Raw genomic sequence first — 576,716 nt, 5'->3', positions numbered from 1 at the left:
TCCTTAACCAGCAGTGCGTATCTGGTCTAGAGTCTCCTTAACCAGCAGTCTGGGTATCTGGTCTAGTCTCCTTAACCAGCAGTGTGGGTATCTGGTCTAGTCTACTTAACCAGCAGTGTGGGTAACTGGTCTAGTCTCCTTAACCAGCAGTGCGTATCTGGTCTAGAGTCTCCTTAACCAGCAGTCTGGGTATCTGATCTAGTCTCCTTAACCAGCAGTGTGGGTATCTGGTCTAGTCTACTTAACCAGCAGTGTGGGTAACTGGTCTAGTCTCCTTAACCAGCAGTGCGTATCTGGTCTAGTGTCTCCTTAACCAGCAGTGTGCGTATCTGGTCTAGTCTCCTGAACCAGCAGTGTGGGTACCTGGTCTAGTGTCTCCTTAACCAGCAGTGTGGGTAACTGGTCTAGTCTCCTTAACCAGCAGTGCGTATCTGGTCTAGTCTCCTTAACCAGCAGTCTGGGTACCTGGTCTAGTGTCCTTAACCAGCAGTGTGTGTAACTGGTCTAGTCTCCTTAACCAGCAGTGTGGGTATCTGGTCTAGTTTCTCCTTAACCAGCAGTGTGGGTAACTGGTCTAGTCTCCTTAACCAGCAGTGTGTATCTGGTCCAGTCTCCTTAACCAGCAGTGTGGGTATCTGGTCTAGTTTCTCCTTAACCAGCAGTGGGGGTATCTGGTCTAGTCTCCTTAACCAGCAGTGTGGGTATCTGGTCTAGTGTCTCCTTAACCAGCAGTGCGTATCTGGTCTAGTGTCTCCTTAACCAGCAGTGCGTATCTGCTCTAGTCTCCTTAACCAGCAGTGTGGGTATCTGGTCTAGTCTCCTTAACCAGCAGTGTGGGTATCTGGTCTATTGTCTCCTTAACCAGCAGTGTGGGTATCTGGTCTAGTCTCCTTAACCAGCAGTGTGGGTATCTGGTCTAGTCTCCTTAACCAGCAGTGTGCTATCTGGTCTAGTCTCCTTAACAAGCAGTGTGGTATCTGGTCTAGTCTCCTTAACCAGCAGTGTGGGTATCTGGCCTATTGTCTCCTTAACCAGCAGTGTGGGTATCTGGTCTAGTCTCCTTAACCAGCAGTGTGCTATCTGGTCTAGTCTCCTTAACAAGCAGTGTGGTATCTGGTCTAGTCTCCTTAACCAGCAGTGTGGGTATCTGGCCTATTGTCTCCTTAACCAGCAGTGTGGGTATCTGGTCTAGTCTCCTTAACCAGCAGTGTGGGTATCTGGTCTAGTGCCTCCTTAACCAGCAGTGCGTATCTGATCTAGTCTCCTTAACCAGCAGTGTGGGTACCTGGTCCAGTGTCTCCTTAACCAGCAGTGCGGGTATCTGGTCTAGTCTCCTTAACCAGCAGTGCGGGTATCTGGTTTACTCTCCTTAACCAGCAGTGTGGGTAACTGGTCTAGTCTCCTTAACCAGCAGTGTGGCTATATGGTCTAGTGTCTCCTTAACCAGCAGTGCGGGTATCTGGTCTAATCTCCTTAACCAGCAGTGTGGGTATCTGGTCTAGTCTCCTTAACCAGCAGTGTGGGTAGCTGGTCTAGTCTCCTTAACCAGCAGTGTGAGTAACTGGTTTAGTCTCCTTTACCAGCAGTGTGGGTATCTGGTCTAGTCTCCTTAACCAGCAGTGCGGGTATCTGGTTTAGTCTCCTTAACCAGCTGTCCGGGTATCTGGCCTAGTCTCCTTAACCAGCAGTGCGGGTATCTGGTCTAGTCTCCTTAACCAGCAGTGTGGGTATCTGGTCTAGTCTCCTTAACCAGCAGTGTGAGTAACTGGTCTAGTCTCCTTAACCAGCAGTGCGTATCTGGTCTAGTCTCCTTCACCAGCAGTGTGGGTATCTGGTCTGTCTCCTTAACCAGCAGTGCGGGTATCTGGTCTAGTCTCCTTAACCAGCAGTGCGGGTATCTGGTTTACTCTCCTTAACCAGCAGTGTGGGTAACTGGTCTAGTCTCCTTAACCAGCAGTGTGGGTATATGGCCTAGTGTCTCCTTAACCAGCAGTGCGGGTATCTGGTCTAATCTCCTTAACCAGCAGTGTGGGTATCTGGTCTAGTCTCCTTAACCAGCAGTGTGGGTATATGGTCTAGTGTCTCCTTAACCAGCAGTGCGGGTATCTGGTCTAATCTCCTTAACCAGCAGTCTGGGTATCTGGTCTAGTCTCCTTAACCAGCAGTGTGGGTATATGGTCTAGTCTCCTTAACCAGCAGTGTGGGTAACTGGTCTAGTCTCCTTAACCAGCAGTGTGGGTATATGGTCTAGTGTCTCCTTAACCAGCAGTGTGGGTATCTGGTCTAATCTCCTTAACCAGCAGTCTGGGTATCTGGTCTAGTCTCCTTAACCAGCAGTGTGGGTATATGGTCTAGTGTCTCCTTAACCAGCAGTGCGGGTATCTGGTCTAATCTCCTTTACCAGCAGTGTGGGTATCTGGTCTAGTCTCCTTAACCAGCAGTGCGGGTATCTGGTTTAGTCTCCTTAACCAGCTGTCCGGGTATCTGGCCTAGTCTCCTTAACCAGCAGTGCGGGAATCTGGTCTAGTCTCCTTAACCAGCAGCGTGGGTATCTGGTCTAGTCTCCTTAACCAGCAGTGTGGGTATCTGGTTTAGTCTCCTTAACCAGCTGTCCGGGTATCTGGCCTAGTCTCCTTAACCAGCAGTGCGGGAATCTGGTGTAGTCTCCTTAACCAGCAGCGTGGGTATCTGGTCTAGTCTCCTTAACCAGCAGTGTGGGTATCTGGTTTAGTCTCCTTAACCAGCTGTCCGGGTATCTGGCCTAGTCTCCTTAACCAGCAGTGCGGGAATCTGGTCTAGTCTCCTTAACCAGCAGTGTGGGTATCTGGTTAGTCTCCTTAACCAGCAGTGCGGGTACCTGGTGTAGTCTCCTTAACCAGCAGTGTGGGTATCTGGTCTAGTCTCTTTAACCAGCAGTGTGGGCATCTGGTCTAGTCTCCTTAACCAGCAGTGTGGGGAACTGGTTTAGTCTCCTTAACCAGCAGTGTGGGTAACTGGTCTAGTCTCCTTAACCAGCAGTGTGGGGAACTGGTTTAGTCTCCTTAACCAGCAGTCTGGGTACCTGGTCTAGTCTCCTTAACCAGCAGTGTGGGTATCTGGTCTAGTCTCCTTAACCAGCAGTGTGGGTACCTGGTCTAGTCTCCTTAACCAGCAGTGTGGGTATCTGGTCTAGTCTCCTTAACCAGCAGTGTGGGTACCTGGTCTAGTCTCCTTAACCAGCAGTGTGGGTACCTGGTCTAGTCTCCTTTACCAGCAGTGTGGGTATCTGGTCTAGTCTCCTTAACCAGCAGTGTGGGTATCTGGTCTAGTCTCCTTAACCAGCAGTGTGGGTATCTGGTCTAGTCTCCTTAACCAGCAGTGTGGGTACCTGGTCTAGTCTCCTTAACCAGCAGTGTGGGTACCTGGTCTAGTCTCCTTACCAGCAGTGTGGGTATCTGGTTTAGTCTCCTTAACCAGCAGTGTGAGTAACTGGTTTAGTCTCCTTAACCAGCAGTGTGGGTATCTGGTCTAGTCTCCTTAACCAGCAGTGTGGGTATCTGTTCTAGTCTCCTTAACCAGCAGTGTGGGTACCTGGTCTAGTCTCCTTAACCAGCAGTGTGGGTATCTGGTTTAGTCTGCTTAACCAGCAGTGTGAGTAACTGGTTTAGTCTCCTTAACCAGCAGTGTGGGTATCTGGTCTAGTCTCCTTAACCAGCAGTGTGGGTATCTGGTTTAGTGGCCATCCCAATGTAAAGTTCCAAATTTTGTCAATTTGAGACTCAAAGGGGAGTATTTCAGACCTCAACGATTCTTTGTAAAACAACATTTAAAATAAATTTAGAGTACCCAATTATATATTTCCAATTAAGGGGCAATTTACCATGGCCAATCCACCTCCCTTGCACATCTTTTTGGGTTGTGGGGGTGAGCCCCACGCAGACACGGGGAGAATGTGCAGACTCCACACGGACAGTGACCCGGGGCCGGGATCGAACCTGGGACCTCGGCGCCGAGAACTTAATGAATCTGTGTGACTGATTGTAGTTCCGATGTGGTTGGAGATTTAACGTTCTGGGAGACCTTTGCCAGGATAGTGAAGAGTTGTCCTGTTCAAATCAGAGCATCAGTTTGGTTGGTGAAGAATGGCCTGGAGAGGGATGATTGTAGGTTTGAATTTCTGGGAAACGGCTTCGATTAATTGAACCCCCTCCGTGATGGAAAGTTCGAGAACAATAAACACAATAATTATTTGCAAGTAAATAAAGATGAAATAATTTGGTTTGATATAGTGCATTGACTTACATAGTTGATGATCTCACGACATTCCAAAGCACTTTCCAGCCAATCATATAAAGTGTAGACACTGTTGCATTGTGGTAAACACAGCAATCAATTTATCCACATCAAGGGGCTGGATTCTACGGAAATGGGGCTATGTCCCTGTCATAATATACACACCGGTCTCTGATGGTGCACAGACAGGCAGTGATTGACACACAGGATGACCAGTGAACACACCGAACACAGCAGCCAATCACCAGACAGGACACGACCACTATAAAGCCAGAGGGCACTAGTTTTCCCTCTCTCGGGGGATCCAGCCTCTGAGACAGTCAGAGCCTGTGAGCAGCAACTAGAACACACACCATGTGGTAGTGAGATAGTCTGGTCAGGTTAGCCTCACGTCTCCAGTCAAGTCAGCATAGTGTCAACCCACAGTTAAAGCATGCATGATAGTTAAGAGTTCAATAAAATCGAGTTGCATTTCTTCAAGTGTTGGAAGCCTGTCTCTCTCACTGCTGCAGTAAACGCAGTCCCCGCAGACCCGGCACACCCAACACATCAGTCCCCAGGCCGGTGTAAAACATACCCCGATTTACTCCCCTTCAGCGGGCTCGCAGGGACCGGGGAACTTCACGGCGCTTTGTCTGCAGATACGGCCCCCGCACTCCCGGCCCCCGCAATCCCGGCCCCCGCACTCCCGGCCCACGCATGCGCACTCTGGTGGCCTCCAGCGGCCGCGCCAAGCGCCATGGTGGACTCGGACCGCGTACCAACACCAACAAACTAGGCCCCCCTGATCAGCCTCGCGCCCGGGGATCCTTCCGACCTGATCACTGCCCGGCTGTCCATAAGGACCCTTCGGCCCCCCCCCCCCCCCCCCCCCCGGTTCCCGATCCCCCTGCACCTACACCAGGGCCGCCACACACATGAGTCCACAGCCTCCACCTGAGGTTCCCGACCGGCCATACCTGGTTAGAATCATGCCGTCAGGAAGTCGGCCTGCTGGGAGTGGAGCATCTCTGGGCGGGCGTCTGACAATGGCCCCCCAGCCACGCCACATAATTCGCGCTTGCGCGGATATTCAGGGCCCGGAGAATCGCCGGAGCCACCGGGCCCGATTCCATCGGGAACTTTGATTCTCCGCCCCCGCGCCAAACGCGATTTCGACGCCGGGCAGCGGAGAACCCAGGTCTTAATTCTGTAAAAAACACAGAACGTTTTTAGTGATGTTGGCTGAGGGTAAATATTGGCCAGGAAACCAGGGGGAATCCTTTGCTCTTTAGATAGCAATACGGAACCTTTTATATTGATGCACCATCAATTACACACTAGGCAAGTTGTAGGAAACAAAGTAATGGTTTTAATACTCTAAGATGTAGTCTGTCTGCTGCTGAACCCAGACTGGAGACAGGGCGGCAGATCAGTCAGCTATATACAACACCCAGTGGGGCGGAGCCACGGAAGAACAACAATATATAGCACAGTGAGTAACAATGGAACAAACAGTAACAGAGAATATATACAGCGCTGTAAGTAACAGTGAACTACAATAACAGTGGTTCACCACATATATCAACCCAGGAGATTTAAAATCCCACCAGAAGATGTCACCTCCAATAGTGCAATACTCACTCAGCACTGCCTCTCTGGTGAACTCTCGGCACTGCGCTGATTATAAGCACTGGACTGGTGTTTGAACCACAACACGGGGGTGCCAGCACAGCGCCATCAGGAGGTGGTCCTCTGAATGACCATTCCAACATTTTCTGGATTTTATTTTTCCATTTGGAGCTTTGTGGAGGATTCTGAGAAATCAACACTGTTGATTTAAATGGGGGAGGAGTTAAATCACTAACTTGATTTCCAGTTCCCTTTGATTGGTCCTCATTCGTTCAGGGGATCTGGGTGAAAAGGTCAAGACTGCATTATTGCCCATTGTTCGATTCCTGAGGTCATTCAGAGCCCAGCTTAGGGTGTGGGACTGGAATCACATGTAGCCCAGACTGGGAAGCAATGATCAAATCCTGTCTCCCGAAGGACCCGCTGGCTTTTCCAGACTATCCCGGAACTCTCCTGCTTATTTCCCTGCTGCCAGTCCACAATGTCATATTGAGATTTGGACTTTGAGTTGTTGATCAGAACCAGCAAGCTGACACTTTTATAATGATATAATAATAATATTTTTATTGTCACAAGTAGGCTTAGGTTAACATTGCAATGAAGTTAGGTGTGAAAAGCCCCTAGTCGCCACATTGCAGTGCCTGTAATGTTATAATGACTGTAGCTGACTGGGCTGAGATCAGTGACTGAGCCCAGAGCAGATGCTGAAGGTGAACCTTCTGGGTGTTCCAGCTCACCATCGCACTCACCATATTCAGCCACAAAGGGGGAGACTGATATTTGCCGTATAATACCTCCGTGCCGAGCCTGTGGCCCAGATCCTGTTCAAGGTGAAGTGAAGCAGACACAACCCAGCTCCCCCACTCGCCTCGATTGGATCGGAGGACGCTGGCTTCCTTTTCAATCAACAAACTTCATGGCGACACAAGAAGTGCTTTGTGTCATTGGGGCTTCCAGCCAGCTGACCTTTCACTGTGACCTGTGTGAGTCTGACTGACTGTTTCAATACATCCGGACTTTTTATTAATGCAGAGATGTTTTTGTGAAGGGAATGTTCGGACTGGATGGGTCAGGATAACATTGGAACATTGGGGTTAATTTATAGCCACACTGGGTTTGCAAAGTATTATAAATCACTTCTACTCTGGTTCATTTGGAATTTCAGTCCCGGACAACACACAGACTCCGGTTTGAGTTTCAACCAGAGGGCTCTATTTTTTTTCCCTTGAAGCAGTTACAGTAACAGTATAGTTAAAAAATGCAAAGGATTGCCATGTTGGCCCCCTCTGTCTCGAGTCATAGAATCATAGAATTTACACTGCAGATAGAGGCCATTCGGCCCATTGAGTCTGCATCGGTCCTTGGAAAGAGCACCCTACTCAAGCACACACTTCCTCCACCCCATCCCCTTAACCCAGTAACCCCAATTAATCTTTTTGGATACTTCAGGGCAAATTAGCATTGCCAATCCACCTAACCTGCACATCTTTGAACCGTGGGAGGAAACCGGAGCACCCGGGGGAAACCCACGCAGACACTGGGAGAACGTGCAGACTCCGCACAGGCAGTGACCCAGCGGGGAATCGAACCTGGGACCCTGGAGCTGTGAAGCAACTCTGCTAACCACTGTGCTGCCCTTGGAGTCACCAATGGTGGGTTAAAGATAGAGCAGAGAAGGCCCTTCGAGCCTGCTCCATCATGCAACTAGATCAAGCCCAATGATGGTGAGGGGATTGGGTTAATTCTCTGACTTTCAGTTAAACAACTGATGGAGAGTAACAGGAACCAGTGATCACAGTGAGTGCAAACATTGACATTGTCTCATTGGGCAGAATGGCTGGTTTCTGTGCTATAACCTCACGAGAGCGGCACGGTGGTTGCCGCTGCTACCTCACAGCGCCAGGGAGCCGGGTTCAACTGATCTGTATGGAATTTGCACTGTCTCCCCGAGTCTGCATGGGTTTCCTCCGGTTTCCGCCCGCAGTCCAAAGGTGTGCAGGTTTGGTGGATTGGCCATGCTAAACTGCCCCTTAGCATCCAAAGGTTAGGTGGGGCTATGTGGAGGGGGGGGGGGGCTCTTTCAGAGGGTCAGTGCAGACAGGATGGGGCTAAATAGCCTCCTGATACACTATAAAGAAGTTATATAAAGTTCTATAAAGAACAACTGGTTGCTCTTCTGTATCTACACCACCCGGACCGCAGCAATTCACTTGCCACCACCGACCCCGAGGACATTTGTGGGTGGGCAATAAATGCTGGTCTGGTCAACGATGTGCCCATCCTGTGAAAGAATTTTAAAGAACATACGCAGGTGATCAGCGAGTACCCACACCAGCAGGGCAGCCTGCGATTCCTCTTTGTATATCTCAGCCAGGTGCAGTCACACTTTGCAGTTAGTTGCAATGTTAGCTGACATATCTGTGTGTGTGTGTGTGTACCATCCTCCTCCAAAGCCCTTGTAAATTCCGCAAGTAAATTGTCAATATTTCCATCACTGGAAGTCCTGATTATCTGCGCATGTAAACTAACTGCTGGCTCTGTCTCTTGGCGAAACCCTGCTGAGGAACCTTCCGGAATGTTTGAGAGACAGAAGCTTTATTGCTGGATAAACAACATCATTCTAATCAGCCGTCCCAGGGGCTTGGACTGCTCTGTGGTAACTTTGGGAATTGTACATTAAACACGAACTGTGAAGCGCTCTGGGATATCCTGAACGCTGGGGTTATTTGTCACTAATCTGTGTCAACAAGTTTGTCAAATAAAATGCCAGATTTTTTAATGATGTAAAGATCACACCACAGGAATGGGGCCATCGGAGCCGGGAATTCCATGTCTTACCACAGGAGTTGTATCCTAATCCCATGTACTGGCTCGGTCCGTGCCTCATTATTCCCTTCAATCACCCAACAAATTCATTCTTAAGTGTTACTATGGCAACTGATGGAAACTTTGCCAAACTCTCACTAACCACGTAGCAGGCACCAGCAAAACTGGGAGAAAGTGGATGGGATGCAGAAATATCCCAACAAACTGCCTGAAACTGCCAGCCACAAAGGGGGCGAGTGGAAGCTGCGGGATGTTGTGATGAGCTGGGGTTTGGGCAGAGCGCTGTTCCCGATCAGCCCACAATCTCTCCGAGGAAGATTGAAGCTGGAGCGACTCTGCACGTCCTTCCCTGCCTGGGCCTCTGACCTCTCACTGTCTCAGCGAGCTGCCTCCAGCTGTGCGGGGACAGAGGCCCTGTTGTGGACACTCTGCACAGTGTAGTTATCACAGTGACCGGCTGGGTGAGTGGCAGAGCTTCCTGCCGCTTACTCTCAATGGGTTGCAGGTGATTGGACGTTTTTTTTAAGTAAAGGTGCCTTATATCCCCGGGGCTGCGGCCAGAAAAATAATCTGCTAATCTTTCACTAATGCTCCTTTTCGCTGATATAGTCTCATCTCCAGGTGGTGCAGTGGTTAGCACTGCTGCTTCACAGCGCCCAGGACCCGGGTGGCACGGTGGTTGGCACGGTGGTTAGCACTGCTGCCTCACAGCGCCCAGGACCCGGGTGGCACAGTGGTTAGCACTGCTGCTTCACAGCACCCAGGACCCAGGTGGCTTGGTGCAGTGGTTAGCACTGCTGCTTCACAGCGCCCAGGACCCGGGTGGCACGGTGGTTGGCACGGTGGTTAGCACTGCTGCCTCACAGCGCCCAGGACCCGGGTGGCACAGTGGTTAGCACTGCTGCTTCACAGCACCCAGGACCCAGGTGGCTTGGTGCAGTGGTTAGCACTGCTGCTTCACAGCGCCCAGGACCCGGGTGGCACGGTGGTTGGCACGGTGGTTACCACTGCTGCCTCACAGCGCCCAGGACCCGGGTGGCACAGTGGTTAGCACTGCTGCTTCACAGCGCCCAGGACCCGGGTGGCATGGTGCACTGGTTAGCACTGCTGCTTCACAGCGCCCAGGACCCGGGTGGCACGGTGGTGCAGTGGTTACTGTCCGTGTGGAGTTTGCACATTCTCCCCATGTCTGCGTGGGTTTTACCCCCACAACCCAAAGATGTGCAGGTTAGGTGGATTGGCCACACTAAATTGCCCCTTAATTGGGGGGAAAATTTGGGTGCTTTAAATTTTAAAAAAATTCTGAAATTCAAAAACCTCAATTAAACACTTTCTCATTGGTCATCAGGGTATAACAACCTCCCTTAAAAAAAAAAAATCAGGCTTCGCACAGATTCTCATCTGCCCAGATTGAGTATCATAGAATCCCTACACTGTAGAACCAGGCCATTCAGCCCATCGAGTCTGCACTGACCCTCCGAAAGGGCAACTTAACTAGGCGCACTCCCCTGTCCTCCCTGCCCTTTCCCCGTAAGCTAACCGGCACATCCCTGGGCACTGACGGGCAATTTATCATGGCCAATTCAACTAACCTGCACACCCTTGGACTGTGGGAGGAAACCGGAGCACCCGGAGGAAACCCACGCACACACGGGGAGAACGTGCAGACTCCGCACAGATTCCAAGGTCGGAATTGAACCCGGGTCCCTGGTGCTGTGAGGCAGCAGTGCTAACCACTGTGCTACCGTGCTACCCTTATTGATCTCAGATATTCACACTGAAATATTTTGGCCTGAATTTGTGCTCCAGGTCAGTCCTGGACTGCTTCAGGAATGGGATTCCAGACTGAAAATCTCCAGCTTTCGCTGAGAGAGTTCCTGTACTTTCTGGAGCTTGAACATCAGCGGGTGGCCAGGAGAATGGGATATTGGGACAAACTATCTGGGGGGCGATTCTCCAATATGGAGCCCAAGTGTTCGCGCCGTCGTGAACGCCATAGCGTTTCACGACGGCGCAAACCGGGCCCGGGTACGACCGATGGAGGCCAGCACGGCACTGGAGTGGTTCACGCCGCACCAGCCTCCTTTCGCGGTGCCAAATGGGCACGGTGCCAACCCGCGCATGCGCGGGGGGGACTTCTTTAGTGTGCCGGCCCCGACTCAAGATGGAGTCGGTGTTCAGGGGCCGGCCGTGCCAGATGGTAGGCCCGGGGAGGGGGGGGGGGAAGGAAGAAGAGTCCGTCCCCGATCGTGGGCTTAGACCCCATCGGAGGCCCCCCTCTGGTGAAGGAGCTCCCCTCCCTCCCCCACAGGCCGCCCCCCGACCGTTCGCGCAGAGTTCCTGCCAGCAGCGACCAGGGGTGAACGGCGCCGGCGGGACTCTGTCGTATCGGCGCGGCCGCTCGGCCCATCCAAGCCGGAGAATTGGCGGCCCCGCCGATTCCAGCCGCCCGCGGCAGGCGGCGGCGCAAATGGCGCCGTTTCTTCGCACCTCGGAGAATTGCCCGTCGGGGCGCCGTGGCGCGGTTGCGGCGATTCTCCTGCTCGGAGAATCCCCCTGGGCTTCTACTTTCAACATCCTGATTGAATTCCCCAGGCTGCTGGTGGACTGTTGTGGCACAGTCTGAAAGCTTTCAATATTCACACTTGTGAGAAATGAATTAAAATTCCAGAATGTTCCAGCCAATAATGGTTCCTTTCAAATGTCACCCAGGTGAGGTGGAGGTAAGAGCCAAGTGATTTGGAAATTTAATCAAAGGCCTCTTACTATTTTACTCCGACACAGACATGTATTGTCGTTGGCTAGGGTTCACTCTCACTTTTCCCCAGCCCAGTATCAGTGGAAATCAGTGCACCCATTGTTTGGCCCTGACGTTTGATGCAATTCTCTGATCTAATTCATTACTCATTAGGAAATGGGCAAACAGACTGAAAACAGCAGTTGTTAATTTAGCACAAAATCTCTGGACTATGCAGCGTGAAACGTTCGAACAGTGAATGAAATGACTGAGGTGCTGTTTGTTGATTTTTGGGTTCCTGCAGAGGAAGTTGGTGTTCAGTACATTATGGCGAGTACATAAAATATCAATCTGAACAGCGGTGGGACCTGTGCCCGGTTTAATTTTCAATGATCCCATTTATCAGGACCTCAGGCTGGAACCTGCTGTGGTTTCCATACTGTGGTACATTTAAAAGTCTCTCACTCACTCACTCTCTCCTCTGATGTGATGTTGGCCAAAAATAGCACAAGGACTTTATTCCAGTGACGGCAGGGTGCACGAGTCCCTGAATGTTAAGAATCTAAAGTATGCTCGAGTAGCCATGATGTGGAGTGCCAACGTTTAGAACTCTGCATGACACACACTTTAATGTACCGAGTTGTGCAGAGATCACAGAAGGCAGCAGGACAGGTGGAGAGAGTTTGCAGAAAGGATTCACGAGAATGGTTCCAAGGACGAGGAATTCTAGTTTTGGAGAGAGAAGGTTGAGAGGAGATTTGACAGAAATGTTCAAAATCATGAGGGGCTGGACAGAGTAGACAGGGAGATACTGTTCCCCCTGTTATGGGCCAGGGTTTCGATAACTACAAAGTATATTATGGAGTTCACCTGACCGATAACTGTTTATTGATTTTGGCTAGGATGGGAAGAGCCTGTCTTTCAGGTGTTATTCAGCAGAATTCGTGGGCGCTTTTAATCAAAGAAACCCAAACTTTATTCTAAGAATTTAGTTAACACTCGTATAAACACACACAGCAAGAATTTTCATCAATTACAAACATAAATACCCCACAAAGCTACAGTAATTTATGTATAATGAATTCGCCCTTAACTGTTCCAATTCAATAACACGAGCCCATAAACCAACAACCCCTTTTTACCAAAACAGCGGGTAACTATAATCATTGGGTTTCTTCCTTGGAATTGCTCTTTAAAATTGAAAATCGAGAGACAGCCCAACTCTGTCCGAGTGTACAGCAGCCAAATGTGAAAACAAAAGTAAAAACTCACAGAGCCACAGCCCAGCTCCACCCACACAATGACATCACTGAAGCCATGTGATAAGACAACAACATTTCTTAAAGAGACACTCCCGTGACACCCCTTGTAAAAGGATCAAGAACGAGAGGGCACAGATTTACGGTAATTGGCAAAATAAGCAATGGCTGAAAACGTGTCCACACGGGACGGTTGTGACAATGGGACAGTGAGCCAGATGGTCTGATTCAGTACCATAACCATTCTGTGATTCCACAATTCTGCTCATGGACCGACAGTAGCTCCCAGCCTGGCAGAGGTTCCAGTGTAAAATTCTCATCCCAGTTGTTTATGTCACCCTCTGGTCTTGAATCTACCCACCTGCAGTTACCTCCAGCCCTAAACCCTCCCTCTCAGACTCTGATCCCATTTATACCTCTCTGTTCTATAACAGGTTGTGGATTCTAAGGCATTGAACATTTTCAGGATGGATATAACATTTTGCGTCAGGATATCAAGGGAAACAGGGGTGACGTTTTGGTCCGATGGTGGAAGGGGTTTGAGGAAGGGAATGGATTGCAGGCTGTATATTTGGCTGTCTGGGGCCCAGATTCCGAACCCTCCTCCCTAAAACCCTCCCATCTACTTTAAAACTCACCACCTCTTTCACCAAGCTTTAATTCACTATTTCTAATATTTTTGGTGTACCACCTTGGTGAAACTTTTCTGATTAAAAGCATTTTGTAGGTGTAAGTTGTTGTTATTGTTGCTTAGTAACCACTTGGGAAAAGGTGGTGAAGAGTAGTGGGAAATGTGCCCCAATCAGGAGAGGGGATGAGGGAAAATTGGACCGAGGAACTTCAGCCAGAGAGTGCGGCAACAAGTAAATATCCGTTTTCAGCAAGACCTTTCGAATCCGTTACTGAGCAAGCCAGGCAGAGTAACTAGAATAAGGAGGCGGAGGAACAACTCCCAGCATGTGGCACGATGAGAATTATCCACAATGGATGTAACACATGTTGGTGTCTGACTTTAGCTTAACCTCGATAATGGATGAGAAGCGACTTTGACAGCCTGAGCCCGGGGAATGTAATTGACTGATTTCTGTGGATAATGACTGAGCTTCAGGTCTTGGGGCGGGTTCAGGGCCCCTGGAGAGCGGAGGATGTGACGTGGCTGATGACAATCCCATGCATGTTTATCCCAAGCTGACTGTGGGGGAGGGTGGAGAGTTACGTCTGATCATTTAGAACCTGATTAAAATCATGTGAGAATTTCCTGAAGTATGGGAGCTGCCCGTCCAATGCCTGTTATCTGTTGAATGAACATTCCTTGCAGTTCAATATGAGTGGAGTTATTTTCTTCGTCCCTGGCGTACACTGTGTTCCCCAGCCATCAGTTCCATCCCTCTTCCCGGACACTGTCTTGAGGCTGAATTAGACTGTTTGCGACCTCAGTGTTACATAAGAACATAAGAACTAGGAGCAGGAGTTGGCCATCTGGCCCCTCGAGCCTGCTCCGCCATTCAATGAGATCATGGCTGATCTTTTGTGGACTCAGCTCCACTTTCCGGCCCGAACACCATAACCCTTAATCCCTTTATTCTTCAAAAAACTATCTATCTTTAGCTTAAAAACATTTAATGAAGGAGCCTCTACTGCTGCTTCACTGGGCAAGGAATTCCATAGATTCACAACCCTTTCGGTGAAGAAGTTCCTCCTAAACTCAGTCCTAAATCTACTTCCCCTTATTTTGAGGCTATGCCCCCTAGTTCTGCTTTCACCCGCCAGTGGAAACAACCTGCCCGCATCTATCCTATCTATTCCCTTCATAACTTTATATGTTTCTATAAGATCCCCCCTCATCCTTCTAAATTCCAACGAGTACAGTCCCAGTCTACTCAACCTCTCCTCGTAATCCAACCCCTTCAGCTCTGGGATTAACCTAGTGAATCTCCTCTGCACACCCTCCAGTGCCAGTATGTCCTTTCTCAAGTAAGGAGACCAAAACTGAACACAATACTCCAGGTGTGGCCTCACTAACACCTTATACAATTGCAGCATAACCTCCCTTGTCTTAAACTGACAAGAGCTTCGAACGTCATCTCCCGATTCACTGCTTCTACTGCTGCAACGTTGCCCATCTCCACCTCTGCCTCGGTTCCTCTGCCGCTAGAAGCATCATTCATGCTTTTGTTCCAATAGTCTCCTGGCCAACCTCCCATCTTCCATCCTCCATTAACTTGAGCTCATCCTGATCTTTGCTGCCTGTATCCAAACTTGCATAAGTTCATAAGGTATAGGAGCAGAATTAGGCTATTTGGCCCATCGAGTCTGCTCTGCCATTCGATCGTGGCTGATTTCATCCTGGCCTTAACGCCACCGTCCTGCCCGTTCTCCATATCCTTCAACCCATTACCAGTGAGAAATCTGTCTAACTCCCGCTTAAATTTACTCGCTGTCCCAGCATGCACTGCTCTCTGGGGTAGCAAATTCCACAGATTCACAACCCTTCGGCAGGTGTAGTTTGTCTTCAGCTCTGTTTTAAATTTGTTACCTCTGATCCTAAGACTATGGCCTCTGGTTTGAGAATGTGCCACAAGAGGAAGGATCCGCTCCACGTCTACTTTATCCAGACTGTTTAGCATCGTGTATGCCTCAATTTGATCTCCCCTCATTCTTCTAAACTCTGGAGAGTGTAGTGTGGAAGTGGTATGACCTGGAGGGTGTTTTCATGACTTTGCTGTCTGGCCCTTCTTGGCGGTGAGGGTCACTGGGAGGTACTGCTTGGCTGTAAGGGTCACTGGGAGGTACTGCTTGGCAGTAAGGGTCACTGGGAGGTACTGCTTGGCGGTAAGGGTCACGGCACTGTGAAGAACTGTTAAAACTTGCCACGTTTGATGCTGTCCAATCTGAAGAAAATGTTTTCCATTTTCCAAAGCAACTAGCATTTAGGAGGCTTTTTTAATGTCAGAACATGTCCTAAGGTTCTTGGAAACATTACCAGATAATACTTGACATCGGACCACGTGAAATATTCATGGTGATCAGAGATTTATGTCCAGTTGGCACATGGTGAGTGTCGCACAGCCAGGCACCCATGGGCTGGAGGAGGTGAATAGGTCATGGAGGGATTTATAAATGGGAAGGAGAATTTTAAACTAGAAGCACCGGCCGACCAGAAGTGCAGGTTAGTTGGTGAGCGCCGTGAGGAATGAGGCTGATGAGGACATGGTGTGAGTTAGGATACAGCGGGCACAATCTATGGAGGTTTCAGATGGGAATCGAGGCCGGGAGCTGTTCTCACTCTGCTTTGTAAACCTTACTGTAATACTGGGTAGGGTGAGCTACACATTTCTCAACTCACAGTTAAACCAAACTGTTTATTGGGTAGGTGCACGCAGCTTGACCTGGGATTGACATCACTCCAACATGTTTGAGCCCCAGTGGAAAAACTGTCCTGAAACACTTGACCTGCTGTCTGCCCTTTTACCCACAGTTTCTAAAGTTATCGACAAAACATTCCTTGTGAATCCTTTGGCCCTGTCAGCATCGGATGTGCAGAAATGTGCTCCCATTGTGTACATTCCTGCAGTCTCACCCAGGCCACAGTAGGACATGTTTCTACAGAACAGTACAAACAAACCACTAGAACATTGGCAGAATTGGAACAAAATAAGAGTTTTCCCAATTCCGACTTGGCTGGTGCAAGGACGGAGTTTAAACATTGACAAACGGCAACTCTGTTAAATTTGTCTGCACCCCTTGTCCCGGCAGAATCCCTCCAACATTACTGTTTTTGGAAAGAGACTTCTCTCCTCACCAATACCAGCTAGTTTTTAAAAAGCGCCTTTAGCACCTGGAGGGTCTTGGCTCCTGGGGAGGGGTGCGGTAGGGGAGCTGGTTCCTGCAGGCATTGCCTTCTGAAATCCTGCAGGACACAAGGAGCCCATTTGGACAGTTGGACTGTGTTCCAGTGAAATAATTGTCCAATTTAATCCGCATTTCAGCTTTTTCTCCATAACCCTGCCAATCAGGTACGTTATTCTTTCACAGGATGTGGATGTCGCTGGCGAGGACAACATTTATTGCCCATCCCTAATTGCCCTTGAGACGGTGGTGGTGAGCACTCACAGAGCTGTTGGGAGGGGAGTTCCAGAATACTGCATACAGTTCTGGTCGCCACATTACCAGAAGAATGTGGATACTTTGGAGAAGGTGCAGAGGAGGTTCGCCAGGATGTTGCCTGGTATGGAGTGTTGCTAATTGTGTTTCTCTTAATTTGGCTCTGAATATGGCAGCCAATATGGTCGCCTTCCTTAGTTCTAATTACGTTTTGCTCTAGAATCGCCAGGTATCTTTCGATACCGCCACAAGGTTCAAACCGAAAACTGATCAAAGACTCGATACACCAGTTAGTTAGTTCAAAGTCAAATGCTTATTTATTTACACACACAGTTAAATATAATCATGCACAAATACTACAGACTAAACTATCACTACTGCTAAAGCCTATACTTAGCTTCGGGCGCCCACTCAGTCAGAGGAACAATGGCTGTTGTTCGGTTCTGAGGCTGCTGGGGTCGAACTGGTACAGGGGAACAGCTAAGGTCGTCTGTCTGGTAGCGTGCGTTGACCTTGGACTTACTTGTTCTGGTGCAGCTGTTGGGCAGGTCTCTCCTCGGTGAGAGCCGGAGCCAAGAGAGCGATTCTCTCTTGGGGGATCCTTCTTATACCCAAAAGGGGCTTCGCGCTCTTTTGGGCGGGCCTTGAACTTGGCCCCAATTAATTGGGCCGTTTCTCAATCGTTCCTATCGATTTCCTCCAATAAAGGGGTGGGTGCCCTGATTGCTGGGTGTGTCCGAGGTGGCCGCTGGCCTGCTTTGTTCTGGTCTCCTCTGGCGCCGGGGTGTCTGCCTGGGTATCGTTTACTGAAATGTTACTCCTTTGTCCCCGGAGATGGCTCATTAGTATGCTAATGGCTTTGCAGTTTTGGTCTTGTCTGGGAGTTGCAGCTCCAATCAACAGACAAACCCTACACCTGCTTGCTTTCTCAGTACTGTCCATTTTCCCTGCAATCTTTGCAAAGTGTCCATTTTGTAATCGGGAAGTGGCCATCCCAGATGGCTACACTCCCTCCTTGTGATCCTCAACGCAAAGTGTGAAGGATCACATTACTGCGTCGTCTTCATTCTCTGACCAAGCGGGGCACCCATAAGCACTTCACGGGCTCTACATTGCCCTATCCTATGAAATGCAATTTTTACCTAAAATCATTTTACTTGCATACATCAGTATAAATCTCTACGGGGCGCTATGACATTCAGGCATGCATTACAAAATTAAAAAAAACTGGAACCTCTAACTATCCTCAATAAACTATCTTCACTCAAACAATCAACAATAATCTACAACACTTTAAACTGTACAAATAGCAGCAACGCAAGTTTCTCTGGTTTGGCAGTCAAGCACAGAGGTTTACATTTCTTTATTGAACAAAACACACACAAAGAAAAGCGGATGCACTTTAATTCACTCAAGGGGTTGGAGGGTTTGGTGAAGTCCGAGAATAGGGGACCTAAACGTGTATACCGGGGTGCGAGAGTGGTAGGCTCTCCTTCGCCATTTTCTGAGCCTAAGTGTCTGCACGACACTGCAGAGTATCGGCAGTACTCAGAGTGATTCTACTATGTACGATAGTGAATAGCAGGTTATAAACTTGTCACACCAGGTCGGTGTATCGGTAACTATCTCGGGGTTAACTATCTCTGGGTGTAGTGTATGGCAGGGGTGGGAATCATTCACGGCTTGTGTGGTAGAGGTCAGGGGGGTAGCGTCCGCGCGCAACTGAAGGGATCCCGCTAAGATCCAGGTGAACATGAAGGTTGTCTTCATCGTTCTGTCTTCTGTTTCTTCCTCTGGGGTTCCTGAGGTTCCGGAGTTCTATGGGCACAAGCATAATATCTGTTATTATCTTGCTTAAGATAACCAGGGCAGCACAGTAGCATTGTGGATAGCACAACTGCTTCACAGCTCCCCGGTCCCAGGTTCGATTCCGGCTTGGGTCACTGTCTGTGCGGAGTCTGCACATCCTCCCCGTGTGTGCGTGGGTTTCCTCCGGGTGCTCCGGTTTCCTCCCACAGTCCAAAGATGTGGGGGTTAGGTGGATTGGCCATGATCAATTGCCCTTAGTGTCCAAAATTGCCCTTAGCGTTGTGTGGGGTTACTGGGTCATGGGAATAGGGTGGAGGTGTTGACCTTGGGTAGGGTGCTCTTTCCAAGAGCCGGTGCAGACTCGATGGGCCGAATGGCCTCCTTCTGCACTGTAAATTCTATGATAATTCTATGAAGATCTCGTCTGTCTGTCTGTCCTTTGTTGCCAATTACCCTTTATAATTGGTCACCATCTGTGACAGAGGGTTCTAGCTATGAAGAAAGGTTGAGTAGATTAGGATTGTTTTCGTTGGAAAGACGGAGGTTGAGGGGGGACCTCATTGAGGGCTAGAAAATTATGAGAGGTATGGACAGGGTGGATAGGAACAAGCTTTTTCCAAGGGTGGGGGTGTCAATTACAAATGGGTCACGATTTCAAGGTGAGAGGGGGAAAGTTTAAGGGAGATGTGCGTGGAATGTTTTTTACGCAGAGGGTGGTGGGTGCCTGGAACGCTTTGCCAGCGGAGGTGGTAGAGGCGGGCATGATAGCATCATTCAAGATGCATCTAGATAGATATATGAACGGGCGGGGAACAGAGGGAAGTAGATCCTTGGAAAATAGGCGACAGGTTTAGATAAAGGATCTGGATCGGCGCAGGCTGCGAGGGCCGAAGGGCCTGTTCCTGTGCTGTCATTTTCTTTGTTCTTAATTCTGAGGCGTCTGGACTTTACACTCTCGCCCTCTCTGACCTCGGACAATTCTGAACCCTAATCATGTCAGTGTTATCCCACCTCGGGAGGTCTGACCTGATCTGTGCTTTTATTCTCTAGGCACTGACCCCTGAAGGGAGAAAATCAGCAAAGATTGGAAATAATCCGGAGGTCAGACAGCACCTGTGGAGGGGAAACAAGAGCTAAGATTTCAGATCAATAACCTTTTGTGGGAACTGGGTAAACCCAGGCTCCATGAGAGTTTCTCTGCTGTGTGGACTGGACCAGCCATTTAGTGATAGATTTGGAGGCCAGGGGGGTTTGGAAATTTGGAAAGCAACGTGTTGGACCCGCTACCCAACTTAGTCCCATGGTGGTTTTTCCTGCTCCCTATGGCAATGGTTACCGTCGATATGAACCAATGTTGTGGCAATGCTATGTGGGTCCCCTGAGAACATGGCAGCTTATTGGGGGCAGCGTGAGGCTGGGGATGTCCAATCACCAGCTGCTACCTCTCTGATAGGCTAAAAACAGCACATCTCCAATGTTACAGCCATTCCCTCTGCACAACGATTCCAGGAATTCTGGACACTATTCAAAGTTCCATTTGAACTTTTAAAGGAGATCTCCTGCTTGCCGAGTGTGGCAGTCTGTGTTAGAAGGATTACGGTACCTGGTAATGCTGGAACACCATTGGTAGATATTGTATGTTTCCCATTGGTCAAGCTGTATGGTAGCTCCGCCCTGCTAGGCGGGGTATAAGAGCCGTACCACCCCAGCAGCCTTCATTCTGTACCTGAGCTGCTGGGGGAAACATCTAGCTTATTAAAGCCTTCAGTTGGACTACAACCTCGCTTTAGTGGACATTGATCGTGCAGCAGTGAGGCCTTGTCACTCTCTGCTAGTCTGTGCTGTGCTCATCTTCCAGGCAGGTTGCTGGCAACCACCCCCCTTGGGCCATTCCCCACCCCCCCGGCGGGCCTCCCCCCCCCCCCCCCCCCCCCCACCCCCACCCCCCGGGCCATTCACCCCCCACCCCCCGGGCCATTCACCCCCCACCCCCCGGGCCATTCACCCCCCGGGCCATTCACCCCCCACCCCCCGGGCCATTCACCCCCCACCCCCCGGGCCATTCACCCCCCACCCCCCGGGCCATTCACCCCCCACCCCCCGGGCCATTCACCCCCCCACCCCCCGGGCCATTCACCCCCCACCCCCCCGGGCCATTCACCCCACCCCCCCGGGCCATTCACCCCCCCCACCCCCCACCCCCGCCATTCACCCCCCGCCTCCCGGGCCACTCTCTCCTCTTCCCCCCTCCCCCCGGGCCATTCCCCCCCCTCCCCCCGGGCCATTCCCCCCCCTCCCCCCGGGCCATTCCCCCCCCCTCCCCCCGGGCCATCCCCCCCCCCCCCCCCGGGCCATTCCCACCCCCCCCAGGCCATTACCCCGGGCCATTCCCCCCCCCCCGGTCCATTCCCCCCCTCCCCCACACCCTGGGCCATCACCCCCCCCCCCCCCCCCGGGCCATCCCCCTCCTGGGCCAACCCCCCCCCCCCCCCCCCGGGCCATCGACCCCCCCCGCCCCACAGACCATTGCCCCCTGGGCCATGACCCACCCTGGACCATCTCCCCCCCCCCCCCCCCCCCAGGCCATCTCTCCCCCCCCCCCCCCCGGGCCATTTACCCCCCTGGGCCATCTCCCCCGCCCCCCCCCCCCCCGGACCATCACTCCCTGGGCCATCCCCCACGGGCCATCATTCCCCCCCCCCCCCCCACCCTCCCGGGCCATCCCCCCCCCCCCCCCCCCCCCCGGGCCATCCCCCCCCTGGTCATTATCCCCCCTGGGCCATTATCTTCCCCCCCCACCCCCCGGGCCATCACCCCTCTGGGCCATCATCCCCCCCCCCCCCCCCCTTGGCCATTTCCCCCCCCCCCCCCCCCCCGGGCCTTTGCCCTCCTGGGCCATCACTCCCCATGTCCATTGCTCCTCTGGACCTTCGTTACTGTGGGCTTTCCTGTGTCACACTATCACCGGCCCTGCCGAATTGGACAGCAAATGCGGTGGTGACTTGTTCATTGCAAGATTACGGCCCGGGGCCCGTCTCTGATACACGGCAGGTCAGTTTTCATGGTCGCAGTTCCTTAAAAATATTGAAGTGGCGAATATTCGGAATAGTTTCACTTGATTCTCTTTTGAACAGTCAGGTGACTGGCAGGGTCCTTTGGACCACAGGACATAGGAGCAGAATTAGGCCCCTTGGCCCATCGAGTCTGCTCCGCCATTCAATCATGGCTGATATTTTCTCATCCCCATTCTCCTCTCTTCTCCCCATAACCCCTGATCACCTTGTTAATCAAGAACCTATCTATCTCTGTCTTAATGACACGCAGTGAATTGGCCTTCGCAGGTATCTGCTGCTCTTGCCCTTCTGGATGGTCGAGGTGGTGGGTTTGGAAGGTGCTGTCCAATGAACCATCAGCATTTGCAGTACATTGAAGCATAACTTCCCTACTTTTATATTCAATTCCCCTCACAATAAACAATCACATTCTATTATCTTTCCTAATGACTTGCTGTACCTTGCCTACGAGCCTTATGAAATTCATGCACTCGGACACCCAGGTCCCTCTGCATCCCAGAGTTCTGTAATCTCTCACCATTTGGATATTGGCTCGACCAGCTGCATTGCGCCCAAATCGGAGTGTAACTTGGCTGGTAGATGCCGGAAGAGGCCTCCAGCGAGCTTCCCGAAAGCCAGTACCCTTCGCGAGATCTACCCAGGTCTTGTAGGCATCGCGATCAGTATTCCGCAATGGGTGGGATCAAGTCTCTCACACACCTCAGTAGGTTTAAAATCCGCTTGGCCGCACTGACCCGGGATCTATCGGTCTCCTGACATCCAGAGGCCTCCCAGGGAGACTCCAACCTGGCACCATTCAGTGCTGGTCCACACAAACATTGACCAAGCGGAACGGCGCCTGGGCCATCAGAGGCCCCAAGGTGGTCCGGAACAGTGCAGGGCGGTCCCATAGTCCTCTCTGTTGAATGCCGGCACCTTGGCACTTTCACCCTGGCGCTACAAAGCCCGTAGGAGCACAGCCGAGGTGGTGGTGTCAGGGTGGTACAGGGTTTGTGGGGTAATGCCCATGTGTGTAGGAGTGACATTGCCCGTGGGTGGGGGATGTGGGGGACCCTCGAGCCCAATTCGAGATTGGGGCACCCTTTCAAAATGGCGGCCCGGTCCCTTGAGGAGCCAGTCTGCGCAGCGCGTTCAGCACGCCAGAGTTGAAAATAATTCAAAGTGTGAGTTAAGCAGGAGAGAAACTCCCCAGGGCCCAAAAAGGTGACTAAGTGTGGTTAGATAGCGGTGAGGAACTCGGCATCAGAGCCAGCGGGCAAGTCCCAGCCAAACCCGGGCAGCACGGTAGCATTGTGGATGGCACAATTGCTTCACAGCTCCAGGGTCCCAGGTTCGATCCCGGCTTGGGTCACTGTCTGTGCGGAGTCTGCACATCCTCCCCGTGTCTGCGTGGGTTTCCTCCGGGTGCTCCGGTTTCCTCCCACAGTCCAAAGATGTGCAGGTTAGGTGGATTGGCCATGATAAATTGCCCTTAGTGTCCAAAATTGCCCTTAGTGTTGGGTGGGGTTATGGGGATAGGGTGGAGGTGTTGACCTTGGGTAGGGTGCTCTTTCCAAGAGCCGGTGGAGACTCGATGGGCCGAATGGCCTCCTTCTGCAATGTAAATTCTATGATAATCGATGAATGACACTTAGAAACTTTTCCGTTAGATCCCATCCTCTCAATTTATTTTTATTCCTCCTGCCGTAATGGACGATTTAACACTTCCCCCTTATATTTTCACAGTAACTGCAGTACAGTGTTAATGTAAGCCTTCTTGTGACAATAATAAAGATTATTATTATATTCCATTTGCCAGACTATCTCTGCCCCTGTCTTTGCGGAGCAGAGGGGGATGATTTGAATGGATTGTGTTAGATTGGACACTCTGGGAGGGGTTGAAGGGCATGGGTTTGCCATCTGGAGAGAGCGAGGGCTGAAAGGGGTTAATTAGACGTTTTGGTGGAGGGACTTTGGCAGCATTGGAATGCCGATTGTGAAATCTTTTCCATTGAGCCATTAGACTCCAGGCTGAGTAAATTCCTCAGCAATTACCTAATGGTGTTCCTGTAGTTTCAATAGTTTCTATGGAAAGCAAACAGTGAATATATTACTGCACACAGCAGGAGGATGGATGAATCTCCCTTTGCAGTGACCATTTCTCTGTATCTCTGTACATTTCTCATCTGGAGAGAGGAATTCCTCAAAGCGGCAGGTTTACTGGGAGATTCAGTGGAGCGGTTCAGGATCACAAAGGGTTTCACTCGAGTAAATAAGGAGAAAATGTTCCCAGTGACAGGGGGGGGTCAGTAACTACATGACACTGATTTGCGTTAATTAACCACAGGGGAGTTGTTTTTTTGTAGTAAACTGTGATCTGGAATGTGCTGTTTGAAAGTGTGGCGAAACCAGATTAAATAGTGATTCTCCGAAGGAATGGAAAACATGAGGAGAATATCTTGACTGGGGAATAGAGAAATGGAGTGGAACTCTTTCTAAGAGACAGCACCGATTCAACAGGCTGGAAGATCATGCTCTGTATCACCCTGTGACTGTATGATTGTTATAGATTTCGCCCCTTTGTACCCTGTCCAGCTCACTCATCACATTTGTCATTATTGGCCTGCCCTGGAGACGCATTATCAAATCTAAATTTACTAAATTGTCACAGAGCAGAACGAGTCCATTCAGCCCATCGTATCTGCACCAGCTCACCCAGTTCCACCTTCTCCCCGTAACCCTGCACATCCTTCTTCTCCCAGGAGAAGAGTCCCTACTTCTACAATCTATCCATCCCAAAGTGCAGTGCCCAGAACTGGACACAATCCTCCAGTTCAGGCTGAACTAACCACTTTTACAAATTCAACACATCCCCCTTGCTCTGGTGCTGGAGGCCTCTCTTTAATAAAGTCCAGGACACTGTATACTTGAACTGCTCTCTCCATCTGTCCTGCCACCCTCAATGAGTCATACACATATACACCCTGGTCCCTCTGCTCCTGCACCTGTTTTTAGAGTTTATTTCATATAATCACCACATGTTCTTCCTACCAGAATACATCACCCCACTCTTCTCCATATTGAACTTTATCTGCCCCCTGTTCACCCACTCCCCCTTTGAAGTCTGTGTCCCTTTGAGGTTCCACACTGTCCTCGCAAAGTTTCCAAGTGTTGGATCATCTGTAAATTGTGAAATTGTGCCCTCCCTCTGCACCAAGGTCCAAGTCATTCATAAATATCAGGAAAAGCAAGGGTCCCAATACCAGCCCCTTTGATAGGCACATAAATAGAAAAAAGATGGTAAAATGAAGAGTACGGCCAAATGGGAACAAAAAAGGGATTTACAAGTGGAGGCAAAGGGCATGGCTGAGGTACTAAATGAATACCTTGCCCCTGTCTTTACCAGACAAGAAGATGCTCCCAGACTGTGGTAAAAGAGGAGGTAATTTGGACACAGTATGGATTTAAAATTGAACGGGGGAGGTATTGGATATGTTATCTGTATTCAAAGTTGACAAGGCACCGGGACCGGATAAGATGCACCCAAGGATGCTGAGTGAAGTGAAAGTGGAAATTGCAGAGGGGATTGGCCACAATTTTTCAGTCTTAGGTTCCGGGATGATGCCAGAGGGCTGGAGAATTGCAAATGTTACACCCTTGTTCAGAAAGGGTGTAAAGATCGGCCCAGCAATATAGACCAGTCAGTTAAGCTTTGGTGATGGGGAAGATTCTAGAAATGATAATTCAGGACAAAACTAATAGGCACATGGACAAAGAGTTAATTAAGGAAAGGCAGCCTGGATTTCTTAAGGGGAAATCATATTTAACTAACTTGCTGGGGTTTTTGAAGAGTTAATTGAGGAGGTTGATGAGGGCAATGCTGTTGACGTGGTGTACATGGACTTCCTAAAGGCATTCGATACAGTGATGCACAACAGACTTGAGAAAAGTTATAGCTAATGGAGCAAAAGGAACAGTAGCAACATGGATACAAAACTGGCTGAGTGACGGGAAACAATGAGTAACGGTTAATGGATGTTTTTTCAGGTTGGATCAAGGTTTGTAGTGAGGTTTCGATTTTAAATCCATACTGTGTCCAAATTACCTCCTCTTTTACCACAGTCTGGGAGCATCTTCTTGTCTGGTAAAGACAGGGGCAAGGTATTCATTTAGTACCTCAGCCATGCCCTTTGCCTCCACTTGTAAATCCCTTTTTTGTTCCCATTTGGCCGTACTCTTCATTTTACCACCTTTTTTCTATTTATGTGCCTATCAAAGGTTTTGGAATTCCCCTTTATGCTGACTGCCAGTCTATTTCCATATTCCCGCTTTGCTTCTTCACCTCCGCTCTGGACTTTCCACATTCAGCTGTTTCAATTCTATTTTCTTTTTGACACCGGTCAGAATCACACTTTTTCTTCTTCTCTAATTTCGATCTCTTTCATCTGGATTTGTTGATCCTACCTTTCCCGTTTGAGGGGATACACCTTGACTGTGCCCAAACCATCTCTTCATTGAAGGTCGCCCATTGATCGGAAACTATTTTTCCACCAACCTGTGACTCCAATTTACCTGGCCCAGATCTATTCTTACCCCATTGAAGTTGGTCCCCCCCCCCCCGCCCTGTTAATTATTCTGGATTGTCTGTTTTCCATAGTCATCCTAAACTTTATGATACAATGATCACTGTTCCCTAAATGTTCTCCTGGTATTTGATTCACCTCATTTCCATGAAGCAAGTCCAGGTGCCTCCTCCCTCGTTGGGACTGGAAACCCTTTGCTGAAGAACATTGTCCTCAATACACTTTATGAACTCTTACCCTCTCCGTGCCCTTTACATTGCTCCTATCTCAGTCTGACAAATGTTGAATTCTTTACCCGGCAGTCATAAGAACATAAGAACTAGGAGCAGGAGTAGGCCATCTGGCCCCTCGAGCCTGCTCCACCATTCAATGAGATCATGGCTGATCTTTTGTGGATTCAGCTCCACTTTCCGGCTGAAAACCATAACCCTTAATCCCTTTATTCTTCAAAAAACTATCTATCTTTATCTTAAAAACATTTAATGAAGGAGCCTCTACTGCTTCACTGGGCAAGGAATTCCATAGATTCACAACCCTTTGGGTGAAGAAGTTCCTCCTAAACTCAGTCCTAAATCTACTTCCCCTTATTTTGAGGCTATGCCCCCTAGTTCTGCTTTCACCCACCAGTGGAATCAACCTGCCCCATCTATCCTATCTATTCCCTTCATAATCTTATATGTTTCTATAAGATCCCCCCTCATCCTTCTAAATTCCAACGAGTACAATCCCAGTCTACTCAACCTCTCCTCGTAATCCAACCCCTTCAGCTCTGGGATTAACCTAGTGAATTTCCTCTGCACACCCTCCAGTGCCTGTACGTCCTTTCTCAAGTAAGGAGACCAAAATTGAACACACTACTCCAGGTGTGGCCTCACTAACACCTTATACAATTGCAGCATAACCTCCCTAGTCTTAAACTCCATCCCTCTAGCAATGAAGGACAAAATTCAATTTGCCTTCTTAATCACCCGTTGCACCTGTAAACCAACTTTTTGTGACTCATGCACTAGCACACCCAGGTCTCTCTGCACAGCAGCATGTTTTAATATTTTATCATTTAAATAATAATCCCTTTTGCTGTTGTTCCTACCAAAATGGATAACCTCACATTTGTCAACATTGTATTCCATCTGCCAGACCCTAGCCCAGCCATTTAGCCTATCCAAATCCCTCTGCAGACTTCCAGTATCCTCTGCACTTTTTGCTTTACCAATTATCTTAGTGTTGTTTGCAAACTTGGACACATTGCCCTTGGTCCCCAACTCCAAATCATCTATGTAAATTGTGAACAGTTGTGGGCCCAACACTAATCCTGAGGAACACCACTAGCTACTGATTGCCAACCAGAGAAACACCCATTAAACCCCACTGTTTGCTTTCTATTAATTAACCAATCCCCTATCCATGCTACTACTTTCCCCTTAATGCCATGCATCTTTATCTTATGCAGCAACCTTTTGTGTAGCACCTTGTCAAAGGAAAGTCTGGCCTCAATAAAACTCGAGATGGATTTGCAGGCCTAGTATTATTTATTTTTAACCAACTTGCAAGTCTGACTCGCTTCTCAGGGACACAGAACACAGAAACGGTCTCCGGGACCCCTTTGAAATGAATGAGGTCGGAGACAAAGGGATCTCTGCAAATACATTCAAATGGCATCAAGTTTCACATACACGATTCCCATAGGTCATCCTATACCCCTCCTGACCTGGCCATACATCCTAATTGGCTCACTTCTCATTCCTTAACCCTGGCCTCTTGTTACCCAGCATCCTTTTCTCCTCCTCTACCAGACACCCCTCCCCCTTCCTTGCCATGCTTTCTGGAATCCTTTGTCTCTGAACTCACTAGAATTAGACCGGCCTACATCTACATTACTGTAACTAATATATTTAAATTAACTATTTTATATCACATTCGTCAAGTCTATGTTTGTATAATTAAACCCCCCCCCCATTATAAATACTCTATAATTCTTGCATTTCTCTCTCATTTCTTTGCAAATTTGTGCCTATATGAACTTGCCATTACTTGCTGGCCTGAGAACTACACTGAGACACGTAATTGCATCTTTTTTTTGTTCCTGAGCTCTGTGGCCAAATAAATTCTGCCCTCAGCCCCTCTGGGTCACTCCAGCACTGCAATGCTCTTCTTTATCAATGCTGCCTGTACGTCCTTTCTCAAGTAAGGAGACCAAAATTGAACACACTACTCCAGGTGTGGCCTCACTAACACCTTATACAATTGCAGCATAACCTCCCTAGTCTTAAACTCCATCCCTCTAGCAATGAAGGACAAAATTCAATTTGCCTTCTTAATCACCCGTTGCACCTGTAAACCTGCCACCCCTCCCCATTTCCTTGCTTTCTGATCTTTCCTGAACACTTTGGCCCATAACCTCCTACCTCAGGACTGTTGTAACTTGGGGGTTCTCCAAAGATGCATCGGGAAAGGGCAGGATTGAATGATAATTGCCCAGGAAGTTCAAACCTCTGTTGGAAAACTGCCTTGAAATGAGAATCATCCAAAACTTCGGATGGTTTTTACTGTCTGACCAGAATAGTTACAATTAAAACCACCTCCATTTTCTGGGTGAATGTTTACCTGAAGGAGGAGCAGCGCTCCGAAAGCTAGTGATTTGAAACAAACCTGTTGGACTTTAACCTGGTGTTGTAAGACTTCTTACAAAGAAAACAATGACATTAATTTGAAGAATAAATTACCCAGTGGCCTGATGTGTTAAAAGAGAAAGCCCATCGTCCTGCCTGTCCTGGATATTCAATCCCTGCTCCCTGCTGAGGGGCATATCTGAGTGTCCGACATGCTTTGGCTCAGGAGGGGAGGGGAGGGAAAATTGTCCAGTGTGCGTGCCGGCGATCCCTATTCCATGTACCTTGCTGAAAAGCGTGGTTTGTTTGGGTGAGGAGAGGGTTTGTCTTCCGATGCTTCCACATTTGAATAACTTTCCAGTGGCCACTGCCTAAGGCTCTCCCCTGAATGCTGGGTGTACAGTGCTGCCGGGTGTCTGGATGTCACAGGTTCTATGGAAATGCAAGTTGATTCCTCCATGTGGTGAGTCCCCAACCTATCAGTGCAACTAAAAGACACTTTAATGTTTTGAAGAATGTGATTTGATGTTTAAACACAACAGCAACTCACATTTATATGGCGCCTTTAACACGGTTCCACAATGCTTTAACGATTCATAATCAGACAAAATAATCCTGTAGTCACCTTTCCTAACCTCCCTCTGCACACTTCTGTCTTAAATCATTGAAATTCGATCTTCCGCAGTGAGCATTTTTATCTTCACTATTTTCTGGTCCTTTTCCATAACTACTTTAAACTGATTTATTTTATGACGACTGTTACTTCGATGGTCTCCTACTGTAATACATTCCACTTGCTCTACTTCATTTCCCACAACCAGATCCAACATTGCTTCATTCTTGTCGGACGGAAAGATCTCCTGTACACATATCAGAAATTCCTCTTTGATTTTATATTCGAGTAGCTAAAGTCTCCTTGTATTATGACTGGATTTTTATTATACGTTTTATTATATGCTGACAGATTTGCATATCTATTTCTTTCATAGTATATTTGAGCTCCATAAGAATCCAAATAATGTTCAGCTCCCATGCCACTGGCCAATTCTTCTGCACGAAACAATTAGATTCAGCCTGAAAACAACTATTATATCCTCATTATTTAAAACTGGTGGCACAGTGGTTAGCACTGCGGCCTCACAGCTCCAGGGTCCCAGGTTCGATTCCCGGGTTGGATCACTGTCTGTGCGGAGTCTGCACGTTCTCCCCGTGTCTGCGTGGGTTTCCTCCGGGTGCTCCGGTTTCCTCCCACAGTCCAAAGATGTGAGGTCAGGTGGGGTTATAGGGATAGGGCGGGGGAGTCGGCCAAGGTAGGATGCTCTCTCTTGGGGTCAGTACAGACTCGAGGGGCTGAAAGGCCTCCTGCACTGTAGGAAGTTGAATCCTGATTCAATACCGCCAGGACATCTCTTCATTTTCTTTCTAGGGTATTAGGAACCATTCCTGACCTGGTTTGAGACATGTCTCTGTTAATGTAGCCACATCATAATCCCATGTGGTAATTAGTGCCTGAAACTCATTCCCCTTATTAGCGACAAGACGTATATTGACTTTACTGAGAATTTCACACTGCCTGCCACGTTGCTCTTCGCATAGCTGGCCCCTGCAATTTTTGTCTGAATGTTTTTTAATTTTACTGCAGTTTATATCTCTCGGTTGTCTGGTCTGCTAAGGCACAGCCTTAGAATAAAAGGGAGTCACTTTAGAACAGAGATGAGGAGAAATTTCTTCAGCCAGAGAGTGGTGGGTCTGTGGAATTCATTGCCACAGAGGGGGTGGAGGCCGGGACGTTCAGTGTCAGGCAGAAGTTGATAAATTCTTGATTTCTCGAGGAATTAAGGGCTATGGAGAGAGAGCGGGTAAATGGAGTTGAAATCAGCCATGATTGAATGGTGGAGTGGACTCGATGGGCCGAATGGCCTTACTTCCACTCCTATGTCTTATGGTCTTATTTCCTGGTTCCTCTCCACCTGCCAAATTAGTTGAAATCCTCATAACGGGATCAATGAAACTCTCGGCAAGAACATTGACCCCAGCTTGGACCAGGTGCAACCTGTCCATCTGTGACTGGGACCTCCTGAATTGGCGATGACTGTTACCCATTTTGAAATCACTCTGCAGCTACAGAAATATCTGTGCGTGCAATTGGTTGTTGAATTGACAAAGACTTCCGCGTTTAAAATCTCCCCTTTTTTCTGGGGGTCTGAGATTAACTCTGTTCCTCTGTGATCAATTCCCTCTCCTGGGAATATGAAACTGAAATCTGGGGCGTCATTCTCCGACCCCCCACCGGGTCGGAGAATGGCCGTTGGCCGCCATGAATCCCGCCCCCGCCCCCGCTGAAGTCTCCGGTACCGGAGATTGGGCGGGGGCGGGAATCGGGCCGCGCCGGTTGGCGGGACCCCCCCCCCCGGATTCCCCGGCCCGGATGGGCCGAAGTCCCGCCCAGAAATTGCCTGTCCCGCCGGCGTAAATCAAACCTGGTATTTACTGGCGGGACCAGGCGGCGTGGGCGGGCTCCAGGGTCCTGGAGGGGGGCGCGGGGCGATCTGACCCCGTGGGGTGCCCCCACGGTGGCCTGGCCCGCGATCGGGGCCCACCGATCCGCGGGCGGGCCTGTGCCGTGGGGGCACTCTTTCCCTTCCGCCTCCGCCATGGCCTCCACCATGGCGGAGGCGGAAGAGACTCTCCCCACTGCGCATGCGCGGGAAACTGACAGCGGCCGCTGACGCTCCCGCGCATGCGCCGCATTTCCGCGCCAGCTGGCGGGGCAACAAACGCCATTTGTGCCAGCTGGCGGGCAGAAATCCCTCCGGCGTCGGCCTAGCCCCAACATTGAGGGGCTAGGCCGCCAAAGATGCGGAGCATTCCGCACCTTTGGGCCGGCACGATGCCCGTCTAATTGGCGGCGTCTTTGGCGCCAGTCGGCGGACATCCCGCCGTTGGGGGAGAATTTCGCCACTGGTTAGCCAGTGATATCGGCTTGGGGCAGTCCTGTCCTGTCGTCACCCAATCAAACGCCTTCTGCACCTCTGTCCGTGAATGTTCTGTTAAAGAAAACATGGAAACTCCTGGAATGTCTGCTGCAACTTCCATCTGCTGCTCCCTCCCCGAACAGGCGCCGGAATGTGGCGACTAGGGGCTTTTTACAGTAACTTCATTGAAGCCTACTTGTGACAATACGCGATTGTCATATTATTATAATCCCGGGATTCCCAATATGCATGTCGGATAGCTCTCCAGTGGCCTCCCGTGCAGTCGGCACTGAGCTGGAAATCACTGAAACATTTAAGAGTAAACTCTAAAACTCGAAGAAGATAAATCAAAGGAGTCAGTGACCTATAAACGTCTTCAGAAACAGACTTCTAAAATATCGATCCATTAAAAAGACATGGAAAGACACTGCAGGTGTTAGAACACGAATGAAAATGGAAACGACGATCAAGTGAATTTCAGGAGTGAATAATTTAACAAAACACCAGCGCTTCAGTTATAATGTAGCAGTAGTTACCCAGTGCTCTACAGTGTTCTACAGTGTTACCCAGTGTTATACAGAGTACTGTACCCCAGTGTTACCCAGTGTTATACAGAGTACTGTACCCCAGTGTTATACAGAGTACTGTACCCCAGTGTTATGCAGAGTACTGTACCCCAGTGTTATACAGAGTACTGTACCCCAGTGTTATGCAGAGTACTGTACCCCAGTGTTACCCAGTGTTATACAGAGTACTGTACCCCAGTGTTACCCAGTTTTATACAGAGTACTGTACACCAGTGTTATACAGTGACAGGCCCATCCCCACCAGTACTGTTCCCCAGTGTTATACAGTGACAGGCCCATCCCCACCAGTACTGTTCCCCAGTGTTATACAGTGTCAGACCCGTCCCCACCAGTACTGTACCCCAGTGTTATACAGTGACAGGCCCATCCCCACCAGTACTGTACCCCAGTGTTATACAGTGACAGACCCATCCCCACCAGTACTGTACCCCACTGTTATACAGTGTCAGACCCGTCCCCACCAGTACTGTACCCCAGTGTTATACAGTGACAGACCTGTCCCCACCAGTACTGTACCCCAGTGTTATACAGTGACAGACCCGTCCCCACCAGTACTGTACCCCAGTGTTATACAGTGACAGACTCATCCCCACATGTACTGTATCCGTGTTATACAGTAACAGACACATGTCCACTGGTGCTGTACCCCAGTGTTATAGTGACAGACCCGTCCCCACCAGTACTGTACCCCAGTGTTATACAGTGACAGACCCGTCCCCACCAGTACTGTACCCCAGTGTTATACAGTGACCGACCCATCCCCACCAGTACTGTACCCCAGTGTTATACAGTGACAGACCTGTCCCCACCAGTACTGTGCCCCAGAGTTATACAGTGACAGACCCGACCCCACCAGTACTGTACCCCAGTGTTATACAGTGACAGATCTGCCGCACCAGTACTGTACCCCAGTGTTATACAGTGACAGACCCGTCCCCACCAGTACTGTACCCCAGTGTTATACAGTGACAGACCAGTCCCCACCAGTACTGTACCCCAGTGTTATACAGTGACAGACCCGACCCCACCAGTACTGTACCCCAGTGTTATACAGTGACAGATCTGTCCCCAACAGTACTGTACCCCAGTGTTATACAGTGACAGACCTGTCCCCACCAGTACTGTACCGCAGTGTTATACAGTGACAGACCCGTCCCCACCAGTACTGTACCCCAGTGTTATACAGTGACAGACCCGTCCCCACCAGTACTGTACCCCAGTGTTATACAGTGACAGACCCGTCCCCACCAGTACTGTACCCCAGTGTTATACAGTGACAGACCAGTCCCCACCAGTACTGTACCCCAGTGTTATACAGTAACAGACCCATCCCCACCAGTACTGTACCCCAGTGTTATACAGTGACAGACCCGTCCCCACCAGTACTGTACCCCAGTGTTATACAGTGACAGACCAGTCCCCACCAGTACTGTACCCCAGTGTTATACAGCAACAGACTCATCCCCACCAGTACTGTACCCCAGTGTTATACAGTGGCAGACCCGTCCCCACCAGTACCGTACCCCAGTGTTATACAGCGACAGACCAGTCCCCACCAGTACTGTACCCCAGTGTTATACAGTGACAGACCAGTCCCCACCAGTACTGTACCCCAGTGTTATACAGCGACAGACCAGTCCCCACCAGTACTGTACCCCAGTGTTATACAGTGACTGACCCGTCCCCACCAGTACTGTACCCCAGTGTTATACAGTGACTGACCCGTCCCCACCAGTACTGTACCCCAGTGTTATACAGTGACAGACCCGTCCCCACCAGTACTGTACCCCAGTGTTATACAGCGACAGACCAGTCCCCACCAGTACTGTACCCCAGTGTTATACAGTGACTGACCCGTCCCCACCAGTACTGTACCCCAGTGTTATACAGTGACTGACCCGTCCCCACCAGTACTGTACCCCAGTGTTATACAGTGACAGACCCATCCCCACCAGTACTGTACCCCAGTGTTAACAGTAACAGACCCATCCCCACCAGTACTGTACCCCAGTGTTATACAGCGACAGACCAGTCCCCACCAGTATTGTACCCCAGTGTTATACAGTGACAGACCTGTCCCCACCAGTACTGTAACCCAATGTTATACAGTGACAGACCCATCCCCACCAGTACTGTACCCCAGTGTTATACAGTGACAGACCCGTCCCCACCAGTACTGTACCACAGTGTTATACAGCGACAGACCAGTCCCCACCAGTACTGTACCCCAGTGTTATACAGTGACAGACCCGTCCCCACCAGTACTGTACCCCAGTGTTATACAGTGACAGACCTGTCCCCACCAGTACTGTAACCCAATGTTATACAGTGACAGACCCATCCCCACCAGTACTGTACCCCAGTGTTATACAGTGACAGTGAACAATAAATAACATTAACCATGATTTTTTTGGATGCCAGTGGGCTTGAGTGTTTGACTAGTTGTCATGTTCCGTGAATTGTTGGTGGGAGCTGACGGGTTGTGGGTGAAGGGGACTTGATCTTTGATCACTGTTAGATTTCCTGTCCGCACGTTGGTTATCCGAGACTATTACAGGAGAAAAGTAAAGACTTTTATTAAAAACTGTCGACGGGGAAGATATATTGGAAAAGGTTTTTCTCACTCTGTGAAGCTGCTGGAATATGAACACAGTGTATCAAGGTGACTATGTTCCCATCTCTAATCTGCCTTGGTTAACACGCACGGTGTATTTATTTGTTTGAAGCTGAATGAATTGGATAAAGCAGCAGAGGCAGCCCACACCTTCTTCCTGGCAAACCCGGAACATATGGAAATGAGGGAGAGTCTGGAACGGTACAAGCAGATGGAGGGGGTGAAGGAATCTCATTTCATTGACCGAGAGATGAGACCCTACATGGTAAGAAGTTGCTGGGGAGACATCAGTGGTGCACTGGGATTTCCGGAATACGTTCTGATCGGCAGGGAATTCTGTCCAGTTAATATGGGCCCACAAGCCTGTTTTTTAAATAATAATCTTTATTGTCACAAGTAGGCTTACATTAACACTGCAATGAAGTTACTGTGAAAATCCCCTCGTTGTCACTGACGTCAGTAAAAGTGAACTTGAAGCAGTCTGTGACAAAATCCTGACTGGTTCCACTAATTTAGTTCAAGAAGGAATTCTGGCCTTTTCCGGGGTGGTTTTCTGGGTGTCACCATTCCCACTCCAGCTTCATCTATTGTTCAGGGATCTAAAAGCTACCAGGTTATGAAATCTCCTCTGTGTCTCACCTTCACCTTCACTGAGTAACTGGGGATATTCTACAAACAGATTAACCACATATCATTTTCATCCTTTTCATTAAGTGTTTCTTGTTGATTTGAAGATTGTGAATGTGTTGTACAGAATTTCCCTGTTGTTTTGACTGTATAAACTTTAATTCTTGTTTCACCCATTCCCAGGAGGCGTTTAACATTGGGTTGAAGCAGTACGATGAGGAACAATATCTTTTAGCCATTGATTCGTTTGAAGAGGCACTGAAGCAGTATTGGCTCGCTGAGGCAGAGTGTCGGGCCTATTGTCAAGGACCACAACAGCTCGATGCAAATACTTCCCCCTCCAGCAGCTTTCACCTTTATGAACTCATAGCAGGTAAGAGATACTAAATGTACAGTATAGGGATGTATATCACTGCGATAAGTAATGTGGGGACAGGTGTGTCAATGTTTCACACTGCAGCATGTTGTGACGTTGTGGTAATGTCACAGGCTATTTCTCTGAGGACACGGATTCAAATCCTACAAACTGGTGGAATTTAAATTCAGTTCCTAAATCTGACAGGACAGACCCAGCAAAGGTGGCGGCACAGTGGGACACAGTCGGGAGGGAAATGCCCTGGGAGTCCTCAACATCGACTCTGGACCCCATGAAGGGACTGTGCAGTGGTCTGTCCAGCCCTGTCAGAATTTTATACACCTCAATCAGATCTCCTCTCATCATTCTAAACTCCACACCGGACTGTGCGTACACGTACACCAGACTGTGTTACCTCACACCAGACTGCGTTAAGATACATCAGACTGTGCGCTAATATACACCAGACTGCACTAACGTACACCAGACTGCGCTAACTTACATCAGACTGCGCTAACTTACATCAGACTGTGCGCTAATATACACCAGACTGCACTAATGTACACCAGACTGTGCGCTAACGTACAGCGGACTACGCTATCGTACACCTGACTTGCGCTAACATACGCCAGACTGTGCGCTAAAGTACCCCAGACTATGCACTAACTTTTGTCAGACTGTGCGCTAATGTACACCGGTTTGTGGACTGTGCGGTGACATAAACCGAAATGTGCGGCAACGTACACCGGCCTGTACACTAGCACACACCGGACTGTGCGGCAGCGTACACCAGACTATACGCTAACACACACCGGACTGTGCGGCAGCGTACACCAGACTATACGCTAACACACACCGGACGGTGCGGCAGCGTACACCAGACTGTGCGTTAACACACAGCAGTCAGTTTGCGTTCACCGATCTGCAGCTTTCCAAGACAGTCAATAAGCCGCCATGAGTTCGTTCCCATTTCTCGCCTCCTCTCTGCATTTGGAAGTTGCACCATGCTCCTGAGACAATTTCACGACAATTGAAAATCTGGCTCGTCAACTCTGCAATAGTGTGTGAATATATAAAATATCGACACTCGCTTCCGGTGGCGACTGTGCTGTGAACAGTCGCACATTTAGCAGCTCCCATGCTTGGTGGTTTTTTGTAACGGCTTTTTAACCTGGATTTTCGCGGAAATTTTTTCTAACAGAAGTGGATAAAACGAGAGGAGGAAAAGGCCTATCCTATGGAACCACGCTCAAACAATAATCGCAAAAGAAGGAATCAAAAGCTGGTTGGAGGCGAGGATCTGAGCTTGGTGGCTGCAATGACAGAGAAGCGAGGTCCAGCCCCGCCGGCCCAATGGTCGGTGGATCAGTTGGTTACATACCTGGATGAGAAGTTCGCCCGGTGCCGTAAGGAGTGTGCGGAGGACCTGACCAAGGTGCTAGCCTCGATTAAGGAGGCTGTCGACTGGATGGAGGTGACAGTGACGGCCCAGGGACAGTCGATCCAAAAGCTACAGGAGCAGGTGATGGAACAAGAGGAGCAGTCCGCTGGGATGGCACTGCAAAGTGGCATTTTACAGGATCGGCAAAAGCGACTGCTGGAAAAGGTGGAAGACCTGGAGAATCGTTCTCGCAAGCAGAACATTCGGATCGTCGATCTGCCAGAGGGAAAGGAAGGATCGGATGCTGGTACGTATGTTGTGAAGATGTTCGAGAAAATGATGGGGGAAGAGACGTTCGACAGGCCGTTGGAGATGGACCAACCTCACAGGGCACTTACGCGCAAGCCCCAGGGTCGTGAGCGCCCAATGGCGATGGTGGTGAGGCTACACCGATTCCTGGACAAGGAACACATCATGAGATGGGCTAGGCAGACAAAACGGTTCGTATAGGATGAAGCCGAGATCTGGGTTTACCAAGACTTGGGAGCAGAACTTGCTGAGAGGAGGGAGAGTTTTAATAAAGTTAAAGTGGCCATGTATTGTTGCTAACTTTTGGTTGGTTCAATTGGCTCTGTTTTATAACCTTTGCTCTTGAGTCGCCAGGTATCTTTATGATACCGCCACGAGGTTCAAGTCCAAGTAATGATCAATAACTCAATACACCGATTAGTAAGATTCAAATCAAAGCACATTTATTATACACAGTAATCGCTACTCGTGCACAAATTCTACGTCTAAGCTATTTCTACATCTAACAGGCCTATACTTAACTTCGGACTGGCCCACCAGGTCAGGGGAACAAATGGCCTTTCGTTCGGGTTCTGAGTCTGCGGGATTCGAAGTTTGTACGGACTGGTAGCTAGGAGCGCCTATCTCGTAGCGAGCGTTGACTTAAGACTTACTGGATCTCGGCGGCAGTTGAACCGGTCACGGTCAAGGTTGGTTTGCGTTGCTGTGTGACCCGGTCAAGAAGAACGATTTGAACTTGGGGCTTAACTTTTATAGTCCCCAGGGGCTTCCTGCCTTTCGGGGCGGACCCTGTACCTGGTTCTAGGTGATTGGACTTCGTTCCAATCGCTTGGTTCGATTTCTCCAATACTGGAGCGGTTCCCTGATCGATGGGCGGTCTTGAGGTGTCCGTTAACCTCTTTTGTGTTGGCTCCTGCTGGCGCCGGGGAGTCAGGCTTGACTTTGTTTGTCCCAAATGTTGCCATTGTTCCCGGGGATCGCGCATTAGTATGTAGATAGCTGCTACATTATTATGCAGATGGCTGCTTGTATCGATGCTGTCTGGACTTTTGCAGAGTTTAATACACAGTAAACCTGCACCTGCTGGTTTCTGCCTGTGTTGGCTGAATTTCCCTTCAGCCTTTGCTGTTCTCCATTTTACATCAGGAATTGGCCAACTCAGGTGGCTACAGTATGCGAAGGGAATAAAATTTGGACTGCTTTACCCGGCCCGTCTTTGGGTAGCCTATGAGGAACGGGAACTATATTTTGGCTCGCCGGAAGAAGTGGCGGTCTTTATGAAAGACAACAACCTGGGGGACCCATAAGGACTTAAAAAAAAAAGAGCAAACTGGTCAGCAGCGATTTAAAGCAAAATGTTCTGTGGTGCGCTGTAACTGGAGTTGCGATGACTGGGAAGAGAAGGATTTCTCTGAGTTATCTAACTTTGACCTTTTAGTGTATGTTCCAAGGTACAGTTTCTTCCTTTTTTTGTTGTGTTTGTAAAGAAGAATAAAATGGAGGGGGTGAATAAAAGTTCTCAAACGAAGATGTTCTCCGAAGGAAAGACATCTGTCTGAGTGTCTGCACACACAATATTTTCTGTCTTTCCATTTATCCTGGGTTTTTTTTCACTTCATTGTTTGGGGCTCTGTTTGAAGGTGATGGGATTGATCAGATGTTGTAAAGGGGGAGGGGTGGGCCGTTGAGCCTAGACCTTAAGTGGATGGTTTGTCTGCTTTCTGTGTTTGGGGCTATTGTTTTGAAAACTTATGTAAAGAGTTGGGGGGTAAATTTCCAGCAGGTGGTAGAATCCTCGGCGCCAGGGGCGGGATCTGCTAGGCTAGCTGGTCAAGCTGGTTCACGGGAGCAAAGTGGGGGGTGAGCTGGAAAGTGACGGGGGAGGGGGTGGGGAGGCGGTGGGGGGGGTACTGCTGATGATCAGGGGACTTCCAGGAGGCTGGAGATGGAGACTAGACGGCAGTTGTGGCCGAGGGGCGGATCTGGGAGGTGTGGGCCATGGGCTAAGGGCTGGCCTAGGAAAGGTCATGGCTGATTGACAGGGGAGGGGTGCAAGACCCCCCCCCCCCCCCCCCCCCCCCCCCCCCGACCAGATTGGTTACGTGGATTGTTTGTGGCCTGAATGGGCCGGTCAAGAGGGCCAGTGTGTTCGCACACTTGAGACAGTTAAAGGCGGACGGGGCCATTTTACAGGAGACACACTTGAAGCTGGGGGATGAATTTAGACTGAAAAAGGGATGGTCGGACAGGTGTTCCATTCAGGATTGGACTTTAAAACAAGGGGGGGCCATCCTGTTTAACAAAAGGGTGGTGTTTGAGGTGTGGAAAATGGACACAGACCCGGGAGGCAGATTTATTCTGGTGAGCGGAAACTGGAGGGAATGGCAGTGGTGCTGGTAAATATATCTGCCCCGAACTGGGATGATGTCGCGTCTGTTAGGATGATGCTGGGAAAAGTCCCGGACCTCGACTCGCACCGGTTGGTTATGGGGGGTGATTTTCACACGGTCTTGGATTCTGGGATGGACCGGGTCGAGTTCGAGGTCGGGGAAAGTATCAGCAATGGCGAAAGAGCTGCGGGGGTTCATGGAGCACATGGGGGGGGGGGGGTTGATCCATGGAGATTCGAGAAGCCAAGGGGCAAGGAATATTCATTCTACTCTCATGTGCACAAGGCGTACTCCAGGATCTCTTTTTTTATACTGGACAAAACATTGTTCGTGGGGGTGGTGGACACAGAGTATTCAGCAATCGAAGTATCGGACCATGCGCCACATTGGCTCGACCTGAACACAGAAAACTCTCAGCGCCCACAGCGGAGGCTAGATGCAGGGCTGTGAGCGAGTGAGGGAGGCCATTCGGGGAATATAAAAACCAACGGCATGGGAGAGACCGTGGCTGGGGTAGTGTGGGAGGCAGTGAAAGCGGTCATCAGAGGGAAATATATTTTGATTCGGGGCCCATAGGGAGAGGGCTGAACGGGCGGAGCTCGACGGGCTAGTAGGAGAAACCTTGCGTGTGGATAGGCGATATGCGCGGTCTCCGAATGAGGAGCTTCTGAAGTAGCGTCAGAAACTTCAAATGGAATTTGGGCTCCTTTCCACAGGCAAGGCTGAGGAGGGTAAAAGGGGGCAGTGTACGCGTACGGGGAGAAAGCTAGCAGGAGGCACATCAGCTGAGGAAGCAGGAAGCAGTGAGAGAAATAGTGAAAATGAAGGATGTGAGTGGGAAAGTAGTGAGGGAGCCGGGGGAGGTTAATGACGTGTTGCGTGAATTCTATCGTCGTTTATATGAGTCGGAACCCCCTACGGGGGGGGGGGGGGGGGGGGAGGGAATGAACCAATTCCTGGGGAGGCCAGAGTTCCCGAAGGTAATGAGGAGTTGGTGGAAGTCTTGAGGGGGCCCAATTGGGCTCGGTGAAGTGATAGACAGATTGGGGCAATCGAGTAAGGCCCCGGGACCTGACGGATTCCCGGTGGAATTTTATAAAACGTTTTCGGGGCTAGTGGGACCGCTGTTGGTCAAGGCTTTCAATAAATCCAAGGAGTTGGGAGCGCTTCCCCCAACACTATCACAGGCATCAATCTCTCTCATCCTGAAGCGAGACAAGGACCCGGAGTGCTGTGGATCGTACAGGCCAATTTCCCTTTTAAATGTAGATGCTAAATTACTGGCAAAGATCTTGGCCACCAGAATAGAGGACTGTGCCCCGGAGGTAATCGGGGAAGATCAGACGGGATTTGTGAAGGGCAGGCACTTGACGTCCAATATTAGACGGCATCTTAATGTTATAATGATGCCTGCGGAGGGGCGTGAGGCTGAGGTGGTCGTAGCCATGGGCACGGAGAAGGCTTTCGACCGGGTGGAGTGGAAGTTCCTATGGGATATTTTCGGCAGGTTTGGGTTCGGGCGGGGATGTGTGGACTGGGTGGGGCTGTTGTATCCGGCCCCAGTGGCAAATGTGAGAACCAACTAAACCCGGTCAGAATATTTTAATTTTGGGAGAGGGACAAGACAGGGATGCCCGCTCTCCCCATTACTGTTTGCCCCGGCCATAGAGCCTTTAGCAATGGTCCTTAGAGCATTGTGTGCGTGGCGGGGGATAGTGAGGGAGGGGGGGTTGGTGGAGCACAGGATTTCTCTCCATGCGGATGACTTGCTGCTTTATGTTACAGACCCAGTGGGGGGGGGGGATCACCGAAATCATGGAGGTACTAGGAGAATCTGCGCTATTTTGGGCGATTCGAGTTAAATCAAGGGAAAGAGCGAGATGTTCGTGATCCGGGCGCGGGGGCAGGAAAGGAGACTGAGGGAGTGTGATCCGGGCACGGGGGCAGGAAAGGAGACCGAGGGAGTGTGATCCAGGCACGGGGGCAGGAAAGGAGACTGAGGGAGTGTGATCCGGGCACGGGGGCAGGAAAGGAGACTGAGGGAGTGTGATCCGGGCACGGGGACAGGAAAGGAGACCGAGCGAGTGTGATCCGGGCACGGGGGCAGGAAAGGAGACCGAGCGAGTGTGATCCAGGCACGGGGGCAGGAAAGGAGACTGAGGGAGTGTGATCCGGGCACGGGGGCAGGAAAGGAGACTGAGGGAGTGTGATCCGGGCACGGGGGCAGGAAAGGAGACTGAGGGAGTGTGATCCAGGCACGGGGATAGGAAAGGAGACCGAGGGAGTGTGATCCGGGCACGGGGGCAGGAAAGGAGACGGAGCGAGTGTGATCCGGGCACGGGGGCAGGAAAGGAGACTGAGGGAATGTGATCCGGGCACGGGGGCAGGAAAGGAGACTGAGGGAGTGTGATCCGGGCACGGGGGCAGGAAAGGAGACTGAGCGAGTGTGATCCGGGCACGGGGGCAGGAAAGGAGACTGAGGGAGTGTGATCCGGGCACGGGGGCAGGAAAGGAGACTGAGGGAGTGTGATCCGGGCACGGGGGCAGGAAAGGAGACTGAGGGAGTGTGATCCGGGCACGGGGGCAGGAAAGGAGACTGAGGGAGTGTGATCCGGGCACGGGGATAGGAAAGGAGACCGAGGGAGTGTGATCCGGGCACGGGGGCAGGAAAGGAGACTGAGGGAGTGTGATCCGGGCACGGGGGCAGGAAAGGAGACTGAGGGAGTGTGATCCGGGCACGGGGGCAGGAAAGGAGACTGAGGGAGTGTGATCCGGGCACAGGGACAGGAAAGGAGACTGAGGGAGTGTGATCCGGGCACAGGGACAGGAAAGGAGACGGAGCGAGTGTGATCCGGGCACGGGGGCAGGAAAGGAGACTGAGGGAGTGTGATCCGGGCACGGGGGCAGGAAAGGAGACTGAGGGAGTGTGATCCGGGCACGGGGGCAGGAAAGGAGACTGAGGGAGTGTGATCCGGGCACGGGGGCAGGAAAGGAGACTGAGGGAGTGTGATCCGGGCACGGGGGCAGGAAAGGAGACTGAGGGAGTGTGATCCGGGCACGGGGATAGGAAAGGAGACCGAGGGAGTGTGATCCGGGCACGGGGGCAGGAAAGGAGACTGAGGGAGTGTGATCCGGGCACGGGGGCAGGAAAGGAGACTGAGGGAGTGTGATCCGGGCACGGGGGCAGGAAAGGAGACTGAGGGAGTGTGATCCGGGCACAGGGACAGGAAAGGAGACTGAGGGAGTGTGATCCGGGCACAGGGACAGGAAAGGAGACGGAGCGAGTGTGATCCGGGCACGGGGGCAGGAAAGGAGACTGAGGGAGTGTGATCCGGGCACGGGGGCAGGAAAGGAGACGGAGCGAGTGTGATCCGGGCACGGGGGCAGGAAAGGAGACTGAGGGAGTGTGATCCGGGCACGGGGGCAGGAAAGGAGACTGAGGGAGTGTGATCCGGGCACGGGGACAGGAAAGGAGACTGAGGGAGTGTGATCCGGGCACGGGGACAGGAAAGGAGACGGAGCGAGTGTGATCCGGGCACGGGGGCAGGAAAGGAGACTGAGGGAGTGTGATCCGGGCACGGGGGCAGGAAAGGAGACGGAGCGAGTGTGATCCGGGCACGGGGATAGGAAAGGAGACGGAGCGAGTGTGATCCGGGCACGGGGGCAGGAAAGGAGACGGAGCGAGTGTGATCCGGGCACGGGGATAGGAAAGGAGACGGAGCGAGTGTGATCCGGGCACGGGGGCAGGAAAGGAGACTGAGTGAGTGTGATCCGGGCACGGGGACAGGAAAGGAGGCTGAGGGAGTGTGATCCGGGCACGGGGACAGGAAAGGAGACTGAGGGAGTGTGATCCGGGCACGGGGACAGGAAAGGAGACCGAGGGAATGTGATCCAGGCACGGGGGCAGGAAAGGAGACTGAGGGAGTGTGATCCGGGCACGGGGGCAGGAAAGGAGACTGAGTGAGTGTGATCCGGGCACGGGGACAGGAAAGGAGACTGAGGGAGTGTGATCCGGGCACGGGGACAGGAAAGGAGACTGAGGGAGTGTGATCCGGGCACGGGGATAGGAAAGGAGACGGAGGGAGTGTGATCCGGGCACGGGGGCAGGAAAGGAGACGGAGCGAGTGTGATCCGGGCACGGGGGCAGGAAAGGAGACGGAGCGAGTGTGATCCGGGCACGGGGATAGGAAAGGAGACCGAGGGAGTGTGATCCGGGCACGGGGGCAGGAAAGGAGACTGAGGGAGTGTGATCCGGGCACGGGGGCAGGAAAGGAGACCGAGCGAGTGTGATCCGGGCACGGGGACAGGAAAGGAGACGGAGGGAGTGTGATCCGGGCACGGGGTCAGGAAAGGAGACGGAGGGAGTGTGATCCGGGCACGGGGGCAGGAAAGGAGACGGAGCGAGTGTGATCCGGGCACGGGGACAGGAAAGGAGACTGAGGGAGTGTGATCCGGGCACGGGGGCAGGAAAGGAGACGGAGCGAGTGTGATCCGGGCACGGGGGCAGGAAAGGAGACTGAGGGAGTGTGATCCAGGCACGGGGGCAGGAAAGGAGATGGAGCGAGTGTGATCCGGGCACGGGGGCAGGAAAGGAGACTGAGGGAGTGTGATCCGGGCACGGGGACAGGAAAGGAGACGGAGCGAGTGTGATCCGGGCACGGGGATAGGAAAGGAGACGGAGCGAGTGTGATCCGGGCACGGGGGCAGGAAAGGAGACTGAGCGAGTGTGATCCGGGCACGGGGGCAGGAAAGGAGACTGAGGGAGTGTGATCCGGGCACGGGGACAGGAAAGGAGACGGAGCGAGTGTGATCCGGGCACGGGGGCAGGAAAGGAGACGGAGCGAGTGTGATCCGGGCACGGGGATAGGAAAGGAGACGGAGCGAGTGTGATCCGGGCACGGGGACAGGAAAGGAGACGGAGCGAGTGTGATCCGGGCACGGGGGCAGGAAAGGAGACTGAGGGAGTGTGATCCGGGCACGGGGGCAGGAAAGGAGACGGAGCGAGTGTGATCCGGGCACGGGGGCAGGAAAGGAGACTGAGGGAGTGTGATCCGGGCACGGGGATAGGAAAGGAGACTGAGGGAGTGTGATCCGGGCACGGGGGCAGGAAAGGAGACTGAGCGAGTGTGATCCGGGCACGGGGGCAGGAAAGGAGACTGAGCGAGTGTGATCCGGGCACGGTGGCAGGAAACGAGAGTGAGGGAGTGTGATCCGGGCACGGGGACAGGAAAGGAGACCGAGGGAGTGTGATCCGGGCACGGGGACAGGAAAGGAGACGGAGGGAGTGTGATCCGGGCACGGGGGCAGGAAAGGAGACGGAGCAAGTGTGATCCGGGCACGGGGACAGGAAAGGAGACTGAGGGAGTGTGATCCGGGCACGGGGGCAGGAAAGGAGACGGAGCGAGTGTGATCCGGGCACGGGGATAGGAAAGGAGACGGAGCGAGTGTGATCCGGGCACGGGGGCAGGAAAGGAGACGGAGCGAGTGTGATCCGGGCACGGGGGCAGGAAAGGAGACGGAGCGAGTGTGATCCGGGCACGGGGACAGGAAAGGAGACTGAGGGAGTGTGATCCGGGCACGGGGGCAGGAAAGGAGACTGAGCGAGTGTGATCCGGGCACGGGGGCAGGAAAGGAGACTGAGGGAGTGTGATCCGGGCACGGGGGCAGGAAAGGAGACTGAGGGAGTGTGATCCGGGCACGGGGGCAGGAAAGGAGACTGAGGGAGTGTGATCCGGGCACGGGGGCAGGAAAGGAGACTGAGGGAGTGTGATCCGGGCACGGGGGCAGGAAAGGAGACTGAGGGAGTGTGATCCGGGCACGGGGGCAGGAAAGGAGACGGAGCGAGTGTGATCCGGGCACGGGGGCAGGAAAGGAGACTGAGGGAGTGTGATCCGGGCACGGGGGCAGGAAAGGAGACGGAGCGAGTGTGATCCGGGCACAGGGACAGGAAAGGAGACGGAGCGAGTGTGATCCGGGCACGGGGGCAGGAAAGGAGACGGAGCGAGTGTGATCCGGGCACAGGGACAGGAAAGGAGACGGAGCGAGTGTGATCCGGGCACGGGGGCAGGAAAGGAGACTGAGGGAGTGTGATCCGGGCACGGGGGCAGGAAAGGAGACTGAGGGAGTGTGATCCGGGCACGGGGGCAGGAAAGGAGACCGAGGGAGTGTGATCCGGGCACGGGGACAGGAAAGGAGACTGAGGGAGTGTGATCCGGGCACGGGGATAGGAAAGGAGACGGAGCGAGTGTGATCCGGGCACGGGGACAGGAAAGGAGACGGAGCGAGTGTGATCCGGGCACGGGGATAGGAAAGGAGACTGAGGGAGTGTGATCCGGGCACGGGGACAGGAAAGGAGACTGAGCGAGTGTGATCCGGGCACGGGGACAGGAAAGGAGACGGAGCGAGTGTGATCCGGGCACGGGGACAGGAAAGGAGACTGAGGGAGTGTGATCCAGGCACGGGGGCAGGAAAGGAGACGGAGCGAGTGTGATCCGGGCACGGGGGCAGGAAAGGAGACTGAGGGAGTGTGATCCGGGCACGGGGGCAGGAAAGGAGACGGAGCGAGTGTGATCCGGGCACAGGGACAGGAAAGGAGACTGAGCGAGTGTGATCCGGGCACGGGGACAGGAAAGGAGACGGAGCGAGTGTGATCCGGGCACGGGGGCAGGAAAGGAGACGGAGCGAGTGTGATCCGGGCACGGGGACAGGAAAGGAGACTGAGGGAGTGTGATCCGGGCACAGGGACAGGAAAGGAGACGGAGCGAGTGTGATCCGGGCACGGGGGCAGGAAAGGAGACTGAGGGAGTGTGATCCGGGCACGGGGGCAGGAAAGGAGACGGAGCGAGTGTGATCCGGGCACGGGGGCAGGAAAGGAGACGGAGCGAGTGTGATCCGGGCACGGGGGCAGGAAAGGAGACGGAGCGAGTGTGATCCGGGCACGGGGGCAGGAAAGGAGACTGAGGGAGTGTGATCCGGGCACGGGGGCAGGAAAGGAGACGGAGCGAGTGTGATCCGGGCACGGGGGCAGGAAAGGAGACCGAGGGAGTGTGATCCGGGCACGGGGATAGGAAAGGAGACGGAGCGAGTGTGATCCGGGCACGGGGGCAGGAAAGGAGACTGAGGGAGTGTGATCCAGGCACGGGGACAGGAAAGGAGACGGAGCGAGTGTGATCCGGGCACGGGGACAGGAAAGGAGACGGAGCGAGTGTGATCCGGGCACGGGGGCAGGAAAGGAGACGGAGCGAGTGTGATCCGGGCACGGGGACAGGAAAGGAGACGGAGCGAGTGTGATCCGGGCACGGGGACAGGAAAGGAGACTGAGGGAGTGTGATCCGGGCACGGGGGCAGGAAAGGAGACTGAGGGAGTGTGATCCGGGCACGGGGGCAGGAAAGGAGACTGAGGGAGTGTGATCCGGGCACGGGGGCAGGAAAGGAGACTGAGGGAGTGTGATCCGGGCACGGGGACAGGAAAGGAGACGGAGGGAGTGTGATCCGGGCACGGGGGCAGGAAAGGAGACTGAGGGAGTGTGATCCGGGCACGGGGACAGGAAAGGAGACGGAGCGAGTGTGATCCGGGCACAGGGACAGGAAAGGAGACGGAGCGAGTGTGATCCGGGCACGGGGGCAGGAAAGGAGACTGAGGGAGTGTGATCCGGGCACGGGGACAGGAAAGGAGAGTGAGGGAGTGTGATCCGGGCACAGGGACAGGAAAGGAGACGGAGCGAGTGTGATCCGGGCACGGGGGCAGGAAAGGAGACGGAGCGAGTGTGATCCGGGCACGGGGGCAGGAAAGGAGACTGAGGGAGTGTGATCCGGGCACGGGGACAGGAAAGGAGACTGAGGGAGTGTGATCCGGGCACGGGGGCAGGAAAGGAGACTGAGGGAGTGTGATCCGGGCACAGGGACAGGAAAGGAGACTGAGGGAGTGTGATCCGGGCACGGGGGCAGGAAAGGAGACTGAGGGAGTGTGATCCAGGCACGGGGGCAGGAAAGGAGACGGAGCGAGTGTGATCCGGGCACGGGGGCAGGAAAGGAGACTGAGGGAGTGTGATCCGGGCACGGGGGCAGGAAAGGAGACGGAGCGAGTGTGATCCGGGCACAGGGACAGGAAAGGAGACTGAGCGAGTGTGATCCGGGCACGGGGACAGGAAAGGAGACGGAGCGAGTGTGATCCGGGCACGGGGGCAGGAAAGGAGACCGAGGGAGTGTGATCCGGGCACGGGGGCAGGAAAGGAGACTGAGGGAGTGTGATCCGGGCACAGGGACAGGAAAGGAGACGGAGCGAGTGTGATCCGGGCACGGGGGCAGGAAAGGAGACTGAGGGAGTGTGATCCGGGCACGGGGGCAGGAAAGGAGACGGAGCGAGTGTGATCCGGGCACGGGGGCAGGAAAGGAGACTGAGGGAGTGTGATCCGGGCACGGGGGCAGGAAAGGAGACGGAGCGAGTGTGATCCGGGCACGGGGGCAGGAAAGGAGACTGAGGGAGTGTGATCCGGGCACGGGGGCAGGAAAGGAGACTGAGGGAGTGTGATCCGGGCACGGGGGCAGGAAAGGAGACGGAGCGAGTGTGATCCGGGCACGGGGGCAGGAAAGGAGACGGAGCGAGTGTGATCCGGGCACGGGGGCAGGAAAGGAGACGGAGCGAGTGTGATCCGGGCACGGGGGCAGGAAAGGAGACTGAGGGAGTGTGATCCGGGCACGGGGGCAGGAAAGGAGACGGAGCGAGTGTGATCCGGGCACGGGGGCAGGAAAGGAGACCGAGGGAGTGTGATCCGGGCACGGGGATAGGAAAGGAGACGGAGCGAGTGTGATCCGGGCACGGGGGCAGGAAAGGAGACTGAGGGAGTGTGATCCAGGCACGGGGACAGGAAAGGAGACGGAGCGAGTGTGATCCGGGCACGGGGGCAGGAAAGGAGACTGAGGGAGTGTGATCCGGGCACGGGGACAGGAAAGGAGACTGAGGGAGTGTGATCCGGGCACGGGGGCAGGAAAGGAGACTGAGGGAGTGTGATCCGGGCACGGGGACAGGAAAGGAGACGGAGGGAGTGTGATCCGGGCACGGGGACAGGAAAGGAGACTGAGGGAGTGTGATCCGGGCACGGGGGCAGGAAAGGAGACTGAGGGAGTGTGATCCGGGCACGGGGGCAGGAAAGGAGACCGAGGGAGTGTGATCCGGGCACGGGGGCAGGAAAGGAGACTGAGGGAGTGTGATCCGGGCACGGGGGCAGGAAAGGAGACTGAGGGAGTGTGATCCGGGCACGGGGGCAGGAAAGGAGACCGAGGGAGTGTGATCCGGGCACGGGGGCAGGAAAGGAGACCGAGGGAGTGTGATCCAGGCACGGGGGCAGGAAAGGAGACTGAGGGAGTGTGATCCGGGCACGGGGGCAGGAAAGGAGACGGAGCGAGTGTGATCCGGGCACGGGGGCAGGAAAGGAGACTGAGGGAGTGTGATCCGGGCACGGGGGCAGGAAAGGAGACGGAGCGAGTGTGATCCGGGCACGGGGATAGGAAAGGAGACGGAGCGAGTGTGATCCGGGCACGGGGGCAGGAAAGGAGACGGAGCGAGTGTGATCCGGGCACGGGGACAGGAAAGGAGACGGAGCGAGTGTGATCCGGGCACGGGGACAGGAAAGGAGACTGAGGGAGTGTGATCCGGGCACGGGGACAGGAAAGGAGACGGAGCGAGTGTGATCCGGGCACGGGGACAGGAAAGGAGACGGAGCGAGTGTGATCCGGGCACGGGGGCAGGAAAGGAGACTGAGGGAGTGTGATCCGGGCACGGGGGCAGGAAAGGAGACCGAGGGAATGTGATCCGGGCACGGGGGCAGGAAAGGAGACTGAGGGAGTGTGATCCGGGCACGGGGGCAGGAAAGGAGACGGAGCGAGTGTGATCCGGGCACGGGGGCAGGAAAGGAGACTGAGCGAGTGTGATCCGGGCACGGGGATAGGAAAGGAGACTGAGGGAGTGTGATCCGGGCACGGGGACAGGAAAGGAGACGGAGCGAGTGTGATCCGGGCACGGGGATAGGAAAGGAGACGGAGCGAGTGTGATCCGGGCACGGGGGCAGGAAAGGAGACGGAGCGAGTGTGATCCGGGCACGGGGACAGGAAAGGAGACGGAGCGAGTGTGATCCGGGCACGGGGACAGGAAAGGAGACTGAGCGAGTGTGATCCGGGCACGGGGGCAGGAAAGGAGACTGAGGGAGTGTGATCCGGGCACGGGGGCAGGAAAGGAGACGGAGCGAGTGTGATCCGGGCACGGGGACAGGAAAGGAGACGGAGCGAGTGTGATCCGGGCACGGGGACAGGAAAGGAGACTGAGGGAGTGTGATCCGGGCACGGGGGCAGGAAAGGAGACTGAGGGAGTGTGATCCGGGCACGGGGGCAGGAAAGGAGACTGAGGGAGTGTGATCCGGGCACGGGGGCAGGAAAGGAGACTGAGGGAGTGTGATCCGGGCACAGGGGCAGGAAAGGAGACTGAGGGAGTGTGATCCGGGCACAGGGGCAGGAAAGGAGACGGAGCGAGTGTGATCCGGGCACGGGGGCAGGAAAGGAGACTGAGGGAGTGTGATCCGGGCACAGGGGCAGGAAAGGAGACTGAGGGAGTGTGATCCGGGCACGGGGGCAGGAACGGAGACTGAGGGAGTGTGATCCGGGCACGGGGGCAGGAAAGGAGACGGAGCGAGTGTGATCCGGGCACGGGGGCAGGAAAGGAGACCGAGGGAGTGTGATCCGGGCACGGGGGCAGGAAAGGAGACTGAGGGAGTGTGATCCGGGCACGGGGGCAGGTAAGGAGACTGAGGGAGTTGCCGTTTAAAGTGCTGGCGGGGAGTTTCAGATATTTAGGGATTCAAGTGGCTGAAGAGTGGGGGCAGCTCCACAGGTTAAATCTGGGCGAAGCGGTTGACCAAATGGAAAGGGATTTCCATAGATGGGACATGCTCCCGCTGACGTTAGAGGGAAGGGTTCAGATGGTGACGGTGACGGTCCTCCCAAAACCGCTTTTCTTTTTTCAATGCCTTCCAATTTTTGTCCCAATGGCTTTTTTTAAAGAAAAATAAACGTGGCGATTACACGTTTTGTATGGGTGGCGAAAACCCCAAGAGTAAAGAAGGCCCTCCTGGAGCGGGGAGGGGGAGGGGGGGGGCCTGGCCAGCCCGAGCTTTATTAACTATTACTGGGCGGCCAGCGTATCGATGGTCAGGAAGTGGGGGAGGGGTCGGCCTGGGAGCGAGTGGAAGCGGCATCCTGCAAGGCTACGAGTTTGGAGGCTTTACTAACGGCGCCCCTGCCGTTCTCGCCGGCTCGATACTCTGCAAGCCCTGGGGTGGTGGCAGCCCCAAGGGTGTGGGGGCAATGGGGCCAGCAATGGGATTGGAGGGGGCGTCAGTGTGGTCTTCGATTTGTAACAATCTCCGGTTTGTCCCGGGGAGGCTGGATGGGGGCTTCAGGAGGTGGCAACAGGCAGGGATCGAGAGATTTGGGGATTTATTTATCCAGGAGGGCTTTCCGAAATTGAAGGCACTAGAGGAGGAGTTTGAGCTACCGGGCGGGAATGGGTTTCGATACCTTCAGGTCCGGGACTTTGTCTGGGGGCAGGTTCCAAGCTTCCCTCGCCTCCCCCTGAGGGGACTTCAGGATAAGGTGATGTCAAAAACTGGGGTTGGAGAGGGGACGTTTTTGGAGATATACAAGGAGTTGATGGAGTGGGAGGGGCCCTGATCAGGGAGGTGAAGTGGAAAGAGGAGCTGCGAAGAGAGCTGGAAATTGAAAAGTGGAAAAAAGCCTTGAAGAGTCAATTCATCCTCGTCGTGAGCCAGACTTAGCCCGATCCAGTTCAAGGTGGTCCACAGGACCCACATGACGGTCGCCCGGATGAACAGGTTCTTTGACGAGGTGGAGGATAGATGTGGGCGCTGTGGGGGTAGCCCGGCTAACCATGTACATATGTTTTGGGCATGTCCGAAGTCGAGGGCATTCTGGCAGTAATTTCCGGACGTTATGTCAGAAGTCCTGGAACTCCGAGTCCTGAACTGGCAATATTTGGGGTATCGGATGATCCGGGAGCCAAGGGGGGGGAGGGAGGCCAATGTCCTGGCCTTCTCCTCCCCGGTGGCCCGGAGACGGATCTTGCTGGGATGGAGGGACTCGGAGCCCCCGAAGGCAGGAGTGTGGGTCAGCGATATGGCAGCGTTCCTCCGCCTGCAAAAAAACTAAGTTCGCCTGGAGAGGATCAATTCAGGGATCGCCCAGAGTTGGCGGCCGTTCATCAATTTCTTCAAAGAAAATTGAACGTCCGCAGTAAGGGGCGGCGGGAAGAGAACAGGAGGCAGTGCTAGATAAGGACAGGGAACTCCGTGTGCAGGTAATTCGGGAATAGGGCATGGGCAGTAGGGGACATTGTTTTTTAGATTTTTTGCGTGTGTCGGCCGGCACGGTTGTTTAAGAAATGTTAATGTGTTAAACTGTGAAAATTATAAATGGTTCAATAAAATATTTTCTAAAAAAAAAAAACCTGGCCACTCCGCCATGCGGCAGAGCTGTGCCATCTCAGCCTGCGGGGACACAGGGTGAGGACACTCTGAGGTTAGGTTTGATCGCGTTCTCATGGTGATGTCGAGTGGGACAGTGTCCATCTTGAGGCACAACTGACCCAGGTTTGGAGAGCGGACACACTTCATGTAGTAGATACCCCTCCAGCTGCCAGGAAGACTGTGTGCTGGATTTCACTGTCAGTGTAAATACTGAAGGGAGAGTCCTCAATCAGTTCTGTGAGGACTTTATTAATATGGTATTAGTAAAATACACAATCACTTTGGCAGTGGTACAATGGAATAAGCGAAGCAACTGCAGGTAGAGATCTAACCCCTGCCTCGCTTTGGTGTTCCTCCTCCTGCCCCTTGAACAAGTCTCACTTTTTATCCAGTTTAGATTGGCTGCCATTTCCCGCCATGTTTGTTTGACCAGACAATGGACCAGTTCATTACCATGGTAGAACCCTCAAGAGTATTGAAAGTCAAAGAGATCTAGGAGTACAGGTCCACAGGTCATTGAAAGGGGCAACACAGGTGGAGAAGGTAGTCAAGAAGGCATACGGCATGCTTGCCTTCATTGGCCGGGGCATTGAGTATAAGAATTGGCAAGTCATGTTGCAGCTGTATAGAACCTTAGTTAGGCCACACTTGGAGTATAGTGTTCAATTCTGGTCGCCACACTACCAGAAGGATGTGGAGGCTTTAGAGAGGGTGCAGAAGAGATTTACCAGAATGTTGCCTGGTATGGAGGGCATAAGCTATGAGGAGCGGTTGAATAAACTCGGTTTGTTCTCACTGGAACGAAGGAGGTTGAGGGGCGATCTGATAGAGGTATACAAAATTATGAGGGGCATAGACAGAGTGGATAGTCAGAGGCTTTTCCCCAGGGTAGAGGGGTCAATTACTAGGGGGCATAGATTTAAGGTGAGAGGGGCAAGGTTTAGAGTAGATGTACGAGGCAAGTTTTTTACACAAGGGTAGTGGGTACCTGGAACTCGCTACCGGAGGAGGTAGTGGAAGCAGGGACGATAGGGACATTTAAGGGGCATCTTGACAAATATATGAATAGGATGGGAATAGAAGGATACGGACCCAGGAAGTGTAGAAGATTGTAGTTTAGTCGGGCAGTATGGTCGGCACGGGCTTGGAGGGCCGAAGGGCCTGTTCCTGCGCTGTACATTTCTTTGTTCTTTGTTCTTTGTATGACTACCGTCTCCTGTTCACTGACATGCAAAGCCAACGTGGTCAATGACATTTCATTTCATTTTATTATTGTACTTAATTAACAACCGATTAAACATGTGATTCTATTACTTTTTAACAAAACACTTTTCCCAGTTCTGATGAAAGGTCACTTGTTGGAAACGCTAACTCTGTTTCCCTCTCCATTGATGCTGCCAGACCTGTTGAGCATTTCCAGCACGTTCAGTTTTTATTTCACATTTCTATCATGCGGAATTCTGCTTTTTGTTTTGCCAATGAGTGATTTTTTTTTTTTTGTGGATTGTGTGCAAATCACAATCTAACTCATTTGCTCCTCGTTATTCTTCGTCATTCTGCCATGATCAAATGGTCAGTCGTCCAACCGATCTGACCGTGCGATCCAACCAATCTGATCGGATGGTCGTCTTTCCAACACCTCACTACCTGATCCAATTGGTTTCCATTTACTGTTCCATCACCCATACTTACTCGAGCTTAAAGTTGATTCACCTGAAACTTCTGAACCCAGGTTTGGTCTGAGCTGTTTTCTAAAATGCCGTGCTCCCTTACACAGGTCAGAGGGGGTTAGAAAATAGGAGGTTCTTTTCCATTGGGGGCCTAGCTACTTATTGGGAAATCCACCTTTTCTGAGATCAACTTCACCATTTATTTTCTCTCCTCTCCTCCGAGGGATCACTCCCTATCTTCTCCAAGAACCATTGCTTCCCCCTCTGTCTCTCACTGTTACGGGCCAGCAAACACCAAAGTGTATCATGGAGTTCACCTGACCCTCAACTTTTAATAGATTTTGGTTATGGGGAGCACAAGGGCCCACTTTCCAGGTGTGATGCAACAGAAACATTCAGTATTTTTAAACTAAACAATATTTATTCTATGAATCCAGTTAACATTTTATAAACACACAGTAAACATCTTATCAACTACCAACACAAGTACCCCCCCAAAGATACAGTACTCTATAGGTAATCCTTAATAACTTTCCTAACAACATCCATTAGCCAAATACCCTTTATCCCTACAAACAGTAGGTTTGAATTCCTTACAGAAAATAGGTATTACTTTGAAGTTATCAAGTGGTCTGGAGACATTCTTTAGCATGCAGAGAGAGAGACCAAAAATACACCGCCTTTGTTTGAATACAGCTCCCAAACTGAAAACAAAACCAAGAAACTCAGAGCCACAAAGCAGCTTCCAGCTCAAAACAAAAAAGACAGAATCACAGCCCAGCTCCACCCACACAATGACATCACTGCAGCCATTTGAGGAAACACTTTCTTAAAGGGACCCTCACATGCCACTCACTCTCTTCTTTTCTCTCTCGGATTTGTAGTTAATAATGAGAGTATTGATAGGCGTCTGGGTGGCACAGCGGTGAAGTGGGCAGAAGCACTACAGACGGAGATAATTGTAGAAAAATGTGAAGTGACGTGCAGTGGGAGCTAATGTGACAAGTCAGTAATCCATACATGGCCTTGAGTTTGTAGATTGTAGATGAACCAGGAATTATTTTGCCACCTTCAGCATCAGCTGTTGTAAGCTTCTGATGGACTGCGGAGACGTTGGGTGGATCAGAGCTTTTCTTGACTATGAGGCAAGGTTAGAGAGCGGGTGTCTCACCGTGTCTCATCCAACCGGGTCAGACTGCGGAGTGATGGAGTGACTTAACAACTGAAGAATGTGAAAGTGCATCACTCACATCGGAGACGTCGCAAACAAACTGGGCTGGATTGTGTCAGCAGCGAGTTCAGAGACTTTGTGAAGTTTATTTCCAAAGTTTAGCCAAATGGTTATTTAAACACAAAAACAACGTTCTAATTGCTTTCCTCTGTTATTGCCTGATCTGACCAATCTAAACCCTGAGCCCAAGGGAATGCGGTCGTGTGAAAGTGCTGAGTTTGAATCTGGCATCAGCGACCAGATATTGAGTCATCTATTCGTCTCATTCATAAAACGATGCCTCGAAGTACAGCTGTTTACTTGCTCCCTGGTGCTCATTGCTACTTTCTCTCAACGTGAGGATTCCATCTGGCCCTTCAGCAGATTGGCATCGAAGCTGAATGTTGGTGATAGCCCCCTAGTGTTGGGAGGATCTAACTTCAGAACTGACTTGAATCTTAACAACCATGAGGAAAAGATCAAAAATCAAGAGGATTAATTTAAATTGTTTAAATTCATGTTTTAAATGTCCTTTCTGGTGGTGAATGCAAGAGTACAATTGGCCGATGGTATTCTCGGAGTTCTGAAGCCTCTTGATAAAAGGAGGAAGGGGTAGCTGAGGAAGATGAGGAGCTCCGATGGTGCAAAGATGGAAGATTGATGTTCCTTGACCAGTGCTCCAGGATTTTATACATTCTTCCGAGATGGAGCCTCATTTTGTTTGAAAGATGGTAACTTCGGCCTACAACACTCTCTCCATACAGCACCAGTGTATGGGCCTAGATTACAGGCTCCAGTCTCCAGAATGGGGATTCGAACACTCAACTTTGTGACCCGATGGCTCATGGCTTACTCCCGAGTCAGCTGGAATAGAAGAGAGTGTGATGGATCTGAACTTTAACCTGTTGGGGAATGCAGGGAGAAAGAGGGTAAGACGAGGGGATCTGGAAATGAAGGGAAACCGGAGAGGAAAGTAAAAGAGAGGGTTAGAGTGGGCTTACAAGATAATGAAGGAACATTGGAGGTGAGTGAGGAATGTCTATCAGACACGAGATATTTCTTTTAGCTGATGCAGCAGCAGGTTTGAGGAATTGAAGATTCCTCCCCGGGCCTGGGAGAAGAATGTAGCTTTCGAAATGTGCCCTATAATTTTGTGTCATGTGATTCTTTCTTACTCAGACCATTACATCCAGGTCCTCCAGTGTGGGCACGACTGTATCAGAGAATTGGCAACACGTGCCGGACGGCTGTCTCCCATTGAGAACTACCTGCCCATGCACTACGACTTCCTGCAATATTCCTACTTCAAGGGTGAGCTCCACTTTAAAAATTTACTCTTTCACGCGATGTGGGCATCGTTGGTTAGGCCAGCATTTGATGTCCATCCCTAGTTGCCCTTGAGAAGGTGGTGGTGAGCTGCCTTCCTGAACCGCTGCAGTCCCTGTGGTGTAGGTACACCCACTGTGCTGTTAGGGAGGGAGTCCTAGGTTTTGAGCCAGCGGCAGTGAAGGAACGGCTGATATATTTCTGAGCCAGGATGGTGAGTGACTTGGAGGGGAATCTCCAGGTGGTGGGGTTCTCCGGTATCTGCAGCTCTTGGCCTTCTAGGTGGTAGAGGTCAAGGTTTTGGAAGGAGCCTTGTTGAGTTCTTGCAGAGCATCTTGTAAGTGGTACCACTGTGCTTCCTGGGTGGAGGGAGGGAATGTTTATTTCCATTGCTCACCTGCTTTAACCAACTACAGAAGGACTGGGGTCAGACCTGAGATGAGATCATCATGTATTTCTTTCTCAAAGTAGCGTAACTTTTCAAAATAATTTATTAAGATGGTTATGTGTCAACTATGATTAAACCTTTGAGTGGTCTGCTCTGCATTTAGAACCCAGATCTTTATTGATTGGCTAATAAAACAGATTGTATTACTGGAGACCCTAAAGCCATGAATTTGGCCAATACTTAGACCATAAGACATAGGGGCAGAATTAGACCACTCGGCCCATCGAGTCTGCTCCGCCATTCAATCCTGGCTGATATTTTCTCATCCCCATTCTCCTGCCTTCTCCCCATAACCCCTGATCCCCTTATTGATCAAGAACCTATCTATCTCTGTCTTAAAGACACTCAGTGATTTGGCCTCCACAGCCTTCTACGGCAAAGAGTTCCACAGATTCACCCACCTCTGGCTGAAGAAATTCCTCCTCATCTCTGTTCTAAAGGATCGTCCCTTTAGTCTGAGATGGTGTCCCTACAAGTGGGAACATCCTCTCCACGTCCACTCTATCCAGGCCTCGCAGTATCCTGTACTTTCCAAGGGCCCTCCTGAAAGCTCAGGGGGTCATGTCAATAGAGACACCTACAGCACTCGGCCACTTCCACACATCTGGAGCCTCTTGTAGGAAGCCAAGTTTACAAAGTGTAGGTGTGACCCCTGAACTCTGACTGATGAATAATTTACACGTTGAAATGTTTTATAACATTTATACCTGTGCTGTGAGAGTCTCTGGCAAGTCCAGCATTCAGCGTCCACTGTTTATTTCACCGGGATGGCCGTGCTGGGACATTATTCCTGAAACACTGGGAGTGTTTTGATACATGTGAGTGACCACTCAGTGGGCGGTAAGAGTCACCCTGTGTTGTTGTGGGAGTGGAGTTCCATATTGGCACATTCCAGGTCAGACGGGGGATGAGCCCCAGCCCCACGACAGGGCACACTTTGTAAACTTGCCTTCCTACAAGAGGCGCCAGATGTGTGGAAGTGTCAGAGTGCTGTCGGTGTTTCTATTGACATGACCCCCTGAGCTGTGCTTTGGAATAAGCCTTCGTTTTCCTTTAGTGCCCTTTAAGACCAGGCCGAATTGTGGAATATTCTTAATTGGTGTCCTGGTTATGGCATCATTAGGTTCATCATCTGAGGTTGCCATGAAAATGAACAGCTAAGAAGCAAAGGGTAAATAGAATGCTAATTGCGATGAGGTTAGTTATTTTCTCGGCCTGTTTTTGAGTCACAGTTCAGAACTCCGGTAATTTGTGCAAAGAGGAAACATGTGAGGTTCTCGCGGAACGGAGGCGTTTCTGTCTTGGTACTGAGCAAACAGATCCCGGTGTTGAAGCAAGTCTCTGAGAACAGAGCAGAGACTTTGTTACCCATGTAGCTGGAAAGGGCAGGGCACTGAATCATCGAATTTAAAGTGCAGAAGGAGGCCATTTGGCCCATCAAGTCTGCTCCGGCCCTTGGAAAGAGCCCAAACCTCCAACCTAGCCCCATAACCCAATAACCCCTCCTAACCTTTTTGGACACTGAGTGCAATTTACAATGGCCAATCCACCTAACCTGCATGTCTTTAGACTGTGGGAGGAAACCGGATCACCCGGAGGAAACCCACACAGACACGGGGAGAACGTGCAGACTCCGCACAGACAGTGACCCAAGCGGGAATCAAACCTGGGACCCTGGAGCTGTGAAGCAACTGTGCTAACCACTGTGCTACTGTGTCGCCCTCTCTTCTGAAGAGAGAAGGTTTGTGGTTTAGACAATACCCATTACTGCCAGAACTCACCAGACTGTTTAAAGGAATCGGGGAAGTGGGCCTCTGGAGATTCTGGAGCATCAGGGCTGACATGAACCAAGAGAGAGAGGGTTCTTGGAACTTTGCCGTGTTGGTGGCAACCATGTCCGGGGACTTTGGATGGAGTGGCTGCTGGTGAATGTGACTCAGGGGCCAAAATGGTTCAATGGGAAGTGAGAGACCCACAAAATGAACCCAGAAAGATGGAGAGATTACACTTTGTTCCATATCTGTGCGGGAAGTGATGAGAATGCTTGTAACAATGTGAGGAATATCTTTGTTGTATTGACTATTTAACATCTCTCCACTTCTGATTTCAAATATTAATTGACCAGGTCTGCACTGCCGCCTGGGGAAGAGAATTCAAAACACTAACAACCCTCTGAGAAGATCTTCTCAAACCCATCTTAAATGGGAAACCTTTATTTCTAAAGTGTGTCGGCCACGTTCGAGTGTCCCACGACAGGGCCTCGTTCGAGTCTCTCCCACAACAGGACACATCCTCTCAGAATCCACCCTGACAAGGCCCCCCCAATAAAAGATCACTTCATTCCTCTAAACTCCAGTCGATACAGGCCCAAACTGTCCAACCCCCAACGCCCCCCCCAGACATTACCCCTCCCCCCCCCCCCCCATCGCAGGAATCAGCCGAGTCCATCTCCGATCAACTGCTCCGAACGCATTTATATCCATTCGGAAATAAGGGGACCCAAACCGTTCGCACAATTGTTGGTTGGTGACAAGAAAATTTTTAAGAAGCAGAATCTTGTCCAACAGTTTGTTGGCAATTGTCCAAACCCCTTTCTTTTAAAGATGTTAGTGGATGTTAACGCAGGGAGATGTTTAAATGGAGTGATCTCTCTCTCTCTCTCTCTCTCTCTGTCGTCTCTCTCACAGTTGATAATTATGAGAAAGCGTTGGAAACCACAAAGTCCTACTTGCTGATCCGGCCAGACGATGAAGACATGTTGCAGAACCTGGATTACTACCAGAGTGTGCTGGGCAGGCAAGGGGATTCGAATATAATCACCCCTCGACAAGTGAGTTCTTCCCAGCACGGATGGTAGCTTGAGCAAGATTTTTCATGTGAAACCTTACAATCCATACCGTGCAGAAGGAGGCCATTCAGCTCAGTCTGCACAGACCCTTCGAATGAGCACCTTGCCCGTGTCCACTCCCCCCTGTCCACATCACCCCAGAACCAAACCGGCACATGCCTGGACCCAAGGAGTAATTGATCATGGCCGATCCACTTAAACGGCACAGCTTTGGACTGTGGGAGGAAACCGGAGCACCCGGAGGAAACCCACGCACACACGGAGAGAACGTGCAGACCCTGCACAGCCACCTGAGGCTGGAATTTGACCCGGGTCCCTGGCGCTGTGAGGCAGCGGTGCTAACCACTGTGCTACCGTGCCGCCACATAGACAGACACCAAGGTCGGAACTGACCTCAGTACTGACCCTCTGACAGTACAGCACTCCCTCAGTACTGACCCTCTGACAGTGCAGCACTCCCTCACTACTGATCCTCTGACAGTGCAGCACTCCCTCAGTACTGACCCTCTGACAGTGCAGTGCTCCCTCAGTACTGACCCTCTGACAGTGCAGCCCTCCCTCAGTACTGACCCTCTGACAGTACAGCACTCTCTCAGTACTGACCCTCTGCCAGTGCGGCACTCCCTCAGTACTGACCCTCTGACAGTACAGCACTCTCTCAGTACTGACCCTCTGACAGTGCGGCACTCCCTCAGTACTGACCCTCTGACAGTACAGCACTCCCTCAGTACTGACCCTCTGACAGTGCGGCACTCCCTCAGTACTGACCCTCTGACAGTGCAGCACTCCCTCAGTACTGACCCTCTGACAGTGCAGCACTCCCTCAGTACTGACCCTCTGACAGTACAGCACTCCCTCAGTACTGACCCTCTGACAGTGCAGCACTCCCTCAGTACTGACCCTCTGACAGTACAGCACTCCCTCAGTACTGACCCTCTGACAGTGCAGCACTCCCTCAGTACTGACCCTCTGACAGTGCGGCACTCCCTCAGTACTGACCCTCTGACAGTGCAGCACTCCCTCAGTACTGACCCTCTGACAGTGCAGCACTCCCTCAGTACTGACCCTCTGAACGTGCGGCACTCCCTCAGTACTGACCTCTGACAGTGCGGCACTCCCTCAGTACTGACCCTCTGACAGTGCGGCACTCCCTCAGTACTGACCCTCTGACAGTGCAGCACTCCCTCAGTACTGACCCTCTGAACGTGCGGCACTCGCTCAGTACTGACCCTCTGACAGTGCGGCACTCCCTCAGTACTGACCCTCTGACAGTGCGGCACTCCCTCAGTACTTACCCTCTGACAGTACAGCACTCTCTCAGTACTGACCCTCTGACAGGGCAGCACTCCCTCAGTACTGACCCTCTGACAGTGCGGCGCTCCCTCAGTACTGACCCTCTGATAGTACCGCACTCCCTCAGTACTGACCCTCTGACAGTGCGGCACTCCCTCAGTACTTACCCTCTGACAGTACAGCACTCTCTCAGTACTGACCCTCTGACAGTGCAGCACTCCCTCAGTACTGACCCTCTGACAGTGCGGCACTCCCTCAGTACTGACATTGTGACAGTGCAGCACTCCCTCAGTACTGACCCTCTGACAGTGCAGCACTCCCTCAGTACTGACCCTCTGGCAGTGCGGCACTCCCTCACTACTGACCCTCTGGCAGTGCGGCACTCCCACAGTCCAGACCCTCTGACAGTACAGCACCCCCTCAGTACTGACCCTCCAACAGTGCAGCACTCTCTCAGTACTGACCCTCTGACTATGCAGCACTCCCTCAGTACTGACCCTCTGACTATGCAGCACTCCCTCAGTACTGACTTTCTGACAGTGCGGCACTCCCTCAATACTGACCCTCTGACAGTGCGGCACTCCCTCAGTACTGTCCCTCTGACAGTGCAGCACTCCCTCAGTACTGACCCTCTGACAGTGCGACACTCCCTCAGTACTGACCCTCTGACAGTGCGGCACTCCCTCAGTACTGACCCTCTGACAGTGCGGCACTCCCTCAGTACAGACCCTCTGACAGTGCGACACTCCCTCAGTACTGACCCTCTGACAGTGCGGCACTCCCTCAGTACTGACCCTCTGACAGTGCAGCACTCCCTCAGTACTGACCCTCTGACAGGGCGGCACTCCCCCAGTACTGACCCTCTGACAGTGCCGCACTCCCTCAGTGCTGACGCTCTGACAGTGCGGCACTCCCTCAGTACTGACCCTCTGACAGTGCGGCACTCCCTCAGTACTGCACTGGTAGTGTTTGTTTGATGTACTCAAGTCTCTTGGGTGGGGTTCGAACCCATGACCTTCTAACGTGAAGTCAATAGAACGCTTCGTGAAAAAACCTGACCGAGTATTGGGTGTTTTTATGGGGGAAAGTTGATTGACGATTTTTCCTTGTATTGGTTTCAGGATCTTGTTTGGTTTATGAAGCGATATGAGGTGGAGAAGGAGATTCTTCAGTCAGTGAATGATCTGGGCTACTTCTACCTGGATCCAGTAAGTGCTTTGAACTTCCGCGACTTGGCAACTGATAGGGTGAGGTGGACTGTGACCCCTGACCTACGTATTCCTAATGACCCCTTTAACAGGCACAGACCATTTCAATGTCTCTTGTTTCTCACTGCCGCACTCCTCGGTCAGTATCGACCTGTTGGGTGGGGAAGGGAATGAACTCTGAGGCTAGTGGGAATTCAAACATCGATCGTGTGGATTTCACTGCTATCGAGGAGAATCGGGATGAACCATTCCCCACCGTCCGCTCCTCTGTCACGGCCAGCAGCTGTCAGGGTGCTTCATGAGACAGGATCGAGGGAACGTTAGAACATAGCAATGTAAGAAATAGGAGCAGGAACAGGCCACTCAGCCCCTCGAACCTTTGCTGCTCTTCAATAAGAACATGGCTCGATTGTGGCCTTAACTCCACTTTCCTGTCTGCCCCCCCCATAACCTTCCACTGCCTTCTCATTAATAACCTACCGGACTCAGCCGTCAGTGACCCCCGGCCTCCATTGCTCTCTGCAGGGACGTCGCCCCTCTTCATCTCCGCAGCCAACACAAAGGTTGGTGGAATTGCGGATAGCGATGAGGACTGTCAGAGGATACAGCAGCATTTAGATCGGTTGGAGACTTGGGCGGAGAGATGGCAGATGGAGTTTAATCCGGACAAATGTGAGGTAATGCATTTTGGAAGGTCTAATGCAGGTAGGGAATATACAGTGAATGGTAGAACCCTCAAGAGTATTGAAAGTCCGAGAGATCTAGGTGTACAGGTCCACAGGTCACTGAAAGGGGCAGCACAGGCGGAGAAGGTAGTCAAGAGGGCATACGGCATGCTTGCCTTCATTGGCCGGGGCAGTGAGTATAAGAATTGGCAAGTCATGTTGCAGCTGTATAGAACTTTAGTTAGGCCACACTTGGAGTATAGTGTTCAATTCTGGTCGCCACACTACCAGAAGGATGTGGAGGCTTTAGAGAGGATGCAGAAGAGATTTACCAGGATGTTGCCTGGTATGGAGGGCATTAGCTATGAGGAGCGGTTGAATAAACTCGGTTTGTTCTCACTGGAGCGACAGAGGTTGAGGGGTGACCTGATAGAAGTCTACAAAATTATGAGGGGCATAGACAGAGTGGATAGTCAGAGGCTTTTCCCCAGGGTAGAGGGATCAATTACTAGGGGGCATAGGTTTAAGGTGCGAGGGGCAAGGTTTAGAGTAGATGTACGAGGCAAGTTTTTCTACACAGAGGGTAGTGGGTGCCTGGAACTCGCTGCCGAAGGAGGTGGTGGAAGCAGGGACGATAGTGACATTTAAGGAGCATCTTGACAAATACATGAATAGGATGGGAATAGAGGGATACGGACCCCGGAAGTGCAGAAGATTTTAGTTTAGATGGGCAGCATGGTCGGCACAGGCTTGGAGGGCCGAAGGGCCTGTTCCTGTGCTGTTCTTTTCTGTGTTCTTAGGGAGTGTTTGATGGGGACAGTGTAGAGGGAGCTTTACTCTGTATCTAACCCCGTGCTGTACCTGTCCTGGGAGTGTTTGATGGGGACAGTGTAGAGGGAGCTTTACTCTGTATCTCACTCCGTGCTGTACCTGTCCTGGGAGTGTTTGATCAGGACAGTGTAGAGGGAGCTTTACTCTGTATCTAACCCCGTGCTGTACCTGTCCTGGGAGTGTTTGATGGGGACAGTGTAGTGGGAGCTTTACTCTGTTTCTAACCCCGTGCTGTACCTGTCCTGGGAATGTTTGATGGGGACAGTGTAGAGGGAGCTTTACTCTGTATCTAACCCTGTGCTGTACCTGTCCTGGGAGTGTTTGATGGGGACAGTGTAGAGAGAGCTTTACTCTGTATCTAACCCCGTGCTGTACCTGTCCTGGGAGTGTTTGATGGGGACAGTGTAGAGGGAGCTTTACTCTGTATCTAACCCCGTGCTGTGCCTGTCCTGGGAGTGTTTGATGGGGACAGTGTAGAGGGAGCTTTACTCTGTATCTAACCCCGTGCTGTACCTGTCCTGGGAGTGTTTGATGGGGACAGTGTAGAGGGAGCTTTACTCTGTATCTAACACCGTGCTGTACCTGTCCTGGAAGTGTTTGATGGGGACAGTGTAGAGGGAGCTTTACTCTGTATCTAACCCCGTGCTGTACCTGGGTTGTTTAGTCCTGGGGAATTCTATTTCTGGGTGTCTGGCACAGGGAGGATTTGGTTTCCGTTACCAGTTTTTGCATTTTGCTATTTTCTGGACGTTGCTGCCATCGTGTGGTCATGGCTTGGAAATGCAACCTTTCTGAATCTTGGGAAAGGGAGACATTGAGAATGATTTGCTTCAATGGGTGTCAGTAGCAGCTGAGACCAGCACCTGATGAGCTTGGTCAAACGCAAAGCTGCTGGCCGTCGGATGAAGGTCGATCTGAGTTCCTTCTGTTTGTGCGTGGCTTCTGTGGCTTTGAGCTTGAGCAAGAATAACATTCTGGAGGGTTCATTGCCTCCGCTCCTCTATTACTGTATTGGACCAGGGTTTCGAGAACCCCAAAGTGTATCATGGAGTTCACCTGACCCACAATATTGTGGTGTGGGGAGCACACGGCCCACTCGACAGGTGTGGGACAGCAGAAATGGAAAAGTATTTTTTAAAGCAAAACAATGTTTATTCTATGAACTCAAGTTAACCTTTTTAAAACATACAGTGAACATCTTAGCAACAATCAATTCAAATACAACCCCCAAAGAGTACAGCACTAAGTAAACCTTTAAGCTTTCCTTTTTAACATCCATACTGTCGTGTTAAGCGCACTGAGATAACACGGGCTGCAACTGGATGCAGCTATAACTCAAGTAGACTCCAGACCTTGAGTTTAGTTCAACTTGATTTATTGAACCTGTCACACAGTTCGCACAGTTCTATGCGAGTTCGACTCTCTGCTAACCTAGCTGTGATTTCTCGATCTAGACTGAACCAGACTAGCTCTTCTCCACGTGCTGCATGCCTCACGTGATATGTACACAGGACTAACTCTGTAGATGTCCCTAGTGGAAAGAGGCGGAGTGTGAGTGCCTCCTGCCTTTTATAGTGGGAAACCACCTCCCAAGTGTTCTGCCTGCTGATTGGTTAAGTCCTGTTCCCTGTGCTCATTAGCTGCCTGTCTGTATCTCATTAAGTGCCTGTCAGCATATCCTGACATCTCCCCCTTTGAAAAGTTTTTCTGCAGCCTATGTGATGGTATTTACGTGAGTAGGCGGAAAAACTAACATATTTACACGAGATGACAGTTTTAAAAAAAAAAGTATGTACATATGAGAACAGGTGTCGAATGTGCAAAAACAGAACATGGCAAACAAAACAATTTTTCATAAGTCCCGTCTCTGGGGCTTACGTCTGATCTGGGTTGACCGCCGGAGAGGTGGTGGCGGGGACGACGGCGCCTTGACAGGCGGGATGGAAGCCTGACTGGTGGCCTCGTGGTTCGAGATGTCCGGAGGTGGCACAATAACAGCTGGAAACAACGAAGAATGTGGATGCGGGCAGCTGCGTGCTGGGACCGACTGTTGCGCCGCACAACCGAGCCATCAGCCAGACGCACAACGTACGATCGAGGAGCAGCCTGTCGGACAACAACCGCTGGAGCTGACCAGCATCCGTCAGGCAGCTGGATCCGGACCGTATCCGCCGGGAATAGCACAGGCAAATCAGTGGCATGAGCATCAGGGCCCTGCTTTTGCCGGTCCCCGAGTTTCTGCACCTTCTGCAGCACCGGGAGGTGATCCAGGTTGGGCACGTGTATGGCTGGAAGAGTCGTTCGCAGGTCCCTGTTCATCAGGAGTTGAGCTGGTGACATGCCGGTTGACAGAGGGGTCGCCCTGTTTGCGAGCAGCGCAAGGTTGACATCGGTAGCAGAATCTGCAGCCTTGGAGATGAGCTGCTTCACTCTGTGCACCCCTTTCTCAACCTTCCCGTTGGACTGCGGGTAATGTGGGCTTGAAGTGACGTGATGAAACTGATATAGCTGGGCAAATCTCGACCATTCCTGGCTGCTGAAGCAAGGACCCCGTTGTCACTCATGACAGTGAGGGGAATACCATGCCTGGAGAACGTCCTTGATGACAGTCCTGGACCTGAGGTCCGAGAGCTTCACAACCTCTGGGTAGTTGGAGAAGTAATCGATGATGAGCACATAGTCACGACCATTGGCGTGAAAGAGGTCGATGCCCACCTTGGACCACGGAGAACTCACAATCTCGTGCAGCTGAAGTGTCTCCTTACTCTGCGCTGGCTGGAAGCGTTGACAGGTCGGACAGTTGAGGACCATGTTTGAGATGTCCTGGCTGATCCCGGGCCAGTAGACAGCCTGCCTGGTTCTGCGTCTGCACTTATCCACACCCAGGTGGCCCTCATGTATCTGCCGGAGCACCAAGCTCTGGAGACTGCGTGGAATGACATTGCGATCCAGATTTAGGAGGATGCCATCAACCACTGTGAGGTATTCCTTCACATTAAAGAATTGGGGGCACTGCCCTTTCTGCCAGCCATCGGTGAGGTGGCGCATGACACGCTGCAGAGGCGGCTCCTTGGCTGTCTCGTCGCGAATGCGGATCACCTTTTCATCCAACGCGGGGAGGCTGCTGGCCCACAGCGGCACCTGTGATTCGATCTGCTGGATGAATGCCGGCGGGTCAGCAGGCTAGGTAACGGGAGTGGGACAAGGCACCTGTAATAATGAGCTCCTTGCCCAGTGTGTACACGAGCTCGAAGTCGTACCGTCTGAGCCGGAGGAGGATGCGCTGCAGCCGGGGTGCATGTCATTCAGGTCCTTGTGAATGATGTGGACCAGAGGCCTGTGGTCCGTCTCGACGGTGAGCGTCGGCCGGCCGGACACACAATCGTGGAACTTGAGGATTCCAGTGAGAAGGTCCAGGCATTCCCTTTCGATCTGGGCGTACCGCTGCTCGGTGGGTGTCACGCCCGTGATGCGTAGGCAACCGGTGCCCAGGATGACGTGTCATCGCACTGGAGCAACACCGTGCCGATGCCGTCCTGGCTCGCATCGGTCGAGATCTTTATTTCCCTGTCGGGATCAAAGAAAGCCAACCCAGGTGCAGTGGTTCTTATCTTCAGGGGTCTTCATGGCTTAGATGGCTTTAACCTTGTCTGTGTCCGGGCGCACACCCTGTTGAGATATCTGGCCACCCAAGAACTTCAGTGTCGACATGCCAAAAGAGCACTTTACCCTGTTCAGCTTGAGGCCATTGGCATGGACACGGCGGAATACCTGCTGGAGACGAGAGATGTGCTCTTCGGGGGTAGCGGACCAAATGATAACGTCGTCCACGTACACACGAACCCCTTCAGTGCCCTCCATCATCTGCTCCATGATTCTATGGAAGATCTCCGAGGCCGAGACGATGCCGAACAGTATACGGTTGTAGCAGTACCTGCCAAATGGTGTGTTGAAGGTGCAGAGCCTTCTGCTGGACTCATCCAGCTGGATTTGCCAGAATCCATGTGATGCATCCAGCTTTGTGAAAAGCCGGGCGCGTGCCATCTCACTTGTCAGCTCCTCCCGCTTCGGGATGGGGTAGTGTTCCTGCTTGATATTCTGGTTTAGATCCTTGGGATCAATAGAGATGCACAGCTCCCCCCGCCGGTTTCTTTACACAGATCATCGAGCTGACCCAGTCAGTCGGTTCTGTGACTTTGGAGATAATGCCCTGGTCCTGAAGATTCTTCAACTGTGCCTTCAGGCGCTCCATCAGTGGAGCCGGGACCCGGCGTGGAGCGTGGACCACAGGCGTGGCATCAGGCCGCAGTACGATCTTGTACCCATATGGCAGAGTGCCCATCCCGTCAAACACATCCGGATACTGAGCGAGGATGTCATCAATGCCGGCCTGAAGATCCACGTTGCGGGAGGTCATCGTGTAGACCTGTTGCACCAGGTTCAGCTGCTGGCATGTCTGTGCACCGAGCAGGGAGGCCCTGTCAAGCTTGACGATTTCAAACCTTAGCCTTGCGTGAATGCTCCTGTTGGAGACGAGCAGATGGCAGGATGCCGGTGCTGTGATGGCGTTGCCATTATACTCCAGGAGCTGGCAGGCTGCTGGAAGGAGCTTGGGTGGCTTCTTGATGTGGTGGGAATCCGCCTGTGAAAGGAGATTGGTAGAAGCACCTGTGTCCAGCTTGAACTGGATGGAGCACTGATTAACGTACATCACCGCACGCCATTGGTCCGCAGAATCCACAGTGAGGATGGGCAGGCTTCGTGATGCTGTTGCCGAGGCATGCTAACGCGTGGTGGTGATGCCCACATGGTAGGGGGGACTCCGGGCAATGGTCCTCCGGATCCGTTGTACTGCCAGGATCTGAATCTTGTACTCCGTGCTGCACACTCCGATGCGCCTGCGTTGGAGTTGGGAGCGTGGCCTCTGACTGGTGGTGCAGACCTGCACAAGGCTGCATAGTGTCCAGGCTTCCCGCAGTTTAAACATCGCCTGCCTCTTGCAGGGCAGTGTTTCTTTAAATGGGCGGTGCCACAGTTCGGGCACGTCGTGACGTCGTTACGCTCCGTGCGTGGTCGCACATGCGCAGTGCGGTCAGCAGACGTTCGCACCTGCGCCGTGTGTTGGTCGCTGCTTCATTATCCCGTTCGTATCGCGCATGCGTGGGTCCCGGGAAGAGCGCGCAAAATGGTCGCTTTTATCAATGCTGAGGCGCTGCATCCGGGAGATGACCTGCACAGTCCCTGCCTCGTGGGAGGCACGTTTCTCAGTTTCAGCCGATTTGGGATACCGATTTTTGGCGTGCTCACACACCGTACATGTTTCGATCGCGACTGGCGGGGTTATGTGTTTGATTTCAAAAGCTGCTCCCTCAGCGGATCAGAGTGAACTCCAAAAATGATCTGATACCTGATCACGGAGTCAGCAATGTCACCAAAGTTGCAGGCTAGCGCTAGTAGACTGAGATTAGTTAGAAAGGAGTTGAAAGATTAGTTTTTATGTTGTAGGCGTTGCTTAAACATATCGCGCTCGAAGATTTCATTGGTGTCCACTTCACAATGACTGTCAATCTTGTCCAGGATGGTCGGAAACTTCGTCTTGTCCTGCCCACCGGCGAAGTTGAACGAGTTAAAGATTTGGATGGCTTGATCACCCGCAGTTGATAGGAGGTCTGAGGCTTCAATGTACAGCCGAAACCTTTGCTTGAAGGTCCGCCAGTTGGCACTGAGATTGCTGGAGGTCCGCAGCGGTTGAGGAGCCTGGATCTTCTCCATGGTGCCGGGATATCTTTGCAGGTCGTCACGGAACAGATTGAGGTAGACCGCCTAGGTAAAGCAGACTACTGGTACCATGTTGTTTTAAGCACGTTGAGATAACACGGGCTGCAACTGGATGCAGCTGTAACTCAAGTAGACTCCAGACCTTGAGTTTAGTTCAACTTGATTTATTGAACCTGTCACACAGTTAGCACAGTTCTATGCGAGTTCGACACTCTGCTAACCTAGCTGTGATTTCTCTATCTAGACTGAACCAGACTCGCTCTTCTCCACGTGCTGCATGCCTCACGTGATATGTACACAGGACTAACTCTGTAGATGTCCCTAGTGGAAAGAGGCGGAGTGTGAGTGCCTCCTGCCTTTTATAGTGGGAAACCACCTCCCAAGTGTTCTGCCTGCTGATTGGTTAAGTCCTGTTCCCTGTGCTCATTAGCTGCCTGTCTGTATCTCATTAAGTGCCTGTGTTTGATGGGGAGTAGAGGGAGCTTTACTCTGTATCTAACCCCGTGCTGTACCTGTCCTGGGAGTGTTTGATGGGGACAGTGTAGAGGGAGCTTTACTCTGTATCTAACCCCGTGCTGTACCTGTCCTGGGAGTGTTTGATGGGGACAGTGTAGAGGGAGCTTTACTCTGTATCTAACCCCGTGCTGTACCTGTCCTGGGAATGTTTGATGGGGACAGTGTAGAGGGAGCTTTACTCTGTATCTAACACCGTGCTGTACCTGTCCTGGGAGTGTTTGATGGGGACAGTGTAGAGGGAGCTTTACTCTGTATTTATCCCCGTACGGGACTTGTCCTGGGAGTGTTTGATGGGGACAGTGTACAGGGAGGTTTACTCTGTATCTAACCCCGTGCTGTACCTGTCCTGGGAGTGTTTGATGGGGACAGTGTAGAGGGAGCTTTACTTTGTATCTAACCCCGTGCTGTTCCTGTCCTGGGAGTGTTTGATGGGGAGTAGAGGGAGCTTTACTCTGTATCTAACCCCGTGCTGTTCCTGTCCTGGGAGTGTTTGATGGGGAGTAGAGGGAGCTTTACTCTGTATCTAACCCCGTGCTGTACCTGTCCTGGGAGTGTTTGATGGGGACAGTGTAGAGGGAGCTTTACTTTGTATCTAACCCCGTGCTGTACCTGTCCTGGGAGTGTTTGATGGGGAGTAGAGGGAGCTTTACTCTGTATCTAACCTCGTGCTGTACCTGTCCTGGGAGTGTTTGATGGGGACAGTGTAGAGGGAGCTTTACTCTGTATTTATCCCCGTACGGGACTTGTCCTGGGAGTGTTTGATGGGGACAGTGTACAGGGAGGTTTACTCTGTATCTAACCCCATGCTGTACCTGTCCTGGGAGTGTTTGATGGGAACAGTGTGAGGCAGTTTTACTCTGGATCTAGCACCGTGCTGTACCTGTCCTGGGAGTGTTTGATGGGGACAGAGTAGAGGGAGCTTTACTCTGTATCTAATCCGTGCTGTACCTGTCCTGGGAGTGTTTGATGGGGACAGAGTAGAGGGAGCTTTACTCTGTATCTAACCCCGTGCTGTACCTGTCCTGGGAGTGTTTGATGGGGACAGTGTAGAGGGTGCTTTACTCTGTATCTAACCCCGTGCTGTACCTGTTCTGGGAGTGTTTGATGGGGACAGTGTGAGGCAGCTTTACTCTGTATCTAACCCTGTGCTGTACTTGTCCTGGGAGTGTTTGATGGAGACCGTGTGAAGGGAGCTTTACTCTGTATCTAACTCCGTGCTGTACCTGTAGATACAGAGTAAAGCTCCCTCTACACTGTCCCCATCAAACACTCCCGGGACAGGTACAGCACAGGGTTAGATACAGAGTAAAGCTCCCACTACACTGTCCCCATCAAACACTCCCAGGACAGGTACAGCACGGGGTTAGATACAGAGTAAAGCTCCCTCTACACTGTCACCATCAACCACTCCCAGGACAGGTACAGCCTGGGGTTAGATACAGAGTAAAGCTCCCTCTACACTGTCCCCATCAAACACTCCCAGGACAGGTACAGCACAGGGTTAGATACAGAGTAAAGCTCCCTCTACACTGTCCCCATCAAACACTCCCAGGACAGGTACAGCATGGGGTTAGATACAGAGTAAAGCTCCCTCTACACTGTCCCCATCAAACACTCCCAGGACAGGTACAGCATGGGGTTAGATACAGAGTAAAGCTCCTTCTACACTCTCCCCATCAAACACTCCCAGGACAGGTACAGCACGGGGTTAGATACAGAGTAAAGCTCCCTCTACACTGTCCCCATCAAACACTCCCAGGACAGGTACAGCATGGGTTAGATACAGAGTAAAGCTCCCTCTACACTGTCCCCATCAAACACTCCCAGGACAGGTACATCACGGGGTTAGATACAGAGTAAAGCTCCCTCTACACTGTCCCCATCAAACACTCCCAGGACAGGTACATCACGGGGTTAGATACAGAGTAAAGCTCCCTCTACACTGTCCCCATCAAACACTCCCAGGACAGGTACAGCACGGGGTTAGATACAGAGTAAAGCTCCCTCTACACTGTCTCTATCAAACACTCCCAGGACAGGTACAGCACGGGGTTAGATACAGAGTAAAGCTCCCTCAACACTGTCCCCATCAAACACTCCCAGGACAGGTACAGCACGGGGTTAGATACAGAGTAAAGCTCCCTCTACACTGTCCCCATCAAACACTCCCAGGACAGGTACAGCACGGGGTTAGATACAGAGTAAAGCTCCCTCTACACTGTCTCTATCAAACACTCCCAGGACAGGTACAGCACGGGGTTAGATACAGAGTAAAGCTCCCTCTACACTGTCCCCATCTAACACTCCCAGGACAGGTACAGCACGGGGTTAGATACAGAGTAAAGCTCCCTCTACACTGTCCCCATCAAACACTCCCAGGACAGGTACAGCACGGGGTTAGATACAGAGTAAAGCTCCCTCTACACTGTCTCTATCAAACACTCCCAGGACAGGTACAGCACGGGGTTAGATACAGAGTAAAGCTCCCTCAACACTGTCCCCATCAAACACTCCCAGGACAGGTACAGCACGGGGTTAGATACAGAGTAAAGCTCCCTCTACACTGTCCCCATCAAACACTCCCAGGACAGGTACAGCACGGGGTTAGATACAGAGTAAAGCTCCCTCTACACTGTCCCCATCTAACACTCCCAGGACAGGTACAGCACGGGGTTAGATACAGAGTAAAGCTCCCTCTACACTGTCCCCATCAAACACTCCCAGGACAGGTACAGCACGGGGTTAGATACAGAGTAAAGCAAAACGCTGCCTGCACTGACCCCACACCTTTACCGCCGACACTTCCACTTGGCCTGCGGAGCGCCTGGACTGCGGAGAACGGCAGAGGCAAAAACAACAACGCTTTCAAACCCGTTCCCCTCCGCGACGCTGCCTCCACCTGACCCCAGACCGACTTCCCCTCCGTAGCAATACTCGCCGCCCAATAATTTGTGAAATTGAGCAAAGCTCATTCCGAATAAGTTCGTCCTACCCGTGGGACCTTGTCCGCCTCCCCAAACCCGATATCAGCCAATTAACTGTCCTAAAAAACCATGCCTTTGGGTCAAAGTTACCGCCAGATTGAACATTGAATGTACAATGGGAATAACTTTTCCGTGATCAGTAATCATATTAAGGTGTTTGTCTCTGTGTTTGTAGCTGAGCTGGACCGGATCTGGACCTGGGGCAATTTCGGAAAATCACAGTCATTCTGACAGGTGACAAACTCCAAATATTCCTTTTAAATTATTTGATAAATATATTGTCATTACTGCAGACTTTCTGGAGACGGTTTAAATTCCCACAATTCCAGATGATATATTTTCAGTTAAAATGTGACGACGAATTTGGCTGCTGCTGTCCGAGTTTTTTGTGAAATTTTGCTGATTTGTTGTTGTGGGTTTTCTGCTTCCTGTTTGTTCTACTCGCTGCTCAGATTTATCTATTTAATCGGTTAACATCCCATAGAACCCCTACAGTGCAGAAGGAGGCCATTCAGCCCATCGAGTCTGCACCAACCCTCTGAAAGAGCACCTGACCCAGGCCTACTCCCCGGCCTATCCCTGTAACCCCACCTAACCTGCACATCTTTGGACTGTGGGAGGAAACCGGAGCACCCGGAGGAAACCCACGCAGACACGGGGAGGATGTGCAGACTCTGCACAGTCATCCAAGGCTGGAATTTAACCCGGGTCCCTGGCGCAGTGAGGTAACAGTGCTAACCACTGTGCCACCGTGTCATCCCAGTCCCTCAACATTCTGGTTCCTGGCACTCCCCCCACCACTGACCTTCTGCACATCTCGATTTTCTTTGCTCCGTTGTTGATGTTCGTTTATTCAGCCACCTGGGTGCCAAGGTTTGGAATTTTCTCCCTAAATTCTCCATCTCTATTCTCCACCGTTGAGACAATCCTTACAATCTACCCTATCACACGTTCTCAATATTGTTGGTGTGAAACTTAGTTTCATTACTTATTATTGAAGGACCATGTGACCTCCTCAATGCATTAAAGCTGTTGATGATTACGACTAAAGTTATCCCCGTCTCCGTGAGAACCAGGGGCGGGATTCTCCGCTGGCGGGCTGCCCCGTTTTGCCGGTAGCCCGAGGGTTTCCCGACGGTGTGGGGCTGCCCCACAGGGGAAACCCCATTGACCAGCCGGCGAAACAGAGCATCCCGCCGGCGGGGAGCAACAGAAATGTGCCGCAGCGGGACGGAGAATCCAGCTCCTGGTCATTATCGTGGTAGTGCGCAGCGTCCCGGAGTGCGCAGCGTCCCGGAGTGCGCGGGGTCCCGGAGTGCCCGGGGTCCCGGAGTGCGCAGCGTCCCGGAGTGCGCAGCGTCCCGGAGTGCGCAGCGTCCCGGAGTGCGCGGGGTCCCCGAGTGCGCTGTGTCCCCGAGTGCGCAGCGTCCCGGAGTGCGCGGGGTCCCGGAGTGCGCAGCGTCCCGGAGTGCGCAGCGTCCCCGAGTGCGCAGCGTCCCGGAGTGCGCGGGGTCCCGGAGTGCGCGGGGTCCCGGAGTGCGCGGGGTCCCCGAGTGCGCGGGGTCCCCGAGTGCGCGGGGTCCCCGAGTGCGCGGGGTCCCCGAGTGCGCGGGGTCCCCGAGTGCGCGGGGTCCCCGAGTGCGCGGGGTCCCCGAGTGCGCGGGGTCCCCGAGTGCGCGGGGTCCCCGAGTGCGCGGGGTCCCCGAGTGCGCGGGGTCCCCGAGTGCGCGGGGTCCCCGAGTGCGCGGGGTCCCCGAGTGCGCGGGGTCCCCGAGTGCGCGGGGTCCCCGAGTGCGCGGGGTCCCCGAGTGCGCGGGGTCCCCGAGTGCGCGGGGTCCCCGAGTGCGCGGGGTCCCCGAGTGCGCGGGGTCCCCGAGTGCGCGGGGTCCCCGAGTGCGCGGGGTCCCCGAGTGCGCGGGGTCCCCGAGTGCGCGGGGTCCCCGAGTGCGCGGGGTCCCCGAGTGCGCGGGGTCCCCGAGTGCGCGGGGTCCCCGAGTGCGCGGGGTCCCCGAGTGCGCGGGGTCCCCGAGTGCGCGGGGTCCCCGAGTGCGCGGGGTCCCCGAGTGCGCGGGGTCCCCGAGTGCGCGGGGTCCCCGAGTGCGCGGGGTCCCCGAGTGCGCGGGGTCCCCGAGTGCGCGGGGTCCCCGAGTGCGCGGGGTCCCCGAGTGCGCGGGGTCCCCGAGTGCGCGGGGTCCCCGAGTGCGCGGGGTCCCCGAGTGCGCGGGGTCCCCGAGTGCGCGGGGTCCCCGAGTGCGCGGGGGTCCCCGAGTGCGCGGGGTCCCCGAGTGCGCGGGGTCCCCGAGTGCGCGGGGTCCCCGAGTGCGCGGGGTCCCCGAGTGCGCGGGGTCCCCGAGTGCGCGGGGTCCCCGAGTGCGCGGGGTCCCCGAGTGCGCGGGGTCCCCGAGTGCGCGGGGTCCCCGAGTGCGCGGGGTCCCCGAGTGCGCGGGGTCCCCGAGTGCGCGGGGTCCCCGAGTGCGCGGGGTCCCCGAGTGCGCGGGGTCCCCGAGTGCGCGGGGTCCCCGAGTGCGCGGGGTCCCCGAGTGCGCGGGGTCCCCGAGTGCGCGGGGTCCCCGAGTGCGCGGGGTCCCCGAGTGCGCGGGGTCCCCGAGTGCGCGGGGTCCCCGAGTGCGCGGGGTCCCCGAGTGCGCGGGGTCCCCGAGTGCGCGGGGTCCCCGAGTGCGCGGGGTCCCCGAGTGCGCGGGGTCCCCGAGTGCGCGGGGTCCCCGAGTGCGCGGGGTCCCCGAGTGCGCGGGGTCCCCGAGTGCGCGGGGTCCCCGAGTGCGCGGGGTCCCCGAGTGCGCGGGGTCCCCGAGTGCGCGGGGTCCCCGAGTGCGCGGGGTCCCCGAGTGCGCGGGGTCCCCGAGTGCGCGGGGTCCCCGAGTGCGCGGGGTCCCCGAGTGCGCGGGGTCCCCGAGTGCGCGGGGTCCCCGAGTGCGCGGGGTCCCCGAGTGCGCGGGGTCCCCGAGTGCGCGGGGTCCCCGAGTGCGCGGGGTCCCCGAGTGCGCGGGGTCCCCGAGTGCGCGGGGTCCCCGAGTGCGCGGGGTCCCCGAGTGCGCGGGGTCCCCGAGTGCGCGGGGTCCCCGAGTGCGCGGGGTCCCCGAGTGCGCGGGGTCCCGGAGTGCGCGGGGTCCCGGAGTGCGCGGGGTCCCGGAGTGCGCGGGGTCCCGGAGTGCGCGGGGTCCCGGAGTGCGCGGGGTCCCGGAGTGCGCGGGGTCCCGGAGTGCGCGGGGTCCCGGAGTGCGCGGGGTCCCGGAGTGCGCGGGGTCCCGGAGTGCGCGGGGTCCCGGAGTGCGCGGGGTCCCGGAGTGCGCGGGGTCCCGGAGTGCGCGGGGTCCCGGAGTGCGCGGGGTCCCGGAGTGCGCGGGGTCCCGGAGTGCGCGGGGTCCCGGAGTGCGCGGGGTCCCGGAGTGCGCGGGGTCCCGGAGTGCGCGGGGTCCCGGAGTGCGCGGGGTCCCGGAGTGCGCGGGGTCCCGGAGTGCGCGGGGTCCCGGAGTGCGCGGGGTCCCGGAGTGCGCGGGGTCCCGGAGTGCGCGGGGTCCCGGAGTGCGCGGGGTCCCGGAGTGCGCGGGGTCCCGGAGTGCGCGGGGTCCCGGAGTGCGCGGGGTCCCGGAGTGCGCGGGGTCCCGGAGTGCGCGGGGTCCCGGAGTGCGCGGGGTCCCGGAGTGCGCGGGGTCCCGGAGTGCGCGGGACCCCGTTTGTGCTCAGGGCCCCGGAGTGCGCTGCGTCCCGGAAGGTGCTTGAGTGCGCTGTGTACTGGACTATGCTGTGTTCCAGAGTGTTCTGTGTGCCGGAGTATGCTACATTCTTTGGTGCGCTGTGCTCCGGAGCGTGCGGTGTTCCAGAGCGCGGCGTGAGTGTGCTTTGTTCCAGAGTGCGCTGTGTTGCGCCATGTTCCGGAGAGTGCCGTGTTGCGGGGCGCGGTGTGTTGCGGGGCGCGGCGGGGTGCGCCGTGTTCCTGGGCGTGCCGTGTTCCGGGGCGAGCCGTGTTCCTGGGCGTGCCGTGTTCCTGGGCGTGCCGTGTTCCTGGGCGTGCCGTGTTCCGGGGTGCGGGGTGCGGCGGGGCGCGGCGTGTTCCAGGGTGGGCCGTGTTGCGGGGTGCGGGGTGCGGCGTGTTCCGGGGCGGGCCGTGTTGCGGGGTGCGGGACGCGGCGGGGCGCGGCGTGTTCCAGGGCGGGCTGTGTTCCGGGGTGCGGGGTGCGGCGTGTTCCGGGGCGGGCCGTGTTGCGGGGTGCGGGGTGCGGCGGGGCGCGGCGTGTTCCGGGGCGGGCCGTGTTCCGGGGTGCGGCGGGGCGCGGCGTGTTCCAGGGCGGGCTGTGTTCCGGGGTGCGGCGGGGCGCGGCGTGTTCCAGGGCGGGCTGTGTTCCGGGGTGCGGCGGGGCGCGGCGTGTTCCAGGGCGGGCTGTGTTCCGGTGTGCGGGGTGCGGCGGGGTGCGGCGTGTTCCAGGGCGGGCTGTGTTCCGGGGTGCGGCGGGGTGCGGCGTGTTCCAGGGCGGGCTGTGTTCCGGGGTGCGGCGGGGCGCGGCGTGTTCCAGGGCGGGCTGTGTTCCGGGGTGCGGGGCGCGGCGTGTTCCAGGGCGGGCTGTGTTCCGGGGTGCGGCGGGGCGCGGCGTGTTCCAGGGCGGGCTGTGTTCCGGGGTGCGGGGTGCGGCGTGTTCCGGGGCGGGCCGTGTTCCGGGGTGCGGGGTGCGGCGGGGCGCGGCGTGTTCCGGGGCGGGCCGTGTTGCGGGGTGCGGGACGCGGCGGGGCGCGGCGTGTTCCGGGGCGGGCCGTGTTCCGGGGTGCGGCGTGGCGCGGCGTGTTCCAGGGCGGGCTGTGTTCCGGGGTGCGGCGTGGCGCGGCGTGTTCCAGGGCGGGCTGTGTTCCGGGGTGCGGCGGGGCGCGGCGTGTTCCAGGGCGGGCTGTGTTCCGGGGTGCGGCGGGGCGCGGCGTGTTCCAGGGCGGGCTGTGTTCCGGGGTGCGGCGGGGCGCGGCGTGTTCCGGGGCGGGCCGTGTTCCGGGGTGCGGCGGGGCGCGGCGTGTTGCGGGGTGCGGCGGGGTGCGGCGTGTTGCGGGGTGCGGCGGGGCGCGGCGTGTTCCGGGGCGGGCCGTGTTCCGGGGTGCGGCGTGTTGCGGGGCGGGCCGTGTTCCGGGGTGCGGCGGGGTGCGGGGTGCGGCGGGGTGCGGCGTGTTGCGGGGTGCGGCGGGGCGCGGCGTGTTCCGGGGCGGGCCGTGTTCCGGGGTGCGGCGGGGCGCGGCGTGTTCCGGGGCGGGCCGTGTTGCGGGGTGCGGCGGGGCGCGGCGTGTTCCAGGGCGGGCTGTGTTCCGGGGTGCGGCGGGGCGCGGCGTGTTCCGGGGCGGGCCGTGTTCCGGGGTGCGGCGGGGCGCGGCGTGTTGCGGGGTGCGGCGTGTTGCGGGGCGGGCCGTGTTCCGGGGTGCGGCGGGGTGCGGCGTGTTGCGGGGTGCGGCGGGGTGCGGCGTGTTGTGGGGTGCGGCGGGGCGCGGCGTGTTCCGGGGCGGGCCGTGTTGCGGGGTGCGGGACGCGGCGTGGCGGGCCGTGTTCCGGGGTGCGGCGTGTTCCGGGGCGGGCCGTGTTGCGGGGTGCGGGACGCGGCGGGGCGGGCCGTGTTCCGGGGTGCGGCGTGTTTCGTGCGGGCCGTGTTGTGGGGCGGGCCGTGTTCCGGGGCGGGCCGTGTTCCGGGGCGCAGCGGGGCGCGGCGTGTTCCGGAGTGCGGCGTGCGGCGGGGCGTGGCTTGTTCTGGGGCGGGCCGTGTTCCAGGGCGGGCCGTGTTCCAGGGCGGGCCGTGTTCCGGGCGGGCCGTGTTCCGGGCGGGCCGTGTTCCGGGCGGGCCGTGTTCCGGGGTGCGGCGTGCGGCGGGGCGTGGCGTGTTCTGGGGCGGGCCGTGTTCCAGGGCGCGCCGGGCGGCGGGGTGCGCCGTGTTGCGGGGTGCGGGGTGCGCCGTGTTGCGGGGTGCGGGGTGCGCCGTGTTCCGGGGTGCGGGGTGCGCCGTGTTCCCGACGGTGTGGGGCTGCCCCACAGGGGAAACCCCATTGACCAGCCGGCGAAACAGAGCATCCCGCCGGCGGGGAGCAACAGAAATGTGCCGCAGCGGGACGGAGAATCCAGCTCCTGGTCATTATCGTGGTAGTGCGCAGCGTCCCGGAGTGCGCGGGGTCCCGGAGTGCGCAGCGTCCCGGAGTGCGCAGCGTCCCGGAGTGCGCAGGGTCCCGGAGTGCGCAGCGTCCCGGAGTGCCCGGGGTCCCGGAGTGCCCGGGGTCCCGGAGTGCCCGGGGTCCCGGAGTGCCCGGGGTCCCGGAGTGCCCGGGGTCCCGGAGTGCCCGGGGTCCCGGAGTGCCCGGGGTCCCGGAGTGCGCAGCGTCCCGGAGTGCGCAGCGTCCCGGAGTGCGCAGGGTCCCGGAGTGCGCGGCGTCCCGGAGTGCGCGGGGTCCCGGAGTGCCCGGGGTCCCGGAGTGCGCAGCGTCCCGGAGTGCGCGGGGTCCCGGAGTGCGCGGGGTCCCGGAGTGCGCGGCGTCCCGGAGTGCGCGGCGTCCCGGAGTGCGCGGGGTCCCGGAGTGCGCGGGGTCCCGGAGTGCGCGGGGTCCCGGAGTGCGCAGCGTCCCGGAGTGCACAGGGTCCCGGAGTGCGCAGGGTCCCGGAGTGCGCAGGGTCCCGGAGTGCGCAGGGTCCCGGAGTGCGCAGCGTCCCGGAGTGCACAGGGTCCCGGAGTGCGCAGCGTCCCGGAGTGCGCAGGGTCCCGGAGTGCGCAGCGTCCCGGAGTGCGCGGGGTCCCGGAGTGCGCGGGGTCCCGGAGTGCGCGGGGTCCCGGAGTGCGCGGGGTCCCGGAGTGCGCAGCGTCCCGGAGTGCGCAGCGTCCCGGAGTGCGCGGCGTCCCGGAGTGCGCGGGGTCCCGGAGTGCGCGGGGTCCCGGAGTGCGCGGGGTCCCGGAGTGCGCGGGGTCCCGGAGTGCGCAGCGTCCCGGAGTGCGCGGGGTCCCGGAGTGCGCAGCGTCCCGGAGTGCGCGGGGGTCCCGGAGTGCGCGGGGTCCCGGAGTGCGCAGCGTCCCGGAGTGCGCAGCGTCCCGGAGTGCGCAGCGTCCCGGAGTGCGCGGCGTCCCGGAGTGCGCAGGGTCCCGGAGTGCGCGGCGTCCCGGAGTGCGCGGGGTCCCGGAGTGCGCAGCGTCCCGGAGTGCGCGGGGTCCCGGAGTGCGCGGGGTCCCGGAGTGCGCAGCGTCCCGGAGTGCGCAGCGTCCCGGAGTGCGCAGCGTCCCGGAGTGCGCAGGGTCCCGGAGTGCGCGGGGTCCCGGAGTGCGCGGGGTCCCGGAGTGCGCGGGGTCCCGGAGTGCGCGGCGTCCCGGAGTGCGCAGCGTCCCGGAGTGCGCGGGGTCCCGGAGTGCGCAGCGTCCCGGAGTGCGCAGCGTCCCGGAGTGCGCAGGGTCCCGGAGTGCGCAGGGTCCCGGAGTGCGCAGGGTCCCGGAGTGCGCAGGGTCCCGGAGTGCGCGGCGTCCCGGAGTGCGCGGGGTCCCGGAGTGCGCAGCGTCCCGGAGTGCGCAGGGTCCCGGAGTGCGCAGCGTCCCGGAGTGCACGGGGTCCCGGAGTGCGCGGGGTCCCGGAGTGCGCAGGGTCCCGGAGTGCGCAGGGTCCCGGAGTGCGCAGGGTCCCGGAGTGCGCAGCGTCCCGGAGTGCGCGGGGTCCCGGAGTGCGCGGGGTCCCGGAGTGCGCGGCGTCCCGGAGTGCGCAGGGTCCCGGAGTGCGCAGGGTCCCGGAGTGCGCGGGGTCCCGGAGTGCGCGGGGACCCGGAGTGCGCAGGGTCCCGGAGTGCGCAGGGTCCCGGAGTGCGCAGGGTCCCGGAGTGCGCAGGGTCCCGGAGTGCGCAGGGTCCCGGAGTGCGCAGGGTCCCGGAGTGCGCAGGGTCCCGGAGTGCGCAGGGTCCCGGAGTGCGCAGGGTCCCGGAGTGCGCAGGGTCCCGGAGTGCGCAGGACCCCGTTTGTGCTCAGGGCCCCGTTTGTGCTCAGGGCCCCGGAGTGCGCTGCGTCCTGGAAGGTGCTTGAGTGCGCTGTGTACTGGACTATGCTGTGTTCCAGAGTGTTCTGTGTGCCGGAGTATGCTACATTCTTTGGTGCGCTGTGCTCCGGAGCGTGCGGTGTTCCAGAGCGCGGCGTGAGTGTGCTTTGTTCCAGAGTGCGCTGTGTTGCGCCATGTTCCGGAGAGTGCCGTGTTGCGGGGCGCGGTGTGTTGCGGGGCGCGGCGGGGTGCGCCGTGTTCCTGGGCGTGCCGTGTTCCGGGGTGCGGGGTGCGGCGGGGCGCGGCGTGTTCCAGGGTGGGCCGTGTTGCGGGGTGCGGGGTGCGGCGTGTTCCGGGGCGGGCCGTGTTGCGGGGTGCGGGACGCGGCGGGGCGCGGCGTGTTCCAGGGCGGGCTGTGTTCCGGGGTGCGGGGTGCGGCGTGTTCCGGGGCGGGCCGTGTTGCGGGGTGCGGCGGGGCGCGGCGTGTTCCGGGGCGGGCCGTGTTCCGGGGTGCGGCGGGGCGCGGCGTGTTCCGGAGTGCGGGGTGCGGCGGGGCGGGCCGTGTTCCGGGGCGGGCCGTGTTCCGGGCGGGCCGTGTTCCGGGCGGGCCGTGTTCCGGGGTGCGGCGTGCGGCGGGGCGTGGCGTGTTCTGGGGCGGGCCGTGTTCCAGGGCGCGCCGGGCGGCGGGGTGCGCCGTGTTGCGGGGTGCGGGGTGCGCCGTGTTGCGGGGTGCGGGGTGCGCCGTGTTCCGGGGTGCGGGGTGCGCCGTGTTCCGGGGTGCGGGGTGCGCCGTGTTCCGGGGTGCGGGGTGCGCCGTGTTGCGGGGTGCGGGGTGCGCCGTGTTCCGGGGTGCGGGGTGCGGGGTGCGCCGTGTTCCGGGGTGCGGGGCGCGCCGTGTTGCGGAGGACGGGTGTATCCTGTCTAGTGAGTGAGGTGTAAGGTTTAACTTCATTGTGACTGAGGAGTGATGTTTAAAGGCTCTGTGATTAGGAGTCTAACTCCGCTCTGTTTCCAGGAAGAAGCGATTCCTGGGTCAGGAGGAAACTCTGAAACAGCCGGAGATGCTGATGAGCCAGAGGAAAAAGACAAGGAAGAAAATTGACCGAGGTCTGCAGGAAGGTAGGAGACTGAATTCAGTGATGGCCGAGTATTGATCGGAGATCCCTTTCAGGGAGGTTTTAGACACTAAAGAACATTTTCTTCTTTGTTGTAGATCAACCCCCTCCGCTGAGATAGCACGGCTCCTTTAAGGGTGTGGGCCGGGCGGCCCATGTGACCGTCCCGTAACCAATTACTGGTCCCCATATGAGCTGGTTTAGCACAGGGCTAAATCGCTGGCTTTGAAAGCAGACCAAGGCAGGCCAGCAGCGTGGGTTCAATTCCCGTACCAGTCTCCCCGAACAGGCGCCGGAATGTGGCGACTAGGGGCTTTTCACAGTAACTTCATTTGAAGCCTACTTGTGACAATAAGCGATTTTCATTTTTCAGCCCAACACCTTCTCTGGATGGGGTGGGCCTGTGGGGCTGACGAGTCATTGCCCTACCCCCAGCCAGGGGACCTCGCTTCCAGCAGCTGCAGATGCCGACATGCAGGCCAGGAATTGATGAAGCCATTGAAGAAATGATGCAGCGATGTCCATCCTGTCAATCACTACCTCCATTGACCAGCCCCCACCCCTCGGCATGGGCCCCGGCCCTGTCTCCATGGTGACTGAGGGCCCTTCCTTGGGCTGGATGTGTTTGATTTTGGGTGATGTTCACTCCGAGTGCCAGTCTATAGAGGGTGTTTGGATTTGGTGGCTTGGCGGGGAGGGTGGAGGCCCGTCCGGCCTCCCACAGAAGCGAGCAGACTACGCAGAGAGGCAGCAGGTAATTCCAGGTGGTGAGCCGGGCTTAGTTTGAAATTTTGCCCCTGAGTCGATGGGTTAGCCGGGAGCATTGAGTCCCGATCCGGGCCCATGTCATCATGGAATCCATGATCATAGAATCCCTACAGTGCAGAACAAGACCATTCAGCCCATCAGGTCTTTGGACTGTGAGGGGAAACCGGAGCACCCGGAGGAAACCCACATGGCGAAAATAAATGGCACAACGTCAAAAAACATATTGATCGTCAAGGGAGCCGGGGTTGGTGGGGGGGGGGGGGGGGGGGCGATGCCCGTTTCAGAGTGGTGGGGGTCCCGTCACTGTTTCGACACACTCCTGTGGATGACCCTGTGCAGAGGGAGCTGGGAATTCCCGACTCAGCCTCGTCAGCTGGGCAGTTGAGAGGCGCTGAGCCAGTTACCCGATCGAGCAGACGGGGTGTCGAGGACTGACGTCTGTGCCGACAACCTCCGAGGCTGGGAGTCAGTGGGAGGACTAAGGAGATCCGGGAAGGACTCCGAGCTTCCCGAACCGACTGACTCTGTGTGAACTCTCTCCCTCTCCTCTGATGTCTTTTAGCATTTATATAGAACCTGTTCATAGTTATTGGGTAAAGTGTAATAATGGACTTAAATGGGGGAGGGATGTGGTAGTGCGGCCCCTTTAAGGGGGCGGCCCTCATGGTCCATGTGACCGGCTTGGGGCCAATCATGTGGGAGCGCATGAACTTTGGCCAATAGTGTGTAAGCGTGAGGCCCTGGGAGCAGAGGTCAGACCTGTCTGTACACCAGCCTCTGCCTTTGTAAACCCCCCTGTGCGACTGGAAGCCTCCGGACTGTTGCTGGAACTACCACATCCTACCCCTCAATCCCTATCTACCCTCCTCCTCACCCCTCAATCACCACCTACCCCTCCTCCTCATACCCCTCAACCCCACCTACCCTCTATTCCTCTAACCCTCATTCCCCACCTACCCCTCCGCCTCGTATCCCTCAATCCTTACCTGTCTCCTGATCCTCTAACCCTCAATCTCCACCTAGCCCTCCTCCTCTAACCCTCAATCCTAACTTACCCCTCCTCCTCATATCCCTCAATCCCCATCTACCCCTCCTCCTCGTATCCCTCAATCCCCACGTCCCCCTCCTCATATCTCTCAATCCCCATCTACCCCTCCTCCTCGTATCCCTCAGTCCTAACCTATAGCACCTTCACACTTTATCTCGCGATCCCAGGTCAGGTAAATCGTCTTGGCCGCTGTTGGGTTAGCTCCACCTGGGATTGGCTGATGGGCTGGGTTAGCTCCACCTGGGATTGGCTGATGGTCTGGGTTAGCTCCACCTGGGATTGGCCAATGGGCTGGGTTAGCTCCACCTGGGATTGGCTGATGGTCTGGGTTAGCTCCACCTGGGATTGGCTGATGGGCTGGGTTAGCTCCACCTGGGATTGGCTGATGGGCTGGGTTAGCTCCACCTGGGATTGGCCAATGGGCTGGGTTAGCTCCACCTGGGATTGGCTGATGGGCTGGGTTAGCTCCACCTGGGATTGGCGTCTGTTGGGTTAGCTCCACCTGGGATTGGCCAATGGGCTGGGTTAGCTCCACCTGGGATTGGCTGATGGGCTGGGATAGATCCACCTGGGATTGGCTGATGGGCTGGGATAGATCCACCTGGGATTGGCCAATGGTCTGGGATATCTCCAGCTGGGATTGGCTGATGGGCTGGGTTAGCTCCACCTGGGATTGGCTGATGGGCTGGGTTAGCTCCACTTGGGATTGGCCAATGGTCTGGGTTAGCTCCACCTGGGATTGGCCAATGGTCTGGGTTAGCTCCACCTGGGATTGGCCAATGGTCTGGGTTAGCTCCACTTGGGATTGGCCAATGGTCTGGGTTAGCTCCACCTGGGATTGGCCAATGGGCTGGGTTAGCTCCACCTGGGATTGGCCAATGGGCTGGGTTAGCTTCACCTGGGATTGGCTGATGGGCTGGGTTAGCTCCACCTGGGATTAGCCAATGGGCTGGGTTAGCTCCACCTGGGATTGGCCTCTGTTGGGTTAGCTCCACCTGGGATTGGCTGATGGGCTGGGTTAGCTCCACCTGGGATTGGCCGATGGACTGGGTTAGCTCCGCCTGGGATTGGCTGATAGTCTGGGTTGGCTCCACCTGGGATTGGCCAATGGGCTGGGTTAGCTCCACCTGGGATAGGCCTCTGTTGGGTTAGCTCCACCTGGGATTGGCTGATGGGCTGGGTTAGCTCCACCTGGGATTGGCCAATGGGCTGGGTTAGCTCCACCTGGGATTGGCCAATGGGCTGGGTTAGCTCCACCTGGGATTGGCCTCTGTTGGGTTAGCTCCACCTGGGATTGGCTGATGGGCTGGGTTAGCTCCACCTGGGATTGGCCAATGGTCTGGGTTAGCTCCACCTGGGATTGGCCAATGGGCTGGGTTAGCTCCACCTGGGATTGGCCAATGGTCTGGGTTAGCTCCAGCTGGGACTGGCCGATGGGCTGAGCAGATGTCCAGTGCAGCCTGTTTATTGCCCTCACTGTGAGCTCTACCTTTCCCTCCAGGAGGACCTTTACTCTATGACCAGGTGAAACTTATCCACGACTCGCATCAACTGAACGGCAGCCAGCGGGTGCTCCTCGATCACGTCATCACAAGATGGGAGTGTGACGAGCTGTACCAGTTAGCCAGCGTAAGTGCCAAAGTGGTTTGTTGGCTTTTCCCATCTGCCATTTTACCAGGAGGAAGCTTGTTTCTGACCCTGTGCCCCGTGTTTTACAGTCCATCGCCATGGCAGGGGACGGTTACAGAGGCAAGATGTCACCACACACACCCAATGAACGTTTTGAAGGAGCAACTGTGTATAAAGCTCTAATGGTGAGTGACTATTATGGACTGCCCACAACTCGGTTCCTTCGACAGCACCTTCCAACCCCACGACCACTACCATCTAGAAGGACAAGGGCAGCAGATACCTGGGAACCCCCACCTCCTGGAGGTTCCCCTCCAAGTCACTGACCACCCTGACTTGGAAATGTTTAAAATTAATTTACAGGATGGGGGTGTCACTGGTTAGACCAGCATTCATTGTCCACCCCTAGTTGCCCATCACAATGTGGTGGTGAGATGTCTTCTTGAACCACTGCAGTCCCTGAGGTGTACGTACACCCACTGTGCTGTTAGGGAAGGGTTCCCACTGGGTTGACTCAGTGACAGTGAAGGAACGGCGATATATTTCCTGTTCAGGCTGCTGATTGACTTGGAGGTTGTGGGTTTGGAAGGTGCTGTCTAAGGAACCTTGTTGAGTTACTGCAGTGCATCTTGCAGATGGTACACACGGCTGGTACTGTGTGTCGGTGGTGGAGGGTTTGAATGTTTGTGGATGGGATGCCAATCAAACTGGCTGCTTTGTCCTGGATAGTGTCGAGCTTCTTGAATGTTGTTGGAGCTGCGCTCATCCAGGCAAGTGGAGAGTATTCCATCACACTCCTGACTTGTGCCTTGTAGATGGTTTTGGCGGGGTGGGGGTGGGTGGGGGTCAGGAGGTGAGTTACTGTAGGATACTTAGCCTCTGACCTGCCCTGGTAGCCACAGTATTAATGTGGCTAGTCCAGTTCAGTTTCTGATCAATGGTAACTCCCCAGGATGTTGATTGTGGGGGATTCAGCGATGGTAATGCCATTGAATGTCAGGGGGCGCTGGTTAGATTCTGCCTTGTCGGAGATGGTCATTGCCGGGTATTTAAGTGGCTCGAATGTAACTTACTTATCACCGCTCCTTCAATGCCGCTGAATCCAAATCCTGGGCCTCCCTCCCTAACAGTAACGTGGGTGTTGCTCTAGAAATTGGAGGACCACCTTCTCCAGCAGCAACTAGGGATGAGGAATAGATGAAAATGAAAATCGCTTATTGTCACAAGTAGGCTTCAAATGAAGTTACTGTGAAAAGCCCCTAGTCGCCACATTCCGGCACCTGTTCGGGGAGGCTGGTACGGGAATTGAAGCGTGCTGCTGGCCTGCCTTGGTCTGCTTTCAAAGCCAGCTATTTAGCCCAGTGTGCTAAACCGGCCCTTTGCTGAGATGCTAACTTTACCAGTGATGTCCAGATGCAGAAATTAATACAGAGACATTACGCTTCACACCCATCTTTACTTTGATATTCCTGATCTTCTCTGGGGAAGTGTGATTGTCGGCTACAGGAAGATGCCTCAAGCATCAGCACTATTCTGGTTTGCCCACACATTAGGCTGACGATTGAAGGCTGGATTTTCTTTCCCCCGTTGCCTCCACCTTCTCTCACGCTCATTGACTCGGCGGTTGTGGCAAGGACTAAACAACATAACGGGCTACAAAGCGAAGCTGAACAGTATCTCTGGCAGCAGCGCACCCCTCCCCGATGAACTCAATGCATTCTATGCTCGGTTCGAGCAGGTAACCAACAATCCGCTGGCGAGTGCCCCAGCAGCCCATAATTCACCCATACCCACCATCACAGCTTCCGAAGTCTGATTGGCCTTCCTGAAAGTGAACCCTCGGAAGGCGACGGGCCCAGACGGGATCCCTGGTCGTGCACTCAGAGCCTGCACGAACCAGCTGGAAGAGGTATTCGTGGACATCTTTAACCTGTCCCTACTCCACTCCAAGATCCCCACCTGCTTCAAGAAGACCACCATCATACCGGTCCAAAGAAGAACCAGGCAACGTGCCTCAATGACTACCGACCAGTGGCCCTGATTTCAGTCGTAATGAAGTGCTTCGAGAGGTTGATCATGAAGCGCATCACCTCCATACTCCCAGAACGCCTTGATCCACTGCAATTCGCATACCGTCGCAACCGATCCACATCAGACGCCATTTCCCTGGCCCTGCACTCATCCCTAGAGCATCTCGAAAACAAGGACTCCTACATCAGACTCCTATTTATTGACTACAGCTCCGCCTTCAACACCATATTCCCAGCCAAGCTCATATCAAAGCTTCAAAACCTAGGACTTGGCTCCCCACTCTGCAACTGCATCCTCGATTTTCTGACCAACAGACCACAATCAGTAAGAATGAACAACAACACCTCCTCCACAATAGTCCTCAACACCGGCGCCCCGCAAGGCTGCGTACTTAGCCCCCTACTCTACTCCTTGTACACACACGACTGCGTGGCAAAACTTGGTCCCAACTCCATCTACAAGTTTGCTGACGATACGACCATAGTGGGCCGGATCTCGAATAACGACGAGTCCGAATACAGGCGGGAGATAGAGAACCTAGTGGAGTGGTGTAGCGACAACAATCTCTCCCTCAATGCCAGCAAAACTAAAGAGCTGGTCATTGACTTCAGGAAGCAAAGTACTGTGCACACCCCTGTCAGCATCAACGGGGCCGAGGTGGAGATAGTTAACAGTTTCAAATTCCTAGGTTCACATCTCCAAAAATCTGTCCTGGTCCACCCACATCGACGCTACCACCAAGAAAGCACAACAGCGCCTATACTTCCTCAGGAAACTAAGGAAATTCAGCATGTCCACATTAACCCTTACAAACCTTTACAGATGCACCATAGAAAGCATCCTATCAGGCTGCATCACAGCCTAGTATGGCAACTGCTCGGCCCAGGACCGCAAGAAACTTCAGAGTCGTGAACACCGCCCAGTCCATCACACGAACCTGCCTCCCATCCATTGACTCCATCTACACCTCCCGCTGCCTGGGGAAAGCGGGCAGCTTAATCAAAGACCCCTCCCACCCGGCTTACTCACTCTTCCAACTTCTTCCATCGGGCAGGAGATACAGAAGTCTGAGAACACGCACAAACAGACTCAAAAACAGCTTCTTCCCCACTGTCACGAGACTCCTAAATGACCCTCTTATGGACTGACCTCATTAACACTACACCCCTGTATGCTTCATCCGATGCCAGTGCTTATGTAGTTACATTGTATATGTTGTGTTGCCCTATTATGTATTTTCTTTTATTCCTTTTCTTCTCATGTACTTAATGATCTGTTGAGCTGCTCGCTGAAAAATACTTTTCACTGTACCTCGGTACACGTGACAATAAACAAATCCAATCCTATCCAAACCAGTGAGTGTCAGCCATGGAGTCAGGTATGTTGGACCCAGAATTCCACTCTGTCCCCATGCCAACACTTCTGAAGGAGCTCCCTGATTCTCAATTAGCAGCTGGGGACCTGGCTGTTTTTCTGCCTTCCCTCTTTAACTGAGACCGATTCAGGAATGGGAAGAAGATGATTAGAACTTTGTTGGATAGGGGCTGGTTTAGCAAAGTGGGCTAAACAGCTGGCTTGTTATGCAGAACAAGGCCAGGAGCACGGTTCAATTCCCATAGCAGCCTCCCCGAACAGGCGCCGGGATGTGGCGACTAGGGGCTTTTCACAGTAACTTCATTGAAGCCTACTTGTGACAATAAGCGATTATTATTATTATTACTGATGATCTGCCCATGCATGTTAATGATCAACTCCTATTCGCTGAGTCCAGGTTCTCTTCCCCCTAACCATTCCACTTCTCTTTTTCAGTTTGGGTATGAGGGCCGAATTCCATTGCACAGAGCCACATTATTCTATGATGTCAGTGAGAAGGCGCGGAAGATCATTGAATCCTATTTCATGTTGAACTCCACTCTGTACTTCTCCTACACACACCTGGTGTGTCGAACAGCTATCGAAGGTGAGGCTCCTTTCTCTCGAGGGCGAGTGGTGCGGGTAAAGTGTGCAAAGATTGAGTAAAGAAAGTTGAGACAAAGTAATTGTTTGACATGAAGCTCGGGTGTAGTGGGGGTCTGGGTGGAAGAATTGTAATTGTACAAGACAGCCAATGTATTGATGGATTGAGTGAGCAGAGATGGGGAAAGCTGGGTCGATTCACCCTACACCAGAGAAAGTTACCAGGAGATTGTATCAAGAGGGTTAAAATCAAAACGGCTTTTGGCTGTGTGACCGGAGGAGGGGGAGCCAGATTGAAGATGATCGGGAAACAAGTGGACGGGATGAGAATGTACTTTGCTCAGGCAGTTGTTGTGATCAGGAAGGTGTTGCCTGAAGCAGATTCAAGAGGAACTTTCAGAATCAAATTGCAGAAATATCTGAAGGGGGAGAAACTACAGGGCTGTGGGGGGGGGGGGGGGTCAATTTGACAGACCTTCAGCACGGGGGGGGGGGATCAATTGGACAGACCTTCAGCACAGGGGGCGGGGGGGGGGGGGAGAGACCAGAATGGCCTCTGAGGTGTCGTTGTCTATAATAAAACCGAAAATCCTGGGAAAACTCAGCTGGCCTGGCAGCGTCTGTGGAGAGAGAAACCGAGCTAACGTCTCGAGCCCAATGTGACTCTTTTCTTTCCCAGCAGTGGGAATTAAATTAAATGGATAACTCTACCAAAGAATTGGAAAATGCTGGGATGAATGGCAGTCCTGTGCTATATCACGATGCAAGATTATAATAAGAATCTTAGTGTCACAAGTGGGCTTACATTAACACCCGTTCATTTTCTAACCTCAAGTGGATGCCATGAAGGCATCGGGAGCAGTGACCACCGCACAGTCCTTGTGGAGACAAAGTCCCGTCTTCACATTGCGGATACCCTCCATTGTGTTGTGCGGCACGACCATTGTGCTAAATGGGAGAGACTTCGAACAGATCTAAAACTCAGGACTGGGCATCCGTGAGCCGCTGTGGGCCATCAGCAGCAGCAGAATTGTATCAACCACAATCTGTAACCTCACGGCCCCGGCATATCCCCCACCCCCCCATTACCACCCAGCCAGGGATCCACCCTGGTTCAATGAGGAGTGCAGGAGGGGGTGCCAGGAGCAACATCAGGCAGACCGAACAATGAGGTGACGACCTGGTGAAGCTACAACACAGGACTACTTGTGTGGCAAACAGCATCAGCAGCAAGTAATAGACAGAGCGAAGCGATCCCAAAACCAATGAGCTGAGGGCGTCACAGTAGCACAGTGGCCCCACACATGTGCTGCCGGGGGTGGGGGTGGGGGGAGGTGGGGGCAGTAGGGGCACAGAAGGCTGCGGGGGGCTATGGCCCACCATGACGGTGGACACGCGGTCGTCCACCCAGCCCGTCCACCGTCGCAGCCAACGGGGCCCGGCCGCCCTGACATGTGCCAGACCCCCCCCCCCCCGCACCACACCGGCAGCCCCCCCCCTGAGGGCAGTGCCAGCGGACGGTGGCCCTAGCAGGGGGGACGGCCGACAGGTGCCAGGGCACCGAGGGGGCGGGGTGGGGCGCGTGCTGGCAACCGGGCCTGCCATGCTGCCCATGGCACCTGGTCGTGGAGGGGGGTATACCAATGCTGAAACCCTGTCTACTCCCACCCCCTACAGATCATACAATGTTCAGCCATCTCCCAGCATTGTTGGCCGCTGTGGTGGGGGCTGCTGCCCTGCGTGAGGCCCAGTGGGAGCTGCAGCACGGGCGCGAGAGTGAGGCGGAGCCAGCAGTACAGCAGCGGGCTGCAGTGGGGCACACGCAAGGCGCCCAGGCCGCAGGGCTGCATGCCCGAGAGGCGCAGGAGGGCACCTCGCGGGAGCCACAGCACGGGGGTGCCGAGGGGGAGGAGGGTGTGCCAGGGCCACGGAGGCGTCCGATGCAACACCGAGTGTACCAGCCCCGCATGTCCTTCGAGGACCTCCCGGACAGGGCGAGCAGGAGGAGACTCCGGCTGAGCCGCGAGACTGTCGGCCACATCTGCCACCTGATGGCACACCTGGCACCACGCAGGACCAGGGGTGGACATGCCCTCCTGGTGGCCGTCAAGGTGACGGTCGCCCTCAACATCTTCGTGACAGAGTCATTCCAGTCGCCGAGTGGGGTCCTGTCCGGCATCTCCCAGCCAACGGTGCACAGGTGCATCGGGGCCATCACCGACACCCTGTACCACATCGCGGACCGGTACATACAGTTCCCTGCGGACCGCGCCCACCAGGATGCCAGCGCAGCGGGGTTCGCCACTGTTGCCCGGATACCCATAGTGCAGGGGGCGATTGATGGAGGGCACATCGCCATGCGGCCCACCTCGGAGGAAAGGACCATGTGCCTAAACAGGAAGGGTACCTACTCAATGAACGTGCAGCTTGTCTGCGACCACAGGATGACGATCCTGCTCGTCTGCGCCAGGTACCCTGGCAATGTGCATGACTCCTTTATACTGTCCCAATCGTTCATCCCTGCCATGTTCGAGGGTCACCCCCCCCCTCCCCCGGCTGCGGGGCTGGTTGCTGGGCGGCAGGGGTTACCCGTTGCGGTCGTGGCTGATGACGCCTATACGGAGGCCACAGACTGGCGTGGAGCAACGCTACAACGATGCCCGTGCAGCGACCAGGGGTGTGGTTGATCGGTGCTTTGGCTGCTCAAGATGTGCTTCAGATGCCTGGACCTCTCTGCAGGGGCCTCCAGTACCCGTCGGAGAGGGTCGGCCGCATCGTCGTGATCTGCTGCGTCCTGCACAACACAGCCCAGCAGAGGGGCGACCTGCTGGAGGAGGAGGACGGTCAGGATGAGGGGACCTCCTCCCCAGATGAGGGGGATGGCGAGGGGGGAGCCGATCCATGGGGGATGGACGGGAACACGAGGCTGCCCGACGCCGCCAGCTGGGCCAGGAGGCACGGGAGGCGCTGGTAGCCGCCCGTTTCGGCGACCACGGTGGGTGGCAGTAGTGATGGGTATGGGCACAGGCAGCGGGTTCGGCACCTCCCCAACGGACGACCACCCTCGCCTCCCCCACCCCCATCACCACAACCACCACAACACCCGCATGCACACCACCCTCCATGACACATCCGCCTGCGGCACACACGGATGGGGTAGGATCGGTGGAGTACGCGGGTCTGCTACAAGGCATAGAGGATGGTGACAGCCCCCTCTGCGATGGACGCCGAGCTGCACATCGTCCGACAATGTCTGACTCATGGCCACATCAAGACCCTCCCCCTGGGTGGACCCTGCTCGCGGCCCAGACTCTGCATCTCACGGCCCTGTCGTATGGCCGGGGCGGCTGGCGTGGGGGTACCGTGAGGGGGTCGCAGGTCACACGCACCGGAGCCCAACCTCTATCGCAGCACCCCTCACACACGCTGCACACAGTCCCCGCCCCACCCCCGTACGCATCGGACAGAGAACAGGGGCAGTTCGCATAGGTGTGGAATGTGTTTAATAACAGACGTCCTGTACATGTGCCCGAGCCCATCTAACTAATCTGTGCCCTGCACCCGTGTCGGCTCACTCATCCGCGTTTGCCTTACGGGCCCTATGACTACGTCTCGGTGTTTCCCCAGACGGTACAGCAGAACTGGAGGTGGACTCCTGTGATTCCTGCCCTGTGACTGGGGTCCCCAACGGCGGCCGCTTCCTGGGGCAGCCCCACCTGGATGGGCCAGGCCGCACCTTGGGCAATTGGGATGGCGTGGTGCCAGCCTGTTCTGCCCGCTGCCCACCAGGGGCAGTAGGGGGGGGCTGAAGTGGCGCGGGGTTCCGGGACACCCCTTCGGGGGGCCTGGGACGGGTCCCAGCACCTCCTCTTCCCCCCCCCCCGGGGTGCCTGGTGGCCCCCGGGGCTCTCCATGGGATGGGGGTGCGGGCGGATCCAGCACCTGGGGCGCTGCCAGTCCTGGAGGCCAGCGCTGATATCGACCAGGGTCTGGACGTTCACGGCCATGGAGCTCAGGGAGTTCGCCATCCCTGTCTGGGTCTGTACAACGCCGTCCATCACCCAGCCAATGGCGCTGATGCTGTCAGCGATGGCCTGCAGAGACTGGGCGTGGCCTACTGGGACTGGGCCATGGTCTGCTGGGACTCGGCCGTGGCCTGCTAGGACTGGGCCGTGGCGTGCTGGGACTGGGCCGTGGCCTGCTGGGGCTGGGCCGTGGCCTGCTGGGGCTGGGCCGAGGCCTGCTGGGATGGGGCCGAGGCCTACTGGGACTGGGCCATGGTCTGCTGGGACTCGGCCGTGGCCTGCTAGGACTGGGCCGTGGCGTGCTGGGACTGGGCCGTGGCCTGCTGGGGCTGGGCCGTGGCCTGCTGGGGCTGGGCCGAGGCCTGCTGGGATGGGGCCGAGGCCTGCTGGGGCTGGGCCATGGCCTGCTAGGACTGGGCCGTGGCGTGCTGGGACTGGGCCGTGGCCTGCTGGGACAGGGCCGTGGCCTGCTGGGGCTGGGCCGTGGCCTGCTGGGGCTGGGCCGAGGCCTGCTGGGATGGGGCCGAGGCCTGCTGGGGCTGGGCCGTGGCCTGCTGGGGCTGGGCCGTGGCCTGCTGGGACTGGGCCATGGCCTGCCGGGGCTGGGCCATGGCCTGCAGAGACTGGGCCATGGCCTGCTGGAACCGGAGCACCTGGGGGAAACTCACGCAGACACCGGGAGAACGTGCAGACTCCGTACAGATAGTCACCTGAGGCCGGAATTGAACCCAGGTCCCTGGAGTTGTGTGCCACCGTACCGCCCTGAATTATTAGCCTTGATAGAAGATCAGCTGACAGAAGACAGAGAAGGTTGGCAGGATGTGACAAGTGGAGTCCCGCAGGGATCTGTGCTGGGGCCTCAACTTTTACAATTCATATCAATGAGTTAAGTGGGGAGAGAGAAGGCATGGGAGATGCATTTGACACAGAGATAGGTGGGAAAGTATCTTGTGAAGTGGACAAAAGGAGTTTGCGGAAGGACATGGACAGGTTGGGCAAACATCTGGCGGATGGAGTATAATGTGGGAAAGTCTGAAGTTGTTGAGTGGCAGGAAGAATAAAAAAGCAGAGTATTATTTAAATGGGGACAGATTGCAGAATTCTGAGGTGCAGAGGGATCTGGGAGTCACAAAGTTAGTAAGCAGGTGCAGCAAGTAATGAAGGAGGTTAACGCAGTGCGATCCTTTGTTATGAGAGGAATTGAACATAAAGGTAAGGATGTTGTGCTTCAGTTATATCGGGTGTTGGTGAGGGCACATCTTGAATACTGTGTGAAGTTCTTGTCTCCTTACTGAGGGATGGATGTAAATACATTGGAGGTGGTTCAGAGGAGGTTTAGCAGACTGGTACCCAGAATCAGTGGGTTGTCTTATGAGGAAAGGCTGGACAGACTAGGCTTGTTTCCATTGGAGCTTAGATGAGTGAGGGGGTGATTTGATTGAACTTCATAAGATCCTGAACGTTTTTGACAAGGTAGGTGTGGAAGGGTGTTTCCTCGTGTGGGTGAGTCCAGACCAGGGGCACAGTTTTAGCACAGAGCTGAGGAGAATTTCTCTCTCTCTGAGGGCTGTGCGATTTTGGAACTCTGCCTCCGAAGGTGGTGGACGGGGTCACTGAATATGTTTAAGGCAGAGGTAGATAGATTCTTGTTAGGCAAAGGGATCAAAGGTTATCGGGGTAGATGGGAATGTGGAATTTGAAAACAAACAGACCCGCCATGATCTTATTGAATGGTGGAGCAGGTTCGAGGGGCCGAGTGGCCTACCCTATTCCTGTTTCATTATTCCTGTCATAAATACCTTCAGCCATTTCGATTCACTCCACATGATATCAAGAAACGGCTGAAGGCACTGGACACTGTAAAGGCTCTGGGCCCTGACAATATTCCGGCAACAGTACTGAAGACTTGTGCTCCAGAACTTGCCTCACCCCGAGGCAAGCTGTTCCAGTACAGCTACAACACTGGCATCTACCCGGCAATGTGGAAAATTGCCCAGGTGTGCCCTGTACACAAGAAACAGGACAAATCCAACACAGCCAATTACCGCCCTATCCATCTATTCCCACATTGTTAATATTCATAATATTCCCACATTGTTAATATTCTAAATATTCTCATTGTTAATATTCTAAATATTCTCACATTGTTAATATTCAAAATATTCTCACATTGTTAATATTCTAAATATTCTCACATTGTTAGTATTCTAAATATTCTCACATTGTTAATATTCCAAATGTTCCCACATTGTTAATATTCATAATATGCTCAGTGTTAATATTCCAAAATATTCCCACATTGTTAATTTCTAAATATTCCCATTGCTTATATTCTAAATATTCCTACATTGTTAATAGAACAAAGACAAGTGCACCACAGGAACAGGCCCTTCGGCCCTCCAAGCCCGTGCCGACCATGCTGCCTGTCTAAACTAAAATCCTCTACACTCCCGGGGTCCATATCCCTCTATTCCCATCCTATTCATGTATTTGTCAAGATGTCCCTTAAACGTCACTATCGTCCCTGCTTCCACCACCTCCTCCGGCAGTGAATTCCAGGCACCCACTACCCTCTGTGTAAAAAAAACTTGCCTCGTACATCTACTCTAAACCTTGCACCTCTCACCTTAAACCTATGCCCCCTAGTAATTGACCTTTCAACCCTGGGAAAAAGCCTCTGACTATTGTCATGCGAGAGTGCCTTTAAGAAATGGATGTTTAAGCAATGTACCTTTAAGGAATGGAGATGATCATATTACTGAAGTGATGTCCCAGAGGGGGGGGAGCTGAGCTCACTTCTGCTTTTGGTTTCAGTTTTGCTGAGAGCAGCTAAAAAAGTGCCTGGCTGGTTTAGCTGAGAGCAGTTTCAAAGTGCTTGGCTGGTTTTGCTGAGAGCAGCTAAAAAAGTGCCTGGCTGGTTTAGCTGTGAGCTGCTTAAAAGGAGAAAGCCAGTTTGAGACAGCAGCTTGTGAAGTTCTGGTTTGCAGTGATCTGCTTGAAGGGAGAAAGCCAGGTTTGAAAAACAGCTTGGGTGTGTCTGTGTGTTTCCAGAGAGCTGCAGGAAGAAAGCAAGGTGCTGGAGCTGAAGTCAACCAAGCTGATATATCTCTGCCATCAAACAGAAAATATCTATATTCTGTGACCTGGTGTGTTGCTGTTTTGAAGGTTTGAAGCCTTTTGGATGTTTGAAGGAACATTTTGAGGCATTATTTAGTGTTGTAATATTTTCAGGGTTATCTTTGAAGTCAGGGGTGTTAAGGGATCCAATGTTTATTTAAAAGGTTAAGTTGAGTTCATAGAATAAACATTGTTTTATGTTAAAAACCATGTGTCCATAATTGTAATTCAGGAGAGTCAGGGTCAGAGTTGAATATGGTAGCCATCACAAAGGAGAAAGTGCTAGAGAAACTAAGAGGTCTAAAAATTGATAAATCTCCGGGCCCAGATGGGCTACATCCTAGAGTTCTAAAGGAGATAGCTGAAGAAATGGAGGCATTAGTTATGATCTTTCAAAAGTCACTGGAGTCAGGGAAAAGTCCCAGAGGATTGGAAAATCGCTGTTGTGACCCCCCTGTTCAAGAAGGGAACAAGGAAAAAGATGGAAAATTATAGGCCAATTAGCCTAACCTCGGTTGTTGGCAAGATTCTAGAATCCATTGTTAAGGATGAGATTTCTAAATTCTTGGAAGTGCAGGGTCAGATTAGGACAAGTCAGCATGGATTTAGTAAGGGGAGGTCGTGCCTGACAAACCTGTTAGAGTTCTTTGAAGAGATAACAAATAGGTTAGACCAAGGAGAGCCAATGGATGTTATCTATCTTGACTTCCAAAAGGCCTTTGATAAGGTGCCTCACGGGAGACTGCTGAGTAAAATAAGGGCCCATGGTATTCGAGGCAAGGTACTAACATGGATTGACGATTGGCTGTCAGGCAGAAGGCAGAGAGTTGGGATAAAAGGTTCTTTTTCGGAATGGCAACCGGTGACGAGTGGTGTCCCGCAGGGTTCAGTGTTGGGGCCACAGCTGTTCTCTTTATATATTAACGATCTAAATGACGGGACTGGGGGCATTCTGGCTAAGTTTGCCGATGAGACAAAGATAGGTGGAGGGGCAGGTAGTATGGAGGAGGTGGGGAGGCTGCAGAAAGATTTAGACAGTTTAGGAGAGTGGTCCAAGAAATGGCTGATGAAATTCAACGTGGGCAAGTGCGAGGTCTTGCACTTTGGAAAAAAGAATAGAGGCATGGACTATTTTCTAAACGGTGACAAAATTCATAATGCTGAAGTGCAAAGGGACTTGGGAGTCCTAGTCCAGGATTCTCTAAAGGTAAACTTGCAGGTTGAGTCCGTAATTAAGAAAGCAAATGCAATGTTGTCATTTATCTCAAGAGGCTTGTAATATAAACGCAGGGATGTACTTCTGAAGCTTTATAAAGCACTAGTTAGGCCCCATTTAGAATACTGTGAGCAATTTTGGGCCCCACAGCTCAGGAAGGACATACTGGCACTGGAGCGGGTCCAGCGGAGATTCACACGGATGATCCCAGGAATGGTAGGCCTAACATACGATGAACGTCTGCGGATCCTGGGATTATATTCATTGGAGTTTAGGAGGTTGAGGGGAGATCTAATAAAAACGTACAAGATAATGAATGGCTTAGATAGGGTGGACGTAGGGAAGTTGTTTCCATTAGCAGGGGAGACTAGGACCCGGGGGCACAGCCTTAGAATAAAAGGGAGTCACTTTAGAACAGAGATGAGGAGAAATTTCTTCAGCCAGAGAGTGGTGGGTCTGTGGAATTCATTGCCACAGAGGGCGGTGGAGGCCGGGATGTTGAGTGTCTTTAAGACAGAAGTTGATAAATTCTTGATTTCTTGAGGAATTAAGGGCTATGGGGAGAGAGCGGGTAAATGGAGTTGGAATCAGCCATGATTGAATGGTGGAGTGGAGTCGATGGGCCGAATGGCCTTACTTCCGCTCCTATGTCTTATGGTCTTATGGTAATGTTACACCTGGGGAACAAGCCGTGCGCTGGAAAAGCAACAATCCATTAAAGGGAGAGGTCGGTTGAACTCCATGATACATTTTGGGGTTCTGAAAACGCCTCGCCCATAACAATTGGGGGCTCGAGGGGGATAAAAGTCTACCTATTGGATTGGCTTTTGTGAACTTTCAAAGACAGTGAAGGATTGTTGCTTTTCCGGTGTGGTATTTTAGTTTAAGTGGGGAGAGTGTTGTGGACAATGGCTCTTTCAGAGGCTCAGAAGATTTTGGGGGTGGAGACTGTCACACGCAGTACCTTACGGACAGAGACGAAAAGCAGACTGTTGGGTCTGGCAAAAACATTGCAGTTAACATTACCTGACAAAATGCGAAAAGATGAGGTAATTATGGCGGTGGTTAAGCATTTAAAGTTGCCTGAGATAGAGTTTGACTCATGGGAAATGGCAAAAATTCAGTTGCAAATTAAACAAATGGAACATGAGAAAGAATTAAAGCGGCTTAAATACGAAAGAGAGAGCGTGGAAAAAGGAAAGAGAACGAGATAGAGAGGAAAAAGAAAAGGAGAGAGAAGAAAGAAACAAAGAAAGATAGAGAGGAAAGGGAAAAAGAGAGAGTTTGAACTTCGGAAAATGGCTCTGAAACATGAAAATCAGTTAAAATTGGCAGACTCAAAGGGACACGTACAGTTGGATGATAGTGATGAGGATAATGAGACAGAGCGTCATAGTCGAAGACGTGGTGGGGATCTATTTAAATATGTCCAAGCATTGCCAAGGTTTGACGAGAAGGAGGTGGAAGCCTTTTTCATTTCATTTGAGAAGGTAGCTAAACAAAGGAAATGGCCACAGGACATGTGGGTGTTACTGATTCAAACAAAGCTGGTAGGTAGGGCTAGTGAAGTGTTTGCATCACTACCGGAGGAGGTATCTGGAACGTATGAGGAGGTGAAGAAATCCATCTTAAGTGCATCTGAGCTAGTGCCTGAAGCTTACAGACAAAGGTTTAGAAATTTATGGAAAGAATTTGGTCAAACATACATGGAGTTTGAAAGGCTCAAACAGAGTAATTTTGATAGGTGGATAAGGGCTTTGAAAATAGACCAAATGTATGAAGCTCTCAGAGCAATTATACTTTTGGAGGAGTTTAAAAATTCAATTCCTGATGTAGTGAGAACTCAGGTGCAAGAACAGAGGGTTAAAACTGCGAGATTAGCAGCGGAAATGGCAGATGATGATGAATTAGTTCATAAATCAAAGATTGGTTTCCGACATCAGTTTCAGCCGGTGAGGGATAGAAACTGGGGACATGAGAAATACTCAAGTGGTAAAGGTAAAGGTGATCTGATAGGAGACAATAAAGCGAGTGTACCTCAGATTAAAAAAGAAATCCAGGAGGGTGGAAAATAAATGAAAAGTTTCAGATGTTTTCACTGAAATAAACTAGGCCATGTAAAGTCACAGTGTTGGTGGTTGAAGAAAAGCACTGGGGTGGCTGATGTGGTAAAACAGGATAAGACAGTGGGGTGTGTTAGAGTGGTAAAGGAAAGCCCAAGGGAAGCGAAGGAGGTGCAAACGATTGTACAGCTTGTTCAAGAAGTAATTGTTAAGAAGGTGCCAGATGTATTTAAATAATTTACTTGTGTGGGTAAAGTTTACTCGTGTATCAGGAGGAGCAGGTAAAGAAGTTACAATTTTAAGAGATACAGAGGCTAGTCAATCTTTAGTGGTAAGAGATGAGGAATTATGTAGTTTGGGAAGAATGTTGCCAGAAAAGGTGGTGATATGTGGAATTCAGGGTGAGAGGAGCAGCGCTCCATTATATAAGGTATGGTTGAAAAGTCCAGTGAAGAGTGGTGAAGTGGTAGTAAGAGTAATAGATAAACTATCTAGTCCAGGAATACAGTTTATCTTGGGTAATGATATAGCTGGATCGCAGGTGGGAGTGATGCCAGTGGAAAATCAGACTACTGAAGTGTTGAAGGACGAATATCCTGGGATTTTTCCGGATTGTGTAGTAACAAGGTCGCAAAGTCACAGGTTAAGACAAGAGGAGAAATCAAAGAGTGAAGATGAAGTTGAAGTGCAATTATCAGAAACGATTTTTGATCAGATGGTTGAAAAAGAACAAGAACAGGTGGAGGATGAGGCAGATATTTTTAGTTCAGGAAAATTGGCGGAGTTACAACAGAAAGATGTAGAAATAAAACGGATGTATCAGAAAGCATACACGGAAGAGGAATCTGAGAGTATACCAGAGTATTATTACCGTAAAAATTAAGTCTTGATGAGAAAATGGAGACTTGTACATATGCAAGCGGATGAAAAGTGGGCAGAAGTTCATCAAGTAGTATTGCCGGTAGGGTATAGAAAGGAGGTGTTGCGAGTTGCACATGAGGTACCAGTGGGAGGTCATTTGGGAATAAGGAAAACTCAAGCTAAAATCCAGAAACATTTTTATTGGCCTGGACTACATAAAGATGTAGTTAAATTTTGTCAATCATGTCACACATGTCAAGTGATAGGGAAACCTCAAGCAGTGATAAAACCAGCGCCCTTAATACACATTCCAGCATTTGAGGAACCTTTTACGAGGGTCATAATTGATTGTGTAGGACCGCTTCCTAAAACAAAAAATGGGAATCAATATCTTTTGACTATAATGGATGTGTCTACTAGATTTCCAGAGGCTATTCCAGTACGTAATATTACAGCTAAAAGGATTGTGGAGGAGTTACTTAAATTCTTTACCAGATATGGACTACCCACAGAAATTCAATCGGATCAAGGATCAAATTTTACTTCAAAGTTATTCAAAGAAGTTATGGATAGCTTAGGAATAAAACAATTTACATCAACTGCGTACCATCCAGAATAGCAGGGAGCATTGGAAAGGTGGCATCAGACATTAAAGACAATGTTGAGGGCGTATTGTCAAGATTATCCAGAGGATTGGGATAAAGGAATTCCATTCGTATTGTTTGCAATTAGGGATGCACCTAATGATTTTTGGTCATGAGGTAAGAGGACCACTTAAATTGATTAAGGAAAAATTGGTGAGTGAGAAATCAGAAATTACATTATTGGATTATGTGTCAAATTTTAGGGAACGATTAAATAGAGCAGGTGAATTGGCTAGACAACATTTGAAAGTTGCACAATGTGATGAAACGGGTAGCGGACAAGAAATCCAAAGTTCGTAGTTTTGCCAGTGGAGATAAAGTTTTAGTGTTGCTACCAGTGGTAGGTGAGCCTTTAAAAGCAAGGTTTTGTGGACCGTATCAGATTGAAAGGTGAATTATGTGGTAAAAACACCAGATAGAAGGAAGACTCACCGAGTGTGTCATGTGAATATGTTTAAAAGGTACTTTGAAAGGGAAGGAGAGAAAAAGGAGGTTTTAATGATTCTAACTCAAAGTGACAAACCAAATCCAGATGACTGTGAATTTGACATACCTCAAATTAAATTTGAAAATGAGGATGTTCTTAAAAATTGGGATGAATTGTTAAGTTACCTTCCAGAGGAAAAACAAACTGACCTGAAAGAGTTATTGATGTCACATGGGCAAGTTTGTGGAGATAAATTGGGAAGTACTAAAATGGCTATACATGATGTAGATGTGGGAAATGCTGTTCCAATCAAACAACATCCATATAGACTTAATCCTTTAAAATTGGCACAGGTTACCCGAGAGATTGAGAGTATGCTTAAAAATGGCATAATTGAAGTGGGTTGCAGCCAATGGAGCTCACCCATAGTGATGGTGCCTAAACCAGACGGTACCCAACGGTTGTGTGTGGACTACAGAAAGGTGAATGCAGTTACAAGAATGGACTCTTATCCTGTCCCACCATTGAAGGATTGCATGGAGAAAGTGGGACAATCTGCTTTTATTTCCAACTTCCAGATATGGAAAGAACATTTTAAACATCGTATGGAGTTCTTCGATCGACTTCAGGAGGCAGGTTTGGTGATGAACCTAGCCGAAAGTGAATTTGGAGAAGCCGAATCACTTTCATTGCGGAGTTTCCGATACTCTCAAGACAAAGGGAAATAATGCGATTTCTTAGCATGAATGGATTTGATCGAACCTTTGCGCAAAAGATGTGTAGTGTGGTTGCTCCACTGATGGACTTGCTAAAGAAACGTCAAAAATTTCAATGGACAGCGGACTTTCAACAGGCATTTGACTGCCTGAAAGCTGTGATCACCAATGCTCCTGTATTGGAGAATTGCAAGGGAGTCTGTGGTCAGATTGAACTAAAGTATCTGATTCTAAAGAGAAATGCCGAGGAGTAGAGGAATGGATGGATCGTGCAGAGACTTTGTTCAAAGAGACTGTCAATCGAGAAGGATTTCGGTTGGAGGAAGAAGAACAAAGAAAAATACCTGTTTGAGTGTGTTGTTTTCTTTAAATTAAAATGTATATTTACTGTGTACATTTCTTAGTGGATTGAGCAAAAGTGAAAAATGAAATCATCTTGAAGTTGATGGTTTATTTTTTTTTCTTGGGGGAGGTGTCATGCAAGAGTGCCTTCAAGAAATGGATGTTTAAGCAATGTACCTTTAAGGAATGGAGATGATCATATTACTGAAGTGATGTCCCAGAGGGGGGGAGCTGAGCTCACTTCTGCTTTTGGTTTCAGTTTTGCTGAGAGCAGCTAAAAAAGTGCCTGGCTGTTTTTGCTGTGAGCTGCTTGAAGGGAGAAAGCCAGGTTTGAGAAAGCAGCTTGGGTGTGTCTGTGTGTTTCCAGAGAGCTGCAGGAAGAAAGCAAGGTGCTGGAGCTGAAGTCAACCAAGCTGACATATCTCTGCCATAAAACAGAAAATTTATATTAACTGTGACCTGGGGTGTTACTGTTTTGAAGGTTTGAAGCCTTTTGGATGTTTGAAGGAACATTTTGAGGGATTATTTAGTGTTGTATTACGTTCGGGGTTATCTTTGAAGTCAGGGGTGTTAAGAGATCCAATATTTATTTGATAGGTCAATTTGAATTCATGGAATAAACATTGTTATGTTTTAAAACCCACGAGTCCATAATTGTAATCCCACTCCTGGGGAACAAGCCGTGCACTGGAAAAGCAACAATTCATTAAAGGGAGAGTTTGGTTGAACTCGATGATACATTTTGAGGTTCAGAAAACGCCTTGCCCATAACACTATCCACTCTGTCTATGCCCCTCATCATTTTGTAGATGAATATTTCAAAATATTCCCAGTGTTGAACTTCCAAATATTCCCACATTGTTCATATTCCCGCATTGTCGGTGGAATTGCTCCCTGATCACTCAGCCTGCTGGGAAGCTGCTGCAAGTTTGCGGCTTTTAACTCTGTTTGGAGGGAGTTATTTAGGGAGGGGCGTCGATCGCTTCAGGACGTTGGGCCGGGACTACCGGCTCCCGTTCACATTGGGCGGGTTCGCGGAGCAGAGTGGTAAATATTGTAAAAGCTGCAAAGTTGGTTTTTAAGACAGTATAAATACCAGAGCGAGGTGATAATCACGACAGAGGCCACACTGAAGTGTTCATCTGATTATCTGGCCCCAACGCCTGAATCACCCCCCCCCCCCCCCCCCCCCTCCCCCTCCCCCGCCACTCCCCCTCGCCATGCCCAGTAAAAATCCATTCTCACTGGTGTGAGAACAGAACGGAGTGAATCACGCCTGGTCTCACAGGACATACACCTGGCAAGAAGACCACCCTGAGGAGCTTGGGTTAGTGCACCGCTCAGGATGTGATCGCGTGCCAGGCAGTGCCCCTGATCCTTCTCGGGCATTTCCTGGTCGCTGCCCCCTGGTCGCTGCCCCCTGGTCGCTGCCCCCTGGTCGCTGCCCCCTGGTCGCTGCCCCCTGGTCGCTGCCCCCTGGTCGCTGCCCCCTGGTCTGGCCTGGGCTGTGCAGCAGGGATTGGTGGGTTTGCTCTTTCTGCGCGAAGGCAGACTTTAACAATGGCGCCTTGACTCTCGGCTCAGCGTGTCGCTGGGGTGGGGGGGGGGGTAGGAGGGGGGGCGGAGAATGAGTAACTGCCCCACCAGCGATACATCATGGACCCGCCTCTTGGAGCTAGCCTGACTACACGGGGGGGAGAAAACCGCCATTGCTGCCGGGGCTTCATGTCTGATTTGTTCCACCCATTGCCGCCCTGGGATTGGACATAAACTATCGGCAGCTCAGAGAGGTGCAGTGAGAAGACACCAGGTTTTTATGTGGAGGGTTTGCAATAGGCTGATGTCTCTGAAATATTTCCAGGTCAGCAAGACAATCGCAATGACCTTAGCCACCCAATCCACGCTGATAACTGCCTACTCGACCCAGATGCCAGTGAGTGTTGGAAGGAGCCACCAGCTTACACGTACAGAGACTACAGGTAAGGAGATGTGCCATTGGCAGTGTGCAGACAGGGTGCGATGGTAATAGGCAAGTTTGGTGCCAGGAGGCGGTGTCACTGTACCAGTACTGTGCAGGGTGCTGGAGCAGTGCCAGGGATGATGCCAGGGGGAGATGTCAGGGTACTGCCCGGGCATGGCCGTCTCCCCCAAGGGTTCTACTTACCTGTGTGTCCATGGCGTTTCCCTTTTTGTGGTTCTCCAGGCACAAACCTCGCTGATCTGACCATAGTGTGGGCAGACGGTGCTGGGGGAATCCACTAATGGGAATTAAATGTATTTAAATGAAATTCCCAACCTACCTGGGCAGGAATCCTGTTACGCCAATGGTGGGTGCAATCGTATCTTCAGATCTTACCGGCGAGATTCTCGGTTTTGCTGTCTCGAGAGACTTTCCATCCACTTCATCATTTGCACCTGGCCACTGTCTCTGTTCCTCTGGCACCCAATGACCCTGGCCTGGATTTCCTGCCAGTGTTCACCAGGGGAGAATATGGTGTCGCCGGTGCAAAGTCCCACGAGATCTCGGTGGCAAGATCTCCTGTTCAGTGTTCCCCCGTCCCTCACCGCTGACGGAACGAGGACCCGGCCCAGAAACGCCCAGGGTGGCACAATGATTAGCACTGTTGCTTCACAGCACCAGGGTCCCGGGTTCGATTCCCGCCTGGGTCACTGTCTGTGTGGAGTCTGCACGTTCTCCCCGTGTCTGCGTGGGTTTCCTCCGGGTGCTCCGGTTTCCTCCCACAAGTCCCGAAAGACGTGCTGTTAGGTGAATTGGACATTCTGAATTCTCCCTCAGTGTACCCGAACAGGTGCCGGAGTGTGGCGACTAGGGGATTTTCACAATAACTTCATTGCAGTGTTAATGTAAGCCTACTTGTGACAATAAAGATTAAGATAAGAAGAGAAACGCCAGGAACCTGATTTCCATAAATTAGCATCTAATTAAAGTGCTTCCTGCAGTATCCTACCCCCCCCCCCCTTTCACCAGCGTGTCATCACGTAGGCGGGGTTTATAAAAGCTTTCTAGATATGAGAACCAGCTGGGGAACCCATGGGGGATGAACAGGTAAAAGTAGACCCCGGGGGAGATGGACATACCAGGCAGTACCCTGGCATTTCCCCTGGCATTGCCCCCTGGGATTGTCCCCTGGATTTTCCCCCTGGATTTTCCCCCGGGATTACCCCTGGGATTGGCCCCTGGGATTGTCCCCTGGATTTTCCCCCGGGATTACCCCTGGGATTGCCCCAACATTTCTCCCTGGCATTCTCTGGCATTTCCCCCGGGATTGTCCCCTGGAATTCCCCCCCCAGAATTGCCCCCTGGCATTGCTCCCTGTTATTCAGGATTCCAGGGCGGCACCTTTTCCCAGCTCCACCCACCAGCGCGATGGCGTGAGTCACGCCTGCAGATTTTGTTTGCAGTGTGTGGATTATTTGGCAAGAGAAGCCACTGGCGACCTGCCCACTCTGCTATGATCCCAGTGGATTTTATAACTGGATGGGAGGATCCAGAATGGAACACTGGCTCAAACGACCGTGGGGGACTTTTGGTTCCAGCCGCGGGGGGAGGGGGGGGGCGCACAGTGGGAAATCCCATTGGCCAGGGGCAGGAACAGGGAATCCCATTGCGGGCGAGTGCGTGCCATTGAGGAGCACACGGCTGGGGAGGTTGAGAATTCGCCCCCACAACTTTGACTTTTTTTGTGAAACGTGAGGAACAGAGACACAGATTCGTTCAGTTTTAACAACAGGAAAAAGTCATTTATTATACATGAAAAAATTGGATTATTATATAATCTTTCACTCCCCCCTTAGCTTAGCAATTATACCCAGATTTTAATGTTAAGACGTATTACAAAGTACATCTTTAACTACAATGGTGTCAATATCACACAGTCCATTTTAAACATACAATTTGACTGTGGTCAGACACACTCCTCTCGGAAGTCAAGCGAATGTCTGTGGATTTCTCCACAGACTCTCCCAGATGATTCTTATAACGTGAGTCACCATGTCTCACTGAACACCAGCTTCCACACCAGTGATTTCAAATTCAGCTCGCCCCCCAGTGACTCTCGCTCTGTCTCTCTCTCTCTCTCTCTATCTCTCCCCAGTGACTCTCACTCTGTCTCTCTCCCCAGTCACGTTCTCTGTCTCTCTTTCTCTCCCCAGTCACGCTCTCTCTGTCTCTCTCCCCAGTGACACTCTCTCTCTCTCTCTCTCCCCAGTGACGTTCTCTCTCTCTCTCTCTCCTCAGTGACGTTCTCTCTGTCTCTCTCCCCAGTGACGTTCACTCTCTTTCTCTCTCTCTCTCCCCGGTGATTCTCTCTCTCTCTCCGCAGTGACTCTCTGTCACTCTCTCCGCTGTGACGCTCTCTCTCTGTCTCTCTCTCCCCAGTGACGCTCTCTCTGTCTCCCTCCGCAGTGACGCTGTCTCTCCCTCCGCAGTGACGCTCTCTCTCTCTGTGTGTCTCTCTCTCAACAGTGACTCTCTCTCTGTGTCTCTCTCCGCAGTGACGCTCTCTCTCCCAGTGACGCTCTCTCTCTCTCTCCCCAGTGACACTCTCTGTCTCTCTCTCCCCAGTGACACTCTCTGTCTCTCTCTCTCCCCAGTGACACTCTCTGTCTCTCTCTCTCCCCAGTGACGCTCACTCTGTCTCTCTCTCCCCAGTGACCCTCTCTCTGTCTCTCTCTCTCTCTCCAGTGACGCTCACTCTGTCTCTCTCTCCCCAGTGACCCTCTCTCTGTCTCTCTCTCTCCCCAGTGACTCTCTCTCTGTCTCTCCCTCTCCCCAGTGACTCTCTCTGTCTCTCTCTCTCTCTCCCCAGTGACTCTCTCTCTGTCTCTCTCTCCCCAGTGACGCTCTCTGTCTCTCTCTCTCTCCCCAGTGACTCTCTCTCTGTCTCTCTCTCTCTCCCCAGTGACTCTCTCTCTGTCTCTCTCTCTCCCCAGTGACTCTCTCTCTGTCTCTCTCTCTCCCCAGTGACGCTCTCTCGGTCTCTCTCTCTCTCCAGTGACTCTCTCTGTCTCACTCTCCCCAGTGACTCTCTCTCTGTGTCTCTCTCTCCCCAGTGACTCTCTCTCTGTCTCTCCCCAGTGATTCTCTCTCTGTCTCTCTCTCCCCAGTGACTCTCTCTCTGTCTCACTCTCTCCAGTGACTCTCTCTCCGTCTCTCTCTCTCTCCCCAGTGATTCTCTCTCTGTCTCTCTCTCCCCAGTGACTCTCTCTGTCTCTCTCTCTCTCCCCAGTGATTCTCTCTCTGTCTCTCTCTCTCTCTCCAGTGACTCTCTCTCTGTCTCACTCTCTCCAGTGACTCTCTCTCTGTGTCTCACTCTCCCCAGTGACTCTCTCTCTGTCTCTCTCTCTCCCCAGTGCTATTTTATATCTGAATGGTGACTTTGATGGAGGAGAATTTATCTTTACAGAAATCGATGCAAAGACGATCACAGTAAGTACAATGTTTGTGAATATCTGCCATGTGCAGCATTTATTGCTTTCTAATCGGTTAAAGACCTGTTTTAATGTCGCCTCTTTCACCATCTGATCACCTCTTCATTCAATGTCAGACTCTGATTTTGTAAGTATTGTCAGGGCCGAGTGACTCTGTGATTTGGGCCGAGTGACTCTGTGATTTGGGCCGAGTGACTGTGATTTGGGCCGAGTGACTGTGATTTGGGCCGAGTGACTGTGATTTGGGCCGAGTGACTGTGATTTGGGCCGAGTGACTGTGATTTGGGCCGAGTGACTCTGTGATTTGGGCCGAGTGACTGTGATTTGGGCCGAGTGACTCTGTGATTTGGGCTGAGTGACTCTGTGATTTGGGCCGAGTGACTCTGATTTGGGCCGAGTGACTCTGTGATTTGGGCCGAGTGACTGTGTGATTTGGGCGGAGTGACTGTGTGATTTGGGCGGAGTGACTGTGTGATTTGGGCGGAGTGACTGTGTGATTTGGGCCGAGTGACTGTGATTTGGGCCGAGTGACTCTGTGATTTGGGCCGAGTGGTTCTGTGATTTGGGCCGAGTGACTCTGTGATTTGGGCCGAGTGACTCTGTGATTTGGGCCGAGTGACTCTGTGATTTGGGCCGAGTGACTGTGAGATTTGGGCAGAGACTGAGGTAATAGGGAAGGAAATGGAATGTTGGCCTTTATTTCAAAGGCAATGGAATATCAAAATGGGAAATAGTTGAACTCCACAAGGCACTAGTTAGACCACACCCGGAATACTGTGCACAGTTTTGGTCCCCTTATCTAAGGAAAGATGTCTTGGCATTGGAGACAGTGCAGAGAGGTTCACGAGGCTAATCCCGGGTTGGGAGGGGTTTTCTGAGGAGAGGTTGAGTGGGTTGGGCCTGTGCTCAATGGAGTTTAGAAGAATGAGAGACAACCTTAGAATCTACAATGTAGAAGGAGGATATTCGGCCCATTGAGTCTGCACCGGCCCTTGGAAGGAGCTTCCTATTCAAGCCCACACCACCCTATCCCAGTAACCCCACCTAACCTTTCAGGCACTATGGACAAATTTAGCATGACCAATCCACCTAACCCACACATCTTTGGACTGTGGGAGGAAACCCACGCAGACACGGGGAGACATTGCAGGCTCCACACAGACAGTGACACAAGCCGGGAATCAAACCTTATTGAAACATTTCGGATTCTCAGGGAGCTTTGACAGGGTCGATGCTGAGAGGATGTTTCCCCTTGTGGGAGAGTCTAGGACCAGAGGGCAGAACCTCAGAGTGAGGGGTCACCCATTTCAGACAGAGATGAGGAGGAATTTCTTCTCTGAGGGGAGTGAATCTGTGGAATTCTTCACCGCAGAGAGCTGTCGAGGCTGGGGCGTTAGGTATGTTCAAGGCTGAGAGGGACAGGTTTTTAATCACTAAGGGAATCGAGGGTTTGGGGGAGGAGGCCGCAACGTGGAGTTGAGGATTATCACATCAGATAAGATCTCATTGAATGGCAGAGCAGACTTGATGGGCTGACTGGCCTGTTGCTGCTCTTTAATGAAGCAGTCCGTGTCCAAATCCCAGACAATATCCAGGCTTGAGCTGACAAGTGGCAATTCGCGCCACACGTGCCAGGCAACGATCATCTCCTACTAGAGAGGATCTAACCATCACCCCTTGACACTCAGAGCCTGCCCACCAACTACAAGGCACAAGTCAGGAGTGTGATGGAATACTCTCTGTCATGATATTCAAACACACACATCATGATGGACACACTAACAGGCAAATCAGAGTACACAACACCACAACCAATCACAGACAAGAACACCAACCACATAAAAAGCACGAGCACGACACCTGGAGGTCAGTAGGTCTGGGGAGAAGGAAGCATGAAAGAGCTGTTGAAACACCACAAGCAGGGAGCCCCCCACGTGCAGAGTGCAAAGACCAAGTTGTAAATAGCAAGTTTAAATAAACAAGTGTTGTACCATATGCAACTGTGTTGGCTCTTCTGTGTGTTAGAACACCCAACACCACATGGTACAGGAGTGGATCGATACCTGCCTACCAACCTGCCATTCTGGACATGGACCACACCGGCAAACCGCAGCCGATGCAAGTCACGGGGAACCTAGGCACCAACTGGAAGCTCTACAGGCAGCGATTTGACCTGTACATCCGTGCCACCGAAAAACAGAATGTCTCGGATGATTCGAAGATTGCAATGCTCCTCTTCTACGCAGGCCCCCACCCAAATGATGTCTTTAATTCACTGGTGTTCGAGGAAGGCGAAAACCAGGCCAAATATGACACGGTCATCCTCAAAATGGACCAGCACTTTCAAACTGAAGTAAACGAAACTTTCGAAAGATACATCTTTCAGCAACGCCTGCAAGGTAAGGAGGAGCTTTTTCAACCCTTTTTGACGCACCTCCGGATTCTAGCGCAGTCCTGCGGTTACGGCACCACCACAGAGTCCATGATCAGGGACCAGATTGTTTTTGGCGTTGCCTCCAGTGGCCTACGCCAGCAGCTTCTTAAAATAAAGAGCCTCACCTTAGCGTCTGCTGTGGAAGCCTGTGTCCTCCATGAAAATGCGACCTGCCGTTTTGCCCGATTTCAGGCGTCCGAGTTGGCACGGAGGGGGTCCCCAGCCGTCGAATCGGCAAGCCAGGCCGCCCACGACGTTGAACGCATCCAGGCCGTCGATTTCTTCCCGCCCCACGGCCCGGACGACAGCGGCCGCTTCCCGCGCTTTTCGCGGTCTCCCGCGCAGGTGCGCGCCAAGAATAACGGCCACAACGAGGGACGCACTGCGCAGGCGCGCCCACCGCAAGATCGCACTGCGCATGCGCAGTGGCGCAACGAACGCCGTGACGTCATGACGTGCAGCAAGTGTGGAGGTCTACACTTAAAAGGGCAATGTCCTGCAAAATACCAACAGTGCAACAGATGTGCCATGATAGGCCACTACGCAGCCCGCTGTCGTGCGGCTCAACCCATGGATCCGGCGCATCCTCGACAACCTCGCACACGAGTCAGGACCGTCCAGCCCACGCATCAAGACTTCCAGTTAAGTGATGCAGATGACCAGGATGACTTCAGAGTTGCCGTCATTGATGTCAACAAGGTCAATGCCATCAATCCAGACGATGAGTGGTGTGCCACCCTGACGGTCAACCGATCGCGCGTCGCCTTCCGTCTGGACACCGGCGCATCCGCCAACCTGATTGCTTACTCTGCAGTCCAGGCCATGAAGGTCAAACCACTCATCACACCATCCCGGCTTAAGATGGTTGACTATAACGGGAACGTTATCCCGTCCGTAGGATCTTGCCAGCTACAGGTGACTCACAAGAGGTACACGGCCACACTCCCCTTCGAAGTTGTGGGCTCATCAAAGGACTCGTTACTGGGCGCACAAGCGTGTAAGGTCCTTCACCTGGTACAGCGCATCATGTCTCTCTCTCCAGATGAGATATCCGACTTCCCGGATGCTGAGTTCCACGCGAATCTCCATTCCCTCCTCGCTCACAACCAGGAGGTTTTTGAAGGCATGGGGACATTGCCACACACGTACAAGATTCGACTCAGACCGGACGCCATCCCTGTCGTTCACGCACCTCGCAGGGTTCCTGCGCCTCTCAAAGACCGCCTCAAGGCACAACTGCAGATTCTTCAGGACCAAGGGGTCCTATCCAAGGTCACGGAGCCCACGCCATGGGTCAGCTCCATGGTCTGTGTAAAGAAGCCCTCTGGCGAGCTCCGTATATGTATAGATCCAAAAGATCTGAACAACAACATCATGCGGGAACACTATCCCATCCCAAAACGAGAAGACCTCACCAGCGAGATGGCGCGAGCCAACATATTCACTAAATTGGATGCGTCCAAAGGATTCTGGCAGATCCAACTGGACCCGGCCAGCCGAAGACTATGCACATTCAACACCCCTTTTGGCAGATTCTGCTACAACCGGATGCCATTCGGCATCATTTCGGCATCTGAAGTATTCCACCGCATTATGGAGCAGATGATGGAAGGCATCGAAGGGGTACGTGTATATGTGGACGATATCATCATTTGGTCCACCACTCCGCAGGAACACATGCATCGTCTTCGACGTGTCTTCACCCGCATACGGCAAAATGGCCTGCGTCTCAACCGTGCGAAGTGTGCTTTCGGCCAGACGGAGCTGAAATTCCTCGGGGACCACATCTCAAGGTCCGGGGTCCGTCCCGATGCAGACAAGGTTAGCGCCATCACAGCCATGCCACGACCGGCTGACAAGAAGGCTGTCTTAAGATTCCTGGGCATGGTCAACTTCCTTGGGAAGTTCATTCCCAACCTGGCTTCTCATACAACAAACATGCGCCATCTCGTAAAAAAATCGACGGAATTCAACTGGCACCAGTCGCATCAGCAGGAATGGGAGGAGCTCAAGCACAAACTGGTCACGGCACCAGTGCTGGCCTTCTTTGACGCGACTCGCCCTACAAAGATCTCAACAGACGCCAGCCAATCTGGTATTGGAGCGGTACTCCTGCAAAAAGACAGCACGTCATCATGGGCCCCGGTTGCGTATGCCTCACGAGCCATGACCCCTACCGAACAGCGCTACGCGCAAATCGAAAAAGAATGCCTGGGCTTGTTAACTGGACTGGACAAGTTCCACGACTATGTGTATGGCCTGCCACGATTCACGGTCGAAACTGACCACCGCCCCCTGGTCAACATCATTAACAAAGACCTGAACGACATGACTCCTCGCCTCCAGCGCATCTTACTCAAACTCAGGAGGTACGATTTTGAACTGATCTACACTCCGGGGAAGGAACTCATAGTGGCGGACACTCTTTCCCGAGCAGTGAGCACACCACCAGATGCGGAGGGGTTCGTGCGTCAAATTGAGGCACACGTGACTCTGACAGCAGCAAATATGCCAGCTGATGATCCTTGTCTGGCCCACATACGCGCAGAGACGGCGACTGACCCTCTGCTGCAGCGAGTGATGCGCCACATGACGGAAGGGTGGCTAAAAGGGCAGTGCCCCCAGTTTTACAATGTGCGAGATGATCTCACCAATATAGACGGGGTCCTTATGAAATCGCATAGGATCGTCATTCCACACAGTGTGCGCCAGATGATTCTTCGTCAACTACACGAAGGCCACTTGGGTGTCGAAAAATGCAGACGAAGGGCCCGGGCGGCGGTATATTGGCCGGGTATTAATGAAGACATAGCCAACATGGTGCTCAACTGCACAACCTGTCAGAGGTTTCAGCCGGCGCAACCTCCGGAAACACTTCTACCACACGAGATGGTGACGTCCCCCTGGGCGAAGGTGGGTGTTGACCTATTTCACGCGCTCGGCAGAGATTACATTGTTATTATAGACTACTTCTCAAACTACCCGGAAGTCATGCCTCTCCATGATCTGACGTCGTCCGCAGTCATTGGGGCCTGCAAGGAAACGTTTGCTCGCCATGGCATTCCAAGGACTGTCATGTCAGACAATGGACCTTGTTTTGCCAGCCGTGAATGGTCGTCCTTTGCCGCAGCATATGGTTTCACTCATGTGACATCCAGCCCTCTGCATCCACAATCGAACGGGAAGGCTGAAAAGGGTGTCCACATCGCAAAGCGGCTCCTGTGCAAGGCGGCTGATGCCGGATCGGACTTTAACCTTGCCTTGCTGGCCTATCGATCGGCCCCGTTATCCACGGGCCTCTCGCCAGCGCAGCTACTAATGGGTCGCTCCCTCAGGACGACGGTACCTTCCGTCCTGGCACCGACAACAGACCATGAGGCGGTTCTTCGGGACATGCAACTGCAGCGTGATCGCCAGAAAGGTCGGTACGACACACGAGCGACGGACCTGCCCCCCCTGTCCTCCGGAGACAAAGTACGCGTCCATCAACCGTATGGTGGCTGGTCAGCACCGGCCGAAGTCCTCCGACAAGTGGCTCCCCGCTCGTTCCTGGTTCGCATGCCGGATGGTTCCGTGCGTCGCCGCAATCGGCGCGCCCTTCGCCGACTTCCACGTTCACAGCCACACAACACGCCAGATCCTCAACAGGCTTCCGAGGATGACTTTGTGGAGCTGCCGCACATCACGCCCTTTCCATCGCCACCCATGGCCATGCCTGCACAGCAGCCGGTGGTTCTTGATCCACCCTTAAGGCGGTCAACCCGAATTCGTCGCAAACCCATTAGAATGGACTTATAATACAGTTCATATGTTTAATAAGTTGGACAATTTTACATGATAACCTGTTGTTGTTTATCGTTCCAGATGTCGTCTGACTGGACAACTGTTCAAAATTTTTTTTCTTCTTCTCTCGTTCGCATTTCTGTTATGTTATGGTACAACTGGATTCATGTGACGCACTCGACATCGCCCCATGTACATAGTTCCGTCATAGACACATGCTGCACACGACACACACACACTCTTAGATGCACTCACGTCACGATCATATTTATTACCACGTAGGCACATATCTTTGTAAAAAGGGGGGATGTCATGATATTCAAACACACACATCATGATGGACACACTAACAGGCAAATCAGAGTACACAACACCACAACCAATCACAGACAAGAACACCAACCACATAAAAAGCACGAGCACGACACCTGGAGGTCAGTAGGTCTGGGGAGAAGGAAGCATGAAAGAGCTGTTGAAACACCACAAGCAGGGAGCCCCCCACGTGCAGAGTGCAAAGACCAAGTTGTAAATAGCAAGTTTAAATAAACAAGTGTTGTACCATATGCAACTGTGTTGGCTCTTCTGTGTGTTAGAACACCCAACACCACACTCTCCACTGGCCTGGATGAGCGCAGCTCCAACAACACTCAAGAAGCTCGCCACCCTCCAGGTTAAAGCAGCCCCGCTGATTGCTCCCCCCTTCCACAAACATTCACTCCCTCCACCCCTTTCTCAAGAGGATTTGAGATGGGCAGGAAATGGCTGCGAGGACCCTCCTGTGGAACAATGATTTAAAACCTTGGCAGCGGAATCCTCACTTCCCGAGACTAAGTGTCTCAGAATTCGGGGGCAGGATTTGTGGAGTTCCACAACCGCTAAACTGGCGCCGCACCTGGAGCGATTCAGCGACTGTGGAGGGGCTAGTACCGGCTAGCTCAATGTGGAACACAATCCATGGGGAGTGTAACACACATTACACTCCCCACACACACCAACCCAGCCGCACACACACATTACACTCCCCACACACACTCATCCCAGCCGCACACACACATTACACTCTCCACACACACTCATGCCAGCCGCACACACACATTACACTCCCCAAACACACTCATCCCAGCCGCATACACATTACACTCCCCACACACACTCATCCCAGCCACACACACACATTACACTCCCCAAACACACTCATCCCAGCCGCATACACATTACACTCCCCACACACACTCATCCCAGCCACACACACACATTACACTCCCCTCACACACTCATCCCAGCCGCACACACACATTACACTCCCCACACACACTCATCCCAGCCACACACACACATTACACTCCCCGCACACACTCATCCCAGCCACACACACACATTACACTCCCCAAACACACTCATCCCAGCCGCATACACATTACACTCCCCGCACACACTCATCCCAGCCACACACACACATTACACTCCCCAAACACACTCATCCCAGCCGCATACACATTACACTCCCCGCACACACTCATCCCAGCCACACACACACATTACACTCCCCAAACACACTCATCCCAGCCGCACACACATAACACTCCCCACACACACTCATCCCAGCCACACACACACATTACACTCCCCACACACACTCATCCCAGCCGCACACACACATTACACTCCCCAAACACACTCATCCCAGCCACACACACACATTACACTCCCCACACACACTCATCCCAGCCGCACACACACATTACACTCCCCACACACACTCATCCCAGACAACAAGGTGGCACTGGCTGTGCGGGTAAAGCACGCCCATACAGCTGATGGGTCGACGGGGGCCAGAGGACCCCTCGGGGGCTGCCCTGGGGGAGATGCATATGACCTGTGTCCCTCACAGTGGGCTGTCACCAGCGAGCGTGGCTGCAGTGCTGCCTTAGAATCTTAGAATATACAGTGTAAAAGGAGGCCATTCGGCCCATTGAGTCTGCACCGGCCCTTGGAAAGGCATCCTACATCAGCCCAAGCCTCCACTCCATCCCCGTAACCCAGTTACTCCACCCAACGTTGGGACACTAAGGGACAATTGAGCGTGGCCAATCCACCTAACCTGCACATGTTTAGACTGTGGGAGGAGGGCTGTCGGCGCGGGCTTGGAGGGCCGAAGGGCCTGTTCCTGTGCTGTACTGTGCTTTGTTTCTATGTTTCTTTTGAGCACCCGGAGGAAACCCACGCAGACACGGGGAGAACATGCAGTCTCGGCACAGACAGTGACCCAAGCCGGGACTCAAACCCGGGGCCCTGGCGCTGTGAGGTAGCAGTGCTAACCACTGTGCTCCCATGCCGCTCACTTGCCGGCTGCGGCAATGGTGTTCTCTCCCCGTCCACCCCACCCCCACAGCCCACATCCTGGCCAACCCCCCCCCCCCCCGGCCGTGGCAGAAGCCCCCGGCCTGCAGCACAGCTGCTGATGTTGGACACTTTCCGTCCCCCCTCCCTCCCGCTCGGCAGCCGCCTCGCCTGTTTCACCATTTTTAAAAGCAGAAGTGAACCCCGACGTCTGGACCCCGCCCGTCGGAGGGGGGGGGGAATCGCGGGGGTCCCGGAGAGCACTGGGCCGGGCGTGAAACTGGCGGCCGCCACGATTTCGGCGTCAAAACCGATTCTCGGCCCAGTCGCGTTTCCCGATTTCGGTGTCAGCTGATGGAGAATCCCGCGCGGGACGTTTAGAAGCCGCGGTTTGTTTTGCGAAGGGAGTGATTTACGGGCTGAAGGACGGAGGTATATTTGCTGAAGTGTTTCTTTAATGATTATTTGATGTGTTTTCGCTCTGGTTGTTTTACATCCTGTGCAGGCAGCGGTGAAACCCGAGTGCGGCCGGCTAGTTGGCTTTTCGTCCGGAGAGGAGAATCCACACGGAGTGAAGGCTGTCACTAAGGGACAACGATGTGCCGTGGCTCTGTGGTTCACACTCGACCCTCTCTTCAGAGAGTTGGTGAGTTTGTTCGACTGGTGGGGGACTAAAATAGTTCCCTCATTCTGTTGGTGTGTGATGTGGGGATTGAGGGAGGGAGGCCGAATCCCAGAGTGACAGATATTCCCCGACACCCCATTTCTCACACGGAGCTAAAGTTGGCCTTTATTTGGCTGCACTGGAATCATCAAGACTCCATTCACTGAACCTGTGGATGTGGAAGGAAAAAGATCTGCATCCCTGGCTTCAGGAATGTGACCATTGTAACGGGATAAATCATGGTGGCAGAACTATTGAGGTATTTCCCCCCTTTCCCCTAGGCTGCAAATCCTGACCTGCATTCTCCTGAATCACCCACTTCCGGGGCTGGATTCTCCAGTCTCCGAGGGCGAAGACTTGTTCGGCGATGGGCCGGAAAATCTAAATTCCCGTCAGAGCCGGGGCGGCCCCTCCGAAGCGGCGTACTCTGAGTACGCCATGCCACGCATCGATAGCCTCAGGGTATTGACTGAGGCCCGCCCCCCGATGTTCCGCCCCGACCAGCCGAGTTCCTGACGGCGTGGATCGCGCGTGGTCTCATCCATCGGGAACTCGGCGTGGTGACTGCGGACCCAGTCCAGCGCTGCCACAGTCGGGGGAGGGCCGATCCGCGGGTAGGGGGGGACATTATTCGGGGCTGGGGGCACCGTGGTGGGGCGGTTCGGGGCACGCGGCCGGGTCCGCAAGCGGAACCCACCATGAAGCATGGTGCGACCGCTGCAGACTGCCTCCGTGCGCAGTCACAGACTCGGCAATTCTCCAGCCCATATCGACAGCTATAGCCGGGGGCTTCCTGGTGTAAAACGCCACCGTTCCCACGCTGGCATGGGGACATAGTCATTCCCGCCCCTGGCATCTTAGGAAATTCTCCCAGGGACAATCTGCCTTTAAACGTTCCAGGAGAATCTCCAACACGATCTTTGTTGCCAAACAAATCCAAGGAAAATGTCGAGACCAACACCAGGAACACCGTCTTCATCAATCTGACCAAAGCATTTGACTCAGTAAATCGCGAGGTTCTGTGGATTGTGCTCCGAAGATTTGGATATCCAAGAAATGTTCTCCCAGTCCCACAGTTGCTTCGTGGTGATACGACTGCAACTGTCTTGAGTGGGAGATTTGAAACCTTCAAAATCCTGACTGGGTTCAACAAGGCCGTAAAAGCCCCGATACAATTTACCATCTACCTGGGCGATTCACCTCAAAGATCAAATGTCCTCTGGTGTGAATATTAAAGACCATCCAGATGGAAAACTCTTTCACCTCAGTCATCTCCATGTCAGAGCGACACTGACCGGCATCGATGTGCACCATCTACAGTTTGTGGATGATCCTGGGCCGCTCTACACCAGATTTGTAAACCATTCTCCATCTTTTCAATTCTGCTTACAACAAACTTGCTCTGTCCAGAATATTTCCAAACCAAAAATCACATCAACCCACATCTGGGAGCCAACTTTTCCACCTCGTATCTGTGTTGATAGAGACTCTGGAATATTTCAGCACATCTCGTACCTTGGCAGCCATTTCTCTGTAAAGTCGCCATTGACGAGGAGCTCAATCACCAAGTTATCTGCACCAACTCCGCCCTCTACAAACTCCAGCAGAGAGTGTCTGACAGCAAAAACTTCCGTAAGTCAACAGAAGCCCCATGTACAGAGCAATTGTCCTCAGCACACTTCCTGTACGGCAGTGAGGCTGGACTTGGATTCAGAGGGACATAAGAGCGAGAGAGAGATTCCATCCGCAATGACCCCACCCCATCCTCCCGATTCAATGCTTGTGTCCTCCTTGAAGCCCAATCCACAAGCGTTCTGGCAAAGCCCCAGCGGACTGGACACTATATCTGGATGGCCAAAAAGTGTGTCCCCACCAGGTCCGCTTTTCCCAAATAGCCTACGTTCCAGGGAGGTCAAAGAAAACGCTTCAAAAACACTCGGACGCTCTCCTTGAAGCCTGGCAGTGTTAACATTGACTGAGCGGCACTAGTAATTGTTCAGAATGATGACAACTTGCCCATCGATCTGCATCAAGCTTTGTTCGCAACTAACTGATGAGGAAGAGCAACACCAGAGGAGGAAAGGCAAGGAAGAAACTCCTGCTCCCGGATCCCATTACCCTGAGGGTCACTCCGGGTTCTGTTGCCATGGGGGTCTCTCTGCCCCACGGGGGTCTCTCTGCCCCACGGGGGTCTCTCTGCCCCACGGGGGTCTCTCTGCCCCACGGGGGTCTCTCTGCCCCACGGGGGTCTCTCTGCCCCACGGGGGTCTCTCTGCCCCACGGGGGTCTCTCTGCCCCACGGGGGTCTCTCTGCCCCACGGGGGTCTCTCTGCCCCACGGGGGTCTCTCTGCCCCACGGGGGTCTCTCTGCCCCACGGGGGTCTCTCTGCCCCACGGGGGTCACCCTGCCCCACGGGGGTCACCCTGCCCCACGGGGGTCACCCTGCCCCACGGGGGTCACCCTGCCCCACGGGGGTCACCCTGCCCCACGGGGGTCACCCTGCCCCACGGGGGTCACCCTGCCCCACGGGGGTCACCCTGCCCCACGGGGGTCACCCTGCCCCACGGGGGTCACCCTGCCCCACGGGGGTCACCCTGCCCCACGGGGGTCTCTCTGCCCCACGGGGGTCTCTCTGCCCCACGGGGGTCTCTCTGCCCCACGGGGGTCTCTCTGCCCCACGGGGGTCTCTCTGCCCCACGGGGGTCTCTCTGCCCCACGGGGGCCTCTCTGCCCCAGGGGGGCCTCTCTGCCCCAGGGGGGCCTCTCTGCCCCAGGGGGGCCTCTCTGCCCCAGGGGGGCCTCTCTGCCCCAGGGGGCCTCTCTGCCCCACGGGGGCCTCTCTGCCCCAGGGGGGCCTCTCTGCCCCAGGGGGGCCTCTCTGCCCCAGGGGGGCCTCTCTGCCCCACGGGGGCCTCTCTGCCCCACGGGGGCCTCTCTGCCCCACGGGGGTCTCTCTGCCCCAGGGGGGCCTCTCTGCCCCAGGGGGGTCTCTCTGCCCCAGGGGGGCCTCTCTGCCCCACGGGGGTCACCCTGCCCCACGGGGGTCTCTCTGCCCCACGGGGGCCTCTCTGCCCCACGGGGGCCTCTCTGCCCCACGGGGGCCTCTCTGCCCCACGGGGGCCTCTCTGCCCCACGGGGGCCTCTCTGCCCCACGGGGGCCTCTCTGCCCCACGGGGGCCTCTCTGCCCCACGGGGGTCTCTCTGCCCCACGGGGGTCACCCTGCCCCACGGGGGTCTCTCTGCCCCACGGGGGTCTCTCTGCCCCACGGGGGTCTCTCTGCCCCACGGGGGTCTCTCTGCCCCACGGGGGTCTCTCTGCCCCACGGGGGTCTCTCTGCCCCACGGGGGTCTCTCTGCCCCACGGGGGTCACTCTGCCCCACGGGGGTCACCCTGCCCCACGGGGGTCACCCTGCCCCACGGGGGTCTCTCTGCCCCACGGGGGTCTCTCTGCCCCACGGGGGTCTCCCTGCCCCACGGGGGTCTCCCTGCCCCACGCGGGTCTCCCTGCCCCACGCGGGTCACCCTGTCCCACGGGAGTCACCCTGCCCCGGGTGGGCACCCTGTCCCTTGTGGGTCTAGAATTGGCTTGTACTAGACTCTCGACTCATCGCAGAAACTCATGACATTGAATCAACAGCATCCTCGAATGAAGGGGCAGCCAATGACCAAGGCAGTATAGTCGGACTCTGAGGAAAATGGTCGGGAGCATCAATCCTGGCTAATTATTGTCCAGTAACCTCCTCAAAACTTATGAGGCACCCTCCCAAAAATCCCTGCTTTTAAAGCTGAAATCGGTCCAAAAACACTCAGTACCACAGGGTAGATTCCTGTTCGATTCCAGACAGATTGCGGAAGTTATAGGATTCGTGTTGGTCTGCAGGATCGGGGTCTGAAAGAAATTGTATTTTCTTTAATCATTTTACGGGATGTGGGCGTCGCCAGCATTTATTGCCCCTCCCTAGTTACCCTTCAGAAGGTGGCGGTCAGCTGCCTGCTTGAACCGCTGCAGTCCTTGAGGTGTAGGTACACCCACTGTGCTGTTAGGATTATTTTCCTTGTTTGTTTATTGACTCTGGGTTTTCTTGTCTGGGTTTTTTTTTGCTCTTCCAGAACAGGTCATGGGAGTGGAGGATGGTCGGGGGATTTTGGGGGGGGGGGGGGGGGGTTTCTAGACGCGACCCTGGAGCCGATATCGGGAGGGACGGACCTTCTCCAAGCTGAGGGATTCCCCTGGATTTTTGGGGGCTGGAATTTCATCGACTAACCGGTCATGTCCTCGCTTTCCCTGCTCAGGAAAGGATCAAAGCAGACGAGGTTGTTGAGTTGATATCGCTCGAACATAGGCTGGACGACAAACTCATCATAAACCCGAGGGACGAATTGTGAACATTTCTTCATGAAAATATTTATTTAATCTTCCCAGAAACCCTTTTAGAATGTTGTAATTTTCTGTACAAATTGTAAATTTTAACTTGTTCAGAGATTCTTTCGAACAATTGTTTTATTTTCTCATGTCGGAGATTAAGTCCAGGGTTCACTGTGATTGTGTAGAATTGAGCTTCTTTCTCAGCCGTGACGTGTACATTTAGCACAGAAACCCTCAGGGAAACCAGACAAATATTCTGTTCATGTCGGTACGATTGAAAAGTTGTGAAAATATCTTTGACTAACAGGATGTACCCCAAATGCCCTGTACCCCAAATACCTTATACCTGGCAGTGTGTACCCCGAATACAGTGTACCCCAAATACCCTGTACCCGGCAGAGTGTACCCCAAATACCATATACCTGACAGCCTGTACCCCGAATACCCTGTACCTGACAGACTGTACCCCGAATACCTTATACCTGGCAGTGTGTACCCCAAATGACCTGTACCCCGAATACCCTGTACCTGACAGTGTACCCCAAATACCGTATACTTGGCAGTGTGTACCCCAAATACCTTATACCTGACAGACTGTACCCCAAATACCATATACCTGGCAGTGTGTACCCCGAATACCCTGTACCTGACAGTGTACCCCAAATACCGTATACTTGGCAGTGTGTACCCCAAATACCTTATACCTGACAGACTGTACCCCAAATACCATATACCTGGCAGTGTGTACCCCGAATACCCTGTACCTGACCGTGTACCCCGATTAGCCTGGGGCAGCCAGACCTGGTAACCTATAAAGGGGGGGGGATAATATTGATCAAAAAGCTGTTGGTTTGATGTTAAAAGCCAACTGGGTCACTAATGACCGTCGATAGAAGAAAATCTGCCAACCTTACCCGGTCTGGGCCGACACCTGACTTCAGACCCACACCAACACATTGACTATAACTGATGTGGCCGCCAAGGCACTAAGTTGTATCAAAACCACTATCATTGGCTCACAAAAGCTCTGCCCCTTCTGAGCATTGAGACATGGGCAGCAGAAACCAGCAAGATAAATAAAATACAATTCTCCAGACTTTCTGACCCTCGCCGACCCCAGCCTGACCCTCGCCGACCCCAGCCTGACCCTCGCCGACCCCAGCCTGACCCTCGCCGACCCCAGCCTGACCCTCGCCGACCCCAGCCTGACCCTCGCCGACCCCAGCCTGACCCTCGCCGACCCCAGCCTGACCCTCGCCGACCCCAGCCTGACCCTCGCCGACCCCAGCCTGACCCTCGCCGACCCCAGCCTGACCCTCGCCGACCCCAGCCTGACCCTCGCCGACCCCAGCCTGACCCTCGCCGACCCCAGCCTGACCCTCGCCGACCCCAGCCTGACCCTCGCCGACCCCAACCTGACCCTCGCCAACCCAAACTCTGACCGTTCCGGACCTGATCACCATCCTGGGAATTACCATTGGTCAGAAACTGACCTGGACCCAGCCATGTAAATACTGTGGCTCCCAGCGCAGGTCAGAGGTTGCGAACCTGCTGCTGTTGGAAATGGATAAAATGTCACAGGATCACAGAATGCTACAGTGCAGCAGAGGCCCTTCGGCCCATCCGCCGACACATGGAAAATACCTGACCTGCCCACCTAATCCCATTGGCCAGCCCTTGGCCCAGAGCCTGGAATGTTCTGACGTGTTAAAAAGGTTTTCCCTCAAATCTCCTCCCCCCGCCCCCCCCCCCGCCTCCCAAATCTCTCACCCCTCACTTTGAACTTGTGTCCCCCTCGTAACTGACCCTCCAACTAAGGGGAGCAGCTGCTCCCTCTCCACCCTGTCCATGCCCCTCAGAATCTTGTCCACCTCGATCAGGTCGCCCCTTAGTCTTTTCTGCTCCAGAGAAAACAACCCAAGCCTATCCACCCTCTCTTCATCACTGAAATGTTCCATCCCAGACAACATCCTGGTGAATCTCCTCTGCACCCCCTCCAGCGCAATCACATCCTTCCTATAATGTGGCGACCAGAATTGCACACAGTGCTCCAGCTGTGACCTCACCAAAGTTCGATACAGCTCCAACCTGGCCTCCCTGCTTTTGTAATCTACGCCTCGATTGATAAAGGCGAGTGTCCCCTATGGCTTTTCACCTCCCTATTAACCTGGCCTTCTGCCTTCAGAGATCTCTGGACAAACACACCAAGGTTCTTTTGTTCCTCAGAACTTCCCAGTGTCAGACCTTTCATAGTATACTCCCTTGTGAAATTACTCCTACCTGTCCTGGCAGTGTTTGATGGGGACAGTGAAGAGGGAGCTTTACTCTGTATCTAACCCCGTGCTGTACCTGTCCTGGGAGTGTTTGATGGGGACAGTGAAGAGGGAGCTTTACTCTGTATCTAACCCCGTGCTGTACCTGTCCCGGGAGTGTTTGATGGGGACATTGTAGAGGAGCTTTACTCTGTATCTAACCCCGTGCTGTACCTGTTCTGGGAGTGTTTGATGGGGACATTGTAGAGGGAGCTTTACTCTGTAACTAACCCCGTGCTGTACCTGTCCTGGGAGTGTTTGATGGGGACAGTGAAGAGGGAGCTTTACTCTGTATCTAACCCCGTGCTGCACCTGTCTTGGTAGTGTTTGATGGGGACAGTGTAGAGGGAGCTTTACTCTGTATCTAACCCCGTGCTGTACCTGTCCTGGGAGTGTTTGATGGGGACAGTGTAGACGGAGCTTTACTCTGTATCTAACCCCGTGCTGTACCTGTCCTGGGAGTGTTTGATGGGGACAGTGAAAAGGGAGCTTTACTCTGTATCTAACCCCGTGCTGCACCTGTCTTGGTAGTGTTTGATGGGGACAGTGTAGAGGGAGCTTTACTCTGTATCTAACCCCGTGCTGTACCTGTCCTGGGAGTGTTTGATGGGGACAGTGTAGAGGGAGCTTTACTCTGTATCCAACCCCGTGCTGTACCTGTCCTGGGAGTGTTTGATGGGGACAGTGTAGAGGGAGCTTTACTCTGTATCTAACCCCGTGCTGTACCTGTCCTGGGAGTGTTTGATGGGGACAGTGTAGAGGGAGCTTTACTCTGTAACTAACCCCGTGCTGTACCTGTCCTGGGAGTGTTTGATGGGGACAGTGTAGAGGGAGTTTTACTCTGTATCTAACCCCGTGCTGTACCTGTCCTGGGAGTGTTTGATGGGGACAGTGTAGAGGGAGCTTTACTCTGTATCTAACCCCGTGCTGTACCTGTCCTGGGAGTGTTTGATGGGGACAGTGTAGAGGGAGCTTTACTCTGTATCTAACACCGTGCTGTACCTGTCCCGGGTGTGTTTGATGGGGACAGTGTAGAGGGAGCTTTACTCTGTATCTAACCCTGTGCTGTACCTGTCCTGGGAGTGTTTGATGGGGACAGTGTAGAGGGAGCTTTACTCTGTATCTAACCCTGTGCTGTACCTGTCCTGGGAATGTTTGATGGGGACAGTGTAGAGGGAGCTTTACTCTGTATCTAACCCTGTGCTGTACCTGTCCTGGGAGTGTTTGATGGGGACAGTGTAGAGGGAGCTTTACTCTGTATCTAACCCCGTGCTGTACCTGTCCTGGGAGTGTTTGATGGGGACAGTGTAGAGGGAGCTTTACTCTGTATCTAACCCCATGCTGTACCTGTCCTGGGAGTGTTTGATGGGGACAGTGGAGAGGGAGCTTTACTCTGTATCTACCTCCGTGCTGTACCTGTCCCAGGAGTGTTTGATGGGGACAGTGGAGAGGGAGCTTTACTCTGTATCTACCTCCGTGCTGTACATTCCGACCCTGAAGTCACAAACCCGATTTCGGAGCACTGATATTCTTTCTTTAAAGAAATTTCACTGTTTAAAAACAATGCATAAAAATTGTGGTTTTATTTCCTGAGGGTATGTGTGTCTTCACCCTGCATGGGAAACATACACGATATTGTGGTTAAGAAAAAGTTATTTATAAAATAATTATTTTGTAGATACTATTAAAAATTATTTTTGAGAAATGGTCCATTTAATCTGAATGGTGGCCATGCTTCACTTTTGACCGTTCCCGTCGGAGTCCAGTCCATATTGTGGGTTTCCGCAGGTTCCAAGATTTGGTTTTTTGCTGATGTTTCCTGTACTGTGTTGTGGATGTAGTTAAACATCCTTTGGAACTGCCTTTGGGACATGCAATGCGGATCCACATTGGGAAGAATGCTGCTGTGACGGTTAGGTCCAGAGCGCCCCCAGATGGTTGAATGTTTACACATCATCATCCTCACAGCTCACTCCATTTCCCTGAAAAACGGGAACTGGGACCATCTCTTTCCTCTGGTCTTATTCAGTAGAAATGTGAAGTGTTACATTTTGAACAAAGAACAACAAAGAACAAAGAAATGTACAGCACAGGAACAGGCCCTTCGGCCCTCCAAGCCCGTGCCGACCATACTGCCCGACTAAACTACAATCTTCTACACTTCCTGGGTCCGTATCCCTCTATTCCCATCCTATTCATGTATTTGTCAAGATGCCCCTTAAATGTCCCTATTGTCCCTGCTTCCACTACCTCCTCCGGTAGTGAGTTCCAGGCACCCACTACCCTCTGCGTAAAAAACTTGCCTCGTACATCTACTCTAAACCTTGCCCCTCTCACCTTAAACCTATGCCCCCTAGTAATTGACCCCTCTACCCTGGGGAAAAGCCTCTGACTATCCACTCTGTCTATGCCCCTCATAATTTTGTATACATCTATCAGGTCACCCCTCAACCTCCTTCGTTCCAGTGAGAACAAACCGAGTTTATTCAATCGCTCCTCATAGCTTATGCCCTCCATACCAGGCAACATTCTGGTAAATCTCTTCTGCACCCTCTCTAAAGCCTCCACATCCTTCTGGTAGTGTGGCGACCAGAATTGAACACTATACTCCAAGTGTGGCCTAACGAAGGTTCTATACAGCTGCAACATGACTTGCCAATTCTTATACTCAATGCCCCGGCCAATGAAGGCAAGCATGCCGTATGCCTTCTTGACTACCTTCTCCACCTGTGTTGCCCCTTTCAATGACCTGTGGACCTGTACTCCTAGATCTCTTTGACTTTCAATACTCTTGAGGGTTCTACCATTCACTGTATATTCCCTACCTGCATTAGCCCTTCCAAAATGCATTACCTCACATTTGTCCGGATTAAACTCCATCTGCCATCTCTCCGCCCAAGTCTCCAAACAATCTAAATCCTGCTGTATCCTCAGACAGTCCTCATCGCTATCCGCAATTCCACCAACCTTTGTGTCATCTGCAAATTGGGAAGGAGAACGAGGAGATATTACTTTGAAAATAATTTGAATCAGGGGGAGGTCAAAGGGACGGGAGCGAGCAGGCACCAAATTCCCAACCGGATATTGGGTTTATCCAGGAAATGAAATGAAAAATGAAAATTGCTTATTGTCACGAGTAGGCTTCAATTAAGTTACTGTGAAAAGCCCCTAGTCGCCACATTCCGGCACCTGTTCAGGGAGGCTGGTACGGGAATTGAACCGTGCTGCTGGCCTGCCTTGGTCTGCTTTCAAAGCCAGCGATTTAGCCCAGTGAGCTAAACCAGGATGGCCTGGAATTGAAAAATTGACAGTGGAACTCGCAAACATCTGTGACAGAAAGGGATAATGAGATTGAAGATTATACTGAGCTGGATTATTAAATGGTGGGGTGTGGTTATTGACGGTTATAGCAGGTTAAAGGTTATGCTAAAAGTATGAAATGCGGAAGAATGGGAGGAAACTCAAGTGGAGCATAAACACCATCATGAACTGATTGGGTCAAATGGCCTCTTTCTCTGCTGTTTATCTGCTCTAACTGACCATCTATCTTTGTTTCCTGTGGCCATCCGTCTGATTCGCTCTAACTCTTTCTCCCTCTGTCCCAATCTTCCTCTTGTTGTTTGACCCATTCACTTCCGGGTCTGTCTTGAACTTTCTGAGCTAGGAGGGGGAAGCGGGGAGATCAGTTCAGTGTGTTATATACTTTGATGCAAACATTTTTACAGAATTAAACTTTAACGAATATGTACTTTGTGAAAGGTGAAGAAACTTGAACCTGGAAATAAAATTATTTAAATTTCAGTCTTTGTCCAATTCATCAGCACAACACAAACACAAGGCTTCAGCAACAAAAACAGAAAATGCTGGACACTCTCAGCAGGTCTGACAGCCTCTGTGGAGAGGGAAGGGAGCTGAGGGATCGAGCGTGGGTGACTATTAAAGCTGGACCCAGTCCAACTTTGACAAAGAGGCATCCAGACTCGAAACGTTAGCTGCGGGGGAGAGTGTACACAGTGCCGCACTGTAATGTCAGACAGCGGGGGACAGTGTATACAGTGCCGCACTGTAATATCAGTCTGCGGGGGACAGTGTACACAGTGCTGCACTGTAATATCAGTCTGCGGGGGTGGGTGTACACAGTGCCGCACTGTAATATCAGTCTGCGGGGGACAGTGTACACAGTGCCGCACTGTAATATCAGTCTGCGGGGGACAGTGTACACAGTGCCGCAATGTAATGTCAGTTTGCGGGGGACAGTGTACACAGTGCCGCACTGTAATATCAGTCTGCGGGGGACAGTGTACACAGTGCGGCACTGTAATATCAGTCTGCGGGGGGGAGTGTACACAGTGCCGCACTGTAATATCAGTCTGCGGGGGACAGTGTACACAGTGCCGCACTGTAATATCAGTCTGCGGGGGACAGTGTACACAGAGCCGCACTGTAATATCAGTCTGCGGGTGAGAGTGTACACACTGCCGCACTGCAATATCAGTCTGCGGGGGACAGTGTACACAGTGCTGCACTGTAATTTCAGACTGCAGGGGGACAGTGTACACAGTGCCGCACTGCAATATCAGTCTGCGGGGGACAGTGTACACAGTGCCGCACTGTAATATCAGACTGCGGGGGAGAGTGTACACAGTGCTGCACTGCAATATCAGTCTGCGGGGGACAGTGTACACAGTGCCGCACTGTAATATCAGTCTGCGGGGGACAGTGTACACAGTGCCGCACTGTAATATCAGTCTGCGGGGGACAGTGTACACAGTGCTGCACTGTAATATCAGTCTGCGGGGGACAGTGTACACAGTGCCGCACTGTAATATCAGTCTGCGGGGGACAGTGTACACAGTGCCGCACTGTAATATCAGTCTGCGGGGGACAGTGTACACAGTGCCGCACTGTAATGTCAGACTGCGGGGGAGAGTGTACACAGTGCCGCACTGTAATATCAGTCTGCGGGGGACAGTGTACCCAGTGCCGCACTGTAATATCAGTCTGCGGGGGACAGTGTACACAGTGCCGCACTGTAATATCAGTCTGCGGTTGAGAGTGTACACACTGCCGCACTGCAATATCAGTCTGCGGGGGACCGTGTACACAGTGCTGCACTGTAATTTCAGACTGCAGGGGGACAGTGTACACAGTGCCGCACTGCAATATCAGTCTGCGGGGGACAGTGTACACAGTGCCGCACTGTAATATCAGTCTGCGGGGGTGGGTGTACACAGTGCCGCACTGTAATATCAGTCTGCGGGGGACAGTGTACACAGTGCCGCACTGTAATATCAGTCTGCGGGGGACAGTGTACACAGTGCCGCACTGTAATATCAGTCTGCGGGGGACAGTGTACACAGTGCCGCACTGTAATATCAGTCTGCGGGGGACAGTGTACACAGTGCCGCACTGTAATGTCAGACTGCGGAGGGACAGTGTATACAGTGCCGCACTGTAATATCAGTCTGAGGGGGACAGTGTACACAGTGCTGCACTGTAATATCAGTCTGCGGGGGACTGTGTACACAGAGCCGCACTGTAATATCAGTCTGCGGGGGACAGTGTACACAGAGCCGCACTGTAATATCAGTCTGCGGGGACAGTGTACACAGTGCTGCACTGTAATATCAGTCTGCGGGGGAGAGTGTACACAGTGCCGCACTGTAATATCAGTCTGCGGGGGACAGTGTACACAGTGCCGCACTGTAATATCAGTCTGCGGGGGACAGTGTACACAGTGCCGCACTGTAATGTCAGACTGCGGAGGGACAGTGTATACAGTGCCGCACTGTAATATCAGTCTGCGGGGGACAGTGTACACAGTGCCGCACTGTAATGTCAGACTGCGGGGGAGAGTGTACACAGTGCCGCACTGTAATATCAGTCTGCGGGGGACAGTGTACCCAGTGCCGCACTGTAATATCAGTCTGCGGTTGAGTGTGTACACACTGCCGCACTGCAATATCAGTCTGCGGGGGACCGTGTACACAGTGCTGCACTGTAATTTCAGACTGCAGGGGGACAGTGTACACAGTGCCGCACTGCAATATCAGTCTGCGGGGGACAGTGTACACAGTGCCGCACTGTAATTTCAGACTGCGGGGGAGAGTGTACACAGTGCCGCACTGTAATGTCAGACAGCGGGGGACAGTGCACACAGTGCCGCAATGTAATGTCAGACTGCGGGGGACAGTGTACACAGTGCCGCACTGTAATATCAGACTGCGGGGGAGAGTGTACACAGTGCTGCACTGTAATGTCAGACTGCGAGGGGGACAGTGTACACAGTGCCGCACTGTAATATCAGTCTGCGGGGGACAGTGTACATAGCGCCGCACTGTAATGTCAGACTGCGAGGGGGAGAGTGTACACAGTGCCGCACTGTAATGTCAGACTGCGGTGGACAGTGTACACAGTGCCGCACTGTAATATCAGCCTGCGGGGGACCGTGTACACAGTGCCGCACTGTAATATCAATCTGCGGGGGACAGTGTACACAGTGCCGCACTGTAATGTCAGAATGCGGGGGGACAGTGTATACAGTGCCGCACTGTAATGTCAGACTGCAAGGAGGGGAGTGTATACAGTGCCGCACTGTAATGTCAGACTGCGGGGGACAGTGTACACAGTGCCGCACTGTAATATCAGACTGCGAGGGGGGGGTGTATACAGTGCCGCACTGTAATGTCAGACTGCGGGGGAGAGTGTACACAGTGCCGCACTGTAATATCAGACTGCGGGGGGGGGGGGAGTATACACAGTGCCGCACTGTAATGTCAGACTGCGGGGGGAGAGTGTACACAGTGCTGCACTGTAATATCAGACTGCGGGGGACAGTGTACACAGTGCCGCACTGTAATATCAGACTGCGGGGGACAGTGTACACAGTGCTGCACTGTAATGTCAGACTGCGGGGGACAGTGTACACAGTGCCGCACTGTAATATCAGCCTGCGGGGGACCGTGTACACAGTGCCGCACTGTAATATCAATCTGCGGGGGACAGTGTACACAGTGCCGCACTGTAATGTCAGACTGCGGGGGGACAGTGTATACAGTGCCGCACTGTAATGTCAGACTGCAAGGAGGGGAGTGTATACAGTGCCGCACTGTAATGTCAGACTGCGGGGGACAGTGTACACAGTGCCGCACTGTAATATCAGACTGCGAGGGGGGGTGTATACAGTGCCGCACTGTAATGTCAGACTGCGGGGGAGAGTGTACACAGTGCCGCACTGTAATGTCAGACTGCGAGGGGGGGAGTGTACACAGTGCCGCACTGTAATGTCAGACTGCGGGGGGGGGGGGAGTATACACAGTGCCGCACTGTAATGTCAGACTGCGGGGGGAGAGTGTACACAGTGCCGCACTGTAATATCAGTCTGCGGGGGACAGTGTACACAGTGCCGCACTGTAATGTCAGACTGCGGGGGAGAGTGTACACAGTGCCGCACTGTAATGTCAGTCTGCGGGGGACAGTGTACACAGTGCCGCACTGTAATGTCAGACTGCGGGGGACAGTGTACACAGTGCCGCACTGTAATGTCAGACTGCAAGGAGGGGAGTGTACACAGTGCCGCACTGTAATGTCAGACTGCGGGGGGACAATGTGCACAGTGCCGCACTGTAATGTCAGACTGCGAGGGGGAGAGTGTACACAGTGCCGCACTGTAATGTCAGACTGCGAGGGGGAGAGTGTACACAGTGCCGCACTGTAATGTCAGACTGCGGGGGGACAATGTACACAGTGCCGCACTGTAATGTCAGACTGCGGGGGGCAGTGTACACAGTGCCGCACTGTAATGTCAAACTGCGAGGGGGAGAGTGTACACAGTGCCGCACTGTAATATCAGTCTGCGGGGGACAGTGTACATAGCGCCGCACTGTAATGTCAAACTGCGAGGGGGAGAGTGTACACAGTGCCGCACTGTAATGTCAGACTGCGAGGGGGAGAGTGTACACAGTGCCGCACTGTAATGTCAGACTGCGGGTGAGAGTGTACACAGTGCCGCACTGTAATATCAGTCTGCGGGGGACAGTGTACACAGTGCCACACTGTAATGTCAGACTGCGGGGGAGAGTGTACACAGTGCCGCACTGTAATATCAGTCTGCGGGGGACAGTATACACAGTGCCGCACTGTAATGTCAGACTGCGAGGGGGAGAGTGTACACAGTGCCGCACTGTAATGTCAGACTGCGGGGGGACAATGTGCACAGTGCCGCACTGTAATGTCAGACTGCGAGGGGGAGAGTGTACACAGTGCCGCACTGTAATGTCAGACTGCGAGGGGGAGAGTGTACACAGTGCCGCACTGTAATGTCAGACTGCGGGGGGACAATGTACACAGTGCCGCACTGTAATGTCAGACTGCGGGGGGCAGTGTACACAGTGCCGCACTGTAATGTCAAACTGCGAGGGGGAGAGTGTACACAGTGCCGCACTGTAATATCAGTCTGCGGGGGACAGTGTACATAGCGCCGCACTGTAATGTCAAACTGCGAGGGGGAGAGTGTACACAGTGCCGCACTGTAATGTCAGACTGCGAGGGGGAGAGTGTACACAGTGCCGCACTGTAATGTCAGACTGCGGGGGGACAATGTACACAGTGCCGCACTGTAATGTCAGACTCCCGGGGGAGAGTGTACACAGTGCCGCACTGTAATGTCAGACTCCCGGGGGAGAGTGTACACAGTGCCGCACTGTAATGTCAGACTGCGAGGGGGGAGTATACACAGTGCCGCACTGTAATGTCAGACTGCGAGGGGGGGAGTATACACAGTGCCGCACTGTAATATCAGTCTGAGGGGGACAGTGTACACAGTGCCGCACTGTAATATCAGTCTGCGGGGGACAGTGTACACAGTGCCGCACTGTAATATCAGTCTGCGGGGGACAGTGTACACAGTGCCGCACTGTAATGTCAGACTGCGGAGGGACAGTGTATACAGTGCCGCACTGTAATATCAGTCTGAGGGGGACAGTGTACACAGTGCTGCACTGTAATATCAGTCTGCGGGGGACAGTGTACACAGTGCCGCACTGTAATGTCAGTCTGCGGGGGACAGTGTACACAGTGCCGCACTGTAATATCAGACTGCGGGGGAGAGTGTACACAGTGCTGCACTGTAATATCAGTCTGCGGTGGACAGTGTACACAGTGCCGCACTGTAATATCAGCCCGCGGGGGACCGTATACACAGTGCCGCACTGTAATATCAGTCTGCGGGGGACAGTGTACACAGTGCCGCACTGTAATGTCAGACTGCGGGGGGACAGTGTATACAGTGCCGCACTGTAATGTCAGACTGCGAGGAGGGGAGTGTATACAGTGCCGCATTGTAATGTCAGACTGCGGGGGACAGTGTACACAGTGCCGCACTGTAATATCAGACTGCGAGGGGGGGGGTGTATACAGTGCCGCACTGTAATGTCAGACTGCGGGGGAGAGTGTACACAGTGCCGCACTGTAATGTCAGACTGCGAGGGGGGGAGTGTACACAGTGCCGCACTATAATGTCAGACTGCGGGGGCGGGGGAGGGAGTATACACAGTGCCGCACTGTAATGTCAGACTGCGGGGGACAGTGTACACGGTGGCGCACTGTAATATCAGTCTGCGGGGGGGGGGGGGGGGGAGTGTACACAGTGCCGCACTGTAATATATCAGTCTGCGGGGGACAGTGTACACAGTGCCGCACTGTAATATCAGACTGCGAGGGGGGGGTGTATACAGTGCCGCACTGTAATGTCAGACTGCGGGGGGAGAGTGTACACAGTGCCGCACTGTAATGTCAGACTGCGGGGGAGAGTGTACACAGTGCCGCACTGTAATATCAGTCTGCGGGGGACAGAGTACACAGTGCCGCACTGTAATGTCAGACTGCGGGGGAGAGTGTACACAGTGCCGCACTGTAATGTCAGACTGCGGGGGAGAGTGTACACAGTGCCACACTGTAATGTCAGACTGCGAGGGGGGAGCATACACAGTGCCGCACTGTAATGTCAGACAGCGGGGGACAGTGTACACAGTGCCGCACTGTAATGTCAGACTCCCGGGGGAGAGTGTACACAGTGCCGCACTGTAATGTCAGACTGCGAGGGGGGAGTATACACAGTGCCGCACTGTAATGTCAGACTGCGAGGGGGGGAGTATACACAGTGCCGCACTGTAATATCAGTCTGAGGGGGACAGTGTACACAGTGCCGCACTGTAATATCAGTCTGCGGGGGACAGTGTACACAGTGCCGCACTGTAATATCAGTCTGCGGGGGACAGTGTACACAGTGCCGCACTGTAATGTCAGACTGCGGAGGGACAGTGTATACAGTGCCGCACTGTAATGTCAGTCTGAGGGGGACAGTGTACACAGTGCTGCACTGTAATATCAGTCTGCGGGGGACAGTGTACACAGTGCCGCACTGTAATGTCAGTCTGCGGGGGACAGTGTACACAGTGCCGCACTGTAATATCAGACTGCGGGGGAGAGTGTACACAGTGCTGCACTGTAATATCAGTCTGCGGTGGACAGTGTACACAGTGCCGCACTGTAATATCAGCCTGCGGGGGACCGTATACACAGTGCCGCACTGTAATATCAGTCTGCGGGGGACAGTGTACACAGTGCCGCACTGTAATATCAGACTGCGGGGGGACAGTGTATACAGTGCCGCACTGTAATGTCAGACTGCGAGGAGTGGAGTGTATAAAGTGCCGCACTGTAATGTCAGACTGCGGGGGACAGTGTACACAGTGCCGCACTGTAATATCAGACTGCGAGGGGGGGGGGTGTATACAGTGCCGCACTGTAATGTCACACTGCGGGGGAGAGTGTACACAGTGCCGCACTGTAATGTCAGACTGCGGGGGAGAGTGTACACAGTGCCGCACTGTAATGTCAGACTGCGGCGGGGGGGGGGGAGGGAGAATACACAGTGCCGCACTGTAATGTCAGACTGCGGGGGACAGTGTACACAGTGGCGCACTGTAATATCAGTCTGCGGGGGGGGGGGGGAGTGTACACAGTGCCGCACTGGAATATCAGTCTGCAGGGGACAGTGTACACAGTGCCGCACTGTAATATCAGTCTGCGGAGGACAGTGTACACAGTGCCGCACTGTAATATCAGTCTGCGGGTGAGAGTGCACACACTGCCGCACTGCAATATCAGTCTGCGGGGGACAGTGTACACAGTGCTGCACTGTAAGTTCAGACTGCAGGGGGACAGTGTACACAGTGCCGCACTGCAATATCAGTCTGCGGGGGACAGTGTACACAGTGCCGCACTGTAATATCAGTCTGCGGGGGACAGTGTACACAGTGCCGCACTGTAATATCAGTCTGCGGGTGAGAGCGTACACACTGCCGCACTGCAATATCAGTCTGCGGGGGACAGTGTACACAGTGCTGCACTGTAATATCAGTCTGCGGGGGACAGTGTACACAGTGCCGCACTGTAATATCAGTCTGCGGGGGACAGTGTACACAGTGCCACACTGTAATGTCAGACTGCGGGGGAGAGTGTACACAGTGCCGCACTGTAATATCAGTCTGCGGGGGACAGTGTACACAGTGCCGCACTGTAATGTCAGACTGCGGGGGAGAGTGTACACAGTGCCGCACTGTAATGTCAGTCAGCGGGGGACAGTGCACACAGTGCCGCACTGTATTGTCAGACTGCGGGGGAGAGTGTACACAGTGCCGCACTGTAATATCAGACTGCGGGGGACAGTGTACACGGTGCCGCACTGTAATATCAGTCTGCGGGGGACAGTGTACATAGCGCCGCACTGTAATGTCAGACTGCGAGGGGGAGAGTGTACACAGTGCCGCACTGTAATGTCAGACTGCGGGGGACAGTGTACACAGTGCCGCACTGTAATGTCAGACTGCGGGGGACAGTGTACACAGTGCCGCACTGTAATGTCAGACTGCGGGGGAGAGCGTACACAGTGCTGCACTGTAATATCAGTCTGCGGGGGACAGTGTACACAGTGCCGCACTGTAATGTCAGACTGCGGGGGACAGTGTACACAGTGCCGCACTGTAATATCAGTCTGCGGGGGACAGTGTACACAGTGCCGCACTGTAATGTCAGACTGCGGGGGAGAGTGTACACAGTGCCGCACTGTAATATCAGACTGTGGGGGACAGTGTACACAGTGCCGCACTGTAATATCAGACTGCGGGGGACAGTGTACACAGTGCCGCACTGTAATGTCAGACTGCGGGGGACAGTGTACACAGTGCCGCACTGTAATGTCAGACTGCGGGGGACAGTGTACCACAGTGCCGCACTGTAATATCAGTCTGCGGGGGACAGTGTACACAGTGCCGCACTGTAATGTCAGACTGCGGGGGACAGTGTACACAGTGCCGCACTGTAATATCAGTCTGCGGGGACAGTGTACACAGTGCCGCACTGTAATATCAGTCTGCGGGGGACAGTGTACACAGTGCCGCACTGTAATGTCAGACTGCGGGGGAGAGTGTACACAGTGCCGCACTGTAATATCAGACTGCGGGGGACAGTGTACACAGTGCCGCACTGTAATATCAGTCTGCGGGGGACAGTGTACATAGCGCCGCACTGTAATGTCAGACTCCCGGGGGAGAGTGTACACAGTGCCGCACTGTAATGTCAGACTGCGAGGGGGAGAGTGTAGACAGTGCCGCACTGTAATGTCAGACTCCCGGGGGAGAGTGTACACAGTGCCGCACTGTAATATCAGTCTGCGGGGGAGAGTGTACACAGTGCCGCACTGTAATGTCAGACTGCGGGGGAGAGTGTACACAGTGCCGTACTGTAATGTCAGACTGCGGGGGAGAGTGTACACAGTGCTGCACTGTAATGTCAGACTGCGAGGGGGGGAGTATACACAGTGCCGTACTGTAATGTCAGACTGCGGGGGACTGTGTACACAGTGCCGCACTGTAATGTCAGACTGCGGGGGACAGTGTACACAGTGCCGCACTGTAATGTCAGACTGCAGGGGACTGTGTACACAGTGTCGCACTGTAATGCCAGACTGCGGGGGACAGTGTACACAGTGCCGCACTGTAATGTCAGACTGCGGGGGACAGTGTACACAGTGCCGCACTGTAATATCAGTCTGCGGGGGACAGTGTACACAGTGCCGCACTGTAATGTCAGACTGCGGGGGACAGTGTACACAGTGCCGCACTGTATATCAGTCTGCGGGGGACAGTGTACACAGTGCCGCACTGTAATGTCAGACTGCGGGGGAGAGGTACACAGTGCCGCACTGTAATGTCAGGACTGCGGGGGACAGTGTACACAGTGCCGCACTGTAATATCAGTCAGCGGGGGACAGTGCACACAGTGCCGCACTGTAATGTCAGACTGCGGGGGAGAGTGTACACAGTGCCGCACTGTAATATCAGTCTGCGGGGGACAGTGTACATAGCGCCGCACTGTAATGTCAGACTGCGGGGGGGAGTGTACACAGTGCCGCACTGTAATGTCAGACTGCGGGGGGGAGTGTACACAGCGCCGCACTGTAATGTCAGACTGCGAGGGGAGAGTGTACACAGTGCTGCACTGTAATGTCAGACTCCCGGGGGAGAGTGTACACAGTGCTGCACTGTAATGTCAGACTGCGAGTGGGGAGTATACACAGTGCCGCACTGTAATGTCAGACTGCGGGGGAGAGTGTACACAGTGCCGTACTGTAATGTCAGACTGCGGGGGACAGTGTACACAGTGCTGCACTGTAATGTCAGACTGCGAGGGGGGAGCATACACAGTGCCGCACTGTAATGTCAGACAGCGGGGGACAGTGTACACAGTGCCGCACTGTAATGTCAGACTCCCGGGGGAGAGTGTACACAGTGCCGCACTGTAATGTCAGACTGCGAGGGGGGAGTATACACAGTGCCGCACTGTAATGTCAGACTGCGAGGGGGGGAGTATACACAGTGCCGCACTGTAATATCAGTCTGAGGGGGACAGTGTACACAGTGCCGCACTGTAATATCAGTCTGCGGGGGACAGTGTACACAGTGCCGCACTGTAATATCAGTCTGCGGGGGACAGTGTACACAGTGCCGCACTGTAATGTCAGACTGCGGAGGGACAGTGTATACAGTGCCGCACTGTAATGTCAGTCTGAGGGGGACAGTGTACACAGTGCTGCACTGTAATATCAGTCTGCGGGGGACAGTGTACACAGTGCCGCACTGTAATGTCAGTCTGCGGGGGACAGTGTACACAGTGCCGCACTGTAATATCAGACTGCGGGGGAGAGTGTACACAGTGCTGCACTGTAATATCAGTCTGCGGTGGACAGTGTACACAGTGCCGCACTGTAATATCAGCCTGCGGGGGACCGTATACACAGTGCCGCACTGTAATATCAGTCTGCGGGGGACAGTGTACACAGTGCCGCACTGTAATGTCAGACTGCGGGGGGACAGTGTATACAGTGCCGCACTGTAATGTCAGACTGCGAGGAGTGGAGTGTATACAGTGCCGCACTGTAATGTCAGACTGCGGGGGACAGTGTACACAGTGCCGCACTGTAATATCAGACTGCGAGGGAGGGGGTGTATACAGTGCGCACTGTAATGTCAGACTGCGGGGAGAGTGTACACAGTGCCGCACTGTAATGTCAGACTGCGGGGGAGAGTGTACACAGTGCCGCACTGTAATGTCAGACTGCGGGGGGGGGGGGGGGAGGGAGTATACACAGTGCCGCACTGTAATGTCAGACTGCGGGGGACAGTGTACACAGTGGCGCACTGTAATATCAGTCTGCGGGGGGGGGGGGGAGTGTACACAGTGCCGCACTGTAATATCTGTCTGCAGGGGGACAGTGTACACAGTGCCGCACTGTAATATCAGTCTGCGGAGGACAGTGTACACAGTGCCGCACTGTAATATCAGTCTGCGGGTGAGAGTGCACACACTGCCGCACTGCAATATCAGTCTGCGGGGGACAGTGTACACAGTGCTGCACTGTAAGTTCAGACTGCAGGGGGACAGTGTACACAGTGCCGCACTGCAATATCAGTCTGCGGGGGACAGTGTACACAGTGCCGCACTGTAATATCAGTCTGCGGGGGACAGTGTACACAGTGCCGCACTGTAATATCAGTCTGCGGGTGAGAGCGTACACACTGCCGCACTGCAATATCAGTCTGCGGGGGGACAGTGTACACAGTGCTGCACTGTAATATCAGTCTGCGGGGGACAGTGTACACAGTGCCGCACTGTAATATCAGTCTGCGGGGACAGTGTACACAGTGCCACACTGTAATGTCAGACTGCGGGGGAGAGTGTACACAGTGCCGCACTGTAATATCAGTCTGCGGGGGACAGTGTACACAGTGCCGCACTGTAATGTCAGACTGCGGGGGAGAGTGTACACAGTGCCGCACTGTAATGTCAGTCAGCGGGGGACAGTGCACACAGTGCCGCACTGTATTGTCAGACTGCGGGGGAGAGTGTACACAGTGCCGCACTGTAATATCAGACTGCGGGGGACAGTGTACACGGTGCCGCACTGTAATATCAGTCTGCGGGGGACAGTGTACATAGCGCCGCACTGTAATGTCAGACTGCGAGGGGGAGAGTGTACACAGTGCCGCACTGTAATGTCAGACTGCGGGGGACAGTGTACACAGTGCCGCACTGTAATGTCCAGACTGCGGGGGACAGTGTACACAGTGCCGCACTGTAATGTCAGACTGCGGGGGAGAGTGTACACAGTGCCGCACTGTAATATCAGTCTGCGGGGGAAAGTGTACACAGTGCCGCACTGTAATGTCAGACTGCGGGGGACAGTGTACACAGTGCCGCACTGTAATATCAGTCTGCGGGGGACAGTGTACACAGTGCCGCACTGTAATGTCAGACTGCGGGGGAGAGTGTACACAGTGCCGCACTGTAATATCAGACTGCGGGGGACAGTGTACACAGTGCCGCACTGTAATATCAGACTGCGGGGGACAGTGTACACAGTGCCGCACTGTAATGTCAGACTGCTGGGGACAGTGTACACAGTGCCGCACTGTAATGTCAGACTGCGGGGGACAGTGTACACAGTGCCGCACTGTAATATCAGTCTGCGGGGGACAGTGTACACAGTGCCGCACTGTAATGTCAGACTGCGGGGGACAGTGTACACAGTGCCGCACTGTAATATCAGTCTGCGGGGGACAGTGTACACAGTGCCGCACTGTAATATCAGTCTGCGGGGGACAGTGTACACAATGCCGCACTGTAATGTCAGACTGCGGGGGAGAGTGTACACAGTGCCGCACTGTAATATCAGACTGCGGGGGACAGTGTACACAGTGCCGCACTGTAATATCAGTCTGCGGGGGACAGTGTACATAGCGCCGCACTGTAATGTCAGACTCCCGGGGGAGAGTGTACACAGTGCCGCACTGTAATGTCAGACTGCGAGGGGGAGAGTGTAGACAGTGCCGCACTGTAATGTCAGACTCCCGGGGGAGAGTGTACCCAGTGCCGCACTGTAATATCAGTCTGCGGGGGAGAGTGTACACAGTGCCGCACTGTAATGTCAGACTGCGGGGGAGAGTGTACACAGTGCTGCACTGTAATGTCAGACTGCGAGGGGGGAGTATACACAGTGCCGTACTGTAATGTCAGACTGCGGGGGACTGTGTACACAGTGCCGCACTGTAATGTCAGACTGCGGGGGACAGTGTACACAGGGCCGCACTGTAATGTCAGACTGCAGGGGACTGTGTACACAGTGTCGCACTGTAATGCCAGACTGCGGGGACAGTGTACACAGTGCCGCACTGTAATGTCAGACTGCGGGGGACCGTGTACACAGTGCCGCACTGTAATATCAGTCTGCGGGGGACAGTGTACACAGTGCCGCACTGTAATGTCAGACTGCGGGGGGACAGTGTACACAGTGCCGCACTGTAATATCAGTCTGCGGGGGACAGTGTACACAGTGCCGCACTGTAATGTCAGACTGCGGGGGAGAGTGTACACAGTGCCGCACTGTAAATGTCAGACTGCGGGGGAGAGTGTACACAGTGCCGCACTGTAATATCAGTCTGCGGGGGACAGTGTACATAGCGCCGCACTGTAATGTCAGACTGCGGGGGGGAGTGTACACAGTGCCGCACTGTAATGTCAGACTGCGGGGGGGAGTGTACACAGCGCCGCACTGTAATGTCAGACTGCGAGGGGAGAGTGTACACAGTGCTGCACTGTAATGTCAGACTCCCGGGGGAGAGTGTACACAGTGCCGCACTGTAATGTCAGACTGCGAGAGGGGAGTATACACAGTGCCGCACTGTAATGTCAGACTGCGGGGGAGAGTGTACACAGTGCCGTACTGTAATGTCAGACTGCGGGGGACAGTGTACACAGTGCTGCACTGTAATGTCAGACTGCGAGGGGGGGAGTATACACAGTGCCGTACTGTAATGTCAGACTGCGGGGGACTGTGTACACAGTGCCGCACTGTAATGTCAGACTCCGAGGGAGAGTGTACACAGTGCCGCACTGTAATGTCAGTCTGCGGGGGGGAAGAGTGTACACAGTGCCGCACTGTAATATCAGTCTGCGAGGGGGGGAGTATACACAGAGCCGCACTGTAATGTCAGATTGCGGGGGGGGGAGTATACACAGTGCCGCACTGTAATGTCAGACTGCGGGGGACAGTGTACACAGTGGCGCACTGTAATATCAGTCTGCGGGGGGGGGGGGGGGAGTGTACACAGTGCCGCACTGTAATATCAGTCTGCGGGGGACAGTGTACACAGTGCCGCACTGTAATATCAGTCTGCGGAGGACAGTGTACACAGTGCCGCACTGTAATATCAGTCTGCGGGTGAGAGTGTACACACTGCCGCACTGCAATATCAGTCTGCGGGGGACAGTGTACACAGTGCTGCACTGTAAGTTCAGACTGCAGGGGGACAGTGTACACAGTGCCGCACTGCAATATCAGTCTGCGGGGGACAGTGTACACAGTGCCGCACTGTAATATCAGTCTGCGGGGGACAGTGTACACAGTGCCGCACTGTAATATCAGTCTGCGGGGGACAGTGTACACAGTGCCGCACTGTAATATCAGTCTGCGGGTGAGAGCGTACACACTGCCGCACTGTAATATCAGTCTGCGGGGGACAGTGTACACAGTGCTGCACTGTAAGTTCAGACTGCAGGGGGACAGTGTACACAGTGCCACACTGTAATATCAGTCTGCGGAGGGACAGTGTACACAGTGCCGCACTGTAATATCAGTCTGCGGAGGGACAGTGTACACAGTGCCGCACTGTAATGTCAGTCTGCGGGGGACAGTGTACACAGTGCCGCACTGTAATATCAGTCTGCGGGTGAGAGCGTACACACTGCCGCACTGTAATATCAGTCTGCGGGGGACAGTGTACACAGTGCCGCACTGTAATATCAGTCTGCGGGGGACAGTGTACACAGTGCCACACTGTAATATCAGTCTGCGGAGGGACAGTGTACACAGTGCCGCACTGTAATATCAGTCTGCGGAGGGACAGTGTACACAGTGCCGCACTGTAATGTCAGTCTGCGGGGGAGAGTGTACACAGTGCCGCACTGTAATGTCAGACTGCGGGGGAGAGTGTACACAGTGCCGCACTGTAATATCAGTCTGCGGGGGACAGTGTACACAGTGCCGCACTGTAATGTCAGACTGCGGGGGAGAGTGTACACAGTGCCGCACTGTAATGTCAGTCAGCGGGGGACAGTGCACACAGTGCCGCACTGTAATGTCAGACTGCGGGGGAGAGTGTACACAGTGCCGCACTGTAATATCAGACTGCGGGGGACAGTGTACACGGTGCCGCACTGTAATATCAGACTGCGGGGGACAGTGTACACAGTGCCGCACTGTAATGTCAGTCTGCGGGGGACAGTGTACACAGTGCCGCACTGTAATGTCAGACTGCGGGGGAGAGTGTACACAGTGCCGCACTGTAATATCAGACTGCGGGGGACAGTGTACACAGTGCCGCACTGTAATATCAGTCTGCGGGGGACAGTGTACATAGCGCCGCACTGTAATGTCAGACTCCCGGGGGAGAGTGTACACAGTGCCGCACTGTAATGTCAGACTGCGAGGGGGAGAGTGTAGACAGTGCCGCACTGTAATGTCAGACTCCCGGGGGAGAGTGTACACAGTGCCGCACTGTAATATCAGTCTGCGGGGGAGAGTGTACACAGTGCCGCACTGTAATGTCAGACTGCGGGGGAGAGTGTACACAGTGCCGTACTGTAATGTCAGACTGCGGGGGAGAGTGTACACAGTGCTGCACTGTAATGTCAGACTGCGAGGGGGGGAGTATACACAGTGCCGGACTGTAATGTCAGACTGCGGGGGACTGTGTACACAGTGCCGCACTGTAATGTCAGACTGCAGGGGACTGTGTACACAGTGTCGCACTGTAATGCCAGACTGCGGGGGACAGTGTACACAGTGCCGCACTGTAATGTCAGACTGCGGGGGACAGTGTACACAGTGCCGCACTGTAATATCAGTCTGCGGGGGACAGTGTACACAGTGCCGCACTGTAATGTCAGACTGCGGGGGAGAGTGTACACAGTGCCGCACTGTAATATCAGTCTGCGGGGGACAGTGTACACAGTGCCGCACTGTAATGTCAGACTGCGGGGGGGAGTGTACACAGTGCCGCACTGTAATGTCAGACTGCGGGGGACAGTGTACACAGTGCCGCACTGTAATATCAGTCAGCGGGGGACAGTGCACACAGTGCCGCACTGTAATGTCAGACTGCGGGGGAGAGTGTACACAGTGCCGCACTGTAATATCAGTCTGCGGGGGACAGTGTACATAGCGCCGCTCTGTAATGTCAGACTGCGGGGGGGAGTGTACACAGTGCCGCACTGTAATGTCAGACTGCGGGGGGGAGTGTACACAGCGCCGCACTGTAATGTCAGACTGCGAGGGGAGAGTGTACACAGTGCTGCACTGTAATGTCAGACTCCCGGGGGAGAGTGTACACAGTGCCGCACTGTAATGTCAGACTGCGAGGGGGGAGTATACACAGTGCCGCACTGTAATGTCAGACTGCGGGGGAGAGTGTACACAGTGCCGTACTGTAATGTCAGACTGCGGGGGACAGTGTACACAGTGCTGCACTGTAATGTCAACTGCGAGGGGGGGAGTATACACAGTGCCGTACTGTAATGTCAGACTGCGGGGGACTGTGTAAACAGTGCCGCACTGTAATGTCAGACTCCGAGGGAGAGTGTACACAGTGCCGCACTGTAATATCAGTCTGCGGTTGAGAGTGTACACACTGCCGCACTGCAATATCAGTCTGCGGGGGACCGTGTACACAGTGCTGCACTGTAATTTCAGACTGCAGGGGGACAGTGTACACAGTGCCGCACTGCAATATCAGTCTGCGGGGGACAGTGTACACAGTGCCGCACTGTAATATCAGTCTGCGGGGGTGGGTGTACACAGTGCCGCACTGTAATATCAGTCTGCGGGGGACAGTGTACACAGTGCCGCACTGTAATATCAGTCTGCGGGGGACAGTGTACACAGTGCCGCACTGTAATATCAGTCTGCGGGGGACAGTGTACACAGTGCCGCACTGTAATATCAGTCTGCGGGGGACAGTGTACACAGTGCCGCACTGTAATGTCAGACTGCGGAGGGACAGTGTATACAGTGCCGCACTGTAATATCAGTCTGAGGGGGACAGTGTACACAGTGCTGCACTGTAATATCAGTCTGCGGGGGACTGTGTACACAGAGCCGCACTGTAATATCAGTCTGCGGGGGACAGTGTACACAGAGCCGCACTGTAATATCAGTCTGCGGGGACAGTGTACACAGTGCTGCACTGTAATATCAGTCTGCGGGGGAGAGTGTACACAGTGCCGCACTGTAATATCAGTCTGCGGGGGACAGTGTACACAGTGCCGCACTGTAATATCAGTCTGCGGGGGACAGTGTACACAGTGCCGCACTGTAATGTCAGACTGCGGAGGGACAGTGTATACAGTGCCGCACTGTAATATCAGTCTGCGGGGGACAGTGTACACAGTGCCGCACTGTAATGTCAGACTGCGGGGGAGAGTGTACACAGTGCCGCACTGTAATATCAGTCTGCGGGGGACAGTGTACCCAGTGCCGCACTGTAATATCAGTCTGCGGTTGAGTGTGTACACACTGCCGCACTGCAATATCAGTCTGCGGGGGACCGTGTACACAGTGCTGCACTGTAATTTCAGACTGCAGGGGGACAGTGTACACAGTGCCGCACTGCAATATCAGTCTGCGGGGGACAGTGTACACAGTGCCGCACTGTAATTTCAGACTGCGGGGGAGAGTGTACACAGTGCCGCACTGTAATGTCAGACAGCGGGGGACAGTGCACACAGTGCCGCAATGTAATGTCAGACTGCGGGGGACAGTGTACACAGTGCCGCACTGTAATATCAGACTGCGGGGGAGAGTGTACACAGTGCTGCACTGTAATGTCAGACTGCGAGGGGGACAGTGTACACAGTGCCGCACTGTAATATCAGTCTGCGGGGGACAGTGTACATAGCGCCGCACTGTAATGTCAGACTGCGAGGGGGAGAGTGTACACAGTGCCGCACTGTAATGTCAGACTGCGGTGGACAGTGTACACAGTGCCGCACTGTAATATCAGCCTGCGGGGGACCGTGTACACAGTGCCGCACTGTAATATCAATCTGCGGGGGACAGTGTACACAGTGCCGCACTGTAATGTCAGAATGCGGGGGGACAGTGTATACAGTGCCGCACTGTAATGTCAGACTGCAAGGAGGGGAGTGTATACAGTGCCGCACTGTAATGTCAGACTGCGGGGGACAGTGTACACAGTGCCGCACTGTAATATCAGACTGCGAGGGGGGGGTGTATACAGTGCCGCACTGTAATGTCAGACTGCGGGGGAGAGTGTACACAGTGCCGCACTGTAATATCAGACTGCGGGGGGGGGGGAGTATACACAGTGCCGCACTGTAATGTCAGACTGCGGGGGGAGAGTGTACACAGTGCTGCACTGTAATATCAGACTGCGGGGGACAGTGTACACAGTGCCGCACTGTAATATCAGACTGCGGGGGACAGTGTACACAGTGCTGCACTGTAATGTCAGACTGAGGGGGACAGTGTACACAGTGCCGCACTGTAATATCAGCCTGCGGGGGACCGTGTACACAGTGCCGCACTGTAATATCAATCTGCGGGGGACAGTGTACACAGTGCCGCACTGTAATGTCAGACTGCGGGGGGACAGTGTATACAGTGCCGCACTGTAATGTCAGACTGCAAGGAGGGGAGTGTATACAGTGCCGCACTGTAATGTCAGACTGCGGGGGACAGTGTACACAGTGCCGCACTGTAATATCAGACTGCGAGGGGGGGTGTATACAGTGCCGCACTGTAATGTCAGACTGCGGGGGAGAGTGTACACAGTGCCGCACTGTAATGTCAGACTGCGAGGGGGGGAGTGTACACAGTGCCGCACTGTAATGTCAGACTGCGGGGGGGGGGGGAGTATACACAGTGCCGCACTGTAATGTCAGACTGCGGGGGGAGAGTGTACACAGTGCCGCACTGTAATATCAGTCTGCGGGGGACAGTGTACACAGTGCCGCACTGTAATGTCAGACTGCGGGGGAGAGTGTACACAGTGCCGCACTGTAATGTCAGTCTGCGGGGGACAGTGTACACAGTGCCGCACTGTAATGTCAGACTGCGGGGGACAGTGTACACAGTGCCGCACTGTAATGTCAGACTGCAAGGAGGGGAGTGTACACAGTGCCGCACTGTAATGTCAGACTGCGGGGGGACAATGTGCACAGTGCCGCACTGTAATGTCAGACTGCGAGGGGGAGAGTGTACACAGTGCCGCACTGTAATGTCAGACTGCGAGGGGGAGAGTGTACACAGTGCCGCACTGTAATGTCAGACTGCGGGGGGACAATGTACACAGTGCCGCACTGTAATGTCAGACTGCGGGGGGCAGTGTACACAGTGCCGCACTGTAATGTCAAACTGCGAGGGGGAGAGTGTACACAGTGCCGCACTGTAATATCAGTCTGCGGGGGACAGTGTACATAGCGCCGCACTGTAATGTCAAACTGCGAGGGGGAGAGTGTACACAGTGCCGCACTGTAATGTCAGACTGCGAGGGGGAGAGTGTACACAGTGCCGCACTGTAATGTCAGACTGCGGGTGAGAGTGTACACAGTGCCGCACTGTAATATCAGTCTGCGGGGGACAGTGTACACAGTGCCACACTGTAATGTCAGACTGCGGGGGAGAGTGTACATAGCGCCGCACTGTAATGTCAGACTGCGAGGGGGAGAGTGTACACAGTGCCGCACTGTAATGTCAGACTGCGGGGGGACAATGTGCACAGTGCCGCACTGTAATGTCAGACTGCGAGGGGGAGAGTGTACACAGTGCCGCACTGTAATGTCAGACTGCGAGGGGGAGAGTGTACACAGTGCCGCACTGTAATGTCAGACTGCGGGGGGACAATGTACACAGTGCCGCACTGTAATGTCAGACTGCGGGGGGCAGTGTACACAGTGCCGCACTGTAATGTCAAACTGCGAGGGGGAGAGTGTACACAGTGCCGCACTGTAATATCAGTCTGCGGGGGACAGTGTACATAGCGCCGCACTGTAATGTCAAACTGCGAGGGGGAGAGTGTACACAGTGCCGCACTGTAATGTCAGACTGCGAGGGGGAGAGTGTACACAGTGCCGCACTGTAATGTCAGACTGCGGGGGGACAATGTACACAGTGCCGCACTGTAATGTCAGACTCCCGGGGGAGAGTGTACACAGTGCCGCACTGTAATGTCAGACTCCCGGGGGAGAGTGTACACAGTGCCGCACTGTAATGTCAGACTGCGAGGGGGGAGTATACACAGTGCCGCACTGTAATGTCAGACTGCGAGGGGGGGAGTATACACAGTGCCGCACTGTAATATCAGTCTGAGGGGGACAGTGTACACAGTGCCGCACTGTAATATCAGTCTGCGGGGGACAGTGTACACAGTGCCGCACTGTAATATCAGTCTGCGGGGGACAGTGTACACAGTGCCGCACTGTAATGTCAGACTGCGGAGGGACAGTGTATACAGTGCCGCACTGTAATATCAGTCTGAGGGGGACAGTGTACACAGTGCTGCACTGTAATATCAGTCTGCGGGGGACAGTGTACACAGTGCCGCACTGTAATGTCAGTCTGCGGGGGACAGTGTACACAGTGCCGCACTGTAATATCAGACTGCGGGGGAGAGTGTACACAGTGCTGCACTGTAATATCAGTCTGCGGTGGACAGTGTACACAGTGCCGCACTGTAATATCAGCCCGCGGGGGACCGTATACACAGTGCCGCACTGTAATATCAGTCTGCGGGGGACAGTGTACACAGTGCCGCACTGTAATGTCAGACTGCGGGGGGACAGTGTATACAGTGCCGCACTGTAATGTCAGACTGCGAGGAGGGGAGTGTATACAGTGCCGCATTGTAATGTCAGACTGCGGGGGACAGTGTACACAGTGCCGCACTGTAATATCAGACTGCGAGGGGGGGGGTGTATACAGTGCCGCACTGTAATGTCAGACTGCGGGGGAGAGTGTACACAGTGCCGCACTGTAATGTCAGACTGCGAGGGGGGGAGTGTACACAGTGCCGCACTATAATGTCAGACTGCGGGGGGGGGGGAGGGAGTATACACAGTGCCGCACTGTAATGTCAGACTGCGGGGGACAGTGTACACGGTGGCGCACTGTAATATCAGTCTGCGGGGGGGGGGGAGTGTACACAGTGCCGCACTGTAATATATCAGTCTGCGGGGGACAGTGTACACAGTGCCGCACTGTAATATCAGACTGCGAGGGGGGGGTGTATACAGTGCCGCACTGTAATGTCAGACTGCGGGGGGAGAGTGTACACAGTGCCGCACTGTAATGTCAGACTGCGGGGGAGAGTGTACACAGTGCCGCACTGTAATATCAGTCTGCGGGGGACAGAGTACACAGTGCCGCACTGTAATGTCAGACTGCGGGGGAGAGTGTACACAGTGCCGCACTGTAATGTCAGACTGCGGGGGAGAGTGTACACAGTGCCACACTGTAATGTCAGACTGCGAGGGGGGAGCATACACAGTGCCGCACTGTAATGTCAGACAGCGGGGGACAGTGTACACAGTGCCGCACTGTAATGTCAGACTCCCGGGGGAGAGTGTACACAGTGCCGCACTGTAATGTCAGACTGCGAGGGGGGAGTATACACAGTGCCGCACTGTAATGTCAGACTGCGAGGGGGGGAGTATACACAGTGCCGCACTGTAATATCAGTCTGAGGGGGACAGTGTACACAGTGCCGCACTGTAATATCAGTCTGCGGGGGACAGTGTACACAGTGCCGCACTGTAATATCAGTCTGCGGGGGACAGTGTACACAGTGCCGCACTGTAATGTCAGACTGCGGAGGGACAGTGTATACAGTGCCGCACTGTAATGTCAGTCTGAGGGGGACAGTGTACACAGTGCTGCACTGTAATATCAGTCTGCGGGGGACAGTGTACACAGTGCCGCACTGTAATGTCAGTCTGCGGGGGACAGTGTACACAGTGCCGCACTGTAATATCAGACTGCGGGGGAGAGTGTACACAGTGCTGCACTGTAATATCAGTCTGCGGTGGACAGTGTACACAGTGCCGCACTGTAATATCAGCCTGCGGGGGACCGTATACACAGTGCCGCACTGTAATATCAGTCTGCGGGGGACAGTGTACACAGTGCCGCACTGTAATATCAGACTGCGGGGGGACAGTGTATACAGTGCCGCACTGTAATGTCAGACTGCGAGGAGTGGAGTGTATAAAGTGCCGCACTGTAATGTCAGACTGCGGGGGACAGTGTACACAGTGCCGCACTGTAATATCAGACTGCGAGGGGGGGGGGTGTATACAGTGCCGCACTGTAATGTCACACTGCGGGGGAGAGTGTACACAGTGCCGCACTGTAATGTCAGACTGCGGGGGAGAGTGTACACAGTGCCGCACTGTAATGTCAGACTGCGGCGGGGGGGGGGGGAGGGAGAATACACAGTGCCGCACTGTAATGTCAGACTGCGGGGGACAGTGTACACAGTGGCGCACTGTAATATCAGTCTGCGGGGGGGGGGGGGGAGTGTACACAGTGCCGCACTGGAATATCAGTCTGCAGGGGACAGTGTACACAGTGCCGCACTGTAATATCAGTCTGCGGAGGACAGTGTACACAGTGCCGCACTGTAATATCAGTCTGCGGGTGAGAGTGCACACACTGCCGCACTGCAATATCAGTCTGCGGGGGACAGTGTACACAGTGCTGCACTGTAAGTTCAGACTGCAGGGGGACAGTGTACACAGTGCCGCACTGCAATATCAGTCTGCGGGGGACAGTGTACACAGTGCCGCACTGTAATATCAGTCTGCGGGGGACAGTGTACACAGTGCCGCACTGTAATATCAGTCTGCGGGTGAGAGCGTACACACTGCCGCACTGCAATATCAGTCTGCGGGGGACAGTGTACACAGTGCTGCACTGTAATATCAGTCTGCGGGGGACAGTGTACACAGTGCCGCACTGTAATATCAGTCTGCGGGGGACAGTGTACACAGTGCCACACTGTAATGTCAGACTGCGGGGGAGAGTGTACACAGTGCCGCACTGTAATATCAGTCTGCGGGGGACAGTGTACACAGTGCCGCACTGTAATGTCAGACTGCGGGGGAGAGTGTACACAGTGCCGCACTGTAATGTCAGTCAGCGGGGGACAGTGCACACAGTGCCGCACTGTATTGTCAGACTGCGGGGGAGAGTGTACACAGTGCCGCACTGTAATATCAGACTGCGGGGGACAGTGTACACGGTGCCGCACTGTAATATCAGTCTGCGGGGGACAGTGTACATAGCGCCGCACTGTAATGTCAGACTGCGAGGGGGAGAGTGTACACAGTGCCGCACTGTAATGTCAGACTGCGGGGGACAGTGTACACAGTGCCGCACTGTAATGTCAGACTGCGGGGGACAGTGTACACAGTGCCGCACTGTAATGTCAGACTGCGGGGGAGAGCGTACACAGTGCTGCACTGTAATATCAGTCTGCGGGGGACAGTGTACACAGTGCCGCACTGTAATGTCAGACTGCGGGGGACAGTGTACACAGTGCCGCACTGTAATATCAGTCTGCGGGGGACAGTGTACACAGTGCCGCACTGTAATGTCAGACTGCGGGGGAGAGTGTACACAGTGCCGCACTGTAATATCAGACTGTGGGGGACAGTGTACACAGTGCCGCACTGTAATATCAGACTGCGGGGGACAGTGTACACAGTGCCGCACTGTAATGTCAGACTGCGGGGGACAGTGTACACAGTGCCGCACTGTAATGTCAGACTGCGGGGGACAGTGTACACAGTGCCGCACTGTAATATCAGTCTGCGGGGGACAGTGTACACAGTGCCGCACTGTAATGTCAGACTGCGGGGGACAGTGTACACAGTGCCGCACTGTAATATCAGTCTGCGGGGGACAGTGTACACAGTGCCGCACTGTAATATCAGTCTGCGGGGGACAGTGTACACAGTGCCGCACTGTAATGTCAGACTGCGGGGGAGAGTGTACACAGTGCCGCACTGTAATATCAGACTGCGGGGGACAGTGTACACAGTGCCGCACTGTAATATCAGTCTGCGGGGGACAGTGTACATAGCGCCGCACTGTAATGTCAGACTCCCGGGGGAGAGTGTACACAGTGCCGCACTGTAATGTCAGACTGCGAGGGGGAGAGTGTAGACAGTGCCGCACTGTAATGTCAGACTCCCGGGGGAGAGTGTACACAGTGCCGCACTGTAATATCAGTCTGCGGGGGAGAGTGTACACAGTGCCGCACTGTAATGTCAGACTGCGGGGGAGAGTGTACACAGTGCCGTACTGTAATGTCAGACTGCGGGGGAGAGTGTACACAGTGCTGCACTGTAATGTCAGACTGCGAGGGGGGGAGTATACACAGTGCCGTACTGTAATGTCAGACTGCGGGGGACTGTGTACACAGTGCCGCACTGTAATGTCAGACTGCGGGGGACAGTGTACACAGTGCCGCACTGTAATGTCAGACTGCAGGGGACTGTGTACACAGTGTCGCACTGTAATGCCAGACTGCGGGGGACAGTGTACACAGTGCCGCACTGTAATGTCAGACTGCGGGGGACAGTGTACACAGTGCCGCACTGTAATATCAGTCTGCGGGGGACAGTGTACACAGTGCCGCACTGTAATGTCAGACTGCGGGGGACAGTGTACACAGTGCCGCACTGTAATATCAGTCTGCGGGGGACAGTGTACACAGTGCCGCACTGTAATGTCAGACTGCGGGGGAGAGTGTACACAGTGCCGCACTGTAATGTCAGACTGCGGGGGACAGTGTACACAGTGCCGCACTGTAATATCAGTCAGCGGGGGACAGTGCACACAGTGCCGCACTGTAATGTCAGACTGCGGGGGAGAGTGTACACAGTGCCGCACTGTAATATCAGTCTGCGGGGGACAGTGTACATAGCGCCGCACTGTAATGTCAGACTGCGGGGGGGAGTGTACACAGTGCCGCACTGTAATGTCAGACTGCGGGGGGGAGTGTACACAGCGCCGCACTGTAATGTCAGACTGCGAGGGGAGAGTGTACACAGTGCTGCACTGTAATGTCAGACTCCCGGGGGAGAGTGTACACAGTGCTGCACTGTAATGTCAGACTGCGAGTGGGGAGTATACACAGTGCCGCACTGTAATGTCAGACTGCGGGGGAGAGTGTACACAGTGCCGTACTGTAATGTCAGACTGCGGGGGACAGTGTACACAGTGCTGCACTGTAATGTCAGACTGCGAGGGGGGAGCATACACAGTGCCGCACTGTAATGTCAGACAGCGGGGGACAGTGTACACAGTGCCGCACTGTAATGTCAGACTCCCGGGGGAGAGTGTACACAGTGCCGCACTGTAATGTCAGACTGCGAGGGGGGAGTATACACAGTGCCGCACTGTAATGTCAGACTGCGAGGGGGGGAGTATACACAGTGCCGCACTGTAATATCAGTCTGAGGGGGACAGTGTACACAGTGCCGCACTGTAATATCAGTCTGCGGGGGACAGTGTACACAGTGCCGCACTGTAATATCAGTCTGCGGGGGACAGTGTACACAGTGCCGCACTGTAATGTCAGACTGCGGAGGGACAGTGTATACAGTGCCGCACTGTAATGTCAGTCTGAGGGGGACAGTGTACACAGTGCTGCACTGTAATATCAGTCTGCGGGGGACAGTGTACACAGTGCCGCACTGTAATGTCAGTCTGCGGGGGACAGTGTACACAGTGCCGCACTGTAATATCAGACTGCGGGGGAGAGTGTACACAGTGCTGCACTGTAATATCAGTCTGCGGTGGACAGTGTACACAGTGCCGCACTGTAATATCAGCCTGCGGGGGACCGTATACACAGTGCCGCACTGTAATATCAGTCTGCGGGGGACAGTGTACACAGTGCCGCACTGTAATGTCAGACTGCGGGGGGACAGTGTATACAGTGCCGCACTGTAATGTCAGACTGCGAGGAGTGGAGTGTATACAGTGCCGCACTGTAATGTCAGACTGCGGGGGACAGTGTACACAGTGCCGCACTGTAATATCAGACTGCGAGGGAGGGGGTGTATACAGTGCCGCACTGTAATGTCAGACTGCGGGGGAGAGTGTACACAGTGCCGCACTGTAATGTCAGACTGCGGGGGAGAGTGTACACAGTGCCGCACTGTAATGTCAGACTGCGGGGGGGGGGGGGGAGGGAGTATACACAGTGCCGCACTGTAATGTCAGACTGCGGGGGACAGTGTACACAGTGGCGCACTGTAATATCAGTCTGCGGGGGGGGGGGGGAGTGTACACAGTGCCGCACTGTAATATCTGTCTGCAGGGGACAGTGTACACAGTGCCGCACTGTAATATCAGTCTGCGGAGGACAGTGTACACAGTGCCGCACTGTAATATCAGTCTGCGGGTGAGAGTGCACACACTGCCGCACTGCAATATCAGTCTGCGGGGGACAGTGTACACAGTGCTGCACTGTAAGTTCAGACTGCAGGGGGACAGTGTACACAGTGCCGCACTGCAATATCAGTCTGCGGGGGACAGTGTACACAGTGCCGCACTGTAATATCAGTCTGCGGGGGACAGTGTACACAGTGCCGCACTGTAATATCAGTCTGCGGGTGAGAGCGTACACACTGCCGCACTGCAATATCAGTCTGCGGGGGACAGTGTACACAGTGCTGCACTGTAATATCAGTCTGCGGGGGACAGTGTACACAGTGCCGCACTGTAATATCAGTCTGCGGGGGACAGTGTACACAGTGCCACACTGTAATGTCAGACTGCGGGGGAGAGTGTACACAGTGCCGCACTGTAATATCAGTCTGCGGGGGACAGTGTACACAGTGCCGCACTGTAATGTCAGACTGCGGGGGAGAGTGTACACAGTGCCGCACTGTAATGTCAGTCAGCGGGGGACAGTGCACACAGTGCCGCACTGTATTGTCAGACTGCGGGGGAGAGTGTACACAGTGCCGCACTGTAATATCAGACTGCGGGGGACAGTGTACACGGTGCCGCACTGTAATATCAGTCTGCGGGGGACAGTGTACATAGCGCCGCACTGTAATGTCAGACTGCGAGGGGGAGAGTGTACACAGTGCCGCACTGTAATGTCAGACTGCGGGGGACAGTGTACACAGTGCCGCACTGTAATGTCAGACTGCGGGGGACAGTGTACACAGTGCCGCACTGTAATGTCAGACTGCGGGGGAGAGTGTACACAGTGCCGCACTGTAATATCAGTCTGCGGGGGAAAGTGTACACAGTGCCGCACTGTAATGTCAGACTGCGGGGGACAGTGTACACAGTGCCGCACTGTAATATCAGTCTGCGGGGGACAGTGTACACAGTGCCGCACTGTAATGTCAGACTGCGGGGGAGAGTGTACACAGTGCCGCACTGTAATATCAGACTGCGGGGGACAGTGTACACAGTGCCGCACTGTAATATCAGACTGCGGGGGACAGTGTACACAGTGCCGCACTGTAATGTCAGACTGCTGGGGACAGTGTACACAGTGCCGCACTGTAATGTCAGACTGCGGGGGACAGTGTACACAGTGCCGCACTGTAATATCAGTCTGCGGGGGACAGTGTACACAGTGCCGCACTGTAATGTCAGACTGCGGGGGACAGTGTACACAGTGCCTCACTGTAATATCAGTCTGCGGGGGACAGTGTACACAGTGCCGCACTGTAATATCAGTCTGCGGGGGACAGTGTACACAATGCCGCACTGTAATGTCAGACTGCGGGGGAGAGTGTACACAGTGCCGCACTGTAATATCAGACTGCGGGGGACAGTGTACACAGTGCCGCACTGTAATATCAGTCTGCGGGGGACAGTGTACATAGCGCCGCACTGTAATGTCAGCCTCCCGGGGGAGAGTGTACACAGTGCCGCACTGTAATGTCAGACTGCGAGGGGGAGAGTGTAGACAGTGCCGCACTGTAATGTCAGACTCCCGGGGGAGAGTGTACCCAGTGCCGCACTGTAATATCAGTCTGCGGGGGAGAGTGTACACAGTGCCGCACTGTAATGTCAGACTGCGGGGGAGAGTGTACACAGTGCTGCACTGTAATGTCAGACTGCGAGGGGGGGAGTATACACAGTGCCGTACTGTAATGTCAGACTGCGGGGGACTGTGTACACAGTGCCGCACTGTAATGTCAGACTGCGGGGGACAGTGTACACAGGGCCGCACTGTAATGTCAGACTGCAGGGGACTGTGTACACAGTGTCGCACTGTAATGCCAGACTGCGGGGGACAGTGTACACAGTGCCGCACTGTAATGTCAGACTGCGGGGGACCGTGTACACAGTGCCGCACTGTAATATCAGTCTGCGGGGGACAGTGTACACAGTGCCGCACTGTAATGTCAGACTGCGGGGGACAGTGTACACAGTGCCGCACTGTAATATCAGTCTGCGGGGGACAGTGTACACAGTGCCGCACTGTAATGTCAGACTGCGGGGGAGAGTGTACACAGTGCCGCACTGTAATGTCAGACTGCGGGGGAGAGTGTACACAGTGCCGCACTGTAATATCAGTCTGCGGGGGACAGTGTACATAGCGCCGCACTGTAATGTCAGACTGCGGGGGGGAGTGTACACAGTGCCGCACTGTAATGTCAGACTGCGGGGGGGAGTGTACACAGCGCCGCACTGTAATGTCAGACTGCGAGGGGAGAGTGTACACAGTGCTGCACTGTAATGTCAGACTCCCGGGGGAGAGTGTACACAGTGCCGCACTGTAATGTCAGACTGCGAGAGGGGAGTATACACAGTGCCGCACTGTAATGTCAGACTGCGGGGGAGAGTGTACACAGTGCCGTACTGTAATGTCAGACTGCGGGGGACAGTGTACACAGTGCTGCACTGTAATGTCAGACTGCGAGGGGGGGAGTATACACAGTGCCGTACTGTAATGTCAGACTGCGGGGGACTGTGTACACAGTGCCGCACTGTAATGTCAGACTCCGAGGGAGAGTGTACACAGTGCCGCACTGTAATGTCAGTCTGCGGGGGGGAAGAGTGTACACAGTGCCGCACTGTAATATCAGTCTGCGAGGGGGGGAGTATACACAGAGCCGCACTGTAATGTCAGATTGCGGGGGGGGGAGTATACACAGTGCCGCACTGTAATGTCAGACTGCGGGGGACAGTGTACACAGTGGCGCACTGTAATATCAGTCTGCGGGGGGGGGGGGGGGAGTGTACACAGTGCCGCACTGTAATATCAGTCTGCGGGGGACAGTGTACACAGTGCCGCACTGTAATATCAGTCTGCGGAGGACAGTGTACACAGTGCCGCACTGTAATATCAGTCTGCGGGTGAGAGTGTACACACTGCCGCACTGCAATATCAGTCTGCGGGGGACAGTGTACACAGTGCTGCACTGTAAGTTCAGACTGCAGGGGGACAGTGTACACAGTGCCGCACTGCAATATCAGTCTGCGGGGGACAGTGTACACAGTGCCGCACTGTAATATCAGTCTGCGGGGGACAGTGTACACAGTGCCGCACTGTAATATCAGTCTGCGGGGGACAGTGTACACAGTGCCGCACTGTAATATCAGTCTGCGGGTGAGAGCGTACACACTGCCGCACTGTAATATCAGTCTGCGGGGGACAGTGTACACAGTGCTGCACTGTAAGTTCAGACTGCAGGGGGACAGTGTACACAGTGCCACACTGTAATATCAGTCTGCGGAGGGACAGTGTACACAGTGCCGCACTGTAATATCAGTCTGCGGAGGGACAGTGTACACAGTGCCGCACTGTAATGTCAGTCTGCGGGGGACAGTGTACACAGTGCCGCACTGTAATATCAGTCTGCGGGTGAGAGCGTACACACTGCCGCACTGTAATATCAGTCTGCGGGGGACAGTGTACACAGTGCCGCACTGTAATATCAGTCTGCGGGGGACAGTGTACACAGTGCCACACTGTAATATCAGTCTGCGGAGGGACAGTGTACACAGTGCCGCACTGTAATATCAGTCTGCGGAGGGACAGTGTACACAGTGCCGCACTGTAATGTCAGTCTGCGGGGGAGAGTGTACACAGTGCCGCACTGTAATGTCAGACTGCGGGGGAGAGTGTACACAGTGCCGCACTGTAATATCAGTCTGCGGGGGACAGTGTACACAGTGCCGCACTGTAATGTCAGACTGCGGGGGAGAGTGTACACAGTGCCGCACTGTAATGTCAGTCAGCGGGGGACAGTGCACACAGTGCCGCACTGTAATGTCAGACTGCGGGGGAGAGTGTACACAGTGCCGCACTGTAATATCAGACTGCGGGGGACAGTGTACACGGTGCCGCACTGTAATATCAGACTGCGGGGGACAGTGTACACAGTGCCGCACTGTAATGTCAGTCTGCGGGGGACAGTGTACACAGTGCCGCACTGTAATGTCAGACTGCGGGGGAGAGTGTACACAGTGCCGCACTGTAATATCAGACTGCGGGGGACAGTGTACACAGTGCCGCACTGTAATATCAGTCTGCGGGGGACAGTGTACATAGCGCCGCACTGTAATGTCAGACTCCCGGGGGAGAGTGTACACAGTGCCGCACTGTAATGTCAGACTGCGAGGGGGAGAGTGTAGACAGTGCCGCACTGTAATGTCAGACTCCCGGGGGAGAGTGTACACAGTGCCGCACTGTAATATCAGTCTGCGGGGGAGAGTGTACACAGTGCCGCACTGTAATGTCAGACTGCGGGGGAGAGTGTACACAGTGCCGTACTGTAATGTCAGACTGCGGGGGAGAGTGTACACAGTGCTGCACTGTAATGTCAGACTGCGAGGGGGGGAGTATACACAGTGCCGTACTGTAATGTCAGACTGCGGGGGACTGTGTACACAGTGCCGCACTGTAATGTCAGACTGCAGGGGACTGTGTACACAGTGTCGCACTGTAATGCCAGACTGCGGGGGACAGTGTACACAGTGCCGCACTGTAATGTCAGACTGCGGGGGACAGTGTACACAGTGCCGCACTGTAATATCAGTCTGCGGGGGACAGTGTACACAGTGCCGCACTGTAATGTCAGACTGCGGGGGAGAGTGTACACAGTGCCGCACTGTAATATCAGTCTGCGGGGGACAGTGTACACAGTGCCGCACTGTAATGTCAGACTGCGGGGGGGAGTGTACACAGTGCCGCACTGTAATGTCAGACTGCGGGGGACAGTGTACACAGTGCCGCACTGTAATATCAGTCAGCGGGGGACAGTGCACACAGTGCCGCACTGTAATGTCAGACTGCGGGGGAGAGTGTACACAGTGCCGCACTGTAATATCAGTCTGCGGGGGACAGTGTACATAGCGCCGCTCTGTAATGTCAGACTGCGGGGGGGAGTGTACACAGTGCCGCACTGTAATGTCAGACTGCGGGGGGGAGTGTACACAGCGCCGCACTGTAATGTCAGACTGCGAGGGGAGAGTGTACACAGTGCTGCACTGTAATGTCAGACTCCCGGGGGAGAGTGTACACAGTGCCGCACTGTAATGTCAGACTGCGAGGGGGGAGTATACACAGTGCCGCACTGTAATGTCAGACTGCGGGGGAGAGTGTACACAGTGCCGTACTGTAATGTCAGACTGCGGGGGACAGTGTACACAGTGCTGCACTGTAATGTCAACTGCGAGGGGGGAGTATACACAGTGCCGTACTGTAATGTCAGACTGCGGGGGACTGTGTAAACAGTGCCGCACTGTAATGTCAGACTCCGAGGGAGAGTGTACACAGTGCCGCACTGTAATGTCAGTCTGCGGGGGGGGAAGAGTGTACACAGTGCCGCACTGTAATATCAGTCTGCGAGGGGGGGAGTATACACAGTGCCGCACTGTAATGTCAGACTGCGGGGGGGGGGGGGGAGTATACACAGTGCCGCACTGTAATGTCAGACTGCGGGGGACAGTGTACACAGTGGCGCACTGTAATATCAGTCTGCGGGGGGGGGGGGGAGTGTACACAGTGCCGCACTGTAATATCAGTCTGCGGGGGACAGTGTACACAGTGCCGCACTGTAATATCAGTCTGCGGAGGACAGTGTACACAGTGCCGCACTGTAATATCTGTCTGCGGGTGAGAGTGTACACACTGCCGCACTGCAATATCAGTCTGCGGGGGACAGTGTACACAGTGCTGCACTGTAAGTTCAGACTGCAGGGGGACAGTGTACACAGTGCCGCACTGCAATATCAGTCTGCGGGGGACAGTGTACACAGTGCCGCACTGTAATATCAGTCTGCGGGGGACAGTGTACACAGTGCCGCACTGTAATATCAGTCTGCGGGGGACAGTGTACACAGTGCCGCACTGTAATATCAGTCTGCGGAGGGACAGTGTACACAGTGCCGCACTGTAATGTCAGTCTGCGGGGGAGAGTGTACACAGTGCCGCACTGTAATGTCAGACTGCGGGGGAGAGTGTACACAGTGCCGCACTGTAATATCAGTCTGCGGGGGACAGTGTACACAGTGCCGCACTGTAATGTCAGACTGCGGGGGAGAGTGTACACAGTGCCGCACTGTAATGTCAGTCAGCGGGGGACAGTGCACACAGTGCCGCACTGTAATGTCAGACTGCGGGGGAGAGTGTACACAGTGCCGCACTGTAATATCAGACTGCGGGGGACAGTGTACACGGTGCCGCACTGTAATATCAGACTGCGGGGGACAGTGTACACAGTGCCGCACTGTAATGTCAGTCTGCGGGGGACAGTGTACACAGTGCCGCACTGTAATGTCAGACTGCGGGGGAGAGTGTACACAGTGCCGCACTGTAATATCAGACTGCGGGGGACAGTGTACACAGTGCCGCACTGTAATATCAGTCTGCGGGGGACAGTGTACATAGCGCCGCACTGTAATGTCAGACTCCCGGGGGAGAGTGTACACAGTGCCGCACTGTAATGTCAGACTGCGAGGGGGAGAGTGTAGACAGTGCCGCACTGTAATGTCAGACTCCCGGGGGAGAGTGTACACAGTGCCGCACTGTAATATCAGTCTGCGGGGGAGAGTGTACACAGTGCCGCACTGTAATGTCAGACTGCGGGGGAGAGTGTACACAGTGCCGTACTGTAATGTCAGACTGCGGGGGAGAGTGTACACAGTGCTGCACTGTAATGTCAGACTGCGAGGGGGGGAGTATACACAGTGCCGTACTGTAATGTCAGACTGCGGGGGACTGTGTACACAGTGCCGCACTGTAATGTCAGACTGCAGGGGACTGTGTACACAGTGTCGCACTGTAATGCCAGACTGCGGGGGACAGTGTACACAGTGCCGCACTGTAATGTCAGACTGCGGGGGACAGTGTACACAGTGCCGCACTGTAATATCAGTCTGCGGGGGACAGTGTACACAGTGCCGCACTGTAATGTCAGACTGCGGGGGAGAGTGTACACAGTGCCGCACTGTAATATCAGTCTGCGGGGGACAGTGTACACAGTGCCGCACTGTAATGTCAGACTGCGGGGGGGAGTGTACACAGTGCCGCACTGTAATGTCAGACTGCGGGGGACAGTGTACACAGTGCCGCACTGTAATATCAGTCAGCGGGGGACAGTGCACACAGTGCCGCACTGTAATGTCAGACTGCGGGGGAGAGTGTACACAGTGCCGCACTGTAATATCAGTCTGCGGGGGACAGTGTACATAGCGCCGCTCTGTAATGTCAGACTGCGGGGGGGAGTGTACACAGTGCCGCACTGTAATGTCAGACTGCGGGGGGGAGTGTACACAGCGCCGCACTGTAATGTCAGACTGCGAGGGGAGAGTGTACACAGTGCTGCACTGTAATGTCAGACTCCCGGGGGAGAGTGTACACAGTGCCGCACTGTAATGTCAGACTGCGAGGGGGGAGTATACACAGTGCCGCACTGTAATGTCAGACTGCGGGGGAGAGTGTACACAGTGCCGTACTGTAATGTCAGACTGCGGGGGACAGTGTACACAGTGCTGCACTGTAATGTCAACTGCGAGGGGGGAGTATACACAGTGCCGTACTGTAATGTCAGACTGCGGGGGACTGTGTAAACAGTGCCGCACTGTAATGTCAGACTCCGAGGGAGAGTGTACACAGTGCCGCACTGTAATGTCAGTCTGCGGGGGGGGAAGAGTGTACACAGTGCCGCACTGTAATATCAGTCTGCGAGGGGGGGAGTATACACAGTGCCGCACTGTAATGTCAGACTGCGGGGGGGGGGGGGGAGTATACACAGTGCCGCACTGTAATGTCAGACTGCGGGGGACAGTGTACACAGTGGCGCACTGTAATATCAGTCTGCGGGGGGGGGGGGAGTGTACACAGTGCCGCACTGTAATATCAGTCTGCGGGGGACAGTGTACACAGTGCCGCACTGTAATATCAGTCTGCGGAGGACAGTGTACACAGTGCCGCACTGTAATATCTGTCTGCGGGTGAGAGTGTACACACTGCCGCACTGCAATATCAGTCTGCGGGGGACAGTGTACACAGTGCTGCACTGTAAGTTCAGACTGCAGGGGGACAGTGTACACAGTGCCGCACTGCAATATCAGTCTGCGGGGGACAGTGTACACAGTGCCGCACTGTAATATCAGTCTGCGGGGGACAGTGTACACAGTGCCGCACTGTAATATCAGTCTGCGGGGGACAGTGTACACAGTGCCGCACTGTAATATCAGTCTGTGGGTGAGAGCGTACACACTGCCGCACTGCAATATCAGTCTGCGGGGGGCAGTGTACACAGTGCTGCACTGTAATATCAGTCTGCGGGGGACAGTGTACACAGTGCCGCACAGTAATATCAGTCTGCGGGGGACAGTGTACACAGTGCCACACTGTAATATCAGTCTGCGGAGGGACAGTGTACACAGTGCCGCACTGTAATGTCAGTCTGCGGGGGAGAGTGTACACAGTGCCGCACTGTAATGTCAGACTGCGGGGGAGAGTGTATACAGTGCCGCACTGTAATATCAGTCTGCGGGGGACAGTGTACACAGTGCCGCACTGTAATGTCAGACTGCGGGGGAGAGTGTACACAGTGCCGCACTGTAATGTCAGTCAGCGGGGGACAGTGCACACAGTGCCGCACTGTAATGTCAGACTGCGGGGGAGAGTGTACACAGTGCCGCACTGTAATATCAGACTGCGGGGGACAGTGTACACGGTGCCGCACTGTAATATCAGACTGCGGGGGAGAGTGTGCACAGTGCTGCACTGTAATGGCAGACTGCGAGGGGGACAGTGTACACAGTGCCGCACTGTAATATCAGTCTGCGGGGGACAGTGTACATAGCGCCGCACTGTAATGTCAGACTGCGAGGGGGAGAGTGTACACAGTGCCGCACTGTAATGTCAGACTGCGGGGGGACAGTGTACACAGTGCCGCACTGTAATGTCAGACAGCGGGGGACAGTGTACACAGTGCCGCACTGTAATGTCAGACTCCCGGGGGAGAGTGTACACAGTGCCGCACTGTAATGTCAGACTGCGAGGGGGGAGTATACACAGTGCCGCACTGTAATGTCAGACTCCGAGGGAGAGTGTACACAGTGCTGCACTGTAATGTCAGACTGCGGGGGACAGTGTACATAGTGCCGTACTGTAATGTCAGACTGCGGGGGAGAGTGTACACAGTGCTGCACTGTAATGTCAGACTGCGAGGGGGGGAGTATACACAGTGCCGCACTGTAATGTCAGACTGCGGGGGACTGTGTACACAGTGCCGCACTGTAATGTCAGACTGCGGGGGAGTGTGTACACAGTGCTGCACTGTAATGTCAGACTGCGAGGGGGGGGACAGTGTACAGAGTGCCGCACTGTAATGTCAGACTGCGGGGGGGAGAGTGTACACAGTGCCGCACTGTAATGTCAGACTGCGAGCGGGGGGCGTATACACAGTGCCGCACTGTAATGTCAGACTGCGGGGGACAGTGTACACAGTGCCGTACTGTAATGTCAGACTGCGGGGGACAGTGTACACAGTGCTGCACTGTAATGTCAGACTGCGAGGGGGGGAGTATACACAGTGCCGTACTGTAATGTCAGACTGCGGGGGACTGTGTACACAGTGCCGCACTGTAATGTCAGACTCCGAGGGAGAGTGTACACAGTGCCGCACTGTAATGTCAGTCTGCGGGGGGGAGAGTGTACACAGTGCCGCACTGTAATATCAGTCTGCGAGGGGGGGAGTATACACAGTGCCGCACTGTAATGTCAGATTGCGGGGGGGAGGAGTATACACAGTGCCGCACTGTAATGTCAGACTGCGGGGGACAGTGTACACAGTGGCGCACTGTAATATCAGTCTGCGGGGGGGGGGGGGGGAGTGTACACAGTGCCGCACTGTAATATCAGTCTGCGGGGGACAGTGTACACAGTGCCGCACTGTAATATCAGTCTGCGGAGGACAGTGTACACAGTGCCGCACTGTAATATCAGTCTGCGGTGGACAGTGTACACAGTGCTGCACTGTAAGTTCAGACTGCAGGGGGACAGTGTACACAGTGCCGCACTGCAATATCAGTCTGCGGGGGACAGTGTACACAGTGCCGCACTGTAATATCAGTCTGCGGGGGACAGTGTACACAGTGCCGCACTGTAATATCAGTCTGCGGGGGACAGTGTACACAGTGCCGCACTGTAATATCAGTCTGCGGGTGAGAGCGTACACACTGCCGCACTGTAATATCAGTCTGCGGGGGACAGTGTACACAGTGCCACACTGTAATATCAGTCTGCGGAGGGACAGTGTACACAGTGCCGCACTGTAATATCAGTCTGCGGAGGGACAGTGTACACAGTGCCGCACTGTAATGTCAGTCTGCGGGGGACAGTGTACACAGTGCCGCACTGTAATATCAGTCTGCGGGTGAGAGCGTACACACTGCCGCACTGTAATATCAGTCTGCGGGGGACAGTGTACACAGTGCCGCACTGTAATATCAGTCTGCGGGGGACAGTGTACACAGTGCCACACTGTAATATCAGTCTGCGGAGGGACAGTGTACACAGTGCCGCACTGTAATATCAGTCTGCGGAGGGACAGTGTACACAGTGCCGCACTGTAATGTCAGTCTGCGGGGGAGAGTGTACACAGTGCCGCACTGTAATGTCAGACTGCGGGAGAGAGTGTACACAGTGCCGCACTGTAATATCAGTCTGCGGGGGACAGTGTACACAGTGCCGCACTGTAATGTCAGACTGCGGGGGAGAGTGTACACAGTGCCGCACTGTAATGTCAGTCAGCGGGGGACAGTGCACACAGTGCCGCACTGTAATGTCAGACTGCGGGGGAGAGTGTACACAGTGCCGCACTGTAATATCAGACTGTGGGGGACAGTGTACACGGTGCCGCACTGTAATATCAGACTGCGGGGGACAGTGTACACAGTGCCGCACTGTAATATCAGTCTGCGGGGGACAGTGTACACAGTGCCGCACTGTAATGTCAGACTGCGGGGGAGAGTGTACACAGTGCCGCACTGTAATATCAGACTGCGGGGGACAGTGTACACAGTGCCGCACTGTAATATCAGTCTGCGGGGGACAGTGTACATAGCGCCGCACTGTAATGTCAGACTCCCGGGGGAGAGTGTACACAGTGCCGCACTGTAATGTCAGACTGCGAGGGGGAGAGTGTAGACAGTGCCGCACTGTAATGTCAGACTCCCGGGGGAGAGTGTACACAGTGCCGCACTGTAATATCAGTCTGCGGGGGAGAGTGTACACAGTGCCGCACTGTAATGTCAGACTGCGGGGGAGAGTGTACACAGTGCCGTACTGTAATGTCAGACTGCGGGGGAGAGTGTACACAGTGCTGCACTGTAATGTCAGACTGCGAGGGGGGGAGTATACACAGTGCCGTACTGTCATGTCAGACTGCGGGGGACTGTGTACACAGTGCCGCACTGTAATGTCAGACTGCGGGGGACAGTGTACACAGTGCCGCACTGTAATGTCAGACTGCAGGGGACTGTGTACACAGTGTCGCACTGTAATGCCAGACTGCGGGGGACAGTGTACACAGTGCCGCACTGTAATGTCAGACTGCGGGGGACAGTGTACACAGTGCCGCACTGTAATATCAGTCTGCGGGGGACAGTGTACACAGTGCCGCACTGTAATGTCAGACTGCGGGGGACAGTGTACACAGTGCCGCACTGTAATATCAGTCTGCGGGGGACAGTGTACACAGTGCCGCACTGTAATGTCAGACTGCGGGGGAGAGTGTACACAGTGCCGCACTGTAATGTCAGACTGCGGGGGACAGTGTACACAGTGCCGCACTGTAATATCAGTCAGCGGGGGACAGTGCACACAGTGCCGCACTGTAATGTCAGACTGCGGGGGAGAGTGTACACAGTGCCGCACTGTAATATCAGTCTGCGGGGGACAGTGTACATAGCGCCGCACTGTAATGTCAGACTGCGGGGGGGAGTGTACACAGTGCCGCACTGTAATGTCAGACTGCGGGGGGGAGTGTACACAGCGCCGCACTGTAATGTCAGACTGCGAGGGGAGAGTGTACACAGTGCTGCACTGTAATGTCAGACTCCCGGGGGAGAGTGTACACAGTGCCGCACTGTAATGTCAGACTGCGAGGGGGGAGTATACACAGTGCCGCACTGTAATGTCAGACTGCGGGGGAGAGTGTACACAGTGCCGTACTGTAATGTCAGACTGCGGGGGACAGTGTACACAGTGCTGCACTGTAATGTCAGACTGCGAGGGGGGGAGTATACACAGTGCCGTACTGTAATGTCAGACTGCGGGGGACTGTGTACACAGTGCCGCACTGTAATGTCAGACTCCGAGGGAGAGTGTACACAGTGCCGCACTGTAATGTCAGTCTGCGGGGGGGGAGAGTGTACACAGTGCCGCACTGTAATATCAGTCTGCGAGGGGGGGAGTATACACAGTGCCGCACTGTAATGTCAGACTGCGGGGGGGGGGGAGTATACACAGTGCCGCACTGTAATGTCAGACTGCGGGGGACAGTGTACACAGTGGCGCACTGTAATATCAGTCTGCGGGGAGGGGGGGGTGGGGGGGGGAGTGTACACAGTGCCGCACTGTAATATCAGTCTGCGGGGGACAGTGTAAACAGTGCCGCACTGTAATATCAGTCTGCGGAGGACAGTGTACACAGTGCCGCACTGTAATATCAGTCTGCGGGTGAGAGTGTACACACTGCCGCACTGCAATATCAGTCTGCGGGGGACAGTGTACACAGTGCTGCACTGTAAGTTCAGACTGCAGGGGGACAGTGTACACAGTGCCGCACTGCAATATCAGTCTGCGGGGGACAGTGTACACAGTGCCGCACTGTAATATCAGTCTGCGGGGGACAGTGTACACAGTGCCGCACTGTAATATCAGTCTGCGGGGGACAGTGTACACAGTGCCGCACTGTAATATCAGTCTGTGGGTGAGAGCGTACACACTGCCGCACTGCAATATCAGTCTGCGGGGGGCATTGTACACAGTGCTGCACTGTAATATCAGTCTGCGGGGGACAGTGTACACAGTGCCGCACTGTAATATCAGTCTGCGGGGGACAGTGTACACAGTGCCACACTGTAATATCAGTCTGCGGAGGGACAGTGTACACAGTGCCGCACTGTAATGTCAGTCTGCGGGGGAGAGTGTACACAGTGCCGCACTGTAATGTCAGACTGCGGGGCAGAGTGTACACAGTGCCGCACTGTAATATCAGTCTGCGGGGGACAGTGTACACAGTGCCGCACTGTAATGTCAGACTGCGGGGGAGAGTGTACACAGTGCCGCACTGTAATGTCAGTCAGCGGGGGACAGTGCACACAGTGCCGCACTGTAATGTCAGACTGCGGGGGAGAGTGTACACAGTGCCGCACTGTAATATCAGACTGCGGGGGACAGTGTACACGGTGCCGCACTGTAATATCAGACTGCGGGGGAGAGTGTGCACAGTGCTGCACTGTAATGGCAGACTGCGAGGGGGACAGTGTACACAGTGCCGCACTGTAATTTCAGTCTGCGGGGGACAGTGTACATAGCGCCGCACTGTAATGTCAGACTGCGAGGGGGAGAGTGTACACAGTGCCGCACTGTAATGTCAGACTGCGGGGGGACAGTGTACACAGTGCCGCACTGTAATATCAGACTGCGGGGGACAGTGTACACAGTGCCGCACTGTAATGTCAGACAGCGGGGGACAGTGTACACAGTGCCGCACTGTAATGTCAGACTCCCGGGGGAGAGTGTACACAGTGCCGCACTGTAATGTCAGACTGCGAGGGGGGAGTATACACAGTGCCGCACGGTAATGTCAGACTCCGAGGGAGAGTGTACACAGTGCTGCACTGTAATGTCAGACTGCGGGGGACAGTGTACATAGTGCCGTACTGTAATGTCAGACTGCGGGGGAGAGTGTACACAGTGCTGCACTGTAATGTCAGACTGCGAGGGGGGGAGTATACACAGTGCCGCACTGTAATGTCAGACTGCGGGGGACTGTGTACACAGTGCCGCACTGTAATGTCAGACTGCGGGGGAGTGTGTACACAGTGCTGCACTGTAATGTCAGACTGCGAGGGGGGGGACAGTGTACAGAGTGCCGCACTGTAATGTCAGACTGCGGGGGGGAGAGTGTACACAGTGCCGCACTGTAATGTCAGACTGCGAGGGGGGGAGTATACACAGTGCCGCACTGTAATGTCAGACTGCGGGGGACAGTGTACACAGTGGCGCACTGTAATATCAGTCTGCTGGGGGGGGGGGGGGGGAGTGTACACAGTGCCGCACTGTAATATCAGTCTGCGGGGGACAGTGTACACAGTGCCGCACTGTAATATCAGTCTGCGGAGGACAGTGTACACAGTGCCGCACTGTAATATCAGTCTGCGGGTGAGAGTGTACACACTGCCGCACTGCAATATCAGTCTGCGGGGGACAGTGTACACAGTGCTGCACTGTAAGTTCAGACTGCAGGGGGACAGTGTACACAGTGCCGCACTGCAATATCAGTCTGCGGGGGACAGTGTACACAGTGCCGCACTGTAATATCAGTCTGCGGGTGAGAGCGTACACACTGCCGCACTGCAATATCAGTCTGCGGGGGACAGTGTACACAGTGCTGCACTGTAATATCAGTCTGCGGGGCACAGTGTACACAGTGCCGCACTGTAATATCAGTCTGCGGAGGGACAGTGTACACAGTGCCGCACTGTAATATCAGTCTGCGGAGGGACAGTGTACACAGTGCCGCACTGTAATGTCAGACTCCCGGGGGACAGTGTATACAGTGCCGCACTGTAATGTCAGACTGCGGGGGAGAGTGGACACAGGGCCGCACTGTAATATCAGTCTGCGGGGGACAGTGTACACAGTGCCGCACTGTAATGTCAGTCTGCGGGGGAGAGTGTACACAGGGCCGCACTGTAATGTCAGACTGCGGGGGACAGTGTACACAGTGCCGCACTGTAATGTCAGACTGCGGGGGACAGTGTACACAGTGCCGCGTTCTAATGTCAGACTGTGGAGGGACAGTGTACACAGTGCCGCACTGTAATATCAGTCTGCGGGGGACAGTGTACACAGTGCCGCACTGCAATGTCAGACTCCGAGGGAGAGTGTACACAGTGCTGCACTGTAATGTCAGACTGCGGGGGACAGTGTACATAGTGCCGTACTGTAATGTCAGACTGCGGGGGAGAGTGTACACAGTGCTGCACTGTAATGTCAGACTGCGAGGGGGGGAGTATACACAGTGCCGCACTGTAATGTCAGACTGCGGGGGACTGTGTACACAGTGCCGCACTGTAATGTCAGACTGCGGGGGAGTGTGTACACAGTGCTGCACTGTAATGTCAGACTGCGAGGGGGGGGACAGTGTACAGAGTGCCGCACTGTAATGTCAGACTGCGGGGGGGAGAGTGTACACAGTGCCGCACTGTAATGTCAGACTGCGAGGGGGGGAGTATACACAGTGCCGCACTGTAATGTCAGACTGCGGGGGACAGTGTACACAGTGGCGCACTGTAATATCAGTCTGCGGGGGGGGGGGGGGAGTGTACACAGTGCCGCACTGTAATATCAGTCTGCGGGGGACAGTGTACACAGTGCCGCACTGTAATATCAGTCTGCGGAGGACAGTGTACACAGTGCCGCACAGTAATATCAGTCTGCGGGTGAGAGTGTACACACTGCCGCACTGCAATATCAGTCTGCGGGGGACAGTGTACACAGTGCTGCACTGTAAGTTCAGACTGCAGGGGGACAGTGTACACAGTGCCGCACTGCAATATCAGTCTGCGGGGGACAGTGTACACAGTGCCGCACTGTAATATCAGTCTGCGGGTGAGAGCGTACACACTGCCGCACTGCAATATCAGTCTGCGGGGGACAGTGTACACAGTGCTGCACTGTAATATCAGTCTGCGGGGCACAGTGTACACAGTGCCGCACTGTAATATCAGTCTGCGGAGGGACAGTGTACACAGTGCCGCACTGTAATATCAGTCTGCGGAGGGACAGTGTACACAGTGCCGCACTGTAATGTCAGACTCCCGGGGGACAGTGTATACAGTGCCGCACTGTAATGTCAGACTGCGGGGGAGAGTGGACACAGGGCCGCACTGTAATATCAGTCTGCGGGGGACAGTGTACACAGTGCCGCACTGTAATGTCAGTCTGCGGGGGAGAGTGTACACAGGGCCGCACTGTAATGTCAGACTGCGGGGGACAGTGTACACAGTGCCGCACTGTAATGTCAGACTGCGGGGGACAGTGTACACAGTGCCGCGTTCTAATGTCAGACTGTGGAGGGACAGTGTACACAGTGCCGCACTGTAATATCAGTCTGCGGGGGACAGTGTACACAGTGCCGCACTGCAATGTCAGACTCCCGGGGGACAGTGTACACATTGCCGCACTGTAATGTCAGACTGCGGGGGGGAGTGTACACAGTGCCGCACTGTAATGTCAGACTGCGGGGGACAGTGTACACAGTGCCGCACTGTAATGTCAGACTGCGGGGGACAGTGTACACAGTGCCGCACTGTAATGTCAGACTGCGGGGGACAGTGTACACAGTACCGCACTGTAATGTCAGACTGCGGGGGACAGTTTATACAGTGCCGCACTGTAATGTCAGACTGCGAGGAGGGGAGTGTATACAGTGCCGCACTGTAATGTCAGACTGCGAGGGACAGTGTACACAGTGCCGCACTGTAATGACAGACTGCGGGAGAGAGTGTACACAGTGCCGCACTGTAATATCAGACTGCGGGGGACATTGTACACAGTGCCGTACTGTAATATCAGACTGGAAGGGGGAGAGTGTACACAGTGCCGCACTGTAATGTCAGACTGCGAGGGGGAGAGTGCACACAGTGCCGCACTGTAATGTCAGACTGCGGGGGACAGTGTACACATTGCCGCACTGTAATATCAGACTGCGGGGGACAGTGTACACAGTGCTGCACTGTAATGTCAGTCTGCGGGGGACAGTGTACACAGTGCTGCACTGTAATATCAGACTGCGAGGGGGGGGAGTGTACACAGTGCCGCACTGTAATGTCAGACTGCGGGGGGGGGGGGGGGGGAGTATACACAGTGCCGCAATGTAATGTCAGACTGCGGGGGGAGAGTGTACACAGTGCCACACGGTAATGTCAGACTGCGGGGGAGAGTGTACACAGTGCCGCACTGTAATATCAGTCTGCGGGGGACAGTGTACACAGTGCCGCACTGTAATATCAGTCTGCGGGGGACAGTGTACACAGTGCCGCACTGTAATGTCAGACTGCGAGGGACAGTGTACACAGTGCTGCACTGTAATGTCAGACTGCGGGGGAGAGTGTACACAGTGCTGCACTGTAATATCAGACTGCGAGGGGGGGGAGTGTACACAGTGCCGCACTGTAATGTCAGACTGCGGGGGGGGGGGGGAGTATACACAGTGCCGCACTGTAATGTCAGACTGCGGGGGGACAGTGTACACAGTGCCGCACTGTAATGTCAGACTGCGGGGGGAGAGTGTACACAGTGCCACACTGTAATGTCAGACTGCGGGGGAGAGTGTACACAGTGCCGCACTGTAATATCAGTCTGCGGGGGAGAGTGTACACAGTGCCGCACTGTAATGTCAGACTGCGGGGGAGAGTGTACACAGTGCTGCACTGTAATATCAGTCTGCGGGGGAGAGTGTACACAGTGCCGCACTGTAATATCAGTCTGCGGGGGACAGTGTACACAGTGCCGCACTGTAATATCAGTCTGCGGGGGAGAGTGTACACAGTGCCGCACTGTAATATCAGTCTGCGGGGGACAGTGTACACAGTGCCGCACTGTAATGTCAGACTGCGGGGGAGAGTGTACACAGTGCCGCACTGTAATGTCAGACTGCGAGGGACAGTGTACACAGTGCTGCACTGTAATGTCAGACTGCGGGGGAGAGTGTACACAGTGCTGCACTGTAATGTCAGACTGCAGGGGAGAGTGTACACTGTGCCGCACTGTAATGTCAGTCTGCGGGGGAGAGTGTACACAGTGCCGCACTGTAATGTCAGACTGCGGGGGAGAGTGTACACAGTGCCGCACTGTAATATCAGACTGCGGGGGAGAGTGTACACAGTGCCGCACTGTAATGTCAGACTGCGGGGGACAGTGTACACAGTGCTGCACTGTAATGTCAGACTGCGGGGGAGAGTGTACACAGTGCCGCACTGTAATATCAGTCTGCGGGGGAGAGTGTACACAGTGCTGCACTGTAATGTCAGACTGCGGGGGACAGTGTACACAGTGCTGCACTGTAATGTCAGACTGCGGGGGACAGTGTACACAGTGCCGCACTGTAATATCAGTCTGCGGGGGACAGTGTACACAGTGCCGCACTGTAATATCAGTCTGCGGGGGACAGTGTACACAGTGCCACACTGTAATGTCAGACTGCGGGGGAGAGTGTACACAGCGCCGCACTGTAATGTCAGACTGCGAGGGGGAGAGTGTACACAGCGCCGTACTGTAATGTCAGACTGCGGGGGGACAGTGTACACAGTGCCGCACTGTAATATCAGACTGCGGGGGACAGTGTACACAGTGCCGCACTGTAATATCAGTCTGCGGGGGACAGTGTACACAGTGCCGCACTGTAATGTCAGACTGCGGGGGAGAGTGTACACAGTGCCGCACTGTAATGTCAGACTGCGGGGGAGAGTGCACGCAGTGCTGCACTGTAATGTCAGACTGCGAGGGGGGGAGTATACACAGTGACGCACTGTAATGTCAGACTGCGGGGGACAGTGTACACAGTGCCGCACTGTAATGTCAGACTGCGAGGGGGAGAGTGTACACAGTGCCGCACTGTAATGTCAGACTGCGAGGGGGACAGTGTACACAGTGCCGCACTGTAATGTCAGACTGCGGAGGGACAGTGTACACAGCGCCGCACTGTAATGTCAGACTGCAGGGGGAGAATGTACACAGTGCCGCACTGTAATATCAGTCTGCGGGGGACAATGTACACAGTGCCGCACTGTAATGTCAGACTGCGGGGGAGAGTGTACACAGTGCCGCACTGTAATGTCAGACTCCCGGGGGACAGTGCACACAGTGCCGCACTGTAATATCAGTCTGCAGGGGAGAGTGTACACAGTGCCGCACTGTAATATCAGTCTGCGGGGGACAGTGTACTCAGTGCCGCACTGTAATGTCAGACTGCGGGGGAGAGTGTACAGAGTGCCGCACTGTAATATCAGTCTGCGGGGGACAGTGTACACAGTGCCGCACTGTAATGTCAGACTGCGGGGGAGAGTGTACAGAGTGCCGCACTGTAATATCAGTCTGCGGGGGACAGTGTACACAGTGCCGCACTGTAATGTCAGACTGCGGGGGACAGTGTACACAGTGCCACGTTGTAATGTCAGACTGCGGAGGGACAGTGTACACAGTCGCACTGTAATATCAGTCTGCGGGGGACAGTGTACACAGTGCCGCACTGTAATATCAGTCTGCGGGGGGACAGTGTACACAGTGCCGCACTGTAATGTCAGACTGCGGGGGACAGTGTACACAGTGCCGCACTGTAATATCAGTCTGCGGGGGGACAGTGTACAGAGTGCCGCACTGTCATGTCAGACTGCGGGGGAGAGTGTACACAGCGCCGCACTGGAATGTCAGACTGCGGGGGACAGTGTACACAGTGCCGCACTGTAATATCAGTCTGCGGGGGACAGTGTACACAGCGCCGCACTGTAATGTCAGACTGCGAGGGGGAGAGTGTACACAGCGCCGTACTGTAATGTCAGACTGCGGGGGGACAGTGTACACAGTGCCGCACTGTAATATCAGACTGCGGGGGACAGTGTACACAGTGCCGCACTGTAATGTCAGACTGCGAGGGGGAGAGTGTACACAGTGCCGCACTGTAATATCAGTCTGCTGGGGACAGTGTACACAGTGCCGCACTGTAATATCAGACTGCGGGGGACAGTGTACACAGTGCCGCACTGTAATATCAGACTCCCGGGGGACAGTGTACACAGTGCCGCACTGTAATGTCAGACTGCGGGGGGAGAGTGTACACAGTGCCGCACTGTAATGTCAGACTGCGGGGGACAGTGTACACAGTGCTGCACTGTAATGTCAGACTGCGGGGGACAGTGTACACAGTGCCGCACTGTAATATCAGTCTGCGGGGGACAGTGTACACAGTGCCGCACTGTAATATCAGTCTGCGGGGGACAGTGTACACAGTGCCACACTGTAATGTCAGACTGCGGGGGAGAGTGTACACAGCGCCGCACTGTAATGTCAGACTGCGAGGGGGAGAGTGTACACAGCGCCGTACTGTAATGTCAGACTGCGGGGGGACAGTGTACACAGTGCCTCACTGTAATATCAGACTGCGGGGGACAGTGTACACAGTGCCGCACTGTAATATCAGTCTGCGGGGGACAGTGTACACAGTGCCGCACTGTAATGTCAGACTGCGGGGGAGAGTGTACACAGTGCCGCACTGTAATGTCAGACTGCGGGGGAGAGTGCACGCAGTGCTGCACTGTAATGTCAGACTGCGAGGGGGGGAGTATACACAGTGACGCACTGTAATGTCAGACTGCGGGGGACAGTGTACACAGTGCCGCACTGTAATGTCAGACTGCGAGGGGGAGAGTGTACACAGTGCCGCACTGTAATGTCAGACTGCGAGGGGGACAGTGTACACAGTGCCGCACTGTAATGTCAGACTGCGGAGGGACAGTGTACACAGCGCCGCACTGTAATGTCAGACTGCAGGGGGAGAATGTACACAGTGCCGCACTGTAATATCAGTCTGCGGGGGACAATGTACACAGTGCCGCACTGTAATGTCAGACTGCGGTGGAGATTGTACACAGTGCCGCACTGTAATATCAGTCTGCGGGGGACAGTGTACACAGTGCCGCACTGTAATGTCAGACTGCGGTGGAGAGTGTACACAGTGCCGCACTGTAATATCAGTCTGCGGGGGACAGAGTACACAGTGCCGCACTGTAATGTCAGACTGCGGGGGACTGTGTACACAGTGCCGCACTGTAATATCAGACTGCGGGGGAGAGTGTACACAGTGCCGCACTGTAATGTCAGACTCCCGGGGGACAGTGCACACAGTGCCGCACTGTAATATCAGTCTGCAGGGGAGAGTGTACACAGTGCCGCACTGTAATATCAGTCTGCGGGGGACAGTGTACTCAGTGCCGCACTGTAATGTCAGACTGCGGGGGAGAGTGTACAGAGTGCCGCACTGTAATATCAGTCTGCGGGGGACAGTGTACGCAGTGCCGCACTGTAATGTCAGACTGCGGGGGAGAGTGTACAGAGTGCCGCACTGTAATATCAGTCTGCGGGGGACAGTGTACACAGTGCCGCACTGTAATGTCAGACTACGGGGGACAGTGTACACAGTGCCACGTTGTAATGTCAGACTGCGGAGGGACAGTGTACACAGTCGCACTGTAATATCAGTCTGCGGGGGACAGTGTACACAGTGCCGCACTGTAATATCAGTCTGCGGGGGGACAGTGTACACAGTGCCGCACTGTAATGTCAGACTGCGGGGGACAGTGTACACAGTGCCGCACTGTAATATCAGTCTGCGGGGGGACAGTGTACAGAGTGCCGCACTGTCATGTCAGACTGCGGGGGAGAGTGTACACAGCGCCGCACTGGAATGTCAGACTGCGGGGGACAGTGTACACAGTGCCGCACTGTAATATCAGTCTGCGGGGGACAGTGTACACAGCGCCGCACTGTAATGTCAGACTGCGAGGGGGAGAGTGTACACAGCGCCGTACTGTAATGTCAGACTGCGGGGGGACAGTGTACACAGTGCCGCACTGTAATATCAGACTGCGGGGGACAGTGTACACAGTGCCGCACTGTAATGTCAGACTGCGAGGGGGAGAGTGTACACAGTGCCGCACTGTAATATCAGTCTGCTGGGGACAGTGTACACAGTGCCGCACTGTAATATCAGACTGCGGGGGACAGTGTACACAGTGCCGCACTGTAATGTCAGACTGCGGGGGGGGGGGGGAGGGAGTATACACAGTGCCGCACTGTAATGTCAGACTGCGGGGGACAGTGTACACAGTGGCGCACTGTAATATCAGTCTGCGGGGGGGGGAGTGTACACAGTGCCGCACTGTAATATCAGTCTGCAGAGGACAGTGTACACAGTGCCGCACTGTAATATCAGTCTGCGGAGGACAGTGTACACAGTGCCGCACTGTAATATCAGTCTGCGGGTGAGAGTGCACACACTGCCGCACTGCAATATCAGTCTGCGGGGGACAGTGTACACAGTGCTGCACTGTAAGTTCAGACTGCAGGGGGACAGTGTACACAGTGCCGCACTGCAATATCAGTCTGCGGGGGACAGTGTACACAGTGCCGCACTGTAATATCAGTCTGCGGGGGACAGTGTACACAGTGCCGCACTGTAATATCAGTCTGCGGGTGAGAGCGTACACACTGCCGCACTGCAATATCAGTCTGCGGGGGACAGTGTACACAGTGCCGCACTGTAATATCAGTCTGCGGGGGACAGTGTACACAGTGCCGCACTGTAATATCAGTCTGCGGGGGACAGTGTACACAGTGCCACACTGTAATGTCAGACTGCGGGGGAGAGTGTACACAGTGCCGCACTGTAATATCAGTCTGCGGGGGACAGTGTACACAGTGCCGCACTGTAATGTCAGACTGCGGGGGAGAGTGTACACAGTGCCGCACTGTAATGTCAGTCAGCGGGGGACAGTGCACACAGTGCCGCACTGTATTGTCAGACTGCGGGGGAGAGTGTACACAGTGCCGCACTGTAATATCAGACTGCGGGGGACAGTGTACAGGGTGCCGCACTGTAATATCAGTCTGCGGGGGACAGTGTACATAGCGCCGCACTGTAATGTCAGACTGCGAGGGGGAGAGTGTACACAGTGCCGCACTGTAATGTCAGACTGCGGGGGACAGTGTACACAGTGCCGCACTGTAATGTCAGACTGCGGGGGACAGTGTACACAGTGCCGCACTGTAATGTCAGACTGCGGGGGAGAGTGTACACAGTGCCGCACTGTAATATCAGTCTGCGGGGGACAGTGTACACAGTGCCGCACTGTAATGTCAGACTGCGGGGGACAGTGTACACAGTGCCGCACTGTAATATCAGTCTGCGGGGGACAGTGTACACAGTGCCGCACTGTAATGTCAGACTGCGGGGGAGAGTGTACACAGTGCCGCACTGTAATATCAGACTGCGGGGGACAGTGTACACAGTGCCGCACTGTAATATCAGACTGCGGGGGACAGTGTACACAGTGCCGCACTGTAATGTCAGACTGCTGGGGACAGTGTACACAGTGCCGCACTGTAATGTCAGACTGCGGGGGACAGTGTACACAGTGCCGCACTGTAATATCAGTCTGCGGGGGACAGTGTACACAGTGCCGCACTGTAATGTCAGACTGCGGGGGACAGTGTACACAGTGCCGCACTGTAATATCAGTCTGCGGGGGACAGTGTACACAGTGCCGCACTGTAATATCAGTCTGCGGGGGACAGTGTACACAGTGCCGCTCTGTAATGTCAGACTGCGGGGGAGAGTGTACACAGTGCCGCACTGTAATATCAGACTGCGGGGGACAGTGTACACAGTGCCGCACTGTAATATCAGTCTGCGGGGGACAGTGTACATAGCGCCGCACTGTAATGTCAGACTCCCGGGGGAGAGTGTACACAGTGCCGCACTGTAATGTCAGACTGCGAGGGGGAGAGTGTAGACAGTGCCGCACTGTAATGTCAGACTCCCGGGGGAGAGTGTACACAGTGCCGCACTCTAATATCAGTCTGCGGGGGAGAGTGTACACAATGCCGCACTGTAATGTCAGACTGCGGGGGAGAGTGTACACAGTGCCGTACTGTAATGTCAGACTGCGGGGGAGAGTGTACACAGTGCTGCACTGTAATGTCAGACTGCGAGGGGGGGAGTATACACAGTGCCGTACTGTAATGTCAGACTGCGGGGGACTGTGTACACAGTGCCGCACTGTAATGTCAGACTGCGGGGGACAGTGTACACAGGGCCGCACTGTAATGTCAGACTGCAGGGGACTGTGTACACAGTGTCGCACTGTAATGCCAGACTGCGGGGGACAGTGTACACAGTGCCGCACTGTAATGTCAGACTGCAGGGGACTGTGTACACAGTGTCGCACTGTAATGCCAGACGGCGGGGGACAGTGTACACAGTGCCGCACTGTAATGTCAGACTGCGGGGGAGAGTGTACACAGTGCCGTACTGTAATGTCAGACTGCGGGGGAGAGTGTACACAGTGCTGCACTGTAATGTCAGACTGCGAGGGGGGGAGTATACACAGTGCCGTACTGTAATGTCAGACTGCGGGGGACTGTGTACACAGTGCCGCACTGTAATGTCAGACTGCGGGGGACAGTGTACACAGGGCCGCACTGTAATGTCAGACTGCAGGGGACTGTGTACACAGTGTCGCACTGTAATGCCAGACTGCGGGGGACAGTGTACACAGTGCCGCACTGTAATGTCAGACGGCGGGGGACAGTGTACACAGTGCCGCACTGTAATATCAGTCTGCGGGGGACAGTGTACACAGTGCCGCACTGTAATGTCAGACTGCGGGGGACAGTGTACACAGTGCCGCACTGTAATATCAGTCTGCGGGGGACAGTGTACACAGTGCCGCACTGTAATGTCAGACTGCGGGGGAGAGTGTACACAGTGCCGCACTGTAATGTCAGACTGCGGGGGACTGTGTACACAGTGCCGCACTGTAATATCAGACTGCGGGGGAGAGTGTACACAGTGCCGCACTGTAATGTCAGACTCCCGGGGGACAGTGCACACAGTGCCGCACTGTAATATCAGTCTGCAGGGGAGAGTGTACACAGTGCCGCACTGTAATATCAGTCTGCGGGGGACAGTGTACTCAGTGCCGCACTGTAATGTCAGACTGCGGGGGAGAGTGTACAGAGTGCCGCACTGTAATATCAGTCTGCGGGGGACAGTGTACACAGTGCCGCACTGTAATGTCAGACTGCGGGGGAGAGTGTACAGAGTGCCGCACTGTAATATCAGTCTGCGGGGGACAGTGTACACAGTGCCGCACTGTAATGTCAGACTGCGGGGGACAGTGTACACAGTGCCACGTTGTAATGTCAGACTGCGGAGGGACAGTGTACACAGTCGCACTGTAATATCAGTCTGCGGGGGACAGTGTACACAGTGCCGCACTGTAATATCAGTCTGCGGGGGAACAGTGTACACAGTGCCGCACTGTAATGTCAGACTGCGGGGGACAGTGTACACAGTGCCGCACTGTAATATCAGTCTGCGGGGGGACAGTGTACAGAGTGCCGCACTGTCATGTCAGACTGCGGGGGAGAGTGTACACAGCGCCGTACTGTAATGTCAGACTGCGGGGGGACAGTGTACACAGTGCCGCACTGTAATATCAGACTGCGGGGGACAGTGTACACAGTGCCGCACTGTAATGTCAGACTGCGAGGGGGAGAGTGTACACAGTGCCGCACTGTAATATCAGTCTGCTGGGGACAGTGTACACAGTGCCGCACTGTAATATCAGACTGCGGGGGACAATGTACACAGTGCCGCACTGTAATATCAGACTCCCGGGGGACAGTGTACACAGTGCCGCACTGTAATGTCAGACTGCGGGGGGAGAGTGTACACAGTGCCGCACTGTAATGTCAGACCGCGGGGGACAGTGTACACAGTGCCGCACTGTAATGTCAGACTGCGAGGGACAGTGTACACAGTGCCGCACTGTAATGTCAGACTGCGGGGGAGAGTGTACACAGTGCCGCACTGTAATGTCAGACTGCGGGGGGGGGGGAGGGAGTATACACAGTGCCGCACTGTAATGTCAGACTGCGGGGGACAGTGTACACAGTGGCGCACTGTAATATCAGTCTGCGGGGGGGGGGAGTGTACACAGTGCCGCACTGTAATATCAGTCTGCAGAGGACAGTGTACACAGTGCCGCACTGTAATATCAGTCTGCGGAGGACAGTGTACACAGTGCCGCACTGTAATATCAGTCTGCGGGTGAGAGTGCACACACTGCCGCACTGCAATATCAGTCTGCGGGGGACAGTGTACACAGTGCTGCACTGTAAGTTCAGACTGCATGGGGACAGTGTACACAGTGCCGCACTGCAATATCAGTCTGCGGGGGACAGTGTACACAGTGCCGCACTGTAATATCAGTCTGCGGGGGACAGTGTACACAGTGCCGCACTGTAATATCAGTCTGCGGGTGAGAGCGTACACACTGCCGCACTGCAATATCAGTCTGCGGGGGACAGTGTACACAGTGCTGCACTGTAATATCAGTCTGCGGGGGACAGTGTACACAGTGCCGCACTGTAATATCAGTCTGCGGGGGACAGTGTACACAGTGCCACACTGTAATGTCAGACTGCGGGGGAGAGTGTACACAGTGCCGCACTGTAATATCAGTCTGCGGGGGACAGTGTACACAGTGCCGCACTGTAATGTCAGTCAGCGGGGGACAGTGCACACAGTGCCGCACTGTATTGTCAGACTGCGGGGGAGAGTGTACAGAGTGCCGCACTGTCATGTCAGACTGCGGGGGAGAGTGTACACAGCGCCGCACTGGAATGTCAGACTGCGGGGGACAGTGTACACAGTGCCGCACTGTAATATCAGTCTGCGGGGGACAGTGTACACAGCGCCGCACTGTAATGTCAGACTGCGAGGGGGAGAGTGTACACAGCGCCGTACTGTAATGTCAGACTGCGGGGGGACAGTGTACACAGTGCCGCACTGTAATATCAGACTGCGGGGGACAGTGTACACAGTGCCGCACTGTAATGTCAGACTGCGAGGGGGAGAGTGTACACAGTGCCGCACTGTAATATCAGTCTGCTGGGGACAGTGTACACAGTGCCGCACTGTAATATCAGACTGCGGGGGACAGTGTACACAGTGCCGCACTGTAATATCAGACTCCCGGGGGACAGTGTACACAGTGCCGCACTGTAATGTCAGACTGCGGGGGGAGAGTGTACACAGTGCCGCACTGTAATGTCAGACCGCGGGGGACAGTGTACACAGTGCCGCACTGTAATGTCAGACTGCGAGGGACAGTGTACACAGTGCCGCACTGTAATGTCAGACTGCGGGGGAGAGTGTACACAGTGCCGCACTGTAATGTCAGACTGCGGGGGGGGGGGAGGGAGTATACACAGTGCCGCACTGTAATGTCAGACTGCGGGGGACAGTGTACACAGTGGCGCACTGTAATATCAGTCTGCGGGGGGGGGGAGTGTACACAGTGCCGCACTGTAATATCAGTCTGCAGAGGACAGTGTACACAGTGCCGCACTGTAATATCAGTCTGCGGAGGACAGTGTACACAGTGCCGCACTGTAATATCAGTCTGCGGGTGAGAGTGCACACACTGCCGCACTGCAATATCAGTCTGCGGGGGACAGTGTACACAGTGCTGCACTGTAAGTTCAGACTGCATGGGGACAGTGTACACAGTGCCGCACTGCAATATCAGTCTGCGGGGGACAGTGTACACAGTGCCGCACTGTAATATCAGTCTGCGGGGGACAGTGTACACAGTGCCGCACTGTAATATCAGTCTGCGGGTGAGAGCGTACACACTGCCGCACTGCAATATCAGTCTGCGGGGGACAGTGTACACAGTGCTGCACTGTAATATCAGTCTGCGGGGGACAGTGTACACAGTGCCGCACTGTAATATCAGTCTGCGGGGGACAGTGTACACAGTGCCACACTGTAATGTCAGACTGCGGGGGAGAGTGTACACAGTGCCGCACTGTAATATCAGTCTGCGGGGGACAGTGTACTCAGTGCCGCACTGTAATGTCAGACTGCGGGGGAGAGTGTACACAGTGCCGCACTGTAATGTCAGTCAGCGGGGGACAGTGCACACAGTGCCGCACTGTATTGTCAGACTGCGGGGGAGAGTGTACACAGTGCCGCACTGTAATATCAGACTGCGGGGGACAGTGTACACGGTGCCGCACTGTAATATCAGTCTGCGGGGGACAGTGTACATAGCGCCGCACTGTAATGTCAGACTGCGAGGGGGAGAGTGTACACAGTGCCGCACTGTAATGTCAGACTGCGGGGGACAGTGTACACAGTGCCGCACTGTAATGTCAGACTGCGGGGGACAGTGTACACAGTGCCGCACTGTAATGTCAGACTGCGGGGGAGAGTGTACACAGTGCCGCACTGTAATATCAGTCTGCGGGGGACAGTGTACACAGTGCCGCACTGTAATGTCAGACTGCGGGGGACAGTGTACACAGTGCCGCACTGTAATATCAGTCTGCGGGGGACAGTGTACACAGTGCCGCACTGTAATGTCAGACTGCGGGGGAGAGTGTACACAGTGCCGCACTGTAATATCAGACTGCGGGGGACAGTGTACACAGTGCCGCACTGTAATATCAGACTGCGGGGGACAGTGTACACAGTGCCGCACTGTAATGTCAGACTGCTGGGGACAGTGTACACAGTGCCGCACTGTAATGTCAGACTGCGGGGGACAGTGTACACAGTGCCGCACTGTAATATCAGTCTGCGGGGGACAGTGTACACAGTGCCGCACTGTAATGTCAGACTGCGGGGGACAGTGTACACAGTGCCGCACTGTAATATCAGTCTGCGGGGGACAGTGTACACAGTGCCGCACTGTAATATCAGTCTGCGGGGGACAGTGTACACAGTGCCGCACTGTAATGTCAGACTGCGGGGGAGAGTGTACACAGTGCCGCACTGTAATATCAGACTGCGGGGGACAGTGTACACAGTGCCGCACTGTAATATCAGTCTGCGGGGGACAGTGTACATAGCGCCGCACTGTAATGTCAGACTCCCGGGGGAGAGTGTACACAGTGCCGCACTGTAATGTCAGACTGCGAGGGGGAGAGTGTAGACAGTGCCGCACTGTAATGTCAGACTCCCGGGGGAGAGTGTACACAGTGCCGCACTGTAATATCAGTCTGCGGGGGAGAGTGTACACAGTGCCGCACTGTAATGTCAGACTGCGGGGGAGAGTGTACACAGTGCCGTACTGTAATGTCAGACTGCGGGGGAGAGTGTACACAGTGCTGCACTGTAATGTCAGACTGCGAGGGGGGGAGTATACACAGTGCCGTACTGTAATGTCAGACTGCGGGGGACTGTGTACACAGTGCCGCACTGTAATGTCAGACTGCGGGGGACAGTGTACACAGGGCCGCACTGTAATGTCAGACTGCAGGGGACTGTGTACACAGTGTCGCACTGTAATGCCAGACTGCGGGGGACAGTGTACACAGTGCCGCACTGTAATGTCAGACTGCGGGGGACAGTGTACACAGTGCCGCACTGTAATATCAGTCTGCGGGGGACAGTGTACACAGTGCCGCACTGTAATGTCAGACTGCGGGGGACAGTGTACACAGTGCCGCACTGTAATATCAGTCTGCGGGGGACAGTGTACACAGTGCCGCACTGTAATGTCAGACTGCGGGGGAGAGTGTACACAGTGCCGCACTGTAATGTCAGACTGCGGGGGACAGTGTACACAGTGCCGCACTGTAATGTCAGACTGCGGGGGAGAGTGTACACAGTGCCGCACTGTAATATCAGACTGCGGGGGACAGTGTACACGGTGCCGCACTGTAATATCAGACTGCGGGGGAGAGTGTGCACAGTGCTGCACTGTAATGGCAGACTGCGAGGGGGACAGTGTACACAGTGCCGCACTGTAATTTCAGTCTGCGGGGGACAGTGTACATAGCGCCGCACTGTAATGTCAGACTGCGAGGGGGAGAGTGTACACAGTGCCGCACTGTAATGTCAGACTGCGGGGGGACAGTGTACACAGTGCCGCACTGTAATATCAGACTGCGGGGGACAGTGTACACAGTGCCGCACTGTAATGTCAGACAGCGGGGGACAGTGTACACAGTGCCGCACTGTAATGTCAGACTCCCGGGGGAGAGTGTACACAGTGCCGCACTGTAATGTCAGACTGCGAGGGGGGAGTATACACAGTGCCGCACTGTAATGTCAGACTCCGAGGGAGAGTGTACACAGTGCTGCACTGTAATGTCAGACTGCGGGGGACAGTGTACATAGTGCCGTACTGTAATGTCAGACTGCGGGGGAGAGTGTACACAGTGCTGCACTGTAATGTCAGACTGCGAGGGGGGGAGTATACACAGTGCCGCACTGTAATGTCAGACTGCGGGGGACTGTGTACACAGTGCCGCACTGTAATGTCAGACTGCGGGGGAGTGTGTACACAGTGCTGCACTGTAATGTCAGACTGCGAGGGGGGGGACAGTGTACAGAGTGCCGCACTGTAATGTCAGACTGCGGGGGGGAGAGTGTACACAGTGCCGCACTGTAATGTCAGACTGCGAGGGGGGAGTATACACAGTGCCGCACTGTAATGTCAGACTGCGGGGGACAGTGTACACAGTGGCGCACTGTAATATCAGTCTGCGGGGGGGGGGGGGAGTGTACACAGTGCCGCACTGTAATATCAGTCTGCGGGGGACAGTGTACACAGTGCCGCACTGTAATATCAGTCTGCGGAGGACAGTGTACACAGTGCCGCACTGTAATATCAGTCTGCGGGTGAGAGTGTACACACTGCCGCACTGCAATATCAGTCTGCGGGGGACAGTGTACACAGTGCTGCACTGTAAGTTCAGACTGCAGGGGGACAGTGTACACAGTGCCGCACTGCAATATCAGTCTGCGGGGGACAGTGTACACAGTGCCGCACTGTAATATCAGTCTGCGGGTGAGAGCGTACACACTGCCGCACTGCAATATCAGTCTGTGGGGGACAGTGTACACAGTGCTGCACTGTAATATCAGTCTGCGGGGGACAGTGTACACAGTGCCGCACTGTAATATCAGTCTGCGGAGGGACAGTGTACACAGTGCCGCACTGTAATATCAGTCTGCGGAGGGACAGTGTACACAGTGCCGCACTGTAATGTCAGACTCCCGGGGGACAGTGTATACAGTGCCGCACTGTAATGTCAGACTGCGGGGGAGAGTGGACACAGGGCCGCACTGTAATATCAGTCTGCGGGGGACAGTGTACACAGTGCCGCACTGTAATGTCAGTCTGCGGGGGAGAGTGTACACAGGGCCGCACTGTAATGTCAGACTGCGGGGGACAGTGTACACAGTGCCGCACTGTAATGTCAGACTGCGGGGGACAGTGTACACAGTGCCGCGTTCTAATGTCAGACTGTGGAGGGACAGTGTACACAGTGCCGCACTGTAATATCAGTCTGCGGGGGACAGTGTACACAGTGCCGCACTGCAATGTCAGACTCCCGGGGGACAGTGTACACATTGCCGCACTGTAATGTCAGACTGCGGGGGGGAGTGTACACAGTGCCGCACTGTAATGTCAGACTGCGGGGGACAGTGTACACAGTGCCGCACTGTAATGTCAGACTGCGGGGGACAGTGTACACAGTGCCGCACTGTAATGTCAGACTGCGGGGGACAGTGTACACAGTACCGCACTGTAATGTCAGACTGCGGGGGACAGTTTATACAGTGCCGCACTGTAATGTCAGACTGCGAGGAGAGGAGTGTATACAGTGCCGCACTGTAATGTCAGACTGCGAGGGACAGTGTACACAGTGCCGCACTGTAATGACAGACTGCGGGAGAGAGTGTACACAGTGCCGCACTGTAATATCAGACTGCGGGGGACATTGTACACAGTGCCGCACTGTAATATCAGACTGGAAGGGGGAGAGTGTACACAGTGCCGCACTGTAATGTCAGACTGCGAGGGGGAGAGTGCACACAGTGCCGCACTGTAATGTCAGACTGCGGGGGACAGTGTACACATTGCCGCACTGTAATATCAGACTGCGGGGGACAGTGTACACAGTGCTGCACTGTAATATCAGTCTGCGGGGGACAGTGTACACAGTGCTGCACTGTAATATCAGACTGCGAGGGGGGGGAGTGTACACAGTGCCGCACTGTAATGTCAGACTGCGGGGGGGGGGGGGGAGTATACACAGTGCCGCAATGTAATGTCAGACTGCGGGGGGAGAGTGTACACAGTGCCACACGGTAATGTCAGACTGCGGGGGAGAGTGTACACAGTGCCGCACTGTAATATCAGTCTGCGGGGGACAGTGTACACAGTGCCGCACTGTAATATCAGTCTGCGGGGGACAGTGTACACAGTGCCGCACTGTAATGTCAGACTGCGAGGGACAGTGTACACAGTGCTGCACTGTAATGTCAGACTGCGGGGGAGAGTGTACACAGTGCTGCACTGTAATATCAGACTGCGAGGGGGGGGAGTGTACACAGTGCCGCACTGTAATGTCAGACTGCGGGGGGGGGGGGGGGGAGTATACACAGTGCCGCACTGTAATGTCAGACTGCGGGGGGACAGTGTACACAGTGCCGCACTGTAATGTCAGACTGCGGGGGGAGAGTGTACACAGTGCCACACTGTAATGTCAGACTGCGGGGGAGAGTGTACACAGTGCCGCACTGTAATATCAGTCTGCGGGGGAGAGTGTACACAGTGCCGCACTGTAATGTCAGACTGCGGGGGAGAGTGTACACAGTGCCGCACTGTAATATCAGTCTGCGGGGGAGAGTGTACACAGTGCCGCACTGTAATATCAGTCTGCGGGGGACAGTGTACACAGTGCCGCACTGTAATATCAGTCTGCGGGGGAGAGTGTACACAGTGCCGCACTGTAATATCAGTCTGCGGGGGACAGTGTACACAGTGCCGCACTGTAATGTCAGACTGCGGGGGGGAGTGTACACAGTGCCGCACTGTAATGTCAGACTGCGAGGAACAGTGTACACAGTGCTGCACTGTAATGTCAGACTGCGGGGGACAGTGTACACAGTGCTGCACTGTAATGTCAGACTGCGGGGGAGAGTGTACACTGTGCCGCACTGTAATGTCAGTCTGCGGGGGAGAGTGTACACAGTGCCGCACTGTAAAGTCAGACTGCGGGGGAGAGTGTACACAGTGCCGCACTGTCATATCAGACTGCGGGGGAGAGTGTACACAGTGCCGCACTGTAATGTCAGACTGCGGGGGACAGTGTACACAGTGCTGCACTGTAATGTCAGACTGCGGGGGAGAGTGTACACAGTGCCGCACTGTAATATCAGTCTGCGGGGGAGAGTGTACACAGTGCTGCACTGTAATGTCAGACTGCGGGGGACAGTGTACACAGTGCTGCACTGTAATGTCAGACTGCGGGGGACAGTGTACACAGTGCCGCACTGTAATATCAGTCTGCGGGGGACAGTGTACACAGTGCCGCACTGTAATATCAGTCTGCGGGGGACAGTGTACACAGTGCCACACTGTAATGTCAGACTGCGGGGGAGAGTGTACACAGCGCCGCACTGTAATGTCAGACTGCGAGGGGGAGAGTGTACACAGCGCCGTACTGTAATGTCAGATTGCGGGGGGACAGTGTACACAGTGCCGCACTGTAATATCAGACTGCGGGGGACAGTGTACACAGTGCCGCACTGTAATATCAGTCTGCGGGGGACAGTGTACACAGTGCCGCACTGTAATGTCAGACTGCGGGGGAGAGTGTACACAGTGCCGCACTGTAATGTCAGACTGCGGGGGAGAGTGCACGCAGTGCTGCACTGTAATGTCAGACTGCGAGGGGGGGAGTATACACAGTGACGCACTGTAATGTCAGACTGCGGGGGACAGTGTACACAGTGCCGCACTGTAATGTCAGACTGCGAGGGGGAGAGTGTACACAGTGCCGCACTGTAATGTCAGACTGCGAGGGGGACAGTGTACACAGTGCCGCACTGTAATGTCAGACTGCGGAGGGACAGTGTACACAGCGCCGCACTGTAATGTCAGACTGCAGGGGGAGAATGTACACAGTGCCGCACTGTAATATCAGTCTGCGGGGGACAATGTACACAGTGCCGCACTGTAATGTCAGACTGCGGTGGAGATTGTACACAGTGCCGCACTGTAATATCAGTCTGCGGGGGACAGTGTACACAGTGCCGCACTGTAATGTCAGACTGCGGTGGAGAGTGTACACAGTGCCGCACTGTAATATCAGTCTGCGGGGGACAGTGTACACAGTGCCACACTGTAATGTCAGACTGCGGGGGACTGTGTACACAGTGCCGCACTGTAATATCAGACTGCGGGGAAGAGTGTACACAGTGCCGCACTGTAATGTCAGACTCCCGGGGGACAGTGCACACAGTGCCGCACTGTAATATCAGTCTGCAGGGGAGAGTGTACACAGTGCCGCACTGTAATATCAGTCTGCGGGGGACAGTGTACTCAGTGCCGCACTGTAATGTCAGACTGCGGGGGAGAGTGTACAGAGTGCCGCACTGTAATATCAGTCTGCGGGGGACAGTGTACACAGTGCCGCACTGTAATGTCAGACTGCGGGGGAGAGTGTACAGAGTGCCGCACTGTAATATCAGTCTGCGGGGGACAGTGTACACAGTGCCGCACTGTAATGTCAGACTGCGGGGGACAGTGTACACAGTGCCACGTTGTAATGTCAGACTGCGGAGGGACAGTGTACACAGTCGCACTGTAATATCAGTCTGCGGGGGACAGTGTACACAGTGCCGCACTGTAATATCAGTCTGCGGGGGGACAGTGTACACAGTGCCGCACTGTAATGTCAGACTGCGGGGGACAGTGTACACAGTGCCGCACTGTAATATCAGTCTGCGGGGGGACAGTGTACAGAGTGCCGCACTGTCATGTCAGACTGCGGGGGAGAGTGTACACAGCGCCGCACTGGAATGTCAGACTGCGGGGGACAGTGTACACAGTGCCGCACTGTAATATCAGTCTGCGGGGGACAGTGTACACAGCGCCGCACTGTAATGTCAGACTGCGAGGGGGAGAGTGTACACAGCGCCGTACTGTAATGTCAGACTGCGGGGGGACAGTGTACACAGTGCCGCACTGTAATATCAGACTGCGGGGGACAGTGTACACAGTGCCGCACTGTAATGTCAGACTGCGAGGGGGAGAGTGTACACAGTGCCGCACTGTAATATCAGTCTGCTGGGGACAGTGTACACAGTGCCGCACTGTAATATCAGACTGCGGGGGACAGTGTACACAGTGCCGCACTGTAATATCAGACTCCCGGGGGACAGTGTACACAGTGCCGCAGTGTAATGTCAGACTGCGGGGGGAGAGTGTACACAGTGCCGCACTGTAATGTCAGACCGCGGGGGACAGTGTACACAGTGCCGCACTGTAATGTCAGACTGCGAGGGACAGTGTACACAGTGCCGCACTGTAATGTCAGACTGCGGGGGAGAGTGTACACAGTGCCGCACTGTAATGTCAGACTGCGGGGGGGGGGGGGAGGGAGTATACACAGTGCCGCACTGTAATGTCAGACTGCGGGGGACAGTGTACACAGTGGCGCACTGTAATATCAGTCTGCGGGGGGGGGGGAGTGTACACAGTGCCGCACTGTAATATCAGTCTGCAGAGGACAGTGTACACAGTGCCGCACTGTAATATCAGTCTGCGGAGGACAGTGTACACAGTGCCGCACTGTAATATCAGTCTGCGGGTGAGAGTGCACACACTGCCGCACTGCAATATCAGTCTGCGGCGGACAGTGTACACAGTGCTGCACTGTAAGTTCAGACTGCAGGGGGACAGTGTACACAGTGCCGCACTGCAATATCAGTCTGCGGGGGACAGTGTACACAGTGCCGCACTGTAATATTAGTCTGCGGGGGACAGTGTACACAGTGCCGCACTGTAATATCAGTCTGCGGGTGAGAGCGTACACACTGCCGCACTGCAATATCAGTCTGCGGGGGACAGTGTACACAGTGCTGCACTGTAATGTCAGACTGCGGGGGACAGTGTACACAGTGCCGCACTGTAATGTCAGACTGCGGGGGAGAGTGTACACAGTGCCGCACTGTAATATCAGACTGTGGGGGACAGTGTACACGGTGCCGCACTGTAATGTCAGACTGCGAGGGGGAGAGTGTACACAGTGCCGCACTGTAATGTCAGACTGCGGGGGGACAGTGTACACAGTGCCGCACTGTAATATCAGACTGCGGGGGACAGTGTACACAGTGCCGCACTGTAATGTCAGACAGCGGGGGACAGTGTACACAGTGCCGCACTGTAATGTCAGACTCCCGGGGGAGAGTGTACACAGTGCCGCACTGTAATGTCAGACTGCGAGGGGGGAGTATACACAGTGCCGCACTGTAATGTCAGACTCCCGGGGGACAGTGTATACAGTGCCGCACTGTAATGTCAGACTGCGGGGGAGAGTGGACACAGGGCCGCACTGTAATATCAGTCTGCAGGGGACAGTGTACACAGTGCCGCACTGTAATGTCAGTCTGCGGGGGAGAGTGTACACAGGGCCGCACTGTAATGTCAGACTGCGGGGGACAGTGTACACAGTGCCGCACTGTAATGTCAGACTGCGGGGGACAGTGTACACAGTGCCGCGTTCTAATGTCAGACTGTGGAGGGACAGTGTACACAGTGCCGCACTGTAATATCAGTCTGCGGGGGACAGTGTACACAGTGCCGCACTGCAATGTCAGACTCCCGGGGGACAGTGTACACATTGCCGCACTGTAATGTCAGACTGCGGGGGGGAGTGTACACAGTGCCGCACTGTAATGTCAGACTGCGGGGGACAGTGTACACAGTGCCGCACTGTAATGTCAGACTGCGGGGGACAGTGTACACAGTGCCGCACTGTAATGTCAGACTGCGGGGGACAGTGTACACAGTACCGCACTGTAATGTCAGACTGCGGGGGACAGTTTATACAGTGCCGCACTGTAATGTCAGACTGCGAGGAGGGGAGTGTATACAGTGCCGCACTGTAATGTCAGACTGCGAGGGACAGTGTACACAGTGCCGCACTGTAATGACAGACTGCGGGAGAGAGTGTACACAGTGCCGCACTGTAATATCAGACTGCGGGGGACATTGTACACAGTGCCGCACTGTAATATCAGACTGGAAGGGGGAGAGTGTACACAGTGCCGCACTGTAATGTCAGACTGCGAGGGGGAGAGTGCACACAGTGCCGCACTGTAATGTCAGACTGCGGGGGACAGTGTACACATTGCCGCACTGTAATATCAGACTGCGGGGGACAGTGTACACAGTGCTGCACTGTAATATCAGTCTGCGGGGGACAGTGTACACAGTGCTGCACTGTAATATCAGACTGCGAGGGGGGGGAGTGTACACAGTGCCGCACTGTAATGTCAGACTGCGGGGGGGGGGAGTATACACAGTGCCGCAATGTAATGTCAGACTGCGGGGGGAGAGTGTACACAGTGCCACACGGTAATGTCAGACTGCGGGGGAGAGTGTACACAGTGCCGCACTGTAATATCAGTCTGCGGGGGACAGTGTACACAGTGCCGCACTGTAATATCAGTCTGCGGGGGACAGTGTACACAGTGCCGCACTGTAATGTCAGACTGCGAGGGACAGTGTACACAGTGCTGCACTGTAATGTCAGACTGCGGGGGAGAGTGTACACAGTGCTGCACTGTAATATCAGACTGCGAGGGGGGGGAGTGTACACAGTGCCGCACTGTAATGTCAGACTGCGGGGGGGGGGGGGAGTATACACAGTGCCGCACTGTAATGTCAGACTGCGGGGGGACAGTGTACACAGTGCCGCACTGTAATGTCAGACTGCGGGGGGAGAGTGTACACAGTGCCACACTGTAATGTCAGACTGCGGGGGAGAGTGTACACAGTGCCGCACTGTAATATCAGTCTGCGGGGGAGAGTGTACACAGTGCCGCACTGTAATGTCAGACTGCGGGGGAGAGTGTACACAGTGCCGCACTGTAATATCAGTCTGCGGGGGAGAGTGTACACAGTGCCGCACTGTAATATCAGTCTGCGGGGGACAGTGTACACAGTGCCGCACTGTAATATCAGTCTGCGGGGGAGAGTGTACACAGTGCCGCACTGTAATATCAGTCTGCGGGGGACAGTGTACACAGTGCCGCACTGTAATGTCAGACTGCGGGGGAGAGTGTACACAGTGCCGCACTGTAATGTCAGACTGCGAGGGACAGTGTACACAGTGCTGCACTGTAATGTCAGACTGCGGGGGAGAGTGTACACAGTGCTGCACTGTAATGTCAGACTGCGGGGGAGAGTGTACACTGTGCCGCACTGTAATGTCAGTCTGCGGGGGAGAGTGTACACAGTGCCGCACTGTAAAGTCAGACTGCGGGGGAGAGTGTACACAGTGCCGCACTGTAATATCAGACTGCGGGGGAGAGTGTACACAGTGCCGCACTGTAATGTCAGACTGCGGGGGACAGTGTACACAGTGCTGCACTGTAATGTCAGACTGCGGGGGAGAGTGTACACAGTGCCGCACTGTAATATCAGTCTGCGGGGGAGAGTGTACACAGTGCTGCACTGTAATGTCAGACTGCGGGGGACAGTGTACACAGTGCTGCACTGTAATGTCAGACTGCGGGGGACAGTGTACACAGTGCCGCACTGTAATATCAGTCTGCGGGGGACAGTGTACACAGTGCCGCACTGTAATATCAGTCTGCGGGGGACAGTGTACACAGTGCCACACTGTAATGTCAGACTGCGGGGGAGAGTGTACACAGCGCCGCACTGTAATGTCAGACTGCGAGGGGGAGAGTGTACACAGCGCCGTACTGTAATGTCAGACTGCGGGGGGACAGTGTACACAGTGCCGCACTGTAATATCAGACTGCGGGGGACAGTGTACACAGTGCCGCACTGTAATATCAGTCTGCGGGGGACAGTGTACACAGTGCCGCACTGTAATGTCAGACTGCGGGGGAGAGTGTACACAGTGCCGCACTGTAATGTCAGACTGCGGGGGAGAGTGCACGCAGTGCTGCACTGTAATGTCAGACTGCGAGGGGGGGAGTATACACAGTGACGCACTGTAATGTCAGACTGCGGGGGACAGTGTACACAGTGCCGCAGTGTAATGTCAGACTGCGAGGGGGAGAGTGTACACAGTGACGCACTGTAATGTCAGACTGCGAGGGGGACAGTGTACACAGTGCCGCACTGTAATGTCAGACTGCGGAGGGACAGTGTACACAGCGCCGCACTGTAATGTCAGACTGCAGGGGGAGAATGTACACAGTGCCGCACTGTAATATCAGTCTGCGGGGGACAATGTACACAGTGCCGCACTGTAATGTCAGACTGCGGTGGAGATTGTACACAGTGCCGCACTGTAATATCAGTCTGCGGGGGACAGTGTACACAGTGCCGCACTGTAATGTCAGACTGCGGTGGAGAGTGTACACAGTGCCGCACTGTAATATCAGTCTGCGGGGGACAGTGTACACAGTGCCGCACTGTAATGTCAGACTGCGGGGGACTGTGTACACAGTGCCGCACTGTAATATCAGACTGCGGGGGAGAGTGTACACAGTGCCGCACTGTAATGTCAGACTCCCGGGGGACAGTGCACACAGTGCCGCACTGTAATATCAGTCTGCAGGGGAGAGTGTACACAGTGCCGCACTGTAATATCAGTCTGCGGGGGACAGTGTACTCAGTGCCGCACTGTAATGTCAGACTGCGGGGGAGAGTGTACAGAGTGCCGCACTGTAATATCAGTCTGCGGGGGACAGTGTACACAGTGCCGCACTGTAATGTCAGACTGCGGGGGAGAGTGTACAGAGTGCCGCACTGTAATATCAGTCTGCGGGGGACAGTGTACACAGTGCCGCACTGTAATGTCAGACTGCGGGGGACAGTGTACACAGTGCCACGTTGTAATGTCAGACTGCGGAGGGACAGTGTACACAGTCGCACTGTAATATCAGTCTGCGGGGGACAGTGTACACAGTGCCGCACTGTAATATCAGTCTGCGGGGGGACAGTGTACACAGTGCCGCACTGTAATGTCAGACTGCGGGGGACAGTGTACACAGTGCCGCACTGTAATATCAGTCTGCGGGGGGACAGTGTACAGAGTGCCGCACTGTCATGTCAGACTGCGGGGGAGAGTGTACACAGCGCCGCACTGGAATGTCAGACTGCGGGGGACAGTGTACACAGTGCCGCACTGTAATATCAGTCTGCGGGGGACAGTGTACACAGCGCCGCACTGTAATGTCAGACTGCGAGGGGGAGAGTGTACACAGCGCCGTACTGTAATGTCAGACTGCGGGGGGGACAGTGTACACAGTGCCGCACTGTAATATCAGACTGCGGGGGACAGTGTACACAGTGCCGCACTGTAATGTCAGACTGCGAGGGGGAGAGTGTACACAGTGCCGCACTGTAATATCAGTCTGCTGGGGACAGTGTACACAGTGCCGCACTGTAATATCAGACTGCGGGGGACAGTGTACACAGTGCCGCACTGTAATATCAGACTCCCGGGGGACAGTGTACACAGTGCCGCACTGTAATGTCAGACTGCGGGGGGAGAGTGTACACAGTGCCGCACTGTAATGTCAGACCGCGGGGGACAGTGTACACAGTGCCGCACTGTAATGTCAGACTGCGAGGGACAGTGTACACAGTGCCGCACTGTAATGTCAGACTGCGGGGGAGAGTGTACACAGTGCCGCACTGTAATGTCAGACTGCGGGGGGGGGGGGGGGGGGAGGGAGTATACACAGTGCCGCACTGTAATGTCAGACTGCGGGGGACAGTGTACACAGTGGCGCACTGTAATATCAGTCTGCGGGGGGGGGGGGGGGAGTGTACACAGTGCCGCACTGTAATATCAGTCTGCAGAGGACAGTGTACACAGTGCCGCACTGTAATATCAGTCTGCGGAGGACAGTGTACACAGTGCCGCACTGTAATATCAGTCTGCGGGTGAGAGTGCACACACTGCCGCACTGCAATATCAGTCTGCGGGGGACAGTGTACACAGTGCTGCACTGTAAGTTCAGACTGCAGGGGGACAGTGTACACAGTGCCGCACTGCAATATCAGTCTGCGGGGGACAGTGTACACAGTGCCGCACTGTAATATCAGTCTGCGGGGGACAGTGTACACAGTGCCGCACTGTAATATCAGTCTGCGGGTGAGAGCGTACACACTGCCGCACTGCAATATCAGTCTGCGGGGGACAGTGTACACAGTGCTGCACTGTAATGTCAGACTGCGGGGGACAGTGTACACAGTGCCGCACTGTAATGTCAGACTGCGGGGGAGAGTGTACACAGTGCCGCACTGTAATATCAGACTGTGGGGGACAGTGTACACGGTGCCGCACTGTAATATCAGACTGCGGGGGAGAGTGTGCACAGTGCTGCACTGTAATGGCAGACTGCGAGGGGGACAGTGTACACAGTGCCGCACTGTAATTTCAGTCTGCGGGGGACAGTGTACATAGCGCCGCACTGTAATGTCAGACTGCGAGGGGGAGAGTGTACACAGTGCCGCACTGTAATGTCAGACTGCGGGGGGACAGTGTACACAGTGCCGCACTGTAATATCAGACTGCGGGGGACAGTGTACACAGTGCCGCACTGTACTGTCAGACAGCGGGGGACAGTGTACACAGTGCCGCACTGTAATGTCAGACTCCCGGGGGAGAGTGTACACAGTGCCGCACTGTAATGTCAGACTGCGAGGGGGGAGTATACACAGTGCCGCACTGTAATGTCAGACTCCCGGGGGACAGTGTATACAGTGCCGCACTGTAATGTCAGACTGCGGGGGAGAGTGGACACAGGGCCGCACTGTAATATCAGTCTGCGGGGGACAGTGTACACAGCGCCGCACTGTAATGTCAGACTGCGAGGGGGAGAGTGTACACAGCGCCGTACTGTAATGTCAGACTGCGGGGGGACAGTGTACACAGTGCCGCACTGTAATATCAGACTGCGGGGGACAGTGTACACAGTGCCGCACTGTAATGTCAGACTGCGAGGGGGAGAGTGTACACAGTGCCGCACTGTAATATCAGTCTGCTGGGGACAGTGTACACAGTGCCGCACTGTAATATCAGACTGCGGGGGACAGTGTACACAGTGCCGCACTGTAATATCAGACTCCCGGGGGACAGTGTACACAGTGCCGCACTGTAATGTCAGACTGCGGGGGGAGAGTGTACACAGTGCCGCACTGTAATGTCAGACCGCGGGGGACAGTGTACACAGTGCCGCACTGTAATGTCAGACTGCGAGGGACAGTGTACACAGTGCCGCACTGTAATGTCAGACTGCGGGGGAGAGTGTACACAGTGCCGCACTGTAATGTCAGACTGCGGGGGGGGGGGGGGGGGAGGGAGTATACACAGTGCCGCACTGTAATGTCAGACTGCGGGGGACAGTGTACACAGTGGCGCACTGTAATATCAGTCTGCGGGGGGGGGGGGGGGAGTGTACACAGTGCCGCACTGTAATATCAGTCTGCAGAGGACAGTGTACACAGTGCCGCACTGTAATATCAGTCTGCGGAGGACAGTGTACACAGTGCCGCACTGTAATATCAGTCTGCGGGTGAGAGTGCACACACTGCCGCACTGCAATATCAGTCTGCGGGGGACAGTGTACACAGTGCTGCACTGTAAGTTCAGACTGCAGGGGGACAGTGTACACAGTGCCGCACTGCAATATCAGTCTGCGGGGGACAGTGTACACAGTGCCGCACTGTAATATCAGTCTGCGGGGGACAGTGTACACAGTGCCGCACTGTAATATCAGTCTGCGGGTGAGAGCGTACACACTGCCGCACTGCAATATCAGTCTGCGGGGGACAGTGTACACAGTGCTGCACTGTAATGTCAGACTGCGGGGGACAGTGTACACAGTGCCGCACTGTAATGTCAGACTGCGGGGGAGAGTGTACACAGTGCCGCACTGTAATATCAGACTGTGGGGGACAGTGTACACGGTGCCGCACTGTAATATCAGACTGCGGGGGAGAGTGTGCACAGTGCTGCACTGTAATGGCAGACTGCGAGGGGGACAGTGTACACAGTGCCGCACTGTAATTTCAGTCTGCGGGGGACAGTGTACATAGCGCCGCACTGTAATGTCAGACTGCGAGGGGGAGAGTGTACACAGTGCCGCACTGTAATGTCAGACTGCGGGGGGACAGTGTACACAGTGCCGCACTGTAATATCAGACTGCGGGGGACAGTGTACACAGTGCCGCACTGTACTGTCAGACAGCGGGGGACAGTGTACACAGTGCCGCACTGTAATGTCAGACTCCCGGGGGAGAGTGTACACAGTGCCGCACTGTAATGTCAGACTGCGAGGGGGGAGTATACACAGTGCCGCACTGTAATGTCAGACTCCCGGGGGACAGTGTATACAGTGCCGCACTGTAATGTCAGACTGCGGGGGAGAGTGGACACAGGGCCGCACTGTAATATCAGTCTGCGGGGGACAGTGTACACAGTGCCGCACTGTAATGTCAGTCTGCGGGGGAGAGTGTACACAGGGCCGCACTGTAATGTCAGACTGCGGGGGACAGTGTACACAGTGCCGCACTGTAATGTCAGACTGCGGGGGACAGTGTACACAGTGCCGCGTTCTAATGTCAGACTGTGGAGGGACAGTGTACACAGTGCCGCACTGTAATATCAGTCTGCGGGGGACAGTGTACACAGTGCCGCACTGCAATGTCAGACTCCCGGGGGACAGTGTACACATTGCCGCACTGTAATGTCAGACTGCGGGGGGGAGTGTACACAGTGCCGCACTGTAATGTCAGACTGCGGGGGACAGTGTACACAGTGCCGCACTGTAATGTCAGACTGCGGGGGACAGTGTACACAGTGCCGCACTGTAATGTCAGACTGCGGGGGACAGTGTACACAGTACCGCACTGTAATGTCAGACTGCGGGGGACAGTTTATACAGTGCCGCACTGTAATGTCAGACTGCGAGGAGGGGAGTGTATACAGTGCCGCACTGTAATGTCAGACTGCGAGGGACAGTGTACACAGTGCCGCACTGTAATGACAGACTGCGGGAGAGAGTGTACACAGTGCCGCACTGTAATATCAGACTGCGGGGGACATTGTACACAGTGCCGCACTGTAATATCAGACTGGAAGGGGGAGAGTGTACACAGTGCCGCACTGTAATGTCAGACTGCGAGGGGGAGAGTGCACACAGTGCCGCACTGTAATGTCAGACTGCGGGGGACAGTGTACACATTGCCGCACTGTAATATCAGACTGCGGGGGACAGTGTACACAGTGCTGCACTGTAATGTCAGTCTGCGGGGGACAGTGTACACAGTGCTGCACTGTAATATCAGACTGCGAGGGGGGGAGTGTACACAGTGCCGCACTGTAATGTCAGACTGCGGGGGGGGGGGGGGAGTATACACAGTGCCGCAATGTAATGTCAGACTGCGGGGGGAGAGTGTACACAGTGCCACACGGTAATGTCAGACTGCGGGGGAGAGTGTACACAGTGCCGCACTGTAATATCAGTCTGCGGGGGACAGTGTACACAGTGCCGCACTGTAATATCAGTCTGCGGGGGACAGTGTACACAGTGCCGCACTGTAATGTCAGACTGCGAGGGACAGTGTACACAGTGCTGCACTGTAATGTCAGACTGCGGGGGAGAGTGTACACAGTGCTGCACTGTAATATCAGACTGCGAGGGGGGGGGAGTGTACACAGTGCCGCACTGTAATGTCAGACTGCGGGGGGGGGGGGGAGTATACACAGTGCCGCACTGTAATGTCAGACTGCGGGGGGACAGTGTACACAGTGCCGCACTGTAATGTCAGACTGCGGGGGGAGAGTGTACACAGTGCCACACTGTAATGTCAGACTGCGGGGGAGAGTGTACACAGTGCCGCACTGTAATATCAGTCTGCGGGGGAGAGTGTACACAGTGCCGCACTGTAATGTCAGACTGCGGGGGAGAGTGTACACAGTGCCGCACTGTAATATCAGTCTGCGGGGGAGAGTGTACACAGTGCCGCACTGTAATATCAGTCTGCGGGGGACAGTGTACACAGTGCCGCACTGTAATATCAGTCTGCGGGGGAGAGTGTACACAGTGCCGCACTGTAATATCAGTCTGCGGGGGACAGTGTACACAGTGCCGCACTGTAATGTCAGACTGCGGGGGAGAGTGTACACAGTGCCGCACTGTAATGTCAGACTGCGAGGGACAGTGTACACAGTGCTGCACTGTAATGTCAGACTGCGGGGGAGAGTGTACACAGTGCTGCACTGTAATGTCAGACTGCGGGGGAGAGTGTACACTGTGCCGCACTGTAATGTCAGTCTGCGGGGGAGAGTGTACACAGTGCCGCACTGTAAAGTCAGTCTGCGGGGGAGAGTGTACACAGTGCCGCACTGTAATATCAGACTGCGGGGGAGAGTGTACACAGTGCCGCACTGTAATGTCAGACTGCGGGGGACAGTGTACACAGTGCTGCACTGTAATGTCAGACTGCGGGGGAGAGTGTACACAGTGCCGCACTGTAATATCAGTCTGCGGGGGAGAGTGTACACAGTGCTGCACTGTAATGTCAGACTGCGGGGGACAGTGTACACAGTGCTGCACTGTAATGTCAGACTGCGGGGGACAGTGTACACAGTGCCGCACTGTAATATCAGTCTGCGGGGGACAGTGTACACAGTGCCGCACTGTAACATCAGTCTGCGGGGGACAGTGTACACAGTGCCACACTGTAATGTCAGACTGCGGGGGAGAGTGTACACAGCGCCGCACTGTAATGTCAGACTGCGAGGGGGAGAGTGTACACAGCGCCGTACTGTAATGTCAGACTGCGGGGGGACAGTGTACACAGTGCCGCACTGTAATATCAGACTGCGGGGGACAGTGGACACAGTGCCGCACTGTAATATCAGTCTGCGGGGGACAGTGTACACAGTGCCGCACTGTAATGTCAGACTGCGGGGGAGAGTGTACACAGTGCCGCACTGTAATGTCAGACTGCGGGGGAGAGTGCACGCAGTGCTGCACTGTAATGTCAGACTGCGAGGGGGGGAGTATACACAGTGACGCACTGTAATGTCACACTGCGGGGGACAGTGTACACAGTGCCGCACTGTAATGTCAGACTGCGAGGGGGAGAGTGTACACAGTGCCGCACTGTAATGTCAGACTGCGAGGGGGACAGTGTACACAGTGCCGCACTGTAATGTCAGACTGCGGAGGGACAGTGTACACAGCGCCGCACTGTAATGTCAGACTGCAGGGGGAGAATGTACACAGTGCCGCACTGTAATATCAGTCTGCGGGGGACAATGTACACAGTGCCGCACTGTAATGTCAGACTGCGGTGGAGATTGTACACAGTGCCGCACTGTAATATCAGTCTGCGGGGGACAGTGTACACAGTGCCGCACTGTAATGTCAGACTGCGGTGGAGAGTGTACACAGTGCCGCACTGTAATATCAGTCTGCGGGGGACAGTGTACACAGTGCCGCACTGTAATGTCAGACTGCGGGGGACTGTGTACACAGTGCCGCACTGTAATATCAGACTGCGGGGGAGAGTGTACACAGTGCCGCACTGTAATGTCAGACTCCCGGGGGACAGTGCACACAGTGCCGCACTGTAATATCAGTCTGCAGGGGAGAGTGTACACAGTGCCGCACTGTAATATCAGTCTGCGGGGGACAGTGTACTCAGTGCCGCACTGTAATGTCAGACTGCGGGGGAGAGTGTACAGAGTGCCGCACTGTAATATCAGTCTGCGGGGGACAGTGTACACAGTGCCGCACTGTAATGTCAGACTGCGGGGGAGAGTGTACAGAGTGCCGCACTGTAATATCAGTCTGCGGGGGACAGTGTACACAGTGCCGCACTGTAATGTCAGACTGCGGGGGACAGTGTACACAGTGCCACTTTGTAATGTCAGACTGCGGAGGGACAGTGTACACAGTCGCACTGTAATATCAGTCTGCGGGGGACAGTGTACACAGTGCCGCACTGTAATATCAGTCTGCGGGGGGACAGTGTACACAGTGCCGCACTGTAATGTCAGACTGCGGGGGACAGTGTACACAGTGCCGCACTGTAATATCAGTCTGCGGGGGGACAGTGTACAGAGTGCCGCACTGTCATGTCAGACTGCGGGGGAGAGTGTACACAGCGCCGCACTGGAATGTCAGACTGCGGGGGACAGTGTACACAGTGCCGCACTGTAATATCAGTCTGCGGGGGACAGTGTACACAGCGCCGCACTGTAATGTCAGACTGCGAGGGGGAGAGTGTACACAGCGCCGTACTGTAATGTCAGACTGCGGGGGGACAGTGTACACAGTGCCGCACTGTAATATCAGACTGCGGGGGACAGTGTACACAGTGCCGCACTGTAATGACAGACTGCGAGGGGGAGAGTGTACACAGTGCCGCACTGTAATATCAGTCTGCTGGGGACAGTGTACACAGTGCCGCACTGTAATATCAGACTGCGGGGGACAGTGTACACAGTGCCGCACTGTAATATCAGACTCCCGGGGGACAGTGTACACAGTGCCGCACTGTAATGTCAGACTGCGGGGGGAGAGTGTACACAGTGCCGCACTGTAATGTCAGACCGCGGGGGACAGTGTACACAGTGCCGCACTGTAATGTCAGACTTCGAGGGACAGTGTACACAGTGCCGCACTGTAATGTCAGACTGCGGGGGAGAGTGTACACAGTGCCGCACTGTAATGTCAGACTGCGGGGGGGGGGGAGGGAGTATACACAGTGCCGCACTGTAATGTCAGACTGCGGGGGACAGTGTACACAGTGGCGCACTGTAATATCAGTCTGCGGGGGGGGGGGGGGGGAGTGTACACAGTGCCGCACTGTAATATCAGTCTGCAGAGGACAGTGTACACAGTGCCGCACTGTAATATCAGTCTGCGGAGGACAGTGTACACAGTGCCGCACTGTAATATCAGTCTGCGGGTGAGAGTGCACACACTGCCGCACTGCAATATCAGTCTGCGGGGGACAGTGTACACAGTGCTGCACTGTAAGTTCAGACTGCAGGGGGACAGTGTACACAGTGCCGCACTGCAATATCAGTCTGCGGGGGACAGTGTACACAGTGCCGCACTGTAATATCAGTCTGCGGGGGACAGTGTACACAGTGCCGCACTGTAATATCAGTCTGCGGGTGAGAGCGTACACACTGCCGCACTGCAATATCAGTCTGCGGGGGACAGTGTACACAGTGCTGCACTGTAATATCAGTCTGCGGGGGACAGTGTACACAGTGCCGCACTGTAATATCAGTCTGCGGGGGACAGTGTACACAGTGCCACACTGTAATGTCAGACTGCGGGGGAGAGTGTACACAGTGCCGCACTGTAACATCAGTCTGCGGGGGACAGTGTACACAGTGCCACACTGTAATGTCAGACTGCGGGGGAGAGTGTACACAGCGCCGCACTGTAATGTCAGACTGCGAGGGGGAGAGTGTACACAGCGCCGTACTGTAATGTCAGACTGCGGGGGGACAGTGTACACAGTGCCGCACTGTAATATCAGACTGCGGGGGACAGTGGACACAGTGCCGCACTGTAATATCAGTCTGCGGGGGACAGTGTACACAGTGCCGCACTGTAATGTCAGACTGCGGGGGAGAGTGTACACAGTGCCGCACTGTAATGTCAGACTGCGGGGGAGAGTGCACGCAGTGCTGCACTGTAATGTCAGACTGCGAGGGGGGGAGTATACACAGTGACGCACTGTAATGTCACACTGCGGGGGACAGTGTACACAGTGCCGCACTGTAATGTCAGACTGCGAGGGGGAGAGTGTACACAGTGCCGCACTGTAATGTCAGACTGCGAGGGGGACAGTGTACACAGTGCCGCACTGTAATGTCAGACTGCGGAGGGACAGTGTACACAGCGCCGCACTGTAATGTCAGACTGCAGGGGGAGAATGTACACAGTGCCGCACTGTAATATCAGTCTGCGGGGGACAATGTACACAGTGCCACACTGTAATGTCAGACTGCGGTGGAGATTGTACACAGTGCCGCACTGTAATATCAGTCTGCGGGGGACAGTGTACACAGTGCCGCACTGTAATGTCAGACTGCGGTGGAGAGTGTACACAGTGCCGCACTGTAATATCAGTCTGCGGGGGACAGTGTACACAGTGCCGCACTGTAATGTCAGACTGCGGGGGACTGTGTACACAGTGCCGCACTGTAATATCAGACTGCGGGGGAGAGTGTACACAGTGCCGCACTGTAATGTCAGACTCCCGGGGGACAGTGCACACAGTGCCGCACTGTAATATCAGTCTGCAGGGGAGAGTGTACACAGTGCCGCACTGTAATATCAGTCTGCGGGGGACAGTGTACTCAGTGCCGCACTGTAATGTCAGACTGCGGGGGAGAGTGTACAGAGTGCCGCACTGTAATATCAGTCTGCGGGGGACAGTGTACACAGTGCCGCACTGTAATGTCAGACTGCGGGGGAGAGTGTACAGAGTGCCGCACTGTAATATCAGTCTGCGGGGGACAGTGTACACAGTGCCGCACTGTAATGTCAGACTGCGGGGGACAGTGTACACAGTGCCACGTTGTAATGTCAGACTGCGGAGGGACAGTGTACACAGTCGCACTGTAATATCAGTCTGCGGGGGACAGTGTACACAGTGCCGCACTGTAATATCAGTCTGCGGGGGGACAGTGTACACAGTGCCGCACTGTAATGTCAGACTGCGGGGGACAGTGTACACAGTGCCGCACTGTAATATCAGTCTGCGGGGGGACAGTGTACAGAGTGCCGCACTGTCATGTCAGACTGCGGGGGAGAGTGTACACAGCGCCGCACTGGAATGTCAGACTGCGGGGGACAGTGTACACAGTGCCGCACTGTAATATCAGTCTGCGGGGGACAGTGTACACAGCGCCGCACTGTAATGTCAGACTGCGAGGGGGAGAGTGTACACAGCGCCGTACTGTAATGTCAGACTGCGGGGGGACAGTGTACACAGTGCCGCACTGTAATATCAGACTGCGGGGGACAGTGTACACAGTGCCGCACTGTAATGACAGACTGCGAGGGGGAGAGTGTACACAGTGCCGCACTGTAATATCAGTCTGCTGGGGACAGTGTACACAGTGCCGCACTGTAATATCAGACTGCGGGGGACAGTGTACACAGTGCCGCACTGTAATATCAGACTCCCGGGGGACAGTGTACACAGTGCCGCACTGTAATGTCAGACTGCGGGGGGAGAGTGTACACAGTGCCGCACTGTAATGTCAGACCGCGGGGGACAGTGTACACAGTGCCGCACTGTAATGTCAGACTGCGAGGGACAGTGTACACAGTGCCGCACTGTAATGTCAGACTGCGGGGGAGAGTGTACACAGTGCCGCACTGTAATGTCAGACTGCGGGGGGGGGGGAGGGAGTATACACAGTGCCGCACTGTAATGTCAGACTGCGGGGGACAGTGTACACAGTGGCGCACTGTAATATCAGTCTGCGGGGGGGGGGGGGGGAGTGTACACAGTGCCGCACTGTAATATCAGTCTGCAGAGGACAGTGTACACAGTGCCGCACTGTAATATCAGTCTGCGGAGGACAGTGTACACAGTGCCGCACTGTAATATCAGTCTGCGGGTGAGAGTGCACACACTGCCGCACTGCAATATCAGTCTGCGGGGGACAGTGTACACAGTGCTGCACTGTAAGTTCAGACTGCAGGGGGACAGTGTACACAGTGCCGCACTGCAATATCAGTCTGCGGGGGACAGTGTACACAGTGCCGCACTGTAATATCAGTCTGCGGGGGACAGTGTACACAGTGCCGCACTGTAATATCAGTCTGCGGGTGAGAGCGTACACACTGCCGCACTGCAATATCAGTCTGCGGGGGACAGTGTACACAGTGCTGCACTGTAATATCAGTCTGCGGGGGACAGTGTACACAGTGCCACACTGTAATGTCAGACTGCGGGGGAGAGTGTACACAGTGCCGCACTGTAATATCAGTCTGCGGGGGACAGTGTACACAGTGCCGCACTGTAATGTCAGACTGCGGGGGAGAGTGTACACAGTGCCGCACTGTAATGTCAGTCAGCGGGGGACAGTGCACACAGTGCCGCACTGTATTGTCAGACTGCGGGGGAGAGTGTACACAGTGCCGCACTGTAATATCAGACTGCGGGGGACAGTGTACACGGTGCCGCACTGTAATATCAGTCTGCGGGGGACAGTGTACATAGCGCCGCACTGTAATGTCAGACTGCGAGGGGGAGAGTGTACACAGTGCCGCACTGTAATGTCAGACTGCGGGGGACAGTGTACACAGTGCCGCACTGTAATGTCAGACTGCGGGGGACAGTGTACACAGTGCCGCACTGTAATGTCAGACTGCGGGGGAGAGTGTACACAGTGCCGCACTGTAATATCAGTCTGCGGGGGACAGTGTACACAGTGCCGCACTGTAATGTCAGACTGCGGGGGACAGTGTACACAGTGCCGCACTGTAATATCAGTCTGCGGGGGACAGTGTACACAGTGCCGCACTGTAATGTCAGACTGCGGGGGAGAGTGTACACAGTGCCGCACTGTAATATCAGACTGCGGGGGACAGTGTACACAGTGCCGCACTGTAATATCAGACTGCGGGGGACAGTGTACACAGTGCCGCACTGTAATGTCAGACTGCTGGGGACAGTGTACACAGTGCCGCACTGTAATGTCAGACTGCGGGGGACAGTGTACACAGTGCCGCACTGTAATATCAGTCTGCGGGGGACAGTGTACACAGTGCCGCACTGTAATGTCAGACTGCGGGGGACAGTGTACACAGTGCCGCACTGTAATATCAGTCTGCGGGGGACAGTGTACACAGTGCCGCACTGTAATATCAGTCTGCGGGGGACAGTGTACACAGTGCCGCACTGTAATGTCAGACTGCGGGGGAGAGTGTACACAGTGCCGCACTGTAATATCAGACTGCGGGGGACAGTGTACACAGTGCCGCACTGTAATATCAGTCTGCGGGGGACAGTGTACATAGCGCCGCACTGTAATGTCAGACTCCCGGGGGAGAGTGTACACAGTGCCGCACTGTAATGTCAGACTGCGAGGGGGAGAGTGTAGACAGTGCCGCACTGTAATGTCAGACTCCCGGGGGAGAGTGGACACAGTGCCGCACTGTAATATCAATCTGCGGGGGAGAGTGTACACAGTGCCGCACTGTAATGTCAGACTGCGGGGGAGAGTGTACACAGTGCCGTACTGTAATGTCAGACTGCGGGGGAGAGTGTACACAGTGCTGCACTGTAATGTCAGACTGCGAGGGGGGGAGTATACACAGTGCCGTACTGTAATGTCAGACTGCGGGGGACTGTGTACACAGTGCCGCACTGTAATGTCAGACTGCGGGGGACAGTGTACACAGGGCCGCACTGTAATGTCAGACTGCAGGGGACTGTGTACACAGTGTCGCACTGTAATGCCAGACTGCGGGGGACAGTGTACACAGTGCCGCACTGTAATGTCAGACTGCGGGGGACAGTGTACACAGTGCCGCACTGTAATATCAGTCTGCGGGGGACAGTGTACACAGTGCCGCACTGTAATGTCAGACTGCGGGGGACAGTGTACACAGTGCCGCACTGTAATATCAGTCTGCGGGGGACAGTGTACACAGTGCCGCACTGTAATGTCAGACTGCGGGGGAGAGTGTACACAGTGCCGCACTGTAATGTCAGACTGCGGGGGACAGTGTACACAGTGCCGCACTGTAATATCAGTCAGCGGGGGACAGTGCACACAGTGCCGCACTGTAATGTCAGACTGCGGGGGAGAGTGTACACAGTGCCGCACTGTAATATCAGTCTGCGGGGGACAGTGTACATAGCGCCGCACTGTAATGTCAGATTGCGGGGGTGAGTGTACACAGTGCCGCACTGTAATGTCAGACTGCGGGGGGGAGTGTACACAGCGCCGCACTGTAATGTCAGACTGCGAGGGGAGAGTGTACACAGTGCTGCACTGTAATGTCAGACTCCCGGGTGAGAGTATACACAGTGCCGCACTGTAATGTCAGACTGCGAGGGGGGAGTATACACAGTGCCGCACTGTAATGTCAGACTGCGGGGGAGAGTGTACACAGTGCCGTACTGTAATGTCAGACTGCGGGGGACAGTGTACACAGTGCTGCACTGTAATGTCAGACTGCGAGGGGGGAGTATACACAGTGCCGTACTGTAATGTCAGACTGCGGGGGACTGTGTACACAGTGCCGCACTGTAATGTCAGACTCCGAGGGAGAGTGTACACAGTGCCGCACTGTAATGTCAGTCTGCGGGGGGGAGAGTGTACAGAGTGCCGCACTGTAATATCAGTCTGCGGGGGACAGTGTACACAGCGCCGCACTGTAATGTCAGACTGCGAGGGGGAGAGTGTACACAGCGCCGTACTGTAATGTCAGACTGCGGGGGGACAGTGTACACAGTGCCGCACTGTAATATCAGACTGCGGGGGACAGTGTACACAGTGCCGCACTGTAATGTCAGACTGCGAGGGGTAGAGTGTACACAGTGCCGCACTGTAATATCAGTCTGCTGGGGACAGTGTACACAGTGCCGCACTGTAATATCAGACTGCGGGGGACAGTGTACACAGTGCCGCACTGTAATATCAGACTCCCGGGGGACAGTGTACACAGTGCCGCACTGTAATGTCAGACTGCGGGGGGAGAGTGTACACAGTGCCGCACTGTAATGTCAGACCGCGGGGGACAGTGTACACAGTGCCGCACTGTAATGTCAGACTGCGAGGGACAGTGTACACAGTGCCGCACTGTAATGTCAGACTGCGGGGGAGAGTGTACACAGTGCCGCACTGTAATGTCAGACTGCGGGGGGGGGGGGAGGGAGTATACACAGTGCCGCACTGTAATGTCAGACTGCGGGGGACAGTGTACACAGTGGCGCACTGTAATATCAGTCTGCGGGGGGGGGGGGTGTACACAGTGCCGCACTGTAATATCAGTCTGCAGAGGACAGTGTACACAGTGCCGCACTGTAATATCAGTCTGCGGAGGACAGTGTACACAGTGCCGCACTGTAATATCAGTCTGCGGGTGAGAGTGCACACACTGCCGCACTGCAATATCAGTCTGCGGGGGACAGTGTACACAGTGCTGCACTGTAAGTTCAGACTGCAGGGGGACAGTGTACACAGTGCCGCACTGCAATATCAGTCTGCGGGGGACAGTGTACACAGTGCCGCACTGTAATATCAGTCTGCGGGGGACAGTGTACACAGTGCCACACTGTAATGTCAGACTGCGGGGGAGAGTGTACACAGTGCCGCACTGTAATATCAGTCTGCGGGGGACAGTGTACACAGTGCCGCACTGTAATGTCAGACTGCGGGGGAGAGTGTACACAGTGCCGCACTGTAATGTCAGTCAGCGGGGGACAGTGCACACAGTGCCGCACTGTATTGTCAGACTGCGGGGGAGAGTGTACACAGTGCCGCACTGTAATATCAGACTGCGGGGGACAGTGTACACGGTGCCGCACTGTAATATCAGTCTGCGGGGGACAGTGTACATAGTGCCGCACTGTAATGTCAGACTGCGAGGGGGAAGAGTGTACACAGTGCCGCACTGTAATGTCAGACTGCGGGGGACAGTGTACACAGTGCCGCACTGTAATGTCAGACTGCGGGGGACAGTGTACACAGTGCCGCACTGTAATGTCAGACTGCGGGGGAGAGTGTACACAGTGCCGCACTGTAATATCAGTCTGCGGGGGACAGTGTACACAGTGCCGCACTGTAATGTCAGACTGCGGGGCACAGTGTACACAGTGCCGCACTGTAATATCAGTCTGCGGGGGACAGTGTACACAGTGCCGCACTGTAATGTCAGACTGCGGGGGAGAGTGTACACAGTGCCGCACTGTAATATCAGACTGCGGGGGACAGTGTACACAGTGCCGCACTGTAATATCAGACTGCGGGGGACAGTGTACACAGTGCCGCACTGTAATGTCAGACTGCTGGGGACAGTGTACACAGTGCCGCACTGTAATGTCAGACTGCGGGGGACAGTGTACACAGTGCCGCACTGTAATATCAGTCTGCGGGGGACAGTGTACACAGTGCCGCACTGTAATGTCAGACTGCGGGGGACAGTGTACACAGTGCCGCACTGTAATATCAGTCTGCGGGGGACAGTGTACACAGTGCCGCACTGTAATATCAGTCTGCGGGGGACAGTGTACACAGTGCCGCACTGTAATGTCAGACTGCGGGGGAGAGTGTACACAGTGCCGCACTGTAATATCAGACTGCGGGGGACAGTGTACACAGTGCCGCACTGTAATATCAGTCTGCGGGGGACAGTGTACATAGCGCCGCACTGTAATGTCAGACTCCCGGGGGAGAGTGTACACAGTGCCGCACTGTAATGTCAGACTGCGAGGGGGAGAGTGTAGACAGTGCCGCACTGTAATGTCAGACTCCCGGGGGAGAGTGTACACAGTGCCGCACTGTAATATCAGTCTGCGGGGGAGAGTGTACACAGTGCCGCACTGTAATGTCAGACTGCGGGGGAGAGTGTACACAGTGCCGTACTGTAATGTCAGACTGCGGGGGAGAGTGTACACAGTGCTGCACTGTAATGTCAGACTGCGAGGGGGGGAGTATACACAGTGCCGTACTGTAATGTCAGACTGCGGGGGACTGTGTACACAGTGCCGCACTGTAATGTCAGACTGCGGGGGACAGTGTACACAGGGCCGCACTGTAATGTCAGACTGCAGGGGACTGTGTACACAGTGTCGCACTGTAATGCCAGACTGCGGGGGACAGTGTACACAGTGGTGCACTGTAATGTCAGACTGCGGGGGACAGTGTACACAGTGCCGCACTGTAATATCAGTCTGCGGGGGACAGTGTACACAGTGCCGCACTGTAATGTCAGACTGCGGGGGACAGTGTACACAGTGCCGCACTGTAATATCAGTCTGCGGGGGACAGTGTACACAGTGCCGCACTGTAATGTCAGACTGCGGGGGAGAGTGTACACAGTGCCGCACTGTAATGTCAGACTGCGGGGGACAGTGTACACAGTGCCGCACTGTAATATCAGTCAGCGGGGGACAGTGCACACAGTGCCGCACTGTAATGTCAGACTGCGGGGGAGAGTGTACACAGTGCCGCACTGTAATATCAGTCTGCGGGGGACAGTGTACATAGCGCCGCACTGTAATGTCAGACTGCGGGGGGGAGTGTACACAGTGCCGCACTGTAATGTCAGACTGCGGGGGGGAGTGTACACAGCGCCGCACTGTAATGTCAGACTGCGAGGGGAGAGTGTACACAGTGCTGCACTGTAATGTCAGACTCCCGGGGGAGAGTGTACACAGTGCCGCACTGTAATGTCAGACTGCGAGGGGGGAGTATACACAGTGCCGCACTGTAATGTCAGACTGCGGGGGAGAGTGTACACAGTGCCGTACTGTAATGTCAGACTGCGGGGGACAGTGTACACAGTGCTGCACTGTAATGTCAGACTGCGAGGGGGGGAGTATACACAGTGCCGTACTGTAATGTCAGACTGCGGGGGACTGTGTACACAGTGCCGCACTGTAATGTCAGACTCCGAGGGAGAGTGTACACAGTGCCGCACTGTAATGTCAGTCTGCGGGGGGGAGAGTGTACACAGTGCCGCACTGTAATATCAGTCTGCGAGGGGGGGAGTATACACAGTGCCGCACTGTAATGTCAGATTGCGGGGGGGGGAGTATACACAGTGCCGCACTGTAATGTCAGACTGCGGGGGACAGTGTACACAGTGGCGCACTGTAATATCAGTCTGCGGGGGGGGGGGGGTGGAGTGTACACAGTGCCGCACTGTAATATCAGTCTGCGGGGGACAGTGTACACAGTGCCGCACTGTAATATCAGTCTGCGGAGGACAGTGTACACAGTGCCGCACTGTAATATCAGTCTGCGGGTGAGAGTGTACACACTGCCGCACTGCAATATCAGTCTGCGGGGGACAGTGTACACAGTGCTGCACTGTAAGTTCAGACTGCAGGGGGACAGTGTACACAGTGCCGCACTGCAATATCAGTCTGCGGGGGACAGTGTACACAGTGCCGCACTGTAATATCAGTCTGCGGGGGACAGTGTACACAGTGCCGCACTGTAATATCAGTCTGCGGGGGACAGTGTACACAGTGCCGCACTGTAATATCAGTCTGCGGGTGAGAGCGTACACACTGCCGCACTGTAATATCAGTCTGCGGGGGACAGTGTACACAGTGCCACACTGTAATATCAGTCTGCGGAGGGACAGTGTACACAGTGCCGCACTGTAATATCAGTCTGCGGAGGGACAGTGTACACAGTGCCGCACTGTAATGTCAGTCTGCGGGGGACAGTGTACACAGTGCCGCACTGGAATATCAGTCTGCGGGTGAGAGTGTACACAGTGCCACACTGTAATATCAGTCTGCGGAGGGACAGTGTACACAGTGCCGCACTGTAATATCAGTCTGCGGAGGGACAGTGTACACAGTGCCGCACTGTAATGTCAGTCTGCGGGGGAGAGTGTACACAGTGCCGCACTGTAATGTCAGACTGCGGGGGAGAGTGTACACAGTGCCGCACTGTAATATCAGTCTGCGGGGGACAGTGTACACAGTGCCGCACTGTAATGTCAGACTGCGGGGGAGAGTGTACACAGTGCCGCACTGTAATGTCAGTCAGCGGGGGACAGTGCACACAGTGCCGCACTGTAATGTCAGACTGCGGGGGAGAGTGTACACAGTGCCGCACTGTAATATCAGACTGCGGGGGACAGTGTACACGGTGCCGCACTGTAATATCAGACTGCGGGGGACAGTGTACACAGTGCCGCACTGTAATATCAGTCTGCGGGGGACAGTGTACACAGTGCCGCACTGTAATGTCAGACTGCGGGGGAGAGTGTACACAGTGCCGCACTGTAATATCAGACTGCGGGGGACAGTGTACACAGTGCCGCACTGTAATATCAGTCTGCGGGGGACAGTGTACATAGCGCCGCACTGTAATGTCAGACTCCCGGGGGAGAGTGTACACAGTGCCGCACTGTAATGTCAGACTGCGAGGGGGAGAGTGTAGACAGTGCCGCACTGTAATGTCAGACTCCCGGGGGAGAGTGTACACAGTGCCGCACTGTAATATCAGTCTGCGGGGGAGAGTGTACACAGTGCCACACTGTAATGTCAGACTGCGGGGGAGAGTGTACACAGTGCCGTACTGTAATGTCAGACTGCGGGGGAGAGTGTACACAGTGCTGCACTGTAATGTCAGACTGCGAGGGGGGGAGTATACACAGTGCCGTACTGTAATGTCAGACTGCGGGGGACTGTGTACACAGTGCCGCACTGTAATGTCAGACTGCAGGGGACTGTGTACACAGTGTCGCACTGTAATGCCAGACTGCGGGGGACAGTGTACACAGTGCCGCACTGTAATGTCAGACTGCGAGGGGAGAGTGTACACAGTGCTGCACTGTAATGTCAGACTCCCGGGGGAGAGTGTACACAGTGCCGCACTGTAATGTCAGACTGCGAGGGGGGAGTATACACAGTGCCGCACTGTAATGTCAGACTGCGGGGGAGAGTGTACACAGTGCCGTACTGTAATGTCAGACTGCGGGGGACAGTGTACACAGTGCTGCACTGTAATGTCAGACTGCGAGGGGGGGAGTATACACAGTGCCGTACTGTAATGTCAGACTGCGGGGGACTGTGTACACAGTGCCGCACTGTAATGTCAGACTCCGAGGGAGAGTGTACACAGTGCCGCACTGTAATGTCAGTCTGCGGGGGGGAGAGTGTACACAGTGCCGCACTGTAATATCAGTCTGCGAGGGGGGGAGTATACACAGTGCCGCACTGTAATGTCAGATTGCGGGGGGGGGGGGGAGTATACACAGTGCCGCACTGTAATGTCAGACTGCGGGGGACAGTGTACACAGTGGCGCACTGTAATATCAGTCTGCGGGGGGGGGGGGGGGGAGTGTACACAGTGCCGCACTGTAATATCAGTCTGCGGGGGACAGTGTACACAGTGCCGCACTGTAATATCAGTCTGCGGAGGACAGTGTACACAGTGCCGCACTGTAATATCAGTCTGCGGGTGAGAGTGTACACACTGCCGCACTGCAATATCAGTCTGCGGGGGACAGTGTACACAGTGCTGCACTGTAAGTTCAGACTGCAGGGGGACAGTGTACAAAGTGCCGCACTGCAATATCAGTCTGCGGGGGACAGTGTACACAGTGCCGCACTGTAATATCAGTCTGCGGGGGACAGTGTACACAGTGCCGCACTGTAATATCAGTCTGCGGGGGACAGTGTACACAGTGCCGCACTGTAATATCAGTCTGCGGGTGAGAGCGTACACACTGCCGCACTGTAATATCAGTCTGCGGGGGACAGTGTACACAGTGCCACACTGTAATATCAGTCTGCGGAGGGACAGTGTACACAGTGCCGCACTGTAATATCAGTCTGCGGAGGGACAGTGTACACAGTGCCGCACTGTAATGTCAGTCTGCGGGGGACAGTGTACACAGTGCCGCACTGTAATATCAGTCTGCGGGTGAGAGCGTACACACTGCCGCACTGTAATATCAGTCTGCGGGGGACAGTGTACACAGTGCCGCACTGTAATATCAGTCTGCGGGGGACAGTGTACACAGTGCCACACTGTAATATCAGTCTGCGGAGGGACAGTGTACACAGTGCCGCACTGTAATATCAGTCTGCGGAGGGACAGTGTACACAGTGCCGCACTGTAATGTCAGTCTGCGGGGGAGAGTGTACACAGTGCCGCACTGTAATGTCAGACTGCGGGGGAGAGTGTACACAGTGCCGCACTGTAATATCAGTCTGCGGGGGACAGTGTACACAGTGCCGCACTGTAATGTCAGACTGCGGGGGAGAGTGTACACAGTGCCGCACTGTAATGTCAGTCAGCGGGGGACAGTGCACACAGTGCCGCACTGTAATGTCAGACTGCGGGGGAGAGTGTACACAGTGCCGCACTGTAATATCAGACTGCGGGGGACAGTGTACACGGTGCCGCACTGTAATATCAGACTGCGGGGGACAGTGTACACAGTGCCGCACTGTAATATCAGTCTGCGGGGGACAGTGTACACAGTGCCGCACTGTAATGTCAGACTGCGGGGGAGAGTGTACACAGTGCCGCACTGTAATATCAGACTGCGGGGGACAGTGTACACAGTGCCGCACTGTAATATCAGTCTGCGGGGGACAGTGTACATAGCGCCGCACTGTAATGTCTGACTCCCGGGGGAGAGTGTACACAGTGCCGCACTGTAATGTCAGACTGCGAGGGGGAGAGTGTAGGCAGTGCCGCACTGTAATGTCAGACTCCCGGGGGAGAGTGTACACAGTGCCGCACTGTAATATCAGTCTGCGGGGGAGAGTGTACACAGTGCCGCACTGTAATGTCAGACTGCGGGGGAGAGTGTACACAGTGCCGTACTGTAATGTCAGACTGCGGGGGAGAGTGTACACAGTGCTGCACTGTAATGTCAGACTGCGAGGGGGGGAGTATACACAGTGCCGTACTGTAATGTCAGACTGCGGGGGACTGTGTACACAGTGCCGCACTGTAATGTCAGACTGCGGGGGACAGTGTACACAGTGCCGCACTGTAATGTCAGACTGCAGGGGACTGTGTACACAGTGTCGCACTGTAATGCCAGACTGCGGGGGACAGTGTACACAGTGCCGCACTGTAATGTCAGACTGCGGGGGACAGTGTACACAGTGCCGCACTGTAATATCAGTCTGCGGGGGACAGTGTACACAGTGCCGCACTGTAATGTCAGACTGCGGGGGAGAGTGTACACAGTGCCGCACTGTAATATCAGTCTGCGGGGGACAGTGTACACAGTGCCGCACTGTAATGTCAGACTGCGGGGGAGAGTGTACACAGTGCCGCACTGTAATGTCAGACTGCGGGGGACAGTATACACAGTGCCGCACTGTAATATCAGTCAGCGGGGGACAGTGCACACAGTGCCGCACTGTAATGTCAGACTGCGGGGGAGAGTGTACACAGTGCCGCACTGTAATATCAGTCTGCGGGGGACAGTGTACATAGCGCCGCACTGTAATGTCAGACTGCGGGGGGGAGTGTACACAGTGCCGCACTGTAATGTCAGACTGCGGGGGGGAGTGTACACAGCGCCGCACTGTAATGTCAGACTCCGAGGGGAGAGTGTACACAGTGCTGCACTGTAATGTCAGACTCCCGGGGGAGAGTGTACACAGTGCCGCACTGTAATGTCAGACTGCGAGGGGGGAGTATACACAGTGCCGCACTGTAATGTCAGACTGCGGGGGACAGTGGACACAGTGCTGCACTGTAATGTCAGACTGCGAGGGGGGGAGTATACACAGTGCCGTACTGTAATGTCAGACTGCGGGGGACTGTGTACACAGTGCCGTACTGTAATGTCAGACTGCGGGGGACTGTGTACACAGTGCCGCACTGTAATGTCAGACTGCGGGGGACAGTGTACACAGTGCCGCACTGTAATGTCAGACTGCAGGGGACTGTGTACACAGTGTCGCACTGTAATGCCAGACTGCGGGGGACAGTGTACACAGTGCCGCACTGTAATGTCAGACTGCGGGGGACAGTGTACACAGTGCCGCACTGTAATATCAGTCTGCGGGGGACAGTGTACACAGTGCCGCACTGTAATGTCAGACTGCGGGGGAGAGTGTACACAGTGCCGCACTGTAATATCAGTCTGCGGGGGACAGTGTACACAGTGCCGCACTGTAATGTCAGACTGCGGGGGAGAGTGTACACAGTGCCGCACTGTAATGTCAGACTGCGGGGGACAGTGTACACAGTGCCGCACTGTAATATCAGTCAGCGGGGGACAGTGCACACAGTGCCGCACTGTAATGTCAGACTGCGGGGGAGAGTGTACACAGTGCCGCACTGTAATATCAGTCTGCGGGGGACAGTGTACATAGCGCCGCACTGTAATGTCAGACTGCGGGGGGGAGTGTACACAGTGCCGCACTGTAATGTCAGACTGCGGGGGGGAGTGTACACAGCGCCGCACTGTAATGTCAGACTCCGAGGGGAGAGTGTACACAGTGCTGCACTGTAATGTCAGACTCCCGGGGGAGAGTGTACACAGTGCCGCACTGTAATGTCAGACTGCGAGGGGGGAGTATACACAGTGCTGCACTGTAATGTCAGACTGCGAGGGGGGGAGTATACACAGTGCCGTACTGTAATGTCAGACTGCGGGGGACTGTGTACACAGTGCCGCACTGTAATGTCAGACTCCGAGGGAGAGTGTACACAGTGCCGCACTGTAATGTCAGTCTGCGGGGGGGGAGAGTGTACACAGTGCCGCACTGTAATATCAGTCTGCGAGGGGGGGAGTATACACAGTGCCGCACTGTAATGTCAGACTGCGGGGGGGGGGGGGAGTATACACAGTGCCGCACTGTAATGTCAGACTGCGGGGGACAGTGTACACAGTGGCGCACTGTAATATCAGTCTGCGGGGGGGGGGGGGAGTGTACACAGTGCCGCACTGTAATATCAGTCTGCGGGGGACAGTGTACACAGTGCCGCACTGTAATATCAGTCTGCGGAGGACAGTGTACACAGTGCCGCACTGTAATATCAGTCTGCGGGTGAGAGTGTACACACTGCCGCACTGCAATATCAGTCTGCGGGGGACAGTGTACACAGTGCTGCACTGTAAGTTCAGACTGCAGGGGGACAGTGTACACAGTGCCGCACTGCAATATCAGTCTACGGGGGACAGTGTACACAGTGCCGCACTCTAATATATCAGTCTGCGGGGGACAGTGTACACAGTGCCGCACTGTAATATCAGTCTGCGGGGGACAGTGTACACAGTGCCGCACTGTAATATCAGTCTGTGGGTGAGAGCGTACACACTGCCGCACTGCAATATCAGTCTGCGGGGGGCAGTGTACACAGTGCTGCACTGTAATATCAGTCTGCGGGGGACAGTGTACACAGTGCCGCACTGTAATATCAGTCTGCGGGGGACAGTGTACACAGTGCCACACTGTAATATCAGTCTGCGGAGGGACAGTGTACACAGTGCCGCACTGTAATGTCAGTCTGCGGGGGAGAGTGTACACAGTGCCGCACTGTAATATCAGTCTGCGGGGGACAGTGTACACAGTGCCGCACTGTAATGTCAGACTGCGGGGGACAGTGTACACAGTGCCGCACTGTAATGTCAGTCAGCGGGGGACAGTGCACACAGTGCCGCACTGTAATGTCAGACTGCGGGGGAGAGTGTACACAGTGCCGCACTGTAATATCAGACTGCGGGGGACAGTGTACACGGTGCCGCACTGTAATATCAGACTGCGGGGGAGAGTGTGCACAGTGCTGCACTGTAATGGCAGACTGCGAGGGGGACAGTGTACACAGTGCCGCACTGTAATATCAGTCTGCGGGGGACAGTGTACATAGCGCCGCACTGTAATGTCAGACTGCGAGGGGGAGAGTGTACACAGTGCCGCACTGTAATGTCAGACTGCGGGGGGACAGTGTACACAGTGCCGCACTGTAATATCAGACTGCGGGGGACAGTGTACACAGTGCCGCACTGTAATGTCAGACAGCGGGGGACAGTGTACACAGTGCCGCACTGTAATGTCAGACTCCCGGGGGAGAGTGTACACAGTGCCGCACTGTAATGTCAGACTGCGAGGGGGGAGTATACACAGTGCCGCACTGTAATGTCAGACTCCGAGGGAGAGTGTACACAGTGCTGCACTGTAATGTCAGACTGCGGGGGACAGTGTACATAGTGCCGTACTGTAATGTCAGACTGCGGGGGAGAGTGTACACAGTGCTGCACTGTAATGTCAGACTGCGAGGGGGGGAGTATACACAGTGCCGCACTGTAATGTCAGACTGCGGGGGACTGTGTACACAGTGCCGCACTGTAATGTCAGACTGCGGGGGAGTGTGTACACAGTGCTGCACTGTAATGTCAGACTGCGAGGGGGGGGACAGTGTACAGAGTGCCGCACTGTAATGTCAGACTGCGGGGGGGAGAGTGTACACAGTGCCGCACTGTAATGTCAGACTGCGAGGGGGGGAGTATACACAGTGCCGCACTGTAATGTCAGACTGCGGGGGACAGTGTACACAGTGGCGCACTGTAATATCAGTCTGCGGGGGGGGGGGAGTGTACACAGTGCCGCACTGTAATATCAGTCTGCGGGGGACAGTGTACACAGTGCCGCACTGTAATATCAGTCTGCGGAGGACAGTGTACACAGTGCCGCACTGTAATATCAGTCTGCGGGTGAGAGTGTACACACTGCCGCACTGCAATATCAGTCTGCGGGGGACAGTGTACACAGTGCTGCACTGTAAGTTCAGACTGCAGGGGGACAGTGTACACAGTGCCGCACTGCAATATCAGTCTGCGGGGGACAGTGTACACAGTGCCGCACTGTAATATCAGTCTGCGGGTGAGAGCGTACACACTGCCGCACTGCAATATCAGTCTGCGGGGGACAGTGTACACAGTGCTGCACTGTAATATCAGTCTGCGGGGGACAGTGTACACAGTGCCGCACTGTAATATCAGTCTGCGGAGGGACAGTGTACACAGTGCCGCACTGTAATATCAGTCTGCGGAGGGACAGTGTACACAGTGCCGCACTGTAATGTCAGACTCCCGGGGGACAGTGTATACAGTGCCGCACTGTAATGTCAGACTGCGGGGGAGAGTGGACACAGGGCCGCACTGTAATATCAGTCTGCGGGGGACAGTGTACACAGTGCCGCACTGTAATGTCAGTCTGCGGGGGAGAGTGTACACAGGGCCGCACTGTAATGTCAGACTGCGGGGGACAGTGTACACAGTGCCGCACTGTAATGTCAGACTGCGGGGGACAGTGTACACAGTGCCGCGTTCTAATGTCAGACTGTGGAGGGACAGTGTACACAGTGCCGCACTGTAATATCAGTCTGCGGGGGACAGTGTACACAGTGCCGCACTGCAATGTCAGACTCCCGGGGGACAGTGTACACATTGCCGCACTGTAATGTCAGACTGCGGGGGGGAGTGTACACAGTGCCGCACTGTAATGTCAGACTGCGGGGGACAGTGTACACAGTGCCGCACTGTAATGTCAGACTGCGGGGGACAGTGTACACAGTGCCGCACTGTAATGTCAGACTGCGGGGGACAGTGTACACAGTACCGCACTGTAATGTCAGACTGCTGGGGACAGTTTATACAGTGCCGCACTGTAATGTCAGACTGCGAGGAGGGGAGTGTATACAGTGCCGCACTGTAATGTCAGACTGCGAGGGACAGTGTACACAGTGCCGCACTGTAATGACAGATTGCGGGAGAGAGTGTACACAGTGCCGCACTGTAATATCAGACTGCGGGGGACATTGTACACAGTGCCGCACTGTAATATCAGACTGGAAGGGGGAGAGTGTACACAGTGCCGCACTGTAATGTCAGACTGCGAGGGGGAGAGTGCACACAGTGCCGCACTGTAATGTCAGACTGCGGGGGACAGTGTACACATTGCCGCACTGTAATATCAGACTGCGGGGGACAGTGTACACAGTGCTGCACTGTAATGTCAGTCTGCGGGGGACAGTGTACACAGTGCTGCACTGTAATATCAGACTGCGAGGGGGGGGAGTGTACACAGTGCCGCACTGTAATGTCAGACTGCGGGGGGGGGGGGGGGAGTATACACAGTGCCGCACTGTAATGTCAGACTGCGGGGGGAGAGTGTACACAGTGCCACACGGTAATGTCAGACTGCGGGGGAGAGTGTACACAGTGCCGCACTGTAATATCAGTCTGCGGGGGACAGTGTACACAGTGCCGCACTGTAATATCAGTCTGCGGGGGACAGTGTACACAGTGCCGCACTGTAATGTCAGACTGCGAGGGACAGTGTACACAGTGCTGCACTGTAATGTCAGACTGCGGGGGAGAGTGTACACAGTGCTGCACTGTAATATCAGACTGCGAGGGGGGGGAGTGTACACAGTGCCGCACTGTAATGTCAGACTGCGGGGGGGGGGGGGAGTATACACAGTGCCGCACTGTAATGTCAGACTGCGGGGGGACAGTGTACACAGTGCCGCACTGTAATGTCAGACTGCGGGGGGAGAGTGTACACAGTGCCACACTGTAATGTCAGACTGCGGGGGAGAGTGTACACAGTGCCGCACTGTAATATCAGTCTGCGGGGGAGAGTGTACACAGTGCCGCACTGTAATGTCAGACTGCGGGGGAGAGTGTACACAGTGCCGCACTGTAATATCAGTCTGCGGGGGAGAGTGTACACAGTGCCGCACTGTAATATCAGTCTGCGGGGGACAGTGTACACAGTGCCGCACTGTAATATCAGTCTGCGGGGGAGAGTGTACACAGTGCCGCACTGTAATATCAGTCTGCGGGGGACAGTGTACACAGTGCCGCACTGTAATGTCAGACTGCGGGGGAGAGTGTACACAGTGCCGCACTGTAATGTCAGACTGCGAGGGACAGTGTACACAGTGCTGCACTGTAATGTCAGACTGCGGGGGAGAGTGTACACAGTGCTGCACTGTAATGTCAGACTGCGGGGGAGAGAGTACACTGTGCCGCACTGTAATGTCAGTCTGCGGGGGAGAGTGTACACAGTGCCGCACTGTAATGTCAGACTGCGGGGGAGAGTGTACACAGTGCCGCACTGTAATATCAGACTGCGGGGGAGAGTGTACACAGTGCCGCACTGTAATATCAGTCTGCGGGGGACAGTGTACACAGTGCCACACTGTAATGTCAGACTGCGGGGGAGAGTGTACACAGCGCCGCACTGTAATGTCAGACTGCGAGGGGGAGAGTGTACACAGCGCCGTACTGTAATGTCAGACTGCGGGGGGACAGTGTACACAGTGCCGCACTGTAATATCAGACTGCGGGGGACAGTGTACACAGTGCCGCACTGTAATATCAGTCTGCGGGGGACAGTGTACACAGTGCCGCACTGTAATGTCAGACTGCGGGGGAGAGTGTACACAGTGCCACACTGTAATATCAGTCTGCGGGGGACAGTGTACACAGTGCCGCACTGTAATGTCAGACTGCGGGGGAGAGTGTACACAGTGCCGCACTGTAATGTCAGTCAGCGGGGGACAGTGCACACAGTGCCGCACTGTAATGTCAGACTGCGGGGGAGAGTGTACACAGTGCCGCACTGTAATATCAGACTGCGGGGGACAGTGTACACGGTGCCGCACTGTAATATCAGACTGCGGGGGAGAGTGTGCACAGTGCTGCACTGTAATGGCAGACTGCGAGGGGGACAGTGTACACAGTGCCGCACTGTAATATCAGTCTGCGGGGGACAGTGTACACAGTGCCGCACTGTAATATCAGTCTGCGGGGGACAGTGTACATAGCGCCGCACTGTAAAGTCAGACTGCGAGGGGGAGAGTGTACACAGTGCCGCACTGTAATGTCAGACTGCGGGGGGACAGTGTACACAGTGCCGCACTGTAATATCAGACTGCGGGGGACAGTGTACACAGTGCCGCACTGTAATGTCAGACAGCGGGGGACAGTGTACACAGTGCCGCACTGTAATGTCAGACTCCCGGGGGAGAGTGTACACAGTGCCGCACTGTAATGTCAGACTGCGAGGGGGGAGTATACACAGTGCCGCACTGTAATGTCAGACTCCGAGGGAGAGTGTATACAGTGCTGCACTGTAATGTCAGACTGCGGGGGACAGTGTACATAGTGCCGTACTGTAATGTCAGACTGCGGGGGAGAGTGTACACAGTGCCGCACTGTAATGTCAGACTGCGGGGGACAGTGTACACAGTACCGCACTGGAATGTCAGACTGCGGGGGACAGTGTACACAGTGCCGCACTGTAATATCAGTCTGCGGGGGACAGTGTACACAGTGCCGCACTGCAATGTCAGACTCCCGGGGGACAGTGTACACATTGCCGCACTGTAATGTCAGACTGCGGGGGGGAGTGTACACAGTGCCGCACTGTAATGTCAGACTGCGGGGGACAGTGTACACAGTGCCGCACTGTAATGTCAGACTGCGGGGGACAGTGTACACAGTGCCGCACTGTAATGTCAGACTGCGGGGGACAGTGTACACAGTACCGCACTGTAATGTCAGACTGCTGGGGACAGTTTATACAGTGCCGCACTGTAATGTCAGACTGCGAGGAGGGGAGTGTATACAGTGCCGCACTGTAATGTCAGACTGCGAGGGACAGTGTACACAGTGCCGCACTGTAATGACAGATTGCGGGAGAGAGTGAACACAGTGCCGCACTGTAATATCAGACTGCGGGGGACATTGTACACAGTGCCGCACTGTAATATCAGACTGGAAGGGGGAGAGTGTACACAGTGCCGCACTGTAATGTCAGACTGCGAGGGGGAGAGTGCACACAGTGCCGCACTGTAATGTCAGACTGCGGGGGACAGTGTACACATTGCCGCACTGTAATATCAGACTGCGGGGGACAGTGTACACAGTGCTGCACTGTAATGTCAGTCTGCGGGGGACAGTGTACACAGTGCTGCACTGTAATATCAGACTGCGAGGGGGGGGAGTGTACACAGTGCCGCACTGTAATGTCAGACTGCGGGGGGGGGGGGGGAGTATACACAGTGCCGCACTGTAATGTCAGACTGCGGGGGGAGAGTGTACACAGTGCCACACGGTAATGTCAGACTGCGGGGGAGAGTGTACACAGTGCCGCACTGTAATATCAGTCTGCGGGGGACAGTGTACACAGTGCCGCACTGTAATATCAGTCTGCGGGGGACAGTGTACACAGTGCCGCACTGTAATGTCAGACTGCGAGGGACAGTGTACACAGTGCTGCACTGTAATGTCAGACTGCGGGGGAGAGTGTACACAGTGCTGCACTGTAATATCAGACTGCGAGGGGGGGGAGTGTACACAGTGCCGCACTGTAATGTCAGACTGCGGGGGGGGGGGGGAGTATACACAGTGCCGCACTGTAATGTCAGACTGCGGGGGGACAGTGTACACAGTGCCGCACTGTAATGTCAGACTGCGGGGGGAGAGTGTACACAGTGCCACACTGTAATGTCAGACTGCGGGGGAGAGTGTACACAGTGCCGCACTGTAATATCAGTCTGCGGGGGAGAGTGTACACAGTGCCGCACTGTAATGTCAGACTGCGGGGGAGAGTGTACACAGTGCCGCACTGTAATATCAGTCTGCGGGGGAGAGTGTACACAGTGCCGCACTGTAATATCAGTCTGCGGGGGACAGTGTACACAGTGCCGCACTGTAATATCAGTCTGCGGGGGAGAGTGTACACAGTGCCGCACTGTAATATCAGTCTGCGGGGGACAGTGTACACAGTGCCGCACTGTAATGTCAGACTGCGGGGGAGAGTGTACACAGTGCCGCACTGTAATGTCAGACTGCGAGGGACAGTGTACACAGTGCTGCACTGTAATGTCAGACTGCGGGGGAGAGTGTACACAGTGCTGCACTGTAATGTCAGACTGCGGGGGAGAGAGTACACTGTGCCGCACTGTAATGTCAGTCTGCGGGGGAGAGTGTACACAGTGCCGCACTGTAATGTCAGACTGCGGGGGAGAGTGTACACAGTGCCGCACTGTAATATCAGACTGCGGGGGAGAGTGTACACAGTGCCGCACTGTAATATCAGTCTGCGGGGGACAGTGTACACAGTGCCACACTGTAATGTCAGACTGCGGGGGAGAGTGTACACAGCGCCGCACTGTAATGTCAGACTGCGAGGGGGAGAGTGTACACAGCGCCGTACTGTAATGTCAGACTGCGGGGGGACAGTGTACACAGTGCCGCACTGTAATATCAGACTGCGGGGGACAGTGTACACAGTGCCGCACTGTAATATCAGTCTGCGGGGGACAGTGTACACAGTGCCGCACTGTAATGTCAGACTGCGGGGGAGAGTGTACACAGTGCCACACTGTAATATCAGTCTGCGGGGGACAGTGTACACAGTGCCGCACTGTAATGTCAGACTGCGGGGGAGAGTGTACACAGTGCCGCACTGTAATGTCAGTCAGCGGGGGACAGTGCACACAGTGCCGCACTGTAATGTCAGACTGCGGGGGAGAGTGTACACAGTGCCGCACTGTAATATCAGACTGCGGGGGACAGTGTACACGGTGCCGCACTGTAATATCAGACTGCGGGGGAGAGTGTGCACAGTGCTGCACTGTAATGGCAGACTGCGAGGGGGACAGTGTACACAGTGCCGCACTGTAATATCAGTCTGCGGGGGACAGTGTACACAGTGCCGCACTGTAATATCAGTCTGCGGGGGACAGTGTACATAGCGCCGCACTGTAAAGTCAGACTGCGAGGGGGAGAGTGTACACAGTGCCGCACTGTAATGTCAGACTGCGGGGGGACAGTGTACACAGTGCCGCACTGTAATATCAGACTGCGGGGGACAGTGTACACAGTGCCGCACTGTAATGTCAGACAGCGGGGGACAGTGTACACAGTGCCGCACTGTAATGTCAGACTCCCGGGGGAGAGTGTACACAGTGCCGCACTGTAATGTCAGACTGCGAGGGGGGAGTATACACAGTGCCGCACTGTAATGTCAGACTCCGAGGGAGAGTGTATACAGTGCTGCACTGTAATGTCAGACTGCGGGGGACAGTGTACATAGTGCCGTACTGTAATGTCAGACTGCGGGGGAGAGTGTACACAGTGCTGCACTGTAATGTCAGACTGCGAGGGGGGGAGTATACACAGTGCCGCACTGTAATGTCAGACTGCGGGGGACTGTGTACACAGTGCCGCACTGTAATGTCAGACTGCGGGGGAGTGTGTACACAGTGCTGCACTGTAATGTCAGACTGCGAGGGGGGGGACAGTGTACAGAGTGCCGCACTGTAATGTCAGACTGCGGGGGGGAGAGTGTACACAGTGCCGCACTGTAATGTCAGACTGCGAGGGGGGGAGTATACACAGTGCCGCACTGTAATGTCAGACTGCGGGGGACAGTGTACACAGTGGCGCACTGTAATATCAGTCTGCGGGGGGGGGGGGGGAGTGTACACAGTGCCGCACTGTAATATCAGTCTGCGGGGGACAGTGTACACAGTGCCGCACTGTAATATCAGTCTGCGGAGGACAGTGTACACAGTGCTGCACTGTAAGTTCAGACTGCAGGGGGACAGTGTACACAGTGCCGCACTGCAATATCAGTCTGCGGGGGACAGTGTACACAGTGCCGCACTGTAATATCAGTCTGCGGGTGAGAGCGTACACACTGCCGCACTGCAATATCAGTCTGCGGGGGACAGTGTACACAGTGCTGCACTGTAATATCAGTCTGCGGGGGACAGTGTACACAGTGCCGCACTGTAATATCAGTCTGCGGAGGGACAGTGTACACAGTGCCGCACTGTAATATCAGTCTGCGGAGGGACAGTGTACACAGTGCCGCACTGTAATGTCAGACTCCCGGGGGACAGTGTATACAGTGCCGCACTGTAATGTCAGACTGCGGGGGAGAGTGGACACAGGGCCGCACTGTAATATCAGTCTGCGGGGGACAGTGTACACAGTGCCGCACTGTAATGTCAGTCTGCGGGGGAGAGTGTACACAGGGCCGCACTGTAATGTCAGACTGCGGGGGACAGTGTACACAGTGCCGCACTGTAATGTCAGACTGCGGGGGAGAGTGTACACAGTGCCGCACTGTAATGTCAGTCAGCGGGGGACAGTGCACACAGTGCCGCACTGTAATGTCAGACTGCGGGGGAGAGTGTACACAGTGCCGCACTGTAATATCAGACTGCGGGGGACAGTGTACACGGTGCCGCACTGTAATATCAGACTGCGGGGGAGAGTGTGCACAGTGCTGCACTGTAATGGCAGACTGCGAGGGGGACAGTGTACACAGTGCCGCACTGTAATATCAGTCTGCGGGGGACAGTGTACACAGTGCCGCACTGTAATATCAGTCTGCGGGGGACAGTGTACATAGCGCCGCACTGTAAAGTCAGACTGCGAGGGGGAGAGTGTACACAGTGCCGCACTGTAATGTCAGACTGCGGGGGGACAGTGTACACAGTGCCGCACTGTAATATCAGACTGCGGGGGACAGTGTACACAGTGCCGCACTGTAATGTCAGACAGCGGGGGACAGTGTACACAGTGCCGCACTGTAATGTCAGACTCCCGGGGGAGAGTGTACACAGTGCCGCACTGTAATGTCAGACTGCGAGGGGGGAGTATACACAGTGCCGCACTGTAATGTCAGACTCCGAGGGAGAGTGTATACAGTGCTGCACTGTAATGTCAGACTGCGGGGGACAGTGTACATAGTGCCGTACTGTAATGTCAGACTGCGGGGGAGAGTGTACACAGTGCTGCACTGTAATGTCAGACTGCGAGGGGGGGAGTATACACAGTGCCGCACTGTAATGTCAGACTGCGGGGGACTGTGTACACAGTGCCGCACTGTAATGTCAGACTGCGGGGGAGTGTGTACACAGTGCTGCACTGTAATGTCAGACTGCGAGGGGGGGGACAGTGTACAGAGTGCCGCACTGTAATGTCAGACTGCGGGGGGGAGAGTGTACACAGTGCCGCACTGTAATGTCAGACTGCGAGGGGGGGAGTATACACAGTGCCGCACTGTAATGTCAGACTGCGGGGGACAGTGTACACAGTGGCGCACTGTAATATCAGTCTGCGGGGGGGGGGGGGAGTGTACACAGTGCCGCACTGTAATATCAGTCTGCGGGGGACAGTGTACACAGTGCCGCACTGTAATATCAGTCTGCGGAGGACAGTGTACACAGTGCTGCACTGTAAGTTCAGACTGCAGGGGGACAGTGTACACAGTGCCGCACTGCAATATCAGTCTGCGGGGGACAGTGTACACAGTGCCGCACTGTAATATCAGTCTGCGGGTGAGAGCGTACACACTGCCGCACTGCAATATCAGTCTGCGGGGGACAGTGTACACAGTGCTGCACTGTAATATCAGTCTGCGGGGGACAGTGTACACAGTGCCGCACTGTAATATCAGTCTGCGGAGGGACAGTGTACACAGTGCCGCACTGTAATATCAGTCTGCGGAGGGACAGTGTACACAGTGCCGCACTGTAATGTCAGACTCCCGGGGGACAGTGTATACAGTGCCGCACTGTAATGTCAGACTGCGGGGGAGAGTGGACACAGGGCCGCACTGTAATATCAGTCTGCGGGGGACAGTGTACACAGTGCCGCACTGTAATGTCAGTCTGCGGGGGAGAGTGTACACAGGGCCGCACTGTAATGTCAGACTGCGGGGGACAGTGTACACAGTGCCGCACTGTAATGTCAGACTGCGGGGGACAGTGTACACAGTGCCGCGTTCTAATGTCAGACTGTGGAGGGACAGTGTACACAGTGCCGCACTGTAATATCAGTCTGCGGGGGACAGTGTACACAGTGCCGCACTGCAATGTCAGACTCCCGGGGGACAGTGTACACATTGCCGCACTGTAATGTCAGACTGCGGGGGGGAGTGTACACAGTGCCGCACTGTAATGTCAGACTGCGGGGGACAGTGTACACAGTGCCGCACTGTAATGTCAGACTGCGGGGGACAGTGTACACAGTGCCGCACTGTAATGTCAGACTGCGGGGGACAGTGTACACAGTACCGCACTGTAATGTCAGACTGCGGGGGACAGTTTATGCAGTGCCGCACTGTAATGTCAGACTGCGAGGAGGGGAGTGTATACAGTGCCGCACTGTAATGTCAGACTGCGAGGGACAGTGTACACAGTGCCGCACTGTAATGACAGACTGCGGGAGAGAGTGTACACAGTGCCGCACTGTAATATCAGACTGCGGGGGACATTGTACACAGTGCCGCACTGTAATATCAGACTGGAAGGGGGAGAGTGTACACAGTGCCGCACTGTAATGTCAGACTGCGAGGGGGAGAGTGCACACAGTGCCGCACTGTAATGTCAGACTGCGGGGGAAAGTGTACACATTGCCGCACTGTAATATCAGACTGCGGGGGACAGTGTACACAGTGCTGCACTGTAATGTCAGTCTGCGGGGGACAGCGTACACAGTGCTGCACTGTAATATCAGACTGCGAGGGGGGGGAGTGTACACAGTGCCGCACTGTAATGTCAGACTGCGGGGGGGGGGGGGGGGGGGAGTATACACAGTGCCGCACTGTAATGTCAGACTGCGGGGGGAGAGTGTACACAGTGCCACACGGTAATGTCAGACTGCGGGGGAGAGTGTACACAGTGCCGCACTGTATTGTCAGTCAGCGGGGGACAGTGCACACAGTGCCGCACTGTAATGTCAGACTGCGGGGGAGAGTGTACACAGTGCCGCACTGTAATATCAGACTGCGGGGGACAGTGTACACGGTGCCGCACTGTAATATCAGACTGCGGGGGAGAGTGTGCACAGTGCTGCACTGTAATGGCAGACTGCGAGGGGGACAGTGTACACAGTGCCGCACTGTAATATCAGTCTGCGGGGGACAGTGTACACAGTGCCGCACTGTAATATCAGTCTGCGGGGGACAGTGTACATAGCGCCGCACTGTAAAGTCAGACTGCGAGGGGGAGAGTGTACACAGTGCCGCACTGTAATGTCAGACTGCGGGGGGACAGTGTACACAGTGCCGCACTGTAATATCAGACTGCGGGGGACAGTGTACACAGTGCCGCACTGTAATGTCAGACAGCGGGGGACAGTGTACACAGTGCCGCACTGTAATGTCAGACTCCCGGGGGAGAGTGTACACAGTGCCGCACTGTAATGTCAGACTGCGAGGGGGGAGTATACACAGTGCCGCACTGTAATGTCAGACTCCGAGGGAGAGTGTATACAGTGCTGCACTGTAATGTCAGACTGCGGGGGACAGTGTACATAGTGCCGTACTGTAATGTCAGACTGCGGGGGAGAGTGTACACAGTGCTGCACTGTAATGTCAGACTGCGAGGGGGGGAGTATACACAGTGCCGCACTGTAATGTCAGACTGCGGGGGACTGTGTACACAGTGCCGCACTGTAATGTCAGACTGCGGGGGAGTGTGTACACAGTGCTGCACTGTAATGTCAGACTGCGAGGGGGGGGACAGTGTACAGAGTGCCGCACTGTAATGTCAGACTGCGGGGGGGAGAGTGTACACAGTGCCGCACTGTAATGTCAGACTGCGAGGGGGGGAGTATACACAGTGCCGCACTGTAATGTCAGACTGCGGGGGACAGTGTACACAGTGGCGCACTGTAATATCAGTCTGCGGGGGGGGGGGGGGGGGAGTGTACACAGTGCCGCACTGTAATATCAGTCTGCGGGGGACAGTGTACACAGTGCCGCACTGTAATATCAGTCTGCGGAGGACAGTGTACACAGTGCTGCACTGTAAGTTCAGACTGCAGGGGGACAGTGTACACAGTGCAGCACTGCAATATCAGTCTGCGGGGGACAGTGTACACAGTGCCGCACTGTAATATCAGTCTGCGGGTGAGAGCGTACACACTGCCGCACTGCAATATCAGTCTGCGGGGGACAGTGTACACAGTGCTGCACTGTAATATCAGTCTGCGGGGGACAGTGTACACAGTGCCGCACTGTAATATCAGTCTGCGGAGGGACAGTGTACACAGTGCCGCACTGTAATATCAGTCTGCGGAGGGACAGTGTACACAGTGCCGCACTGTAATGTCAGACTCCCGGGGGACAGTGTATACAGTGCCGCACTGTAATGTCAGACTGCGGGGGAGAGTGGACACAGGGCCGCACTGTAATATCAGTCTGCGGGGGACAGTGTACACAGTGCCGCACTGTAATGTCAGTCTGCGGGGGAGAGTGTACACAGGGCCGCACTGTAATGTCAGACTGCGGGGGACAGTGTACACAGTGCCGCACTGTAATGTCAGACTGCGGGGGACAGTGTACACAGTGCCGCGTTCTAATGTCAGACTGTGGAGGGACAGTGTACACAGTGCCGCACTGTAATATCAGTCTGCGGGGGACAGTGTACACAGTGCCGCACTGCAATGTCAGACTCCCGGGGGACAGTGTACACATTGCCGCACTGTAATGTCAGACTGCGGGGGGGAGTGTACACAGTGCCGCACTGTAATGTCAGACTGCGGGGGACAGTGTACACAGTGCCGCACTGTAATGTCAGACTGCGGGGGACAGTGTACACAGTGCCGCACTGTAATGTCAGACTGCGGGGGACAGTGTACACAGTACCGCACTGTAATGTCAGACTGCGGGGGACAGTTTATGCAGTGCCGCACTGTAATGTCAGACTGCGAGGAGGGGAGTGTATACAGTGCCGCACTGTAATGTCAGACTGCGAGGGACAGTGTACACAGTGCCGCACTGTAATGACAGACTGCGGGAGAGAGTGTACACAGTGCCGCACTGTAATATCAGACTGCGGGGGACATTGTACACAGTGCCGCACTGTAATATCAGACTGGAAGGGGGAGAGTGTACACAGTGCCGCACTGTAATGTCAGACTGCGAGGGGGAGAGTGCACACAGTGCCGCACTGTAATGTCAGACTGCGGGGGAAAGTGTACACATTGCCGCACTGTAATATCAGACTGCGGGGGACAGTGTACACAGTGCTGCACTGTAATGTCAGTCTGCGGGGGACAGCGTACACAGTGCTGCACTGTAATATCAGACTGCGAGGGGGGGGAGTGTACACAGTGCCGCACTGTAATGTCAGACTGCGGGGGGGGGGGGGGGGGGAGTATACACAGTGCCGCACTGTAATGTCAGACTGCGGGGGGAGAGTGTACACAGTGCCACACGGTAATGTCAGACTGCGGGGGAGAGTGTACACAGTGCCGCACTGTAATATCAGTCTGCGGGGGACAGTGTACACAGTGCCGCACTGTAATATCAGTCTGCGGGGGACAGTGTACACAGTGCCGCACTGTAATGTCAGACTGCGAGGGACAGTGTACACAGTGCTGCACTGTAATGTCAGACTGCGGGGGAGAGTGTACACAGTGCTGCACTGTAATATCAGACTGCGAGGGGGGGAGTGTACACAGTGCCGGATTGTAATGTCAGACTGCGGGGCGGGGGGGGGGGGAGTATACACAGTGCCGCACTGTAATGTCAGACTGCGGGGGGACAGTGTACACAGTGCCGCACTGTAATGTCAGACTGCGGGGGGAGAGTGTACACAGTGCCACACTGTAATGTCAGACTGCGGGGGAGAGTGTACACAGTGCCGCACTGTAATATCAGTCTGCGGGGGAGAGTGTACACAGTGCCGCACTGTAATGTCAGACTGCGGGGGAGAGTGTACACAGTGCCGCACTGTAATATCAGTCTGCGGGGGAGAGTGTACACAGTGCCGCACTGTAATATCAGTCTGCGGGGGACAGTGTACACAGTGCCGCACTGTAATATCAGTCTGCGGGGGAGAGTGTACACAGTGCCGCACTGTAATATCAGTCTGCGGGGGACAGTGTACACAGTGCCGCACTGTAATGTCAGACTGCGGGGGAGAGTGTACACAGTGCCGCACTGTAATGTCAGACTGCGAGGGACAGTGTACACAGTGCTGCACTGTAATGTCAGACTGCGGGGGAGAGTGTACACAGTGCTGCACTGTAATGTCAGACTGCGGGGGAGAGTGTACACTGTGCCGCACTGTAATGTCAGTCTGCGGGGGAGAGTGTACACAGTGCCGCACTGTAATGTCAGACTGCGGGGGAGAGTGTACACAGTGCCGCACTGTAATATCAGACTGCGGGGGAGAGTGTACACAGTGCCGCACTGTAATATCAGTCTGCGGGGGACAGTGTACACAGTGCCACACTGTAATGTCAGACTGCGGGGGAGAGTGTACACAGCGCCGCACTGTAATGTCAGACTGCGAGGGGGAGAGTGTACACAGCGCCGTACTGTAATGTCAGACTGCGGGGGGACAGTGTACACAGTGCCGCACTGTAATATCAGACTGCGGGGGACAGTGTACACAGTGCCGCACTGTAATATCAGTCTGCGGGGGACAGTGTACACAGTGCCGCACTGTAATGTCAGACTGCGGGGGAGAGTGTACACAGTGCCGCACTGTAATGTCAGACTGCGGGGGAGAGTGCACGCAGTGCTGCACTGTAATGTCAGACTGCGAGGGGGGGAGTATACACAGTGACGCACTGTAATGTCAGACTGCGGGGGACAGTGTACACAGTGCCGCACTGTAATGTCAGACTGCGAGGGGGAGAGTGTACACAGTGCCGCACTGTAATGTCAGACTGCGAGGGGGACAGTGTACACAGTGCCGCACTGTAATGTCAGACTGCGGAGGGACAGTGTACACAGCGCCGCACTGTAATGTCAGACTGCAGGGGGAGAATGTACACAGTGCCGCACTGTAATATCAGTCTGCGGGGGACAATGTACACAGTGCCGCACTGTAATGTCAGACTGCGGTGGAGATTGTACACAGTGCCGCACTGTAATATCAGTCTGCGGGGGACAGTGTACACAGTGCCGCACTGTAATGTCAGACTGCGGTGGAGTGTACACAGTGCCGCACTGTAATATCAGTCTGCGGGGGACAGTGTACACAGTGCCGCACTGTAATGTCAGACTGCGGGGGACTGTGTACACAGTGCCGCACTGTAATATCAGACTGCGGGGGAGAGTGTACACAGTGCCGCACTGTAATGTCAGACTCCCGGGGGACAGTGCACACAGTGCCGCACTGTAATATCAGTCTGCAGGGGAGAGTGTACACAGTGCCGCACTGTAATATCAGTCTGCGGGGGACAGTGTACTCAGTGCCGCACTGTAATGTCAGACTGCGGGGGAGAGTGTACAGAGTGCCGCACTGAAATATCAGTCTGCGGGGGACAGTGTACACAGTGCCGCACTGGAATGTCAGACTGCGGGGGAGAGTGTACAGAGTGCCGCACTGTAATATCAGTCTGCGGGGGACAGTGTACACAGTGCCGCACTGTAATGTCAGACTGCGGGGGACAGTGTACACAGTGCCACGTTGTAATGTCAGACTGCGGAGGGACAGTGTACACAGTGCCGCACTGTAATATCAGTCTGCGGGGGACAGTGTACACAGTGCCGCACTGTAATATCAGTCTGCGGGGGGACAGTGTACACAGTGCCGCACTGTAATGTCAGACTGCGGGGGACAGTGTACACAGTGCCGCACTGTAATATCAGTCTGCGGGGGGACAGTGTACAGAGTGCCGCACTGTCATGTCAGACTGCGGGGGAGAGTGTACACAGCGCCGCACTGGAATGTCAGACTGCGGGGGACAGTGTACACAGTGCCGCACTGTAATATCAGTCTGCGGGGGACAGTGTACACAGCGCCGCACTGTAATGTCAGACTGCGAGGGGGAGAGGGTACACAGTGCCGCACTGTAATATCAGTCTGCTGGGGACAGTGTACACAGTGCCGCACTGTAATATCAGACTGCGGGGGACAGTATACACAGTGCCGCACTGTAATGTCAGACTGCGGGGGACTGTGTACACAGTGCCGCACTGTAATGTCAGACTGCGGGGGAGTGTGTACACAGTGCTGCACTGTAATGTCAGACTGCGAGGGGGGGGACAGTGTACAGAGTGCCGCACTGTAATGTCAGACTGCGGGGGGGAGAGTGTACACAGTGCCGCACTGTAATGTCAGACTGCGAGGGGGGGAGTATACACAGTGCCGCACTGTAATGTCAGACTGCGGGGGACAGTGTACACAGTGGCGCACTGTAATATCAGTCTGCGGGGGGGGGGGGGGGGAGTGTACACAGTGCCGCACTGTAATATCAGTCTGCGGGGGACAGTGTACACAGTGCCGCACTGTAATATCAGTCTGCGGAGGACAGTGTACACAGTGCTGCACTGTAAGTTCAGACTGCAGGGGGACAGTGTACACAGTGCCGCACTGCAATATCAGTCTGCGGGGGACAGTGTACACAGTGCCGCACTGTAATATCAGTCTGCGGGTGAGAGCGTACACACTGCCGCACTGCAATATCAGTCTGCGGGGGACAGTGTACACAGTGCTGCACTGTAATATCAGTCTGCGGGGGACAGTGTACACAGTGCCGCACTGTAATATCAGTCTGCGGAGGGACAGTGTACACAGTGCCGCACTGTAATATCAGTCTGCGGAGGGACAGTGTACACAGTGCCGCACTGTAATGTCAGACTCCCGGGGGACAGTGTATACAGTGCCGCACTGTAATGTCAGACTGCGGGGGAGAGTGGACACAGGGCCGCACTGTAATATCAGTCTGCGGGGGACAGTGTACACAGTGCCGCACTGTAATGTCAGTCTGCGGGGGAGAGTGTACACAGGGCCGCACTGTAATGTCAGACTGCGGGGGACAGTGTACACAGTGCCGCACTGTAATGTCAGACTGCGGGGGACAGTGTACACAGTGCCGCGTTCTAATGTCAGACTGTGGAGGGACAGTGTACACAGTGCCGCACTGTAATATCAGTCTGCGGGGGACAGTGTACACAGTGCCGCACTGCAATGTCAGACTCCCGGGGGACAGTGTACACATTGCCGCACTGTAATGTCAGACTGCGGGGGGGAGTGTACACAGTGCCGCACTGTAATGTCAGACTGCGGGGGACAGTGTACACAGTGCCGCACTGTAATGTCAGACTGCGGGGGACAGTGTACACAGTGCCGCACTGTAATGTCAGACTGCGGGGGACAGTGTACACAGTACCGCACTGTAATGTCAGACTGCGGGGGACAGTTTATGCAGTGCCGCACTGTAATGTCAGACTGCGAGGAGGGGAGTGTATACAGTGCCGCACTGTAATGTCAGACTGCGAGGGACAGTGTACACAGTGCCGCACTGTAATGACAGACTGCGGGAGAGAGTGTACACAGTGCCGCACTGTAATATCAGACTGCGGGGGACATTGTACACAGTGCCGCACTGTAATATCAGACTGGAAGGGGGAGAGTGTACACAGTGCCGCACTGTAATGTCAGACTGCGAGGGGGAGAGTGCACACAGTGCCGCACTGTAATGTCAGACTGCGGGGGAAAGTGTACACATTGCCGCACTGTAATATCAGACTGCGGGGGACAGTGTACACAGTGCTGCACTGTAATGTCAGTCTGCGGGGGACAGTGTACACAGTGCTGCACTGTAATATCAGACTGCGAGGGGGGGGGAGTGTACACAGTGCCGCACTGTAATGTCAGACTGCGGGGGGGGGGGGGGGAGTATACACAGTGCCGCACTGTAATGTCAGACTGCGGGGGGAGAGTGTACACAGTGCCACACGGTAATGTCAGACTGCGGGGGAGAGTGTACACAGTGCCGCACTGTAATATCAGTCTGCGGGGGACAGTGTACACAGTGCCGCACTGTAATATCAGTCTGCGGGGGACAGTGTACACAGTGCCGCACTGTAATGTCAGACTGCGAGGGACAGTGTACACAGTGCTGCACTGTAATGTCAGACTGCGGGGGAGAGTGTACACAGTGCTGCACTGTAATATCAGACTGCGAGGGGGGGGAGTGTACACAGTGCCGGACTGTAATGTCAGACTGCGGGGCGGGGGGGGGGGGGGAGTATACACAGTGCCGCACTGTAATGTCAGACTGCGGGGGGACAGTGTACACAGTGCCGCACTGTAATGTCAGACTGCGGGGGGAGAGTGTACACAGTGCCACACTGTAATGTCAGACTGCGGGGGAGAGTGTACATAGTGCCGCACTGTAATATCAGTCTGCGGGGGAGAGTGTACACAGTGCCGCACTGTAATGTCAGACTGCGGGGGAGAGTGTACACAGTGCCGCACTGTAATATCAGTCTGCGGGGGAGAGTGTACACAGTGCCGCACTGTAATATCAGTCTGCGGGGGACAGTGTACACAGTGCCGCACTGTAATATCAGTCTGCGGGGGAGAGTGTACACAGTGCCGCACTGTAATATCAGTCTGCGGGGGACAGTGTACACAGTGCCGCACTGTAATGTCAGACTGCGGGGGAGAGTGTACACAGTGCCGCACTGTAATGTCAGACTGCGAGGGACAGTGTACACAGTGCTGCACTGTAATGTCAGACTGCGGGGGAGAGTGTACACAGTGCTGCACTGTAATGTCAGACTGCGGGGGAGAGTGTACACTGTGCCGCACTGTAATGTCAGTCTGCGGGGGAGAGTGTACACAGTGCCGCACTGTAATGTCAGACTGCGGGGGAGAGTGTACACAGTGCCGCACTGTAATATCAGACTGCGGGGGAGAGTGTACACAGTGCCGCACTGTAATATCAGTCTGCGGGGGACAGTGTACACAGTGCCACACTGTAATGTCAGACTGCGGGGGAGAGTGTACACAGCGCCGCACTGTAATGTCAGACTGCGAGGGGGAGAGTGTACACAGCGCCGTACTGTAATGTCAGACTGCGGGGGGACAGTGTACACAGTGCCGCACTGTAATATCAGACTGCGGGGGACAGTGTACACAGTGCCGCACTGTAATATCAGTCTGCGGGGGACAGTGTACACAGTGCCGCACTGTAATGTCAGACTGCGGGGGAGAGTGTACACAGTGCCGCACTGTAATGTCAGACTGCGGGGGAGAGTGCACGCAGTGCTGCACTGTAATGTCAGACTGCGAGGGGGGGAGTATACACAGTGACGCACTGTAATGTCAGACTGCGGGGGACAGTGTACACAGTGCCGCACTGTAATGTCAGACTGCGAGGGGGAGAGTGTACACAGTGCCGCACTGTAATGTCAGACTGCGAGGGGGACAGTGTACACAGTGCCGCACTGTAATGTCAGACTGCGGAGGGACAGTGTACACAGCGCCGCACTGTAATGTCAGACTGCAGGGGGAGAATGTACACAGTGCCGCACTGTAATATCAGTCTGCGGGGGACAATGTACACAGTGCCGCACTGTAATGTCAGACTGCGGTGGAGATTGTACACAGTGCCGCACTGTAATATCAGTCTGCGGGGGACAGTGTACACAGTGCCGCACTGTAATGTCAGACTGCGGTGGAGTGTACACAGTGCCGCACTGTAATATCAGTCTGCGGGGGACAGTGTACACAGTGCCGCACTGTAATGTCAGACTGCGGGGGACTGTGTACACAGTGCCGCACTGTAATATCAGACTGCGGGGGAGAGTGTACACAGTGCCGCACTGTAATGTCAGACTCCCGGGGGACAGTGCACACAGTGCCGCACTGTAATATCAGTCTGCAGGGGAGAGTGTACACAGTGCCGCACTGTAATATCAGTCTGCGGGGGACAGTGTACTCAGTGCCGCACTGTAATGTCAGACTGCGGGGGAGAGTGTACAGAGTGCCGCACTGAAATATCAGTCTGCGGGGGACAGTGTACACAGTGCCGCACTGTAATGTCAGACTGCGGGGGAGAGTGTACAGAGTGCCGCACTGTAATATCAGTCTGCGGGGGACAGTGTACACAGTGCCGCACTGTAATGTCAGACTGCGGGGGACAGTGTACACAGTGCCACGTTGTAATGTCAGACTGCGGAGGGACAGTGTACACAGTGCCGCACTGTAATATCAGTCTGCGGGGGACAGTGTACACAGTGCCGCACTGTAATATCAGTCTGCGGGGGGACAGTGTACACAGTGCCGCACTGTAATGTCAGACTGCGGGGGACAGTGTACACAGTGCCGCACTGTAATATCAGTCTGCGGGGGGACAGTGTACAGAGTGCCGCACTGTCATGTCAGACTGCGGGGGAGAGTGTACACAGCGCCGCACTGGAATGTCAGACTGCGGGGGACAGTGTACACAGTGCCGCACTGTAATATCAGTCAGCGGGGGACAGTGTACACAGTGCCGCACTGTAATATCAGACTGCGAGGAGGGGAGTGTATACAGTGCCGCACTGTAATGTCAGACTGCGAGGGACAGTGTACACAGCGCCGTACTGTAATGTCAGACTGCGGGGGGACAGTGTACACAGTGCCGCACTGTAATATCAGACTGCGGGGGACTGTGTACACAGTGCCGCACTGTAATATCAGACTGCGGGGGACAGTGTACACAGTGCCGCACTGTAATATCAGTCTGCGGGGGACAGTGTACACAGCGCCGCACTGTAATGTCAGACTGCGAGGGGGAGAGTGTACACAGCGCCGTACTGTAATGTCAGACTGCGGGGGGACAGTGTACACAGTGCCGCACTGTAATATCAGACTGCGGGGGACAGTGTACACAGTGCCGCACTGTAATGTCAGACTGCGAGGGGGAGAGGGTACACAGTGCCGCACTGTAATATCAGTCTGCTGGGGACAGTGTACACAGTGCCGCACTGTAATATCAGACTGCGGGGGACAGTGTACACAGTGCCGCACTGTAATATCAGACTCCCGGGGGACAGTGTACACAGTGCCGCACTGTAATGTCAGACTGCGGGGGGAGAGTGTACACAGTGCCGCACTGTAATGTCAGACCGCGGGGGACAGTGTACACAGTGCCGCACTGTAATGTCAGACTGCGAGGGACAGTGTACACAGTTCCGCACTGTAATGTCAGACTGCGGGGGACAGTGTATACAGTGCCGCACTGTAATGTCAGACTGCGGGGGACAGTGTACACAGTGCCGCACTGTAATATCAGACTGCGAGGGGGGGAGTGAAGACAGTGCCGCACTGTAATGTCAGACTGCGGGGGAGAGTGTACACAGTGCCGCACTGTAATGTCAGACTGCGGGGGACAGTGTACACAGTGCCGCACTGTAATATCAGACTGAGGGGGACAGTGTACACAGTGATGCACTGTAATATCCGACTGCGAGGGGGGGAGTATACACAGTGCCGCACTGTAATGTCAGACTGCGGGGGAGAGTGTACACAGTGCCGCACTGTAATATCAGTCTGCGGGGGACAGTGTACACAGTGCCACACTGTAACGTCAGACTGCGGGGGAGAGTGTACACAGTGCAGCACTGTAATGTCAGACTGCGTGGGGGACAGTGTACACAGTGCCGCACTGTAATATCAGTCTGCGGGGGACAGTGTACACAGCGCCGCACTGTAATGTCAGACTGCGAGGGGGAGAGTGTACACAGTGCCGCACTGTAATATCAGTCTGCGGGGGACAGTGTACACAGTGCCACACTGTAACGTCAGACTGCGGGGGAGAGTGTACACAGTGCAGCACTGTAATGTCAGACTGCGTGGGGGACAGTGTACACAGTGCCGCACTGTAATGTTAGACTGCGGGGGAGAGTGTACAGAGTGCCGCACTGTAATATCAGTCTGCGGGGGACAGTGTACACAGTGCCGCACTGTAATGTCAGACTGCGGGGGACAGTGTACACAGTGCCGCACTGTAATGTCAGACTGCGAGGGGGAGAGTGTACACAGCGCCGCACTGGAATGTCAGACTGCGGGGGACAGTGTACACAGTGCCGCACTGTAATATCAGTCTGCGGGGGACAGTGTACACAGTGCCGCACTGTAATGTCAGACTGCGAGGGGGACAGTGTACACAGTGCCGCACTGTAATATCAGACTGCGGGGGGGAGAGTGTACACAGTGCCGCACTGTAATGTCAGACTGCGGGGGGTAGAGTGTACACAGTGCCGCACTGTAATGTCAGACTGGGGGGGACAGTGTACACAGTGCCGCACTGTAATGTCACACTGCGGTGGACAGTGTACACAGTGCCGCACTGTAATTTCAGACTGCGGGGGGACAGTGTACACAGTGCCGCACTGTAATGTCAGACTGCGGGGGGCAGTGTACACAGTGCCGCACTGTAATGTCAGACTGCGGGGGAGAGTGTACACAGTGCCGCACTGTAATGTCAGACTGCGGGGGACAGTGTACACAGTGCCGCACTGTAATGTCAGACTGCGGGGGACAGTGTACACACTGCCACACTGTAATGTCAGACTGCGGGGGACAGTGTATACAGTGCCACACTGTAATATCAGACTGCGGGGGATAATGTACACAGTGCGCACTGTTATGCCAGACTGGTGGGGGGGGGAATGGGGGGTTGGGGGGGGGGATGGGGGGGTTGGGGTGGGGGGGGATGGGGAGTGGGAGGGTGGGGGGTGGGGAGTGGGGGGAGTGGGGGGGGTGGGGGTGGGGGGAGAGTGGGGGGGGTGGGGGTGGGGGGGGAGTGGGAGGGGGTGGGGGTTGCGGGGGTGGGCGGGGTGTGGGGGTGGGTGTTGGGGGGGGTGGAGGGGGAATGGGGGGTGGGGGGGTGGGGGGGATGGGGGGTGGGGGTGGTGGTTGGGGGTTGGGTCGTGGGGATGGGGGCGTGTGGATGGGGGGTGGGGTGTTGTTTGGGGGGTGGGGTGTTGTTTGGGGGGTGGGGGGTGGGGATGGGGGCGTGGGGATGGGGGGTGGGGGGTTGGTTGGGGAGGTGGGGGGTGGGGATGGGGGCGTGGGGATGGGGGGTTGGGGGGGTAGGGATGGGGGGTGGGAATTTGCAATGTTTTATTTTATTCATTTACGGGATGTGGGGGTCGCTGGTCAGGCCAGCATTTATTGCCCATCCCTAGTTGCCCTTCAGGAGGTGGGGGTGAGCTGCCGTCTTGAACTGCTGCAGTCCCTGAGGTGTCGGTACACCCACTGTGCTGTTAGGGAGAGAGTTCCAGTATGTTGCCCCAGTGACAGTGAAGGAACGGCCAATGTATTTCCTAGTCGAGGTAGTGAGTGACTTGGAGGGGAACCTCCAGGAGGTGGGGTTCCCAGGTATCTGTTGCTCTTGTCCTTCTAGATGGTAGTGGTCGTGGGTTTGGAAGGTGCTGACGAAGGAACCTCGGTGAGTTACTGCAGTGCATCTTGTAGATGGTACACATGGCGGCTACTGTCGTTGGTGGAGGAGGGTGTGGTAGTCAGTATTAGGGGTATTACGGTACCGAGGTTGAGGCTGTAAGATCATTGGTGTGGGAGGTACCTGAGACAGCAATATCATTGGGGAAGCCTGCCTGCTGGTTCCGCCCAGTAAGGCGGAGTATAAGAGCCTGTGTCTCCCTAGCAGCTGCATTCTGTACCTGCGCTGCTGGGGGAAACATCTAGTCCAATAAAGCCTTCAATTGTCATCCAATCTCGCTTCTGGAGTCATTGATCGAGCATCAATTTATTGGACTAAATTTTAAAGAATGGAGCTCCGAATCAAGCCGGAGTGTCTGCAACTCGGCCCCCACGTGGCAAACTCAGCGGCAACCTTCAAACACTGGCTGGCGTGCTTCAAAGGGGACCTCAGGACGGCCACGACTACACCCACGGAGGACCAGAAGATGCAAGTTCTCCACTCGAGGGTGAGCCCAGAGATCTACACCCTCATCGAGGATGCGGACGATTTCGAGGCCGTGAAGGCCTTGTTGAAAGGACACTGCATACGCCCAGTAAACCAGCTTTACGCCCGACATCTGCTAGCGACAATGCGACAAATCCCGGGGGAATCACTGGATGAATTCTACCACGCGCACCTGGTACTGGGTAGGAACTGTGACTGCCCGCAAGTTTTAGCCAGCAACCACACACAACTTTTAATCCGGGACGCATTCGTTGCAGGTATGCTGTCCTTAAAAATCCGTCAGCGGCTGCTGGAGAAAGAGACACTAGGCCTTAAGGATGCATGGGCCCTTGCTAGCTCCCTGTTTGTGGCATTCCGAAACGCCCGCGCGGACGTCCCCGACCGCGTGGCAGCCCCTTGGACAACGTGGAACCCACCCGCAGCCGACTCCGATGCTGTTATTTTTGCGGGCAAGCCAAGCATCCCCGGCAGCGCTGCCCAGCCCGCTCCTCCACCTGCAAAGGTTGTGGCAAAAAGGGCCATTGCATGGCGGTATGCCAGACCCGGGCAGTCGCCGCTGTCTCCGGGGCGAACCGGGGCCGCCACCACAACTCTCTCCACGGGCCATCTGCGGGCCCCGGGCGCCGCCATCTTTTCCCCCAGGGACCACGTGCGATGCGGGGCACCGCCATCTTGCCCACCCCCAGCCACGTGCGACCCATGGGCGCCGCCATCTTGGCTGGAGTCTCAGGACCCCGATTCGGATGACCACACACCACCCGAGGAAAATCTTCAACTTTTATCGCGACTTGCCTAGGAGACCCTTGACCAGTCTCGGCCCCGAACGCTCTCGACCGCGACGACGACCGTGCTCATCAACGGGCGCGAAACATCCTGCCTGATCGACTCCGGGAGCACAGAGAGCTTCATACACCCCAACACGGTAAGGCGCTGTTCTCTTCCCATACACCCAGTTAACCTACAACACGGACAAATGCGTGTTCAGCACCCACCGTCTAGCCATCCTCGGCTACGTAGTGCATGATGGAGTCAGAGGCCCAGATCCCGAACGCATGCGCCCTCTCATGGAGTTTCTCCTCCCCCATTGCTCCAAGGCCCTGAAATGCTGTCTGGGATTTTTTTCATATTACGCCCAGTGGGTCCCCAATTATGCGGAAAATGCCCGTCCACTAATCCAATCCTCGGATTTCCCCCTGTCGGCAGAGGCCCATGAGGACCTCTGCTACCCAGGGGGTCACTCGATTCTTCCATTTTATCAAGACCCGCAACATGCCCTACTCCCTTGAGGAGGTCAGGACCGCCACCAGGAACTGCCAAATCTGCACGGAGTGCAAGCTGCACTTCTACAGGCCAGAGAAAGCGCACCTGATAAAGGCTTCCCGTCCCTTTGAACGCCTCAGTATGGACTTCAAAGGGCCCCTCCCCTCCACCGACCGCAACACGTACTTCCTGAACGTGATTGACGAGTACTCCCTGTTCCCATTCGCCATCCCCTGCCCAGACATGACCGCAACCACCATCATCAAGGCCCTCCAGGGTATCTTTACACTGTTCAGTTTCCCCCACCGCGATAGGGGGTCCTCCTTCATGAGCGACAAACTGCGTCAATTCCTGCTCAACAAGGGCATCGCCTCGAGCAGGACGACGAGTTATAACCCCCGGGGAAACGGACAGGTAGAGAGGGAGAACAATCCTACTGGCCCTATGGTCCAGGAATCTCCCAGTCTCCCGCTGGCAGGAGGTCCTTCCCGATGCACTCCACTCCATTCGATCACTGCTGTGTACCACGACAAACAAAACACCTCATGAACGTCTCCGTGTCTTCCCTAGGAAGTCCTCCTCCGCCCTCGATCCCAACCTGGCTGGCAGCTCCTGGACCCATTCTGCTCTGCAAATACGTGCAGGCGCACAAATCAGACCCATTGGTTGAGAGGGTGCACCTCCTTCACGCTAACCCTCAGTACGCCTACGTGGCGTACCCAGACGGCCGGCAGGATACGGCCTCCCTACGGGACCTGGCGTCCGCTGGATCCCCACCCACACCCCCCATCCCCACCCACCCCACCCTTCCTCCCCACCCACCCCACCCTCCCTCCCACCGGCGCACCCCACGGCTGCCCCCTTCCCAGGTGGATCGGTTCTTCCACTGGTCCCACCCAGGGGTGATGAAGCTACCGAAGAAGCTGATGTCACGCTCCCGGAGTCACGGATGCCCGAGGGGGAGCAATCAAGCGGGGCAGCTTTGTCCTGGATGGTGTCGAGCTTCTTGTGTTGTTGGAGCTGCGCTCACCCAGGCAAGTGGAGAGTATTCCATTACACTCCTGACTTGTGTCTTGTAGATGGTGGACAGGCTTTGGGGGGTCAGAAGAGGAGTTACTCACCGCAGGATTCCTAGCCTTTGACCTGCCCTGGTAGCCACAGTATTAATGTGGCTAGTTCAGTACAGTTTCTGATCAATAGTAACCCCAGGATGTTTATTGTGGGGGATTCAGCAATGGTACCATTGAATGTCAAGGGCTCTGGTTAGATCTTCTCTTGTAGGAGATGGTCATTTCCTGGCACTTGTTTGGTGCAAATGTAACTTGCCACTTGTCAGCCCAAGCCTGGATATTGTCCAGGTCTTGCTGCATTTGGACATGGACTGCTTCAGTGTCTGAGGAGTCGCGAATGTGCAGTTATCTGGAAACATCCCCACTTCTGACCTTATGCTGGAAGGGAGATCATTGATGAAGCAGCTGAAGATGGTTGGGCCGAGGACACTCCCCTGAGGACCTCCTGCAGTGATGTCCTGGAGCTGAGATGATTGACCTCCAACCACCACAACCACCTTCCTTTGTGCCGGGTATGACTCCAACCAGCGGAGAGTTTCCCCCTGATTGCCATTGACTCCAGTTTAGCTCGGGCTCCTTGATTTTTATTTTATTTTTTATAATTAATTTGAGTTCCCAATTCATTTTTCAATTCAATTAAGGGGCAATTTAGCGTGGCCAATCCACCTCCCCTGCACATCTTTAGGTTGTGGGGGGCGAAACCCACGCAGACACGGGGAGAATGTGCAAACTCCACACGGACAGTGACCCAGAGCCGGGATCGAACCTGGGACCTTGGCTCCGTGAGGCAGCAGTGTTAACCAGCTAGAGCCCCTTGTTCTGTAGCACAAGTCTTCAGTACTATTGGTGGAATATTGTCAGGGCCCAGAGCCTTTGCAGTATCCAGTGCCTTCAGCCATTTCTTGATATCCCATGCAGTGATACGTATTGGCTGAAGATTGACATCTGTGATGCTGGAACCTCTGGAGGAGACCGAGACGGATCATCCACTCGGCACTTCTGGCTGAAGATTGAAAATCGCTTATTGTCACAATTAGGCTTCAAATGAAGTTACTGCAAAAAGCCCCTTATCACCACATTCCGGTGCCTGTTCGGGGAGGCTGGTACAGGAATTGAACCGTGCTGCTGGCCTGCCTTGGTCTGCTTTCAAAGACAGCGATTTAGCCCTGTGCTAAACCAGCCCCTGACTACATTGTTGCGAATGCTTCAGCCTCGTCTTTTGCTCAGATGTGCTGGGCTCCTCCATCATTGAGGGTGGGGACGTTTGTGGAGCCTCCCCCTCCAGTGAGTTGTTTAATTGTCCACCACCATTCACGGCTGGATGTGGCAGGATTGCAGAGCTCAGATCTGATGCGTTCATTGTGAAATCGCTTCGCTCTGTCTGTTACTTGCTGCTGATGCTGTTTGACACACAAGTAGTCCTGTGCTGTAGCTTCACCAGGTCGACACCTCATTTTTCGGTCTGCCTGATGTTGCTCCTGGCACCCCCTCCTGCACTCTTCATTGCACCAGGGTGGATCCCTGGCTGGGGGGTAATGGGGGAGTGGGGGATATGCCGGGGCCGTGAGGTTACAGATTGTGGTTGATACAATTCTGCTGCTGCTGATGGTCCACAGCGTCGCATGGATGTCCAGTCCTGAGTTGCTGGATCTGTTTGAAGTCTATCCCATTTAGCATGGTGGAGGCTCAATGTGAAGACGGCACTTTGTCTGAGGATGAAGTCCAGTATGTTTTTCCTCTTGTTGGTTCCCTCACCACCTGCTGCAGTCCCAGTCTAACAGCTCTGTCCTTTAGGACCCGGCCAGCTCGCTCTGTGGTGTTACTACTGAGCCACTCTTGGTGATGGACATTGACGTCCCCCCACCCAGAGCATATTCTGCACCCTTGCCACACACAATGCTTCCTCCAAGTGGTGTTCATGGAGGAGTACTGATTCATCAGCTGATGGTGGCCAGTACCTGGTAATCAGCAGGAGGTTTCCTTGTTCAAATTGGACCTGGTGCCATGAAACTTCATGAGGTCCAGAGTTGATGTTGAGGACTCCCAGGGTAACTCCCTCCCGACTGTATACCACTGTGCCGGCCCCTCTGCTGGGTCTGTCCTGTTGGTGAGACAGGACATACCCAGGAATGGTGATGGGGTGTCTGGGACATTGCCTGTAAGGTATGATTCTGTGAGTATGACCAGTCTGAGAGACAGCTCTCCCAACTTTGGCACAAGCCCCCAGATTTAGTGAGGCGGACGTTGCAGGGTCGGTAGGGCTGGGTTTGCCGTTGTTATTTCTGGTGCCTGAGTCGATGCCGGGTGGTCCGTCCGGTTTCATTCCTTTTTGTAGCGGTTGAATACATCGGAGTGTCTGGCTAGGCCATTCCAGAGTCACCCACAATGCTGTGGGTCTGGAGTCATTAGTGAACCAGATGGGTTTTTGTGACAATAATGGTTTCATGGTCATCAACGGCAACACGGTAGCACAGTGGTTAGCACAGCGCCAGCTATGATTCCCAGCTGGGTCACTAACTGTGCGGAGTCTGCACGTTCTCCTCGTGTCTGCGTGGGTTTCCTCAGGGGGCTCCGGTCCTCCCACAGTCCCGAAAGGCGTGCGGTTAGGTAATTTGGATATTCTGAATTAGAACATAAGAACATAAGAACTAGGAGCAGGAGTAGGCCATCTGGCCCCTCGAGCCTGCTCCACCATTCAATGAGATCATGGCTGATCTTTTGTGGACTCAGCTCCACTTTCCGGCCCGAACACCATAACCCTTAATCCCTTTATTCTTCAAAAAACTATCTATCTTTATCTTAAAAACATTTAATGAAGGAGCCGCAACTGCTTCACTGGGCAAGGAATTCCATAGATTCACAACCCTTTGGGTGAAGAAGTTCCTCCTAAACTCAGTCCTAAATCTACTTCCCCTTATTTTGAGGCTATGCCCCCTAGTTCTGCTTTCACCCGCCAGTGGAAACAACCTGCCCGCATCTATCCTATCTATTCCCTTCATAATCTTATATGTTTCTATAAGATCCCCCCTCATCCTTCTAAATTCCAATGAGTACAGTCCCAGTCTACTCAACCTCTCCTCGTAATCCAACCCATTCAGTTCTGGGATTAACCTAGTGAATCTCCTCTGCACACCCTCCAGTGCCAGTACGTCCTTTCTCAAGTAAGGAGACCAAAACTGAACACAATACTCCAGGTGTGGCCTCACTAACACCTTATACAATTGCAGCATAACCTCCCTAGTCTTAAACTCCATCCCTCTAGCAATGAAGGACAAAATTCTATTTGCCTTCTTAATCACCTGTTGCACCTGAAAACCAACTTTCTGCGACTCATGCACTAGCACACCCAGATCTCTCTGCACAGCAGCATGTTTTAATTTTTTATCATTTAAATAATAATCCCTTTTGCCGTTATTCTTACCAAAATGGATAACCTCACATTTGTCAACATTGTATTCCATCTGCCAGACCCTAGCCCATTCACTTAGCCTGTCCAAATCCCTCTGCAGACTTCCAGTATCCTCTGCACTTTTTGCTTTACCACTTATCTTGGTGTCGTCTGCAAACTTGGACACATTGCCCTTGGTCCCCAACTCCAAATCATCTATGTCAATTGTGAACAGTTGTGGGCCCAACACTGATCCCTGAGGGACACCACTAGCTACTGATTGCCAACCAGAGAAACACCCATTAATCCCCACTCTTTGCTTTCTATTAATTAACCAATCCTCTATCCATGCTCCTACTTTCCCCTTAATGCCATGCATCTTTATCTTATGCAACAACCTTTTGTGTGGCACCTTGTCAAAGGCTTTCTGGAAATCCAGATATACCACATCCATTGGCTCCCCGTTATCTACCGCACTGTTAATGTCCTCAAAAAATTCCACTAAATTAGTTAGGCATGACCTGCCCTTTATGAACCCATGCTGCGTCTGTCCAATGGGACAATTTCCATCCAGGTGCCTCGCTATTTCTTCCTTGGTGATAGATTCCAGCACCTTCCCTACTACCGAAGTTAAGCTCACTGGCCTATAATTACCCACTTTCTGCCTACCTCCTTTTTTAAACAGTGGTGTCACGTTTGCTAATTTCCAATCCGCCGGGATCACCCCAGAGTCTAGTGAATTTTGGTAAATTATCACTAGTGCATTTGCAATTTCCCTAGCCATCTCTTTTAGCACTCTGGGATGCATTCCATCAGGTCCAGGAGACTTGTCTACCTTTAGCCCCATTAGCTTGCCCATCACTACCTCCTTGGTGATATCAATCCTCTCAAGGTCCTCACCTGTCATAGCCTCATTTCCATCAGTCACTGGCATGTTATTTGTGTCTTCCACTGTGAAGACCGACCCAAAAAACCTGTTCAGTTCCTCAGCCATTTCCTCATCTCCCATTATTAAATCTCCCTTCTCATCCTCTAAAGGACCAATATTTACCTTAGCCACTCTTTTTTGTTTTATGTATTTGTAGAAATTCTCTGGTCGTGTACCTGAACAGGCGCTGGGATGTGGCGAGTCGCCTTTTCACATTGCAGTGGTAATGTAAGCCTACTTGTGACAGTAATGATTATTAAAATTAGACTTCTAATTCCAGATATTTTTATTGAATCCCATGGTGGGATTCGAACCTGGGTCACTAGATCATTATCCTGGGTCACTGGATTATTAGTCCAGTGACAATATCACTACACCACCACCTCCCCACTGTACTCACTCCCCTTTCAGTCCATCATGAACTTCAGCTCATTCAAACCTCTGTTGCCCACATCCTATGTTGAGTCCCGTTCATTTATCATACCCAGCGCTGACTGACTGCATTGGCTACTGGACCAGCAATACCTCAAATTTGAACTCCTCACCTTTCTGTGTGAACGATTTCATGGTCTTGCCCGGAATTATTTTCCACAAGTCCCAGAATTCTGAACTTGAGCCGCACCCTCTCCCTTCAGCCTCTCACTATTGGCTAAAACTTTACGAAATCTTACAACACCAGGTTAAAGTCCAACAGGTTTGTTTCGATGTCACTAGCTTTCGGAGCGCTGCTCCTTCCTCAGGTGAATGAAGAGGTCTGTTCCAGAAACACATATATAGACAAATTCAAAGATGCCAAACTATGCTTGGAATGCGAGCATTAGCAGGTGATTAAATCTTTACAGATCCAGAGATGGATCAGAGATTTCACAGCCTGGACTAGTGACGGTCATTTCACAGCCTGGACTAGTGACGGTCATTTCACAGTCTGGACTAGTGACGGTCATTTCACAGCCTGGACTAGTGACGGTCATTTCAGTCTGGACCAGTGACGGTCATTTCACAGTCTGGACTAGAGACGGTCATTTCACAGCCTGGACTAGTGACGGTCATTTCACAGCCTGGACTAGTGACGGTCATTTCAGTCTGGACCAGTGACGGTCATTTCACAGTCTTGGCAAGTGACGGTCATTTCACAGCCTGGGCCGGTGACGGTCATTTCACAGCCTGGACTAGTGACGGTCATTTCAGTCTGGACCAGTGACGGTCATTTCACAGTCTGGACAAGTGACGGTCATTTCACATCCTGGACTAGTGACGGTCATTTCAGTCTGGACTAGTGACGGTCATTTCACAGCCTGGGCCGGTGACGGTCATTTCACAGTCTGGACTAGTGATGGTCATTTCACTGTCTGGACTAGTGACGGTCATTTCACAGCCTGGATTAGTGACGGTCATTTCACAGTCTGGACTAGTGACGGTCATTTCACAGTCTGGACTAGTGACGGTCATTTCACAGCCTGGGCCGGTGACGGTCATTTCACAGTCTGGGCCGGTGACGGTCATTTCACAGCCTGGACAAATGACGGTCATTTCACAGCCTGGGCCGGTGACGGTCATTTCACAGCCTGGACTAGTGACGGTCATTTCACAGTCTGGACTAGTGACGGTCATTTCACAGTCTGGACTAGTGACGGTCATTTCACAGCCTGGACTAGTGACGGTCATTTCACAGCCTGGACTAGTGACGGTCATTTCACAGCCGGGGCCGGTGACGGTCATTTCACAGCCTGGACTAGTGACGGTCATTTCACAGCCTGGGCCGGTGACGGTCATTTCACAGCCTGGGCCGGTGACGGTCATTTCACAGTCTGGACCAGTGACGGTCATTTCACAGTCTGGACTAGTGACGGTCATTTCCGTCTGGACCAGTGACGGTCATTTCACAGTCTGGACTAGTGACCGTCATTTCACAGCCTGGACTAGTGACGGTCATTTCACAGTCTGGACTAGTGACGGTCATTTCACAGCCTGGACTAGTGACGGTCATTTCACAGCCTGGGCCGGTGACGGTCATTTCACAGCCTGGACTAGTGACGGTCATTTCACAGTCTGGGCTCGTGACGGTCATTTCACAGCCTGGATTAGTGGCGGTCATTTCACAGCCTGGGCTCGTGACGGTCATTTCACAGCCTGGATTAGTGACGGTCATTTCACAGCCTGGATTAGTGGCGGTCATTTCACAGCCTGGACTCGTGACGTTCATTTCACAGCCTGGGCTAGTGACGGTCATTTCACAGCCTGGATTAGTGGCGGTCATTTCACAGCCTGGACTCGTGACGGTCATTTCACAGCCTGGACTAGTGACGGTCATTTCACAGCCTGGACTAGTGACGGTCATTTCACAGCCTGGACTAGTGACGGTCATTTCACAGCCTGGGCCGGTGACGGTCATTTCACAGCCTGGACTAGTGACGGTCATTTCACAGCCTGGACTAGTGACGGTCATTTCACAGCCTGGACTAGTGACGGTCATTTCAGTCTGGACCAGTGACGGTCATTTCACAGTCTGGACAAGTGACGGTCATTTCACATCCTGGACTAGTGACGGTCATTTCAGTCTGGACTAGTGACGGTCATTTCACAGCCTGGGCCGGTGACGGTCATTTCACAGTCTGGACTAGTGATGGTCATTTCACTGTCTGGACTAGTGACGGTCATTTCACAGCCTGGATTAGTGACGGTCATTTCACAGTCTGGACTAGTGACGGTCATTTCACAGTCTGGACTAGTGACGGTCATTTCACAGCCTGGGCCGGTGACGGTCATTTCACAGTCTGGGCCGGTGACGGTCATTTCACAGCCTGGACAAATGACGGTCATTTCACAGCCTGGGCCGGTGACGGTCATTTCACAGCCTGGACTAGTGACGGTCATTTCACAGTCTGGACTAGTGACGGTCATTTCACAGTCTGGACTAGTGACGGTCATTTCACAGCCTGGACTAGTGACGGTCATTTCACAGCCTGGACTAGTGACGGTCATTTCACAGCCGGGGCCGGTGACGGTCATTTCACAGCCTGGACTAGTGACGGTCATTTCACAGCCTGGGCCGGTGACGGTCATTTCACAGCCTGGGCCGGTGACGGTCATTTCACAGTCTGGACCAGTGACGGTCATTTCACAGTCTGGACTAGTGACGGTCATTTCCGTCTGGACCAGTGACGGTCATTTCACAGTCTGGACTAGTGACCGTCATTTCACAGCCTGGACTAGTGACGGTCATTTCACAGTCTGGACTAGTGACGGTCATTTCACAGCCTGGACTAGTGACGGTCATTTCACAGCCTGGGCCGGTGACGGTCATTTCACAGCCTGGACTAGTGACGGTCATTTCACAGTCTGGGCTCGTGACGGTCATTTCACAGCCTGGATTAGTGGCGGTCATTTCACAGCCTGGGCTCGTGACGGTCATTTCACAGCCTGGATTAGTGACGGTCATTTCACAGCCTGGATTAGTGGCGGTCATTTCACAGCCTGGACTCGTGACGGTCATTTCACAGCCTGGGCTAGTGACGGTCATTTCACAGCCTGGATTAGTGGCGGTCATTTCACAGCCTGGACTCGTGACGGTCATTTCACAGCCTGGACTAGTGACGGTCATTTCACAGCCTGGACTAGTGACGGTCATTTCACAGCCTGGACTAGTGACGGTCATTTCACAGCCTGGGCCGGTGACGGTCATTTCACAGCCTGGACTCGTGACAGTCTATCCCAGTCGACCCTCTGTCGCAATGCAGGTGAAATTAGATTTTATATTAAGATCCATTTGATTTAGTTAAATTGATCAGTCACAGGCTTGTAAATTGAAACACATGTAACTTATTAACAGTAATTATAATTAAACTGACATAAAAACTAATTGGCTAATACCCCCCTTTCTCTTTACAGACAAACAAAACAGGGGAAAGGGTGGTTGAAATGTAAATATTAGTAAAAGAATAAATGATCTGTGATTCAGGCGGGTGTTTTCCAGTTAGTTTCTCTCTCAAGGTTAGACCTTCAGTTGGGTTCTTTCTTTTCTTTCAGTTTGTAATGATCGTTATTGCTGACTCACAGAGACAGCAGGTAACCGGCAACAGAGAGAGGGAGAGGCACAGCTCCTCTTCCTTCGAGGGCCGAGCGGCTTCTGCCAGGTTCTCTCTGAACAAACCACCTGGCAGGAACCAATCACTGACTATTGCCAGGCAGAACACTGCCCCAGGCCACCCCATTGGTTTCCAATTACCCAATTGAACCAACTTCCTCCAAAGCTGGTTCCTAAGATTCACTCGGTGCCGATGAGTCTGGCTTCTCCTCTCCAAAGTACAAACCTGGGAACACACTGTCCTGGCAGGCACTCTTCCTTAAAGGCAAATTCCGATTGTGGATCCACAGACCAAAAATAAAGAAAAAATGAGAACAAAGAAAATTAATGGAAGGATTTTTACAACATAAATGTTAAAATAAAGTCATTTGCAGCATAGTCCATTCAGCCCAGAGTCCATGCTAGCTCTTCATGGAGCAATTTGCTCACTCCCACTCTCCTGTTCAGCCTCCTGCAGCTTAAATTCCTTCACGCTCTCATCCAATTTATTTTTGAAATTATTGATCATCTCCACTTTGACCACCGTCGTGAGCAACAAGCTCCAGGTCATTACCATTCATTGTGAAAAGTTTCACTGACCAAAACCTTCAATTTCTATCCCCAGTCCCTGTACCATCAGCCAATGGGAACAGTTTTTGTTTAATCCTATCACCACCTTATACGTCTCTGTCAAATCTCCCCATAATCTTCTTTACTCCAAGGAGAACAGATGACAGCACAATGTTCAGCACCATTCGCGACTCCTCAGATAATGAAGCAGTCAATGTTCAAATGCAGCAAGACCGGGACAATATCCAGGCTTGAGCTGACTAGTGACGAGTTACATTCACGCCACACAAGTGTCAGGCAATGGCCATCTCCTACAAGAGAGGATTTAACCATCTGCTCTTGACATTCAATGGCATTACCATCGCTGAAGCCCCCATAATCAACATGCTGGGGGTTACCATTGATCAGAAACTGAACTGGAATAGCCATATTAATACTGTGGCTACCAGGGCAGGTCAAAGACTAGGAATCCTACAGCGACCTCCTGACCCCCCAAACCCTGTCCACCATCTACACGGCACAAGTCAGGTGTGTAATGGAATACTCTCCACTTGCCTGGGTGAGTGCAGCTCCAACAACACGCAAGAGGCTCAACACCATCTAGGACAAAGCAGCCCTGCTTGAATGCTCCCACTTCCACAAACATTCAAACCCTCCACCATCGACAAACAGTGGCAGCCGTGTGTACCATCTACAAGTTGCACTGCAGTAACTCACCTTAGGTTCCTTAGATAGAACCTTCCATGCCCATGACCACTACCATCAAGAAGGACAAGGGCAGCAGATACCTGGGAACCCCACCACCTGGAGGTTACCTCCAAGTCACTGACCACCCTGACTTGGAAATATATCGCCGTTCCTTCGCTGTCGCTGGGACAAATTCCTGGCACTCGCTCCCTATCAGCACTGTGGGTGTGCCTACACCTCAGGGCCTGCAGCGGTTCAAGGCATCAACTCACCACTACCTTTTGAAGGGCAACTAGGAATGGGCAATAAATGCTGGCCTAAACAGCCCACATCCCGTAAATGAATTTTTAAAACCCCCAGATTCTCCAACCCAAGGAACTAAAATCTCATATCACTGGAACCATCCTCGTGAATCTCCTCTGCAACTTCTCAAGGACTCTCACATCCTTCCTGAAGTGTTAGCAGAGCTTTATAAAGATTCAGCGTAACTTCCCCGCTTTTATATTTAATGCCTCTACCAATTAAGCCCAATTTAGAACTGTGTCATTTGGTCTATATTGCCCCTCCCCATCTCTTCCACCAAAATGCAACACCTCACATTTCTCTACGTTAAATCTTCCACTTGCCTGCCCATCTCACTAGTTTATCCGTGTTATGCCGCAGGCAATTCGCATCATCGCATTTGTCACTCTTTCAAGTTTGATATCATCAGCAAATTTTGAAATTCTACTCTGCAATGCAAGATCAAAGTAATGTAGCAATGAGGGAAAAAAGCAGTGGCCCCAGCACTGACCATTGGGGATGTCACAGTTCACCAGGCTGAACAATAACCAATACCACAAGTTGATGTGTTGTTGGAGACAGGAAGGCTGGGCACTTCTTGCAAGAATTGTGTTGGATTTTTTAAACTAGGTCTGTTCCAGTGGAGTTCTCACTGATGCGGAGTTTGGGTTGCGCCCAGGGTCACTCAACTCCTGACCTCATTAAAGCCTTGGTTCAAACATGGACAAAAGAGTTGAATGCCAGAGGAGAGGTGAGAGTGATTCCCCGTGACATCAGGGCAGCATTTGACCGAGTGTGGCATCAAGGAGCTCCATCTAAACTGGAGTCAATGGGAATCGGGGGAAACACTCCGCTGGTTGGAGTCATACCCGGCACAAAGGAAGATGGTTGTGGTGGTTGGAGGTCAATCAGCTCAGCTCCAGGACATCACGACAGGAGTTCCTCAGGGTAGTGGCCTAGGCCCAGCCATCTTCAGCTGCTTCATCAATGACCTTCCTTATCAACATCCTGTGGGTTACCATTGACCAGAAACTGGACTGGCCGTATTAATACTGTGGCTACAGGAGCCGGTCAGAGGCTAGCAATCCTATGGTGAGTAACTCACCTCCTGACTCCCCAAAGCCTTTCCACCATCTACAAGGCACAAGTCAGGAGTGTAATGGAATACTCTCCACTTGCCTGGATGAGCGCGGCACCAACAACAGTCAAGAACCTCAACATCATCCAGGACAAAGCAGTATGCTTGATTCCTGCCCCTTCCACAAACATTCACTCCCTTCACCACCGACGCACAGTGGCAGCCATGTGTACCATCGACAAGATGCACTGCAGTAACTCACCAAGGTTCCTTACCCAGCACCTTCCAAACCCACGACCACTACCATCTAGAAGGACAAGAGCAGCAGATACCTGGGAACCCCACCACCTGGAGGTTCCCCTCCAAGTCACTGACCACCCTGACTTGGAAATATATCGCCGCTCCTTCACTGTCGCCGGGTCAAAATACTGGAACTCCCTCCCTAACAGCACTGTGGGTGTACCTACACCTCAGGGACTGCAGAAGTTCAAGAAGGCAGCTCACCCCCACCTTCGCAAGGGCAATTAGGGATGGGCAATAAATGCTGGCCTAACCGACACCCACATCCCGTAAATTCATTTTTAAAAATCTAATCTGAAGGATAACATCTCTGTCAGTCTAAACTAAGCCCTCTATTTCACACATACTTGCGTTGATTGGCAGAAGAAGTTCTCTGCAAGCTGTGAACTGGGAAACCGTGCCATATCAAAATCAAACAGCTTGAAGCCAGATAATGCACCGCTTTTATAAACTAACAGACTCTCTGCCTTGCCAAAACAATTGGGGAGGACACACTGCAATGTTTTCCACATCTATGGTCACGGATGGGAGAGTTTCAGAAGATTTAATGAGGCGAAAATTCAAAAGACACTCACGGGAACCAGAACTCTTGAGAAATTTTTAATTGGATGCTTAATACTGCAAGAAAAAAAAGTAGTTGTGATACTTTTTACAGAAGGAACTCCAAAGTGCACCAAATCCAACACATGGCTGCAGATTTACACAGATTTAAAATATAGGCACTGATTCCAAACCTGCCAGTGCCCTGGTCTGCTGCCCCCACCTTCAGAGCACTGCCGTTGTGAACAGTTTATCTTGTGAAACACTCCAAATAAAGGCAACATCCATCTTACACCAGACCTGATTATTCGTCTCCAGCTTACTTTGCTGTTTCAGACAGTGCTGATGTGTCACTGACCAATGAAAACTTTCATTTATTCTGCCTTGACCCCGTCTCCAGAGATTATAATTGTTGGTGGAGAGTGCAGAGTACTGCCAGTGTTGGTGCACATAGTTTGGCTAAATTACAGTAATGATTTATACCACCTTAAACATTATGTATATTTATTTCTAAAAAAGATTCACAAAATGCTCCAATGACGTATATACAGCAATGTGAAATGAAGACTGACCGGCGATTTTATTATTCTCTCATCCATTACAAACAAACTCCCATTTAAAATTTTAACACATCCCATTTTAATATCTGCACAATGTTGAACTCTTATCAAGGCCACAAAAATACACTTTAAGAGACTTTTTTTCTGTTCTTTTTCTCTCTGATTGCACAGAATACATTTCAAAACCATTCATGGGAAAGCCTACTGTAGCACTCTATTTCCACAATCATAAGAAAAGGCAAGTGAAGTGTGGGGGGAGGCAAGGGGATGTGGTGGGTGGGGTGAAATAGTATTTCCTGTTCTCCTTCCCTTCCATTCATTTTCTGGCTCCGCGCTTGGGAGTTCCAATCCTTTGTGGAGTTGATACAATCCCAGCAGCCCCGGCGGGTCTGTGATAACTTGCCCAGTCTGCAGTGAGAGGACTGGCAGGTTTATTTGACCATGGTGGGGGGTGGCGAGGGGAGCAGAGGAAATCTCAGCTGAGCAAGGAGTCAGCAGGCATTGGATTCGGAACAGGATCTACTCCACGGCTACGCGGACGATCCCAAAATGTTGTAACATTTTAGAACGGTTTTGAAGTGCAGTAAAATTGAAGGCAGCAAACAAAGAGGGATAGAAAGAATGAAAAGTGTCTCCGTGTGTCTGATTGTGGCTGCTAAACCTTAATTCACAGTTTGTGAGGAATTCCAATAACATGAATCTCCTCAGCCATTAGCACCAAGCTGTTTGGAGTTCACCTGCAGGATAGCCTCAGTCGCTATAGCAAAATACCAAGAGATGAATATAAAACAAAACTTTGAAATCTAGGACTCACATGTGAAACGGATGTACTTACAACACACAGGCTACCCCAGAACCAGGTTCAAGTAGAGAAACAGAATGCGGCAGTGTGGAAACTGTCAATGATACAAGTGGTGGCTTCGGTGATGTCTAACTTCTGCCAATCCCACCTCCCACCAACCAACAGCAGGTTTTAACCGGTGACAATGCGACAGAAATCAGATCTTCTAACTGCGTGGAGCTCTGGCTATCAATGTCCTCAGAAAGCACAATTGCAATGCTACCACGACCAAGTGCAGTTTACTGGGTAGCTATTTAACCACTTTGTTAATTTAACAGTGTCATTTCCAACCATCCAGATTGAAATGTCCCCTCCGATTAGGTATTGTACATGATGTGAGGTCTTTACACTGGTGTTTTATAAGAGTGATGTACTGTGTGAAAATCCTAAACACCTCGCCTGAATCACAAAACCAGTAAACAGTTTCTCATGTTAGGTTTTGACATTTTTTATCAGGATCAAATTTCCACGGGTAAAAAGGGGAAAGTTTGAGGAGAATGGAATTCACAATATTGGACATGATTTGGGATAAACCCTTTGAATGGCTTCAGGCCCAGGTTTAAGCAAGTGCCACATGCAAATGAAGGAATGGCCTGTGCTCCCCAACACAAATCTAGCATCCCTACCAGCACCACCAGGATCAGTACAATTTCACACATGCAACATCCCGCAAATGAAATGCACAAAGTTGAGATGGATCTCAATATTAAAAAAAATCTGAAAAATGATTAAAAAACGCTGATGAGCGATTGACAAGAAGCATTTTACCCCTTTGTCCCACTTAAAGTTGAAGCTAACCTCAAAACACAATTGTCAGTCAGGGCTGTGTTCATCAGCTTATACATCGCAGCTTTCACACCTCATCTCGAACAAACAAGAGGTGCATTCATCAGTGGGAGTGAGTGTTTCAAATGATCAAGGACACATCGACATCAGGTGATCACATTGCCAACTCAAAACTGCCCTGTCCACTGAGCTTATACACGTTCAGTCAGAACCAAGTGCTTCCTGGGGTCAGTCTTTGGACCGGAGGCACCACCCAGCAACCTCGACCCAGAAGTGATTGGTGTCCGGGAACAAAATGGCAGGTTTGGTAGCTTTAACAGACAAACTATTTACTGAATCTAACTAATTAGGGGCCCAAAGACCCATTTCAGTGAGCTGAAATTGCACGGAAGGCTGGGTGGTTTGTAAATTGATGAGTAGCATGGTGGCCATCATTAAGAAAACAATGGCACAAATTGCTGCCCTCTCTCAGAGAGTCTGGCTGCTACGGTTATAGCGACGGTCAGTGCCATCTCCCCACTCCTGACATCAGCCCAGGCTGTGAAATAACAAGTGCCATTTCTGAAGTGCAAGATAACTAGGGATAGAGCGAGGGAGGAGGTTACGGCAACACCAAAGGTGCCGGTCAACTCATCTTCCTCACTCTCTCTGTACTTCCTCATGCTCTCACACATCCCTCTGCAATCGCAGATCTGATGCAAAAAATAAGCAATACCATGGATTAGAACTGATCTTCTCTAGACAGGAATAGATGCATAAATATGGCAGTTACAAATCCCATATAGCCCCTCAAGCACCCTATAAGCTTTGATACAGCTACCGTATATGGGCAGTTGGGCTTAAGACAACAAAAAAAAAAACAAAGACACAAAATAAAGTTGAGTAAGTGCAACCGATTTGGATACGAGTGAGGTTACTCAGTATAGATGTTCTAACAGTATCCCCTCGTATTGTTGTCGTCATTCGATACTTTTGGGACATTGTCTTTTGTGGTTCGATGTGCTCATGCCTCCAGGCCACTTCACTCCCCCTCCTCTTTGATCCTCTGTTTGCTACGCCGTCCATCCATGTCAAACCCAAAATCATTCCAATCATCGCGGGGAGGGAAGGAGATGGTCTGGCGCAGGGTGAAACGGACGGCATCAATTACCCGCTCACCTCGCGTCTCGTTCTGGGAGCCCATGCTGGCGGTGGAGGCACTACTCGTGTTCCGCAGAAGCTGTGGGGGGTTTGCGTAGTCAAGGGTCTGCCTGTGGTCCAGTATTCCTTTCCAGATCGCGTGTCGGTATTGCTCTGGAATCTTAAGGCTGATCAGATCCTGATGGAGAGACACAAAAAAAAAGGAGGGTTTTAGCTACTTTGAGACAGCAAATCGCCGACCATTTTACGGGTTGGCACTCCTGAAATGGAACTTTGCGTGGTGAGAGTGCAGACTGGAAACTTTCATTCTATTGCTCTCCATTAGGAGAGTTCAGCTATCCCTTAGAAAACTTTACAAAACTTCAAACTATAGAGTAAAAAAAAAAACAATTCTGACCAATTCTTTTATCGAGTTTCATCTAGAGTCGGGCTCTGTATGGTTCAATCCTAGATAGTCTGAACACAACAACATAGACGGGAACTGTCCCCCTTTCTTAAAGAGATATTAGTGAGTCAGTTGTGTTTCCATGACAATCCGACAGGTTACTCTCACTTTTACTGACACCACAAATGGCCAGATTTAATACTTTCAATTTCACAATTGTACACGGTTACATTTGAACACAAACCTCTTCATTCCAATAACCACTGCCACACGCCCAGCATTTAACTCGAGCAGTGGGAAACCTCACCGCAGTGTACATTTCACTGACCACTATTTTGTAGACCTATTCCTTCTAACACATACTGAGATTTTCCAGCACGTTCTGTTTACAGCTGGTGGGGTGAGGCCCTCTCTCCCATGAAACAAATTGAAAGAAAAATATTGATCGTACTCTACCTTACCCAAGGGGAACTAAAGTTACCACGGCAGATTTTCCTGCTCGAGTGGCTGTTGGATCAGCTGGGGAGAAGGTGGGTGGGGGAACAGCGACCCCCGACTACTCCCCATTCACTATAACAGACAGTAGGTGGAGAAGGTCCCCAGCTGTATTTTCCTGATGTAGCCATGGTTACCTTCCTCAGGGATACAATAGATACGGGAAAACCGAATTAAATATTTGTATTATCTTTTCTACCCAAAGTCCATGGCATTGAGGACTTTGTACGAACCCACACTCTTGGCAATTTTACCCATGCTACGGTTTTAATGAGATACGGTTTAAGACGGTCAGAGCAGAGACACAGCAGAGCGAGGAAACCACTTACATCCATGGTAAAATGCTCGATCTGGTAAATGTTCATCAATCCCTGGGTGGTGAAATACTCCAAACACGACGCACAACCGGCTCTCGTCAGGAAACTGCGAGGAGAGAGGGAGGGATGGTTAGTACTGTACCTTACTCAGGGTCACAACTCTTTCAAACAAGCAGGAGATATACAAACATAGAATCCCTACAGTGCAGAAGGAGGGCTTTGGGTCCTTGGAGTCTGCACCGTCTTTCCGAAAGAGAACCCTACCTGGGCCCAATCCCCCCACCCTGTCCCTGCAAACCCACCTAACCTTTGGATACTGAGGGGCAATTTAGAATGGCCAATCTCGGAGTGTAATAAATAACTCTTTGTGCAACTCTGGCACAAATTAATAAGCATCAATGCAAGAAAACATATAACTGGACTGGCATTTAAACACCACCTTTCACAACCTGAGGACATCCCAGGGAGCTGTACAACAAACCAACCACTTCTGAAGTGCAGTCACCGTTGTAATGTAGTAAATTCAGTAACCAATGCTGCACTCCTTCAGTACTACACCGTGCATGTCAGCATGGATTGTGCGCTCGAGCAATAGAGTGGGGCTGGCTAAAAAGTGAGAGTGCAGCAGGCTCTTCGACTGCAGGGAGAATCACAGTTAGTCTAGTGGAGACTCTCATTTTCAGCAGGGTTCCACTTGGCAATGGATCCCCTGGTTAATTCTTGCTTGCTCCACAGTCCAGGAATAAATTAGCCAGTTACAGCACTCTTCTCACTGCCTCAGCGGAGATCAATTAACTGCCCAGTCCAGGGATTCTGCAACCTCCTGGTCTGTGTACAGATCAGTTTTACACCCTCACCTCAAAACTGTGTTGCAAAGAGAAAGCATGCACAGCTGAAATGTACAAGATTCCCTGAAATGCTCAACAATGTTTCCTGACGTGAATAACTTGGGAGAGTGGTGGAGCAGACCAGATTCATGCATTCAAGAGTTACAGTCATGAACAGGCTGCAAATTAAAACCAGAGGAACAAAGTGACAATAAAACAGAAAACCCCCCAATAGATAACAAAAATACATGAATTAGATGCTCCTCTGGGTTGGGGGTGAAATATGAGCCTTTGTGGGATGGATATGATCCATGGAGTCTCAGGTGGGAAGAGGCTTGTTTCTACTTTACATACAAGGTCCCATTCATTCCCACAGATATCCAGTTACAAACATATCTTGGGGTGTTGATTTGTGATTCATTCACCAATGAGGCAACAGCTCAGAGAACAGAAATTCCAACATCCCAGAGCCCACGGGATGCCACCAGGGTACGCAGTCGGCCAGGAATGGGAATGTAAACAGGGCTGCTTTATCGGGGCTCGAGGCCCCATAAAGTGAATGATCTCCAATTTGAACACCCTGTAAAATCAGAACATGGTTTTCTTGTAAAAATAAATGCAAGACTGCCTGAGATGAGTGAAAACCAAAAATGGGGTTTTGTGATTTCCACAATGCAGGAGGTGACCTGGAACTTTAAAAAGTAAATCAGATTCGGATTTCACGGAGATCAATCCAATTGGGAAACAGAGTGATGGTTTGGAATCTCACAAGCATGAATTGCATTTTGGCTCTACAAGAAGGCATCACTATGTAAACTAATTCTAATAAGAAAGTCAGTAATCTAATCACCACCTCTGACCTGGAGATACTGTTGTCAGACGGGTAAGGCGGAGGCGGTGTGCAGTGTGAAGTCGATGCCATTGGCGAAGGCAATCCATGCGTAGGACTCAACCCGTTCATGTCTCCATTCATCTGCATTGGCATATTCATCATCTGAGGGACTGAGGGAAAGAGAACTCATCAGAATCATCCTGCTTCCTAGCAGCTATATGTTCATGATTATCCACCTTTCTCAGCTAACCTTTCTCCATTCTGTCTTCATTAGCAATACTCCAATCATAGTTTTTTTCTTGCGCAGCTGAAAATCCTGCAAATCCTCCCTACACCTTTACAAGGGGCTGGTTTTGCACACTGGGCTAAATCACTGGCTTTTAAAGCAGACCAAGCAGGCCAGCAGCACGGTTCAATTCCCGTACCAGCCTCCCCGAACAGGCGCCGGAATGTGGCGACTAGGGGCTTTTCACAGTAACTTCATTGAAGCCTACTTGTGACAATAAGCGATTTTCATTTTATTTCATTTCATTCATTTTCACAACATATCTGAAATTCCTACATTCATCAAAACTGTATTGTATGTATTTGGTGCAGTAAGGGTTAAAAGCCTGGGCTAGTGTGTGTGACTGCTGCAGTCATGTTTTTGCAAATCCTGGCTTGAAAGGCAGCTTGACTTTTGTTTGGAGATAGAGGTGCAATTAAAGCATCGCAAAAGATCATAATTCATTTCAGCCAGGGACATTGTTAGCTGAAGTTGGGCAAATGGACTTTTTTTTATATAAAGACGGTTCCCTGGGGAGTAGATGATTAGAGCCATGGGGCTGGATTCTCCGGTTCCCCAGCTGCATTTTTCTCAGCGGTCCTCCGTTTGCTGGTGGCAGGACTCCACCTTCCCGCAGCTGGTCAATGGGATTTCCGATTGAAACCACCCTACTCTGCTGGGAAACCCACGGGCGGGAGTGCCCTGCCGGCGAGAAAAACGAATCGCCACGTCGGAGAATTCTTGCCATTTTAATAGGATGATGAGTTAATGGGAGGAGCCAGGGGCTGAAGCAGTCGGGTGTTGAGGTTGCAGTTTAAAGAAGTTCAGATTTCGATTGGGATATGAACAGACAAGAAACTGTGCTCTCAATACATTTCAGTTAGAGATCTGACTGTGAGCAGGCTCACAGTTTCTGGAGAAGCAGTCAATTAACGATTGGACTGTGGACAGACCAGCACCTTTTCTCAAAGTAATAAGGTTTTTCCTGGGAATAGAGCAGCAGTTTCGGGAAAGGCTGGCAGTTTCAACAGTAGTTTGAGTCAGGCAAGAATCTGCAAGCTGGGTCCTGAAGGATATTGTTTTCTCAAAGTGGTTTATCCAAGACATCACTTTACAGGTCGGCTAACTGTATTCAAAAGTGGATTTTGACCTGAGGTGGGTTTTGTTTGAGTGGAGATAAAGATAGCAGTTAAGGTTTATTGTTTTGTTGTATTGCTGAGCATTGTTTAACTAGTAATTGAAAGCTGTTGTCTTTATGATGTTAAAGTTAGTAATAAAGTTTGTTTCAATATATCATATCCCTATTTTGCGTGAAATCACTCCTGGAGCGAAGTATCCTTTCCTGACAGTCTTACAAAATTAAAATATTGGGGTTTCTGTCCGGTATCCTACAACTGTTGGAGTATGGCCCCTGTATCGTAATACAGTCCTGAAATCAAGACTTAAAGTACCATTTCCTACTCTTAAAATAGGGGAACTTCTTCCTGCTCATAGTCTTTGCTCCTCAATCACCCATCACATTAGCATGTGTCCATGATGTAGAATCAGCTCTCCCGGTAAGAGAGCTGAAGTATTGGGTAAAGCCATACTATTGTATCTCACAGACTCTTACCCATACTTCCTGGCATGGGGGCTTGGGTGAGTGCATTGCGCTGGGGGCTGATGAGTTGGCTGACAGATGGTAACTTGTTCCCCATGGTGGCCATTTTATTCATTGGAGGGGGAGAGGGCCCGAAGGATTGCTGCGACTGCATCGATGGCCTGAAACAGAGAAATGGCAAAAGGTTCAAATGCAGACCTTGCTTAAAAATAACACCCGCCACTTCCCCAAAGTGCTGCTACTGCACAAGTTCACCAACATAACCAGCAAAATCAATTACATTTTTCGAGAAATCGCAGTAATGTGACATGTCACATTGTGTCTGTGCTGATGTTGTCTCTCGTTGGAGATATTCACTAAAACACCATTTCGCTGCTCTGCCCTGTGTCCTCCAAGTTCACATTTATCAAGTTCCCTTACACACCAGGACGTCACCAGCCTTTTGTATACAGATTTCACACTCTACATCCTTTGCAATGAAACCAGATCTTCAGCCTTCCAGCTCTGAGTTTAGAGACTATCTACTGATGTTCTACAACATCCTGACTGATCCACTGCTGGGTGCAAAATGTAAAACCCAAGATCATCTTTCCAATGAGAATGGGAAGCACCTTCTCGATTTGTTTATAATACGGTTTTTACCAGCTGAAGTTGAGCTTGCAGATATTTGAAGATACAAGCATTTTGTTAGAGTTTTGGGCATCTTGTATAAAATTAAATCACTGGGATGTCAACAAATGTCAAACCATCTTGCAAATCCACAGAATTGAGAGGAATGACCAATTAATCAGCTTCAGTGATGTTGGTTGGTCATAGATATTGCCTCAGGACACCGGGTAGAATCCCCACACCCATCCTCATAGCGCCATGGAATTGCCCACCTGAACCGGGAACCTCAGTTGAACTCCTCAATAAAGACGGCACCTCCAGAATGCTTTCCCTAAATGCTGCATAAAGTCATAAGAGGTGCAAATCCAAAACCTCTAACACGGCCATTAGTTCAGGGGATGTGGGCATCGCAGTCTGCAACAACATTCCATTGCCCATCCCTAACTGCCCTTGACTGGAGTAGTTTGCTGGGACATTTCAGAGGGCATTCAGCATCAGCCACAGTGCTGTGGGTCTGGAGTCATGTGTAGGCCAGACCAGGTAAGGACGGCAGATTTCCTTCCCTAAAGGACATTGTTGAACCAGATGGGTTTTTACGACAATCGACAAAGGCAACTATTGCAGCATTTTGGGTGAGAGAGGATGGGGGCCCACTGTAATATCCCTGACCCAAATCACAGATGGTGAGGTGGGAATGAACTGGAATGCCGTCTGGGGAAATTTACTCCAGTAACAAGTCAACATCTTCAGCAGCACTGGGGTAGGGGGGAGGGGGATATAAACACATGTCAATAATGATTTTTTTCATTTCGGGTTTTAGCACATTTACTGATTAACAATCTTTCTCGTGTGCCCAATGTCACAACTGTGTTTCTGAGATTGGTACGTAAGCACTCGCCACACTGTTTAGTGGCTTCCTTTACAGATAAACCATTCCCCATTCCCCCCCCCCCCCCCCCCCCCCCCCCCCCCCACCACCCAAGCACTCTTTACAAAATGGTTTGCTCCATAGGAATGCAAAGTTGTTTCCCCAACATGACCGCAACCAAGAAACACTTCAGACAGACTCTAGTTGCCGGTTTATTTCAAAGATTAAGTACAGGTTTCAGCATCAAGTCGGCAAGTACACGAGTGCCCCCTACTGAAAAACAGTCAGAAAGGCCAGTTTAATATAAAACACAGAACATCTTCACACAGGAATTCATCTGGCCAGCAGCAACCCAACGTCACAATATTTCAGAGGTTTGACTCTTTAGCTGTGCCAGCCAGAGAAAGGAAAAATATTGCACGTGACAAATGTAGAGGTCTCTGGGGCAACTTGACTTGCTGCGATTCTGCAAACAGCAGTGTATAACTGTACTGCTTCATATGGTGGTGCAAAACATCAGAAACAACTGAAAGACAGTCAGGTGATTACGATTTATTCGGTTCATGGGTTTTAATTCTGTGGGTAGGACCAGGACCTGCTGAAGGGTCACTTTGGTCATGGTGCTGTTGAAAACATTGAAGGGGTAAATCGCTACAACATTTGATACAGTCCTCATGCGTCCTGCTAGTCAGGGCTCTCTGTGGGGGACCCCTTACTAATAGTGAGACCCTCCCAAGGACACAGTCTCACTTCAGAAGAACAGCATTAGCTATCTGGGGCTAACAGTTACAGAAAATGTAGTGTACAGAATTGCCTAGCAGTAAATCACCAAGCAAAGGAAAGGACTTCGGAATTGGATGATGGAATAACTGTGCTCCTGCTAGACTCAGCCTGAGTCAGACAGTAAACTAAGTTATTCACAGTCTCCCGCCGTTCTCCCTGAAGATTTGAAAACCATGCGGTGCACACGGTCTGGAGATCCCTTCATATTCATAAGTAGCTGAAAAAAGGAGCTGTGTAGGATCACAGCCAGAGGGACAGATCAGAACTAATAGTTTATATTTAAGATGGGAGGATGTCATCGTAATATGGGGAAAATGCCAATGAATTATGCATTTTATAGGATATTAGACGAGATCAGAGGGGAAAACAAAGAAATTAAGAGCAAATAAAAAGTGAAGCCCACAGCCTGATGTCATCGCTAACATTATGCATGAACTGAGACACCTGTCACAAAATAATGTGCAATAAAATTGGAATCGCTAACACAAGGCCAGCTCATGTCTCCTCATATCAAACATGACGACATAAAGATAGTTACCCAGCTCACAATGTGCTGAAGTGGAACCACAGTCTCTCCCATTCTGTAGTTCATTCCTGGGCCACTCTGATTAAAGTATTGAGCAAGAACCATGACAGAGCTTGAAAGTCCAGTTCAGTGTGTGTGCTCCCAGATCCCAGCATTGTGATCCCCAACGCTTGGATATGTCACCACTGGTGTGTTTAGCTGGGTTGAGTGGTGAACGATATTTCAGACAAATCATCAGCGAATACCACAATTTCTTAGACTGTTATATTTAAAATAAATCACAAATCTAACGGCAAACTTTGCCGCATCCCCAATTTTCTCTCTTTTCTGGATACCAATGATTCAGATTAGGATACAGTTCCACAGGTGTCCATTCCAAGTGACTAACCTTCACATGAGGCTGGACAGTGAGAGCATGACTCAGTAAGACTCGTACTGAGTATGGGCCGGTGTACACACAGGTCTGTGTGGGTCAGTATAACCTAGTATTACACTAGAAGGACAAGAGCAGCAGATACCTGGGAACACCACTACCTGGATGTTCCTCTCAAGCCACTCACCACCCTGACTTGGAAATATATCCGTCACTGGGTCAAAATCCTGGAACTCCCTCCCCAACAGCACTGTGGATATACCTACGCTGCACAGACTGCAACAGTTCAAGGCAGGTCCCCTACACCTTCTCGAGGGCAATTAGGGTGGGCGAAGCCACATCCCTTAAATTAATATTAAAAAATACTGTGTACAGCAGGGTCAGTATAACTCACACTTTGCATTTGCCCATTATCTGGTTTCTTCCCAAACTCAGAGGAATCAAACTATATTTATTGTTTTCCTCTTTAGTTTAAACAGAGCTGGTCATGAGTCAAAACATTACGCCCACTCAATAATATTGTGGGTTCAAAATACACATCCACTCAATGATATCCTGGATTAAATAGCTAATTCAGGAGAGTTGCTATAATTCAGCATCCTGATGTCAATAGAATGGGATAACCAACTTAAAACATGGCAATATAACTGGAAGGTTAATTCAAAGGCCAGGATTTCGAAACTTACTGCATTAGGATAGAGGCTCAGGTAGGAATTTACAGGAATAAATTCTGAAACATGACAATACATCTGCTCTTGATCTGGTAAGTGCAGTACACTACCCAAACCGCAATACTGGTAAAAACATTAAAATATAGGCTTAAATCGTGAAAATCATTTCCTGAAATATTCTCCTCTATTGTCTATAAACAGTGTGCAAATAGCAGCTACTTTTGGTTCAAAAGCATTCATTTCTCACCAATTTGTGCAAATAAAGAGCAGATTCTTTGATGAATTGCAAAACACAGGTGGGTGGGATTCACACCAGTGCTTTTAGCCTGGGTGACTTTATAGTAATATGCTCTTTAACTCTGGGACAAAAATTGAACATACACATCAAAATGCTATATTCCTCAAGTTTTGTTTTTTCTCCGGTCTGCATTTTAAATAACTGAACAGATCAGAGAACAGAGCGAGAAACCTGTAATTTGTCTGGGCTCTTCTGCAGGCCTCACTCATTTCAGACTCTTCCCACGAGAGGTTTATTTTGACCTAGTTCATTAGTAGTTCCTCTCTCAGCTCGAACTGCAGACTATGGACAATGTGTGGTGGCCATGGAGCTGGACTGCTGTTCCAGAGATCAACCTTTCAAACCTCAGCCAGCAACACATCTGGTCATTTCTGGATTGGCAACAAGAGGGGGGGTACAATGGCCATGAGAAACTGAACAGAATTACTAATGTCCTTCAGGGAGCAGCCTTACCTGGGCTGCCCTATACCCGTCCCACATGCCAGCGTGGAGTTTTCAAGCCACGCTTACTATTACTCCTCTGACAAGATTCATTCCAAACAGGATTGGCAGCTTCAGACAGCAAACTACGGCACACTAGAATCACATCTTATTTTTCTTTCCCAAGGAGAGGCGATTTGATAGATGTATTTAAAATGGTGAGGGATTGGGCCGGAGCAGACAGGGAGAAACTGTTCCCACTGATGGAAGGAATGGAATCACAGGGCACAGATTTAAGGTCACTGCCAAATGAAGCAATGGCGACATGAGAAACACATTTTCACACAGTGCGTGTTTGGGATCTGGAATGCGAGTGTGCTGGAGACAGGGTCAATCGAGCCTCCCAAGAGACAACTGAATTATTATCACAAAAAGGATGTGCAGGGGTACGGGGAAAAGGCAGGGGAGTGGGGCAAGGTGAATTGCTCCTTCAGATGGCCAGCATGGATATGATGGGCCATTCTGTGATTGTGTGTGTAGAGGTACAGTATTGATATAGGCCATCATACAAAATCAGGGATATTGTAATCAATGCTGATGAAATAATGATCATATCAAAATGGTACTCGCCCCTATACACTGGACTTTGCACCTATCAGTGGTCTTACTAACTACACTCTCCAGTATGTCTTTGATTTCGAATTCCCACTGGGGCTCATACTCGGCAGTGTTGAGGTGCAGCGTATCACTTTTGCAGTCTAAGCAGCAATGCAGAGGCAGAATGAATTATCCGAGTGTGCAGCTTTCCCTTCGGGAGGGGAAGGGGGAGGAACTTTCACATCACTGAACAGATAAGAATAATCAGGATATGAGAAAATAGGAATTTGATGAGAAACACTTACGTAATGACTAAAAGGAAGAATTAAGTGCTGGTCAGTGATCCCAAAAATTACCCTTACGGACCAAATGGTCATCGCCTGTTGTTGTATTATAATGATGTGGAGATGCCGGCGTTGGACTGGGGTGGGCACAGTAAGAAGTCTTACAACACCAGGTTAAAGTTCAACAGATCTGTTTGGAGTCACTAGCTTTCGGAGCACAGCTCCTTCATCAGGTGACTCAGGTGCACTCCGAAAGCTAGTGACTCCAAACAAACCTCTTGGACTTTAACCTGGTGTTGTAAGACTGCATTATAATGAAACCATGCCCCAGACAATAAAACAGTCAGTGTACTACTGGCAATCATGTGCAAACAGGAAGCTTCAGTTATTGAGAGAGGTGTTCATAAATCAATACCTGACTTCTAGCCACATGTGCAGGATTTGGATCTTAAACCAGGCTTTGAGTTTACACCAGGACAACCTCATTTCCTTACATGAATAAATCCAAGTGACAGGATTGAAGCATAAATCAAAAACTGGTGGGGAACTATTCTAAAAGTCCAAACATTGCAATATGGCTGCAACAATGGCATTCTGCAGATACTCCGGGCGTGTGGCTCTCAGTCCCATAATGCAGAACGTGACTCTTTAACCTCTTTACTCCAAATTAAACAGGTTCAAATTACGTCTGTATATCAGAAATGAGATTTCTACAAAGAATTGTCTGGTCACCACATTATAGGAAGGATGTGATTGCGCTGGAGGGGGTGCAGAGGAGATTCACCAGGATTCCTGCAACAGCCTCCCCGAACAGGCGCCGGAATGTGGCGACTAGGGGCTTTTCACAGTAACTTGTGACAATAAGCGATTTTCATTTCATTTCATTTCATGTTGCTTGGGATGGAACATTTGAGTTATCAAGACAGGTTGGATAGGCTGGGGTTGTTTTTTCTGGAGCAGAGAAGACTGAGGGGCGACCTGATCGAGGTGGACAACATTATGAGGGGCATGGACAGGCTGGATAGGGAGCAGCTGTTCCCCATAGTTGAAGGGTCAGTTACGAGATTTCTACTGGCACTCAGTGGTCAGGAAACTATTGGAGAAGATTCTGAAGGAGAGAATCTATCTCCACTTGGAGAGGCAAGGTTGGATCAGGGATAGTCAGCATGGATTTTTTTGAGGAGGTGACCACGTGTGTCGATGAGGGCAGTGTAGTTGATGCAGTTGAAGGATTTCAACAAAGCCTTTGACAAGGTCCCACTTGAGAGCTTTATAAAGAAGGTAAATACACATGGGATACAGGATAATTTGATTCGGTGGATTCAAAATTGGTTTAGCTGCAGGATACAGAGGGTGATGACAGACGGCTGCGTTAGTGACTGGAAGCCAGTGACCAGTGGCGTACCGCAGGGATCAGTGCTGTGCCCCCTATTGTTTGTCATTTATATAAATAACATAGGTGACTATGTGGGGGTAGGATCAGTAAGTTTGCGAATGACACAGATTGGCCGGGTGGTTAACAGTGAGGTTGAGAGTCTTGGGTTACAGAAGATACAGACGGGATGGTCAAATGGGCAGGTAAGTGGCAGATAGAATTTAACCCTGAAAAGTGTGAGGTGATACACTTTGGAAGGAGTAATTTAACAAGGAAGTATTCAATGAACGGCCTGATACTGGGAAGTTCTGAGGAACAAAAGAACCTCGGTGTGTTTGTCCAGAGATCTCTGAAGGCAGAAGGGCAGGTTAATAGGGAGGTGAAAAGCCATAGGGGACACTCGCCTTTATCAATCGAGGCGTAGATTACAAAAGCAGGGAGGCCAGGTTGGAGCTGTATCGAACTTTGGTGAGGTCACAGCTGGAGCACTGTGTGCAATTCTGGTCGCCACATTATAGGAAGGATGTGATTGCATTGGAGGGGGTGCAGAGTAGATTCACCAGTATGTTGTCTGGGATGGAACATTTGAGTTATCAAGAGAGGTTGGATAGGCTGGGGTTGTTTTCGTTGGAGCAGAGAAGATTGAGGGTTGATCTGATTGAGGTGTACAAGATTATAAGGGGCATGGACAGAGTGGATAGGGAGTAACATAGAACATTACAGCGCAGTACCGGCCCTTCGGCCCTCGATGTTGCGCTGACCTGTGAAACTACTCTAAAGCCCATCTACACTATTCCCTTATCGTCCATACGTCTATCCAATGACCATTTGAATGCCCTTAGTGTTGGCGAGTCCACTACTGTTGCAGGCAGGGCATTCCACGCCCTTACTACTCTCTGAGTAAAGAACCTACCTCTGACATCTGTCCTATATCTATCCCCCCTCAATTTAAAGCTATGTCCCCTCGTGCTAAACATCACCATCCGAGGAAAAAAGGCTCTCACTGTCCACCCTATCCAAACCTCTGATCATCTTGTATGCCTCAATTAAGTCACCTCTTAACCTCCTTCTCTCTAACGAAAACAGCCTCAAGTCCCTCAGCCTTTCTTCATAAGATCTTCCCTCCATACCAGGCAACATTCTGGTAAATCTCCTCTGCACCCTATCCAATCCTTCCTATAATGCGACAACCAGAATTGCATGCAATACTCCAAATGCGGCCGCACCAACGTTTTGTACAGCTGCAACATGACCTCATGGCTCCGAAACTCAATCCCTCTACCAATAAAAGCTAACACACCGTACGCCTTCTTAACAACCCTCTCAACCTGGGTGGCAACTTTCAGGGATCCATGTACATGGACACCGAGATCTCTCTGCTCATCCACACTGCCAAGAATCTTACCATTAGCCCAGTACTCTGTCTTCCTGTTATTCCTTCCAAAATGAATCACCTCACACTTTTCTGCATTAAACTCCATTTGCCACCTCTCAGCCCAGCGCTGCAGCTTATCTATGTCCCTCTGTAACTTGTAACATCCTTCTGCACTGTCCACAACTCCACCGACTTTAGTGTCATCTGCAAATTTACTCACCCATCCTTCTATGCCCTCCTCCACGTCATTTTTAAAAATGACAAACAGCAGTGGCCCCAAAACAGATCCTTGTGGTACACCACTAGTAACTGGACTCCAGTCTGAACATTTCCCATTAACCACCACCCTTTGGCTTCTTCCAGCTAGCCAATTTCTGATCCAAACTGCTGAATCACCCTGAATCCCATGCCTCCGTATTTCCTGCAGTAGCCTACCGTGGGGAATCTTATCAAACGCTTTATTGAAATCCATATACACCACATCAACTGCTTTACCCTCGTCCACCTGTTTGGTCACCTTCTCAAAGAACTCAATAAGGTTTGTGAGGCACGGCCTATCCGTCACAAAACTGTGTTGACTATCTCTAATCAAATTATTCCTTTCCAGATGATTATACATCCTATCTCTTATAAACCTTTCCAAGATTTTGCCCACAACAGAAGTAAGGCTCACTGGTCTATAGTTACCGGGGTTGACTCTACTCCCCTTCTTGACCAAGGGGGACAACATTTGCTATCCTCCAGTCTTCTGGCACTATTCCTGTAGACAAAGATGACTTAAAGATCAAAGCCAAAGGCTCAGCAATCTCCTCCCTAGCTTCCCAGAGAATCCTGGGATAAATCCCATCCGGCCCAGAGGACTTATCTATTTTCACACTTTCCAGAATTGCTAATGCTTCCTCCTTATGAACTGTTCCCCTTAGTTGAAGGGTCAGTTATATGGGGACATAAGTTCAAAGTGAAGGGGGAATTTGAGTAAAAACGTTTTTACCAAGAGGGTGGTGAGGGTCTGGAACGCGCTGCCTGGGAGGGGCATAGAGGTGGGTTGCCTCACATCCTTTAAAAAGTACCTGGATGAGCACTTGGCACGTCTTAACATTCAAGGCTATGAGCCAAATGCTGGCCAATGGGATTAGGTGGGCAGGTCAGGGCCTTTCATGTGTCGGTGCAGACTCGATGGGTCGAAGGGCCTTTTCTGTGTTGCATTTGTTCTGTGGCTCTGACTCACTGCTTCGCTGGCGCAAAATGGAAACCTTGCTGGTTTACAAGGAAAGAACAGTTTTAAGGGCTGGGTTCACCTGTTCTAAGTTTCAGATTTTCTCCTTAAAGAGAGTTCAGAAAGGTATCAAGAATTGGGCTTGTGAGGGCTTTGGATTTAATCACCCACTTCCATTGTCCCTGTGAAACTATTTTGGATGCTGGATTAAAATGTGAGGCAGGTCTGTCGCTCACCACTAGGCAGGTTTTGGTTTTGTTTACAGACAGGACACTACTGAAGCTGTTTGAACATTTTTTGTTCTCAAGCTGGTACCAAGCTCATGCCACCTAAATGGAAATATGGGAAGAGAAAGGGCAGTGGCCTGTTAGCCAAGGATACTTGACACATTTACCATTTTCATTGGGTATTAAATGTGACAAAGCCACGTCTGTACATTCACTGTAGTTGGCTAATCAGCTGGTTCGTGATGCGGGGCGAGGCCAGCAGTGCGGGTTCATGGAACATAGAACACACAGTGCAGAAGGAGGCCATTCGGCCCATCGAGTCTGCACCGACCCACTTAAGCCCTCACTTCCACCCTATCCTCGTAACCCAATAACCCCTCCTAGGAGCTGGAGCGAGTGGGGTGGGTCGAGACGGGGGTATGCCGCTGTGGGGAACGGGCCGGGTGTGGGGTGCGGGCGCGTGGCTGGCATAGGAGGGGTCATGGCTAGTCGGCAGGGGAGGGGGGGCGGGTAGCCCCCTAATCCGGCTGTTAACCTGGAATGTAAGGGGACTGAATGGGCCGGTTAAGCGGGCCCGCGTGTTCGCGCACCTGAAGGGGCTCAAGGCGGATGTGGTTATGCTCCAGGAGACACACCTGAAGGCGGCAGATCAGGTAAGACTGAGGAAAGGGTGGGTAGGTCAGGTGTTTCACTCGGGGCTAGATGCCAAAAATCGAGGGGTGGCGATCTTGGTGGGAAAGAAGGTGTCATTCGAGGCGTCGAGCATTGTGGCAGATAATGGCGGTAGGTACATAATGGTAAGTGGTAAGTTGCAGGGAGAGAGGGTGGTACTGGTCAATGTGTATGCTCCGAACTGGGACGATGCGGGTTTTATGCGGCGTATGTTGGGTCGGATCCCAGACTTGGAAGTGGGGATCCTGATAATGGGGGGAGACTTTAAAACGGTGTTGGATCCTGCACTGGATCGCTCCAGGTCTAGGACGGGTAGGAAGCCGGCGGCGGCTAGAGTGTTGAGGGGATTTATGGACCAAATGGGAGGGGTGGACCCTTGGAGATTTGCAAGGCCGGGGGCTAGGGAATTTTCATTCTTCTCACATGTCCATAAGGCTTATTCTCAAATCGACTTTTTCATTTTGAGTAGGGCGCTGATAGCGAGAGTAGAGGATACCGAGTATTCGGCAATAGCCATTTCGGACCACGCCCCGCATTGGGTGGACTTGGAGATGGGGGAGGAGAGGGACCAGCGCCCGCTGTGGCGCTTGGAGGTGGGGCTGTTGGCGGACGAGGAGGTGAGCGAGCGGGTCCGAGGAAGTATAGAGAGGTACTTGGAGACCAACGACAACGGGGAGGTCCGAGTGGGGATGGTATGGGAGGCACTGAAGGCGGTGGTGAGGGGAGAGCTGATCTCCATCAGGGCCCACAAGGAGCGGAGCGAGCGGGGGGAGAGGGAGAGGCTGGTGGGGGAGATGGTGAGGGTAGACAGGAGGTATGCGGAAGAACCCGAGGAAGGATTGTTGAGGAAGAGGCGCAGCCTCCAGGCCGAATTCGACCTGGTGACCACCAGGAAGGCGGAGGTGCAGTGGAGGAAGGCCCAGGGGGCGGTCTACGAGTATGGGGAAAAGGCAAGCCGGATGCTGGCGCATCAGCTTCGGAAGGGGGACGCAGCTAGGGAGATCGGGGGAGTTAAGGACAGGGGAAGGAGCGTGGTGCGGAGTGGGGTTGGCATCAATGGGGTCTTCAGGGACTTCTACGAGGAATTGTACCGATCCGAGCCCCCACGGGAGGAGGGAGGGATGGGCCGTTTCCTGGACCAATTGAGGTTTCCAAAGGTGGAAGAGGGACTGGTGGCGGGACTGGGGGCCCCGATTGGGCTGGAGCAGCTGGTCAAAGGGATAGGAAGCATGCAGGCGGGGAAGGCACCGGGGCCGGATGGTTTCCCGGTCGAGTTCTATAAAAAATATATGGACCTGTTGGGCCCGCTGTTAGTTAGGACCTTTAATGAGGCAAAGGAGGGGAGGGCTTTACCCCCGACGATGTCCCGGGCACTGATCTCCTTGATCCTGAAGCGGGCCAAGGATCCCCTGCAATGTGGGCCTTACATACCGATTTCCTTGCTAAATGTAGATGTCAAGGTGCTGGCGAAGGTCTAAGCCACGAGAATTGAGGATTGTGTGCCGCAGATCATCCATGAAGACCAGACGGGGTTTGTGAAGGGGAGACAGTTGAACGCGAATGTGCGGAGGCTTTTGAACGTTATCATGATGCCGGCGAGGGAGGGGGAGGCGGAGATAGTGGTGGCGATGGACGCTGAGAAAGCCTTCGATAGGGTGGAGTGGGGGTACCTGTGGGAGGTGCTGAAGAGGTTCGGGTTTGGGGAGGGGTTTGTCAGGTGGGTTAGGCTGTTGTATGAGGTCCCGATGGCGAGTGTGGCCACAAATAGGAGGAGGTCCGAGTACTTTCGGTTACACCGAGGGACGAGACAGGGGTGTCCCCTGTCCCCCCTGCTCTTCGCACTGGCGATTGAACCCCTGGCTATGGCACTGAGAGAGTCGAGGAACTGGAGGGGGTTGGTGCGGGGTGGGGAGGAGCATAGGGTGTCGCTTTATGCGGACGACCTGCTGCTGTATGTGGCGGACCCGGTGGGAGGAATGCCAGAGGTAATGAGGATGCTTAGGGAATTCGGGGACTTTTCGGGGTACAAGCTCAATATGGGGAAGAGCGAGCTGTTCGTAGTTCAGCTAGGGGACCAGGAGAGGGGGATTGGCGAGCTCCCACTAAAAAGGGCGGAGAGGAGTTTCAGATATTTGGGGGTCCAGGTGGCCAGGAGCTGGGGGGCCCTGCATAGGCTTAACTTTACAAGGCTGGTGGAGCAAATGGAGGACGAGTTCAAGAGGTGGGACGCGTTGCCGCTGTCCCTGGCGGGTAGGGTGCAGTCAATCAAAATGACGGTGCTCCCAAGGTTTTTGTTCCTGTTCCAGTGCCTCCCCGTGTTTATCCCGAAGGCTTTTTTCAGGCGGGTTAACAGGAGTATAATGGGGTTTGTGTGGGCGCGAGGGACTCCGACGGTGAGAAGGGTGTTCCTGGAGCGGAGTAGAGATAGGGGGGGGCTGGCGCTGCCCAACCTCTGTGGGTACTACTGGGCCGCCAATGCGACAATAGTGCGCAAGTGGGTGATGGAGGGGGAGGGGGCTGGAGACGGCGTCCTGTGTGGGTACGAGTCTGGGGCGCTGGCAACGGCGCCGCTGCCGCTCCCTCCAAGGAGGTATACCACGAGCCCAGTGGTGGTGGCGGCCCTCAAAATTTGGGGGCAGTGGAGGCGGCATAGGGGGGAAGTTAGGGCCTCGGCGTGGACCCCATTACGGGGGAACCACCGGTTCGCCCCAGGAAGAACAGGTGGAGGGTTTTCGGGGTGGCACAGGGCAGGCATACGAAAGTTGGGGGACCTGTTTGTGGACGGGAAGTTCGCGAGCTTGGGTGAGCTGGAGGAGAAGTACGGGCTCCCCCCGGGGAACGGGGGGGGGAAGAGGGTTTTGAGGGGTTGCTTTTTTAGATTGTGTTTTGTACTTAACCCTGTTGGGTTCTTTTTTCTTTCTCATTTTGTTATTGATGTTTTATGAAAACCTTTAATAAAAATTATTTTTTAAAAAAAATAACCCCTCCTAACATTTTTTGGACACTTAGGGCAATTTAGCATAGCCAATCCACCAAACCTGCAGGTCTTTGGACTGTGGGAGGAAACCGGAGCACCCGGAGGAAACCCACGCACACACGGGGAGAATGTGCAAACTCCACACAGACAGTGACCCAGCGGGGAATCGAACCTGGGACCATGGTGCTGTGAAGCCACAGTGCTAGCCACTTGTACTACCGTCCTGCCCTTTCAATTCCCGGGTTCAATTCCTGTACCGGCTGAGGTTATTCATCAAGGCCCTGCCTTCTCTACCTTGCCAGCAGAGGGCAGCAGAGTGGAGCCGCTAATTGGCTGTTGCGGGGAAAATTTGCATCAGTGCATTGCGGTCACTGTGTCCAGAAGGTGGTTTGTGGAGGAGCTGTTGTCAAGTGACAGTTAAACCCCAAACGCTTCTTCAGTGCCTCCCTCCCTACCTCCTCCTCTAACCAAAAAAAACCCAATCACTGCAAGGATCCCAGCCGAGTAAAGATCAAGAGGGAGACTCGAGGGCAGGTAGAAGTAGAAAGAACTTGAACCGTGACGTCACAGCCAGCAGGTAAGTGATTGGCTGGTGACTGGTAAGTAGTTTTTCTTTTCCCTGAGGTGTGTTGATAAGGTAAGGTTTTTCTATTTCTATTTTTTTTTCTATCGTGTGATTGGTAACAATTTTTCTTTATTTTTTTTCCTTTTCATTTATTTGTTATTTGATGTTACAGTTGGATTAAATTAAGCTTAAGATTAAAAATGGCAGGAGATCTCAGACCCGTGTTATGCTCCTCTTGCTCAATGTGGGAGCTCAGGGACGTGGCTGATGTCCCTGGCTCCTTCACGTGCCGGACGTGTGTCCAGCTGCAGCTCTTGTTAGACCGCATGACGGCTCTGGAGCTGCTGTTGGATTCACTTTGGAGCATCCGCGATGCTGAGGATTAGGATTGCTGAGGGAGAAAGGGAATGGGTGACCAAAAGGCAGAGATAAAGCAGGAAGGCAGTGCAGGTGTCCCCTGCGGTCATCTCCCTCCAAATCAGGTATATCGTTTTGGATACTGTTGGGGGAAGATGGCTCACCAGGGGAAGGCAGCAGTAGCCAGGTTCATGGCACCGTGGCTGGCTCTGCTGTACAGAAGGGCGGGAAAAAGAGTGGAAGGGCTATAGTCATAGGGGAGTCAATCGTAAGGGGAGTAGATAGGCGGTTCTGTGGTCGAAAACGAGACTCCCGAATGGTCCTACAAGCAGAATTTAGGGAGTTAGGAGCCAAGTTAAAAAGTCGGACCTCAGAGGTAGTAATCTCAGGATTGCTACCAGTGCCACGTGGTAGTCAGAGTAGAAATGAAAGAATAGGCAGGATGAATGCGTGGCTTGAGAGATGGTGCAGGAGGGTGGGGTTCAGATTTCTGGGACATTGGGACCGGTTCTGGGGGAGGTGGGACTACTACAATTTGGACAGTCTACACCTGGGCTGGACTGGAACCAATGTCCTTGGGGGTGCTTTTGCTAATACTGTTGGGGAGGGTTTAAACTAATGTGGCAGGGGGATGGGAACCAAATGAGGAGGTTAGTGGACAGTAAGGAGGTATTAACTAAAGCCTGCAAGGAACTAGGTCATGAAGTCAGCGTGACTAAGGGGAAGAGTAGGCAGGGAGCAGTTGATGAACGCAAAGGGACAGGTGGTCTGAGATGCATTTGTTTTAATGCAAGAAGTGTAGCAGGTAAGGCAGATGAACTTAGGGCTTGGATTAGTACCCGGGAATATGATGTTATTACTATTACTGAGACTTGGTTGAGGGAAGGGCAAGACTGGCAACTACATATCCCAGGGTATAGATGCTTCAGGTGGGATAGAGAGGGAGGTAAAAGGGGTGGAGGAGTTGCTTTACTGGTCAGAGAGGATATCACAGCTGTGCTGAAGGAGGGCACTATGGAGGACTCGAGCAGTGAGGCGATATGGGCAGAGCTCAGAAATAGGGAGGGTGCGGTAACAATGTTGGGGCTGTACTACAGACCTCCCAACAGCGAGCGTGAGATAAAGGTACAAATATGTAAACAGATTATGGAAAGATGTAGGAGCAACAGGGTGGTGATGATAGGAGATTTTAATTTTCCCAACATTTACTGGGATACACTTAGTGTCAGAGGTCTAGATGGAGCAGAATTTGTAAGGAGCATCCAGGAGGGTTTTCTAGAGCAGTATGTAAATAGTCCAACTCGGGAAGGGGCCATACTGGACCTCGTGTTGGGGAATGAGCCTGGCCAGGTGGTTGACGTTTCAGTCGGGGACTACTTTGGGAATAGCGATCACAATTCCGTAAGTTTTAGAATACTCATGGACAAAGACAAGAGTGGTCCTAAAGGAAGAATGCTAAACTGGGGGAAGGCCAAGTATAACAGAATTCGCCAGGAGCTGGGGAATGTGGATTCGGAGTAGCTGTTTGAAGGTAAATCCACATTTGATATGTGGGAGGCGTTTAAAGAGAGGTTAATTAGAGTGCAGGACAGACATGTCCCTGTGAAAATGAGGGATAGAAATGGCAAGATTAGGGAACCATGGATGACAGGTGAAATTGTGAGACGAGCTAAGAAGAAAAAGGAAGCATACATAAGGTCTAGGCGACTGAAGACAGACAAAGATTTGGAAGAATATTGGGAATGTAGCACCAATCTGAAACAAGGAATAAAGAGGGCTAAAAGGGGTCATGAAATATCTTTAGCAAAACAGGGTTAAGGAAAATCCCAAAGCCATTTATTCATATATAAGGAGCAAGAGGGTAACGAGACAAAGGGTTGGGCCACTCAAGGACAAAGGAGGAAAGTTATGCGTGGAGTCTGAGAAAATGGGTGAGATTCTTAACGAGTACTTTGCATCGGTATTCACCAAGGAGAGAGACATGACGGATGTTGAGGTTAGGGATAGATGTTTGATTACTCTAGGTCAAGTCGGCATAAGGAGGGAGGATGTGTTGGATATTCTAAAAGACATTAAGGTGGACAAGTCCCCAGGTCCGTATGGGATCTATCCCAGGTTACTGAGGGAATTGAGAGAGGAAATAGCTGTGGCCTTAACAGATATCTTTGCAGCATCCTTGAACACGGGTGAGGTACCGGAGGACTGGAGAATTGCTAATGTTGTCCCCTTGTTTAAGAAGGGTAGCAGAGATAATCCAGGTAATTATAGACCGGTGAGCCTGACGTCTGTGGTAGGGAAGTTGCTGGAGAAGATACTGAGGGATAGGATCTATTCCTATTTGGAAGAAAATGGGCTTATCAGTGATAGGCAACATGGTTTTGTGCAGGGAAGGTCATGTCTTACCAACTTAATAGAATTCTTTGAGGAAGTGACAAAGTTGATTGATGAGGGAAGGGCTGTAGATGTCATATACATGGACTTCAGTAAGGCATTTGATGAGGTTCCCCATGATAGGCTGATGGAGAAAGTGAAGTCTCATGGGCTCCAGGGTGTACTAGCTAGATGGATAAAGAACTGGCTGGGCAACAGGAGACAGCGAGTAGTAGTGGAAGGGAGTTTCTCAAAAGGAGAACTGTGACCAGTGGTGTTCCACAGGGATCTGTGTTGGGACCACTGTTGTTTGTGATATACATAAATGTTCTGGAGGAAGGTATAGGTGGTCTGATTAGCAAGTTTGCAGATGACACTAAGACTGGTGGAGTAGCAGATAGTGAAGGGGACTGTCAGAGAATACAGCAGAATATAGATAGATTGGAGAGTTGGGCAGAGAAATGGCAGATGGAGTTCAATCCGGACAAATGCGAGGTGATGCATTTTGGAAGATCCAATTCAAGAGCGAACTATACGGTAAATGAAAAAGCCCTGGGGAAAATTGATGTACAGAGAGATCTGGGTGTTCAGGTCCATTGTACCCTGAAGGTGCCATACGCAGGTCGATAGAGTGGTCAAGAAGGCATACTGCATGCTTTCCTTCATCGGAAGGGGTATTGAGTACAAGAGTTGGTAGGTCATGTTACAGTTGTATGAGAGTTTGGTTCTGCCACATTTGGAATACTGCGTACAGTTCTGGTCGCCACATTATCAAAAGGCTGTGGATGCTTTGGAGAAGGTGCAGAGGAGGTTCACCAGGATGTTGCCTGGTGTAGAGGGTGCTAGCTATGAAGAGAGGTTGAGTAGATTAGGATTATTTTCATTAGAAAGACGGAGGTTGAGGGGGGGCCTCATTGAGGTCTACAAAATCATGAGAGGTATAGACAGGGTGGATAGCAAGAAGCTTTTTCCCAGAGTGGGGGACTCAATTACTAGGGGTCACGAGTTCAAGATGAGAGGGGAAAAGTTTAAGGGAGATATGCGTGGAAAGTTCTTTACGCAGAGGGTGGTGGGTGCCTGGAACGCATTGCCGGCGGAGGTGGTAGAGGCGGGCACGATAGCGTCATTTAAGATGTATCTAGACAGATACATGAATGGGCAGGGAGCAGAGGGATACAGATCCTTAGAAAATAGGCGACAGTTTTAGATACAGGATCTGGATCGGCACACACTTGGAGGGCCGAAGGGCCTGTTCCTGTGCTGTAATTTTTCTTTGTTCTTTGTTCTCTTTGCCCCTCGCCTGAGGTGTGGTGACCCTCAGGTTAAGCCACCACCAGCCGACGGTCATCTGGGTTTATGGCAACTTTACTGGATTATATGATCGATCAGATTCAGCTTTTGAAAAAGTTTTTTTTGGGATTGGTTACGACGTAATTTGACCTCTTGCGGATAGATGTAACAACTGGATGGGAAAACCTGTCAACGTCCTGCGGGGTTGCACCCAGGGATTCAAGACCGAGCTTTGTTTTCAGGTGAAGCAGGGTTGGAGTGGATGGAAAGCTGGTGAAGCAGGGTTGGAGTGGATGGAAAGCTGGCCACTTAAAGTTACACATTCTGCCCTTACTTTTATATTTCTATGATAAATTTCCATGTCCAAATTTACAATGGACCAATGTATTAAACTTGTCACTGTGCAATCCTGTCCTTCCACCAGTGCAGGAGCTCTATTAGAAATGCAGACATGGAAATTATGGAAAGATTCACAAAAAGCACATGTCGATGTAAGATTGTTAATATAGTGATGCAGTTATATTTTAAAATGAGTCTTTCTGAAATAGTTACTGTTAATTTTTCCTGACTTGTGAATACTCACAATGAAACATAATGGACGATGGTCACAAAGTGATCAGCAGATGTCGGAGAATTTCAGTTTTGTGTTTCTGCATTACTGGTTTTCTTTAGAATGTGGGTTATATTGACATTGTTTGGCCCCGTTCCACAATAACATTGAAGTGATAGATGGATTAGGGGCAGGTACTCTCTAAGCCAATCACCTGGCCATTGTCTGGTGCCTGTCCAGAGATGATCAGATTGAAGGAGTTTGATGTGATGGTTTGCCACAGTGAGATTTGAACTCCTAACCTCTGGTTCGCTAATCCAGAAGCATAACCACTTGGCTATCATACATGTTCTGCTAGGGAAGCAGTCACTGTGCGCAGAGCACTCGCTGGAATGGAACTTAAAAGCCGCATCAGATGGAGTTGCTCCGGAAATAGCTGCTTACAAACTGCCTGCAAGAAACAGCTGTGAAATATTAGCGTGAGTAACAAGTGCAGACTGAAGGACACCAGTAAATGCCAGAAGATTTCCTCTTGCAGCATTTGGGAATTACAGGGCTCGTCACACATCCAATCAACTCGAGATTCTTGTGCCACTTGAAGTGAAAAATGCTTCCCTCTTAAACCACTCGAGTTCAGAGGCAATTCCCCTTTATAAATAATGGCAGGGTTGAGCTGTGCCCTCTTCGCTCCACCCCCCTTTTCCCAGGTTATGTAAGGTGTTCTCAGTCTGTACGTATTCGGATGTTTTCTCCTTCATCAACAGCCTTTTGCCGCTGTTTGACTCCAAGTGTTCATTTTGAAAGCAGGCCTTGAGCAGACTGAAGAGGGAGGGCGAGGGGGGGAGAAGAGAGAGAGAGAGAGAGAGAGAAAGAGAAAAGAAAACAACCAGTAAGGATTGAGAGATTTAACCCCAAGTCTTAGTCTTGCCCATCTTCATGATCATGACAATTTCCTGGGGATGAGATTGTGGTTTTGAACAGATTAATTTGGATGAACATGCTTCGGAATCACTGGACTCATATTGAAAGGGTCTGATCACACAATGGGAGCCGAGTGCAGGAGCTAAAGGCCTGGTTCAACCATTGACATCACTCTACAAATTTCATGTTTCACCCTGCCCAGTGTCCACAAATGTCGTTCACTGAATCACTGGCACAATCCCTCAGTGCCAAAATCATTACTCTGTGGTTACTTGCAAAGGTTCTGGGATTGGGACACCCCAGGTTTGGTTTAATTTGGCACAGCAGCACAGTGGTTAGCACTGTGGCTTTCAGCGCCAGGGACCCGGGTTCGATTCCCGGCTTGGGTCACTGTCTGTGCGGAGTCTGCACGTTCTCCCCATGTCTGCGTGGGTTTCCCCCGGGTGCTCCGGTTTCCTCCCACAAGTTCTGAAAGACGTGATAGGTGAATTGGACATTCTGAATTCTCCCTCTGTGTACCCGAACAGGTGCCGGAGTGTGGCGACGAGGACATTTTCACAGTAACTTCATTGCAGTGTTAATGTTAGCCTACTTGTGACAATAATAGATTATTATTAGTAATTTGTACACCTCATAACTGCAAGCTTGACAGTAAGGGGCTTGAATGCAGATTTTGTAAAAACACACATTGTTCGGTTTCAGATTCTGAGCATTTTAAGAGCTCTGGCACTAAAACAAGGCAATAAAATATCTAGTCGCTGTTGTTTGTTTTTAATTTAGAGTACCCAATTCATTTTTTCCAATTAAGGGGCAATTTAGCGTGGCCAATCCACCTACCCTGCACATCTTTGGGTTTCATAGATTATCATAGAATTTACAGTGCGGAAGGAGGCCATTCGGCCCATCGAGTCTGCACCGGCTCTTGGAAAGAGCACCCTACCCAAGGTCAACACCTCCACCCTATCCCCATAACCCAGTAACCCCACCCAACACTAAGGGCAATTTTGGACACTAAGGGCAATTTATCATGGCCAATCCACCTAACCTGCACATCTTTGGACTGTGGGAGGAAACCGGAGCACCCGGAGGAAACCCACGCACACACGGGGAGGATGTGCAGACTCCGCACAGACAGTGACCCAAGCCGGAATTGAACCTGGGACCCTGGAGCTGTGGAGCAATTGTGCTATCCACAATGCTACCGTGAGTTGTGGGGGCGAAACCCACGCAAACACGGGGAGAATGTGCAAACTCCACACGGACAGTGACCCAGAGCCAGGATCGAACCTGGGACCTTGGCGCCGTGGGGCAGCAGGGCTAACCCACTGTGCCACCGTGCTGCCCTGAGTCGCTGTTGTTGGCTGCAGGTTCAATTGCATTTCGCAGAAGGAAATATCCCTTAATTTAATACTTTTAAATGTATAGAAGATAAAGATTTTGAAAATGCTGTCATTGTAAACTAGTTTTGGTGTGAGTACCACTGTTGTGGAGGGTAATAAAGAACATGGAACAAAGGCTCATGTGGATGGAGTCAAGGACCAGATCAGCCATGATCTGACTGAATGGTGGAATAGACCCCAGGGGCTGCATTTCCTCACCATTACTATTTCCCAAGAACATAAACATCCTCAAAAATTCTAAGGATGCCAAAAATGTGATTTTGTGACCATTTGCCCAGATCCTGTGCACAGTCCCTGAAGCAGAGGAGCCTGTTATTCTGGGAACATAGCACTGCTGCCTCACAGTGCCAGGGACCCGGGTTCGATTCCAACCTTGGGTCTGTGTGGCATTTGCATGGGTTTCCTCCGGGTGCTCCGATTTCCTCCCCAAATCCAAAGATGTGCAGGTTAGGTGGATTGGCCATGCTAAATTGCCCCTTAGTGTCCGGGAATAGTGCGGGGGAGTGTGCCTAGGTCGGGTGATCTTCAGAAGGGTCGATGCAGACTCAATGGGCCGAAGGGCCTCCTTCAGCACTGTAGGGATTCTGTGATTTATCATGTCTTAAGAGATGCAGGGATATCCATGTGCTATGTTCTCAAGATAACTGATTATCACTTACCACAAATTTGAGGCTTTGGAAACATTTTGTTTTCAAAAATAGTTGCGGCTGCTTCCTGAACATTGTGCTCGCATTGACCAGTGCTGCACAGCTGGCAATAACTTTCTCAGCTGCCAATGTGGCAACTCATTTGTTCTCCAAACTGGTCACGGGACACTGGCCACATCATCAGTCCAAACGTCTGGCTGCTGATTACTACAACAGCAAGTATCAGTAAGTTCTGTTTCAAGTGGGCCAGAGTGATGGGGACCCCAAACAGCTCAGTATCTAGACTTGATTCCATGTTTAAACATGTTTACAAGTTAACACAAGGAGACATGACTAGCAGGCTGGAGGGAAGAAATTCTGGACATGAATGGTCCACTGGACAGCAGTTAGAGCAGCCCCAGCTCACAGACTGAAAATGTTACAGGACAAGGTCAGCAGCAGAACAGGGGATGGGCAGTAATTGCTGGTCTTTGTCAGCAGTGGCCACATCATCAGAACAGATTTTTAAAGAATGCTGGAAGGACAGTTCCCATTAAATTCATCCCCGTTAAATGCCTGCACAGAGTTGCACCTTTGTGTAAAATCTATGATAACAAATAGATCACTTTAATAATAATTTTTATTGTCACAAGTAGGCTTACATTAACACTGCAATCAAGTTACTGTGAAAATCCGCTAGTCGCCACATTCAGGCGCCTGTTCGGGTACATGAAGGGCGAATTCAGAATGTCCAATTCACCTAACAGCACGTCTTTCGGGACTTGTGGGAGGAAACCGGAGCACCCGGAGGAAACCCACGCAGACACGGGGAGAACGTACAGATTCCGCACAGACAGTGACCCAAACCAGGAATGGAACCTGGGACCCTGGCTCTGTGAAGCACCAGTGCTAACCACTGTGCTACCGTGCAAATGATGGATTGTTTGATGCAGTGCCCCATGTTGACTAAAATGAGGGAAAAGAAGGTGGAGTCTAGCTTGCTGAATTCAGTTAGATGGTATAATGAGAAAATGGTGCAGTATGGTCAGGAAGAATAAGGAGGAAGCAGCTGTAATCAAACTAGAGGCGAGCAGCTCAAAACTACAGGACGTTTTCAAAATGCAACTGTTTCTTTGATCGCTGATCTTTCACTACTAGTTATTCTCTTCAGCATCTAGTAGCGAGATCCCAGCCTGTGTACAGTGATACCAAGAGGGAGCTGCTTCTGCCCAATCTTTCCACCACACAATGGTACTGTTTGCACTTTGAGGGGAAGCTTCGTCTTGTAGAGGAATAAATCGCACACAGGGAATACTTGGCAGGCTAGTGAGTATCTGAAAACAAAGGTAAGTTCACAGGTGATGTTAGGCTGACCAAGCTGCCCTGTATTTGGACATATTCTGCTTTGGTATCACAGTTGCAGGCAGTTCCCTGTTTCTGTGGTCGCCTGGTTAGACAGACAGGCTGAGAAAATAAGGATCTGCTTGCTTACCATTCACAGAGGTGAGTTTGCTGCTGGTCAGGATACTGGGCAATGGACCACCCAAACCCCCAACCCACTCACCACCACAAGGGGAAAGTGAAATGAGAGAAACAGCCCGACTAATGTTTCCAAATCAAAGCAATGGAGGCGGACACGTCAGTCACAGACAGCAACTTAAAAGGAATAAGGACAGGTTAATCAAATGTCATGATCATGAAGGTCAGATCAAAAGAAAGGTGACCAAAGCACAAAAGAAGCAAAGAAACTCCCATTGAGAATAAATAACAACTTAAAACAGCAACAAAAGGAGATAGATGCTTGAAGTTGGGGATATGGAGTTGCTGATCACCGCATTTCAGCATTTCTTCACATTGTGAATGCAAGTCTGCCAAATACAATAAAAAGATTTAAAAATAAACCTAATCTTTTTAAATTGCTTCATTGCACCCCAGACTCAGTAACCCAGGCACGGGCTCCATCACAGAAGAGGAAAGAGTAAATCACCAGCACGGTCTTTACTCTTTTGCATAGAGGTTGCTGCAAGAAGCTCCAGGAAAGCTGGAGAGCTTGGTGGCAAAAGATGTGATGGGGGGAAAACTGAAAGAAAAAGAGAGAGAAAGCAAACAAATAGATTCTGTATTTTCCAACTGACTTTGTGTTTCTGAAACACCCAAAATAAAATATTCCTGGCACTGTGAAATACTTGCCGAAAGAATGAAGACGGGATTTTGCTCATGAAAATGCCACAGATGTTTTACCAGATTGCTGTGCCGTCAGCTAATACTAAATTAATGACACATATTTATGTTAAATCATAACCAAGTTGAGCAGAAACGGGAGGGAGCTTTGCCTGAATTACACTTCGACCATCCCTGCCATCGACCTTGGTGTGTGGGGACTGAGAATCTGCCATTGTTGGCGATATTGCTGATCATTGAGAAAGCCAACATCTGCATTTCATATTCTTCCTCTGTCAGACTGTACAGTCTGTCTCATATTGCAATGACATCTCCTTCCCTCTACAAAGAATAAGAGGAATGCTGACACCATTCATTTTTGTTCATATACAAGTGTGCTGTGAAACTATTTTAGGCAGATTTGTCTTAAAGAGGGTTTTAGAATCAAGCAGGTCTCCATTAATGGGTAGGGAGGTCACTGTGGGTAGTTAAAGAACAAAGAAAATTACAACACAGGAACAGGCCCTTCGGCCCTCCAAACCTGCACCGACCATGCTGCCCGTTTGAACTAAAACCCCTCCCCTTCCGGGGTCCGTATCCCTCTATTCCCATCCTATGCATGTATTTGTCAAAACTCACTAAAATGTCACTATCGTATCTAGTTGCTCCATTTTGATATGTTCCTAGACATCAAGACAAGGATCAACTGGGTTGCAGGAAGCTCAGGTATGGACTGATCAAGCTGAAGCTTCGAGCAGGGTTTATAAATCAGAGCGAGAGATTGCAGGGTCTGCAGTAGTTCAAGTCAGTGCCTCAAGGCAGAGAGAGACGGGCAATAACTGCTGCCTTGCCAATGACATCCACATGCCATGAAAAAATTAAGAAACACTGAAAACTGACAAGAGTTTAAGGCAGTTAATGAATCGTGGGATCCAGCTGCTTATCAGACAACTGCAGCTCTGATTGGACAGTCGCTGAAGTCTCGGATGGATCACTGGTCATGTAAACCTGGTCTACTCAGGAGGTTGTGTGAACTCACTGTTTTTGCAGCAGATGCTGTTGCTGCTGTCTGTAGCTCTCAATCGTGTGCTGTGGCAATAGCTGCATCAGCTCCAGCGACTCTTTAATTTTCAGCAACACTTCATAAGTCTCTCGTCCCCTTATCTGAAAACCAAGACAAATGAAAGTCAGGCACAGAGGAGGTACAATAGGCCGGGGGTGTTGTGTAACACTTTTCACTGTGAAAACACCCAAGGCTCAGGAGCAAAGCGGTGTGTGGTTTGATGATTGATGCACTGATCAGAAAATTCAAATTTAAACAGGTTATTAGAGGAGAAGAGAGGCACCAAGGTGGGGAAGTTAGGGAGAGCATTCAGTAACATGCGAGTACGGCAATTAAAGGTTCTGCCGCAGGTCATTTAGCCAATATTGGGGGAGGGGGTGGGAAGATTAAGGAGAGTCTGAGAATACATATTGAGAAGCACAGTTTCAGCACAATTCAGATGAGATGTTTAAGGCGGCCTATGGGATTCTTGCCTTTGGTAACAGGCATTAAACATAAGAGCAGGGAGGTGATGCTGGAGCTGAATGAAACACTGGTTAGGCCACAGTTGGAGTACCATACACAGTTCTGGTCACCGCACTTTAGAAAGGGAGTGATTGCACTGGAGAGGGTGCAGAGGAGATTCACCAGGATGCTGCCTGGGCTGGAGTGTTTCAGCTATCAAGAGAGAGGGGATAGGCTGAGGTTGTTTCCTTAGAGCATAGAAGGTTGAAGAGACCTGATCGAGGTATATAAAATTAAGAGGGACATAGATGGGGTGAGTAGGAAGGTACTTTTCCCCTTCGTGGAGGGGTCAATAACCAGAGGGCACTGATTTAAGGCGGGGGGCAGGAGGTTTAGAGGACATGTGAGGAAAACCTTTTTCGCTCAGAAAGTGGGGGGGAATCTGGAACTCGCTGCCTGAAAGTGTGGGAGAGACGGGAACCCTCACAACTTTTAAGAAGCATTTAGGTGAGCAATTGAAATGACACACCATACAAGGCCATGGACCAAGTGCTGGAAAATGAGGTTCGAATAGATAGCTGCTTGATGGTTGGCGCGGACGTGATGGGGGGTCATAGAGCACCGTTTGGTGGTGGTGGTGGGGGGGGGGGGGGGGGAGAGAAGAGAGACAGAGGAGGCAGAAGAGACCCAAAACATGCTGCGTATTGTGCTTCAGGTGAGCACCAAAAATGAACAATACAATATGTTGGGCACTGTGGAAACACCATATGCCCAGGAAATGAATTGTACAACACAACCACAAACACTTCAGTGCTGCTGCAGAGTATTGATAAATACACATTCATGGGAAACGGTTCAAAATAACGTTTCTGTAAACAGGAAATAGACAAAATATCGATCAGTTTGATCAGAAATTTTCGGGCAAAAATTAAATGAAATTAAAAATTGGAAAACCTACTGGCAAATAAAACAGTTCCTCGTCGCCCGGTCGCCGTTTTTTACTGGTGATCGATGCTACCTGGATCCCTTGGTTTACATGTCGGACTGGAGGAAAACATTGAAAGGAGCTCCATTAACATAACAAGCTCAAACACCTGAATATCAGCATGTGTAATTTTCTCACACCAGTTGGGATGGTCACATTCCCAACTGCAGATTAGCTCCGAGATTCTCCTCTTTGCTGACTATTACTGTATTTTACTGTCTTGTTGCCTCTGCAAGGTTACAGTAGTTACAGAGCTGCTCCAAGGACATACCCGGTCACATCCCTAATTGCCCTTGTGGGGGCAGTTAAAAGTCAACCACATTGCTGTGGGTCTGGACGGCAGATTTCCTTCCCTAAAGGACATTAGTGACCCAGGTGGGGTTTTACGACAATCGACAACGGTTTCATTAGACTTTTAATTCCATATATTTTTTTTATTGAGTTTAAATTCCATCACCTGCCGTGGTGGGATTCGAACCCGGGTCCCCAGATCATTATCCTGGATTTCTGGATTACTAGTCCAGTGACAATACCACTGCGCCACCTGGTGTTTTTAACAAACCTTCCATTGACGTACACCGTCCTTAGGAGGGCAGCATGACAAACTGTCATTGCTGTCACACGCGGAGGAACTGAGTCGATTGGCTATCGTGGGCAGCTTCAAAGTGGAGATCACGTCATTGCAATAACTATCACTTCAAGAAGAGCGCTTTTACATGTTCCCCTGTCCTGCCAGGTGCAGTCACAGCTCCCAGACATCCGAAGGGGAATTGTGCAGAGGAGAAGCACTGAGCTTCGCCTCACAGAAGCAACCAAGGTGGTCGGGTCTCTGTGGAGCTGGTGAGGGCTGACATGAGTTGGATGTTCTGGGTTATATGGGCATGTGGGGATTCTGTAGTGTACTCCTCAGGCCAATGGGTAACTGGACTCTGGAACCCGCCTGCTGCCTTAGCCCAACCACCTCCTACATATGATAAACTACTGGTCCCAATTAAATGGGAAAGCCCAACTTTACAAGGGAGCCACTGATTACTTACGCCGCTTGCTGGTGTCGACTCCCTTTGTTCCTTCGGTCACTTGCTGCTTGCGTATACTGTCTTCATCTGCCTTACGATCACGGCCAGGGCAAGCACAAATACGAGCTTCAAAGCAACGACGTCCAAGAACCTGCCCGCTGGACAGAAGAGAATGAGGTATTAACACACTCCACTAAAATAAAACACCATTATAACATACAATCCAACTGTCGTGTAGATGGACCAAGGTTTGGAATGACCTTCACTATATATACTTGTGACTTACTGGTGTCTGATTCTACTCCTGTAAAACACCATGAGGCGTTTTACTACCTTAATGATACTATATAGTCAGCTTGTTTATGGTGCAGAAAAATGCCAACATCAGGGGTTCAATCCAATCATCGGGCAATGAGGATGCTACATAGCGAGAGAGAGACATATGCTACATACAATATGCTGTCACTGTTAACAGACCAGAAGGCAATAAAATAAACAGTAGAGGGAGAGGAGTAGAGCATTAGTCATTGGAGACTCCATAGTTAGGGGGATAGATAGGAGATTCTGTGGGAACGAGAGAGACTCGCGGTTGGTGTGTTGCCTCCCAGGTTCCAGGGTGCGTGATGTCTCGGATCATGTTTTCGGGATCCTTAAGGGGGAGGGAAAGCAGCCCCAAGTCGTGGTCCATATAAGTACCAACGACATAGGTAGGAAAAGGGATAGGGATGTAAGGCAGGAATTCAGGGAGCTAGGGTGGAAACTTAGATCGAGGACAAACAGAGTTATTATCTCTGCGTTGTTACCCGTGCCACGTGATAGCGAGGCGAGAAATAGGGAGGGAGAGGAGTTGAACACGTGGCTACAGGGATGGTGCAGGAGGGAGGGTTTCAGATTTCTGGATAATTGGGGCTCATTCTGTGGTTGGTGGGACCTCTACAAACGGGATGGTCTACACCTGGACCAGAGGGGTACCAATATCCTGGGGGGGGGGAAATTTGCTAATGCTCTTCGGGAGGGTTTAAACTAGTTCAGCAGGGGCTTAGGAACCTGAATTGTAGCTCCAGTATACAAGAGGTTGAGAGTAGTGAGGTCATGAGTAAGATTTCAAAGTTGCAAGAGTGTACCGGCAGGCAGGAAGGTGGTTTAAAGTGTGTCTTCGTCAATGCCAGGAGCATCCGGAATAAGGTGGGTGAACTTGCGGCATGGGTTGGTAGCTGGGACTTCGATGTTGTGGCCATTTCGGAGACATGGATAGAGCAGGGACAGGAATGGTTGTTGCAGGTGCCGGGGTTTAGATATTTCAGTAAGCTCAGGGAAGGTGGTAAAAGAGGGGGAGGGGTGGCATTGTTAGTCAAGGACAGTATTACGGTGGCAGAAAGGACGTTTGATGAAGACTCGTCTACTGAGGTAGTATGGGCTGAGGTTAGAAACAGGAAAGGAGAGGTGAAATGAAATGAAATGAAAATTGCTTATTGTCACAAGTAGGCTTCAAATGAAGTTACTGTGAAAAGCCCCTAGTCGCCACATTCCGGCGCCTGTTCGGGAAGGCTGGTACGGGAATTGAACCGTGCTGCTAGCTGCCTTGGTCTGCTTTCAAAGCCAGCGATTTAGCCCTGTGCTAAACAGCCCCTAGGGGTTTTCTATAGGCCTCCGAAAAGTTCCAGAGATGTAGAGGAAAGGATTGCAAAGATGATTCTGGATAGGAGCGAAAGCAACAGGGTAGTTGTTATGGGGGACTTTAACTTTCTAAATATTGACTGGAAACGCTATAGTTCGAGTACTTTAGATGGGTCCGTTTTTGTCCAATGTGTGCAGGACGGTTTCCTGACACAGTATGTAGATAGGCCAACGAGAGGCGAGGCCATATTGGATTTAGTACTGGGTAATGAACTAGGACAGGTGTTAGATTTGGAGGTAGGTGAGCACTTTGGTGATAATGACCACAATTCGATTACGTTTACTTTAGTGATGGAAAGGAATAGGTATATACCACAGGGCAAGAGTTATATCTGGGGGAAAGGCAATTATGATGCGATGAGGCAAGACTTAGGATGCATCGGATGGAGAGGAAAACTGCAGGGGATGGGCACAATGGAAATGTGGAGCTTGTTCAAGGAATAGCTACTGCGTGTCCTTGATAGGTATGTACCTGTCAGGCAGGGAGGAAGTGGTCGAGCAAGGGAACCGTGGTTTACTAAAGCAGTCGAAACACTTGTCAAGAGGAAGAAGGAGGCTTATGTAAAGATGAGACATGAAGGTTCAGTTAGGGTGCTCAAGAGTTACAAGTTAGCTAGGAAGCACCTAAAGAGAGAGCTAAGAAGAGCCAGGAGGGGACATGAGAAGTCTTTGGCAGGTAGGATCAAGGATAACCCTAAAGCTTTCTATAGATGTGTCAGGAATAAACGAATGACTAGGGTAAGAGTAGGGCCAGTCAAGGACAGTAGTGGGAAGTTGTGCTTGGAGTCCGAGGAGATAGGAGAGGTGCTAAATGAATATTTTTCATCAGTATTCGCACAGGACAAAGACAATGTTGTCGAGGAGAATACTGAGATTCAGGCTACTAGACTAGAAGGGCTTGAGGTTCATAAGGAGGAGGTGTTAGCAATTCTGGAAAGTGTGAAAATAGATAAGTCCCCTGGGCCGGATGGGATTTATCCTAGGATTCTCTGGGAAGCTAGTGAGGAGATTGCTGAGCTTTTGGCTTTGATCTTTAAGTCATCTTTGTCTACAGGAATAGTGCCAGAAGACTGGAGGATAGCAAATGTTGTCCCCTTGTTCAAGAAAGGGAGTAGAGACAACCCAGGTAACTATAGACCAGTGAGCCTTACTTCTGTTGTGGACAAAATCTTGGAAAGGTTTATAAGAGATAGGATGTATAATCACCTGGAAAGGATAATTTCATTAGAGATAGTCAACACGGTTTTGTGAAGGGTAGGTCGTGCCTCACAAACCTTATTGAGTTCTTTGAGAAGGTGACCAAACAGGTGGATGAGGGTAAAGCAGTTGATGTGGTGTATATGGATTTCAGTAAAGCGATTGATAAGGTTCCCCATGGTAGGCTACTACAGAAAATACAGAGGCATCGGATTCAGGGTGATTTAGCAGTTTAGATGAGAAATTGGCTAGCTGGAAGAAGACAAAGGGTGGTGGTTGATGGGAAATGTTCTGACTGGAGTCCAGTTACTAGTGGTATACCACAAGGATCTGTTTTGGGGCCACTGCTGTTTGTCATTTTATAAATGACCTGGAGGAGGGCGTAGAAGGATGGGTGAGTAAATTTGCAGATGACACTAAAGTCGGTGGAGTTGTGGACAGTGCGGAAGGATGTTACAAGTTACAGAGGGACATAGATAAGCTGCAGCGCTGGGCTGAGAGGTGGCAAATGGAGTTTAATGCAGAAAAGTGTGAGGTGCTTCATTTTGGAAGGAATAACAGTAAGACAGAGTACTGGGCTAATGGTAAGATTCTTGGCAGTGTGGATGAGCAGAGAGCTCTCGGTGTCCATGTACATGGATCCCTGAAAGTTGCTACCCAGGTTGAGAGGGTTGTTAAGAAGGCGTACGGTGTGTTAGCTTTTATTGGTAGAGGGATTGGGTTTTGGAGCCATGAGGTCATGTTGCAGCTGTACAAAACTCTGGTGCGGCCGCATTTGGAGTATTGCGTGCAATTCTGGTCGCCGCATTATAGGAAGGATGTGGAAGCATTAGAAAGGGTGCAGAGGAGATTTACCAGAATGTTGCCTGGTATGGAGGGAAGATATTATGAGGAAAGGCTGAGGGACTTGTGGCTGTTTTCGTTAGAGAAAAGAAGGTTAAGAGGTGACTTAATTGAGGCATACAAGATGATCAGAGGATTGGATAGGATGGACAGTGAGAGCCTTTTTCCTCGGATGGTGATGTCTAGCACGAGGGGACATTGCTTTAAATTGAGGGGAGATAGATATAAGACATATGTCAGAGGTAGGTTCTTTACTCAGAGAGTAGTAAGGGCGTGGAATGCCCTGCCTGGAACAGTAGTGGACTCGCCAACACTAAGGGCATTCAAATGGTCATTGGATAGACATATGGATGATAAAGGAATAGTGTAGATGGGCTTTAGAGTGGTTTCACAGGTCGGTGCAACATCGAGGGCCGAAGGGCCTGTACTGCGCTGTAATGTTCTATGTTCTATTAACAGACCATTCTCTATTCTAGTGCTATCTGTCTCTCCAAGTATTTTGTGACCTTGCTTTAGACAATAAGAAATAGGACAGAAGGCCATTCGGCCCCTCGAGCCTGCTCCGCCATTCAATAGGATCATGACTAATCCACATTACTATAAGATTCTCTCCTCATTCCCACATCCCTGTAGAGTTGATTTGAAGCCCCTCCAACAGCATGAACAAAACCCATTGCAAGGCACAGGAGCTCTGTTCAGGTGCCGTCTAACCCAGAGCCAGTCCCAGTATCCGAGGAACCTAAAGTCCTCCCTTCTGCACAATCCTCCCAGCCACGCATTCATCTATCATATCCTCCTATTTCTATACTCATTTGCACGTGATACTGGGGGTACTACTTGTGCGGTCCTGCTTGCTCATTTTCTACCTAGTTCCCGAAATTCGGATTGCAGGACCGCAGCCTCCTTCCTCCCTGATCCATTGGTACCAATGTGGACCACAACCTCTGGCTCCCCACCCGCCCCCAGAAGAATGTCCCACAGTCACACTGTGACATCTATGACTCTGGCACCAGGGAGGAACATACCATCCTGGAGTCACGTCCATGGCCGCCAAAATGTCTGCTTGTTCCCCTAACTAACGAATCTCCTACCAATGTTTCTCTTCCTCCCCCACCTGTTCAGCTGAGCCGCTCAGGGTGCCACCAACCAGAGGTTTAGCCCCCAGGGCTGAGACTGCAGGGGAGTCTCAGAGACAATGTTTTGGAGCAAATGGTGGGTGTCACAGAGTGTTCTGAACCTCAATTGCAAATGTCTGTTTCTATAAACCCAAACCCCGATCGAGAAGGAGCTGGTGTGACTTACTCCCTGTTTTCCAGGGTAACGATGATGAGGATGGGCCTCCGGTTCATTCCTCCAACACAGCTGCTGTTACACATGAAGTTATACAGGATTGTGGTGAACTCGGTGCCAACCTGGTTTAAAAAATGGTGAATAAAAGGGGACATTAAACTGACGTTCCAATGCACAAGGATGCATCACATTTAAAAAAAAATCTGGTGATACTAAAGCTTCCTTTGTAGCTACATTGGGTAGCACATAGTTTAGGGGAAGTGATGTAACATAGAATCATCAAATTTACAGTGCAGAAAGAGGCTATTTGGCCCATCGAGTCTGCACCGGCCCTTGGAAAGAGCACACGACCCATCCGCACACCTCCACCCTATCCCCATAACCCAGTAACCCCACCTAACCTTTTTGGACACTTAGGGCAATTTGTCATGGCCAATCCACCAAACTTGCACATCTTTGGCTTGTGGGAGGAAACTGGAGCACCCGGAGGAAACCCACGCAGACACGGGGAGAACGTGCAGACTCCGCACAGACAGTGATCCAAGCCGGGAATCGAACCTGGGACCCTGGAGCTGCGAGGCAACAGTGCTAACCACTGTGCTACCGTGCCGCCCAACAATTCTGACTTTTATTTTTTGCTTACACGCTTGTTTTTTCATTTCAAATTTGATCAGCAGCAGAGGGCTCTTACCTGTGGTGGTTCATAGGGCACCATTACACTCTGCCTCCCAGTGATCGGGTCCTCAACATACTGGGCATGACTACTTCCCTCCACTCGGATTAGATGGCTGGGTGGGGCCACCTGACCTACAAGAACAATGCTCTATTTAAAAAGGAATTATATATTCATTTTTCACTAGCAAAGACAATCACATTCCTTCCATTCTCACCTGCTAAATCAGTAAATTAAAAACCCGTACATGATAGTGAGATTTAATAGAGAGGAATATTGCCGCAAATTAAACTGCTTTTTCTATTGAAGTAGCATGCCATGTGACAGCATCTGGCAGAGCAGTGCAATGACCTCCAACCCTACATGTATCTCGTATGTATAACATAATAATCTTTATTAGTGCCGCAAGTAGGCTTACATTAACACTGCAATGAGGTTACTGTGAAAAGCCCCTAGTCGCCTCATTCCGGCGCCTGTTCGAGTACACAGAGGGAAAATTCAGAATGTCCAATTCACCTAACAGCACGTCTTTCGGGACTTGTGGGAGGAAACCGGAGCACTCGGAGGAAACCCACGCAGACACGGGGATAATGTGCAGACTCCGCACAGACAGTGACCCAAGCCGGGAATCGAACCTGGGACCCTGGAGCTGTGAAGCTACCGTGCTGCCCAGACTGCATTTTCATAAAAATCACAATGATTCGTGCTATATGCATATAAGGCTGCAGTTCACAATCCTACTTGCTGCTGGTACATGGTACAACGCTGGTCGCCGCACCCAGTCAGCAAACGCTTCTCGAAATAAGGTGAGCCTATTCAAAATACTACCTCCAACTCCTCCTTGATATAAAGAAACTGATAAATCCCACCAGCTCAGGGTAACAGTGGCTGAAACTGCATACTGGCTGCATCCACTATATGGTTAACAACTTTTGACCAGTGGATCAGAGGTCTGGTCCTCAGCACTGGGGCGTGCTGAAGGAAGTATTCAGCAGTTACAGGTCAGAACCTGACAATTACATTAAAGAAATTCATTTTGAGGGGTTAATGACTAGATTTAATTTGGATATGATACCTGGGCATGTTCAGCGTTCTGTACCATCCTCTGACTACACTTCTTCAATCGATTTTAATGGCTGGGCAATTATGGACTTGCAAGCGCAAAATGCAAAACCCTGGCCAATAACACGTTTTGTTATACACTGTGACTGCACACAGAAATTAAGTACAGAAAATAGTTGTTTGGTAGTACAGTATTGCTGAAAAAGGCCAAAAGCTGTCAAAGTTTTCATCTAGCACTGATCAGGACAGTTCGCAGGAACTCCAAATGTAAAGGAAACAACATTATCCCCATTATATTTAATATTGGCATTATCTTTGTGATGGTGTGTTTCACGCACAGAGAATGGAACACTCATTGCATCCCCGTCAAGGAGCTGATATCTAAAGAAGCAGGTTGGCTTTACCATCATTGAACTCTCGGCTGAGTTCATGGTTCGGGCATCGCTTCACCACCTCAGTGACATGCTCTGCCTTCTTGTACACTGGCATGGCCCGGATCACAGCTCCCTGCGGTGGCTGCGTCATCACTTTGATCTGGATGGGACACGTCTTGGCAATCTGACAGTACAATTTCTTCAGCTCTGGAGAATACTGGTGGAGACAGCAGAAACAGAGGGTTGAGTTTGACAGCGACGTATCAGCAGTTCCCAATTCTATCATCATTTTGTTTGTTTGCGTAATTAGTCTCAATTTGGCACAAGTGAGAAGAATATTAGTACAGAACATAGAACATGCAGTGCACAAGGAGGCCATTCGGCCCATCGAGTCTGCACCGACCCAGCCCTCACTTCCACTCTATCCCCGTAACCCAATAACCCCTCCTAATCTTTTTGGACACAAAGGGCAATTTAGCATGGCCAATCCACCTAACCCGCACATCTTTGGACTGTGGAAGAAAACCGGAGCACCCGGAGGAAACCCACGCAGACATGGGGAGAACGTGCAGACTCCGCACAGACAGTGACCCAAGCCAGGAATCGAACCTGGGACCCTGGAGCAGTGAAGCAACTGCGCTATCCACTTGTGCTACTGTGCTGCCCATGGTTAGCAAGTCATATGAAAAAAAAAAAGATTTATGTAAATTCTTAAGTGCGCATAAACTGAATCTTGACAAGTGCAGCTGTGGTTCGGTGTGTTATTGACCCACCGTATTTGGGTCGCTGCCTGTTCCTGGTATTTAGCTGAAAGCTGACATCGTACCGTACTGGAGTGCTTTGGAAGGACAGTAGGATTGCTATTATGAAGTCATAAGATGAAATGGACCAACAGCCTGTACTACTCTTTATCAAACAAGTCCAGCCAGGGTTTTCCAATCAAGCACTGACTAGGCCATAATTTTTCCAGTCCATTGAAATAAATTGAGGAGGGGGTTGGGGGATTTGTAGGACTGATGGGTAGACAAGTAAACAAGTAGAAATCATGTCCTGAAAGTTCATACCAGGTTTAATTAAGAACCATTTTCTTTAAAGAGCAGGGCAGACCTGCCATTCACCCTGATTGCATTCTTGAGTAACCAAGTGGTGTGAAACATGGGTGGCACAGTGGTTAGCACTGCTGCCTCACAGTAGTAGGGGCCTGGGTTCGATTCCGGCCTCAAGTGACTGTCTGTGCAGAGTCTGCACGTTCTCCCCGTGTCTGCGTAGGTTTCCTCCGGGTGCTCCGGTTCCCTCCCATAGACCAAAGATGCCCCTTAGTGTACAAAGGTTAAGTGGGTTACTGTAATACGGCGGGAGAGTGAGCCGAGATAGTGTGCTCTTTCAGAGGGTCGTGGAGGCCCGAATGGCCAAAAAAACTGCAGAAAGCGGCAACACAAGGCACTTGGGGGGACTTGCGCACGAAACACAGAAAGCTAGCACACAGGGGCAGCTGGTCATCAGGAAGGATAATGGAATGTTGGCCCTCATTTCAAGAAGGTTGGAGTATAGGAGTCGTGAAGTCTTGCTGCAGCTGTACAAGGTACTGGTGAGACCACATCTGGAGCACTGTGAGCAGTTTTACCCCCCTTATTTAAGGAAAGATATTATTTTATTGGAGGCGGTTCAGAGAAGGTTCACTAGGATGCTCCCCAATATGGGGGGACTGTCTTATAAGCAAAGCTCAAACAGTTTGGGACTCTTCATTGGAATTTAGAAAGTGAGAGGTGATCTCATTGAAACATATCGGATTCTCGGGGGCTGACGGGTAAATGCTGAGAGGATGTTTCCCTTCATTGGAGAGTCTCGGACCAGAGGGCACAGTCTCCCCAATAAAGGGGGGCCAATTTAAGACCTGGATTAGGAGGGATTTCTTCTCTCTGAGGGTTGCGAGTCTTTGGAACTCTTTGCCACAGAGAGCTGTGGGGGCAGAGTCCTTGGGCATATCTAAGGCTGAGATAGATTCTTGATCAGTAAGGGAATCAAGGGTTATGGGTCAAGGGCAGGAAAGTGGATGTGAGGAATGTCGGATCAGCCATGGTCCTATTGAATGGTGGAGCAGGCTCGAAGGGCCGAATGGCCTCCTCTTGTTCCTTTTTCTTATAGTGTGGTGGGTCCCCTGGGCAGTCGCGTGTGGGAGGTGTTCCATGCGAGGCTGGGTCTGCATTTTAAAAATATTTAAAAGTGATTTTTTTCCTCTAACTCTTTCAGAGTTAACTATCAGGGTATAACTGGCAGAACCATCTGAAGTTAGTGATTTAAATTACTTCTGTCAGATGGTTACCAGCCCAGTGCAATTTTCCAGAGGACGTTAACAACTGCCAGGTAAATCCTTACGTGGGAACGTCCTAGAAGGATTTCCCAGTGCATCAGTTAGGTATCCCCTAAATGCAATTCTGGGGAACCAAGAAGATATAGAATTTACAGTGCAGAAGGAGGCCATTCGACCCATTGAGTCTGCACCAGCTCTTGGAAAGAGCACCCTACCGAAGGTCAACACCTCCACCCTATTCCCATAACCCAGTAACCCCACCCAACACTAAGGGCAATTTTGGACACTAAGGGCAATTTATCACGGCCAATCCACCTAACCTGCACATCTTTGGACTGTGGGAGGAAACCGGAGCACCCGGAGGAAACCCACGCAGACACGGGGAGGATGTGCAGACTCCGCACAGACAGTGACCCATGCCAGGAATCGAACCTGGGACCCTGGAGCTGTGAAGCAATTGTGCTAACCACGGTGCTACCATGCTGCCCTCATATGGCTTATTATAGCCATATAATAAGCCATATGTTTCCAAGAACCTGTCTAGCGCCTCTTTGAAGGCCTTTAAGGTATCTTACTTCACCACCTGTACCTGCATTCCTAGTTCTCAGTTTTACCTCATTACATTTTTCCTGTTCCTGAGCTTTCACTGTCTCTGAGCATATGGGTGTAAGTAATCCTGCTTATTGTAGATTGTTTCAGATGTGTAGCAAGATGCTGGCGAAGTGCAGAGGACCGACCTGGGCCAGCAGAGGGAACTTTCACACAACAAATACACCCACAGTCATTGGTTCTTGTCTGACCAGGAAGGATCTGCAAAGGTTTAGGCTAACATGAAAGATAATCAACCGTTTAAAATGAATATTACTATACTTATTGACTAATTCTAATGAAATGCATATCCAGAGTGAAGTTCAATAAGTTAAAAAAAAACAATAAATAATAAACTCTGCCAAGATAGGCATATTTGCCAATCCTTTTTCCAAATATTTTCAGCGATAGTGGAGGGTTTTGGTAAATGCTGATCGCTGGAAAGCCACAAACACCGGTTGGTGCATCACAACAACCAGGAAGCTGCCAGGTTCCACCTCAGGCCGTTGAGGTGCCAGAAGGGCCCTGGAGTTGAGAAACTGCCCGGGATCCCACCCCTGATTGCTACTGAGTCACTGAGCCTGCAGTATTCTGGGAGTCAGCACCTTAGCAGAGAACATTCATTAAAAACAAAGTGTGAGCAGTTGGGAAAAAGTGGGTCTCCCACTGATAGAATACAATATACATTAAAAGGAAAGATGAGAGTCAATGATAAAGCCAGAGAAGAGCATGACCCCTGTCACAGTAAATCTGTCTTTACCTCAACAAACAGGTGAGCAATATCGTGCAATCAGTCCATGCCTTCAGGTACTGTTCAGCTGATAAACGTCTTACAAAGTAGCATTAAGTGGAACAGCCTCCAGTGTCGCGACACACGCACAGGGTCTGCACAACTTCAGCCTTTTTAGTCTAACCTCACACTTTAAGTAGGCTACAGAAATAAGCAGGTGAGATTTCACCAAGTTTTAACAGGGTAACACTGTCTTAAACGGACAAAGAACGGCTTGCTGTGGATTCAGAGCTTGCAAACCCCTATGTGCCCCACTGAGCAGTGCAGAGGACACATCGCCAGTGTCAGGGTTGAACGCAGAGTGGCATGGATTGGTAGATGGAATGCGGAGAGACAATGTGAATTAAAGGGTACAATTGCAAAGGGGTTGTGGGTTAAAGGGTGTTTTCATGCACAAATCACGGACATTGGCACGACAGTTCAAGAGGGCGGTTAATAAAGCATTCAGCACCCTGGGCTTTGTATATAGGCGCGTAGAGTACAAAAGCAAGACAGTTACGTTAAACCTGTATTAAACACTGGTTCGGTCTCAATCGGACTATTGCGCCCAGTTCTGGACGCCACACTTTGGGAAGGATGTGCAGAGAGTGCTGAAAAGATTCACAAAAATGGTTCCAGGACGGGGGACTTCAGAAACCTGACAGATTAGAGAAGATCTGCTCTTTGGAAAGGGAAAGTTGAGAGGAGATTAGATCAGAGTTATTCAAAATCATGAGGGGTCCGGACTGTAGCCACCTAGGTTGGCCAATTCCTGATGTAAAATGGAGAACAGCAAAGGCTGAAGGGAAATTCAGCCAACACAGGCAGAAACCAGCAGGTGCAGGTTTACTGTGTATTAAACTCTGCAAAAGCCCAGACAGCATCGATGCCAGCAACCATCTGCATAATAATGTAGCAGCCATCTACATACTAATGAGCGATCCACGGGAACAATCGAAACATTTAAGGTAAACAAGGCCAAGCCAGACTCCCCAGCGCCAGCAGGAGTCAACACAAAAGAGGTTACCGGACACCTAAAGACCGCCCATCGATCAGGGAACCGCTCCAGTATTGGAGAAATCGAACCAAGCGATTGGAACGAAGTCCAATCACCTAGAACCAGGTACAGGGTCCGCCCCGAAAGGCGGGAAGCCCCTGGGGACTATAAAGGTTAAGCCCCAAGTTCAAATCGTTCTTCTTGACCGGGTCACACAGCAACGCAAACCAACCTTGACCGTGACCGGTTCAACTGCCGCCGAGATCCAGTAAGTCTTAAGTCAACGCTCGCTACGAGATAGGCGCTCCTAGCTACCAGTCCGTACCTACTTCGAATCCCGCAGACTCAGAACCCGAACGAAAGGCCATTTGTTCCCCTGACCTGGTGGGCCAGTCCGAAGCTAAGTATAGGCCTGTTAGTTGTAGAAATAGCTTAGAGAGTAGAGTTTATGCATGAATAGATTTGACTGTGTATAATAAATGTGCTTTGATTTGAATCTTACTAATTGATGTATTGAGTTATTGATCATTACTTGAACTTGAACCTCGTGCCGGTATCATAAAGATACCTGGCGACTCGAGAGCAAAGGTTATAAAACAGAGCCAATTGAACCAACCAAAAGTTAGCAACAGGACGGAGTCGATAGGGGGAAACTGTTCCCATTGGTAAAGGATCAAGAACCAGAGGGCGCATATAGAGGGTAACCAGCAAAAGAAGCAATGGAAACAGGAGGAAAAGCTTTTTCAAAAGCCTCGAGTCAATCGAGGCTTTCAAAGGGGGAGTTAGACTGTTATCTGAAAAGGAAGAATGGGCAGGGTTACAGGGAGAAGGGGTGTGGCACTAGATGAATCGCTCCTTCAGTGAGGCCACACAGACATAATGGGCTGAACAGCCTCCTTCTATGCTATAACCCTTCTAAGATTCTATGACGGGGAACAAGGAACAAGTTCATGCGTCTCACATTGTGTCAGTATGTGGAACCTGGGGTTATAGGACCATTAGCATGACCAGGAATTTGAATTGCTCAGTCAAAGCTTAAAATAAACTGTCACAGAATTCTGCTTTGAGGAGCGTCTCCAGAGTTAGTCTTGTGTAAGCACTTTGTTTCAGCGCACTAACGCTTGAAGGAAGAAAATAATGGTCTTTACAGCAATTTTTAAAAACACCACTGATTAGAGATATGAAGCCCCTGATGTAAAGATTGATGGCCAGGCTGGGGTACTGGTTATTCGTGGGAACTCCCTTGCCTGCCCTACCTGGCTTCACGGCGAACACCAGGATGGTACAGCACTCAACCAGCCCAAGGTCGCCAGCAGAACCCCCTCCGGCCCCCTGAATCCTCGAATGACTGTACCTCAGCGGGAGATGTGGTAAATTCTCTGTCAGCTGTGGTTAGGCGGGAGCTTTCTTGCTGGTGAAATTGTGTGTTCAAGCCCGACTCCAAAGGCTTGTGCACAAAATCTAAGCTGGACGCTAGGCTAAATCGCTGGCTTTGAAAGCAGACCAAGGCAGGCCAGCAGCACGGTTCAATTCCCGTAACAGTCTCCCCGAACAGGCACCGAAATGTGGCGACTAGGGGCTTTTCACAGTAACTTCATTGAAGCCTACTTGTGACAATAAGCGATTTTCATTTCATTTCATTTAATTTCATATAAATGCACATCTCTTCCTTTTCTTGCTCACACATCTCTCAAATTATTGATTTTATTTGTCCGTTAAATGTAGCTGGGCTGATTTGCTCATTTCTCTGCACTCAACTTTATTTTTCTCATTAAAGTTTCAAACGTTTATTTCAAGTTTAGTACCCCACATGTTTACCCCCCCCCCCCCCCCCCCCCACCCCTCACCCCAAAAACCCTGCTAGACTTTAGAAAATGCACTCCCTTGCATTTTCACCCTGTGCGCATGTGTGTGTGTGCCAACTCCTGTCAGCTAACACCTGCCTTCTTTCGCAATATGCCGCCAGTGAAGGTGTGCCTCTCTTAAAAAAAATCCTGGACAATTGTGCTGATGTTGGATCAGACGCCCTGGGAGTATTTAGCTCCATTCCACTGAACTCCCAGCTGCTGCCAGCTGTCAGCCTCTCGATAAATTACTTCAAAGCTGCAACACTCGCTGACACTCCCAGGTGCTGACATCAGCCAGGTGGGTCTTGGACACGGCTAACTTGTCAGTATCCACGCGACAGGATATGTCCATTAAACCAACCACAAAAGAATTAATGCAGATGCCACAGTAATTCTCTAAACCTGCAGGGCAAGAATTGTTAAACACTGGTAATACAGCACTCCCAAACAGCTGCACATAGCGAACCGAGCCCACTTACACATAGTCTGCAGCAAGCAAAACAAAGTTACAGAGGTTGCTAATCAGATTAGAAAGTCTGACTTTATCCCTTTTACTGGCCCAGGGTGTGAGCTTCGTGGGGCAGGGCTAACTCAGGATTCAGACATTTGCCAAAGGTAAATGATCCTATGTTTAGTTGCGCCCTGAATCTTTCAGAATAGGATTCACTTATGTTCCAATTTTGTGGATCGATTTGGGTCACGTCAAATTGCCAATGCTTTCAACAGCAATTGTTTCAAAATGCACATCAGACTCCACCCCCACGGATTGGAAACAATAATTCAGTCAGGCAGCAAAAACTTTCAAATTAGTCTGATCATCAATGAAATCAGGCTGCCGAGAGGAGTCCAGCCGAGTAATGCTGGAATCCACCTTCAGGAATAAATCAATCTGTGAAAAGACTTGTCCTGCTTAAAGTGCCATAAACACATTGAAATATAAACAGCATGTGCAAAACAGGAGAAACTATCAGCTGGAGCGTACCCAGACTTCACACAGATGCGTGAACAGTTGTCAGATTAATTAGAAACAAGATCGCTGCTCTGTCCAGTGTAAATGTTATACCACTGGAGGAGGGGGTGTGTGTGTGGGGGGGGGGGGGGGGGGGGTTAAGGTCTGAGCATTTGACTGCGCTACTCAAATTAAATTTTTCAAAGCTGCATTCCCATTTTAAAGCACCTGTCATACGCTATCAGTGTTCTATTCGGGCACAGGTGACCATAACAGTGTCAGTCATTGTGGCAATGTGGGAATCTTGCATATGTGGAATCGCACTGTGCCATTAGGGCAGTGCGGGATCGCACTGTGCTATTAGGGCAGTGTGGGATCGCACTGTGCCATTAGGGCAGTGCGGGATCGCACTGTGCCATTAGGGCAGTGCGGGATCGCACTGTGCCATTAGGGCAGTGTGGGATCGCACTGTGCCATTAGGGCAGTGTGGGATCGCGCTGTGCCATTAGGGCAGTGCGGGATCGCACTGTGCTATTAGGGCAGTGTGGGATCGCACTGTGCCATTAGGGCAGTGCGGGATCGCACTGTGCCATTAGGGCAGTGTGGGATCGCGCTGTGCCATTAGGGCAGTGTGGAATCGCACTGTGCTATTAGGGCAGTGTGGGATCGCACTGTGCCATTAGGGCAGTGCGGGATCGCACTGTGCCATTAGGGCAGTGTGGGATCGCACTGTGCCATTAGGGCAGTGTGGAATCGCACTGTGCTATTAGGGCAGTGTGGGATCGCACTGTGCCATTAGGGCAGTGTGGGATCGCACTGTGCCATTACGGCAGTGTGGGATCGCACTGTGCCATTAGGGCAGTGTGGGATCGCACTGTGCCATTAGGGCAGTGTGGGATCGCACTGTGCCATTACGGCAGTGTGGGATCGCACTGTGCCATTAGGGCAGTGTGGGATCGTACTATACCATTGGAGGCAGTGACATGGGATTGCACTGTGCCATTCTGGGTGGTGACTTGGAATCGCACAGTGCTGTTGATGCAGGAACGGGGACCACACTGTGCTGTTGATGCAGGAACGGGGATCACACTGTGCTGTTGATGAGGAACGGGGATCACACTGTGCTGTTGATGCAGGAACGGGGATCACACTGTGCTGTTGATGCAGGAACGGGGATCACACTGTGCTGTTGATGCAGGAACGGGGATCTCACTGTGCTGTTGCTGCAGGAACGGGGATCTCACTGTGCTGTTGATGCAGGAACGGGGATCACACTGTGCTATTGGTGCAGGAACGGGGATCGCACTGTGCTGTTGATGCAGGAACGGGGATCGCACTGTGCTGTTGATGCAGGAACGGGGATCACACTGTGCTGTTGATGCAGGAACAGGGATCACACTGTGCTGATGATGCAGGAACGGGGATCACACTGCGCTGTTGATGCAGGAACGGGGATCACACTGTGCTGTTGATGCAGGAACGGGGATCACACTGTGCTGTTGATGCAGGAACGGGGATCACACTGTGCTGTTGATGCAGGAACGGGGATCTCACTGTGCTGTTGATGCAGGAACGGGGATCTCACTGTGCTGTTGATGCAAGAACGGGGATCACACTGTGCTGTTGATGCAGGAACGGGGATCACACTGTGCTGTTGATGCAGGAACGGGGATCTCACTGTGCTGTTGATGCAGGAACGGGGATCTCACTGTGCTGTTGATGCAAGAACGGGGATCACACTGTGCTGTTGATGCAGGAACGGGGATCACACTGTGCTGTTGATGCAGGAACGGGGATCACACTGTGCTGTTGATGCAGGAACGGGGATCACACTGTGCTATTGGTGCAGGAACGGGGATCACACTGTGCTGTTGATGCAGGAACGGGGATCACACTGTGCTGTTGATGCAGGAACGGGGATCACACTGTGCTGTTGATGCAGGAACGGGGATCACACTGTGCTGTTGATGCAGGAACGGGGATCACACTGTGCTGTTGATGCAGGAACGGGGATCACACTGTGCTGTTGATGCAGGAACGGGGATCACACTGTGCTGTTGATGCAGGAACAGGGATCACACTGTGCTGATGATGCAGGAACAGGGATCACACAGTGCTGTTGATGCAGGAACGGGGATCACACTGTGCTGTTGATGCAGGAAAGGGGATCACACTGTGCTGTTGATGCAGGAACGGGGATCACACTGTGCTGTTGGTGCAGGAACGGGGATCACACTGTGCTGTTGATGCAGGAACGGGGATCACACTGTGCTGTTGATGCAGGAACGGGGAACACACTGTGCTGTTGATGCAGGAACGGGGATCACACTGTGCTGTTGATGCAGGAACGGGGATCACACTGTGCTGTTGATGCAGGAACGGGGATCACACTGTGCTGTTGATGCAGGAACGGGGATCACACTGTGCTGTTGATGCAGGAACGGGGATCACACTGAGCTGTTGATGCAGGAACGGGGATCACACTGTGCTGTTGATGCAGGAACGGGGATCACACTGTGCTGTTGATGCAGGAACGGGGAACACACTGTGCTGTTGATCAGGAACGGGGATCGCACTGTGCTGTTGATGCAGGAACGGTGAAATCACTGTGCTGTTGATGCAGGTACGGAGATCACACTGTGCTGTTGGTGCAGGAACGGGGATCACACTGTGCTGTTGATGCAGGAACGGGGATCACACTGTGCTGTTGATGCAGGAACGGGGATCACACTGTGCTGTTGATGCAGGAATGGGGAACACACTGTGCTGTTGATCAGGAACGGGGATCGCACTGTGCTGTTGATGCAGGAACGGTGAAATCACTGTGCTGTTGATGCAGGTACGGAGATCACACTGTGCTGTTGGTGCAGGAACGGGGATCACACTGTGCTGTTGATGCAGGAACGGGGATCACACTGTGCTGTTGATGCAGGAACGGGGATCACACTGTGCTGTTGATGCAGGAACGGGGAACACACTGTGCTGTTGATGCAGGAACGGGGATCACACTGTGCTGTTGATGCAGGTACGGAGATCACACTGTGCTGTTGATGAGGAACGGGGATCGCACTGTGCTGTTGATGCAGGAACGGGGATCACACTGTGCTGTTGATGCAGGAACGGGGATCACACTGTGCTGTTGATGCAGGAACGGTGAACACACTGTGCTGTTGATGAGGAACGGGGATCGCACTGTGCTGTTGATGCAGGAACGGGGATCACACTGTGCTGTTGATGCAGGAACGGGGATCACACTGTGCTGTTGATGCAGGAACGGGGATCACACTGTGCTGTTGGTGCAGGAACGGGGAACACACTGTGCTGTTGATGCAGGAACGGGGATCACACTGTGCTGTTGATGCAGGTACGGAGATCACACTGTGCTGTTGGTGCAGGAACGGGGATCACACTGTGCTGTTGATGCAGGAACGGGGATCACACTGTGCTGTTGGTGCAGGAACGGGGATCACACTGTGCTGTTGATGAGGAACGGGGATCGCACTGTGCTGTTGATGCAGGAACGGGGATCACACTGTGCTGGTGGTGCAGGAACGGGGATCACACTGTGCTGTTGCTGCAGGAACGGGGATCACACTGTGCTGTTGGTGCAGGAACGGGAATCACACTGTGCTGTTGATGCAGGAACGGGAATCACACTGTGCTGTTGATGCAGGAACGGGGATCACACTGTGCTGTTGGTGCAGGAACGGGGATCACACTGTGCTGTTGATGCAGGAACGGGGATCACACTGTGCTGTTGATGCAGGAACGGGGATCACACTGTGCTGTTGATGCAGGAACGGGGATCACACTGTGCTGTTGGTGCAGGAACGGGGATCACACTGAGCTGATGATGAGGAACGGGGATCACACTGTGCTGTTGATGCAGGAACGGGGATCACACTGTGCTGTTGATGCAGGAACGGGGATCACACTGTGCTGTTGATGCAGGAACGGGGATCACACTGTGCTGTTGGTGCAGGAACGGGGATCACACTGTGCTGTTGATGCAGGAACGGGGATCACACTGTGCTGTTGGTGCAGGAACGGGGATCACACTGAGCTGTTGATGAGGAACGGGGATCACACTGTGCTGTTGATGCAGGAACGGGGATCACACTGTGCTGTTGATGCAGGAACGGGGATCACACTGTGCTGTTGATGCAGGAACGGGGATCACACTGTGCTGTTGATGCAGGAACGGGGATCACACTGTGCTGTTGATGCAGGAACGGTGAACACACTGTGCTGTTGATGCAGGAACGGGGATCACACTGTGCTGTTGATGCAGGAACGGGGAACACACTGTGCTGTTGATGCAGGAACGGGGTTCACACTGTGCTGTTGGTGCAGGAATGGGGATCACACTGAGCTGTTGATGCAGGAACGGTGAACACACTGTGCTGTTGATGCAGGAACGGGGATCACACTGTGCTGTTGATGCAGGAACGGGGATCACACTGTGCTGTTGATGCAGGAACGGGGATCACACTGTGCTGTTGATGCAGGAACGGGGATCACACTGTGCTGTTGATGCAGGAACGGGGATCACACTGTGCTGTTGATGCAGGAACGGGGATCACACTGTGCTGTTGATGCAGGAACGGGGATCACACTGTGCTGTTGGTGCAGGAACGGGGATCACACTGTGCTGTTGATGCAGGAACGGGGATCACACTGTGCTGTTGATGCAGGAACGGGGAACACACTGTGCTGTTGCTGCAGGAACGGGGAACACACTGTGCTGTTGATGCAGGAACGGGGATCACACTGTGCTGTTGATGCAGGAACGGGGATCACACTGTGCTGTTGATGCAGGAACGGGGATCACACAGTGCTGTTGGTGCAGGAACGGGGATCACACTGTGCTGTTGATGCTGGAACGGGGATCACACTGTGCTGTTGGTGCAGGAACGGGGATCACACTGTGCTGTTGGTGCAGGAACGGGGATCACACTGAGCTGTTGATGCAGGAACGGGGATCACACTGTGCTGTTGATGAGGAACAGGGATCACACTGTGCTGTTGATGCAGGAACGGGGATCACACTGTGCTGTTGATGCAGGAACGGGGATCACACTGTGCTGTTGATGCAGGAACGGTGAACCCACTGTGCTGTTGATGAGGAACGGGGATCACACTGTGCTGTTGATGCAGGAACGGGGATCACACTGTGCTGTTGATGCAGGAACGGGGATCACACTGTGCTGTTGATGCAGGAACGGTGAACACACTGTGCTGTTGATGAGGAACGGGGATCACACTGTGCTGTTGGTGCAGGAACGGGAATCACACTGTGCTGTTGATGCAGGAACGGGGATCACACTGTGCTGTTGGTGCAGGAACGGGGAACACACTGTGCTGTTGATGCAGGAACGGGGAACACACTGTGCTGTTGATGCAGGAACGGGGATCACACTGTGCTGTTGATGCAGGAACGGGGATCACACTGTGCTGTTGGTGCAGGAACGGGAATCACACTGTGCTGTTGATGCAGGAACGGGAATCACACTGTGCTGTTGATGCAGGAACGGGGATCACACTGTGCTGTTGATGCAGGAACGGGGATCACACTGTGCTGTTGATGCAGGAACGGGGATCACACTGTGCTGTTGATGCAGGAACGGGGATCACACTGTGCTGTTGATGCAGGAACGGGGATCACACTGTGCTGTTGATGCAGGAACGGGGATCACACTGTGCTGTTGGTGCAGGAACGGGGATCACACTGTGCTGTTGGTGCAGGAACGGGGATCACACTGTGCTGTTAATGCAGGAACGGGGAACACACTGTGCTGTTGATGCAGGAACGGGGAACACACTGTGCTGTTGATGAGGAACGGGGATCACACTGTGCTGTTGATGCAGGAACGGGGAACACACTGTGCTGTTGATGCAGGAACGGGGATCACACTGTGCTGTTGGTGCAGGAACGGGGATCACACTGTGCTGTTGATGCAGGAACGGGGATCACACTGTGCTGTTGATGCAGGAACGGGGAACACACTGTGCTGTTGATGCAGGAACGGGGATCACACTGTGCTGTTGATGCAGGAACGGGGATCTCACTGTGCTGTTGGTGCAGGAACGGGGATCACACTGTGCTGTTGATGCAGGAACGGGGATCACACTGTGCTGTTGGTGCAGGAACGGGGATCACACTGTGCTGTTGATGCAGGAACGGGGATCTCACTGTGCTGTTGATGAGGAACGGGGATCACACTGAGCTGTTGATGCAGGAACGGGGATCACACTGTGCTGTTGATGCAGGAACGGGGATCACACTGTGCTGTTGATGCAGGAACGGGGATCTCACTGTGCTGTTGATGCTGGAACGGGGAACACACTGTGCTGTTGATGCAGGAACGGGGATCACACTGTGCTGTTGATGAGGAACGGGGATCACACTGTGCTGTTGATGCAGGAACGGGGATCACACTGTGCTGTTGATGAGGAACGGGGATCACACTGTGCTGTTGATGCAGGAACGGGGATCTCACTGTGCTGTTGATGCAAGAACGGGGATCACACTGTGCTGTTGATGCAGGAACGGGGATCACACTGTGCTGTTGATGCAGGAACGGGGTTCTCACTGTGCTGTTGATGCAGGAACGGGGATCACACTGTGCTGTTGATGCAGGAACGGGGATCTCACTGTGCTGTTGACGCAGGAACGGGGATCACACTGTGCTGTTGATGCAGGAACGGGGATCACACTGAGCTGTTGATGCAGGAACGGGGATCACACTGTGCTGTTGATGCAGGAACGGGGATCACACTGTGCTGTTGGAGCAGGAACAGGGATCACACTGTGGTGTTGATGCAGGAACGGGGATCACACTGTGCTGTTGATGCAGGAACGGGGATCACACTGTGCTGTTGATGCAGGAACGGGGATCACACTGTGCTGTTGATGCAGGAACGGGGATCACACTGTGCTGTTGATGCAGGAACGGGGATCACACTGTGCTGTTGATGCAGGAACGGGGATCTCACTGTGCTGTTGGTGCAGGAACGGGGATCACACTGAGCTGTTGATGCAGGAACGGGGATCACACTGTGCTGTTGATGCAGGAACGGGGATCACACTGTGCTGTTGGAGCAGGAACGGGGATCACACTGTGCTGTTGATGCAGGAACGGGGATCACACTGCGCTGTTGATGCAGGAACGGGGATCACACTGTGCTGTTGATGCAGGAACGGGGATCACACTGTGCTGTTGATGCAGGAACGGGGATCACACTGTGCTGTTGATGCAGGAACGGGGATCACACTGTGCTGTTGATGCAGGAACGGGGATCACAATGTGCCGTGGTGTTTCGTGATGTGGGACCACACTGTGCCGTGGTGTTTAGTGATGTGGTGTCACACTGTGCCGTGGTGTTTAGTGATGTGGGATCACAATGTGCCAAGGTGTTTCGTGATGTGGGACCACACTGTGCCGTGGTGTTTAGTGATGTGGTGTCACACTGTGCCGTGGTGTTTAGTGATGTGGGACCACACTGTGCCAAGGTGTTTAGTGATGTGGGACCACACTGTGCCGTGGTGTTTAGTGATGTGGTGTCACACTGTGCCGTGGTGTTTAGGGATGTGGGACCACACTGTGCCAAGGTGTTTAGTGATGTGGGACAACACTGTGCCGTGGTGTTTAGTGATGTGGTGTCACACTGTGCCGTGGTGTTTAGTGATGTGGGATCACACTGTGCCAAGATGTTTAGTGATGTGGGATCACACTGTGCCATGGTGTTTAGCGATGTGGTGTCACACTGTGCTGTGGTGTTTAGTGACGTGGGATCACACTGTGCCGTGGTGTTTAGTGATGTGGGATCACACTGTGCTGTGGTGTTTAGTGATGTGGGATCACTCTGTGCCGTGGTGTTTAGTGATGTGGGATCACACTGTGCTGTGGTGTTTAGTGACGTGGGATCACACTGTGCCGTGGTGTTTAGTGATGTGGGATCACATTGTGCCGTGGTGTTTAGTGATGTGGGACCACACTGTGCCAAGATGTTTAGTGATGTGGGGTCACACTGTGCCGTGGTGTTTAGTGATGTGGTGTCACACTGTGCCGTGGTGTTTAGTGATGTGGGATCACACTGTGCCGTGGTGTTTAGTGATGTGGGATCACACTGTGCCGTGGTGTTTAGTGACGTGGGATCACACTGTGCCGTGGTGTTTAGTGATGTGGTGTCACACTGTGCCGTGGTGTTTAGTGACGTGGGATCACACTGTGCCGTGGTGTTTAGTGATGTGGTATCACACTGTGCAGTGGTGTTTAGTGATGTGGGTTCACACTGTTTTGTGGTATTTAGTGATGTGGGATCACACTGTGCCGTGGTGTTTAGTGATGTGGTGTCACACTATGCCGTGGTGTTTAGTGATGTGGGTTCACACTGTTTTGTGGCATTTAGTGATGTGGGATCACACTGTGCCGTGGTGTTTAGTGATGTGGTGTCACACTATGCCGTGGTGTTTAGTGATGTGGGTTCGCACTGTGCCGTGGTGTTTAGTGATGTGGGATCACACTGTGCCGTGGTGTTTAGTGATGTGGGTTCACACTGTTTTGTGGTATTTAGTGATGTGGGATCACACTGTGCCGTGGTGTTTAGTGATGTGGTGTCACACTATGCCGTGGTGTTTAGTGATGTGGGTTCGCACTGTGCCGTGGTGTTTAGTGATGTGGGATCACACTGAGCCGTGGTGTTTAGTGATGTGGTGTCACACTGTGCCGTGGTGTTTAGTGATGTGGTGTCACACTGTGCCATGGTGTTTAGTGATGTGGGATCACACTGAGCCGTGGTGTTTAGTGATGTGGTGTCACACTGTGCCGTGGTGTTTAGTGATGTGGTGTCACACTGTACCGTGGTGCTTAGTGATGTGGGATCACACTGTGCCATGGTGTTTAGTGATGTGGTGTCACACTGTGCCGTGGTGTTTAGTGATGTGGGATCACACTGTGCCGTGGTGTTTAGTGATGTGGGATCACACTGAGCCGTGGTGTTTAGTGATGTGGTGTCACACTGTGCCGTGGTGCTTAGTGATGTGGGATCACACTGTGCCGTGGTGTTTAGTGATGTGGGATCACACTGTGCCATGGTGCTTAGTGATGTGGTGTCACACTGTGCCGTGGTGTTTAGTGATGTGGTGTCACACTGAGCCGTGGTGTTTAGTGATGTGGGATCACACTGTGCCGTGGTGTTTAGTGATGAGGTGTCACACTGTGCCGTGGTGTTTAGTGACGTGGTGTCACACTGTGCCGTGGTGTTTAGTGATGTGGTGTCACACTGTGCCGTGGTGTTTAGCGATGTGGGATCACACCGAGCCGTGGTGTTTAGTGATGTGGGATCACACCGAGCCGTGGTGTTTAGTGATGTGGTGTCACACTGTGCCGTGGTGTTTACCGATGTGGGATCACACTGTGCCGTGGTGTTTAGTGATGTGGTGTCACACTGTGCCGTGGTGTTTAGTGATGTGGGATCACACTGTGCCAAGATGTTTAGTGATGTGGGATCACACTGTGCCATGGTGTTTAGCGATGTGGTGTCACACTGTGCTGTGGTGTTTAGTGACGTGGGATCACACTGTGCCGTGGTGTTTAGTGATGTGGGATCACACTGTGCTGTGGTGTTTAGTGATGTGGGATCACACTGTGCCGTGGTGTTTAGTGATGTGGGATCACACTGTGCTGTGGTGTTTAGTGACGTGGGATCACACTGTGCCGTGGTGTTTAGTGATGTGGGATCACATTGTGCCGTAGTATTTATAGATGTGGGACCACACTGTGCCGTGGTGTTTAGTGATGTGGGACCACACTGTGCCGTGGTGTTTAGTGATGTGGGATCACACTGTGCCGTGGTGTTTAGTGATGTGGGATCACACTGTGCCGTGGTGTTTAGTGACTTGGGATCACACTGTGCCGTGGTGTTTAGTGATGTGGTGTCACACTATGCCGTGGTGTTTAGTGATGTGGGTTCACACTGTTTTGTGGTATTTAGTGATGTGGGATCACACTGTGCCGTGGTGTTTAGTGATGTGGTGTCACACTATGCCGTGGTGTTTAGTGATGTGGGTTCGCACTGTGCCGTGGTGTTTAGTGATGTGGGATCACACTGTGCCGTGGTGTTTAGTGATGTGGGTTCACACTGTTTTGTGGTATTTAGTGATGTGGGATCACACTGTGCCGTGGTGTTTAGTGATGTGGTGTCACACTATGCCGTGGTGTTTAGTGATGTGGGTTCGCACTGTGCCGTGGTGTTTAGTGATGTGGGATCACACTGAGCCGTGGTGTTTAGTGATGTGGTGTCACACTGTGCCGTGGTGTTTAGTGATGTGGTGTCACACTGTGCCATGGTGTTTAGTGATGTGGGATCACACTGAGCCGTGGTGTTTAGTGATGTGGTGTCACACTGTGCCGTGGTGTTTAGTGATGTGGTGTCACACTGTACCGTGGTGCTTAGTGATGTGGGATCACACTGTGCCATGGTGTTTAGTGATGTGGTGTCACACTGTGCCGTGGTGTTTAGTGATGTGGGATCACACTGTGCCGTGGTGTTTAGTGATGTGGGATCACACTGAGCCGTGGTGTTTAGTGATGTGGTGTCACACTGTGCCGTGGTGCTTAGTGATGTGGGATCACACTGTGCCGTGGTGTTTAGTGATGTGGGATCACACTGTGCCATGGTGCTTAGTGATGTGGTGTCACACTGTGCCGTGGTGTTTAGTGATGTGGTGTCACACTGTGCCGTGGTGTTTAGTGATGTGGGATCACACTGTGCCGTGGTGTTTAGTGATGAGGTGTCACACTGTGCCGTGGTGTTTAGTGATGTGGTGTCACACTGTGCCGTGGTGTTTAGTGATGTGGTGTCACACTGTGCCGTGGTGTTTAGTGATGTGGGATCACACCGAGCCGTGGTGTTTAGTGATGTGGGATCACACCGAGCCGTGGTGTTTAGTGATGTGGTGTCACACTGTGCCGTGGTGTTTACCGATGTGGGATCACACTGTGCCGTGGTGTTTAGTGATGTTGGATCACACTGTGCCGTGGTGTTTAGTGATGTGGTGTCACACTGTGCCGTGGTGTTTAGTGATGTGGGATCACACTGTGCCCTGGTGTTTAGTGATGTGGTGTCACACTGTGCCGTGGTGTTTAGTGATGTGGGATCACACTGTGCCGTGGTGTTTAGTGATGTGGTGTCACACTGTGCCGTGGTGTTTAGTGATGTGGGATCACACTGTGCCGTGGTGTTTAGTAATGTGGGATCACATTGTGCCGTGGTGTTTAGTGATGTGGGACCACACTGTGCCGTGGTGTTTAGTGATGTGGTGTCACACTGTGCCGTGGTGTTTAGTGATGTGGGATCACATTGTGCCGTGGTGTTTAGTGATGTGGGACCACACTGTGCCGTGGTGTTTAGTGATGTGGTGTCACACTGTGCCGTGGTGTTTAGTGATGTGGGATCACACTGTGCCGTGGTGTTTAGTAATGTGGGATCACATTGTGCCGTGGTGTTTAGTGATGTGGGACCACACTGTGCCGTGGTGTTTAGTGATGTGGTGTCACACTGTGCCTTGGTGTTTAGTGATGTGGGACCACACTGTGCCGTGGTGTTTAGTGATGTGGGACCACACTGTGCCGTGGTGTTTAGTGATGTGGTGTCACACTGCGCCGTGGTGTTTATAGATGTGGGATCACACTGTGCCGTGGTGTTTAGTGACGTGGGATCACACTGTGCCGTGGTGTTTAGTGATGTGGGATCACACTGTGCCGTGGTGTTTAGTGACGTGGGATCACACTGTGCCGTGGTGTTTAGTGATGTTGGATCACACTGTGCCGTGTTGTTTAATGATGGGGGGGTCACACTGAGTCATGGTGTTTAGTGATGTGGTGTCACACTGTGCCGTGGTGTCACACTGTGCCGTGGTGTTTAGTGACGTGGGATCACACTGTGCCGTGGTGTTTAGTGACGTGGGATCACACTGTGTCGTGGTGTTTAGTGATGTGGGATCACACTATGCCGTGGTGTTTAGTGATGTGGGTTCACACTGTGTCGTGGTGTTTAGTGATGTGGTGTCACACTGTGCCATGGTGTTTAGTGATGTGGGATCACACTGTGCCATGGTGTTTAGTGATGTGGGTTCACACTGTGCCGTGCTGTTTAGTGATGTGGTGTCACACTGTGCCGTGGTGTTTAGTGATGTGGTGTCACACTGTGCCGTGGTGTTTAGTGATGTGGTGTCACACTGTGCCGTGGTGTTTAGTGATGTGCGATCACACTGAGCCGTGGTGTTTAGTGATGTGGTGTCACACTGTGCCGTGGTGTTTAGTGATGTGGGATCACACTGTGCCGTGGTGTTTAGTGATGTGGTGTCACACTGTGCCATGGTGTTTAGTGATGTAGTGTCACACTGTGCCGTGGTGTTTAGTGATGTGGGGTCACACTATGCCGTGGTGTTTAGTGATGTGGTGTCACACTGTGCCTTGGTGTTTAGTGATGTGGGATCACACTGTGCCGTGGTGTTTACTGATGTGGGATCGCACTGTGCCGTGGTGTTTAGTGATGTGGGATCACACTGTGCCGTGGTGTTTAGTGATGTGGTGTCACACTGTGCCGTGGTGTTTAGTGATGTGGGATCACACTGTGCCGTGGTGTTTAGTGATGTGGGATCACACTGTGCCGTGGTGTTTAGTGATGTGGGATCACACGATGCCGTGGTGTTTAGTGATATGGGATCACACTGTGCCGTGGTGTTTAGTGATGTGGGATCACACTGTGCCGTGGTGTTTAGTGATGTGGGATCACACTGTGCCGTGGTGTTTAGTGATGTGGGATCACACCGTGCCATGGTGTTTAGTGATGTGGTGTCACACTGTGCCGTGGTGTTTATAGATGTGGTGTCACCCTGTGCCGTGGTGTTTAGTGATGTGGGATCACACTGTGCCGTGGTGTTTAGTGATGTGGGATCACACTGTGCCGTGGTGTTTAGTGATGTGGGATCACACTGTGCCGTGGTGTTTAGTGATGTGGTGTCACACTGTGCCGTGGTGTTTAGTGATGTGGGGTCACACTGTGCCGTGGTGTTTAGTGATGTGCGATCACACTGTGCCGTGGTGTTTAGTGATGTGGGACCACACTGTGCCGTCGTGTTTAGTGATGAGGTGTCACACTGTGACATGGTGTTTAGTGATGTGGGATCACACTGTGCCGTGGTGTTTAGTCATGTGGGATCACACCGAGCCGTGGTGTTTAGTGATGTGGGATCACACTGTGCCGTGGTGTGTAGTGATGAGGTGTCACACTGTGCCGTGGTTTTTAGTGATGTGGGTTCACACTGTGCCGTGGTGTTTAGTGATGTGGTGTCACACTGTGCCGTGGTGTTTAGTGATGTGGTGTCACACTGTGCCATGGTGTTTAGTAATGTGGGATCACACTGTGCCCTGGTGTTTAGTGATGTGGTGTCACACTGTGCCGTGGTGTTTAATGATGTGGTGTCACACTGTGCCGTGGTGTTTAGTGATGTGGGATCACACTGTGCCCTGGTGTTTAGTGATGTGGTGTCACACTGTGCCGTGGTGTTTAGTGATGTGGGATCACACTGTGCCCTGGTGTTTAGTGATGTGGTGTCACACTGTGCCGTGGTGTTTAGTGATGTGGGATCACACTGTGCCGTGGTGTTTAGTGATGTGGTGTCACACTGTGCCGTGGTGTTTAGTGATGTGGGATCACACTGTGCCGTGGTGTTTAGTAATGTGGGATCACATTGTGCCGTGGTGTTTAGTGATGTGGGACCACACTGTGCCGTGGTGTTTAGTGATGTGGTGTCACACTGTGCCGTGGTGTTTAGTGATGTGGGATCACATTGTGCCGTGGTGTTTAGTGATGTGGGACCACACTGTGCCGTGGTGTTTAGTGATGTGGTGTCACACTGCGCCGTGGTGTTTATATATGTGGGATCACACTGTGCCGTGGTGTTTAGTGACGTGGGATCACACTGTGCCGTGGTGTTTAGTGATGTGGGATCACACTGTGCCGTGGTGTTTAGTGACGTGGGATCACACTGTGCCGTGGTGTTTAGTGATGTTGGATCACACTGTGCCGTGTTGTTTAATGATGGGGGGGTCACACTGAGTCATGGTGTTTAGTGATGTGGTGTCACACTGTGCCGTGGTGTCACACTGTGCCGTGGTGTTTAGTGACGTGGGATCACACTGTGCCGTGGTGTTTAGTGATGTGGGATCACACTGTGCCGTGGTGTTTAGTGATGTGGTGTCACACTGTGCCGTCGTGTTTAGTGATGTGGGTTCACACGGTTTTGTGGTGTTTAGTGATGTGGGATCACACTGTGTCGTGGTGTTTAGTGATGTGGGATCACACTATGCCGTGGTGTTTAGTGATGTGGGTTCACACTGTGCCGTGGTGTTTAGTGATGTGGTGTCACACTGTGCCGTGGTGTTTAGTGATGTGGGTTCACACTGTTTTGTGGTGTTTAGTGATGTGGGATCACACTGTGTCGTGGTGTTTAGTGATGTGGGATCACACTATGCCGTGGTGTTTAGTGATGTGGTGTCACACTGTGCCGTGGTGTTTAGTGATGTGGTGTCACACTGTGCCATGGAGTTTAGTGATGTGGGATCACACTGTGCCGTGGTGTTTAGTGATGTGGGTTCACACTGTGCCGTGGTGTTTAGTGATGTGGTGTCACACTGTGCCGTGGTGTTTAGTGATGTGGTGTCACACTGTGCCGTGGTGTTTAGTGATGTGGTGTCACACTGTGCCGTGGTGTTTAGTGATGTGCGATCACACTGAGCCGTGGTGTCACACTGTGCCGTGGTGTTTAGTGATGTGGGATCACACTGTGCCGTGGTGTTTAGTGATGTGGTGTCACACTGTGCCATGGTGTTTAGTGATGTAGTGTCACACTGTGCCGTGGTGTTTAGTGATGTGGGGTCACACTATGCCGTGGTGTTTAGTGATGTGGTGTCACACTGTGCCTTGGTGTTTAGTGATGTGGGATCACACTGTGCCGTGGTGTTTACTGATGTGGGATCGCACTGTGCCGTGGTGTTTAGTGATGTGGGATCACACTGTGCCGTGGTGTTTAGTGATGTGGTGTCACACTGTGCCGTGGTGTTTAGTGATGTGGGATCACACTGTGCCGTGGTGTTTAGTGATGTGGGATCACACTGTGCCGTGGTGTTTAGTGATGTGGTGTCACACTGTGCCATGGTGTTTAGTGATGTAGTGTCACACTGTGCCGTGGTGTTTAGTGATGTGGGATCACACTGTGCCGTGGTGTTTAGTGATATGGGATCACACTGTGCCGTGGTGTTTAGTGATGTGGGATCACACTGTGCCGTGGTGTTTAGTGATGTGGGATCACTCTGTGCCGTGGTGTTTAGTGATGTGGGATCACACTGTGCCATGGTGTTTAGTGATGTGGTGTCACACTGTGCCGTGGTGTTTATAGATGTGGTGTCACCCTGTGCCGTGGTGTTTAGTGATGTGGGATCACACTGTGCCGTGGTGCTTAGTGATGTGGGATCACACTGTGCCGTGGTGTTTAGTGATGTGGGATCACACTGTGCCGTGGTGTTTAGTGATGTGGTGTCACACTGTGCCGTGGTGTTTAGTGATGTGGGGTCACACTGTGCCGTGGTGTTTAGTGATGTGGGATCACACTGTGCCGTGGTGTTTAGTGATGTGGGACCACACTGTGCCGTCGTGTTTAGTGATGAGGTGTCACACTGTGACATGGTGTTTAGTGATGTGGGATCACACCGAGCCGTGGTGTTTAGTGATGTGGTGTCACACTGTGCCGTGGTGTTTAGTGATGTGGGATCACACTGTGCCGTGGTGTTTAGTGATGTGGGATCACACTGTGCCGTGGTGTTTAGTGATGTGGGATCACACTGTGCCGTGGTGTTTAGTGATGTGGGATCACACTGAGCCGTGGTGTTTAGTGATGTGGTGTCACACTGTGCCGTGGTGTTTAGTGATGTGGTGTCACACTGTGCCGTGGTGTTTAGTGATGTGGTGTCACACTGTGCCGTGGTGTTTAGTGATGTGGGATCACACCGAGCCGTGGTGTTTAGTGATGTGGGATCACACTGTGCCATGGTGTGTAGTGATGAGGTGTCACACTGTGCCGTGGTTTTTAGTGATGTGGGTTCACACTGTGCCGTGGTGTTTAGTGATGTGGTGTCACACTGTGCCGTGGTGTTTAGTGATGTGGGATCACACTGTGCCGTGGTGTTTAGTGATGTGGTGTCACACTGTGCCGTGGTGTTTAGTGATGTGGGATCACACTGTGCCCTGGTGGTTAGTGATGTGGTGTCACACTGTGCCGTGGTGTTTAGTGATGTGGGATCACACTGTGCCGTGGTGTTTAGTGATGTGGTGTCACACTGTGCCGTGGTGTTTAGTGATGTGGGATCACACTGTGCCGTGGTGTTTGGTGATGTGGGATCACACTGTGCCGTGGTGTTTAGTGATGTGGTGTCACACTGTGCCGTGGTGTTTAGTGATGTGGTGTCACACTGTGCCGTGGTGTTTAGTGATGTGGGATCACACTGTGCCGTGGTGTTTAGTGATGTGGTGTCACACTGTGCCGTGGTGTTTAGTGATGTGGGATCACACCGAGCCGTGGTGTTTAGTGATGTGGTGTCACACTGTGCCGTGGTGTTTACCGATGTGGGATCACACTGTGCCGTGGTGTTTAGTGATGTGGGATCACACTGTGCCGTGGTGTTTAGTGATGTGGGATCACACTGAGCCGTGGTGTTTAGTGATGTGGTGTCACACTGTGCCGTGGTGTTTAGTGATGTGGTGTCACACTGTGCCGTGGTGTTTAGTGATGTGGTGTCACACTGTGCCGTGGTGTTTAGTGATGTGGGATCACACCGAGCCGTGGTGTTTAGTGATGTGGGATCACACTGTGCCGTGGTGTTTAGTGATGTGGGATCACACTGTGCCGCGGTGTTTAGTGATGTGGGATCACACTGCGCCGTGGTGTTTAGTGATGTGGGATCACACTGTGCCGTGGTGTTTAGTGATGTGGGATCACACTGTGCCGTGGTGTTTAGTGATGTGGGATCACACTGTGCCAAGGTGTTTAGTGATGTGGGACCACACTGTGCCAAGGTGTTTAGTGATGTGGGATCACACTGTGCCGTGGTGTTTAGTGATGTGGGGTCACACTGTGCCGTGGTGTTTAGTGATGTGGGATCACACTGTGCCGTGATGTTTAGTGATGTGGGACCACACTGTGCCAAGGTGTTTAGTGATGTGGGACCACACTGTGCCGTGGTGTTTAGTGACGTGGTATCACACTGTGCCGTGGTGTTTAGTGATGTGGGATCACACTGTGCCGTGGTGTTTAGTGATGTGGGATCACCCTGTGCCATGGTGTTTAGTGACGTGGTGTCACACTGTGCCGTGGTGTTTAGTGATGTGGGATCACACTGTGCCGTGGTGTTTAGTGATGTGGTGTCACACTGTGCCGTGGTGTTTAGGGATGTGGTGTCACACTGTGCCGTGGTGTTTAGTGATGTGGGATCACACTGTGCCGTGGTGTTTAGTGATGTGGGATCACACTGTGCCGTGGTGTTTAGGGATGTGGTGTCACACTGTGCCGTGGTGTTTAGTGATATGGGACCACACTGTGCCGTGGTGTTTAGTGATGTGGGACCACACTGTGACGTGGTGTTTAGTGACGTGGTGTCACACTGTGCCGTGGTGTTTAGTGATGTGGGATCACACTGTGCCGTGGTGTTTAGGGATGTGGTGTCACACTGTGCCGTGGTGTTTAGTGATGTGGGATCACACTGTGCCGTGGTGTTTAGTGATGTGGGATCACACTGTGCCGTGGTGTTTAGGGATGTGGTGTCACACTGTGCCATGGTGTTTAGTGATGTGGGATCACACTGTGCCGTGGTGTTTAGTGATGTGGTATCACACTGTGCCGTGGTGTTTAGTGATGTGGGATCACACTGTGCCGTGGTGTTTAGTGATGTGGGATCACACTGTGCCGTGGTGTTTAGTGATGTGGTGTCACACTGTGCCATGGTGTTTAGTGATGTGGGATCACACTGTGCCGTGGTGTTTAGTGATGTGGGATCACACTGTGCCGTGGTGTTTAGTGATGTGGTGTCACACTGTGCCGTGGTGTTTAGGGATGTGGTGTCACACTGTGCCGTGGTGTTTAGTGATGTGGTGTCACACTGTGCCGTGGTGTTTAGGGATGTGGTGTCACACTGTGCCGTGGTGTTTAGTGATGTGCGATCACACTGTGCCGTGGTGTTTAGTGATGTGGGATCAAACTGTGCCGTGGTGTTTAGGGATGTGGTGTCACACTGTGCCGTGGTGTTTAGTGCTGTGGTGTCACACTGTGCCGTGGTGTCACACTGTGCCGTGGTGTTTAGTGATGTGGGATCACACTGTGCCGTGGTGTTTAGTGATGTGGGACCACACTGTGCCGTGGTGTTTAGTGATGTGGTGTCACACTGTGCCGTGGTGTCACACTGTGCCGTGGTGTTTAGTGATGTGGCGTCACACTGTGCCGTGGTGCTTAGTGATGTGGGATCACACTGTGCCGTGGTGTTTAGTGATGTGGGACCACACTGTGACGTGGTGTTTAGTGACGTGGTGTCACACTGTGCCGTGGTGTTTAGTGATGTGGTGTCACACTGTGCCAAGGTGTTTAGTGATGTGGGATCACACTGTGCCGTGGTGTTTAGGGATGTGGTGTCACACTGTGCCGTGGTGTTTAGTGATGTGGGATCACACTGTGCCGTGGTGTTTAGGGATGTGGTGTCACACTGTGCCATGGTGTTTAGTGATGTGGGATCACACTGTGCCGTGGTGTTTAGGGATGTGCGATCACACTGTGCCGTGGTGTTTAGTGATGTGGGATCACACTGTGCCGTGGTGTTTAGGGATGTGGTGTCACACTGTGCCGTGGTGTTTAGTGATGTGCGATCACACTGTGCCATGGTGTTTAGTGATGTGGGATCACACTGTGCCGTGGTGTTTAGGGATGTGGTGTCACACTGTGCCGTGGTGTTTAGTGATGTGGGATCACACTGTGCCGTGGTGTTTAGTGATGTGGGATCACACTGTGCCGTGGTGTTTAGTGATGTGGTGTCACACTGTGCCGTGGTGTTTAGTGATGTGGTGTCACACTGTGACGTGGTGTTTATAGATGTGGTGTCACACTGTGCCGTGGTGTTTAGTGATGTGGTGTCACACTGTGCCGTGGTGTTTAGTGATGTGGGACCACACTGTGCCGTGGTGTTTAGTGATGTGGGATCACACTGTGCCGTGGCGTTTAATGATGTGGGATCACACTGTGCCGTGGTGTTTAGGGATGTGGTGTCACACTGTGCCGTGGTGTTTAGTGATGTGGGATCACACTGTGCCGTGGTGTTTAGTGATGTGGGATCACACTGTGCCGTGGTGTTTAGTGATGTGGGATCACACTGTGCCGTGGTGTTTAGTGATGTGGGATCACACTGTGCCGTGGTGTTTAGTGATGTGGGATCACACTGTGCCGTGGTGTTTAGTGATGTGGTGTCACACTGTGCCGTGGTGTTTAGTGATGTGGTGTCACACTGTGCCGTGGTGTTTAGTGATGTGGGATCACACTGTGCCGTGGCGTTTAATGATGTGGTGTCACACTGTGCCGTGGTGTTTAGTGATGTGGGACCACACTGTGCCGTGGTGTTTAGTGATGTGGGATCACACTGTGCCGTGGTGTTTAGTGATGTGGGGTCACACTGTGCTGTGGTGTTTAGTGATGTGGTGTCACACTGTGCCGTGGTGTTTAGTGACGTGGGATCACACTGTGCCGTGGTGTTTAATGATGTGGTGTCACACTGTGCCGTGGTGTTTAGTGATGTGGGACCACACTGTGCCGTGGTGTTTAGTGATGTGGGATCACACTGTGCCGTGGTGTTTAGTGATGTGGGGTCACACTGTGCTGTGGTGTTTAGTGATGTGGTGTCACACTGTGCCGTGGTGTTTAGTGACGTGGGATCACACTGTGCCGTGGTGTTTAATGATGTGGTGTCACACTGTGCCGTGGTGTTTAATGATGTGGTGTCACACTGTGCCGTGGTGTTTAGTGATGTGGGATCACACTGTGCCGTGGTGTTTAGTGATGTGGGATCACACTGTGCCGTGGTGTTTAGTGATGTGGGATCACACTGTGCCGTGGTGTTTAGTGACGTGGTGTCACACTGTGCCGTGGTGTTTAGTGACGTGGGATCACACTGTGCCGTGGTGTTTAGTGATGTGGGATCACACTGTGCCGTGGTGTTTAGTGATGTGGTGTCACACTGTGCCGTGGTGTTTAGTGATGTGGTGTCACACTGTGCCGTGGTGTTTAGGGATGTGGTGTCACACTGTGCCGTGGTGTTTAGTGATGTGGGACCACACTGTGCCGTGGTGTTTAGGGATGTGGGACCACACTGTGCCGTGGTGTTTAGTGATGTGGTGTCACACTGTGCCGTGGTGTTTAGGGATGTGGTGTCACACTGTGCCGTGGTGTTTAGTGATGTGGTGTCACACTGTGCCGTGGTGTTTAGGGATGTGGTGTCACACTGTGCCGTGGTGTTTAGTGATGTGCGATCACACTGTGCCGTGGTGTTTAGTGATGTGGGATCAAACTGTGCCGTGGTGTTTAGGGATGTGGTGTCACACTGTGCCGTGGTGTTTAGTGCTGTGGTGTCACACTGTGCCGTGGTGTCACACTGTGCCGTGGTGTTTAGTGATGTGGGATCACACTGTGCCGTGGTGTTTAGTGATGTGGGACCACACTGTGCCGTGGTGTTTAGTGATGTGGTGTCACACTGTGCCGTGGTGTCACACTGTACCGTGGTGTTTAGTGATGTGGCGTCACACTGTGCCGTGGTGCTTAGTGATGTGGGATCACACTGTGCCGTGGTGTTTAGTGATGTGGGACCACACTGTGACGTGGTGTTTAGTGACGTGGTGTCACACTGTGCCGTGGTGTTTAGTGATGTGGTGTCACACTGTGCCAAGGTGTTTAGTGATGTGGGATCACACTGTGCCGTGGTGTTTAGGGATGTGGTGTCACACTGTGCCGTGGTGTTTAGTGATGTGGGATCACACTGTGCCGTGGTGTTTAGGGATGTGGTGTCACACTGTGCCATGGTGTTTAGTGATGTGGGATCACACTGTGCCGTGGTGTTTAGGGATGTGCGATCACACTGTGCCGTGGTGTTTAGTGATGTGGGATCACACTGTGCCGTGGTGTTTAGGGATGTGGTGTCACACTGTGCCGTGGTGTTTAGTGATGTGCGATCACACTGTGCCATGGTGTTTAGTGATGTGGGATCACACTGTGCCGTGGTGTTTAGGGATGTGGTGTCACACTGTGCCGTGGTGTTTAGTGATGTGGGATCACACTGTGCCGTGGTGTTTAGTGATGTGGGATCACACTGTGCCGTGGTGTTTAGTGATGTGGTGTCACACTGTGCCGTGGTGTTTAGTGATGTGGTGTCACACTGTGACGTGGTGTTTATAGATGTGGTGTCACACTGTGCCGTGGTGTTTAGTGATGTGGTGTCACACTGTGCCGTGGTGTTTAGTGATGTGGGACCACACTGTGCCGTGGTGTTTAGTGATGTGGGATCACACTGTGCCGTGGCGTTTAATGATGTGGGATCACACTGTGCCGTGGTGTTTAGGGATGTGGTGTCACACTGTGCCGTGGTGTTTAGTGATGTGGGATCACACTGTGCCGTGGTGTTTAGTGATGTGGGATCACACTGTGCCGTGGTGTTTAGTGATGTGGGATCACACTGTGCCGTGGTGTTTAGTGATGTGGGATCACACTGTGCCGTGGTGTTTAGTGATGTGGGATCACACTGTGCCGTGGTGTTTAGTGATGTGGTGTCACACTGTGCCGTGGTGTTTAGTGATGTGGTGTCACACTGTGCCGTGGTGTTTAGTGATGTGGGATCACACTGTGCCGTGGCGTTTAATGATGTGGTGTCACACTGTGCCGTGGTGTTTAGTGATGTGGGACCACACTGTGCCGTGGTGTTTAGTGATGTGGGATCACACTGTGCCGTGGTGTTTAGTGATGTGGGGTCACACTGTGCTGTGGTGTTTAGTGATGTGGTGTCACACTGTGCCGTGGTGTTTAGTGACGTGGTGTCACACTGTGCCGTGGTGTTTAATGATGTGGTGTCACACTGTGCCGTGGTGTTTAGTGATGTGGGACCACACTGTGCCGTGGTGTTTAGTGATGTGGGATCACACTGTGCCGTGGTGTTTAGTGATGTGGGGTCACACTGTGCTGTGGTGTTTAGTGATGTGGTGTCACACTGTGCCGTGGTGTTTAGTGACGTGGGATCACACTGTGCCGTGGTGTTTAATGATGTGGTGTCACACTGTGCCGTGGTGTTTAATGATGTGGTGTCACACTGTGCCGTGGTGTTTAGTGATGTGGGATCACACTGTGCCGTGGTGTTTAGTGATGTGGGATCACACTGTGCCGTGGTGTTTAGTGATGTGGGATCACACTGTGCCGTGGTGTTTAGTGACGTGGTGTCACACTGTGCCGTGGTGTTTAGTGACGTGGGATCACACTGTGCCGTGGTGTTTAGTGATGTGGGATCACACTGTGCCGTGGTGTTTAGTGATGTGGTGTCACACTGTGCCGTGGTGTTTAGTGATGTGGTGTCACACTGTGCCGTGGTGTTTAGTGATGTGGGATCACACTGTGCCGTGGTGTTTAGTGATGTGGGACCACACTGTGCCGTGGTGTTTAGGGATGTGGGACCACACTGTGCCGTGGTGTTTAGTGATGTGGGATCACACTGTGCCGTGGTGTTAGTGATGTGGGACCACACTGTGCCGTGGTGTTTAGTGATGTGGGACCACACTGTGCCGTGGTGTTTAGTGCTGAGGTGTCACACTGTGCCGTGGTGTTTAGTGCTGAGGTGTCACACTGTGCCATGGTGTTCAGTGATGTGGTGTCACACTGTGCCGTGGTGTTTAATGATGTGGTGTCACACTGTGCCGTGGTGTTTAGTGATGTGGGATCACACTGTGCCGTGGTGTTAAGTGATGTGGGACCACACTGTGCCGTGGTGTTTAGTGATATGGTGTCACACTGTGCCAAGGTGTTTAGTGATGTGGTGTCACACTGTGCCGTGGTGTTTAGTGATGTGGTGTCACACTGTGCCAAGGTGTTTAGTGATGTGGGACCACACTGTGCCGTGGTGTTTAGTGATGTGGTGTCACACTGTGCCAAGGTGTTTAGTGATGTGGTGTCACACTGTGCCGTGGTGTTTAGTGATGTGGGATCACACTGTGCCGTGGTGTTTAGTGATGTGGGATCACACTGTGCCGTGGTGTTTAGTGACGTGGTGTCACACTGTGCCGTGGTTTTTAGTGACGTGGGATCACACTGTGCCGTGGTGTTTAGTGATGTGGGATCACACTGTGCCGTGGTGTTTAGTGATGTGGTGTCACACTGTGCCGTGGTGTTTAGTGATGTGGTGTCACACTGTGCCGTGGTGTTTAGTGATGTGGGATCACACTGTGCCGTGGCGTTTAGTGATGTGGGACCACAGTGTGCCGTGGTGTTTAGGGATGTGGGACCACACTGTGCCGTGGTGTTTAGTGATGTGGGATCACACTGTGCCGTGGTGTTTAGTGATGTGGGACCACACTATGCCGTGGTGTTTAGTGATGTGGGACCACACTGTGCCGTGGTGTTTAGTGCTGAGGTGTCACACTGTGCCGTGGTGTTTAGTGCTGAGGTGTCACACTGTGCCATGGTGTTTAGTGATGTGGTGTCACACTGTGCCGTGGTGTTTAGTGATGTGGTGTCACACTGTGCCGTGGTGTTTAGTGATGTGGGATCACACTGTGCCGTGGTGTTTAGTGATGTGGGATCACACTGTGCCGTGGTGTTTAGTGATGTGGGATCACACTGTGCCGTGGTGTTTAGTGATGTGGTGTCACACTGTGCCGTGGTGTTTAGTGACGTGGGACCACACTGTGCCGTGGTTTTTAGTGACGTGGGATCACACTGTGCCGTGGTGTTTAGTGATGTGGTGTCACACTGTGCCGTGGTGTTTAGTGATGTGGGATCACACTGTGCCGTGGCGTTTAATGATGTGGTGTCACACTGTGCCGTGGTGTTTAGTGATGTGGGATCACACTGTGCCGTGGTGTTTAGTGATGTGGTGTCACACTGTGCCGTGGTGTTTAGTGATGTGGTGTCACACTGTGCCGTGGTGTTTAGTGATGTGGTGTTACACTGTGCCGTGGTGTTTAATGATGTGGTGTCACACTGTGCCGTGGTGTTTAGTGATGTGGGATCACACTGTGCCCTGGTGTTTATAGATGAGGTGTCACACTGTGCCGTGGTGTTTAGTGATGTGGTGTCACACTGTGCCGTGGTGTTTAGTGATGTGGGATCACACTGTGCCAAGGTGTTTAGTGATGTGGTGTCACACTGTGCCGTGGTGTTTAGGGATGTGGTGTCACACTGTGCCGTGGTGTTTAGTTATGTGGGATCACACTGTGCCGTGGTGTTTAGTGATGTGGTGTCACACTGTGCCGTGGTGTTTAGTGATGTGGGACCACACTGTGCCGTGGTGTTTAGTGATGTGGTGTCACACTGTGCCGTGGTGTTTAGTGATGTGGGATCACACTGTGCCAAGGTGTTTAGTGATGTGGTGTCACACTGTGCCGTGGTGTTTAATGATGTGGTGTCACACTGTGCCGTGGTGTTTAATGATGTGTTGTCACACTGTGACGTGGTGTTTAGTGATGTGGGACCACACTGTGCCGTGGTGTTTAGTGATGTGGTGTCACACTGTGCCGTGGTGTTTAGTGATGTGGGATCACACTGTGCCAAGGTGTTTAGTGATGTGGTGTCACACTGTGCCGTGGTGTTTAGGGATGTGGTGTCACACTGTGCCGTGGTGTTTAGTTATGTGGGATCACACTGTGCCGTGGTGTTTAGTGATGTGGTGTCACACTGTGCCGTGGTGTTTAGTGATGTGGGATCACACTGTGCCGTGGTGTTTAGTGATGTGGGATCACACTGTGCCGTGGTGTTTAGTGATGTGGGATCACACTGTGGCGCGGTGTTTAGTGATGTGGTGTTACACTTTGCCGTGGTGTTTAGTGACGTGGTGTCACACTGTGCCGTGGTTTTTAGTGACGTGGGATCACACTGTGCCGTGGTGTTTAGTGATGTGGGATCACACTGTGCCGTGGTGTTTAATGATGTGGTGTCACACTGTGCCGTGGTGTTTAGTGATGTGGTGTCACACAGTGCCGTGGTGTTTAGTGATGTGGGATCACACTGTGCCGTGGTGTTTAGTAATGTGGGATCACATTGTGCCGTGGTGTTTAGTGATGTGGGACCACACTGTGCCGTGGTGTTTAGTGATGTGGTGTCACACTGTGCCGTGGTGTTTAGTGATGTGGGATCACACTGTGCCGTGGTGTTTAGTGATGTGGGACCACACTGTGCCGTGGTGTTTAGTGATGTGGTGTCACACTGTGCCGTGGTGTTCAGTGATGTGGTGTCACACTGTACCGTGGTGTTTAGTGATGTGGGACCACACTGTGCCGTGGTGTTTAGTGATGTGGTGTCACACTGTGCCGTGGTGTTTAGTGATGTGGGACCACACTGTGCCGTGGTGTTTAGTGATGTGGTGTCACACTGTGCCGTGGTGTTTAGTGATGTGGTGTTGCTCTGTGCCGTGGTGTTTACTGATGTGGTGTCACACTGTGCCGTGGTGTTTTGTGATGTGGTGTCACACTGTGCCGTGGTGTTTAATGATGTGGTGTCACACTGTGCCGTGGTGTTTAATGATGTGGTGTCACACTGTGCCGTGGTGTTTAATGACGTGGTGTCACACTGTGCCGTGGTGTTTAGTGATGTGGTGTCACACTGTGCCGTGGTGTTTAGTGATGTGGGATCACACTGTGCCGTGGTGTTTAGTGATGTGCGATCACACTGTGCAGTGGTGTTTAGTGATGTGGGACCACACTGTGCCGTGGTGTTTAGTGATGTGGGATCACACTGTGCCGTGGTGTTTAGTGATGTGGTGTTACACTGTGCCGTGGTGTTTAGTGATGTGGTGTTACACTTTGCCGTGGTGTTTAGTGATGTGGGATCACACTGTGCCGTGGTGTTTAGTGATGTGCGATCACACTGTGCCGTGGTGTTTAGTGATGTGGGACCACACTGTGCCGTGGTGTTAAGTGATGTGGGATCACACTGTCCGTGGTGTTTAGTGATGTGGGACCACACTGTGCCGTGGTGTTTAGTGATGTGGTGTCACACTGTGCCGTGGTGTTTAGTGATGTGGTGTCACACTGTGCCGTGGTGTTTAGTGATGTGGTGTCACACTGTGCCGTGGTGTTTAGTGATGTGGTGTTACACTTTGCAGTGGTGTTTAGTGATGTGGGATCACACTGTGCCGCGGTGTTTAGCGATGTGGTGTTACACTTTGCCGTGGTGTTTAGTGATGTGGTGTCACACTGTGCCGTGGTGTTTAGTGATGTGGGACCACACTGTGCCGTGGTGTTTAGTGATGTGGTGTCACACTGTGCCGTGGTGTTTAGTGATGTGGTGTTACACTGTGCCGTGGTGTTTAGTGATGTGGGACCACACTGTGCCAAGGTGTTTAGTGATGTGGGACCACACTGTGCCGTGGTGTTTAGTGATGTGGGATCACACTGTGCCGTGGTGTGTAGTGATGTGGGATCACACTGTGCCGTGGTGTTTAGTGATGTGCGATCACACTGTGCCGTGGTGTTTAGTGATGTGGGACCACACTGTGCCGTGGTGTTTAGTGATGTGGGATCACACTGTGCCGTGGTGTTTAGTGATGTGGTGTTACACTGTGCCGTGGTGTTTAGTGATGTGGTGTTACACTTTGCGGTGGTGTTTAGTGATGTGGGATCACACTGTGCCGTGGTGTTTAGTGATGTGCGATCACACTGTGCCGTGGTGTTTAGTGATGTGGGACCACACTGTGCCGTGGTGTTTAGTGATGTGGGATCACACTGTGCCGTGGTGTTTAGTGATGTGGGATCACACTGTGCCGTGGTGTTTAGTGATGTGGGACCACACTGTGCCGTGGTGTTTAGTGATGTGGTGTCACACTGTGCCGTGGTGTTTAGTGATGTGGTGTCACACTGTGCCGTGGTGTTTAGTGATGTGGTGTCACACTGTGCCGTGGTGTTTAGTGATGTGGTGTTACACTTTGCCGTGGTGTTTAGTGATGTGGGATCACACTGTGCCGCGGTGTTTAGTGATGTGGTGTTACACTTTGCCGTGGTGTTTAGTGATGTGGTGTCACACTGTGCCGTGGTGTTTAGTGATGTGGTGTTACACTTTGCCGTGGTGTTTAGTGATGTGGGATCACACTGTGCCGCGGTGTTTAGTGATGTGGTGTTACACTTTGCCGTGGTGTTTAGTGACGTGGTGTCACACTTTGCCGTGGTGTTTAGTCATGTGGTGTCACACTGTGCCGTGGTGTTTAGTGATGTGGGACCACACTGTGCCGTGGTTTTTAGTGACGTGGGATCACACTGTGCCGTGGTGTTTAGTGATGTGGGATCACACTGTGCCGTGGTGTTTAGCGATGTGGGATCACACTGTGCCGTGGTGTTTAATGATGTGGTGTCTCACTGTGCCGTGGTGTTTAGTGATGTGGTGTCACACTGTGCCGTGGTGTTTAATGATGTGGTGTCACACTGTGCCGTGGTGTTTAGTGATGTGGGATCACACTGTGCCGTGGTGTTTAGTGATGTGGGACCACACTGTGCCAAGGTGTTTAGTGATGTGGGACCACACTGTGCCGTGGTGTTTAGTGATGTGGGATCACACTGTGCCGTGGTGTGTAGTGATGTGGGATCACACTGTGCCGTGGTGTTTAGTGATGTGCGACCACACTGTGCCGTGGTGTTTAGTGATGTGGGACCACACTGTGCCGTGGTGTTTAGTGATGTGGGATCACACTGTGCCGTGGTGTTTAGTGATGTGGTGTTACACTGTGCCGTGGTGTTTAGTGATGTGGGATCACACTGTGCCGTGGTGTTTAGTGATGTGCGATCACACTGTGCCGTGGTGTTTAGTGATGTGGTGTCACACTGTGCCGTGGTGTTTAGTGATGTGGGATCACACTGTGCCGTGGTGTTTAGTGATGTGGTGACACACTGTGCCGTGGTGTTTAGTGATGTGGGACCACACTGTGCCGTGGTGTGTAGTGATGTGGGATCACACTGTGCCGTGGTGTTTAGTGATGTGCGATCACACTGTGCCGTGGTGTTTAGTGATGTGGGACCACACTGTGCCGTGGTGTTTAGTGATGTGGGATCACACTGTGCCGTGGTGTTTAGTGATGTGGTGTTACACTGTGCCGTGGTGTTTAGTGATGTGGTGTTACACTTTGCCGTGGTGTTTAGTGATGTGCGATCACACTGTGCCGTGGTGTTTAGTGATGTGGTGTCACACTGTGCCGTGGTGTTTAGTGATCTGGTGTCACACTGTGCTGTGGTGTTTAGTGATGTGGGACCACACTGTGCCGTGGTGTTTAGTGATGTGGGATCACACTGTGCCGTGGTGTTTAGTGATGTGCGATCACACTGTGCCGTGGTGTTTAGTGATGTGGTGTCACACTGTGCCGTGGTGTTTAGTGATGTGGTGTTACACTTTGCCGTGGTGTTTAGTGATGTGGGACCACACTGTGCCGTGGTGTTAAGTGATGTGGTGTCTCACTGTGCCGTGGTGTTTAATGATGTGGGATCACACTGTGCCGTGGTGTTTAATGATGTGGTGTCACACTGTGCCGTGGTGTTAAGTGATGTGGTGTCACACTGTGCCGTGGTGTTTAATGATGTGGGATCACACTGTGCCGTGGTGTTTAATGATGTGGTGTCACACTGTGCCGTGGTGTTTAGTGATGTGGTATCACACTGTGACGTGGTGTTTAGTGATGTGGGATCACACTGTGCCCCGGTGTTTAGTGATGTGGGATCACACTGTCCCATGGTGTTTAGTGATGTGGTGTCACACTGTGCCGCGGTGTTTCGTGATGTCGGATCACACTGTGCCGTGGTGTTTAGTGATGTGGTGTCACACTGTGCCGTGGTGTTTAGTGATGTGGGATCACACTGTGCCGTGGTGCTCAGTGATGTGGGATCACACTGTGCCCTGGTGTATAGTGATGTGCGATCACACTGTGCCGTGGTGTTTAGTGATGTGGGATCACACTGTGCCAAGGTGTTTAGTGATGTGGGACCACACTGTGCCGTGGTGTTTAGTGATGTGGGAGCACACTGTGCCGTGGTGTTTAGTGATGTGGGATCACACTGTGCCGTGGTGTTTATAGATATGGGACCACACTGTGCCGTGGTGTTTAGTGATGTGGGACCACACTGTGCCAAGGTGTTTAGTGATGTGGGATCACACTGTGCCGTGGTGTTTAGTGATGTGGTGTCACACTGTGCCGTGGTGTTTAGTGATGTGGTGTCACACTGTGCCGTGGTGTTTAGTGATGTGGTGTCACACTGTGCCGTGGTGTTTAGTGATGTGGGATCACACTGTGCCGTGGTGTTTAGTGACGTGGGATCACACTGTGCCGTGGTGTTTAGTGACGTGGGATCACACTGTGCCGTGGTGTTTCGTGATGTGGGATCACACTGTGCCATGTTGTTTAGTGATGGGGGGGTCACACTGAGTCATGGTGTTTAGTGATGTGGTGTCACACTGTGCCGTGGTGTTTAGTGATGTGGGATCACACTGTGCCGTGGTGTCACACTGTGCTGTGGTGTTTAGTGATGTGGTGTCACACTGTGCCGTGGTGTTTAGTGATGTGGGATCACACTGTGCCGTGGTGTTTAGTGATGTGGGACCACACTGTGCCGTGGTGTTTAGTGATGTGGTGTCACACTGTGCCGTGGTGTTTCGTGATGTGGGATCACACTGTGCCGTGGTGTTTCGTGATGTGGGATCACACTGTGCCATGTTGTTTAGTGATGGGGGGGTCACACTGAGTCATGGTGTTTAGTGATGTGGTGTCACACTGTGCCGTGGTGTTTATAGATGTGGTGTCACACTGTGCCATGGTGTTTAGTGATGTGGGATCACACTGTGCCGTGGTGTTTAGTAATGTGGTGTCACACTGTGCCGTGGTGTTTAGTGATGTGGTATCACACTGTGCCGTGGTGTTTATAGATGTGGTGTCACACTGTGCCGTGGTGTTTAGTGATGTGGTATCACACTGTGCCGTGGTATTTAGTGATGTGGTGTCACACTGTGCCGTGGTGTTTATAGATGTGGTGTCACACTGTGCCATGGTGTTTAGTGATGTGGGATCACACTGTGCCGTGGTGTTTAGTAATGTGGTGTCACACTGTGCCGTGGTGTTTAGTGATGTGGTATCACACTGTGCCGTGGTGTTTATAGATGTGGTGTCACACTGTGCCGTGGTGTTTAGTGATGTGGTATCACACTGTGCCGTGGTATTTAGTGATGTGGTGTCACACTGTGCCGTGGTGTTTATAGATGTGGTGTCACACTGTGCCATGGTGTTTAGTGATGTGGGATCACACTGTGCCGTGGTGTTTAATGATGTGGTGTCACACTGTGCCGTGGTGTTTAGTGATGTGGGATCACACTGTGCCGTGGTGTTTAGTGATGTGGGATCACACTGTGCCATGGTGTTTAGTGATGTGGGACCACACTGTGCCGTGGTGTTTAGGGATGTGCGATCACACTGTGACGTGGTGTTTAGTGATGTGGGATCACACTGTGCCGCGGTGTTTAGTGATGTGCGATCACACTGTGCCGTGGTGTTTAGTGATGTGGGATCACACTGTGCCGTGGTGTTTAGTGATGTGGTATCACACTGTGCCGTGGTGTTTAGTGATGTGCGATCACACTGTGCCGTGGTGTTTAGTGATGTGGGGTCACACTGTGCCGTGGTGTTTCGTGATGTGGGATCACACTGTGCCGTGGTGTTTAGTGATGTGGGATCACACTGTGCCGTGGTGTTTAGTGATTTGGGATCACACTGTGACGTGGTGTTTCGTGATGTGGGATCACACTGTGCCGTGGTGTTTAGTGATGTGGGATCACACTGTGCCGCGGTGTTTAGTGATGTGGTGTCACACTGTGCCGTGGTGTTTAGTGACGTGGTGTCACACTGCGCCGTGGTGTTTAGTGATGTGGGATCACACTGTGCCGTGGTGTTTAGTGATGTGGGATCACACTGTGCCGTGGTGTTTAGTGATGTGGTGTCACACTGCGCCGTGGTGTTTAGTGATGTGGGATCACACTGTGCCAAGGTGTTTAGTGATGCGGTGTCACACTGTGCCGTGGTGTTTAGTGATGTGGTGTCACACTGCGCCGTGGTGTTTAGTGATGTGGTGTCACACTGCGCCGTGGTGTTTAGTGATGTGGGATCACACTGTGCCGTGGTGTTTAGTGATGTGGGATCACACTGTGCCAAGGTGTTTAGTGATGTGGTGTCACACTGTGCCGTGGTGTTTAGTGATGTGGTGTCACACTGTGCCGTGGTGTTTGGTGATGTGGTGTCACACTGTGCCGTGGTGTTTAATGATGTGGTGTCACACTGTGCCGTGGTGTTTAGTGATGTGGGATCACACTGTGCCGTGGTGTTTAGTGAAGTGGGATCGCACTGTGTCGTGGTGTTTAGTGATGTTGGATCACACTGTGCCGTGGTGTTTAGTGATGTGGGATCACACTGTGCCGTGGTGTTTAGTAATGTGGTGTCACACTGTGCCGTGGTGTTTAATGATGTGGGACCACACTGTGCCGTGGTGTTTAGTGATGTGCGATCACACTGTGCCGTGGTGTTTAGTGATGTGGGATCACACTGTGCCGTGGTGTTTAGTGATGTGGGATCACACTGTGCCGTGGTGTTTAGTGATGTGGGACCACACTGAGCCGTGGTGTTTAGTGATGTGCGATCACACTGTGCCGTGGTGTTTAGGGATGTGGGATCACACTGTGCCGTGGTGTTTAGTGATGTGGGATCACACTGTGCCGTGGTGTTTAGTGAAGTGGGATCACACTGTGCCGTGGTGTTTAGGGATGTGGGATACACTGTGCCGTCTTGTTAAGTGATGGGGGGTCACACTGTGCCGTGGTGTTTATAGATGTGGTGTCACACTGTGCCGTGGTGTTTAGTGACGTGGGGTCACACTGTACCGTGGTGTTTAGTGATGTGGGATCACACTGTGCCGTGGTGTTTAGTGATGTGGGATCACACTGTGCCGTGGTGTTTAGTGATGTGGGATCACACTGTGCCGTGGTGTTTAGTGATGTGGTATCACACTGTGCCGTGGTGTTTAGTGATGTGGTGTCACACTGTGCCATGGTGTTTAGTGATGTGGGATCACACTGTGCCGTGGTGTTTAGTGATGTGGTGTCACACTGTGCCGTGGTGTTTAGTGATGTGGTATCACACTGTGCCGTGGTGTTTAGTGATGTGGTGTCACACTGTGCCGTGGTGTTTATAGATGTGGTGTCACACTGTGCCGTGGTGTTTAGTGATGTGGTATCACACTGTGCCGTGGTGTTTCGTGATGTGGGATCACACTGTGCCGTGGTGTTTAGTGATGTGGGATCACACTGTGCCGTGGTGTTAAGTGATGTGGGATCACACTGTGCCGTGGTGTTTAGTGATGTGCGATCACACTGTGCCGTGGTGTTTAGTGATGTGGGACCACACTGTGCCGTGGTGTTTAGTGATGTGGGACCACACTGTGCCGTGGTGTTAAGTGATGTGGGATCACACTGTGCCGTGGTGTTTAGTGATGTGGGATCACACTGTGCCGTGGTGTTAAGTGATGTGGGATCACACTGTTCCGTGGTGTTTATAGATGTGGTGTCACACTGTGCCGTGGTGTTTAGTGATGTGGGATCACACTGTGCCGTGGTGTTTAGTGATGTGGGATCACACTGTGCCGTGGTGTTTAGTGATGTGCGATCACACTGTGCCGTGGTGTTTAGTGATGTGGGATCACACTGTGCCGTGGTGTTTAGTGATGTGCGATCACACTGTGCCGTGGTGTTTAGTGATGTGGGATCACACTGTGCCGTGGTGTTTAGTGATGTGGGATCACACTGTGCCCTGGTGTTTAGTGATGTGGGATCACACTGTGCCGTGGTGTTTAGTGATGTGGGGTCACACTGTGCCGTGGTGTTTAGTGATGTGGTGTCACATTGTGCCGTGGTGTTTAGTGATGTGGTGTCACACTGTGCCGTGGTGTTTAGTGATGTGGTGTCACACTGTGCCGTGGTGTTTAGTGATGTGGTGTCACACTGTGCCGTGGTGTTTAGTGATGTGGGATCACACTGTGCCGTGGTGTTTAGTGATGTGGGATCACATTGTGCCGTGGTGTTTAGTGATGTGGTGTCACACTGTGCCGTGGTGTTTCGTGATGTGGGATCACACCGAGCCGTGGTGTTTAGTGATGTGGTGTCACACTGTGCCGTGGTGTTTAGTGATGTGGGACCACACTGTGCCGTGGTGTTTAGTGATGTGGGACCACACTGTGCCGTGGTGATTAGTGATGTGGTGTCACACTGTGCCGTGGTGTTTATAGATGTGGTGTCACACTGTGCCGTGGTGTTTAGTGATGTGGGAACACACTGTGCCGTGGTGTTTATTGATGTGGTGTCACACTGTGCCGTGGTGTTTAGTGATGTCCGATCGCACTGTGCCGTGGTGTTTAGTGATGTGGTGTCACACTGTGCCGTGGTGTTTAGTGATGTGGTGTCACACTGTGCCGTGGTGTTTAGTGATGTCCGATCGCACTGTGCCGTGGTGTTTAGTGATGTGGTGTCACACTGTGCCGTGGTGTTTAGTGATGTCCGATCGCACTGTGCCGTGGTGTTTAGTGATGTGGTGTCACACTGTGCCGTGGTGTTTAGTGATGTCCGATCACACTGTGCCGTGGTGTTCAGTGATGTGGTGTCACACTGTGCCGTGGTGTTTGGTGATGGACAGTCACAGAGTGCGTGGTGTGCTGAATTTGGGATCACACTGTGCCGTGAGACGGCTGGTGTGGATAGCCATCCATGGTCATCCCACATACTCTTCACATCATCAAATCACCACTGGGCGGCACGGTAACACAGTGGTTAGCACTGTTGATTCACAGCTCCAGGTCCCAGGTTCGATTCCCGGCTTGGGTCACTGTGCGGAGTCTGCACGTTCTCCCCGTGTCTGCGTGGGTTTCCTCCGGGTGCTCCGGTTTCCTCCCACAAGTCCCGAAAGACGCGCTGTTACGTGAATTGGACATTCTGAATTCTCCCTCTGTGTACCCGAACAGGTGCCGGAATGTGGCGACTAGGGGCTTTTCACAGTATCTTCATTGCAGTGTTAATGTAAGCCTACTTGTGACAATAGTAAAGATTATTATTTTCGACAAGAACAGAGACTGGTGGTGCTTTCACAAATGGTGGTTTCGGGCATCAATGTAGCTGCTTCGTCCTCTACTGATTTGTACTCTGTGAGCCACACAAGAATAATCTCTAGTGGAGGTGCTAACGGGAGCTGCCTGAGCATAGCGGGGGGGGGGGGGGGGGGGGGGAGTTTACAATTCCAGCCAATTTTTAAAAAATCTTCAGAACTTTATTTGAGGATTGTCAGGCGTCTTTAAAGGTTTACCTTGTGTTGAATACAGCAAAGCGGCTGAGTATAACAAAGGGTTAACACGTTTCGCACTCTGCCTCGGATGCTGAGACACACATCAGCTGGGACAAACCTCATGCTTCAGGCAATGCCCCACCCTGAGGTTCTGGCCAAGCTCCAGCCACGTTCCCAAACTTAATGAAAAATGCTGACATCACACAATTCGGAGGGAAAACAGAAGCAGGCTAATTTGGACACAGAAAGATGAAGATTGAGGGGCGGGGGCCTGGATGGGGGGGGGGGGGTTTCAGAGAGAGATGGAACGATGGGACACACAAAGCGTGCCACAGAGAGAGAGAGAGAGAGCGCGCTACAGGGAGAGCGCATGCCAGAGAGAATGTCAGAGAGAGATTGCGTCCCCCAAATAGAGAGAGATAGAGAGCGCGTACCCGGGAGAGAGAGAGCGCGTACACGGGGAGAGAGAGCGAGCACGCGTGCCCGGGAGAGAGAGAGCGCGTGCCGGGAGATAGAGAGAGAGCGTACCCGGGAGATAGAGAGAGAGCGTACCCGGGAGAGGGAGAGCCCGGAAGAGAGGGGGAGCACACGCCTGAGAGAGGGGGGGGAGAGCCCAGGAGAGGGGGAGCGTCCGGGAGAGAGGGGGGGAGCGCCCAGGAGAGAGGGGGCAGCGCCCAGGAGAGAGAGGGGGAGCACCCGGGTGAGAGAGGGGGAGTGCCCGGGAGAGACTGGGATCACACGCCTGGGAGAGAGAGGGGGAGCGCCCAGGAGAGAGGGGGAGCGCCCAGGAGAGACTGGGAGCACCCGGGAGAGAGGGGGCGAGTGCCCCGGAGAGACTGGGAGCACCCGGGAGAGAGAGGGGGAGTGCCCGGGAGAAACTGGGAGCACACGCCTGGGAGAGAAAGGGGGAGCGCCCAGGAGAGAGAGGGGGAGCGCCCGGGAGAGAGAGGGGGGAGCGCCCGGGGAGAGAGAGGGGGAGCGCCCGGGAGAGAGAGGGGAGCGCCCGGGAGAGAGAGGGGGAGCGCCCGGGAGAGAGAGGGGGAGTGCCCGGGAGAGAGAGGGGGAGTGCCCGGGAGAGAGAGGGGGAGTGCCCGGTAGGTGAGAGGGGGAGTGCCCGGGAGAGAGAGGGGGAGTGCCCGGGAGAGAGAGGGGGAGTGCCCGGGAGAGAGAGGGGGGAGTGCCCGGTAGTGAGAGGGGGAGTGCCCGGGAGAGAGAGGGGAGTGCCCGGGAGAGGGAGAGAGCGCCCGGGAGAGAGAGAGGAGCACCCGGGACAGAGAGGTGGAGCGCTGGGGAGAGAGAGGTGGAGTGCCTGGGAGAGACTGGGAGCACACGCCTGGGAGAGAGAGGGGGAGTGCCTGGGAGAGACTGGGAGCACACGCCTGGGAGAGAGAGGGGGAGTGCCTGGGAGAGACTGGGAGCACACGCCTGGGAGAGAGAGGGGGAGTGCCCGGTAGAGATGAGGTGTGCCCAGGAGAGAGATGGGGAGTGCCCGGGCGAGAGAGGGGAGCGCCCAGGAGAGAGAGGGGGAGCACCCGGGAGAGAGAGGGGGAGTGCCCGGGAGAGAGAGGGGGAGTGCCGGGAGAGAGAGGGGGAGTGCCCGGGAGAGAGAGGGGGAGTGCCCGGGAGAGAGAGGGGGAGTGTCCGGGAGAGAGAGGGGAATGCCCAGGAGAGAGGGAGAGCGCCAGGAGAGAGAGGCGGAGTACACACCTGGGAGAGAGAGGGAGAGCCCGGAAGAGAGGGGGAGCACACGCCTGAGAGAGAAGGGGAGCGCCCAGGAGAAGGGGGAGCGCCCGTGAGAGAGAGGGGGAGCGCCCGGGAGAGAGGGAGGGGGAGTGCCCGGGAGAGAGGGAGGGGGAGTGCCCGGGAGAGAGGGAGGGGGAGTGCCCGGGAGAGAGGGGGGAGCGCCGAGGAGAGGGAGAGCACACGCCTGTGAGAGAGGGGTGCGCCCAGGAGAGGGAGAGGACGCGTGAGAGAGAGGGGGAGTGCCCGGGAGAGAGAGGGGGAGTGCCCGGGAGAGAGAGGGGGAGTGCCCGGGAGAGGGGGAGTGCCCAGGCAAGAGAGGAGGAGCACGCGCCCAGGAGAGAGACGGGGATTGCCTGGGAGAGAGAGGGTGAGTGCCCGGGAGAGAGAGGGGGAGCGCCCGGGAGAGGGAGGGAGAGCGCCCGGGAGAGAGAGGGGAGGGCCCGGGAGAGAGAGGGGGAGCGCCCGGGAGAGAGAGGGGGAGTGCCCGGAGAGAGAGGGGGAGTGCCCGGGAGAGAGAGGGGGAGTGCCCGGGAGAGAGAGGGGGAGTGCCCGGGAGAGAGAGGGGGAGTGCCCGGGAGAGAGAGGGGGAGTGCCCGGGAGAGAGAGGGGGAGTGCCCGGGAGAGAGAGGGGGAGTGCCCGGGAGAGAGAGGGGGAGTGTCCGGAGAGAGAGGGGGAATGCCCAGGAGAGAGAGGGGGAGTGCCGGGAGAGAGGGGGAGTGCCCGGGAGAGAGAGGGGGAGTGCCCAGGAGAGAGGGAGCGCGCCCGGGAGAGAGAGGCGGAGTACACACCTGGGAGAGAGAGGGAGAGCCCGGAAGAGAGGGGCAGCACACGCCTGAGAGAGAGGGGGAGCGCCCAGGAGAGGGGGAGCGCCCGGGAGAGATAGGGGGAGGGCCCGGGAGAGAGAGGGGGAGGGCCCGGGAGAGAGAGAGGGGGAGTGCCCGGGAGAGAGGAGGGGGGAGTGCCCAGGAGCGAGAGAGGGGGGGAGTGCCCGGGAGAGAGAGGGGGGGGGTGCCCGGGAGAGAGGGAGAGGGAGTGCCCGGGAGAGAGAGGGGGATTGCCCGGGAGAGAGAGGGGGAGTGCCCGGGAGAGAGAGGGGGATTGCCCGGGAGAGAGAGGGGGAGTGCCCGGGAGAGAGAGGGGGAGTGCCCGGGGGAGAGAGGGAGAGCCCGGAAAGAGAGGGGGAGCACACGCCTGGGAGAGAGGGGGGGGGGGGGAGGAGAGTGCCGGGGGGGGGGGGGGCGGGGGGGGGGGGGGGGAGTGCCCAGGAGAGAGAGTTGGAGCACCCGGGAGAGAGAGGGGGGAGTACCCGGGAGAGAGAGGGGGGAGTACCCGGGAGAGAGGGTGGGGAGTGCCCGGGAGAGGGGGAGTGCCCAGGCGAGAGAGGAGGAGCACGCGCCCAGGAGAGAGACGGGGATTGCCTGGGAGAGAGAGGGTGAGTGCCCGGGAGAGGGAGGGGGAGCGCCCAGGAGAGGAAGGGAGACCGCCCGGGAGAGAGAGGGGAGCGCCCGGGAGAGAGAGGGGGAGTGCCCGGGAGAGAGAGGGGGAGTGCCCGGGAGAGAGAGGGGGAGGGCCGGGAAAGAGAGGGGGAGTGCCGGGAGAGAGAGGGAGAGCCCAGAAGAGAGGGGGGGGGGGGGGGGAGTGCCAATGAGAGAGATGTGGAGCGCCCGGGAGTGAGAGGGGGAGTGCCCGGGAGAGAGAGGGGGAGTGCTCGTTAGAGAGAGGGGGGAGGTGCCTGGGAGAGAGAGGAGGAGCACCCGGGAGAGAGAGGGGGAGCGCTGGGGAGAGGGGGAGTGCCCGGTAGAGATGAGGTGTGCCCAGGAGAGAGAGGGAGAGTGCCCGGGAGAGAGAGGAGGAGCGCCCGGGAGAGAGAGAGGGAGCGCTGGGGACAGAGAGGGGGAGTGCCTGGGAGAGACTGGGAGCACACGCCTGGGAGAGAGAGGGGGAGTGCCCGGTAGAGATGAGGTGTGCCCAGGAGAGAGAGGGAGAGTGCACGGGCGAGAGAGGGGAGCGCCCAGGAGAGAGAGGGGTAGCACCCGGGAGAGAGAGGGGGAGTGCCCGGGGAGAGACTGGGAGCACACGACTGGGAGAGGGGGATCGCCCAGGAGAGAGAGGGGGAGTGCCCGGGAGAGAGGGGGAGCGCCGGGGAGAGGGGGAGCGCCCGGGAGAGGGGGAGCGCCCGGGAGAGAGAGGGGAGTGCCCGGAGAGAGAGGGGGAGTGCCCGGGAGAGAGAGGGGGAGTGCCTGGGAGAGAGAGGGGGGAGTGCCCGGGAGAGGGAGGGGGAGTGCCCGGGAGAGAGGAGGGGGAGTGCCCGGGAGAGAGAGGGGAGTGCCCGGAGAGAGAGAGGGAGTGCCCGGGAGAGAGAGGGGGAGTGCCCGGGAGAGAGAGGGGGAGTGCCCGGGAGAGAGAGGGGGAGTGCCCAGGAGTGAGAGGGGAAGCGCCCTGGAGAGAGAGGGGGAGTGCCCGGGAGAGAGAGGGGGAGTGCCTGGGAGAGAGAGGGGGAGTGCCTGGGAGAGAGAGCGGGAGTGCCCGGGAGAGAGAGGGGGAGAGCCCGGGAGAGAGAGGGGAAGCGCCCGGGAGGGAGAGGGGAAGCGCCTGGGAGAGAGAGGGGGAGTGCCCGGAGAGAGAGGGGGGTGCCCGTTGGAGAGGGGGAGTGCCTGGGAGAGAGAGGAGGAGCACCCGGAGAGAGAGGGGGAGTGCCTGGGAAAGACTGGGAGCACACGCCTGGGAGATAGAGGGGGAGTGCCCGGTAGAAATGAGGTGTGCCCAGGAGGAGAGATGGAGAGTGCCCGGGCGAGAGAGGGGGAGTGCCCAAGAGAGAAGGAGGGGGAGTGCCTGGGAGAGAGAGGGGGAGTGCCCGGGCGAGAGAGGGGGAGTGCCCAGGAGAGAGGGAGAGCGCCCAGGAGAGAGAGGCGGAGTACACACCTGGGAGAGAGAGGGAGAGCCCGGAAGAGAGGGGGAGCACACGCCTGAGAGAGAAGGGAGCGCCCAGGAGAAGGGGAGCGCCCGTGAGAGAGAGGGGGAGCGCCCGGGAGAGAGGGAGGGGGAGCGTTCGGGAGAGAGGGAGGGGGAGTGCCCGGGAGAGAGGGAGGGGGAGTTGCCCGGGAGAGAGGGGGAGCGCCGAGGAGGGAGAGCACACGCCTGTGAGAGAGGGGGAGCGCCCAGGAGAGGGAGAGGACGCGTGAGAGAGAGGGGGAGTGCCGGGAGAGAGAGGGGGAGTGCCCGGGAGAGGGGGGAGTGCCCAGGCGAGGGAGGAGGAGCACGCGCCCAGGGAGAGAGACGGGGATTGCCTGGGAGAGAGAGGGTGAGTGCCCGGGAGAGGGAGGGGGAGCGCCCAGGAGAGGGAGGGAGAGCGCCCGGGAGAGAGAGGGGAGCGCCCGGGAGAGAGAGGGGGAGCGCCCGGGAGAGAGAGGGGGAGTGCCCGGGGAGAGAGAGGGGGAGTGCCCGGGAGAGAGAGGGGGAGTGCCCGGGAGAGAGAGGGGGAGTGCCCGGGAGAGAGAGGGGGAGTGCCCGGGAGAGAGAGGGGGAGTGCCCGGGAGAGAGAGGGGGGAGTGCCCGGGAGAGAGAGGGGGAGTGCCCGGAGAGAGAGGGGGAGTGCCCGGGAGAGAGAGGGGGAGTGCCCGGGAGAGAGAGGGGGAGTGCCCGGGAGAGAGAGGGGGAGTGCCCGGGAGAGAGAGGGGGAGTGCCCGGGAAAGAGAGGGGGAGTGTCCGGGAGAGAGAGGGGGAGTGCCCGGGAGAGACTGGGAGCACACGACTGGAGAGGGGGATCGCCCAGGAGAGAGAGGGGGAGTGCCCGGGAGAGAGGGGGAGCGCCGGGGAGAGGGGGAGCGCCCGGGAGAGAGAGAGGGGGAGTGCCCGGGAGAGAGAGGGGGAGTGCCGGGAGAGAGAGGGGGAGTGCCCGGGAGAGAGAGGGGGAGTGCCCGGGAGAGGGAGGGGGAGTGCCCGGGAGAGAGAGGGGGAGTGCCCGGGAGAGAGAGGGGGAGTTGCCCGGGAGAGAGAGAGGGAGTGCCCGGGAGAGAGAGGGGGAGTGCCCGGGAGAGAGAGGGGGAGTGCCCGGGAGAGAGAGGGGGAGTGCCCAGGAGTGAGAGGGGAAGCGCCCTGGAGAGAGAGGGGGAGTGCCCGGGAGAGAGAGGGGGAGTGCCTGGGAGAGAGAGGGGGAGTGCCTGGGAGAGAGGAGGGGGAGCGTTCGGGAGAGAGGGAGGGGGAGTGCCCGGGAGAGAGGGAGGGGGAGTGCCCGGGAGAGAGGGGGAGCGCCGAGGAGGGAGAGCACACGCCTGTGAGAGAGGGGGAGCGCCCAGGAGAGGGAGAGGACGCGTGAGAGAGAGGGGGAGTGCCCGGGAGAGAGAGGGGGAGTGCCCGGGAGAGGGGGAGTGCCCAGGCGAGAGAGGAGGAGCACGCGCCCAGGAGAGAGACGGGGATTGCCTGGCAGAGAGAGGGTGAGTGCCCGGGAGAGGGAGGGGGAGCGCCCGGGAGAGGGAGGGAGAGCGCCCGGGAGAGAGAGGGGGAGCGCCCGGAGAGAGAGGGGGAGCGCCCGGGAGAGAGAGGGGGAGCGCCCGGGAGAGAGAGGGGAGTGCCCGGGAGAGAGAGAGGGGGAGTGCCGGGAGAGAGAGGGGAGTGCCCGGAGAGAGAGGGGGAGTGCCGGGAGAGAGAGGGGGGAGTGCCCGGGAGAGAGAGGGGGAGTGCCCGGGAGAGAGAGGGGGAGTGCCCGGGAGAGAGAGGGGGAGTGCCCGGGAGAGAGAGGGGGAGTGCCCGGGAGAGAGAGGGGAGTGCCCGGGAGAGAGAGGGGGAGTGCCCCGGGAGAGAGAGGGGGAGTGCCCGGGAAAGAGAGGCGGGGAGTGTCCGGGAGAGAGAGGGGGAATGCCCGGGAGAGAGAGGGGGAGTGCCCGGGAGAGAGAGGGGGAGTGCCCAGGAGAGAGGAAGAGGGAGAGAGAGGGGGAGTGCCCAGGAGAGAGGAAGAGCGCCCGGGAGAGAGAGGCGGAGTACACACCTGGGAGAGAGAGGGAGAGCCCGGAAGAGAGGGGCAGCACACGCCTGAGAGAGAGGGGGAGCGCCCAGGAGAGGGGGAGCGCCCGGGAGAGATAGGGGGAGGGCCCGGGAGAGAGAGGGGGAGGGCCCGGGAGAGAGAGGGGGGAGGGCCCGGGAGAGAGAGGGGGAGTGCCCGGGAGAGAGAGGGGGAGTGCCCAGGAGAGAGAGGGGGGGGAGTGCCCGGGAGAGAGAGGGGGGGGGTGCCCGGGAGAGAGGGAGGGGGAGTGCCCGGGAGAGAGAGGGGGATTGCCCGGGAGAGAGAGGGGGAGTGCCCGGGGGAGAGGGGGAGTGCCCGGGGGAGAGAGGGAGAGCCCGGAAGAGAGGGGGAGCACACGCCTGGGAGAGAGGGGGGGGGGGGGGAAGAGTGCCCGGGGGGGGGGGGGGAGAGTGCCCAGGAGAGAGAGTTGGAGCACCCGGGTGAGAGAGGGGGGAGTACCCGGGAGAGAGAGGGGGGAGTACCCGGGAGAGAGAGGGGGAGTGCCTGGGAGAGAGAGCGGGAGTGCCCGGGAGAGAGAGGGGGAGAGCCCGGGAGAGAGAGGGGAAGCGCCCCGGGAGGGAGAGGGGAAGCGCCTGGGAGAGAGAGGGGGAGTGCCCGGAAGAGAGAGGGGGGGTGCCCGTTGGAGAGGGGGAGTGCCCGGGAGAGAGAGGGGGAGTGCCCAGGAGTGAGAGGGGAAGCGCCCTGGAGAGAGAGGGGGAGTGCCCGGGAGAGAGAGGGGGAGTGCCTGGGAGAGAGAGCGGGAGTGCCCGGGAGAGAGAGGGGGAGAGCCCGGGAGAGAGAGGGGAAGCGCCCGGGAGGGAGAGGGGAAGCGCCTGGGAGAGAGAGGGGGAGTGCCCGGAAGAGAGAGGGGGGGTGCCCGTTGGAGAGGGGGAGTGCCTGGGAGAGAGAGGAGGAGCACCCGGGAGAGAGAGGGGGGAGTGCCTGGGAAAGACTGGGAGCACACGCCTGGGAGATAGAGGGGGGAGTGCCCGGTAGAAATGAGGTGTGCCCAGGAGAGAGATGGAGAGTGCCCGGGCGAGAGAGGGGGAGTGCCCAGGAGAGAAGGAGGGGGAGTGCCTGGGAGAGAGAGGGGGGAGTGCCCGGGCGAGAGAGGGGGGAGTGCCCAGGAGAGAGGGAGAGCGCCCAGGAGAGAGAGGCGGAGTACACACCTGGGAGAGAGAGGAGAGCCCGGAAGAGAGGGGGAGCACACGCCTGAGAGAGAAGGGGAGCGCCCAGGAGAAGGGGAGCGCCCGTGAGAGAGAGGGGGGAGCGCCCGGGAGAGAGGGGAGGGGGGAGCGTCCGGGAGAGAGGGAGGGGGAGTGCCCGGGAGAGAGGGAGGGGGAGTGCCCGGGAGAGAGGGGGAGCGCCGAGGAGGGAGAGCACACGCCTGTGAGAGAGGGGGAGCGCCCAGGAGAGGGAGAGGACGCGTGAGAGAGAGGGGGAGTGCCCGGGAGAGAGAGGGGGAGTGCCCGGGAGAGGGGGAGTGCCCAGGCGAGAGAGGAGGAGCACGCGCCCAGGAGAGAGACGGGGATTGCCTGGGAGAGAGAGGGTGAGTGCCCGGGAGAGGGAGGGGGAGCGCCCAGGAGAGGGAGGGAGAGCGCCCGGGAGAGAGAGGGGGAGCGCCCGGGAGAGAGAGGGGGGAGCGCCCGGGAGAGAGAGGGGGAGCGCCCGGGAGAGAGAGGGGGAGCGCCCGGGAGAGAGAGGGGGAGTGCCCGGGGAGAGAGAGGGGGGAGTGCCCGGGAGAGAGAGGGGGAGTGCCCGGGAGAGAGAGGGGGAGTGCCCGGGAGAGAGAGGGGGAGTGCCCGGGAGAGAGAGGGGGAGTGCCCGGGAGAGAGAGGGGGAGTGCCCGGGAGAGAGAGGGGGAGTGCCCGGGAGAGAGAGGGGGAGTGCCCGGGAGAGAGAGGGGGAGTGCCCGGGAGAGAGAGGGGGAGTGCCCGGGAGAGAGAGGGGGAGTGCCCGGGAAAGAGAGGGGGAGTGTCCGGGAGAGAGAGGGGGAATGCCCGGGAGAGAGAGGGGGAGTGCCCGGGAGAGAGAGGGGGAGTGCCCGGGAGAGAGAGGGGGAGTGCCCAGGAGAGAGGAAGAGCGCCCGGGAGAGAGAGGCGGAGTACACACCTGGGAGAGAGAGGGAGAGCCCGGAAGAGAGGGGCAGCACACGCCTGAGAGAGAGGGGGAGCGCCCAGGAGAGGGGGAGCGCCCGGGAGAGATAGGGGGAGGGCCCGGGAGAGAGAGGGGGAGGGCCCGGGAGAGAGAGGGGGAGGGCCCGGGAGAGAGAGGGGGAGTGCCCGGGAGAGAGAGGGGGAGTGCCCAGGAGAGAGAGGGGGGGGAGTGCCCGGGAGAGAGAGGGGGGGGTGCCCGGGAGAGAGGGAGGGGGGAGTGCCCGGGAGAGAGAGGGGGATTGCCCGGGAGAGAGAGGGGGAGTGCCCGGGGGAGAGGGGGAGTGCCCGGGGGAGAGAGGGAGAGCCGGAAGAGAGGGGGAGCACACGCCTGGGAGAGAGGGGGGGGGGGGTGGGGGGGGGGGGAAGAGTGCCCGGGGGGGGGGGGGGGGGGGGGGGGGGGGAAAGAGTGCCCAGGAGAGAGAGTTGGAGCACCCGGGTGAGAGAGGGGGGAGTACCCGGGAGAGAGAGGGGGGAGTACCCGGGAGAGAGGGTGGGGAGTGCCCGGGAGAGGGGGAGTGCCCAGGCGAGAGAGGAGGAGCACGCGCCCAGGAGAGAGACGGGGATTGCCTGGGAGAGAGAGGGTGAGTGCCCGGGAGAGGGAGGGGGAGCGCCCAGGAGAGGGAGGGAGAGCGCCCAGGAGAGGGAGGGGGGAGTGCCCGGGAGAGAGAGGGGGAGTGCCCGGGAGAGAGAGGGGGGAGTGCCCGGGAGAGAGAGGGGGAGTGCCCGGGAGAGAGAGGGGGAGTGCCCGGGAGAGAGAGGGGGAGTGCCCGGGAGAGAGAGGGGAAGCGCCTGGGAGAGAGAGGGGAAGCGCCTGGGAGAGAGAGGGGAAGCGCCCGGGAGAGAGAGGGGGGAGTGCCCGGGAGAGGGGGGGGGGGGGGGGGGGGAAGAGAGCCCGGGAGAGTGGGAGTGCCCGGGAGAGGAGGAGTGCCCAGGCGAGAGAGGAGGAGCACGCGCCCTGGAGAGAGAGGAGGAGTGCCCGGGAGAGCCCGGAAGAGAGGGGGAGCACACGCATGGGAGAGAGGGGGGGGGGGCGGAAGTGCCACGGAGAGAGGGGGAACGCCCGGGAGAGAGAGGGGGAGTGCCCGGGAGAGAGAGGGGGAGTGCTCGTTAGAGAGAGGGGGAGTGCCTGGGAGAGACAGGGGGAGTGCCCGGTAAAGAGAGGGGGGAGTGCCCGGGAGAGAGAGGGGGGAGTGCCCGGGGGAGAGGGAGGGGGAGTGCCTGGGAGAGAGAGGGGGATTGCCCGGGAGAGGGGGAGTGCCCAGAAGAGAGGGAGAGCGCCCAGGAGAGAGAGGCGGAGTACACACCTGGGAGAGAGAGGGAGAGCCCGGAAGAGAGGGGGAGCACACGCCTGATAGAGATGGGGAGCGCCCAGGCGATGGGGAGCGCCCGGGAGAGAGAGGGGGAGGGTCCGCGAGAGAGGGGAGAGCGCCCGGGAGAGAGGGGGGGGGGGGAGTACCCGGGAGAGAGAGGGGGAGTGCCCAGGAGAGAGAGGGGGGGAGTGCCCGGGAGAGAGAGGGGGGGGTGCCCGGGAGAGAGGGAGGGGGAGTGCCCGGGAGAGAGAGGGGGATTGCCCGGGAGAGAGAGGGGGAGTGCCCGGGGGAGAGGGGAATGCCCGGGGGAGAGGGGGAGTGCCCGGGGGAGAGAGGGAGAGCCCGGAAGAGAGGGGGAGCACACGCCTGGGAGAGAGAGGGGGGGGGGGGGGGGAAGAGTGCCCGGGGGGGGGGGGGGGGGGGGGGGGAGAGAGAGTGCCCAGGAGAGAGAGTTGGAGCACCCGGGTGAGAGAGGGGGGAGTACCCGGGAGAGAGAGGGGGGGAGTACCCGGGAGAGAGGGTGGGGAGTGCCCGGGAGAGGGGGAGTGCCCAGGCGAGAGAGGAGGAGCACGCGCCCAGGAGAGAGACGGGGATTGCCTGGGAGAGAGAGGGTGAGTGCCCGGGAGAGGGAGGGGGAGCGCCCAGGAGAGGGAGGGAGAGCGCCCAGGAGAGGGAGGGGGAGTGCCCGGGAGAGAGAGGGGGAGTGCCCGGGAGAGAGAGGGGGAGTGCCCGGGAGAGAGAGGGGGAGTGCCCGGGAGAGAGAGGGGGAGTGCCCGGGAGAGAGAGGGGGAGTGCCCGGGAGAGAGAGGGGGAGTGCCCGGGAGAGAGAGGGGGAGTGCCCGGGAGAGAGAGGGGGAGTGTCCCGGAGAGAGAGGGGGAATGCCCGGGAGAGAGAGGGGGAGTGCCCGGGAGAGAGGGGGAGTGCCCGGGAGAGAGAGGGAGAGCCCGGAAGAGAGGGGGAGCACACGCCTGGGAGGGTGGGGGGGGTGGGGGGGGAGAAGAGTGCCCCGGGGGGGGGGGGGGGGGGGGGGGGGGGAGTGCCCAGGAGAGAGAGTTGGAGCACCCGGGAGAGAGAGGGGGGAGTACCCGGGAGAGAGGGTGGGGAGTGCCCGGGAGAGAGGGAGGGTGAGTGCCCGGGAGAGAGGGAGGGGGAGTGCTCGGGAGAGAGGGAGGGGGAGTGCCCGGGAGAGAGGGGGGGAGCGCTCGGGAGAGAGGGGGTTGGGGGGGGGAGTTCCCGGGAGAGAGGGGGAGTGCCCGGGAGAGCCCGGAAGAGAGGGGGAGCACACGCATGGGAGAGAGGGGGGGGGGGCGGAAGTGCCACGGAGAGAGGGGGAACGCCCGGGAGAGAGAGGGGGAGTGCCCGGGAGAGAGAGGGGGAGTGCTCGTTAGAGAGAGGGGGAGTGCCTGGGAGAGACAGGGGGAGTGCCCGGTAGAGAGAGGGGGGAGTGCCCGGGAGAGAGAGGGGGGAGTGCCCGGGGGAGAGGGAGGGGGAGTGCCTGGGAGAGAGAGGGGGATTGCCCGGGAGAGGGGGAGTGCCCAGAAGAGAGGGAGAGCGCCCAGGAGAGAGAGGCGGAGTACACACCTGGGAGAGAGAGGGAGAGCCCGGAAGAGAGGGGGAGCACACGCCTGATAGAGATGGGGAGCGCCCAGGCGATGGGGAGCGCCCGGGAGAGAGAGGGGGAGGGTCCGCGAGAGAGGGGAGAGCGCCCGGGAGAGAGGGGGGGGGGGGGGGGGGGGGGAGTACCCGGGAGAGAGGGGGGGAGTGACCGGGAGAGAGGGAGGGGGAGTGCCCGGGAGAGAGAGGGGGAACGCTCGGGAGAGAGAGGGGAGTGCCCGGGAGAGAGAGGGAGAGCCCGGAAAAGAGGGGGCGCTCCCAGGAGAGGGGGAGCACCCAGGAGAGTGGGAGCACCCAGGAGAGAGAGCGGGAGTGCCCGGGAGAGAGAGGGGGAGTGCCAGGGAGAGAGAGGGGGAGCGCCCGGGAGAGAGAGGGGGAGTGCCCGGGAGAGAGAGAGGGGGGTGCTCGTTAGAGAGAGGGGGAGTGCCTGGGAAGAGAGAGGAGGAGCACCCGGGAGAGAGAGGGGGAGCGCTGGGGAGAGGGGGAGTGCCCGGTAGAGATGAGGTGTGCCCAGGAGAGAGAGGGAGAGTGCACGGGCGAGAGAGGGGTAGTGCCCGGGAGAGACTGGGAGCACACGACTGGGAGAGGGGGAATTGCCCAGGAGAGAGAGGGGGAGTGCCCAGGAGTGAGAGGGGAAGCGCCCTGGAGAGAGAGGGGGAGTGCCCGGGAGAGAGTGGGGGAGTGCCCAGGAGTGAGATGGGAAGCGCCCTGGAGAGAGAGAGGGGGAGTGCCCGGGCGAAAGAGGGGGAGTGCCCAGGAGTGAGAGAGGAAGCGCCCTGGAGAGAGAGGGGGAGTGCCCGGGAGAGAGAGGGGGAGTGCCTGGGAGAGAGAGGGAGAGTGCCCGGGAGAGAGAGGGGGAGAGCCCGGGAGAGAGAGGGGAAGCGCCCGGGAGAGAGAGGGGAAGCGCCTGGGAGAGAGAGGGGAAGCGCCCGGGAGAGAGAGGGGGAGTGCCCGGGAGAGGGGGGGGGGGGGGGGGGGGGGAAGAGAGCCCGGGAGAGTGGGAGTGCCCGGGAGAGGAGGAGTGCCCAGGCGAGAGAGGAGGAGCACGCGCCCTGGAGAGAGAGGAGGAGTGCCTGGGAGAGAGAGGGAGAGTGCCCGGGAGAGAGAGGGGGAGCGCCCGGGAGAGAGAGGGGAAGCGCCCGGGAGAGAGAGGGGAAGCGCCTGGGAGAGAGAGGGGAAGCGCCCGGGAGAGAGAGGGGGAGTGCCTGGGAGAGAGGGGGGAGGGGAGAGAGCCCGGGAGAGTGGGAGAGCCCGGGAGAGTGGGAGAGCCCGGGAGAGTGGGAGTGCCCGGGAGAGGAGGAGTGCCCAGGCGAGAGAGGAGGAGCACGCGCCCTGGAGAGAGAGGAGGAGTGCCTGGGAGAGAGGGGGGGAGAGCCCGGAAGTGAGGGGGAGCACACGCCTGGGAGAGAGGTACAATTAAAGCATTGTGAAAATTTGAGCTGATGGATTTTTGATTGGATGAAGAGGTTTCCCTGCGGAATAGTTAATCAGACATTGAGACGGATTCTCTGTTTCTGAGTCTAACTGTTGACGCAAACGGAGAATCTGTGGACCTGCATGTCAGAAAAATCAGTGCCACACCTACACCGATTCTGCTGCCAGTGAGGGGCTGGCATCAGCACCGCGTGCAACACCATCAATACCCACGAAAAATGGTGCAGGAATCGCCCGGTCCGTAATGGACACTCGCAGGGCTGACAAGCTGGAGCCGTGCTTAAACCGCGCCCCCCCCCCGCCCACCACACACACCCACGGGGGTGTCCCTGGAGGGGCCACCTCTACGACCATTGCACCTCGTTTAAATAATAAAATAAATTATCTCTTTATGTCTGTTATGGGCCAGAGAGCCCCAAAGTGTATCATGGAGTTCACCTGACCCACAACTTTTACTAGATTGTGGCGTGCGGAGCACACGGCCCACTCTACAGGTGTGGGACAGCAGAAATGGAAAAGTATTTTTTAAAGCAAAACAATGTTTATTCCATGAACTCAAGTTAACCTTTTTAAAACTTAGTGAACATCTTAGCGACCATTAATTCAAATACAACCCCCAAAGAATACAACACTAAGTAATGCTTAATAACCTCCCAAACAACATCCAGAAGACAGAAGAAACACCTTTTAACAGAAGCACATTAGGTTTACATTCACTACTGAGAACATTTATAATTTTGAATTCACCAAATGATCAAGAGATAGTCTTTTGCTGGCAGAGAGATCAACAGTCTGCTTCAGCTCCAACACTGAAAACAAAACTAAAACACACCCTGCAGCAAACAGCCTAAAATGAAAGTAAAAAGCTGACAGACAGTCCAGCTCCACCCACACGCTGACATCACTGATAAACACCCATTTCTTAAAGGAACATTTCTTAAACACCCATTTCTTAAAGGTACTCGCACATGAATGTCGCAAGTAGGCTTACATTAACACTACAATGAAGTTACTGTGAAAATTCCCTAGTCGCCACACTCCGGCACCTGTTCGGGTACACAGGGAGAATTCAGAATTCTCAGCCGGTAAGGGAATTGAACCTGCGCTGCTGGTCTTGTTCTGCATTACAAACCATCTGTCTAGCCCACTGAGCTAAACCAATGGGCTGTTCTACTTATGCAGAAAGTAAGGAGGCATGGGATCGTGGGGAATTTGGCCAGTTGGATAACGAACTGGCTAACCGATAGAAGTCAGAGAGTGGTGGTGGATGGCAAATACTCAGCCTGGAGCCCAGTTACCAGTGGCGTACCGCAGGGATCAGTTCTGGGTCCTCTGCTGTTTGTGATTTTCATTAATGACTTGGATGAGGGAATTGAAGGGTGGGTCAGTAAATTTGCAGACGATACGAAGATTGGTGGAGTTGTGGATAGTGAGGAGTGCTGTTGTCAGCTGCAAAGAGACATAGATAGGATGCAGAGCTGGGCTGAGAAGTGGCAGATGGAGTTTAACCCTGAAAAGTGTGAGGTCCATTTTGGAAGGACAAATATGAATGCGGAATACAGGGTTAACGGTAGAGTTCTTGGCAATGTGGAGGAGCAGAGAAATCTTGGGGTCTATGTTCATACATCATTGAAAGTTGCCACTCAAGTGGATAGAGCTGTGCAGAAGGCCTATGCTGTGCTCGCGTTCATTAACAGAGGGATTGAATTTAAGAGCCGTGAGGTGATGATGCAGCTGTACAAAACCTTGGTAAGGCCACATTTGGAGTACTGTGTGCAGTTCTGGTCGCCTCATTTTAGGAAGGATGTGGAAGCTTTGGAAAAGGTGCAAAGAAGATTTACCAGGATGTTGCCTGGAATGGAGAGTAGGTCTTACGAGGAAAGGTTGAGGGTGCTAGGCCTTTTCTCATTAGAACAGAGAAGGATGAGGGGAGACTTGATAGAGGTTTATAAGATGATCAAGGGAATAGATAGAGTAGACAGTCAGAGACTTTTTCCCCGGGTGGAACAAACCATTACAAGGGGACATAAATTTAAGGTGAATGGAGGAAGATATAGGGGGGATGTCAGAGGTAGGTTCTTTACCCAGAGAGTAGTGGGGGCGTGGAATGAACTGCCTGTGGAAGTAGTTGAGTCGGAAACATTAGGGGCCTTCAAGCTACTATTGGATAGGTACATGGATTACGGTAGAATGCTGGGGTGGAGATTGATTTGTTCTTAATCGAGGACAAAAGTTCGGCACAACATTGTGGGCCGAAGGGTCAGTTCTGTGCTGTATTTTCTATGTTCTATCGGCTGCATGCGCAGCTGCATGGCTGCCTTGCCAGCTGCGGTAATGGTGTTGCATTCCCATCTACCCTGACCCCATAGTCCACTTCCTGGCCACCACCCACTACTTACCCTGGCTCTGGCAGAAGCCCCCCGGCAAGCAGCATGACTGTCAGCAAAGTATGGTGGTGCTGGCTACTATCCGTACGCTCTCTCTCTCTCACTCTCAGCAGCCACCACGCCAAGTTCACAATTTGTGAGAGCACATGTGGGCCGCGCCGTCAGGAACTCGGCCCATCGGAGGTGGAGCATGGTGGGTGGACTCACTCATGATATGCGAACGGTGTTGCAACTACGCACGGCATGCGTCACATTAACGCCGTTTTCTAGGAGACGGAGCATTGCAATTCGGCGTCAAACCGGAGCCTGCCGCAACTTCGGCATCAGGAGCTATTCTCCGCCTGATCGCACTCCCCGATTTTGCCGTCAGCTCACGAGAATCCTGCCCAGAGCATTCTGTTTAGAGGGCTGATGTGGCTAATGGGACGAGCCAGGAGTTGGGGGAGTCGGGTGCTGAGGTTTAGAGTTATTCTGTGACTGGAAGGCTGGCTGAGAGGTTTCTGAAGAATTACAGCCAGAGATTCTGTGTGGTTCTGATAGGATTCAGGTCTATCATTTAACACACTCTCAAAAGACATCTCTGTACAGCAAGTATTGCTGATTGCTAACTGTATTTAAAAGTGGATTGGGATTTTGTTGTTTAAGTGCAAAAAACTAAGTGCTATTGTGTCACTCTAGTGATTAGCATTGTTTAAGGGATAATTGGAATCTTGTCTGTTAAAGATACTTTAATACTGTGTTAGAAATTAAAGTTTGTTTTAAAATACCATATCCCTATTTCTTTGTGAAATCACTCCTGGAGCGAGGAATCCTTTCCTCACAGGCTTACAAAATTAAAATAAAGTATTGGTGTTTCTGTCCCGTATCCGAGCCACTGTTGGGGCCTGGTCCAGGATTGTAATAACTCAAATCCTTTTGCAATGAAGGCCAACATATTATTGGCCATTGTTACGATCCCAGTTGATGTTGTATATAACTGGACGGGCTGATCCCAGAATGGAACACTGGTTCAAAACACCATAACATTTAATTTTGTTTGTAAAATGTGGAGGAACAGGGCTGCTAATTAGTTTTAACAAGAAAAAAAAGCTAAAACATGAAAAAATTGGATGATACAGTACTTCTTTACTCCCACCCCACCCTTAGTTTAACAATAGCACACATATCTAAAGATTAACTTGGATTACAAAATACATCTTAATCCACAATGGTCAAAGTCCCTTTTAAGAACACAAGATGACTGTGGTCAAATATACACAGCCTGCTCTGAACCCAAGTTAGTGTCTGTGATCTTCTCCTCAGAATCCCCCCAGATGATGAATACATGAGAGTTTCCAAACTCTGCCAAAAACACACTTTAAAATCCTCTCTCATAATAATACTTTCACTTAGTGGTTTGCATTCCAAAATTAAAACCAGGTTTTCCAAATTACACAATTAAATTTAACAACGAATCCAGTCCAGGATTTTACACCAACATCTTTAAGGTTTCCTTTGTCTTGACTGCTTTTACATAGCCTCTTGAGATCCAGCCACTGATTTCCATAGTTATTTCAACTCACATTCCACAGATTGTAGTAAAATCTTACCAACCTGAAAATCACTTCAGATACTTTTCTGGTGTCTCAGCCTTCTTCTCAGCTCTGTCTGTCTTTATTGAACAGTACACAGTACTCTGCTCGCGTACCTTTAATCGCAGACCTCTTGGAATCTTCTCTTCATTTCTCTAGTTTCCTTAATTAGCTGCTCTTCAGATCTCTGCACTTATTTTCTTAACCATTACATCATGGTATGGCTTTTCGTGTAGCAAAGCTGAGAGATGTTCACTCTCTAGCCATCTAGACCAATTGCTTCTGGCAGAGCTGTGAGCGCTTCCTTCCCTCTCACTACCTCTCTCCAACTACGATCAAATTTAGCTACACTAAAATGTAAAAGCTTCTCTACCTTACAAAGCCCTAGTTGCTCAATAACCATTGCTGGTTTATTTATTCTTCACGCCGCAGCTCTCTCTAAGCACAATAGAAACACAGTGGAACTTAACCAACCCTTTATCCAACATGAATCTAACCATAGGTTTCACCCTTCTAGGCACAGAAACATTAAATTAACTACACTTAAAACAACATATTACCTCTAACGTTTACCAATACAATTAAAACTACCTTTGTTTTCCTAACACCTTCCTAATTGCTTGCTGCAACTGTACGCTAGATTTTAAAGATTCATTAGCAAAGGCATCCAGGTCTCTTTGGACATCAACACTTCCCAACTTCTCATCATTTAAGAAATACTCTGCCCTTCTGTTTTTTCTACCAATGTGGATAACCTCACACTTGTTCACATTATATTCCATGTTCTTGCCCATTTACCTAGCTTGTCCAAGTCCCCTTGAAGGATCATTGCATTCTCCTCACATTCCCACCTAGCTTTCTGTCATATGCAAATTTGGAAATATTACCCCATATCCAAATTATTTGTATAGATTGTGAACAGCTGCGGCTTGAGCAATGATCCTTGCGGTACCCCACTAGTAACAGGCTGCCATCCTGAGAATGACTGTTTTCTGTCTGTTAACCAATTCTCAATCTATTCCAGTGTAATACCCCCCAATTTTATTTATTAACCTCATGTGTGGAACCTTATCAAAAATTGCCAAATGGAAAGAGAGAGTCTCGTATTGCGTCAGAAGACCAGAATTGCTGAGAGATTGCCAAGATGACCAGGTTCCAATGATTCAGCACCAGACAGTGGAGAACGCACGAGTATGTCACATCAGCAGTACAGACGAAGGACCCTGAATTTCGATGCGCCCAATAGTCAAACGGTGTTGTAGAAAGGGCCAAAAGCACGCCCAGTGAAAGCCACAGGACACAAGAAGGTAGGATTCACAAAATTAAAGCCTATGCTAATTTTCAATCATCAGGCCTTGTCAAGCATCAGGTTCGCTGCAGGAGCTTTCGTCCAAATTCACTTGGGTGGATGAGAATGGAGTGAACCTATGTATTGATAACATGTGGAATAGGTGTCCTGGTAACGTAAAGAATGCAGCGTCTTAATGTGGGACACATTCAGATCCCATACAACCCGTTGGATCAAGAGGTGCCAGCGAAGAAAAACAAAACCACATTGTGGTTATACCAGCGAGTCGAATGGCTGTTGTTCAGTCTGTAGATGTCTACGTCAACAAGTCATGTAGATGTCTACCTCAACAAGTCACTCAAGGACCCAAAGAGAAAATGCTGTAAAATCTCAGCAGGTCTGGCAGCAACTGTAGGGAAAGAAAAGAGCGATCGTTGAGTCCAGGTGACCCTTTGACAAAGCTGGTGAGATAGAACGAGTTCAGCCAGGCGGAGGAGAGTGGCGGTGCATGGGAATTGTCCAGGCCTCTTTTCGAGGAAGAAGCGAAGAGCTCTTAGGCCACCCTGGTGTGGGATGGAGGTGTAGAGGGATTGCACAGCCCTGGTGAATAGAATGCGGTTAGGGCCCGCGGACTGGAAGCTGTCAATATGACGCAGGGCATCAGAGGAATCCCGGGTGTAGGTGGGGAGGGAATGGACCAGAGGAGTGAGAATGGAGTCAAGATAAGAGGAGATAAGTTCGGTGGGGCAGGAGCATGCTGACACAATGGGCCTGCCGGGACCGTCCTTTTTGTGGATTTGGGGAAGTAGGTAAAAGTGGGCTGTCCGGGGTTGGGAAACTGAGGTTGGAAACCATAGGGAGAAGGCATCCAGAGGAAATGAGATCGCTAACGGTGTTGGAGATAATGGCTTGATGTTCAGTGGTCTGTCATGGTCCATGGGAAGGTAAGAGGAAGTATCTGAGAGTTGGCGCTCAGCCTCTGCGAGGTGGAGGTCAATACCCCAGATGACAGCAGATTTGATGACAAAGTCGGGGTTAGACCTGACGGAGTGAAGAGTGAAAATTTGGAAGGATAGAGGTTGGAAAGGGTGAGGGGGTCAGAAAACTTAAGACGGCCAATGTCCCGTCGACAGTTCTCAATGAAAATATCAAGGGAAGGTAATTGTCCCGGCGTGGGAGGGGGGGTCCACTTGGAAGCAGAATGTTGGAGGCACATGAAAGGATCAGTGGAACGGGGGGGAGGATTCTTGCCCAAAGTGGGCTCGGAGTCGAAGGTGACGAAAGAAGAGTTCAACATCATGTCGAGATGCAGCACGGTAGCATTGTTTCACAATTGCTTCACAGCTCCAGGGTCCCAGGTTCGATTCCGGCTTGGGTCACGGTCTGTGCGGAGTTTGCACATCCTCCCCGTGAGTGCGTGGGTTTCCTCCGGGTGCTCCGGTTTCCTCCCACAGTCCAAAGATGTGCAGGTTAGGTGGTTTGGCCATGATAAATTGCCCTTAGTGTCCAAAATTGCCCTTAGTGTTGGGTGGGGTTACTGGGGTATGGGGATAGGGTGGAGGTGTTGACCTTGGGTAGGGTGCTCTTTCCAAGAGCCGGTGAAAGGTAGAGGGGTCAATTACTAGGGGGCATAGGTTTAAGGTGAGAGGGGCAAGGTTTAGAGCAGATGTACGAGGCAAGTTTTTTTACACAGAGGGTAGTGGGTGCCTGGAACTCGCTACCAGAGGAGGTGGTGGAAGCGGGGACGATAGTGACATTTAAGGGGCATCTTGACAAATACATGAATAGGATGGGAATAGAGGGATACGGACCCAGGAAGTGTAGAAAATTGTAGTTTAGACGGGCAGCATGGTCGGCACGGGCTTGGAGGGCCGAAGGGCTTGTTCCTGTGCTGTACATTTCTTTGTTCTTTGTTGAGACCGGAATTCATCGAGGTGGGAATGTAAGGGTACAAAGCTGAGTCTTATGCTGAGAACAGCACGCTCATCCTCAGAGAGGGGAAGGTCGGAGGGTATGGTGAACACGAGAAGAAATGCTGCGCATGAAGAAATGGGGTACGAGGGATTGGGACTGGTGGAGGGCCTAGGATGGGCACTGGTGTTAATAAGTTGTTGAAGCTGGTGTTCCTTAACATCTGCATTCTTGTTAAGGCATCGAATGATGCGAAGGATGAAATGAAACTGGGGACAGGGAAAGCTTTGAGAGAGAGTAAGACGGTGCTGCTGGAGAGAGATGTCGAGTATCTTCATGTGGCGGCGCATGGCAGAGTGTGGCTTTCAGGATGCGGTGAGAGCAGCAGTTGGAAGAATGTTGTATATCCTGGAGGTATCTGTAATCCTGGAGGTTACATGCAGGGTGGAATTTAAGTTGAAATCCCCGTGGGGTAAGACGGAGATGAAGACAGTCACTGAGGAAGGAAATATGGCTGTGGAAGCGAGTCTTGGTAAATACCTTGTCCAACATAAGAGAGAAATGGAAAGCGGTGAAGGTGGATAGGGAGGGTGGGACACACGGAAGACCTGTCGGAGAGAAGAGCAGTACTTCTTCAGGGTAGGCATTCCTGGAAGAGAAGTGGCAGTGAGTTAAACACTGGATAAAAGCAAATTACCAGCTTTGACAAAGGGTCATCTGGACTCGAAACGTTCGCTCTTTTCTCTCCCTACAGATGCTGCCAGACCTGCTGAGATTTTCCAGCATTTTCTCTTTGGTTGCAGATTCCAGCATCCGCAGTAATTTGCTTTTATCCAAGTCATTCAGGGATCATATTTGCGCCGAATGGAACAGGTGGATAGTTGACAGAGAAAAACTTTCATTACGGGTGGAAATATACTTGCTTGATGTTTTGTGTGCTTTCATTATTAAATTGTAGAATGCTACAAGTGCATAAAGTGATAAAGTGTCTCAGATCATTCAAAATGTGGAATATCCAATTCAGTGGATAATGTGCCGGGGGGGGGGGGGGGGGGGGGGGTGCGCTCCTGAAAGTGAAAATGCCAAATCTCATCCAGTTACAATGATACCATAGCCAAAGCGACTTTCAATAAATTCGGTGAACACTTTGTGGCAGATGCCAAAGTCAATGACAGTTTTTAAAAACTTGGCTGGCGGTGAAAGGTATCTTTGTACAATCAGCACATTCAATAAACCGTGCTACATTAATTTAGTATGAATGACTGCCGCTGTGCTGTCTTTCACATTTCAGAATGCAGACCACCCACACCAACGGTTCACATTTTACATTCAGTTGACTCCATTTTTAGAAAGCGTTTGGAGGCTTTAAAGGTTTACCACTGCTATCTACAGAAGGCAGAATTCAGATTCTCAAACTGCCACGGAGAACTCAATTCTGTGGATTAGTCCAGGAATATAAACACTAAACATCCCGATCCAAAGTGAAATAACAAGGGAGGGGTTGGGAGCGAGGTCGGGGTCACTGCTTCCAAACAACATCTCTTTAGCTCTCATACTATCCTGTGAGTAGTTTAAGGATTTGCTCTGGAGAAATTTAGCATCTTTTCTTTGTGGTCAAAAAATAGCTCTTTTTTTTTTTAAAAAAAAGAAATGCTCCCCTTCCCGAGTTAACCACAGAGGGGGAAGACAACTTGGCTCACATTAGTTCATCTATCTAAACAGATTTGACAATTTCCCCTTTAGAGCATCCAACTGCTTCCTCAATGATTCCAGGATGTATCTTAATTTCCCCCGTCACGTGTTAATCGCTCTGTGCAAAGAATATGCAGACATCAGTCCTGAATTCTTATTCCTACTCTGGCCGTGCCTACTTGCCCAACTTCCTACAATTTAGTTTGAAGGTGTGGCCCAGATTATCCTTTCCCATTTCCTGTATTATCTATATACCTGCAGTCAGTTCCATCAATCAGCACTCACAGAGGCGGAGAAGTCTGGGTTTTCTCCGACCAGTCCTCATCACTCTGCCCCTTTAACAAGTAAACATTATAACAATGAAAGTGACAGGAGTTCCTCGGTAGTTGTTTTCAGTTACACGGTTTAAGTGAAAAGCAGGAGAACATTTGCTCCCGTTTACAGGCATCAATGTTAAAATTTAGAGAAACCATAAGACTTGTGAACTATGTGGTTGCCGCCTTCATCACTAGCCAAACGAAGTCAACATAACGATGGTCCCTTGCCAAGATTTTAAGCAGAGGAAAATTGTGGAAATAATTGGCCTGCCCGACAGTATTTGATGAACAGATCCACCCACCCGTAGCACTGCCACACCCGCTTTGCTGAACAGATTTTATCTGGAGTTTAATTTTCAATGCTCGTCAAAGCTCTGGAAATTCCCATTTATACAGACCCTGCTCGGAACCAAAACTGTGAGGTGAACTTTCCCAGTAATGCTTGAATTTCATAATTACAATACTTTTTTAATTATTGAATTTAATAATTACTGATACCTTTCTTTCAAAAATCAACTTATTTCAGTCCCAGCCAGACACTAAATAGATGGTAACAGTGCTGGGCATTGCAGCCAGGTTGAACTCTTGGACTTACTCATGGCCCTGGGTGAACCGTCCCTTGTGTGGAATCGCAGAATCATAGAACTTACAGTGCAGATAGAGGCCATTCGGCCCATCGAGTCTGCACCAGCTCTTGGAACGAGCACCCTATCTCCACCCTATCCCCATAACCACACCTAACCTTTTTTTGGACACGAAGGGCAATTTATCATGGCCAATCCACCTAACCTGCACATCTTTGGACTGTGGGAGGAATCCGGAGCACCCGGAGGAAACCCACACAGACACGGGGAGAACGTGCAGACTCCACACAGACAGTGACCCAGCGGAGAATCGAACCTGGGACCCTGGAGCTGTGATGCAACTGTGCTAACCACTGTGCTACCGCACTACCCTTATTGCAAACATGTGAAAACATTTGGGAAGCTTTGTCAGGTCTTAAAGCCTGCTCTTGCATTACTCCTGTAAGAGATAGTGAGAAGGAGCTCCACTTCTTATTGATATCAAAATTGTAGAATCTGGGCCCAAAAGGGATTTGACAATTGTCAACACTTCATTCATGAATTTACCAGGTTATTCTAGAAATGAACGAACGTGGATTGGAACTGGAAGTAAAATGCAGGATGTTTCCTTGTGGGAAACTTTATCTCAGCTTTTCTAATTTAAAAAAAGATCTTTTAAAAGTTAAATTTCTGCTTCAATCTGCACAATATCCTTAGCAACAGTGAGGGTGCAAACTTAAATTTGCCAAAATTAAAGACTCCTTAAATGCTTGAGTTGACCACTCCCGTCACAGAATGGGTCTCAAATGTTTTCACACAAAGGACTAGTTAAGCATCCAGTTAGATATCTGGAAGTGTTGGTTTCAGGTTAATCTTTGATTCATTGTGAAGCATGTCAATGCTGTACTCTTAAGCAGGACCAGGCAAGAGGAAGCCTGGCAGCAGAGGTGATATTAAAATTAATTACCTGGGTAAACACATGAATGTGGAATGTAACAATGAAAGTTACTTTTTAAAATGTGAAGTGAAAAAAGTCAAAAGTGATCTTGTTATTGAAAGAGGCGGCGCAGTTTATTAAGTGGGAAGTTTAAGAAAAGGAAAATGAGTTTTGAAAAGTTTTAACAAAAAGTCAGTAAACTATACTATAGGTGTAGACGGAGGAGTAGAAACAAAAGATGTAAGTCATGTTTAAAGTGTCAGAAAATAGGCAATTGAGCAGCGAGTTAGCAATGCATTGATCAGCTGAGTCTGATACGGTAGACAGGTGCCTTAGGAAGGAAATAGGCCTGTGGCACCTCTATTGGAGCTGCAGTGTAATTACAGTGTGATAAATTTACATTGGCATTTTCCATTAATAATAATAATCTTAATTGTCATAAGTAGGTTGACATTAACACTGCAATGAAGTTACTATGAAAAGCCCCTAGCCGCCACATTCCGGCGCCTGCTCGGATACACAGAGGGAGAATTCAAAATGTCCAATTCACCTAACAGCGCGTCTTTCGAATCTGAACAGAGGAATTTATTTATTTTAAATGAACTTAAAAGTACCCAATTATTTTTTTTCAATTAAGGGGCAATTTACATAGAATTTACAGTGCAGAAGGAGGCCATTCGGCCCATCGAGTCTGCACCGGCTCTTGGAAAGAGCACCCTACCCAAGGTCCACACCTCCACCCTATCCCCAGTAACCCCATCCAACACCAAGGGCAATTTTAGACACTAAGGGCAATTTATCATGGCCAATCCACCTAACCTGCACATCTTTGGACTGTGGGAGGAAACCGGAGCACCCGGAGGAAACCCACGCACACACGGGGAGGATGTGCAGACTCCGCACAGACAGTGACCCAAGCCGGGAATCGAAACTGGGACCCTGGAGCTGTGAAGCAATTGTGCTATCCGCAATGCTACCGTGCTGCCCGCTTGCTACCGTGCTGCCCGCACATGGACAATTTAGCGTGGCCAATCCACCTACCCTGCACATCTTTGGGTTGTGGGGGTAAGACCCACACAGACACAGGGGGAGAATATGCAAACTCCAGATAGTGACTCAGTGCCGGGATCGAACCCGGGTCCTTGGCGCCGTGAGGCACCACTGAGCCACCTTGAACAGAGGAATTTATAATTAAATTTATAATTAAAATATATTGAAATATATTGCATATGACTTTTAAAAGAAGAATTTAATAATGCACATGCCCCATGCCTAATACCTCATCCTGTAATTTCATTAAACCTGAAGACTACAGTTGACCTGTAGTGACTGTGCTACCACACAAGAGATCATTCATCAAATTTTGTTGCCACAATTTGTTCACACTTTTATATCAATATTTAACTTAGAAATTGTCTATTTATAAATGTTTTCCAATCCACTAGGCTAACAGCTGAGTGATGTAATGTAGTTCAGACACTGTCCATGAGGTGGTGCCAGGGAGTGAGTTTCTAAATTCTCTCCCCACTCCAACAGGAAAATTACATTCTCCTGTGGACCAATTTACCAACAGAAATAGAAGTGCCCTGACACTCAAAGAATTAGTTTGTTTCTGGACTCCAACTCCATCCTAGGAGCGAATGGCAGCGACAGCTACTTAGATTTTGCATTGTCAAGTTCCTCCTGGAGTTATAAAACACTGGTTCAATTGACGTGGATACTGCTCTTTAGGAAGCATGTGAAGGCTTTAGGGACAGTGCAGTAAAGAGTGAATGATTTCAGGGATGCGGGAGTTTAACTATGTGGACAGACGGTAGCACTGTTGCTTCACAGAGCCAGGGTCCCAGGTTCGATTCCCGACTTGGGCCACTGTCTGTGCGGAGTCTGCACGTTCTCCCCGTGTCTGTGTGGGTTTCCTCCGGGTGCTCCGGTTTCCTCCCACAAGCCCCAAAAGTGCTTGTTGGGTGAATTGGACATTCTGAACCCTCCCTCTGTGTATCTGAACAGGCGCCGGAATGTGGCGACTAGGGGCTTTTCACAGTAAATTCATTGCAGTGATAATGTTAGCCTACTTGTGACAATAATCAAGATTATTATTATTCGATTGGAGAATTTGGAGTTGCTCTCCTTCTGGAGGATGGTTGAGTGGAGATTTGATAGAAGTGTTCAAACTCATGATACACACACACACCCCAACACAATGCCATCCACACTCAATGCATACGCGCACAGCTCATTTCTCAGCAGTAGTCACTGGATACTGAGCTGGAAGAGGGCATTCGCAACGTCGCCATTACTACATGTATGAGAAGAGTTAATTACGCACACATCACACTTCCAGATCTGCTTGGCTCTCTTATGCACCAAAGGAACTGCAATTCCACTGTCTTATCATTCAAAAGAGATATTAGACAGAGGGCCTCAATGCCTGTGTGTATGATGTGAAAGATGGCAGGCCACATTGTAAGAGTGTGGTGGTTCTCCTGACCAACGTCAATAAAAACACATCAATTGGAACTTCTGAAAGATCAGAGACGTGAAATATTAACTCTTTCTCAATCGATGGTGCCATAACCTGCTGAGTATTTCTAGAGGTTGTTTTTAATTTTGGTCATTTATCTCACTGTTTGTGGGGCTTTGCTGTGTGCTAATTGAATGCCATACCTGCTGATAAAGCAGCGACTATACTGAATAATTGGCTGTAAAACCCTTTGGGGTACACTGAAGACATGTTAAAGCAGAATCTAAATTAACCAGCAACGTGGCTAGGCGAAATTACCTGAAGCTGTGGGAGAGAATACTGAATGGTCGACAACCAGAGACACCCACCTTGTCCCAAAGAAACAGGTCAAACACTGAACTAATCACAACACAGACACACTGAGCTCATCCTTTAGACAAGATCATTTCATTGGCTTTTTTTCCCCCAACACATTAAAGTTGCTACCTGTTAGTAACCCTTGTGTACTCTCTCATATCAGTGTTGTGCTCTCACTCCAGAGCGAGCACAAAAATCAAAGCTGACATTTTGGTGTCGTACTGAGCGCACATTGTACTGTCAAAGGTGATATCCTTCAGATGAGAAGTTAATGCAAGGACCCATCTGTCTGCTCAGCTGACTGTAAAAGATCAAAGAGCAGCTAGGGCGATCTCTCCTGGCCAATATTTGTCCCTCAATCAATATCACAACAGGGCAGATTACCTGGTTAGCTCATTGCAGTGTGCGAGAGCTTGCTTTGCACAGATTGGCTTCCACCTTTCCTACATTACAACAGTGACTACACTTCAATCAAAAGGTCCTACATTAGCTGTAAGGTGCTTTGAAATGACCAGTGGTGGTGAAAGGTGCTATGCAGATGCAAGACTCTCTTTTTCTGATAATTACTTAGCTGAGAATTGCCCTGGTTTTCTGTCAAAGTTCCAAACCTGCTTCCTACAACGGAACTATGGTGTTGATTCATCACACCATTTCCTAATCTCATTCTCTCCCAGAACTGCAGACTACGGTGCTCTCTGCCTTCCCTTCTTGCCACAACCTTAGTATCATATAACTGCGACATCACGGTTTATCTCCGCTCCTTTACCTGCTCTTTCAACTTTGACAGCGCCTTGTACTGTGGGATTTGGCCTGTCACTTTGGTTCTGAACTTCAAAAGGCGGCCTAATGGAAGCACTGAGAGTTTCTCGCTCTCCATGTCCAGCAGACGCTGTAGTTACACCCAGTGCACTCCTCAACGGCGATGACTGAGTTTCCAGCTGCACTGATGGATGTGTCTGAACTATGAGTGCGATGGAAATGCGCACATGGCTGCTCGTGCTGTAACAGAAGTCAAACCAGGCAGATAGGTGACTGGCTGTGCTTGCCGGGTGATTGGCAAACAGATCTCGCAGAGTTGCTGCCTCAACAGTTTGCAAATAGAATGGTTCCCTACACCTGACCTGCCCACTCAATCCTTCTATTTGCTGTAATTTTGTCGATTCTTTCAATAAGGAAACAACGCAGAATGCACTGACCTCTGACACACACCCACAGTGCAGCACTGTTAACAGGACAGACAATGTGCATATAACATGACCCAGTAAAAACCTCACAAATGAATGACCTGATAATCTGCTTCTGATCGAGGAAATAGCTTAACGCAAAGTCAGAAAGGTGTGGGTTCAAACCCCATGCAAGGCCCAGGCTGACACCTCTGTGGAGTAACGAGGGAGCCCTGCAGTGTTAGCAGTATAGTATTGAGACAACACTGCGCTGTCCTCTGGAAAAGATGCTGACATGAAGACTTTCAATCTGTAATAGAGGGAACCTTTTCCAGTATCCTGGCCAACATTCCTCCCTCAACCAGCACCAATAGAACAGATTAACTGCTTATTCATTCATCTCACTGGTCACCGGTGAGATGTGAATGGTGGAGAATAGCTGCTGGGTTCGCTGGTACAATGTACATCATAGCACTTGAAGTATTATTAATAAATAGAAATGTGAGGTGTTTGTATGCTGTGATGAGGTGTTAAACAAAAAGAGAATTATTTCCGTCACACATCTACTGGAGACATGGATTTCTATCCCGCCTTCAGCTGTACATTCCGCTGTCAATTTGCTGCTTGTTACAGAACCACTTAATGGGAATAAATCAGTGGGTTTCAATACAGAAACAATATCACTTCCCAGACCCCAAAAGTATTTCACTGCCAATAAAGTGCAGTTGAAGTGAAGTAACTGCTGTACCGTAGGAAACACAACAGCCATGTTGTACACAGATCGGTCCCACAAACAGCAACGTGATGATGACCAGAGATTTATTTTCAGTGTTGATTGAATAATACATATTGGCCAGGAGACTTCCCCTGCTCTTCTTTGAACAACACAACGGAATATTTTACACCCACCTGAGAAAGTCCTCCATTTAATATCTCAAATGGAAAAGGCACCTTTGACAATGCAGCACTCGCTCAGTACAACAACTTGCATTTACACCGTACCTTTAACCTAGTAAAGCTTCCCAAGACAGGTGTATTAGTGAGCAAAAATTGACACCAAGCTACTTTAAGGAATGGGAGGATGGGGGGAGGGGGTGGACAGGCTTAGGGAGGGAATTCCAGATCCTAGGGCCTCAGTAACTGAAAGCATAGCCACCAATGGTGAAACAATTAAAATCGATAATGCGCAAGAGGCCAGAATTGAAGGAGGACAGATATTTGGCAAGCTTGCAGGGCTGGAGGTGATTAGAGAATGGTGCAGCACGCCCTCAATGGGTGTGGATTTATGAATCCACGCCTGGAATATGGGTTCAGGTCTCCAGAGTGGGGTCTGAACCCGCAATCTTCCGATTCAGGACCAACAGCGCTGCATTGAGCCATGGCTGACACCTGAACAGTGTTGCACACATCCAGCTTCAGGTGACCTGACATGCTGATCCAGGGACATTTTATTCTGGGAGGCACGGATTAAGTTCCAATCCTGGGAGATAAAGCAGCAGTTGCTGTGCTGCCTGAGTGAAGAACATCCTGATCGACTCCAGGAGCAGCATTTAGCTAGGCCGTGGGAACAGATTCACCTGCCCACTTGGCTGGCAAATAGAACATGACATGGGAAAAGTGGAGGCTAATTAAATATTAAAAACAACAACTTAAAGTGCACTAAAGCAAAAACAGCCATATATTGGCCAATGGCAGCTCCAGTATTTCTGGTTCCTCAGCCTCATTTGAATATTGGCGCACTGCAGCTGAACCACAATGTCAGATATTAATTCTTGGTCAAACCAGAAATACGAGAACCGCTTGGAATCAAAAGAAAAGATATAAACTTTTATTCTTCATGACTCCCAAACATGGGAGTGCTTCCCAAAGTTTAAAGGGCAAAGTTTACAGGAACCCTGTAATGAAGACAGCAATGTCCAGTGATCAGATCCCACACCTCTCTCTCCAACAACCAGGTCTTAAGAAACCCGTTTAATCCCATCTGTGGAAGACGAGCCCAGTTTGACTGCAAAATTCATAACCATAGGAAAGTGTCACTCAGAGCAAAGAGGTGTTTTCTTTTGGAAAGTTTATGGGATTATCAAAGCTACAATCTTCCAGTAAACCACATGACTGTGGTGAGTAATTTTCCTGTTTACTTCAAAGTTTCTCAGCCAGGGCAGGTCTGATCAGGTAGCTGTTTGGAACAGGGATGGCTTCCCTCACCCAGACTCACGCTGTGGGCGATAGGCACAGGCAAGTTGCAACACAAACGGACGCGTTAACAGGCTCCTCGGCGCCTCTGGTCTTGCCTCTCTTGCATAGCTTACAAGTAATGTCATGCCCCTGCAAATTCTGAAATCTGTTTCATCTGTCAGGTAGAAAGAGCCTTTCTTTCAATCTATAAAAAAAGACACACACCTGCCTGCTGTCTGAGAAAACAGCACCATTTTGCATAGGTAAGGGGAAAAAAAGCAAAAATGATCACTTTGACTGAAGCAGTATTTAAATATCTTTTAACGTTGCAGGGCCTCAGCATCCTGCTGATTGTAAAAGGAAAATCAAGCGGCACGAGTTTTGAAGACAAAAGGAAATGTCATCTTGTCGCTCCAGATATTTTAAGGAATTGAAGCTGGATGTAACAGACACTTTTCACTGACTGCTTTTCAAATGGGAGGACTTGTAGCTGGAGGTTTTCCTTTGAGCACAGAGAGTCATGGCCAGTTTCACTGAAAGAAACTGCACTCCTGACAAAGCCACACAGTTAATTTCCAAATTTGGACTCTGCACTCCATGCCGGAGGTGGCAAACTGTAAACTTTAAGAAGCTCCTGCCAATGCAGTGAGGTTTCAGGAGATGGAACGCACCATTAGGGCAATTTGTCGGGTCACCAGTAAAGCAGCACTGTCATTGGAGAGGGCAGGTCAAAGGGGAAATCTAGGCACACAGTTACTGCTGTGCTGCATATCGATACAGAAAGAGAACAGTCAGATTTCCCTCGATACCTTTCCACTCAAGTAAATGGGATGTGAATAACTAGCTCCAGTCGGGTCTAATTTAGGCTCACAGATGAATGATCTCCTCTGTAGCATTCTTCAAAATGATATAGCTTACTCTGATAGATTACTGCCTCTTAACCCGGTGCACCAGGCTTCAGTAAGATTATGGGCTATGATCTGGTGCATCTTGTTTCAGCATGATTAAGGGCTACAATCTAATGCTCTAGACATCAGCAAGAATAAGGACTACGTTTCATTGTACTGTGTAGTTCTATTAAAAACATGCGTCATTTTCTTCAATCACACCCTACACAGAAGTGCTGATTCAATTTTCCAGTTTTCAAACTATCTTTTGTGTAATGTGCTTGTTTCACGATAGCGAAGCCTGTCACTGATGCCAGATCAGACTTTCAAACAGCAAGTCCCACGACGCAGTGCTCCAAGCAGCAGGATCTGGAGTATCACAGTATTCTCTGCTCCACTGGTGATCATAAATGTGTGTGTGTGCGAGACAGCGAGTGGAATGTGAAGTGAGCGAGGTTGCAGCATGATGCAAACTGTATTTACACGAGAGGCAGGAGACCGGTTGTGGATTCAGCCTTTCCATTCATGGAAGATCTTTTCTGGGCGAGGCGCAGTGAAATCAGTAACACATTTATAAAATTAAACCATTTCACAGTTTTTATTTTAAACCCAATGGATAAAGTTTGCTTGTCGCCGCCTTCCTCCAATAATTGCAAACTCCTGTGATTCTTCATTACTTTCATAGGAACATGGGACCTACCCCATCCCCCTCCCCTTAATCCTCAACTCCCTTGTCTATAAAAAAAATCAGTCTAACTCTGCCATGAATAATTTTTTAAAAATATTCCTCCAAGGGATGTGGCTATTGCTGGGCCAGCTTTACTGGCCAGCTCCAATTGCCCTTGAACAAAGTACGTGTCTCAGAAGACATTTTAAGAGTCAACCACATTGCTGTGGGTCTGGAGTCACATGTAGGCCAGACCGGGTAAGGACGGCAGATTTCCTTCCCTAAAGGACATTAGTGAACCAGATGGGTTTTTACAACAATCAACAATAGTTTCACTTAGACTTTAATTCCAGATTTTTATTGAATTCAAATTTCACCATCTGCCCTGGTGGGATTCGAACCTGGGTCCCCAGAGCAGTACTCTGGCCCTCTGGATTACTGATCCAGTGACAATACCACTGCGCCACCACCTCCCCTAAATGACCCAGTCTCCACTGCTTTCTGGGTAAGAGAATTACATACACTAACCACCCTCAAATAAAAACTCCTATTCAGAAAACACCACTTATTCTTAAACTATGTTCCCTGGTCCTCGTCTCTCCCACAAGGAGAAACCTTCTCCTGGTATCCAGCCTGTCAAATCCCCTCAGGATCTTTTATGTTTCGATAAGGTCGTCTCTCAGTCTGCGAAACTCCAATGGGTATCGGCACAGTCCAAGCCCCTCAATCCCAGGAATGAGTCCAGTGAACCTTCCGTTTTCAAGTAAGGAGACCACAAACGCACACAGTATTCTAGATGTGCTCTCACCAAGGCACACCTTCCAGTTCCGAAGAGCAGTCATATTGGACTTGATTTCTATCTCCACAGACGCTGCCAGGACGGATAACTTTTTCTGGCACTTGTTAAAAAATCTTAGATCTCCAGCATTTGTGGTATTTTGCTTTTATATTAATGCAGTGAAACATAAGAACATAAGAATTAGGAACAGGAGTAGGCCATCTGGCCCCTCGAGCCTGCTCCGCCATTCAATGAGATCATGGCTGAACTTTGTGGACTCAGCTCCACTCTCCGGCCCGTACACCATATCCCCGAATCCCTTTATTCTTTAGAAAGACATCTATCTTTTTCTTAAAAACGTTTAAAGAAGGAGCCTCAACTGCTTCACTGGGCAAGGAATTCCAGAGATTCACAACCCTTTGGGTGAAGAAGTTCCTCCTACACTCCGTCCTAAATCTACCTCCCCTTATTTTGAGGCTATGCCCCCTAGTTCTGCTTTCCCCGACCAGTGGAAACAACCTGCCCGCATCTATCCTATCTATTCCCTTCCTAATTTTATATGTCTCAATAAGGTCCCCCCGCATCCTTCTAAACTCCAATGAGTACAGTCCCAGTCTACTCAACCTCTCGTCATAATCTAATCCCCTCAACTCTGGGATCAACCTAGTGAATCTCCTCTGCACTCCCTCCAGTGCCAATATGTCCTTTCTCAGGTAAGGAGACCAAAACTGAACACAATACTCCAGATGCGGCCTCACCAACACCCTATACAATTGCAGCATAACCTCCCTAGTCTTAAACTCCATCCCTCTAGCAATGAAAGACAAAACTCGATTAGCCTTCTTAATCACCTGTTGCACCTGCACACCAACTTTTTGCGACTCGTGCACCAGCACACCCAGGTCCCTCTGCACAGCAGCATGTTTTAACATCTTACCGTTTAAATAATAATCCATTCTGCTGTTATTCCTCCCAACATGGATAGCCTCACGCTTGGCAACATTGAATTCCATCTGCCAGACCCTAGCCCATTCACCTAACCTATCCAAATCCTTCTGCAGACTTCCGGTATCCTCTGCACTTTTTGCTTTCCCACTCATCTTAGTGTCGTCTGCAAACTTGACACATTGCACTTGGTCCCCAACTCCAAATCGTCTATGTAAATTGTGAACAACTGCGGGCCCAACACTGATCCTTGAGGGACCCCACTAGTTACAGGTTGCCAGCCAGAGAAACACCCAGTTATCCCCACTCCCTACTTATATTCCATCCTTGCAATAAACAGCAACATCCCATTTCCCATCATTATCACCGGCTGCACCTCCTCTCGACCCAACATCTGGAAAGCAGCAGTGCCTGTAACACTTTGTGGGGTCAAGTGGAAATGGCCTTGGCTCGGAGCATTTTTCACATTGAAAAGAAACCTCACTTTAGTTAGTTACATTGAAAATGGTATTTCTTTCACAATGTGTACTGTTAACTGAGGTCAATTGAACTGATTCTGTAATGAGTTCTGAACGATGTTGTCTTGAAGAACTATTAAGGTTTAATTTTTTTCCGGGTTTGTTTTACCAATTGGCGTATTAAAAGGACGCTGGAGTAAAAAGAAGCAAGAATTACAGAAAGGCACCCAGCTAAATCAAACTCTGTTCAGGTCCAAAAAGGAGATTTGTAAATGCTGACAACGGTCTCCACCCAAAATGTTAGTCTCTCTTCTTTTTCTAAATTCACACAAACCAGCTGTATGTATCCTGCATTGTATATACATATTTTATAGTTTTTAACATATATGTATTTAATTCACTTCCAGGGACAGCACGGTGGTGCAGTGGTTAGCACTGCTGTCTCACACCGCCGAGGACCCGGGTTCGATCCCGGCCCCGGGTCACTGTCCGTGTGGAGTTTGCACATTGTCCCCCGTGTCTGCGTGGTTCTCGTCCCCACAACCCAAAGATGTGTAGGGTAGGTGGACTGGCCACGCTAATTTGCCCCTTAATTGGAAAAAATATATATTTTTGATTCACTTCCAGCTGATTTTCATTTAAGAGCCTTTTAAAAATAATATAATGTAGGCACATTCCAGTGTACTGAGAAAACCACAGAATCACAGGTTCTGTGGTTGATGTTTAGAACCATTTGATCTGGAAAACAAGCCACAACAGGTTTTTGGGCATAAACAAGTTTGTGCCTCATCACATGTTGAACGGGCTGGTAGCAGATGTTCCCTGCATGCTGCATCTTGCTCCTTGCTCAAATATTTGAATGAAAACTATAAAGTCTTGGATCTTGTGGCTTCCTGAGGGAAGATCACTGACACCCAGCACAGCACAATAGTACAACACAGATGTAAACCATTCTTGTCACTGCTTATAGTCAGGTAGTGCAATGCATGCCCAAGCTATTTGTCTTTGAGACTGCAAAGGTGTGTAACCGTGAGCTTCAGGGTCTGTGCAGAAAATTTCAAATCACAGTCCCATGTCTCTCGAGTTAGACACTGACAGAGCTGTGTGTTTGGATTCATCCACCATCAAGGCAAAAGAAACAAAAACTCAATCAGACAAACCAGTCAGCTGCTTGGAACATCAGTGATGCACAGGTCCATGCTGAGCATGGAGCATTATCAAACCCGCTAAGCCTAGCCCCTCTGGGACAACATGGTGGCACAATGGTTTGCACAGCTGTCTCACAGCGCCAGGGACCCGCAATCGATTCCAACCTCGGGTGACTGTGCGGAGTCTGCACGTTCTCCCCGTCTGTGTGTGTGGGCTCCTCCAGGTGCTCCGGTTTCCTCCCACAGTCCAAAAATGAGGTTAGGTGGATTGGCCGTGATAAATTGCGCCTTAGTGTCTAAAGGTTAATTGGGTTGTAGGGTTACGGGGATAGGGCGGGGGATTGGGCATAGGTAGGGTACTCTTTCAGAGGGTTGGTGCAGCCCGATGGGCTGTATGGCCTCCTTCTGCACTGGCACTGTAGATATTCTATGCTTCTAGTCCATGATGAACTCTGGCACAACATTGTGTTTATAGATTTTCCTGAGTTAATTAGTGTCCAAAGACCAGAACATGGCAGCAGATGAAAGGTGAAGAATGGAGGTTCTGAACTATTATATTTTGTCCCTCCCTGTATCTTAATGCTCAAATTACTTTCTAAGCTTTGGTTTATCAGATTTAGCCAACCTGTGCGGCATTTACTTATAGTGCCGTCAGCAGCAACATCCCAAATTACTGTGATAGCAAGCAAAGCAGGAAGAATGGAGTTAACATTCTTCCACCAGTTACCATGTAGTTTAAGTACAAGCTGTCAGAGGCAGATGCTGGCCTGTGCAATACCCAGAATCAGGATCCATGCCCATGTGTCAGAGAATACATTCTTACTTGCTATGTATCACTTGATGTGTAGTGACGTTCGCAGAGTGTTTGCGTGGGCCTTGGCCTAGTCACCACCTTTGATTGTATGAGCAACATCTCTGATAAACCTCTGATTGTGTTTTACAAGAATCCAGAGTGTGGGTACCTCCGCACCTTTTCCCTTTGCGACAACAAAGAAATATAACAGGAGATAAAACTGGCGATGAGGATTTGGGCCTGAGAAAGCTGGCAGCCAGGGCTGAGGCTGGAAAAATTGGTGAAAAAGAAGATTTTGATGGCTAACGTTGGGTCGGCATCAGGGACAATGGAAGATTCTTGGGACCCGACGCACCTGCACACGGACATCGGGCGAAGCACTGCCGTCGATGCCGCCGGTTTAAAAATAAACTTGAACAGCAAGAAGACTGACAGTCAGGGGAAACCTGCTTGCGTTGGAGTGAGTGGGGTCATGGCAGCCGGGAATAGGAATTTCAAAATCTACCAACTCTGCATGGGTCACTAACCAGGGGCAAGGGTCTAACTACCGTTAGACAAGATGGTAAAGATTCCCTCGTTGCTTGTAAAAGGGATTGTTAGTGCAATTCTTCCCTTTAAAAATCGGAAGGGAGGAAGCTTAAAGCCTAGAAGCCAGGTTCTAAAAATGGTGGGAAAAATGGGTGCCATGGATGTGTTTGCTGTGAATTATGAAACATGGAATTCAGATTTTTTTTTTAATTTAGAGTACCCAATTCTTTTTTTTCCAATTAAGGGGAATTTAGGGTGGCCAATCCACCTACCCTGCACATGAATGAATGAAAATCGCTTATTGTCACAAGTAGGCTTCAAATGAAATTACTGTGAAAAGCCCCTAGTCGCCACATTCCGGCGCCTGTTCGGGGAGGCTGGTACGAGAATTGAACCGTGCTGCTGGCCTGCCTTGGTCTACTTTCAAAGCCAGCGATTTAGCCCTGTGCTAAACAGCCCCAGCACCATCTTTGGGTTGTGGGGGTGAAACCCACGCAAACACGGGGACAATGTGCAAATTCCACACAGACAGTCACCGGGATCAAACCCGGGTCCTCAGCGCCAATGAGGCAGCAGTGCTAACCACTGCGGCACCATGCCACCATGTGAAACATGGAATTCAGATGAGGAAAGAATTGCTTTAATAGTAAAATAATAATAATCTTTATTATTGTCACAAGTAGGCTTACATTAACACTGCAATGAAGTTACTGTGTAAAGCCCCTAGTCGCCTCATCCAGCGCCTGTTCGGGTACACCAAGGGAGAATACAGAATGTCCAATTCACCTAACAGGCACGTCTTTCGGGACTTGTGGGAGGAAACCGGAGCACCCGGAGGAAACCCATGCAAACATGGGGAGAACGTGCAGACTCCGCACAGACAGTGACTCAAGCCGGGAATCGAACCCGGGACCCTGGCTCTGTGAAGCAACAGTGCTAACCACACTACGTCCACAAAGTCTAACACAATTAAGGTTGCTTTTGGGATTGTTCAATTATTGTCTTAAATTTGTGCCGAATTTAGCAACATGATTGAAGCCTTTACACATGTTGCTATGTGTCAAACAGGCATGGAACTGGTAAGAATGTGCAAACAATGAAGTGAAAGCTTTACTGATGTCAGAGCTATTGGTTCATTATAATCCAAAACTGAAGTTACAGCTTGCTTGCGATGCCTCACCCTATGGGATTGGTGCTGTTGTCTCGCACATTGTGCTTTCAGGAGAGGATCAATCAATAGCATTTGTTTCACGCACTCTTATCAGCGCGGAATTGAATTATGCTAAGATAGAAAAAGAAGCTTTGAGCATCATTTTCAGTGTAGGAAGGTTCCACCATTTCCTTAATGGGCATCATTTTACTCTTTTGACAAATCATCGACCTTTAACTGCAATCTTTGGGCCGTGTAAAGGTATACCTTCTTTGGCAGCTAGTAGATTGCAAAGACAGTCATTGATATTGACGGCACACACTTACAATATCCAATATCGCAAGTCAGAGCGGCAGACAAATGTCAATGCTTTATCACAATTGCCATTACAAGTCAAGCATGACCCTGAAGAACATTTTGTCCATAAGACATAGGAGCGGAAGTAAGGCCATTCGGCCCATCGGGTCCACTCCGCCATTCAATCATGGCTGATTTCAACTCCATTTACCCGCTCTCTCTCCATAGCCCTTAATTCCTCGAGAAATCAAGAATTTATCAACTTCTGTCTTAAAGACACTCAACGTCCCGGCCTCCACCGCCCTCTGTGGCAATGAATTCCACAGACCCACCACTCTCTGGCTGAAGAAATTTCTCCTCATCTCTGTTCTAAAGTGACTCCCTTTTATTCTAAGGCTGTGCCCCCGGGTCCTAGTCTCCCCTGCTAATGGAAACAACTTCCCTACGTCCACCCTATCTAAGCCATTCATTATCTTGTAAGTTTCTATTAGATCTCCCCTCAACCTCCTAAACTCCAATGAATATAATCCCAGGATCCTCAGATGTTCATCGTATGTTAGGCCTACCATTCCTGGGATCATCCGTGTGAATCTCCGCTGGACCCGCTCCAGTGCCAGTATGTCCTTCCTGAGGTGTGGGGCCCAAAATTGCTCAGTATTCTAAATGGGGCCTAATTAATGCTTTATAAAGCTTCAGAAGTACATCCCTGCTTTTATATTCCAAGCCTCTTGAGATAAATGACAACATTGCATTTGCTTTCTTAATTATGGACTCAACCTGCAAGTTTACCTTTAGAGAATCCTGAACTAGGACTCCCAAGTCCCTTTGCACTTCAGCATTATGAATTTTGTCACCGTTTAGAAAATAGTCCATGCCTCTATTCTTTTTTCCAAAGTGCAAGACCTCGCACTTGCCCACGTTGAATTTCATCAGCCATTTCTTGGACCACTCTCCTAAACTGTCTAAATCTTTCTGCAGCCTCCCCACCTCCTCAATACTACCTGCCCCTCCACCTATCTTAGTATCATCGGCAAACTTAGCCAGAATGCCCCCAGTCCCGTCATCTAGATCGTTAATATATAAAGAGAACAGCTGTGGCCCCAACACTGAACCCTGCGGGACACCACTCGTCACCGGTTGCCATTCCGAAAAAGAACCTTTTATCCCAACTCTCTGCCTTCTGCCTGACAGCCAATCGTCAATCCATGTTAGTACCTTGCCTCGAATACCATGGGCCCTTATTTTACTCAGCAGTCTCCCGTGAGGCACCTTATCAAAGGCCTTTTGGAAGTCAAGATAGACAACATCCATTGGCTCTCCTTGGTCTAACCTATTTGTTATCTCTTCAAAGAACTCTAACAGGTTTGTCAGGCACGACCTCCCCTTACTAAATCCATGCTGACTTGTCCTAATCCGACCCTGCACTTCCAAGAATTTAGAAATCTCATCCTTAACAATGGATTCTAGAATCTTGCCAACAACCGAGGTTAGGCTAATTGGCCTATAATTTTCCATCTTTTTTCTTGTTCCCTTCTTGAACAGGGGGGTTACAACAGCGATTTTCCAATCCTCTGGGACTTTCCCTGACTCCAGTGACTTTTGAAAGATCATAACTAACGCCTCCACTATTTCTTCAGCTATCTCAAAACAAAGAACAAAGAACAAAGAAATGTACAGCACAGGAACAGGCCCTTCGGCCCTCCAAGCCCGTGCCGACCATACTGCCCGACTAAACTACAATCTTCTACACTTCCTGGGTCCGTATCCTTCTATTCCCATCCTATTCATATATTTGTCAAGATGCCCCTTAAATGTCCCTATCGTCCCTGCCTCCACTACCTCCTCCGGTAGTGAGTTCCAGGCACCCACTACCCTCTGCGTAAAAAACTTGCCTCGTACATCTACTCTAAACTTTGCCCCTCTCACCTTAAACCTATGCCCCCTAGTAATTGACCCCTCTACCCTGGGGAAAAGCCTCTGACTATCCACTCTGTCTATGCCCCTCATAATTTTGTATACCTCTATCAGGTCGCCCCTCAACCTCCTTCGTTCCAGTGAGAACAAACCGAGTTTATTCAATCGCTCCTCATAGCTTATGCCCTCCATACCAGGCAACATTCTGGTAAATCTCTTCTGCACCCTCTCTAAAGCCTCCACATCCTTCTGGTAGTGTGGCGACCAGAATTGAACACTATACTCCAAGTGTGGCCTAACTAAGGTTCTATACCTTCTATCCTTCAGAACTCGAGGATGTAGCCCATCTGGGCCCGGAGACTTATCAATTTCTAGACCTCTTAGTTTCTCTAGCACTTTCTCCTTTGTGATGGCTACCATATTCAACTCTGCCCCCTGACTCTCCTGAATTGTTGGGATATTACTCATGTCTTCTACTGTGAAGACTGATGCAAAGTACTTATTTAGTTCCTCCGCTATTTCCTTGTCTCCCATCACAAGATTACCAGCGTCATTTTGGAGCGGTCCAATGTCTACTTTTGCCTCCCGTTTGTTTTTAATGTATTTAAAGAAACTTTTACTGTCATTCCTAATGTTACTGTGTCCTCAATTAATTCCAGAAACTCCTGCCATTGCTGTTCTACTGTCTTTCCCACTCGGCTCTGCTCCCAGTCGATTTTCGTCAGTTCCTCCCTCGTGCCCCTGTAGTTACCTTTATTTAACTGTAACACCTTTACATCTGATTCTACCTTCTTTCTTTCAAATTGCAGACTGAATTCTACCATATTATCACTGTCATATTGTCAATATTTTGTATTTCTCACTCGTGGATAGTGTACCTGTGACTCCACCTCAAGTTCAAAGAACCAATCCAGTGATGGGGAAGATGATGGATTTGGTCCAAAAAGGAACATTCAGTGTAAAACTCCAGACCTCAAGCCCTACATCACACAAAGGATTGAAGTTGACACTGTAGAACGGAGTTCTACAATGGGGAACCAGTGTGATTATCCCTCCCAACATGTGGAGTACAGTCCTTGACAAATGAGGGACACCCTGGTGTGATAGAACATAGAACATAGAACGATACAGCGCAGTACAGGCCCTTCGGCCCACGATGTTGCACCAAAACAAAAGCCATCTAACCTACACGATGAGGATGCAGGAGCTGGCACAGGTATTTGTTGGTGGCCGGGATTAGATGTGAAGAGAAAGTTGGGCAATGTCAATCTTGTACAAAATTAATGAACACTCCACCATTACATCCAGAGAATACACATCGATAATGCTGGTCCACTGGAGGATCACATGTTCTTACAGATTGTGGACGCACACTCAAAATGGATAGATGTGACGATAATTAAGTCAGCGACAACTGAGCCGCCCATTGAGAAATTAGACAAAATATTTGCGAGATTTGGAACACCGGAGCAGATTGTCAGTGTTATTGGTACAGTTTACATCGAAGGAGTTTGAGGATTACTCGAAAGGGAACGGTATACAGCATATATAGTCAGCTCCATATCACCCAGCAACGAATGGTTTTGTGCAATAATTGAAGCATTCTATCAAAGTGTCGAAGGACCGGGGACATTGACAGGAAGAGTAAAATGATTCCTAATGTCTTATCGGAACACTGTCCATCCTGCCGTGCAAAGTTCACCGGATATGCTATTGTTCAAGAGGAAACTACGAACATAGTTTGATTTTGTTAACTCCACCTGATACTTCAGAGATTATTAAATGACAACAACAAGCGCAGATTACTGGGAGGGAAAAAAAATCTCTAAAAAGTATTCAACCAGGGAAAGAGAGAGTCTTAGCTAGGAGTTACACCACCACAAAGCTATGATCCCAGCAAGGACAGGTCCAATATCATACACCATACAGATGGGTGATGAAATAGTTTGGTGATGCCAAGCTGATCAGTTACTTGCTGCACGAAGCAAGTTTTCAGAAATTTCTGAAGAGGAAAATCTGGAGAGCATTATTTTGGAACAGAGACCAGAGACAGTGAAGAGTTCAGATTCTGTTTCTGAGGACGTTTCAGTGTCTAGTGTGATAGATACTGAAATAACTACTCAAGAAATACCATCTCCAGAAAGGAATGAGGACACTTCCAAGGTCTCAAGTAGCCAAGTTCAAGAACACCGAATTCTACCCAAAAGAAACAGATGTGCACCACAGAGACTGTCTCACCGAATTGTATAAATGCACAGATACATTAGAAGGGGGTCTGTTGTATGAATGTTAATTGTTGTCATTGTGAGGGTGTGGTATGTTTCTGGAAATACATTCTTGCTGGTTATTCATCACATGATGTGTAGTAATTCAGCAGAGTGTTTGCGTGGACTTTGGGCAGATCATTATCGTTGATTGTGTGAACAACACCATTAATAAACCTTGCATTGTGTTTTACAAGAATCCAGAGTGTGGGCACATTCATACCTTTTCTCTTTGTGGCAGCAATGAAATATAACAATGACTTTCCAGTCATCGCTCTCTCAGAGAGGTCCCGGCGGGGAGCAAGTTGTTGCTGTCGACTCTCACGTAATCCAACTCCACATAGGCAATTTCAGTTCAATAGAACTACCAGCAAAGGTGAACAGAATGCCTCCTTACTCTATTAAAGCATTAAAATATAACACCTAATCAGTCCTAACAACAAAGTCACAATCACCATTAGTGGGTGGCTCTGCCATGTACAATAAATGAAATCCAGCATTAATGCACGAGCGATGCAAATAGTGCACAATTCATTTCGACCATTCCTGTTCAATGCTGCACTACAGACAGATCCTGGCACAAACAAATATATTTAGCTGTGTGTGACCGGGCATTCTAATCAATAGATCTATCACACAGTGCCTAACTTTTGTACTTGTCAGAGAATGTAAGGAATATCAGGTATCACCTGTTGACACAGAAAAACCACAGGAAAGGAAATCTCACCATTGAGCAATAATCAAAATACAAAGAAGACGCCATTCAGTCCCATTAATCAGAATATTTCAATCTGTGTAATTTAAAGATTCACAGCACAATATAGATCACACTACCCATTGTTCATGTGTTGGTACTAGCTCTTCCACTGAAACAATTGGCCCTAATCCCATTTCCCTGCCTTTTCTTTAGTCATCCATTTCAAATCCTCACCCAATTCCCTTACAAATTAATAATAATTAATAATCTTTTTATTGTCACAAGTAGGCTTACATTAACTCTACAATGAAGTTACTGTGAAAATCCCCTAGTCGCCACATTCCGGCGCCTGTTTGGGTACACGGAGGGAGAATTCAGAATGTCCAATTCACCTAACAGCTCGTCTTTCGGGACTTGAGGGGGGAAACCGGAGCACCCAGAGGAAACCCACACAGACACGGGGAGAACATGCAGACTCCTCACAGACAGTGACCCAAGCCGGGAATCAAACCTGGGACCCTGGCGCTGTGAAGGGTCTAGCCCAGTGCTAACCACTGTGCTACCCTGCCGCCCCAATGTTACCAGTATCTGCCCAATAGCCCCTTATGGTAACATATTCTATGTTACAATAACTTTCTGAGAACATTTCTTCTAACTTCATTCTTCTCGTAAAGAATCTCAGTCTGTGCACCATCCAGTGGGAACATTGCCCACACTTTGAAAATTATATTCAAATTCCCCTCTTCATTCTTTGTTTTGGCGATAAAAGCCCCAGTCTTTCTTCATAATCGTAATATGCCATTTCCATTGGTCAATATTTGAAATGCACAGATGCTACAACAAGACGACAGGTCATTGGCACAACTAACTTGTGTTGGCATTTACACTCTACACAAGCAAACATTCGAATCATGTTTACTCTGTTCCCATATCTTTTCACTCACTTTTCCATTCGCCCATCCAAACTAATCTTGAAAGGTGACAGTTCCTGCCTCAATTAATGCCACAGCCTGAACTCTGTGTAAAGAAGATTTTCCTGCTCCCCCCCCCCCCCCACCGTTTTAAATCTCCTACATAAATATGGGAGGTTTATGGGCCCCCATTCTAGCCCCGCCCCCCCTCCCCCCCCAACCGCTGGAACCAGTCTGCTTCTATCTACTCTTCTCTATCCCTTGATCATTTTAAATACTCCTGTCACCAATACACCACAGACTGTGCCCTTCCAACAAAAGACTCCATTTTTAAATTTGTTGTTGCCCCTTTTGTAGCTCTAATGCCCTTTGCAGTATTACTTCCTTCAAATTGGGAACTAACTTGGACAATTCAGCACTGTCGTCTTTTGTATTCAAATAGCAGTACGGTAGCACAAGTGGCTAGCACTGTGGCTTCACAGCGCCAGGGTCCCAGATTCGATTCCCCGCTCGGTCACTGTCTGTGCGGAGTCTGCATGTTCTCCCCGTGCCTGTGTGGGTTTCCTCCGGGTGCTCCGGTTTCCTCCCACAGTCCAAAGACTTGCAGGTTAGATGGATTGGCCATGCTAAATTGCCCTTAAGTGTCCAAAAAGGTGAGGAGGGGTTATTGGGTTACGGGGATAGGGTGGAAGTGAGGGCTTCATGTAGGTCGGTGCAGACTCAATGGCCGAATGGCCTCCTTCGGCACCAAATGTTCTATGTATCTCTAGATATAGGTCTATCTGCATTGTTAATGGCCTAATTCGCATGTGCTCCCACCTTTAAAGATTTGTGCAATACAATTTAATCTCAAAAGTATCAGGCACAACTGTGTGACACACTGATTTGGTCACATTCTCCACATCTGATCAATTGTACGGAATGGAAATGTTTTCCTATTCTACGGATTTCTTATAACATCTGGGAATGCATCACGGGGGACATTTTCTTTGCCGTTCCGAGCTCACAGCTGTAATTATGAAGCAGACACATTACGGTGGGTGCTTCTGAACAGAAAGGAAAAATATTGGGGTACGTCTCCCAGTCCCACCCACCGCAGGAATCGTCATGGAGGCGACGGGATGGACCATTTGAAGGGCCGCTGACCTAGGGTGGATGCGATGGGAAAATCCCACACTTTGACATGAGTCAAGTATGGACGAAATCACAGTGAGGAAACAAAGTGAAGTCGAAAAGGATGGTTCAATTCAACAAGGTTTCAATACTCAGATACGTAAGGAGGCCTTTGCACTTTCAAATATTTAACCCTGACCCCCACATCACTCATTCCCAACCGCAAGAAAATCTTCCCCTATTCGCCATCAACACACTCAATTATTTCAAAAACCTCTTAAATCTCCTCTTCTCCATCTCAGCTCCAGTGTGAATAGTGACAGTAAGCTGTCTCTCATTACTGTAACCTCCCATTACTGCATCACCCTGATCAATCTGTACATGTCCACCTTCTATTCGTTTTAATACTTTTTAGACAATGGGGCCCAAATCACATACTGTCCCCGAACTGTGATTTAATCTTTTATAATTTGGTCAGAATCCATCATCGGCCAGAAGCATTAACCCTTGGTGCTCTGTCCACAGGTCCTGACACACCTGCTAAGTATCTCCAGCATTTTCTATTTTTATTTCAGATATCCAGTATCTGCAGAATTTTACTTTGGTTTTGTACAAATTAAACATTCCTTCTTTATCGTGAATTCTACGTTTCTTTTTACAAAAGCCAAAACTTTGTATTATTTATGGTTTTAGCTAACGGCGCTCATGCTTTCTGGGAATGATGTATCGGAGCCTCTGGATTTCTCATCAGCCGCTTCCTATTGAGTCGTTAACCTTATTCAAAAATATATTTCACACAATTGCATCTGTTTTATTTGCCCATTGAGCTAATTATGCCAAACCTCACAACTGTGAATGATGATGGTGCAGTGTTGATGTGAGCCTACTTGTGACACCAATAAATATTATTATCAAGTTAAAATGGAGATAAACCTCCACTCTTTGAAGGAAAGGGAAGAGAGAACTACCCATCTCCACTTTCTACCCACCCCTCGCTCGCCACTGCACCTAATCCCTTCACTTGCCCCACCTCTCTCTCCCCTCCCTCTCCAGCCCCTTCCCTCTCACTCCTTGACCCCAACCCGTCGCCTCCTCGCTCTCTGTCCCACCATCTTTCTCCTCGCTTTGTCCCCACCCTCCCACTCCTCTTGCTTTCTGCCCCCACACCCTTTCCCAACCCATTTCTCGCCTCACACTCGCCCCAGTCCCCTCAGTCCTGCAACTCTCTCCCAACTCACACCCTGCTGCTTCCCTCGCTGTTTATATTTTAAATGGATTGCACAGTATTCTTAAGGCAAAATCTAGACTATTAACTGGAACTGCGTGACATTTTTCTGACCAGACTGCTGGGCTTGTTCTACGAGAGCAGTAACACACATTTCAATAATCATTGAGAACACTCTGCATTTTAAGGTCAATGTTGCTCGAGGTAACTTACTGTCCACGTAGCAGACTTGGCTGTGCTGGACTGCTGGAATGACACGTCAAAGCCATGTGGTCCCGGATAATCTGTATTTGAGGGGATGGCTGGTGACGGAGAGAGGGTTTCAAAGGTGGAGCTGGGCTGAGCGTATGGCGAAGGTGCTGTGACGTTAGGGGTGTGATCGTTGTTGTAAGGGCTGGTGGAGGAAGCTCCATTCTGTATCTGCTGCTCCATACTGTTAAGGAGCCCCAGGTTTGTGTACTGGGGCTAAAGGGAAGAGGGGGAGGGGGAGAGAGAGAGAGAGAGAGATGAAAATAAAGTTAGCAGCATTGACAACAGTGAAATTCAAACATTACAGGTGCTGAACAACTGCCGACCTTCACATAACATAACTTGTTATTTCACTAAAACTGAAAAGTTTTTGCAATGTTTAAAATGAATCACCTAATGCATCACTGTTGAATCATATTAGAGGGCTTCAAATTTTACTTATTGAATTGACAGACCCACTTGACGATTTGAAATTACATTCAGCTGTGTATCACTGCAATGCACAGAATGACTGTGTTAAGCAACTCTTCCAATAGTTACACCGATCATAATTTCTATCCTATAGCTTTCAATCACAAATATATTTAATTACATGCTTGCTGAAAAAGGATTACCTCGACTCAGTTTTACAGCACAGAATCAGGCCTTTTGGCCCACCATGTCTATGCTGTACATCAAATACCAATCTGTATTAATCCCATTTACCAGCACTTGGTCCATAGCCTGCTATACCTTGCCGTGCTCATCCAGATGCTTCTTAAACGTTGAGAGTTCCTACCTCCACCACCTCTCACGCAGCACGTTCCATATTTCCACCACCCTCTCGGTAAACAAATGTTTCCCCAGGTCCCCCTCTAAACCACTTACTCCTCACCTTAAACCTGTGCAATCTGGTCTTAGACACCCGATCAATCCCTGCCTTTACAACTGTTATTAATCCTGCCCCATAGAATTTGTTTTCCAATAATTTCTCTACCACTGGCGTTAGACTAACTGACCTGTAATTACCTGGCTTATCCTGCTACCCTCCTTGAATAATGATACCGCATCAGCTATCCTCCAGTCATCTGACATTTTACCCGTGGCCAGCAAAGATTTAAATTTCTCCATCAGAGCCCCAGCAATCTCCTCCCTTGCCTCCCATAGCAGCCTAGGATACACCTCATTGGGCCCTGGGGATTTATGCACCTTTATGTTCGATAAAACATCTAATACCACATCCTTATTAATCTTGACATGCTCTAAAGCTTCACCGTCCCAACTGAAATCTCCAGCAACCATGTCTTTCTCCTCAGTGAATACAGATGAAAAATATTAATTTCAGACCTTGCCCATGTTCTCTGGCTCTACGCAGATTCCCCCTTTGGTCCCTAATAGGCCCCACTCTGTCCCTGGTCATTCTCTTGCTCTTAATATACTGATAAAATGTCTGGGGGGGGCGGTTTCCCGAATCCTATCTGCGAATGATATTTTGTGGCCCCTCTTTGCCCTCCTAATTTCATTTTTAAGCACCCGCCCCCACACTCTGTACTCCTGAAGGACCTCCCCGTTTTCAGTGCTCTATACCCACCATATGCTTCTTTCAAACACTCAATATCCCTGGACTTGCCATCCTTGCCCTTCACTCAGAGGAACACGTTGGTCCTGAACTCTCTCTCTCTCAGTTTTAAACGACTCCCACTTTCCAAATGTTGTTTTACCTGCAAGCAGCTGCTCCCAGTCTACGTTTGCCAGGTCCTGTCTAATGATATTGAAATCGACCTTCCCCTAATTCAGACACTTGGACTATCCTTATCCCTTTCCGTAATGACTTTGAAACTTGCGGAATTATTGTCCCTATCGCCAAAATGCTCACCCACTGACACTCGATCACTTGCCCGGCCTCATTTCCTAGGATTGGGTCCAGCACTGCCCCATCGTACTGGTGCAAATCAGCCATCTTCTAATTGGAGGGAAGAACACTCTTAAAGGACTGAATGGTGTTGACCTACTACTAATGTTCCTACTTCTAATGTTCCGTTAAAATTCTACCTGCCACCCTTTTCCCTACACCATAGAAAAAAACAAATCCATTCTCTATATAAATGCTGAATAAGAATGCTTTCATTCCATTTCCTCACTCGCCCAACCCTCTCCCCACCCCCCTTGCAGAGGCATACTCTTTCCCATGTCCGCAGGAGGCCCAATGTTCAGCCCACAGTCTCCCCCAACCTGAGACACACTGCACCCTGCATCGCCTTTTCCTCCTCTCCCAGCAGGAGACATATTTCTATTTGCATCCTCCTCCCACTCCTGCCCTAACCCAGTGGGGGAAACAGTTCATCTTCTCACCGACAGCAGCAAACACACAGAGCACCCCCAGCACTGCAACCCCACCATCACACAGCAGGAGACAGACTACTTCCTGTCCTTTCCCCACTCCTCCAAGCCCACGGGAGATGTAGAGTCTCTTCATTCCCCCAACAGAAGAGACACTGCTCCTGCCACACCACACTACACCCAAGCCCATTGAAACACTGCCCCCTCCCAGCTTCGCAATCACAGGCAAGTACCCCCATATCTGAGCGCTCCATCCCCCATCCCCCCGGAGACACACTGCTTCACAAAATGCTCCTGAACAGCAGGATTGATGCTACTGAGTTCTTTGCTAGACCATTTGAGGGGGAAGTTAAGATTCCATCATTTGGGGTTGAGACTGGAGTCACATGCTTGCCCAGGGTGTGTAAGAAAGGCAGGTGTTTCCCCTTAAAAGGAACATTAGTTGGGTTTTTAACCACAGTCAAAAGCAACATAATCACTTTTCACCCAAACTTCAAGTTCTTAAACTGCCATGAAGATTTGAACTTTGTAATCCGCAAAGCCCCCTCAGACAGCGTCCACTCCGCACCCACCCACCCCGACAGTGTCTCCATCATCCCCTGTTCCACCTCTAACCGCCGCAGGTACTGCAGGAAATCTGTTTAATCTCAAAGCTAATCTTGCGTGTTATACTATTGAATTGCAGAGATAGGTGACTTCACCACATAGCTCTAATATAATTGGTTTATTCATGGTCCCTGGTGACTCAGGAAATGAATATGCCAACGGAGGTGCAGAAATCTGTTTGGCAATTACAGCGTTCTTCAGATGACAACTCGATCAGACACTGTCTCAGTGCAGGGTGGCACAGTGGTTAGCACTGCTGCCTCACGGTGCCAGGTACCCGAGGTGGTGCAGTGGTTAGCCCTGCGGCCTCACGGTGCCAGGTACCCGAGGTGGTGCAGTGGTTAGCCCTGCTGCCTCACGGTGCCAGGTACCCGAGCTGGCACAGTGGTTAGCACTGCTGCCTCACGGTGCCAGGTACCCGAGGTCGTGCAGTGGTTAGCCCTGCGGCCTCACGGTGCCAGGTACCCGAGGTGGTGCAGTGGTTAGCCCTGCTGCCTCACGGTGCCAGGGACCTGGGGTGGCACAGTGGTTAGCCCTGCTGCCTCACGGTGCCAGGTACCCGAGGTGGTGCAGTGGTTAGCCCTGCTGCCTCACGGTGCCAGGTACCCGAGGTGGCACAGTGGTTAGCCCTGCTGCCTCACGGTGCCAGGTACCCGAGCTGGCACAGTGGTTAGCACTGCTGCCTCACGGTGCCAGGTACCCGAGGTGGTGCAGTGGTTAGCCCTGCGGCCTCACGGTGCCAGGTACCCGAGGTGGTGCAGTGGTTAGCCCTGCTGCCTCACGGTGCCAGGGACCTGGGGTGGCACAGTGGTTAGCCCTGCTGCCTCACGGTACCAGGTACCCGAGGTGGTGCAGTGGTTAGCCCTGCTGCCTCACGGTGCCAGGTACCCGAGGTGGCACAGTGGTTAGCCCTGCTGCCTCACGGTGCCAGGTACCCGAGGTGGTGCAGTGGTTAGCCCTGCTGCCTCACGGTGCCAGGTACCCGAGGTGGTGCAGTGGTTAGCACTGCTGCCTCACGGTGCCAGGGACCCAGGTGGTGCAGTGGTTAGCAATGCTGCCTCACGGTGCCAGGGATCCGGGTGGCAGCTGTGGTTAGCACTGCTGCCTCACGGTGCCAGGGACCTGGGTGGCAGTTTGTGGTTAGCACTGCTGCCTCACGGTGCCAGGTACCCGAGGTGGTGCAGTGGTTAGCACTGCTGCCTCATGGTGCCAGGGACCTGGGGTGGCACAGTGGTTAGCACTGCTGCCTCACAGTGCCAGGGACCCGGGTGGCAGCTGTGGTTAGCAATGCTGCCTCACGGTGCCAGGGACCTGGGGTGGCACAGTGGTTAGCACTGCTGCCTCACGGTGCCAGGGACCCAGGTGGTGCAGTGGTTAGCACTGCTGCCTCACGGTGCCAGGGACCTGGGTGGCAGCTGTGGTTAGCACTGCTGCCTCACGGTGCCAGGTACCCGAGGTGGTGCAGTGGTTAGCACTGCTGCCTCATGGTGCCAGGGACCTGGGGTGGCACAGTGGTTAGCACTGCTGCCTCACAGTGCCAGGGACCCGGGTGGCAGCTGTGGTTAGCAATGCTGCCTCACGGTGCCAGGGACCTGGGGTGGCACAGTGGTTAGCACTGCTGCCTCACGGTGCCAGGGACCCAGGTGGTGCAGTGGTTAGCAATGCTGCCTCACGGTGCCAGGGATCCAGGGTGGCAGTGGTTAGCACTGCTTCATCACGGTGCCAGGGACCCGGTGGCAAAGTGGTTAGCACTGCTTCATCACGGTGCCGGGGACCCGGAGTGGCGCAGTGGTTAGCACTGCTGCATCATGGTGCCAGGGACCCGGGGTGGCAGTGGTTAGCACTGCTGCCTCACGGTGCAGGGACCCTGGGTGGCTCGGTGGTTAGCACTGCTACCTCACAGCGCCAGGCATTCAAATTTGATTCCGACTTTGGGTGACTGTGTGGAGCTTGCACATTCTCCCAGTGTCTGCGTGGGTTTCCTCCGGGTGCTCCGGTTTCCTCCCAGTCTAGGTTACAGGTTAGGTGGATTGGCCATGCTAAATTGTTTCTTAGTGTCTAATGGTGGAACCCAGGTAGCATGCAGACTCAATGAGCTGAATAGCTTCCTTCTGCACTGTAGGGATTCTATGGAACTATAATACTGTACCTTTTCTAACTGTTAACATACATGGAGCACATTCTTGTCAAGTGGTTTATTTGAACAGAAATATCCAATACACACAGAAATATCCAATACACACACAATGTGGCTTTTACATTGCTCCACAGTAATATCCACGACTAGTTGAGCTTTTGGGGTATTTTGTACAAGTCAAGCACATCCTGTAATTTCACCCTCTACCAGTGCAGTTCAATTATAGATATGGAAATCTAGATTGAAATAATTCCTAATTTTATGCAATCATTTTTCTTGCTGTGTGAATCAGAAAATCTTTACAGTGCAGAAGGAGACCATTCGGCCCATCGAGTATGCATTGGCTCCCTGAAGGAGCATTCTACCTGGTCCCAGCCCCTGCTTTATTCCTGTAACCTTCGCATTCTTCCTTTTCAGTTAGCAATCCAATTTCCACAACAGACGCCATCTCCCTGGCCTTACACTCATCCCGAGAGCATTTTGACAACAAGGACTCCTACATCAGATCCTATTTATTGACTACAGCTCCGCCTTCAACACCATAATCCCAGCCAAGCTCATATCTAAGCTCCAAAACCTAGGACTTGGCTCCTCACTCTGCAACTGGATCCTCAACTTTCTAACCCACAGACCACAATCAGTAAGAATGAACAACAACACCTCCTCCACAATAGTCCTCAATACCGGGGCCCCGCAAGGCTGCGTACTTAGCCCCCTGCTCTACTCCCTGTACACACACGACTGAGTGGCAAAATTTGGTTCCAACTCCATCTACAGGTTTGCTGACGATACGACCATAGTGGGCCGGATCTCAAATAACGACGAGTCAGACTACACAAGTGAGATTGAGAACCTAGTGGAGTGGTGCAGCGACAGCAATCGATCCCTCAATGCCAGCAAAACTAAAGAGCTGGTCATTGACTTTAGAAAGCAAAGTACTGTACACACCCCTGTCAGCATCAACGGGGCCGAGGTGGAGATGGTTAGCAGTTTCAAATTCCTAGGAGTGCACATCATCAAAAATCTGTCCTGGTCCACCCACGTCGACACTACCACCAAGAAAGCACAACAGCGCCTATACTTCCTCAGGAAACTAAGGAAATTCGGCTTGTCCACATTAACTCTTACCAACTTTTACAGATGCACCATAGAAAGCATCCTATCGGGCTGCATCACAGCCTGGCATGGCAACTGCTCGGCCCAGGACCGCAAGAAACTTCAGAGAGTCGCGAACACAGCCCAGTCCATCACACTAAACCTGCCTCCCATCCATTGACTCCATCTACACCTCCCGCTGCCTGGGGAAAGCGGGCAGTATAAATCTCAAGGACCCTCCCACCCGGCTTACTCACTCTTCCAACTTCTTGGATTGGATTGGATCGGATTTGTTTATTGTCACGTGTACCGAGGTACAGTGAAAAGTATTTTTCTGCGAGCAACTCAACAGATCATTAAGTACATGGGAAGAAACGGGAATAAAAGAAAATACACAATAGGGCAACACAACATATACAATGTAACTACATAGACACCGACATCGGATGAAGCATACAGGGTGTAGTGTTAATCAGGTCAGTCCATAAGAGGGTCATTTAGGAGTCTGGTAACAGCGGGGAAGAAGCTGTTTTTGAGTCAGTTCGTGCGTGTTCTCAGACTTCTGTATCTCCTGCCCGAATGAAGAAATTGGAAGAGTGAATAAGCCGGGTGGGAGGGATCTTTGATTATGCTGCCCGCTTTCCCCAGGCAGCGGGAGGTGTAGATGGAGTCAATGGATGGGAGGCAGGTTTGTGTGATGGACTGGGCGGTGTTCACGGCTCTCTGAAGTCTCTTGCAGTCCTGGGCCGAGCAGTTGCCATACCAGGCTGTGATGCAGCCAGACAGGATGCTTTCTATTGTGTATCTGCAAAAGTTGTTGAGAGTTAATGTGGAGCAGCCAGAAAGTCCATCGGGCAGGAGATACAGAAGTCTGAGAACACGCAGAACAGACTCAAAAACAGCTTCTTCCCCACTGTTACCAAACTCCTAAAAGACCCTCTTATGGACTGACCTCATTAACACTACACCCTGTATGCTTCATCCGATGCCGGTGCTTATGTAGTTACATTGTATACCTTGAATTGCCCTGTTCTGTATTTTCTTTTATTCCCGTTTCTTCCCATGTACTTAATGATCTGTTGAGCTGCTCGCAGAAAAATACTTTTCACTGTACCTCGGTACACGTGACAATAAACAAATCCAATCCAATCCAATTATTTTGAATACCTCGATCAAACCTGCCTCCGCCACCTATAAAAGCAAGTTCGTTCCAGACTCCAACCATCCTCTCAATTAATTTGTGAAAATATAACTACAGCATAAAGAAAACTGCAATTTTGGCCAGCATCAATTCCATCTACAGAACTCTGGCCTCGCGTACCTCGCCGTCCCACCATTGGCAGCTGTGCCTGTAGTCAAGTGGACCCTACACTCTGGAATTCGCTCCATCAACCTCTCGCTCTCTCTCACTTTAAGATCGGCCTTAATACCCACCTCTCTGATCATGCTTTTAGTCATTCCTCCACAAATCTCTTCATTTGGTTCAGTGTGCAATAATGTCTGATTGCCCCTGTGTGGAGCACCATGGAAGGTGTTCCTACATTAAAATTGTTATATAAATGGGAATTGTTAACACATTTTTAAAATTAGTTTCTGGGATGTGGGCTTTGCTAGCTAGGCCAGCATTTATTGCCCACCCCGACTTGTCCTTAAGGTGGCAGTGCCTTGCCTTCTTGAACCGCTTCAGTTTGTGTGTTTTAGGTACAGCCACAGTGCTGTGAGGGAGGGAGTTTGAGGATTTGGACCTGATAGTTCCAAGTCAGGATGGTGAGTGACCTGTGAGAGGAACTCGCAAGTGGTGGTGTTCCTGTTATCTGCTTCCCTTGCCCTTCAGAGCTGCTGGAGGTCATAGGTGTGGGAGGTGCTTCCATGACTTTCTGACTGCTCTATAGGTTCAGCAGACTCCTCGTGTAGTCAAGCAGGTTCTGGAGGCAAGAAACACCGACTGACGTACTAATTGCTAAAGAAATTACCGAACAGAAAGTACATCCAGACAGACTGTTGATTCAATCCAGAAGTTTACTGACAGTTGGAGGCACGTGACAGCTCAGGTGATGCAACTCGCTAATTACTGACCGCATAAATCTGAACCAATTTATAATCATTTACCTTGCTTACTTTGGATGCAAAACAAAATGCGAAAGATTTTCAGTTTATAATCTTCATCCAGAGCAATGGATTGGTTAAAAAGACCATGGCACAGTTGTCACACAAATTCCATTCCAGAATCATGATCTAGGCAGCCCAGTGGCGTACTGAGACAGTGCTTCACCACTGGAGGTGATAACTTTCAGATGGGACACTAAACGACCCGAGGTCTCATTTGCCTCCCAGGGAGCTGTAAAAGATCCCACTGATCTTTCTAAAACAGTGGAGGCTCCCCCGGTGCTCTGGCCAATATTAATCCTTCAAACAACATCTGTTCATTATCACAATATTGGGAGTGGGAGCTTGCTGTGAGCGAATTGGTCACTGCGTTTCCGACTATACACAGTGAGGACATTCATTGGCTGTAAAGTTATTTGGGAGGTCCTGAAAGGTGTTACAGAAATACTAATCTTATTTTCTTTGAGAGATAATTTGATTCTAAAAATCAATTTTGTGTCACTTTAAGTATTTCTCAAACTTATAATCTTTACAAAACAACATAATTTAAGTTAAAATGATTCCTGGTGTGGCAGTGATGTAGGTGGGATTGTTGCTGGACTAATAACTCAGAGATCCAGTTTCAAATCCCAAATTCATAGAATTTACAGTGCAGAAGGAGCCCCTTTGTCCCATCGCGTCTGCACCGGCCCCCGGAAAGAGCACCACACCTAACCCACCCCATCCCCGTAACCCAGCAACCCCACCAAACTCCTTTTGGACATTAAGGGCAATTGATCATGGCCAATCCACTTAACCTGCACATCTTTGGACTGTGGGAGGAAGCCGGAGCACCCGGAGGAAACCCACGCACACAGACAGGGAGAACGTGCAGACTCCGCACAGACAGTGACCCAAGCCAGGAATCGAACCAGGGACCCTGGAGCTGTGAAGCAACTGTGCGAACCACTGTGCTACCATGCTGCCCAAAATACAATAACAAAAGCGGAATTAACAGTCTATTGATGATCATGAAATGATTCTGGATTGTTATTAAAAACCCATCTGGTTCACTAATGTCCTTTAAGGAAGGAAACCTGCCTCCTGACTCTTTAACACCCTCTCAAATAGCATCTAGCAAGCCACTCAATTGCATCAAACCCACTATGAATTATACAAAAAAAAAGTATCAAACTGGACGGACCACCCAGCACGACCTAGGCACCCGAAATGACAACGCAATCTCAACCCTGTCAACCCAACAACTCCTTCTTACTAACATCTGGGCCTTGTGCCAAGATTGGGAGAGCTGTCTCACAGACTAGACAAGAAACAGCCTGACATAGTCATACCCATGGAATCATACCTTATAGCAAATATCCCAGCATATGTCTGTCCCACTGGCAAGACAGCCCCAGCAGAGGTGGCGGCACAATGGTATACAGTCAGGGGGGAGCTGCCCGGGGGGTCCTCACATCGACTCCATGCACCATGAGGTCACGTGGCACCAGGTCAAACATGGGCAAGGAAACCTCCTGCTGATTACCACATTTTTCTTCTACATCAACCCTCAAAGCTCGGAATAATTACACTGCAGACGTCTGTGAAGTTGCTGAGTGTTGGAGAGGGCGATTATGGACTCATAAAGGACATTGTCAGCACATACATTCATTGTCACAGAGCAGGGTGTGAGAAACTTTACAAACTTAGGAAGACCCTTTCTTATTGTAACAATGATAAACCTATTCAAAAGGCTGATGTCTCAATTGAAAGGTTTACATTTATATCGCACCTCCCACAACCCCCAGATTCTCCCAACTGTATTATAGCTATTGAAGTTTTTTTGAGGTGTAGTTATTGTTGTAAAATAGAAATTACAGCAGCCAATGTGTGCACAGTAAGATCCCACAAACAGCAACGTGATCAGAGTCAGATAACCTATTTAGTGATGTGCTTTGAGGAATAAGCATTGGTCGGGACTTTGGGAACAACTCCCCCTGCTCTTCTTCAAAATAGTGCCATGGGATCTTTCAAGATCAGCCGACAGGACAGGGCTCAGTGCTTCATGCATAAACACGACAGTGTAGTGCCCCCTCAGTGCTACTTTGGAACATTGACTTTATGTTGCTGGAACAGCGTCATTTTTAGTTTATGTTTGTTTTTTAGGCGAGACTCATTCATGACTCTTTACCATGAACAGTGCAAACTGAGTAATAACTATATTGCAGCCTTTGTAACAGTTATTGCATGCCAAATGTAATGTGAACCATTCTGAGGCGATTCAACATGACAAAGGCACAATATTAATGCCTAAAATTGAGTTTAGTTTAGAAAGCTTATTGAGATGAACCCAGCTCAATTTTTAACACTTTTTCAAAACTTTTAAAATAACAGGGTTCTGCTCCATCTGTTAAACTCAACACGTTCCACATATCATGCACAGAGTTAATGCAGAGAGCACTCCTCATGCAGTAACTGAAAGAAGCTGCTACATGCTTATAACAACAATAATCTTTATTATTGTCACAAGTGGGCTTTCATTAACACTGCAATGAAGTTACTGTGAAAAGCCCCTAGTCGCCACATTCCGGCGGCTGTTCAGGTACACAGAGGGAGAATTCAGAATGTCCAATTCACCTAACAGCACGTCTTCGGGACTTGTGGGAGGAAACCGGAGCACCCGGAGGTAACCCACGCAGACACGGGGAGAACGTGCAGACTCCGCACAGACAGTGACCCAAGCCGGGAATCGAACCTGGGATCCTGGAGCTGTGAAGCAACTGTGCTCCCATGCCGTCCATGATACGGAATATAGAGTAGAACAGAGAAAATGTTTAAATCAATTAACACCATTTACAGCACAGATGAAATGAAATGAAAATCGCTTATTGTCACAAGTAGGCTTCAAATGAAGTTACTGTGAAAAGCCCCTATATGCGAGATTGCTCTGGAGATTTCAAATCCAACTTGTTCCTTGAGTGGTTACTGCAGTCCTAAACAGTTAATGTTGTCTGATAAATGTAATCGGACAAATCACAATGAGCACTGGTACAGTGACACAGGAATATTTTCACTGTGACAAGCTCTGGGCTCAGTACTGGGGGGGGGGGGAGGAAGGTGAGATTTTTACCACTGTCTGAAATGTCGGTGAAATGTGCAAGTTTCGTCTGAAATTTGAATGATGGACTTGTTACTGACCCTCCAGCTGCACAGTTAAGGGTACACAGTGAACAGAAAGAGAAGCTGATGCTACCTAAAACTTCCATCATTTATGAGCTATAACAGCAATAAATAATCCCATTAATGTTGTAAAACCTTCAAAGGTGTTTAACAGAAACATTAACAATCCTTGGCACCAGGCCACATGAAGAGATTAATAGGGTCGGTGACCAAAAGCTCGGTTAGGTATGTTTAACAGAGTGCCTTACGCGAGGAGAAAAAAAGATTTTAGTGGCATATGAACATACAAACAAGGAGCAGTAGACCGCTCCGCCCCCTCCAGCCTGCTCCGCCATTTAGTAAGATCATGGCTAACCTCAAATCTGTCTCCCGCACACCCCCGATAACCTTTCACCCCCTTGCTTACCAAGAACCTATCCATCTCTCCCTTAAAAATATCCAAAGACTCTGCTTCCACCACCTTTTCAGGAAGTGTTCCAAAGTCTCACGGCCCTCTGAGTGACAAAGTTTTAAATGCGTGTCCACCTATTTTTAAACAGTGATCCTAGTTCTTGATTCTCCGGCAAGAGGAAACATCCTCTCCACATCCACCCTGTCAACACCCCTCAGGATCCTAAAGGTTTCAATCAAGCCATCGCTTACTGTTCTAAACTCCAGCAGATACAAGCTGAGTCTGCCCAGCCTTTCCTCATAACACAACCCCCCCATTCCAGGGGCGAAATTCTCCGGAAACGGCGCGATGTCTGCCGACTGGCGCCCAAAACGGCGCCAATCAGCCGGGCATCGCGCCGCCCCAAAGGTGCGGAATGCTCCGCATCTTTGGGGGCCGAGCCCCAACATTGAGGGGCTAGGCCGACACCAGAGGAATTTCCGCCCCGCCAGCTGACGGAAACGGCCTTTGTTGCCCCGCCATCTGGCGCGGAAATGACATCTCGGGGCGGCGCATGCGCGGGAGCGTCAGCGGCCGCTGACAGTTTCCCACGCATGCGCAGTGGAGGGAGTCTCTTCCGCCTCCGCCATGGTGGAGACCGTGGCGGAGGCGGAAGGGAAAGAGTGCCCCCACGGCACAGGCCCGCCCGCGGATCGGTGGGCCCCGATCGCGGGCCAGGCCATCGTGGGGGCACTCCCCCTGGGGTCAGATTGCCCCACACCCCCCCCAGGACCCCGGAGCCGGCCCACGTCGCCTTGTCCCGCCGGTAAGGTAGGTGATTTAATTTACGCCGGCGGGACAGGTAATTTATCGGCGGGACTTCGGCCCATTCGGGCCGGAGAATCCAGCGGGGGGGCCCGCCAACCGGCGCGGTGCGATTCCCGCCCCCGCCGAATCTCCGGTGCCGGAGACTTCGGCAACCTGCGGGGGCGGGATTCACGCCAGCCCCGGCGATTCTCCGACCCGGCGGAGGGGGTCGGAGAATGTCGCCCCAGGTATCAGTTTAATAAACCTTCTCTGAACTGCTTCTAACATATTTACATCTTTCCTTAAATAAGGAGTCCAATACTGTACACAATGCCCCAGACGTGGTCTCACTAGTGCCCTGTACAACTGAAACATAACCTCACTACTTTTGTATTCAATTGCACCTCAAATAACTGATGGACTTCAAATAACTAGCACAGTGTCAAGTGGGTGGTGATTTCTACCTCAGAACAGGAAGTAGATGAATTTTGGAAAGGTAAAATACCAAATCTATTTCCTTCATGTATGTACCCCTTACAACCCCCACCTCCACCAACCCCAGTTACTTTATCCTTCGAATCTGTAGCTGGACTTGACACAATTATTTTGTACTTTTCCATAAAGTTGCTCCTTCGGTTAATCCCCAGTAAAAGCACGGTAAATCTCACCAAGATACTGTATACATTTAATACCACCATGCTCATTCCAATGCACACATTCCTCAGAGAGCTGCTGTCTCCAGTCACTCTCCAAACACCTATTAATCTGTCTACAGCCATCGTAAGTTTAAGTGCCTGTGCAGCTGTCACCTATGCATTACCTCAGCAGGTGGTGAACTTTCAGGTAACAGTGAAACCCCTAAAGATGATAATGTATGTTGGAAGCACCATCCAAAATCAGCAGTGAGGCTCCAACTGGACTGCGGTTGTTGAAAATTAAGGGTCAGTTTAAGAAGGGAAGGGGGGAAGCTCCATATATTCTTCAGTAAACCACAGCTAATACTTTCAAAGCCATGTTCTATCTGACAGCTAAACAATTAATGGAATATACTGCAGGGGCCACAAGGAATTCTATTAAATCTGCTAAGGGGATAACATCACTTTTCCCTTCACTGTCCAATGAGACACTATTTAAAATCAATTAATTGTTTAGCGGGGAGGGGAGTGAAGTCAGTGTTTGAAGGTCAAATCTCTTAAAAACATAAATGGAAGATGTATCCAGTCTTCCTGCATGATCCAAGGCCACATTTCTGACTAAATTTGGAAAAATAAACTCTCTCATTCAGGAAACATTCAGAATTCTATTACTTTCTGAGACTGTGACCATGGTAGTGTTGGTAGTGTGTGACAGTTTGAACACATCGTGTGGCGACTCCACCAGAGGTGATCCTTTACAAGGGGAAGCTTGGCAACTGGCTCATGGAGATGGTGGTGATGTGGGAGCTAGCAGCGTGCCCCAACCTTTGGCTGCAGGGACTCGTCCAGGCAAAGAAAGAAGAATTACAAATGCAAACATAAAACAGAAGTATGACCACTAAAAAATTGTGAACCAAAATCCTCCTGCGCCTCATGTTCAAAAGCCAAGAGGACTTCTTGAATAATTTGCTAAAGATTGTGGTTAAAGATCAGACCTGACAACGATTGCAGCCACAGGTTCTGTTAATGATTGGATTCATTTGGAGCACAGCTTTGTAAGATTTATATGTGTATTTTGTAGATTTCCCCGTCACTAAACATCCTTTAGAATTTATTCTATGCTTGAGGACTATTCACCCTTTGGCACAAGCCAGAGAAATTCTCTCACTTCATATTCAATTCGATTCAGGTGGAATGACATTCATTAACTGCCACTTGGGAACAAAGCAGCAGGAAGAGGCCATTTAGTCCCTTCACCCTTTTCTGCCAATCAATGAGATCATGGCTAATTCCACGTATTCATGTTTGCCCAAACCCCTGACTACCTTTGGTGAACAAAAGTCCATCAATCAATATTAAATTAGCAACTGATCTGTACCAACTGACATTTACAAAAAGATGCTCCAGACTTTTGCCATCCTTTGTGTTGAATGTTTCCTCCTGAAAGACCTGGTTCCCTATGTCCTAGACTCCCCAACTAGCAGGAAGGACGTAGGATAAAACTGCTGGGGAAAGAAACTATCAGTTTCACTTAGTATCTTAGAGGCAAGACTGTGAAGTGTTTTGGGGACATTGAGGGCTTGAATCATTCCTGCTCCATAAATGCAAGCGTCTTCGCCTCTAATTTTTGCAATGAATTAGGGCAGCACGGTAGCATTGTGGATAGCACAATTGCTCCACAGCTCCAGGGTCCCAGGTTCGATTCCGGCTTGGGTCACTGTCTGTGCGGAGTCTGCACATCCTCCCAGTGTGTGCGTGGGTTTCCTCCGGGTGCTCCGGTTTCCTCCCACAGTCCAAAGATGTGCAGGTTAGGTGGATTGGCCATGATAAATTGCCCTTGGTGCCCTAAATTGCCCTTAGTGTTGGGTGGGGTTACTGGGTAATGGGGATAGGGTGGAGGTGTGGACCTTGGGTAGGGTGCTCTTTCCAAGAGCCGGTGCAGACTCGATGGGCCGAATGGCCTCCTTCTGCACTGTAAATTCTATGAAAATGAATGAATAATTTTCTCAATGACATGGAGAAGGCAAGGGCTAATCGTTTCCAATATCGCCATGCCAGATCTCCTTCACGTTGTGACATTTTCTCATTTCTTTTTTCTTGCAATTCCTTGAAACATGGAAGTCAAAGTGGGCACTCAAACGAAGGCTACGGCTGATATGAAGAAATAAATGACAAAACCTTTCTTTAGAAGCAGACTGGTACTTTCACTGAATAACTTGAGCAAAGTTTCATTGTGTTCCATGACAAGGAGAGTGGACCATCTCCAGATCATAGATTATCATAGAATTTACAGTGCAGGAGGCCATTCGGCCCATCGAGTCTGCACCGGCTCTTGGAAAGAGCACCCTACCCAGGTCAACACCTCCACCCTATCCCCATAACCCAGTAACCCCACCAAACACTAAGGGCAATTTTGGCCACTAAGGGCAATTTATCATGGCCAATCCACCTAACCTGCACATCTTTGGACTGTGGGAGGAAACCGGAGCACCCGGAGGAAACCCACGCACACACGGGAAGGATGCGCAGATTCCGCACAGACAGTGACCCAAGCCGAAATCGAACCTGGGACCCTGGAGCTGTGAAGCAATTGTGCTATCCACAATGCTACCCTGATCCTCTATAGACCTAAGATTGCGAGAGTCATCACTGGTGACGGGTGGAGCTTTATGGTGGTCCCATAGGGAATGGGCCACCCCTGAACTCACGCCCTGATTTTTGATAGACAATTTGATTTATACTAACTCCAAAGGCACGGGTAACGTGCATGTCAGCAATTTTAAAACCACTTTAGTGATTAAAAAGCATGACACACCTTCCTTCTCATGTACTAAATGCAAGTGCATTGTGTCATGCACTACTGAAGAGATTCAAATCTTAAAATTTCTCACACCCGTCAACCAGCTTATATTGTACTTGGTACAAGAAAGTGATCTCAACATCATTGTTATAAGAGGATTCAAAGGCTGGGCCAAAGCTCTAACCCCTAAGGCTCCGTGGCCATTCGGAGTTGACTGCACCCATTGAGTGCCTCCTGCCAGTTCACAGCGAGTAAACGAAAGGTCCCATGCTGGGAAAGTGACGCGCCTTCGGAAAGTAGCAGCTGGAGTGATTGAAACCAACCTCGAGACGAGTACTGCCTGTGGCAAATTATAAATCAGGACAAAAGTCTGCAAGCTGTCAGTGTGCCAGGGACTGACTTTCTGGCTGATGCTACAATCATTATCAAAACCCGATTGGGGGACTCAGTGAAAATGGTGTGGCATTGAGCTATACAGGGTAGGACAGACGCAAGTTTCATATCTTGTCTGTGCTAAGTTAACACGTCACAGTGGGAACACAATTGGTGTTAACACCTTAGGAACATCGGAATTTCTGCACAAGAAAACGCTGGGTCCGTTAAGCTTACCTACTACCATTCCTGATAATTGCTGATGCGATGGTCAGTAAGTTTTTGATTCAGCATGACCATCTTTTTTTAAAAAATAATCTTTATTACCACAAGTCGCTTACATTAACAACGCAATGAAGTTACTGTGAAAAGCACCTAGTCGCCAAATTCCGGGTACACAGAGGGAGAATTCAGAATGTCCAAATTACCTATCAGCATGTCTTTCGGGACTTGTGGGAGGATACCGGAGCACCCGGAGGAAACCCACGCAGACACGGGGAGAAAGTGCAGATTCCGCACAGACAATGACCCAAGCGGGAATCGAACCTGGGACCATGGGGCTGTGAAGCAACAGTGCTAACCACTGTGCCACCGTACCCAATCCATAAGTCTATAACTGATCCCTGGGATGAAGGGCTTTAGGAACCAGAGATCTATTGTTCACAAACATGCGATACTCACCATATGACATAGAAATATTTACTGAAATAAATCTATCTACATTGTCCTTGAGTAAATCAACACTATTTATTCTTACTATTTCTGAGGGAATTTGTTCCATAGATTGGCCACTCACTCACTGAAATGCTATTCCGGCATAGATTAATTCTGAATTTACCCCCTTGAAACACAGGCTTTGTCCTCTGATTCTATTGTTCTGTTCAGGTTGAAACATTGAAATATATTATCCAGTCCTTTCCATGTCCTAAAAGCAATTGCGTAATCTCACAACCATCTCTTTTTCAACGAGAACATGCCCATTGTATGCATTCTGTAACAAGTAGTATGTTTGCGGCTTTCGTGTGAAATGAACACCTGGACTCTTGTTCCTGATAGCTCTCTCTGCTGGTGAGTGAGGATGTATTTAGATTGAGGGAAAGCAGGAGCAAACTTGGCTATGGTACTGCCAATGGTTGAACATCCATTTTCCTAGATTCATACGTGAAAACTAACCATTTAGCTAAGGTTGGATGGATACAAGATGTCCTTGAATGCATTTGGAGTGGAAGCTGGAGTGAGACAATGTGCATTCTTACCATGAATAATTACAGACAATATTGGATTGTCCCGGAAACTAATTCAAGTAAAAATAGACTTCACAATCCAGCGCTAATTTGACCATCCCAACAAGAGGCAAGATTCTGCTGCTACATTCTAATACATCTTGCAGCTTGAAGAACAGGTAAAGCTCATGCAATAAAAGTAGAATTTTCAGAGAATGCAACCTAAAGTTCTTTTCTGGAGGTCCAACATGCAATCGGTGTCATATGATTCGATTGGATTTGTTTATTGTCACGTGTACCGAGGTACAGTGAAAAGTATTTTTCTGCGAGCAGCTCAACAGATCATTAAGTACATGAGAAGGGAATAAAAGAAAATACATAATAGGGCAACACAACATATACAATGTAACTACATAAGCACCGGCATCGGATGAAGCATACAGGGTGTAGTGTTAATGAAATCAGTCCATTTAGGAGTCTGGTGACAGTGGGGAAGAAGCTGTTTTTGAGTCTGTTCGTGCGTGTTCTCAGACTTCTGTATCTCCTGCCAGATGGAAGAAGTTGGAAGAGTGGGTGAGCCGGGTGGGAGGGATCTTTGATTATACTGCCCGCTTTCCCCAGGCAGCAGGAGGTGTAGATGGAGTCAATGGATAGGAGGCAGGTTCGTGTGATGGACTGGGCTGTGTTCACGACTCTCTGAAGTTTCTTGCGGTCCTGGGCCGAGCAGTTGCCATACCAGGCTGTGATGCAGCCAGATAGGATGCTTTCTATGGTGCATCTGTAAAAGTTGGTAAGAGTCAATGTGGACATGCCGAATTTCCTTAGTTTCTTGAGGAGGTATAGGCGCTGTTGTGCTTTCTTGGTGGTAGCGTCGACGTGTGTGGACCAGGACAGATTTTTGGAGATGTGCACCCCTAGGAATTTGAAACTGTTAACCATCTCCACCTCGGCCCCGTTGATGCTGACAGGGGTGTGTACAGTACTTTGCTTCCTGAAGTCAATTACCAGGAGGCCAGGAAGAGCTAACTGGTCACTGAGATTGCACTAGGTGGTTCAGGTGAAGAGTAGCACCTGCAAAGATTTGATGGTCCAAGTGGCCCCTTTGTATAATAGTCTATGATTTTAATATATACCTTTTGATGAGGCACGGTTCACAGTCCAATTGGACGCTGTCTTAAAGGTGTGCAGGTTAGGTGGATTGGCCATGCTAAATTGCCCTCAGTATCCAACAAGGTTCGGTGGGGTTACTGGGTTCTGGGAATAGGGTGGAGGTGTGGGCTTAAGTAGGGTGCTCATTCCAAGGGCCGGAGAAGACTTGATGGGCTGTATGGCCTCCTTCTGCACTGTCAATTCTACAAATGAGACAGGATATGTTCATCAATTTAACCCTTTGTGGATTGCAATTACATACATCAGCAAAATTTCAGCTATCTGAGGTTACCACAACACCGAACAAGCTCAATTAAAATTAGTATTATGGTGAATTTTTTTAAACTGCATATAAAAGCACTTTCAGGTAAGCTGATTATAGTCATTATCTTGGCGACAGGGTTTGTGTTTTCGATGGGATTGAGTGTGCAGATTTTGGCACCTAACGTTTACTACATTCACTTCCATATACAGCATAAACCAGACAGGGAGCAAATTTACCTTGATTCGAGATCCAATGTAACACAAAAACCTTTGCCAAATCTCTAAAACAGAAGGTGCATTGATACAAATGGTATGGGAATCTTTCACGCATTGCATTTTATCACAATGAACAAGTCCCTTTAACACCAGGAAATGGAAAGGTACGTGAGACTAAAAGATCGTCATGCTTTGGAAATTGGGTTGAAACTAATTGATGTTTGCAAGGGTTTTTCTGGGCAATAAAGTTCTTTTGTTGGAATTGTGAATCTAATAGCAAACATGACATGGCACCATTAATTCTCCTACTCTGAGCTTTTGGATGCGAATGGTCATTTCCAACTCGGATGCCCATTTTTCTTCTCTCCAGACTCCAAGTTCTGATGTCTGGGCCGTGTTTAAATTTAGTTTTGTCTACCTTGTAGTTTGTAAGAAGATTCTTGGGTTATCATCAGTTCACAAGCAGTTATCACTCTGGCGCATCTCATGCCACGTCCATCACAACCTCAACAGAGACACAAATCCTACCAATCGCTGTCCTACCAATTCGCCGGTGTGCCTTGAAATGCACACTGCTAGGTAAAACACCAAAATAAAATTAACACGGAATGAAATAAAATGAAACATCTGGAGTCATTTCAGCCTATGAAACAGACTTAGTCAACACAGAGAACAAGGTGGCCTCAGGCTGAATAACAATCATTTTTCTGCCTAACCACCTGCCCTCATGAATCATTCTACACCTTTCCACCCAGGATTACAGAAGCAAAACAACTCCTAAGGGTCAAGCTGAGATTGCACAGAGCATTTCTGAACATTTGAAAAGTTATAAAAGCACAATTGATTATGTAGGTGAAATCCACAACATTTACTGAAAGAAAATGGAGGGCTAAATTCTCAGGATATTTCATAGTGCTAAAGAACTTTCTTGCTCACTCCTACAGCTCACACTGTCCATTACACAAAACAATTTTCAAGAAAGCAGAGGAAGATTGAGAATGGCCAAGTAAAAGCAAACCAATTATCTAGAAGAGTTTGCCATACAGTCACTGAGTGATACGGGACAGAAGAGTAAGTCAGAGACCCAGGGTAATGCACCATGGATTCGAATCGCATCATGCCGGTCGTGGAATTTGAATTCAATAAAAATCTAGAATTAGAAGGTTAACGATGGCCATAAAACTATTGTCAATTGTTGTAAAAATCTATCTGGCTCACTAATGTTCTTTAGGGAAGGATCCTCAATGGCCTCGCAAACCATTCCATTCAAGGGCAATTGGAGATGTGCAACATGCTGGCCTTGCCAGCAACACCCCAAAAACAATTTTTTGAAGTACCTTTGAAAGGTATGCTATAATACAGGAAAACATAACAGCCAATTGGTACACAGCAAGATCGCACGTAAAGAAATGACACAAATGATTCGAGGGATATCTATCATTCCAGGACATATCAGATAGAGGATACACTTGCATGATAGAATCATGGTTTACAAAGAATCTAGTACCACAGAATCTATCACTTAAACCACCCAGTTACAGTCATAGTATGAAAGTGACTATTGATATGTGATGCAGAGCTGTGGGTAATGACTTAGAGGCCATTAACAGACTAGCAATTCACTAACTCAGACTGCCATGTGCCATTGTTTATGTCACAGGTGGGACACAGCCCACAGATCATCACATATTTAGTTCAGAGCACTAAATTTGACAAAGGGTCATCGGGACTCGAAACGTTCGCTCTTTTCTCTCCTTACAGATGCTGCCAGGCCTGCTGAGATTTTCCAGCATTTTCTCTCTGGTTTCAGATTCCAGCATCCACAGCAATTTGCTTTTATCCAACATTTAATAATTAAATGAGAATACTGAATCCAAACTTAACCTAGCTAGATGCTCAGAATAAACTGATGAAGTCACTTCAATACTTGCTGCCCTCTCTCCCGCCATGGACAGTACCTGCTCAGTCAGTATATCATCTCAGTAATATATGACATACACTTCAGTGCTGGCATCTTGGACATGTGGGTGTGCAGTCATCATAAACATCTTTTGATTTTCAAAAGCTTATGGATGAAGAATTCACCTCAAGTGTGAACCCCTCTCTGTTTTGGGATTTCCAATTGGCCCACAGTGCACCTTTCCAACATTTACAGCTGTGCTTTTCCAAAATCCAGTATTGTTAGATCCAGCCAACAGTGACATCAAATAACAGCAGACATTAACCACCACAGACCAGAACCACTTGGGATGTACAGTTGGAAAATGCTCAGTGCTCATACCATACATTCATCAAGATGCTGCCTGGGATGGAACATTTAAGCTATGAAGAGAGGTTGGATAGGCTGGGGTTCTTTCTGCTGGAGCAGACAAGACTGAGGGGCGACCTGATCAAGGTGGACAGGATTATGAGGGGCATGGACAGGGTGGATAGGATGCAGCTGTTTTCCTTAGTTGAAGGGTCAGTCACAAAGGGACACAAGTTTAAGGTGAGGGGCAGGAAGTTTAGCGGAGGTTTAGCGGGGAATGTGGGGAAAAACCTTTTTACCCAGAGAGTGTCGACGGTCTGGAACACATTGCCTGGGGGGTGGTAGAGGCGGGTTGTCTCGCATCCTTTAAAAAGTACTTGGATGAGAACTTGGCACGTCATAACATTCAGGGCTATGGGCCAGGTGCTGGCCAATGGGATTAGGTGGGCAGGTCAGGTGCTTTTTATATGTCGATGCAGACTCGATGGGCCGAAGGGCCTCTTCCGTACAGTGATTCTGTGACCTCAAGTTTCTCAAGATTGGAAAATTGGAATACAGGAATAGTAATAGTGTAAAGGGCAGATAGAAGAAAGACGTCCTTAAATGTATACAGGAGAATTCTCTGGGTTAGTATGCCTCCAAGGAAGGAAGAATTGTTGGATCAGGTTCTTCGGAAAGGAGTGGATCAGGTGATCAAGTGTCAGTAGGGGAGCATTCAGGGGATAGTGATCATAGCATCATAAGGTTTACGTTAGCTACGGAAAAGAAAAAAAAGCGATCCAAATTAAAATGCTTTGATGGGAGAAATGTAAGTCGGCAAATACTTAACGGTTCCAGGTAAATGGAATTGACAATTGGTAGGCAGAAATATAATGGAATAATAAAAGATGGAGCTTCAGGTACAGTCAAAGCCTCATTCCCACCAGAAGAAACGGTCGGAGAAAATAAGTCACAGCTCTCAGGATGATAAAAGAGATTGAGAGTAAGATGAAGTAAAAAAAGGAGTTACATAATAAATGTCAAGTTGATAATACTTGTGAGAACGAGGCTGAATATAGAACATTTATAAGCAAATAGGAAATAAAAGCAAAGAGACGGCAGTCAACAAAACTAAAAGCTCACAACAGGCAGAGAAATCGTAAGGAGGGGTGGGGCCTATTAGTGATCAAAAAGTCATTTACATATGGAGGCAGGGGGCATTGTTGAGTTGCTTTTTAAAAATTTGTTTATAGGATGTGGCGGTCGGTCGGCCAGCATTCGCTGCCCATTCCGAATTATCCTTGAACGGAGTGGTCTGCTTGGCCATTTCAGAGGTCTGATGGCCAAGTAAGGAGCAGATTTTAATTCCAGATTATTAAATTCAAATTTCACCATCTGCCATGGTGGGATTGGATCCCGGGTGCCCGGAGCAGTGCCCTGACAACACCTTCACGCCACTGCCTCAATGAGTGCTTTGCATCTGCCTTTATCAAAGTTGACAATTCTGTCAAATCGTGAAAGCAGAGGTAGTTGAGACACTGGGTAGGTTAAGATTGATAAAAGGAATGCATCAGGAGATCGGACTGGTCTTTTGTTAAGTCACCAGAACGTCAGAGAATACCGTGAGAAGCAAGAGTGGAAGGTGCGGAAGCACTGGCTATAATCTTCCTTAACTCACGAGATAATGGGGTGTTGCCCAAGGACTAGAAAACTGCAAATGTTAAACCCTTGCTCAAAAAAAGATGCAAGGATAAGGTCAGCAACTACAGGCCAGTCTGTTTAACCTCAGTGGTGGGGAAGCTTTTAGAAATTACATTCCGGAATAAAATGAACACTCGCAAAGAGAGCAATCTGGATGAAGTAAGGAAAGTCAGTGCAGAGTTGTTAAAGGCAACTAACTTGCTTGAGATTTTTTACGAGGTAACAAGAGGGTTAGGAGGGTTAATGAAATCGATGATTCAAGGAGAAGCTTTTCGACGCAGAGGGTGTCGGGAATCTGGAACTCGCTGCCTGAAAGGGTGGGAGAGGCGGGAACCCTCACAGTATTTAAGAAGCATTTAGATGAGCAACTTGAAATGCCAGAGCAGACAAAGCTAAGGACAAGTGCTGGAAAATGGATGAGAATTCTTGATGACCAGCACAGACCTGATGGGCCGAAAGGTCTCTTTCTGGGTTGTAAAACTACGACTCTATAATACGGAGTACATGGAATTTCAAAAGGCATTTGATAAAGTTCTACATAACAGTCTTATTAATGAAGTCAAAATCCAAGAAATAAAAGGTTCAGTGGCACTAAGTTGGCTGAATGACAGGAAAGAGTAGTCACGAACAGTTGTTGTGCAGACTAGAGACAGGTAATGGAAATAAAGATAAGATAGGTGAGGACCTCGAGATGATTGTAATCACTAATGAGGCAGTATTGGGCAAGCTAATGGGGCTAAAGGTAGACAAGTCTCCTGGCCCTGATGGGATGCATCCCAGAGTGCTAAAAGAGATGGCTAGGGAAATTGTAAACGCTCTAGTGATAATTTATCAAAATTCATTAGACTCTGGGGTGGTCCCAGAGGATTGGAAAGTAGCAAACGTGACACCACTGTTTAAAAAAGGAGGTCGGCAGAAAGCGGGTAATTATAGGCCGGTAAGCTTAACTTCGGTGGTAGGGAAAATGCTGGAATCTATCATTAAGGAGGAAATAGCAGGGCACCTGGAGGGCAGACGCAGCATGGGTTCATAAAGGGTAGGTCGTGTCTGACTAATTTGGTGGAATTTTTTGAGGACGTTACCAGTGCAGTAGATAACGGGGAGCCAATGGATGTGGTATATCTGGATTTCCAGAAAGCTTTTGACAAGGTGCCACACAAAAGGTTGCTGCATAAACTAAAGATGCATGGCATTGAGGGTAAAGTGGTAGCATGGGTAGAGGATTGGTTAACTAACAGAAAGCAGAGAGTGGGGATAAATGGGTGTTTCTCTGGTTGGCAACCTGTAACTAGTGGGGTCCCTCAAGGATCAGTGTTGGGCCCGCAGTTGTTCACAATTTACATAGATGATTTGGAGTTGGGGACCAAGTGCAATGTGGCAAAGTTTGCAGACGACACTAAGATGAGTGGTAAAGCAAAAAGTGCAGAGGATACCGGAAGTCTGCAGAAGAATTTGGATAGGTTAGGTGAATGGGCTAGGGTCTGGCAGATGGAATTCAATGTTGCCAAGTGTGAGGCTATCCATTTTGGGAGGAATAACAGCAGAATGGATTATTATTTAAACGGTAAGATGTTAAAACATGCTGCTGTGCAGAGGGACCTGGGTGTGCTGGTGCACGAGTAGCAAAAAGTTGGTGTGCAGGTGCAACAGGTGATTAAGAAGGCTAATCGAGTTTTGTCTTTCATTGCTAGAGGGATGGAGTTTAAGACTAGGGAGGTTATGCTGCAATTGTATAAGGTGTTGGTGAGGCCGCATCTGGAGTATTGTGTTCAGTTTTGGTCTCCTTACCTGAGAAAGGACATATTGGCACTGGAGGGTGTGCAGAGGAGATTCACTAGGTTGATCCCAGAGTTGAGGGGATTAGATTATGACGAGAGGTTGAGTAGACTGGGACTGTACTCATTGGAGTTTAGAAGGATGCGGGGGAATCTTATTGAAACATGTAAAATTATGAAGGAAATAGATAGGATAGATGCGGGCAGGTTGTTTCCACTGGTTGGGGAAAGCAGAACTAGGGGGCATAGCCTCAAAATAAGGGGAAGTAGATTTAGGACCGAGTTTAGGAGGAACTTCTTCACCCAAAGGGTTGTGAATCTCTGGAATTCCTTGCCCAGTGAAGCAGTTGAGGCTCCTTCTTTAAACGTTTTTAAGAAAAAGATAGATACCTTTCTAAAGAATATAGGGTTTCGGGGATATGGTGTAAGGGCCGGAGAGTGGAGCTGAGTCCACAAAGATCAGCCATGATCTCATTGAATGCAGGCTCGAGGGGCCAGATGGCCTACTCCTGTCCCTAGTTCTTATGTTCGTATGTAGGTACAGGCTGGAGACAGGTACAGGCTGGAGACAGGTACAGGCTGGAGACAGGTACAGGCTGGAGACAGGTTCGCGCCGGAGACAGGTACGCGACGGAGACAGGTACGCGCCGGAGACAGGTACGCGCCGGAGACAGGTACGCGCCGGAGACAGGTACGCGCCGGAGACAGGTACGCGCCGGAGACAGGTACCGGCGGGAGACAGGGACACGCCGGAGACAGGTCCAGGCCGGAGACAGGTCCAGGCCGGAGACAGGTCCAGGCCGGAGACAGGTCCAGGCCGGAGACAGGTCCAGGCCGGAGACAGGGACACGCCGGAGACAGGGACACGCCGGAGACAGGGACAGGCCGGAGACAGGGACAGGCCGGAGACAGGGACAGGCCGGAGACAGGGACAGGCCGGAGACAGGGACACGCCGGAGACAGGTCCAGGCCGGAGACAGGTACCGGCCGGAGACAGGTACCGGCCGGAGACAGGTACGCGCCGGAGACAGGTACGCGCCGGAGACAGGTACGCGCCGGAGACAGGTACGCGCCGGAGACAGGTACGCGCCGGAGACAGGTACGCGCCGGAGACAGGTACGCGCCGGAGACAGGTACGCGCCGGAGACAGGTACGCGCCGGAGACAGGTACAGGCGGGAGACAGGTACGCGCCGGAGACAGGTACGCGCCGGAGACAGGTACGCGCCGGAGACAGGTACGCGCCGGAGACAGGTACGCGCCGGAGACAGGTACGCGCCGGAGACAGGTACGCGCCGGAGACAGGTACAGGCGGGAGACAGGGACGCGCCGGAGACAGGTACGCGCCGGAGACAGGTACGCGCCGGAGACGGGTACAGGCTGGAGACGGGTACAGGCTGGAGACAGGTACAGGCTGGAGACAGGTACAAGCTGGAGACAGGTACGCGCTGGAGACAGGTACGCGCTGGAGACAGGTACGCACTGGAGACAGGTACGCACTGGAGACAGGTACGCACTGGAGACAGGTACTGGCTGGAGACAGGTACGCGCTGGAGACAGGTAGAGGCGGGAGACAGGTAGAGGCTGGAGACAGGTACAGGCTGGAGACAGGTACAGGCTGGAGACAGGTACAGGCTGGAGACAGGTACACGCTGGAGACAGGTACACGCTGGACAGGTACACGCTGGACAGGTACACGCTGGACAGGTACACGCTGGAGACAGGTACACGCTGGAGACAGGTACACGCTGGAGACAGCTACAGGCTGGAGACAGGTACAATCTGGAGACAGGTACACGCTGGAGACAGGTACACGCTGGAGACAGGGCAGCACGGTAGCACACGTGGTTAGCACTGTGGCTTCACAGCGCCAGGGTCCCATGTTCGGTTCCCCGCTGGGTCACTGACTGTGTGGAGTCTGCATGTTCTCCCCATGTCTGCGTGGGTTTCCTCCGGGTGCTCCGGTTTCCTCCCACAGTCCAAAGATGTGCAGGTTAGGTGGCTTGGCTGTGCTAAATTGCCTTTAGTGTCCAAAAAAAAGGTTAGATGGGGTTATGGGGATAGGGTAGAAGTGAGGGTTTAAGTGGGTCAGTGCAGACCCGATGGGCCGATTGGACTCCTTCTGCACTGCATGTTCTATGTACTATGTAGGTACACACTGGAGATGGTACACGCTGGGATCAGCAGTGCAGGATTATTGCTTTCCTTGACCTATATTAATAACCTCGACTTGGCATTGCCAATTTCGGAATTTGAAAGTGGCACATGTTGCAAACTGAGAAAAAGGTAAGAGATTGACTTCAGGAAAGACACAAAGTCTGACGGGGCACATGGCAGATTAAACTTAATGCAGAGAAATGTAATGTGAATGATTTAGAACATAGAACATTGCAGCGCAGTACAGGCCCTTCGGCCCTCGATGTTGCGCCGACCTGTGAAACCACTCTAAAGCCCATCTACACTATTCCCTTATCGTCCATATGTCTATCCAATGACCATTTGAATGCCCTTAGTGTTGGCGAGTCCACTACTGTTGCAGGCAGGGCACTCCATGCCCTTACTACTCTCTGAGTAAAGAACCTACCTCTGACATCTGTCCAATATCTATCCCCCCTCAATTTAAAGCTATGTCCCCTCGTGCTAGACATCACCATCCGAGGAAAAAGGCTCTCACTGTCCACCCTATCCAATCCTCTGATCATCTTGTAAGCCTCAATTAAGTCACCTCTTAACCTTCTTCTCTCAACAAAAACAGCCTCAAGTCCCTCAGTCTTTCCTCAAAAGATCTTCCCTCCATACCAGGCAACATTTTGGTAAATCTCCTCTGCACCCTTTCCAATGCTTACACATCCTTCCAATAATGCGACAACCAGAATTGCACGCAGTACTCCAAATGCGGCCGCACCAGTATTTTGTACAGCTGCAACATGACCTCAAGGCTCCGAAACTCAATCCCTCTACCAATAAAAGCTAACACACCGTCCGTCTTCTTAACAACCCTCTCAACCTGGGTGACAACTTTCAGGGATCTATGTACATGGACACCGAGATCTCTCTGCTCATCCACACTGCCAAGAATCTTACCATCAGCCCAGTACTCTGTCTTCCTGTTATTCCTTCCAAAATGAATCACCTCACACTTTTCTGCATTAAACTCCATTTGCCAGCTCTCAGCCCAGCGCTGCAGCTTATCTATGTCCCTCTGTAACTTGTAACATCCTTCCGCACTGTCCACAACTCCACCGACTTGAGTGTCATCTGCAAATTTACTCACCCATCCTTCTACGCCCTCCTCCAGGTCATTTATAAAAATGACAAACAGCAGTGGCCCCAAAACAGATCCTTGTGGTACACCACTAGTAACTGGACTCCAGTCTGAACATTTCCCATCAACCACCACCCTTTGCCTTCTTCCAGCTAGCCAATTTCTGATCCAAACTGCTAAATCACCCTGAATCCCATGCCTCCGTATTTTCTGCAGTAGCCTACCGTGGGGAACCTTATCAAACACTTTACTGAAATCCATATACACCACATCAACTGCTTTACCCTCATCCACCTATTTGGTCACCTTCTCAAAGAACTCAATAAGGTTTGTGAGGCACGACCTACCCTTCACAAAACTGTGTTGACTATCTCTAATCAAATTATTCCTTTCCAGATGATTATACATCCTATCTCTTATAAACCTTTCCAAGATTTTGCCCACAACAGAAGGCAGGCTCACTGGTCTATAGTTACCAGGGTTGTCTCTACTCCCTTTCTTGAACAAGGGGACAACATTTGCTAACCCCCAGTCTTCTGGCACTATTCCTGTAGACAAAGATGACTTAAAGATCAAAGCCAAAGGCTCAACAATCTCCTCCCTAGCTTCCCAGAGAATCTTAGGATAAATCCCATCCGGCCCAGGGGACTTATCTATTTTCACACTTTCCAGAATTGCTAACACCTCCTCCTTATGAACCTCAAGCCCTTCTAGTCTAGTAGCCTGAATCTCAGTATTCTCCTCAACAACATTGTCTTTTTCCTGTGTGAATACTGATGAAAAATATTCATTTAGCACCTCTCCTATCTCCTCGGACTCCAAGCACAACTTCCCACTACTGCCCTACTCTTACCCTAGTCATTTGTTTATTCCTGACATATCTATAGAAAGCTTTAGGGTTATCCTTGATCCTACTTGCCAAAGACTTCTCATGTCCCCTCCTGGCTCTTCTTAACTCTCTCTTTAGGTCCTTCCTAGCTAACTTGTAATTCTCGAGTGCCCTAACTGAACCTTCAGGTCTCATCTTTACATTAGCCTCCTTCTTCCTCTTGACAAGTGCTTTGACTGCTTTAGTAAACCACGGTTCCCTTGCTCGACCACTTCCTCCCTGCCTGACAGGTACATACTTATCAAGGACACGCAGTAGCTGTTCCTTGAACAAGCTGCACATTTCCATTGTGCCCATCCCCTGCAGTTTTCCCCTCCATCTGATGCATCCTAAGTCATGCCTCATCGCATCATAATTGCCTTTCCCCCAGATATAACTCTTGCCCTGCGGTATATACCTATCCCTTTCCATCACTAAAGTAAACGTAATCGAATTGTGGTCACTATCACCAAAGTGCTCACCTACCTCCAAATCTAACACCTGTCCTGGTTCATTACCCAGTGCCAAATCAAATATGGCCTCGCCTCTCATTGGCCTATCTACATACTGTGTCAGGAAACCTTCCTGCACACATTGGACAAAAACAGACCCATCTAAAGTACTCGAACTATAGCGTTTCCAGTCAATATTTGGAAAGTTAAAGTCCCCCATAACAACTACCCTGTTGCTACCGCTCCTAGCCAGAATCATCGTTGCAATCCTTTCCTCTACATCTCTGGAACTTTTCGGAGGCCTATATAAAACCCCTAACAGGGTGACCTCTCCTTTCCTGTTTCTAACCTCAGCCCATACTACCTCAGTAGACGAGTCCTCATCAAACATCCTTTCTGCCACCGTAATACTGTCCTTGACTAACAATGCCACCCCTCCCCCTCTTTTACCACCTTCCCTGAGCTTACTGAAATATCTAAACCCCGGCACCTACCGGTTGGAAGAATGCATTCAAGCAATATTTTTAAAGGGTAGAATTCTGAAGGGGGTTGAGGAGCTCAGGGATCTGGGTATATTGCACACTAATCATTGGTGGCAGGGTTGGTGAGGGTGTGGATAATGAAGCATGCAGATTCTTGGGATTGTAATAGCGGCCTAGAGAACAAAAACAAGTATGTATGATTAACCAACATAAAACACTCGTCCACCTGCAACTGGAGTGTTATGTCCAATTCTGGGCACCATATTTTGGGAAGGATGTGGTTAGATTCAGGAAACTGGGTTGTTCTCCTTGGAGCAGAGAATGTTGGGAGGAGATTTGTTAAGAGGCATTCAAAATCATCAGGGATCTGGACAGGGTAAAACTGTTAACCTTTATGGAAGGGTCATAAACCAGAGGATACTGATTCAAGGTGATTGGCATAAGAATTAAAGGCAACACAAGGGTAAAACATTTTTACACAGCGAGTGGTTCAGTTCTGGAACGCACTGCCTGTGAGTGTGGTGGAGGCAGACTCCATCATGACTTTCAAAAGGAACATGAACAATTATCTGAAGAAAAAAAATTTGCAGGACTAAGGAGGACAGGAGGCGGAAGAGTGGAACCAGGTAACTTGATCTTGCAGGGGACCAGCATAGACCCGATGGGACTAATCATTTTGTCCTCTACTATAACCATTCTATGATCCCATGATTCTACATTTAGTTGGAGGAACTTTCTGCTCATTAAGGATTCAATTTCAGACAAGCAGTCTCAGAACATAGAGTCAGTGGATGGGTCAAAAGATGTGGTGTGAGGTAGAGCTGGATGTCATCGTTCAACGTCAGTGGAAACTGACACTGTGTTTTCCGAGAGTGTTCCCAATGGTGCAGTATGTAGGGAAGAAATAGGAGGGGGTCAAGGATAGATCCAGGGAGGACACCAAATGAACCAGCAGCAGGAAGAGAGGCTACTGCATTCTCTAGCCATAGCTGGACAGATAGGAATGGGACCAGGAGAGTGAATTCCCACCGAGCTGAACAACAGTGGAAAGGTGATGGAGGAGAATGGCATGGCTGCAGAGAGGTCGAGACGGACTAGGAGCGATAGTAGACCATTGACACACGCACACTGGATGTCATTTGTGACTCTGATAAGAGTTGTTGCGGTAGGGACAGAAGCTGATTAGAGGGGTTGGAGTTGCAGGAAAGATGTGCGTGGATTTGGAAAGTGCCATGTAAGAGAGAGGAGGACAGTACCTCAGGAGAGAGAACTATTAGCAATATGTATTAATCATGGGAGCCAGGAAGGGGGTTTGTGTGGCCAGCAGTAGAGTGGGATTATGATCGAGGGGGCACAAGGTGGGTCGCATAGGCAAAATGAGTTCAAAGAGGAATTGGGAATTCAACAATGCAAATTCAGTGTTAGATATAGGAGAACCTTAAAGGAAGCTTGGTCCAGTAGGTGAGAGGAAGGAAGGTGAATGGCAGAGATAGCGAAACAATCTTTGTGACAACAAAGTCTATGAATCCTCGCACTTGCTTTTTGGAGGTGTGAGTGGAAGAAACAGGGAAAAGGGCATAATAAAGTGGTTTGCATGAGATGATCCTGGGACAGGGAGAGTTTGAGCAGCCAAGAACTGGGCCCAACAGTGTTTTTGTGTGGTCCAGCTAGATCGGGACCAGGTAAAGCTGAGGGAGCACACACCAGGGCCTCAAGTGTTTCTGCACCTTAATAAGATTTGAAGCCACCAAACCAGCACGCTGATGAAAAATGAATTGTAGGAGCTTTTCTCATTTTAACGTAAAGAAATTCTGGCAATATAAGATAAAGTCTGAGACAGAAAATAAACCCTGGTCTTTTTTTAAGGAACATTTTACAATTTGATTAAAAAACCCAGTAAAAGTTGCTTCAGGTCCAACTCTGCCGTAAATTGCTGGGTACACATTTTCAACCATTTCAAACTGGAGTAAATGCAGGTAGCATGGGTTCTCTAATGTTTTGGGAACAAGACTCCTTTAATAAACTAAGTGGAGCCTTGCAGACTGTAACTCAGCAGAGTGGACAATCAAGGAAATTTTAAAAAAAAATTTAGAGTACCCAATTCATTTTTTCCCAATTAAGGGGCAATTTAGCGTGGCCAATCCATCTACCCTGCACATCTTTGAGATGTGGGGGCCAAATCCACACAAACACAGGGAGAATGTGCAAACTCCACACGGACAGTGTCCCAGGGACGGGATCGAACCTGGGACCTCGGCGCCGTGAGGCAGCAATGCGAACCACTGCGCCACCGTGCTGCCCACAATCAGGGAAATCTGAGCTTGCAGAGCTTTGGCATAGAACCGGTATAATCGGTTATTCACAAATTTCCATGGAATAAAACAGTGAGTAACATTGCATTTTGAGCACCAAAAATAGTCACTAAATCTGCAGTCCAATTAAAATCAGAAGTTCTGAGTTAATGGGGGTACAGTTCCTTCAGTCCATCAATTAGCTTCTCTACATCGTGATTAATATCCATGTGTGTTTTTAGGTGGTGGGAATGAGGGTTGGAAGACCAACTACTTGCTTTGAAAAATGAATCCAAACAACAGCAGTCTTCAAGGCAGATTAAGGTAATTATCAACATCAGCCAGAAGCCTCCCCTCAAACGGAGGGCACATCCCCAAATGACACATTCAAGACAGATCATTTTGCAATAACCACGGTAAGAACAGGGCGCAATTTTCCAAAATGGGAACAAAATCCCATAGCGAGCACATTTAGCAGTGTCGAGAAACACATGGCTATTCATCGGGACTCATGTTGTACAAGGGGCATGAAGGGGATCGCACAGCCGAGGCCGCGGGTGGGGTGCTCCGCTCACCAGAACTCCCAGTGCAGCGAGAGAGGCCATTTTTAAACGCACTATAGAAGGGTTCCCCGGCCCCCCACACAGCTCACCAACACGCAAAAAATGCCAACCTGGCAGTGCCAGGCTTTCACCCAGGTTGCATTGCCAGGGTACTCAGGTGGCACAGCAGTGCCAAGGCACCCCCTGCCCAAAGGGAATGCAGCTGGGGGCCTCCCATCCCCTGGGAGACCCCCACATGCCCTTAGTGTTGGGTGGGGTTTCTGGGTTATGAGGATAGGGTGGAGGTGTTGACCTTGGGTAGGGTGCTCTTTCCAAGAGCTGGTGCAGACTCGATGGGCCGAATGGCCTCCTTCTGCACTGTAAATTCTATGTGCTGTTCCGTCTGTTTCCCCTTTTTGGGGGCCTGTTTGTTTTCCAAAAAAAACACTTTATTCATAAAATCTCTAATAATAAGCATTTCAGAACATTTCAAATTGTCATAATTGTACATTTTCTCCGTGGATTGCCACGCTAAATTGTCCCCTAATTGGGGAAAAATGAATTGGGTACTCTAAATTATTATTTTTTTTAAAATTTCCTTGATATTTACCTGACTTTCTTCAACGGCGCTCACCCGAGATCTCTGAGGCGAAGGGGATACATCCCACAGTCTCGGGTACCTTGGGAATCTGCACATTAGAGTGAGACCAACTGTCTCGCTCTAATATGCAGATTTGCCAAAAGGTGATCCCGCCCACAATGGGCAGGATTTACATCGCAATGTCCCGCGAGATTGCGTTGAATCTTGAGAGCCAGGTAGATCCTGGCAGTGGGGTCTCCCAGCTTTTTGTATCGGCCATGCTGCGCAGTGACGGGCTGCCTACCCAGCTAAGGGTGCCCGCTGGATTGCACCCACTGTCTTTTTCTAAAGAAAGATTTTACTTTGTCCAGCTTATTGAGAATGTGAATACTGCATGTGGGGTATTCGTCAGGAAATGCAGGTACAAGCAGGTTGTGTAAGACCAGCTGGGAATGTTACCCTTGTGATGGTTTCACATTCACAACAGCCCGGCATTAACTGAGTGGGCACCTCCACTTCCGGGTCTGAAGAATGTTTCAGCATACATTCGGATAATGGGGATACCACAGGACTGCATAGGAAAAACCACCACCACAAATTGACATATTGCTTCACCAGGAAAAACAAAACTTCACAAAGAAAAATGTCAAAGCTAAGTTTTTTTTCAAGTTCAAGAGAAGCATTCAGACAGGCACAGCAAAAGTCATTTAAAAAAGGAAGAAATTATTCCAAATAAGCTCATCTAAATTGACAGATCTGATCCTGTTTTGTAGCAAAGCAATTGTGCATCACGCACGAGGCGGCCGAACTTCAGGGGTCTCCTTATTTGGAACTGGTGGAAGAAAACTTAAATCCAGGTTAGATCAGTGCCAGAAAAACTTTCCTGACACAATCATGAAAGCTTCAATGACCAAAGGAGCCTTCAAAGCAACAGATCTTCCTTACGATGAAGATGTCAGAATGTAAAACAGCAATAATTACTTCCAACTGATATTATATATTTAATTATTTTATGATTCAAAACCATTATGCAGCAAGCCTTGCTCCAATAATAATAATCACCTCCAATTACTTTAGGTACACTCTACAAGGTCCAAATGAGTTTGGGAGCCACTCCCCTCAAACAAAAGTGCGTCTGGGAATCAAGTGATTTTAAAAAGCTATCCTTATTTCTAAAGTGTGAGCTCGCTCCATCTGCATCGAGCCCTTCATCAAAAAGAATATAGGCAGATCACCTGCTTATAGCCTCACCCAATCGTCCCCCCAATGGGCTACTGGGAAATGCACCTCAGTAACATGGGCCAACCTGTCCTCTTTCCCCAGCTGATTCAGCCACTAAATGACACACACTGACCCCATCACCACGACAACCCAACTTCTTTATTCTTTCATGACTGTTGCTGACAAGGCCGGCATGTATCGCCCATCCCTAATTGCCCTGGAGGTTTGCTGGGTCATTTCAGAGGACATTTAAGAGTCAAGCCACATTGCGGTGGGTCTGGAGTTACATGTAGACCCGGCCAGATAAGGACGACAGATTTCCTTCCCTAAAGGACACGAGTGAATCAGATGGGTTTTTACAACTGTCAATGGTAGTTGTCATGGTTACCATTACTGAGACTAGCTTTCAATTCCAGATATATCAATTGAATTTAAATGCCACCAACTGCCATGGTGGAATTTCTAATAGGAATTATTTCCGCACATGTTGGTGTCGCTGGCTAGACCAGCATTTATTGTCCATTCCTAATTGTCCGAGAGAAGGAGGTGGTGAGCTGCCTTTCTGAACTCCTGCAGTCTGTGCGGTGTAGGTACACCCAGAGTGCTGTTAGGGAAAGAGTTCCTGAAAATAAATTTGAACCTGTGCCCCTTCGCATTAGCTTGGGCCTCTGGTTTACTCGCCCAATGAGGTTATCATCACTACCAAATCTCCTTGATATCATCAATAGTACAAGCAAAGTGAAAAAGGACTTTAACTTTATATAACTCAGTTATCAATCAAAGTTCTGATGAAAGGTCACAGACATGAGATTTTGGTTGCATTTAAGTGAGTCGCCAGGGGTCTCAGGACGGGAGGCCCACATTGTCACCCTTCAGAAGTTCTACCACATTAAGTACCTCTCAGACACCTAAGTGGCCAGTGGTGGGTTTTTACCGGGATCAAGAAGCCATCCCCCACCCCCACCCACCCGAATTGAGAGCTCTAGGCCAATCAGAGGCCAGCAGCTATAAATTGCCGGCAACATCATTAGGGGAATTGTGATAGCTGCTGGTAATGTCCCAGAGTTCCAGATTCACTGTGGGGCCCAGGTTACAGGTGAGTGATGGGGAAGGATGGGGGTGTTGGCAGCATGGATAGAGAAATGGCTGTCAGCTGGGACCCCTTTCCCAATGTCAAATCCCTCGGGCGAGATTCTGTGACCCCCTGCCGGGTCGGAGAATCGGCGGGGGCTGGCGTGAATCCCGACCCCGTCGGTTGCCGAATTCTCCGGCACCGGATATTCGGCGGGGGCGGGAATCGCGACGCGCCGGTTGGCGGCCCCCCCGCGATTCTCCGGCACGCATGGGCCGAAGTCCCGCTGCTAAAATGCCTGTCCCGCCGGTGTAGATTAAACCACCTACATTACGGGCAGGACAAGGTGGCGCAGGCAGGCTCCGGGGTCCTGGGGGGACGCGGGGCGATCTGGCCCCGGGGGGTGCCCCCAGTGGCCTGGACCGCGATCGGGGGCCCACCGATCCGCGGGCGGGCGTGTGCCGTGGGGGCACTCTTTTCTTTCCGCCTTCGCCACGGTCTCCACCATGGCGGAGGCAGAAGAGACTCCCTCCACTGCGCATGCGCGGGAATGCCGTCAGCGGTCGCTAACGCTCCCGCGCATGCGCCGCCCGGAGATGTCATTTCCGCGCCAGCTGGCGGGGCACCAAAGGCCTTTTCCGCCAGCTGGCAGGGCGGAAATTAGTCCAGCGCGGGCCTAGCCCCTTAAGGTTGGGGCTCGGCCCCCCAAGATGCGGAGCATTCCGCACCTTTGGGGCGGCGCGATGCCTGACTGATTTGCGCCGTTTTGGGCGCCAGTCGGCGGACATCGCGCCGATACCGGAGAATTTCGCCCCTCGATCTGGCGCAGAGTGCCTTTGAACAAAGGACCTCGAGAAGCCAAGAGCAGCCACACCAACAAAGAACAAAGAGAATTACAGCACAGGAACAAAGAATTCGGCCCTCGCAGCCTGCGCCGATCCAGATCCTTTATCTAAACCTGTCACCTATTTTCCAAGGATCTACTTCCCTCTGTTCCCCGCATCTATCTATCTAGACGCATCTTGAATGATGCTATCGTGCCCTCCTCTACCACCTCCGCTGGCAAAGCGTTCCAGGCACCCACCACCCTCTGCGTAAAAAACTTTCCACGCCATCTCCCTTAAACTTTCCCCGCACATCTCCCTTAAACTTTCCCCCTCTCACCTTGAAATCGTGACCCCCCTTGTAAGTGACACCCCCACTCTTGGAAAAAGCTTGTTCGTATCCACCCTGTCCATACCTCTCATAATTTTGTAGACCTCAATCAGGTCCCCCCTCAACCTCCGTCTTTCCAACAAAAACAATCCTAATCTACTCAACCTTTCTTCATAGCTAGCACCCTCCATACCAGGCAACATCCTGGTGAACCGCCTCTGCACCCTCTCTAAAGCATCCACATCCATCTGGTAATGTGGCGACCAGAACTGCACGCAGTATTCCAAATGTGGCCTAACCAAAGTCCTATAGAGCTGTAACAAGACCTGCCGACTCTTGTACTCAATACCCTGTCCGATGAAGGGAAGCCTGCTGTATGTCTTCTTGACCAGTCTATCGACCTGCGTTGCCACCGTCAGGGTACAATGGACCTGAACGCCCAGATCTCTCTGTACATCAATTTTCCCCAGGACTCTTCCATTGACCGTATAGTCCGCTCTTGAATTAGATCTTCCAAAATGCATCACCTCGCATTTGCCTGGATTGAACTCCATCTGCCATTTCTCTGCCCAACACTCCAATCTATCTATATTTTGCTGTATTCTCTGACAGTCCTCCTCGCTATCTGCAACTCCATCAATCTTAGTATCATCTGCAAACTTGCTAATCAGACCACCTATACCTTCGTCCAGATCATTTATGTATATCACAAACAACAGTGGTCCGAGCACGGATCCCTGTGGAACACCACTAGTCAACCTTTCTCCATTTTGAGACACTCCCTTCGACCACTACTCTCAGTCTCCTGTTGCCCAGCCAGTTCTTTATCCATCTAGCTAGTACACCCTGAACCCCATACGACTTCACTCTTTCCATCAACCTGCCATGGGAAACTTTATCAAACGCCTTACTGAAGTCCATGTATATGACATCTACAGCCTTTCCCTCATCAATTAAAGTTGTCACTTCTTCAAAGAATTCTATTAGGTTTGTAAGACATGACCTTCCCTGCACAAAACCATGCTGCCTATCACTGATAAGTCTATTTTCTTCCAAATGTAAATAGATCCTATCCCTCAGTATCTTCTCCAACAGTTTGCCTACCATTGACGTCAAGCTCGCAGGTCTATAATTCCCTGGATTATCCCTGCTACCCTTCTTAAACAAAGGGTCAACATTAGCAATTCTCCAGTCCTCCGGGACCTCACCAATGCTGCAAAGATATCTGTTAAGGCCCCAGCTATTTCGTCCCTCGCTTCCCTCAGTAATCTGGGATAGATCCCATCTGGACCTGGGGACTTGTCCACCTTAATGCCTTTTAGAATACCCAAAACTTCCCCCTTCCTTATGCCGACTTGACCCAGAGTATTTAAACATCCATCCCTACCCTCAACATCCGTCATGTCCCTCTCCTTGGTGAATACCGATGCAAAGTACCCATTAAGAATCTCACCCATTTCCTCTGACTCCACGCATAATTTCCCTCTTTTGTCTTTGAGTGGGCCAATCCTTACTCTAGTTACCCTCTTGCTCCTTATATAAGAATAAAAAGCTTTGGGATTTTCCTTAACCCTGTTAGCCAAAGATATTTCATGACCCCTTTATTGCACGTTTGAGATTTGTCCTACTTTCCCGATATTCCTCCAAAGCTTCATCAGTTTTAAGTCGCCTAGATCTTATGTATGCTTCCTTTTTCATCTTAGCTAGTCTCACAATTCCACCCGTCATCCATGGTTCTCTAATCTTGCCATTTCTATCCCTCATTTTCACAGGGACACGTCTGTCCTGCATTCTAATCAGCCGTTCCTTAAGACTCCCACATTTCAAATGTGGATTTACCCTTAAAGAGCTGCTCCCAATCCACATTCCCTAGTTCCTGCCGAATTGTGTTACACTTGGCCTTTTCCCAATTTAGCACTCTTCCTTTAGGACCACTCTCATCTTTGTCCATGAGTATTCTAAAACTTACGGAATTGTGATTGCTATTGCCAAAGTAATCACCGACTGAAACGTCAACCACCTGGCTGGGATCATTCCCCAATACCAGGTCCAGTATGGTCCCTTCCCGATTGGACTATTTACATACTGCTCTAAAAAACTCTCCTGGATGCTCCTTACAAATTCTGCTCCATCCACGCCTCCAACACTACATGAGTCCCATTCAATGTTGGGGAAGTTAAAATCTCCCATCACGACCACCCTATTGCTCCTACATTTTTCTATAATCAGTCTACATATTTGTACCTCTACTTCACGCTCACTTTTGGGAGGCCTGTATTAAAGTCCCAACAATGTTACTGCACCCTTCCTATTTCTTTGCTCTACCCATATTGCCTCAGTGCTCGAATCCTCCATTGTGCCCTCCTTAATCATAACTGTGATATCACCTCTGACCAGTAATCCAACTCCTCCGCCCCTTTTACCTCCCTCGCTATCCCTCCTGAAGCATCTAAATCCTGGGATATTTAGTTGCCAGTCTTGCCCTTCCCTCAACCAAGTCTCAGTAATACCAAAACATCATATTCCCAGGTACTAATCCAAGCCCTAAATTCATCTGCCTTACCTGCTACACTTCTCGCATTGAAACAAATGCACCTCAGACCACCCGTCCCTTTGCGTTCATCATCTCTTCCATGTCTACTCTTCCCCTTAGTCACATTGAGTTTATTATCTAGTACCTTACTGGCTTTAGTTGCTGCCTCTTTACTGACCTCTAACTTTCTAATCTGGTTCCCATCCCCCTGCCACATTAGTTTAAAACCTCCCCAACAGTGTAAGCAAAAGCACCCCCGAGGACATTGGTTCCAGTCCTGCCCAAGTGTAGACCATCCGATTTGTAATGGTCTCACCGCACCCAGAACCGGTTCCAATGTCCCAAAAATCTGAACCCCCCTCCCTCCTGCACCATCTGTCAAGCCACGTATTCATTCTGACTATTCTTGAATTTCTACTCTTACTGTCTCGTGGCACTGGTAGCAATCCTGAGATTACTACCTTTGAGGTCCTACTTTTTAACTTACCTCCTAACTCCCTAAATTCTGATTGTAGGACCTCACCCCGTTTTTTGCCTATATGCACCAAGACAACTGGCTGTTCACCCTCCCCCTTCAGTATGTCCTGCAGCCGATCTGAGACAACCCTGACCCGTGCACCCGGGAGGCAACACACCATTCGGTTTGTGTGTTGAACTCTGCATGACAACCATTGCTGACTAAATATCAATGGTGGCAGGATGCGGCCCTTAAGGACATAAGAGCATAAGAACTAGGAGCAGGAGTAGGCCATCTGGCCCCTTGAGCCTGCTCCGCCATTCAATTAGATCATGGCTGATCTTTTGTGGACTCAGCTCCACTTTCCGGCACAAACACCATAACCCTTAATCCCTTTATTCTTCAAAACACTATCTATCTTCATCTTAAAAACATTTCATGAAGGAGCCTCAACTGCTTCACTGGGCAAGGAATTCCATAGATTCACTACCCTTTGGGTGAAGAAGTTCCTCCTAAACTCACTCCTAAATCTACTTCCCCTTATTTTAAAGCTATGCCCCCTAGTTCTGCTTTCACCCGCCAGTGGAAACAACCTGCCCGCATCTATCCTATCTATTCCCTTCATAATTTTATATGTTTCTATAAGATCCCCCCCGCATCCTTCTAAATTCCAATGAGTACAGTCCCCGTCTACTCAACCTCCCCTCATAATCCAACACCTTCAGCTCTGGGATTAACCTAGTGAATCTCCTCTGCACACCCTCCAGCGCTAATACATCCTTTCTCAGGTAAGGAGACCAAAACTGAACACAATACTCCAGGTGTGGCCTCACTAACACCTTCTACAATTGCAGCAAAACCTCCCTAGTCTTAAACTCCATCCCTCTAGCAATGAAGGACAAAATTCCATTTGCCTTCTTCATGACCTGTTGCACCTGTAAACCAACTTTGTGCGACTCATGCACTAGCACACCCAGGTCTCTCTGCACAGCAGCATGTTTTAATATTTTATCATTTAAATAATAATCCCTTTTGCTGTTATTCCAACCAAAATGGATAACCTCACATTTGTCAACATTGTATTCCATCTGCCAGACCCTAGCCCATTCACTTAACCTATCCAAATCCCTCTGCAGATTTCCAGAATCCTCTGCACTTTTTGCTTTACCACTCATCCTAGTGTTGTCTGCAAACTTGGACACATTGTCCTTGGTCCCCAACTCCAAATCATCTATGTAAATTGTGAACAATTGTGGGCCCAACACTGATCCCTGAGGGACACCACTGTGGCACCTTGTCAAAGGCTTTCTGGAAATCCACATATACCACATCCACTGGCTCCCCGTTATCTACCACACTGGTAATGTCCTCTAAAATTCCACTAAATTAGTTAGGCATGACCTGCCCTTTATGAACCCATGCTGCGTCTGCCCAATGGGGCAATTTCCAACCAGATGCCTCGCTATTTCTTCCTTGATGATAGATTCCAGCATCTTCCCTAGTACCGAAGTTAAGCTCACTGGCCTATAATTACCCGCTTTCTGCCTACCTCCTTTTTTAAACAGTGGTGTCACATTTGCTAATTTCCAATCCGCTGGGACCACCCCAGAGTCTAGTTAATTCTGGTAAATTTAACACGAGTGCATTTGCAATTTCCTTAGCCATCTCTTTTAACACTCTGGGATGCATTCCATCAGGGCCAGGAGACTTGTCTACCTTTAGCCCCATTAGCTTGCCCATCACTACCTCCTTAGTGATAACAATCATCTCAAGGTCCTCTCCTGTCATAGCCTCATTTCTATCAGTCACTGGCATGTTATTTGTGTCTTCCACTGTGAAGACCGACCCAAAAAACCGGTTTGGTTCCTCAGCCATTTCCTCATCTCCCATTATTAAATCTCCCTTCTCATCCTCGAAAGATGTGGAGATGCCAGCGTTGGACTGGGGTGAGCACAGTAAGAAGTCTTACAACACCAGGTTAAAGACCAACAGGTTTGTTTCAAACACTAGCTTTCGGAGCACTGCTCCTTCCTCAGGTGAATGAAGAAGTATGTTCCAGAAACATATACATAGACAAATTCAAAGATGCAAGATAAGCTTGGTCCTCTAAAGGACCAACATTTACCTTGGCCACTCTTTTTTGTTTTATATATTTGTAGAAACTTTTACCATCTGTTTTTATATTCTGAGCAGGTTTACTCTCAATCTATCTTACGCTTCTTTATAGCTTTTTTAGTAGCTTTCTGTTGCCCCCTAAAGATTTCCCAGTCCTCTAGTCTCCCACTAATCTTTGCCACTTTGTATGCATTTCCCTTCAATTTGATACGCTCCCTTATTTCCTTAGATATCCATGGTTGATTTTCCTTCTTCCTTTTTATTGGTATAAACCTTTGCTGAGCACTGTCAAATATCGCTTGGAAGGTTTTTCACTGTCCTCAACTGTTTCACCATAAAGTCTTTGCTCCCAGTCTACCTTAGCTAGTTCTTCTCTCATCCCATTGTAATCTCCTTTATTTAAGCACAAAACACTAGTGCTTGATTTTACCTTCTCACCCTCCATCTGTATTTTAAATTCCACCATACTGTGATCGCTCCTTCCGAGAGGATCCCTATCTAGGAGATCATTAATCAATCCTGTCTCATTACATAGGACCAGATCTAGGACCGCTTGTTCCCTCGTAGGTTCCATTACATACTGTTCCAGGAAATTATCGCAGATACATTCTATAAACTCCTCCTCAAGGCTGCCTTGACCGACCTGGTTAAACCAATCGACATGTAGATTAAAATCCCCCATGATAACTGCTGTACCATTTCTACATGCATCAATTATTTCTTTGTTTATTGCCTGCCCCACCATAATGTTACTATTTGGTGGCCTACAGACTACTCCTATCAGTGACTTTTCCGCCTTACTATTCCTGATTTCCACCCAAATGGATTCAACCTTATCCTCCATAGCACCGATGTCATCCCTTACTATTGCCCGGATGTCATCCTTAAATAACAGAGCTATACCACCTCCCTTACCATCCACTCTGTCCTTCCGAATAGTTTGATATTTAACTCCCAGTCGTGACCATCCTTTAACCATGTTTCAGTAATGGCCACTAAATCATAGTCATTCACGATGATTTGCGCCATCAACTAATTTACCTTATTCCGAATACTACGGGCATTCAGGTAAAGTACACTTATGTTGGCTTTTATACCTCCGTTTTGAATCCTAACACCTCGATCAGTAATCTCTCCCAAGTTATATTTCCTCTTAACTTTTCTCCTAATTTTCCTTGTCATTGAACCCATATCTTCATGTAACAACCTGCCATGTCGCTTACCATTTATATTTTTACTTCCCGTTTTATTCCTTTTTGTATTACTGGTCCTATTCACTGAGCATTAGTCGCTCACCTCCAGCCTCAATTGGCAGCAGGACAGGAAGGTCACCGGCTTTCCCGCCAGACTTAATCCCTTGAGGCAGGAAGGCGACTGGGCCCATACCCGCCACCCTCCTGTCCAATTAAATGCTCTCTGCCTCCAAACTTGCCACAGGGCAGAGCATTCAGTTCTGCCAATTAGCTCTGTTCCTCTCTTCACAGATGCGGTCAGATCTCCAGAGCATTCCTAGCATTTACTGTTCTTTATCAATAAAGAAAGCTCACTCACTATAACTCGGTTACCAAATGAAGTTTGTGGAAGGACCTGATTTCAACCTGAAATCAGAAAAGCCATAAGGGCTGACGAGCTTTGCATGACATTCCCAGGAGGACTGTCGAGAAGACGGTGGACAGATGAGGAATTTCTAACCCCCATAAATTACTTCTCTTGACTTACGACAGTTCTTTGATCAACATTAAAGGACAGCAACACACAACCACGGTGAAGGTTTTAACTTTGTTCTCTTCAGTCTGATTGAACACTGCAATTAGGTGGAATACTCAAAACCTCTCTTAGCTGGGGATCAGGATAGTTTGTAGCTGCTGATGTTGTGGAAAGGCAGGGTACGCCAGAGCATCCAGGTGCTGGTTTGACAGGAAGCTCACTCCATGCAGTGGTTGACTTCCCCGTACTGGGTAAAATGCACAATAATTTTGGGGAATCACCGATGTAGTCGCCATCACTGACATTCCACCAGTGGGTGATTATATGGTGCCTTTACTGTTGTCTGCAAGTTTCAGTTCAAGGCTTTATATCTAATGATGCTGCACAAGAGTGTTATTTAAACTGATTGTACCAGCTTTTCCAAAGTGCTCTTCAGTTTGCAGAGATCTCTTGTTGTCTCACACAGTTCATACAGACGGCAACAACACATTCATAAAATACCAAACAATCGGTGTCGCATCAAGGAGGAGCGAATCATATAACTTATCTACATTTTCAGATTTTTTAATGAAAAGATGTCTTGGATGGTAAATTTGATGTCATGTAAAATGGAGTAAAATTAAAACAGCAAATGCCATTCAGACAGTGGATCTCTGCAGTGCTGCAGGACCCTTTCAAGATGTGCTCCCACGTCAAACAGCTGCCTGCAAATTCTTGTCATAGTTTCTCTTTCAAATTAATGTTTGCAGATTTGAAGTGTTTTTGTGGTGCTATGTTGCTAACTCACGTTTAGTGCACAAACCTTTCCCAAGCTTCAGATGATTCAGGGGATTTGGAAAAAACTACTTTACATCTTACGCGCTGTGATTAGTTATAGGGATACGTTAGATCCTGTAAGAAAGCTTTCTTTGCAAGGTAATGCTTTTAGAAATACTGGGATTCTGCAATACTTTAAACATAAACAGTTACCATATCTGAAAAACATTTTGATGGATTTTTTTAAGCACCAGTTTCTCACTTTGCGGTGTTATCCGCATCACTTAATTTATGATAATTAGTCATTCAATGAGCACATCAACAACTTTGAATTGTCAGTACGTCCTATTTGTAAACTTTCAACATTCTAAGGTAGGGTTAGGAAAATATAGGGATCCGCAGCTTAGTTCGAGAATTCTTCATTCGGTTTTGAAAATCTGTGTTTGTTGTGGAGTGTTACTATTAACCTCAATATGTATTCACTGTCATCTTTAAACATCATACATTTAGGAAAGTCATCTCCCCTTAGAGCCAACAGCTACACTTGAGAGTTTTGGTAAATACTTTCTGGTAAACAGACATGGACAGATTTGGGCCATTACCCAGAAGCCTGTACACATTTAACAATCCAATTCCAAAGTCTGAGTATTTGAAGAGTGAAAAAGACAGTGCCTGACAAAAGCAGGTGAGAGCACTGAAGATTTTCAGAAGTGGATGGCACAGATTTATATCAGAATTCCAGTTCTGAAGCTGTGCGCCTCGTGCCTCCTACCCTCAGCTTCCATTCTATCAAAAAAAAACCAAGGTAAAATGGAAAGTGTCTGAGTTTGAAATCGAGTTTCAAGGAGCTGAGAATTTACCATACGGAGACTCCGATCTGTTGGCAGCTGCACTCACACCCTAGGCTGATTACACGGGTTTGAGGTTTTGGCATTTATTTTTGTTTCAAAGAGCAGATGTTACAACCGAGTGACACTCAATAGAGCACAAACTTTACCTGAAATTATTTCTGCATTAGAAAAAAGTAAGACACACTCTTTCAAGCTTTATTTGCCCGCTCTTATGCAGGAGGCTTACCTGCCTTGTCGCACTTATTACCAAACTTAGTGAATAATCTCAGTCAACCTCAAACAACTTGCACAAGACAGTCAATGAGTTATCAACAGTGCAGTTTGGAAACCCAGGACATATTGTGCACGGATTCCTACCCACTGTCCCCCATCACTTGCCATTACAAAATAAAAAGGCACTTAAACAAAACTCTCCAAGAGTAGCTCCCTGAAATTAGAAAGGTCAAGCTCTCCACTGTCCAATATCCAAAGGCTAAAATATATAATTTAAGATGTTTAATGTCAACCCCTGTTCCAATCACAACACTTCAAAACTTGAGTAAATTCTATCAGCTAGCTCAAGGATTTGATAAAGGTGATGCAATAAATGAATCAACAACATTTTGTGAGGCTGCATCCTTAACAACTTTGAACATGGGTGTGATTTTTCAAGGTGTCACAAATGACAATGTCAGTTGAGATTGAACTAAACGGAGTTAAAAGTTTGCAAATTTAATTAATGTGATAACTGTATGCCCACCTGTCCCTTATGCAAAGGTACACCTGATTAACAATTTGAACAAATCACACTGGGATCCAATTTGAATAGAGCCTGTAGAAGTGGGTGTGAACTTTGCAAAGTTTCTGATCCACTTACCTCACTGTACTGTGACTGTGCTGCATTCTCTAAGTACAGCATGTTTGCAGCAATGTTGATGAGCGCTGCTGTCCCGTCTCCTGGCTCCAGCTTTGTGCTATGTTTATGGTAGGAGTTTTATCTCAGATTGAGTGTGTGTGTCTGTTTTTTTTAAAAAGCAGATTCTCTTATATCCAGACCTTGCTGAACAGGTAAAAGTGCAAAGGGGTGGGATCTCCACACCAGCTGCCAGCCAATCTTTCCCAAAGTTCCACCTGAAACTTTTAAACTCAGCACCAATTGAATACTCCAGCAGCTAATCTACATGTCAGCCTCTCCCCTATTATTATATTCCTTACAGCCTACCTTTCATAAACTTTCTCTTCATGAATATGAAGATGATCTCTAACTCAAAATATACATGGAAACTTAGTGTCAAGTTGATTTTCGTTTTTTTCCGTCTTTCTGTAAACTTTGATGGGGGTTGTGTGTGTGTGGGGGGGGGGGGGGGGGTCAATGAGGGAAAGAGAAAATAAAAGAGAAGATCAGAGCAAGTTGCTAATTTGTAAAATCCCAGCTGTCCACTTTGAAGCAGCATGCCTTCCCGCCTCGCCGCCTGACTCTGTACAATCGACTAGCTAATTGACAACAATAACAGCACAATGACCTTTGCTCTCTGTCCTACTCCAGACACTTCATACATTTACTAAAGCTTTCTCTCGAGATCCTTATTGCAAACCTTGTTAGAGCTGTAAAGTAGACAGGGGCACAATTAAGGAGTAATATGGATGTACATAGCGATCGCCACACAGCCAGGTTCAAAACGTCCTGCAACAATGTCAGGTAACTTAAGCCAACAATCCCCCAATTAAATCTCATCAGTATGGACAATATGTAGTTTAACCCCTTCCCTGCATCATTTGTTTTCTAAAATGCTTACTGACAGATGCATCGGGAAGGACTTCTTTATATTTTCATCAGTGTTTAACCTGTCAATTCAATTTTATTGAATTGCACAGGTTTTTACATATTATTAACATGATAGACAGTTCTCATCTTTAGGCACTGCAAACTCCCCGAATCAGGCCCCGTTCTGCAGCCGACATAATTACACCCAATTGGGCTCCTCATCCAGCTCAAATCCAAACTCATTCACTACTCCAGTGTGAATCTGACTGTAACACTGATTTCAAAATTGGAAACAGGAGCTAGATTGTACAGGATGCTATACTGCGTGAGCAGAGGTCAGTGAAATGCTTAACTATGGAGTTAAGGAGGATGAGGGTGAATCTCTCTCCCGCCCCCACTCAAGTAGGAAACTCTTGAACTCAATTATGATGTTGGGGTGCAGGTAAACAGTAGGGAAGTCGGGAACAGGTTAAGTTATTCAGGTGCGTGCACAACTGCACTTCTCAAGGAGCTGTTGGTGTTAGCAGAGATTTGGGCTTGGCAAGTGGTACAATATAGCTTCCACAAAATAAATGGTTTTTAACACTCCAGGCTTTTAAGGCACTTTGGATTTTCAAGATGACTCTCAGACAGGAAGCTGACACCACAATGAGTGAAAGATGAGTGTTCTGCATTCAGTGAGTCACTGCACAAGGGTTGCAAAATCAGGAGTGCAGTAATAAAAATGGCATTTGAAAACATTGTGCTGCTGCACCCTTTAGAAAACCATCACAGTATCCATCCCATACAGGTTTCTTTAAAATCTTTAAATGGTTGAGTAGACTGGGACTGAACTCATTGGAATTTAGAAGGATGAGGGGGGAACTTATAGAAACATATAAAGTTATGAAGGGAATAGATAGGATAGATGCGGGCAGGTTGTTTCCACTGGCGGGTGAAAGCAGAACTAGGGGACATAGCCTCAAAATAAGGGGAAGTAGATTTAGGACTGAGCTTAGGAGGAACTTCTTCACCCAAAGGGTTGTGAATCTATGGAATTCCTTGCCCAGTGGAGCAGTTGAGGCTCCTTCATTAAATGTTTTTAAGATAAAGATCGATAGTTTTTTGAAGAATAAAGGGATTAAGGGTTATGGTGTTCGGGCCGGAAAGTGGAGCTGAATCCACAAAAGATCAGCCATGATCTAATTGAATGGCGGAGCAGGCTCGAGGGGCCAGATGGCCGACTCCTGCTCCTAGTACTTATATCCCATCAAAACTGTTTTAGAACACTGGCAAAAAGAGCTTTGTGGCAAGCATCCTCTTACTGAACATACGGAAATGAACACATTTCCCAAAAATCAAATCTGTGTGGTATTGGTGTGATTTTGGCTGCTTTACATCTGATTACAACATGCAAGCTACAGTGAGTGGCCCAACAAACAGCGGCACAGTGGTTAGCATTGCTGCCTCACAGCGCCAGGAAACCGGGGCGGCACGGTGGTGAACACTGCAATGTGTTTATTTCCGTATGTTCAGGATGAAATGCTGCTACTCCCAACTTTCCAGTACCACCTCTCCTCCCCCACCCGACCATTTTAGTGCTCTTCAGTTGAATGTGCAGAAATCACAATGAATGGCTGACAGGATCTTTTATCCAACACGGAGAGTGGGGTGCCAACATATATTTAAATCACCTCACAGCACCAGGAACCCGGGGCGGCACGGTGGCACAGTGGTTAAAACTGCTGCCTCACAGCGCTAGGGACCCCCGTTCAATTCCGGCCTGGGGTGACTGTCTGTGTGGAGTTTACACTTTGTCCCCCGTGACCGCGGGGGTTTCCTCTGGGTTCTCCGGTTTCCTCCCACAGTCCAAAGATGTGCAGGTTAATGCAACTCCCCAGTACACCAATAAACCACAGCAAATTGCAAAAATAAACAAGAAGACTGTTCAAAATGCAACTACAAGTCTTCAGAACTCACATAGTGTATTGATAATACACCAAGCTGGTACTCAGCATAATGTATGTACCAACTAGATGGAAATGTTAAGAGATTAACATTGAAATGGGGAGTTCCCAACCACTGTGTGATTGAAATAGTCCACCGCTGAAGACAGGAAGCCATTTGTAAGGTTGGTAAAAGCCGACTGGAAATGTGACTTAAGTGGGTTAGTTTCCAATCTACTCAACACAGTCCAATGAGAAAAAGTTAAGATCAGTACAGGCCCCATCCTACCTTGTGCAACAGAATCATTGCAAAGTGATTCGGAAACAATTAATTAAGACCCAACTGTAAGGTGGGAAAACTGCAGTTACATTTTCCACAGCAAGATCCCAGAATCAGTCAATCTGTGGTGTGAATAGAAATCTACATTCAGTTTGATTCACCTGGAAGCTATCCAGTTCAGCTGTAGTCATAACAGAGCTGGGTTGAGAAGGAGACAGTAAACAGGATGCACAGTAGAAAGAGGGTTACTTTCCAGGAGCTGCTTTATGTAGTCCTGTAGCTGAAAGCAGGCGCTGGAACCTCCTGCCCATCTGTTTGGGTAAGAGCACAAGATATAGGTCACAGTGGGTTGAGCCTACTCTGCTCCATTCAACAGAATCACAGCAGACCATCTGCCTAAACTCCAATCTCCTGCCTACTCGCCATATCCCTCAATTGCCGAGTGATCAAGAATCCGGTCACTCAGCCTTGGACAAACTCAACAACGGAGCATCCTCCTAGGGCAGAACATACCAAAGGTTTAACATCCCACGGCGGCACAGTATCACAGTGGTTAGCACTGTTGCTTCAAAGCACCAGGATCCCAGATTCGATTTCTGCTTGCGTCACTGTCTGTCCGGGTTTCTGCACGTTCTCCGTGTCTGCGTGGGTTTCCTCCGTGTGCTCCGGTTTCCTCCCACAGTCCGGAAGGACGTGCTGTTAGGTGGATTGGACATTCTGAATTCTCCCTCTGTGTACCCGAACAGGCGCCGGAATGTGGCGACTAGGGGCTTTTCACAGCAACTTCATTGCGGTGTTAATGTGAGCCTACTTGTGACAATAATAAAGATTATCTTTTGAGTGAAGAAATTTCTCCACAACTTAGTCCGAAATTATGTCCTCTTATCCTCAGACTGTCGTCTTGCATTCTAGATTCCAAACAAATTTTCAATGTCTATCCTGTCAAACCCCTTCAGAATCTCTCAATGAGATCAACTTTTATTCTGCTGAACTCCAGACAGTATTGGCCCAATTTACACTGCCTCTCGTCACAGAACAACGCTATCATTCCATCTATAACACTGAACCTTCACTGTACTGCCTCCAAGGCAGGCACGCTGTTCTTTAGATATGGAAATGCGTATAATATTCCAGGCTGCACTGATTGTAACATGACCATTCTCTCCTGATAGACTCAATGCTCAGGTGCCTTGCAGTTGCTTAGATAATGATCAGGAATGGTTCTGCAATATCAGTGAAACCCACTATGGAAGCAGGGTCCTTCTGACCTTCATAGCTTCAGTTTCACACTGGGCCAAATACTCATGGATTGAGCTACTGGGAGATCTTGTGCAAGATTCTTTTCAATTAAAGGAGTTTAATTGAAGATAATGGAATGTTGAATCACCCCGCCCTTGCTCAAGGGTAGTGAAGTCAGCGCTCCGTGTATTCTGCATCTGATTAGCCAGCTCAGCAGAGAGAAGAAATCAAATCCAGCACCTTGTACTTCACCTGGCTGTCTGTGTGCTGTATCAGCTCCAGGGTCAGCGTCCTGGGCTCACATTCACCCAGTAAGGGACACCTCCTGGCTGTCTGTGTGCTGTATCAGCTCCAGGGTCAGCGTCCTGTCAGCATCCTGGGCTCACATTCACCCAATAAGGGAGAGCAAACCTGTGTCCACCTAACTCAGTGAGGAACAATGTCCCAGACTCCGGTCAGGATGAAATGCTGCTACTCCCAGCTTTCCAGTACAACCTCTCCTCCCCCACCCGACCATTTTAGTGCTCTTCAGTTGAATGTGCAGAAACCACAATGAATGACTGACGGGATCTTTTATCCAACACGGAGAGTGGGGTGCCAACATATATTTAAATTGTGATAAAGGTATCAGTACAGTTTGACTTTAAAGTTCTCAGTAATGTGGCCAGTTTTTTCACTGAGCCGCTCCTGTACTCTGCAGCATTTTAACCATCATACTAAGTGACTGACAAAGTAAACCCGGCCAGCTACTGCCACCTATAAAGGATGTCGTCCAGCTGAGAACCTGCACTGCACTGCAGACATCCAGAAACATTCCCAAGAGGGGTGACTCATAGGTGTTCCCCTGCACAGATAATGACAGATTTACTGCTTAATTATTCAGCCAAAAGCATAGCCCAAGACACACACTGTACTCCCTTCCTTTTTATATCACACATGGACTTTGAGAGGAAGCTAAAACTGACCTATTCACAACAGTCTGCGGTCCAGAACAAACCTAGCCGCTGGAGAACAAATATTCGCTCTTCTCCACAGAGCAGAAAATATTCAGGGGAGATTGTTCAAAACCATAAATGTTTTTTGATCGAGTAAATAATGAAAAACTGTTTCCACGGGGAGGAGAGTCAGTAACCAGAGGACACAGATGTAATGTAATTCATTCAAGGTCAAAAGTGATTGGGTTGGGGAGGAGGAATGTTTCATGCTGCAAGACTCCGGAACTGTCCCTGTAGATTGGAGGGTAGCTCACGTCACTCCGATATTCAAAAAGGGAGGTAGCGAGAAAGCAGGGAATTATAGACCAGTAAGCCTAACATCGGTAGTGGGGAAAATGCTTGAATCCATTATCAAGGACTGTACAGCGGAACATTTAGAAAGCAGTGGCAGGATCAGTCAGCATGGATTTATGAAGGGGAAATCATGCTTGACAAATCTGTTGGAATTCTTTGAAGATGTAACCAGTACAGTTGACAAGGGGGAGCCGGTCGATGTGGCATATTTGGACTTTCAGAAGGCGTTTGACAAAGTCCCGCATAAAAGATTATTGTGCAAAATTAAAGCACATAGGATTGGGGGAAATGTATTGAGGTGGATAGAAAACTGGTTGGCAGAGAGGAAACAAAGAGTAGGGATTAATGAGTCCTTTTCAAATTGGCAGACAGTAACTAGTGGGGTACCACAGGGATCAGTGCTGGGACCCCAGATATTCACAATATATATCAATGATTTGGATGAGGGAACAAAATATAACATCTCAAAGTTGACAGATGGTACCAAATTAGGTGGGAGGGTGAATTGAGACGAGGATACAGCAAGATTTGGACAGGTTGGGTGAGCGGGCAAACCAATGGCAGATGCAGTATAATTTGGATAAGTGTGAGGTTATTTACTTTGGAAGCAAAAACAGGAAGGCAGATTACTACCTGAATGGTTGTAAATTGGGAGAGGGGAGTGTGCAGCGGGACCTGGGTGTCCTTCTGCATCATTCGCTGAAGGTAAGCTTGCAGGTGCAGCAGGCGGTAAAGAAGGCTAATGGTATGTTGGCCTCCATTGCGAGAGGTTTCGAGTATAGAAGCAGGGATGTGTTGCTGCAATTGTACAGGGCCTTGGTGAGGCCACACTTGGAGTATTGTGTGCAGTTTTGCTTTCCTTCTCTGAGGAAGGATGTTCTTGCTCTCGAGGGAGTGCAGCAAAGGTTTACCAGACTGATTCCAGGGATGGCGGGACTGTCATATGAGGAGAGATTGACTAGGTTGGGATTGTTCTTGCTGGAGTTCAGAAGACTAAGGGGGGATCTCATAGAGACTTATACAATTCTAACAGGACTAGACAGGGTAGATGCAGGGAAGACGTTACCAATGATGGGTGTGTCCAGAACCAGGGGTCACAGTCTGAGGATTCAGGGTAAACCATTTCGGACAGATATAAGGAGACATTTCTTCACCCAAAGAGTGGTGAGCCTGTGGAATTCATTACCACAGGAAGTAGTTGATGCTGAAACTTTGAATATATTCAAGAGGCGGCTGGATATAGCCCTTGCGGAGAATGGGATCAAAGCTTATGGGGAGAAAGCAGGATTAGGCTATTGAGTTGGATGATCAGCCATGATCGTGATGAATGGCGGAGCAGACTCGAAGGGCCAAAAGGCCTCCTCCTGCTCCTATCTTCTATGTATCTATGTAAGTTACGATGATCTGGAACTTGTCAGCAATGGTGGTAGATATAGATTCAAAAGTAACTTTAAAAATAGAATTGGACACAGATCATAAGACAAAGGAGCAGAGGTAGGCCATTCGGCCCATCGGGTCTGCTCCGCCATTCGAATAGGACTAGACAGAGTAGATGCGGGTACAGCAGGTGGGAAAGGAGGCAAATGGAATGCTGCCTTTCAATGCGAGAGAATTTGAGTATAGAAGCAGGGATGTGTTGCTGTAATAATAAAGGGCCTTGGTAAGTCCACACCTGGAATAGTGTGTGCTGTTTTGGTCTCCTTATCATAGAATCCCTACAGTGCAGAAGGAGGCCATTTGGCCCATCGTGTCTGCACGCCCTCTGAAAAGATCACCCTACCTAGGCCCAAACCATACCCATAACCCCATTGAGGGCCAATTTAACACAGCCAATCCACCTAACCTGCCCATCTTTGGACTGAGAGAGGAAACCGGAGCAGCCGGAGGAAACCCACACAGACAAAGGGAGAAAGTGCAAACTCCACACAGTCACTGAGGTCGGAATAAAACCTGGGTCCCTGGCAGTGAGGCAGGGGTGTTAACCCGGGTCCCTGGCGCTGTGAGGTAGCAGTGCTAATCCGGGTCCCTGGCGCTGTGAGGTAGCAGTGCAAACCCCGGTCCCTGGCGCTGTGAGGTAGCAGTGCTAACCCAGGTCCCTGGTGCTGTGAGGTAGCAGTGCTAACGCAGGTCTCGGGTGCTGTGAGGTAGCAGTGCTAACCCAGGTCCCTGGTGCTGTGAGGTAGCAGTGCTAACCCGGGTCCCTGGTGCTGTGAGGTAGCAGTGCTAACCCGGGTCCCTGGTGCTGTGAAGTGGCAGTGCTAACTCAGGTCCCTGGTGCTGTGAGGTAGCAGTGCTAACCCGGGTCCCTGGTGCTGTGAGGTAGCAGTGTTAACCCAGGTCCCTGGTGCTGTGAGGTAGCAGTGCTAACCCGGGTCCCTGGTGCTGTGAGGTAGCAGTGCTAACCCGGGTCCCTGGTGCTGTGAAGTGGCAGTGCTAACTCAGGTCCCTGGTGCTGTGAGGTAGCAGTGCTAACCCGGGTCCCTGTTGCTGTGAGGTAGCAGTGTTAACCCAGGGATCTGGTGCTGTGAGGTAGCAGGGCTAACCCACGTCTCTGGTGCTGTGAGGTAGCAGGGCTAACCCAGGTCTCTGGTGCTGTGAGGAAGCAGTGCTAACCCGGGTCCCTGGTGCTGTGAGGTAGCAGTGCTAACCCGGGTCCCTGGCGCTGTGAAGTAGCAGTGCTAACCATTGTGTCACCATGCCAATTATTTGACGAAGGATGTTCTTGATCTAGAGGGAGCGCAGCAAAGGTTTACCAGACTGACTCCTGGGATGGCGGGACCAACATACGAGGAGAGATTGAATTGGTTAGGATTGTATTCGCTGGAGTTCAGAAGAATGAGGGGGAATCTCATAGAAACCTATAAAATTCTAACAGAACTGGACAGGGTAGCTGCAGGAAGGATGTTCCTGATGGTGCGGGTGTCCAGAACAAGGGGTCACAGTCTGAGGGTATGGGGTCGACCATTTAGGACAGAGATGAGGAGAAATGTCTTCACCCAGAGAGTGGCCAGTCTGTGGAATTCGCTAACACAGAAAGTAGTGGAGGCCAAAGCATTGTATGTTTTCAAGAAGCAGTTAGATATAGCTCTGATGGTGAAGGGGATCAAAGGATTTGGTTGGAAAGCAGGATTAGACAATTGAGTTGGATGATCAGCCATGATAATAGTGAATGATGGAGCAGGCTCGAAAGGCCACATGGCCTCCTCCTGCCTTCTATGTTTCTATAAGCAGATTTATTTTTAAAAGGAGCAAAATTTGCAAATGTTGGTGTTCAGAGTGACTTGAGTGTACTCGTATAAGGAACAGAAAGTTAACATGCAGGTATGGCAAGCAATTAGGTAGGCAAACGGTATTTTGCCTTTATCGCAAGTCAAGGAGTACAAGAATCAAGAAATGTTTTTAAAACAGCACAGGTGTTTGGTGAGACCATACCTTTGCATAGTCTTAGTGTCTATCTTTAAGGATCAGTGTGTGCACGCTTCTGAATGTGGTGCAGTGAAGGTTAGACTGGTCGCTGGAATTAGAGAGTAGTCGTATGATGAGAGGCGGAGTAAAATGAGTCTCTGTTCTCTGGCGTTTGGAAGGATGAGGGGTGATCTGACAGGGTGGAAACACAGGTTGTTCCTCATGACAGAGCAATAAGTGGCCAATTATTTTAGGACCAGGATGAGGAGAAATTTCTTCAAAGGTTGTGAATCTTTGGAATTCTCTACCCCAGAGGGTTGTGGATGTTTAGTCGTTTAGTATATTCAAGGCTGAGGCGGGCAGATTTTTGATCTGATGGGATTGAGGGATATGGGGAGCGATGGGAAAGTGGAGTTAAGACCGATGATCAGCTATGACAGTATTGAATGGTCAGTCAGTAGGCTCAAGGGACCTAGCAGCAGACGACAATTTTTTGCTAAATTGTATGTTCTTAGCACTTTGGGGCACCTTCACCACAAAGTGAAGCAGTTCAAGAAACCCTTCCACCACCTCCTAAAGACCAACATGGATGGGTCGAGTCAGTGCATAAATGAACAAAATTATTTGCACCTTTGCATTTAAAGAGAAAATTAGTGGGAAGTAAACATTGCAGCCTAGCTGTACACTGTGTTCGCTTGTGATGTCCCACGCGCTGAACGGCTCGCCTTAGCTGTGATCGCAGGGGTGTCAAGAGTTAAATGGAACGGGGGATTCCGTAAACTGGGAGCAGGTGAGGAAGGGACGGTGTGTGTTATGGAGGTAATTAAGAGATTAACTCTGAAAGGAAGTTTCACAGTCATCAAAATAACAGAATGCAGCTGAGTAACTAGCAAATGTTCTCTCACTTGATACCATATCTTCAAACCACTAAATAGCTGAGTGGCTTCACCATCACAGTCATGTTATTGGATTAGGGAATGTTTGTAGACATTACAAGTAGAGTTAACTCCTACAGGAGGACGTGGCCGTGGAAAAGGCGGTTCGCCCATACAGCAGCTCTTCTGCGAGTTATCCTTTCATTTTGATCCCCCATGCTGCCAGCCCATCCAAATCCTGCGAGAGCTTGGTTGACACGCCCATATTCCTAAAACACCAGCTAATGGAGCCTCGACTATTGATCAAAGGACAGTATTGATCAAAGATGGGCAGCACGGTAGCACAAGTGGCTAGCACTGTGGCTTCACAGCGACAGGCTCTCAGGTTTGATTCCCCGCTGGGTCACTGTCTGTGTGGAGTCTGCATGTTCTCCCGTGTCTGCATGGATTTCCTCCGGGTGCTCCGGTTTCCTCCCACAGTCCAAAGACGTGCAGGTTAGGTGGATTGGCCATGATAAATTGCCCTTAGTGACCAAAAAGGGATGAGGGGTTATTGGGTTATGGGGACAGGGTGGAAGTGAGGGCTTAAGTGGGTCAGTGCAGACTCGATGGGCCGAATGGCCTCCTTCTGCACTGTATGTTCTATGTAACTGTAGCAACTTGGATATGTAACCGGATGAGTAATCCAGAGGCCTGGAGGTGAAAATTCAAATCACATCACGGCATCTGAGGAATTTAAATTCAATTAAATAAATTTAGGAAAGGGCGGCACATGGCGCAGTGGTTAGCACTGGGACTGCTGCGCTGAGGACCCGGGTCCGAATCCTAGCTCTGGGTCACCGTCCTTGTGGAGTTTGCACATTCTCCCAGTGTCTCGTGGGTTTCACTCCCACAACCCAAAATGTGCAGGTTAGGTGGATTGGCCACGGTAAATTGCCCCTTAATTGGGCAAAAAAAATTGGGGCACTCTAAATTTCTTAAAAAATAAATAAATGAATTTAGGATAAGAAAAAGTCTTCACAATGGTGAGCATGAAACTACTAGATTGTCGCAGAATCCCACCTGGTCCACCACACCTTCAAGGGGAGTAAATCTGTCATCCATACCATCTGGTCTAGATGACCCACAGCAATGTGGCTGATTCCCAACTGCCCTGTGAAATGGCCGAGCAAGTCGCTCCGTTATGTTCAAGGCAGCAGTTGACAGCCAGTTTCTCAAGGGCAATTAGGGATGGGAATAAACGGTGACCCTAGCCAGCGAGGACCCTATCCCACGACTGAAAAAGAAAAGGATTCCTGTTGATGTGCTCAAAAGGTTGCGAAAGAAATAAAGACTTGCACTGCTAGAGCTCCTTTAACAGCCTCAAGACATTCCAATGTGCTAGCACACTCGCAGTTAGGAGTCAGAATGTGAAACTTGCTACCACAGGGAATGGTTGAAGTGAATAATAGACACATTTAAGAGGAAGTTAGAAAGGCTTATATGACGAAGAGAATAGTGGGTTTACGATGATAGATTTAGATGAGGAAGGGAGGAGCCCAGCAGAACATAATCACTGTCATGGATTGGATGGGCTAAACTGCTGCTTTTTCTATTCATTCACGGGATGTGGGCTGGGCCGGCATTTATAGCCCAGCCCCAATTGCCCTTGAACAGAGTGGCTTTTTTCAGAGCCATTTCAGAGAGCATTTAAGAGTCAACCTCATTGCTGTGGATCTGGAGTCACATGTAGGCCAGACTGGGTAAGGATTTTCCTTCCCTAAAGGGCGAACCAGACAGGTTTTTATGACAACCGACAATCGTCATCATTAGACTTTTAATTCCAGATTTTTAAAAATTGTATTCAAATTTCACCATCTGCCACGGTGGGATTTGAACCCTGGACTCCAGAGCATTAACCTGGGTCTCTGGATTATTATTCCAGGGACAATACCACTACGCCACTGCCTCCCTATCTCTGCTGGAGGGAGGGGGCAGTGTCCCAGGATGTGTGTGATGTGATGATAGTGAATCGGTGCAAGAGCAAGAATGACCACAGCGATTGCAACAACTTTGAGGAATCTCCCTGCTGAGCATCTTGAGAAGTGTTTTCCCGTGTTTCCCTTGTCATAATGCATCTATCCAAAATCCCAGTGTGGTTCCAGGACTTGAAGATCTATAACTGACATGATCGTCTCAGTCTGCCAGCTGCAAGCGAAACACCATGAGTAACGGAGACCACCGGAGACCACCATGTGAGCAGGGGCGGTCTGTTTAAACTGCTGGATAATCCTTGCTGCCACTGAAGCTGTTCAATCTGATCTCCTCTTCTGTGAGAATATGATGGATAGGATTAGCTATATTGGGGGAAGTTTAGAACCTTTGGAGATATGGCCATGTCCCTCACCACCTGGGGGCTATACTCACTTCTGTGCCCCCAGCATGATTATCACGACTGGCTGGTTTTTATTTGGGGGGGGGGGGTAAGAGGTCTCAAAGTGAGATCACCCCGTCAGAGAGCCGGTTTCCAGTGATGATGCTGCAGTAAAGTTCCATACTGAGGGACATATCAAACGCTGGCAAATGTCATGGTCCAGGGTGCTGCCGTACCTACCAGCACTGCCAATGTGACGCTAAGATTGCCGATAGCTTCACATATCTCAACTTCACAATCGCCTACAATCTGTCACTAGATGTGGAAACCAAGACATGCAGCTGTTATAGCCAAGCTGAGGAAGTGTGTGGGGAACAACAGACAGCTGGCCCTGCATACTTCAGGTCTCGTTGCACATTCCATTCTCCTAATTTATGGCCATTCAGATAATAATCTGCCTTCTTGTTTTTGCTACCAAAGTGGATAACCTCGTATTTATCCAAATTATACAGCATCTGCCATTCATTTGTCCCCTCACTCAACTTGTCCAAATCACACTGAAGGGTCTCTGCATCCTCCTCACAGCTCACCCTCCCACACAACTTGGTGTCATCAAGACATTGAAAACAGCGCGAGAGGAGAGAAAGCCGGGACATTGAAAACAGAGCGAGAGAACAGCGCGAGAGGAGAGAAAGCCGGGACATTGAAAACAGCGCGAGAGGACAGAAAGCCGGGACATTGAAAACAGCGCGAGAGGAGAGAAAGCCGGGACATTGAAAACAGCGTGAGAGGAGAGAAAGCCGGGACATTGAAAACAGCGCGAGTGGAGAGAGAGCGGGACATTGAAAACAGCGCGAGAGGACAGAAAGCCGGGACATTGAAAACAGCGCGAGAGGAGAGAAAGCCGGGACATTGAAAACAGCGCGAGAGGAGAGAAAGCCGGAACATTGAAAACAGCGCGAGAGGACAGAAAGCCGGGACATTGAAAACAGCGCGAGAGGAGAGAAAGCCGGGACATTGAAAACAGCGCGAGAGGAGAGAAAGCCGGGACATTGAAAACAGCGTGAGAGGAGAGAAAGCCGGGACATTGAAAACAGCGCGAGTGGAGAGAGAGCGGGACATTGAAAACAGCGCGAGAGGACAGAAAGCCGGGACATTGAAAACAGCGCGAGAGGAGAGAAAGCCGGGACATTGAAAACAGCGCGAGAGGAGAGAAAGCCGGGACATTGAAAACAGCGCGAGAGGACAGAAAGCCGGGACACTGAAAACAGCGCGAGAGGAGAGAGAGCCGGGACATTGAAAACAGCGTGAGAGGAGAGAAAGCCGGGACATTGAAAACAGCGCGAGTGGAGAGAGAGCGGGACATTGAAAACAGCGCGAGAGGACAGAAAGCCGGGACATTGAAAACAGCGCGAGAGGAGAGAAAGCCGGGACATTGAAAACAGCGCGAGAGGAGAGAAAGCCGGAACATTGAAAACAGCGCGAGAGGACAGAAAGCCGGGACATTGAAAACAGCGCGAGAGGAGAGAAAGCCGGGACATTGAAAACAGCGCGAGAGGAGAGAAAGCCGGGACATTGAAAACAGCGTGAGAGGAGAGAAAGCCGGGACATTGAAAACAGCGCGAGTGGAGAGAGAGCGGGACATTGAAAACAGCGCGAGAGGACAGAAAGCCGGGACATTGAAAACAGCGCGAGAGGAGAGAAAGCCGGGACATTGAAAACAGCGCGAGAGGAGAGAAAGCCGGGACATTGAAAACAGCGCGAGAGGACAGAAAGCCGGGACACTGAAAACAGCGCGAGAGGAGAGAGAGCCGGGACATTGAAAACAGCGCGAGAGGACAGAAAGCCGGGACATTGAAAACAGCGCGAGAGGAGAGAAAGCCGGGACATTGAAAACAGCGCGGGAGCTGAGTGAGCCGGGACATTGAAAACAGCACGAGAGGAGAGAAAGCCGGGACATTGAAAACAGCGCGAGAGGAGAGAAAGCCGGGACATTGAAAACAGCGCGAGAGGACAGAAAGCCGGGACATTGAAAACAGCGCGAGAGGAGAGAAAGCCGGGACATTGAAAACAGCGCGAGAGGACAGAAAGCCGGGACATTGAAAACAGCGCGGGAGCTGAGTGAGCCGGGACATTGAAAACAGCGCGAGAGGAGAGAAAGTCGGGACATTGAAAACAGCGCGAGAGGACAGAAAGCCGGGACATTGAAAACAGCGGGAGAGGAGAGTGAGCCGGGACATTGAAAACAGCGCGGGAGCTGAGTGAGCCGGGACATTGAAAACAGCGCGAGAGGAGAGAGAGCCGGGACATTGAAAACAGCGCGGGAGCTGAGTGAGCCGGGACATTGAAAACAGCGCGAGAGGAGAGAAAGCCGGGACATTGAAAACAGCGCGAGAGGAGAGTGAGCCGGGACAGTGAAAACAGCGCGAGAGGAGAGAAAGCCGGGACATTGAAAACAGCGCGAGAGGAGAGAAAGCCGGGACATTGAAAACAGCGCGAGAGGAGATAAAGCCGGGACAGCGAAAACAGCGTGAGAGGAGAGAAAGCCGGGACAGCGAAAACAGCGCGAGAGGAGAGAAAGCCGGGAGATTTAAAAAGCGCGGGAGGAAAGAGAGCCGGGAGATTTAAAAAGCGCGGGAGATTTAAAAAGCGCAGGAGCTGCGAGTCAGAGCGGAGATTTTAAAAGATCGCGGCCTAGTTTCGGGAGCCGTTCGGGGAGGAGGAGCAGTCTCTGTCAGGGAGAGAACCTGAGAACATCTAAGACACTCAGAAGGTAAGAAGATAAGTAAGTGATTTTTACTCATTTTTCCTTTAATACCTTTTTCAAATTGTGTGTGTCGGGGGAAACTGAAGTGACATCACAGAAAAGCTGTGACCTGAGTGGCTGGTTGGGAATCTACACTAAATTTAAAAAATTAAGCATTGGTAACTAATTAAACATAATTACTTAATTATAATTTAGAGGGATATCTAAGCCAGAGATCGGAGAGTACTATATTTAGCTTTCGCATTTATATTAGAAATCTAGTGCTAGGAAACAGATAGTTAACAGTAACTTTAAAAAAATATATTAAATTTTTTTAAAAAACTTTTAATTTTAATTAATTGACGCAATATCAGTTAGAGGGATGCAGTGCTCTGACTGTGAGATGTGGCAGGTCCGGGAGGCTTCCAGCGTCCCGGATGGCTTCATCTGCAGAAAGTGCACCCAACTGGAGCTCCTCACAGACCGCATGGTTCGGCTGGAGCAGCAATTGGATGCACTTAGGAGCATGCAGGTGGCGGAAAGCGTCATAGATCGCAGTTATATAAATGTGGTCACACCCAAGATGCAGGCAGAGAAATGGGTGACCACCAGAAAGGGCAGGCAGTCAGTGAAGGAATCCCCTGTGGTTGTCCCCCTCTCGAACAGGTATACCCCTTTGGATACTGTCGAGGGGGATACCTATCAGGGGAAAACAGCAGCAGCCAGAGCAGTGGCACCACGGCTGGCTCTGATGTTCAGAAGGGAGGGTCAAAGCGCAGAAGAGCAATAGTAATAGGGGAATCTATATTCAGGGGCACAGATAGGCGTTTCTGTGGACGTGAAAGAGACTCCAGGATGGTATGTTGCCTCCCTGGTGCCAGGATCCAGGATGTCTCCGAATGGGTAGAGGGCATCCTGAATGGGGAGGGCAAACAGGCAGAGGTCGTTGTACATATTGGTACTAACGACATAGGCAGGAAGGGGCATGAGGTCCTGCAGCAGGAGTTCAGGGAGCTAGGCAGAAAGTTAAAAGGCAGGACCTCTAGGGTTGTAATCTCGGGATTACTCCCTGTGCCACGTGCCAGTGAGGCTAGAAATAGGAAGATAGAGCAGCTAAACACGTGTCTAAACAGCTGGTGTAGGAGGGAGGGTTTCCGTTATCTGGACCACTGGGAGCTCTTCCGGGGCAGGTGTGACCTATATAAGAAGGACGGGTTGCATTTAAACTGGAGAGGCATAAATATCCTGGCCGCAAGGTTTGCTAGTGTCACACGGGAGGGTTTAAACTAGTATGGCACGGGGGTGGGCACGGGAGCAATAGGTCAGAAGGTGAGAGCATTGAGGGAGAACTAGGGAATAGGGCCAGTATGGCTCTGAGGCAGAGCAGACAGGGAGAAGTTGCTGAACACAGCGGGTCTGGTGGCCTGAAGTGCATATGTTTTAATGCAAGAAGTATTATGGGTAAGGCAGATGAACTTAGAGCTTGGATTAGTACTTGGAACTATGATGTTGTTGCCATTACAGAGACCTGGTTGAGGGAAGGGCAGGATTGGCAGCTAAACATCCCAGGATTTAGATGTTTCAGGCGGGATAGAGGGGAATGTAAAAGGGGTGGCGGAGTTGCGCTACTGGTTAGGGAGAATATCACAGCTGTACTGCGGGAGGACACCTCAGAGGGCAGTGAGGCTATATGGGTAGAGATCAGGAATAAGAAGGGTGCAGTCACAATGTTGTGGGTTTACTACAGGCCTCCCAACAGCCAGCGGGAGATAGAGGAGCAGATAGGTAGACAGATTTTGGAAAAGAGTAAAAACAACAGGGTTGTGGTGATGGGAGACTTCAACTTCCCCAATATTGACTGGGACTCACTTAGTGCCAGGGGCTTAGACGGGGCGGAGTTTGTAAGGAGCATCCAGGAGGGCTTCTTAAAACAATATGTAGACAATCCAACTAGGGAAAGGGCGGTACTGGACCTGGTATTGGGGAATGAACCCAGCCAGGTGGTAGATGTTTCAGTAGGGGAGCATTTCGGTAACAGTGACCACAATTCAGTAAGTTTTAAAGTGCTGGTGGACAAGGATAAGAGTGGTCCTCGGATGAATCTGCTAAATTGGGGGAAGGCTAATTATAACAATATTAGGCGGGAACTGAAGAACATAGATTGGGGGCGGATGTTTGAGGGCAAATCAACATCTGACATGTGGGAGGCTTTCAAGTGGCAGTTGAAAGGAATTCAGGACCAGCATGTTCCTGTGAGGAAGAAGGATAAATACGGCAATTTTCGGGATCCTTGGATAACGAGAGATATTGTAGGCCTCGTCAAAAAGAAAAAGGAGGCATTTGTCAGGACTAAAAGGCTGGGAACAGACGAAGCCTGTGTGGAATATAAGGAAAGTAGGAAGGAACTTAAGCAAGGAGTCAGGAGGGCTAGAAGGGGTCACGAAAAGTCATTGGCAAATAGGGTTAAGGAAAATCCCAAGGCTTTTTACACGTACATAAAAAGCAAGAGGGTAGCCAGGGAAAGAGTTGGCCCACTGAAGGATAGGCAAGGGAATCTATGTGTGGAGCCAGAGGAAATGGGCGAGGTTTTAAATGAATACTTTGCATCAGTATTCACCAAAGAGAAGAAATTGGTAGATGTTGAGTCTGGAGAAGGGTGTGTAGATAGCCTGGGTCACATTGAGATCCAAAAAGACGAGGTGTTGGGTGTCTTAAAAAATATTAAGGTAGATAAGTCCCCAGGGCCTGATGGGATCTACCCCAGAATACTGAAGGAGGCTGGAGAGGAAATTGCTGAGGCCTTGACAGAAATCTTTGGATCCTCACTGTCTTCAGGTGATGTCCCGGAGGACTGGAGAATAGCCAATGTTGTTCCTCTGTTTAAGAAGGGTAGCAAGGATAATCCAGGGAACTACAGGCCGGTGAGCCTTACTTCAGTAGTAGGGAAATTACTGGAGAGAATTCTTCGAGACAGGATCTACTCCCATTTGGAAGCAAATGGACGTATTAGTGAGAGGCAGCATGGTTTTGTGAAGGGGAGGTCGTGTCTCACTAACTTGATAGAGTTTTTCGAGGAGGTCACTAAGATGATTGATGCAGGTAGGGCAGTGGATGTTGTCTATATGGACTTCAGTAAGGCCTTTGATAAGGTCCCTCATGGTAGACTAGTACAAAAGGTGAAGTCACACGGGATCAGGGGTGAGCTGGCAAGGTGGATACAGAACTGGCTAGGTCATAGAAGGCAGAGAGTAGCAATGGAAGGATGCTTTTCTAATTGGAGGGCTGTGACCAGCGGCATTCCACAGGGATCAGTGCTGGGACCTTTGCTGTTTGTAGTATATATAAATGATTTGGAGGAAAATGTAACTGGTCTGATTAGTAAGTTTGCAGACGACACAAAGGTTGGTGGAATTGCGGATAGCGATGAGGACTGTCAGAGGATACAGCAGGATTTAGATTGTTTGGAGACTTGGGCGGAGAGATGGCAGATGGAGTTTAATCCGGACAAATGTGAGGTAATGCATTTTGGAAGGTCTAATGCAGGTAGGGAATATACAGTGAATGGTAGAACCCTCAAGAGTATTGAAAGTCAGAGAGATCTAGGAGTACAGGTCCACAGGTCACTGAAAGGGGCAACACAGGTGGAGAAGGTAGTCAAGAAGGCATACGGCATGCTTGCCTTCATTGGCCGGGGCATTGAGTATTGGAATTGGCATGTTGCAGCTGTATAGAACCTTAGTTAGGCCACACTTGGAGTATAGTGTTCAATTCTGGTCGCCACACTACCAGAAGGATGTGGAGGCTTTAGAGAGGGTGCAGAAGCGATTTACCAGGATGTTGCCTGGTATGGAGGGCATTAGCTACGAGGAGCGGTGAATAAACTCGGTTTGTTCTCACTGGAATGACGGAGGTTGAGTGGCGACCTGATAGAGGTCTACAAAATTATGAGGGGCATAGACAGAGTGGATAGTCAGAGGCTTTTCCCAGGGGTAGAGGGGTCAATTACTAGGGGGCATAGGTTTAAGGTGAGAGGGGCAAGGTTTAGAGTAGATGTACGAGGCAAGTTTTTTTTACACAGAGGGTAGTGGGTGCCTGGAACTCGCTACCGGAGGAGGTGGTGGAAGCAGGGACGATAGTGACATTTAAGGGGCATCTTGACAAATACGTGAATAGGATGGGAATTGAGGTATACGGACCCAGGAAGTGTAGAAGATTGTAGTTTAGTCGGGCAGCATGGTCGGCACGGGCTTGGACGGCCGAATGGCCTGTTCCTGTGCTGTACATTTCTTTGTTCTTTCTTTGATCTGCAAATTTGGAGATAATAAATTTTGTTTCCTCATCCAAATAATTGAAAAAGACCCGTTAATTCCTACTCTTTGTTTCCTGTCTGCCCACCAGTTTTCTATACATCTCAATACACTGCCCCTAATCCCATGCACTTTAATTTTACATATTAATCTCTTATGCGTGACTTTGTCAAAATCCTCTGAAAGTCCAAATATACCACATCCACTGGCTCCCCCTCGTCAACTCTACTCGTTACATCCTATGAATTGATACAATCCACGATCTCTTTTCAATCACTCCCTGACATGTTTCCAAAAATGTTGCGACCAGACTAGATGCAATGCTTTTAGTTGTGGCCAAATCAGAGATCTATAAGGTTAAGCTTAACTCCCATTCTTTGTACTAAACATCTCTATTTATGAAACCCAAGCTCTTGTATTCTTGCTACCTATTCTCACAATATGCCACCAGTGGTGTCTTCACAAGACCCTCCGAATCCCCTGGTAAGAAAAGCAGCTTCTCCCAATCAACTTGCCCAACATCAAGGTGCCAATCACTCAAAACCAACTCCACTGAGTGGGCCATGTCATTCGTATGTCTGACACCAGATTCCCGAAGCAACTCTTCTACTCGGCCCTCAGTCACTGCAGGAGACTCCAGGAAGACAGCACAAATACTTCAGGAATGTACTCAAAGCGTCCCTGAAAAGATAAAACGTCCCTGCCATTAGTGGAAGCCCCTGGGCTTGTGAATGAGCAAAATGCAGAAGGTTCACCTGGGAAGGCACTAAATGCATTGACGGACTTCACTGGGAACATGCACCCTACCCAAGGTCAACACCTCCACCCAACACCAAGGGCAATTTTGGACACTAAGGGCAATTTATCATGGCCAGTCCACCTAACCTGCACATCTTTGGACTGTGGGAGGAAACCGGAGCACCCAAAGGAAAACCACGCAGACACGGGGAGGATGTGCAGTCTCCGCACAGACAGAGACCAAAGCCGGAATCGAACCTGGGACCCTGGAGCTGTGAAGCAATTGTGCTATCCACAATGCTACCGTGCTGCCCGTAAGAACAAATAAATCTACACTATATCATTTTACCGTAATCCATGTACCTATCCAATAGCTGCTTGAAGGTCCCTAATGTTTCCGACTCAACTACTTCCATAGGCAGTGCATTCCATGCCCCCACTACTCTCTGGGTAAAGAACTTACCTCTGATATCCCTCCTATATCTTCCACCTTTCACCTTAAATTTATGTCCCCTTGTAATGGTTTGTTCCACCCGGGGAAAAAGTCTCTGACTGTCTACTCTATCTATTCCCCTGATCATCTTATAAACCTCTATCAAGTCGCCCCTCATCCTTCACCGTTCTAATGAGAAAAGGCCTAGCACCCTCAACCTTTCCTCGTAAGACCTACTTCTCCATCCCAGGCAACATCCTGGTAAATCTCCTTTGCACCTTTTCCAAAGCTTCCACATCCTTCCTAAAATGAGGCGACCAGGGGCGAAATTCTCCGGCATCGGCGCGATGTCCGCCGACCGGTGCCAAAGACGGCGCAAATCAGTCGGGCATCGCGCCACCCCAAAGGTGCGGAATCCTCCGCATCTTGGGGGGCCGAGCCCCAACATTGAGGGGCTAGGCCCGCGCTGGACTAATTTCCGCCCCCCAGCTGGCGGAAAAGGCCTTTGGTGCCCCGCCAGCTGGCGCGGAAATGACATCTCCGGGCGGAGCATGCGCGGGAGCGTTAGCGGCCGCTCACGGCATCCCTGCGCATGCGCTGTGGAGGGAGTCTCTTCCGCCTCTGCCATGGTAGAGACCGTGGCGAAGGCGGAAGGAAAAGAGTGCCCCCACGGCACAGGCCCGCCCGTGGATCGGGGGGCCCCGATCGCGGGCCAGGCCACCGTGGGGGCACCCCCCGGGGCCAGATCGCCCCGCGCCCCCCCCCCCCCCCCCCCCCCCCCAGGACCCCGGAGCCCGCCCGCGCCGCCTTGTCCCGCCGGTAAGGTAGGTGGTTTAATCCACGCCGGCGGGACAGGCATCCTAGCAGCGGGACTTTGGCCCATCCGGGCTGGAGAATCGCGCGGGGGGGGGGGGCGCCTGCCAACCGGCGCGGCGCGATTCCCGCACCCGCCGAATCTCCGGAGAATTCGGCAACCGCGGGGGCGGGATTCACGCCAGCCCCCGGCGATTCTCCAACCCGGCGGGGGGTCGGACAATCTCGCCCCAGATCTGTACACTGTACTCCAAATGTGGCCTTACCAAAGTTTTGTACAGCTGCATCATCACCTCATGGCTCTTAAATTCAATCCCTCTGTTAATGAACGCGAGCACACCATAGGCCTTCTTCACAGCTCTATCCACTTGAGTGGCAACTTTCAAAGATGTATGAACATAGATCCCAAGATCTCTCTGCTCCTCCACATTGCCAGGAACTCTACCGTTAACCCTGTATTCCGCATTCATATTTGTCCTTCCAAAATGGACAACCTCACACTTTTCAGGGTTAAACTCCATCTGCCACTTCTCAGCCCAGCTCTGCATCCTATTTATGTCTCTTTGCAGCCGACAACAGCCCTCCTCACTATCCACAACTCCACCAATCTTCGTATCGTCTGCAAATTTACTGACCCACCCTTCAACTCCCTCATCCAAGTCATTAATGAAAATCACAAACAGCAGAGGACCCAGAACTTATCCCTGCGGTACGCCACTGGTAACTGGGATCCAGGCTGAATATTTGCCATCCACCACCACTCTCTATCGGTTAGCCAGTTCGTTATCCAACTGGCCAAATTTCCCACTATCCCATGCCTCCTTACTTTCTGCAGAAGCCTACCATGGGGAACCTTATCAAATGCCTATTTTGTGCCGTATTCCGTGGTGGGGCAGGCCTGGTGACGAGTTGTCTGCCATACTATCTGAGCGCCATTTTGAAGTGGCGCCCAACATGACTGACCCACTATTGAAAAAAGATGGATCTCCTGAAAATGAAGATAGATCTCCAGGAACATTCAGAGGCTGATCTCCACACCCTGGACAACCCATCCAGCCAACCTTCAATCACCACATGACCCACATGTGGCAGAGGCTGCAGATCGTGCACTAGACTCATCGGCCATCTCAGAATCTACTGAATCGGAGTGGAAACCTGTAATCCTTGATCCAGAGGGACGGCCTAAAAAGTGGAGGATGCCTCCTTGAAAATTCAATGCATGTGAATCCCCAGCTCTCTCTCGTTCTCTCTCTACCTGCACACACTGCGACCAAAATGCATCGCCTCATACTTCTCTGTATTAGATTTCATCTGCCACTTGTCTGCCCATTCTAACAGTCTATCTACGTCCAGTTACAGTTGACTGGTATCACGCTCACTGTCTGTCACAAATACAAGGTCAGCAAATTTTGAAATTCATGCCAACGTCCACCATCCTTCTCCTGATATTTTGTCAGCATCCTCTTCCTTTGTAAACACAGACACAAAGTACTCTTGCAGTATTCTAGACCTGCCCTGTGCCTTTGTCCTTAATCGGGCAGCACGGTAGCACAATGGTTAGCACAGTTGCTCCACAGTTCCAGGTCCCAGGGCCGATCCCGGCTTGGGTCACTGTCTGTGCGGAGTCTGCACGTTCTCCCCGTGTTTGCGTGGGTTTCCTTCGGGTGCTCCAGTTTCCTTCCACAGTCCAAAGATGTGGTTAGGTGGATTGGCTATGCTAAATTGCCCATAGTGTCCAAAAAAGGTACGGTGGGGTTACGGGGATAGGGTGGAGGTGTGGGGATGTGGTGGAGGTGTAGGAATGGGGTGGAGGTATGGACTTAGCTCGGGTGCTCTTTCCAACGGCCGATGCAGACTCGATGGGCCGAATGGCCTCCTTCTGCACTGTAAATTCTATGATTCTATAGGACCCACAACAGTCTTAATATTTGGGCTGGTTTAGCACAGTGGGCTAAACAGCTGGCTTGTAATGCAGAACAATGCCAGCAGCGCGGGTTCAATTCCCAAACCGGCCTCCCTGAACAAGCGCCGGAATGTGGCGACGAGGGGCTTTTCACAGTAACTACATTGAAGCCTACCTGTGACAATAAGCGATTATTATTATATTTTCATACTTGTGGAAGATTTCTGGGTTCCCTTCTATGTTAACTGCCATTCTATTCTCACAGTCTCACTTTGCCAGTCTTGTGTTCCCCTTCACTTCTCCCCCAACTTGGTGTATTTGATCTGGTTCTTGATTGTAGAATTCACCTGACATACACCACATGTTTCCCGCATTATCCAAGGTGTGCAGGTGCTGATTCCCCAGCTTTTCCGTCTTGTTGGAATGTATCTAGCCTGTACGGAAGCATCTCCATTGTAGGTTGCAGTTTTTCCTGTAAATCTTTGGTTCATTTTACCCTGGCTAGATCCCCTCTCATCCCAATGAAATTATTCCTCTTCCAATTTGAAAGTTATAAATTAGACTGTTCCTTGCGCTTCTCCACTACTAATTTAAACCTTGTAATACGGTGATCACTCTTACCCAAATGTTTCCCCAAAGAAACTTGGTCCACCTAATTTCCCAGAACTAGATCCAGCAACACTCCCTCCCTAGTCCCCTGGGAATATACTGATCAAGGAAATTCTTCGGAGCATATTTCAGAAATTTCTCCCCTCTTTTCCCTTTAACATAATCCCAGTTGATACTTGGGTTACTAAAGACCCCCAATATTACCATGCTCCAGTCCTTGTACATTTCTGCCATTTAGTTTTAATTTTCCTGCTCTCTCTCACTCACTATTTGGAAACCTAGAGAATATTGCCAGTAGTATGATCATACTCTACTGCCTCTCAATTCTAACCAATTGTATTCTGTCCTTTTCCACTCAAGGACATCCTATCTTTCCAAAATTACAACGGGATCCCTGCATCCTCTTTCAGCTGGTTTAGCACTGGGCTAAATCGCTGGCTTTGAAAGCAGACCAAGGCAGGCCAGCAGCACGGTTCAATTCCCGTACCAGCCTCCCCGGAATGTGGCGACTAGGGGCTTTTCACAGTAACTTCATTTGAAGCCTACTTGTGACAATAAGCAATTTTCATTTCATTACCTCCCTGGCTTCTGAATACTTTGCATCCGTGAACATTAAGACCTCACCACTTTTAGGCATATTTCCAACACTGCCACATCTTCAGATTTTGTATTTGTAACTTACAGCCCTTATTCGCGGCACTTTGTGCATTCACATATATTCTTCCTAAACCTGCCTTTCCAGTCCCTGTACTCCATCTTAGTCTGCACCTATCTAAGATGAAACTTTCTCTAGTACAATGCCAAACTCTTCACCTTGCGTGTCCTATTCCTCTTTTCTACTTCAGTATGCTACTGTCCTTTGCCCTGCTAATTGAATTTAAACCCTCCACAAAAACGCCACAAGTGCATTGGTCAGTCTTGCTGGGGTCAACCTGCTCCTTTTGAAGAGGTGCCTCTTGCAGCCTGAACTGATTCTAACGCTCCAAGAATCAGAACCTCTCCTTCCGGCACCATGCCTCAAGCCACGTATTGACCCGCCCAGTCTTCTGATCTACACTCACTCGCTCGTGGCACTGGCTGCAATTCAGAGATCATTACTTACTTTTAGATCCTACTTTTTAACTTTCTCCCGAGCACCTGACCACAGAACCTCAATATCTGCCATCCCTTTGCTGTTGATACTGATGATTAACATAGCTTCCCTTTCCCCTGCAACCTCTCCATGATGTCCTTTACCCTGGCAACAGGAAGTGAACACACTATGTCAGATTCACTGACAGTTACAGAAACACCTATGTTTCACAAACTAGGGAATCTCCTATTAGAACTGCTTTCCTTGGGCGACACATGGCACAATGGTTAGCACTGCTGCCTACGGCGCTGAGGACCCGGGTTTGAATCCCGGCCCTGGGTCACTGTCCATGTGGAGTTTACACGTTCTCCCCGTGTCTGCGTGGGTTTCACCTCCATAACCCAAAGATGTGCAGGTTAGATGGATTGCCCCTTAATTGGGGATATAAAATAATTGGGTACTCTAAATTTATTTTTAAAAACTGCTTTCCTGCTCTTTGATGTTCTCGTGCGTTGTCCATTGATATCGTAACCTGGACTGCACTCCTTAGTGTGTCTTCAATTCAAGCCATTTCCACGGTTGAGAACTAGTTTGAGTGTGGCATACATCCCAAAAGGTCATGCCACTTCCTCCCTCTTCTGGTATGGACAGTATCATAAATTCTTATTGCCTTTGGAGTGGCCTCCATCACAATAAGTTCATTGCAGTGTTAATGTCAGCCTACTTGTGACACTACTAAAGATTACTACTATTCCTGGAATATGCAATCCAGGAAACAGTCATTTCAACTCCCAAAAAGCTATCCACCATTTACAACACACAGGTCGAAAGTGTGACGGAATATTCTTTACTTGCATAGCTGAGTCCTGCTCCAAAAACAGTCAAGAAGCTTCACACCATTCAGAGAAAAGAAGCTTGCTTGATCAGCACCCCATCCAGCACCTTAACCTCCACTCCCAGCACTACCAACGCTCAGTGGCAGCAGTGTGCATCGCGACAAGATGCACGGCAGCAACTCACCAAGACTCCTTCGACAGCATCTTCCAAAGGCAAGGGTAGCAGATGCCTGCAAACACCACCATCTGCATGTTCCCCTTAAAGTTATACACTTGGAACTATATTGTCGTTCCTTCACTGTCACTGGATCAAAATCCTGGAACTCGGTCCCTAATGTCACTGTGGGTGGCTCATCACCACCTTCTCAAGGTCAATCATAGATGGGCGATAAATGCTGGTCTGGCCAGTGATGTCCACATCCTCCAAAAGAATAAAAAAGTGACTTCAGCAGCATCACCTTTCCGAGACATGACAGATGAAAGTGCTCACTTCGTCCCTCAGCCATTCTCTCTGTCCATGCATTAATCCCCTTTTTGGTACTTAATCAATCCCACCTCTTCTCTAGTTACTCGATCATTTATCTACCTCTACAATTAACTAAGGAAGTTAACGATGGTACCAAATTGAAAGGAAAACTGCACAATGCTGCCAAGATTGCTGGTGGTCCAGAAGATTGGGAACATTTTAGAAACCCAAAGGATGGCCAAAAAAAATGAAAAATAGGGAGAAATTGAATTTGGAGAGAAAACTAGCAAGAAAACATAAGGAGAAGGAGAGTAGATAAAGCAGGCACTGGTCTCTATGTGGGTGAGACTGGGGATAGCGGGAAACAAAGAAATGACAGACTTTGAACAGGCATTTTGTAACTGCATTCATGAGAGAAGACTCCGAGACATCCCAAGAATATTAGAAAATCAAAGAGCAAAAGGGAGGGAGAAACAATCACCATCACTACAGTAAAAAGCACTAATGGGTGAAAAGATTGACAAGTCCTCTGGACCTGGTGACCTGCATCGTAGGGGCTTAAAGGAAGTGTTGCAGAGATAGTTGGTGCACGGGTTGTCATCTTCCAACTGGCCCTTTGAAACTTCTATATTCATCCTGGTTCTCATTTATATTATCAATCTGACATTTATCATACACACCTTTTTTCTGGTTCATCTTGTTCTCTATCTCTTCCAGCAGTCAGCAAGCTCTGGTTTTGTGTGCCCCTAGAGGAATGCACCTCAACTGTATCCAAACCATCTCTAATTTGAAAGCAATTTTACAGTTATGTCTCCCAATCCTTGATTGAATTTATCCGAACTCGTACATTCTCACCCCCACTTCCTATTAAGTATTTTTATCTTAAACTGCTCTTGGCCTTTTTTCACAGCTAACACAAAGTTAATGACATCATGATCATTGCTCCCTAAATGCCATCTGACACTTGATCCATTTCATTCACCAAAACCAGATACAGCAATGCTTCTTTCCTTGTTGGGCCAGGAATGTACAGATAAAGAAAATTCTCACAACAAACTTCAGGAATTGGTCTCCTGTTCTGCCATTTACACTGCGAAGGCTTGATACGGCAGATACTGCGGAAATGTTGCCCTGCATGGCAGAATTTAGACCTAGGGAGCACATTTTCAAAACAAGGGGCCTGCCATTTAAGACAGAGATGAAGAGGAATTTCTCCTCTTTGAGGGTTATTTGCCTTTGGAATTCGGTACTCAAGAGAACAGTGCAAGTTAATAATATATTTATGGCCGATTTTTGATCTGTAAGGGAGACAGGGGTTGAAGGGGCCCTGCAGGAAAATGGAGTTGATGCCACAAATCAGCCATGATCTTATTGAATGGCAGAGCAGGCTATTTCTTGTGTTCATAAAGTCACAGGTACAGTACAGAATCATTAGGATGTTGCCTGGTTTTCACCACAGCAGGGGAGGATTCTTTTTCCTCCTTCGGTCAGCAAATCCTAATAGGCTCCTGGGGACCAAGGGTTTCCACTGGATTAGTCCATGACTGCGCTCGGCAAAGTGCTGCACTGGTTTGCTGTTGCCTTCTGCAGGTTCTGGCTGACCAGGAAACACTCCCTCTCTTACTGCCTGCGGTCAAGCCGATCGACAGGATTTACAGGCTGATAATCAACCTGTTCGGCCACATTAAGACCGCACCTTCTGTGACCACCAAGTCCTGAAATGGGACTTGAACCGCAGCCTCTGGCTATCACTGCAGCACAACACCTCCCAGATGAGATACAAGAGCACTTAAAATTAAGAAAGAATGGAAGAGTGTTGGGACAGAAAAAGCAAGACAGAGACACGAGTAAGGCTGTGGAACGCACTCAGATTTCCAATTGACAGAGACCATGTCAATAATTAGTAATAGGTGGCTAGATGGTTGAAGGACACAAGATCAGGTTGGTTCCCATAGTTCTGTTGCCCTACAGATTCACACACGCACCCGCCCCCGGGGAAATATACCATCACATAAAACATCAAAGTTACCAAACTGCATGGTGCTAAAAGTTTAAAGATTAGTTACAGGTTAAGTCAGCTCAACACGAGGTACTCCGTTATTTATTGGTGTAACACTTATATCACTAATAATCCAGGGAATGAGAGTTCAAACTGCAACATGGTCTTTTCAGATGGTAAATTCAGTTAAATAAACAACATTTGGAAATTAAATAGTTGGTATCAGTAAAAGTGGCCATGAAGCTAAAAGGAATTTGCTACAGAAAATAACACAATAAGATGCTAAAAATAATGAACGGGTCAAGAAATATGGAGCAAGGAAGGTAGTGTTAAAACTTCAAGTTAATGACATTTTGTCAAAACCCGGAATCTGTTGGGAGTATTTTGAAAAGCCAGCTGTGTTTATTTGTTTGCTTTAGAGAAGGAAACCTGCTACCCTTACCCAGTCTATGATTGCAATCCCACATCAGTGAGGTAGACTCTTCACTGCCCGCTCAAGTGGGCCTATGCAAACCACTTGGATGTAGCAAACCACTGTAACGAATTGCAGCAGTTCAGGAAATAAGTCTCACCACCACATTCTCAGGGCAACTAGGGGTGGACAATAAATGTGACATGGCCAGTGATGCCCACACCCTGAGCAGTACAGTAAGTGTAAATTTTTATGCTGTACATAGTCCATCACAAATCCTGTTTAGGCAAAAGAATCCCATTAATGTATCGCACCTGCAGCAGGTATACAACAGAAAAACAGCCAGCCACCGTTTCTCACAGTCAGTCAGCCAATACCCAATAGTCGAAGCTGACTCCAGGCAAGAGTTTCAGAGATCTATCAGTGATTTATTGTACTTTATAAACCATGAGACATGCTGGGAACGCACCGAAACAGAAACAGTACTCGGATGCTTTGGAAAGATTTGGTAATTACTCAAGATTACTATAATGTCCCAAGGGGCTGCAAATTGCTGTTTTTGCCATTGACATTTGTTTTATTGTGAGCTTAATAAAAGTAATCTTTGATAGTATTAGCCCAGCACAGCAGCACCGAGGGCAGCACGGTGGCACAGACGGCAGCATGGTGGAATAGTGGTTAGCACTGTTGCTTCACAGCACCAGAGTCTCAGGTTCGATTCCCGGCTTGGGTCACTGTCTGCGTGGGTTTCCTCCGGGTACTCCGGTTTCCTCCCACAAGTCCCGAAAAACGTGCTGTTAGGTGAACTGGACATTCTGAATTCTCCCTCTGTGTACCCGAACAGGCGCCGGAATGTGGCGACTAGGGGCTTTTCACAGTAACTTCATTGCAGTGTTAATGTAAACCTACTTGTGACAATAAAGATTATCATTATCATTAAAGTACTGAGCTGCAAGCCTGGGTACATTTTGAAGATGATATTAGACCGAAGCATGAACTGGTAATTTACTTCCTTCTTTTGCTGCACTTTTCTGAAACCTAGTTCCTCTTTTTTTCATCATTGCCCCCTCTTTCAGATACTGAAAAATAGCCTGCAGCTGGAAGGGAAATGTACTCCTCCTGGTGCAATCAACTCACACTATTTCAAGTTAAACTCTTTTTCTGGAGTACTGTTGGCAGTAATTTACAGAACATGCTTCGGTAAGGTTGAAAACAAACCACCCAAAGCAACATTTGGAGTGGCTGGATGTGATCCCTCAGGATCCTCAGTGGGACAATTCCTCAGGTAGACTCCCTTGACATTGTTTCTTTGTCCCAAAGTTCTCTTGCCCCCAAACGCAATACATTTAATATTTCAGAAGTCGCTGTTAAGGTACTTTCAGGACTACAGACTGGACTTTACAGGATGTCCATTGCTTAAAAATATAATAATGTTTATTGTCACAAGTAGGCTAACATTAACACTGCAATGAAGTTACTGTGAAAATTCCCCTTGTCGCCACATTCCGGCGCCTGTTCGGGTACACAGAGGGAGAATTCAGAATGTCCAATTCACCTAACAGCACGTCTTTCGGGACTTGTGGGAGGAAACCGGAGCACCCGGAGGAAACCCACGCAGACACAGGGAGAACGTGGGGACTCCGCACAGACAGTGACCCAGCGGGGAATCGAACCCGGGACCCTGGAGCTGTGAAGTACAGTGCTAATCACTGTGCTACTGTGCCGCCCATAAGAAAGGTTTATTATTGTGGCTACAAATTAAAATATGTAATGCGCACTGGCCAACAAACACAATCCTTCCATGTCTTCTGCACTCTGGGCAAGTGTTGATAGATTTTAAATTAAGTAAATGTCAATCATCTTCTAAAACTGATGGTGGGTAAAAAATTAAATCTTATAGTTTGAACATGACTAAGGTGATTTAGTGTTTTTTAAAATGATGTGTTCCAATAATTTTTTTTTCCAACAACGCCTACACCAGGTGGTCAGAATTCCCTTGGAACCAGCACCTCAGATCCAGGGCTCAGCCATGACTCAACTTGACCAGTTGGGACATCCGTAACATCAGCGCCACCATTGGTTTAATCATAGATATCTCATTAATTGGCCATGTATGGCCACAGGGAGATTGAACATCAATCGTGCTGAGTAACCCTGTCCCCCCTCGGACAGAGGGAATAGCATTCTCTATAGGTTCCCTCGGACAGAGGGAATAGCATTCTCTATAGGTTCCCTCGGACAGAGGGAATAGCATTCTCTATAGGTTCCCTCGGACAGAGGGAATAGCATTCTCTATAGGTTCCCTCGGACAGAGGAACTAGCATTCTCTATAGGTTCCCTCGGACAGAGGGAATAGCATTCTCTATAGGTTCCCTCGGACAGAGGGAATAGCATTCTCTATAGGTTCCCTCGGACAGAGGGAATAACATTCTCGATAGGTTCCCTCGGACAGAGGGAATAGCATTCTCTATAGGTTCCCTCGGACAGAGGGAATAGCATTCTCTATAGGTTCCCTCGGACAGAGGGAATAGCATTCTCTATAGGTTCCCTCGGACAGATGGAATAGCATTCTCTATAGGTTCCCTCGGACAGAGGGAATAGCATTCTCTATAGGTTCCCTCGGACAGAGGGAATAGCATTCTCTATAGGTTCCCTCGGACAGAGGGAATAGCGTTCTCTATAGGTTCCCTCGGACAGAGGGAATAGCATTCTCTATAGGTTCCCCCGGACAGAGGCAAATAGCATTCTCTATAGGTTCCCCCGGACAGAGGGAATAGCATTCTCTATAGGTTCCCTCGGACAGAGGGAATAGCATTCTCTATAGGTTCCCCCGGACAGAGGGAATAGCATTCTCTAAAGGTTCCCCCGGACAGAGGGAATAGCATTCTCTATAGGTTCCCTCGGACAGAGGGAATAGCATTCTCTATAGGTTCCCTCGGACAGAGGGAATAGCATTCTCTATAGGTTCCCTCGGACAGAGGGAATAGCATTCTCTATAGGTTCCCCCGGACAGAGGGAATAGCATTCTCTATAGGTTGCAAACTTCTCTCGTGGAACAAGAAGATTTTGGTTGGCTGAGCAAGGTGTTTATAAAGGCCTGATCGACAATGACTTCAGCCAAGACCTCTCACACATCCACATTTCTGCAACTTGCTGTTCAAGTGAGCCCTTATGAATTTGGGAAAGAGTGCTGCAGAGGTTGTTAAAATTCATTGTACAGAAGAGGCAGGTTGCGGAGGAGACAAAGAGTTGTTCTGGAACTGGGTTGTTGTGATTCGGAAAGTTGAACCTTGAGAACATTGGTGGTGAGCAGAATGACAATGCGAGAACACATCCGAAGTCAAGTTCAGCAAACCATTCTGCTGAACAACTAGATGAAGCATTGTTCAATAGCAGCTCTATGTGCCTACATGACAATGCTTCAAAAGTAATTCATTGGCACAAAGTGCTTTGGGACATCCTCAGGACACAAAAGTGTTTTACAAATGCAATTTATTTTTAACCTGCGAGGCCTGGGCAAGTGTTATCATCACAATCACAGAATACTGCAGAGCTCAGCAATAACCTGCTCAGTTTGGGTTGTGCCAGGGTCACTCCTGACCTCATTACAGCCTTGGTCCAAACATGGACAAAAAAGCTGAATGCCAGAGGTGAGGTGAGAGTGACTGCCTTTGACATCAGCATTTGACCGAGTTTGGCCTCAAGGAGCCCGAGCTAAACTGGAGTCAATGGGAATCAGGCGGAAAACTCTCCGCTGGTTGGAGTCATACCCGGCACAAAGGAAGATGGTTGTGGTGGTTGGAGGTCAATCAGCTCAGCTCCAGGACATCACTGCAGGAGTGCCTCAGGGTATTGTCCCAGGCCCAATTATCTTTGGCTGCTTCATCAATGACCTGCCTTCCATTATAAGGTCAGAAGTGGGGATGAGTGTGGTTAACTGCACAATGTTCAGCACCATTTGAGACTCCTCAGATAATGGTGCAGTCCATGTCTAAATGTAGCAAGATCTGGCCAATATCCAGGCTTGGACTGACAAATGGAAAGTTACATTCGTGCCACACAAGTGCCAAACAATGACTATCTCATGTAAGAGAGAATCTAACCATTGGCCCTTGACATTCAATGGCATTACCATTGCTGAATCCCCCACAATCAGCATCCTGGGGGTAACCATTCATCATAAACTGAACTAGGCTAACCACATTAATACTGTGGCCACCAGGGCAGGTCAAAGACTAGGAATCCTACAGCGAGTAACTCACCTCCTGACCCCCCAAAGCCTGTCCACCATCTACAAGGCACAAGTCAGGAGTGTAATGGAATACTCTCCACTTGCTTGGATGAGTGCAGCTCCAACAACACTCAAGAAGCTCAACACTGTCCAGGACAAAGTAACCCGCTTGATTGGCACCCCTTCCACAAACATTCAAACCCTCAGTGGCAGCTGTAATCACAATCTACAAGATGCACTGCAGTAACTCACCCAGGTTCCTTAGGCAGCACCTTCCAAACACACCACCACTGCCATCTAGAAGAACACGAGCAACAGATACCTGGGACCCCACCACCTGGAGGTTCCCCTCCAAGTCACTCACCACCCTGACTTGGAAATATATCACCGTTCCTTCACTGTTGCTGGGGCGACATCCTGGAACCCCCTCCCTAACTGCACAGTGGGTGTACCTACACCTCCGGGACTGCAGCGTTTTAAGAAGGCAGCTCACCGCCACCTTCTGAAGGTTACCTAGAGATAGGCAATAAATGCTGACCAAATCAGCGACACCCACATCCCGTAAATTAATTTTTTTTAAACACAAAAAAACTTGTAATTACTATAATACAGGAGTGACTACACTTCAAAAATACTTCATTGACCGGAATGTCTATTGGTCAGGTCGAAGATAATCATTTTCCAGGCGGTCAGCTCACATATCTGGTATATTGTTTCACAGTTGGTGTATCACCTGGTGCGATGGACCATAATAAACATATGGTCGTCCAGGTGTTGGTAAAGTCTTCAGCATTTGACCATTCGCCAGTCCCCGTATGCTATTTTTAAATTGCAGATGGTTGCAATGTTATTTATTTATATTTTTCCATTCCTCCCGAGGCCCTGAAAGGACTGAGGACATCTTCACACGTACCAGCTATCCTGAGATCTTCCAGGTTAGGTTTGTGAAGGACATCATGCTCAAGCCTGTTCTCATCCAACAATCTGTGGATTGTACTTCCCAGCAGGTGTCACCGGATAGCCATTGGATCAGGGAACCCACTCTGATCTCTTTTCTTTAGCCCAAAGCTCTGCGTCCACTGCTGTGCTGGCTGAATTGAGCTACGTCAGCACAGGTCAACGAGATCAGTATTTTGGGGCATCAAATTCACTTCCAAATATCAAATGAAATGGAAGCCGAGCAAGATCAGCCAGGCATCACTCCAAACACTACCAAGTGCCTAAAGGCAAACTGCACACGCACACATAAAGATAGCTTTGCATTGATATCAATGCTATATCAATACAGGTTGAGAGGCAGGCACAGTGGTTAGCACTGCTGCCTCACAGCTCCAGTGTCTCAGGTTCAATTCCAGCCTCGGGTTACTGTCTGTGTGGAGTCTGCACTTTCTCCCCGTGTCTGTGTGTGGGCTTAAGTGGGGTGCTCTTTCCAAGGGCTGGTGCAGACTTGATGGGCTGAATGGCCTCCTTCTGCACTGTAAATTCTATGATTCTATGAGAGGCAGTAGATTTAGACCCGAGATGAGGAGGAACTACTTCTCGCAGAGGTTGGTGAATTTGTGGAACCCGCTGCCCCTCAGTGCGGTGGAATCGGACTCATTAAATTGTTTCAAGATGGATATATTTCTGATTTTAAAATACGGGTTAGAGGAATATGGGCAACAGGTAGGGAGATGGATTTGAGACCAGGAAGACATCAGCCATGATCTGATTGAATAACGATTTGGCGGGAAGGACTAAATTGCCGACTTCTGCTCCTAATTCCTATGTTCCTATGTTCAAACTTCAGAAAAGGCAGCAAAATAGACATGTGGGTAAATCAAGGAACTTAGCAGAGCAGTCACTTTCAAATGGAGCATTGCGAACTAAATACTGGCGAAGAGAAGAATTTCTAACCCCCCCCCCTCCACCCCTTGGCTTGAATTATCTTCAAATCAGAGCCAGTGGATCAGCCACTTGCGGTAAGTCCATGATTATATTTCTCCTCGTTCCTTTATGTTGCAATTGCCACTGTTTATGCTGAATTCCTTCGTGTTATTTGCACTCCTCACCCCTAAAAAACTGTGGATATTTAAGAATATCTGACAAATGCCACAGACACAGTTCAGCTCTCAGATAGGCAGGTGTTGTCAGAATTCTGTGCCTCGAGCTATTAAAAAAGGCATTTCAGATTAAACAAATGCTACAAAAGCAATCACCTCCCACATCACTGAACTCTGCCAGCGCAAGCTGTATTCAAATGAGGAGGCCAGGCACACCCACACAGAAACAAGCACCGCTTTAAGTCAGCTATACTCAAACAGAATCTGATTTTTATCTATCTTTACTGAGATCTTAAGCAGTAATTTTCAAATTTTAGAATCCTGAGCACCTGATGGTTATAGAAATTAAACATTTTATTTTACTGGTGTTGTAATATAAACTGCTGGAATCAAACAGGGCTTTATTAGAGGATAGCTTGCACCTTATTCGTAGCGAGCTTTAACCTTTTTCACTCGCCAAGGGTAAATTTACGTCTCCAGAAGGTGATCAGTTTCGAACTGTTCCCAATGCCCTCCCTAAACAGGTTTGAGCAAATTTAATCGGGAGGTTTGGAGATTCAGGTCTTCACATCAAAGCTCAGGCAAGCCTCAGAGTTCCCCAAACTATTTAAATGCAAGTTTGCCACCAGCTGAACTTGTTCCTTTTAAAATGAAACAGTCATTGTCTGACTGTATAAATATGGCCCCACTTTGTGTTGGCACGGAGGCAGACTCTGAAATGCTGCTCTATTCAGTGCTCTCTTTGCTTTTGTTTAAACTATGTATACTACTTTTCAGACTTTTCCCCCCTTTTATGTTACATTATTGAGCCTTCATTATGAAATCCTACTTTTCTGAGAATCAAAGTTCAGAAACCTAATGCCTGGGGAATGTGAGGCCTGAGGATAGATTTCCACCTCCATACTGATCCAGACTGCTGACAGTGCATATCTTTCTTGCCCATCCCATTAAGCAATCTATAGCAACACCGCTCTTTTGGATATTACTTATAAATTATTGTCACTGCCAGTGAATTACTTATTTTTCTCAATCCCTTCGCCAAAGAGGTGATAAACAGCAGTTACACATTGCAATATACACACAACTCACTGAAAGCACAATGCCATTTTATATTTTTGATAATTGAGCATTACAGCACAGCTTAACTTACTTAGTTATGACATTTACACTGTCTAGACTCTGATAGTTATTGAATAATAGGTTCTTAAAAGGACCCAGGTCCCTGAATGACAATGGATTAACTAAGGGGGGAGGGCGGGGGGGGGGGATTGCCATTAATCAACTGCTCAAATGCTGATTTTGTGATTGGAAGCAAAACTACACGATTGAAAGAGCCATTTTATTGTTTTATTCATAAGGCAGGCTTCTGCACAACAGCAGGAGCAGGGTGGGACAGAGGAGAGTGGATGTTAGCCATCAACATATATTGCATGACAGAGGGACAATTTTCAGCCGCCCCGAGTTACGTCTAGGGGCGTAACTTCACATGCATCCTGCTCCACACCACTGAGTTCCCTATCTCAGTCATGTCATTGAAGAAGGGCATCAAATAGAGATCACACTTCCGCAAGGGAGGGGAGAAGAAAACAAATAGAATAGATTGGCCCGTAATGATGTATAAATTTGTCACCTACGGATTAGGGTTAGGGAAATTTGGGAGTGGGCGGGGGAGAATATCATTTAACATATACAAGGGAAGGACTTCCAATGGCGACACATAGGTGGAGGTCACACGTTAGGTGGCTCCTGCTAGTCTCCGGGTTTGGGTCTTTATGCCTGGTTCCAGGAGAAAGGTCTTGGAATGAAGGGGGGCCAGCGAAGGTCCGCCGGCGAGTGGTGGTGTGCTCGTTGGGGCTGGGTCATTGGGTGGGGTCAACCCCATCACGGTTGCGACTCTGACCGAGGTGGTGTCGGGGGAGTTTGAAAGGCTGTTCGCCAAACATTCAGAGGGAGATGACGGCTTTGCTTAACGAGTGGGTGGAGGAGGCGCTTGCCCCGATAAAGGCTGCATTGACAAAGACGTCAGTTCGAGGTGAGGGAGCAAGGAGAGATGATGAAGGGGGTAGAGGAGGCTCTGTCACAACACAGCGACGAGTTCACCTCGATAGGTGAGGAACAGCTGAGGATGGCGCTGGGCGAAGGCGTTGTCCAGGCCTATGAGGGAGATGGGGGGGGGGGGGGGGGGTGTTGACCCTTGGAGTTTCATACACCCGAGGGATCAAGAGTGTGCCTTTTTTCACCCCCCCCCCACCCCCAAGTGCAGAAGGTGTTCTCAAAGATTGACTTGTTTGTTTAGAGAAGACGCTGTTGGCTGGAGTTAAGAAGACAGAGTATTCGGCAATTGTGATCTCAGATCACGCTTCACACTGGATGGACTTGGTACTGGAGAAGTGGGGGGTAGGGCAGAAGCCGGGTGGATGATGGATGTGGGGCTGTTGGTGAACCAGAGTTTGTGAGACAAGAAAGTGAAGGTAATTGACAGAATGTGGGATTCAATTGTATGGGGGAGGGGGGTCTCGCTGTCGGTGGTTTGGGAGACCCTGAAGGCAGTGTTGAGGGGGAGGTGATCTTGTTTAAGGCTAGGGTGGACAGAGAGGAATCCTAACGTTTGATAGAAGAGATTTTGGAGGTGGGTGGGAGGTGTGGGACCCGGGACTGGGGTTCCTGGCGAAGAGGAAGGAGTTGCAGGCGAGGTTCGACCTGCTGTCCAGGGGGACAGCGGTGGGTCAGCTGAGAAATGCAAGAGGGGCTGCCTATGAGTACAGGGAGAAGGCTGATCGTATGTTGGCAGGTCAGCTTTGTAGGCAGGCTGTGGCGAGGGAGATTATTCGGGTTCAGGATAGGATGGGGGGGGAAATCGGTGGTGGCTCCGGAGCGGATTAACAAGGTGTTTGAGGAGTTTCCTAGGTGGCTGTATAAGGTGAAGCCACCAGACGATGAGAGGGAGCTTTTGGGGAGGGGCAGGGGGTAGGTTAGAGTGGCCGAGGTTGGGTGAAGTGGAGAAGGCAGGGATAGAGGGGCCGGTGAGGGTAGAGGAAGCGAAGGCGCCAATCGGGAAGATGCAGACGGGGATGGCGGCAGAATCGGGAAGATGCAGACGGGGAAGGCGACAGAGCCCGATGGGCTCCCCGTGGAATTTTCTGAGATTTAAGGGCAAACTGGCGTCGTTGTGGGTGGAAATGTTCCATGACGCGATGGCCAGGGGAGGCTCTTGCTGATGGGGCAGGCCTCCATGTAGTTGCTGCTTAAGAAGGATAAGGACCCGGTAGAGTATGGGTCGTACAGGCCCATATCGCTGCTGAATGTGGCGTCATGACATTGGGTTAAGGTTGGAGGTGTGCCTTCCGAGGGTGATTGGGGAGGATCAGGCGGGGTTCGTTAAGAGCAGACAGTTGTTATCGAATGTGAGGCGGCTGCTGAATGTGGTGCTTTCTCCAGCAGAGGGAAGGGACTTGGTGGTGGCATTAGATGCAGAAAAGGCATTGATCGGGAATTTGGGGGAGTGGAGTTTTCCGATTGCGGAGAAATTTGGGATTGGGCCGAAGTGTGTGGCGTGCATGCAGTTGCTGTATAAGGAACTGATGGCGATCGTGCACATGAATAAATGAATTCAGAGTATTTTCCATTGCACCACGGAGCAAGACAGGGGTGCCTCATGTCCCCCTTCTGTTTGCGTTGGCGATAGAGCCCTTTGCCATTGCGCTGAGTTGTGTAAGGGATAACGAGCTGGGACGGGGTGGACATAGGGTACGCTTCAGGGCTGGGCTGCTCAGTGGGGGACATAATGGGTTTGCTTCAAGGATTTGGCACGTTCTCAGGATAAACTGAATTTAGGGCGGCACGTGGCGCAGTGGTTGCACTGGGACTGCGGCACTGAGGACCCGAGTTCGAATCCCGGCCCTGGGTCACTGTTCGTGTGGAGTTTACACATTCTCCCCATGTCTGCGTGGGTTTCACTCCCACAATCCAAAGACGTGCAGGGTAGGTGGATTGGCCACGCTAAAATTGCCCCTTAATTGGAAAAAAAATAATTGGGTCCTCAAAAAAAAGGATACAAGCTGAATTTGGGGAAAGGTGAGTATTTTTGGTGTCCTCTCCAGGGTAAGGGGGTCGGAGGTGGGGAGGGGGATCGCCATTCCATTTGGCAGCATCTCATTTTAGGTATCTGGGGGTCAGGAGGCCCGGATTTGGGCAAGTCTTTGGAAGCTGAATTTGTCTAGTTTAGTGGGGAGGGTGAAGGGTGATTTGTTGAGTTGGATTAATCTTCCTCTGTCGCTGGCAGGTCCCGTGGGTACAGGCGGTGAAGGTGAACGTTTTACCACCATTGTTGGTCTCTTTCACTGCTTGCTGGCCTTCTTGCCTCAGGCATTTTTCAAGGGGTGGATAGGCTGATGTCTTGGTTTGTCTGGGTGGGCAAGGTGGCCAGGATAAGGAAGGTGGTGCTGCAGAGAGAATGGCAGTCGGAGGGGGTTGGGCCTCCCGAATCTGACTATTATTGGGCGGCTAATACAGAGAAGGCTCAGGGATGGAATAGGGAGGCGGGGCCGCTGTGGGTAAGGATGTAGGGGGCTCATGTAGGGGGTTGGGGTTGCGGGCGCAGGCATGGCCACAGGGTGAGTCCAGTGGTGGTGGCCACACTGAAGATTTGGAGGCAGCTTCGGTAGAATTCTATGTTGGGAGTGGGGTCAGGGGAGATGCTGATCAGGTGAAATCACGGATTTGAGCCGGGGAGGATGGATGCGAGGTTTGGGGGGTGGGAGGAGAGGGGAATCAGGAAGATTAAGGACTTGTTTATCGGGGGGCAGTTTGCGAGTTTGGAGGAGCTCAGTGAGACGTCTGGGTTGGCATGGAGGTGGAAGATTTTACAGTATATGCAGGTGCGGGACTTTGCGAGGAAGGTCCTCCCCGACCTTGTTAGCGGGGTGGTTGGAGAGGGGGTTGTCTCGGCGATTATGGGAGGATTTTGAAGGAGGATAGGGTGTCCATGGTGGGGGTTAAGACTACGTGGGAGTAAGAGCTGGGGGCGGTATTGGAGGAAGGATTGTGGTGTGAAGTGCTGCGGAAGGTGAACGCCTTGGCTTCGTGTGCAAGCCTGGTGCTGATACAGCTGGTGGTTAGCACTGGGTTCAATTCCCGGCTTGGGTCACTGTCTGTGCGGAGTCTGCACGTTCTCCCCGTATATGGGTGGGATTCCTCCCACAAGTCCCGAAAGACGTGCTGTTAGGTGAATTAGACATTCTGAATTCTCCCTCTGTGTACCCGAACAGGTGCCGGAATGTGGAGACACAGGGATTTTCACAGTAACTTCATTGCAGTGTTAATGCAAGCCTACTTGTGACAATAATAAAGATTCTTATTATTATTAGGTGGTGTACAGGGCACACCTGACAAAGTCAAGGATTAGCTGGCTGCTTGGGGAGGTGGAGGATGCCCGTGTGGGATGTGGGAAGGGTCCAGCGAATCACGTACACATGTTCTGGACCTCCCCAAAGCTGTAAAGATTTTGAAGGGCAGTTTTCAGACCATTTCAGGGGTTTTGCGTGTAGATGAGGAGCCCGATACCCTGGAAGCCATATTTGGGGTGTCGGACGGCCAAAGCAGAAGACGGGGGCAGGTGTCTTAGCCTTTGTCTCGCTGATAGCTCGTAGGATAATCTTGTTGGGGTGGAGGTAAGCCTCTCTGCCCTGTGCCTTAGCATGGCGGAGGGACTTGCTGGAAAGAGGGTGAAATCTGTTGGGTTTCACAAAGCTGGGGCTTGTTCATTCTGCATTTTGGAGATTTGGTTACCATAGATTGCTGAGGGAGTGGTAGGGGGATGGAGGGAGGGGGAGGTTTGGGGGATGGAGGGAGGGAGGTGGAGGTTTGGGTGGGTGGGGGGGTTTAACGTGTTGGGTGGGCTTGTTAATGCTGTAAAATGTGAAAGATGAAAATTTGGAATAAAAATACTTTTAAAAACATATATAAGGGAAAAGGAGTTGGAACCTGAATTAATTCAAATTATGGTTATGAATTCAAATTAAAAATATATTTCCTTTAATATTTATTGAAATCTTCATTGCCTGGATGGTTGATGCTTGCTAATTTGACAATAGCTGTATTAAAAGGTCTATTCCAATGGTATGAAATGTGTCTGAGATTGACAAGCTAATTATTGATATTCACGCAAATCTTCTTTAGTCCCCAGGGGAGTTTTAAAAGATTAATTATAAATTCACAATACCAGAAGAGAGTGTCATTCATTGTGTCCTGCTTAAGAGCCCATACTCCGAGGCTGAACTTATTAAAGTAAAGTTGGTAAATCGCTTCTGTGGGGAGAATGGTATCACACTAATATGAAGAGAAAGGTAGGTTTGGATGAAGAAGGTCCTTTTATCTGATTCAATCTCCAGTTTAAGGGATACCAAACGCAACCTTTCCATATTACAACACCTCACTTGTTTCTTAGATGACCAATGGCCAGATTCAATGAGACCTTCCTGTTGACCCAGACCAATTGTTGACATTCCGTGTAAAGGGATAGTTCTTCATCCGTGACAAAAACTCACTCTTCATGGTCTCTTGCTCTGCTGCCATATACAATGTCAACAGCTAATTTCTCTTTCTGTCTCTCAATGCCTACTCTTGAAAGAGAAGCTTCTTTCCAATCTATTTTCAAATACATTCAAATTTCAACATGTGTGTGTGTTCCCTGCTGGATTTTCTTCAGAATGTCTGCGTCACTATTGTCTATGTCTGGTCACTATTGATAATAGAAGCTGTGTATAAAGGGCGCGATTTAACGGGACAGTTTCTAAGTGTGGTAGCGAGCAGGAACTGCCGTGAGCTTCCCGACGCCTGACCCAGCAGAGCCATCACCAGTATGAAACGTTAATTGGTTCACTTAACGAGGCCCCACGGGCTTCACGTCACAAATAATTGGCCCGTCAGCTGATTCACTGGGACCACGCTCACCAGTTCCCCGTTAACAAGGGGGAGCAGCACTTAAACTGATCCCACGGAGCAAACCCCACACAGCCATGTCACGGAGGAGACCAGCCCCAGGATTTGGGGATGCTGACTTGGCCAGAATGTTGGACGCAGCCGAGTTCAAACGGGCTATTCTGTTCCCCCCAAGGGGCTCGGAGGGTCAGCCACAGAGCAGCCAGTGTCACGTGGGAGGGAGTGCCATCAGCTTGGGGAGTGTGACCAGGAGGACCGGCACCCAGTGCGGTAAGACCTCCACCGGGCCGCACAGGTGAGTAGGCACCTGCCCTGCCCACACCGCTCCGGTGTCCGTGTATGTACTTGGCACCGTCCCCGCCCAGCACCATAGCATGCCCCAGCCCACCCATGACCACTGGTGCTGCCCAAGCCTGCCCTTCTGCAATGTGCAGAGTGTGCGGCTCACGATGCCGTGTCCCTGCAGAAGTTGGCCCACTACAGACGAGGATCCAGATGGGCAGTGGGGTGCCGGACATCAGAGTATTCCCCCCCCCCCCATGAGGAAGGAGCCCTGGAGGTCGCCGGTGAGGCCGAGGACAGATCGGTTATTGACGTAGAGGCTGACACACGGCGCAGAGGTGAGGATCCACCGGCCCCCTCCCAGATGAGCTGCCACATGAGTTAATGCCAGACAGAATGATCCTTATCTCTCACTGACCACATGTCCATTCCCCCGCAGGATCTCCAAAAGAACACCATGGAGGGGAACGCCGAGGAGACCACCAGCATCGCGTCACAGCTGTCAACCCCACCCTTGAGCAGCGCAATGACACATATCTCGGTGGGCAAAAGTAGTGGACAGGCTTCTGGGGCACAATCTGGTGAGCACCACACAGCTGCTGATGCACATCAGGTTGGGAATCCACTGGATCCCGGGACCCTGCTGGGCCCCTGGCAGATGCTGAGCAATTGAAGCAGGTTTACCCGGAGCTGGTGCAATCGATCGGGTGCGGCCTTGAGATTCAGAGGGGGATGTCAGCAACACTCCAACAGGTCCATAGCTAATTGGAGTTCCAGAGGCAACGGGCACAGGAGATGCAGCAATGCAGCAGAGGCCAATACTGGCGACCGCAGTGGAGAGCCAGGCGAACGACATCAGCAACATGAGTGGAGGTGTTCAAGGCGTGGCTCAGTCAGTGAGGGCCATGGCTGAGGGCCTGGGCAGCATTTCCGAGTCACGGGGAGACGTGTCCCAATCCCAGGTGGACCTCTCTGAGGCGCCGCAGAGCATGTCCCAGTCTCAGGTGGGCCTTGGCGGAGCGTACAAGACCATGTCCCAGTCACTGAGGAGCATCGCTGAGGACGTCGACATCATGGTGCAGACATTGGGGAGCGTCAGGTCCGGCACAGCCGGGTGACGTGGGGCATCCGGAACTCAATTCAGCTGCCCCTCCATGCTGAGGTGACCCCCGGGGCTCTACGGGCACTGACCGGGAGAACGGGGTGCTTTGTGCCAACCCAGAGCATACTACGGGGTGGCGACAGCGGGCACCAACCCACCGGACCCGCGGCTACAGCGCGTCTCGGAGTCAGGGTCCAGAACAGGGTGAGGCATGTGTCCGGCCCCAGAGGATGCCCGCCAGAGGCAGGGTTAGCAGCGGGCTGTCTCCACCTCTGATGTGCATCACCCCCACCGCCCACCCTCCGAGGCAGGGTGATGATGTGTGCGCACACTCAACAGATAGGCAGCAGTCAGACTATGGCATAGTTTGAGATGCAACAGCGCTCAGCTCACTGCGGGTTTTCATCACCCCCCTGCTTTCGACAGTGACCCGCTGACAGTGCCGACACAGGCCCATCACCCTGGAGTGATGTAACACAGACCCTGGGAGGGTGGAAAAGCGTGGAATCAGGTGGGTGGGAGGAATGGGTGAGGGGGTCACGCGGGCTGGGTGGGGAAACGGATGTGGTGGGACGGTGGGCGGGAAGCGGGTCAGATGATGGATTAAGATGTATCCTATCAGAAGCAGGAGAGGATGAGGGCCTCCCTGTCACACGAGTTGAACATTCAGGGAGTGCACACAAGGCGGAATGTGTGCCAACCTGGACCATCCCAACAATGCTGGAGAATCTGGCTGCCCAAGCATTTGTTGGGCCTGGTCCAGGTCGAAGTTTATATAGGTAGTTGCCCAGGCAAACAAGGCTTCCGTGACTTCAAGGATGCACTTGTGAGCTGTAGCTTGTGAAATGCCACATAAGGTCCCGCTCGAGCCCTGGGGCATAAAGGTTCACGGCTGCAGTGACCTTGACGACCACCAGGAGCAGGTGTCCTCCTCCTCCACGTGGTACCAAGTCCTCGAGGACGTGACACAGGTGCTGCACCGTCCCCTTGTTGAGGCGCATGTTGTCCATCATCTGTTCGAAGGACCAGCGATGCCTGTACACCTTGGGTAGTTGTTGGCCTCCCCCTCCGAGTCCCTCCCTGGTCTGATGGGCAGACATGTCCTCAGAGTGTAGGGCGGGGCCCTGCACAGGGGCCGCCACCTCGAGCTTCTGTTGTCACGCCTCCCCCTCCCTCCCAACATCCCCTGCCATCGCACACGCCCTACCCATGCAGCCCCTGCCGCAGTGGGGCCCCTGGGTACCAGACCCCAGAGCCTGTACCCTCGTTGGTAATGTTATCTGGACCGGGCACTGGTTTCCCTCACTGGTGAACACACCCACACCCTCTGGTCGTGCGAATATCCCCAGTGCTGAATCCCAACCCCTGGGTGTTCGGATGTTGGCTGATGCGTGTGCTGTTGAGGCCTCCAGTGTGCAGGCAAAGTGTCCAGGCCTCGCGGTCTGATTGAAATGCTGGCCAATTGGTCCCACCTGCGACACGGCACGCCTACCCACGGCAATCCACTTGGGAGCTGTGAAGTGCTCATTCTACTACGATTGCCAATTCCCTATCAGCAATCGCCTTCCGCCAGGTGGCCAAAGGCCGCCATGGTCAGTGGGACTAATCACCGCCGCGTGGCCACATGCTGGGGAGATGGTTAGATCACAGGAGGCCATTAGATAGGGGGTCGTTCCCTTTAATGGTGTGCAGATTGACTTTAATTGATTACTGATTTCTTGCCATGACGTGGCACGATTCAGTTCTCACCAAGGGAAACGGCACGGTTAGATTGCAAACCGACGGGCACCTGGCATGACTCCCGATTTTCACCTCTCCCGCGATCTAACATCCGTGTCGCGCTTGCGTGAGAGCACGACGTGGCCATTAAATGACAGTCACACATTGATTGCACTTTTCTGCAAGTGAAGCACTGCAGTGTCAACCCCCATCCAGCAGGGGTGTGTGACTACAACGTGACACGTTTACATCTGCAGCTATCATTACAAATGTATAACAGAAATATAAAATTATGAACAGAATATTTGACTTCAAAATAGGGACTGATATCAGATCACCCTAATCCAATTACACCCTGCTCTCTAACTCTAACTTGAAGGCAACAGTTAATCTTTTTGATTATTAAAAAAATAAGATTTTTGTGGGGGACTGGGGACGGAATCAGTCAGCTAACATTTTTTACAAATGGAACTTTGATATATGGGGTTGTGTTCAAAGTCTCATATCTCTGGCAGCAACCATGAGTCCTTGGAGGACACGGTGGCACAGTGTTTAGCACTGCTACCTCACAGCTCCAGGATCCCAGGTTCGATTCCGGCTTGGGTCACTGTCTGTGTGGAGTCTGCACGTTCTCCCCGTGTGTGCATGGGTTTCCTCCGGGTGCTCCGGTTTCCTCCCACAGTCCAAAAGACGTGCAGGTTAGGTGGATTAGCCGTGCTAAATTGCCTTTAGTGTCCAAAAAAAAGGTTAGATGGGGTTATGGGGATAGGGTAGAAGTGAGGGTTTAAGTGGGTCGGTGCAGACCCGATGGGCCGATTGGCCTCCTTCTGCACTGCATGTTCTATGTACTATGTAGGTACACACTGGAGATGGTACACGCTGGGGTCAGCAGTGCAGGATTATTGCTTTCCTTGACCTATATTAATAACCTGGACTTGGACCTTAGGAGGAACGGCCATGATCAATTGCCCTTAGTGTCCAAAGCTTATATGGGTTACTGGGTTACCGGGATAGGGTGGAGATGTGGGTTTGGGAGTGTGCTCTTTCCAAGGGCCGCTGGAGACTCGATGGGCCGAATGGCCTCCTTCTGCACTGTAAATTCTATGATCCTGTGATCCACAACAGAAATTTTGCTTTCATTTAAGGCCCAAAAAGATGGATAATTCAGAGTGGCGCAGGAGGGGAATTAGATTGTTATCTGAAAAGGAAGAATATCAGGATTGCAGGGGAACAGCACCAGAGCAGTTGCTCATTTGGGGAGCTGGTACAGACACAGTGGGCCAAATGGGTAAAGTGATGGGGGGTGGGGGGCAGTTGTTCAGGAAACAGGAGAGAAGTCACGTAAGGGTGCTGTGTTGAGGGAATTTACATGAGATACCCAGGCTCTGCAGTTTTCCCTTGACGTAATGAGGGTCAGTGTGAGATCTGTACCTGCCAGGTACTGTTCTCTTGTCGTACAGGTGGGTCAGTATCTACCTGCCCATTGCCACTCCTGCAGCACAGGGCCATTGGGAAATCTGTACCTGCCAGGTACTGTTCTCTTGTCGTACAGGTGGGTCAGTATCTACCTGCCCATTGCCACCCCTGCAGCACAGGGCCATTGGGAAATCTGTACCTGCCAGGTGCTGTTCTCTTGTCGTACAGGAGGGTCAGTGTCTACCTGCCCATTGCCACCCCTGCAGCACAGGGCCATTGGGAAATCTGTACCTGCCAGGTGCTGTTCTCTTGTCGTACAGGTGGGTCAGTATCTACCTGCCCATTGCCGCCCCTGCAGCACAGGGCCATTGGGAAATCTGTACCTGCCAGGTGCTGTTCTCTTGTCGTACAGGTGGGTCAGTATCTACCTGCCCATTGCCACCCCTGCAGCACAGGGTCAGCGTGAGATCTGTACCTGCCAGGTACTGTTCTCTTGTCGTACAGGTGGGTCAATATCTACCTGCCCATTGCCACCCCCTGCAGCACAGGGGGGGGTCTGCATCCCCACAAGAAACACAACCTTTGGAAGAGCAAAAGAGAAAAGTAGGAAAAAAAGTTGCCAGGGGAGGAAAAAACCCAAACGTATTGAGGATCATCAAGGTTGTAATGCAAGGTTGAGATGGTATTTATAAACCTTTATAGTGGTTAATAATTTGAATCCCTTGATGAGGTTGTAGTCTCATAATTCACTTGCAGCTGGCTGTTATTTCAGACTTTGCATCTGGATGATGAAGTATAACATTTAATAAACAAGTAATTAAATTCAAAACACACCAACAGAAAAAAATAAAGCCTTAATAGTGAAATCTGAGGGACACCCCTAAAATCCGTATTCAATTATCAAAAGCTGATCTTACACAGAGCAAGGCTATTTCTCGCTTTATTACAGCTCAGTTCCGAGTTCCCTGCAGGCCTCTGTCAGTCTGAGCAGCTACTTTGGGAGACCCTCTCGTGGATTCTAGGAAAATCATCAGCAGCAGGGGCCCAGCTGTGTTTGTCTAGTCAGAGGACAGTAGATCCCCTGTGGTTGTTTAGCTTTCATTTTGCAGAGTAGAGGAATTGTGTTTGATATTGGCAGTAAGCAACACTGTCCACAGTCTGTTTCAAGTCCTCTGCAGACATGAAATCTCTCTGCGTTGACACTACAGGTCTCGTGTTAGATTGGCTGTAACAATGCCAGACAAGGAATAGAAATCAGGTGTTAAGACATGAAAGTATTCCAAACTGAAGCAGAGCAGCACCATCTCCAGTAGCAGTCTCATTCCTCTGAGACCAGCTCAGGTCCTTACACTGACATGGTGTCACTTTGCAGCAATGCCACACTCCTGGCAGTACACCATCTCCCACACATGCACAAATATCTACATAGGACCCATTCAGGGCAAGGACCAACAAGAAACACAATGTGGAACAGCACAAGTGGAATGACCCGGATGGTTCTTTAAAAAAGCGGGTGCAGACTCAACGTGGCAAATGGCCCATTTTCTGCTGTTCTATGATCAATCGGCCCTTCGAGTCGGTACCAACCCTCTGAAAGAGCACTCCACCTAGGGCATGTCCCCGTAACCTAATAACCCCACCTAACTTTTTTGGACACTAAGGACAATTTTTATCGTGGCCACCCACCTAACCTGCACATCTTTGGACTGTGGGAGGAAACTGGAGCACCCGGAGGAAACGCACGCAGACACGGGGAGAACATGCGGACTCCGCACAGACTGACCCAGGGCCGGAATTGAACTTGGGTCCCTGGTGGTGTGACGCAGCAGTGCTAACCACTGTGCCACCGTGCCGCCCTGGTGCTGTGAGGCAGCAGTGCTAACCACTGTGCTACCGTGCTACCCTGGTGCTGTGAGGCAGCAGTGCTAACCACTGCGCTACCGTGCAGCCCTGGCACCGTGAGGCAGCAGTGCTAACCACTGTGTCACCATGCGGCCCTGGTGCTGTGAGGCAGCAGTGCTAACCACTGTGCTACCGTGCCGCCCTGGTGCTGTGAGCCAGCAGTGCTAATCACTGTGTCACCGTGCCACCCTGGTGATGTGAGGCAGCAGTGCTAACCACTGTGCTACCATGCCGCCCTGGTGCTGTGAGGCAGCAGTGTTAAGCACTGTGCCACTGATGATTTTATAAACTATCTGGAGAGGATCCACTCCGACTTCTTGGAAAATAGTTAACAATTCGATAGGTGAGGAAAATTATCTCTTTAGCGTTAACCATTGAAACTATATATCAAGTGTTGAGATTGCAGAGTAACCGCGAGCTTCTCTGGGGTTGTGGGAGATGGGGATGTAGCGAGAGAGAAAAATATTAATCAGATATGACAGAGCTGTCAGTTAAAGCTCTTTGTTTTAAACATCAATAGCTATGCACAGTACACTGCTACAAAGAGATAAATATAAAAAATAGGTCTAAAAATAACCACCTGATGTTAAGCACATCCTTTTTAATAAATCTACAGTTGTAAGGTAATGAAACCTTCAGGATTACAAAAATCCAGCTGGTTCCTTAATATCCTTCAGAAAAGTGGGTTGGTTAAGTATCAGTTGCAACCTTCACTTACGAGCCAAGGAAGGTAACCCACCAGCCTCTCTGGGCACCAATCAAATCCTTACCATAGTTCTAGAATCAGACTAATACAGCACAAAAAAGACCATTCAGCCCAATGATTCTGCATGGAACTCTTTGAAAGAGATATTCAATTAATCCTGTTCCCCACCATTCAATTCCTACAATGCAGAAGGAGGCCATTCAGCCCAATGAGTCTGCACCGAGCATCCTACCTCGGCCTACATACCCACCCTATCCCCATAACCCCACCTAACCTGCACATCTCTGGACTGTTGGAGGGAACCGGAGCACCCAGAGGGAACCCACGCAGACATGGGGAGAACATGCAGACTCCAAACAAATAATCACCCGAGGCCGGAATTGAACCCGGGTCCCTGGCGGTGTGAGGCAGCAGTGCTAACCACTGTGCCAACATGATGCCCTCATACCCTGAGAACAAAACAAGATCCCTGAATACAATAGCCGTATAAACAAGCGGCTGCAATGAATGTTACACCGAGCAACATAAATGCCAGGCAATGACCATCGACAATGAGAAAGAATCTAACCATCTCGCCTTGAAGTTCAATGGCATTACCATCGCTGAATCCCCCACTATCAACATCCTGAGGATTACCATTGAGCACAAAATGAACTGGACTGGACATATAAATACTGCGGCTACAAGAGCAGGTCAGAGACTAGGAATCCTGTGGTGAGTAACTTACTTCCCGATGGTGAAATGAAATGAAAATGAAAACGAAATGAAATGAAAATCGCTTATTGTCACAAGATGGCTTCAAAAGTTACTGTGAAAAGCCCCTAGTCGCCACATTCTGGCGCCTGATCAGGGAGGCTGGTGGTAACAAGGAACATAGATAAAGGGGAGCCAGTTGATGTAATATACTTGGATTTCCAAAAAGAGTTCGATCTTGTGCCACACAAAAGGCTACTTCATAAGAGCCCATGATGGAGGGTGTGTGCTTATGTGTGGTGTCTGTAATATATTAGCATGAATGGAGGATTGGTTAATTGATAGACGACAAAGGTTTGAGATGAGAGGCATTTTCAGGATGGCAATCTGTAACTAGTGGAGTGCCACAGGGATCAGTGATGGGGCCATAATTAGTTACAAAATATATTAATGACCCCGGGTCACTGTCCGTGTGGAGTTTGCACATTCTCCACATGTCCATGTGGGTCTCACCCCCACAACCCAAACAGTGCGGTAGATAACGGGGAGCCAATGGGTGTGGTATATCTGGATTTCCAGAAAGCCTTTGACAAGGTGCCACACAAAAGGTTGTTGCATAAGATAAAGATGCATGGCATTAAGGGGAAAGTAGTAGCATGGATAGAGGATTGGTTAATTAATAGAAAGCAAAGAGTGGGGATTAATGGGTGTTTCTCTGGTTGGCAATCAGTAGCTAGTGGTGTCCCTCAGGGATCAGTGTTGGGCCCACAATTGTTCACAATTTACATAGATGATTTGGAGTTGGGGACCAAGGGCAATGTGTCCAAGTTTGCAGACGACACTAAGATAAGTGGTAAAGCAAAAAGTGCAGCGGATACTGGAAGGCTGCAGAGGGATTTGGATAGGCTGGGTGAATGGGCTAGGGTCTGGTAGATGGAGTACAATGTTGACAAATGTGAGGTTATCCATTTTGGTAGGAATAACAGCAAAAGGGATTATTATTTAAATGATAAAATATTAAAACATGCTGCTGTGCAGAGAGACCTGGGTGTGCTAGTGCATGAGTCGCAAAAAGTTGGTTTTCAGGTGCAACAGGTGATTAAGAAGGCAAATGGAATTTTGTCATTCATTGCTGGAGGGATGGAGTTTAAGACTAGGGAGGTTCTGCTGCAATTGTATAAGGTGTTAGTGAGGCCACACCTGGAGTATTGTGTTCAGTTTTGGTCTCCTTGCTTGAGAAAGGACGTACTGGCACTGGAGGGTGTGCAGAGGAGATTCACTAGGTTAATCCCAGAGCTGAAGGGGTTGGATTGCGAGGAGAGGTTGAGTGGACTGGGACTGTACTCGTTGGAATTTGGAAGGATGAGGGGGGATCTTATGGAAGCATGTGGGATTGAGAAGGGAATAGATGGGATAGATGCGGGCGGGTTGTTTCCGCTGGCGGGTGAGGGCAGAGCTGAGGGGCATAGCCTCAGGGTGGGGGGGAAGTAGGTTTAGGACTGAGTTTAGGAGGAACTTCTTCACCCAAAGGGTTGTGAATCTATGGAATTCCTTGCCCAGTGAAGCAGTAGAGGCTCATTCATTAAATGTTTTTAAGACGGAGATAGATAGTTTTTTGAAGAATAAAGGGATTAAGGGTTGTGGTGTTCGGGCCGGAAAGTGGAGCTGAGTCCACAAAAGATCAGCCATGATCTCATTGAATGGTGGAGCAGGCTCGAGGGGCCAGATGGCCTACTCCTGCTCCTAGTTCTTATGTTCTTATGAGCAGGGTAGGTGGATTGGACACGCTAATTTGCCTCTTAATAAAAAGAAATATACATATTAATGACTTGAACGAGGACAGTGAGTCTACTATTGCCAAGTTTGCGGGTGACACAAAAATAGGTGGGAATGGAGATGGTGAGGATGACACAAAGAGTCTACAGGGCGATATATACAGGTTAGGTGAGTGGGCAAAAACTTGGCAGGTGGAAAATCATGTGGGAAAAGATGAAGAAGCAAAAACGGAGCTGAATATTATTTAAATGGAGAGAGACTGCAGAAAGCTGTGGCACAGAGAGAGTTGGGGGTCCTCGTGCATAAATCAGCAGCTAACCATGAAGGCAAATTGAATTTTGGCCTTTATTTCAAAGGAATGGAGTATAAAAATCGGGAAGTCTTGCTAAAACTAGACAAGGTACTGATTAGACCACACCTGGAATACTGTGAACAGCTTTAGTCCCCTTATCCAAGGTAAGAAATGCTGACATTGGGGGCAGCCCAGAGAAGGTTCACTAGGCTGCTCCTCGGTATAGGGGGATTTTCTTGTGAGTTGAGTAGGTTAGGCTTGTACTCACTGGATTTTAGAAGAATAAGAGGCAACCTTATTGAGACAAATAGCATTCTCAATGGGCTGGGAAGGGGGCTCGCAAGTAAGGAGTGTAATAGAATATTCTCCGCTTGCTTGGATGAGTGCAACTCCCAACAACACACAAGAAGCTCAACACCATCCAGCAGCTCACTTGATAGGCACACCATTCATCTCCTTCAATACCACTCCCTCTACCACCGACACACATTAGCCGCCATGTGTACCATCTACAAGATGCATTGCAGGAATTCACCAAGACTCCTTAGGCAGTACCTTCCAAACCCATGACCTCTACCATCTAGGACAGAGGCAGCAGATACATGGGGAACTCCATAATGTGCAATTCCCCCTCCAAGTCACACACCTTCCTGACTTGGAACTATATCGTCATTTCTTCACTGTCACTGGGTTAAAATCCGGGAACTCCCTCCCTCTTCTTCGCAGTACCTCGGAATTGATTTGCTTACACATTAAAATGAGTTTTCAGGTGACTGAAAGACGTGCTGTTAGGTAATTTGGACATTCTGAATTCTCCCTCTGTGGATCCGAACAGGTTCCGGAATGTGGCGACTAGGGGATTTTCACAGTACCTTCATTGCAGTGTTAATGTAAGCCTACTTGTGATAATAAAGATTATTATTATTACTGAGTTGTCCAATGCGGGATCTCCAGTCTGTGTCAGAGGTGGGGCAGACGGTGGAGTGGGCTGCCTGGATTGCCACGCGTTCCTTTCACAGTCGATGTTGGGCTCAGCTCACTCTTGGTGATTCAACTGGAGGTGTTTAGCTTCTTCCCAGGTGCTTTTCCTCCACTTCGGATAGTCTTGGGCCAGGATTCCCCGGTGTCGGTGGGAATGTTGCACTTTTCAAGGCGGATTTGTGGGTGCCCTTGAAGCATTTCCTCTGCCCTCCTGGGGCTCACTTGCCACGTGCCATGTCGAAACTCTGAGTAGAGTGTTCGTTTCGGGAGTCTCGTGTCAGGCATGTGGATGATGTGATCCACCCAGCAGAGCTGATGGAGCGTGGTCAATGGTTCGATGCTGGGGATGTTGGCCTGAGTGAGAACACTGACAATGTGCCCATCCTGCCAATGGGTATTCAGGATCTGGCAGTGGCAGCACTGCTGGTACTTCTCCAGGGTTCTGACCTGCCTACTGTGCATAGTCCACGTCTCGGAGTCATATAGGAGGGTGGGTATCACTACTGCTCTGTCGACCATGAGTTGTGTTGGGTCGGAGGTCCTGGTCTTCAAACACTCTTCCTCAGGCGACCGAAGGGTGCGCTGGCACACTGTAGGCATTGTTGAACCTCGACGTTGACCCTTACTGACAGCAGACTCCCACAGTATGGAAAGGCCTTTTCTCGTTGTGCTCTAGCTCTATCTCTGTGTGATGCAGGCGCACGCATCATCTGCACAATGGGGTTCAATGACGAGGACAGCATGACCATGGATCTGGGCTTAGGCAGTGGAGGTTGAACACGTCCCCATTTGCTCTGTAGTTTAGTTTCACTCCAGCAGCAAACTGGCTGAGGGAGAAATGGAGCATTGCAGCAAGGAAGATCAAATAGAGCTTCAGTGCGAAGACACTGTCTGAACGCTAATTGGGTCCATGGTGAATCTGTTGGTCAAGGTCAAGACTTGCCTCTCAGCAGGCGGAGAGGATGGTGACAAACCTTTGGGGGCAGCAGGATGCTCCTTAGACCCTTGCGGTTGAGTGCGAAAGGCCTTTGTGAGGTCAAAGAAGACCATGTACAAGGACTGGTGCTGTTCTCTGCGTTTATTTTGTAATTGCTGCACGGTCATGTCCGTTGTGCCCCTTAGTGGGCGAAACCCGCACTGTGACTCTGGGAGGAGCTCTTTAGCCACAGGGAGAAGGCGATTAAGGAGGACTCCATGGATCAGAAACTTCACATACGAGGATAGATTGGAGAGGTTGGGACTGTTCTCCTTGGAGAGGAGAAAGAAAAGATTTATTAGAGATGTTCAAAATCACGATGGGGTTGGACAGAGTGGACGGGGAGAAACTGTTGTAGCTCATCAAGGATCAAAAACGATTCCACACGTGTCAGTCGGCTCTGGACATCCCTACCTATAAGTATGGTGGAATCAAGTTCTATCGAGGCATTCTAGAGGGCATTAGCTGAATATTTAGGTAAAAACAATGTGCAGGTGTATGGGGACTAGGCAGGAGAATGGCATTAAGTCACAACGCTCGTTTGGAGAGCTGGTGCAGACACGATGGGAGGCCTGGATAGAGTGGCTATGGAGAGGATGTTCCCACTTGTAGGGACACCATCTCAGACTAAAGGGACGATCCTTTAAAACAGAGATGAGGAGGAATTTCTTCAGCCAGAGGGTGGTGAATCTGTGGAACTCTTTGCCGCAGAAGGCTGTGGAGGCCAAATCACTGAGTGTCTTTAAGACAGAGATAGATAGGTTCTTGATTAATAATGGGATCAGGGTTATGGGGAGAAGGCAGGAGAATGGGGATGAGAAAAATATCAGCCATGATTGAATGGCGGAGCAGACTCGATGGGCCGAGTGGCCTAATTCTGCTCCTATGTCTTATGGCCAAATGGCCTCCTTCTTGCGCCATAACAATTTGGTTACTCTTGCGATGACCTTCCCTACAGCCAACAGTTGGGAAATTCCTCTGTCGTTACTCCAGTCGAAGTTGTCACCTTTCTCTACGATAGTCACGATTAGCCCGTCTCGGATATCTCCTGGCATGTTCTCCTACTTCCAGATGAGGGAAAGAGGTCATGTATTCGCATCAAGAGTGCTTCTCCACCATGTGATAGTGCTTCAGCTGTAATTCCAGTAGCTTTAGTAGCTTAAGGGGCTGGTTTAGCACAGGGCTAAATAGCTGGCTTTTAAAGCAGACCAAGACAGGCCAGCAGCGCGATTCAATTCCCGGACCAGCCTTCCCGAACAGGCGCCGGAATATGGCGACTAGGGGCTTTTCACAGTAACTTCATTTGAAGCCTACTTGTGACAATAAGCGATTTTCATTTCATTTCATTTTTCATTTCTGTACTTTGTGGTTCTTTAGCTGTCGGATGGCCTTTCCTACCTAGAGCTGGGTTGGGGCTGAGCTGAGATAATGGTGGGTAGCATGCTGCGGGATTGGGTTGATGACACTTGTGTTGAAGACAGTGTGACAGTGTCTCGGTTAGTACTTCCGGTTGCGGCTATGCTGAGCTAAGTCGCATGTTCGGCAGCTCCCGCCAGAAACGGACCTTTGGGCTCTTTTGAGGGGCCCTAGTGGCATTTGTTCGACGGTTCCCAGTGTGGGAAGCTGACAGTACGATTTCCCCGGCACTGTATGGATTGGACCAGGAGTGGAGCAGTGAAAAAAGTAATTCTGGTGCAGCGAAAAGTGCGAGGGAGGAAAGCAAAGATGGCAGCGGGTGGAAACCAGGCAGCGTGGGCACAGTGGGCACAAGAGCAGCAGGTGTTTCTCAAGCGCTGCTTCAAGGAATTGAAAGCAGAGCTGCTGGAGCCGATGAAGGCTTTGATCGACAAGCTGGTCGAGACACAGAAGGGCCAAGGGGCGGCGATCCGGGAGGTGCGGCAGAAGGCCTCGGAGAATGAGGATGAGATATTGGGCCTGGCGGTGAAGGTGGAGGCGCACGAGGCGCTGCATAAGAAATGGCAGGAGAAGTTCGAGGACATGGAGAATCGGTCAAGGAGGAAGAATCTGCGGATTCTGGGTCTCCCGGAGGGAGTGGAGGGGTCGGATGCTGGAGCATATGTGGTCAGGATGCTGAACACGTTGATGGGCGCGGGAGCCTTCCCGAGGCCCCTGGAGCTGGATGGGGCCCACAGAGTCCTGGCGAGGAGTCCCAAGTCTAACGAGCCGCCGCGGGCGGTATTGGTGCGGTTCCATCGCTTGGTGGACAGGGAGTGTGTCCTAAGATAGGCAAAAAAGGAGCGGAGCAGCAGGTGGGAGAATGCAGAGGTCCGTATATACCAGGACTGGAGCGCGGAGGTGGCCAAGAAGAGGGCCGGGTACAATCGGGCTAAGGCGGTTCTGCATCAGAAGGGGGTGAAATTCGGGATGCTGCAGCTGGCACGACTGTGGGTCACGTTTAAGGACCGGCACCATTACTTTGAGACGCCGGAGGAGGCGTGGACCTTTATTCAGGCCAAAAAGGTGGACACGGACTGAGGGTCGGTTGTGAGGGGAGGTCGCGGGGGGCTACTGTGGTTACTGTGCTTTGGGGGATGTTCTGTTCTGTATTGTTTCCTTGGGTGCTGGGTGGGGTAGGGTGAAATGGTTCGAAGTGGGGGTTTTGTGAGAGTGTGGGCGTCGGTGGTTGGAAGGACGGGGCCCCGTTGGGGGGAGGGGAGATGGGAGGCCCGAGGTGGGGGAGCTGGGATTAGGCCGCAAAATGGAGCTGCGCCAGAGGGGGCGGAGCTGGTCTGATGGAAAGCGTGGGCTTTTTCCCGCGCTAGGGAAGGAAGGGGGCAGGGCCGGGGGGGGGGGGGGGGGGGGGGGGGGGGGGGGGGGTGTTGGAGAGGAGCACCCGTTGGTGGACAGGAGGGGGGAGACTACCACACTGGGGGGTTGATGGAGTGCCGGGAGTGGCCGGGGTCAGCAGGAGTCAGCTGACTTACCGGAGTGCTATGGGGGGAGCAACGCAGCCCCCTGATCCGGCTGATAACTTGGAATGTGAGAGGCCTGAACTGGCCGGTCAAGAAGGCCCGTGTGTTCGCGCACCTGAAGGGACTGAAGGCAGATGTGGTTATGCTCCAGGAGACGTATTTGAGGGTGGCAGATCAGGTTAGGCTGAGAAAGGGGTGGGTAGGGAAGGTTTTCCACTCGGGGTTGGACGCAAAGAATAGAGGGCTGGCGATTTTGGTGGGGAAGCGGGTGTTGTTTGAGACGCTGACCATCGTGGCAGACAAGGGAGGTCGGTATGTGATGGTGAGTGGTAAGCTGCAGGGGGCGCGGGTGGTATTAGTGAATGTATATGCCCCGAATTGGGACGATGCCGGATTTTGCGGCGCATGTCCAGGGAATTTTCTTTTTTTCCCACGACCGAAAAGCCTACTCCCGGATAGACTTCTTTGTTATGAGCAGGGCACTAATTCCGAGTGTGGAGGGCATGGAGTATTCGGCCATAGCCATCTCAGACCATGCCCCGCATTGGGTGGAGCTGGAGCTAGGGGAGGAGAGGGACCAACGCCCGCTGTGGCGCATGGATGTGGGCTTGCTGGCGGATGAGGTGGTGAGCGGGCAGATCCGGGGGTGCGTTGAAAGCTATCTAGAGGCTAACAATAATGGGGAGGTGCAGGTGGGGGTGGTCTGGGAGGCACTGAAGGTGGTGATTAGGGGAGAGCTAATCTCCACTGGAGCCCACAAGGAGAAGAAGGAGAGGAGAGAGAGGGAGAGAATGGTGGGGGAGATTTTAAGGGTGGATAGGAGGTATGCAGAGGTCCCCGAGGAGGGACTACTGAAGGAGGGACGAAGCCTCCAGGCCGAGTTCGACCTGTTGACCACCAAGAAGGCAGAGGTGCAGTGGAGGAAAGCGCAAGGGGTGGTGTATGAGTACAGGGAGAAGGCTAGCCGGATGTTGGCACACCAGCTTCGGAAGCGAGAGGCAGCGAGGGAGATTGGGGGAGTTAGGGATAAAGGGGGGAACATGGTGCGGAGTGCGGTGGGAATAAATGGGGGTATTTAGAGACTTTTATGAGGGGCTGTCTAGGTCTGAGCCCCCGACGGAGATGGGGGGGGGATGCGTCGATTTTTGGATCGACTGAGGTTCTCGAGGATGGAGGAGGAGCAGATGGCTGGGCTTGGGGCACCAGTAGGGCTGGAGGAGCTGACTAAGGGGCTGGGGAGTATGCAGGCGGGGAAGGCACCGGGGCCAGAAGGGTTCCCGGTGGAATTTTACCAGAAGTACATGGACCTGCTGGGCCCTCTATTAGTGAGGACTTTCAATGAGGCGAGGGGGGGGGGGGGGGGCCTACCCCCGACGATGTCCAGGGCGCTGATCTCGCTGATCTTGAAGCGGGACAAGAACCCATTACATTGTGGGTCGTATAGGCCAATCTCTCTCCTCAACGTGGACACGAAGGTGTTGGCTACCAGAATTGAGGACTGTGTCCTGGGGGTGATTCACGAGGACTAGACGGGTTTTGTTAAGGGAAGGCAGCTGAATACCAATGTGCGGAGGCTCCTTAACGTAATCATGATGCCTACAGTGGAGGGGAAGGCGGAGATAGTGGCGGCGATGGACGCGGAGAAGGCCTTCAATAGGGTGGAGTGGGGGTACCTCTGGAAAGTGTTGAGGAGGTTTGGGTTTGGGGAGGGGTTCATTAGTTGGGTCAGGCTACATTACACGCACACCGAGTTTCGTTGTATGCCGATGACCTGTTACTGTATGTGGCGGGCCCAGTGGGGGGGATGCCGGAGGTGATGCGGATCCTCAGGGAGTTTGGGGACTTTTCCAGGTATAAGCTCAACGTGGGGAAGAGCGAGCTCTTCGTGGTACACCCAGGGGACCAGGGGAGGGGGATAGACGAGCTTGCACCGAAGAGTTTTCGGTACCTGGGAATCCAGGTGGCAGGAGCTGGGGGGCTCTACACAACCTCAACTTGACGAGGCTGGTGGAGCAGGAGTTTAAAAGGTGGGATATGCTGCCACTCTCCTTGGCGGGTAGGGTACAGTCAGTGAAGATGACGGTGCTCCAGAGGTTCCTTTTTATATTCCAGTGCCTCCCCATCCTGATCCCTAAGGCCTTTTTTAAGCGGGTCAGTAGGAGTATCATGGGATTACTGTGGGCGAAAAAGACCCCAAGGGTGAGAAGGGTGTTTCTGAAGCGGAGTAGGGACAGAGGAGGGTTAGCATTACCTAATCTGTGTGGGTATTCCTGGGCTGCCAATGTGGCGATGCTATGCAAGTGGGTAATGGAGGGGGAGGGGGCGGCGTGGAAGAGGCTGGAGATGGCATCCTGTGTGGGCAGGAGTCTGGGAGCGCTGGTGACAGCACCGCTGCCGCTCCCGCCGACTAGGTATACCACGAGTCCGGGGGCAGTGGAGGCGCCACAGGGGTGAGGTAGAGGCTTCTGTTTGGTCCCCAATCCGGGAGAACCATCGGTTCGCCCCAGGCAGAATGGATGGAGGGTTCCTGAGCTGGCACAGAGTGGGAATTAGAAGGATGGGGGACCTGTTTTTAGATGGGACGTTTGCGAGCCTTGGAGCGCTGGAGGAAAAATTCGGGCTTCCCCCTGGAAATGCCTTCAGATACATGCAGGTAAGGGCGTTTGTAAGACGGCAGGTGAGGGAGTTCCCGCTGCTTCCAGCGCTCAGGATCCAGGATAGGGTGCTCTCGGGGGTGTGGGTTGGAGAGGGCAGGGTCTCGGCGATCCACCAGGAGATGCAGGAGGAGGAGGAGACCTCGGTGGAGGAGTTAAAGGGTAAATGGGAGGAGGAGCTTGGGGAGGAGACAGACGAGGGTATGTGGGCAGACGCCCTGGGTAGGGTTAATTCTTCCTCCTCATGTGCCAGGCTTAGCCTGATACAATTTAAAGTTCTTCACAGAGCGCATATGACAGGGGCAAGGCTGAGCAGGTTCTTTGGGGTGGAAGACAGGTGTGGGAGGTGCTCGGGGTGCCCAGCAAATCATACCCATATGTTCTGGGCGTGCCCGGCGCTGGATGGGTTCTGGCGGGGTATTGCGAGGACGGTGTCTAAGGTGGTGAACACCCGGGTTAAGCCGAGCTGGGGGTTAGCACTATTTGGGGTATCGGACGAGCCGGGAGTGCAGGAGGCGAAAGAGGCCGGTATTCTGGCCTTTGCGTCCCTGGTAGCCCGTCGGAGGATTCTGCTACAGTGGAAGGATGCGAGGCCCCCGAGCGTGGAAGCCTGGATCAGCGACATGGCAGGGTTCATTAAACTGGAGAGGGTAAAATTTGCCTTTAGAGGGTCTTCAGGCGGTGGCAACCGTTCCTAGACTTTCTAGCGGGGCATTAGGAGGTGGTCAGCAGCAGCAGCAATCCAGGGGGGGGGGGGGGAGAGGGGGGTGTACTTTGTGTTTTCTACTGTGTTTATTATTGCTTAATGGGGGTTTTGTATATTGGGGGAATTCGTGATGTGGCTGGAAGATGCTTATTTATGTGTTCTTTTTTTTTTCTTTTTTCTGATGAAAATATGTAAAGATTTTAATAAAAATACTTCTAAAAAAAAAAAGACAGTGTCTCGGTTAAGGAGGTCTTCTAAGTGCTTCTTTCAACGACCACTGAATGCCTCTCTGATCTTGGTCAGCAGTGGTGTGGGGCTCTGGCTGGAGGAGATCATGACTGCGCGAAAGAAACCTTGTGCATCAAGGCTGTTGGCTAACTGCTGGATCTCCTGCGCGTTTCTCCAGCTGCCATTGGGCTTTTTACTGGGCCTCATCCTTCTGTAGAGCTGCTTTCCTGCTGTTTCAGGTTCAGGAAAGCCGTGCCCTTGCGCCTCACTGGCTCCTGGACATCCTGGCCATTCTCACCGCACCATTCTTGGTGTTTTCTGGTTGACTGACCAAGCATCTCTTCACAGTGGCTGATAGTGGAGGTATTTGAGGACAGACCGGGCAACTGTGGACGGACTCTGCGTCTCTGGTTCATTAGGAGTCATCAGGTTGGCAGTGAGGCGTTGGCTGAATAGGGCTCTCGAATCAGGGTCTTTGAGTGCCTCAGAGTTGTTCCTGCTGCAGTTTTGGGGCTACATTGATGCTGATCACAGAGCGGATTAGACGGAAGTCCATCACGCAATCGTTGGCTCCTGCCATTGCGCGGGTGATACGGATGTCCTTGTGCTCTCTCATTCAGATGATGATCTAGTCGGGCAGGGGCCAATGCTTGGAGCGAGGGTATTGCCATGAGGCCTTGTACTTGTCTCTCTGACGGAACTGCCTCCCTAGCAGCACTGGAGTGTCCCTACGCCACGTGGACTGCACTGGTTCAAGGAGGCAGCTCACCAACCACTTCTTACGGGCAATAAAATGCTGACCCAGCCAGCGGCATCCAGATAATATGAAAGAGTAAAAAAACTCTTGTGTCTCCCGAAAATACCTCATAAGGTACGATACAGCATAAGGGGCTGATTTAGCCCAGGGCAAAGTAGCTGGCTTTTTAAAGCAGACCAAGGTAGGCCAGCATCATGGTTCAATTCCCGTACCAGCCTCCCCCGAATGTGGCGACTTGGAGATTTTCACAATAACTTCATTTGAAGCCTACTTGTGACGATAAGCAATTTTTATTTCATTCCATTCATTTCATAGCACGGTGGGTAGCACAGTAGCTTCACAGCACCATGGTCACAGGTTCGATTCCCAGCTTGGGTCACTGTCTGCGTGGAGTCTGCACGTTCTCCCCGTGTCTGCATGGGTTTCCTCCGGGCGCTCCGGTTTCCTCCCACAAGTCCCGAAAGACGCGCTGTTAGGTGAATTGGACATTCTGAATTCTCCCTCTGTGTACCCGAACAGGCGTCGGAATGTGGCGACTAGGGGTTTTTCACAGTAACGTCATTGCAATGTCAATGTAAGCCTACTTGTGACAATAATGAAGATTATTATTACTCTTCCAGCTGGAATGAGCAGAGCTTCCACACTAAACAGTACATGATATGAATATTTTTTTTCCTTGTTGCACAGCTGAATGTACCTAAACTGTCCAGAATGTTTTCACCAACAGGGGAACATAAATCATAATAGCCCCCAGCCAGACCTGGACATTACACCCTCTGTACAGAAAGTTAAACTCCACCTTTATTTATTCTCTACATTTTGCATTATATAATGTACCTACTGTCAAGCAGCAAACCTGGACAAACTTACTCAGCAAAGAAATTATTCTACTGAGTGTACACAGCTCCTGATCAAGCACCATTGATAAATCATCAAGGGGTTTTACAGACAATTCAAAAGGTTATTGTGAAAGTTTCTGTGCCAAGGTGCAAGTGTGGTATAAATCTTGTACTAGAAAAGGACATGTTAATTTCCATGATACTGCTCAGTGAATCCTATAGTAAAACAATCAAAAAATTAGTATCAGCAACATTTACCTAGCTTGCTATTCGCTCCATCTATAATTACGCACAGTAATCAGTGCCAGTCACAGATATTCTATCCCAATTGGAATTACAGAAGCAATAGTTTTATTGTAGAACATGACACATTCATAAAATTAGTTCCGTCAGTATTACCATCGTACAGGAGAGAGCACACAATATACTGATACTGGTCGCTGACCACTTCTCCTCCATAATGAGGCGAGTCACTGGACACTTTTCCCCTCCCTACCCCGCCCCTCCACCCCCCAACCCCAGACCAGCCGCTCAGTATTTTTTCACAATCCCTGGATTGGCTGCTGACTACTCAGCCCCGAGCTCTCAGTCCGGCCGCCGTGCCCGAGCTCTCAGTCCGGCCGCCGTGCCCGAGCTCTCAGTCCGGCCGCCGTGCCCGAGCTCTCAGTCCGGCCGCTGTGCCCGAGCTCTCAGTCCGGCCGCTGTGCCCGAGCTCTCAGTCCGGCCGCCGTGCCCGAGCTCTCAGTCCGGCCGCCGTGCCCGAGCTCTCAGTCCGGCCGCCGTGCCCGAGCTCTCAGTCCGGCCGCCGTGCCCGAGCTCTCAGTCCGGCCGCCGTGCCCGAGCTCTCAGTCCGGCCGCCGTGCCCGAGCTCTCAGTCCGGCCGCCGTGCCCGAGCTCTCAGTCCGGCCGCCGTGCCCGAGCTCTCAGTCCGGCCGCCGTGCCCGAGCTCTCAGTCCGGCCGCCGTGCCCGAGCTCTCAGTCCGGCCGCCGTGCCCGAGCTCTCAGTCCGGCCGCCGTGCCCGAGCTCTCAGTCCGGCCGCCGTGCCCGAGCTCTCAGTCCGGCCGCCGTGCCCGAGCTCTCGGTCCGGCCGCTGTGCCCGAGCTCGCGGTCCGGCCGCTGTGCCCCCCAGCTCTCAGTCCGGCCACTGCGCCCGAGCTCCCGATCCGGCCGCCGTGCCCGAGCTCCTGGTCCGGCCGCTGTGCCCCCCAGCTCCTGGTCCGGCCGCCGTGCCCGAGCTCCCGGTCCGGCCGCCGTGCCCGAGCTCCCGGTCCGGCCGCTGTGCTCCTGGTCCGGCCGCCGCGCCCGAGCTCTCAGTCCGGCCACTGCGCCCGAGCTCCCGGTCCGGCCGCTGTGCCCCCCAGCTCCCGGTCCGGCCGCCGTGCCCCCCAGCTCCCGGTCCGGCCGCCGCGCCCGAGCTCCCGGTCCGGCCGCCGCGCCCGAGCTCCTGGTCCGGCCGCCGCGCCCGAGCTCCCGGTCCGGCCGCCGCGCCCGAGCTCCCGGTCCGGCCGCCGCGCCCGAGCTCCCGGTCCGGCCGCCGCGCCCGAGCTCCCTGGCCGGCCGCCGCGCCCGAGCTCCCGGTCCGGCCGCCGTGCCCGAGCTCCCGGTCCGGCTGCCGCGCCCGAGCTCCCGGTCCGGCCGCCGCGCCCGAGCTCCCGGTCCGGCCGCCGTGCCCGAGCTCCCGGTCCGGCCGCCGTGCCCGAGCTCCCGGTCCGGCCGCCGCGCCCGAGCTCCCGGTCCGGCCGCCGTGCAGCTGTTCCCGAGCTCCCAGCCACCGGCCGTTGTGCCCGAGCTCCTGATCCAGCCGCCACATGCTGTGCCCGTGCTCCCGGACCGACCGCTGTGCCCGAGAACTCGGTCGGGGCGGGTCGAGAGAGGGGGAGGAACGGGGAGGAGGGTGGCGGGTGCGAGAGAGGGGGCAGGCCGGGGTGGGAGCGGGTCGGGAAGGTGGCGGGCGCGAGAGAGGGGGGGCGGGCCGGGTAGGGGGCGGGTCGGCGAGGAAGGGGCCGGGCCGGGGAGGGGCCGGGCCGGGGAGGGGCCGGGCCGGGGAGGGGCCGGGGAGGGGGCGGGCCGGGGAGGGGGCGGGCCGGGGAGGGGGGCGGGCCGGGGAGGGGGGCGGGCGCAAGAGAGGGGGGCGGGCCGGGGAGGGGGGCGGGCCGGGGAGGGGGGCGGGCCGGGGAGGGGGGCGGGCCGGGGAGGGGGCGGGCCGGGGAGGGGGCGGGCCGGGGAGGGGGCGGGCCGGGGAGGGGGCGGGCCGGGGAGGGGGCGGGTCGAGCGAGGGGGGCGGGCCGGGGAGGGGGCGGGTGGGCGAGGAAGGGGGCGGGCCGGGCCGGGGAGGGAGTGGGTCGGGAAGGGGGCGGGTCGAGCGAGGGGGGCGGGCCGGGGAGGGGGCGGGTGGGCGAGGAAGGGGGCGGGCCGGGGAGGGGCCGGGCCGGGGAGGGGGCGGGCCGGGGAAGGGGCGGGCCGGGGAGGGGGCGGGCCGGGGAGGGGGCGGGCCGGGGAGGGGGCGGGCCGGGGAGGGGGCGGGCCGGGGAGGGGGCGGGCGCAAGAGGGCGGGCGGGCCGCGGGCGGGTCGGTAAGGGGGCGGGTCGGTAAGGGGGCGGGTCGGTAAGGGGGCGGGTCGGTAAGGGGGCGGGTCGGTAAGGGGGCGGGTCGGTAAGGGGGCGGGTCGGTAAGGGGGCGGGTCGGTAAGGGGGCGGGTCGGTAAGGGGGCGGGTCGGTAAGGGGGCGGGTCGGTAAGGGGGCGGGTCGGTAAGGGGGCGGGTCGGTAAGGGGGCGGGTCGGTAAGGGGGCGGGTCGGTGAGGGGGCGGGTCGGGGAGGGGGCGGGTCGGGGAGGGGGCGGGTCGGGGAGGGGGCGTGTCGGGGAGGGGGTGGGTGTGAGAGAGGGGGGCGGGCGTGAGAGAGGGGGGCGGGCGTGAGAGAGGGGGGCGGGCGCGAGAGAGGGGGGCGGGCGCGAGAGAGGGGGGCGGGCGCGAGAGAGGGGGGCGGGCACGAGAGAGGGGGGCGGGCACGAGAGGGGGGGGCGGGCACGAGAGAGGGGGGCGGGCACGAGAGAGGGGGCGGGCACGAGAGAGGGGGGCGGGCACGAGAGAGGGGGCCGGGCACGAGAGAGGGGGCGGGCACGAGAGAGGGGGCGGGCACGAGAGAGGGGGGCGGGCACGAGAGAGGGGGCCGGGCACGAGAGAGGGGGCCGGGCACGAGAGAGGGGGCCGGGCACGAGAGGGGGGCGGGCACGAGAGAGGGGGGCGGGCATGAGAGAGGGGGGCGGGCACGAGAGAGGGGGGCGGGCACGAGAGAGGGGGGCGGGCACGAGAGAGGGGGGCGGGCACGAGAGAGGGGGGCGGGCACGAGAGAGGGGGCGGGCACGAGAGAGGGGGGCGGGCACGAGAGAGGGGGCGGGCACGAGAGAGGGGGCGGGCACGAGAGAGGGGGGCGGGCACGAGAGAGGGGGGCGGGCACGAGAGAGGGGGGCGGGCACGAGAGAGGGGGGCGGGCACGAGAGAGGGGGGCGGGCACGAGAGAGGGGGGCGGGCACGAGAGAGGGGGGCGGGCACGAGAGAGGGGGCGGGCACGAGAGACGGGGCGGGCACGAGAGACGGGGCGGGCACGAGAGAGGGGGCGGGCACGAGAGAGGGGGCGGGCACGAGAGAGGGGGCGGGCACGAGAGAGGGGGCGGGCACGAGAGAGGGGGCGGGCACGAGAGAGGGGGCGGGCACGAGAGAGGGGGCGGGCACGAGAGGGGGGGCGGGCACGAGAGAGGGGGTGGGCACGAGAGAGGGGGGTGGGCACGAGAGAGGGGGGCGGGCACGAGAGAGGGGGGCGGGCACGAGAGAGGGGGCGGGCACGAGAGAGGGGCGGGCGCGAGAGAGGGGGCGGGCGCGAGAGAGGGGGCGGGCGCGAGAGGGGGGCAGACGAGGAGTGGGGCAGGCGCGAGAGAGGGGGCAGGCGAGGAGTGGGGCGGGCGCGAGACGGGGCAGGCGAGGAGTGGGGCGGGTGCGAGAGAGGGGGCAGTCTGGGGAGGGGGCGGGCGGGTGAGAGCGCGCGTGGAAGAAAGCAGCTGCGGGGAGAGCATGCACAGGAGATAGAGTGTTGGGAGGGAGCGAGCAAGCAGCTGAGAGAGAGCTTAATGGGTACAAAGTCAGTTGGTATTTTAAAAACTCGATTATGCTTAAATGACTTACAATGGTGAAAACCATAATTACAGTGAACCAAGAGAATAAGTGATCAACTCCAGGGACCAGTACTCACCCACATTGGGTCTCGGGGCTCCATATCCTGCATGCGTACCACATCCATGCTGATCTCGATTCGATTGCCTGGTACCCCCTCATGTGGTTCATCACTGAAGGACAGGTCAATTGGCTGGACATTTAAAACAGGGCTGCAAAACACAAATCAATGATTATGTTAGGATAACATTTTCACATGCATACTCTCACCTGCCTGAAAATGCAAAACGTTTTTTCAAGGTCTCTATGTTCCCCAGAACGTTAGCACAGGCATCTGAAAAGCTGCCTGGAGGGGCACCAGTCTCCCCTCACAACAAACAACAGATTTACATATTACAAAAGATAGCAGAACATGGATAAGCACGATTTAACCTGGCACATTACAACCTTGAACATGGAGACAATGTGTACGTGTATCTGACCAACCTCCCATTCTCATCTTAACCTGCTCATTCCAGGTACCAGTTTAGTAAACCTTCTCTGAACTGCAACCAATGCATTAACATCCTTCCTTAAATAAGGAGACCAACACTGTACAGAGTGCCACAGATGTGGTCTTACTCATGCCCTGTACAATTGAAACATAACCTCCCTACTTTTATATTCAACTCCCCTCGCAATTAATAACATTTGATTAACTTTCCTATTTATCCTGATTGTTTCCAAGTGTCCTGCTTTGACATCTTTAACAATAGCTTCGAACATTTTCCCTGTGACAGATGTTAAGCTAACTGTCCTGTAGTTTTCGGCTTTTCTCCCTCTCATCTTCTGAACAACATTCTCTATTTTCCAATCTAATGCAACGTTCCCAGAATCCAGAGAACTTGGAAAATTAACACAACTGCATCAACTATCCTGCTAACGAGACCCCAGAATGAAGTCAATCAGGATGTGGAACCATCAACCTGCACCTCCAACAACTTTCTCAGCATCACAGATCGTAGAATTTACAGTGCAGAAGGAGGCCATTCGGACCATCGAGTCTGTGCCGGCCCTTACAAAGAGCACCCTACTCGAGCTATCCTATCACGTATCTATCCTATCCCCGTAACCCCCACTTAACCTTTTTGGACACTAAGGGCAATTTATCATGGCCAATCCACCTAACCTGCACATCTTTGGACTGTGGGAGGAGACCGGAGCACCCGGAGGAAACCCACGCACACACGGGGAGGATGTGCAGACTCCGCACAGACAGTGACCCAAGCCGGAATTGAACCTGGGAGCCTGGAGTTGTGAAGCAATTCTGCTAACCACAATGCTACCGCGCTGCATCGGTTTCCTGGTGATTGTAATTTTCCCCCAGTTCCTTCATCACTTTAATTTACTGATTTACACCTATTTCTGGGATGTTACTTGTATTGTGCATTGGTCTTCGCTATAGAAAATACTGTTCACTTCATTTCCCATCTCCTTATTTTCTATTATTAATTTCCTAGACCACTTGATCAATGCTCACTTTATCTTCTTTCAAAAAAACCCCTAAAGAAACTCTTACCATTTGTCTTTACATTTCTCGCTAGTTTTCGCTCGTACTCTAATTTTTCCTTCTTTATCAATATTTTGGTCATTCTTTGTTTTTTTATATTCTGTTTCATCTTCTGACCTGCCACACATTTTTACATAATTATATGCTTTTTCTTTAAGTCTATTACCTTTAACTTTGTTAGTTAACCACAGATGGTGGGTCCACCCCTTGGATTGTTGTGTTCTTGTTGGAATGTTGGGATAGCCCCTTAAATGTCTGCCGCTGCATCTCTATTGACCATCTCTTAATCTCATTTGCCAGTTCACTTTAACCAGCTCAGCTTTCATACCCTCATAATTGCCCTCATTTAAGTTTATAATACGAGCCTTAGGCCATCTTCCTCTCTCATGTTATGATCACTGTTACCTAGAGATGCCTTCACAATGAGATCGTAATTAATTTTTAAAAAATATATAACTTTAGAGTACCCAATTAATTTTTTTTCCAATTAAGGGGCAATTCAGCAGGGCCAATTCACCTACCCTGAACACCTTTTTGTGTTGTTGGGGGGGGGGGGGGACTCACGGAGACTGGGGTGAATGTACATATTTCGCATGGACAGTGACCCGGGGTCAGGATCGAACCCAGGTCCTCAGCATTGTGAGGCAGCAGTGCTAACCATTGCGTGACCGTGCTGCCAAGATCTTAATTAATTCTATCTCACTGCACAATACCAGGTCTAGTACAGCCTTCTCTCTGGTTGCTGCCAGAACATGTTATTCTAAGAAACTGCCCCGAAAACATTCTATGAACTCCTCTTCCGTGCTACCTTTGCCTATCTGATTTTTCCAGTCTATATGTAGATTAAAATTTCACATGAATTTCACTGTAGGTTTCTGACAAGCTCCCACTATTTCTGTCCTACTGTACGGTTGCTGTTAGGGGGCCTGCACACTCGTTCCATAAGTGATTTTTTTACCTTTCTCATTTCTCCCCAAACTGCTACTCCCTCCAGGCTTCCTGAACTTGGGACACCCCTCTCTATTGCAGTAATAACATCCTGCAAGGGAGGCAGGTAGGGGGATCCTGAGTTTAGGAGTTGAGGAGCCTCAGCCCTTGACCTTGTCCAACAGGTATGAGGTACTTGCTCCCTGTGTGGATGAGGGAGAGGGCTGTAGGGAGGATGCGTTGACTGACCACTGCATCGTGGTACAGGAAGCCATTCAAGAGGGGGGAGCAAAAAGACAAGTGGTAGTTGTAGGGGATTCTATAATTAGGGGGATTGATGGCATCCTTTGTAAGCCAGATCGAGAGTCCCGCATGGTATGTTGCCTGCCCGGTGCCAGGGTGAGGGACATCTCTGATCGGTTGAAAGGATTTTGGAGAGGGAGGGGGAGGATCCAGTTGTTGTGGTCCACGTTGGGACGAACAACATAGGTAAGACTAGGAAAGAGGACCTGTTTGGGGATTATCAAACACTAGGGACTAAATTAAAGAACAGGTCCTCCAGGGTTATAATCTCTGGATTACTACCCGAGCCACGTGCCAATTGGCATAGGGTTGAGAAAATTAGAGAAGTTAACACGTGGCTAAAGGAGTGGTGCGGGAAAGAGGGATTCCATTTCATGGGGCATTGGCATCAGTACTGGGGCAGGAGGGACCTGTACCGTTGGGACGGTCTTCACCTGAACCATTCTGGGACCAGTGTTCTAGCGAATAGGATAAATAGGTTGGTCACAAGGACTTTAAACTAGCAAGTTGGGGGGGGGGGGGGGGGGGGGGGGGAAGGGAAGTGTAAAGCTATGGACAGTATAATGGTTAATGGAGATCAAGGCAGCAGGTTACGTGACAGGTTATTATGTCGAGATATGGGTTCAAAGACAAGGAAAATTAGGAGAAAGGGTAAGAGGAAAAATAAATTGCGAAAAGTTACTGATCAAGGTGTTAGGATTCATAACAAAGACATAAAAAACAGCATAAGTGTACTTTACCTGAATGCTCGTAGTATACGAAATAAGGTAAATGAGTTGATGGCGCAAATCAACGTGAATGACTATGATTTAGTGGCCATTACTGAAACATGGTGAAAAGATGGTCACGACTGGGAGTTAAATATCCAAGGGTATCAGACTATACGAAAGGATAGAATGGACGGTAAGGGCGGAGGTGTAGCTTTGTTGTTTAAGGATGGCGTCCGGGCAATAGTAAGGGATGATAATGGTGCTATGGAGGACAAGGCTGAATCTATTTGGATGGAAATCAGGAATAGTAAAGCGAAAAGGTCACTGATAGGAGTAGTCTATAGGCCACCAAATAGTAACAGGATGGTAGGGCAGGCAATAAGCAAAGAAATAATGGATGCATGTAGAAACGGTACAGCGGTTATCATGGGAGATTTTAATCTGCATATCGATTGGTTTAACCAGGTTGGTAAAGGTAGCCTTGAGAAGGAGTTTATAGAATGTGCCCGGGATAATTTCCTGGAACAGTATGTAATGGAACCCACAAGGGAACAAGCGGTCCTAGATCTGGTCCTGTGTAATGAGGCAGGATTGATTAATGATCTCATAGTTCGGGATCCTCTTGGAAGGAGCGACCACAATATGGTGGAATTTAAAGTACAGTTGGAGGATGACAAGGTAAACTCAAACACGAGTGTTTTGTGCTTAAACAAAGGCGATTACAATGGGATGAGAAAAGAACTAGCTAAGGTAGACTGGGAGCAAAGACTTCATGGTGAAGCAGTTGAGGAACAGTGGAGAACCTCCCGAGCGATCTTTCACAGTGTTCAGAAAAGGTTCATAACGACAAAAAAAAGGGGTAGAAAGGGGAAAAATCGACTGTGGATATCTAGGGAGGTGAGGGAGAGTATCAAATTGTAGGAAAAAAACATACAAAGTGGCAAATATTAGTGGGAGACTAGAGGACTGGGAAATCTTTAGGGGACAACAGAAAGCTACTAAAAAAGCCATAAAGAAGAGTAAGGTAGACTATGAAAGTAAACCGGCTCAGAACATAAAAGCAGATAGTAAAAGCTTCTACAAATATATAAGACAAAAAAGAGTGGCTCAGGTAAATATTGGTCCTTTGGAAGATGAGAAGGGAGATTTAATAATAGGAGACGGGGAAATGGCTGAGGAGCTGAACAGGTTTTTTGGGTCAGTCTTCACAGTGGAGGACACAAATAACATGCCAGTGACTGATGGAAATAAAGATATGATAGGAAAGGACCTTGAGATGATTGTAATCACTAAGGAGGCAGTATTGGGCAAGCTAATGGGGCTAAAGGTAGACAAGTCTCGTGGCCCTGATGGGATGTATCCCAGAGTGTTAAAAGAGATGGTTAGGGAAATTGCAAATGCACTAGTGATAATTTACCAAAATTCACTAGACTCTGGGGTGGTCCCAGAGGATTGGAAAGTAGCAAACGTGACACCACTGTTTAAAAAAGGAGGTCTGCAGAAAGCGGGTAATTATAGCCCGGTAAGCTTAACTTCGGTTGTAGGGAAAATGCTGGAATCTATCATTAAGGAGGAAATAGCAGGGCACCTGGAGGGAAATTGTCCCATTGGGCAGACGCAACATGGGTTCACAAAGGGTAGGTCGTGTCTGACTAATTTGGTAGAATTTTTTGAGGACGTTACCAGTGCAGTAGATAACGGGGAGCCAATGGATGTGGTATATCTGGATTTCCAGAAAGCTTTTGACAAGGTGCCACACAAAAGGTTGCTGCATATACTAAAGATGCATGGCATTGAGGGTAAAGTGGTAGCATTAGTAGAGGATTGGTTAACTAACAGAAAGCAGAGAGTGGGGATAAATGGGTGTTTCTCTGGTTGGCAACCTGTAACTAGTGGGGTCCCTCAAGGATCAGTGTTGGGCCCGCAGTTGTTCACAATTTACATAGACGATTTGGAGTTGGGGACCAAGTGCAATGTGTCAAAGTTTGCAGACGACACTAAGATGAGTGGTAAAGCAAAAAGGGCAGAGGATACCGGAAGTCTGCAGAAGGATTTGGATAGGTTAGGTGAATGGGCTAGGGTCTGGCAGATGGAATTCAATGTTGCCAAGTGTGAGGCTATCCATTTTAGGAGGAATAACAGCAGAATGGATTATTATTTAAACGGTAAGATGTTAAAACATGCTGCTGTGCAGAGGGACCTGGGTGTGCTGGTGCACGAGTCGCGAAAAGTTGGTGTGCAGGTGCAACAGATGATTAAGAAGGCTAATCGAGTTCTGTCTTTCATTGCTAGAGGGATGGACTTCAAGACTAGTGAGGTTATGCTGCAATTGTATAGGGTGTTGGTGAGGCCGCATCTGGAGTATTGTGTTCAGTTTTGGTCTCCTTACCTGAGAAAGGACATATTGGCACTGGAGGGAGTGCAGAGGAGATTCACTAGGTTGATCCCAGAGTTGAGGGGATTAGATTATGACGAGAGGTTGAGTAGACTGGGACTGTACTCATTGGAGTTTAGAAGGATGCGGGGGGATCTTATTGAGACATATAAAATTATGAAGGGAATAGATAGGATAGATGCGGGCAGGTTGTTTCCACTGGTCGGGGAAAGCAGAACTAGGGGGCATAGCCTCAAAATAAGGGGATGTAGATTTAGGACCGAGTTTAGGAGGAACTTCTTCACCCAAAGGGTTGTGAATCTCTGGAATTCCTTGCCCAGTGAAGCAGTTGAGGCTCCTTCTTTAAGCGTTTTTAAGAAAAAGATAAGATGCCTTTCGAAAGAATAAAGGGATTCGGGGATATGGTGTACGGGCCAGAGAGTGGAGCTGAGTCCACAAAGATCAGCCATGATCTCATTGAATGGCGGAGCAGGCTCGAGGGGCCGGATGGCCTACTCCTGTTCCTAATTCTTATGTTCTTCATTAAGAGAGGCACCCTCCATATTTTCCTAACTTCCTGTTCTTCGTAAATGTCAAATAGCCTTCAATATTCGGGTCCCAATATATGTATCATCCTACAGACATGTGTAATAGATATCAGATCGCACATTTCTATTTTTCGGCTTTGTTTCGAATACTATGTGCATTCGGATAGAGCCTTTAAGTTTTGTTCTTTTATTATTTTTGTAACCATTGACCTGATCTGCTGATTTACACTGAGTTCTATCCTCCCTGTCCTTGTTTATCATTTTGCACATGAACACCATTCGCCCCTCGTTTCTCCTCTTTGATTTACCACATTTTCCAAAATTTGATCCCTTATCCTCTCTGTTGGTCATGAGGCAAGCGAGAACCGCAGTCCCGGGACAAGTCAGGTTTAGACCATCCCAACGGTAAAGCTCTCACTTTCACCAGTACTTGGCGCCACTGCCCCCTACAATTTTATGCACCCAATGTCAATTCGTACATGGCTCAGGTAATATCCCCAAGGTTACCTTTGAGACTCTGCTTTTTAATTTAGTGCCTAGCTCATCACACTCTGTGCATAACCTCTTTTCTTGCTCTCCCCATGTCGTTGGTACCTACATCGACGGTGATTACTGGATCCTCCCCCTCCCACTGCAAGCCCTGAGCAGATGTCTCAAACCCTGACACTGGGCAGGCACCACAATTGGCTGGACTCTCACGCTTGGCTGCAGGAAACTGTGTCAATTTGTGCACAGAAAGGTTCCAAAAACAACAATGAAATACATTTTTTTTTCTTTTTATAAATTTAGAGTACCCAATTCATTTTTTCCAATTAAGGAGCAATTTAGCGTGGCCAATCCACCTACCCTGCACATCTTTGGGTTTGTGGGGGTGAAACCCACGCAAACACCGGGAGAATGTGCAAACTCCACACAGACAGAGACCCAGGGCCGGGATTGAACCTGGGACCTCAGCGCCGTGAGGCAGCAGTGCTAACCAACAACAATGAGAATGACCAGATGATCGGTTTCCTTAATATTAAGTGACGGATAAATATTGGCCAGGACTCTGGGAAGAACTCGCCCTGCTCTTATTCCAAACAATAGATCTTTTACATCTGCCTTCGATAGCAGATGGGGAATCGGTTTAACATCCAACTTGAAAGGTGGGCAGTGTTCCATCAGTACTACGTTGGAGTGTCAGTTTAGATTTTGTGCTGAAGAATGGGACTTGAACCCATGGCCTCAGACTCAGAGGGGAGGGTGCGACCCACTGATCCAAGTCAGACACTTCAAGACTGAACCAGATGCAGAACTGCACAGAAATGATACACAGATAGTCATAACTGTGCAATAAGCGTAGCCTCCTGCAAATGGAGTAAGTAGTAATGTGATCTAACCACAGCAGGGGAAAATTACTTTCATCTTGACTTGAAATGTCAGCCAGGCTTCCGGATTGGATTGTAAATTATGACAGGCTTCCTAATATCAGCCAGTATTACTTGCGCACTCTTGTGAAATTCTCGTGTAAAATGCTAGAATTAAAATATCACCCTGCAGCAGGCTGTGAAACAGATATGGTGACTTCTGCCACATGGGGGTGTGGTGGGAGGGAGGAGAGGGGGTTCCCTTCACAACATTAGGATATTTCTGCTCCGATTCCCTGTTCTGGTTTTGTCCAGGTTCCACTGGGTAATAGGCAAAATGGAAAAGATTCTTAAACACCAGTCATGGAAATAAACTTTATCTAAAACCTTTATGGAGAAACCATCTGAGAGGGGCCTATCCGAGAGGGGCCTATCCGAGAGGGGCCTATCCGAGAGGGGCCTATCCGAGAGGGGCCTATCCGAGAGAGGCCTATCCGAGAGGGGCCTATCCGAGAGAGGCCTATCCGAGAGAGGCCTATCCGAGAGAGGCCTATCCGAGAGAGGCCTATCCGAGAGAGGCCTATCCGAGAGAGGCCTATCCGAGAGGCCTATCCGAGAGAGGCCTATCCGAGAGAGGCCTATCCGAGAGAGGCCTATCCGAGAGAGGCCTAACCTAGAGAGGCCTATCCGAGAGAGGCCTATCCGAGAGAGGCCTATCCGAGGGAGACCTATCCGAGGGAGGCCTTTCCGAGAGAGGCCTATCCGAGAGAGGCCTATCCGAGAGAGGCCTATCCGAGAGAGGCCTATCCGAGAGAGGCCTATCCGAGAGAGGCCTATCCGAGAGGGGCCTATCCGAGAGGGGCCTATCCGAGAGGGGCCTATCCGAGAGGGGCCTATCCGAGAGAGGCCTATCCGAGAGAGGCCTATCCGAGAGAGGCCTATCCGAGGGAGACCTATCCGAGGGAGGCCTTTCCGAGAGAGGCCTATCCGAGAGAGGCCTATCCGAGAGAGGCCTATCCGAGAGAGGCCGATCCGAGAGAGGCCGATCCGAGGGAGACTTATCCGAGAGAGGCCTATCCGAGGGAGACCTATCCGAGGGAGACCTATCCGAGAGAGGCCTATCCGAGGGAGGCCTATCCGAGGGAGGCCTATCCGAGGGAGGCCTATCCGAGGGAGACCTATCCGAGAGAGGCCTATCCGAGAGAGGCCTATCCGAGGGAGACCTATCCGAGGGAGACCTATCCGAGAGAGGCCTATCCGAGAGAGGCCTATCCGAGGGAGACCTATCCGAGAGAGGCCTATCCGAGGGAGACCTATCCGAGGGAGACCTATCCGAGGGAGACCTATCCGAGGGAGACCTATCCGAGAGAGACCTATCCGAGGGAGAACTATCCGAGGGAGAACTATCCGAGGGAGACCTATCCGAGGGAGACCTATCCGAGGGAGACCTATCCGAGAGAGACCTATATACAATCTCCATAGGACACTCTCCACGTGAAATGAAATCTCTTGAATTAACACAGATATATATATCTTCCCTCAGGAGTCCCCTCTCCCAAGGCATGCTACAAGTACAGGAACCCAGGACATAAACGCTCAAAACCTTGACCCGTTCCACATGGTTTATTTTATCATACCTTAAACCCAAAGGTTTCCCACATCATTCGGATAAAATGGGAAACCAGGTTAAAAACACCCTCCAAAGAACACTGGCAGAGAATGGAAACCTTTTTGTTATTGGGATCTGAGTGACTTTGTCCATTCCTATTTGCGGCAGCGGAGTTTCTTCTTGGAGTCCTGATGCGGACGGTGCTTTTCATCTCTCCTCTGCTTCATTTGCCAATGATCTCATATCTGTGCCCTTTGGTTACTGGCCCCCCTGCCAGGGAGAACAGCTTCTCCCTATGAACTCCAATCAAACCCCTCACTCTTTTGAAAACCCATTAAATCTATTCATCACCACGCTTACTGGTACAAAACGTATTAGATAAAGAAGTCGAGGATGCAACTCAGCAAAGGAACAATGGTAAAAGTCCAAGTCACAATCGTGTACGACTTGGATTGGAACATGAAGCTGATGGTGTTCACTTTCAAACCTCAAACACTAATGGAGGGGGACTTGGAAATGGTCCTGTTAGGAGCCCGAACGACAACCCAACTGTTGGTAATTTGTAAAACTGGGTGAGGAAATGTTACAGGAGTGTTAACACTGAACAATAGGTATCTTATATGTTAAAACAAGTTTTAATTTAAACACAGAATTAATCACATTAGCAACAAGGAGACAGCTTTAAAGCAACAGTTACAGCTGTTCTGAAGTAGAAGAAGACCTTGTTACATCCTAAACCTGCCACTATATTCCAATTAAGTAAACCAAAATATATTAAATACTGTTCATGAATAAAATTTTTAAACATTAATTTAAAGTACCCAATTCTCTTTCTCCAATTAAGGGGCAATTTATCGTGACCAATCCATCTACCCTGCACATCCTTTTGGGTTGGGGGGGATGAGACCCACCCAGACACGGCGAGAATGTGCAAAATCCACACGGACAGTGACCTGAGGTCAGGATCGAACCCGGGTCCTCAGCATCGTTAAGCAGCAGTGCTAACCACTGCGCCACCATGCTGCCATGAATAAAGTTAACAACCAGGCTTTCATTTATTTTGCTCTGTGCAGAATCTTTGGTGAGAGAAACCTTTCAGGACCAAACTGAAACACCTGCGTTAAGATTAGTGTTCTGGAACCAACCGACTCTTCAGACAGACCTGGCCCCTCCCATTAATGACATCATCTGCACCCAAAGCACAAGGTATTCTTTTGTTTCTTCTTACAAGATGTCCCTTGACCTGCTTCTCCAGGAGCAAACATAATACCCCACAGAAGTTATCTACACCCCAGGGGTCCTACAAACATAAACAACATTCCATTAGCTAGCTATCTGTAAACAGGTAAATGGTTCTCAAGATCAGAAAAAATACTTCCCCTGCAAATCAATGATGACCTCATTTTTACAACATCTTAATCACTGCTCTAGCAGTCATACTGTCTGTATGCATCTTTTTTCATAAATTATCATAGAATTCACAGTGCAGAAGGCCATTCAGCCCATTGTGTCTGCACCGGCCCTTGGAAATAGCACCCTACTTAAGCCCACACCTCCATCCTATCCCTGTAACCCAGCAACCCCATCTAACCTTTTGGACACTAAGGGGCAATTTAGCACGGCCAATCCACGTAACCTGCACTAGATTGTGGATCTTTGGACTGTGGGAGGAAACAGGAGCACCCAGAGGAAACCCATGCAGACACGAGGAGAAAGTGCAAACTCCACACAGTCACCGGAGGCCAGAATTGAACCCGGGACCCTGGACCTGTGAAGCAGCAGTGCTACCCACTGTACCAGCGTGCCACCCCAAGTTTTAGTAAATCGCCCAGGTTTTAATAACATTACTGCAAAACATATAAAATATGACAATTTCTTACATTCATCACAGTACTAATGCAACAGACCAGGAAACAGTTGAGCGCTTGTTTGATTTGGCAGTAACATATTTCTGTGACATAGAAATGACCTGTCTTGCTGCAGACTGGCAATGACTACTTCATGAATGGAGAAGTCGTGAATGGAGCTGAACATTGAAATGATAAACAAACAGCTTTACTCCTGACCTCATGACAGAAGAAAGGAAAGTCAAAACAAACTTCAGAGCGAGAATGAGCACAGAACTCAAGAGTGTCACAGATGTGTGAATTTTATAGCTATGTTCAGTAACATTTACCAGAAACTATAAGGAATTTCAATTGATTTTTGGCTCAAAGGAGGAGTCCTGCATAAAGTCTCATATTTAGCACATTGCCATCAAGTTAAAGAGAGAGCAATGTTGCTAATCCCATCATCACTCAATACAAAGCCAGCAACCGCTGCAAACTTCAGCCAAAGCATTCTATAAGAACATAAGAACTAGGAGCAGGAGTAGGCCATCTGGCCCCTCGAGCCTGCTCCACCATTCAATGAGATCATGGCTGATCTTTTGTGGACTCAGCTCCACTTTCCCGCCCGAACACCATAACCCTTAATCCCTTTATTCTTCAAAAAAACTGTCTATCTTTATCTTAAAAATATTTAACGAAGGAGCCTCAACTGCTTCACTGGGCAAGGAATTCCTTAGATTCACAATCCTTTGGGTGAAGACGTTCCTCCTAAACTCAGTCCTAAATCTACTTCCCCTTATTTTGAGGCTATGCCCCCTAGTTCTGCTTTCACCTGCCTGTGGAAACAACCTGCCCGCATCTATCCGATCTATTCCCTTCATAATTTTATATGTTTCTATAGGATCCCCCCCGCATCCTTTTAAATTCCAACGAGTTCATTCCCAGTCTACTCAACCTCTCCTCGTAATCCAACCCCTTCAGCTCTGGGATTAACCTAGTGAATCTCCTCTGCACACCCTCCAGTGCCAGTACGTCCTTTCTCAGGTAAAGAGACCAAAACTGAACACAATACTCCAGGTGTGGCCTCACTAACACCTTATACAATTGCAGCATAACCTCCCTAGTCTTAAACTAGACTTTGTACCCGCTTAACAATGGTTTTCCCGGACATTGGCGCGAAAAGTACACTCTACTCAAGAACGACAGGGGCATGGCCTTTCTCAGCATCGGCCAATTCGGCAGACTGCGCCTGGGGACCCTGTGCTTGTTCGAAATTCTGCTAGTGGTGCCCAGTTGATCCCTGCCATTATCTTTCAATGAACGGGGCCCTATCCCTTACCAGGTGCAAGCCCAGGGTCATCTCCAGCGCAAGCATTTAGACCACGTTCAGTCCAGAAAGCCACCTCTTCCAAAGATTCCCTGCCCCCGGAGCTCACTTCTACAGCCGCAGAGACCAGACACAGTGGAGGGTATTCCTCACGATTTTCCTCTGGCGCCGCACTCAAAGCCTGCGCAGGTCATTGCAGAGCAGAACTGCGTGGAGATAGGGACGTCGAGATGATGGAGGCTTTGGACTGCGACTCCGAGATGGAGACCCAGGACGCCTCCGAGGGAGAGTCCTTGGTCCCCTAGATGTACAACCGTTACGCTGTTCATTGCGGAAGTGCCGTTCTCCTTCTCGTTACACGCCACCTGATCCAACGCTTCGTGCAAATGGTGTTCGGCCTGCAACAAAACGATTCCGACACCCTGCTTCACCAGGGTCTTCGGTGGATTCCTTGGACTTTTGGGGGGGGTGGCGGGGAGGGATGTTATAACCTGCCTGATTACTACAGGCTGGGGACTAATGGCAATCCCACAATTCTTAGTAAGTATGAGCTCCCCCAATGAGGGGGCGGAGAAATCATTAGCAGAGTCACCTGCATAAATAGAGCTGTCCAGTATGGAACCAGCTAGAGAGGAGTGAGCAGTGGTGGAGTACTGCTGCTGTTGTATATATGTAATTGTAAATAAAGTGATTTCTTTTGATTCTACAAACTCGTGCAGGATTCTTCATGGCCCTCACAAAGTCACTGTAAATGTTACTCAGTCTGAATGGCTGTTACTGTAAATGTTACTCACTGTCTCAGTCTGGAGCCATAGAATCATACAGCACAGAAAAGACCCATTGCCTTGTTACTCAGTCTCGTCAGTGTAGTTATATGCATCACTGTATATACACAAGCGGTTAAGGTAAATACACTACAGCTAAGTAACCACTAGAGGGAGCAAAAGAGATATGTATACACACATAGATAAACAGGAAGTCGACACTCTTCAAAGGAACGGCAGCTGGTGAGCAGGACACAGACAGGCAGCTCAGATGTAACATAGTATAAGAGCTGGAGAGAGAACGAACTCACAATAAAGCATCTAATTCAACTGTAAGACTGCGAGCTTTATTCAGACACACGGAATAATACATGGTACCATGTGCCTTCAGAACGCTCACTAGAAAAGTTACACAAGGTGCAGACAAAGCAAGATCAAAAACAGAAGAAAACCCGTACGTAGGGAGACTTCACTGAGTCAATGAAACTCCACCGCAGCTGAAAACAATCGGTAATGAAAGTCATAGATGGAAAATCTTTAAACAAACATTCAAACTATATATTGTAGGTAATGAGTTGAGCGCGGCCTCAGAAGAAATGAAAATAGCACTGCTGCTAGCAGGACATGAAGCTAGAGAAATATATAACTGCTTTAATTACTTGAAAGGTGAAGACAACACCAAATTAGAAGTAATATTTAAAAAATGTGAAGATTACTGTAACACCAGTAACAATGCTGCTTTAAGACATTCAATGCTCAGAGACCAAAATGCACAGGAAATGAGTGTTGCGAAACTCAAACAATCATCAGAACAGAAAGGTTTAACGCTGGAAATCAAGTGCAGATTGCAAGAAAAAAAAAACTTTAAGTTTTCAACAAGAAAAAAACGCCGAAAAAGTTCTTTTCCCCGGGTCTGAAGAAGTAAAAATGGCGTCTTATTGAGCACATTTTAAACTGCCCGGGGAACAAAGGACGCAAATCTGGGTCTGCGCATGCGCAGGAAACCGCAGCCGCGCATGCGCAATTGAAAAAAGAAGTTTTGGGCACAGATCGTTCTGTGCATTCGCAAGTCGCGCATGCGCAGTTGAACAAAAAGAGCGCACAGCTTAAAGAGGGATCTGTGCATGCGCAAGCGCAGTTTACGAAAAAGCGCACAGTAAAGGAAAATCGATTTGCGCATGCACAATCGATTCCTACGCTTTACGTCACGAGCGTCATGACGTCGGACAACTGAGACCACGCCCACTTAAAGGGGAAATGCCCAAAAATCACAAACAAGATTCTTAAAGGCACAAAACCAACAAATATCACCTCAAAAGACACAACAATGCCTGAACTTCTACCAGCAGTTGAACATAACTTTCGCAGCACCCTGGAACAAGCAGTTTGCACCACCCAAAGTGAAGAGCACAACGACAAATCCGAAACCAAAGAAGATAATTTGTTCATTGAACATGAAAAGGACAATAACAAATCCGAAACAAATAAAGATGATTTGTTTATCGAAGAATACTACTCAGACATGGCTGAGTTATTCGGATATGATGATCATACAAGCATCAGTGCCACGGTTGAAAAGCACAACATGACTCTACTCATGGTAGATGAATCCAATACCATGATGCAATGGCAGATCATCAATACATTGGATGACAGCAACCTGTCAAATACCCAAGAAGAAAATGATGCCACACAGCGAGTACTGAACGACTCCATTGAGAGAGTACAGATCGACTCCACAGAGAGAACTCTGCACGACTCCACACAGAGAGTGAGAAAAGACTCCACAGAGAGAGCGAGGAAAGACTCCACAGAGGGAGCGAGGAAAGACTCCACAGAGAGAGCGACACAAGCCTCCAGAGAGCTCGTTGACAGACTCCAGAATGGACGCAATTAGAGACTCCAGAGCGACAACCGTGCACGAATAAGACTATGAAGATCTATCCATCTTATCTGAGCAACCAGCAGCAGACTATCAAAGTCTACCAAGCTCACGTGAACAACAAAAAGACTATGAAAGTCCACCCAGCTTATTTGAGCCACCAGAAGAAGACTATGAAAGTCTACCCAGCTCATGTAATAAACAAGACACTGAATGTCTACCCACTGTGAGACAAGTGACGAAGAAATCACAATTCCCATACAAGATAAGACCAAAAGACATAGGAGCGGAAGTAAGGCCATTCGGCCCATCGAGTCCACTCCACCATTCAATCATGGCTGATTTCAACTCCATTTACCCGCTCCCTCTCCATAGCCCTTAATTCATCGAGAAATCAAGAATTTTATCAACTTCTGTCTTAAAGACACTCAACGTCCCGGCCTCCACTGCCCTCTGTGGCAATGAATTCCACAGACCCACCACTCTCTGGCTGAAGAAATGTCTCCTCATCGCTCTTCTAAAGCGACTCCCTTTTATTCTAAGGCTGTGCCCCCGGGTCCTAGTCTCCCCTGCTAATGGAAACAACTTCCCTACATCCACCCTATCTAAGTCATTCATTATCTTGTAAGTTTCTATTAGATCTCCCCTCAACCTCCTAAACTCCAATGAATATAATCCCAAGATGTGCAAGATCACAGCGAGACTGACAGATCTCAGCTCGTATGTACAGGAGCACTCAACAATCAAAGTGGAACTACTCGAGTCCAGTGAGACCACGTCAATTAAAATCTCATCTACTTTAAACTACCCACAAGAAAATGAAATCTTGAAGATTTCGACTCCAGAAGAGGAGCACCAACAAACCAAAGATGATTCAAATGAACCTGAAATGACTCCAAAAGAGGGGCACCAAGAAATCAATGATGATTCAAGTGAACCAGAAATGACTTCAAAAGAGCAGCACTAAAGAATCAAAGAGGAATCACATCAACCACAGAGGAGTGATGTCACCTAGATCAATGCTACATCAGGTCATTCTCACAATCCTCAAGAAGAAACGCTCAATGAAACATCAGATACCACAAAGAACACTGACACAAATAACTTTGAGAATGACTCAAATTATCCACACGGAACAGTCATTGAGCGCAACAAGAACAACAAAAACCGCAAGAAGCACAAGAACAACAAAAACTACAAGCACAACAACAAAAACTACAAGCGCACGACAGCAAAACTGCAAGAATAAAAACAACAAGAAGCATAACAAAAGGCAACAACAGCAACAACAAGCATGACAAAAACAACAAGAACAACAGAAACAACAAAGACAAAAATGACAAAAACAACAACAATGAAACAACAACTTGTATGACACGGTACAACTCTGCGCATGAGGGACAATGTAACAGCACAGCTCAAAACAATGGAAAGAGTACAAACATACCATGGCATGACAACGAATCTCACAAATTCACATTTGCTCCACTACAAACAAGGAATGGCAGCTGGTGAGCAGGACACAGAAAGGCAGCTCAGATGTAACATAGAACAAGCACCGGAGAGAGAACAAACTCACAATAAAGCATCTACTTCAACCGTAAAACTACGAGCTTTATTCAGACACAAGGAATAATAGTCAGGATGGATTGGATTTGGATTTGTTTATTGTCACATGTACCGAGGTAAAGTGAAAACTATTTTTCTGCGAGCAGCTCAAGAGATCATTAAGTACATGAAAATAAAACAAAATAAAATAAAATACATAATAGGGCAACACAAGGTACACAATGTAACCACATAAACACCGGCATCGGATGAAGCATACATGGTGTAGTGTTAATGAGTTCAGTCCATAAAGAGTGTCGTTTAGGAGTCTGGTAACAGCGGGGAAGAAGCTGTTTTTGAGTCTGTTCGTGCGTGATCTCAGACTTTTGTATCTCCTGCCCGATGGAAGAAGTTGGAAGAGTGAGTAAGCCGGGTGCGAGGGGTCTTTGATTATACTGCCCACTTTCCCCAGGCAGCGGGAGGTGCAGACAGAGTCAATGGGTGGGAGGCAGGTTTGTGTGATGGACTGGGCTGTGTTCATGACTCTCTGAAGTTTCTTGCGGTCTTGGGCCGAACAGTTGCCATACCAGGCTGCGATGCAGTCAGCTAGGATGCTTTCTATGGTGCATCTGTAAAAGTTGGTAAGAGTTAATGTGGACATGCCAAATTCTCTTAGTTTCCTGAGGAAGTATAGGCGCTGTTGTGCTTTCTTGGTGATTGCGTGACGTGGGTGGACCAGGACAGATTTTTGGAGCTGCGCACCCCTAGGAATTTGAAACTGCTAACCATCTCTACCTCGGCCCCGTTGATGCAGACAGGTGTGTGTACTTTGCTTCCTGAAGTCAATGACCAGCTCTTTAATTTTGCTGACATTGAGAAAGAGATTGTTGTCATTACACCACTCCACTAGGTTCTCTATCTCCCTCCTGTATTCTGACTCGTCGTTATTCTAGATCCGGCCCACTGTGGTCGTACCGTCAGCAAATTTGTAGGTGGAGTTGGAACCAACTTTTGCCACGCAGTCGTGTGTGTACAGGGAGTAGAGCAGGGGGCTAAGTATGCAGCCTTGCGGGGCCCCGGTATCGAGGGCTATTGTGGAGGAGGTGTTGTTCATTGATCTTTTCGTCCTCACTGTCAACAGGGGTGGTACCAGGGGATTGGAGAGCGGCGAATGTCGTGCCCCTGTTCAAAAAAGGGAATAGGGATAACCCTGGGAATTACAGGCCAGTTAGTCTTACTTCGGTGGTAGGCAAAGTCATGGAAAAGGTACTGAAGGATAGGATTTCTGAGCATCTGTAAAGACACTTCTTGATTAGGGATAGTCAGCACGGATTTGTGAGGGGTAGGTCTTGCCTTACAAGTCTTTTTGAATTCTTTGAGGAGGTGACCAAGCATGTGGATGAAGGTAAAGCAGTGGATGTAGTGTACATGGATTTTAGTAAGGCATTTGATAAGGTTCCCCATGGTAGGCTTATGCAGAAAGTAAGGAGGCATGGGATAGTGGGAAATTTGGCCAGTTGGATAACGAACTGGCTAACCGATAGAAGTCAGAGAGTGGTGGTGGATGGCAAATATTCAGCCTGGATCCCAGTTACCAGTGGCGTACCGCAGGGATCAGTTCTGGGTCCTCTGCTGTTTGTGATTTTCATTAATGACTTGGATGAGGGAGTTGAAGGGTGGGTCAGTAAATTTGCAGACGATACGAAGATTGGTGGAGTTGTGGATAGTAAGGAGGGCTGTTGTTGGCTGCAAAGAGACATAGATAGGATGCAGAACTGGGCTGAGAAGTGGCAGATGGAGTTTAACCCTGAAAAGTGTGAGGTTGTCCATTTTGGAAGGACAAATATGAATGCGGAATACAGGGTTAACGGTAGAGTTCTTGGCAATGTGGAGGAGCAGAGAGATCTTGGGGTCTATGTTCATACATCTTAGAAAGTTGCCACTCAAGTGGATAGAGCTGTGAAGAAGGCCTTTGGTGTGCTTGCGTTCATTAACAGAGGGATTGAATTTAAGAGCCGTGAGGTGATGATGCAGCTGTACAAAACTTTGGTTAGGCCACATTTGGAGTACTGTGTATAGTTCTGGTCGCCTCATTTTAGGAAGGATGTGGAAGCTTTGGAAAAGGTGCAAAGGAGATTTACCAGGATGTTGCCTGGAATGGAGAGTAGGTCTTACGAGGAAAGGTTGAGGGTGCTAGGCCTTTTCTCATTAGAACGGAGAAGGGTGAGGGGCGACTTGATAGAGGTTTATAAGATGATCAGGGGAATAGATAGAGTAGACAGTCAGAGACTTTTTCCCCGGGTGGAACAAACCATTACAAGGGGACAACAATTCAAGGTGAAAGGTGGAAGATATAGGAGGGATGTCAGAGGTAGGTTCTTTACCCAGAGAGTAGTGGGGGCATGGAATGCACTGCCTGTGGGAGTAGCTGAGTCGGAAACATTCGGGACCTTCAAGCAGCTATTGGATAGGGACATGGATTACGGTAAAATGATATAGTGTAGATTTATTTGTTCTTAAGGGCAGCACGGTAGCATTGTGGATAGCACAATTGCTTCATAGCTCCAGGGTCCCAGGTTCGATTCCGGCTTGGGTCACTGTCTGTGCGGAGTCTGCACATCTTCCCCGTGTCTGCATGGGTTTCCTCCGGGTGCTCCGGTTTCCTCCCACAGTCCAAAGTTGTGCAGGTTAGGTGGATTGGCCATGGTAAATTGCCCTTAGTGTCCAAAATTGCCTTTGGTGTTGAGTTTGGGTAGGGTACTCTTTCCAAGAGCCGGTGCAGACTCAAAGGGCCGAATGGCCTCCTTCTGCGCTGTAAATTCAATGATAATTGGGGCAGCACGGTAGCATAGTGGTTAGCATAATTGCTTCACAGCTCCAGGGTCCCAGGTTCGATTCCCGGCTTGGGTTACTGTCTGTGTGGAGTCTGCACATCCTCCCAGTGTGCGCGTGGGTTTCTTCCGGGTGCTCCGGTTTCCTCCCACAGTCCAAAGATGTGCAGGTTAGGTGGATTGGCCATGCTAAATTGCCCTTAGTGTCCAAAATTGCCCTTAAGTGTTGGGTGAGGTTACTGGGTTATGGGGATAGGGTGGAGATGTGGGCCTGGGTAGGGTGCTCTTTCGAAGAGCCGGTGCAGACTCGATGGGCCGAATGGCCTCCTTCTGTACTGTAAATTCTATGATAATCTATGATTAATCTAGGACAAAGGTTCGGCACAACATCGTAGGCCGAAGGGCCTGTTCTGTGCTGTATTTTCTATGTTCTATGTACTGATTGTGGTCTGTGGGTCAGAAAGTCGAGGATCCAGTTGCAGAGTGAGGAGCCAAGTCCTAGGTTTTGGAGCACAAGCTTGGCTGGGATTAAGATGTTGAAGGTGGAGCTGTAATCAATAAATAGGAGTCTGATGTCGGAGTCCTTGTTGTCGAGATGCTCTGGGGATGAGTATAGGGTCAGGGAGATGGAGTCTGCTGTGGACCGGTCCAGCGGTATGCGAATTGCAGTGGATCAAGGCGTTCTGGGAGTATGGAGGTGATGCATTTCATGACCAACCTCTCGAATGACTTCATTACGACTGAAGTCAGGACCACCGGACGGTTGCCATTGAGGCACGTTGCCTGGTTCTTCCTTGGTACCGGTATGATGGTGGTCTGCAGGTGGGGACCTTGGAGCGGAGTCAGGACAGGTTAGATGTCTGCGAACACATCGGCCTGCTAGTTCGCGCAGGCTGAGTGCACGACCAGGGATCCCATCTGGACCCGTCGCCTTCTGAGGGTTCACTTTCAGGAAAGCCCACCTGACTTCGGAAGCTGTGATGGTGGGTATGGGTGTGTAATGGGCTGTTGGGGCACTCGACAGCGGATCGTTGGTTTTCTGCTCGAACATAGCATAGAATGCATAGAGCTCATCGGGGAGGGGTGCGCTGCTGCTGGAGATACTGCTTGGCTTCGCTTTGTAGCCCATTATGTCGTTTAGGCCTTGTCACAACCGCCATGACTGTTACTGTAAATGTCAACCACAGATGGCTGTTACTGTAAATGTTACTCACCGTCTCAGTCTGGGTGGTTGTTACTGTAATTGTTACTCACTGTCTCAGTCTGGATGGCTGTTACTGTTATTGTTACTCACTGTCTCAGTCTGGATGGCTGTTACTGTAATTGTTACTCACTGTCTCAGTCTGGATGGCTGTTACTGTAATTGTTACTGTTATTGTTACTCACTGTCTCAGTCTGGATGGCTGTTACAAAGAACAAAGAAAAGTACAGCACAGGGACAGGCCCTTCGGCCCTCCAAGCCCCTGCTGACCGACTAAACTGCAGTCTTCTACACTTCCTGGGTCCGTATCCCTCTATTCCCATCCTATTCATGCATTTGTCAAGATGCCCCTTAAATGTCACTATCGTCCCCGCTTCCACCACATTCTCCGGTAGCGAGTTCAAGGCACCCACTACCCTCTGTGTAAAAAAACTTGCCTCGTACATCTACTCTAAACCTTGCCCCTCGCTCCTTAAACCTGTCATTGCTACTCACTGTCTCAGTCTGGATGGCTGTGACTGTAATTGCTACTCACTGTCTCAGTCTGGATGGCTGTGACTGTAATTGTTACTCACTGTCTCAGTCTGGATGGCTGTTACTGTAATTGTTACTCACTGTCTCAGTCTGGATGGCTGTGACTGTAATTGTTACTCACTGTCTCAGTCTGGATGGCTGTGACTGTAATTGTTACTCACTGTCTCAGTCTGGATGGCTGTTACTCACTGTTTCAGTCTGGATGGCTGTTACTGTAATTGTTACTGTCTCAGTCTGGATGGCTGTTACTGTAACTGCTACTCACTGTCTCAGTCTGGATGGCTGTTACTGTAATTGTTACTCACTGTCTCAGTCTGGATGGCTGTTACTGTAATTGTTACTGTCTCAGTCCGGATGGCTGTTACTGTAATTGTTACTCACTGTCTCAGTCTGGATGGCTGTTACTGTAATTGTTACTGTCTCAGTCCGGATGGCTGTTACTGTAATTGTTACTCGCTGTCTCAGTCTGGATGGCTGTTACTGTAATTGTTACTCACTCTCAGTCTGGATGGCTTTTACTGTAATTGTTACTCACTGTCTCAGTCTGGATGGCTGTTACTGTAATTGTTACTCACTGTCTCAGTCTGGATGGCTTTTACTGTAATTGTTACTCACTGTCTCAGTCTGGATGGCTGTGACTGTAATTGTTACTTACCGTCTCAGTCTGGATGGCTGTTACTGTAATTGTTACTCACTGTCTCAGTCTGGGTGGCTGTTACTGTAATTGTTACTCACTGTCTCAGTCCGGATGGCTGTTACTGTAATTGTTACTCACTGTCTCAGTCTGGATGGCTGTGACTGTAATTGTTACTCACTGTCTCAGTCTGGATGGCTGTTACTGTAATTGTTACTCACTGTCTCAGTCTGGATGGCTGTTACTGTAATTGTTACTCACTGTCTCAGTCTGGATGGCTGTTACTGTAATTGTTACTCACTGTCTCAGTCTGAATGGCTGTTACTGTAATTGTTACTTACCGTCTCAGTCTGGATGGCTGTTACTGTAATTGTTACTCACCGTCTCCGTATGGATGGCTGTTACTGTAATTGTTACTCACTGACTCAGTCTGGATGGCTGTTACTGTAATTGTTACTCACTGTCTCAGTCTGGATGGCTGTTACTGTCTCAGTCTGGATGGCTGCTACTTTGCTGGCCCCATGAAACCAGCTGCAAAGATTTGCAGGTTATTGAGCAAGACGGGATTGAAAAATATCATATTAATGTGTCCTAGTATCTTTACGGTAGAAATCACCCAACCAATTTAGGGAATTATACGATGAGATGAGAGTTGCCCTGAATTTGGGTGATTTTTGCAGCTCTGCAGGCTGTGAGGCAGAAATGGTATCGCACTCTTCCTCATTCCATTTTGTTAAATTAAAATCGCATATTCAGCAATTGTTGAAGTATGTAGAAAGCTATGCTTGACAAGAGCGCAATTACCTTTTTAAGAGTGTGATAATTATAAATGTGATGCTAGTCAACCTCTTCAGCCCAGAATAGGAACCACTTCAAATTCACAGACAATTGTTACGAGACATTTTAAAAATCCAATTTTTACTTGCTTTTCCTTTCAGTCTCCGAAAGCAACCTTCATTTCCCTCTCATCCTTTTGCACCTTATTGGACTCTTTCACCCCATTCCGACTTTTCCATTTGCATATCAATCCTACATCTTACTGATGGAAGGAGAAACAGTGCTGGGCATGTCACATCACTGCTGCCCTGCTACCTTTGTCATGCCATGATTAGCTCACTGTCAACGTGAAAAAGATTGGAAGGTGACGAGTGCAGAATGAGATGGAACTAGCGGCATGCATCACGACATGCCACAATCCAGCAAGACCGGCCCAATATGTTTGATGCGAACACACAAAACCATCTCCTTCACCTGTGTCCTTGTAAACATTAATCACTCACTGTGCTAATTCAAAGAGCTGTTTGAACCAATCCTGGTTAAGCAGGTCACTGGACTGAGAGTTCTGGGACATGTTGGAATGGCAACAGCTCTCCACCCACGAGAAATGAGCCGCTGGATCCACCAATCTGCAAGTGGAAGAAAAACACAGAAAGAAAAGAAAACACATGAGGATTTACATTCAGAATTATTGTTCGCAGAATTAATACAGTCATCAGCTTTTACGGGGGCTCACTTGTACTCAGGCAACCCACTGAACAACCACTGTTCTGCTCCACCAATAAAGCAAGGTACAGGGGAGGGAGATGAAATCATCAAGATTTCTGAAAGGCATTTTATTTCATCATTCCATTTGCAGAAATGCGACCCTCACCCCCCCTTCCAGAGTGCCTGCCTGCTGACGTATTAATATCTACTAACATGCAGCAGAAACAGAAGAGCCTCTTGCATCTCCTCTTCCCCCAACTGAGAGACTTATAGCAATCTACAGCAGGCATAAAACTGGTAACATCCCATACTCACGGAATTGTTATGGATTAGGCGACCACCATTTGGCCCCCCAGTGTTTGTACCGTCTCTCCAGCCGAGCATCGTGTCTCACTGCCATCCCCCTGCCTTTTCCCCTTATCCCTGAACATTGTTTCGATTCAAATAATCACCTCATGCCCTCTTGAACGCCTCGATTGAACCTGCCTCCACCACACCTCCAGGTCGTGCATTCCAGACCCTAACCACTCGCTGTGTGAGAAACCACGAATCGGTCATTCAGCCAGCTTCCTAGCCTTGTCTTTCAAAGTCTCCTGGCCCTGATGGAATGCATCCCAGAGTGCTAAAAGAGATGGCTAGGGAAATTGCAAATGCACTAGTGATAATTTACCAAAATTCACTAGACTCTGGGGTGGTCCCGGCGGATTGGAAATTAGCAAACGTGACACCACTGTTTAAAAAAGGAGGTAGGCAGAAAGCGGGTAATTATAGGCCAGTGAGCTTAACTTCGGGAAGATGCTGGAATCTATCAAAGGAAGAAATAGCGAGGCATCTGGATGGAAATTGTCCCATTGGGCAGACGCAGCATGGGTTCATAAAGGGCACGTCGTGCCTAACTATTTTAGTGGAATTTTCTGAGGACATTACCAGTGCGGTAGATAGTGGGGAGCAATGGATGTGGTATATCTGGATTTCCAGAAAGCCTTTGACAAGGTGCCACACAAAAGGTTGCTGCATAAGATAACGATGCATGTCATTAAGGGGAAAGTAGTAGCATGGATAGAGGATTGGTTACTTAATAGAAAGCAAAGAGTGGGGATTAATGGGTGTTTATTTGGTTGGCAATCAGTAGCTAGTGGTGTCCCTCAGGGATCAGTGTTGGGCCCACAACTGTTCACAATTTACATAGATGATTTGGAGTTGGGGACCAAGGGCAATGTGTCCAAGTTTGCAGACGACACTAAGATAAGTGGTAAAGCAAAAAGTGCAGAGGATACTGGAAGTCTGCAGAGGGATTTGGATAGGCTAAGTGAATGGGCTAGGGTCTGGCAGATGGAATACAATGTTGACAAATGTGAGGTTATCCATTTTGGTAGGAATAACAGCAAAAGGGATTATTATTTAAATAATAAAATATTAAAACATGCCGCTGTGCAGAGAGACCTGGGTGTGCTAGTGCATGAGTCGCAAAAAGTTGGTTTACAGGTGCAACAGGTGACTAAGAAGGCGAATGGAATTTTGTCCTTCATTGCTAGAGGGATGGAGTTTAAGACTAGGGAGGTTATGCTGAAATTGTATACGGTGTTAGTGAGGCCACACCTGGAGTATTGTGTTCAGTTTTGGTCTCCTTACTTGAGAAAGGACGTACTGGCACTGGAATGTGTGCAGAGGAGATTTACTAGGTTAATCCCAGAGCTGAAGGGGTTGGATTACGAGGAGAGGTTGAGTAGACTGGGACTGTACTCGTTGGAATTTAGAAGGATGAGGGGGGATCTTGTAGAAACATATAAAATTATGAAGGGAATAGATAGGATAGATGCGGGCAGGTTGTTTCCACTGGCAGGTGAAAGCAGAACTAGGAGGCATAGCCTCAAAATAAGGGGAAGTAGATTTAGGACTGAGTTTAGGAGGAACTTCTTCACCCAAAGGGTTGTGAATCTATGGAATTCTTTGCCCAGTGAAGCAGTAGAGGCTCCTTCATTAAATGTTTTTAAGATAAAGATAGATCGTTTTTTGAAGAATAAAGTGATTAAGGGTTATGGTGTTCGGGCCGGAAAGTGGAGCTGAGTCCACAAAAGATCAGCCACGATCTCATTGAATGGTGGAGCAGGCTAGAGGGCCAGATGGTCTACTCCTGCTCCTAGGTCTTATGTTCTTATGTCATTGTCGCTGTTATCCCATGGGCTGCAACTCGTGGGCAATCTTATTATGTTACACTTTCTCAATGCTCATATACAACCCATCTCATTACTCTCATCAAACGTGTTACTGCAAGGAAAAATTCAATCAAGTTCGCAAAATTTGTGCTTAGCAAACCCATGCTGACTTTCCGTATTTAGTCCACACTTGTCCAAGTGATTGTTAAATGTTTTTCTAGATGATTGTTTCTGAAGGTTTACCCAATATCAATTGCTCTATAGTTGCTGGATTTAGCTTCAAACTCTTTTCTGAACAGGAGCGTAATATTTTGAAGTCTTTAGTTTTCTGTCGCCACCCCGTATTCAAAGATTGGAGGATTACGGACAATATCTCTGCAATTTCTTCCTCTACTTCGCTCAATATTCTGGGATGCATCCCATCCAAACCTGCTGGTTTATCACTTTTTAAGTACAGCCTTTATAACAAGGACAAAGGAACCAGTAAACCATTTGGCCCCTCGAGCATGCTCTATTCAACGTGGTTATGGCTGGTCATCCACCTCAATGCTATTTCCTCACACTATCGTCTTATCCCTTGGTGGCATCTAAAAATTGCCACTCCCTGTCTTGAATACACTCAATGACTGAGCCTCCACCGCTCTCTGGGGTAGAGAATTCCAAACATTCATCACCTTCAGAGTGAAGAGGTTCTCCTCTACCGCAGCATGGTAGCACAAGTGGCTAGCACTGTGGCTTCACAACACCAGGGTCCCAGGATCGATTCCCTGCTGGGTCACTGCCTGTGCGGAGTCTGCACGTTCTCCCCGTGGCTGCGTGGGTTTCCTCCGGGTGATCCGGCTTCCTCCCATAGTCCAAAGGCGTTACGGGGATAGGGCGGAAGTGAGGGCTGAAGTGGGTTGGTGCAGACTCGATGGGCCAAATGGCCTCCTTCTGTACTGTATGTTCTATGTTCTCAGCTCAGTTCTAAACGGCCTGCCCCTTATTCTGAGACTGTATCCCCCCAGCTCTACATTTCCCCAGCCAGCTGAAACATCCTTCCTGCATCCACCTTGAGCCCTGTAAGAATTTGTACATTTGAATGAGGTCACGTCTCATCCTTCTGAACAGTAGAAAATAAAGGCCCTGCCTCCTCAATCTCTCCTAATAGGGCAATCTCACTATCCCAAGAATCAGTTTTAAGTAATGGGTTAAGAGACATTCCAATTTGTTGTCTCATTTATGTTAAGTATCCAATAATTGACACTGATATGTAAAGGGGCTTCAGGTGGCCGTTGTGTCAGGTGATGTGGTGAGAGAGTTTTGTGCAGAGTCTGTTAAAGTGAAATAAAGGTGTTTGAGAAAAGGAGCAGAACCTTTGACTCTTTATACAACAGCAGCTAAACGTCTAACATAGGGAATCTTTGCTGCACTCCCTTTACAGCAAGTATATCCTTCCTTAGATAAGGAGACCAAAACTGTACACAGTATTGTGGGTGCAGACTCTCCAAGGTTCTATATAATTGCAGCAAGACACCTTTGCTCCTGTCCTCAAAATCCTCTTGCAATAAAGGCCAACATACCATTTGCTTTCCTAACTGTTTTCTGCACCTGCATGTTGGTTTTCAGTGAAGGATAAACAATGACACAGAGCTTCCTTTGAACAGCAACATTTCCCAAACTCTTTTTTTTCAGCAAAGAGAATAACATTTTTGCCTATTATAATCCATCTCCCGGAGCACCCGGAGGAAATCCACGCAGGCACGGGGAGAACGTCCAAATTCCACACAGGCAGTTACCCAAGACGGGAATCGAAACTGGGACCCCGGAGCTGTGAAGCAACAGCGCTAACCACACTGTGCTACCGTGCCACCCACATTCACATAACTTTTATGTCATCAGCAAGCTTTGAAATATTACAATTAATCCCCACTTCCAAATCATTGATACAGACACATAGAAAATAGGTGCAGGAGTAGGCCTTTCGGCCTCTGCACCATTATTCAAGATCATGGCTGACATGCAAATTCAGTATCCCACTCCTGCTTTCTCTCCGTACCCTTGATCCCTTTAGCCGCAAGGGCCACGTCCGGCTCCCGCTTGAATATATCCAACAAACCGGCCCCGACAGCTTTCTGTGGGAGAGAATTCCACAAGCTCACAACTCTCTGAGAGAAGAAGTTCTTCCTCATCTCAGTCCTGAATGGCTGACCCCTTATTCTTAGGCTGTGACCCCTAGTTCTGGACGTTCCCAACATTTGGAACAGCTTGTGATGGAGCCCACGAGGGAACAGGCCATTCTGGACTTAGTGTTATGTAATGAGCCAGACTTGATTAAAGATCTTAAAGTAAGGGAACACTTAGGAGGCAGTGATCATAATATGGTAGAATTCAGTCTGCAATTTGAAAGAACGGTAGAATCAGATGTAAAGGTGTTACAGTTAAATAAAGGTAACTACAGGGGTATGAGGGAGGAACTGACGAAAATCGACTGGGAGCAGAGCCTAGTGGGAAAGGCAGTAGAACAGCAATAGCAGGAGTTTCTGGGAGTAATTGAGGACACAGTACAGAGGTTCATCCCAAAGAAAAGAAAGGTTATCAGAGGGGGGATTAGGCAGCCATGGCTGACAAAGGAAGTTAGGGAATGCATCAAAGCAAAAGAGAAAGCCTATAATGTGGCAAAGAGTAGTGGGAAGTCAGAAGATTGGGAAGGCTACAAAAACAAACAGAGGATAACAAAGAGAGAAATAAGGAAAGAGAGGATCAATTATGAAGGTAGGCTAGCCAGTAACATTAGGAATGATAGTAAAAGTTTCTTTAAATACATTAAAAACAAACGGGAGGCAAAAGTTGACATTGGGCCGCTCCAAAATGACGCTGGTAATCTCGTGATGGGAGACAAGGAAATAGCTGAGGAACTAAATAAGTACTTTGCGTCAGTCTTCACAGTAGAAGACATGAGTAATATCCCAACAATTCAGGAGAGTCAGGGGGCAGAGTTGAATATGGTAGCCATCACAAAGGAGAAAGTGCTAGAGAAACTAAGAGGTCTAAAAATTGATAAATCTCCGGGCCCAGATGGGCTACATCCTAGAGTTCTAAAGGAGATAGCTGAAGAAATAGTGGAGGCGTTAGTTATGATCTTTCAAAAGTCACTGGAGTCAGGGAAAATCCCAGAGGATTGGAAAATCGCTGTTGTAACCCCCCTGTTCAAGAAGGGAAGAAGGAAAAAGATGGAAAATTATAGGCCAATTAGCCTAACCTCGGTTGTTGGCAAGATTCTAGAATCCATTGTTAAGGATGAGATTTCTAAATTCTTGGAAGTGCAGGGTCGGATTAGGACAAGTCAGCATGGATTTAGTAAGGGGAGGTCGTGCCTGACAAACCTGTTGAGAGTTCTTTGAAGGGATAACAAATAGGTTAGACCAAGGTGAGCCAATGGATGTTATCTATCTTGACTTCCAAAAGGCCTTTGATAAGGTGCCTCACAGGAGACTGCTGAGTAAAATAAGGGCCCATGGTATTCGAGGCAAGGTACTAACATGGATTGACGATTGGCTGTCAGGCAGAAGGCAGAGAGTTGGGATAAAAGGTTCTTTTTCGGAATGGCAACCGGTGACGAGTGGTGTCCCGTAGGGTTCAGTGTTGGGGCCACAGCTGTTCTCTTTATATATTAACGATCTAGATGACGGGACTGGGGGCATTCTGGCTAAGTTTGCCGCTGGTACAAAGATAGGCGGAGGGGCAGGTAGTATGGAGGAGCTGGGGAGGCTGCAGAAAGATTTAGTCAGTTTAGGAGAGTGGTCCAAGAAATGGCTGATGAAATTCAACGTGGGCAAGTGCGAGGTCTTGCACTTTGGAAAAAAGAATAGAGGCATGGACTAATTTCTAAACGGTGACAAAATTCATAACGCTGAAGTGCAAAGGGACTTGGGAGTCCTAGTCCAGGATTCTCTAAAGGTAAACTTGCAGGTTGAGTCCGTAATTAAGAAAGCAAATGCAATGTTGTCATTTATCTCAAGAGGCTTGGAATATAAAAGCAGGGATGTACTTCTGAAACTTTATAAAGCATTAGTTAGGCCCCATTTAGAATACTGTGAGCAATTTTGGGCCCCACACCTCAGGAAGGACATACTGGAACTGGAGCGGGTCCAGTGGAGATTCACACGGATGATCCCAGGAATGGTCGGCCTAACATACGATGAACGTCTGAGGATCCTGGGATTATATTCATTGGAGTTTAGGAGGTTGAGGGGAGATCTAATAGAAACTTACAAGATAATGAATGGCTTAGATAGGGTGGATGTAGGGAAGTTGTTTCCATTAGCAGGGGAGACTAGGACCCGGGGGCACAGCCTTAGAATAAAAGGGAGTCACTTTAGAACAGAGATGAGGAGAAATTTCTTCAGCCAGAGAGTGGTGGGTCTGTGGAATTCATTGCCAGAGGGCGGTGAAGGCCGGGACGTTGAGTGTCTTTAAGACAGACGTTGATAAATTCTTGATTTCTCGAGGAATTAAGGGCTATGGAGAGAGAGCGGGTAAATGGAGTTGAAATCAGCCATGATTGAATGGTGGAGTGGACTCGATGGGCCGAATGGCCTTACTTCCGCTCCTATGTCTTATGGTCTTATCGGGAACATTCTTCCCACATCTAGCCTGTCCAGTCCCATCAGGATTTTAGATTCTCATAAACTCCAGTGAGTACAAGCCCAGTCGATCCAGTCTTTCTTCATATGTCAGTCCTGCCATCCCGGGAATTAGTCTGGTGAACCTTCGCTGGACACCCTCAATAGCAAGAATGTCCTTTCTCAAACTAGGAGACCAAAACTGCACACAATACTCAAGGTGTGGCCTCACCAAGGCCCTTTATAACTGCAGCAAGACTTCCCTACTCCTATACTCAAATCCTCTCGCTGTGAAGGTCAGCGTGCCATTAGGTTTCCTCGCCGCCTGCTGTACCTACATGCCAACCTTCAGCGACTGTTCCACCATCACAGCCAGGTCTCATTGCACTTCCCCTTTACCAAAACAGCCACCATTCAGATAATAATCTGCCTTCCTGTTTTATCAACATTCAGCCTCATTAATTTTTCCAATATTTCTTTTTCACTAATACTAATCGCTTTCAGTTCTTCATGCTCATTAATCTCATGTTCCTCTCATATTTTTGGAATGATTTATTTGTCTTCATCTGTGAATCTGGGCACAAAGTATCTGTTTTGCTTTCCTGCCATTTCCTTATTCCCCATTATAAATTCTGCACAGTTTTCTTTGCTAATCTTTTCCTTCTTACATCGCTATAGAATCTTTTACAGTCTGGTTTTATGTTTCTCGCCAAGTTACTTTATTTTTCTATTTTCACATAATCAGTTTCTTGGCCCTCTTTTGCTGAATTCTTAAAAAGCGCTCAATCCTCAGGCCGGAGCTTTTCTTTGGTCGCTTTATAACCTCTTCCTTTGACCTAATATCATTTTTAACCTCTCGTTAGCCACGGTTACATCATTTTTCTGGTTGGGTTTTGGTTTCTTAAAAGGAATATATAAAACCTGCATTAATTATTTAAATGCTGGACATTGCCTGTCTACTGTCATACCGTTTATTGCAGTTCCCCAATCTACCACAGCCAACTCGCCTCTCATGCCTTCGGAGTTTGTTTAGATTTAAGATTCTAGTTTCGGATTGAGCTGCACCTACTTTAAATTTGATGCAAAATTTGCTCATATTATGATCACTCTTGCCGAAAGGCTCCTTTACAACAAGATCAGTCCTTTCTCATGACACAGTACTAGACCTAAAATAGCCCTTTCTCCAGTTGGTTCCCGATTATACGGTTCTAGAAAATCATTTTGCACACGTTCCAGGAATTGATCCTCCTCAGCATCAGTGTTAATTAGGTTTATCCAGTGTATATGTAGGTTGAAGCCCCCACGATTATTGTATTACCCTCGTTACATGCACTTCCTGATTTATACCATGCCCTATATTACTGCTACTGTTTGATGGTCTATAAACAGCTCCCACCAACGTTTGCTGCTGCTTGCTGTTTCTTAGCTCCACTCAAACGGATTCGACATCTTGATCTTCTGATCCAAGATCCTATCTCTTTAATGTACTTATCTTATTCTTTATTAACTGCACGTATATTCCCTTTTTTACCTATCCTTCCCAAATATCAAATACTCTTGAACATTCAGTTCCCAGTCTTGGTCTTCCTGCAGCTACATCTCCGTAATGGCAAATAGATCATACCCATTTCCTTATATTTGTGCTGTCAATTCATCCTCCTTGTTGTGAATGCCACGTGCAGTCAGACTACCGTGACTTCATCAATTTTTAACCCATCAATTGCCTCCTATTTGACAATGACTTTTGCAGCATCTTTTCCTTGGTAAAGTCAAAGGCAAATTAATAATTTAGTCCCTCAACTATGCTCTATGCTGACATGTCATGACAGGGCAGCACAGTGGTTAGCACTGTTGCTTCACAGCACCAGGTTCCCAGGTTCGATTCCCGGTTTAGGTCACTGTCTGTGTGGAGTCTCCACGTTCTCCCCGTGTCGACATGGGTTTCCTCCGGGTGCTCCAGTTTCCTCCCACAAGTCCCGAAAGACGTGCTTGTTAGGTGAACTGGACATTCTGAATTCTCCCTCTGTGTACCCGAACAGGCGCCGGAATGTGGCGACTAGGATCTTTTCACAGTAACTTCATTGCAGTGTTAATGTAAGCCTGCTTGTGACACTACTAAAGATTATGCATAAATTCCCATTACGGTCCCCAAGCAGCCCTTCCATTCATGGTAATATCTTTTTATTATTTATATACTTAAAGAAAACCTTTGGATTCCCTTTTGAGCTCGCTGTCAGTCTCTACTCATACTCTCTCCTTGCTTCACTGATTTCCTCTTTCCTATAGTCTACAGTCCTCATACATATTTTGGAACCAGATTAGGAAGTTAGAGGTCAGTAAAGAGGCAGCAACTAAAGCCAGTAAGGTACTAGCTAATAAACTCAATGTGACTAAGGGGAAGAGTAGACAGGGAAGAGATGATGAACTTAAAGGGACAGGTGGTCTGAGGTGCATTTGTTTTAATGCGAGAAGTGTAGCAGGTAAGGCAGATGAACTTAGCGCTTGGATTAGTACCTGGGAATATGATGTTATTGGTATTACTGAGACTTGGTTGAGGGAAGGGCAAGACTGGCAACTAAATATCCCAGGGTATAGATGCTTCAGGAGGGATAGAGAGGGAGGTAAAAGGGGTGGAGGAGTTGCATTACTGGTCAGAGATGATATCACAGCTGTGATTAAGGATGGCACAATGGAGGATTCGAGCACTGAGGCAATATGGGTAGAGCTAAGAAATAGTAAGGGTGCAGTAACATTGTTGGAACTTTTCTACAGGCCTCCCAAAACAAGTGTGAAGTAGAGGTACAAATATGTAGGCAGATTATAGAAAAATATAGGAGCAATAGGGTGGTCATGAAGGGAGATTTTAACTTCCCCAACATTGAATGGGACTCATTTAGTGTTGGAGGCGTAGATGGCGCAGAATTTGTAAGGAGCATCCAGGAGAGTTTTTTACAGCAGTATGTAAATAGTCCAACTCGGGAAGGGGCCATACTGGACCTGGTATTGGGGAATGATCCCGGCCAGGTGGTTGAAGTTTCAGTCGGTGATTACTTTGGGAATAACGATCGCAATTCCATAAGTTTTAGAATACTCGTGGACAAAGACGAGAGTGGTCCTAAAGGAAGAGTGCTAAATTGGGGAAAGGCCAAGTATAACAAAATTCGGCAGGAGCTAGGGGATGTGGATTGGGAGCAGCTGTTTAAGGGTAAATCCACATTTGAAATGTGTGAGTCTTTTAAGAAAAGGTTGATTGGAGTGCAGGACAGACATGTCCCTGTGAAATGAGGGATAGAAATGGCAAGATTAGAGAACCATGGATGACGGGTGGAATTGTGCGACTAGCTAAGATGAAAAAGGAAGCACACATAAGATCTAGGCGACTTAAAACTGATGAAGCTTTGGAGGAATATCGGGAAAGTAGGACAAATCTCAAACGTGCAATAAAGAAGGCTAAAAGGAGTCACGAAATATCTTTGGCTAACAGGTTTAAGGAAAATCCCAAAGCCTTTTATTTGTTATAAGGAGCAAGAGGGTAACTGGAGAAAGGATTGGCCCACTCAAAAACAAAAGAGGAAATTTATGCGTGGAGTCAGAGGAAATGGGTGAGATTCTTAATGAGTGCTTTGCATCGGTATTCACCAAGGAGAGGGACATGACGGATGTTGAGGCTAGGGATGGATGTTTAAATACTCTAGGTCGAGTCGGCATAAGGAAGGGGGAGGTTTTGGGTATTCTAAAAGGCATTAAGGTGGACAAGTCCCCAGGTCCGGATGGGATCTATCCCAGGTTTCAGAGGGAAGCGAGGGACGAAATAGCTGGGGCCTTAACAGATATCTTTGCAGCATCCTTGAGCACGGGTGAGGTCCCGGAGGACTGGAGAATTGCTAATGTTGTCCCTTTGTTTAAGAAGGGTAGCAGGGATAATCCAGGGAATTATAGACCTGTGAGCTTGACGTCAGTGGTAGGCAAACCGTTGGAGAAGGTACTGAGGGATTTGATCTATTCACATTTGGAAGAAAATAGACTTATCAGTGATAGGCAGCATGGTTTTGTGCAGGGAAGGTCATGTCTTACAAACCTAATAGAATTCTTTGAGGAAGCGACAAAGTTAATTGATGAGGGAAGGGCTGTAGATGTCATATACATGGACTTCAGTAAGGCGTTTGATAAAAGTTTCCCATGGCAGGTTGATGGAAAAAGTGAAGTCGTATGGGGTTCAGGGTGTACTAGCTAGATGGATAAAGAACAGGAGACAGAGAGTAGTGGTGGAAGGGAGTGTCTCAAAATGGAGAAAAGTGACTAGTGGTGTTCCACAGGGATCCATGCTCGGACCACTGTTGTTTGTGATATACATAAATGATCTGGACGAAGGTATAGGTGGTCTGATTAGCTAGTTTGCAGATGATACTAAGATTGGTGGAGTTGCAGATAGCGAGGAGAACTGTCACAGAATACAGCAAAATATAGATAGATTGGAGAGTTGGGCAGAGAAACGGCAGATGGAGTTCAATCCAGGCAAATGTAAGGTGATGCATTTTGGAAGATCTAATTCAAGAGCGGATGATACGGTCAATGGAAGAGTCCTGGGGAAAATTGATGTACAGAGAGATCTGGGAGTTCAGGTCCATTGTATCCTGAAGGTGGCAACGCAAGTCGATAAGAGTGGTCAAGAAGGCATTTAGCATGCTTGCCTTCATCGGACGGGGTATTGAGTACAAGAGTCGACAGGTCATGTTACAGTTGTATAGGACTTTGGTTAAGCCACATTTGGAATACTGCGTGCAGTTCTGGTCGCCACATTACCAGAAGAATGTGGGTGCTTTAGAGAGGGTGCAGAGGTGGTTCACCAGGATGTTGCCTGGTATGCAGGGTGCTAGCTATGAAGAAAGGTTGAGTAGATTAGGATTGTTTTCGTTGGAAAGATGGAGATTGAGGGGAGACCTAATTGAGGTCTACAAAATTATGAGAGGTATGGACAGGGTGAATAGCAACAAGCTTTTTCCAAGAGTGGGGGTGTCAATTACAAGGGGTCACGATTTCAAGGTGAGAGGGGGAAAGTTTAAGGGAGATGTGCGTGGAAAGTTTTTTTACGCAGAGGGTGGTGGGTGCCTGGAACGCTTTGCCAGTGGAGGTGGTAGAGGCAGGCATGATAGCATCATTCAAGATGCATCTAGACAGATATATGAACGGGCGGGGAACAGAGGAAAGTAGATCCTTGGAAAATAGGTGACAGGTTTAGATAAAGGATCTGGATCGGCGCAGGCTGCGAGGGCCGAAGCGACTGTTCCTGTGCTGTAATTTTCTTTGTTCTTTATATTATGAATTTTACATGTGCCTCCATTTTCTATTTCATCTTCATATCTCACGTCATTCGTAAAGTTATGGGTTTACTTGCCCCGCCTTTCCTTTCGTCGGTTTGTAGCTTGACTGTACCCAAACCGTGTCCTCTTGAAAAATGGCCTTTTGTTAAGAACATAGGAAATAGGAGTAGGTCATTTGGCCCTTTGAACAAATATGGAAGTGTGGTACACAACCTTCTATTCATGATTAACTCTGCTGCCAATCTACCATGTGATAATGGTGACGCTCTGTAACTCAATAGTGTGAGATATGGATCAGATTGGCTGGCCATTGCTTTCTTCAACAATTGCTTAACAATATGCACACCTTTTTCGGCTTTGCCATTGGCGTGTGGTACAACGGACTTGACACGGATTGAAATCATACATGACTGCGAAGTGTTGCCACTCTTTACAGCTAAAACAAGGACCGTTGTCACTCACAGCAACTTGAGGAATTCAGTGTCTAGCACAAATTGACTTGGTCTGCAGTATTACACTGCTTGCCGTTATGCTTGACTGTAGAGCCATTTCGGGATAGTTTGAAAATAGTCTATGATAATTAAACAATCTTTCCCTTGTAGCTACTTTCTGCCATGGTGCCGTAGGTAAATCAGGTATTTGCATAAGTTCACTTGTTTGCTTGCAACAACGCGCCTGGCATGAGTCACAACAACTGACCATCCTTTCAATATCCTGGGTTATACCTGTCCAGTAAACAGAGTCAGAAGCTCTCCATTTACACTTATCAATCCCGAAGTATCCTTAATGTATCCTCTTAAGTACATCCTTGCAAAGAGATTGAGGTATAACTATAGTGTTCAAATGAAGTACCACTCCATTAATGATACTGAGTTGATATTATATTGTAGAACTCTGTACATTGACCTCTGGACCAGTGTGAGTTGATGTTCCTCATCACCTCTCAAAGAGTTTGATCCTTCCTAGTGTATTCTTGGATCTCACGTAGTTTTGTATCTGATACTGGCAGTAGTATGGAAATAAGATTAACATGCAGATCTACATCTTCAGCAATTTCACTACTCATGTTTTGTGTCGGCACTTGCAATAATGCATCTACGAAGAACAAATATTTACCTGGAGTGTAGATGAGATTGAAGTCATAGCTTTGTAACTTGATCATCAACCTCTGAATGCGTGGAGATATCCGGTTGAGATTCTTCTTAATGATGGAGGGCAGCACGGTAGCCTTGTGGATAGCACAATTGCTTCACAGCTCCAGGGTCCCAGGTTCGATTCCGGCTTGGGTCACTGTCTGTGTGGAGTCTGCACATCCTCCCCGTGTGTGCGTGGGTTTCCTCCGGGTGCTCCGGTTTCCTCCCACAGTCCAAAGATGTGCAGGTTAGGTGGATTGGCCATGATAAATTGCCCTTAGTGTTCAAAATTGCCCTTAGTGTTGGGTGGGGTTACTGGGTTATGGGGATAGGGTGGAGGTGTTGACCTTGGGTATGGTGCTCTTTCCAAGAGCCGGTGCAAACTCGATGGGCCGAATGGCCTCCTTCTGCACTGTAAATTCTATCTATGTTAACCAAATGACAATGATCCATCATTGTCATTTGTAAAAGTTGGAAGCCCATACACGTAGTTGTGAAATTTCTAAGCCTACAACTAAATCTAGGCATTCTTTTTCGATTTATTTTTTCATTCATTTTCAACAGGTTTGTTTCGATGTCACTAGCTTTCGGAGCGCTGCTCCTTCCTCAGGTGAATGAAGAGGTATGCTCCAGAAACATATATACAGACAGATTCAAAGATGCCAGACAATACTTGGAATGCGAGCATTAGCAGGTGATTAAATCTTTACCGATCCAGAGATGGGGTAACCCCAGGTTAAAGAGGTGTGAATTGTGTCAAGCCACTCCATCTCTGGATCTGTAAAGATTTAATCACCTGCTAATGCTCGCATTCCAAGCATTGTCTGGCATCTTTGAATCTGTCTATATATATGTTTCTGGAACATACCGCTTCATTCACCTGAGGAAGGAGCAGCGCTCCGAAAGCTAGTGACATCGAAACAAACCTGTTGGACTTTAACCTGGTGTTGTAAGACTTCTTACTGCAATTAAAGTTAGGCACTGGTGCTAAAGTCAATTTAATCAGCATGACTGATTTTAAAAATCTAAAAATTCAGCTGATTAGAGACATATTCTGTTTGGAAAGATAGACCTGAACCCTGGAAGAAAAATACATAATCTCTGGCTGTATTTCTTCAGAAACCTCTCAGCTTGCCTTCCAACCATAAACTGAAACTCTGAAACTAAACACCTGACTGCTTCGACCCCTGGCTCCTTCCATTAACTACATCATCTTACTAAGATGAACACAATGTGTCGAATTCCCTATTCCGCAGGGAACCCTCTTAATACAAACAAAAATCCAAACTTTTATGATGCTTTAATTGCACCTCTCTATCTCTGTGGCACTGCACCCCAACTGGGCGTTGATCCCTGTGGCGCCGCACCCCAGCTGGGAGTTGATCCCTGTGGCTTTGCAACCCAGTTGGGAGTCGATCCCTATGGCACCGCACCCCAGCTGGGAGTCGATCCCTGCGGCACCGCACCCCAGCTGGGAGTCGATCCCTGCGGCACCGCACCCCAGCTCGGAGCCGATCACATGGCACCACACCTCAACTGGGAGTCGACCCCTGTGGATCTGCACCCCTGCTGGGAGTCGATCCCTATGGCACCGCTGGGAGTGGATCCCTGTGGCTCCGCTCCCCAGCTGGGAGTAGATCCCTGTGGCTCCGCAACCCCCAGCTGGGAGTAGACCCCTGTGACTCCGCACCCCCCAGCTGGGAGTGGATCCCTGTGGCGCTGCACCCCAGCTGGAGTGGATCCCTGTGGCACTGCACCCCAGCTGGGATGGGTGGATCCCTGTGGCTCCACACACCCAGCTGGGAGTGGATCCCTGTGGCTCCCCACCCCAGCTGGGAGTAGATCCCTGTGACTCCGCACCCCCCAGTTGGGAGTGGATCACTGTGGCTCTGCACACCAGCTGGGAGTAGATCCCTGTTGCTCCACACACCCCAGCTGGGAATGGATCCCTGTGGCACTGCACCCCCCAGCTGGGAGTGGATCCCTGTGGCACTGTACCCCAGCTGGGAGTAGATCCCTGTGGCTCCACGCACCCCAGCTGAGAGTGGATCCCTGTGGCTCCACACACCATCTGGGAGTAGATCCCTGTGGCTCCACACACCCCAGCTCGGAGTGGATCCCTGTGGCACTGCATCCCCCAGCTGGGAGTGGAACCCTGTGGCACTGCACCCCAGCTGGGAGTAGATCCCTGTGGCTCCACACACCCCAGCTGGGAGTGGATCCCTGTGGCACTGCACCCCAGCTGGGAGTAGATCCCTGTGGGTCCACGTACCCCAGCTAGGAGTGGATCCCTGTGGCACTGCACCCCCAGCTGGGAGTGGATCCCTGTGGCTCCGCACTCCCCAGCTGGGAGCGGATCCCTGTGGCACTGCACCCCAGCTGGGAGTAGATCCCTGTGGCTCCGCACCCCCCAGCTGGGAGTGGATCCCTGTGGCACTGCACCCCCAGCTGGGAGTAGATCCCTGTGGCTCCACGCACCCCAGCTGGGAGTGGATCCATGTGGCACTGCACCCCAGCTGGGAGTGGATCCCTGTGGCACTGCACCCCCCAGCTGGGAGTGGATCCCTGTGGCTCCACACACCAGCTGGGAGTAGATCCCTGTGGCTCCACGCACCCCAGCTAGAAGTGGATCCCTGTGGCTCCACACACCAGCTGGGAGTGGATCCCTGTTGCTCCACACACCAGTTGGGCATTGATGTCTAGATGAGAGGAGGGAGGGGAAATAAACAAGTCAATTTCTCACAGAAATTATGTCTCTATCATGGTGCAGAGAGCATGGAGGAACTCTGCTTTCAGAATCTGCTCCCCCGCCCCACACAAACCACAATTCTAGACCAACCCACAGTTCATTGTTGTGTTGTGCCAGGGTCATGCCAGAGCATTCATTACATTCATCAATTGAAAAGCTGGGCAATGTTCTGGAAGGAATGTGCCCCTCCACTGTCCTCTGGAATTCCCCTTACTCTCCACAGTCCTACCCTCATCTTCCCTTTCATGTAACCTGACCCTCTGATGCATACCAACGTATGCACAAAATGTTCACATACCTCTCTTTTCCTGGCCCTTAAACCTACCAAGGAATGCACAAGTACATCAGATCCATTACATTTCAGACATCATTTATTGCAATTTTTCAAATGATTTCTTAAAACCAGAAATACAAGAGGGACCACTGATCAATTTCAAACTTATAGATTCAGATTCTCAAATTAATCACTATATTCATTAGCAATTCTTCCCCTATCTAACTGACAGCTGAGCCCCGATATTTTAAAATGTGTGTCGGGCTGGAAAGAGCAAAGTCCCACTGGGAATAGTCCTAACACTTCAAAGTGATACAGCCCCTTGGGGTCAATACTTACATGCTATATTTAATTACACTACAGGAAGGGGAAAAGTGGAAAAGCTTTAAGCATTTCTAAACATTTTAAAGAAAGGTATTGTTTTATCTCCAGGAAAGAAGAGATGCTATCTGCAACAGCCTGGTACATAGCACCCACTGTCTGCAACAGCCTGGTACATAGCACCAATGTCTGCGACAGCCTGGTACATAGCACCCACTGTCTGCAACAGCCTGGTACATAGCACCCACTGTCTGCAACAGCCTGGTACATAGCACCCACTGTCTGCGACAGCCTGGTACATAGCACCCACTGTCTGCGACAGCCTGGTACATAGCACCCACTGTCTGCGACAGCCTGGTACATAGCACCCACTGTCTGCAACAGCCTGGTACATAGCACCCACTGTCTGCAACAGCCTGGTACATAGCACCCACTGTCTGCGACAGCCTGGTACATAGCACCCACTGTCTGCAACAGCCTGGTACATAGCACCCACTGTCTGCAACAGCCTGGTACATAGCACCCACTGTCTGCGACAGCCTGGTACATAGCACGCACTGTCTGCGACAGCCTGGTACATAGCACCCACTGTCTGCGACAGTCTGGTACATAGCACCCACTGTCTGCAACAGCCTGGTACATAGCACCCACTGTCTGCAACAGCCTGGTACATAGTACCCACTGTCTGCGACAGTCTGGTACATAGCACCCACTATCTGCGACAGCCTGGTACATAGCACCCGCTGTCTGCGACAGTCTGGTACATAGCACCCACTGTCTGCGACAGTCTGGTACATAGCACCCACTGTCTGAAGCATCTATATTGTTCAATCCATGCAAGTCAAAAGGGTAAATAAATATATATTCAGGATAAAGTGGGCAGTGCAATAAAAATCCCATCTCATTGAGAACTCAGGGGATCTCCTCCACTCAAAATGCCTCAACTAATCTATGAGTATAAGCTCAGTATATTTATATACAACCAGAATCTTCACTGAACATTTTTCACAGTATCTATTTATATTTAATATTCTAAATTTGTATTGGATTGCCTTTAGGTAATTAAAACTGATGATTTCTCAAATATTAAATTTGAAATTACTTCATATTCTACTTGTTCAGCACAGTCACACATTGTTGCATCAGACTATTGTGCCCCAACCCCCTCCCAGTCGTCACAACAGTCAACTTACTTTCTCCTCCACTGGTCTCCCCCCACACTCTCTCCCGTCTCACCCACACTCTCCCCCGTCTCACCCACACTCTCCCCACTCCCCCTCTCCTGTCTCACCCACTCTCCCCACTGCCCCTCTCCTCACCCCCACACACCCTCTCCTGTCTCACCCACTCTCCCCACTCCCCCTCTCCTCACCCCCACACACCCTCTCCTGTCTCACCCATTCTCTCCCGTCTCCGCTCCTCTCTCCTCCCCCACCCCATACACTCTCCTGTCTCACCCACTCTCCCGCTACCCCTCCTCACTCCCCCCCCCCCCCCCCCCACACACACCCTCTCCTGTCACACCCACACTCTTCCGCTTCCTCGCCTTTCTCCATTCCCTCTCCCCCCCCCCCCCCCCACAACCCCCCACCCCTGGTAGCACCAACCCGACAAAATCACCCTCTATCATGCCTGCCCCACGCCAACCCTACCCCCGTCATCCCGACACACAAGCACCTCAAAATCATGCCAGCCCCCTCCCTGTCATGCCACTCCCATGCCCATCACCAGCACCCCCAACTACTAATCGCCCCAGCTTCATACTCACTCCCCCTCTTCACACTGGCACCAGGCACACCCATCACTACTCACATCAACCCCACAAACAATCACCCAACATCACCCCACGTGCCCCTACCCACAAGTCACGCCAGCACTTCCTGTTTGCTCCCTTCCCCATCCCAAACTCATGCGACCACTCCTGTGACACTAGCCTCATGTGTTCATCAGACTATCCCATGGCCATCACATTAGTCCCACGCTCACACTGCCATTCGACTAGTTCTGTACCCATGTCAACAAATCCACATAAATATTCACCAAATTCGGCATATTAAAACGCAATGATGAATCGCCACTACATCCACCTCTTGCGTTATTCTATCGAGCTCACAATAGTAAACCCCCAAAGTCCATTAACTACATTACTGCAATCTGACTTATACTACTTGCAATTTGTTCAGGAAGTTTTAAGTAACAATTTGTAAACATAACTCTATTCTAACACTCATTTTCATCCCAGTGAATTGCTTATTAATCCATGTTCATAAAATCTCCTGAAAGCCTCAAGTATTATGCATAATATTACCAAATAGTTTGAAAATAACTTAGAATATAAGACAAACCAACTTTTTTCTCCCTCACATCTCCTTTTGCTCATCCCCTTTCCAGATTTCTTTCATCATACTGTACCTTCTGACAGTGTTTGCAGCTGGAGTGCTGAGCTGGTCCATCTTGTCTGAGTGGTCTCGGACACTGTCAACTGCAGCCTCTGAAAGTTTGCTCAGCAGCTGTGCAAGCTGTGTGCTGCTTTATTTTTTGCTGCTGCCACTGATTGGAGCTTGTTGCAGATGCCACCAACTCTGAACCTACCCACAGTCAATGCAGACCCAGCAAGTCTGAGACTATACACTAGGCAGCAGTTAACAGTGACAACTGGCACATTAATAAAGGGAATAATAGATCAATGGAAACAGTGACTTTCCTAATATTACCTCCCAGACAAGTGCTAAGTTTCTCAGTACAATTTCACATATTCTATCAATACATGGAGAACGGTTTTGCATCTTATTTTCTTATTCATCTATCCAATCCAAAGAGTGAAGAAAATATTTAGATTCTCCGCCCCCACTTCAGAGATCTGCATACACAAACAGTAAGTTCATATTGGAAAGGTACAAACTTTCCATTATATAGAACCTTTCCTGGCCTCAGGCCCAAAGCACTTCACAGGCATTGAATTACTTTTGAAACTCTTTTTGTTGTAAGGAAGCAATGGCACCCAATGTATGTACAACAAGGTCCAGTTAATGTGCTTTGGTTGAAGTAGCGACTGGCAGCTCTTCAATTAGTGCCATCACCATTAACATTCACCTGAACAGGCATACAAGGTCTTGGCTTAATCCAAAAGATGAAATGAAAGGAAAATCGCTTATTGTCACAAGTAGGCTTCAAATGAAGTCACTGTGAAAAGCCCCTAGTCACCACATTCCGGCGCCTGTTCGGGGAGGCTGGTTCAGGAATTGAACCGTGCTGCTGGCCTGCCTTGGTTTGCTTGAAAAGCCAGCTATTTAGCCCAGTGTGCTAAACCAGATCATAGAATCTCTACAGTGCACAAGGCCATTTGGCCCATCGAGTCTGCACCAGCCCTCCAAAAGAGCATTCCACCTTGGTCCATTCCCCCGCACTATCCCCATAACCTAATCTGCACTTCCCTGCACACTAAAGGAGCAATTGATCATGGCCAATCCATCTAAATTACACATCTTTGGACTGTGGGAGGAAATCGAAGCACCCAGAGGAAACCCACTGACCCGAGAACATGTAAACTCCACACAGACAGTTACCCAAGGCTGGAATTGAACCCGGATCCCTAGCAGCAGTGCCAACCACTGTACCACCAGGCCGCCAGAATATGGGGTCTGGTCCAGTATCCTAACCATTTTAAGTTGCATTTAGAAATTTTACCATTTGCCATGGTGGGATTTGAACCCCGTTCCCCAGACCATTACCCTGGGTCTCTGGATTACTAGTCCAGTGACAATACCACTATGCCACTGCCCCCTCGCATCTTCAACACTGTAGCACTCACTCAGCACAGCATTGAGCATGGTTATTTGCATCTTAATCATCTTCACCTTGACGGATGAACATGCTCAGTACCTGGGGTATTTGGTAGGGTTCCAATGGTACCCAGAGTGGAAGCAGCATGCGATAGACAAGGCTCAATGATTTTACAATCACCACATCAAATCAAAGCTCTGCAGTCCTACCAGATATAGTTGCCAATGGTGGTGGACAAGCAAGCTAACCAGAGAAGGTGGCTCCACAAATATCCCCGTCCTCAATGATGGGGGAGCCCAGAACACATCTGTGCAAAAACAAGGCTGAAGCATTTACAACAACCTTCAGCCAGTTGCTGAGTGGATGATCCATTTCCTTCAATGATGCTTGGGATCTCAGATGCCAGTTTTCTGCCAATTTCACTCGCTCGACGTGAAATCAAGTAATAGACAAAGACACTGAATATAGCAAATGCTATTGGCCCTGACAACATTCCGGCAATAGCACTGAAGGGTTACACTTCAAAACTAGTTGTATTGCGAGCCCAGCGTGTTCCAATACAGCAACAACACTAACAGTCAAATACTACCCCAGTCTACTCCCATCAGCAAATTGATGAAAAGTGGATTCAGCAGTGTAAATAAGCAGCACTTATTCAACAATAACCTGCTCACTGATGCTCAGTTTGAGTTCCAGCAGGTCCACTCAGCTCCTGACCTTATTAGAACCATGGTCCAAATATGGAGAGGAGCTGAACACAGCAAGGAAACATTGGACTGTTGTTAACATTGAGGCAGCATTTGACTGAGTTTGACATCAAGGAGCTCTGGCAGAATTGAAGTCAACAGGAATCAGGAGGAAAATTCTCCACTGACTGGTGTTATAACCAGCACAAAGGGTTGTAGTTGTTGGAGGCCAATCATCACAGTCCCAAAACCCAGTTTCCAGAATTCCTCAGGGTAATGTACCAGCTCTAATCATTTCCAATTGCTTTAGCAGAAAGGATAGAGGGATTGGTGGGATGAAGATGTCAACCAAGGGAAAGGTGGACAGACCAAATGACCTATTCACATTTCAAAATCTCCTACGTCCTGATAAGATAGCATGTCTGTAACCATAGAACACGTTATGGGAAACTAAGAGAATGAATTGGGAAAAGGCAGTGTAGAAATCGTAATGCACATAGCAATGTCACCCACAGCACCGAGCAGTCAATCTCAGTCATGCTGCCATAGAGGGGAGCACAGTCCAGAGCTGCACTGGAAATGGCTCAGAATCAGGACCAGGTCACTGAGCCGCTTTCAGAGCTACGGGTTTCACAGGGATCTGACTCAGAAAAGACAGATTGAATGAGAGAGGGAAAGCTTTACCTTCTGCAGACTATTTGACGCTTTGATTCCGTTTGTCTGCGAGCCTAACCCTAGCTATCACCTTAAAGCAGCTCTCAAATCATTTAACCCACTGATGCGAAGGCACAAACATCTAAATTGTTTCTGAATGAATTGTTCTTTACATGATCCGAGTTTTACAGATTGTGACTAATTTTCTAACACTACTCGGTGCAAGGTTTATAATAATGGTATTGTTTTTTAAGAACTCATTCACATCCAAAGGCTGTGTTGACCTACCATCAAAAAAAAAAATCATATGCTGCATAAACTAATTAATGTGTAACAATCATGTAGCAACAAAAATTGACAAACAAATTCAACGGGTAACAGGGATGTGGTGGGCAAACTATTAAAGGATAATGTTGAATTAAATTAATATCAAAAAGACAAACTAATAAACCATTCCTACATGATAGACCTATATACATTTCGTGGTTTATTGAGGACCCTAACCATTTCCATCATTCATGCACCAAGTGGCTAACCTTCAGCATTGTCAGTCTTGTCTTATTTCGACCTCAGTGGTTCAAGGGCAGTATGTTTCACCAGCTCAAAGTGGAACTGAAACAGAAAGTGCCTACTTCCAGCTAGTAGTGGTTCGGTTCCCTACTGGTCTGAATTAAATTAATTCATATTTTTTAAGGATTTGTGTACAAATAAATCAGAAAGAACAACGAAAATTTGTTTCATTATTAGTACCCGCTGACTGTAATTCCACGTTTTAAATCAACTTAAGTGTACTTGCCCATGATTCATCTGCATCCCCAGATTTACCAGGCTCCCCAGGGAGGCCTCAGCTGGGTGCCGTTCATTACCAGTCCCCACAAATGTAGACCAGGCGGACCTGCAACTGGGGGAGGGGCTCCCGGGCCATCGGAGGCACCTGGGTGGTCAGGGATAGTGCAGGTTCCTGGCCTTCCCCCTGGAAAACAGGCAGCTTGGCACTGCCACCCTGACACTGCCAAGGTGCCCAGGTGGCACCACAACTCCCAGGGTGCCTGGTGCGACTGTCAAGGGTTCAGCTCTTGGGGGGGGGGGGGGGGCTCGCACATATAAGGAGAGAGATGGGGGGAATGAAGGATGGGGTGGTGAAGAGCGGGTAGGTAGGGGCCTCACAGGTTGGGGGTGGGTGAAGGGTGAGGGCCCTGGAAGGGGGGGGGTCCTGGAAGCAGGGAGCCTGAAAGGACGTGTTCAGGGGCCTGAAGAGGGGGTGGGGTGTCCTCACTTGAAGGGCAGTGTGGGATAATGCCCATGCGTGTGTGAGGGGAGACATTGCCCGTGGGTGGAGGGAGTGTGGGAGTCCCTCAAGCTCACTTAGAGATCGAGGCACCCTTTCAAAATGGTGGCCCTATCTCCGAGGAGTCGGTCTGGCCAGCGAGTTCAGGTCCCCGCTGATGGAAATAATTCTAAGTGTGAGCTAAATCGGTGAGAAACTCTCCAGGGCCCAAAAAGTGACAACTGTGGTTCAGATAACGATGGGAAACTCGCCGGCTGAGACGCTGGGAAATTCTCAGCAAAGCCCGCCACAAATAACACTAAGAAACGTTTTGCTTAGATTGCGCCCAGAGAGAGAGAGAGGCCCTGTGAAGTACCTCCCCTAGACCAACAGTGGGTTGTGCCTTGAGGTACAATTACTGGAATTTTATAGGTTAAATATCTGTAGGATATCTTGGATCGGAAGATGTAAAATCCATATGGATGGAGGTAAGACATAACAAGGGGAAGACGACACTGGTGGGAGTAGTCCATAGGCCCTCTAACAGCAACTACACTGTAGGACGAAGAATAAATCAGGATATAATGAGGGCATGTAAAAAGGCAGTACATTAATCATGGGCGATTTAATTTTCGTGTGAATTGGAAAATCAAATTAGCAGGGGTAGCCTTTAGGAAGAATTCATAAGAGTGTATTCAGAACAGTTTCGCAGAGCAATATGTTGTGGGTCAAGCCAGGGATCAGACTATTTTGGTTTGGGTAATGAGTAATTAGGCAGGTTTAGTAAACAGTCTCAAGAGTAAAAGATGCCCTAGGAAACAGTGACCACAACATGGTAGAATTTAGCATTCAATGAGTGTGAGAAACATGGTTCAGGAAAACTGTGCTGAACTTAAATAAGGATCATTATAAAGAAATGAAGGCAGAGTTGGCTGGAGTAAACAGGGGAAGAGTTCAGCAGAAAAGATGGCTGATCAACAGTGACAGATGTTTATGAAAACAGTTCATGACTCACAACAAAGATATATCCCAGTGAAGAAGGAGGATTCAAGGAAGGGGATAAGTCAACCATGGTTAACCAAGGAATTAAGGATCATATTAAACTGAAAGAAAAATCATACGCTGTGACAAATGTTAGTGGTAAGCCAGAGGACTGGGATAGTTTAAACCAACAAAGGATGACCAAAAAAAGAGGATGATGATAATCTAGGAGGGTAAACTAGCAACGAATATAAAAACGGATAAACAGGAACCAGATGATGTAATATACTTGGATTTCAAAAAAAAAAGTTGGACAAGGCATTGCACAAAAGGCTACTTAATATGATGAGTCCATGGTGTTAGGGTAGTACATTAACATGGATAGAGGATTGTCTAACTGATAGAAGCCCGAGTGTTGGGATAAGAGGGGCATTTTCAGGATGGCAACCTGTACCTAGTGGAGTGCCATAGGAATCAGTGCCGGGGCCACAATTATTTAAAATATATATTAATGACTTGAGTGAGGGAAGTGAATGTACTATTGCCAAGTTTTCAGATGACAAAAATAGGTGGGAAGGCAGTGGTGAGGATGATATAAAGAGTCTACAGAGGGATACAGAAAAGTTAGGTGAGTGGGCAAAAACTTGGCAGATGGAATATAATGTAGGGAAATGTGAAGATATGCACTTTGGTAGGAAGCACAATGCAGGTGGGCGGAGAGAGACTGCAGAAAGCTGCAGCACAGGGGGATCTGGGGGTCCTTGTCCATAAATCTCAAAAAACTAGCATGCAAGTGCAGCAGGTAATAATGAAGGTAAATGGAATGTTGGCCTTTATTTCAAAGAGAATGGTGTATAAAAATAGGAGAGTCTTGCTAAAATTGTACAAGGCATTAGTTAGACCACACCTGGAATACTGCAAACAGTTTTGGTCCCCTTATCTAAGAAAAGATATACTGGCAGCAATGGAGGCAGTCCAGAGAACGTTCACTAGGTTGATCCCGGGTAGGGAGCGATTTTCTTATGAGGAGAGGTTGAGTAGATTGGGTCTGTACTCACTGGAGTCTAGAAGAATGAGAGGCGATCTTATCTCATTCAACGGCAGAGAAGACACAATGGGCTCCTGTGTCTTATATCTTCTGGTCCTATTGTGGAATCAGTGAACAAGTTGAAAAGGCAGTGAACAAATTGTAAGCAATAAAGTGTAGGGAGTTCACGTGGTAGATAACGGGCCTCTTAATCCCAGACTTGCGGGTTCAAGATAGATCTTTCCTTGAAAAAGATTTTACTAACCCATTTTAAGATTAGAATTTGAAGGTCTGAGGCAGAGTTGAGATCGCTCTTTGCCAGTACTATCTCCAAGATCAATCTGGAATGGTTCCAGAATTCTATATTATTGACTTTTGAATAGCTTTATTTAATCATTTACCTTTATTTGCAATTCCACTGCACTCTTATTTTATCCAATGGTACAACATTTACTTTTTATTTTATCTTTAAAGAATGGGGAACCAATTGCTTAATCCAGACAGGTAGAATGTCACTATGAGTCACTTCCTACAGCTGCACAACCTGCTCCCCCTAGTGTTGTGGTGCCAACAAATGCAGCCTTCCCCACATTAACTCTATCTGCCACCTTCTTGCCCACTCAATTAACCTATTTATATTCCTTTTTAGACTCTTTTACATAGAATTTACAGTGCAGAAGGAGGCCATTTGGCCCATCGAGTCTGCACCTGCTCTTGGAAGAGCACCCTGCCCAAGGTCAACACCCTATCCCCATAACCCAGTAACCCCACCCAACACTAAGGGCAATTTTGGACACTAAGGGCAATTTATCACGGCCAATCCACCTAACCTGCACATCTTTGGACTGTGGGAGGAAACCGGAGCACCCGGAGGAAACCCACGCACACACGGGGAGGATGTGCAGACTCCGCACAGACAGTTACCCAAGCCGGAATCGAACCTGGGACCCTGGAGCTGTGAAGCAATTGTGCTATCCACAATGCTACCGTGCTGCCCTAATGGCCTTGGCACAGAAACACCTGGAGGTATATGCTCCAAAGACTTTGAAGGTGTAGACAAGTTGAGAAAGCTGTTAAAAAGCAAGCAAATCATTGGCTTTATATATAGAAACACAGAGCACAAAATCAAAACAGGTACAGGTATGCTGAACCTTACTGACTAGGCCCCAGCTGCAGTACTGCAGGCAGTTTTGGCCACAACACTTTAAGGGACTTGACAGGGTAAATGCTGAGAGGATGTTTCTCCTCATGGGAGAGTCTCGGACCAGAGGGTACAGTCTCAGAATAAAGGGGGGGCCAATTTAAGACCGAGATAAGGAGGAATTTCTTCTCTCTGAGGGTTGCGAGTCTTTGGAACTCTTTGCCACAGAGAGCTGTGGGTGCAGAGTCCTTGGGTATATCTAAGGCTGAGCTGGATAGATTTTTGATCATTGAGGGAATCATAACCTTTGTTCCTGGACTCTCCCATGAAGGGAAACATCCTCATTTACCCATCAGCCCGAGAATCCGATATGTTTCAATGAGATCACCTCTCATTTTCTAAATTCCAATGAAGAGTCCCAAAACTGTTTGAGCTTTGCTGATAAGACAGTCCCCCCATATTGGGAAGTATCCTAGTGAACCTTCTCTGAACCGCCTCCAATAAAATAATATCTTTCCTTAAATAAGGGGGGTAAAACTGCTCACAGTGCTCCAGATGTGGTCTCACCAGTACCTTGTACAGCTGCAGCAAGACTTCACGACTCCTATACTCCAACCTTCTTGAAATGAGGGCCAACATTCCATTATCCTTCCTGATGACCAGCTGCCCCTGTGTGCTAGCTTTCTGTGTTTCGTGCACAAGTCCCCCAAGTCTCTTTGTGTTGCAGCTTTCTGCTCTATTTAAATACTCTGTTCTTTTGTTCTCCCTTCCAAAATGAACAACTTCACATTTCCCCACATTATATTCCATTTGTCAACTCTTCGGCCAATTACTTAACCTATCAATGGACGCAATTCAACTAAATGGAAACAAAGTCCCATAGTGAGCGCATTTAGCCGCGTGTTCCCTTTCCAATCGAGTCCCCTGTAACTACTGCATTCCCACATTTTCTATTCCTCCCCTCTGCAGCAGAACCAACTATGGTGTAACGAAATTGGCTGTCGCGGCTTTCCTGAGAGGACATTACCCCCAACAGTATCGAAAGCGGTATATCTATTGACCCCCAACAGTATCGAAAGCAGTATATCTGTTTTGCGGGGGAATAGCCACAGGAGATTCCGGCATGGTACTCTTAGTCTGTCTGGTGGTCACCCATTATCTTCCTGCCTAGAATAATAGAATTCCTACAGTGCAGGAGGCTGCAATTCGGCATACAGAGTCTGCAGAGACCCGCCGAAGGAACACCCTACCACGGCCCAATCCCTGTAACTTCACCTAATCCTTGACACTTAGGAACAATTTAGCATGGCCAATCTACGTAACCTGCGCAACTTTGGACTGTAGAAGGAAACCAAAGTACCCAGAAGACACCCACGAAGACGAGGGGAGAATGTGCAAACCACACAGACAGCGACCCGAGGTCGAAATTGAACCCAGGTCCTTGACACTGGGGTAGCAGTGCTGATCACTGTGCCACCATGCCTGTGCGCTCTTAGTCTGTGCCTGCGGAGTGATCACCTCTCTATACGTGCTATTGACAATACTCTCTGTCTTGTGGATGTGCCACACTGTTCCCAGCCGCAGGTCCAGCTCTGAAACCTGGGCTTCCAGGAGCTGCAGCTGGAGTGACTTCCTGCACACAAGCTGGCCCCAGACACTGGAGATGTGCTTGCTTCCTACATAGAGCAGGAGGAGCAAACCACAGCTTTGCGCTCTCCTACCATGTCATACCCCTTTGGATTAAATCTTTAGAGGACACTTAAAATCAAATATGAAGTAAATTGGACCCTGGGTCTCTCGATTCCTAGTCCAGTGACCATCCATATCTCCACTGCCTCCGCTCAAGGGGACTTGCCCACATCACATTTGAACCCTCAGGAGATCAGCCTCTGGATTGAGTGAAGGCACACTGAGCTGTTCCTCTGGATTGAGTGATGGTGCACTGGGCTGCTCCACTGGACTGAGTGAAGGTACTCTGGACTGCTCCACTGGATTGAGTGAAGGTACTCTGGGCTGCTCCTCTGCATTGAGTGAAGGTGCTCTGCTGCACTGGGCCGCTCCTCTGCTGCACTGGGCCGCTCCTCTGCTGCACTGGGCCGCTCCTCTGCTGCACTGGGCCGCTCCTCTGCTGCACTGGGCCGCTCCTCTGCTGCACTGGGCCGCTCCTCTGCTGCACTGGGCCGCTCCTCTGCTGCACTGGGCCGCTCCTCTGCTGCACTGGGCCGCTCCTCTGCTGCACTGGGCCGCTCCTCTGCTGCACTGGGCCGCTCCTCTGCTGCACTGGGCCGCTCCTCTGCTGCACTGGGCCGCTCCTCTGCTGCACTGGGCCGCTCCTCTGCTGCACTGGGCCGCTCCTCTGCTGCACTGGGCCGCTCCTCTGCTGCACTGGGCCGCTCCTCTGCTGCACTGGGCCGCTCCTCTGCTGCACTGGGCCGCTCCTCTGCTGCACTGGGCCGCTCCTCTGCTGCACTGGGCCGCTCCTCTGCTGCACTGGGCCGCTCCTCTGCTGCACTGGGCCGCTCCTCTGCTGCACTGGGCCGCTCCTCTGCTGCACTGGGCCGCTCCTCTGCTGCACTGGGCCGCTCCTCTGCTGCACTGGGCCGCTCCTCTGCTGCACTGGGCCGCTCCTCTGCTGCACTGGGCCGCTCCTCTGCTGCACTGGGCCGCTCCTCTGCTGCACTGGGCCGCTCCTCTGCTGCACTGGGCCGCTCCTCTGCTGCACTGGGCCGCTCCTCTGCTGCACTGGGCCGCTCCTCTGCTGCACAGGGCCGCTCCTCTGCTGCACAGGGCCGCTCCTCTGCTGCACAGGGCCGCTCCTCTGCTGCACAGGGCCGCTCCTCTGCTGCACAGGGCCGCTCCTCTGCTGCACAGGGCCGCTCCTCTGCTGCACAGGGCCGCTCCTCTGCTGCACAGGGCCGCTCCTCTGCTGCACAGGGCCGCTCCTCTGCTGCACAGGGCCGCTCCTCTGCTGCACAGGGCCGCTCCTCTGCTGCACAGGGCCGCTCCTCTGCTGCACAGGGCCGCTCCTCTGCTGCACAGGGCCGCTCCTCTGCTGCACAGGGCCGCTCCTCTGCTGCACAGGGCCGCTCCTCTGCTGCACAGGGCCGCTCCTCTGCTGCACTGGGCCGCTCCTCTGCTGCACTGGGCCGCTCCTCTGCTGCACTGGGCCGCTCCTCTGCTGCACTGGGCCGCTCCTCTGCTGCACTGGGCCGCTCCTCTGCTGCACTGGGCCGCTCCTCTGCTGCACTGGGCCGCTCCTCTGCTGCACTGGGCCGCTCCTCTGCTGCACTGGGCCGCTCCTCTGCTGCACTGGGCCGCTCCTCTGCTGCACTGGGCCGCTCCTCTGCTGCACTGGGCCGCTCCTCTGCTGCACTGGGCCGCTCCTCTGCTGCACTGGGCCGCTCCTCTGCTGCACTGGGCCGCTCCTCTGCTGCACTGGGCCGCTCCTCTGCTGCACTGGGCCGCTCCTCTGCTGCACTGGGCCGCTCCTCTGCTGCACTGAGCCGCTCCTCTGCTGCACTGGGCCGCTCCTCTGCTGCACTGGGCCGCTCCTCTGCTGCACTGGGCCGCTCCTCTGCTGCACTGGGCCGCTCCTCTGCTGCACAGGGCCGCTCCTCTGCTGCACTGGGCCGCTCCTCTGCTGCACTGGGCCGCTCCTCTGCTGCACTGGGCCGCTCCTCTGCTGCACAGGGCCGCTCCTCTGCTGCACAGGGCCGCTCCTCTGCTGCACAGGGCCGCTCCTCTGCTGCACAGGGCCGCTCCTCTGCTGCACAGGGCCGCTCCTCTGCTGCACTGGGCCGCTCCTCTGCTGCACTGGGCCGCTCCTCTGCTGCACTGGGCCGCTCCTCTGCTGCACAGGGCCGCTCCTCTGCTGCACAGGGCCGCTCCTCTGCTGCACTGGGCTGCTCCTCTGCTACACTGGGCCGCTCCACTGGATTGAGTGAAGGTACTCTGGGCTGCTCCTCTGGATTGAGTGAAGGTACACTGGGCAGATCCTCTGGATTGAGTGAATGTGAGTTGGGCGGCTCCTCTGGGTGCGCTGGGCCGGCTCCTCTGCTACACTGGACAGATTCTCTGGATTGTATGAAGGTATGCTGAGCTGTGCCTCTGGATTGAATGAAGGTTCACTGGGCTGCTCCTCTGGATTGAGTGAAGGTTCACTGGGCTGCTCCTCTGGATTGAGTGAAGGTTCACTGGGCTGCTCCTCTGGATTGAGTGAAGGTTCACTGGGCTGCTCCTCTGGATTGAGTGAAGGTTCACTGGGCTGCTCCTCTGGATTAAGTGAAGGTTCACTGGGCTGCTCCTCTGGATTGAGTGAAGGTTCACTGGGCTGCTCCTCTGGATTGAGTGAAGGTTCACTGGGCTGCTCCTCTGGATTAAGTGAAGGTTCACTGGGCTGCTCCTCTGGATTGAGTGAAGGTTCACTGGGCTGCTCCTCTGGATTGAGTGAAGGTTCACTGGGCTGTTCCTCTTGACGTTTTCCCAGCATTCTGCTCAGCTGCTCCTCATCAGGTTTGTTCTGTCTCTGACCTCTGGTATTCTGTACTGGAGGCGGCATGGTAGCATAGTGGTTAGCACTGGTGCTTCACAGCGCCAGGGTCCCAGGTTCGATTCATGGCTTGGGTCACTGTCTGTGCGGAGTCTGCACGTTCTCCCCGTGTCTGCGTGGGTTTCCTCCGGGTGCTCCGGTTTCCTCCCACAAGTCCCGAAAGACATGCTGTTAGGTGAATTGGACATTCTGAATTCTCCCTCTGTGTGCCCGAACAGGCGCCGGAATGTGGCGAGTGGGGGGGGATTTTTACAGTAACTTCAGTGCAGTGTTAATGTAAGCCTACTTGTGACAATAATAAAGATTATTATTATTAATTAAAGTCCCTTTATGCTTCGGGTAAAACTGTGTCTTGTGGCAGCAGAACCAGCACAGGGATGATGGGCCAAATGGCATTCTCCTGAATTGTGAGATTCTATGACTCAACGATATTCATTTGTACATGCAACACAATCAACACAAACTAAACCTAACCACCCAAACTGGTTCGACGAAATGAGCAACATGAGAGCACTGCTGGTCAAGAAACACATCCAACTCTTCCTTACTAAAGAAGGGGTCCTTTAAGGTTAAAAAACTGCATGAGAATGATGCAAAAACTGCCACCACAGTGCAAGGGAACTGGTGGTAAAATGTCAAGGCAGGCAACCTTCAATCATTTTCTACTCCTTTGGAAAATAGCACTGAACACTGGATTACCAAAAAGGCACGAATCCTGTCAAATATCCAGAGGGTGTTCATAAACTGCTCAACAATCTATTCAACACCACCAGAGGTAGAGTAGAACAAAGACTTGTGAGCGACAGTCTTTTCACCTGTGCAAATACTGACCAAGCTGACGAAAGACAGCAAGGCCTAGGTGTCAATGCAAATATGTCTATGGTACCAGCACAGGTTAATTCACCACACTCTCCAACAGGACAGAGGAGGCTGTATCTTTAAATCAGAGACCAGCAGTATGGCTGAAGGACTTACTGAGGTGTTGCCTCCTGTTGATGACCTGCCAACATGGCGGGCAGTTCCCCAAAACTTCCATGTGAATTCCACGTTACGCTCAACTGACAGTTTATCATAGAATTTACAGTGCTGAAGGAGGCCATTCGGCCCATCGAGTCTGCACCGGCTCTTGGAAAGAGCACCCTACCCAAGGTCAACACCTCCACCCTATCCCCATAACACAGTAACCCCACCCAACACTAAGGGCAATTTTGGACACCAAGGGCAATTTGTCATGGCCAATCCACCTAACCTGCACATCTTTGGACTGTGGGAGGAAACCGGAGCACCCGGAGGAAACCCACGCACTCACGGGGAGGATGTGCAGACTCCGCACAGACAGTGACCCAAGCCGGAATCGAACCTGGGACCCTGGAGCTGTGAAGCAATTGTGCTATCCACAATGCTACCGTGCTGCCCACTTCGTGTCACACCGATTGCAGGAGGAATGTAACAAGGGGAAAGGAGTTGGGTACTCCATCTGAATAAGGATTCCCGACAACATCAATAGGTGAGGCCTTTGGAAGCCCCTGTTGGGTTCACATACTTCACCAATATCAGTCATCAGTTTTTAGTGTTGAGTCGTGTCAGGACTTGGCACCCAACTTACACTAATTTTTCTGAGTTGATGTGGTGAGAAGTTTAATCGAGCGCAGTCACCAATTTTCAAGCCACTGGCTGACTTTAACCAAGCAAAGGAACTGTAGGATTAGTCAGAGGGCTGCTCAACGCTGATTCGCTACCACATTCTCAAGTCACAGGTAGCAAGCGTTAGAGCTCCTCACTAATAATAATAATCTTTTATTGTCACAAGTATGAAGTTACTGTGAAACGCCCCTAGTCGCCACATTCCGGCGCCTGTTCGGGTAAGCTGGTACGGGAATTGAACCGGCGCTGCTGACCTTGTTCTGCATCACAAACCAGCTGTCTAGCGCACTGAGTTAAACAGGCCCTTAATTGCTTTAGTGATAAGTTATCACCCACACTGCCAGCAGCCACACCATGGAAAGTGCCATTCTGTGTGCCAGCACTGCCCAATTATCAAGCATTTTGCCCTCTTCCAAAACAAATTTCTCTCCATTGGCCAAACTATTGTGGAACACACACACCAATGTATAATGTTGCCGGAGTGTGTTACGCTGCAGCACCAAGTAGCAGCAGGATAAAGGTCAGTGCTTTGAATTCCCAATTGCAGCTGTATGGAAACCACACACATCCTCATGGGGGGAACAGAGGAAAAACCATCCAATGTCATCCTGGCAAGATGGTATGTGGTACTGCAAGATCCAGGAAAGCAGAATGGGAGAGAACAACTTAAACAGATGTCATCACCTCAACCAAAAATAAAAATACCTTGGATTCGCTTTGCTGTAATATGCTTTGCCAGGATTACCGTTACTTTTAGTTTTCATATTAGGAGCATGCATCTGAAAAGGACATCCCCACAATTCACCGCCCCAACAGTCACTAATGACAGTTTAAAAAAAATTCATCTACATGATATACTTCATTGCAATACATGTTGTAAAACTGAATGATTTCATAAGTAGGAAACAGAAGAATTTCCCCACCTACTCACAAACTAAAAGGAGGTTATTCAGCAATTAGTTGCAAAATAGCTCAGGTTTCAGAAAAAAAACACTGCAATATCCACCAGGTTTCTGCACAGTTACCGCCAATACCCTGCCTGCACAGAAGAATTTGTTGACTTGTTGCTCAGGTGAGGTTCCAGAGGTAAAAGTCAACGTTTGCTTCCTCGCCCAAGTGTTTGTGCAGTCAGTCTGAGCAGCGGTTTAGTTATAGACCACTTAATCAGTCAAAAAGGAGCCCAACCACAATCCTGTTGCTACCAAAAACACAAACCTGTGACTTCCAGCAGGAATCCTGGCTGCATACTCCCCTTTCTAACTCAGTCGAGCAAATAACTCGAAGCAAATAATAAGCACAATGAGTGATCAGCTGGCTGAGTACAGGCCAGGGTTTAAAATTGGAACCCTCCTGGCCTGGTCAGGGTACTCACTACCTGCACAAAACTCCATGCCAAGGACAACATCCAACCCTGTGTGTCAAATTATTATTGCAATACCAGCAAATCCAGCAGCAAACATTTAAAGAGCAAAACAATAATTATTTTGGTCAATGTATGCTATCCCTTGAATTTTGCAATGATTTATTTCTAGCACCACACTTCAACTGTCATATTTCATGTTAATATTCTCCCAATTGCTTGTCTGGTTAGCGCTGTTTATGCCTCATTCCTGTTTCCTACTCAAACCTTCCTAAGAAACTCTAAACTGCGGTATGACCCACGTCCCCAGTCTCCCCCACCCCCCCTCCCCTCCCTCAGCCCCTCCTCCCTTCTCCAATCTACAGGCTATTAAAACTCAATCTTGGCTTGATCATGATTTACAAATTTACAACATTAATGACTTCCTGCTTTATTGACCTTGGGCTCTCTACCTACATTCCTCAAGAAATTAAATAAAAAAGCTGTTTGTCTAGGATAAATATTACACCAATCATCATCACAAGTCATCCTAACTAGAAAAGAGTATTTTGGATTTGCCAGTGTGACTTATGGAGTGATAGACACAAAGTCACTTTCACAGTATTCCACTTCTGCAAGAAGCTGGGAAAATAAATCAATATTAATTGTTCTAAACAATTGAGTGCGCGGACGACCAACACAAGTTATTCTGTGAGAGAGGTGCTGCAGGATCTGAATGTTTCTCATTGTAAATTCCTTTTACATATCATTTTCCACAGCTCAGTGCAACAGTTCCAGGGATGCTGAGTAGTGTGGATAGTGCTAGCGCAGTAACATGATCAGGGCAGCCCTGCCCTCAACAGCAATTTACACTAGAGATGTTTTGAGCTTGGTAATATGACCCCGTACAAATCTCAAACGGCAGCGTTCCATTGCAGAGTTAAAAACCATCATAATAATCTGAAGCTACACGTACCTTTACTATGATCAGTATGTGGAGATTACATCGCCTGAAGACGCAGTAATATAGAATTAAAATGTCAATAACCTTCAAAATAAATTATTTTGTTGCTGCAGGGAAATCAGCAGATTGGGGCTGGGTTAATGACAAGGTGATGGTGTATGAATTCACATTCGCAATCCGTCCCTCAGTAGATCCACAGTCACTTCTAGTCAGACTATGAAATTAAATGGAAAACCATGCCAAGTCCAACTTAATGATCAAGACCCGCTCTAGGTTTCTGCTCTCCCTCTCCAAAGATACAAAATTCTGTGTGATTTATGGTTTCACTAATGTCGAACAGATTCTATTGTCTCACCAATGAAAATACCTTTTAAAATGTCTGACGCTCGATGCATAGCGTCAGCAGACCATTCAGCCTTTGAGGCTATCACAACCAAACTCTGATGCCATACTACACATTAGAACAGTGTTTTTCAAACTTTTTTTCCGGGGACCCCTTTTACCAACCTTCGCGACCCACCATTTTGGCTTACCTTTAATGCGACAGATAAGCCTGCTTGGTCCTCACAATCTCACTTGCTTTGTCATTCAATGTTACATTTCTGTATGGATTGTTCATTAGAGGTCCTGGAGCTCACATCAGCGCTGTTTTGTCCTGCTGTGGACTCTCCTGGGACTCTCCTTGACAGCTCACACCAGCACTGCTTTGTCCTGGTGTGGACTCTCCTGACCAGCTCACACCAACACTGCTTTGTCCTGGTGTGGACTCTCCTGACCAGCTCACACCAACACTGCTTTGTCCTGCTGTGGATTGTCCTGAACAGCTCACACCAACACTGCTTTGTCCTCCTGGTGTGGACTCCCCTGACCAGCTCACACCAACACTGCTTTGTCCTGGTGTGGACCCTCCTGAACAGCTCACACCAACACTGCTTTGTCCTGGTGTGGACTCTCCTGAACAGCTCACACCAGCACTGCTTTGTCCTGGTGTGGACCCTCCTGAACAGCTCACACCAACACTGCTTTGTCCTGCTGTGTACCCTCCTGAACAGCTCACACCAACACTGCTTTGTCCTGGTGTGGACCCTCCTGACCAGCTCACACCAACACTGCTTTGTCCTGGTGTGGACTCTCCTGAACAGCTCACACCAACACTGCTTTGTCCTGCTGTGGATTGTCCTGAACAGCTCACACCAACACTGTTTTGTCCTGGTGTGGATTGTCCTGAACAGCTCACACCAACACTGCTTTGTCCTGGTGTGGACCCTCCTGAACAGCTCACACCAACACTGCTTTGTCCTGGTGTGGATTCTCCTGAACAGCTCACACCAACACTGCTTTGTCCTGGTGTGGACCCTCCTGAACAGCTCACACCAACACTGCTTTGTCCTGCTGTGTACCCTCCTGAACAGCTCACACCAACACTGCTTTGTCCTGGTGTGGACCCTCCTGACCAGCTCACACCAACACTGCTTTGTCCTGGTGTGGACTCTCCTGAACAGCTCACACCAACACTGCTTTGTCCTGCTGTGGATTGTCCTGAACAGCTCACACCAACACTGTTTTGTCCTGGTGTGGATTGTCCTGAACAGCTCACACCAACACTGCTTTGTCCTGGTGTGGACCCTCCTGAACAGCTCACACCAACACTGCTTTGTCCTGGTGTGGATTCTCCTGAACAGCTCACACCAACACTGCTTTGTCCTGCTGTGGATTTTCCTGAGCCACTCTCCCCAGCAGGTTTAGTGGTGAGATACTGCCCTGTTTTTGTCTCTGGCCCTCTCTTCCTTATTACAAAGCGATTCATTTTAAATTTTACAGTCCTGTTGATTGTTTGCTGCTGACAAAATGAAGGAATCGCAATCGCGCCCAGAGCACGTGACATCAGTGTTCGAGACGCGTGACCTGTCCTATGCTGTTGCTTCAGGCAGGAAGACTGCATTGAATTTTTTTTTAAATCTTCTCCTGGGTCAGAGTGCTGATGTCAAGAGGAGGCAGTGTTTCTCGCTGGGCTCCAGGCATGCGCACTGATGAGTGGGCACGCTCGCGCATCGCGCTTGCATTTTGAAAGCCGGTCATGCCCATCATTTTTAAAGCCGGTCTCAGTCGGCATTTGTAAAAGCAGTCTGCTGCGGCTGTTTCGCATTACTTCCTGCAATCGGGAACGCCGCGATGGATGGCTCTGCGACCCTCCCGACACCTGCCCACGACCCACCGCCTGGCTTTGAAAATGACTGCATTATAAGCACTAATTCCAGGGATGAGGAGCTTATTGTACGAAGAAAGGTTGAACAGGTTTGGCCAATACCCATTGGAGTTTAGAAGAATGAAGAAACAGAGACACACAGATCCTGAGGGGACTTGATCAGGTGGATCTATCGCAGTTATTTGTCAAACTTTTTTCCCGGTGTAGCCACCTGGCAAGCGCGATGCGCAAGCGTGCCCACTCATCAGTGCGCATGCCTGGAGCCCAGCGAGAAACATCCTCTTGACATCAGCACGCTGACCCAGGAGAAGATTTTTTTTTTAATTCAATGCAGTCGTCCTGCCTGAAGCAAAATGGAGAACAGCAAAGGCTGAAGGGAAATTCAGCCAACACAGGCAGAAACCAGCAGGTGCAGGTTTACTGTGTATTAAACTCTGCAAAAGTCCAGACAGCATCGATACCAGCAGCCATCTGCATAATAATGTAGCAGCTATCTACATACTAATGCGCGATCCCCGGGAACAATGGCAACATTTGGGACAAACAAAGCTAAGCCTGACTCCCCGGCGCCAGCAGGAGCCAACACAAAAGAGGTTAACGGACACCTCAAGACCGCCCATCGATCAGGGAACCGCTCCAGTATTGGAGAAATCGAACCAAGCGATTGGAACGAAGTCCAATCACCTAGAACCAGGTACAGGGTCCACCCCGAAAGGCGGGAAGCCCCTGGGGACTATAAAAGTTAAGCCCCAAGTTCAAATCGTTCTTCTTGACCGGGTCACACAGCAACGCAAACCAACCTTGACCGTGACCGGTTCAACTGCCGCCGAGATCCAGTAAGTCTTAAGTCAATGCTCGCTACGAGATAGGCGCTCCTGGCTACCAGTCCGTACCTACTTCGAATCCCGCAGACTCAGAACCCGAACAAAAGGCCATTTGTTCCCCTGACCTGGTGGGCCAGTCCGAAGTTAAGTATAGGCCTGTTAGATGTAGAAGTAGCTCAGAAGTAGAATTTGTGCTTGAGTAGCGATTACTGTGTATAATAAATGTGCTTTGATTTGAATCTTACTAATCGGTGTATTGAGTTATTGATCATTACTTGAACTTGAACCTCGTGGCGGTATCATAAAGATACCTGGCGACTCGAGAGCAAAGGTTATAAAACAGAACCAATTGAACTAACCAAAAGTTAGCAACACCGGGAACCCATTTTTACCAACCGGCCAACTTTCGGGACCCACGCCGGCCGGCCTTCACAGCCTACGGCGGCCGACCTTTGCGACCCACGCCAGCCGACCTTTGCGACCCACGCTGGCCGACCTGCACGACCCACCATTTTCTCTTACCTTATTTGCTGCTGACAAAAATGGAGGAAATGGTTTGGGGTCCCTTTGTCCCTCGTACACGCTCCTCCAACCTGTTGGATGAAGGTGAAGCCTTCCGGTGTCGGAAAGTATGGAGTCTCTATCTGTCCAAAGTTCTGCATTTTTTTCCTGTAAAATTTTATCAAATAAAAGCCCCTCGAACTTGTAAAAAAAATAAAATGAATAAAATAAATGAAAAAAGTAAAAATAAAATGAATAAAATAAATGAATAAAATCCACCCCAACAAAAAGCTGCGACCATATATAAAAAAAAACAGCTGCACTGCGCATGCGTGCCCGATCATCGGCGCGAGTGCATGCCTGCCGATGATCTGGCACACATGCGCAGTGCGGCCGCATTTATTTTACATGTTCGCGGCCATTTTGAAGGCCGCTTACAGCCGGCGTTATTAACAGCCGGCTGCTGCGACTGTTGCGTGCACATTTGCGCGATCGGGAACGCCACAACAGACGGCTCCGCGACCCTCCCGACACCCGCCCGCGGCCCACCCGCGGTTGCGCCCCCGAGTTTGACAATGCCTGATCTATCGGGAGAATGTTTCCTCTTGTGGAAGAGAGCAAAGGTTATAAAACAGAGCAATTAAACCAACCAAAATTTAGCAACATATTACTGCCGACATTCTGACGGGACCCGATCTAGAAGTGGCTTAACCACTCCGGGAGAACCCAAAAATTTGAATTAGAGATCCAATTGGGAACAGAAAACCACAAGTGTTCAAGCAGTTCTGATGAATCCTCATAATTCGGAAGTGTGTGTATGCATGCGTAACTAACAGGGCGATAAGGTAATACTGATAGATTTTTTGTTGCAACAAAACTGTCGGGAGATTGTATTTCGGAAATTAGCGAAGTCGTACCCGTAATTACAGCACCGCCTTAGTCCCCCTGTTCCAAATTTAAAAGAAGCATTCAGATAGGAAAGATGGCAATGCAGGCAATGCAGCGCCTCATGAACCCAGAGGAATTTGCGGTCGCAGCGACCAGCAGCAGTAGAGTGGGACAATGTCCCATTTGGGAGGAAGAAATCAGGAATCAAATATCGCAAAGGGAAAGGATGGCCCCTTTGGAATGAATTCTGTGACAACGAGGAATCAGGCCCCAGGAGTATAGGACATACTTGGTGAGAGAACCGGAGCGAGATCCACAAAAAGAGCTTAGAGAAAGCTCGCAAGCTGATGGCAATCGTGTCCCGCTTGGCACAATTGCGAGGCACAGAGGAGGTCGTTAGGACGCTCCGGAAAGAGATAGAAGGCATACATCGAATGAGTACGGTAGATGTAAGTGAGGTAGAAAGAGAGAACTTAGAGTTAAGGAGGAAGTTGGCAGCAAAAGACGGAGAGGTGGATGATGCCAAGTGGGCACACCAGTCTTGTCTGGCGCACTTAAAGCAGCTTCCAGTCCCAGTGTGAAAAGGCCTATCAAGACACGCAACGTGTAGTCCTGGTACGAGAAGAAGCCGAGAAGCAGGTAGAGACATTGCAGAGGCAGTGTAGTGACCTGAAGGCAGCGTTAAGAGCACTCCATGCTGCCACCACGGAGCAAAGACAAAGCTCACTAGATCACGCAAAGTGCCGGAAGCAGATTGCAGAACTGCAATCTCTGCTTTTAGTTGGGAAAGGATTCCAGGAAACCTTTGGAACAAAGTTAGAAGAGGAAGACGGCCCTGATTGGGAAGAAATAAACGAGACAGCGCAGAGATATGTTCAGGGAACAGGTGCGCAGGGAAAGCCACAGAAGAGGAAAGCGCCCCAACAACCCACAGAGCAGATAGTTCAGGCTCCAATGAACCCTGTAAACACCCACCGCACAGCCACATCGGACGATACAGAATTTCAATATACCACCCCCTTAACAGTGACCCAATTACGGGACTTGTGCGAGAAAATCACACCGTTCCTCCCCACCTCAGACCCCCACCACTTCTTTGCCAGAGTAAAGCAGCAGGCGACCATGTACGGCCTGAATGAGCGAGAGCATGTAAAGCTTACGGTTTTGAGTTTAGACCCTTCGGTCGTAGCAGCCCTTCCCGACCCACAGAATGTTGGAGGAGGCACCCTTGCAGAAATGCATACCGCGGTCCTAGACGCAATTGGGTATAACCAGGGCGACCCCGTAGATGGCCTCAACAAATGCAGGCAGAAGAAAACCGAGCACACCACAGTGTTTGCTGGATGCCTGTGGATCCACTTTGCAGCAGTTTTTGGAGACTTCCCCAGACAACATGGCCAAATCTCCCATGCCACAGAAACAGGACAAAAAGCTTGCGCGAATTATGATCCCTCAGAGGAGGCTCATAACGAGAAATTGGTCATAAAAAGATTGTCCCGCACTTGGGAGCAGTCTGTACAAAACAAACCCGCAGTTACAAATCCCGAAGAAAAGCAGGCCAACGCAGACATACAAGCAGTTAAATCAATAAATGAAGGAAAGAACAGCCCCCCACAAAAGTCACAGGAGTGTTACAACTGTGGACAGTTGGGACGCTTTGCAAGAGAATGCAGTGCCCCACGAAAGCCACAGAGAGCCCAGCAGACGGGCACTCTAAGTAAGAATAAGACAGAGCCCAAACATAGTGTGAGCACCCGTTCAAATCAGACGGACCTGAACGGAACGGACTGACGGTGTTCGGGCTCCCCCAGTTGGGTCTGCGACACCCTTTGGGATAGGTCCGGACGACCGGTAGTTGCAGCAAGAATTCCGGGACAGCCCATCGAATTTCTATGGGACACAGGAAGGTCCCGCACCACAATAAATTCCTCCACCATGTTCCAGAAAGACACGTGGCCCACTACAGCCACCATTACCCTCAGCGGCGTTACAGGCCACTCACAGCAGGGGCACATCACAGCCCCTGTACCCATTCAAATCGGCACCATCACCACCAAGCACCCCATAGTCTTAGTCGATCTACCCCACACAGCAGAACACATTTTGGGAATTGACTTTATGAATTCCCACAATCTGTCCTTTGATCCAGTCAACCAATGTGTCTGGAGAATGGTGAAATCTGCAAGAGTCCCCGCAACGCTCACAATAGGAGAATACGCCAACAAAATTAGCGCAGTAGGCGAATTTTGGTTTAACCCGACCACGCTTAGCACGGACATGCGGGTTAGGGCAGTTCTGCAAAAGAACAGGACAGCATTCGCGACCCACAAACACGACTGTGGACGGATGACTGGTTCAGTACAAATCACAGGACCTGACTCTAGACCCCCAAAGCAGTATGGATTTCCCCAAGAGGCAGAGGGAGAAGTCGCAAAAGTAATCAACAGTTTATTAGAGCAGGGCATACTTAGATCAGTAGCCTCCACTAATAATGCCCCGATTTGGCCAGTGAGAAAGCCCGATGGATCATGGTGACTGACCATCAATTACTGGGAACTCAACAAAATCACCCCCGCAGCAGCCCCCACAGTAGCAAAATAGACCATGCTCAAGCAGGGACTCAATTCCCGATACTTTATGGTTTTGGATATCAGTAATGGATTCTGGTCCATTCCATTGGCAAAGGCGTGCCAGTACAAATTTGCCATCACCTTTAAAGCACAGCAGTACACGTGGACATGCCTTCCACAAGGATTCCACAACTCCCCCTCCATTTTCCACCGACAGCTGGCAAATGGTTTAGCCAAATTTTCTCGCCCCGAATGTCTGGTCCAGTACGTAGATGACCTACTACTGCAGACAGACACCAAGGAAGAGCACATCAAGCTTCTGTCCGAACTCCTGGAACTCTTACATTCAATTGGTTGTAACCTGAACCCCAAAAAGGCCCAGACTTTGAAAGACAAGGTGATATATTTGGGAACAATTATCACACATGGTAAACGCGAGATCGAGCATAAAAGGATTGACTCGATTGCTAAATTGCCCCTTCCCCAGAACGTTTCAGCCCTCCGGTCGTTTTTAGGACTGGTTGGCTACTGCCGAAACCACATCAACGGTTTCGCCAGCAAGGCAGCACCCCTCTCAGACCTCCTAAAGAAAGGAGCCCCCTGGGAATGGCTTCCGCAGCATACGGATGCTGTGGACTCTTTGAAACAAGCACTCTTAGCAGCCCCCGCACTACAAGTTCCAGACCCGCTTTCCCCTTATGCTAGAGGTAGCGACCACAGACTGCACCCTCTCGGCCGTGCTCCTCCAGGAACGGCAAGAACCATTAAGGCCCGTGGCTTACGCCTCCAGAGTATTAGATGCTGTGGAGCAGGGATTTTCAGCCTGTGAGAGGCACCTGCTCGCAGTATTCTGGGCAGTACAGTATTTTTTGTACATTACCGGATTGAACCCCATCATAATCCTCACGAAACTCACCCCCACCCAACTTTTACTGGACAGACGACTCCAGGACGGTACAGTCAGTCAGATAAGAGCAGCTAGATGGACCCTTCTTTTGCAGGGACGGGACATCACTGTTAAAAGGACAAAGACCCACACCTTTTTAGCCGACAACCTACATCACCCCGGAACACCCCATGAATGTGAAATTATCTCTCCACACCACAACACAGGCCCCTTTATTGCTAAAACACCCCACAGAAAGATAGGTAGTTCAACCCAGAGCCCCAAGCACACAGACACGTGCAAACCATTAGAATATATGTGGATGGATCTTCCACAATATTAGAAGGGAAGCGCATAACAGGATGCGGTATTTATGCCGAGGACGCGAAGGGACGCGCCCTAGAAGAAATAGCAATAAAACTTCCAGGACACTTAGGCCGCAGGCAGCAGAACTTGCGGCCATCGCATACATAGTGGAACACCCAGATTCCTTCCCCAACCCAGCAGACATATACTCGGACAACCTCTATGTCTTCAACAGTCTTACGGAATTCCTACCCCTGTGGAAAGCAAGAGGATTTGTTTCCACAGACAGAAAACCCCTCCCCTCAGCCCCATTACTCCGTCACATTTTAGAGAGAGTGCAGAACAGGACTTTTGGAATAGTCAAAGTTCGAAGTCAACATCGTTCCTCCCCCCCTGGAAATGTAAAGGCCGACCGACGCACTGGCTAAAGCAGGTTCCAGGCACGGATATTTTTGGACACCCCCCGAAAGCGGGTGAATGCAGTTCAGGTCTCGCAGACTAAGATCGAGGATTTAGTGTAGGCCCAGAAGCAGGACAGCAATCTCAGGGAGATTTTAAAAGGAAACTATCCAGCGCCCTACGAGAGGTTTAAAAATGCTCTGACCACACATGACGGTGTGGTGTTAAAAGACACCCTTTATGTGGTTCCTGAACAGGACAGGAATCAACTGATTTGTTTGTGCCATGACAGTCATGGACATCAGGGAATCGATCCCACTACAGCCCACCTCAGGCAGCTCTGCTGGTGGCCGAGTTTAAAAGATGTTACTCACTACGTTGAGAATGGTCTTACCTGTGCCCAGAATAATCCGGACAGATATGCCAAAAAGGCTCAACTCAGTCACACCCGACCCGTTAATGGCCACTGGACTAACCTCCAGATTGATTATATTGGACCATTGGCCCCTAGCAGGAATGGTTATAAATATGTATTCTTGGTGATAGACATGTTTACCAAATGGGTAGAAGCATTCCCATCCAGAACAAACACAGCAAAGACCACAGCCAAGATCCTAACCCACCACATCTTCACGAGATGCAGCACTGAATCCGACCAAGGTTCCCATTTTACGGGACGTGTCATGAAGAACGTCCTCACGATATTTGGCATTACCCAAAAATTCCACATCGCATACCATCCACAGTCGAGTGGTATCGTGGAGCGCATGAATCGGACCCTAAAATCACCCTCAGAAAAATGGTCCAGCAAAACAACACCCCTTGGGACTCAGTCCTCCTCTTTGCGCTGATGTTTTTGCAAAATACAGTTTCAACTTCTACAGGCTATACCCCACACACCCTCATGACCGGACGCCCCATGAAAGGCACAGAATTTTTATTAGGTTTAGATTTGACCAGCCCCGAAGTGACGGCCCTCACACACGAAAAAGCTGTGGAACAATTAGTGGAAAATGTAAAAATGGCTCAGCTAGCAGCTGCAGTAAAATTGGGCACAAGAAAGAAACAGAGCAAGGCCTGTTTCGATAAGACAGTGCATGCGACTAAGTTCAGTGTAGGATAGCAAGTCATGCTCTCCGTATACAACCCCAGCACATTCCTGTCACCAAAGTATTCGGGTCCGTACTCCATTGCGGACAAAGTAAGCCCTTCCGTCTACAAAATAAAGTACCCCAATGGAAAGACTGCGTGGTTCCATATCAACCAGCTGAAGGCATATGGAACACAGTCTAACCACGCACACCACGTCATGCTCGACGCAGCAGCCAACGCCCCACCCACAGCCAACAGAACCCTACCCTCCCCCAACACATCCAGCCCAGCCACGGACTCAACCTCGACTCCACCCCCGAACTGTAGACTCCGTCCCGGTACGCCCACAGACTGCAGCAGCAGCGACAGCGACTGTGACTCGGACGATAGCCACAGCACGCCTCCCTACTATCCCCATGAACAGGACCCACACCCAGCAAATCTGACCACGATTAGAGTGATCCCTTCACGATCACTTTCCTAAACAAACCTCACCACCGACCTACAATGACGACCCCGATTCCGTCCCCACAGAACTAGACACCACCTTTTGGCACCAAGATAATTCGTAGACTCGTCCAGAACAACGAGAGCGATCCAAAAATCACACCATGCAGCCCTATCCGCCCTGATACATTTGAGAGTTTGGCATCCGGGAGAAGGTGACGACTTTGAGTCTGACTCCCAAAACGTGAACCCTTCGCAACCGATAACTGAGGTGTCCAGACGATGATTTGAATGGAACCGCTTGGGAGAAAACGGTGTCCTTTCTGATGGAACCTGCAGCATGTTTGATGTTGTTTTTACTTGTACTGTTAACTGTTGTATGTCAGACCAGAATTTTTTTTTTCCACCGCCCCACGCCCTTTCGGCCGAAACCTCTGAGAACTTACCCGCAGAGACTTGGTAATGTCCCAGACGCCAGTTCAGAGGAACTCGTCTGTCGACAGATACACAGACCCTCGTTCGTAACTGCCCTTCTGGTTCGAAGGAAGAACCAATACGGCAACCCCCCACGATGACTACATTTCTTGCCCGTTCTTGTCGGTTGCTCAGGCAGTGGAGAAACGGCATTGGGACCCGCCCTGCCTGGGAACCACCCTCTGGTCAGCTACGCTCGGGTAGGGCACAAACGGCATTGGTCGCCGTCCTACCCGGGGACTCCATCCAAATCGTACCCGTCGCGGCCCATACGCACCTCATTTCGGAAAGTTTGGTCCAAAAGGTTGTTTTGTTTCACGTAACCCTTAGGTTGCCAACCTTATGCTATTTACATCCTCAAACATTTGGATGGTAAATTGCACAGCCTGCGAGAAGGCTCGCACTGGTTCAGTATTTGTAAGTGTGTCTTGTCCTGAAATTCGGTTTTTGAAAAAAAAATGAGGGAGTCACACATAGTGACCAATTATAAAGGGAGTAATTGGCACTAAAGGACAGACAGGCTATCATACGAGATATTAAACCAAGATAGTAACAGACACTATGCTTGATCACACAGAACTCCAGAAGCTCCAGGACCAGAGAAGTGAAAGAAGAAGAACCATGAGGACATCCTCCGCGTTGCTCATCGTTATAATGGACATTTGGTTGCGGGTGAACGCGAACCCCCTGACCTCAACCCCCCAGCCGTTAACGATTCACTTCCCCACAGTACCTAGAGCCCAGTCACAAGCGACACCACACCATCTTGGTGTGACAAGTTTATAACCTGGTACTCCCTGTCCTACGTGATAGAATCCCTATTGGTATTGGCGATACTCTGCTGCATCGTGCAGACTATCCGTCTGAGAAAATGGAGGAGCCTACCGCACTCGCACCCCGGTATATAGGATCAGATCCCCTATTTTTGGATATGACCAGACCCCGCGATCTATAACAAAAAACAGTCATTTGCGTTTTTTGTTGTAAATAAAGAAATGTTCATGAACAATTGTACAATCCTGAGCTTGACCGCCAAGCCTGAACATGTGTATAATACTGCTATGATTTTGTTTGTATGGTTGAGGAAGTTAGAGTGATCAAATGTTTAAGTGAGTGTAGTTTATTAAGGATAGTTAGAGGTTCCGATTTTCTTGTTTTGTAATGCACGTCCCTGTTTGACATAGCGCCCCTTAGAATTGGCAGTTAAAAATTTTTTTGCATAGTTATGGTCAGTGTAGAGGCCATAGAAGAGTGCTCGCCGGGTCAGGGAATGAAAAACAACGCAGTTATGTGATCCTCCACGCTTCGCGTTAGGATCACAAGGAGGTTGTGTAGCCACCTAGGTTGGCCAACTCCCGACGTAAAATGGAGAACAACAAAGGCTGAAGGGAAATTCAGCCAACACAGGCAGAAACCAACAGGTGCAGGTTTACTGTGTATTAAACTCTGCAAAAGCCCAGACAGCATCGATACCAGCAGCCATCTGCATAATAACGTAGCAGCCATCTACATACTAATGCGCGATCCCCGGGAACAATCGCAACATTTGGGACAAACAAAGCTAAGCCAGACATCCCCCGGTGCTAGCAGGAGCCAACACAAAAGAGGTTAACAGACACCTCAAGACCGCCCATCGATCAGGGAACCGCTCCAGTATTGGAGAAATCGAACCAAGCGATTGGAACAAAGTCCAATCACCTAGAACCAGGTACAGGGTCCGCCCCAAAAGGCAGGAAGCCCCTGGGGACTATAAAAGTTAAGCCCCAAGTTCAAATCGTTCTTCTTGACCGGGTCACACAGCAACGCAAACCAACCTTGACCGTGACCGGTTCAACTGCCGCTGAGATCCAGTAAGTCTTAAGTCAACGCTCGCTACAAGATAGGAGCTCCTGGATACCAGTCCTTACCTACTTCGAATCCCGCAGACTCAGAACCCGAACAAAAGGCCATTTGTTCCCCTGACCTGGTGGGCTAATCCGAAGCTAAGTATAGGCCTGTTAGTTGTAGAAGTAGCTCAGAAGTAGAATTTGTGCATGAGTAGCGATTACTGTGTATAATAAATGTGCTTTGATTTGAATCTTACTAATCGGTGTATTGAGTTATTGATCATTACTTGAACTTGAACCTCGTGGCGGTATCATAAAGATACCTGGCGACTCGAGAGCAAAGGTTATAAAACAGAACCAATTGAACTAACCAAAAGTTAGCAACACCGGGAACCCATTTTTACCAACCGGCCAACTTTCGGGACCCACGCCGGCCGGCCTTCACAGCCTACGGCGGCCGACCTTTGCGACCCACGCCAGCCGACCTTTGCGACCCACGCTGGCCGACCTGCACGACCCACCATTTTCTCTTACCTTATTTGCTGCTGACAAAAATGGAGGAAATGGTTTGGGGTCCCTTTGTCCCTCGTACACGCTCCTCCAACCTGTTGGATGAAGGTGAAGCCTTCCGGTGTCGGAAAGTATGGAGTCTCTATCTGTCCAAAGTTCTGCATTTTTTTCCTGTAAAATTTTATCAAATAAAAGCCCCTCGAACTTGTAAAAAAAATAAAATGAATAAAATAAATGAAAAAAGTAAAAATAAAATGAATAAAATAAATGAATAAAATCCACCCCAACAAAAAGCTGCGACCATATATAAAAAAAAACAGCTGCACTGCGCATGCGTGCCCGATCATCGGCGCGAGTGCATGCCTGCCGATGATCTGGCACACATGCGCAGTGCGGCCGCATTTATTTTACATGTTCGCGGCCATTTTGAAGGCCGCTTACAGCCGGCGTTATTAACAGCCGGCTGCTGCGACTGTTGCGTGCACATTTGCGCGATCGGGAACGCCACAACAGACGGCTCCGCGACCCTCCCGACACCCGCCCGCGGCCCACCCGCGGTTGCGCCCCCGAGTTTGACAATGCCTGATCTATCGGGAGAATGTTTCCTCTTGTGGAAGAGACTAGAAGCAGATTACACAGTTTAAATGGTCGGGTTTCGTTTCCGTGAGATCCGGCTCTGCTCGTTTTTCAATCCGTCTTTTCATCGAGTGCACATTTCATATTTGCCTTTTCTGCAGTTGCAGGGACTGTGCTGTGTCTCCGGAAGTGTTTGGTAAGTGTCTTTGCTGGAAAGAGCAGAGATAAAAGGTTTGTTCGTTTGTGGTGGCTGGAGTAGACCCTGCTTGCAGTGGCACGTTTGCTGCTGAACGGACATTTGTCTTGGCGGTGCGGTGTGCATCGGCTGACTGCCAATGGAGAGGTTATGTTTGCTGAGAATCTCAGCTCTGCAGTACAGGGTGTCAGGGTTCACTTCAAATAGTTACACGGTACTTTTATGAAGGCAATAGAGGTGCACGAGGAGGTTCTTGTGCTTGGGAGAGCACTTTTCCTGATGGGGGCCTGCCGACATACTGTTGAGTTCCTGTTGCGTGGCTTGTCATTCATCCTGAAGGGTTCGGGAGAAGCAGACTAGACCCCTGGGCCTGGTCCCTGGCATAAGGTGGTGGAAGAGTTCCGAGTGAGTTGGAGAATTGGCTGTCATGTTCTGCTCTGGAGGCGGTGTGTCAGATTCGATGGAGCACAATGTATCCGGCTGAGGCCAGGGTCGGTATGGCCCACTGGTCCTATAATGTCCTGTTCCTGATGCTTGTTGTGAGGGGCTGGAGATGGCCATCCCCCCTTGGCTGAGGCATAGGCTGTAGATCGCCTGGGGGTTGGTGAGAAGTCATGGCAAACGTAATGATGTCTCATGTTTCGATCGTCTGAATCCTTGAGATCTCCTGACAAGCGATCAATAATCCTGCTTTATCCTTGGTCATTGCTTTTTGTGAGATCAGGAAGATGTCTTTCTCCTGAGGACTGCCCTGCCACTCATCTGTTATCTTGAACATGACTCCCTGTTGATCCTGTTGTTTTCTTGACTCCCCAACAGGGGAGTGTGAAATATGGGTATGATGGCTTGCACTGCTGGCTATCCTGATTTAGCAAATGGGAAATGGAATTTGTGCAGTTTCACTCCTAATAGTAGCAGCTCCTTACAGGGACTTATACTGGTGATTGGGTGAAGGGGGTGTTCTTCATTCTTGCCCCCATCTTGTTTAGAGGGGAAATGAGTGGAAGCTCAGCAGAGAGAGGGGTGGAAGGTTGGGCTGGTAGGATTAGTTCGTCCTCGATGTGATTGGAAGTGACCCCTTTGGAGGGCACATGTGGGGTAGGGAGCCCGGAAAGCTGGGCTTGATCCCTGAGTGCATGGAGGTTTGGGGGTGGGCTGAGTATTGTAGTTTGTAGATTTCTTGTTTTTGTTTCCTGGGGTAGGTGTGATTTCCCCGTTACACTGACTGGTGGCTCTCCTCCTCAGTGTCTCGGAAAACTTCCCAAGAAGTTGGGGTGGGGGTTGGATACTTATACCCTGCTCTTTTTTGTTGTTTTTCGATTGCGTATGGTATTGTTTTATAACAGTGTGTCAATTTCTAATATGTAAAATCCCAAGAAATATTCAATCAGAGGTCTTCCTTTTACGATGGAGATGAGAAGACATTTGTTCTTCCAGACGGTGGTGAGTCTATGGAAGCCTCTTCCCCAGATGCGGTGGATTCTGCGCCACTGAATTTATTTTTGATCGACAAGGGAGTCGAGAGTAATGGGGGTGGCAGACAGAAAAGTCGAATTGAGCCGTAACCAGATTGGCCAGGATCTTATTGAATGATGGCGCAGGCTTGAAGGGCAGAATGGCCAACTCCTGTTCCTTGGTTCCTATGTTCCAATGCCTGGAGTCTATCCAGTTAACCATTCGCTGGTCCCAGTGAGAAAGTATACGCATGTGGACATGGGTAAGGACAGGACTTGGCCCAATGCTGACAACACCTGGGTCCAACATGCCTGTCATCATAGTCTAGGCTCAACACGAGGTATGGCAGTTGGATGCATTCCCATAGACTTGCCTGCTCTATGGAATGAAAGTATAGATTTGAGCACCTTCTGGAGTAGAGGGAAGGCGGGCGAGGGAAACTATAGCAACAAGAGTAAACAATTTTGGTCTGTTGCTTCACTAAGGAGCATTCTTTCTGATACCACTCCCTTCAATTATGATACACCAGCCCATGACATCGATGTGTGACTGCCAATTAATCATATGAAAACACGTTAGAACTATGAATCATAAACTGAACTGGACTAGCCATATTAATACTGTGACTACCAGAGCAGGTCAACGGATAACTCACCTCCTGACCCCCCCCGCCCCCCCCAAAGCCTGTCCACCATCTAAAAGGCACAAGTCAGGAGTGTGATGGAATACTCTCCACTTGCCTGGATGAGCGCAGCTCCAACAACATTCAAGAAGCTCGACACCATCCAGGACAAAGCAGCCAGTTTGATTGCTCCCCCTTCCACAAACATTCAAACCCTCCGCCACTGACAACAGTGTCAGCCGTGTATACCATCTACAAGATAAACGGCAGTACCTGGTTCCCCTCCAAGTCACTCACCACCCTGACTTGGAAATATATCGCCGTTCCTTCACTGTCTCCGGGGCAAAATCCTGGAACTTCCTCCCTAACAGCATAGTGGGTGCACCTACGCTTCAGGTACTGCAGCGGGTTCAAGGAGCAACTCACCACATTATGAAGGGCAACTAGGGATGGGCAATAAATGCTGGTCTAACCAGCGACGCCCTCATCCCGTAAATGAATTTTAAAAATGTTTTAATGTGTTTTTCCAGGACATTCACTAGCTCATATATTCATTCACTTTATACAAGTTAGACTCACTTTATATAACTCGATGTGGATCCGGTTGTTGGGGCCAATCATCTCAGCCTCAGGACATCTCAGGATAGTGTCCTAGTGTCAAACATCTTCAACAATGACCTTCCATCCATCACGGCACGGTAGCACAGTGGTTAGCACTGTTGCTTCACAGCTCCAGGGTCCCGGGTTAAATTCACGACTTGGGTCACTGTCTGTGCGGAGTCTGCACGTCCTCCCAGTGTCTGCGTGGGTTTCCTCCAGGTGCTCCTGTTTCCTCCCACAGTCCAAAGATGTGCAGGCCGATTGGCCAGGCTAAATGGCCGCATAGTGTCCAAAAAGGTTAGGTGGGGGTCACCGGGATAGGTTGGAGGTGTGGGCTTAAGTAGGGTGCTCTTTCCAAGGACCGGTGCAGACTCAATGGGCCAAAAGGCCTCCTTCTGCACTGTAAATTCTATGACTTTTGTTTATATAAAGAAGGTTCCCTGGGAAGTAGATAATTACAGACAGTGTGTGCAGCTTAGCAAGATAATGTAGCTAATGGGAGGAGCCAGGGGCTGAATCAGTTTCTGGAGTTCAGTTTAGATCTGTCTGTGAACAGACTAGCAGCTTCTCTTCCAGTAGTTTATTAAAGAAGATTTTTGCCTGTGAACAGAACAGAGGTTGCTGGAAAGGCAGGCAGATTAAACATAGTTTCACACAGGCAAGTATCTGCAAGCTGTTTCCTAAAGGATCTCTCTCTCAAATTGGTTCATCCAAGACATCTCTTTACAACAAGCATTCCGGAGTCTGCTAATTGTATTTAAAAGTGGATATTGACCTGAAATGGGTGACGTTTGAGTGGAGAAAAATACAGCAGTTAGGAGGTATTGTTTCATTGTTTTGTTAAGCATTGTTTAACTGGTATTGTAAGCTATTTTCTTTCTGAGGTTAAAGTTAGCAATACTGTGTTAGCAATTAAGTTTGTTTTAATACACCATATCCCTATTTCTTGTGAAGTATCCTTTCCTCACAGTCTTACAAATAAAATATTGGGGTTTCTGTCCAGTATCCTAGTAATTGTTCGGGTCTGGTCCGGGATCGTAATACATGTAAAGGATGCACTGCAGCAACTAGCTAAGCCCCCTTTCAACAACACTTTCCAAACCCACGACCTACACCAACCAGGCAACAGATTCATGGGAACCACTGAGCTACCACACACCATCCTGACTCGGAAATATATCGTTCCTTCATTGTCAGCACGTCAGAAACCTGGAACTCCCTCGCTAACAGCACTGTGGGTGTACCTACGCCAAATGTACCACAGTGAGTCAAGGCGGTAGCTCACCACCACTTTCTCGCTTTGACGCCAATATCCCATTTATTTATTTAGCGAATGCAAAGTTCCTAAGCCAAGCAGCTTGCCGCGGTCCCGCTGTGTCGTGTGCGGATAGGCCTCCGCTGAGTTTGTGGATTAGACGTTCTTCTCCAATCTGCATAGTTTGCTCTCTCCCACAGGCACCTAGGGGGTTGGCATTAATGCCCCATCTGTGGAGGTTGGCAAAGCAGGGGCCGTGGCTGTCCTGAACCTGGTAAGGGTGGACTATTCTTTCCTTGGAAGGTTGAAACCAGGTAGCTGTTGGGTTGGGTTTGAGACCAGGCATATGTCCGTCATGTCCAATGGTTCCCATTCATTTGCCCAGGTGGAATTTGCGTTGAGGTCTTGTGGGGAAGGTTTTTCCAGATCGGCCTTCTAGATGGGAGTTGTGCCTTGGTGGGCTGAATAGGTCAGCATGAAGCGGCAGGTGGGGGGGCATTGCCAACATTTCCATCATTCACATCCCATGAACAAATAAAACAGCTAATTATCCCTCATGGCTGAACTCAGTGGTTTCTGCTTTTACAGATGTAGCCATGAGCATAGACCAGCCTAAAATGAAAGAATTTCTCCCATCTTTCTCCCCCTACACCAAAAACCCTTACACAACTGTAATTCATCCTGTAGCCAGCTGTCATCTGTCAACACACAATACCTCCTCACCTCCACCCCGTCACAAACAATTTAGATTCCATTCAAGAAAAGTGGTAGTTATCGGATCAAAAATTAACCACATATACAGAGAACATTCTACTGTGGACACAAACGATATCACAGCTTGGAGAAGGCGGAATATCTGCACATTAATGTCAATGCACGATAACGCGGAGCAATAAAGTAGCGGGTTTTGACATCAAATCATTAGCTTGTCCCTGAGCCAGTGAGAGTGATAGGGTGCAGCACTATACACACATTTGACCCAGTCATTCAGATCTTTTAGTGCAGCAGACAGCTGACATCGCTGTGATTAAAAACAAACAAAAACAGAGATGTATTTTAAGTCTTTAGCTGTTAGCTCAGCAATTGACATGTGAGATGGCCAAGAACAAAAATGCAATCCAAAACAAGACCGGGTTCAGTTAGGGCAATAACTTAACTGTGCAAGGTCTTGAACCGGTGCAAAGAGCTGTAAATTCCGTTTGATTAATGTTTCTCACCTCCTAAAACTAAATTCTGTCTCTTGATAACTTGCCCAACTATTCACTCACCCAGCAAACATTTCCAAGCTGGGATGATTGAATAGCGATTCGGAGCAGGAATCTTGTCTGATTTGCCCCTTCCCTGGCACAGAGGCACTATCCCAACAACTGTCCTACTGTCTAAATCAGTTAGATTGATTGATTGATTTATTGTCACATCTACCGAAGTACAGTGAAAACCATTTAAAAAAAAAATAATTTAGAGTGCCCAATTCATTTTTTCCAATTAAGGGGCAATTTAGCGTGGCCAATCCACCTACCCTGCAGATCTTTGGGTTATGGGGGTGAAACCCACGCAGACACGGGGAGAATGTGCAAACTCCACACGGACAGTGACCCAGGGCCAGGATTCGAACCTGGGACCTCAGTGCCGTGAGGCAGTAGTGCTATCCGTTGTGCCACCGTGCTGCCTCTGAAAAGTATTTTTCTGCGGCCAAGGGAACGTACACAGTACGCACATAGTAGACAAAAGAATAATCACCAGAGTACATTGACAAATGGTACATCAACAAATAGTGATTGGTTACAGTGCGGAACAAGAGGCCAAACAAAGCAAATACATGAGCAAGAGCAGCATAGGGCGTCGTGAATAGTGTTCTTACAGGGAACAGATCAGTCCGAGGGAGGGTCGTTGAGTCTCATAGCTGTGGGGAAGAAGCTGCTCCTATGTCTGGATGCGTGGGTCTCCAAACCCATAGCAACATGACTGGGACCATCAGGTGGTATGGCGAATGCATCAGCGAAGGGGGAGTTGTGGG

The 576,716-nt window shown here is 51.4% G+C and overlaps 2 protein-coding genes across 5 annotated transcripts in view; one reads left to right on the top strand and one right to left on the bottom strand.

Moving 5' to 3' along the window:
• Positions 1-128,499, top strand: part of p3h2 (prolyl 3-hydroxylase 2) — a 290,038-nt gene extending 161,539 nt beyond the window's left edge. The window contains exons 2-15 of one of the 2 annotated variants that reach the window (XM_072473639.1): positions 35,152-35,304; positions 35,850-36,039; positions 56,694-56,825; positions 59,976-60,118; positions 62,551-62,637; positions 73,587-73,645; positions 82,404-82,507; positions 85,821-85,948; positions 86,038-86,133; positions 89,789-89,939; positions 105,208-105,325; positions 108,720-108,795; positions 117,860-118,000; positions 122,314-128,499. In XM_072473639.1, coding sequence (XP_072329740.1) covers positions 35,152-35,304; positions 35,850-36,039; positions 56,694-56,825; positions 59,976-60,118; positions 62,551-62,637; positions 73,587-73,645; positions 82,404-82,507; positions 85,821-85,948; positions 86,038-86,133; positions 89,789-89,939; positions 105,208-105,325; positions 108,720-108,795; positions 117,860-118,000; positions 122,314-122,406 — 1,671 coding nt within the window. In that variant the 3' untranslated portion in view covers positions 122,407-128,499. Of the gene's footprint in view, positions 1-35,151; positions 35,305-35,849; positions 36,040-56,693; positions 56,826-59,975; positions 60,119-62,550; positions 62,638-73,586; positions 73,646-82,403; positions 82,508-85,820; positions 85,949-86,037; positions 86,134-89,788; positions 89,940-102,641; positions 103,986-105,207; positions 105,326-108,719; positions 108,796-117,859; positions 118,001-122,313 lie in introns of those variants that run through there. The other variant, XM_072473641.1, reaches the window with a different exon arrangement.
• Positions 128,500-256,595: 128,096 nt separating this feature from the next.
• tp63 (tumor protein p63) lies at positions 256,596-541,499 on the bottom strand. Of its 3 annotated transcripts, none has more exons than XM_072473636.1 (14): positions 541,444-541,499; positions 522,269-522,394; positions 499,152-499,284; positions 386,945-387,196; positions 298,761-298,947; positions 297,313-297,428; positions 296,634-296,743; positions 291,636-291,772; positions 290,572-290,657; positions 289,146-289,270; positions 264,609-264,757; positions 262,760-262,901; positions 261,085-261,178; positions 256,596-260,053 (listed from the first exon to the last, which is right to left on the bottom strand). In XM_072473636.1, exons 1-14 carry the CDS (start codon positions 541,482-541,484, stop codon positions 259,757-259,759), a joined length of 1,995 nt encoding a protein of 664 aa, XP_072329737.1. In that variant the 5' UTR covers positions 541,485-541,499; the 3' UTR covers positions 256,596-259,756. The 3 variants fall into 3 exon arrangements, with proteins under 3 accessions (XP_072329737.1, XP_072329738.1, XP_072329739.1); XM_072473638.1 differs by having other exon boundaries at positions 259,894-260,053; positions 262,753-262,901; XM_072473637.1 differs by lacking the exons at positions 499,152-499,284; positions 522,269-522,394; positions 541,444-541,499 and adding an exon at positions 433,143-433,329.
• Positions 541,500-576,716: the final 35,217 nt, after the last annotated feature.

This window comes from Scyliorhinus torazame, chromosome 14 (assembly GCF_047496885.1).
Source record: "Scyliorhinus torazame isolate Kashiwa2021f chromosome 14, sScyTor2.1, whole genome shotgun sequence".
Classification (NCBI taxonomy): domain Eukaryota; kingdom Metazoa; phylum Chordata; class Chondrichthyes; order Carcharhiniformes; family Scyliorhinidae; genus Scyliorhinus; species Scyliorhinus torazame.
This window is presented reverse-complemented; position numbering and strand designations above follow the sequence as displayed.

Excerpts from the sequence above, each read along its gene's own strand:
- tp63 (XM_072473636.1), bottom strand. The coding sequence starts at position 541,484 with ATGGACCAGCTCAGCACTCCAGCTGCAAACACTGTCAGAAG. Across the intron at positions 290,658-291,635 it reads AGTCGACACCAGCAAGCGGC|TCCGACATGTAAACCAAGGG; the intron begins GTAAGTAATCAG and ends GTTTTCCTCCAG. Across the intron at positions 262,902-264,608 it reads CCCCATGCCAGGAAGTATGG|TCCCTCAGATGATGAATATG; the intron begins GTAAGAGTCTGT and ends TCTTTCCCTCAG.